The 522,222-nt window shown below is 40.1% G+C and overlaps 7 protein-coding genes across 19 annotated transcripts; 2 read left to right on the top strand and 5 right to left on the bottom strand.

Moving 5' to 3' along the window:
• Positions 1–23,048: 23,048 nt before the first annotated feature.
• mcidas (multiciliate differentiation and DNA synthesis associated cell cycle protein) lies at positions 23,049–27,694 on the bottom strand. The gene is made up of 5 exons (XM_059988559.1): positions 27,151–27,694; positions 26,644–26,710; positions 25,051–25,280; positions 23,936–24,046; positions 23,049–23,518 (listed from the first exon to the last, which is right to left on the bottom strand). Exons 1-5 carry the CDS (start codon positions 27,202–27,204, stop codon positions 23,054–23,056), a joined length of 927 nt encoding a protein of 308 aa, XP_059844542.1. The 5' UTR covers positions 27,205–27,694; the 3' UTR covers positions 23,049–23,053.
• Positions 27,695–45,192: 17,498 nt separating this feature from the next.
• On the bottom strand, positions 45,193–49,384 carry LOC132404488 (cyclin-O). Its single transcript, XM_059988644.1, has 3 exons — positions 48,835–49,384; positions 47,586–47,771; positions 45,193–45,669 (listed from the first exon to the last, which is right to left on the bottom strand). Exons 1-3 carry the CDS (start codon positions 49,255–49,257, stop codon positions 45,193–45,195), a joined length of 1,086 nt encoding a protein of 361 aa, XP_059844627.1. The 5' UTR covers positions 49,258–49,384.
• A 21,933-nt stretch (positions 49,385–71,317) lies between these two features.
• On the bottom strand, positions 71,318–134,136 carry dhx29 (DEAH (Asp-Glu-Ala-His) box polypeptide 29). 3 transcript variants are annotated; one of them, XM_059989412.1, is made up of 27 exons: positions 133,893–134,136; positions 129,856–129,935; positions 128,357–128,470; positions 124,809–124,938; positions 122,624–122,760; positions 121,057–121,206; positions 119,683–119,809; positions 118,837–118,998; positions 118,568–118,730; positions 117,396–117,519; positions 116,038–116,622; positions 114,699–114,842; positions 108,463–108,639; positions 106,965–107,105; positions 102,063–102,207; positions 100,832–100,952; positions 97,757–97,841; positions 94,221–94,309; positions 93,832–93,960; positions 92,579–92,654; positions 89,822–90,046; positions 88,379–88,515; positions 88,137–88,227; positions 87,505–87,831; positions 83,783–83,914; positions 76,440–76,536; positions 71,318–75,725 (listed from the first exon to the last, which is right to left on the bottom strand). In XM_059989412.1, exons 1-27 carry the CDS (start codon positions 134,059–134,061, stop codon positions 75,670–75,672), a joined length of 4,113 nt encoding a protein of 1,370 aa, XP_059845395.1. In that variant the 5' UTR covers positions 134,062–134,136; the 3' UTR covers positions 71,318–75,669. The 3 variants fall into 3 exon arrangements, with proteins under 3 accessions (XP_059845395.1, XP_059845397.1, XP_059845396.1); XM_059989413.1 differs by lacking the exons at positions 71,318–75,725; positions 76,440–76,536 and having other exon boundaries at positions 83,782–83,914; positions 87,505–87,590; XM_059989414.1 differs by lacking the exons at positions 118,837–118,998; positions 119,683–119,809; positions 121,057–121,206; ... (3 more) ...; positions 129,856–129,935; positions 133,893–134,136 and having other exon boundaries at positions 75,180–75,725; positions 118,572–118,707.
• Positions 134,137–135,480: 1,344 nt separating this feature from the next.
• On the top strand, positions 135,481–254,841 carry mtrex (Mtr4 exosome RNA helicase). The gene is made up of 27 exons (XM_059989405.1): positions 135,481–135,637; positions 156,561–156,698; positions 157,992–158,058; positions 163,340–163,402; positions 169,391–169,503; positions 170,094–170,268; positions 173,405–173,495; positions 174,079–174,203; positions 175,436–175,534; positions 176,644–176,746; positions 182,318–182,449; positions 184,299–184,378; positions 188,697–188,807; positions 189,806–189,907; positions 190,585–190,710; positions 195,231–195,381; positions 209,065–209,237; positions 210,644–210,712; positions 224,964–225,092; positions 229,714–229,824; positions 230,037–230,225; positions 230,677–230,840; positions 231,868–231,973; positions 240,020–240,076; positions 242,880–243,042; positions 249,863–249,967; positions 254,535–254,841. The coding sequence occupies exons 1-27, from the start codon at positions 135,543–135,545 to the stop codon at positions 254,585–254,587; spliced, it is 3,090 nt and encodes a 1,029-aa protein (XP_059845388.1). The 5' UTR covers positions 135,481–135,542; the 3' UTR covers positions 254,588–254,841.
• plpp1a (phospholipid phosphatase 1a) lies at positions 254,708–361,221 on the bottom strand. Of its 5 annotated transcripts, none has more exons than XM_059989407.1 (7): positions 361,102–361,202; positions 360,740–360,835; positions 330,263–330,417; positions 298,347–298,627; positions 280,670–280,727; positions 257,928–258,104; positions 254,708–255,217 (listed from the first exon to the last, which is right to left on the bottom strand). In XM_059989407.1, exons 2-7 carry the CDS (start codon positions 360,795–360,797, stop codon positions 255,095–255,097), a joined length of 852 nt encoding a protein of 283 aa, XP_059845390.1. In that variant the 5' UTR covers positions 360,798–360,835; positions 361,102–361,202; the 3' UTR covers positions 254,708–255,094. The 5 variants fall into 5 exon arrangements, with proteins under 5 accessions (XP_059845390.1, XP_059845392.1, XP_059845389.1 ...); XM_059989409.1 differs by lacking the exon at positions 330,263–330,417 and adding an exon at positions 305,902–306,053 and having other exon boundaries at positions 361,102–361,196; XM_059989406.1 differs by having other exon boundaries at positions 360,740–361,221.
• A 3,651-nt stretch (positions 361,222–364,872) lies between these two features.
• slc38a9 (solute carrier family 38 member 9) lies at positions 364,873–409,993 on the bottom strand. 4 transcript variants are annotated; one of them, XM_059989402.1, is made up of 16 exons: positions 409,827–409,993; positions 401,690–401,766; positions 394,596–394,729; positions 393,461–393,590; positions 392,509–392,630; positions 390,739–390,802; positions 390,385–390,475; positions 384,843–385,013; positions 384,422–384,481; positions 383,378–383,575; positions 380,124–380,231; positions 374,576–374,682; positions 372,996–373,109; positions 371,107–371,255; positions 370,229–370,318; positions 364,873–368,757 (listed from the first exon to the last, which is right to left on the bottom strand). In XM_059989402.1, the coding sequence occupies exons 3-16, from the start codon at positions 394,667–394,669 to the stop codon at positions 368,592–368,594; spliced, it is 1,644 nt and encodes a 547-aa protein (XP_059845385.1). In that variant the 5' UTR covers positions 394,670–394,729; positions 401,690–401,766; positions 409,827–409,993; the 3' UTR covers positions 364,873–368,591. The 4 variants fall into 4 exon arrangements, with proteins under 4 accessions (XP_059845385.1, XP_059845384.1, XP_059845387.1 ...); XM_059989401.1 differs by having other exon boundaries at positions 409,837–409,993; XM_059989404.1 differs by lacking the exons at positions 401,690–401,766; positions 409,827–409,993 and adding exons at positions 399,199–399,479; positions 399,562–399,684.
• A 33,203-nt stretch (positions 409,994–443,196) lies between these two features.
• LOC132404848 (probable ATP-dependent RNA helicase DDX4) lies at positions 443,197–517,953 on the top strand. Of its 4 annotated transcripts, XM_059989399.1 has the most exons (19): positions 443,358–443,421; positions 449,776–450,047; positions 455,603–455,714; positions 455,802–455,853; positions 469,693–469,806; positions 470,664–470,741; positions 471,673–471,732; positions 472,389–472,445; positions 473,419–473,463; positions 478,382–478,524; positions 487,300–487,452; positions 488,138–488,292; positions 490,262–490,391; positions 491,064–491,230; positions 503,196–503,341; positions 504,026–504,125; positions 505,814–506,084; positions 508,936–509,043; positions 517,641–517,953. In XM_059989399.1, exons 3-19 carry the CDS (start codon positions 455,646–455,648, stop codon positions 517,722–517,724), a joined length of 1,932 nt encoding a protein of 643 aa, XP_059845382.1. In that variant the 5' UTR covers positions 443,358–443,421; positions 449,776–450,047; positions 455,603–455,645; the 3' UTR covers positions 517,725–517,953. The 4 variants fall into 4 exon arrangements, with proteins under 4 accessions (XP_059845381.1, XP_059845383.1, XP_059845382.1 ...); XM_059989398.1 differs by lacking the exons at positions 443,358–443,421; positions 449,776–450,047 and adding an exon at positions 443,197–443,329; XM_059989400.1 differs by lacking the exon at positions 449,776–450,047 and having other exon boundaries at positions 443,319–443,421.
• Positions 517,954–522,222: the final 4,269 nt, after the last annotated feature.

Genomic DNA, 522,222 nt, shown 5'->3' with positions numbered 1-522,222 from the left:
AAAATACAAGAGTCTGAAGTACAGAAAAGTGCTAGAAAGCTTAGTAGCATTGTTTCATGACATCAGCCTTTCCCTCATTGTCAGCAAATGAAAAGAGATAGTCATTAACTCCAGGAGGGGTGGTGGTGCACTTCCTCCTCCCAACATTAAACGAAGCTGAGGTGAAGAGTGTTCAGAGCTTTAAGTTCCTATGTGTGAAAATCAGCCAGTCCAGATCCAACTAAATGCAACAGGATGCATTATGGCTTGGTACAGTAACTGCTCTGCCAAAGACTTCAAGAAACTGCAGAGAGCTGTGGACACAGTTCAGCACATAACAAAAACCAGCTTCCTATCCTTCGACTCTGCTTCTTCTTCTCACTACCTCTGTAAAGTAAATATCATAATCAAAGACTCCATCCACTGTGGATGTTCTTTCTTCTCCCCATTCTCACCAGGCAGAAGATACAAAAGCCTGAAAGAATCTACAACTAGGATCAAGGGCAGCTTTTATCCTGCTGTTATAAGATTATTGAATGGTTCAATTGTACAATAAGATGGACTCTTGATCTCACAATAAAACAATGAGACATAGGAGCAGAATTACACCACTCAACCCAGTTGAGTCTGCTCCACCATTCCAACATGGCTGATTTATTTTTCCTCTCAACCCCACTCTCCTGCCTTCTCCCTGTAACCCTTGATGCTCTGATTAATCAAGAATCTATCAACCTCCAACTTAAACTGGTCTGTCTGCACATCCATCTGTGGCAACGAATTCCACAGATTCACCACTCTCTGGCTAAAGAATTTTTTTCTCATCTTCTTAAATGGATGTCCCTCTATTATGAGGCTGTGCCCTCTGGTCCTAGACTCCCCATTGATAGAAAACATCCTCTCCTCATACACTCTATCTAGATTTTTCAATATTCAATAGGTTTCAATGAGATGCTCCTTCATTTTTCTAAACTCCAGTGAGTACAGGCCTAGAGCCATAAAATATTCCTCCTATGTTAACCTTTCATTCCTGGGGTCATTCTCATGTACCTTCTCTGGACCTTGTCTAATGCCAGCACATCTTTTCTCAGATAAGAGGCCCAAAACTGCTCAAAATACTCCAAGTGCAGTCTGACCAATGCTGCGTAAAGCCTCAGTGTGTCATCCTTGCCTCTCAAAATGAATGCTAACATTGCATTTGCCTTCCTTACCACCAACTCAACCTGCAAGTTAAACTTTAGGGAATCCTGCATGAGGATTCCAAGTCCCTATGCACCTCTGATTTTTTTTTTTTTAATTTTCTCCACATTTATAAAATATTCCCTGCCTTTATTCCTTCCAAAGTGTATGACCATGCACTTCCCTACATTATATTCCATTTGCCACTTCTTTGCCCATTCTCCCAATCTGTCTAAGTCCTTGGGCAGGCACCCTGCTTCCTCAACACTGCCTGCCCCTCCACCTATCTTTGTATTAACCACAAAGCCATCAGTTCCTTCCTGTTAATCATCAACAGATAATGTGAAGCCTTGTCATGGTTTTGTACCTTATGGTCTGTGCGCATTGCACTTTCTCTGTAACTGTAACACTTCATTCTGCATTCTGTTATTGGTTTTCCCTTGTACCACCTCAATGTACATTATGATTTGAAATTATCTGATGGCATGCAAAACCAAGTTTTTCATTGTATCTCCATACATATGTTCTTGATATTTATTGCTTATTAATTAATTATTATTATCTTTTTTTTCTCTTTTTGTATTTGCAATTTGTTGGGGGGTTTTTTGCACATTGGTAGCTCCATTCTTAACTTTATTTCAGCAAAAACTCATCCAGCAAGCATCTCAATGTAGACACAAAAGTTGCACATGCTGGAACGTGGAGGAAAAAAATGAGCAGCAGGAGGAATTTTTAATGTTTCAGGTCAAGACCTGAAACACTTCAGATCTGTATTGACGAACAAGCATTACAGTTCATCTAACAAGTATCTCTTTGAGTTAGCCTCTTACAAAGTTAAAATAAATTTTTGTATAGTTTACATGAAGGTAATCAGTTTGCATGTAAACGATTGTTTACCTCTGTCGTACTGAACCACAATACCCAAGAAGTGCTGGAAACTCAAGACATCAAAGCCAAGTTCCTGGAGCTTTCTGTTGAGGAACTTTTAACCATCCCCTTAAGTTGTTTTCCCCAGAAGAGGGCAGTGGAAATCCAGATTTAAGTGCTAATCCTAAACAAAATACTGATGCTTCTTGAAATCTGAAAAAAGAGAAAACATCAGATATACTTCTCATTTTAGATGGCATCCATGAAGCAAGAAAGAGAACTAACATTTCAAGTTTGTAAATGCTACTGATATGGAATGTTGGTTACAAAACTTTAAATACCGTACTGCATTGCAGATCAACGTAAAGTATGGACTGATTTTAACTTATATCAAGCTGTCATTTGGAAACTCATTCCAGTGACGTAATTCCGTATCGGGTTGAAAAGGAAGGAAAAACCGGAATTTTAACCCCCAAGCCATATTACTGAAGAGAGTGAAGGGAAACTGCTGGTTACCCAAAGGCCACCTCTCTGTCTCCAGGTGAGGAGATAATTTTACAGGGGGAGCTTCATGTGTGAAGGAAGTGCAGCTAAGTCTGAGGCAACAAAATCTTTCAGTCTTTCCTATATGTCCTTTTCACTTTACAGGGCAGTTTTTCTGTAATAGAAATATCACAATTTCTAACAAGCATTCTGATATATTTACTAGAAAAGTAGTATAAGCAAAAACCATAAGATTTCCAAAAAAATTAACTCTTCAGGATCTTTTAATTTTGCTGTTCTATTAAATTTGGAATCCGGAAAAACAATCTTCGGATTCCAGCATTATGTATCTCTGAAAAGAGTAAACACATTAGGTATTAAGTATTATTGATTTATACTGTTGCCTATAAGTTACTGGTTCAGGCTTCAGGCTGGAGATGAATGTATGTTTATCATTTATACTGATTGTCCGGTAAAATATTCAGGCTGTGCTGCATTGTTTGAAGTGGTATCATTCAGAGCTGACCAAAAGGTCTATTGCTATTCAATTAGAGCAGAATAACTCTTTTAATTCACTGTCCTATATTTATTTTACTACCAACTTTACTAAAATGGACTCTCACAGATTCTTGTGAGACTTAGCTGCCATGATTCCTTCATCACAACAGGAATTACAGATTAGAAAGTACTTACGTGACAGAAAGTGCTTTGAGATGCTCTGAGATAATGAAAGAACATCATAAATGAAATTAACTTATTTTACACTCTAAATGGCTGTCCTCAGGAATGTATTGGAAACTAATATAGAACAATGGTAATGCTTTGGATTACCATTTTAGGGAGCATTTGTGTTTAATTTTGAAATAATAACTCACATCTCATTGAGACAACTATTTAACATGTCTTCATTTTGATATTAGGGATGCATACAGTATATCCTTGACAGGAAAGGGTTATCCCTTTCCTTTGAAAAATTAGTATATCTGTCATTGTGGCTAACCACACAATCTTTGCCATAGCCATGCAATACCATGTAAGTAATTTGAACTATTAAGACCGCAGACTTGCTGTGCAATTCGGGTTTCCAGGAGTTAATTTTCAGAGCCTCCAAAAATTGGCAATAGTTGATGGTGAGCAAATGGCTAATACTGATCGACTACAATGAGGGCAAGGCTGCAATTTTGTGATGTATGTTTGTTATGTTGGTTTTTATACATACACTGATCAGTTGCACTGGCAATGGTTAAAACTGGTCTGATCTTGTGAAGGAGGGTGAACATTATAGGAGGAGCAGGTGCTAAGTATTATACAAGGAGTGTACCTCAAACAGTGAAGAAATGTGGAACAGGACACTAAGGCATCAGGATACCAAATTATAAGTGTTGGATGAATGAGGTGGAAATGTGAACATTGGCTCATCTATAAGGGGCTGTAAATAACAATTATTTGAAAATTCATTATTTGCTCTCTCCTGGTTCAGCTCAGAGTGTTCACATATATATTTGCAAACAAAGGAGATGATGCAAGTGTTCAAGGCCACAAGAAAACAACTTTATTAAAACTAGCACAAATGCAATAGAGAAGAGGAAACCAATAAAACATGCTTTTCACCATTTTCCACTGTTATGGCTGTAGACCTGTACTCCCTTAACTTTATCAAAACATTCTGGTGGACTGTTCTCTTGTACTTCCCAAAATAATCCCTCTCCAATACTTTATCTTGCAGACTTCCATTTTAATTTAGCATATTCAAGGTCCAAAGTAAAATTTATTATCAGAGTACATACATGTCACCACAAACAACCCTGAGATTCTTTTTCCTGTGGGCATACTCAGCAAACTTATAGAAGAGTAACCGATGAAAGAGCATTGCTCTTTCAGGATCAGCACTAAGAGGCCCACAAGGACCATGCTGTCCATTGGATATACTGACTTCAATCCCATTTTCCCACATTAAGTCCACAGCCTCTTACGCCTTGGCAATTCAAATACTTGCCTCAATGCTTCTCGAATGCCATGAGTGTCCATGTCTCCACCACCTCTTCAGGCATAAACTTCCAGAAACCAACCAACTACTCCCTATATATAAATACTCTGCTTCGGAACACAACACTGCCCCCCCCCACCCCCCGCCCAAGAGACAGAATGCTATTAAGTTCCAAAGAATTGTTCATGGATTTTTAAGTTAATGATAATGAAGAGAGTGGATGCCATAATTCTCCATAAATTCCATGGATTGTGTTGTGTTTTTTTAACAGAATAGATTAGAGTGAACCAGCTAATGGGATGTATTTGGACATTTCAGAAAACCTTCAATAAGGTGCCATAAGAGAATTTATTAAATAAAATTAGAAAGTGCAGTATATAGTATATTGCTGTGGTCTAAGGATTGGTTAACAGACAGAAAACAAAAAAGTATGAATTTATAGGTCATATTCAGTTTGGGAGATTATGACTAAAGCAAGCAGGGAGCAGTGCTGGGGCCCCAGCTATTCACAACCACACAATGCTGAGGGGATCAAGTTAATATATCCAAATATGCCAATAACATAAAGTTAGATTGTAACATGAGCTACATAGAAGATACAGAGAGCTTTAAGAACATATAGACAAGCTAGATTAATGGGCAAGGACAGAAGATGGAACGTAATGCATAAAAATGTTGGGGTAACACTTTGATATAAGAAATAGGAAGACAACATTTTTTTGAAATGACGAATGATTGAAAGTGTTGGTGTTAAGAGGGACTGATGCATAGCTTTCTGATAGATAACATATATAGTAGGTTGGGTCAACAAGATGAGTAGGATATTGGGCTTTATTATGAGAGAATTAGACAATAAAAGTATAGACATAATGCTCCAATCATAGAGAGCCCTGGTAGGGCTCACCTGGAATATATTATAAGAGGTCTGGTCTTCTTACTTAAACCTACAAATTTGGAAGAACAGTGGGCATTCAGAATCGGAATCAAGTTTATTATCACTGGCATGTGACATGAAATTTGTTAACTTAGCAGCAGCAGTTCAATGCAATGCATAATCTAACAGAGAGGGAAATAATAATAATAATAAATAAAATTAAACATAATAATAAATAAACAAGTAAATCAATTGTGTATATTGAATAGATTATTTAAAGTGTGAAAAAACAGAAATACTGTATATTAGAAAAAGTGAGGTAGTGTCCAAAGCTTCAAAGTCCATCCAGGAATCGGATGGCAGAGGGGAAGAAGCTGTTCCTGAATTGCTGTGTGTGTACCTTCAGGCTTCTGTATCTCCTACCTGATGGTAACAGTGAGAGTGATTCCCCAAATAGAGAGCTTGTAGCAAGCTGGACCCATGATCTCTGACATTTAGAGGGATAAGAAGTGACTTAACTGAAATATACAAAACACTTACAGCCCTTGATAGTATAAATGTGATATGAATAGATATAATGTGGACAGTAGAAATCAATAAGGGTCAGTCTCAATTTATGGAATCAACCATTCAGGATAAAGTTCTGAAAAGAGAAATTTCTTCATCCGGAGGATGGTGAAGGAGGGCTGTAGAGCCTCAGTTGCTGAGTCTGAACAAATCAGAGACTGATAGATATTGAGATGTTAAAAGAATCAAGGAACATTGGGTTAATGCAGGCAGGTGAAGAAGGCATAGAAATATAAGGTTAACTCAATGACAGAGAAAGCCCAGGAGGCCTAAGGTCGACTCCTACTTCTGTTTCTCATGTTCTCTCACTCTTAAATGTTTAACATAAAAAAATCTGTTGCTTCTCTATGGATCAGGGGCCTTCATGAACCCAAGCAGCACCAACAGCTGATGAACAACAGGAGAATGTGTTTGGGAAGAGAACACAGGGCCATGAGTTACCTGAAAATTGGAAAATTCAAACTTCATACCAAGGGGTTTTAAGCTACCACATGAGGTGTTGTTCTTCTAATTTGTGTTTAGCATCTCCTTAACTGTGGAGAAGACTAAGGACAGATATGACAATATGGGAGTGAGTAGGAGAGTTAAAGTGACATGCAAGGTCAAGATGGCTGAATGGAAAACAGGTGCTCTGCAAAGTGGTTGCTAACCAAACCTATACTAAGAAACAGACTTGCAGTGAACTTGCACTCTGTCCACAATAGGCATCCCAAGTTTACCTATTTAAGGTACCCCAGACCCCTGGGGTTTCAGCTATCCATCATACCTATCTGGTTCCACATCACTTAGCATGGTCTATCCCACTCCAAACCCTTCCCTCTATTTTACAAACTGGCAGTGTTTCCTCTTTCCTCTCAGTGCTAAAGTAGGGTCTCCATTTGAAATGTCAACTCCTACCTGTTGCTTCTATAGATGCTGCCTCTTCAATTGAGTCTGTTTTTTATTCTAAGCATCTAAGTCTAATTCAAAATGATCAGCATTGTTATACATATTTCTTACCAAAATATCTCTGGGCTATTTTGAACATTCTAATAACATAAGCGCCTAGTATTGCAGTTAGTATCAATCATTCTCTGAACGAATTGATGTAATCTGTTACTGAAATTAATGTTTTCTGAAAGAAAAAGCAGAACAAGTCAATTGCAGTACTACTGATAACATCAGGGTGTAATTATATGTAAGTAGACTAAAGAGCCGTAACCGCTGAATATATTGAACAATGAATCAACACAGTGTGTGCAAAAATAATAACCATATAGACAATTTATCTGCATATTAAATTATCCAAATTATTGTGTATTACTACTCTAAAATATCAATTTCAATAAAGCTGACTTTTTCTGTTTCTAGAAATTGTTTAATACAGTTGTACTTTCATAGCTAGAGGTCTTCAAGGTGTTTGTTAGAAGGTATCAAAATAGCAGAACCCAATATGTTTGCACACCTCACTCTGTGGCCTGACATGGAACAAAGTAATTCCATGTTTTTTTATTGTGATGCCAGTGTTATCCTTAGTTCTGTATTTAGTGCCATGTAACCATTACTTTAAGAAACAGGTTACCCACTTAGTATTACATTAAGTTACCATCCAAGATCTCTAGATCCACATATGAAGGACCTATTTTTTCTGAATTGTTCTTGGATGATAGTGATCTGAACCTATTTGTATTTCTAGTTGAAGTTATTTACATAGATCAGATGCGACTTGGAAACAAGTGTTAGGAACTGAGAACTACACACTAATTTTGTATATTAAAATTTGTTATAAATTTAGGTTGCTGTTAAGTGGCTCAACAGTAAAGGATGCAACATCCCATCTTTCATCTAAGCATGTTGTGATCTGCGGGATTCTAATTTGAATTCTAGAACATTAGATAAATTATACTTACTTTCCATTTGTACCAGCTCATTTATGTTTGCTATCCCTTTAATCTTTTGTGTTTCATTTGTATAGTCTGTCCTACTGGATATATCCCAGCCAGCCAGACGATAAACCTTTATTTCATTAGCAAAACAGTATATAGAGAAAGGATCTTAACTCTCCATTAATATCCACATTATTTCACCCTATCAAAGAAATTTCCCTTGTCCACTCAATATTATTTCCCTTATTCTCTGCTACTTAGACTAATTTCTTTCTCTTGCCTACAATTTGACGAAGGGTTCCTGATGACATCTCTTTCCATAAGTGCCACCTGACCAGCTGACTTTATCAATCACTAAATCCATTCTGCTAGTAAAGGAGAATTCTGATTGGTGTGACTACTGAATGCTGCAGGAACTTTTGCTCACTCGAGGTTTCAGCATTGCTTGTGGAGTGTCAGATGTTACATTGTCAGGGGTTTCCCTTTTGGAGACAGCAAAAGAGTGCAACATAACCTTGACTGAACAGTGAGCGACTCTCAAAAGTGGTAAGTTGTCCCAAAGCTGAAAAGGGAATTAGTGATAACTTAATTGTATGGAAATCAAAACTAAAAGATGTTTCCTATGCAAAAATAAATAGTATTTGGATGTGCCTGGGCCACTTTCATGAGAGGTAGTACAGCAATCAATTAATTCCTTGTCTTAGAGTCAGCGAGTCTTACAGCATAGAAATTGGCCCTTTGGCCCAACAAGGCCATACTAACCATCAAAGAATCACCCATATTAATCCTGCACTAATCCCATTTCATTCTTCCCACATTCTGATATTGGCTCCCCAGATAATAAGACTTGTTTATGCACGAGGGGAAATGTACAATAGGCAATTAATCTACCAAGTGTTGGGTGCATTTTATATGCTGTATCTGTATTTTAAAGCACAGTAGCTGATGAGTTCGATTTCTAGGCCTAGATCTTTTGTTTTCATTTGTATTTCTGTTTTATTGTTGTTCACTTTTGGAAGTATCACAACAAATGGGAAGCCAAACAAAATGAGACTGATTTTCTGCTTTGGGCCCAATCAAGTAATTGCTATTAATATACTGTATGTTTGAAATTGAACCAGTTTATTATACATTTCTATTAAAATGTATTTGTTTAAAATCGCTTATGGATTGACTCAAAGGAGTAATACAAAGAAAATACAAAGTAATACTCCTTGAATATATTAAGTACACCTGATATACAAAAGATAAATGATTTTAATTGAGCATGCTCAGAATTCATTTGCACCTAACCTGAGTTTAAATCACTGAAAATGTTTTTTTTAATTGTATCATTAATACTTTTGCTGGTGTACTTCAGTCTGTTTTTGTAACAAATTTTACATTTTTATGAAGTAGTTAATCTTTAAAATTGCATTTACCATTGCCTGTGTATCTATTAAAATGAGGGCAACGTGACGTATTGAGATAGTTCCGATGACTAGAATTGCCCAATATAACCAGGGCTGTGTTCATTCTGTGAGCGGGTCCTTAACCTGCTTATTTGAATCCAAATCAGTGTTACACAAGTGTGAGTGGTTTGGGGTGTAACATTCAAGGTAGCTCAATCTTTTGTCCTAGAAGGAATGTTATTTTTATCTGGATGGCATTCATCTATGATGCAGGTAAGATTGTTCTACTACATTCCCGTAGTTAGATTCTAAAATATTTCTCTACGTTCTACTTTTTAATAGTGGCATGCATAAATAAAAGTTTCAAAGTACATTTCTTTTTCAAATGGTTGCAAATATAAGTAAAGTAAGGATACTTTACTTGGGCAATCATCCAAATGCTCTGATAATTGCACAGGTGACATGATGATTTTTCATTCCATTCAACATTAATATAGGCTTGGTGTGAAATATGTGACATACGTGATCAATTATTTAGTAAGTTGTTCAAGTACATTTGAACTTGAAATTACAGTAATTTTCTACTTGTTTCTTTTGGGGAAGATATTATGGTCAGCAGCAAGCAATTGGGGTCCATAAATGGCCTCTCAAATATATGAAGACATGCTTCTATTGACGAGCCCAATGAAAAATTGCTGCAAGGTGTCTTAGATGGAGATACCCTAACTCTGGCAAGAGCTTTCCATGACCTAATTAAAATTGACAGCTGCCAAGATCGGCCCCATGACTTCGTTTAAACTCTTCAAGTTGTGGAAACATTGAAACATGGACTGAACTGATCTGTGATTCAGAAATAATACAGTTTGAAACTTAAACCAAAATATTAAAAAAATCTTTTGTAAGAATTTACCTGATACTGTAGTCTTTCATTCAAGCCAAGAAAAATGAGTCTTTAAGGAGTTCATGATCAATGCAGAGTGACAGAATTTCAGAAAATGCACATTCCTGAAGTTCATGATGTTTATGTGGGATAATAACAGAAATTGCACTGGCATTTTCCTCAAAGTCTGGGCCCTTCCATACTATAAATAAAATCTAAATCTCACAGTATTTAATTAGTTCTATTGCTATTAGTTTCCTTTTTATAAAGTTGTGTAAATTGACTGAAAACAGAGCAGCAGTTAATAAGAGACATGTCACAGGAAACAGTAAACAATTTAATCTTGCCAAAACCTCTAAATGAAAAGAATATAGGATTGAAATTTTAAACACCTTATTTAAACAGCTGTTTGCAGTTTCAGTAACTGTCAGTAAACTATGCATATTCCACTTGTACATATAAATCACTGAGTTCTTTTCTCAAACGTCCTGGAAGAGGTTTACCAAATGATCAATAACCCCCATCAAAGTTTGGAGATTACTCACAATTCATCATCTGGATTGATTTTTATTCTCTTTTATTTGCTATTTAATAAAATAAATCTGTAAATCTCCATCTTGATACCTGATCTTAAAAAGAAATTGATGCTTTCCATAACTGGTGACTGACTGGTAAAAGCAATTATACACCTGGATTTAAGTACCTTGTGTCTTCTCAGATGCAACTGAAACTAGGTTATCGCACTTTTCCAGTGGGTCTTTTCTATTTTCTGGAAAGCTATTTGATTTTGCATAGGTGATATCAAATAAGTTAAAATGCGCAATATGTTTAAAGGTTCTGCATTACTATTATGAAGTTGAAACTTATAAGAAATAGGAACAATGTAATTTGTGCAAAGCTAAGTCCTGCAAATTGCAATGAAATGAATGATCTGATAAATGAATAAAATGCGTCATCAGCAATGGTAGAAAATGATTCATATAGCTGGTTGACTTAGTATAAGGGAAGTCAAAACATGCAAACATATTCTTGGATCTATCATCTAATTTGTATTTTTTTTTACAGAATTTAATGTTTATTTATTTTTTAATTTTTTTTATTGAAGGAGTGACACAATACAGAATACGTAATGCATTACATTTTCCTCCATTTTGCTTTTATATCTTACCCCTAGACAAAACTCCCCTTACCTGCCCTCCCCGAACATACCATGGTAGCTAATGTATTTACAATACAACACTTCACAAATACAAGTATGGACATTTCACAGCCATACCCCCACACTCCTTCAAGACGAAGGCTCACACACGTCCACAACATGTCAGATGATCCAGAATATACTCATATTAAAATTCATCAACCACCCTGTGAGGTAACCCACATGTGTGTTACAAGGGAGGCAAATTCCCAAGTACAATCAAATGCCCTCAACAAGTAGGTAATTCCTTAAGATTCCCAAAATATGACAAGAAATGTCCCCATTTTGAATAGAACTTTTTCACAGACCCCCTCAGAGTGAATTTAATCTTTTCTAGTTTCAGAAAAAACATTACCAAGCAGCAGCAGATGGGGGTAGTGGCAGATTTCCAGACCAGCAAGATTTTCCTACGGGCCAGAAAAACAAAAAAAAAAGAATTAAATGTTTATTAGAGTTTGAGAGTTTTTCCATTTTTCTGCCTCCATTTTCTCTGTGCATGATCTTTGGCTGAGTTTTGTTAACTTATTAACTTGTTCTCAGAATTAGGTGTCACCAGCAGGGATTTAATATCATCTTTAATTAAGTTTGAGGGGAAACTAAATACTCTGCTTCAACAACTATGGTGGATGTGTTCCAGCAATGCTGCTTTAACTTTAACCCAGTGACAATGCAGATAAGGTAGGAATTATAGGAGAAGATGGAAGTGAGTGAGCAATAGACCCATACCATGCCAGAGAAGATGGGAAAAGTTGCTGATGCAGATAAATTATGCTGATTTGGCAAATTTTTGAAATATATTTTGTTGTGAATACATGAAGATTTTAGCTGCAATTTTTATTTTGCCAACTTTTCTCTAACTCTTACATGCTCCAAAAATTGTCATCCTGACAGGTTTACCAGAGGTAATGTGCATGCAGTGTTAAGCTCTCCATAAGCTTCAAATTCAGATGTACCTTGCACTGCAAAACCAAAGCCAACATTAGTGAAGAATAGTATGAGGCAAGGGAAAATATAACCAGAACAAACTAATGATATATAGATAAAATGCAACATAAAAAAGGTTATTGACAAACAAAAAGTAAAAAGAAAATGGAAAGCACTGAAGCAAATTAATAGCTGGAACTTTTAGTTAATTGCATTATCTTTAATGGTGAAATTTGTCTTATAACTTACATCAGCATAAATGCTGCAACCAGTTATGGACCAGATATATGAGTATTTGGATAAGACAGGGACTGATTTTGATGGTTAGCATGGAAGATCCTGTCTAACCAATCTTACAGAGTTTTTTGAGAAAGTTACCAGGAAAGTTGATGAAGGCTAGGCAGTGGATATTGTCTACATGGAATTTAGCAAGGCATTTGACAAGGTCCCGCAAGGGAGTTTGATCAGGAAGGTTCAGTCGCTTGGCACACAAGATGAGGTAGTAAATTGGATTAGACATTGGCTTTATGGGAGATAGTTGATGGTTGCCTTTCTAACTAGAGACCTGTGACGAGTGGAGTGCCACAGAGATCAGTGCTGGGTCTGTTGTTGTTTGTTATCTATATCAATGATCTGAATGACGATAATGTGGTTAATTGGATGAGCAAATTTGCGGATTACACCAAAACTGGGGGGTGTAGTGGACAGCAAAGAAGACTATCAGAGCTTGCAACGGGAAAAATGGGCTGAAAAATAGCTGGTGGAATTTAATGCAGGCAAGTGTAAGGTGTTGCTAGGGTAGGTTTTACACATTGAACTGTAGGGCACTGAGGAGTGCAGTAGAACAGAGGGATCTAGGAATACAGGTCCATAACTCATTGAAAGTGGTGGCACAGGTAGATAGGGTCTTAAAGAAAGCTGTTGGCACATTGGCCTTCATAAACCAAAGTATCAAATACAGTAGATGGGATGTTATGTTGAAGCTGCATAAGACATTGGTGAGGCCTGATTTGGAGTAACGTGTGCAGTTTTGGTCACCTACCTACAAAAAAGGTGTAAATAAGGTTGAAAAAGTACAGAGAAAATTTACTAGGATCCTGCCAGGACTGAAGGACCTGAATTATAAGGGAAGATTGAATAGATTAGAATTTTATTCCTTGGAACATAAAAGATTGAGGGGAGACCTGATAGAGGTATACAAAATTATGAGAGGTACAGATGGGGTAAATGCAAGCAGGCTTTCTCCACTAAAGTTGGGTGGGGCTAAAGCTAGAGCTTAAGGGGAACATGAGGGGGAACTCCTTCACTTAGAGGGTCGTGAGAATGTGGAAGAAGCTGCCAGGGCAGCTGGTGAATGCCAGCTCAATTTCAAAGTTTAAGATAAGTTTGAATAGGTACATGGATGGTAGGAGTATGGAAGGCTGTGGTCCAGGTGCAGGTCAATGGGACTAGGCAGATTAAATGATACGGCGCAGACTATATGGGCTGAGGGGCTTGTTCCTGTACTGTACTTTTCTATGATTCTATGACATCCCAGATTTTGATTGTGAATCGTGAGATAATGTTTGCTTGCTATTTAACTCTCCTTCTTATTCCCACACTGATCTTAACCTTCTCCATTGTAAACACAATTGGAAAACAATATTTCATATTCCATTTCAGTAGCTTACAACTACAACATCAAATCTTTCAATTTCAGCTGACACATACCACTGATGTTCTACTCCACCCCCGCACACTTACTCACTTGTCTTATGGACCATACGACATAGCAGCAGAATTAGGACATTTGTCCATTCTCATCAGGCACAAGATACAAAAGCCTGAAAGAATCTACCACTAGGCTCACTAGGACTCCTGACCTCACATTAAGACCATAGGACATTGGAACAGAATTAGGCTGTTCGGCCAATCAAGTCTTCTCCTCCATCCCATCATGGCTGATTTATTATTCCCATTCTTCCCATCAACCCCATTCTCCTGCCTTCTCCCTATAACCTTTGACACATTGACTGATCAGGGACCTATCAACCTCCACTGTAAATATACACAATGACTTGGTCTCCACAGCCCTCCATGGCAATGGATTCCACAGATTCACCACCCTCTGGCTAAGGAAATTTCTTCTTATCTCTGACCTAGATGGATGTCCCTGTATTCTAAGGCTATGCCCATTAATCCTAGACTCCCCCAATACAAGAACATCCTTTCCAAATCAATATTTGATAGGTATCAATGAGATTCCCTCCCCCATTCTTCTTAACTTTAGCCTTTTGGGAGTTTCTGGGCTCCGTGACACCCAGATCCCTCTGTATATCAAAGCTCTACTACCTCTCACCATTTAGATAATACACAGCCTGTTTCAGACTTCAGTTTGATCAACTTGACTAATAAATGAGGTTACAAGCGTAGTTGTTTAGAAACTGCCATTATGGTGCTGAATGCAGAATGTGGAAATGGCTGCACATCCTACTGGTGTCAGAGCCAGCAACATAATACTAATTCCCTAACCCAACGCAGAGGTGTCCAAAACCAGAGATCAAAAAGATAAAATGGTCACTAAAAAAGCTTACTTGTGAAGTCAGGAGAAAAGGGCAATTCAGATTTTTATTTCCATTTTTTACATTTTCACCATTGGCCTACAGTGTTAACTCTTTCTCCCTCTGCTGCTGAGAATTTTTAGTTATTTCTGTCCTAATTTCATTCTTTTTCACTTTTAACCTCAGTTTCAGCAAAAGCTGTGGCTAAGACCGGTGTGCTTTTCTCTTAGGTCTCTACTCATTTAGTGTAATATCGCATCCTGTTGATTTAAAGTACCAAACTCATAATGTGACATTCCACATGATTGCCATAATTCAGTAATTTAACATTGTAATTCCCCCTTTCATAATCCACTAATTATTTGGCCATTTAACCAATTCCCAGAGCCATTTACTAATCTCTTCATCACACTGATGTTCCAGTATACTGTTACCACTGACATTTTCCCAGAGGGAGTATTTCTCTCTATCCAGTCTACTTTACAATAGCAAACTCACCTGGCTCATATTATAATTGGAAGTATGTGAATTAAAACCACAGTTTCTATTTTATCAGGGCACTCCTGTCTTTCCCAATCAATTTACTTTTGTGTTCCACTTAAAATAATTCTCAACCTCCATTTTCCTTCCTTTGCCTATCTATTTATACTAAGAGCAACAATATTGTGAATCCCTAAGTTACACATAGCCTTTTTATCCAAACTCTTTAAATGCCACACCTTTCCACCCCACCTGTTTCAATTCCCAAATGAAATGTGTTCCAATGCTTAATCCTTCACCATTCATTAGTTTGATTAACTCATATGTTCAGAAAGATTGATTAAACCTCAGGATCATTTATAATTTGCCCTGTCTTTCCCAATTATTCATTTCCTATGTCTTTAAAAGATTACTTTTTAAATCTTTCTTTTGGTGGATAATGTCCACCCTATGGGCCTCCTTACTACTGTTTTCTCATTCATCTTGTTCCCTTTGATCGGTTAAATTGTTATTCCAATGGCAGCTATGAGATCCTAAAAGCCCTTAGAGACATCAGCTTGCATCCCATCCCCAAGGATCTGAAAGCTGGTACAGAGGAAGATACCTGTTGTCCGTTCTAACCATATATGTAATTGCTCTCAGAACTGCAGCGAAGGAGGGACAAGCTGGCTTTTGGATGTTTCTATATGAGGGAAGCTGCTGGATGGATGTTCAGTGGATCAGTTTGTACTTGCATGATAAGAAAAACTTCCCTGATGCTGCTGCAAAAAAAGTTATTAAATTTCCTGTTTCATTTCTGTCAATTTCTACACATCAGTCATGAAGTTAGACTCAACTACTTGGGCATAGAGGATGCCAATGCTACATCCTCCCAGTGATAGCATCTTAGTTGGAACAACATAATATTCAGTAAAGTAATTAACACAGTAGCAAACACATTGACAGCAGCATGTAGAATAAGCAGATCATTTCATCAATCCCAAAATAACGCTGATGTGATGCCAGTGTTACCGGGATGGGCTGTGACAGTCAGCTAACAAACTGCACAAATTTGTTTCTCTTAAAGAATACAGAAGAATGGCAAGCATATATGAGAGAAAAGTGGCTCTGCATCTGGCAGGAAGGGAAGGGAGATGATTGCATTTTGAGAGGTGAGGAGAGACCGGTGCAGTCTGTGGAAGTAAAGAGAGTGGCATGTTATATGCAAATTGAAAGGGAAAAAAGGTTGCCACTGCTTTTAGAGGTAGGGGTGAGGAAGGGCTGTCACTCTACCTGGGCGACTGAGAAGAGACTGGCATTCTAGTTTGTGTAAGAGATGGACACTCTGCTTAAGGTATCAACCAGAGAGGATGCAACATTTTGCTCAGTGGACCCATCTCCAGCCAACACTTATGGACCAGGCCCATAGGAATCCAACCAGGGAATTCACATTCATCTTCACAACATCTGTTGTCATCAGATCCCACAGCTGCCTCCACCAGCATCTCATTGACCTCCACACACCCTCCCATTGACCTAGTCCACCTCCAATCTCACAATTTAGGCAATTTTGCACTTCAATTCCCCACCCCAATGCTTTGATCTCCAGCCAATGTTCCTTCCTCAGGCACCAATCTCCATGTTCCACAACTTCCATGATTCTGACCTCCCTTCCCAGCCATTTGTTCCCTTCCCACCCCTGGTGCCAACCACTCCTCAGACTCTGATGTCTGGCCTTCTGCCCCACTCCCTACCATTCTAAGCCAAAGAACCCTAATTAACTTCCTGTCTTCTCTTCCCAGCCGGTCACAGCTTTGCTGTACTTCAGCTGAAGGAAAGTGTGCATTGTTACTAAATTTTGCATGGCATGATAAGTGTGCAAAGCAACCACCTTCTGTGTATTTTAACATTCTGTTTAGTTTGAAGTAATTTTATTCTCTAAGTATGTATATGTAGCCATATATTGCCTTGAGATACATTTTTGTGCAGACATTTACAAGGAAAAAAATACAATAGAATTTATGAAAAACTATACATAAGCAAAGACTGTCAGACAACCAACATGGAAAAGAAGACAAACTGTGTAACTTAAAAAAATAATACTAAGAACTTGAGTTATAAATAATCCTTGAAATAGAATCCATTGGTCATAGAATCAGTTCAGAATCATGGTAACTAAAGTTATCCTTGCCAGTTCAGGAGCCTGTTGGTTCCTGTACCTGGTGGTGTCGGACTTATAGCTTTTGCACCTTTTTCCTGATAGCAATGAGAAGAGGGCATAGATTGGATGCTGGGAGTTGTTGATGAGGGACCCTGCTTTATTGTGACAGCACTCCACATAAATGGTGGGTACAAAGCACAATCCAAAATGTCTAAAAAAAATTAATCATAGTTAAAAAACAATATTTAATGGAAATGATAGTGATCAATCTTCAGCATTAAAATAATTCAGCTTACCTCTATCTAGACTCATAATTAGTTCTTCATTTTCATATAAAAGCAACATTACAAAACTAGAATGTATTTAGTCTCATAGAGAGATGGGTTGAAAGCTGAACAGTCACCTTTACATTCTGTTACTTTCTAATAATGTTAACTACAAAAGGCAAATGCAGTAACATAGTTTATCAGAAATAGCTGCATTTATACATAATGTACCTACAATAGATGGAACTATATAATCCAAGGGACTTCTGAGTCAAAGCAAACCACTCTCCATTTTTTCATTCATATTTAGTTTGTCCAAACAATAATAATTTCAAGGCAAATAAAGAACTTCAGCCATTAAAAAGCTTTGGCCAAGAATGAATTGCTTTAGAAATGATTCTCCATTTGTCAAGGTGTTGACATGCAAAATTATTATTGATCATGTATTGTGTGTCCAGAACAAAACTACATTGAAAGCAGAGATAAATTCTAATGTAGCTACAGAAAGTTCTTTCAAAATAATTTTATTTAAATATTGTTTAAAATTACAAATAGTGACAGCAAACACAAGAACTCTGAAAATTTGATGAATGCAAATTAAAACTTAGCATATTAAGGAGAAAAAAATAGAAAGTTGGAAGAACTCAGTGAGTCAAACAGCATCGGTGGAAGCAATAGCTGACCTGTAACAGAACTGATGTCAAGAAGAATACAGTTTTAGCGTACTTTGTAACATTTGTTACTTTTTTAACTTCCCTTGATCCACAGCTTTTTCTTGTAAATTCCTGTTTACAAGATTGTTTGTGTTATCTTTTATTTTATGACTCATGTTTGATAGACTATGACAATGCATGGCATCTTGAAAGTTAAAGTATTTCAAAGTAAAGTGATGACTGAAATGAGATTTAGCCAATTTAATGCTTAAAATTGACAAGAAAGGTGAGTTTTCTAATCTTTCCAATTCCCGAGTCAATAGGATAGAAATTAACAATGCAAAATTTTGAACAGAAAGATAATTAGCCACTAGCAGTCTTCCAACTTTTAGCTGCTAAACCTCTAGGTATAAAGAATATATGAATAGAATCCACTGGGCATGTGCAATAACGAACTAGTATGCAATACTTGTTTTCAGTTAAGGCTGGGTACATAGCTTTAATATTCATTTTTGTGAGTTCATGAGAAGCTCCTCCTTTCTAACTTGAAAAAGTTCCCTTAAACCAAAGTTTGCAGTCTTTGAGTTTGTACCGTCTTAAGTGTTTGTATAGAAAGCTTCAAAGGTGAAGAAAAATGAAGAGATCAATTAATAGCAACACAATGTAAAAGGATGTAGTAGTTTAAAGGCACTTGTTAATAAGCACTTTATACACAACTAAGAATCATCAATAAACATATATATAATTTAGTTTTGCAAAGATGGAGACAAGTAAATGGAAATTGAAATATACTGTAATTTTATGCCGTATATTGCTTTTTAATATTTATTTTAGTCAGTTTTAGAATAAATGTCTTGACAGTAAACAATTCAACTGAAAAAATAATGTTTAATATGAGAAATAAATCATTCAGCTGTGTTTGTTCTGACACACCTTTGTTTACTATTTGATCAACAAATCTTACATTGGGTAAATGGCTTTGGGAAAGCGATATTTATTAGATTGTATTGTATTCTCATGCCTAAAATCAGACATTTATTACTAATATCACAACAGCAAATCATTTGCATTGATACAACCCATAGTTCATCACATGCTCAATTTAGTTTAAGGAAACATTTCCCATGCTGTACATTTCGAATATTTGAGTTGTTTAGATAAAGGTTTATACATTGATTTGTTCATTTTGTTTAGTGTACTTGCCTCTAAGTGTTCACAGGCTAATCACAGGTGAAGGAGGCAAATCTTACTTCAGTGAATACAAGATTAAAATAAGCATTGTTTCTCAGAGATTTCTTGCAGTATTTAACACAAATCCCCACCATTTAAAATGCTGTTCCTTCTCTCTTTGATTCTCCAAGTAGACCACGCGTGTCTTCCCCCAACCGTCTTTTTATGACATCTAAGTCCTTTAACTCCACCCTAGCATCTGCCTTGGAGATGAAATTCATTTATTTTCAACTATCCCAATGGACACTTATAACACTACATGAAAACAAAAGAGCTATGCACATTTTAGACAGGTGGAATTATCTAAGAGCCATATTTATTTTCAAATCAAAGGTTGATAAGCTACCCCACTCTTGTTAACATGAAAACATGCTAAAATGGTGATTGCATTTGAGCATTATACATAAAATGCTTTACCCAGTCTTTCTGCTTCCTATTTACTCAGGCTCAGCACTAGGGATGGATGTGGTGGCTGGACCATTTGTCTCTGATTCAATATGCTGTCTTAAAAAGTAAGTCCAAAGGTAAATAGCAGAGAGCACCCAATTATAATTCTCCGATTCCTCCTGCATGGGATTGCTGGAATACCAAATTCAATGTTATGTTGTTCATGTTGCAGGATCCAGCCAACATATACTGTCTGTCCCTATGAGCCATTGAACAGAATAGCTTGCAGATACTGAAAGTCTCGATCATCACAGACACAATGCTGGAAATTCCACAGTCAGGCAGCATCAATGGAGGGAATAAAATACAGTTAAAGTTTTGGGGCTGAAAAACTTCATTGTCCCAAAATATTGATTGCTTATTTCCTTCCACAGCTGCTGCCTGACCTCTGAGTTCCTCCCAGATAGTGTGTATGTGTGTTGTACGGATAACAATGTGGCTGACCATACCTCTCACCTGAACCAGTTTAAAAACTACATGCCAATAAGTGATCCAGAGATAGGTGGCTGATAACATTTGGGAATGACAGGAGTAAGTCCTATAAATGAAGCCTGGCTGCAGGAAACAACACTTCTGTGTGACTCTTGGACTACAAGAAGCAAAGAAAAAGAATGCCCAGAATTGTTATACAGAACACTTTATGTAGTGACTCTTTATGTAGCTAATTTCCCTGCTTGGCACAGCATGTGGAGACAATTCTCCACCCAAATGCCCTAAAAGATGACAGTCAGGCTCCCTCTGTGGCAACAGTCCCAAATATTTCAACAGCTCCCACTTTGAACATATGGGCGTGCTTTTTCGTCATTTTAACATTAACATAGAAACTCTGTTAACAGAGGCTGATATTCCTAAACTTTTTCATCCCCATTCATCTACCACTGACTTGTGCTCAATTTGAAATTTCCCATTTCCCATATATTTTGGCAAGCTAATAGTAGTAAAGAATTGTCTACGCGAGCTCCTCCAACTTTCTGTTTTGCTTACAGACTTTCAGTAGGTACAATGCTTTTGAAATTTTCATTTATCTGAACTCATAAGAAAGTTCCAATATTTAAATAAATTATGGACAGTTTTGGAGTTGTTCTGATTCTGATGATAGAATATTTATCTCCGTGTACCAGGCCTCTACACTTCTACCAGTACTTTTGAGAAGTTTTGAAAAGATCTAAGTTGAAGTAAGAATTAGCACAGGATTTTAAACTGTGATGGTTCCTTAAGGTTGTTATAGCTGGGGATGGTAGTGGGAATAAGCTCCTACTACCTATTAAATGCTCTCAAATAGTCTCTGACAACCAAGTCCAGCTCCCAGCCTTCACGTGTGGCTTAGGTGCTGAGCCCCGCTGAACCATTTCTACTGACAGGAGAAGGGGCAAAGGTGAGTTACTGGTGCCTTAAATCCAGTTGCTTCAGGCAAATGTGGCTTGTCAGCTGTAGTTGGCAGCTCACCTAAGAGAAGGGAAACTCTGATCTCAAACCTCTGCTGCTTTGCAGTTATACCCACTCATGGGGAAGGCTTTGGGAGTAAACCCCAAGGGAAAAATCTGGAGCTGGTATCCCTAAAGCAGTCCTATATGGAGTTCAACACGTACAAATTCAGCAGGTCGGGCAGCATTGACCACAGCATCTGCAGTGTATTTTGTGTTTACTACATGGGGTTCAATGTTGACTGGCAACTCCTGGGAGGCTGCTGGTACTGAACTATATCGGTCTCTGCAAGTTCTTTGGGCTCATTAGACACATGGTGAGGGGGAACTTACTACATGGGCAACAGCTTGCTCTGCATATAGTACTGCCCAGGCTTGCATATGTAAACAGCTAGGGCACAACATCATGTCAACTCTGACTGAGGGACTCAGACTCAGATAAACTGATGCTTTCAAACTTTAGTCATGTATTATTGATTTATCTAGAGATGTAGTACAGTAAAAGGCCCTTCCAGCCCAATGAGCCCACACCACCCAATTACACACATGTGGCAAGTTAGCCTAGTAAACTGTATGTCCTTGGAATGTGTGAGGAAACCTACATGGTCACAGAGAGCACGGCAAACTCCTTATAGACAGTGGTGGAACCTGAACCCGGGTTTCCGGTGTTGTAGTAGTGTTATGCTAACTGCTATGCTACCGTGCTTTCACGCTGCCCTGTTCTATATTCAGTTGTCTCCACTGACATATACAGCAGCGTAAGAAAACAGTTCTGACACCTTTTTTCAACTGGATAGGTTGTATAACACAAGTCAATTTCTTCTTCTGTCTTCTGAGATATTTACACTGCATGTATTTAATATAGCCATTGGGCTAAATTGCAAAGATAATTAAAATATTTGCACAATAGCTATGTACAGGAAATAAGTTAACTTCTTTCAACATGTTGAAACCGCTGAAGATCTGTGTAAGATTTAGCTCAGTTGGTTGTATTCTTGATTGTGCATTCATAAACTCTTCCTGGGATTTGTGCACTGAAACCTGATGGTAACTCTGAGGGAGTTCTTCATTCAGTTTAAGTCACAGCTCCATCTGCTCTACCCAATGTATGTAAAAATTCCAAAAAGTTTTAAGATAAATTTTTAACTGTACTATTTTATATTTACCCCTGGTATCATAGAAAATTTATCATTTAATCAATGTTATTAAAATAATTCATCTGCTCATTACTATATTATTTTAATGGGTTAGTGTGTGCAAATTGGCAACCATGTTATTTACTTTACGCCAATGACTAAATTTCAGAAAATATTTAATTGGCTGTAAAGTGCTTTTGGGACATCCTATAGTGCTGAATATGATATCAAAATGTAAAGCTTTCATTTGTTTCCATTTCTGATCACATTTTTTGAATAATGGTAGGATAATAGAGTTTGCCCAGACTTGATAGACCAACGGCCTAATTCTGCTTCGATATCTTATGGACTTACAGAAAGCCACTTTGATACCTATATAACTGCAAAGTATTTGGTGGACATGAAAGATAATGCTTTTGAGTATGATTGTAATCTTCTAAGTGCCGGCAGTGCAAGAGTGTTTCATGGAATTCCATCATGTATAGTATTTACTAAAGGTAAATTTAATTAAGTCCCACTGGTCAGTGTAGTTAGCTGATAATCCACTCAATTCGGAATCCATCGAAATTTGAAACCTCCACTGGGTGTCCTGGTGGTAAACGCATTACCCTGAGGAAATGCTAATGTCCTTATTGTACAGTGATCGCGAATTGAAGTCTTAAATGATACATCATTGTCCAGCTCACTGCTACTTATAGAGGCTATTTTGCAGGCTGTAGATGTCTGAAGTCCATTGAAGCTTCCATACATGTTGATGGTTTCCTGTTCTTCGGTATAACTTTCTTCTCCTGAATTATGTCTTCTCTTAAGATGTTTAGTGTTTGTTTCATTCAGTTTTTCCAATGCTACACTACATTTCTCTGAGATGTCTCTTAAGATCTCATCCACATTATCACAATCCTGGTTATCGAAATAGGTTCCCTCTACTCTATGCCGCTTAGCTGGAGAACTCGAGGGAAAGGTCTTAGTTGTGGTGTCACTAGTATCCTGGCATTCCTGGTTCATAAGTTTCTGGTAAAAGATGAAAGTACCAATTCGCTCATTATTTCTCATTGATTCAATTAGGTATCTTGTTTACAATGGTTTCCAAAAAAAATCCAAGGCCAATTCAATCTTGATAAAAACTTGTCTTTAGACTACAATATTCAAAATTTGGTTGGGTATAAAATTAAAACTCAACCCAACCTCCCAATCTATCTCAACGATCACTGTAAATGCAAACATAATTCACAGCTAATTATCCTGACCTGAATAAAGTACCAAACCTGACCAGTAAAGCCTTGCTTAGCCCAAATCAAACCAGACTAATGTCATTTATATATAATAAATATATACAAAACCACCAGGATTGAACAAATATCTTTTATGTAGTTCTACCATACTCCTCTCATAAAAGATGGGAATCATTGTGTAAACATTTATACTTACATCAAGGATTGAGGCCAGATGTTTTGCCTTACTGGCAAGTTCTTTCAGCTGGACATTTCTCTCCTTCAATGATAATATTTCATAGTGCTTTCTCTTTAAAGTGACTTGTAGCTGCAGTGGAGAACAGCAATTAGTCTCAAAAACTGATTCTCTAAAACTTGACAATATGATGAGTCACGGATTCCAAGAGGAGCAACCTCTAAGTATGCCCATGCCTCATTTCAATAATCCTGTTAGTCACATTTGCACGTTTTAATTCATAATTTTTATTACTTCTAATATTTATGGTCTTTCATTCTAAAGTCTTTGTAGTTCAGTGCCTATTGTGTATTCGGCAGAGGATTCCAATTTCCAATAAATCAGTAAAAACATTTTGGTCTTCCATCTTTACCTGCTTCAAATATTTTTCTCTTACAGATTCAAAGGGATTTGTCTCTATTTAAATACTTTGTCCTATTACCCCTTCCCACTCTGAGGAATAACTATCCAGTTTCTTACCATGGGAAATAGCCCCAATGAAGGGTCTCAACCTGAAACGCCAACTGTTTACTCTTTTCCATAAATGCTGCCTGCCCTGCTGACTTCCTCCAGCACTTTGTGTGTTGCATAAATATATAGAAACAAATTTCTGCTCACTTGTTTTAAGAAAAAATATTGTTAGAAACAAATTTAGTTAGAAACAAATGTTCCTAGTCTCCAAGATCATATTTCACTCATGCATTTTCACTGGAGAGAAGAATCAATCGCTCAACAAAACCAGCCAGTCATGCTAAATATGTGAATCTATTACACACAGATATCTAGCAAGAACCAGCTGGTTTTGATGATAAGCATATCTTTTATTTAACCCATTCCTTCTTCAGATCTATATGTGACTCCCATTTCCTGCCATCACGAGTTGCCCTGGAGAAAAAGACGATGCACTTTTTCCTTAAACCACCCCAATCCAGATTGCAAAAAATATAATTTAAATGCTCAAATCAATAGAAGAAACCGTTTCCACAAATTATCTATTTTCCCAGAATCTGTGAATCTGAGTTTTCTATTGTGTAGTCTGTAAACATTATGAATAACTCTGCCACTTCAGGGAAAATATTTTCAAGTATGTTTCTTACGTGTTCATTTTCCTCCAGAGCGTCTCCCAGAGCTTTCTGATTTTCTTCTGCTACGCCCCTCCAGAACTGCTCAGGTGGGTGCGGATGATCCGCTCGCAGGTTGATCTCAATCAGAGGGTCGTGCACGCCCGGCAGTGAAGATGAAATGCAAGCGTCAAGCTGAGACACATAGTCAGAAAGCGGCAGGTCCGTGTCCGTCATGGTCATAGGCTGCATCAAAGCCGCTGGGTCTGTAGACGAAAAGATAAACAACTCTAGCGCGTGGGATTTTGGATTAACGAAATGAAGCAATGAGTGTAAAAGCAAAGATTTTACACTGCACCTGATAACGTAGCCAGTTGACCTTAACGTGTCCATTACAAAGCAGGGGACTTTAGAATGGAGAATTCAGAAAAGACTTCAGTACTGAAGAAATCAGTTACTTGGGTTGACAAAACAATACTCTAGGAACAAAATCTATGGGATAAGTTATAGAAGAGTTTAAACAGAGAAGGAGATACAGAGAAGCAGTTTCCACTGACAGGCGGTTCAGTGTCCAGAAAACATTTCCCGAAAGTGACAGTAAAGAAGTCAGCAGAGAGGAGAATTTTGCAAATGGGCCACTTGCTGTGATTTAGGATAGATTTTAGTTTCATGATAGTCATGGAAGCAGATTCAACAATAACTTTCAAAATTCTAACTAAAACATGCCCTATAAAAGGAAGCATGGGCCATGGGAAAGGGCGGGAGATTTGGCCTCTTCTGGTGCCGCTTGTTTCTATGAAATTACAGTTTGGGTTCTCTACTTCTATCGCTTCCTATGTATGCTGCCAGGCTCATTAAGGAACTCATTGTTTCTAGGGTTGAACTAAAGGAGCATTCTGCAAGAAAAAAAACGGTTTTGAAAATACTGAACAATCCCCAGCCTCTGGGAAAAAGATCTGCGTCGGGGTACGTATAAGTGCATTCAGTTAGCTGACCGCTGTTGAACGAGGACGTTTAGTGGTGTTGCGGTACCATTTAGCAGAATCTAAAGGAAGACTTGTTGTCCATTGGAGCTGCAGATACAAGTGACACCTCATCATTAGCCGCGCTTCACTATCAACAGATAAACAACCCCGGCCCAAAATCCATAAAATAGCCCCATAAGCTAAACATAATAATGGTTTTAGTTTCCAATCGATGCCAATTTCACGCATGTTTCTAACAACTGGGTGCTTCCGAGAAAGGTAAACGCCGTATGCGTAATAAAAACTCTGAGGAGTTGCCTTTTGTGATTCCGAAGCGTTTTGTGATATAGGCCGAGAGTGTGCAGAGGCAGACAAGACTAAAACTGTTTTACAATGTTTTCAGAAATAACCCCACCAAACGACATTTATCTGCTAAATGTTTTAGGTGATAAATGGAAGGCCTCGGAGTTAATGGACCAGCAAAGTCCGGATTCCCTGTTAAAAGTGCTCACTGTTTTATCTTTCACTGGCGTATTCCTGTGTTTCCAATAGCAACGATTGGTGAGGGCTCGGTAACAGTATTAATATGTAATCAGGATTCCTGTAAAACTGCCTGTCCTTTCTGATGGTTTCAAGAGGACACGGTGGAACGAAGTGCACTTACCGCACAAGATGTCAACATCTTTGAAATCCTGCAGGTCAAACTCCGATGATTCTTGTAACGGGAGGTTCTATAAAAAATAAATAATAATCCGTTGAGAAACATCATCCCCAAATGCTGCTTGCAATAAATCCTCTAGTGAGCGGTTACAAAGAAACGTTAATGTGTTTAATGTGTTGTAGCGCATTTCCTCAACATTAACTTTGCAGTTCCGAAATCTATCCTATTGCTTCCGATCATGTTAACGTCACTCAGTCTTCATCACCCCACCCCCTGCCGCCCCCAGCCCCCTCTCCCGTCTATGTTTTGCCCCCTTATTTTAACCCACTATCAATTGTTTGGTTCTTAGTTCGATTCTCTGGAACTCTCCAATTTCCAAAATAGATACTAATATCATCTACTTTCTTATTAATGATGGATTTCCAAACTGCAGGGTGTGAATTTTACATGAGTGCACGCATATCATACATGTACCCGAAGACGATTTAAAGAAATGTAAACGAACTATACCTGGAATTCAAATGCCCATTGAGGAAACGGCATGTGACAGGTTTGGAGAGCCATTGGAAGAGCTTCTGATGTCCTCTTGTTTGCCCGAAAATACCTTTTCCTATTCAGTTGCTCTAGCCCGGCACAAACTACCCGTTCCGCGTAGTCAAGTAAATGCAATTGCAATCAGCCTGAACAACCGCAAATAGTGATCACGCATTCAGCCGAGATTCAACCAGGAATAATCCCAGAGAGCGAGGCAAATCCGCAAATAAAAGTCACCCTGGAAGAGATCAGTTCCCTGGTGACACTCCCTGCTCTCGGATCGTGTTGGGCTGAATCGCAACTATCTTGGACGCTCTTGAAGTTGGTCTGTGATCTGGCTCGGAGTCGGTGGCGTTGGGGCGACACGCGTTTCGCGAACAGCCGCTCGACCCGAGAGCTGCCACTCCAGAGCCAGCCCACTTCCTGTCAATAGGGCAGCGCACCTGGAGCCAACAAATACCTCCACGCTACAAAGCGTTCAAAGATGAACTCAGTTTGAGTTTCAGAGGCTCGACACTGACTCTTGGCAGCATTCCCGCCACACCCGCCGTCCGTGTGTGGCCAAGGTTACCTAACGCAAACTTCCCAAACAAGGAAGCGACCATTGTGAATATGGGCTGCGCTGAATAAATGGGCCGTTAAGATCCAATATAACGAATTTTGTCGCTTTCCGCCCACGTTGGAAATGACGAACACCAACTTTCCAACATCCCAATACCTATGAGAGACTGATCTGTTTCCACAGGTAATTCCGTCCACCTCAATCAAATTTTCCGCTCCCCCGGACTCCGTGTCAGCTTCTGGCATGTTATTAAGAGCCTTCCCTGCTTTTGATTCTTTGAAAGGAAACAAGCTCTGTTGGCGTTTCTTGCCCGTTCTGATTACCTTTCAGAAAGTGAGCATCGCTCTTGCTCTTTGAGGGACTCTTCAGAAGCCCTAACGCTAACCATGCTGTGAAGACGAAGCTGCAGATGTTGCACAAAGACTGTCGGTGTGCTGGGACGGAGGGAGACTGGCAGGACAAGTCGGGCATGGAGGCCATCTCGTTCACCTGTAGTTTTTCTTGCTTTGCCTGGTGGATGCGGCATAGTCTGTCGGCCTCCTTCAGCTTGTGCGCACTTGTGGTTGCTGTGGTCGGTGCGCTTGGAGTCACGGAGCACCGCGGCACACGGTGGGAGGCTCTTCGGCCCATCTGGTCCGTGCCGAGCTGTTGCTCTGCCCAGTCCTATCGACCGGCATCTGGACCATACCTCTCCCATCCACGTAGTTTTCCAGACTTTTCCCACACACTCGCCACCCTTTGAGCGAAGAAGTTCTTCCTCAGGTCCCTTTTAACACTTCAGCTTTCACCCTTAACCTACTGCTAATCTCACACAACTTCAGTGGGGGAGGTGGGGACATGCTTGCGTTAACCCTGTCTATACGCCTCTGAATTTTGTAGGCTTCTGTCAAATCTCCCCTCATTCGTTTGCAGTCCGAGGAATAAAGATTGCGGTCCAACCCTCTAGTGCTCGCGAGCTGAAGGAAGCGGCTCCGCAGTCTGTACCGCAGCCACAAGACAAAGTGACAAACACCGCAGGTGACCTGGACCAGGTGGACTACATCCCAGAGTCCTGAGAGAGGTCGCTGAAGAGATAACGGGTGCATTGGTCAGGATCGTTCAAGAATCACTTGATTCTTGCATAGTCACAGAGGATTGGAAGATTGCAAATGTCACTCCACTCTGTAAGAAGCGAGAAAGGTAAACGGAAGGAAATTATAGGCCAGTGAGCCTAAACTCAGTGGTTGGGAAAGTGTTGGAGTCTATTACTAAGAATGAATTTTAGGAGTACTTGGAGAACAATGATAAAAATAAGCCGAAGTCAGTATGGTTTCTGTACAGGGAAATCTTGCCTGACACATTTATTAGTCCATCGAGGAAATAGCAAATGCGGTGGATAAAGGAGAGGCAGCGGATGTCATTTAGTTAGATTTTCAGAAGGCATTTGATAAGGTGCCACACATGAGGCTGCTTAACAAGATAAAATCCTATGCTGCTACAGGAAAGATACTGGCATGGATAGAGAAATGGCTGACAGTCAGGAGACGGTGAGTGGGAAATAAAGGGGGCCTTTTCTGGTTGGCTGCCAGTGAATAGTAGTGTTCCTGAGGGGTCGGTATTGGGACCGCTGCTTTTCACACTGTTTGTCAGTAATTTAGACAATGGAATTGGTGGCTTTGTGGCAAAGTTTGTGGATGATACACAGATAGGTGGAGGGTAGGAAGTGCTGAGGAAGCAATGTGATTGTAGCAGGACTGATACTAATTGGAAGAATTAACAAAAGAGTGACAGATAGACTACAGTGTTGGGAAATGTATGATAATGCTTTTTGGTAAAAGGATCAATCATGCAGATTATTTTCTAAATGGGGAGAAAATTCAAGTATCAAAGGCGCATAGGGACTTAGGAGTCTTTGTGCAAGACTCCCAGAAGGTTAATTTACAGGTTGAGTCTGTTGTAAAGAAGGCACATGCAATGCTGGCATTTATTTCAAGGGGAATAGAATATAAAAACAAAGTGATAATACTGATAAGTGATAAGTGATAAGACAGTAGTCAGGCTGCACTTGGAGTATTGTCAACAGTATTGACAACATACAACAGCACAAAGTAAAGTGAAGTATTTCAGAAAGGATGTGTTATAATTGGACAGAGTCCAATGGGGGTTCATGAGGATGATTCCAGGAATGAATGGGTTAATATATGAGGAGAGTTTCGCAGCTTTGGGCCTGTATTCAGTGGAATTTAGAAGAATGTTAGGGGATCTCATTGAAACCTACTGGAAGTTGAGAGGACTAGATAAGGTGGATTTGAGAGGATGTTTTCTGTGGTGGGAGTATCCAGAATGAGAGGGTATATCCTCAAAATTGAGGGGTGCCCCTTTAGAACAGAGGTTAGGAGGATTTTTTTTAGCCAGTGAGCAGCAAGTCTGTGGAATGCTCTGCCACAGTCTGTGCGTATACTTAAAGCAGAAGTTGATGTTTACCTGATCGGTCAGGACATCAAGGGATATGGCGAGAAGGCAGGTGTATGGGGTTGAGTGGAATCTGGGGTCAGCCAAGGTGGAAGGGGGGGAGCAGACTCGACATGCTCAATGACCCAATTCTGCTCCTATGTCTTATGGCCTTAAGTCCTAATCCGTTCAACTTTTCCCTGTTACTCAGATCCTCATGTCTCAACCACATCCTTGTAAATTTTCTCTGTATGTGTTCAATGTACTCTGCTGAGAAAAAAGTGAGAAGCAATGTTGTGGTGGGACTGATACAAGTTCACCAGTTCACTTCCAATCAAGACTGGGGTTAATATTTTTACTTTTAATTTTATAAAATGCAGTTCCTATTTTCTGTCCACTGCCTTTGATGGATCCAATACACTTTACCTTCTCCAAACAGTCACATTGTGTCCTACACTGCAGCTGATGATCCCTTCTATGAACTCAAGTTATTTTTCCCCTTCCTGTTGATCCATGATTGATTCCTGTGATAAGTAATAAGTATATTCCTGTGATATCCCAAGCAGGGGTAAAGATAAGAGTGTCTGCATTATCAGCATTAACGGGAGCAATCAGCTTCAGTCAGCTTATGAAATGACCCATGTGGTCTGACATTGAACCGTCCAGTCATAAAAAGCATATATTTCAAATCTTGTTTAGCACTGATATATGATTTAAGACAGACTGCAATAGTGCATCACAAACATAGCACATAGAAACATAGGAACAGGTCCTTCAGCACATGATGTCTGTGACAAACATGATGTCAAACTAAACTAAACCTATCTTCCTGCACACAACCTACACCCCTCCATTCCCTGCATGCCCATATGACTGAGTAAATGCTTCTAAAATGCCACTATCATATCTGTTTCCACCATCACCCCTGGCAACACGATCCAAGCACCAACTACCCTTTGTATAGAAAAAACTTGCCTTGGACATCTCCTTTAAACTTTCCCCCTCTCAGCTTAAATACATACCCTCTGTTAAAAAGACTAGCTACCTACCCTATCTATGCTTCTCAAAATTTCATAAACTCCATCACGTCTCCCCTCAGCCTCCAGTGTTTGAGAAAACAATTCAAATTGGTCCAATCTCTGCTAATACTCTCCAATCCAGGCAGCATTCCTGGAGAACTTCCTTAGCGCCCTCTCCAAAGATTCAACATAATTCCTGTAATGTGGTGCCCAGAACTGCACGCAATACTTGAAATCCTGCCTAACCAAAGTTTTATATGGCTGCACCATGATCACTAACTCTTATAATCAATGTCACAACTGATGACAACAAGCATGCCCTGCACCTTCTTTACCACCTGATATCTTTGTGTTTCCGCTATCAGAAATCCATGGATCTCAAACTCAGGATCCCTCTACAATCAGTACTCCTAAGGGGGCCTACCACTTACTACATATTTTCACCATATATTTGACCTCCTAAAATGTATCACCTCACACTTGTCCATATCTATGGCAGATATATGTTCTGTTGTAGCATTTGAAAATCTTCTTCATTATCTATCATTCCACCATTTTTGTGTTATCCCCAGACTTACTCATCATTCATCTATATTTTTGTCCAAGTCATAAGAGCACAACTGTCAGTAATAAGCCTTGACATTATGTAAGGACCATTGAGGCCAGATTCCACAATGATCCAATGGTGTTGACCATTGAGAGACTCAGCACGTTAACAGGCCCATCTGGCTCAATGATCCCACGCCGCCCAATTACACTAATGTACAATAGTTTGTACATCTTTAGAATGTGGGAGAAAACCAGAGTGAAAAGGCAGTGTCCCATCACTAAGAACCATCTCCATCTGAGACATGCTCTCTTCTTGTTGCTGCATCAAGCTGAAGGCACAGTGGGATCGTCCTCAGTGCAGCAGTAATGAAAGAACATGTCAAATTAAAAACCTTCCTTTGGCAAGCTCAAGTACTTAATTACTTACTGTATGTTATGCCACTAGCGTTTAGGGCAGCAATGGAGGTTCTCCATCTCCAGTTGTGTTCAGGGCTTCTTTCATTGTGTCAGTAGCTTTGTTTATCTTAAATAGGTTTCCTCACTAGTTTTGTTCCTAATAATAAAAGTTTTAAAAACTATTCATCTGAAGTGAGAGCATCTCAATTGCTAAGCATCTGAAATACAGCCGGAGCATGGTAGAACTGCACAGCAGATTGATGTACAAGTGTTAATCTTCTCCTTATGAAGGCTGTTGCATAATCTTAGTATTGGTAGTTAATAAATTGGCAATAAACTGACACAAAGTCAGCCGGTGGTGTAGTGGCATCTGCACCAGACCCTGAGGCGAGTGAGCCCAGGTCGAATCCGGCCTGCTTCTTGCACGCTTTCCATCTTTGCTGGGTTGTGCATTGAGCTAGCAACTCAGCCTCACAGAAACAAAACAAGTGCTAAAGAAATGGTAGAGGTTGCCATGCAATGCACCACGAGTCACAGAAAGCAACAGCACCCACAAAATTGACCCACATAATGAAACACCTAAAAAAATCAGCATTGTCGTGATGAAAATTGTACCTATTAGATCATAATGATCACACTGGCTTTTTTCTCAATTAGTGGTTTCTGAGATATCAAAGTTTAAAACAATGGAAATATCTTTGCATGCAGTGGCCAAAAAAAAATCATATTCTTTTGTCAAATAATATTCATATTTTTATTGTTCACTGGGCTCCTCTTGATAAACATAATACCTTTACTTTACCTCCACAGATTCAAGCTACAACATTTTATACAGTTTATACCATATTAACAATAACATTTCACAAGCAAAGTAGTTTCTTCCAACTACTAATGGGAAAGAAGGCTTCCCTGTGTTAAAACAGGTGCGCTACACCTGTGAGAGGAGCAATATTCCAACATGGGGCCATATGAAATAAGAACAGAATTAGGCTATTCGGCCCATCAAGTCTGCTCCACCATTTAATCAAGGCTGATTTATTATCCTTATTAATCCCGTTCTCCTGCCTTCCCCCCGTAACTTTTAACACTGTTACTAATCACAGCCTATCAATCTCTGCTTTAAATATACCCCAAATCTTGGCCTTTACAGCTGTTTGTGGCAATGAATTTCACAGATTTCCATGTTGACGTGGTTTCTCTCACCACAGATACTTATTGACAAAATATCCCCAACCTTTCAACTGTTTTGCTACCTTTATCACAAAGCTACCCCTGCCTGGAGTTTATAAAGAGAACAGGTGAGAAACAGAATGGAAGCCCATAATGGAATTCTTTGATATTACCTGCCAATAACTCACCACAGTTGCTGAACAGCAGCAACCAGACGAAAGGCCCAAAGTAATCGTAGCATAAGGCAAACTACCTTTGAAAAAATGCTCAGCAGTGAATTTTGATGTATAGGTTTCCACCTACCCTTCCTTCCTTCAATTCTATGCCAGATTATCTGAATAGACCAATGCAGCAGAAGTTGGCACAAGCATGATACTCATCACATCTTAGTACAACCGCTTACACCTATTATGGCAAAGTCAACTGATTACCTCTCAAAGTTCTTCTGGAAAGCTCAGAGTAGGGTCTTCAGCCTGAAACATTAACCCTGCTTTACCGCCCACCGATGCTTCCTCACCATCACTTTCAGTTTTTATTTCAGATCTTCAGGATCCTCATTTTTTAAAAAAGCACTGGTAGGCCCAATGCTGGGATGCAGGGTCAAAGCTGTCATAAATTGTCTTCACAGCTTTTAGTTTGACTGGGAACTGAATGTATTCTTAGTCTTCTCAAAAGGTCTTATGCCTTAAACACTTTTAGATGATTTTGCTGAGAATTATTGACTAAAAGTAAACAAAGAATACTCTGTGTTTTTGATTTCTAATATGTTTAATTTATAACCTTAAATATATTTGATACTACATGTAAATGAGTGCTCAATTACTTGTGTGTTCTTGGCTCTGTTGGCATTGTAGATTTACATATTATTGTTGAGCTAGATGCAATATCAGTTAAAGATAAATATTAAAATATCCACTGCAATATAGTTATGCTCAGCTAAGATTTAGTTAAGTATATGAATGTCCTTTATAATTAGACAGATCTCTTTGTCATAGCGTTCCACCTGAAAAATATAACCACTGTGGGTCATAATAAATGACATTTATAGGACATATAGTGGTGCTAGTAAGTTTGTGAACCCTGTAGAGCTTTTCCTGTTTCTCCATACATATGACCTAAAATGTGATCAGACCTTCATGCAAGTACTAAAGCCAGATAAATAGAACCCATTTAAATAAATAGCACATACAATTACACTTCTTCATTTATTTATTGAGAAAAGTGATCCAAAATTACATGTATTTGTAGAAAAAAGTATGCGAATCCTTGCTTTCAATAATTGGTGTGACCCTCTTGTACAGCAATAACTTCAACCAAACAATTCCAGTAACTGTTGATTAGTCCTGAACTCTGCTTGGAGGAATTTCAGGCCATCCCACCACCCCCCCCCACCCCTTTACAAAACTGCTTCAACGCCAGGATGTTGGTGGGCTTCCTTGTATGAACTGCTTGCTTCAGATCCTTCCACAATATTTCTATAGCTTTGAGGTCAGGACTCTGACTTGGCCATTCAAAAACACACAAATGTCCTTCATTTTAAACCAACCTGTTGTTGATTTATTCTTGTCTTTTGGATCATTGTCTTGTTGCATTATTCAACTTCTATTAAGCTTCAGGTGACTGACTTCTACCCTGACATTCTCCTGTAAAATGTCTTGATACAATTTTTAATTCATTGATCCCTCAACAATCGCGAGCTGCCCTGGCCCTGAGGCAGCAAAGCAGCCCCAAGCCATGATGCTCCTTGCACCATGCTTCACAGTTGGGATGAGGTTTTGGTGTTGATGTGCAGTGCCATCTTTCCTCCAAACATAGAAATGTGCATTTCTGCCAAAAAGTCTCATCTGTCCACAGAACATTGTCCCAAAAGTACTGTTGAACATCTGGGAGGTATTTTGCAAACTTGAGACATACAGCAATGTTTTTGTTTTGGAGAGCAGTTGTTTTCTCTGCCGTATCCTTCCATGAACACTGTTCTTTTACAGTGTTTTTCTTATAGTGGACACATGAACAGAGACTTTAGCAAGTTCTAGAGATTTCTGCAGGTCTTTTGCTGTTACCCTCGGGTTCTTTTTCACCTCCTTCAGCATTGCATGTTACGCTCTTCATGTTATCTTTACAGGATACCCACTCCTAGGGGAAGTAGCAACAGTACTGTGTTTCTTTTACTTGCATACAATTTCTCTTACTGTGAACTGATGAACACTCAAGTCTTTAGAAATGCTTTTATAGCCTTTTCCAGCTTTATGCATCTACAATTTTTCTTCTAAGGTCCTCTGAAAGTTGTTTTGATCGAGGCATGGTGTACATAAACATCTTTCTTGAGAAGAGCAGGCTCTGTCAGTAACCTGACTTTGTGTGTATTCTTTTTAAAGCAGGGCACCTCCACAACCCGCACCTCCAATCTCATCTCATTGATTGGAGCAACTGATTCCAAATAGCATACCCCAGAGGTTCGCACACTTTTTCCAACAAATACGTGTAATATTGGATCATTTTTCTCAATAAATAAATGAACAATGGTTTTTGTGCTATATATTTAATTGGGATCTCTTTAACTACTTTTAGAACTTACATAAAGATTTGATCACATTTCATGCAGGAATAGAGAAAATTCTACAGGGTTCACAAACTTTCTGGCACCACTGTAACCAGATGGCAAAACTTGGTTTTGATCATTGTTGTGAAATCCAAGGGACTATAGTTTAAATACATATAATTAAATATTCTTTCCAAATCTAACATGTTAATTATATAATGTTTAGAAATGTGTTATCTCAGAATATGTATTCAATATGATACATGCCTCCAAATTAAAGAAAACAACTGAGTTTCCAAAAGCTTCTGCGAACGCATACATACCTCTACATGCTCATAATTGTATGCATACCTAGAATAAGCCACTCACAGATACAGAATACGAAATTCCCAGTTACTCACTCATATAGACACACAAACATGAAGTGTCTTAGTATTATAAAGTCAAAAATATAGAATAAATCACTGACAACCTCACAGAAAATACACCCTACTTAAATATTAAAGCAATTTATATGACAATCATGCAAAAAGAGATTTAACTACTTATTCCTGCAGGCACATGGTAAATTCACATTACAATCTTGCTCTCTCTCTCTCTCTCTCTCTCTCACACACACACACACACACACACACACACACACACACACACACACACACACACACACACACACACACACACACACACACACACACACACGCGCGCGTTTCTGATTCATACTCTCCTGCATACAGAAGACAATTTACTAAGTGCAACTGCCACTTAAACACAAACAGAAGGAGGGTATTTCTCCATCTGTAAAACCACTTCTAACCATACATTCACACATGAAATAATTCACATAGTTATTGATAGTTTCAGTCCTTTATTCCTATTCAACTATTTATGATTGCATATTCTTATTTATACAGTATTCAGCTACTAATGTGTTCTCACTCTTGATACAAACACAGATCCATTCAGATTTACAATCACATACTCCTATAGAAACCCACTGATGTATGTTCTTCTATTTATTATAAAATGAGAAAGTCTGCAGATGCTGGAAATCCAAAGGAACACACACAAAAAGCTGGAGGAACTCAGCAGGTCAGGCAGCATCTGTGGGAATTAATAAACAATTGATGTTTCAAGCTGAGGCCTTTCTTCAGGACTGAGAAATGAAGGGGGAAGATGCCAGAATAAAAAAGGTGGTGGAGGGGAAGGAGGATAGCTAGAAAGTGACAGGTGAAACCAAGTGAGTGGGAAAGGGCTGGAAAAAAGAAATCTCATAGGAAAAGAGAGTGGACCACAGGAGAAAGGGAAAGAGGAGGGGACCCGGGGGAAGTGATAGGCAGGTGAGAAGAGGTAAAAAGTCAGAGTGGGAACAGAGGAACAGGGAAGTGAAGATGAGGTGTATAATGGAATCAGACAACGACATTCACACCATCAGTTCAAAGACTACCCGGACACCCTGAGAGTGGCCTCAGAAGAGGCCATGGATAACTTATTGCACTTTCTTACATCCTCAAGTCTTTTTCACCTACATATACAAACAGCATCAATCACTGATGCTCTGGTCAGTCACATTTACAGGCACACTCTGTACCAACCCTTTACTTTCCCATTCATACAAATAATCTGGCACATGTACTCTCTCTCCGATCTCTCATTGCAGACAGAAGAGACCGCATATGCTGGAACCTGGAGCAACAAACAATCTGCAAGACGGTATCAACAGGACAAACAGCATCCGCAGGAGGAAAGGTAGCGTCCCCACTGGAAAGGTTCACAATTCCTCTCCTCTCACAGATGCTGCTCCAGCAGACTGCTTCTCACATTGCCATCGGTACATTCACCGTCCGCATTGCCATTCATTCTCAAGCATCACCATACTCTGACTTTCACTTAGACTCGGTAAATAGGAAAGGCAACATGACAGACGTCACTCACCTGTCGGATGGGTTCATTTGCTGGCTCCTCGTGTAAAGCAGTTGTGCACTCCGCCAAATCTTGCCATACTGTTTCATCTATAGTAACGAACGCTAAAAAAAAAAGACACACACACACACACATACACAACGGGTTTGGTCTTTGAATAAAAATGACAGGAAAATGCTGTGCATCTGCATAGTCAAAAATGTCGAGTGAAACATCTGTTCGTACCTGGATCCGGAGTCATCATCGCCGCCTCAGGATACAGGGTCACCTGTGAGGTAGCGCCACAGGTGTTCTGCCGATCTTTCTGCGCATCACATGAAAACAACGCAACAATGTACTTATCAGTCTAATTTCGAACATTAAAGTACATATATTATTTACATAAGGACATGATAAAACTATCGGTAGAAGGAAAATGTAAAATTAATACCAAAACTTAGAAACCTATACTGAATTTAACGAAGCAATAAACGCACCAACAATTGTCCCTCCACATCACACATATTAAAATGGCAAGTTTGGCACCATAGTAAATACAAGCGGAGATAGCGTTTAAATTGTATCCATCGGATCAACACTGCTATAATCCAAAAAGAAATTATATTGCAAACTTCTATAAAATAACCACTGCTAGAAAATGACATTAACAACCCCATCGCCGAGGATGGTATACCTTCTTAGCAACTCTGGGAAGATGTTTGCCAGAAGTACGCATTGGTAATTCTGCCATCCTGTTCGGATAAAGTTCTCCAAAGACTTTTCTTCCATTTTGCATTTTCACTGCCTTTTGGGGTTATAATAATGTACCTATTTTTGCTACTTTGGATCAATTACGTATAAATGTTCCGTGATGTTTACACCTAAGCTGCTGAATTATAGTTTAAATAACCTAAAGGCAGAAAATGAAATGACTGTCAGTTGGAAAGGTATCAGTCTTATAGAGGGAAAGGGCACATTTATCGCATTATCCAATCAAACCTTTTCTATTTCGTCTCTACGGGAAAAGCGTCCCTGGAGATGTGTAATTATAACAGGAAAGAGCGATTAATGTCCCTTGTAAAGAGCCAGCGTGAGCGCCAGAGGTGGCGCCTTAAGACAAGGCAATCTGTGCTGACTTTAAAGCTCCGCCATCTCCAGAGACAGTTCGTCTTTTTAAAATCTGCGCCCTTTTCTAGTTCATTGGCGCCACTTCAACAGTAATTTTACAAAAGTGTAGAAATGTTCAGAAATGTCGCTTTTGGCCAGGTCCGACATGAAGTCCAATCTCCTGTTGAAGTCCTAACTCCATGACAGTTTTCGTCCTCGAGAGACAATAAAATTGATAAAAGACAGTTAGGGAATTTTGTCAGTTTCACGTCGTGACAGCCATGTGAGTAAAATATGTTTCAGCATACACCATTTCCTTGCTTAACATCATCTCTTATTAAAACTGCCAAGGCAATGAATTGTACAAATGTACCTTACCTAGCAAATAGTTAAGAATCATGATATTTAAATATGACGCAAATAGATTTTTCGTTGCAATACAGTGTGCGTAAGAGGCAATTGATAAAATACTTAAATAATTCTGAAGATGTGGTTTACGTAAACAAAGAAGTAAAATATTGTTTACATTGAATGTTTTAAGATTTATTTTTGTTTAGCTAAGCAGGAAAATACCATACCCAGCATAATTTTATCTAATAAAGAAATTGATTATTCTATTAACACCTGTCGTGTGATTTTATTTGGATTTATTTATACACACGTACTATATTTTAATAGTAAATTGATAAAGATGAATAGATCTAGGAGAACGTTTGTAATCCTGTTGGTATTACTTTCTGTTTTATAATAAACAAGTTATTGTGAAATTTAGTGGAAGTCACTCCGTTACTTAACTATTTATTATTTCTATTAAATGTGAAATGCGTTGTTAGTTACAAAATCCATTGCAAGCGCCATTGGAAAGAAACTATGGCAGCGCCTCTACTTTATTAGAAGTTTGCGAAGTAAGGTTCGGCATTTCATCTAAAACTGACGAACCCCTGTAGGTGCGCGGTGGGGAGTATACCGACTGGTTGCATCGTGGCCTGGTATGGAAATACCAATTCCCTTCAACCGTAAAGCCTACAAAAGGTAATAGATACAAGCCAGTCCATCGGGGTAACGTTCTCCTCACCATAGAGCCCATCTACAAGAAGCGCCGTTGCAGCAAAGCAGCATCCATCATCAAAGGTCCCCACCATCCTGGCCATGCTCCCTTCTGGCTGCTGCCATCGGGAAGGAGGTACAGGGGCCTCAGGAACCATACCGCCAGGTTCAGGAACATTTATTATCCCTCCACAATCAGATTCTTGGACCAATAACTGCACTCACCTCAACAGCGAACGGATTACATACCCATGGACTCACTTTCAAAGACTCTACAACTCACGTTCTCAGTATTATTTATTACTTATTTATCTATTGTTATAATTACTGTAGTTTGTCTTTCTCTGTGTATTTGGACAATTAGTTGTCTTTGGCACATTGATTGTCTACCTGTCTTTGTGTGAAGTTTTTCATTGTGTTTCTGTTATCCATTTCCGACGATCTGGCACATCCTCTCCATGACAGACTGAATAAGCAGAGGAGCTCCCTTTGGACTAGAGGAGCACCCTTTGGACCAGAGGAGCCCCCTTTGGACCAGAGGAACTCCATTTGGACCAGAGGAGCTCCATTTGGACCAGAGGAGCTGCCTTTGGACCAGAGGAGCCCCCTTTGGACCAGAGGAGCACCCTTTGGACCAGAGGAGCCCCATTTGGACCAGAGGAGCCCCCTTTGGACCAGAGGAGCCCCCTTTGGACCAGAGGAGCACCCTTTGGACCAGAGGAGCACCCTTTGGACCAGAGGAGCCCCCTTTGGATCAGACCAGATTCACAAGGATCATTACAGAAAATCTTTCCTACCAAATGCAATAAGCATATACAACAGTTCATCTCTGTGTGACAGGAGAACACGCATTATAGTACAATAGTCTCTGTTTTATTATTTCATCCATTATTATTGCACATTGGTAAATTATTATTGAGTATATTAATATTCTGTACCTTATTATTAGTTAAGTCTGCACACTGCTAAGTGTGCTTTTAAATGTTGCCACTGCAACAAAAGAATTTCCCACTCGCGATCAATAAAGTACTTACTATTATTATTATTGTTATTAGTAGTAGTAGTCGTATTTATTGTGAATGCCCACAAGAAAATGACTCTCAGGGTAGTCTATGATGACATATATGTACTTTGATAATAAATTTACTTTTGACTTTAATATTTGAACTTAAAATCTTGTTGCTGTTGACTTAATTAACGTACATATGGATTCTATGGGTGGAAATAGAAAGATGAGAGGATTGGGAACACCATTCAGCCCCTCTAATCTCATCTGTCAGCCGGTTAAATCAGACACAAGAGGCTATGGACTCTGGAATCTGTAGCCAAAATAACTACTTTGTTGAAGAAGTAGGTGAAGGCTCTCATTTCCCTCCACAGATGATGCCTGATCTTCGAGTTTCTCCCGTGGTTTTGTTCGCTCTGTGCACTAACTCCATTGCTGTTTGTCCACCATTAAATTACACTTTTTTTTAGAATTATTTCCGCTGCCTACAATAAAGGAAATCAACCTTTCCTGATTGCTTTTTGCCGTTCTACCAAGAGGATTGCCCGAGGTTAGCCGTCTCAGCATACCTGCAGAGAACTACAGTAATGAGGTTAGCCTGGATGAGAATCTGGGAAGTCAGGATTTTCTGCAGTAAGGATGGGAGAACACAGAATGCAGACAGCTTGGGAGGAAACCTATAAGCTCAGAGACCATAATGGTTAACCCAATCCTGCTCGTCACACTCTCCTGATCTATCCTTGTGGCTTTGCCTTTAGACCATAAGACATAGGAGCAGAATTAGGCCATCTGACCCAGAGAGTCTGCTTTGCCATTCAATCATGACTAATCCTTTTTTCTCTCCTCAACCCCAGATCCCAGCCTTCTCCCCGTAACCTTGGATGTCATGTCCAATCAAGAACCTATCAATCGCTGCCTTAAATACACCCAACAACCTGGTCTCTGTGTTGGCGTGTGGCCTCGTGGACAAGGCATTAGATTAGTAACCTGAAGGTTACTGGTTCGAGCCTCAGCTGAGGCAGCGTGTTTGTGTCCTTGAGCAAGGCACTGAACAACACATTGCTCTGTGACGTCACCAGTGCTAAGCTGCATGGGTCCTAGTGCCCTTCCCTTGGACAACATCGGTGGCGTGGAGAGGGGAAGGCCTGCAGCATGGGCAACTGCTGGTCTCCCATACAACCCTGCCCAGGCCTGCACCCTGGAAACTTCAGGCGCAGATCCATGGTCTCTCGAGACTGATGGATGCCACCACTAACCTGGTCTCCACATCTGCCTGTGGTAACGAATTCCACATATTCACCACCTCGCTAGATACATTACCCACAGCACTTTTCAATGCTGCCATTGAATCTGCCTCCTCTGCTGGGCCCTGGCAAGCCATTCCGGGCCATACTCACTCCTAACATAAACCAAAATTCTCCTCACAGCTCTCCTTTGTTTAGTTTATTTACACATTCATTCTGTTTTTATTTGGTTGTTTAATATTTGTCTGGTTTGTTCCCATTTGTTCTGAATATGCTTTTATGATTCTAATAAATTTAATCTAATCCTATAGTTAAACATACGTTGCGAATTTGGTTTCAATTTCGTAAATTTTTTGGCTTGAATAAGTTTATCTTATCAAGCCCTATTACATCTAACTTTTTTTCGGCCCTCTTTTATGGATCAAGCCTTTGTATTATGGAAAACAAAAGGTATAACATGTTTTCGTGATCTATTTTTAGATAGTAGTTTTATGTCCTTTGAACAGATATCTAATAAATATAATTTACCTAAAACTCATTTTTTTTAGATATTTGCGTTAGAAATTTCTTGAATAATATGTTACAGTCTTTTCTGAAATTATGTCCAACGGACATTACGGAATTTTTTTTAGCTCTGAATCCTTGCCAGAAGGGTTTAGTAGCCATTTATAATATGATCATGAAAATACAGCCAGAAGTATCAGAAAAAATTAAGAAGGAATGGGAAAAAGAACTTCATTGTCTTATACCCACTGAGCAGCGGGAGAAAATTTTACAATTAGTCAATTCTTCCTCTATTTGTGCTAAACATGCCCTAGTACAATTTAAGGTTGTACATAGGGCTCACATGTCCAAGGATAAACTTGTCGATTTTATTGTCATGTTAATCCAACCTGTGACAGATGTCATTCTGAAGTCGTTTCATTGACCCACATGTTTTGGTCTTGTCCTTGTTTGCAAGATTATTGGAAAGATATTTTCGGTATTATTTCAACAGTTCTGAAAATCATATTGCAACCGTATCCTATTACTGCAATTCTCAGTTTACCAATGGTGGATAATAGTTGTTTATTCCCCTCAGCTCGATGGATGATTGCATTTGTTACATTAATGGCTAGAAGATCTATCCTATTGAACTGGAAAGAAATTAATCCTCCAACTATATTTCAGTGGTTTTCTCAAACTATCACTTGTTTGAGCTTAGAAAAAATTAGAAGCGTTGTCTTTGATCCTTCAGTTAAATTTGAAGAAACTTAGAGACCATTTATTCAACATTTTCATATGAGCTAAACCGACTTTTCCTAAACCTTACTTTTATTATCCTTAATTATTTGGGTGGAGGTAGGGGGTAATTGATGCTACTGTGTATATTTGACATAATGCAATGGCCCATGTTGGTTAGTTTTTTTTTTCTTTTGGGGGGATTTTTTTTATTTTCTCCTTTTTTCGTAATTACTGAGTTTGGGAGATTATGAAATACATATATAGATTATCATCTATTTGAATGTATACTTAACCTATTAATTATGTACTCTCAAACTCTCTGTATTCATGTTTCATTTAAGTTTGTTTAAAATTAATTAAAAGATTTAAAAAAAAAATTAATCACATCCACCATTCTGAAACGTACCCGGGTTCATCAGTATACTCGGTGAAGATGCTCATCTTTAGAATCATTACATCTCTTCTTCCCTTTTTCTAAAGGCCTTGTATTTTCCCCATGAGTGGCGGCCAGAAATGGACTCGGTCTTCCGAACCAGTTTGTCACTGTGTGCGAAAGGTGCCACGCTCTCCCGCGCCCTTAATTCAACCTAAATTATTCTGAAGACCAGAAGGGGAATATTTCTCAACAAACATATCATCTGGCTATTCTTGCATTTTTCGGTAATGCCTCATAGATTTGTGATAACTACGCTAAATGACAACATAATGGTCTTGGGACGAAATTAAGTTTTTCCTGATCATTGATTAGTATGTTCAAACCTGACATGTTTGTTGCTTTAGAGCAGGTATTTTCTTCTTGCTCTCTTCTCTTTTTCTAGTTACGCTTTCACCCCTACTCCTCAGCTGCCCAGCACCTCCCTCTGGCGCCCCTCCTCCTTTCTTTTCTCCCATGGTCCACTGTCCTCACCCCTTAGAGTCCTTTTAACCGTTTTCACCCCCTCTCCCCAATCCACTCACTTTCTTCCTCACACCTACTTATACTCCGTCCCTCCCCCGCCTTCTGCCCCCTTCCTTTCCAGTCTGATGAAATGGCTCCCCTCCATGGATGCTGCCCGACTTGCTGAGTTCTTTCCAGCATTTTGCGTGTGTTGCTCCAGAGTTCCGGCATCCGCACATCTCTTTTGGTTTTATATTTGCTCAGTGAAACTCTCCTCCAGTGATCTCGCTGACTCACAGCTGAAAGGCACCAGGAAGCTGTAGCAGGAATTAATACCTCCAGGAGAAAGTGGGAGGTAGTAAAAAGCCGGCGGGGAATAATGATGTTGTGTTCACTCTTACACCCACGCAACACTAAGAATGCAATTGTTAGAAGGGTTGGAACTAGCGCTTTATTCATTACTGAATCATTTGTTGTTGCGAGCACAAATGAGAACCGCCCAGAGCTATAAACATGAACATCTATTAGGAACACAATAATTCTAAACTATTAACCTAACGAAAATAATTTAATGGCTAGTCACGTGACTCCACGGTATTTCGCAAATCCAGTCTTAAAAAACATACAATACAATGGTATAGTATTTACAGGTTACAATTGCACCATTCTACAGCAAATATCAGCGCATTAAGTGAATGTGGTTTCAATAGCTCCAGATTATTGTAATCACGTTTACAGCTTACAGTCATCTCTGATTGTCCATACACGCCGGTATTATCCCATTCTACAAGTAGTAAACAGTTTCATCTTGCAGAAGTCTGAGAACTATCCTTCACAAATGTAAACTAGTACACACAATTCAAGGTTTTGTGTCATACGTTTTAATTCGATGTAATTTCATTCAACAAACAAGATGTGATTCTCTTGAGAAAACAAGAGTGATAGCACTTCATAATTCAGTGTTGAATCGATTATTTGTCGGTTCAGGATTCTGCAAGCATGCCAGTGACTCCTTGTTCAAAGCCACCAGTAACTCCAGTGTCTCCACACAGTCTTCCAGCACTTTGGGCGGGTAACCGCTGAACTCCAGGTCGATCCCTTCGCCGGGATGTAACATCCGATCGGCCAGGCTGAAGGCAGAGATAGCCAGCAGGGAGGGCGGATACCCGTTGAAAGAGTAATCGGCCAAACTGATCTCGACGAGGCGCCTGGCCAGCCTGGCAGTCCTGACAACCCTGCTGTCTAGCGGTTGGCGCTGCAGGGTTTTCTTTGTGAAATACTCCAAGAAGAAGTCCACGCTAGGTGCGGTCAGCTCGAAGTTGAGCCTGAGCAAGATGATGCACTCCAAGTTGCACAGCTGCTCCCGAGAAAAAGCATCACAGCACAGAGACAGCAGCTGCTTGATCTTAGGGGGGTAAACTTCAACCTGTGGGAAGGGAACACATAGAAGTAAGTGACGAGATGTGGACTGACCGTTCACTACGAGTGTCCGTTAGCTCCAGTTATCTAAGTCAGAATGTTATGGATTCCGGTGAATTTTATTCACATAGGAGCTTAGTCCTGAGTCTTGGTCCGAAATTCCAGAAGTTCTTTTTTGCTACACTTTCCCCATAGCCTTGATTCTATCGCCGACTGAAAATCGGTCTTTCTCAGCCTTAAGTATACCCAAATAGTGTTTCCATATGTTTCTGTAGCAAAGCGTTCCAAGACTCATAATACATTCGATCAAAGTTTGTCTTTTTTTGCCCAATGGTATCAAGTTGAACTCTGGTCTACATTGAAACAGACCAGAGATATTTACCCATGATTAGGACTCCCAGCGTCGGCAGTTTTGATTTGCAAGGTCATCTCACGCGTTGATAATTATTTTCTCAATCAATATCACCTACAGGGATTTTACTTAAAGTAAATTGATCTTATTATTTATATGCTTCCTTTCTCCAAACAGCTCTTCTATTTGTTTATTAAGCAACACTGATTCTACTTATGAAGTAACTGGCGGCGCAACATCCTTATGGTGACCGTGTGCATGCATAAAAATTACACTGAACAGATACTTTCATCTCCACTCAGGCCAAGTACAGCTTGTTGCTGAGAAAGCAGGATTATTGAATAACTTACACGGAATTAAAAAGTAAATGGTCGATTTTCAACGCTCGTAGTGAGTTATGGTAAATATGAAATACATTTTGACATCAGTTTCTAATTACAGCTATCTGGGATCCTTTTTAAATCGGCACTTGTTCTTGAGAAGTGAAAAACGTCTAACTCCTCACAATTGATAGCTCGCTCCAATGGTGGATTACTTGTCTTGGCGCTACCGAAAGCTGATTACGTCCTGTTCGGATTGTTTACCTGTAATTAGGTAGTTGATCTCACCTCTTGGCAATGCTCGTGTTTTGCATTAGACAATAAAACCCTGAAGTTCCACTCCTGATTGGAATCCAATAAAGTGGAGACACTCGTCCTTTGTTGCCTCCACCTATCACCTCCCTGTTTCCACCCTTCACTCCTCCCTCCATCTGCCAATCATGTCACCTCATCAGGATCCATTGCTATTCCACCCCTTCCCCCTTCTCTCCATCTTTCAGTCTATAAAGGGTCTCGACTCAAATCGTCCTCTGTCCACTTCTTTCCTCGGATGTTACCCGAACTGCGAGATTCTTCCACTTTTTGCTGCAATGAAAATTCCGTTCAATGGGGCCACACCTCTTCCGGCGGGGCGGGGGGGGGGGGCTTCTTGTTCTCTCCCCTCCTCCACATGACCCAGTGAACTGCTGATTGTATAGATTTGCATATCAATGCCGAATCAGTCTTGAACTGGTATGAGTCAGTGTCTTCAGTACAGGTGAGGGAATGTCATTGTGATCTAATAGGGTTCAGATCTATGTCCACTTAAGACTAAGTAGAGGAAGAATTGCTTCTCTCTGAGTCCTTGGAAAGCCTGTTACAGAGACCAATGCGCGAATTTTTTGGGTACATTTAAGGCCGAGGAAGACCATTTACAGTCGGTGATAAGAATCAAGGTTAACGAGAAACGGCTGCAAAAAAGAAATCATTGGCATATCGAATCAGTGCCGATTCTATTGGATGGCCTTTTGTTTTGTGGGAATACTAAACTATACCTTCAGTCTAGTAACATCACTCACATTGTTCAACATTAATATAGTTACAACCAATATTCAAATTAGCCAAAGCACCTCGGAAAGCAATGCGCCTTTTTTTTGTTCCTGTAACCCGCTACAGTCTCCGCTCCATCGCAGCGTGTTTTATACTGTACGTGAGAATGTGTTGCAGGGGAAGTGGTTGGGTTTATTGCCCATTCAGTGCTTTCTTACTCACTTGTTTACACGCAAGAAGCAGCGAGGTTACTCCAACGAGTTGGAAACAATCTGAAGCCACGGGTGTTGTTTGAAGGAAACGATCCATTATGTTTACAGCGAGGCACAGCGATTCAAAAGAAAAGTTAAAGTATCTGTGAACTGGAATCAGCCAGCTAACGAGTTTACACCGGTCATCTGCAGTTACCTGTCAGGAAAGATTAAATCGTAACATACTCGGCAAAGCATAATGTCATTTTTCTGTTTCTCTTCCCATTGCGGAAGCTGCCCAGCGCTCCGAGTGTGAACTCCGAGTCTGTCCTATCATACTTGAGCTATGTCTGCACTTCTCTCACTGTTACCATCAGGTAGGAGGTACAGAAGCCTGAAGGCACACACTCAGTGATTCAGGAACAGCTTCTTCCCCTCTGCCATCCGATTCCCAAATGGACCCTTGGACACTACCTTACTTTTAAACAAAAATGTACAGTATTTCTGTTTTTGATCATTTAAAAATAATCTATTTTGATTTACTTGTTTATCATGTTTTGTTATTTATTTTTTTCTGTCCGCTAGATTATGTACTGCATTGAACTGCTACTACGTTAACAAATTTCACGTGCCGATTCTGAAGAGTTTAAAGTACAGCGCGGTAAGGTGACGTCCAGAGGCGATTCTGGAAAGCAGCTGACATAATCAAGGACACGTCCCACTTCAGTTTTTTTTCTTCTCTGGTCGGGCAGTCGAAGTTTGACAGCATGAACCACCAGATTAAAGGACAGCTTCTATCCCATTATCGTCAGACGCTTGAACGGACCTCCCATATGCTAAAAGTTGAACTCTTAATCAAGCTTTCTCGTCGATGTGCTTACACTTTCTCTATAACTGCAATGTCCTATTCTGCATTCTGTTTTCTTTTACTAGCTCGATGTAATTTTATATGGCACGATCTGGCGGGATAACTTGCAAACACTATCTCGGTACACGTGACAATAATAGACCTACACCGAGACGATGGGCCACTATTAGTGGCCAAGCGATCTGATTCAATATATTGGGATTATCAGGCATTGCATATCTAACCACTCTGTAACGTTTCTAGACGTTGGCCACGTGTGAAAGTAGGCTTCCATTTCTGCGCAAGCAGACCAACTATTAAAGTTTTCAAATGCTAGTTTCATAGTTGTTATATTAAACAATCAAATCTGATATGTAAAATAATTTATTTTTAGGGTTTTAATGCATTACATTTCCATAGATTGCAGTCTTACCTGAGGCTGCCGAGCCAAACAGTTCCGGGGATGGAATTTCTTCTCGGATTCTCGTTTAAACTTGTAATAATCCTCCCCATGTTCTCTGAAAATCTGCCAATCAAGCTGAGTGGCGAGCCCATCAAAGGAGCAGCTACTTCGAATTGTGGGGCTACCGCTCGCTGTATCAGAAGGGCTCGAACAAGGTGACTCGTCAGTACAAATGCCACTATCACATCCACTGGAAACGCTACACTGCTTCCTGTATCTTGGATATTTGGGTCTTTTAATCGGGGCTCTTGCACAGTCAGGGAATGTCTCAGCCCTCTCTTCAGGTGTAACATCGTCATTCACCCGGGTCTGGCGCTTTCCTTTAGTCGGGCTGAACTGACTCCGCACTGGCTGCAGAGAAAGCCCTTCGCTCATAGCGTCGTTTGCAACCATCAGCGTTGTGCTGACAAGTTGTAGAGCGCAGGTTTCATTTTGAATCTCACATGCGCTTCTCGCCAGCTCAGCCTCGCGTTATTGGTCCAGCTAATTGAAACGTTGGCAGATTTTTTTCCCCACCAATATTACCCAACTCCAGCAGGGTTCCAGTTTTCCCGGTCAAATGACCGCTCAATGCTAATTCCGCACCCATCCCCCTTCCCTTCAATTCAGTTTGGCAATATACTCCAATATCCACTGCACGCGCCCACCTGTTGCACGGCAACGCGCTGAATTGCCAATTTCAGCCGGGTTGGTCTGCCCGCTGATTCCTGCAGGAGTTCCGACAGTTTAACCAGAGCACCAAAGATCCTTAACTCAGGGATTTACAATCTGTATGTTGTTTAACATTTAACAATCGTGTATTGTAAAATGAGATAAAGTAATCATGTTAAACAATGTTAAACGAATCAACGTGTTAGCACAAGATTACAATACATTGAATCTGATTAAGCTCAATTTTGTTTTCTAAATCAAAACCAGTTTAGCGGCAACAAAGCAGCACTAAACCTTCATGGAACGAACCTGCGGGTGCAGAATTTCTTAAAAATTTCATGTAAAAATCAAGAGAAATCTGCAGATGCGGGAAATCGGAGCAACACACACAAAATTTTTATGTACAAATCACGAGCAGTTCTTCTCTTAAGATCGAGTTATAATTTAAATGATTGTTGGGAAACTATTTTTGTTTGAACACTGGGGGTTATGTTTATTTTGGATCCCCAACTTCAATTAATTGGGACGATTATGGTATAGGACTATTATCTTAAACGTCACCGTATAGGATAGAAGTTTGTCCATGCGAGACACGTGCGCAAGGTCTATGGAGTTAACTAGATCACTGCAAATTGCTGGTGGTTTTGATGCACATATCAAAATTATTGAAATAGTGGGGACTAAACAAGACACACTCAGATCACAAAATAATGTCGATTACCAACCCCGATTGCATTCTGTAAAAATAATCTGCAACCTTGTACACTTTACTGCAAATTGCTGATCTAAAAAGGCACATCGACGGGAGTAAAATACTGTAAACTGCATTTCTCTACACACTTAAAGCAAATCCTCCGGTGTTTCAACTATCTCTGCAGCAATGCATTGTCAGTCGGAAGAGCCTATTAACATTTATGAGCTCTGTAGTGGTCATACTGAAAGCCCTGGAATAAAAGGGAAGCGGGAGTTACCGCGCAAGGCCCGGTGAAGGAGGGCTCCCCTGGGGAGTGATGTCAGATACCAGACTCTAAGCGAGCCGCAGTTTCTCTGAACAAACAATCACATTCCAAACAAGTACACAAGGGCCTCATCAGCAGCAGAGCGCTAACTACTTGCTTCGCTATAAATGGTTCACCGAGTTGATGGGATTAACAGAGTGCAAAGGAAACCGCAAAACCTGTTCCTTCACTGCGACTGAAACAAACACATTTTTCCAGCTTCACTTTTCTTCTTTTTGTGTAATTGGTCTAAACTGCTAATTCGAGAATCCTTTTAAACTGCTTCGTTAATTGGCTTCAAGTAAAGTTTTTCCAGCTTTCATCCTGATGCTAGAATAAGCAGACTGAAAAACTCAATGCAATTAAGAAGCAAACACCAGGAAAACTGCAGATGCTAGAAATTCAAGCAACACACACAAAATGCTGGTGGAACGCAGCAGGCCAGGCAGCATCTATAAGGAGAAGCACTGTCGACGTTTTGGGCCGAGACCCTTCGTCAGGACTAACTGAAAGGAAAGATAGTAAGAGATTTGAAAGTAGGAGTGTGAGGGGAAAATGCAAAATGATAGGAGAAGACTGGAGAGGATGGGGTGAAGCTGAGAGCTGGAAAGTTGATTGGCAAAAGGGATAAAGAGCTGGAGAAGGGAAAGGGTCATGGGATGGGAGGCCTAGGGGGAGGGGAGCACCAGAGGGAGATGGAGACCAACCTGATGGCATGAACTTTGACTTCTCTAACTTCCATTAATGCCCCTCCTTAGCGCATCCCTGATATATTTAGTTTTCCCCCCTCCTTTTTTTCTCTCTCTTTCCATCACTCTGCCTATTCTCCATCTCCCTCTGGTGCTCCCCTCCCCCTTTCTTTCTCCCTTGGCCTCCCTAGGTTATTTGTGTGTGTTGCATGCAATTAAGAATCTTGTTTAATAACATTCAATTAAAATTCAAATAACCAGAGGCTAATTAGAATTCAACAATTAAAATGTAAACTGGTTGATCTAATCTGTAAGCACCAATCCACAAATTGGTTAAAATGATCTCCGATTATATAATTACAAGAAGTGGCCTTGTAGAATAGGACAAATTGGAAGGAAGGGGGACATCAATGTAAGCAGTTTTTGTATGAATAAGTAATACGGATGGTAGCATATTTGTATGTACATTTTAACATACACTTGTTTGACAAACCCAGACTGAATAATTAAATTTAATGTAGGGGTACTGTCATTATGAGTGTCTTAAATGATCTTCTAATTTTCTAACTGTTCACAGGTTCCTGACTTAAAGTTTAAGTTATTTTCAGGTGAGGACCTTAAGCCTGATATATGGAACTATAGAAGTCTAAAGGATTGCATATAATGGATAAATTCTTAATGAGCGCCAAAGAACTTCTTGCTTCTTCACATTTTAATGATTTCCTCTTGAAATATTATTCCAAATTCTTTTAAAATTTACATTGAATCTAACTTTTCCATTTTACAGCTAGATATAAGTGTTGTCAATAAAAAATACATCTGATTTCTTTGGGTATGATGTGTGATATTCCATGTTTAGAAAAGGGCAAAAACACTGTAAAAGTGTCCATTGTATTATTCTTAAAGGTCTATATACTTGACCTTTATTTGACCTATATATTTGAGAGGGACTTAGTTTAACAAAGGGTTAATATAATTCCTTTGTGTTTTTTTAAACTGCCTTCATTAATAAAGCCAAGGATCCATAAATGCTCTGCTGCTTCAATGATATCAGCCTCAGAAGTCCACATTTCTGAACCATCACTAAGACTGTGACATTTAGTACACATTGGTACTCTTTACTTTCCTACCACATTGTAACATATCAGATTATCATATCAATTAATAGGATCCCAGATATTAAGTGCTGCAATGCAAAACCATAATGTCCAATCTCCAGTTTGGGTTGGGACCTCTTTCAGTGTTTTCTCCTTAAAACATAAATAGATTCATTTTTGCATGCCAAGAACTTGATAGTACAACAAAGAACCATTTCTTTTTCCCCTTTTCTGCCATCTTTATCTAGGGTCTTCAAAACAACAAGCTGCTAACATTTTTGCCGAATCCTGAATTTTTCAACCAGTAGGTTGAAAAATATAACTAACATTAATGGACATGCAATCTAGTCCTATTTTCTGAATTTACCATTTAATATTGGAATTTCCCTTTTTTCTGTTTGATTCGCTTTCCTTTTTTCTATTCTTATCTTTCCAAATTTCATATCCCTGCAATATTTAGTTTCCAAACTTACTAACATGAGAAATAGAGATGGGAATAGTATATATTTCATTTGGTGTCTATTCCACTAATGTACAAGATTATGGCTGATTAGATTTTGGCCTCAGCTTCATTTTTTCATCTGGAACAAATTAAATTACTCCACAACCTCCTACATTAATTGTTAGTGCATTATAAACATTATATATTGTTCCTTTTATTCATCTAACAAATTAAAGTACGTACAGTATATTGTTCACCAGATCAAATACACTATTTCAATATTTGCATTTCCTCTTCAGTTATTTGCTCTAAAGCCCATCCTGTCACACTAGTTATTTGATTCAGAAATATGGCACAGTACCAGGCCCTTCCAGTGCAAGGTGCCCACACCACCCAATTACACATGTGTGACCAATTAACCCACTGACACATACATCTTTGAAATGAGGGAGGAAATCAGAGCATCCAGAGGAAACCCAAGTGGTCACAGGGAGAAGATGCAAACTCCTTACAGAGAGCGGAGGGATTTGAACCTGGGTTGCAGGTGTTGTAATGGTGTAAGCTAACCACTACACCTCTCAAAGTCCAACCCTACATCCCCATTGTGAGAGGCAGAAGTGGGCAAGATTGGCTAACAGGACTCTGGTGAAGCTGTGCAGGCCAATCCCAGGTGCAATTGATACAATGGATTACGAAATGTTGATGAACTCCAACCATACCATCAACTTTAGATGATGGAGATGGAAGGTCAATGGCTGATGCTCCGCTGGGAGCTATGGGCCCAAGCAGAAGAAGAACTACTGTGCTGCCACATTATTATATTTTGGTTATAAAATATAGCAAACCATTTGGAATGAATAATCTTTGTGTGTACTTTTTATATTACAATGAAGAGCACATTGCTGGTCAAAACACTACTATTTAGTGCCTGATCCTAAATAGTTCCCATATTCCATTGGGAATTTTTTTTACATTCCTGAATGACCAAGCTTATAACTTATGTAAAAAATATATTCAGAACTTAGCATCATTCAAGCAAGAAGTAAAACTGAAAATTCTAGAAATGCATTAAGGTTTGTGTTTTGAATTTGTTAAAACTATATAATGACAGGATCAGTGTTGTAATACCAGAACAGAAATGTCATGCTTAATGTTTTGGAGCAAAGTATTAATTTTGTGACAAGTTTTCCAACTTTGCATTTTCATTAGCAACCAAGATGAAAGAAAGCGAAGTCCAGCAAAGACAAACTTTGCTTAGTTCCACCCACTGAGAAGTGATAAAGTTTCGGACAATTCTTTAGAACAATTGCTTATTTTTTTTTGGAATTTTAATTTAAAAGCAAGATGCAATTAGGCAATTATAGCTGTAACTCCCTGGGTCGCCTCAGGCTCGCTCAGCTCATTCTTGTCTAGGGGGAGCAGCCTTCGGCCCCACCAAACTGGGTAATCAGCTGGTGTGGATGCTGTGTGATGTCCCCGCCTCGCCCAAAAACAGACAGTACACCATATGCAATTAAATGAGTACAATTTATAAAGGTTACTATAACTAAGTGATTAATAACGATACAGTATATATGAAGAGAAAATTAAAGAAAAGGCGCCAAACTTATCAAAGTCCAAACCACTTCGTGCACAACCGTTGGAGCTCAATTACTGAAGTCTTCTGGCCACCATTCGATCCCCTCCGAACTCCTCGACTCGCAGCTCAGGACCCTCCGAACTCCTCGACTCTCCAAACAGCTCAGGACCCTCCGAGTAGTCAACCAAGCACATCTAGCTTCATCCCCCCCCCCCTGGAGAATCTCCCGGCCTCGGACCCCCCCTTTGGGGTCCGATCCTCGCCCAGCTTAGAGCATTGCGACCTCTCTCTCGACCCCCTCGCGCCGATCTGCCCAAAAGCCCGTCAACAAAAGCTTACAGACTCAGAAGAAAGAACATTAATCCCCATTTGGTTTACAAAGGAATACCATTCTCGTTATCAGTAAATTAGCATTCCTGCTAGTTAACAAAAGGAAACCCTTTCCCAACAGTAACAAAGAAAAAAAAGAAACCTCCTTTACATAGCAACAGCCAAAGTTTTCAGGTTTGAGCATAGGATTTGAGCTAGGTGTACATGGGCACTTGGTAAAATGGATTTAGGCATGAATGGCCATTCAGAACATGGGTTGTGTACAGTGTACAAGATCCCTCAATAGTTTTCAAGCACATTGGGATGTTGTTCTATGTTAAAAGGCTATGTAATCCAAGCTGCTGTAATATTCAGACCTGATACATTCATTCATTTTCCCACTAAAAGAGCAAAGGAATCTACTGTTAAAAGTGAGTAGAATATAGAACAGTAGAGCACTATACAGGTCCTTCACTCACAAAATTTCATCAAATTTTTAAACCACAAAATCAATCTAATGTTTCTTTCCTACATAGCCCTGAATTTTTTCTTTCATCCATGTGCCTATCGAAGAGTCTCTTAAATGCCCCCAATGCATCTGCCTCTACCAACACCTCCTATAGTTTTTTCCATGCACTGACCACTCTCTCTGTAAGAGTCCTTCCTCTGGCATCCCTCTATACTTACCTCCAATCATTATTAAATTATGCCCTCTCATATAAACCATTTCCACCTGGGGGAAAAAAGTCACTGGCTGTCCACTCTATCTATGCCTCTCATCATCTCACACATCTCTTTAAGTCACGTCTCATCCTCCTTTGCTCCAAAAAGGGAAGTCTCTTGCTAGTTTAATCATTCCTCATAAGATATGCTCTCTAATCTGGGCAACATCCTGGTAAATTTCCTCTGCACCCTCCTTAAAGTATTCACATCCTTATAATGAGGTGACGAGAACTGAACACAATACTCCAAGTGTGGACTAATCGGTGCTTATTGAACTGTAACATTATCTCATGTCTCTTGAACTTGATCCCCGACCGATGAAGGCCAACACACCACACACCTGCTTAACCAACCTATCAATTTGTGCAGTAACTTAGAGGGATCTATAGACATGGACCCCATGATCCCTTTGTTCTCCTGCACTGCTAAGAAACCTACCATTAGCCCTGTACTCCGCCTTCAAGAAGTTTTTATAGAAATAGTGATGCTGACTCTTTCCCTTGAGGATGTATGAGTTCATTTTGAAATTTAAATTATGTTACAAAGTTTTTGCCTTAAGTTTGAGTAAGTAATTATATTTAATATATGAGAGGCTGAATTTGCAGAAGCATTTTGATGGCATGCATAACTATCCTGTTACCTGGACCTGCACAAGTGAATGGAAGCCAAACTTTGCATTGAGACCATGGTGCAGACTCCATAGATTGTACCATCCATTGTAAATTGCCTGCATTCATTATTCAAATGACAATTGCTTCCATTGTAGTGAAGGTCAGCATGAAATGATGGTAAGAGACACCATCCATGTCAATTAATCTGCTGTTTACTCTTGTGAATCAGAGACACTTATAATATTTACAAACAAAACTCTGGTTAGTTTTCAAATGGAAAGACAATATCAGCAAAATAAGACATTCCTCCAGCCCTTTAACTCTCTGCCAAAATCCTCCATTCCCCCGACATAGGTCAACACGTAGGCCCCTTTTCTCAGACAATTGATAATTTTTCCTAAGACTTGTCCCCCACCCCAACAATAATATTGATGATTTTTCTTAGATTTGTCCCCTACCCCAACCCAACAATAATACTGACAGAGGAAATAGCAGCAAATCCCTACAATATTGCTATAAACAGGTATTCTAAAGGACAAACTACATTTAACTAGAATTCTTTGGAGAAATAACTACTAGGGAAGATAAAGTAAAGTCAGTAATAAAGTGTATTTGAATTTCTAAAATGCATTTCATTAGTTTTCAGAGTTGGACTGTGCAAATCAGTGACCGAGATTCATTAGAAAGGTCTACTAAAAATAAGGTGGGGCAAGTTGAGTGGTTATTGTGTGAGTGGGCTAGTGTTGGATTGGTTTTGGCTTATCGGGTTGGCGAGATCAGGCTTGGATGAGGTAAATATCCGGTAAGTTTCTTCTTCTTTATTCTTTGTTCCTCATCTGGTAGGGCACTGTTAGTGCAGTGACAATGGGACTGGGGCTTTGTTTTGTTCTGTGTGAGAGATGTGGGAATTCCAGGACAGCTCCAGCCTCCCAGATAACCCCATCTGCATCGAGAGTACCAAGCTGAGCTCCTCAGAGAACGTGTTAAGAAAATGGAGCTGCAGCTCAATGACCTTCGACTCATATGGAAGACTGAGGAGGTGACAGATAGGAGCCACAGGGAGGTAATTACCACAAGGTTGCAGCAGGCAGGTAACCGGGAGAAAAAAGGGTAAAGGGCAGCCAACACAGAGTACTTCTGTGGCTGTTACCTTCAATAATAAGCATACCACTATGGATGCCATTGAGGGGAATGACCTACCGGGGGAGTCACAGTGACCGAGTCTCTGGCATTGTGGCTCAGGACAGAGAGGTGAAATAGTGTTAGGAGATTTCATAGTTAGAGATGAGACTCTGTGGATGCAATAGTGTCAGCCGGATGGTATGTTGCCTCCTAGGTTCCAGGATCAGGGATGTCTCAGATCGGGTTCACAGCATTCTAAACTGAGCAGCCAGAAGTCTCAGCACATATAGGCACCAATGACTTCGGTAGGAACGGTGAGGATGTCCTGAAGATAGATTTTAGGGAGTTAGGTAAAAAGCTGAAAAGCAGAAACACCAGGCTAATAACCTCTGGATTGTTGCCAGTGCCACACACCACTGAGGGTAAGAATAGGATGATTTGGCAGATGAATGTGTGGCTGAGGAACTGGTGCAGGGAGCAGGGGTTCAGATTTCTGGATCTTTGGGATCTCTTCTGGGGAAGGTATCACCTATACAAAAAGGGATGGGTTACACCTGAACTTGAGGAGGACCAATATCCTTGTGGGCAAGTTTGCTGGAGCTGCTCAGGAGGGTTCGAACCAATTTGGCAGGGTGATGGACACCAGAGTGATAGGGCTGAGGATGGGGTAGTAAGACTGTTAGCAAGGAGAGGCTGATGAAAGGGCAAAAGTATAGTCAATGGGATGAGTTGCAATATAAGAGGGGGACAGAGTCAAAAAAAGGGTGATGAATACAGGACCAAAGGTCTTACATTTAAATGCACACAGTATACAGAATAAGGTAGATGAACGTAGCAGAGTTACAGACTGAGGTTGTGGTCATCACTGAATCGTAGCTGAAATCCAAGGACACATATTGTATCAAAAGGACAGGCAGATAGACAGAGGGGTGGGGCAGCTCTGTTGGCAAAAAAATGAAATCAAATCATTAGAAAGAGGTGACATAGGATTGGAAGATGTAAAATTGTTGATGGTAGAGCTGATTAACTGAAAGGATAAAAAGACTGTGATGGGAGTTCTATATAGACCTCCAAACCATAGCAAAGGTGTGGTCTCCAAGATACAATTGGAGATAGAAAATGCATGTTAAAAGAGCAATGTTACGATAGTCATGGGGGCTTGGGGAAAATCAAGTTAATAGAACATTGAAATTTACAGCATATTACAGGCCCTTTGGCTCACAATGTTGTTCCGACCACATAACCTACTCTAGAAACTGCATAGAATTTCCCTAGTGCATAGCATAGCCCTCTATTTTTCTAAGTTCCGTGTACCTATCTAAGAGGCTCTTAAAGACACTACTGTATCTGCATCCACCACCGCCACCAACAGTGCAATTCACACACCCACCACTCTCTGTGTGGAAAAAATTACCCCTAACATCCCCTCGGTACCTATTTCCAAGCACCTTAAAACTTTGCCCCCTTGTTTTAGCCGTTTCAACCCTGGGAAAAAAGCCTCTGGCTATCCACACGATCAACGTCTCTCATCCTCCATCGCTCCAAGGAGAAAAGACCAAGTGCACTCAAACTATTCTCATAAGATACTCCCTCCAATCCAGGCAACATCCTTGTAAATCTCCTCTGCACTCTCCCTATAGCATCCACATCCTTCCTGCAGTGAAGTGACCAGAAAGGAACACAGTACTCCAAGGTCTTGTATAGCTGCAACATTACCTCATGGCTCTTGAACTCAGTCCCTTGGTTGATGAATGCCAACACACCATATGCCTTCTTAACAACACTGTCAATCTGCACAGCAGCTTTGAGTGTCCTATTGATACAGACCCCAAGATCTCTCTGATCCTCCACACTGCCACGAGTCTTACCATTTATATTATATCCTGTCTTCAAATTGGACCTACCAAAATGAATGACTTCACGCATATCTGGGTTGAAGTTCATCTGCCACTTCTCAGCCCAGTTCTGCATCTTGTCCATGTCCTGCTGTAACCTCTGAAATCCCTCCAGACTATCCATAACATCCCCAACAGTTGTGTCAACAGCAAACTTACTAACCCACCCTTCTACTTCTTCATCCAGGTGATTTATAAAAATCACAAAGAAGAGGGTTCCCAGAACAGATCCCTCTGGAACACCACTGGTCACCTCCCTCCACATAGAATATGAACCTTCTATAACCACCCTTTGCCTTCTGTGGCCAAGCCAATTCTGGATCCACAAAGCAAGGTCTCCTTGGTTCCCATGCCTTCTTACTTTCTGAAGGAGCTTTGCATGGGAAACCTTATAAATTGGTGCTGGATCCCAAGAGGGGGAATTTGTAGAATGCCTACAAGATGATTTTTTAAAGCTGCTCATGATTGAACCCTCTAGGGGACCAGCTATTCTGGATTGGGTGTTGTGCAATGAACCGGAATAGGTTAGATAACTTAAGGTAAAGGAACCTTCCAGGGCCAGCGATCATAATATGATAGCATTCACCCTGCAATTTGAAAAGAAGCAAATGCCAGATGTATCACTAATACAGAGGAGTAAAGGGAATTACAGAGGCATGAGAGAGGAGCTGACAAAAACTGATTGGAAGGGGACACTAGCAGGGATGATGGCTAGAATTTGTGGGAGCTAGCTGGAAGGCACAGGATAGATACATCCCAAAAAGTAGTATTCTAAAGCAGGATGATGCAATCGTGATTGACAAGAGAAGTCAAAGCCAACCTAAAAGCAAAAGAGAAGGGATATAATAGAGCAAAAATTAGTACAAAGTCTCAGGATTGGGAAGCTTTGAAAATCCAGCAGAAGGCAATTAACTAAGTCATAAAGAAGAAAAGAAGAGTACAAAAGATCAAAGATGCACCACTAAGTAGGTTAAATAGTCATTGTAAATTAATCTATGATTAGCATAGGGTTGAATAGGTGAACTTGCAGGTTGAGTTGGTGCTGAGGAAGGCAAATGCAATGTTAGCATTCATTTCAAAAGGATTAGACTATAAAAGCAAGGATGTAATGTTGAGTCTTTATAAGGCACTGGTGAAGCCTCACTTGGAGTATTGTGAGCAGCTTTGGGCCTCGTATTTAAGAAGTGATGTATTGACATTGAAGAGGATTCAAAGGATGTTCATGAAAATTATTGCAGGATTGAAAGGCTTATCATATGAGGAGCATTGGATGGTTTGGGCCTGTACTCACTGGTATCAAGAAGAATGAGTGGGGGGCTCATTGAAACTGATCAAATGTTGAAAGGCCTGGATGTGAAGAGGATGTTTCCAATGGTTGGAGAGTTTAAGGCCAGAGGACCCAGTCTCAGAACAGAGGGACATTCATTTAGAACAGAGGTGAGGGGGAATCTCTTTAGCCAGCGAGTGGTAAATCTGTGTAATCCGTTTCCACAGGTAGCTGTGGAGGCCACATCATTGTGTATATTTAAGGCAGAGATTGATAGATTCTTGATTGGTCAGGGAATGAAGGGGTATGTGGAGATGGCAGGAGATTGGGGCTGAGTGGAAAATGATGGGCCATGGTATGCAGGAGCAACAGACTCAATGAGCTGAGTGGCCTGGTTCTGCTCTTCTGATCTTATGGTTATCTTATAACACATTGATCCACAAGACAGCAGCACATGGGACAGTCAGTAATGTAGTTACAGAGAAAGAGGATTGATCAACAGACAAACATCAGCTAGATGACATGAGAATTCCTTTGCAGTCTCACTTATGTACATGTGATTTGAAGTTTTCTACAAATTCAAAGCTAAGTGTTGTGTATTTAATATTTCTGTAATTTTGAGAAATCTTGTATTTATATATTGCTTGATTAAGCATTCCTATTATAATTGTTTATGGGTTATATGTAAAAATATGTTAATTATACGTCATCATGCTACAACTTGGTACATGTGCACATCGCTTAAAGCAAACAAAGTTAGACCCACATTTCAGACTCCCATGTCTTTCTTTGAATTAATTTAATGTTTTGAAGTTACAAAATGTAACACTCTGTAGAGTTTTGTTTCTTTTTCTTTACGGAATTATATACCTGGAAATGATGTAGCAAGAGTTCACTGATTTTTTTTCTTGGGATGAAAGGATTGCCTCATGAATAAAGATTGAGTAGAAGAACGCTAGTGGAGCCTAGGAATAAAATACAATCAAAATGAAACATATTAGGTTCCAAAGGGGCTTGACAAGGTAGATGCTGTGAAAATGTTTCCTTTCTGAGCAAGGTTAGAACCAGGGTCCGATGGCACAAGGTATGATGTCATACAAGCAAATGGCCACACAGCATGGAACCAGTCCCTTTGTCCTACTGAATCTGTACTGAGCATCAAGTACTAACTGCATTATTCTCCTCACATTCCAATCAACACTGTCCAAATTCTCCTAATTACTTAAACATTAGAGGAAGTTCAATCAATTAACCTACCAACCTTCAAACCTTTTTGGGATGTTCACAGAGAGGATGTGTAAACTCCACATGGACAGCACTGCAGGCCAGGATTGAACATGGCTCAAAAGAGATGTGAAGCAGGGGCTCCACAAGCTATGCCACTCTGTTACCCTCCACCGCTTGAGGCTGAGATTAGGTGGACCTCCCGAGGAGATTTAATCTTTGCAATTCTGTACCTTACAGGGATGTGGATGTTGAAGAACTACATATATACGAGTCTGAGATAGATAGATTACTCAGCTGCTGAGAGTAATGGAGATCAGACAGGAGAGAAGAGTTGACACTAAAGTGTACATCAGTCGTGATCTCACTGAAAGGTAGAAAAGGCTCGAGTGGATGTTTGGTGTGCTCCAGCATCCAAATTTTATGTTCAAAAACAACACACCAGGATAGAAAAATCTCAGAACATATGTTACGAAAAAACACTAAGATCTGACTTCTAGATAATGTGAGACAAAAATTTCTTAATCTCTCCTTACACTCTGACTAGAAAAGTTCAGCAATAAGTATTAAATAACTAATACTGATTGCAATCTACTCCAAATAACAGGGAACAGAATCCAGGTTGCAATGGCAGCAATTGTAAAAGGAGATTCAAAAACTCATCAGGAAATATTATTATACTGTCACTATCTAGTTGGCTACCTCCTCTCCGAGGTGGTTTGGTTACAAAAAAAAGAGAATGTATCATTGTACTTTATTAATAGATCAATAGTTCAAATCAATGTATTGAAGTTTGTTATTTTGTGACATTGCAATAGATAAAAACTATAAATTAGAAGAAATATATTTTTTTAAAAAATTAAATACATAGTGCAAAAAAGAAAACAAAAACTATTTTGGAAGTGTAAACAAGAGAAAATTTGCCGATGTTGGAAATCCAAGCAAGACCCACAAGATGACCCAACACACACCATTCAGGGTCCTAAACAGTCTTTCCAGGTGATGCAACACCTCACCTGTGAGTCTGTTGGGGTTGTCTACTGTAGCTGGTGCGGCCTCCTGTATATCGGTGAGACCCGACGTAGATTGGGAGACTGCTTTGTCAGGCACTTCCCAGTGGCCACCCACTTCAATTCTACTTCACATTCCCATGAGGCCAAACTCAGGTTGGAGGAGCAACATGTTATATTCAATTTGGGCAGCCTCCAATGCGATGGCATGATCATCCATTTCTCAAACTTCCAGTAATTGCCACCTTCACTGTTCTCATCTGGAAGTGAAGCACGACAGCCATTCATGATGTTATGTTTCACCCTGTAGGAAGTTCTGGCCTGAAAATCCTGCCAGAGTTTACATGTGTCTGATTCAGTCTCTAAGGTCAATCGGAATTGTTCTTTTGCTCTTAAAGCAGCTATCTATAGGCTGTACCGGGACCTCTTGTATAGTTCTGTATCAGCTCCTGAACACCACAGATTAGCCCTCAGCAGATTACAAATCTTCTAGTTCATCCACGCCCTCTAGTTTGGGTACGTCCAGTATGTTCTCGAAAGTACACATTCATTTACACAGATCTCAATGAATTCAGTGACAACTGTGGTGCATTCACTCAGATTTGAAGATGAATCCCTGAATATCGTCCAGTCTATTAACTCAAAGCAGTTCTGTAAGTGCTCCTCCAACTCCCTTGACCATACGTTCTGGTTGTACGTCAGGAGTAGAAGTATAGCCAGGTGATCAGACCTTTCAAAGTGGGGACATGGTAATTGTTCTTGATGGTGGTATAACAGTGGTCAAGTGTGTTCGCACCTCTGGTTCCACAGGTGATAGGTTGATGGTAGTTGCTCAAAGATTTCTTAAAGCTGGCCTGGTTGAAATCCCCTGTAATAATTGGGAAGGGATTCAGGATGTGTTGTTTCATGATTGCTGATCACAGTGCTCAGCTCTTCCAGTGTCTGTCTGACATTGGCCTGAGGAAGAATGAATACTGCTGCCAGGATGATGGTGGAAAACTCCCTTGGCAGATAAAATAGATGACCCATTACTGCTAGATGTTCTAGATCAGGTGAGCAGGATTGAGGTAGAATTGCCATGTCTGTGCATCACAATGAGTTAATTGTGAAATATATTACCCCTCTTCTATCTTTAGAAGTGGCACCTATCCTATCTTTTTGGTCAATGGTGAAGCCTTCAGGCTGCAGTGCACCATTGTAAATAGCAGAGGTGAGCCACGTTTTTATTAAGTATAGTACAAAGCAGTCCCTGATGTCCATCTGACACTGCAATCTTGCTCTGAGGTGTTCAGTTGTGTTTTCCAGAGTCTGTAATTCATCAGCAGGATAGTCAGGAGTGGCATGTCTAAGGCCACAGCATTTCAATTGTACTGGTAGACCAGTGCATCGTTCCCACTTCTGTTTTCTTAAAGGGGAACTGCTCTTGCGAGTCTGCTGCCTGGGATCCATCAAGGAGGAGCAATAGATTTTTAAAAAATGTCTTAAAATGATGTTGCTTCCTACAGTACCCATGGCTGTGACTGTGAATTTCAGCTGTGGTAGACCTACAGTAGTAATCTTCTATGCTGTGGCATGCTGGGAAAATGGCATCAACACGGGTGATGCCAACAGACTCAATCTGATTAGAAAAGGCTGTGTCTGTTACAGGAGTCATACTGGACACACTGAAGGCTGTGGTAGAACAAAGGACCCTACAAAAAATCCTGGCAATTCTGGACAATGTTTCTCAGCCTCTATTTGCCCCCTTGGCTGAAACAAGGAGCACTTTCAGTAAAAGACTAAGCCAACTGCGCTGCTCCAAAGAGGACTACATGAGGTTATTCTTACCCTTGGCCATTAGGCTCTATCATGAGTCAACCAATAGGCGAGGAAGGGATGACCCACTCCTGTTAGACTGTTATTAACTTCTGTTTACCAGAGCTCTGTTTAAGCTCTGTTTACTACAGCCTGCTATCGTGGACACCCTGTGTAATACTATGGAGCACTATCACTTCTTATTTGGAGGGTGCGAACGTGCATAATATCCATACGGTACAATATTATGATAATTCTTGCACTGCCATCTTATTAGTGTGAACTTGTAAATCTTGTAGTCTTTGAGTTGTAAATTTTATACATTTTATTTTTAAGGTAACTTACTTTTTATTCTTTTTTACTTCTCTTCTAATATTTGTGTATCTGTGCACTTGTAATGCTACTGTGACACTGTAATATCCTTTGGGATCAATGAGGTATCTATCTATCTAAACAAGAATATTTGATGATTGCTATTGGAGATGTTCACAAAGTGTCACCAGTTATTGGCATCATCTTAAAAAAAATGCCCTTGAAAGGGAAAGTTGATGCTGATTGTAAATTATATTCATGATTTGTTTGTATGGTTGTTCACTGCGCCTGGAGTTTAGGTCGCAAATGTTTCATTATCAGTTAGTCCGTGAGCCAGTAGGGTTGGTCGGTACCATCTGAGGGGAATAATGCTCATAGTGAATTTTGGCAAGGTAGTCTCTACTGGGATCTCCAGGGATACTGGCCAGTGGAGATCGCTCAACTATCCATTTAACCAGGACCCATCAGAGACTAATGGCCAGTGCAATAGCCAACCACTCAGAACGGGTTGGACCAGTATAAACACAAGCACTCAGCAGAAACAATGTTCACTTACATACTGATTATGTCATCTTGATTGGTGATGAAACATCTGTGACCTAACCTCCAAGCTCGGCAAACAAGCAAGCAGCCCAATTTGAGCTTCAAATCTCCTCTTTCATATTGATATACCTGACCTTCTATTCAGGTGCTGAATGCCCGAATGTAAAAGGAAAAAAATGAGAGTGAATGTACCATAGGCAGTTTGTCAGTTGCATTATTTTTTCAACAAATTTTAAGGACCAGTTTTCATTATATAATGAGATTAACACCACATCAGATTTAAGTCAGTGAAATTTGAATAGCAATCACATTATTTTGATTTTCACACCATTACCTGGGTACTTGAAAATAAGAAGTTGAGTATGTTACAAAGAATCTGCAAGAGAAAATGGTTTCCATCTTTGGGGTTCTAAAGTGACCTCTTGGGAAAAAGAAACAATACCTCTCTTTACATTCATTCTCACCTTTCCCATCTCTGTAACCCCTTAATATATCTGCACTCCTTCAATGTTGGCCTTCTGTTCATGAATTCAATCACTCAGCTTTGAGTGGAATACTATACTTCCACCTGCCTTTGCCCTTTGCTCTGGAATTCCCTCTCTGAACGTCTCCATTTTTATCTCTCCATCCACCTCAGCAAACGCCTTAAATCAATTTCAGGATCATTTATCACGTATTTCGTTTGGTGGCCCATGTTAAGTTTTGATTTAAAATACTCACCTTGAAACTTCTTGTGATATTTTACTACATTTAAGGCATTAAACATATTTTTACAAGTCATATTACAAATAGAGCAGACACTTCTTGAAACATAGAAAATAGGTGCAGGAGTAGGCCATTCAGCCCTTCGAGCCTGCACCACCATTCAGTATGATCATGGCTTGTCATCCAACTCAGAACCCTGTACCTGCTTTCTCCATACCCCCTGATCCCTTCAGCCACAAGGGCCATACCTAACTTCCTCTTAAATATAGCCAATGAACTGGCCTCAACTGTTTCCTGTGGCAGAGAATTCCACAGATTCTGTGTGAAGAAGTTTTTCCTCATCTCAGTCCTAAAAGGCTTCCCCTTTATCCTTAATCTGTGACCCCGCGTTCTGGACTTCCCCAACATCGGAAACAATCTTCCTGCATCTAGCTTGTCCAATCCCTTTAGAATTTTAAACGTTTCAATAAGATCCCCCCTCAATCTTCTAAATTCCAGTGAGTATAAGCCTAGTCGATCCAGTCTTTCTTCATATGAAAGTCCTGCCACTCCCAGGAATCAATTTGGTGAACCTTCTCTGTACTCCCTCTATGGCAAGAATGTCCTTCCTCAGATTAGGGGACCAAAACTGCACACAATATTCTACATTCAGTCTCACCAAGGCCTTGTACAACTGCAGTAGAACCTCCCTGCTCCTGTACTCAAATCTTTTTACTATGAATGCCAACATACCATTTGCCTTTTTCACCACCTGCTCTAAAAATTCCCTCTCTGAACATCTCCATTTTTATCTTTCTATCCACCTAAACAAACACCTTAAATCAATTTCAGGATCATGCCTACCTTCAATGACTGGTATACAATGACACCCAGGTCTCGTTGCATCTCCTCTTTTCCTAATCGGCCACCGTTCAGATAATAATCTGTTTTCCTGTTCTTGCAACCAAAGTGGACTAACGAAGGGTCTCGGCCCGAAATGTTGACAGTGCTTCTTCTTATAGATGCTGCCTGGCCTGCTGTGTTCCACCAGCATTTTATGTGTGTTGTTTGAATTTCCAGCATCTGCAGATTTCCTCGTGATGGCAAGATTAGAACTAAATTTTAATAAAAACTATTATGATAACACTAAAGGATGAATATTCTTTACTTTAGATAATGTCTTAGTCTCTTGGTCAAGAATCTATTTTCACTCTCATGAGATTTGGATATCACTGGCATGATTGTCATTTAACACTTCTTCATCCTTATGCTCTGCTTTCCTTCAAAGCCGTGATAGTTAATAGGCTTGCTGAGCTGGGCAGTGAGAGAATCAGAGGGAAGTCAATGGACACCTGATAAAGTTTAAGTTATAGGAAATAAATGGGAAAGGGTCTATTGGGATTTCTGTGAGAGCTGCAGAGACTTCCTTCAACATTATAAGAAAACATGAAAATGATGGTAAACTGGTTTCCTAAACCACAGCAGACTTTGTGGTACTCCTATAGTGTTGTTCAATGGGAATTTTTAGGATTTTGACAGGATGGGCAAGAGTGGGATTAGGATTCAGTGAAATGCCAGGTAAGAAATAACGGTCTAAATTTTAGTTCCGGAGAATATTCATCTATCAAAAATATACTACTTTCAAACATGGATCTTACTTGAATGTTATGGGAAGACCACTTCTATCAAGTGGAAACTTTTTTTTCCTATAGGAGCAAAGTTAGCTATGATGTTCCTACAAAACAACTAATCATTTTGTCTAAAGATAAAGAACCCATTGAAACCATGGAGCAAAAAAATCATAGCATGTGAAATATTAGATGAAGTGCAATGCAAGCACTTTTCACACCGATGATACAAAGTGATAACTGCTCCAAAAAAATAGAGCCAGAGGAACTCAGCGGGTTAAGCAGCATGCATGGAGGCAAAGGGATGGGTTGACATTTTGTGAAACGGGGCAAGTTTTGGAGTGTGGTACCAGAGAGAGTTTGTAACAAAGACTGTTCCACATTGGCAATGAAAAGACAGGAATAATTAGGACATAAGTGAGAGCCAATAGCTACATCTTTGATTTGTTGGAAATGAAAGGAGTCAAAAATGAATTTGTTCAGATTCGGAACTAGTTCTGCCAGGCAGGTGAGAGAGTTAGTGGAGGGGTACTGGTAGGAACTTTGTTGGAGAAAGAAGTGGAGAACTCTGGGACCTTTTTGATGGGGATGGGAGGTGTATAAAGACCAGACACTCAATGAAGATGAGGTAGTGGGAATCAGGAAATTGTCAAAATTGTGGAGGGAATGTAAGATGTCCTTGATGTAAATGGGAACAGACTAGCCAAATAGGACTGAGTAAAGGTATGAGGAGATTTGATCAGTGAGACAAAAACAGGCAGAAACGATAGGTTTAATAGAATAGTCCTGCTTGTAGGTCATAGGTATGAGAGAGAAGTGGGAAGTGCAAAGATGGGGCACTATTAGCTTGGAGGCTGTGGAGGAGACATCTGTTGATGTGCTGAAATCTGACAGTATTGGAAACAATAGCTTGGTGTTTGTTGGTGGGGTCATAGTCCAGCAGCGTTCGGTATGACGAGGTATCCAAGAGCTGATGTCTGGCTTTTCAAGGTAGAGACTATTCTGCCAGATTACAATAGCACCATCGTGTCTGGTTAAGCAGAATGTTGAACATTCAGACAGGGTATTGTTGGAGTGGGTGAGGGGAATGAAGGGGTTGAGACAGTTTATATTGTAATGATGTCAACAATTTTGTGTGTATCTCCATGTACCTGAAATTCAGTAAATTTTACTAACAAATACATTAAACATTCTAACTTTCAACAATTGATTTTTTGGGTGGGTGAGGGGGTGTTAATAGAAACAGAAAATAGGTGCAGGAGTGCTAATAGCTGACCTTTGCTCCTTGAAACTGATAATCTATCTGACTTGCAATCATTGTTGGATATTATTCATTAATCAGTTATTGCAAATACACCACCTGAACTTAGAAATAGTAATGCATTCATTTATTAGGAAGTGCTTTATTCAAATTTGGAGTTGAATAGAACAGCAGTGCAGTTTATTTTGTTTTTAAATTGCATATTACTTCTAACTGTGAGAGTAAGATATTTTTGTTTTAATATGATTTATAAGGCATTCATGGAAATGTCTGCAGCTGTTTTGAATAAAACTAGACCATTTAAAAAATTCACAAAATGTCATAGCATTTAGAAGAGGTTTACAATTAACTGAGATTTAAATGCCTGTTGCTGACCAACCTGCAATGCATTTTTGTTGTTTATCTTAGATGATAGCATTTAGGGTCTTCACCTTCCTTTAATGTGGTTCATTCAATTTCACCACAAACAGATGGATGTAAAATGCACAGCTTCCTTTGTCCTACAACTAATAAAGACAAAAGCACAACATTGATTGAACATAAAGTCAAAAATTCAGGTTAAATTGGTGTAACAAATCAGACTGGGTCTCAAAATTCAATTTTTAAAACTTAGCCTCCAAAGACTAATGCTTGCATTCAAGACACTGTATTCTGGATTTCCATTAGTTCTTAAAAGGATAAATATCCAATAATGCTTAACTTTATATTTTATCCAGTTTGCATTTTATGTAAAGAAATAATAAAGGCTGCAGTAATTTATAGAAGAAATCAGAATAAATTCATAATAGGACAAGCAGGTTTAAAGGAAGATTGGCAAAATCTTTTACGGAATGTAATAAAGTACAGAAATGAAAAATAAAGCACAATTAGAAAACCAGTTATTGTTGCCAGTGACAGAATGTATAAACTGTTACAAAGCATTAGGGGAAAAAAATCAGCAATCAATAGAAACATATTTGAATAGAAGGGTTTGGTGCCATACCCTTGGTGGGAGTGACCTTATAATAAAGGACACAGTTAAAGCCATAAAAATGAATGCTTTATTTGCAAATTTTTTTGCTTCAGTTAAAAAATAAAACATAGAGTTTGGTAATATATCCACTGGAAACATGCATTCAGTAACAGTATTTTTAAAAACAGCTTCTCAAAAGAGCAATGCAGATAAAAACTATTTGTAGAGTCACCCTACATTCATCCTTTTAACAGATTATGACAATCTCGAATTAAATATTTTCTGACCTCATTATTCAATAGATTGAAAGCATGGAGTCCAATTTATTTCAATAATGTGCAATTAGTTTTTTTGGCAAATGAATTCATTGTTCCCTTTCTGTTGCATTAACTTATAAATGTAAAAACAGCCTAATATTTATGAAAATTGGCTAAGGGACGGCAGCTGGCTGTTATAAACTTTAAAACAGGTCTGTTTCATGAGACTAACAAAAACTGGAGTTGTATTTTTTTTAAAGCTTAAAAGGATGAATAGAGATGAACAAAATTCTCAAGAGACTCAATGCAGTAAAATTGCTTTTCTGATTAAGATGTCCAGCTCCATGGTACTTTTTCCAAGTAAGTGGATATGGATGAGAAATTTCTTCATTCATTGTAGGGTGTCATAGTGCTCATTCAGAATAGATTTTTTAGATTTCATTAGGTGTTTGGGCAGATTTGATTTGTCACCTTAAAGTCTCAAACTTCTACAGATGTATGGTGGAGAACATTCTGATAGGTTGCATTACTATCTGGATTGAGGAGGCCACAGCACAGGTTCGTAAGAAGCTACAGAAAATTGTTAAATTATTCAGCTCCATCATGGGTACTAGCCTCTGTAATATCCAAGACATCTTCAGGAGCAGTGCCTCAGAAAGGTAGCATCCATTATTAAGGACCCCCATCACTCAGGACATGCCCTCTTCTCAGAAATTGCTTCTTCCCATCTGCCATCCAAATTCTGAATGGATGTTGAACCCCTGAATACTACTTCAAGTTTTTCCCTCTGTTTTACACTATTTTAAATTTATTGTCACTTACTTTTCTATATTTATCATGTATTACATTTACTGCTGCCACTAAGTTAAAAAAATTCTCAACATATGCCAATGATATTAAACCTGATTCTGATCAATGGAATCAAAGAATACAGGGATAGGGGCTGGAATAAAGCACTGATAGCTGCCAAGACCTTGATGAACATAGAAAATAGGTGCAGGAGTAGGCCATTCGGCCCTTCGAGCCTGCACCACCATTCAGTATGATCAAGGCTGATCATCCAACTCAGAACCCTGTACCTGTTTTCTGCCCATACCCCAATCCCTTTAGCCACAAGGGCCATATCCAACTCCCTCTTAAATATAGCCAATGAATTGGCCTCAACTGTTTCCTGTGGCAGAGAATTCCACAGATTCACCACTCTCTGTGTGAAGAAGTTTTTCCTCATCTCAGTCCTAAAAGGCTTCCCTTTATCCTTAAACTGTGACCTCTCATTCTGGACTTCCCCAACATCGGGAACAATCTTCCTGCATCTAGCCTGTCCAATCCCTTTAGAATTTTATATGTCTCAATAAGATCCCCCCTCAATCTTCTAAAGTCCGGCGAGTATAAGCCTAGTTGATCCAGTCTTTCTTCATATGAAAGTCCTGCCATCCCAGGAATCAATCTGGTGAACCTTCTCTGTACTCCCTCTATGGCAAGAATGTCTTTCCTCAGATTAGGGGACCAGAACTGCACACAATACTCAGCAGACAAGGCTTGGAAAGGCTACATGGCTGCCTCCTGCTACTATTTCTTATATTCATAAATTAGTGCACACACCATAACCCACAGAGTTAATGAGAAATAAAACACGATTATCTTTAAGATCTTTAATTAACAGAGAAATGTTGACCAGGAGACAGGCAGAACAACACCTTGGAACATTACATGAAACCCAAGTCCACTTTGATTAAATGACAATTTAAAATATTTCAAGATTGTTTAATGTCATTTCGTCTACACAAGTGCAAAGGAAAATGAAATGATGGTTATTTCAGGTCTGATGCAGCTCAAAAAAACAGGAAAGATAAAAGAACACAATAATAATTAAAAACACAATTAATATAAATACACAAGATAGCTTTTATAAATAGATTGATTATATGTCCATAAAGTGATGCTCAGCTGTACATAAAGTAACTGACAGGAAATAAAGTACAGGTAGTAGTTAGTGGGTGGAGGTGTTGTTCAGCCTTACTGCTTCATGAAAGTAATTGTTTTGAGTCTGGTGGTCCTGGCGTGGATGCTAAGTAGACTCCTTCTTGATGGGAGTGGAACAAACAGCCCATGAGTAGGGTGGGTGGGATCCTTCATGATTGTACTGGACCTTTTCTGGCACCTTGCTGTATATATGTTGATTCCGGGCGGTGAGGCATTGGGCAGTTTTGACTATCTGTTGTAGAGCCTTCCTGTCCACTTTAGGACAGTTTTCACCAAGCAGTGATGCAGCTTTGATTACACTTTTTAAATAAACTTCCGTTTAAGTCAGAGTAGATACACAAAAACTAAAATTTGTATATAGTTTTGAAAATCTGTTCCTGAAATTGCAAACAATCCAGCTGACAACATTTTGTATAACTTTGTTGAAATATTTACTTTTTGTAACTACTAAGGTACAATGGTTGAGGGAAGCAACAACAAATATTCAAACTCACTTATTTACATTACTTCATATCAATCATTTCCCCCCAAATACAAAAATATGCTACCGTAATATATACTGTATTCTAAAATTCAGTCCATCTAAACATGGTGCTATTCTGCCACCTACTGTTAAAATTATCTTTCTCTAACCAATCACCATCGAGTTCCAACAAGAAAACTAAATGAAATTTGACTGAGTACAGTAACAACCAAATTTCATTGAAAGTTCTTATTAATTTGCCAAGGAAATTCTAATCATTTCAGAACATGGTAGCGTAGTGGTTAGCACAATGCTATTACAAGCTCAGGGCATTCCACAGCTGCTAGTTCAATTCCAGCACTGTCCGTAAAGAAGTTGTACATTCTCCCTGTGAACTGTATGAGTTTCTTTTGATTTTCTCCTACAGTTCAATGACATAATATTTAGTAGGTTATTCGGTTATTGTAAAAAATCATCCTGTGATTAGGCTACTGTTAAAATAGTTGGGTTGCTGGGCAATGTGGGTCATTGGGCCGGTTCCTTGCTAAATAGAAAACAAAAATTAAAATATATCCTGAATGACAATATAAAGGAGAAATGAGTGTGCAAATTATTAGTACCCAGAACATAATTTAACTGCGAGATCAAGTTTCAGGAGGTACTGCATCTATGCACAAGCTTGGCAAGAATCATGTTGCACAATTTGCTGCATTGGGAACCATTCCCCATTTTCTGATAGTTCAGTATATATTCATTCCAAACTTTTCTTAAAATTTGAATTCTTAGTGAATCTAAAATTCCCTAGTATTAATTTTCACTAACCTCAAAAATGTTAAAAACTTCTATAAATCTTTTTGATTCAAATTGTCACTAAATTCAGAAATGTCCCCAATGACCATCACTTTAAACATTTCTACCATTCATCACCAGTACACCATAATTATAGTTTATATCATCTACAAAGTGTACTCCGGCAACTCGTCCAAACTACAACTTCCCTAGAAGAACATTCGCCTCAAATCCATAAACTTTGGAGTAAAACTTCTGTAAATCATACAGATTCAAATAGTCGTGAAATCCAAATTAACAGATTAACCATGTCAACAGTTTTCACATTCACCATAAATAGAAGGAAGTTTCAACAAATAATAGTTGTCTCCTTCCCCCATCCATCACTGGCAAACCAGACTGTCAGTGTGCTCCACTTTGAAACTCCAAACAAAAATACATAGATAATCAACTCTGAAACATCTTCCATGCTTGATGTGTTCTCAGAAACAATATTGGAGTTGCCATTGAGAACAATATTTATTCCCCAGGCTGGTTCATTTAGATATAACTCCAGTCCTCTATGACATCCTCAGGTGTGAAATGCAGAAACCATTTTTAAAACCTTGCCATTTAAATGTAATACTTCAACATAATCACATCCATCAGACTGTGGGATTTAACTGAGTTATAGATGATTTATGAGAATCACAAAGGTGTTGGAGCTTTCAGAGAGAACTCAGCTGAAAAACCTATTCCTCAGACTTGCACTTCATGACTGCACATATCTAGTTGGAGTTTGTGGCTTAACTTCAGTTAAGTATTGTCTCTTAATCAGTTTAAGAGTTTCATATTCAGTCCTGTATTATATCCTGGATTAATCTGGGTTTTACTAAAGAGCATTTTCCCAGGGCTGAAATGGCTAGCATGAGAGGGCACAGTTTTAAGGTGCTTGGAAGTAGGTATAGAGGAGATGTCAGGGGTAAGTTGTTTTTTTAAAAAAATGCAGTGGTGAGTGCGTGGTATGGGCTGCCGACTAAGTGGTGGACGCGGAAACGATAGAGTCTTTTAGGAGACTCCTGGACAGGTACATGGAGCTTAGAAAAATAGAGGGCTATGGGTAATCCTAGGTAATTTCTAAGGTAAGGACATGTTTGACACAGCTTTGTGGGACAAAGAGCCTGTATTGTGCTGTAGGTTTTCTTTGTTTCTATATTATGCAGAACTTGGAGTGTTTCAATTCAAACAACCTGTTTTAGGACATCTGTTTTTGGATAGGCTCATAAAACAAACCAAACTTAGTGTCAGGTCCTAATAGTTGTTTCCTAGTTGTACAAATATTCTTCCACATTAGATTTCACTATTATAGCTGACTAAATGCTCTTAAGTTTTGCTGAACCTTTTCAGTAGGTCTATTTCCAGTTTTGAAAATCTTCATCAGTGCCTGCCAAATTTTCATCCCATAAATGTTCATTTTCTTCAGCACCTTGTCAGTATATGCATTAATATTTAATCCTCACAATTTAAGTACATTTCCTGTGCTACTTCAGTTGAAGCCCGCCAAAAAAGACAAAAAATAAGTGAGTAACATTTTCCACAGACCTTTATCCTGCTTATTGTGCTTTGAGAAAACTTTGTTAGATTTCAGTTACTTCGATTGCTTTAATATGGATTCCTTCTCGTCTGCTCTTTTGGAGTTGGTTATGCAAAAACTTTCCTGGGGAATTTTTTTTAATATATATAGAACTTAAATTTCTTTCTAATCAGCAAAATTCATTCACCTTCTGTACACATTAATTTGCATAAAGTCAATGTGAACACGTATTAAAGTCCAACATTGAAAGAGAAAGTTAATGAACCACATGGCATTTGGAAGATATGGAAGATAAATCCCAGTCTCCTTTGGATCTCATTCTCGGATACACACACAAATTTGCTTCAGTTTCAACAATTACTGGCATTGCACTGGAAGCAATTGTGCTTAGTGAGCAAGTCATTACAGATGAAAGGGATTTTCATTCCATTAGGAGAGCTAGCTTCATTCTAGACTCCCTGGAAACAAAAAAGTGCACTAGAAATCTCAGCCAGTGTTCAGCTCACTTTCACAATAATTTATAACAAATCTAATCAACACTCTTCAATGTGAATACTGCTTATGAGTTAACAATTTCTTCTGACAATCTGGAAGGAGTTATGCTGCAAGAAATACAAGAGCATAACAAAATTTGCTTGAAGCACTTTATGGCTATGCTACATTTGACCAAAGAAGATTTTATCTTGACAGCAGGAAAATAAATAGACATTGTGATTTGAGATATTCTTAATAATTAGATTGAAACCTACAGACTTTGGACACCAGTGATAATTAAGATAACTAGAAGACCACAAGAATCATTATTGGAACATTTATTGACAATCGGACATGTTATAAAATAGCAAAAAAACTGCATTGTTCACTTTATCATTTAAACTTAGGTTTCAAGGAAGGTAAAATTATTATATTTACATTAATATATCAAGGCATTAGGAAACCATATTTTACTTCAATCGCTGTATTCAGTCTTGATCAGTTTCACAATTAATTGTATTATCTCATCATCTGAAAAGAAAAAGAGCAATACCATCACAAGTTAATTCTTTTCAGTTATTTGCCCATCAATATACATATATTATAAAAAATACACATTTATATTTCCCCAAATAGTGAGTCTGTGTACAGATATTGGCTGGAATGTTTCTGACATTGAAACGGAGATATTACTTCAGATGTTCTTAACTGGCTTTAAGATGCTTTTGAGATAATTCGGTATAATGAAAAGGAGCTATATGTATATATATTTTTTTATAAATGTCTTCGAATTTCAATATTCATTTGAATAATTTTCCTATAAATTACCAAGGCTACCCTCATGACTACAATAATAGATTATTTGAAGTCATGTAATTATTGCCTTTGATGAAATATATAGCCCTACTCTTTTTCCCTACATGTTTCTCCCTTACAATATGGGTATTCACATCCAGGAGGTGAAATTAGCGTACGTGTAGGCAAAAGAGTTCACACTCACTGGGGTGATCAGAAAATTCCAAAGAAAATTGCTATATTTATATCCAAATGGAGTTAGTCAATCAATACTGTGTTGGCAATTTTCATGCAGCACTAGCAACAAGCTGCAGATGAGGGGGAGAGGGGGAGAGAGAGAGCTTTGCAGAAATTGTTTCAATAAATACACAAATTACCCATGGCATCTATTAAGTATTCAAAAACATGATATTAATTGGATACAGCACAGAATAAGGAAAGTACAATTACTTTCAATTGACATTTTAGGATCTTCAAGTTTCTTCAGCAGCACTGATTCAATTAAGGCTCGCAGCTCTTTAAAAATTATCCCTGTCCTCACAGGAGCCTGAAAAATAAAACATGTAAACCTTGCAATTTCAGTTTAAAATACACATCTTTATTATGATTTGAATCTTGTCCCTGATCCTAATAGTGCCTTGAAAAAGCATTCAGCCTTCAAAAATATTTTCACATTTTATCCACATTTTCTAAATTTAAAATAAATTGAAGTAGAACTTTTGAGCTAATCTACAAAACTTTGTGCATCGTGTCAAATCTAAAGAGATATTCTAAAACATGTCAACAATTTACTAAAAATTAAAAACCAAAATTGAGTCTGAAAAAATATTCACCCCCCCTTTGCAATTACTATGCTAACTTTCAAGTGCAAGACTGTGGATTACCTTACAAACTCACCCAATTTGTTGATATAGAAAAGTGGAGGATCACCTGTTTTCAATGAATTTATAAGAATAAATACCCCCTTCTCTCTGTTAAGGTCCAACAGTATGATAGATTTCCAACAGACCAAACCAAAATGCAGCCAAGAGCATTCAAGGCAAGTCAGGGAAATAATAATAGAAAAGAGAAGCACAAATCTCAAAGGACTAAACATACTTCAGAGCCCAGTGCAGTCTCTCAAGTAAAAATGGAAAAAATACAAAACCACAGCCACACTGCCTAGGTCAAGCCACCTCTCCAAACGTATTCAGTGGCAGAGTGGCAAGGAAAAAGTCCTTCCTGTCTGTATACACTTTGCAGAGCACCACTTAGAAGGTGCTGTAAAGATGTGGAAGATCTTGTGGATGGATGTGACTAATGTGGAACATTTTGACCTCAGCAGTAAGCGGTATGTGTGGTTTAAATCTAATACTGCACATCAACCAGGTAGCACCACATCTACTGTAAAGTATGGTGGAGGTAGCATCATACTATGGCAATGCTTTTCAGCAAAAGGGACTGCTCCTGAAACTGCCAATCCTTGGCCAGAAAGATTAAACTGCTGAGGAAATTCATCTTTTAACAGTACAACCACCCAAAATACACTGCTAGAGCAACCATGGAGTGACTTCAAATGAAGAAAATAGATGTCCTTCTGTGACCCAAAGTCTTGAAATTAACCCAATCAAATATTTCTAGTAAGACCTCAAGATTGCTGACCACTGCCACTCACCAGCTAAGCTGGCATAGCTTGGGCAATTTTGCAAGGAGGAATAAGCAAATCTTACTCCAACACATTGTGCAAAGCTAACCAAGACTATCAAAAAGACTACTGGCTGTAATAGCTCTGAAGTAGTTCAACTAAGTACTAAGCAAAGGGGGATGAATACTTTTGAACTGCTGACATTTCAGTTTTCGAATTTTTAGTTTTTCATGTTTTACAATCTTCCCTGTTTTGGGGGCTCTTCTGTGAAAAAGGAGCATGTGATTCACAAATAAAAATTCTCTCAGTTCAACTGGTCAAAAATCCCTGATTGTAATGCACATTTATCTGAAAAAGAGTTGGGGACTGAATATTTATACAAGACACTGTAGAAGTGCAAAATCCTCTCTTTAAAAATCTAAGTTAGCAAGGTGATGGGAATATGGAGAAAATTCCAGAGTATTGGCCCATATGGGCACAACCATCAAGATTCATGTGCAAGGATGCCTAGATCCCTTCAAATACCAAAATCTTTCATTATCTCAGCATTTAAATAATAAGTCATAGGAGCAGAGCTGGGCCATTCAGCCCATATAGTCTGCTCTGACATTCCACCACAGCTGATTTACTATCCCTCTGAACCACATTCTCTGATCTTCACACCATATGCTTTGATGCCCTGATTAATCAACAACCTATCAACCTCTGCCTTAAATATACCCAATGGCTTAGCCTGCTTATCCATCTGTGGCAATGAATTCCACATATTCACCACCCTCTGGCTAAAGAAATGTTTCCTCATCTCATTTCTCTACTCTGAGGGTGTGTCCCCAGCCCTAGACTCCCCCATGGTAGGAAAATCATCTCCACATTCATTTTATACAAATATTTGCTAGGTCATAATGAGATCCACTCTCATTTGCTCAAACTCCAACAAGTACAGGCCCAGAGCTATCAAATGCTGCTTGTATGTTAATCTTTTCATTCCCGAGTTCATTCTCGTGAACCGCCTTCGCACCCTCTCCAATGCCAGCACATCTTTTCTTAGATAAGGGGTGTAAAACTGCTCACAATACTCGAAGTATGGCCTGACCAATGCCTCACAAAACCTCAGCATTACATCCTTGCTGTTATATTCCAGTCCTCTCGAAATGAATGTTTACATTGCATTTGCCTTCCTTACCACTCACTCAACCTGCAAGTTAACCTTTAGGATATCACAAGTCCCTCTGACTTTTGAATTTTCTCCCCAGTTAGTCTTTATTCCTTATGCCAAGTGCATAACCATGCATTTCCCTACATTATATTCCATCTGCCACTTCTTTGCCTATTCCCCCAATATGTCCAAATCCTTCTGCACACACCCTGCTTCCTCCACACTACCAGCACCTCCACCTATCTTCATATCATCCGCATATTATCATCCTGCCATCTCCTCAAAGAATTTAAACAGATTTGTCAGGCAAGATTTCCCCTTAAGGAAACCATGATGACTATGGTCCATTTTATTTATGTGCTTCCAAGTTCCCTGAAACTTCATCCTTAGTAATAGACCCCAATATCCTCCCAACCACTGAGGTCAGGCTAACTGGCCTATAGTTTCCTTTCTTCTGCTTCTCCCCCTTCTTGAAGAGTGGAGGGACTCTTGTAATTTTCCAGTCCTCTAGAACTGAGTGATTCTTGAAAGATCATTACTAATGCCTCCACAATCTCTTTCAGAACCCCGGGGTGTCGTCCATCTGTACCAGGTGACTTTTCAGCTTCCCAAGCACCTTTTCTTAGTGACAGAAACAATACTCACTTCTGCCCCCTGACACTCTCGCATTTCTGGTATTCCGCTAGTGTCTTCAACAGTGAAGAATGACACAAAATACTAATTAAGTTCCTCCACCATTTCTTTGTGCTCTTGTACTACTTCTCCAGTGTCATTTTCCAGCAGTCAATATCCATTCTTGTCTCTCTTTTATTCTTTATACTGTATAGCTGAATATACTTTTTGTATGTTTTCATATCATTGTCTAGCTTACCTTCATATTTCATCTTTCCTCTCTTTATGGCTTTGATCGCCTTTTGTTGGTTTTTAAAGTTTCCTAATACTCTACCTTCCCTTAATTTTTGCTACATTATATGCTCCCTCATTTGCTTTTATGTTGTCTTTGACTTCCCTTGTCAGCCACGGTTGCCTTATTCTTTCTTTAGAGTACTACTTCATCTTTAGGATGCATCCTTTCTGCACTTCTGAATTTCCCCCATAAACACCAGACATTCCTGTTCTGTCATCATCCCTGCTCGTGTCCCCTTCGAATCAACTTTGGCTAGCTCCTTTCCCATGCCTTTCTAATTCCATTAACTCTACTGTAATAGATGGGTCTGACTTTTTCTTCTCTAACTCAAACTGCAGGGTAATTTCTATCATATTATGATCACTGCCTACTAAGGGTTCCTTAACCTTAATCTTCTGAATCCAATTTGGGTCATTACATAACAATCCAATCCAGAATTACTGTTCCCCTAGTTTGCTCAACCACAACCAGCTCTAAAAAGCCATCTTGTAGACATTCTACAAATTCTCTCTTTTGGATTTTCCCAATCTACCTGCATATTAGAAATCTATAATGATTATTGCAACATTGCTGTTTTTACATGCCCTTTCTATTTCCCATTCTGTGCAGGCCTCTGTTAGTCTCGATGGACCGTGGATTTGTGCCTTGGAAAGTTTTCAGGGTGCAAGCCTGGGCAAGATTTTTCTTATGGAAGACCAGCAGTTGCCCAAGCTGCAAGTCTCCCTTCTCCACACCACCCATGTTGTCCAAGGGAAGGGCATTAGGACCCATACAACTTGGCACCGGTATCATCGCAGAGCAATGTGTGGTTAAATGCCTTGCTCAAGGACACACACGCAGCCTCAGCCAAGACTCGAACTAATGAGCTTCAGATCACTAGACGAATGCTTTAACCACTTGGCCACGCGCCACATTTCCCATTGTAATATGTAGCCCACATCCTTGCCGCTGTTTGGAGGCCTGTATATAACTCACGTCAAGAGATTTTATACCGTTAACGTTTTTCAAATTCTTCTGATAATATGCCATCTCTTTTCAAGGATTTGATTTCATTCTTCTTCAATAAAAGCATCCCTCCTCCTCTACCTGACTGTCCCTTTGATACAATATGTATCCTTGGATGTTCAGCTCCCAACTATGATCTTTCAGCCACGACTTAGATGCCCACATCATACCTGCCAATCTCTAACTGCGCTACAAAATCACCTACCTTATTCCGTATACTATGTGCATGCAAATATAACACCTTCAATTCTGTAATCATTACTCTTTTTTATTTTGGCCCCCTGTTACACTTTAATTCATCCCACTGAGTGCAATTTTGCTCAATTATCTGCCTGTACTTACTCACAGCTTCAGTACACACTGCATCTAATTTGAACATTAATTGTCCCATCCGCAACCCAATCACTCTGGTTCCTATCCCCCTGACAAATTAGTTTAAACCCTACCCAACAGCCCTAGCAAACTTGTCTGCAAGGATATTGGCCCTCTCGGGTTCAGGTGTAACCAATATTCCCTCTAACTTTTAGAGGTCAGTGTGCGCAAAAATCTTACGTTGTGCAACATTTTTTTCCTGTGACAAAAATAAGTATGTGTGACTGAATGCACACATGGTACACTTTATACCACAGAACATTACAGCACAGAAACAGGCCTTTTGGCCCTTCTTGGCTGTGCCGAACCATTTTTCTGCCTAGTCCCACTGACCTGCACCTGGCCCATATCCCTCCATGCACCTCTCATCCACGTACCTGTTCAAGTTTCTCTTAAATGTTAAAAGTGAGCCCGCATTTACCACTTCATCTGGCAGCTCATTCCACACTCCCACCACTGTGTGTGAAGAAGCCCCCCCCAATGTTCCCTTTAAATTTTTCCCCCTTCACCCTTAACCCATGTCCTCTGGTTTTTCTCACCCCTAGCCTCAGTGGAAAAAGCCTGCTTGCATTCATTATCTATACCCATCATAATTTTATATACCTCTATCAAGTCTCTCCTCATTCTTCTACGCTGCAGGGAATGAAGTCCTAACCTATTCAACCTTTCTCTGTAACTCAGTTTCTCAAGTCCCGGCAACATCCTTGTAAACCTTCTCTGCACTCTTTCAACCTCATTAATATCCTTCCTATAATTCAGTGACCAAAACTGCACACAATACTCCAAATTCAGCCTCACCAATGCCTTATAGAATCTCACCATAACATTCCAACTCAATACTTTGATTTATAAAGGCCAAAATACCAAAAGCTCTCTTTACTACCCTATCTACCTGCGACGCCACTTTTAGGGAATTTTGTTTCTGTATTCCTAGATTCCTCTGTTCTACTGCACTCCTCAGTGTCCTACCATTTACCGTGTATGTTCTACCTTGGTTTGTCCTTCCAAAGTACAATACCTCACATTTGTTTGTATTATGTAGGCTTACAAAATATTTGACATAAAACTGCACAGAATAACAACAAAATAACATACATATTTAAGTCAGTTTTTTTTTTCTTTCTCCTGTCTTTGGCATTTACCCATTCTTTGATCTCCTTTGGGTTTGATGGTTTTTGCTCTTGCTCATCTGCACTCAACCGTAACATACATAGCATTTCTGTAATGGGTAATGACAGGTTCTGTTGCCTGAGCCTTGTACACTGCGCAAATGCGATTAACTTGCCAAATGACCCTTCAAAAAGTCAAATTTCCAAATATCATCCCACTTCTTTCCACCAGCAAATTCTCCAGCAACTTTCACATCACAACAACACAAACAGGTAACTCCAGTCTCTGAATCATACATAAAGATTTCTTGTAGCTGAATGTTCATGACCTCATGAGCTTTTGGTGTAGCTGTTTCTACTATTTTGTTAAGCCATTCAACTTTAAACAAATTTGCAGTTCTTTTCTGCTTCACGCCCTTCACTTCTTTTGAATTCAACATAGTGAATCAATATTTTTTTCAATAAAAACTCAGTAAGCTATCTACAGGATTTTAAACAAATCTTTGTAAACTTTACGATATGAACATTATCCGCCAAAGATAGCTGCTGCTGTGATACAGCTGTACAAACCAGAACAAGAAATTAGTGACGTGCATTGTGGTATTTGAAAAACCGAGTAACTAGTTAACAGAAACATTTAGCTAAAAGATTATTTTCAATAAGTATAATTATTAATTATTACATTAATTTAAGTAACTAACCTTTTGTGTGCACATTAATTTCCTTTGTGCACTGGTTGAAAAACGTGTGCGCGCACACGCACACACAGCTTAGAGGGAACATAGGGTGTAGCCCATTTTTTTGTACAGATCACATCTTCCCCAGAAGTCATGCCAATGAACCAGAAATCTGAAATCCTACTTCCTGCACCAATTCCTCAATCACACATTCATCTGCCAAATCATCCTTTTCTTACCCTCCTGGCACGTGGCACAGGCAGCAATCCAGACGTTACTACCCTGGAGGTCCTGCTTTTCAACTTTCTGCCTAACTCCTTATATTCCCTCCTCAGGACCTCCTCTCTTTTCCTATCCATGTTGTTGGTACTTACATGTACCATGACTGCGGGCTGCTCATCCTCCCCCTTTAGGGTGCTGTGGACCCAATCCTGGCACCTGGGATGCAATATACCATCCAGGCGCGTCTTTCACGTCCACAGAATCTGTTTTCTAACTATGGAACCCCCTATCACTACTGCACTTCTCTTTTCCTCCTTTCCCTTCGGAGCCACAGAGCCAGAGACCTGGTCCTGGGCTTCCCCTGGTAGCTCATCCACCCCAACTGTATCCAAAGTGGTATACTTATTATTGAGGGGAAAGGCCACACAGGTACTCTGCACTAAGGTAAAGCATTGAAATCAGGGATGTACAAGAGGGCATACTGGAGGAATCTCTACATGAATGAAGAGGTAGAGGAGATTACTATGACAAGAAAAAGGATATTTGAAAATAAGAAAGAAAATTTAGTAGTCAAGGTTCTGCTAGACCAAATTGTGCAGAAAATGTTTGTACAAATATAAAGAGCAGTGTGGTAGAGGCAGCGGAGAAGGGCAATAAGACACTGCAAATAGTAAATGAACGGGCGAATTAAAATGTAGAAAAATAATTAAATATTTCTCACCTGGAAATGTATCCAGTCATCAACTGAAAGTAACCTTTCACGATGCATGACCTCAATCTCACCACCAAAAAGTAAGATTGGAAAAGGTGAGATCAGGGTTGTCTCTCGCACATAGATCTTGCTGTACTTCACCTTGGATGGAAAGCAAAAGTGGAATGATCCATTGGAAAACAAATTTGTTAACAAAACTCAAAAATATACATCTAGCTCCTCAACTATGACCATATAATTTGACTACTGTATAAAATTATAAGACCATAAGACATAGGAGCAGAATTTGGCCATTCACCCCACTAAGTCTGCTCTGCCATTCCATCATGGCTGATCCCAGATCCCACTGAACGCCACACACCTGCCGTCTCATCATATCCTTCGATGCCCTGACCAATCAGGAAACTATCAATTTTTGCTTTAAATATACCCATGGTCTTGGACTCCACAGCTGTCTATGGCAGAACATTCCACAGATTCGCTACTCTCTGGCTAAAAAGAAATTCCTCCTCATCTCTGTTCTAAAAGGTCACCCTTCAATTTTGAGGCCCTCTAGTTCTGGATGTCCCTACCATAGTAAGCATCCTCTCCATCTCTACCTTACCTCATCTTTTCAGCATTTGGTAGGTTTCAATGAAATCCTCCCCCATTCTTCTAAATTCCATCGGGTATACGTTAACCCCTTCATTTCCGAAATTATCCTTGTGAATTTCCTCTGGACTACTTCCAATGACAACACATCCTTTCTGAGATATGGGGCCCAAAACTATGACAATACTCCAAGTGCAGCCTGACCAGTGTCTTATTAAGCCTTAGCATTATCTCCTTGCTTTTATATTCTATTCCCCTTGAAATGAATGCCTATGTTGCACTTGCCTTCTTCACCAGACTCAACCTATAAATTAATCTTCAGTGAGTCTTACACAAGGACTCCTAAGTTCCTCTGTGCCTCTGATGTTTGAATTTTCTTCCCAGTTACATAACAGTCTGCACTATTAATCCTTTTACCAAAATGTATTATTATACATTTCCCAACGCTGTGTTCCATCTGTCACTTTTTTGCCCATTCTTCCAATTTGTCCAAGTTCTGCTGCTATTGCATTTGTTCACCTCCCCCCCACCTATCTTCATATCATCTGCAAACTTTGCCCCAAAGCCATCAATTCCTTTATACAAATCATTGACAAACAATGTGAAAAGTAGTGGTTCCAATGCTGACCCCTGAGGAACACCATCAGCCACTGGCAGTCAACCAGAAAAAAAAATTGCTTTATTCCAACTCACTGCTTCCTGCCACTGTCAGCCATTCCTCTATCCATGCCAGTATCTTCCCTGTTTACACAATAGGATTTTATCTTAAGCAGCCTCATGTGTGGCACCTTATCAAATACCTTCTGAAAATCCAAGTAAATGACATCTACTGCCTCTCCTTTGTCCACCTTGCTTGTTACTTCCTCAAACTCTAACAGATTTGTCAGGCAAGATTTCCCTTTACAGAAACCATGCTGACTGACTTATTTTATCATTAGTCTTCAAGCATCCTGAAACCTCATCCTTAATAACAGACTCCCCAACACTTACCCAACCACTGAGGTTATGCTAACGAGCCTGTAACTTCCTTTCTTTTGCCTTCCTCCTTTCTTAAAGAGTGCAGTGACATTTGAAATTTTTCAGTCCTCCTGAACCATGCCAGAATCAAGTGATTCTTGAAAGATCATTACTAATGCATCTATCTCTTCAGCAACCTCTTCATGTAGTTATTCTGCTTATGAGTGATTTTTATATGCAGAATTGTATGAGACTCCATTTTGTACATAGCATTTATAAAAGAAAGGCTATAGCATTTAAGTACAATATTGCCAGAAGTTACAGTACAGATTCATAAAAATGAGAAAACAATCTTCTGTGGGATTTCTTAGCTGAAGGTGCAATTCAATTCACTTAAAAAGCAGTACCTTTAATAGTTTAGATAGGGAGCATTAATTGGTCAGTTCTACACTAACCAAAAAGTGACTTGATCAGTTACTTAAAAGATTTATGACATGCTGGCACTGGAAGGAAAAGAAATCTTGTTCGGTCAAAGAAATCCAGAAAATTGATGCAAGAATCTGAGATGGACCATGTGGAAGTCAGAGCATGTTGCAAACTGCCAGCAAAAGTAATGAAATTTAAATCCTGTATGTATACAGGGAACAGAATCAATGTAATTGAGAAAAGGAGTTGAGAGAGTGGAGCTTGAGTAGGACTAAAACAAATACTGTTCCACACATCCCACAGTGAGTACCTAACACTGCACCTTTTAGGTGACAGAAATGAAGGAAGCTGAAAAAAATATTTCAATACAAAGATGAGTTCAATCTAGCAAATGAGCTTATTGAAGTGGATTGGGTCTCTAGTCACAGATATAGATAGCCCACAGTATGGAGACAACCCTTCAGCCCAGCTGGTCCGTGTCAACCAAGATTCCCATCTCCAGTAGTCCAGTCTGCCTGCATTTAGCCCATATCCTCGCTTCCTATTTGTGTACCTGTCCAAGTACCTTTTTATGTTGTTAATGTAACTGCTTCAAACACTTCTTCTGGCAGCTATTTCCATAAATTGATCACCTTCTGGATAAAAAAAAAGTTGCAACATCCCCTCCCCCACCAGGGTTCCTATTAAATCTCTTCCCTCTCTCCTTCAAGGAAGAGCAGATTTTGGATTGAGCTTTACAGGGGCTATACATGAAAAAGGAAGATGAATTAGTTAGTGTTAGGGAACTTGAAACAGTAGATGGCAGAACATATCTTAAATGTCATGGACACATGTGGATAAGATGAAGCTGAGATCTCTTACGATAAGATTGTTTGGGAATCAAAGAGATGATCAGATAGTGAAAATAAGGCAGGGGTCATAACTGCAGGAAAGTAATGAGGTCAGAGGAAAGTGAAGGGTGAGAAAGGTCAGAAGAGATATTGGAATCCAAGATTTTGTTCTCTGTCTTCTCCTCCAAGAGGACCACAACCTTGTTGTGATTTGGAGGCTTGCGTGCCTCAATTACCTGGAGAGCTATGTTGGGAGGAGTCAGGGCTTTATACTTTGGCTCTTGGTAGGGTCACCTATGCCAAACAGATCAAAAGGTAGGGGCCAGACTAAGAGTGGTCTACCAGTCCTCCAGGTTCAGGGGTTCAGCTCATGGCTAACAATGCTGACTGGTAAAACAAAATTGTTATGGAAACAGCAATGAAGAATCCTTCTACATCTGAGTGTGATGGTATTCTTGAGCCTTCACCAGGAAGTAACAACCGGGGTACTGATAGATATGACGAGGGAGCCCTGAACACCTCCAGATATGGAGAACTTTCATTGCTGCTCTAAACACCAGGACATAATGGGCAGTAAAAATAACTCCAGGAAAATAAAACAGAAAAGCGAAAGAAAAGTTGTTGCAACTCTTCTTGCAGATGCGTTGGAAATATCATATTCTCTAACATAATACAATTCATTCACTCTGTCCATATCAGGACCATCCACCTTTGTTATATTTGTTTGTGACATTGGCTTTTTTTATTTCTCTGCATTAGCACTGCCTGAACTAATATCTGAAACACATCAATATTTCTTCGACACCTTTTGCAGATTACACTTCTTTTCACACGACAACAAAGTACCAACTACAAGCTGGACAAAAGCCTTCAGAATATCCTCTAAAGATCACACCAAAATGAGTACATCAACTATCGATCAGTTACCTTTTCCTGGTACAAAATCCAGCCATTGGTCTGAAGATCCCTGTTGACAGATGAAGGGTGTGGTTGTGCTTTACCTTGTGCAGTTTCTATGGAACAAATCACCTTGTCAGCGATGTCTACTGATGGAATATAAATAATCTTCCCAATATTGTCATAGAGTCCTGCTGTTAATACAGCTTTAAGAAGGGGCACTTCCTGATTTGATAAGCTCTGTTTATAGTACTCTGGCAAGGACCCTGAATTGCAGCTTTGATTCTTAGTTCTTCTGGACGTTGGTGACACAAAACCGACTGCCTCCATCAGCTTGATGAGTTCTTGTTTAACATCCTGCAAGGTTATTTTCCAGAAACATATCATGAGCAACCATTCTGCTTGAGGTTTTTCTTTTACAATTATAATTTCATTAATAAAAAATGTGGAACTTAATCCTTTAAATACAAATTAATTTATGCTAAAAGCTCAACATAGCTATCCATTCATTCTCTAAACTTCCTTTGGTTATGAGACTATGTATAATCTTAAACACCTGGGAAGACATGATATATCAGCACAAAAATCTTGAAAGGCACAAACTACAACATTTATTAGAATAAAAGCACAAAATTAGTGTTTATTAGAATCAAAGTACAGACCTCCATTGTTAGAAGTGCAGTCCTGCTCAAGAAGTGTTTCTTGCAATAAGCCATTTCAGCACGATAGCCATCACGCCGCACATTCTTCCATCTTAACATTGAAACAAAACATCAAATTTAGATGCAATGGGATCACTAATTGAAGGGTACCTGATGCATATAATTATGTTATAGAAATCCAAAAACATTTCTTTCAAGTTTAGTTATTAACAGACAACACAATGACAAAGGTTGAGGCATACCCTAAATATGCATTATAAATAGTCAGATGATCTGAATTAGACAATGACATGGCTGCTTTTACAAGGTTTGCTTCATCTTTTCCATTCACTGGAGTAACAAAGGGAGATTTTTCAGTCATGGCAGCAGCAATGATTGCCTGTAAACAAATCATATGTTTCGCTCAGTATTTGGCACAAATTATAAACATTTACCAGCAATTTCCATCCCCCTTGAGGCAGAGCATCTTGAAAACCGCTTGCACCCTTTCACAGAGAGCATTATGGCCACTGTTTCCTGATGTGCACTGTTGCCCATTAACTTGCATCGCTATCATGCATTTTAAAAATAAGACCTGAAGTCCAATGAGAAAATGTATGTCAACCTGAAAAATTCTGGAAGAGTTGACCAAAATCTTAACTAATGAAGTTTGTTTTATGGGAAGATAAAGAAAATGGAGAATTTTACATAAAAGTTTTAGTCAGAATCATATGTATACTTATTAATCATAGGGAAGATGTATAAGCAATTTTATGTTATTTGACATATCAGCCCAAGTCCGAATAGAGCTGTGAATGGAATGCTAGATGTTGCACCAACCAATTCAAACTTCTCAGATTCTGACTGCCTTTAATTTACTAGGCTTTTTTTAAAAAAATGCCAACCTCAGCACCGATCAGTCCTGATCAATAGTCATCAAGGATACTGGCGAGTACACCACAAAATTCTCATGACAGTTTCTTTTGCTTTTCTCATGATTGAAAGTAAACTAGCAATTTGGTAACTAATCAAATGCAATTCATTGTTCTTTATTGTTTTCTAACATGGGAGCTATTTTTTCCACATGATTTAATAAATATAACCATCACCTTGCTGGTTAGTGGTCTGTCAATCTTTAAGCTCTGCAATTGGGTTGTTAAGCCTTTGTTGCATCCAGAATATTCAGCAGATTATTGCTATCACATGAAGGGAATTAAGTTGCCTTAAAAGCAGCTTTTGTGATAGCAGAAACTCTGAACAGTTTTGGATTATTTACTCGCACTGCTGTAAATAGCTCATCCTTGTCTTATTTCAGCTATCATTGAATAAGTGTTCATGGGACTCTCTATGATCATATTTGTTAACCAATACTACAGCTTTACATGTTTACACGATGCTGATCCTGCCATGCTCTTCTGCATTCATCACGGAGCCCAGATTCAAATAGACTCATTTGGCAGAGTCTTAGGCATGGTGATGAGCATACATGAATTTAGATTGCATTACTGATAAATCAGCTTGATTGCTCAGAAACAATACTAAGAGAATGTGGCTTACACCAACTAAATGAACAATTAACCAAGTTAATGATTCCAGATTTAAAAGGTTCAGCAAATTTATTTTACCATAGGATATAATGAGCAGAGAATTTTTAATGCCAAACTACACAAATTGAAATCTTTAACTTGTATTTCAACTTTACTTACCACAGGTTCTAAACAGCCAAAAATTGCTCCAAAAATTAACATTTTCCCAATTTTCACATTTACTGGAAGGGCAGCAAGATGTTGCCCTAATGGAGTCAATTTAGGTTTGTTGATTTCACACGCTCCAATTTTCCTCAGCAAGTTCATAGCATTACTAATGACTTGGATTTGTGGTGGATCCAAAGCTCGGGCAAGAAAATCTTCTGGAGATCCATGATTGCATTTCTTAAAATTCAAAACAAATGAGAAAAATCATAGCACATAGGAAAAGTATGAATGGTTATCAACCAGTTAAACAAGAACAGTGTTAACTTTTACTGTCATGAAAACATCCCTATGCAACTGAAGCTATAAGTATTGATAAGAGCAGATGGAGCATGAGACGATTCTGTAAGAGACTGTCAAAGGAAGTTGTATAATTTTTTTTTTAAAACACATGTGCAAGAGTTTTACATTTCCAGTTCTTTGAGATCGTAAACCACACTAGGTCAACAAAAACCTTTTTAATAACAACTAACAAATATTTTACCAAAGTAAGTGGCTGAAATAAAAACCTCAATGTATTGTTCATAGTTTTCTTTCATTGTTCCAAGCCATTTGAGTTTCAATGAACTCAGTCTGGATTGTTAAAATTAAGAAATTTACAATAAATTATCTTAATAATAATCTGCCAAGGGAATAATGAATAATACAGCAGACAAATCTTCTTTTGATCCTTTACATCTTCTTGTCCCCCAACCAAAAGGCTGATGAGCCAGAGAGCCTGCTCCTGCTTCACTTAGCCTGATGACTCTCTTCAGGGTTATCACTCCAGATGTGCAAAAAATATCTTGGCAGAATGTAGACACTGGAAGAGAAAGCTGCCCACTGACACAGAGATGTTGTGAAGGACATGATGATTGCAAGGAGGATAGTCATAAGATACCAAATGATACTGATCAGTTGGTACAATAGATAGAACACCAGCAGATGGAACAATCCTGATAATTCTGAGGTGATACATTTTGTGAGGACTAATAAAAGGTAGAACATTCACAATGAATGTTGGGCTCTAAGAAGCACAGAGGAACAGAGGGACCTCAGTGGACAAATTCAAGGATCCGTAAACATAACAGCACAGGGAGACAAGGTGATGGAAAAGACCAAGGGATACTTGCTTTCAATAAATAACAAGAGCGTTATGAAACAACTTCAAATATCATGGGTTGGTGAACAGTTAGAGTACTGTGTACAGTTCTGGTCACCCTATACAAAAGGAACAATGTTAATGCACTGAAGAAGGTACAGAAGAGATCACCAGGATGCTGCCTGGGATTCAGTATTAGAGTTATGAGAAAATACTGGATAGACTAGCTGTTTTCAGTGAAATAAAGTGAGCTGACAAATTTTAACAGAAGTATATACAATTGTGACAGATTAGATATGTTACATAGTAGGAAACTTTTCCCAATAACATAGATGTCAATAGCTAGAGGGCATAGATTTAGGGCAAGGGGTAAGAGGTCTAAGAGGGAATCAGAGAAAGAATATTTTCCCTTGTAGGTGGTGGTCAGAATCTGGAAGGTACTGCCTTGAGTGGCTGGAGGAGTCAATACTCTCATAATGAAGTATCTAGACATGTATATGAATTATCAAAGTCTTGGATAATGGATGGTAAATTGAATGAGTATTAATAGGAACTCAATAATCAGCATGGAATAGGTGAGCTGATGGGCCTATTTCTTTTGTTGTATGACACGATCACTAGTAAGTATTCAGAAAGTCAGCATTCAATAAGCCAATCCCCCAGCTCATACTAAAGACAAGTACTGCAATTAAGATGGTAACCACCTGCATGTGGTTTGGATGTTCAAGCCCCAACAGAAAATCCTGGCGATGCTGGACAATGTTTCTCATCGTCTGCATGCCACCTTGGCTGAACAGAGGAGCACTTTCAGTACTAGACTAAGACAAATGCATTGCTCCAAAGAGCGCTATATTAGGTCATTCTTACCCTTGGCCATTAGTATAATGAGACAACCTGCAGCCAGGGAAGAGTTAAGACTTATTTTTATTCTTTCTTTCCTCTCTTTTAATATTTGTATATCTGTGCACTTGTAATGCCGCTGTGACACTGTAATTTCCTTTGAGATCAATAAAGTATCTATCTACTTTGATTAGCTTTAAAAACTGTGCCCTTGGGCTAGAATTCAGGCAGCACAGTTGCATGATTTCTACAGTTGCTGTCTCAATTCCAGTGATTCAGGTTCAGCCTCCAGTGCTGTCTTTGGAGATACTTGCATGTTTTCTTTATCAGTGACTGGGGTTTCTTTGGATTTTCCAGTTTCCCCTGAAACATATTAAATCGATTGCAAGAATGTAGTAAGCTCGCATGCTTTTTGTCTCATCGGGCCCAGTTGGTCACTCCTGTACTATAAGTTGCCTAGTGTGTACTGCAGCTAACATGATTCAGTAAAAATGTTTAACCCTACTACTCCATTGTCGTTCTTGCTCTGCACATACCCAACACCACTCACATTGCCATTAGTACTGACACATTTAACACTGTTGCTTCTTCTATTACTTTAAACCATATTAGTAATTAAATGAGAACACCATAATAAACACATCAGAATGTAGATTTGCACTAGAGAATAACATATTATATCAGCATGTAATAGATTTAAATATTTTTGGAAACACACAACGATGCCGTAACTATACATTAATGGGCAATCTTAGCGTTATTTAAGGTCTGAAATTCGAAGTAAATATTACCATGATATGAAGACAAAGCTCTTCCAAGGGTACTCGTAAGATTTCTGGGACAGAGTAATCTATGAAACTGTCATACCTAGATAAATAAAGCAAATTACATTATCTCTTTAAAATAAAGGCCCCATTTGAAAATAAACATTCATAATGAAAATATAATAGCAAAAATAATTTCAAATATTACAAGGTTTCAAAGCAAACCTTTCTACACAATTCAAAGTTTTTTTTAGAAGTGTAAATAAGCACTCGCAAATGAGACTAGCTTAGGTGGGGCATCTTGGTTGGCATGGACCAGATGGGCTGAAAGGCCTGTTCCTGTGTGCTATAATTCTAAATAAGTGTCCATTGCCTAAAAAGAATGAACAAATAAATTTTAAAAATTTTGCTAATTGACTAACACTAATTCTGTGCAACATAACACATTTATCAAACTTTTGAAAAGATATATGAACAAGCAAACCCAAAATATTGTTTAAAATGCAATAAACTTAATGGTTGACTTAGTCTTTGATCTACTAATTTAACAAAACTATAAACAAATTCTTACGCATGCAACTGCTTCATTCTCAGCTAATATTGTGAGCCTGCTGGTTCCTGAATGAGGAGTTCAACCCAATGGTCAACTTCCAAAATATGTGTACGAGGTGCTCTGGGAATACCTCATTGAAAACAACTCCCATAATGTAGCAGTCTCGCTCTACTAACTGGAATATTTTGAACATGAATAATGGCTATCAGTAATTGAATCTACAGGTCCTTCCAGGTTATAGCAGGACCTGTGGACTGTTGAACCTGGAAAACTTGATGCTTTGAAAATAATATGTGACATGATAAGCAAATAAAGTACGTATTTCTATGCACAAGGATTTAATATATATTAATAGAGTTAATGTATGTTAAGGTTGTATTGAAGTTTTGCTGAGCGAGTCACTAACAGACAAGCCTAAACTTCTAATATTGCATAACCCTCCAAGGGAGACTTCTTAAATACTCCAGTAAAAGGGAGATAGATTAGCTTATCACAGATTTAATATGGGCTTCTTGTCATCTTCTGGCTTCTGATCTATACCATTGGCCCTGTAGTGCTTTTCTTCCCCCAATAAATATACTGCTCCTGTTTGCCCACTTGCTCTGTATCATTATTATAGGAGACAAGGTATTTTGCTAAAGTATCACATTAAAAAGATAGGATAGAAAAACTCTCATTGAAGCAATCACAGACAATAATGTCACTTTCAGATTTTCTGAGTATTCACCTTGCTTTTGTGTACAAACGAAAACAGAATCCCTCTCGAACACGACCAGCTCGACCCTGCCTCTGAAGTGCATTGGCTTTGCTGATAAATGTCTCCACCAATGAGCTCATTTGGCTACTTTCCCGATACCTACAAATAACATAAGCTAAATGATCACGTAGTCTACAAATTTACAAGATGTTGAAAAAATCTGCATTAGCAAATATTTCATTCAGATGAATGTTACAGAACAGATTTAATGACAAAAACTGTAAGTTATATGTAGTAGTATAGATTTATAATAGTAACTGAAATATTTTAAGTATCATTCAGTTACAAAATCAGAAAGACAGCTGCAAAATATATAGCAATTAAAAGAATTCTGACTACATAATACATTCTAAACAAACCTGTTTTCTTTAGTCTTTCCAGCATCAATGACAAAGACAACATCGGGAATTGTGATTCCTGTTTCTGCAATATTTGTTGCCAAAACAATCTGAAAAATGACACAATTAAATAATTAGGTGCAAAGAATTCCAATCTTTCCTGCTTTAGGTTTTAATTCAAACCACCATACCTCTCCCATTATTTGTGATGAAAAAATCTTAACTGGCCACAATAGCATATTATTTATTCCATACAATTTTACAATGCAGAAAAAAGATGACCCATAATTCCATTCAATTCCGTTCCTGCTCTATCATTCATCCTGGTTATATGTTACAGGTGGAAGAACAATTACTTTTATTTCAACAAATTTCAAACTGATGAACAAAAATCAAAGCAAATAATATTTTGTAGACAATGATGAATGCATCAGCAAAAGAAACAGGGTTGCCTGTCATCCTTCTGGTTTCAATTGCCAATGAAGCCTTTAGAGTCACTGGATAATGATTGTGATTAATTAATTTTATTCTGTGAGGTGACCATTGTCACACACAGGACTGAATCAGCCTGCATAAGAAAATGTATCTGGAACACTTTTATGAGAAAGCCTCAACTCAAATTCTTAGGAAGAGGGCATTGCCGCTAGTGAATATGGTGAGAATTGTGAATATTAGTAATGGAGAAGAGCACTGAAAAAACTGAAGTACAACTTCTACATATGTGAGGACAGGTGATCTACCCAAGATAGAATGGAACAATGACTGACCATTATGGAGGATGTACTTCAGTTCTGACTCCTTGCATTGCCAAGGACATAGAATGAGGAAATTAACAGAATACATGATACATGCCAATTGATATTTTTTTCCCCATACAAGAACCAGATCAAGTACATTGAGAATGCAAGAGAAAAGAAAAGTAATAGGGAATATGAATGTAGAATAAAAGCCAATATAAAAATGGAAACCAAAGTTTTTCTCTGCAGCATGGAAAGAACACAGCAGTATGGGTCACATTAGAATTAAAGAAGATAATACTTGCTTCGAGATGCATGGTAAAGTATAAACAATCTGTATGAGCTTTTACTCAAAAAAGATGCTGAGAAAATATCATTTGTGTGGAGATGATAAGGATGATGAATGGACTGGAAAGGCTGATAATACCTCGAGGTGTGATATAACCTAGATAGGGGGGAGTGACAAAGAAATGTAAAGCAGAAGACCTGCTTCAAGAAAGGATGCAATAACATTCCTAGAAATTACAGGGTGGTCACCAGACAGGCTGATGGCATAGTGGCTTCAGGGCAAGAGGCTCCCTTGCACGCTCCCCATATGTGCCTGGGTTGAGTGTCGAGCTAGCAACTCGGGCTCGTTAAAAAAAAACCTGGAGAGAGATGGGCTCCGCCAGGTTTCAGATGCTCAAGACACGGTGTATGATGAGCAATCACCAAAAGATTGATGCAAAAAGCTTGTCATGACAGTGCCCCGACAACTCCATCAGGATTTAAGGATGTGTGCGTGCGTGCACACACACACAAAATTGAATAAGAACTGTAGATAAAGTTTTAGAAACAATAATCAAAGGAAAAATTAACATGCATTTGAAGAGGTTTGAACTAGTTAAGGTGAGGCAGCACAAATTTGTAAAAGCAGAATGAGTTAAATTGAATTAAAAAAATTATTTAGGCATATAGCATTGTAACACGACCTTCCAGCCCAATAAGCTTCTGCCACTCAATTACCCCCATGTGACCAATTAACCTACTACCCTGTATGTCTTTGGAATATGGGAGGAAACCGGGGGAAACACACACAGTTGCAAGGAAATAATAATTCCTTACGGTCAGAGGAGGAATTGAACACAGGTTACTGGAGCTGTAATAGTGTTATACAAACCATTATGCTACCATGCCACCCTGAACTTTAAGATTGGTAAAACTAAATGAGACAGGTCTCGAACCTGCAATCCTCTGATAACTCTGCATCACACATCGAAGTTCGATGCCCTATTCATCAGACCTCACAGTTTCATTCTTGAATGAATTTATTTTGATGATAAACAAAAAAAGTGGATGTTGTCTGTGGTGTTAGGCCAATAGAATTAGCCCAACTGTTGCTGGATTAAAATAATTAAAAGTAGATATAGGTAAGTCTGCAGAATTTAGGAAGATAACCACCCATGCCATTTTTTCCAGTCTTATTCTTCATATATTCACAGAAACTTTTATGATCAGATTTTACACAAGCATACTCCATCCTCCCCTCTTAGATATTTTCTTCTGCTCTGTGTAATCCAAACTGTTTCTAAACTTCTGGCTTAATGCTTTTCCTGACAATTTTATGTGTCTTATCTTTGAATATAATTCTACCCCAAATTTCTTTTGTAAGCCATAGCCAAGTCTTTTTGCTATTCAAAAAGTCAGGGAATGAATAAAAAACACAAAATGCTGGCAGAACTCAGCAGGTCAGACAGCATTTTGTGTTTTTCATTTATTTCCAGCATCTGCAGATTCACTCGTGTTGTCAGGGAATGAATAATTGTTTTAATTCAGGTAACATATTCATAGACACGATGTTAAGTTGGAGAATATGTAGAGCAAAGGAAGATGGGGGTAGATTTCATAGATGTGAATGAGGTTTAGGTAGTGTAGACAAAGAAAACTCTTAAATCCTAAAAGCTGATGGTATGGAATTAAGGGGCACAGATTTAAGATTCTGCACAAGAGAACTTACTTATGCAGAGATTAGCAATGAAATGGAACTCACTACCTGCAAGTGGTGGAAGCAGAGATAATCAGTGATCTTAAAACAACATTACAAAAATGCCAGTGTGAAATACATTTGCAAGGCAATAGGGATAAAACAAGGGAATAGAGTTGAGTGCATCACACACAAAATGCTGGTGGAATGCAGCAGTCTAGGCAGCGTCTATAGGAAGCTGACATTTTGGGTCGAGACTCTTCGCCAGGACTAATGGAAAAAATCCGTTAGTCCTGACAAAGGGTCTCGAACTGAAACTTTGACTATACTTCTTCCTACAGATGTTGCCTGGCCTGCTGCATTCCAACAGCATTTTGTGCGTGTTTCTTAAATTTCCAGCATCTGCAGATTTTGTGTTTGCGTTTTTAAATTACAGTTGATTGGGTCATTTCACAGAACGCTGTTGTGGAACTGATATCGGGAATGGCCTCCTGTGGCATTGTGGTAAGCATTTTTATTAAATCAGCCTACACAAATGGAATATTGACGAGAATCCTCAACACCTGTGGTTATTGCAAATTCTCTATGATTTTTTCTATATCTAACTCCCAAGGCATGAGAAAATATATAGTACATTAGGTTAATGTTTAATAGTAAGTGTTGAATTTTGCCTTTGCTTAAGTTGCAGTTGATTTTTTTTTTTACAAAGAATCATCACATTCATAAGAAGTGAATGTAGCTACTGATAACCTTCAAAGTATCTACGCACAGGTACATGTTATTACAATCTCTATTTCCACACGTATTTTAAAAGATGAACAGAAACCAGTCTGATTGAGTGACTATATTCCAATTACCTTCCGAACTCCAGGTGGTGGGATTGTGAAGGCTGCAGCTTGATCTTGTGATGAAAGGATAGAGTGCAAAGCAATCACTTTGTACCTACAGATTTAGCAACATAAAACTTAAATTACTTGTTGGTATCATCTAAGAGTTTAAAAGAAAGAGATAAGTAAAAATAGCATTATTTATTCAAGGGAAGGGAATGAATAATGAAAGATAATGATAATGGCACAGTAACCCATCAAGTTCACCCTAAAAACCAACATCTGCTCATTTTGTCTAAAGACCACCCATTCTTCCAAATTCCACACAGCCTTGCCACACTAGAAATTATATACTACTCACACTCATTACTTGTATTCTGCCAAACTAAAATCACACAGCAATGCGAAATGCTTGGAGATACACGAGACTACAGATGCTGAAATCTGAAGCAAAAAAACAAATAGTTGCACAGCAGGTGAGCAACATCCCTGTGGAGGGGAGGGTTGCTGATAGGTTCTTGTGAATCATTTCTCCCAGCCCACTCCACAAATGCTGCTCACCCACCGAGTTCCTCCTGCAGTTTGGCTTAAAATGTATGAAACTTTGCAATAACTTGCAAAAAAGGAATCTAGAAAATAACTGCAGGGTGTTGCATATCAACCGGGAAATTGAAAAACTAATTGTCAACAGAAATCACAAGCTTGAAGGACAACATGCAAAAAAGCATCCTTGGTTGTAAATCCAAAGCAAATACAGAAAGTGCTGGAAGGACTCTGAGTTATTTGACCTGCTGGGTGCTTCCAGCATTTTCTATTTGTTTCTTTCTTCCCCATCACCCATTGTTATTTTCTTCAAGTTAATGAAGCCAACTTTATTAACCTAGTGAAACCCAGAAGGTAATCTTAGAACCTAGAAACTGTATAATTAGCTAGTTGATGTGATCAAGTACTTTCATAAAAATACACAGATGTAGAGCAAGGTTGGAAGTAGATAGTTAATGTTGTGTTAAGGTTTGGTAAAATAATCAGAACAAAAATTAGAACATTGTGTTCAATTTCAGTCATGACAAAAAGAAAATGAAATTATATGCTCATGTTTTTTCCAATGTACTTAACAAATAATGCAAAAAGAACTCCAGCATAGTACTGAGGAAGTACAGCAACATCACTTGATCAAATTTCCCTTTAAAATGAACAAAACTTTTTTCTATAGCACTGGTTAAATAATAGAATGGAATTTCTCTCAAGAACCTGCAAAATACTGTAATTTATTTCGCAATATTTTGAAAATCTAAGGTGTGACTCATATATGTGTGTATATTGGTAAATCTTCCCAAACCGTATGTCATTTCAACTAACATGTTGTCTGGAATGCCGGATTCTTAGCCACCCATTAGATGGAGAACTTCTTGAGGTAGGGTTCAATCCTCAGGCCTCTCCCACCATTACTGTGCCTGAATTTATTTTGGCTCTACTGAAATCAGGATTTTAAGTAAGAACTTCTACTGATGCTGCTACATTATTTGAGTGGCACCAAAACAAGAGAGTGAGTAATCTAGAGCAAATTAGTAGCTGAGGGGAATAGGAGAGTGACTCAGTGAGCTCTGGCATCCCTTTCCTACCACACCCACTTCTCTCTCACTCCAACTTCTCTTCTCTTAATTGTGGTCTGGACTGCCCATCTGAAACAACAGAGCAGTGCAGCTAGTAGAGCCACTGCCTCATGGTGCTAGAGATGTGTTCAGTCTTGTCCTTGGATGCTGCCTAGGTGGTGTTTGAACATCCCCTAGTTTGCTTTCACATTTTAAAGACTTGGTAGATTGGTAGGCTATTTGATCACTATAAATTGATTATATTGTAGGCGACTGGCAATATCTAGGGTGAGCTGGTAAGACTGTGAGGGGAATTTAAAAAAAACATGATTAATGTAAGTAGGCAGTTGATAGTCAGTGTGGTCTCTGTGATGTGATAGCCTTGCTTCCATGCTGTATGTCTGATTCCTTTCTGTTCTCCCCTAGCAGTTTTTCAGCACACAATGCCCCTAGAGAATCTACACTCAAGGCCTGCGGTACTTATCTATTTTACTTGATGAAAAAGCACACAAGCTTTCAAGTTTCAAGCTTTTCAAATCTGAATACAAAAATTTAATCTGAACTGTGTACAATCCACAAAGTGGGCAGCTTTCAGTCACATGGGCAAAAAAAAAGTATCGGCAAAGATGCTGTCAATTTTCCCTAAAATTAAAGCGCCTGAGAGAAAACTGCTGTAACCATTTGGAAGTGATATACTGGGAGCTAACTGCAATTTTTTCTTAATCAACATATTACAAACATTACAAAAGCAGGACCCTAGAATCACTCAGCAAATTAAACAGTATTAACATGGAGAAAAACAAACTATATGTTTTTGGTTAAGGACCTTTCATTACAAATAGAAAACGTACAGTACCAGAGCATTTTACATTATAGAGAGGGGAAATGAAAAGAAAGCAGGAACTGTTAGTGATAGGGTGCAGGATATGTCAAGTAATACTTTAACTACTCCATTAATAATGGCTGGTCATCTAACACATCCAATAAAAGCATGTATTTCGATGGTCTGCCAGTGCTAAAGATAATTTTATTTTAAATAGCAATTGTTATGTCAAACAACCAGATGAGACACAAATAGAACTCAAGTGGCAGTGGAATGGCAAACGCTTATATCCCTAACATATATATGCACAGACCAATGTGTTGTATATTGTGCTTGGTAACTATTATTATGGATATAAAGTCAGAAAACTATTTGCAAGGTGGGAATTCCATGAAGAGTCAGATTTTTTCGTCCTGTCTGAAGAAGGGCCTTGGCCCGAAACGTCGACAGTTTACTCTTTCCAAAGATTTTGCCTGATCTGCTGAGTTCCTCCAGTATTTTGTGTGTGTTGCTTTGGATTTCAAACATCTGCAGATTTTCTTGTGTCATGGAAATAACCCCAGTTGCATATTTGAATAACAAAGAAGCAGAAGTCATCTTTATGCAGTTCTGGCTAATAAAAATTTCTGTGACCAAAAAAATGGGTATTTCCCCCAGACATTGAATACAAACAATGGAAATAAACTTTACCTTTTCCTATCTTGAAACATTTTGTCTGTAGTTAAAAGATCAAAAAGATGTTGAATGTGAGCCAGACCTGGTAAGAATATTAATACCGCACCATCAATTGCTCTGTATTGGCTACTTCTTTCTGCAAAGGGAATATCAATCAGTTATCTTCAGTCTTGCACAGCAATTTCCCCCTGCTTTTCTTACTTTCATTTTCAACATTCATCCCACTTTTTTCATGGTGTGTCATGATACATCTTATACACAAAGCTTTAACCTATATAACCCAGCTCTTTCAACACATCCCCACTGTCTCAATCTACTTGCCCAGAATCTTTCCTTTTGATAAATGCTAACTTCTTCCACATCAACATACAGAAGATCAAAAACACTTCACCTTCACAATATCCTTAATACCTAGCTAAGGATTTCTTCCCCTGCTTCAAAAGGAAACATCACCATTTTGATTTGAAAAACTTCAGATAACAACTTTGATCTTTTGAATAAAGCTGTGTGGTTATGGGATCCATCTCCCCACAAGACTACTCCAGATGCTTTCTTTCCTAGCTTTTGATGAGTTGTGCAAAATTATGCAAGGTGTTCCACAGATGGATAATTCAGCAGTTTTCTGTACGTTTTGATGCTTTGATTTCTTGCTATAACCAAATATTTTATTGAGACACTTTAAACAAAGCTCCATCATACTCCAGCTAAGTTTTGTCACATGCAACCATGCTCTATGGTACATTCCACATGCTATTACACACAACAGTGGCAAGCAATTTACACCCACTTACTAGCAGATAGTCTGCAAAATAAATATAGAATAATTATCAAGTTTATGATGTAAGGTAAGCCAATACAAATGCTTACAAATTTTCTTGCCACTGCAACAATGGAATCATGAACTATTTGATCAACTCTATCTGCACTTAGCAGTAACTTATAAATCAGATTTTTGCAGTAGTTTGAGAATCTTATTGGAGTATCAAATATTAAAATGAATTAGAATGTGTCAGATGTAACCATAACATAAAATGGAAACATTTAAACCTGCACTTGTTTTTACGAACAGAACTAACACTGTTTCACTTTCAGTAAATAAATGTTTTCAGAAATAAAACAAAATGCCGTGCTTGTTCGAGACAAATTGCACAAGAATTGCTTGACCAGTAACATCAAGAATAGAACACATCCAGGTTCAGCAGGAGTAGTTGTTATTGTAGAGGACACAAAATACTTTTTCACCTACCCAAGTAACTAATCAGCTCCAGGATGAGATCCACATTTATTTTAGTCGGATGCATGCACTGAACAGCATGACGGGTACGAACACTGTACTGTTCAAGCTCAGGTGTCAAATTTTGGCTGGGTATGAGCCCTTTAACAAAATATTCCTGAAAAGGATATTAACAAGGACTAAATAAAAATGCACTGACATTTGAAGGGGAAAGAGAAAACATTTCAGTATTTACAGCTACCAAAATTGAAAACTTCACATTTACTTTAAATAAACACATACATAAACATTTTTATTCTTGCATCAAAACATCAGATAGCCATCTTAATCAAATAAACTAGTTCAATTGTCCACCTTCTCGATATGATTTCCATTTGATGCTCAAGCAATCAATGAAATTGCTGGATCTGACTTAACTTTGTAGGCTTGTTTTCAACAATGCACATCATTGCAACTTTCCTCATTCATTCAGTTTCAAAAACTCTGCCCAAACAGACACTGGAGCCAAAATAAAGAATTCTAAACTTTCCAGTAACCAGTAAAAACTCAAGCTGACAGGTTAGTAGTATCCTGCATTCTGTGCATCATCTTGACAAATATAGTTAACTTGCCCAAACTATTCATCATCTACTACTGTGCATCCAGTAAATGTTAAATCAATCAGAAATACGACCTGCTTAATTACCCCTCAAAAACAGGAAGATCGTACCTTATTATTTGTTTGCAAAGAAACTGATTTACACAGGTCAGTATCATCTTTCAAAATTATTCATGTTAGAAAAGTGATTGCCAACAAGAACAAAAATATTACTGATAATTTCCTGATTCTGTGGGGAGATTCACAAGATAAATGGCAAGGTACTATTTTTTCCAGTTAAAATCCAGAACAAGATGGTCACATGGCTGAACAAAGCTCTGTTTAGCATTCACTTTTAGATTTCTATCAGCATTCAGCAAAATGAATATATAACTGACATGGAAACAATTTTCTATATGTAAACATCTTCAAGAAAGGAAACATGGTGAACTGCGATAACTGGAGAGTGGCTACCTTGCCATCTACCACTGTAAAAGTAATTGTCAGGGTCCACTTCAACCAAACCTATTCGAGGACTTATTCAACTTTATTCAAGTCCTCAACTCCAACAATTAAGGACGACTGTGGAGCATTTTCTTTAAATTTCACTACCAACAGAAATGACCTCCTTATATTTGCTCCTTGACGACATTTAATCATGATGCTCATGTATTTAATATTTCAGTAATATTTGAGTGAAATTTGATTTAGCATTCTGTTTGGTTAAATAATTCATTATGGGCTTTATGTAAAATACGTAAATGGCCGATATCATCATGCCACAATGTAATAAGCGCATCTCACTAAAAGTAAAACAAAGAAAGTACACAGGTTATTCCTGACACTACAAGAGTAAATTTTAGCAAAGACTACTGTCAAACAAAGCTATACCCAACACTCTTCTCGATCAATCTCACTACAACATTGCTCTTCACATCAAACAAACCTTCTCTGAGAATGGTTCTACCCTAGATTTAGCCTACCAGCAACTACAATCCATAACCAAGATTTGCAGACCCTTGGTAGTCAGACTGCAGAAAGCAAACAATCAGCCCTGATGAAGGGTCTTGGCCCAAATTATAACTGTTCATTTGCCTCTATAAATGCTGCCTGACCAGCTGAGTTCCTCCAGCATTGTCTGTGTCAGTGTGTCTGGTAAGCAAATGATGCTTGTGTTGTAAACACAGAGGCAGAATCCCAAAACATGATAGACTCATTCTTTGATAGGAAGGGTATTACACTCAACATCTGCAAAACCAAGATCCTCTACCAATCTTAAAAAAGAGAAAATCTGCAGATGCTGGAAATCCAAGCAACACACACAAAATGCTGGAGGAACTCAGAGGCCAGGCAACATCTATGGAAAAAAACTAAGTCTATGTTTTGGGCTGAGGCACTTCAGCGGAACTGGAGAAAAAAAAAGATGAGGAATAGATTTTAAAGGTGGGGGATGGGAGAGAGAAACACAAGGTGATAAGTGAAATTAGGAGGGGGAGGAGTAAAGCAAAGAGCTGGGAAGTTGTCCAATGTAAGAGTTACAGGGTTTGAAAAGGGACAGTCCGATAGGAGAGAACAGAGGCCATGGAAGGGGGGAGGGGGTAAAAGGAGCACCAGAGGGAGGCAATAGGCAAAGAGATAAGGTGAGAGAGGGAAAAGGGGATGGAGAATGGTGAAGGGTGGGGGGACCATTTCTGGAAGTTCGAGAAATCAATGTTCATGCCATTAGGTTGGAGGCTACCCAGACAGAATAAAGGGTTGCGTTCCTCCAATGTGAGTGTGGCCTCATTGTGACAGTAGAGGAGGCCAGGGATTGACATACTGGAATGAAATGGGAAGTGGAATTAAAATGGGTGGCCACTGAGAGATCCCGCTTCTTCCAGTGGACAGAGTGTAGGTGCTCAGCAAAACCATTTCCCAAATTATGTCGGGTCTCACCGATATACAGGAGGCTATGCTGGGAGCTACAGACACAGTATATGACCCCAACAGACTCACAGGTGAAGTGCTGCCTCACCTGGAAAGAATGTTTTGGCCCTGAATGGCAGTGAGGGAGGTGATGTTGGGCAGATGTAGCACTTGTTCCACTTACAAGGGTAAGTGCCAGGAGAGAGACCGGTGGGGAGGGACAAATGGGCAAGGGTGTCATGTAGAAAGTGACCCCTGCGGAAATCAGAAAGTGGGTAGGGGTGGAGGAGAGGGAAAGCTAGATATTGATAATAAAATTCACATTCTTTTAATATGCCAGCACGACCTTTGCCAATTGAGAAAGACTACTTGAAGACCTGGCACAACACTCATTTTTGAAACTTGGACCACCAGTGCTGTTATCACAAATCCACAAGCACCACAAACCAATAGAAGTCTCCTCTTCCTCACCATAATCCTCTGTACTGAGACACTACTTATTCTTAATGCTTCAGTTGGATGGGTCAGTTTGTTCATATGCCTGGCTACCAAAACAGACACACTATTCCAAACTTAATAGTGGAAGGAGATGGCTGGGTGGTTGGGTGGGGGGGGGGGGGGGGTGGTGTGGCCGAAAAAATGATTTAGAGCTTCTTTGAAAAAGTGCCACATTTGCACTGATACCTGTGAACCTTGGTGTATTCTAGATTTTAATGTGATCCTTGTTGTCAAGCAGAAAGGGAATATTCTTTCAGGGGCTAGCAGCAGTCAGTTTTCTGGCACTGTAACTAGATCTGAGAATCAGAGGAAAAGGATGTACTCAGACAGGGCAATAGTGATAGGAGCCTCAGTAGTGACAGAGGCAGACAAGAGACTATCGTTATGCATGTACCACAGCTCTGAGGGGCCGAAGGGTGCGGGGTAGCCCCCCCTTTGTGAGAATCGCAAGATCACTATTGATTTGGGTCAGGAAACCCAGGAAATGAGAGAGAGACGTGCGGAATGTCTTGCTCCCCCGACGATATAAAGCTACGGGACACGGCCATTGTCTCTTGATGACGAACTTGTGTATTGCAATACTGTGCTACGTGGAAGCCCTCAGGCAAAGTGGGCTGGTTGAGGGAGGGATTGCATCACCCCCAACCCGATTGACATCTGAGATCCTGTGGGTCAGGATAAAAGAGGGTCTGTGGGAACAGCCCCTCAGACGCACCAGAAGAAACGCTAGCGATCCCGTAATAGCGAATTGCCGGTGGGGAGGCCACGTGCGTTCGGTTCCATTTGCCCCGGAAACCGGTACCCTTACCACGGAGAAACGGCTTTTAGCTAACAACAGGGAAACCAACTCCCAAAAGACTCGAAGGATTGGCATCATCAAAGAACTGGGCAAGTTTAACCCGTCTCTCTCTCAAAAACAAAACGCTGCAGCTTGAACAAATTAAGTGACTTTTATATTTCCATCGGACAATACATTATCCCCTAGACAACGATAGAGCTTTCTTATTGATTATTATTATACCCGCACTTTTAGATTTAGTATTGACGACGTATATTATCTGTATGTTTGCATTGATATTATTTTTGTGCATTTTTATCAATAAATACTGTTAAAAATAGTACCATCAGACTTCAACGGACCTCTCTATCTTTGCTGGTAAGTGACCCAGTTACGGGGTTCGTAACACTATATGGCTCAGAAGAGTTTCCAGGACCATGTATTTATCACTTGGGTGCCAGGGTTAGGGAGGTCTCCAAGTAGTGCAGCAAATTCTTCAGGACAGCAAATAACCAGAGATCATTGCACACATTGGTACAAACAACGCAAGCAGAACAAGGCATGAAGTCCTATAGAATGAGTATAGGGAGATAGGTAAAAAATTAAAACGCAGGGCTGGGAGAAGCTGATTACCCCAGTGCCACATGCTAGTAAACCAGGGAATAGGAAGATAGGTCAGGCTGAAGAGCTGGTGCAGGGGGCAGCGATTCAGGTTCTTGGATCATTGGGATCTCTTTTGGGGTAGAGGTGACCTGTATGAGAGGGACAATTGCATTTGAACTAGAGGGGACCAATATCCTAGCAGGGAAATTTGCTTTTGCCATCTAGGACTATATTGCTAGGTTGTGGGATTTGACTGCTTCATTCTTCCTAGCCTCTTCCATGCTGCATTATTCTAAGACTCCGTAAAAGGCAGAAGAAATTCACCAGGTCAAAAACGACACACTTGTCTGTCCAATTAGCCTCTTCCTGTCTCATCTGAGGAAGTAGTAAAGAGTTTCAATGTTCATCGCATTAACGTGTCAGAACATGGACGCACAGTGCTGCCTAAGAAGAAGATAATTCTATATCATTAACTATTTCAAGTTTTAGAACACAGCTTCAGGTGATAATGAACACCATATACTCCAACAATTATAAGTAATTTAAGAATAACCTGATGCTGATATGTTCTTCCTCCTTTGTCAGTAACAGTCAAATTAATTTCTTCCTCCTCCTCAGAAAATGGCTGATAATATTCAGAATCTTTTTCCAAAACATAGCCAGTCACTTCTATCACATCTTCCAAATGTAAAACCTGTATACAATTGAAAATTTAAAGTTCATTTAAATTTAAAGAGCAGTAAATTTTCTTAAGCAGTCAACTGTTCTCAATATTTATTGCTTATTTATTTAATTTTTTCTTTCTTTAGTATTTGCAGTTTGTTGTCTTTTGTGCATTGGGTATTTATCATCCTGTTGGCTGCAGTCTTTTATGGATTCTATATTTCTTGGATTTACTAAGTATGCTCGCAAGAAAATGAAACCTGGGGTTATACATGGTGACATATATATACACTTTGATAATAAATTTACTATGAAACTCAAAATTAAATTTAAAACATAATTTAAAATATAACAGACTGTTTATCAAGATACAGGCAGTCCCCGGGTTATGTACGAGTTCTGTTCCTGAGTCCATCTTTAAGTTGGATTTGTATGTAAGTCGGAACAAGTACATCCGGTATCATTTAGCGTCAGTTAGTCAAACGTTTGTCTTAGTATATAGTATACCTTTCTATGCATATAAAGCACTTAAGAAACGTATGTATTCCAATAATTAAACCACTGCGTTGCTTAGTAATAATTGTAGCTTTCATCGGGGCAGGGCCTTTCTCACTTTATCCTTTAAAATTGTTCCGATCGTTGACTGACTGTAGCCTAATGCTTTTCCAATGACCGATGGTGTTTCACCTCTTTCCAAACGCTTTATTATTTCCACTTTATTTTCAATGTCGATCGCTTCCCGTCAATAGAACAGAAACACTGCAGGTGGCGAGTCCTGACCTGTGCCGGCTCCCAAGGTCTGCTGGGTCCTAAGGACCACAGCACTGAATTCCCCAGGTGCTAAACTGCACCGCACTGAGACAGGTTAAATGGGACAAGTGGGGGCTGTGCTGGGTTTGGGTATTTGATCCGCCACAATATTCCGCGTGGGAATTTAAACTGGAGGTGGCAATATTTTTTTTTGCGCGCTCAACATCAAGCTGGCACGGATGGTACAGGAGTCACTGGATCGACATCAACCTGGCATGGGAGTGGTCTGTTACTAAATCGAACTCAGGAGCCTCCTTTCTCCAGCCCGGTACTGATCTGACTGCGCCACCAGCCGACCAGGATGGGTGGGGGGGGGGGGGGGGGGGGATGGCAGGGTCAGGGTGAATCTTACTAAGAAAAATTTAAGCCAAATACAAAGTTAAACACTCAATGCAGAGTCAACAGCAACAACTTAAAATGGCAGACGGCGTCGCGATCCGACTTAAAATGGTGAACGGCGTTCTCCTTCCTCGGTTTGAAAGTACAAGTTGTCCGTAAATCAGACGTTCGTAACTCGGGGACTGCCTGTACAAAAATTCACATGGTAAAATAAAGCACCAAATATTCCTCATTCTTACCTGCACTGGATAAATTCTTCCAGGAATATTGATAACAGGGCAATGTCCAAAGTAGCTAGCAAATTTATCACTATCGACAGTTGCACTCATCAAAATAAGGTTCAGATTTGAGCGTTTTTGCATTATCTCCTTCAAGATGATCAACAGGAAATCAGACTGAACGCTTCTCTCATGAACCTATAATATATAATAGGATCATCAGGCAATCTGTGTGGACAGCAGCAGTTTTTCCACCAAAAGCCAATTGTAGAAATACACATGACAATACTTTGCAACAAAGCATCAAAAAAAAACAATGAACAAAAATTAGTAAATGGGAGTACAATATTTATACTATAGACAAAGTATTTGATTCTTTAAATTGTTAAATTGTTCTTCTATCTCAGACAAAATGCCAGTTTCTTAAAACATTAAATACAATGGAAAACTCCAGTTCAATTCCTCAAGAATTTGCAGATTTCCAATGATGGAAATATTTGGATTACAGTTACTGCTTGCTAGCAATATTGTTGCTCCTACAAATCCAAAGATATATAAAGAAAAATTAAGAAACCAGAGTTGCATTTGTAAATATTTCTTTGAGCTGCTTGCTTACTGAAATTCAGTTGTTCAGACACATGATTTTTAGCTTGCTTATGAAACATTCCTACAATAAGAATCCCATGTACTTAATTCTTATTTTAATCTGATAAAGGCAATCAACGCATATTGTCCTTTACAACATCTCAATAAAGCCAGGTTACCAAAGGCTTCATCTTCACAATTGTGACATAATGGCAATTTTATGTAGATCCATTGCCAGTTCAATGTGTAAACCCTTTGAGTACTTATCAAATTCACCATTTCTCACTTCTCAAATAATTATTTTAAAACCTTGAGTAATTTTAATTTTCAGAGCCAAATATGGTACATGACCATAAATCATTAGACCATAAGATACAGAACCAGAATTAGGCCACTTGGCCATTGAGACTGCTCCACCATTTCATCGGGGCTGATCCATTTTCCCTCTCAGCCCCAAACTCCTGCCTTCTTTCCATATTCCATCATGACATGACCAACCAAGAATCTATCAACCTCTGCCTTAAATATACCCAAATGACTTGGCTTCCCGTCGCAACAAATTCCATAGATTCACCAATCTCTGGCTAAAAAAATTCCTCCACATCCTTGTTCTAAAAAGATACCTATTTGAGGCTGTGTCCTCTGGTCCAGGATTCTCCAACTATTGGAAACATCTCCTCTCCATATCCACTCTAATGAGGTCTTTCAACATTCGATAGGTCTCAATTAGGTCACCACTCATTCTTCTGAACTCCAGTGAATACAGATCCAGACCGATCAAACAAGCTGTTCAATCCTAGAATAATTTTTGTGAACCTCCTTCAAAACCTCTCCAGTACCAGCACATTCTTTCTGAGAAAAGGGGGCCACCGCCAAAACTGTTCATAATACTTTAAGTGACTTCTCCGTGGATTGTCACCTTGTCACGGTGGAGAAGCTTGTGTGGTCCTGAGATCCCGAGAGCGATGTCATCTGGAGCTATGCTCCTGGTAGGGTCACCCATGGTCAAGGGTGAGGTCCCTGACAAAGAACAATCCAACCAAGACCTCAACGGTGGAACAGGTGGACGAAGTTATTTCAAACTCAATGGCTGTGAAGGCAGATGAAGGCCGCAACAAATGCATCAGCTCCAATCGTCATCGTTTCCATGCCATTGGAATCAGTTGGTTAATTTGTGAAGTATCGTGTGCTTCTTGGAGTGCAACATCAAGTACACATTAAACAAATACACACACAAGCGTCTTTGCTCTGTGGGCCTTCGGCGATCGAGGGAGGGCGACGGGAGTAGGCAATGTGATAGCTGGAAGCTCCTAGTCAAGAACCAGCACGAAAGCGGTGAATACTTGATTCAGTCGCTCAACCTTTGGACAGAAGCAGGGAAGTTGTTCGGCAGCAGTGTTCACGTCTGAGCAGCCCTATTTAGGATTCACTCTGCTCACCCTGAACTGGGAAGGGGCTAGAAAAGGTGCCCTAAAAATAGGCTGCTTCACCCCATCCCGCCTGGAAAGCCGCATCCAGAAGGATCACTATCATGTGGTCGAAAAACATTGAGAAGTGTTGCAGCTCTCTCAGAAAACCACCTACAAGATTCTGACTGCCTTCAACCGTACATACACAAAACTTAGACTTATCATCAATTCCAAGACTCAGATCATCTACCAACCGTCACTAACTTAGACAAATTGGATAGAACCATCAATTCAACTTGGCGAAATAACCCTGGAAAACACGGACCACTTTCTGTATCTTGGAAGTCACCTCGCCTCCAACGTCGACCTTAATGACGAGATCCAACATAGTCTTAAATGCGCTGGAACAGCTTTTGGATGTCTCTGAACAAGAGTCTTTCATGATTGTGACATCCAAACAGACACCAAAATGTTAGTGTATAAAGCTATGGTAATCCCAACGCTCCTGTATGCATCAGAAACCCGGACAACATACCGACAATATCTGAAGGCACTTGAAAAGTTCCAGCAACGCTGTCTTCGAAATATCTTAAATATCAGCTGGGAAGATAGAAGAACCAATGTCAGCATGCTAAGTGAGGCAAAAACAACAAGCAGTGAAGCTTACGTCATCAAGAACCAACGAAGATGGAGCGGTCATGTTTGGATGAAAGACGAATGACTGCTGAAACAGATCTTCTACTCTCAGCTTAAAGAAGGCAAATGAAAAAGAGGCGGGTAACAGAAGAGATTCAAAGACGTCTTAAAAGCCAACATGAAGAAATGTAATATTAACATCAACAATTGAGAAACCAATGCCAAGGCCAGGAAACTCCGGCAAGCCATCATCCAAGAAGTAACAGCAACTTTCGAAGCCAACAGATGTGCAGAATTAGAAGAGAAGAAAATGGAAAAAGAGGGAGTGACATCCAAAGCCCAATCTGCCATCTGGAACTACCTGTCCTGAATGCGGAAGAACTTTCAAAACTAAAATTGGACTCATAAGCCACTTGAGAGCCCGTAAATAGATCAACAAAATGAAGACCATCATCCTCAACCTCCAGGGGTTGCCACGACGACGAAGTGAGGCCTCACCAGTGCCTTATAAAGCCTCAACATTATACCCTTGCTTTTTATATTATCATTCTCTTGAAATGAATGCTAACGTTTGCCTTCCTCACAACCAATTCAACCTGTAAATTAACCTTTAGGGGATCCTGTACAAGGCTCTCAAGACCCTTTGCACTTCAGATGTGTGGATTTTCTCTCCATTTTGAAAATAGTCAACCCTTTCAGTTCTTCTACCAAAGTGCATGACCATACACTTCCCAACACTGTATTCCATCTGCCACTTCTTTGCCATTTCTCCTAATCCATCTAAGTTCTTCTGTAGCCTCTCTACTTCCTCAAAACTACCTACCCCTCCACCTATCTTCATATCATTTGCAAGCTTTGCAACAAAGCCTTCAATTCCATCATCCAAGTCATTGACATTTAACAGTCCCAACACAGACCCCTGTGGAACACCAGTCACTGGCAGCCAAATAGAAAAGGCTCCCTTTATTCCCACTCTTTGCCTCCTGCCAATCAGCCACCGCTTTAACAATGTAATACCATAGGTTCTTAACTTAAGCAGCCTCACGTGTGGCACCTTGCCAAAGACCTTCTGAAAATCCAAGCACGCAACATCTACTGATTCTCCTTTGTTTATCCTGCTTGTTATTTCTTTAAAGAATTTCAACAGATTTCTCAGGCAAGATTTTCACTTGAGGAAACCATGCTGACTATGGTCTAATTTATCATGTGCCTCCAAGAACCCCAAAACCACATCCTTAACAATTGACCACCATTTTCCCAACCACTAAGGTCAGACAATCTAGCCTATAATTTTCTTTCTTCTGCCTCTCTCCCTTCTTGAAGAGTGGAATGATATTTGCAATTTTCCAGTCCCAGGGAACTATGCCAGAATTCAGTGATTCTTGAAAGATCATTACTAATACCATCACAATCTCTTCAGCCACCTCTTTCAGAACGCCGGGGTGTATGCCATCTGACATAGGTAACATCTCCCTTTGGATCTTTCAGTTTCCCAAGGCTCTTTGATCTAGTAATGACAACTTCACACACTTCTGACCCCTGATACTAGGAATAATGCTAAACATTATTCAATGTTGCTGATGTTGTGATAAATATTCACTGTTCAGGGGTTTTGGGGGGGGGGGGGGGCGGGGGGAGTTTTTTTGCCAAGCTCAGTTTTTAAAAGAGATCAATAGTTGTATTTGAGTAAGTTACACTTCCAATCAATATTCTTTGTTCAGCTTCTTGTCATAAACAGGAGCCAGTCTTCACTTCAGTAATCACTTTGAAGTTAAAAGATGAGCTTTGCAAATAAACAGCACTGTCTATAGAGCACAAATTGCTGGCCCACAGCACAGGGGTGATTGCTCAAGAGATGCAGTATAAGACAATAAGGTTATGTTAATTTGCTTGTATCAAACCAGCCAACACAGGCCAAGTTATTTAGTTCAAGAAAGCTTGCAGACCAGATTGATACCAGCACATCAAATAACTCATTTATTGATAGTTGTAGGTTTGTGTACTTAGGAAGTCAGCATTGACAGCATTACTTCTGGGTTTCTGGGAAGCTTTTAGAACATCTGTGTGAAAAAGAATCTGAAAAAAATATTATGTATGTGAAATCATCCAAGTGGCAAAAGCAGTATGAATGAGAGAGCAGTCAGGGACATTAAAAATGGACTAGAAACAGCAAGAATGACAGAAAGAAAACTGCCTTTGAGTTCTGTGAAGCATGACTTCACAGAAGCATTTGATGATGGATTTTTGATACCACTTTCTTGTGGCAGTGCTTCAAGTAAATATAATCAATTGCAGGAAGGGCTTTGCCTGTGATGGACTGGGCTATATTCACACATTCTGTAGCCTTTTCCGTTCCTGGGCATAGGTGATTCCACACCAGGCGGTAATGCAAACAGGATAATCTCCACTATACATCTATAGAAGTTGATCGAAGATTTTGGTAAAATTACGGATCTGCATCTAAGAAAGTAGAGGCACTGTTTTGTATTCCTTGTGATGACACTTACATGCTGGTTCCAGGAAGATCCCACTATATTAACATCAAGGAATCTCCACCTCTGTCCCTCCAATAAGAACTAGCTCATGGATTTCCAACTTCTTCCTTTTGCACTAGATAATCAGTTCTTTGGTTTGCTGACATTGAGTAAGAGGTTATCGTTGAGCACCACTCAACCAGATTTTCAATTTCCCTCTGAATAAGGATCTCCAAAAGATTGGCAGGCTATGACTCATGGGGTATTGCAAATTATTTCATGTGATTTTGCCAAATTTGCTGATGGCACAAAAGTGGGAATGTGACTGAATACAAAGAGAGTAAAGGGAATTTCAGCAAGCTGAAAGAGTGGTCAACAACATGGAAAAAAATGAAGTTATTCATTTCAGTAGCAAAAACAGAAATACTGAGTACTTTTTACTTAATGAGCAATTAGGAAATGTTGATGCTCAAAATGACCTTGGTATCCTTGTACACAAGCCATTGAAAGTTTCCTTGCAAAACGTAATTAGGAAGGTCAACGTCATGTTGGTCTTTACTGCAAAAGGATTTCAATACTTGACCAAAAATGTCTTTATACATCTGTTCAAGATCTTGGTGAAGTCCCAGCTATAGTATTATATACAAATTTTGTCACCTTATCTAAATATGATAGACAATGAAACCCCATTTATTTAGCATCTGAGTGTTCAAAAATTATGATACTTCAGCACCTGGCTCACCCATCAATCTGAAATGTTAACGGGGTACAGACTGTAGACAAGGTGCATGTCCAGTGATGGAGTTCTCATCACATATCGAATACAGTCCAAACCCCAGTAGTGAATTTTTGGAGTTTTCTACAAGAATAACTTGGAGACTCCATCACTGATACCAACTAAAATAGAGACTAGTAGAACTTATGTTAATCACAGAACATGCCAGGAAAACTATGAGGAAGTAGAAGATCAGTCAATGTTTTGTTGAGTGGCTGAGCAAACTAGGAGAACCAGAAGGCCTACTCCTGCTACTATCTACAATATTCTATGATTGATCTGGACATGAAAATTTTCATCTAAACTACATCAAAACATACCATAGTACACTTTTATAACCTAGGAACAAGTAAAAAGTTTCAACTGAATTTTTCTAACCTCATCCACAATTACGTGGGTCACACTGGTAAGAAGTCCATCTTGTTGTAGTTTCCGCAGCAAAACACCTGTGGTGCAGTATAGAAGTCGACATGATTCTCCAACTTTTGTTTCCAGTCTGATTTGATAACCACAAAGAGAGTTCTACAAATTAAGATAAAGCATATTTTATAAAGTGCTTCTTTGCAAGTGTTTGAAATTCATGAATTAACCTCAGAAACTATAAACTCTTTTGAATGCAATTAATTACCATTTCCTACAAAATAACAACCTTCTCTTGATATTCAATACCATTACTGAGTTCCCTGCCATAAAATTCAACTCACAATTTATAGAAACTAAACGAGACCAGTCATATAAATACTGTGGCTGCAAGAATACATCTGAAATGGATGAACTGTCTTACTCCTCAGAACTTATTTGCAATATAGAGAAATTAAGCCTGGATAAGTGGAACTCTGAACATTCACTTCCAGTACATTGGTGCTTGTGTGGATTTTCTACAAAATGAACTCACCCACATCATTTTGACAATACCACCCTCATCTGAGAATGAGAGGCAGGCACATATAAATATTCCCACCATCAGGTTTCTCTCTACACTGTACTCTGAAGATCTTAGTTGCTTCTTCAGGATCTATAACTCATTTCAATATACTGAAAATCCACAAATAAAGGTTATAAAGCCATCTCCCCACAATTATCCTGGGTTCTCAAACTCAATATGATGCCCCATTATTTTGTCATTGTTCCACTTTGACTCTTGTTTACTCAGCAATGCATTCACATCCATCTTTGATTGTCATAAATTAACATTTCAAAGGCAGCCTCATTTTCTCTGCTAATTTGAGATAATGCATTCTTTAATGAATAGTGCTGGGCCAACAAGATTAAGCTATCTGAATTTAGAGTTTATGATATTTCCCAATGTTTAACTCTTCTATTTTGCTTCTGATTGTTGATTTTATTTTGAAGTTTTCTTACATTTCTAGGTATCTGTTTCACTACCAGTCCACATACTGCAGTTAGCTCACTAGACAAGACTTAATATGAAAAATGTATGTGATGACTAAAATCAACTAAAGAGTTAGAAACTCTTTGGTTACTTGGCCTATGGGAAGCCCAATATATCCATACTGAGTCCACTAACCAGTACTGAAGGCCAATTAGATTAGATTTCTCATCCAGCTGTCATCCCAAACCAAACAATCTGGAAATTAATCATTGATTTATTGGCCTTAATGTTAGTTCCTTCAGTGATGGCATAATCACAAAAGAAGGGCTTAAGGTTAGTTTTTTATAATGATACCTCTATTCCCCTCCAAACTATATATCTTACTTTTCCTCCAGGGCCTTCTTCACAACCAAGTTCCTCGCAAACTCTTGTTGCCAAACTCACTGCTGAAATCCTTCGAGGCTGAGTACAAACAATATTGCATTTAGGATTTGCACTTGACAGTAAATCTTCCAACAGGAACTGAGGTATTTGAGTGCTTTTTCCACTGCCAGTTTCACCTGCCACAACTACTACTCTATGTTTTCGCAGGGTTTCAAGAATTTGCATTTTGTGTTGAAATACAGGTAGAAACTGTCTATCTTTTAAATGTTTTTGAAACTTGCTGGAACTCTGCAAATTTTTAAAAATAATCTTTGTCAAATCTAAATTATCTGTCTTCTGTTTATCAAAAGATAAGCTTTGAAAGTCATCTTCAGTTATCAAATTCTCCCAGGAGTCTTCTGGATCCTCTGCTGTCATAGAAACACAAGTAGTTGGCTGCTGTTTTAATGTGTTTAACAGTCTGCTGATAAATTGTTCACGAGGCTTATTCTTTTCTATCTTTTTTTTCTCAGTTTTCTGCTTTTCAGCTTCACTCCATTCAATCCACACATCCCGATATGTAGGTGGAAGCAACTGATGTACAGCCTAAAATATTTAAATAAATACTGTTAAATTTGAAGCATAAATACGTGCAAAAATTACTTACTTAGGTATGAATGACATCCTCAAGTTCTTGACAATCAGTATATGATGTCATTTCCTTTGTGATTACTCGGTTAAGATCCTGAAACGCCATGCATAATTTCACAACAGACACATTAAAAATAAGGGAATAGGATGTCCCTTCACTTCTTTTATAAAAAACAAATGTAATCTGATCAACACCACTCACATGTTAATTATTAACTGTTGCAATGTTTAATTAGAGCCATAACCTGTGAGCAGTGTTTTTAAAAATAATTCTGAAGTTAGTTCAGCGAAAAGAATCATGTGTTAACAGGAGGCGGAGGCTCTAAAATCTATAAAGAAGTTAAGCAATTAAGTTGAAGTCTAACTGATGCAAAGTACAGGGAAATGCACTCATGATTCACTATAGTCAGTTTAATTTTTGGATAAAGGTTTTTCTCCTTAATACATTTGATGATTGGTCATTGTAAATGCCTATTTTGTGCTGTTTCTCAATAAAGCATAAATACATCATTGTTTTATCAAGCATCCATGTACATCTTTCAACATGTTATTACAGAACTCACAGGAGATAAAATTTTGATCATCTTTGTTTTTACAACTTCATGTCTCAAAGGTGCCAATGCAATTAGTGCTGTAATTTGTAATCCTCCTTAAAGCATAAAAATATGCTTTCTGAATTAATTCAGTTTCAGATACCTAATTAATGCACATTTAGTATTTGATCTTACCTGTCCTCTTACTAAATGCCAAAGAGCCAATGTAGATGCCAGATGTTGGGCTTGCATGCTATCTTCTGTGAGAATTGTGGGACATACTTCTAGTATCCCATCTTTCTGTCTGTTTACTCTTACACTGAATAAAAACAACACATAACAGCAGGTTAATGCCAGAACATTCTAGTGTTAAACTTTTTTTTAAGCTCATCACTGAAAAACATTTGCAAAGAATAATGCTGAGAAAGGATTTCAAAGAATATGACCACATTAAAGGAATTAGCCAATAGATATACCAAGCAACAAACAGCAGGCTTGCACTTCCAACCAGGCTCATTCTCCACAAACATTTCATCATGAAACAACTTGGACAGATTTTTCTAAAGATAACTCAGGCTAAGTAGCTTGGTAAAGCAATGGCCTCTAATAGATTGATGCCATTGGCTGAATCTCAAATTAACAGTCCCACCATTCTACACCTAAACTTCAAAATTATACACAATTTTCAAAATAGCAAATACTACAGCATCAAAATTGAGCACAGCTCAAATCTTATCTAAATGTTTAATTATAGAATAGAAAACCTAATTAACGTTTATCTCACAAAAAAGACAGACCAAGACCCATGAGGATTTATAAGCATCATTAAATAGAATTTTAATTAAAAACTAATATAATATTAATACTTGCATTTAGGGGCAATGTATTAACAGACATATTTGTTCTAAAATAGGGCTATTCATAAGTGCAATAACTGAACCCACATCAACAGGTCTGCCATCAATACAGATAAACTTGCACTTCAAAATTAAAAATCAAATAAAAGCTTTATATCAGCAATATTATCAAGCAATGAAATTAACATAAATTCTATGCTCTGGAAGCTAATTTTCATCTCCAGATACAAGGTACATGTAAAAAGGAAAGAATACCAAAACCAACACTCGACACCAAGGAGACAGAGTATGAAAAAATGAAAGGTAAAGAAAACAAAGAGGATAAAAGTTGTTTTAAAAAAAAAGCTGTGATTACAACTAGATAGCAATAATTCCGTGAATAAAGAAAGAAATGTGCATTGGATGAATGAAACAAATTGTCTTTGAACAAACGTTATAATGATGGGTGGAGGCTTGGTAAGATATTATCTTTTATAATTTCTCACAGGTAGTACAACAAAACACACAAACCTACACTTCCAGAATCTACCCACAGGGATTTTTCGATAGTTTGGAGCTGGACCAGTGGGGATGTTTTTCCGGCACCAGTCAATCAGAAACTGCTTGGGAGATTTACCAGTCCAACTTCGCGACGAGTAGTCAAAGTTCCGCACATCCTTTGGTTCATGTTTTGCTGTAACAATTAACAGGGCAAAATAATTTAAAAACCCCTATTATTTTCAAAATGTGTTCTGAAATACAGTATCAAATTAAAGATATGACACTATTTGCATACTTACTTTCCTCTTTTACTTTCTGTGCAGATTCTTCTGGAAAATTTAAATTAAGGGCACCATCATGTGCTTCATCAAAAGGTTTGGTAGAGCTTTTGTCAGTCTTTTTAAAATCTGCCATCTTTATTGAAGGATTAAAAGCAGGATGTTTTTCCAACTCTTTAATCTCTACAATAAAATTTTAAAAATAGACCATTTTATTGTACATGCAAGAACAAGGTCAAACTACTATGTGTTAATAATATCAAAAATTCAGTTCTATTGACTTACAGTACAGCAAAATTCAGCAAGAACTATTCCAAGGATGCAAACTGTTTTGATATTACAGAATCATTTACAACCTATATTCACCATTTTTATGCCTTTCAAGTAGTTACTGAAAAATTAACAGTTTACTTTTTTTGAAACCAGCTTAATCCAATTTGTTGTTAAACTACTGACTTGCACAATGTTATTCTCCTCACTATCCACAAAACCAGAAAATGGCTACAGGCTATAGGAAGAAATTGATCAGCTGGTAAAATGCAATTTAATCCTGATAAAAGCAAAGTTTGAGAGGCCAACGACTGTTGGTTGATGATTGTTAGCTCAATATTATCACAATTAAACATAAGAATGAATTATTTTCTGACTTTGTATGAATAATGCTGTAGGATCTATGATGTTCATACAAATCAAGAAAACAAACCCACAATAGGGAGAGCATTTCATTTAAAAAGTATACACATATACAAAGACATTACTTCCAAATAAAGTACACTTTGGAGAAGAATCAGGATTATTTTGATGGAGCATTTGGGATCTTTTTGGGTTCACAGAGAAGCTTCGATAAAATTATTTAATAAATCTTACCCTGCTGGAGATTCTTAATTCTTTCACCTGCTTCTCTTTGAGCATGTTTGTTATTATTTTGCTTAAACAACAGTGCCCGGTCTTTGGTATCAAGTAGTTTTGCTGTCAGCTCCAAGTAAAGAGTATTCTATTTAATAATAGAAATGAAAATCTATTAAAATGCTATCAAAGTCTGTGTTCTTAAATACATAAATACTTTATGCCAAGTATGTTTTGACTGAGTTCTGAAATTCTGGTAAGAAACAAAAGGTACCATCCAGCTCTTCCAATTATTTGAGTGTAACTATTTTTGTTTCATTTTTCAAAGTGGAATTGATTTATTGTCATATATACTGATGGACTATATAATAAATCGATCTATATGAACAGTATGCAAGACAAAAGGCTCAATCAGAAAGGTAGGAGGCATGGGATCTAAGGAAACTTAGCCATTTGGACTCAGAATTGGCTTGCCTACAGATGGTAGAGGGTATCAGTAGATGGGACATCTTCTGCTGAGAGGTTGATGACCAGAGATATGTTCTAGGTCCTCTGCTCTTTGTGATATTTATAAGTGATTTGGATGAGGAAGTGGATGGGTAGATTAGTAAATTTGCAGATGACAGAAAAATGGGTGGCATTGTGTAGAAGGTTGTTGTAGATTACAATTGGACACTGATAGGATGCAGAGCTGGGCTGAGAGGTGGCCGATGGAGTTTAAACTGGAAAACTGAAGGCAGAGTAAGGGTTAAGGGGAGGATTCCTAGCAGTGTGGAAGAACAGAGGGACCTTGGGGTCCAGGCAAATTGATAGGATGGTTAAGGAGATTGAAGTATTGGCCTTCATTAGTCAGGGTATTGAGCTCAAGAGCCACAAGGTAATGTTGAGCAGACTAGGGTTTTGCCTTTGGAGTGAAAGAGGATGAGTGGCTTGACTGAGATTTCAGGAACAGCTTCCTCCCCTCTGCCATCAGATTTCTGAATGGTCAATGGACCTGAACACTTACTCAGTAATTTTTCCTCTTGTTTGCACTATCTATTTTTATACATACTGTACTTATTGTAATTTACCTTTTTTATTACTATCTATTACAATGTATCACTGCCACAAAACAATGAATTTCATGACATATGTCAGCAATATTAAACCTAATTTTTCTAAGTTGATAAGGCATAGATAGAGTGGACAGCCTTTTATCCAGAGCTGAAATGCCTAATACAAGTGGGCATAATTTTAAGGTAACTGGAGGTGGTAGTTTTTTCAATATATAAAAGTGACTGGAGGAACATAGATGTTAGAGGTTGTTTGTTTATTTATACAGAGAGAGAGAGGTGATTGCATGAGGTGGTGGTCGTGGCAGATACATAGAAAGACACTAACAATTTTTATACTCACTGGATCAAAGTATTCTTCCTTTTCATAATTTTTTTCAGGTACTTTGTTATCCTGATTGATTTCTTCATCATCACTCCCACTGCTTGCTGCTTCAGCATACTGTAAAATCCAATCCTTCATACTCACTTGGGAGCTTTGATTTTCCGTTGTCTATCATCAAAGCAATATATAGCAACTTAAAATTCTTCATCTTCAGATTGGGTATACAGTGAATTTCAGTTAATTGGGATAAATTGAGACCAGTACATTTTGGACCAATTAAGTGGCTGCCGCAAATAGTTTCATAGAAATAGTTAAAAAAGTACGAAAAGACAAACTACCATCAAATTGATTATGTATTTAAATGAAATACAGAACAAATTAAAATATAATTACTACTACAATAATATAAAACTGTGTTTTAGTTCCTAACAGTTATTGGAGGAATTAAGTCATTGTATGTTGCTGTGTTCTTTTGAGTGACTGCAAATAACATCAGCATTTCATTATCTAGTGTAGATAATGGACTACTTTCATACAATCCTTTCGACAATTACATCCTCTAAATTTGCATCTTCATTGCAACGTTCAAGATGATCATTGATACCTTCAAATTCATTATAGCTCCTAACATGAAGTATTGTCTAACCCCTTATTTCTCACCATCTATCAGTGACAAAAATCACTGCTTTTTGAATACAAACACATGCAATTGATGCTATTTAAAATCTGTTTGCTCCAAGCATGGTGTAGTGTCTAATGGCCACACAAGTGCACGCAACTGATACTAGTAAGGAACTGTTCGGCAAGTTTGCCCTAATGAAGTGGCAAAGCGTCCCAAATAAGCGAAGGGAAACCCTGCTATTTTCTTGATTAGTTTTTGTTCTTGAAGAGTTGACCCAAATAAGATTGATCCGAATCGACCATATTTAAACCAGAGGTTGATAGATTCTCAATTAGTAAGGGCATCAAAGGTTACAGGGAGAAGGCAGGAGAATGAGGTTGAGAGTAAAAACTGCCATGATCGATTGGAGGAGCAGACTCAATGGGCTGAATGGCCTAATTATGCTCCTTTGTTTATGGCCTTATATAGACCTAATTTAGAATCCTAATTCTGTTCCTTACAAAAGGAATCAGTCACCTCTCTCTGCACAAATAGCTGAAATACAAGAGTGCACCTAAAAGGAAAGGTTGAGCAGATGGGACCAATCTGTTGTAAGCTAAAATTTGAGGCAAAGAATAAAATTACAAGTATGAAAAAAAGCCATAAGTAGAAACATATAAGGTATTATAATTTGCCTCCAAGATATCAACACAAGGAACTCACAAGATACAATTCATGGTGGATTTGGAAAGAATGGGGATCTTCCTACTGCAGGGAATAGTAGAGGAGAATAAAACAGAGCTACTTAATGAGAAATTGGCAGAATATTTGATAAAGGAGGAAAGGTGGAAGTCCAAGTACAACTTAAACACTATCATGGAGTATAGTGTCATGGTATAGGAGGGAACAAGTATAACTCATTTAAAAAACAAAATTAGCCTCTTTGCTAGAATAATTAAATAGAAAGAGGTTTAATATTCTCACCTTTGCCCGAGGATTGTCATTGCACTTTTTCTCAGATACTTCATGGTTTGTTGCACACTTTACAGGCATTTGAAATTTGGGCTTGCTCTTAGTCTCTTCTTCCTGCAGTTTCTGACTGAATCCATCAGGTAGCGACTCTTGTAGAAAGAAATATCATGTTTCTCTGAATTAACTTCACTCCTAATCCAATTAAACCATTTCAATTTAAAATCACAAATAAAAACCCAATTCTTTGTGAAATCCACTAAATATATAGAGCTGACAAGGTTGCATGTAGTTATAATTAGGATGTGTGTAAATGTCTACAATACCTACATGCAAAGATCCCGAATTCTGTTGTCCCAAATGCAGACCCTTTTCTTTTTCATGTATAGTGGATTCCAGTTAATTGGGACACATCAGTCCAGTCCATTTTTGCCCAATTAAGCAGCTGCCTCAATTAGTCAAAGTTTCATGGAAATTGTTAAAAAGGAGGCAAACTTCTGTTTAACTGAGTAACAAATCATGTATGTAAGTGCAATACAGAACAAATGAGAACACTACCAGTACTACTGGTGGTGGTCTGTCATATCCGATGATGACAGGAAATGTGTGTGGGAGAGTTTTTAAAATGGAAAAGCTGAGGCAGTTCCACTCTCTTGACCTGGATGTCTGGGTCCAGCAGGACGAGTGGACATCACAACTGAGGTCCCAGGTTGCAGTGGATGAATATGACTTCTGTGCCTTTTCATGCCCTTCGATCTCCATGTAGCATTGCAGAAACCCCTGCTTGGCTGTTGGATCTCACTGCAGATCTGATCTGCCAAAGCTGACTTCGCATGCTAGGACAGGCATGTCCCTATCTCACTGGGGTATGAGACCAGCTGGCTACACTACTGGTTTAGCTTGCCTGTCAAAATATCGTACTGGTGTCTGGCCACTGTTGCATGTAAGCAGCTACTTGGAGCCACAAGTGAGAGCTGAGTGTCTGGTGAGAACCAAAGATAACATTCAAGATGACTGTCGATACCTTCAAATTCTTTGTAATTCCTAACTTGAAGTAATGAAATAATCTGATTTTCACTCCTCACTGTTTCTGGCATTTCCAAGACTAAATGCTTGAAACTGCATTGAACAAAACAGATCTAAATTGTCTTACTGCTTATTTTCACCAATTATCAGTGACAAAACACATTGTTTTTTGAACACAAGCACATGCAACTGATGCTATTTAAAAGCTGTTTGGTGTAAGCATGTAGTGTCTAACGACCACATGATGTGCATGCAAATGACACTAGTTAGAAACTGTTTGGCAACAGTCTCCTGTCCCAATTAAGTGGCATACTGTCCCAGATATGCAAAGAGAATCCTGACTATTTTCTTGATTTATGTTTGTTCTTTAAGTGTTGGCTCAAATAAGCAGCTGCCCTGATTAACCAATGGCCCAATTAACTGGAATCCACTGTATTATGTTTTGAACCTTCAGTAAAATTAGCAGAATTCTACACAATATTCCAAATATTGCCTAAGCAAAAATCTATATATCTGCAACAAGACGTTTCTACTCTTGTAAATCAATTGCTTTGTAAAAAGCCTATGACATTTATCTCTAAACAGTTTGCTGCACCTGCAAGTTAGCTTTCCAGGACTCATGCAGACCCCCTAGATTCTTTTGAATAACATTTCTCAATCTCATACCATTAAAAAAATACTTTTTTCCCTGATCCAAATGGACTTGCATGTCCTCAAATTATACTCCAACTGACACTCTTTGTCATCTGGAATATAATGAAAGAATATACGTAGGCTTCCGATAGTCTTGATATACCATAGATTTGCACCTTGGAAAGTTTCCAGGGCACAAGCCTGAGCAAGGTTTTTTTTTAATGGAAGACCGCAGTTGCCCAAGCTGCAAGTCTCCCCTCTCCATGCCATGGATATTGTCCAAGGGAAGGGCATTAGGACCCATACAGCTTTGCACCGGTGTCATCGTTAATTATTAAAAAGTCCTTGTTAATTATTATAAACACAAGTCTGACACCAAAAACTCATTAAAAATGTTGAAATATGATTATGCCTGACCACTTAATGAGAGCGTGAAGAACTACCAGCAATTTCCGGAGATGGCACAGTGTCCACTTATTTCATTTTTACTACAAATAAATCCATAGGAATTTAACAGTAAATTCTTATACAATTAACCTACCATCCGGAAGATTCAAACACAACCAATCCAAAGCAGAATGCAGGTCTCCACCATAAACAACAGTATTTTTCATGGCTTCTTCAATGTCTTGTGCTCGAAATGAAAATTCTTCCAAAGCTGAATATAAATCCTAAAGAAATAACATTCAGTTCAGAGGTCCATCTTCACACAACCACTCTTTACATTTTCAACCAGCATTCAAATTAAAAATCTAATTAAATTTCAAGACTCAGTATCTTCAGTGAAAGTGATAGTCTTGAAAGAATGTTTACAATGGTAGCAGACAATGCCAATGAAAACGATTACATAACATCCCCGCCACCACCCCCCGCCCCCCCCCCCCCCCCCCCCCCACAGTCTAACTTGGAACCATGCAGTTAATCTCATCATGCGGGCTTGGGTAGTGCCAGAGTAGCAATGAGTTTAAAGGGAGCAAAAAGTGTTCAAGCACTCCAGACTGTAACTCTACCCACAAACCCACACATGATCCTGATACCTGGTGTTCCAGAGTTCAGCCCTGGCCTCAGCAGTATTCCTGGGCCAAATCTGGAAACTGGCAGGCAAGGGGAGGCAGTGGGCAAATGGAATCAGTTGGGGAAGGGTAAAAGAGACCTAGTAGATTAAAGGTATGAATAATAGACAGATGGAATAAATTGGAGGCAGGGATGGAAAAAAGGTAAGTGAGAAAAGCTGGGTGGATCAGAATGAGAGTCAGAAAGGAAGACGGTATGAGGGCTACTTGAAATTGGAAAATACAATTTTCATAATAGGCTACCAGGTGGAATATGATGTGTTGTTCTTCTAGTTTGCACTTGGCCTCACTCTGACAGTGGAAAAGGATAGGGACGGATGGCCAAGTGTGGCAATGGGGAGCTGAAATGGCATCTGGTTTGTTGATCATCTTCCAACATCTGGAGCCTCTCGTGTCTCCACTTATTACTTTCAACCTATTGCTCCCCACATTTGGTTCTATCTGCCCTCCCCCACACTTTCTATCTCTTCTTATGTCTCTACCCATCATCCACCAGCTGCCATTTCTCAACATCACCTCTCCCCCACTAACCTCAGGCTCCACCTGCTTATCACCCTTGTCCTCACCTGCTTCTACCCATCAACTGCCAGACAATGTGTCAGCCCACTATCTCCCCACTACATTCTAAGTCCTGATGCAGGGTATTGCATATGCTATTTTAATATAATAGCTTATTTTTTCAGTGAACCCAGTAACTTTTTGGGTGTAGGAAACAGAACTGATATACTTAAAGGGAGCTTAGGGTAACAGAAGTGGGGGAGTTTCAAAGTGCAAGTTTCAGCTCATCAAATAAGCTTTCTCCAACTCTTACCAACCCCACACTTTTGGGTCACATTCCCAGTAATACAGTCCACCTCACAGACACAAGGATCTACTGATAGATCATAGATAACTAATGAGCAGGTTGAATGAAGAATCATCAAGATTTCTGAACAAATGGATAGTAGCTTATTGAAGCTCATTAGATCCAGTCAAGATGGCACCAGCGAATGACGATTCCTTGGGGAATATCTTCCAGATTAGTCAATCATTTCAGTTTTTCTATGTCTTCTACTTATTCTTTTTAGCTTAATTTTGTGTTTGAAACTGTTGGAGCCTTGGACTTACAACCTGTAGTCTGATCAAGTGAGCTAGTGCTTTGGTGTCCCTGGGAAAACGCTAGAGAGAAATGAGATCTTGAACTACGAGGAGAAGCTCAGAAATGAAATGAGGGGCCATGATTGACTACACTTCTCATCAATTAGAGCATTGAGGTCTTTCTTCAACCATTTCTATAGTTTTCTGAATTCTATGGCTATCTGGAAAAGGCAAATTTCAGAGTTGTATTCTGCATACATTGATAATAAAATGAACCTTTGAATCTTTTACTGTATCTTACTAACATTTCAAAAACAAATGGGTACTATTTTGCATGATAATTTACAAACCTTAAAATTATCTTGCTAATTATTTTAAGAAAGCTTCTTGTGACAAAACAGGCACTATTGAAATGAAACCTGCAATGTGTTATAAAATTGATCTATATTTTTTCAGATATATCAACACAGTAAAGTAGATATTTTAGTAGGAAATAAAGAGAGCGAGGTACTGGCAGATGGAATACAGTGGGCAAAGAAGTGGCAGATGAACGGTGTTGGGAAGTATATGGTCATGCACTTTGGCATAAGAGTTCTCATGCAGGATTCCCTAAAGGTTAAATTAGTTAACTTGCGAGTTGAAATTGGTGATGAGAAAGGCAAATGCAATGTTAGCATTTATTTTGAGAGAACTAGAATACAAAAACAAAGATATAATGCTGAGGCTTTATAAGGCTCTGGTGAGGCCTCACTTGTGCAGTATTAAGCGCTGTTTCGGGGCCTTTATCTACAAAAGGATGCATAGATATTGGAGCAGGTTCAAAAAAGGTTCATTAAAATAATTCCAGGAATGAAAGGCTCATCATATGAGAAATGGTTGATGACATTGGGTCTGTACTCGCTGGAATTTAGAACAATGTTGGGGGGTGGGGGGTAGAATCTATTTGAAACCTATCAAACGTTGAAGGACCTAGAGTCTAGGCTTTAGGTCGAGTATATGTGGAGAGGATGTTTCCTAGGTGGGAGAGTCTAGGACCAGAGGGTTCAACCTCAGAACAGAGGAACATTCAATTAGAACAGTGATTCTGAGATTATAACGTGGAGGCTTAATGAGACACTAATCAGGCTACACTTGGGAGCATCATCAACCGTTTTGGTGTCCGTATCTCAAAAAGAATGTGTTGTTATTGAAGTGAGTCCAGAGGAGGTTCATAAGGATGATTCTGAGAATGAAGTGTTTGACATATGAGGAGCGTTTGGCAGCTTTGGGCAGTACTCACCAGAATTCAAAAGAATACAGGGGGTGAGGGGGTGGAATCTCATTGAAACCCACTGAATGTTGAAAGGACTAGAAAGGGTGGATGTGGAAAGGATGTTTCACATGAGTGAGGGTACCCAGAACTAGAGGGCACAGCCGCAAAATTGAGGGGTGATCTTTTAGAACAGAGGCAAGGAGGAATTTTTAGCCAGAGAGTAGTGAACCTGTGGAATGCTCTGCCTTAGACTCCGGTGGAGGCCAAGTCTGTGGGTATGTTTAAGGCAGAAGTTGATATTTTCTGACTTGTCAGGGTATTAAAGGATATGGTGAGAAGGCAGATGGGGTTGGGTGGAATCCGGGATCAGCCATGATGGAATGGCGGAGTAGATTCGATGAGCTGAAAAACCTAACTCTGCTCCCATGTCTCATGGCAGAGGGTGGTGAATTTGGGGAATTTATTGCCACAGGAAGTTGTGGAGGCCAAGTTACTAGGTGTATTTAAAGCAGAGGTTGATTGATTCTTGACAGGTCAGGGAGTAAAAGGTTATGGGAATCAAATGGCAGTGCAGATTTGACGGCCTAATTCTGGCCAGTGTAGTTTGACTTGGAATAACTGTAGTTACTATCTAAAGATTCCTAAAACCATTGAAATACCAGTCAGCAGAAGATCAAATGCCATTACCTGTAGCTTCTTAGCTGTGAGTCTTCCAGATATGGTTCCTGATTTGCTGTGCTGTGTTTTGAATTGGTTGATCAATCCAATAACTTTTTTTTCCAAATCAGGTTTAATGACCACCTAAAAAATTATAAATGATCTTTAAAAAATCTCAGTTAACAATGACAATGCATCATTACTTTCTTTCTACCCAACATGGGTAATTAAATGTCAAATCCTTAAATACCATTAACCACTACACATTGTGTACTCTCACTGTTATGAATACGAACACACAGTGTAGTTATATCAAAGATCAAATAATGAAAGATTAAAAAGGTTTTGACTGAAAATAATACGCTTTTACTAGAAATTCAATAATAATTTAAGTAATTTTATCATGCTAAATTTTAAATCCAAGTTTCATTTATTACAAAGTACATTCATTTCTTGTGGCAACTGCTAATATTATATTGAAAAAGGATCTAGTGCTTTCCTGGCATATTTGACAAAAACTGTTCATGAGCTTCCAGCCAGGTGCAGATATTGACTTTAACCAATGATTCGATGACAAACTCTGCCGTCTTGATCAGGGATGATCTCTGGTCTGGTGGTATTTATGCCCTCATCTGCCCGACCCTCCTGATCGGTTAATCCTCATCCAACCAGGTTTCCGCTGTCCCATCTTGTTGATAATCACATTCCAGTTCTTACTTAAACCTTTGTCTTTGTTAACATTCTTTTCCTCTAGTTTTATTTCAATGCTTCCTTCACCACACGGCCCCAAAAGCCTTTGACGTGGGACATTAGCTTTGTGCCGAAGTTAATCCTATGGCCATTGCAATATAGCAATTGAAATAAAACTAGAGGAAAGGATTTTAAAGAAAGGTGAAGGTCTCGCTCTAAGAACTAGACTTCAATTGTAAACATGGTGGGACAGCAGAAACCTGACCTGCTGAGGACTAACCAATCAGGAGGGACAGACAATGGGTGTATAAATGCTACCGGACTAGACACGCCCAGGCATCATCCCTGATGAAGATGGCAGAGTTCGTCATTGACACATTGGTTAAAAACAGACACCTGAAACTGGCTGGAAGCCCAAGTTTATTTGTAATAATTATATTAGCATGCTTGTATCACAAGTGAGATAGCTTTAAAACACAAGAAAGGAATAAATGACAATACCATGGATGTTTCATACCATCATTCATGAATGCAATTTTTACCCAGTCTGAAATGAACATAAGCAATTTACATTTTCCAACTGTAGTGGGACGTTCCAAGGAAACAGTATAGAAGCAAGGTTTATTCTGTAATTCCATTTCAGATCTAGAGGAATTTATTCTACTCAAGCAGTAAAAACATTTTTTGTCTTGCAAACATGCAATAAATGAGAAAAAAAGACAGCATGGTATTTCATTTCAGAAACTTGTTTTCATCGAAGCTCATCGACAAATATATTCCAGACAACCAAGGAAAACATTTCTACACCATATTATTTTCAAAAATATTGCTATTGTCACCTTAAGAATGGATCTGTCCAAATTTCCAGCAGCACTAAGTTCACTTGAGGAGGATGCACCAAAACTATATGTCTTTGGACCTAAAGAAAAGAAGTTTAAAAATTAAGAGTCATTGAGTAATACATCACAGAAACAGGCTCTTTGGCCTATCCGGCCTGCCTGTGCCAAACTATTATTCTGCCCAGTCCCATTGACCTGCACTTGGACCATTGCTCTTCATAGTGCTCCAATCCATGTATCTATCCAAATGTCTCCTAAATGTTGAAATCAAACCCACATGTACCACTTCTGCTGGCAGCTTGTTCCACATTCTCACCATCCTCTGAGTGAAGAAGTTCCATCTCACGTTCCCCTTAAACATTTCACCCTTAACCCATGACCTCAGTGGAAAATGTCTGCTTGTATTAACCCTATTTTGTATACAATTTTGTATATCTCTACCAAATCTCCCACTCATTCTCCTACTCTCCAAGTCCTAACCTAATATTTCTCTATAAATTATATCCAAAAGTCCAGGCAACATCCTTGTAAATCTTCTCTGCACTCTTTCAATTTTATTGATATCCTTCCTGTAGGCAGGTGACCCAAACTGGACACAATACCCCAACTTAACACTCACCAAAATTTTATACAACATCAACATAACATCTCAACACCTGTACTCAATACTTTGCTTTATGAAGTCCAATGTGCCAAAATCTCTTTACAGCCCTATGTGACATAATTTTTAAGGAACTATGGATCTGCATTTCCAGATCCCTGTTCTACCACACTCCTCAGTGTCCTACTCACAAATTCATGTCCTATCCTCATTGGTGCAACACCTTGTCTGCATTAAATTCCATAAGCCATTCTTCAGCCCATGTTTTCAGCTAGTCCAGGTCCCACTATGAGCTCGGATAGCCTTCCTTGCTGTCTACTATATGCCCAATCTTGGTGTAATCTGCAAATTTGTTGACCCATTTTACTAACTCATCATCCAGAACGAATTCAAAGATGACAAGCAATAATAGATCCAACACCAAACCCTGCAGCACACCACCAGTCACAGTCTACTAGTCTACTACTACCATTCTCTGGCTTCTCCCATAAAGCAGATCTAATCTAATTTACTATCTCATCCTGAATGCTAAGCGACTGAACCTCCTTGACCAATCTCCCTTGTGGGACCATGTCAAAGGCCTTGCTAAAGTCTATGTAGACAACATCCACTGCCTTGCCCTCATCAACTTTCTTGGTAACTTCCTTGAAGAAGTCTACAAGATTGGTTAGACATGACCTACCATGTACAAAGCCACATTGACTATCGCTAATAAGTCCCTGTCTATCTGAATACTTATACATCTGGTCCCTTGGAATACCTTCCAATAACTTACATACCCACTAATAATCTCAGGTTCACTGGCATATAATTTTCCAGCTTAATTTAGAACCTTTCTTAAACAGCAGAATAATAGCTATCCTCCAATCCTCCAGCACTTCATCAATGACTAAGAACACTTAAATATCTCTGCTAGGGCTGCTGCAATTTTTGCACTCACCTCCCACAAGGTCCGAAGGAACACCTCATCAAGCACAGAGGAGTTATCCACCCTAATTTTCCTCAAGGCAGCAAACACCTCCTCTATAATCTGTCCATGACCTCACTTCTATAGACTTTGTCCACTTCCTGAGTGTATGGCATATTCAGGGAGGGGTAGCACCTCTGGTGGCAGACTTGTTGTGCTCCACCCAGGGGTAGCTCATCCACTTTTGGTCCCCACCTGCCACCCAGCTCTCACCTGTTTGCATGCGACAGACGCCACACCACAGTACACCACTTCGATAGACGGGCTTAATCAGGTGATGGCAGCCAGGGATGTGCCTATCCCAGCATGTGAAGCCAGTTCCAATGGACTAGGCAGATAAAATAAACTACAAGATCCAACAGCCAAGAAGGCGTCATGGTTATCCACTGCAGCAGAGAAAATCTCCAGTCATGACGATTTTTCGCATCTCCCGAGAAATCACAGATGCAGAATAAAATCCATTTAAGATCTCCACCATCTCTTTTACCTTTCTGTATAGATGATCAATTTGATCTTCAAGAGGAGCAATTTTATCCCTAGCTATGCTTAAAGTATCTGTAGAACTCCTTGGAGTTCTCCTTTACCTTGTCTGCTAGAGTAACCATATGCCTTCTTTTCGCCCTCCTGATTTAATTCTTAAATTAAGTCTGCAAACACTGGTCAGGTGCCAAGTAAATAACTACTTAGGATGCACCATTGTAGAACATTCCCCACTGACAAGTCAAAAGTGAAAAGTTAATAGAAACACCTTCCGTCAGTCAGCCGTGGGAATGCTCACTAATGACTGGCTAATGTGAAGTCCTATTCTTTGCTTCTCAAATATGAGGGGTAGTGTGCTGTAAAGCTGGACAGCATTTAGCCTGCAACTTGTACATAAAATTAACACAGAAATTCCTGACAATGACCACTGTAAAAAGGGGATTATAACCCCACCTGCAGGAATTAGTTATCACAGCCAAACATCACCTAAGCTTGGGAGTGGGATGGGGGGATAACTATTATGAGAAATTTAATTACTTAACACAACTTGACACAAAAGTTTAGGTCAGAGGCTGAAGTATTCCATCACGGACAACTCACAACCTGACTCCAAAACCTTTCTGCCGCAATGGTACAACTTAAAAGACAATTTCAAATTCTTCACTCTACTGAATGAGTGCAGCTCCAACAGACAACATATTATTAAGAAAACCACAGTTACTGACATTATTAAGAAAAGAGCTGCTAACTCACTAGCAACCTTGCAGTCTCTATTATCCAGAAGGATAAGGGGTAGAAGGCTTATGGGAACACCAAAACTGGCAAATTTTCCTTCATGTAGTACACCTTTCTCAATTATGCATTGCATGCTATAAAGTTCCAACCTTCATAAAAAGATTCATCACAAGAGCTTGGTTAATTATCAAATTAACTATAGTAGGCTCTTATGGTGATACCTAGATGATGTTTCTCTTGCCAAGATACTGCCTTATCTACCAACACATGTTGGTAGGTGTTCTTCCCAGTGGCAACCTGTTTTAATTCTTCTTTCTATTCCCATTTCAACATGTCATTCCATTGCCTCCCCTGCTGCCACAATGAGCCAACTACAGGTTGGAGGAGCAACAGCTCACATTCCATCTAGGTAGCTTCCAGTGTGACAAAAGAACATTGATTTCTCCAAATTCTAGCAATTCTCCTATCTCCCACTTCTCTTTTTTCATTCCCCATTTTGGCTCCCTTCTTACCACTTCACCTCTCCTCACCTGCCTATCAACTCCTTCTGTGACCCTCCTCTTTCCCTTTATCTCATGGTCCTTTATCTCATTATCCTTTATCTCATTTCCTCTTCAGCCCTTTACCTCGACCACCTATCACTTCCCAGCTTCTCACTTCATCTCCCCTCCCACACCCCTCTTCAAATGGTTTCGCCTATCACTGCCAGTTTGTACTTCTCCTTGTCCCCACTTTCTTACTCTAAGTTCTTCCCTCTTCCTTTTCAGACTGATGAAGGGTCCCAGCCTGAAACTGCGACTCCCTATATCAGGGGTTCCCAACCTTGGGTGCACAGACCCCCTCGGTTCAACAGCAGGGGTCCATGGCAGAAAAAAAAGGGTAGGGAGCCCCTGCCCTCGATGCTGCCTAACCTGCTGAGTCTTCCAGCATTTGGTGAGTGTTGCTCAGTATTTCCAACATTTGCAGAATCTCTTGTGTTCATAGCTTACATCTTCATGTTGGTAACTATTGGTTTTCTCGACTCCTGGTGAGATCCCAAAACCCTATTTCAACGATCCTGGGTGAGCAGACAGACCCACCAGTTACTTCACAGGAAGCCTGCTCCACTGGCAGCATTTCCCCCACACAGCTCAAGCTAAGCAAGACTTCCCAACTGGGCCTGTTCCATCAATAGCCTCGGGCACTTCAGTGACCAACGATCTCGAACGCCCTGTCCCAATGACGGTGCCCGCTCCTTCGCTCTCTGCACAGTACCTGCTTTAACTTTATTCTCCTTGGTAGCCGGCTTGACGACAGTTGGCCGAGGGTGCTGTGCTTTCCCATTAGTGACCGGCTGAGCGGTCTCCGGCCGCTGGACCCGAGCCGCCGCCGCCGCCGCCGCCGACACCACCGCCTCGTTTCGCCTCTTCTTCTTTCCCCCCATGAGGCACCGTCAGCCGCGACCGGCCGCACTCTCCCAGGCACCGACACCGCACAAAGCCTGCGGCCGCCGTACGCATGCGCGGGCCGGGCGCTGACGTCACGGGTCCGCCCCGCCCGAAGCACGCGCTGCAGCGCAGGGCTCCCTGGACCTTCTTTCATTTTTTTTCACACAATCGCAAAAGTCTTTAACAGCATGCAAATACCAAACAACTTAGAGATGACATATGCTTAGAAAGGAATACAAGAATGGGGAATAAGGTACTTTATAATGGGAAAAAATAACATTTTGAGAAGTTTGGGTGAACCAAGAAAAGTCAGAATGTAAAAGACGTGTTGATGAATGTCATCAACTTTTTGATGAAGTATTGGAGATGGCAGGAGGGAATGCAATGAGTGTACATTTGATAAATATTACATTAAAGATAGCTTAACACAAAGAGGCAGAGGCCTGAAGAAGGAATCTTCTCATTTAAATTCACCTTTCCATTCCCAAGTTGACATGTCTGTCCATGCTCTCCCCTACTGTCAAGATGATGACAAACTCATATTCTGTCTGGCTATCCTCCAACCTGATGGCATGAACATGAATTTCTCTGACTTGTGTCATTACTCCCTGAATCCTTTTCTCTGTTCTATCTTTTTCCATCCCTCATTTGGGGAACCCTCTCATCTCTTCTCACCACTCCACTGCCTCCCTCTGTTTCCCCTCCTGCTTTCCTTAATTCACTGTCCTCTCCAACTAGATCCCTTCTTCACCCCTCTAACTCTTCCAACTACAATTTCCCATCTGCATCCCACCCACCCACCTTCCTCCTCCTCTGATCTTACACGTCACCTGCCAGCTGGTACTCCTCCCCATTCCTCCAAATTCCTATTCAGATTTTTAACCCCTTCCTTTTCAGTTCTTATGAAGGGTCTCAGCTAAAAACAACAACTGTTCACTCCTCTCCATAGGTGCTATCTGACCTGCTGAGTTCCCCCAGCATTTTGTGTGTTGAAGTTGAGGCTTCAGGTAGGAAGATAGCAGGCGTTGTTCATCAGTAGTCAGTGCTTTTCTAAAAGTATGTCTTTATATATATATGAAGCAAATAGCAGGTAGAATTTAATAGATGCAGGTGGCAAAATTTAAGAAAGGACAGTTTGCAGGTATAACATGAGGCCTCAGTAATAGCTATAAAAACGGGAAGGTTATGCCAAACCAGTATAAATCTGTGGTTAACATACAGATTGGATTTCCAACATCTGCAGATCTTTTGTTAGTAAATCTCTGATTAGATAGGGATCATAATAGATTCAAGGTCTTCTGCGCCTTAAACGGACGGCTCTTTCTTTCATTGAAAGATTTCAGCATCCGTACAACTTGCTTCAAGAGATTGATTGGCCACTGAATTTTCGGAAGTCGGAACGCGCCGTTTATTTTGTTTCTTTTCAGCCACCATCCTGGCCTCAAAGGATTGTGGGATTGTGGGTCCGCCGGGAGAGATGGCGGATGCGTTTGGCGATGATCTGTTCAGCGTGTTCGAGGAAGATTCGTCGAAAAAAGCCAAAGGAGGGGATGGTGGTGGAGGGAACCCAGGGTAAGTAAGACTCGCTGCTGGTATTGATGTTGCCACGGGTGTTGCAGCGCGTGTGAAGTCAGTTGTGAACCTGGGTCGTGCTCAGTAGTCGGATGGTAGCAGCAGAGTCACCATGTGATTAAGGTTTCTGGAGGAATAAGCATGCTGGATGCTGCATTGCAATCGGTCTTTTATAATACATGCGACCTATATGCTTACATATTGTCTTTTCATTTGCATGTATAACAAGCGAGGGCATTGAATAATGAGGGTGTAAGAAGGAAACTAGGGTTGCATATAGAGACCATGGGCTATCTATGGCAGGTTAGATTGAGGGGAATCTTACATAATTATGTTAATATATTAAAAAAGATGAAGATTTTCACATAGCTCTTAGCTGCAGGCACGGTATCAGATTACTGGAGGAGAGTTTATTTTTAAAAAGGCAGCGAATATACGCCAGATTTCTAGAAACTGATGACCCTTGCATCCGCGGGAAATACATTATTGCAGAAGAGTAAAGACAACAACGTGTGTCTTTGAAAAGGCAAGGACTGATTCGGGAAACTTAATGTGGTTGTGTGTGTGGGGTGGGGATAAATCTTGTCTTACAAGTTAGTTTGCAAATTTGAGGAGGTAACTAAGGCAATTGATGAAGGCACAGCAGTCAGTGTTTCAGTGTTAACTACAGCAAGGCAGTTGACAACGTCCTTTGTGATTGGCTTCTGAGGGTTAATCCAAATGGTGAGCTGGTTATTTGGATCCAACATTGACATGGTGATAGGAAGTAGAGAGTATTAGTTGAAGATTTTTTTTGATTGGAAGTCTGTGACTAGTGGTATATCATGAAGATTGTTGTTGTGACCTTTAATGTTTGTGTTATATGTTAGCAGCTTGGTATTGAATGTACGACGAATAATTTGTAAGTCTGATAATCATCCATATATTGGCAATCTTGTGTATAGTGAGAAAAGTTGTCTCAGGTTACAGCAGTTTACAGATCAGATAGAAAGCTTGGCTAAGAATTGACAGATGTAATTTATTCTTCACAGGTGTAATGCAATGCAATTTGGGAAGTGATATAGGGGTAACACATATCCAGTAAATGGTAGGGTATGAAGGAATGGCGATGTATAAAGTTTGGGGTCCAAATCCATAGTTACCTGAAAGTAGTGACACAGCTGGATATGGTGGTAAAGAAGGCATATGGTGTTTTCTCCTATAAGTCAGGACGTAGAACATAAGAGCAGTGACATTATGTTACAACTTTAAAAAACATGAGTTAGTCCGTACTTGAGAGCGTTGTGTGCAGTTTTGATTGCCACACAGAAACAATGTTGTTACACTGGAGCCATTACAGAAAAGATTCAGCTGGTTGCCTGGATCACAGAACTTTAGTTCCAGGAGAAATTGTACAGATTATGTTTGTTTTACGTGGAGTGAAGGAAGCTGAGTGGTGATCTGTGAGAAGATTATGTTTATTAGAAAGCTCAGATCTTTTTCCTTATGGTAGGGTTGTCAAAGATGAGGGCTCAGAGTAATAAGATGTAGCAGTTTTAAAGGTATATGAAAGGTAAGTATGGTTTACAGATAGCTGGAACATGCTGCCAAAGGTGATGGTGGAATTGATATAGTTACTACCTTAAGATGCATTTGCACAGATACTTAAATAGCTCGGGTCGTTATGTGAGTAAAGTGGTTAGTTCACTGGGCAAAAAGATTGGCAGGGATGTGATTTACTTTACTTTATTGTCACCAAACAATCGATACTGGAGCGTACAATCATCACAGTGATATTTGTTTCTGCTCTTCGCGCTCCCTGAAGTACAAATTGAAGTAAATATAATAAAAATTTAAATTATAAATCATAATTAGAAAATAGAAAAGGGAAAGTAAGGTAGTGCAAGGCAGGTCCGGATATTTGGAAGGTTCGGCCCAGATCCGGGTCAGGATCTGTTCAGCAGTCTTATCACAGTTGGAAAGAAGCTGTTCCCAAATCTGGCTGTACGAATCTTCAAGCTCCTGACCCTTCTCCTGGAGGGAAGTGGGACAAAAAGTGTGTTGACTGGGTGGGTCTTGTCCTTGATTATCCTGGCAGCACTGCTCTGACAGCGTGCAGTGTAAAGTGAGTCCAAGGATGGAAGATTGGTTTGTGTGATGTGCTAGGCTATGTTCACGATCTTCTGTAGCTTCTTCCGGTCTTGGGCAGGACAACTTCCATACCAGGTTGTGACACACCCTAGAAGACTGCTTTCTACGGTGTTCCTATAAAAATTAGTGAAGGTTTTAGGGGATGGGCTGCAAGACAGAGTTTTGTGCTCTGACACTGACTTACAGAAGAATGTTGTATATTCTGTTAAGAGGCCATGCCATATTTAGCCTTCATTCACGATTATCTTACAATCTAAATCATATTTCATCCGGTCCTGAGCCCTGATGAAGGGTCATGGCCTGAAACGTTGACTGTTTATTTCCATAGATACTGCTATACCTTCTGAGTTCTTCCAGCATTTTGTGTATGTTTCTCTGGAGTTCCAACATCTGCAGAATCTTTTGTGTTCATATTTCGTCCTATGCTTTGTCACCTCCACATGAAAACTTTTTTTGATGAAAGGTGGTGTTGGTGGTTTCCCTACTTTTAAAGTCATTAATTATAATTCCTCAATTGCCATCCATTTTTCAAGATGAAAGCAGGGTTGGATTGGTACAGTATCATGGCATGTACTATTATCAGTAGACCATTATAGAAAACACTGTGTCAGCCAACAAATTGGAGATGGAAAAGTAAACATTATTAAGAAAATCAATGTGCCTCCTTCATGGCATTATGGACACCAAAATGTTTTACTTCAGTGATGCTTCCTGGCCTGCTGAGTTCCTCTGGCATTTTGCGTGTGTTGCTTGGATTTCCAGCATCTGCAGACTTTCTCTTTGTTGTTATGGACACCGAACTTGATTACTGCATGCTCCAGTCATCTCCACAGCTGGCCAGGTGCAACCAGACCTCTTTAAAAGCAGTTTACCTCAGTGATCTGTAGGCAGATTTTCATTAACATGGAATTATTATTTTATTCATGCAAAATGGGATTATAGGTTTGTACAGGAGTCAGATATCTCCTTGGAGTATAGAAAAATTGGAATGTTTATGGATGGAAATGCAGTGCAAAATTATTTTATGGTGGGGTTATGGTAGAAGTTATGGTAGAAAATGAATCTAATCAAGAGAGAATGGTGGTGTGAACTTGGAGCTATAGAGAAGTGATATGGTTAAATGATAGAAATTAAAGACAAAAAGGCACAACAAAACTGTGTAAAAGTTCACACTAGATTTCAACAGCAAAGGAATTTTACAGAGATCAGTTAAAAAGGAAATGATAAAACTGAGTTGATCTACTCTGTATGTTTGTGAATGTGTAATGTTTAGTAAATAAGGTCAGTGAGCAACGAGCACAGATGGTCCTCTGGGAATATGATGTGACAATAACACAAACATGCTTCAAAAAGGAGCTGATGGGGCTCTGATTTTTCCAGTTTTGTCAAAGCGCTCAGGAAAAGCAGGTAAGAAAGGAGTAAGAGTAACAATGTTGATTAATGAGAGTATTCCAGTTCTGAATTGAATTGGCTTCACATACATGAGGAGTAAAATTCTTTCCGTTGCGTCTCCGTCTAAATGTGCAATGTGCAATCATAGTAATTTATAATAGAACAGTCAATGTGACATAGAAATATACTCAAATCAGCATGAGTTAATCAGTCTGATGGCCTCGTGGAAGAAGCTGTCCCGGAGCCTGTTGGTCCTGGCTTTTACTCTGCAGTACAGGTTCCCAAATGGTAGCAGCTGGAATAGATTGTTGTTCGGGTGACTTGGTCCCCAAAGATCCTTCGGGCCTTTTTCTCACACCTGTCTTTGTAAATGTCCTGAATCATGGGAAGTTCACAACTACAGATGTGATGGACTGCCTGCAGCACTCTCTGCAGAGTCCTGTGATTAAGGGAGGTACAGTTCTCATACCAGGCAGTGATGCAGCCAATCAAGATGCTCTGTAGAAAGTTCTCAGGATTTGGGGGCCCATACCAAACTTTCTCAACCGTCTGAGGTGAAAGGCACTGTTGTGCCTTTATCACCACACAGCTGGTGTGTACAGACCACGTGAGATCCTCGGTGATGTTTATGCCGAGGAACTTAAAGCTGTTTACCCTCTCATCCCCAGATCCATTGATGTCAATAGGGGTTAGCCCATCTCCATTCCTCCTGTAATCCACAACCAGTCCCTTTGGTTTTGCGACATTGAGAGACAGGTTGTTTTCTTGTCAGTACTGTGTCAGAGAGATGACTTCTTCCCTGTAGGCCACCTCATTATTGTTTGAGATTAGGCTAATATAGTGTCATTGGCAAATTTAATTAGCAGATTGGAGCTGTGGGTGGCGACACAGTCATGGGTATACAGAGAGTAAAGAGGGGGCTTAGTACTCAGCCCTGAGGAGCTCCTGTGTGAGGGAACCCACTCTTACCACTTGCTGACGATCTGACAGGAAGTTCAGGATTCAGCTGCACAAGGCAGGATCAAAGCTGAGGTCTCTGAGTTTCCTGTTGAGCCTGGATGGAATAATGGTGTTGAATGCTGAACTGTAGTCCAAGAACAGCATTCTCACATAAGCATCCTTAGGTGAAAGTGGGTGGCGTAGACAATTCGAAGACAGAATATGATTAAGCTAAGAAATGCTGTGCTGCTGGGTAATTTTTTTGTATCACCAATGAGTGGGGGTATAATGAAACAGGGTTCTTGTAATAGGTGACTTTAATTATTCCTAATGTAAGCTCAGATATCAATAATGTTAAAGACAGGCAGGTTGAAGAATTTGTAAAAGCATTACTTTCAGGGCAGTGTGTTTCTGGTCTAAGAAAGAAGGAGGCATGCAAGATCTGATCTTGGGGAATGAGATGTAAAGTGTAACAAGTTCTAGAAGGAGATCATCTGGAAGAAAGGGATCACAACATTACCAGATTCAGGTTACGAGGAGCATTCCAAAGTAAAAAATAATTAAAGCAGGACTTCCAGTAAGATGGCGATTGTTTAGTCGCTTCAACTTTTGCTCCGTTACATTTCTTACCTTCGCATGATGTACCTCCCTTTTTTAATTTCAGTTTGTTAATTTATTTGCCTTTCTTATCTGCCTGCGAATACCTCTATCTCACAATGGCTACAAAGATTCCTAAATCTGGGGAAGCTTCTATGTCTCTGTCAGCTGAGATTCTTTCTACAGAATCAACAGAACAGAATCGACAGGACATTATAATTGATATCAAGACTGAATTTAGGGCCTCTATCAGTCAGCTGGAGTCAAAATTGGATCAGATTAATGCCGGAGTGGATGAACAAGCCAAACAATTATCTCGCATTAACCTAACTGCCGAAGATTTAAAGCGCCGCATTCAGCAGCTGGAAACTCTGTGCTCCAACTTGACAGAGCAGAACAGTAAACTTACTTCCAAAATGGCAGATCTCAAAAATTGGAGCAGACATAATAATTTACGAATTCTCCATTTGCCAGAGGCCACTGGAACGGGCTCTCCCGTTAAATTTTTCTCTTCTTTCCTTTGTGAGATTTTCGGGACAGAAATTCTTCCGACTCCACCTGAGTTAGAAAGAGCCCATAGAATATTTATTCCTCAAGCTGTTTTGGGTTGTAGAGCACGCCCAATTACCCTGTGTTTTCATTGCTATCAGGTGAATAATCTTCTGAAAATGGAGGCACGCCGGAGAGGTACCCTGGTTTACCGAGGTAATACCATTCGTATCGTTGAAGACTATGCCCCCCCCAGGTTTTGAAGATGTGTGCCGAGTTCAAAGGTGTTATGAAAGAGCTCTTTAATCGTGGATTCAAACCTTCCCTCCGTAATCCTGCCGATCTTCGAATTACGCTTACTACTGGGGAGTACAAATGGTTTTAAGTCTGTCAAGGAGGCCGAGAAGTTTTTTGAAGGTCTCCCAGCCATTTTGACTTCTTCGGACCTGGTTTGACTTTCTAAAATGACCAATAAGTACTTTCTAAAATAAAAATCTTTTTGCGGACTCAGAACTTATTCGAGTAATTTAGTCCACTTTTGAATATCTTTAACTACTGAGAACCATAAATGGTTTTAGTCGGTTTCTCTTCGGACTTGGTGTGATTTTCTTTAATGATCAATTAAAAAAGCTTTCCTGCGGACTCAGATTTAATCTGTGTAACTTTGTTTACTTTTGAATAACATTATCTACTGAGAACCATAATTGGTTTCAGTTTATTTAGGAGGCTTAGAGTTTTTACTGAAGGTCACCCTTCTAATTTATTGTATCTGACTTGCTTTTTTTTCCAAACGGCTGTTATGTACTTTGTTTATATATATATCAAATTCCTCCTCTCTTTTTTCCCCCTTTTTTTCTCTTAAATTTACCTTTTTTTCACTTTTTCATAGTTTCTCATGGGTAGATTATTTCTCGATTATTATTTCATATCAAGTCTTATTTTTTTCTAATGATATTGTTTCTGTTTGCAATTCTGATTTGCAGTGCATAAGTTAGCTAGTTTTTGCTATATTATTTAAACTGAGCTTATGTCAATGTACAGAACTGGAAGTTGGTTTTTGGGGTGTCTTTTTTCTTGTAGAGCTAGCTGCTTTTCTGAGCCGCCATCTAGTTTTGGGTTGTGAGGGTGAGGTGGGTTCTCTAGTACCAACACTATCCAATGTTTTTATTGCTTTTCCTTGTTATTCAGGAATTGTCTGTGTCCTGATTTTACCGATTTATGTTTATATTTTTGCTCCCAAACTGTTATTTGAATGTCTGACCTTTTATGTTTTAACAATTAGTAATGGGTAGTCCATTGAAATTTGTGAGCTGGAATGTAAAGGGATTGAATCATCCTGTTAAAAGAAGGAAGGTCTTCTCCCATATTAAGCAACTTAAAGCTGACATTGCCTTCCTCCAAGAAACTCGTATTCGTAATTTCGACAATTCTCATCTTATGTCAAGGTGGGTGGGTCAGCATTTTCATTTATCCTTCCCGGCCAAAGCTAGGGGGTTTTCTATTCTTATTAATTCAAGTATTTCTTTTGAACTCCATAGTAAGATATCTGATACAAATGGCCGTTTTATTATTGTTTCTAGCAAATTATATAACACTAAGGTGGTACTAGCTAACTTGTATGCTCCTAATTCTGATGATAACTTTTTTGAACGCTTTTTTTCTTCATTGCCAGATCTGAATTTATACTCTCTTATACTGGGTGGTGACTTTAACTGCTGGTTAGATCCAGCTTTGGATCGATCGTCCTCTGTTCCTAGATTACCTACTAAATTTGCTTTAGCTATTCATTCTTTTCTTTCTAACTATGGTATCTCTGATATATGGCGTGCTCTTCATCCTACTGAGAGAGATTATTCTTTTTTGTTTACATGTTCTTCATACTTTTACTAGAATTGATTTTTTAAAAGTCAATAATCAACTTATTTCATTTGTTCACTCTTGTGATTATCAGAGTATATTGATTTCCAATCATGCTCCAGTCACTTTGTCTTTAAATCTTCCCGGTCTCCCTCAGAAGAATAAACATTGGCGTTTTAACCCGACTTTGTTATCGGATGATGATTTTGTAAAAGTTATTAAGGATCAGATAACTTTTTTCCTAAACACCAATACATCACCTGAAATTTCATCCCAGATTGTCTGGGATGCTATGAAAGCATATTTGAGGGGTCAGATAATTTCATATACAACGTGTAACCCCCTGGGTCGCCTCAGGCTCGCTCAGCTCGTTCTTGTCTAGGGGGAGCAGCCTTCAGCCCCGCCAAACTGGGTAATCAGCTGGTGTGGATGCTGTGTGATGTCCCCGCCTCATCCAAGAACAGACAGTACACCATATGCGATTAAATGAGTACAATTTATAAAGGTTACTATAACTAAGTGATTAATAACGATACAGTATATATGAAGAGAAAATTAAAGAAAAGGCGCCAAACTTATCAAAGTCCAAACCACTTCGTGCACAGCCGTTGGAGCTCAATTTCTGAAGTCTTCTGGCCACCATTCGATCCCCTCCGAACTCCTTGACTTGCAGCTCAGGACCCTCCGAACTCCTCGGACTCTCCAAACAGCTCAGGACCCTCCGAGTGGTCAACCAAGCACATCTAGCTTCATCCCCCCCACCCCCTCGGAGAATCTCCCGGCCTCGGACCCCCCTTTGGGGTCCGATCCTCGCCCAGCTTAGAGCATTGCGTCCTCTCTCTCGACCCCCTCGCACCGATCTGCCCAAAAGCCCGTCAACAAAAGCTTACAGACTCAGAAGAAAGAACATTAATCCCCATTTGGTTTACAAAGGAATACCATTCTCGTTATCAGTAAATTAGCATTCCTGCTAGTTAACAAAAAAGAAGAAACCCTCTTTACACTCCCTCCACCAAATAAAAGTCATGTCCTCATGACTACTAAATAACTCGCCACCTTTCCTGCCAACACACCGTAACCCAAGCACAAACAGTGACATCTCCCCACACAGTAACCCTCACGCCCTGTTCCTCAGGCGCTACTTAGGCCAACTATCTGGGAGTTCCCTAACCCTTCTGAGGCCTCCGTACCCCCTCACCTAAACCCTTCAGGCTCGGACACAACTGGGGATACCTTGGGCCCACTACCAATTCCTCTCTCAACTTCTGACTCATGCCCCACACTGCACACAGCTAACCCTCCCCGCTACACCTGACTCAATGGGAGAAGGGCCAAAGGTCTCTTCCTCAATCGAGGGAAAGTCAGCAAAAGGCAGCATGTACCACACATCCAGCACATCATCCATCGAATCTGTATTCTTCCTCATTCTTGTGATCGGTAGCTGCTGTTTGATCTTCTCCAAACGGAAACACGTTGCCTGCACTGCTCCCGCAGTCTCTTCAGCCTCCTGTTCAGTATTCACTGCACTTCTCTCCAGCTTTTTCTTCCTCATGACCTCTTCCGGATCAACTTTCAGGTTTTGCACTTCATTTGAACTGTCGATGGTCATCTTCAGGTTCCCTTCAAGCTTCCGCTTCTCTCTTCTGAGATTCGTCTGTAATTTCTTCACCTCTGCAAACTCCCCTCTCCGGGTTCTCAGTTTGCTATTACCCTCAGTCAGACAACTTTCTTCATTCTCTCCAACTTGTAAGTCTTCCGAATGGTTCCAGATCACTTTCTCCAGTCTCTCCGTCTTCATTTCAAACTTGATTCCGTAGAGACAGTCTCTCACGAGCTGCGACCTTCGCCAGCCCTGGCACGTGTCCCGAAAACACTTTAACTCGGTAGTTCTCAGCTGCTCCTGCAACGACCTCACTTCATATTCTCCTGAGGCAAATCCAAATACCAAGAGATCATCCACATACACCAAAACTCCAAACGCCTCCACATCCCCTATGGTCTTCCACCTGCCCCGCAGGAAGGTTGCAAGGGCTCCAGCCCTGTGGCATCTTTTCGGACCCGAAGACTCCTAGGGAATTTATAACGGCCGTCTTCTCCTTGTTGGCCCCACTCATCGGGATCTGGCAACATCCACTCCTCAGATCCAGCACCTTAAACCACTTCACACCACTCAGACAGGCCATCGCCTCTCTGGCCCTCAGGGCCATATTCTGGTCACTGACAGTGCGCCTCTTCAACGCAATATAATCCATACACACGCTGCCTACATCTTCCATGGCTGTAGGGGCCAGTCGCTGCAACCTCTCTCTCTCCGAGGTGTCTTCAGCAGTCAACTCCCCTCCCTTGTGGTATTTCGCAGCGTCCACGAAGAGGGTCTCACCCTCAGATACTTCCCCCAGGCCGTACCACCACTGGCTCTTGTTTGAATTCGGTATCAGCCCAATGCTGCTACACACGTCCGCACAAGCAGCTCGAAACCCTGGGTGCATCGACAATGCCTCCAAACAGCGCTCACCCGCCTCCTCCAGGCAGGCTCCCAAGCGCACCAGCAGGATTTTGGTTCTCTCTAGAACAGAAACGCTGCCCGTCTCAACAGGGTCCGGACACATCAGCATTAACGATTCATGAACCTCAGTCTCCTCCACATTTGCCTCTAAGAACTCCATTTTCACTGACCAACAACCGTTGTCTGGATAATCACCGGCACTGGTACCCCGAATCTCCAGTGTCCTCAATGTCGTCAAGGGTAAATGCTTCCAATAACGGTTATGAAACAAACTGTACAGCAACTTAACCGGCGCCCCGGTGCCAAGGATGGCTTTAACTTGACTTCCATCCATCCGTAACAACACCTGTGCGCATGGCCCCTCTAAGCCTTCAGGAATAGAGTCTGTACCTTTCGGGAGTTCCTTGGTACATTGCTGGGAACGTGCTCCCCCAGAGACCCCAAGCCTTTCCCCCACTGGGCCTCCTGTAAGTTTCCTGACACCTCTCGAATCAACGGAACAACCGATCCCCTTGACAGATCCCCTTGGCACCACAAGCAATTTATCTGCCCCCCCTAGGCAAAAAGGGATACCCTAAAAACTTCCCACCAATCTCCTGCCACAGATATAATAAGCCCCCCAGCTGCGGCATTTGACTTCCAGTCGAACCACACGCATTTTCCCACACTTTCCCAGAACTGGCAGTGGTCACTTCGAGGTAATTGCGCCTGACAGTTCTAACAAAGTCACCAGCCCGCCTACTCAAACTTTCAACCCGTCCCTGTCGCTTTCCCTCAGCCAAGCACTGCCACTCACCCAACAACTGAGAGGTCCACTCCGCCCACGCCTCCGCTCCTTTAGGGCTGGACATTATTCCAATAACCGGGCGGAGCCCACCACTGCTGAAACATCCCAACCTGTCACACCTCACTCTCCAAACAGTACGGACAACCCATGGTCCCACCACCATTTCGTCAGCACTAGTTGGAACTCAAACAACGACCTCGAGGCTAACAACAGCAGCCACCCCACCCAACACACACGCAGCGATAACCAGCAATCACACACCCACAAAGGCACAACAGCTCTTCGCCGCAGACACAATTTAAAGAGGGTGATCACACAGCTTCCACAGAAATCAATCCCGGACGAGCACCCCACAATGTAACCCCCTGGGTCGCCTCAGCCCCGCCAAACTGGGTAATCAGCTGGTGTGGATGCTGTGTGATGTCCCCGCCTCACCCAAAAACAGACAGTACACCATATGCGATTAAATGAGTACAATTTATAAAGGTTACTATAACTAAGTGATTAATAACGATACAGTATATATGAAGAGAAAATTAAAGAAAAGGCGCCAAACTTATCAAAGTCCAAACCACTTCGTGCACAGCCGTTGGAGCTCAATTTCTGAAGTCTTCTGGCCACCATTCGATCCCCTCCAAACTCCTCGACTCGCAGCTCAGGACCCTCCGAACTCCTCGGACTCTCCAAACAGCTCAGGACCCTCTGAGTGGTCAACCAAGCACATCTAGCTTCATCCCCCCCCCCCTCCTCGGAGAATCTCCCGGCCTCGGACCCCCCTTTGGGGTCCGATCCTCGCCCAACTTAGAGCATTGCATCCTCTCTCTCGACCCCCTCGCGCCGATCTGCCCAAAAGCCCGTCAACAAAAGCTTACAGACTCAGAAGAAAGAACATTAATCACCATTTGGTTTACAAAGGAATACCATTCTCGTTATCAGTAAATTAGCATTCCTGCTAGTTAACAAAAAAGAAGAAACCCTCTTTACAAACGAGATCTTAATAGAACGTCCCGTTTAGAGCAATTAGATTTGATTAATCAGATTAAAGTATTAGATCAACTATACGCCCAGACTAAAAACCCCGAATTGTACAAGAAGCGTGTAGAACTCCAAACTAAATTTGACCTTCTCTCTACTCAACCGGTCGAACATCAACTTCTTGAAAGTAAGAGTCGCTTTTATATTCATGGTGACAGATCTGGCAAGTTTCTAGTTAATCAGTTGAGACATTCTAAAGTTAAGCAACATATTACAAAGATTCGGAAGGAGAATGGAGGTATTACATTGAATCATTCTGAAATTAATGACCTATTTAAGAATTTATATTCTCGGCTTTATTCCTCCGAATCCCTAAATGATAATATTTCTGTTGACCTTTTTTGAAATAGCTTGATTATCCCTTCGCTTTCATCTGATTTTAAAACAACTTAATGAGCTTATATCACTAGAAGAAATATCTTTTGTTATTTCTGCACTGTCGTCGGGCAAATCTCCCGGACCTGATGGGTTTCCCATAGAATTTTTTAAATCATTCTCCTCACTTCTTTCATCTGTTACTCTCAGTATTATCTGATTTGTTTAATCATGGCAAATTGCCACCTTCATTTAATGAGGCATGTATTATTCTTCTACCCAAAAAGGGCAAAGACCCAACAGAGTGCTCCTCTTACAGGCCGATTTCTTTGCTAAATGTTGATGTCAAAATTTTGGCCAAGTTCTGGCCCATAGATTGGAAAATGTTATACCTTCTACTATTTCTGATGACCAAACTGGTTTTATTAAAAATCGTCTTTCCTTTTTTAAAATACGGCGTTTATTCAATATTTTATACTCACCTTCAATTGGGACTCCTGAATGCGTTATTTCTCTCAAAGCGGAGAAAGCGTTCGACTGTATAGAGTGGAATTACCTTCTTGCAGTTTTAGAAAAATTTAACCTCGATCAAAGTTTTCTCTCTTGGATTAAATAGTTATATTTATGTCCTACCACTTCTGTTTTGACTAACTCTCAGCAATCCCAGTCTTTTAACCTTAAACGTGGCACCGGTCAGGGATGCCCTTTAAGCCCCTTCCTTTTTGATTTGGCTGTAGGGCCACTGGCGATTGCATTTCGAAGCTGTCCTGAACTGACGGGGATCTGGAGGGTGATGGGGTGTTGAGCATAAAGTTTCTCCTTATGCTGACAATTTATTACTTTTTCTTTCAAATTTGTCCACATCCTTACCCCCAATGTTTTCACTTGATCAATTTAGCCAGTTTTCTGGCTATAAACTTAACCTACATGAAAGTGAACTTTTTCCAATTAATAAAGAAGCACAAGCATTAGCATTTCATGACCTCCCCTTTAAAGTAGTTGATAAGCAATTTATTTATGTTGGTATTACAGTTACAAGGAATTTTAAGGATCTTTTTCGTGAAAATTTTGCTAATCTTTTGAACTCTACCAAACAGAGTTTGTCATTGGTAGGTCGTGTTAACGTTTTTAAAATATATATCCTCCCTAAATTTTTATATTTATTTCAATCTATTCCAATTTTTATTTCTAAAACCTTCTTTGATTCCTTAGACTATTATTTTATCCTATCTATGGAAGGATAATTGTTCTAGACTTAATAAAGTTTATCTTCAAAAATCTAAAAAAGAAGGTGGCATGGCTTTACCTAATTTTCGTCTAAAATATTGGGCAGCTAATATTCGTTGTCTTACCTTCCGGTCTTTTTTTCATAGCCAGTCTGACTGTCCCAAGTGGGTAGCAATGGAGTTGAACTCTACTAAGGATCTCTCTATTTCTGCACTTCTTGGATCTGTACTCCCTAGTAGTTTGCCTGGACTAATTGTAACCCTCTTGTTAGACATACTCTACAAATATGGGTCCAGTTTAGAAAATTTAATGGTTTCATTGGTTTTTCCCTTTCTAGTCCTATTTTACATAATCATCTTAATTCACCTTCTTTGCATGATTCAACATTTTATGATTGGTATAGAAAGGGCATTAGGCATTTTAAAGATCTTTTCATTGATAATCATTTCACATTTTTTCAATAACTCTCTGCTAAGTTTAATCTACCTATTGCCCATTTCTTTAGTTATCTCCAAATCATTCACTTCATTAATCTTTTATTACCCAACTTTCCTGAGATTCTTTCTATTAATCCACTGGTTAAGGGCTTAATATCTTTTATTCATGATAAATCAGTACCTTAAACTTAACCTACATGAGAGTGAACTTTGATAAATCAGTGCCCCCTTTGATAAAATTAGAACGGCTTGGCAGCATGACTTAAATATTTCCTTATCTGATGTAGTCTGGGACTCAATTCTCAAGTCAGTTAACTCAACTTCTCTTTGTGCTTGCCACTGTCTTTTACAGTTTAAGATCATACATAGGGCTCACATGTCCAAATCTAAATTGTCCCATTTTTACTCTAACATTAGTCCTGTTTGTGATAAGTGCAAAAGTGGTGAGGCTTCTCTTATTCATAAGTACTGAACCTGCCCTAGTCTAGAGAAATTTTGAAGAGATGTTTTCCTAACTTTATCCCGTATTCTGAATTGCCACTTAGAACCTAACCCTCTGATTGCTCTTTTTGGTTCCTTGGCTGAGACAGATATACATTTGAGTCCAACTAAATGTCAAACATTATCTTTTGTTTCTCTTTTGGCTAGAAGCTTAATTCTTCTTAGGTGGAGAGATGTTGCCTCACCCACGCATGCTCAACGGCTTAATGATATTATGTCTTGTTTAGAACTTAAAAAAATTCACTACTCACTTCTAAATTTGGACATAAAGTTTCATAAGGTGTGGGGACCTTTTCTTGAATATTTTCATAACTTTTCTTTAGATTAAGTTTTTTTTTCAGTCCCTTACTTTCAGCTTTCTTTTTTCTTGGTAGTAGGCATTATTATCTTTTGTTCTTATTTTCATGTACAGGTTTGGGGGTTTGAATGCTCCGATTTATATTTCCTACATTTTGCTGTGGTTGGTCTGGATTTTTTTTGTGGGGGGGGGGGTGATGGTGGGTACTAACTTTACATGCCTTTAGTTTGGGTGTTTTTTATCATTATTTTGAATTATATTATCATTGTATGTTTATCTTGCACTGTATTATCTCTTATTTTGGTCTTGGTTTTTTGTTGTTGTAGTGTTGTAGAAATGCATAAAAAATCAATTAAAAAAATTAAAGCAAATTTCATTGGGAGGAAAGTAGATCTGGCCCAGGTAAAATGTTGACAAGGGAGAAAAGTAGCAGAACTGTAGGCTAATTTGAGGAATACCGTGTCTTGAAAAAGTATTTCCTACCCCCCAAATAATTTCACATTTTATTGTCTCATTTTCTAAATTTAAAATATATTAAAGTAGGATTTTTGAGCTAATTTACAACACATTCTGTATCATGTCAAATCAAATAAAAAAAGTTCCAAAACCTGTCAAAAATTCACTAAAAATTAAGAACAAAAATTTTGAGGCAAACTTTCCTTGGATGCAATACTGTATACTATCTCACCAACTCACCCAATTTGTGGATGTATAAAATAGGAGGATTGCCTGTTTTCAATGAATTCATAAGAATAAATACCCCTCAAACCCCCCCCCCACTTAAGGTTCAACAGTATGGTAGATTTTCAATATAAAGACAGAAGACAAGTCAGGGAAATGATAATTGAGAAGCACAAATCTGGAATAGGGTACAAGGAAAGGGTACATCGCAAAGGCATTGAACACATTAACCCTAACCCTAACCCGAACCCTCTCTGTGAAAAAAATATAAAACAAGAGCCACACTGCCTAGGTCAGTCTGCAGCTCAAAATTTGGTTAATGGAGAAGAATGGCACTTGCAAGAGAGGCTGCTGTGACACCAACAGTCACTGAGTGAGCTGCAGAGGTAAGTGGCCGCAACTGGACATGAGATTCATGTCTCCACAATCTCTTTGGGCCTTGCACAAAAAGGGTATTTATGGAAGAAATGGTAAGGAGGAAGCTCTGGCTTAAAAAAAAGCATATCCTTACCTGTCCAGACGTTGCAAAGTGTTGCTTAGAAGATACAGCAAGAATGTGGAAGAAGGTCTTGTCAGATGAAACTAAAGTAGAGTTTTTTGGCCTCAGCTTTAAACAGTATGTGTGGTCTAAATCTAATACTGCACATCATCCAGGCAACACCATCCCTACAGTATAGTATAGTTTGGGTAGGGGATGCTTTTCAGTAGGAAGGACTGGAAATCTGGTCAGGATTGATGAGAAGATATATGCTGCTAAATACAGAGAAATCCTGGATAAAAACCTGCTTATCTCCACCACCAGAAAGCTTAAACTGGGGAGGAAATTCATCATTCAGCAGGACAACGACCCAAAGCACACTGCCAGAGCAACCATGTGGCTTCAAATGAAGAAAATTGATGTCCTTGAGTAGCTCAGTCAGAGATCTGACCTTGACCTGATCCAAATATCTCTGGTAGGACCTCAAGATTGCTGTGCACTACCGCTCCCCAACTAACCTGGCATAGCTTGAGCAATTTTGCAATGAGGAATGGGCAAATCTGTCTCCATTGCATTGTGCAAAGCTAATAGAGACTTATCCAAAAAGACTATTGGATGTAATAGCTGCGAGAGGTGGTTCTACTAAGCTCTGAGCGAAGGGGCTGAATACTTTTGAACTGCTGACATTTCAGGTTTTAAATTTTTAGTTTTTCATGCTTTACTGTTTTCCCTGTTTTTTGGGCTCCACTGTGAAAAAAGGAGCATGTGATTCACAAATAAAATTCTCAATTAAATTGAACAAAATATCTGGTTGTAATACTCAAAGCGTTGAGTGCTGAATACTTTTTCAAGGCACTGTAGAGGTTCAGATACAATTCATGCACATTCCTATGTGGTGCAAAGTCCAGAGTTCCTTGGATGACAAAATAATAGAAGATGATAATGGAAAGCAAGTTGTTTGGCAATTGTTCATGGCAATCTAATGATTGTAAATACCATTGAGATCCAGTTTGAGTACAAACGAATCAGAAGAAACTGAAAACTGAAACAAGAATCTCAGAAAAAGTTATCATTTGAATGGAAATCCAGTGGTGCTGTATGGACATATAAATAGTAAAAAAAAAGTAGTACTTGAAGAAGAAGGGTGTAGAAGGGATTGAAAGAATAGAATATAGGACAGTACAGAACAGCAACATGTGCTTTGGTCCACAGTGTTGTTATGAACCAATTAAATTAGTAATCATATGGCTAACTAAACAAATCTCTTCTGCATCCATAATATCCGGATAATTTCCATTATCCTCACATTCATGTGCCTATCTAAATGTCTCTTTAATGTACCTAATGTTTCTGCCTTGTGCCACCACACTAAGGAATGAATTACAGGCACCCACCACTTTCTGTGTGTTTGTGAAAAAAACTAAACTTGCCCCCTCACATCTTCGAAATTACCCTTTCTCACTGTAAATGCATGCCCTCTGGTGTTGGACATTTCAATCCTGGAAAAATGATACTGTTGGTCTACTCTATCTATGCCATCTAAAAAATGTAGTTTACATCTTTTATCTTCACTGGGGAGGAGGGTGCTTCCAAATAGTGAACAAGGAGACAGTTGAGATACTGGGCACATTAAAAATTGAGAGCACAGAGCTGAACTGGTAAATAAGCAGGCCTAATTGGATTCTGAGAGAATTGCAGGAGCACTGACCATAATTTTCCAAGCTCTTTGGATATGGAGTTGATGACAGAGAACTGAAGAGCTGCTAGTATTACTCCCTTATTGAAATGGGGGGATAAGGATAAGCCAGTCAATTTAACCTTGGTGGAAGGAAAAACTTTCAGAGACATTGATCTGGGCCAAAATCAATAGTCACCTGGTGGAAACTTGATTAAATAAGTCAAGGCAGCATTGATTTAAGGGATAGTTGTGACAGAATGAAATGATATCGTTAATGTTTAATATAGTTAATGTACATTTGTACTTTGCTAAAGTGTTGCATAACAAGTTTGAAAGCAAAACTGAAGGACTTCAACACTGATGTGAATATGAAGTTGACTGAGTGACCGTCAACAGAGGATTGTATTGAATGGTGGTAGGAAGGAAGGTGATTAGTGATACTCCCCAGAGATCCATATCAGGGCCATTTTAGATCTAGAATAAATTTCAAAAATGCTAGAAAGAACATCTGTGGAAAGAGCACTTGAAATATTCTTCTCTTTCTATTTCTGCAATATAATGGTGAGATTTCCCACCATTTTTTGCTTATTTCAGAATTTCTATCTTTGAAGGTTTGATTTTTCATTTCATAAACTGGACTTGGGGTTGCAAGGTACAATTTCTAAATTTGCAAATGGCAGAAATGTTTAAAGTATAAACATCAGGAAAAAAGGAGCAGGAGTAGGTCACTTGCCTCCTCAAGCCTGACCCCCCCACCCCATTGAAAGTAATTGTGACCAATCAGCCCCAAACCGCGTCTCTTGTATGCCATTTTCCTATTGTCCTTAATTCCCTGACCTTTCGCAAGTTATCTACTTCCTCTTTAAATTTTCCTAATAATCTAGCCTTAATAACCCTTTGGAGTAGAAATGTCCAGAGATTCACAACCCCCAACATGAAGCTGTTCCCATGCGCCTCAGTTTTAAAATGACCAGTTGTAATATTCTAACAACGTTCATTCATTGGAGATTAGAGTTGTACAGCATGGCATCAAGCCCTTAGATCCACCGTGTCTGTGCTTACCATCATGCCCATTTGTTGTAATCACACCTCAGGTTCAAGTTTGATTGTCATTCAACCATTCACATAAATACTGCCAAACGAAACAGGGTGCAGATCACAGTACCAACAGTCATATCCAGCACACATAATTACCATAGCAGTAAACAATACAGTCACAAAAATATATAGCCCACGTCCCTGAGTGTCATGGCCTGTGGATTGATGGTGCATGGGATGTTGTCACGGAGCCAAGTTTCTGCAAGAACAGGCAGCAGTCCTCATCACACGCTAGTGCAAATGAAGGCAATCCAGCTTGTCTTCCACCGAGGGTACACTGGAGGGCAGTGCCAGTGGGAAGTTACTGCCCTTCCCAACACAGCATTGATACTCTCCGCTACACCACTTCTGACATCTCCCCCCCTGGGCAGCTGAAACAGGAACTCCACCTTCTGGCATCAGTTCCTGTCTAACTGAGGCACCCACGCAGCTCCCCTGCCGTTGGTCTCGCTAGATCCATATTCCACAACGCTCTGCTCATTCAGGTACCACAAATGTTGCTCTTAAATGTTATTACTGTTCCTGCTTCCAACTCTTTCCCTGGCAGCTCATTCCAGTATGATTCTCCCATGAACTATGCTGGAACCAATCCCCTGGCAAATCACATAAATAAGGCAGAAAAAAAAATTAAAGTAATTGGTTGTAAAATATGCTGAATCATTAAAACGTGGATAGTATGGGTCAGGGTAGTGAGGGTATAATGAAAATCAAAACATGACAGGAAGGTGCTGAGGTATGTGGCAGAAAAGAAACCCAGAGTTAGTCAGAGTTTAAGGCTCCTTACAAATGCTATAAACATTCAGATAGCTAGGTAAATGAGATGACTATACAACTAATATAATATGAATATAAGGTACACATGTAGTTAAGGGAGCTAACAGAATGTTATATATTCATAGATGAACTGAATACAAGAATAGATTATGCTTCATATATGCAGCATAGTGCACTTCAGATAGTGAGACTGTTTTGAGTCAGTCCCTTATTTAAGGAAGGATACTAATGTGAAAACAATCAGAGAAGGTTTATAAGGTGAGCATTTGGAATGAGCAGTTTGAGTTAGGAGGAAAAGTTTAACAGGTTAAGTTTGTATCTGCTGGAGTTTAGAAGAATGATAGTGGATTGATTGGAACATAGGCCCCTGGGATTCTTGATGGGGTGGATGTGGTGGAGGAGGTTTCATCTCTGAGAATCTAGAACTAGGGGCAACTGACTGGTTAAGTATAAGTTGGAAGTGACATGACATTTTTTCTTAAATGGTGTGCCCTTGGAACTCTCTTCCTCAATGATATCAGAGGTTTGCTTGTTTAATATTTATTGAGATTCAGCACGGAGTAGACCCTTCAGGCCCCTTGAGCTGCACTGCCCAGCAACTACTGATTTGACCCTAGCCTAATTACAGGACGATTTACAATGAGCAACTAACCTGCCAACCAATGTGTCTTTGGACTGTGGAAGGAAACCGGAGCACCCAGTGGACCCATGCTATCACAGGATAGAACATACAAACACCTTACAGGTAGTGGTGTGAATTGACCCAGGGTTGCTGGTACAGGAAAACGTTGTGCTAACCACTGCACTACTGTGCCACCCAATTGATAAGCAAGGTGTTGAGAGTTATCAGAGAAAGGGGAGAATGTGAAGATAGGGTTATATTCAGACTAGCCATGTTCTTAACAAATGACAGAACAGGTTCAAGGGACCTAATGGCATACTCCTTTTGATTTGTATCCATGTTCACTACTTACTAGAAGTTTACTGACCAGCCGCATAAATATTGCAACTACCAGAACAGGACAAAAGTCTGAATATTCTGCAACAACAGTCTCACCGCCTGATAGCCTCAAACATTTCCATTATCAACAAAACATAAATTGAAAACATGACGGCATAATCTCCATTGGATGATTTAGAGCTGCTCTTTCAGTGTTCAAGAAGCACAGAGCACTTACAAGGATCGATTGTTTCCCGATTCTTTGCCAAACGTTTATTCCCTGAACCACTGGCACATTGTACCATCTATGAAATGTGCTGCATTTACTCACCTGAGTTACTACCAGCTGGAGGTTCTTCTCCAAATTGCACGCCATTCTGACCAAGAAGAACAATGCCTGAAATTTTCTGTCCAGCATTATTGTGTAAGTATCTTCACTAGAACTGTAACTGTTCAAGAAATCCACCACCAACTTCATGGGGACATAGAAGTGGACAATAAATGCTGGCTTTCTTAGTGATGCCAGTATCACTGAGAGGGAATTTTAAGGTATCGGTGTCCAGTGTCAGTTTTCTTGTATCCAGAGATTAATGAAGTTTTTTTTTGTTTCCAAGCTTGACATGTGCAAACATTCAGAATGGTTGCTCCCATCTGTACATTAAGAAAATTATGCAGCCAATGCCGTAGGAATTCATTTATAATTCTCTCAAGATTAAAACAAGTTACTTTAAAAACTTATGTCTGTTTTAATTTGTGTTTTACAGGAAAGGCAGTGATGGGACTCTTCGAGATGCAAGTACAAATACAGTGAAGAATAAGCGTGAGCTCGATACAGATAATCCAGATGATGCAATATTTGGGAAGAAGCCTAAACTTGAAGCCATTTCCACAGATGAAATTAAGTAATTTTAAAAATGAGTATTTTTGAAATATCACTTAAAATATCTGCAGTTAAAACGTTCAAGCCAAAATATTCTGAAGATTATACATAACATCTATAAATTAATTCACAGGAGTAAACCTTGGCAATTATCTAATTGTTTCTCTTTGAAAATTGAAATTCAGTGGCTTCAATTGTTTTAATTTAGATGAGTCCTTTTTTGTTTACCCTATCCATAATTCTAGAAAACTTTAATTTGATATCCCCTCAGTCTACATTCCACCAAATAATCTCCATCCTAAATTTGTCATAACAATAACTCTCTAGCCTTGGCAGCATGGTCTAGCACCGTAACATTTCTCCATTTGGGCACTGGCCAAAAATGTACATAATAATGCAGTAACAGCTAAATTTCATGCAATATTGTCGCGACTTCCTTGATCAATAAAGACAAATATTCTGTTGGCTTGTTTAACTACCTTATTTCCTATATTTAGACATAATACTGAAAGATCCCTCTGATTTCCATATACTTATTAGTACTGTCATTTATTGCATGCTGCTTTGCTGTCCCAGCACTCTGCGGACCTGTGCGGATTGAATGAAAGTTGCCACTTGTGTTCTCCTAACAAGAAATTATACCTTGGAACTTTGTTCCTTACTATCACTCACACTGTCACTTTTGGTATCATCTTTTCATGGTTTGTTACAGCCTCTTACTATCTAGGCAACACTGTGCCAGATCACTGACACAGCTATGATGAGACAGGCAATTTGGGTGAAGGAAGGTCATGGGCAATGCATGTTGCGCTGTGTGTTTTTCTATTTTGTCTAATGGAGAAAACATGTTGCAAAAAGTTAGAAACTTGGTAAAACTAGCTTTCAGATAACTTAATATGTAATTCTCTGGCAAGAACCTTTCACTTCTAAAGTTTTTATTTCTAAGAGTGGAAATTGAGGTATCACTAACAAGCCTGTTCACGGGCAAGAGATGAAGGAAATGGTTTGTCCGAGCTTGTTTAACCGTGTTTTGTTTTAGTGAGAGTTTAGAATATAGATAGAAGGGGAATCTCTCTACAGTACACGATGAATTCATTCAGCCCAGTAAGTCTCTTTTGACAGACTTCCTGCAAAAGCAGATTTTAGAAAAATTGGTCATTCATTCCCAAAACTTATTAGTAGATACAATGAAATTATTAATGCTGTAAATTTACTATATATAACCAAAGATTTACTGATGATTGATTCATCATGGTACTGATATGATTTATATGTTACAACAAGCACTGAGTGCTAATTGGATTTGCTTATTTAGCCTTGCAGACTTGATGCCCAAGGTGAAAGTGGAACAAGTTGAAACAGTAGAGGGATGTACTCATGAGGTAAGTGCCTTTAAGCAACATTTTTTTCCATCATTCTGAACTTTATGATGAAATATACTTCCTTTAAAAAAAGTCATTATTAATATGTCAAATCTCTGAAAATTACATGGATGGTTCTCTTATGTGCCCAATTAAAATTAACTTGCTGAATTGCAAGTTACGCACATCATCTCTTTACAGCCTTCTTTATGGCACTGTTGAGTCCAAACTGAATTGCATTACAGTAGATCATAGGAAAATTTGAATTGTTTTGCTCCTTTGTTTTCTACCTTAGTTAATAATAGTGTATTAAAAAGACCTTTTTAATGACTGAACCAAATAAGTGTTCAGCCTATTGAGTTTGTTTTGAACTTGCATTTAGAGAATAGATGCAAAAATGGTAGAGCAATACTAGGGGAATAGGGAGAGGGGAATTCATAGAAAACAAAAGAGATGGTTGTTAACTTCAGGAGGATACAGAGCAACCACTCCCTGCTGAATATCAACGGCTCCTCGGCAGAGATTGTTAGGAGCACCAGATTTCTTGGTGGACACCTGGTGGAGAATCTCAACCTGGTTCTTCAACACCAGCTCCATAGCAAAGAAAGCCCAGCAGTGCCTCTACTTTCTGCAAAGGCTGAGGAAAGTCCATCTTTCACCCCCCATCCTCATCACATTCTACAGGGGTTGTATTGAGACCATCCTGAGCAGCTGCATCACTGCCTGGTTTGGAAATTGCACCATCTCGGATCGCAAGACCCTGTAGCAGATAGTGAGGTCAGCTGAGAAGATCATCGGGGCCTCTCTTCCCGCCATTACAGACATTTACACTACACGCTATGTCTGCAAAGCAAACAGCATTATGAAGGATCCCACACACCCCTCATACAAACTCTTCTCCCTCTTGCCATCTGGAAAAAGGCACTGAAGCATTTGGGCTCTCATGACCTGACCATGTAACAGTTTCTTCCCCAAGCCATCAGACTCCTCACTACCCAGAGTCTGGACTGACACCAACTTTCTGCCCTCTACTGTGCCTATTGTCTTGTTCATTATTTATTGTAATGCCTGCACTGTTTTGTGCACTTTATGCAGTCCTGGGTAGGTCTGTAGTCTAGTGTAGTTTTTTCTCTGCTGTTTTTACATAGTTCATTGTAGTTTTTGTATTAATTCATGTAGCACCATGGTCCTGAAAAATGTTGTCTTGTTTTTCCTGTGTACTGTACCAGCAGTTATGGTCGAAATGACAATAAAAATTGATGGCCTGGCTTGACTTGACTTGAACCTACAGCACAATACAAACCCTTTGGCCCACAAATCTGTGCCGAACATATCCTTACCATAGAAATTATCTAAGGTTATCCATAGCCCTCTATTTTTCTAAGCTTGGTGTACCTATCCAGGAGTCTCTTAAAAGACCCTATCGTATCTGTAACGTTCTCCTTCGGGTGTAACGAAACGCCGAATTTAACGTCCGGATAAACCACAGCCAATGCAAACCAGATCGCAGTAAGATTAACCATTTACTGTTCACTCTTCACATTAACATATGGTGAAAACTGTTGATAAAACAATACAAGATTGATACAGTATTTGTTCCTTCCTTAATATCACATTTCAAGTGTAAATACTTGCAAAGGTGACTATAACTACATTACACTAAGGTGCAGTATACAGGGAGAGTTTACCTGCTCCATTGACTACTTTAAATACACTTCCATGCAAACTATCCGCGACTCTTTAACTAACGAAAGCATAAACATTATCTACCGTCGTTACCTCTAACAGGATCAGCATTAACATCTTAGTTCAATATATCGATTATCTATTAACTTACAGCGTTGCTCTCACTGTGATTTCTCATGCCTGCAAAACTGCTTGTGCTCAGGTGAGCCTCGTGGAAAGCCCCCACCCTCGCGCTAATTTCAAACCGGTGTTTTCCCACAAGACGCGGCGAAACCGGATGTGACGTCATCGCATGCCGATATATTTTACATGCAATGAATACACTTTAAACACTTCTAATTCTAACTAGAAAATACTATTGAATGAATTACTAAGCGAAAATATTATAAACTAAATAACTGTCGTAAAGACAGCACACTCCCCGCTTGACCTTCGTAAGGTCACAATGAGCAGAGTACAAAACTTAGTCTCTTAATCAGTCATTGGGTAGAAGTAGAATAACTTCTGTAACTGGCCTTTGGTAAATTTTCACATCGCCTTGGTCGGTAGTCTTCAATTCGATCTTCCTGACATGTCCATCCTCGCTAGGGAATGTAGCAGTGATTCTGGCCATTGGCCAGCTGTTGCGGGTGATCTGCTTGTCCCTGAGCAGGACTAGGTCTCCGACTTGAAGATTCCTGCGGGGTTCTGTCCACTTTCGTCTCTGTTGCAACGAGGGTAGATATTTCTGTCTCCAGCGGGACCAGAACTGATTTGCCAGAGCCTGGACTTGTCTCCATTGCTTTGTGTACAAATCCTTGTCTGAGAAGTCTCCTGGTGGAGGAGGTGCTCCTGCCTTCTGCGTAAGGAGCGTTGATGGCGAAAGTATAAAGGGGTATTCTGGGTCAGAAGACACAGGTAGGTATGATTGTGCGTTTATAATGGCTGTGACCTCTGCCATTAGGGTGCACAGTACCTCGTGGGCCAATCGGGTGTGTTGCTGCATCTCAGGTTTCCTTTTCCGGGTTTTCCGTAAGGACGTGAACCGTTTGACTGCCTGCTCTTTGTTATCTGGTGAGCGCTGGCGTGGTTCTCTGATTGGCAATGGGGCAACCCCATTATTTGCTTCATCTCTGAAGACCTTGGTGTCTTTGGGTTTTAAAGAAATGGTATCTTGAGCTGATTGTGCAAGTTTGTTTCCGTCCTCGGTTTGAACGAAAACTGACTGACCTAGCGTCTCGTCGGTTACTTTACGCTTGGTAATGTCTTGTTGTGCTTCTTTAGGGTACACCTCAGTGAGGCAGATCTCGGAACAAGAACGGCTTGACTGAGTTTGACCGCAAACTTCTGTACAGTTCGAGCCGACAATTGTTGTCCTGGAGTGAACCTCTCCCTCCCCGCCGTCCTGTTGTGGGGGTGAAGGAGCGTTGTCGGTTCTTTCATTCTTGACTTCGTCACGGAGCCGTGAGGGTAAATTTCCTTCCTCGTATGGATGTGATGCAATCGTGACTCTCTGAGGTTCCTCGTAGCTGGGGAAGTTATCGAATACGTATGGAGAGGGAAGACGAGCCTGCCTGTCTATTTGAGATTGTACATAGTCGTTTGTGCGTTCCAGTCTGGTCCTTTCTAAAGTAGATCTTGCTTCGGTCAGATCACGCGACCCTTCAGCTTCTTCTATGTACTTTGCTTCCGCCATGGCAGCTTCTTCTTCTCTTTCTCGCTGCAGCACTTGCAACTCTGTCGATATTTTTGCCATTTCCAACTGGGTTTCGGCTTCTCTGGCGGCCCTTTCTTTCTGGATTTCGGCTTCTCTGGCAGCCTCTTCTCTTTGTCTGGCGACCCTTTCGGCTTCTCTGGCGGCCCTTTCTTTCTGGATTTCAGCTTCTCTGGTGGCCAGTTTCATTTTCAAAACTGCTTCTTGTCTGGCGTAACGCAGTAGCACCTTGGTGGCTTCTGCCTTTCTGGCGGCCCTTTCGGCTTCTCTGGCAGCCAGTTTAATTTTCAAAACTGCTTCTTGTTTGGCGTAATGCAGTCGCACCTTGGCGGCTTCTGCCTTGGCTCTTGCCTGTGCGGACTTACTTGATGTCGTTCTACTGCCCTTGTCGCTGGGCGCCATCGACTTGATCCCGGATCGAGCTGACATTGCAGCACTTGAAACACCTGATAACGCCCGGGTGGGCTTACTTGATGTCGGTTTACTGCCCTTGTCGCTGGGCGGCGTCGACTTGATGCTGGATTGAGCTGACATTGCAGCACTTGAAACACCTGATAATGCCGCTTTTTCACTGTAACGTTCTCCTTCGGGTGTAACGAAACGCCGAATTTAACGTCCGGATAAACCACAGCCAATGCAAACCAGATCGCAGTAAGATTAACCATTTACTGTTCACTCTTCACATTAACATATGGTGAAAACTGTTGATAAAACAATACAAGATTGATACAGTATTTGTTCCTTCCTTAATATCACATTTCAAGTGTAAATACTTGCAAAGGTGACTATAACTACATTACACTAAGGTGCAGTATACAGGGAGAGTTTACCTGCTCCATTGACTACTTTAAATACACTTCCATGCAAACTATCCGCGACTCTTTAACTAACGAAAGCATAAACATTATCTACCGTCGTTACCTCTAACAGGATCAGCATTAACATCTTAGTTCAATATATCGATTATCTATTAACTTACAGCGTTGCTCTCACTGTGATTTCTCATGCCTGCAAAACTGCTTGTGCTCAGGTGAGCCTCGTGGAAAGCCCCCACCCTCGCGCTAATTTCAAACCGGTGTTTTCCCACAAGACGCGGCGAAACCGGATGTGACGTCATCGCATGCCGATATATTTTACATGCAATGAATACACTTTAAACACTTCTAATTCTAACTAGAAAATACTATTGAATGAATTACTAAGCGAAAATATTATAAACTAAATAACTGTCGTAAAGACAGCACAGTATCCATTTCCACCACTGTCACTGGCAGCCCATTCCTCGCACTCACCTCTCTCTGCATAAAAAAAACTTACCCCTGACATCAACTCTGTACCTACTTCCAAGCACCTTTAAACTGTGCACTCTCGTGCTAGCTATTTCAGCCCTGGAAAAAAGCCTCTGACTATCCACACGATCAATGCCTCTCGTCATCTTATACACAGAAATTCGTAGGGTCTCTGCAGACATTGGAACAGTTCAGTAAAGTTGAGCACTTTTTAAAGATGATTGTAATTGTTGATGCAGGAGGCGTAGAAGATCTTTAGACTGTGACTTAAAGTGTAAATAAACAGCAGTGGTAGAGCAGAAAATTTCCTAGCAAATACCAAGGAAAGCATATGGTACCAACAATCAGTAGCACTTTAGATGGTAGTGTTTTGGAGACAAAACACATATGAATATTATTCCTTTTTATGTATTGGGTAGTGCATGAATTGTGTTTTTATCACTCAAGTAGTATTCTAGGTTGTGTTTAAATTGATAAGTAAATATTTGCATCAAACTAACTGGGCAAATGTCTTCATTCTGAGTCTCTTCATATTTTTTATTAAGCTGTATTGCTTATTATTTGCTACATGTAAACTTTGAAGTAAGGTTAAATCATTCAAATTTGAAAAGAATTTTTACTGTAATTTTTTCAGGTGGCTATTCCATTGTACGATGAATATCAACAACTAAAACCTCGTGTTGGAAAAGCAGCAAAGGTACTGTTTGTTTGAACTTTCGAGATAGATAACTGCTGATTCTTGTGGAGCTGTTAAAGAACACCTGAAAGATAGCAGCCTAGAAAAATTATTGGACATGACCAAATGAGCAGCAGCCAGTAGCTATTGCAATATATTGAAAGATTATTTTTATAAAAATTATCAGGCAGTACTTTCAAATAGATCACAGCACCTGGGCACAGTTGATGTCGTCTTCAGTCTGCTCTTGTTTCTGTCTTTATCTCTGAATCTTTCTTCCACCTGCTAAGCTTAGTCCTTCCATTCTCAAAGAAACGTCACTCAGTAATCATTCAAGTCCATACCTCATGGCAGTTTGGTCATTGCTGTGACCTCATTCACAATTCTTCCTTTCAGACTGTTATTCTCGAGCAATTGCTCATAACCCTTGTCTCAATCAATGTAACTATGATACTGTGGCGACCCTTTTCCTGGCACATCCGAACCGGCTCACAATTAGATAGCCTATGGGGGTTTGCAAGCACAGAGCTTTGGAGCCTCTGCGCCATGGGGGGCAGGTTGAGGGAGGCTTAAAAGTGAGGCTGAAGATTTCGAATAAAGTTTTTTTTCCTTCGACTGCAGTTACCGACTCCGTGTCGTAATTTTAGCGCTGCGTGTAGCACACCGCTACAATACACCTCTTTGCTAAATGTCTTTTCAATTGATTACATCTGTGGCCACTGTATAGTAAATGAAAAGACATATACACTTAGTCTCGGTTTTGCATCATCTTTGGTAATTATAGAACCAGAGATCCTTAATACATTTAACAGAAATATCAATGCTTGTGCCATTAACTTGTCAAACAGAACAATTGCATTTTTAGCCCTTGCGCTTCTAAGCTTCTCTTAATGTTTCATGCTTTAGAATTTTACACCTATTCATAAGCTAAAGTTTATTCTAACAAAATCCACTATGTTGCTACTATTCTGTCTTGTGATTAATCTACATATATTTAACTTATAATAAAATTGTTTACCTTTGTCATCAGTATATTAACTGGCCTTGCAGCAGAGGTCAAGGTAGGGCATGTGTTATGAAATCATCCATTCAACCTAAAAAAAATGTTTGAAAAAATAGTTTCATCTAAATTTGAGTTTAAATTTGTGTTGTTAACTATTTCAAAAACTAATGAGAAACCTGGTATTTCAGTGACTTATTGGAAATAGCTCTTCCACCTATATCACCTCTTAACTTATCACATTCTTAACTTTCACTTCACCCCGACCTCCCTCACCAACCTACGTTCTGGACTCACATTTTCAACCAGCTTGTGTTTCTCCCCTACCTTTTTATTCTGGCTTCTATCCCTTTCTAGTCCTAGCAAATGATCTTGGCCTAACACATCACCATTTTTCTCCATAATTGTTGCCTAAGCTGTTGAGTTCCTCCAGCATTTGTGTATGCTGCTCTGGAATTTTGTCCTGAATGTTATTGACTTTGTACTGGTTTTCCTGCCCAAAAGGCACTGAGCATAGTGTTGCAGCGTTTAACAAAGTGCCTTGTCAATTCAGATTGCAATATTTGGTATTGGCCACAGGATGGTGGTATGCTAGAGCATTTCCTTGAGGGTAACAGTCATTGCGCAAAACAAAGACTGTTGTACAATTGAATCATTATGGAATAAGTTTTCTTTTCCTTAATATTTTGTTCATCTTATTTTCAATAACTATGTCAATTTCTATGCATTTTTGACATTGCAGGGACCAAGGTAGATGTCGCATTCTGTTGTCATTTGTCATTTCATCAGGTTAAATCCCACTTTCAGTTGCCATTGATTATTTTGTTGGATTCTGTCCTATTTACTACTTAACGCATTCTGATATAAAAACGTAATGAATGAATATATTGCTTTGAAGTGCTACATCTGGTATGATTATCACACTGCCTTCTGTGAAGCCTGCATTTTCTCTTGACTGGTGCAATAGTCTTGGCAGTTAAAGTGCAAGTGTTAGTATATTAATACATAAAAATTTTGAATCTCAGCAACTGCTGATTTTCTCTGCACTTTATTCATGCATACATAGTTCGATTTTTATTTATTCCAGCTGCTTTTTATTGACTTGTTTCTCTTTAGTCGTTTACATTAACCTATTTGATTATGAGAGATGTAGATTGAGTGATTGGAGTCAATTATAGTGCACTGTATTTCTTCTGTGATTTTTACAACTGGGTCTGCAGAAGAGACAGTTATAAAATCAGTCATGCAGCACAGAAGTAGGCTCTTCAGTACAACTCATCCATGTTGATCAACGTGCCTTCTTGAGCGAGTCCCACATGCCTGTGTTTGACCCGTATTCCTTTAAAATTTTCATCACTCTAAATCTTTCCTGTCCATGTATCTGTCCAAATCGCTTTTCAGTGCTGTAATTGTACCTCACTTGGCCAATTCCTCTGGCAGTTTGTTTTGCATATCCACCACTTTATGGAGAAAACTGCCATTCTGTTCCTCTTTAAATCTTTCTTCGTTCACCTTTAATTGATGCCCAAAATGCTTAACTCCGCTTTCTCAGTTGATTTGGATCTTGTACTATAAGACAGCCTTCCTCACTGTCCGGTGCACCACCAATTATACTAATCATGCCAAAATTGTGCTAATTGTTTATCACATTTATTTAAATTCATATTTTTAATGTATTTTTGCATGGTTACTACAAACTTTTCACATTTGCTTGTTTGAAATGATGGGGTTGGAAGATTTTTCTGGAAGTCTCTCTAATTGCAATATGCAGCTTAATTTCAGATTTATATTAGCTACTGTCATATTATCCTCAGTGCCTGGAGACCACAGTCTTTTTAAAATATGTAATTAGTAATTGAACTTGATTTAATTGAAACTTGAATAAATAAAAATTTATCTGGAGTTTTCACTTTCAACGATCATCAGCATTCTCGGAAAATTGAATTGGTTTTGAAGTTTTCCCTTCCAAATGTTTGTTATTCATCTGCACATTCCTGAATGCAAAGTCTGCAATGGCTCAGTGCCATTGGGCCATGATTTATAAACGTAACCAAAGAAAATTGTTTTAAAAGGATATTATTTACTTCAGAATGGTTGTAATGTACATTGCTTAACACAAGTAGAAATGATTTATGTTCCTTTGTTCATAATTCAAAATTAAATACTAAAAATTAATTATATCCAATCTCTCTACACTATTTGTTAGAATGTTGGCAGGTAGTAGTTAGCTGCGTAGTATCAAAAAATGCTTTAAATTTAGAACTTCCTACAGGGCCTGCAGAAAGTTCTATGTTCTTTGGCATAGCCACTTTTCTGGGCAGGCAGATATCAAGTGCAATGTTTCTTCAAAACAAGACAAAAGATTTTGAAAGCTTAATTAATTCCAGATGTGTTTTGTGGTTGAGGTTCAATGATCTGTTGCATAAGTTTGACAGATTTGGAATTTTGGTTAATGAAATCTTATTGCAAACAGGGCTCAAGAAAGGAAAAGAACAATTTTTTTTGGAATTTTGCTGATTTGGTCTTGCATAGTACGGTGCAGGCAGGGTGGCAGATATGCCAGTGGAATGCTGCTCCTGTAGGATGTGGGAATGCATGGAACCTGATGTCTCCCTGATGACTATACCTGCGGGAAGTGCAACCAACTCCAGCTCCTAAAAGACTGCATTAAGTAGCTGGAGCTGGAGTTGGATAAACTAAGGATCATTCAGGAGGCAGAGCAATTCATAGGTAAGACCTTTGAGCAGGTGGTTACACCCAGAATGCAGAATTCAGGGAGTAGATAGGTGAACGCCGAGAGAGGTCAAGGGAGAAAGAAGTCAGTGCAGGGTCCCCCTGTGGCCATTCCCCTTAATGACAGGTATACTACTGAGGGAGATGACCTATCTGCAAGGCATCACCAGCCAGGCCAATAGCACTGTGGTTGGCTCTGAGCCTTAGAAGGGTAGTGTGAAGTTAGGCGGAGCGGTAGTCATGGGCAACCTCGATGGTTAGGGGGATGGATAAAAGATTCTGTGGCAGCAAAAGAGACACCAGGATAGGGTGTTAGGGTCCACGATGTCTGAGTGGTTGGCAGAATATTCTTGAAGGGAAGGTGAGCAGCCCTATGTCCTGGAGCATATTGGTAAGAGTGACAGGAGAGGGGCAGAGGTCCTGCGCAGTAACTGTAGGGAGTTAGAAAGTTGGCTGAGGAGCAGAACCCCAAGGTGGTCATCCCCAGGTTACTCCTGATGCAACGAGCTAGGGAAGGCCAGGGCAGGAAGATCGTGCAGATGAATGAGTGGCTGAGGAGATGGTGCAGGGGCAGGGTTTCAAGTTTTTGGATCATTGGAACCTTTTCTGGGGAAGTGGTGACAAGTGGGTCCGTTTGCACCTGAACTGGGGGGGACCCAATATCCTGGGAAGAGTGTTTGCTTATGCTATTGGGGAGAGCTTAAACTAGATTTGCAGGGGGATGGGAACCAAAGTGAAGGGACAGAGGTTGGGGCAGTTGGCACACAAGTAGTGACAGCTTGTAGGGGGTTTGTGAGGAAGGATAAGCAGATGGTAGAACAAAGATTCACTCAACCAGATATTTGAGAGGTGACTATTTTAATGCAAGGAATATCATAAATACGGTGAGTGGAGCCTGGATCAATACGTGGAACTATGACGTTGTCATATGATGTCTCGGGGCAGGAATAGCTGCTGAGTGTGCCAGGCTTTAGATGTTTCAGAAAGGACAGGGAGGGAGGCAAAAGAGGTGGGGTAGTGGCACTGCTGATCAGGGATAGTGTCACGGCTGCATGGGACCCTTGGTTGTGATTTTTATAAATGACCTGGATGAAGAAGTAGAAGGGTGGGTTAGTAAGTTTGCTGATGACACAAAAGCTGAAGGTGTTGTGGATAGTATGGAGGGTTGTCAGAGGTACCAGTGGGACATCGTAGGATGCAGAACTGGTCTGAGAAGTGGCAGATGGAGTTCAACCCACATAAGTGTGAAGTGGTTCATTTTAGTAGGTCAAATTTAAAGACAGAATATAATATTAATACTAAGACTCTTGACAGTGTGGAGGATCTGTGAGATCTTGGGGTCCGTGTCCATAGGACACTCAAAGCTGCTGTGCAGGTTGACATTGTTGTTAAGAAGGCATATGGTGTGTTGGCCTTCATCAACTGTGGGACTGAGTTCAAGAGCCATGAGGTAATGTTACAGCTATATAGGCCTTAGTTAAACCCCACTTGGAATACTGTGTTCAGTTCTGGTCACCTCTCTATAGGAAGGATGTAGATACCATAGAGAGAGTGCAGAGGAGATTTACAAGGATGTTGCCTGGATTGGAGAGCATGCATTATGAGAATAGGTTGAGTGAATTTTTGCCTTTTCTCCTTCAGGCACCAGTGGATGAGAGGTGACCTGATAGAGGTGTATTAGGTGATGAGGGGCATTGATCATGTGGATAGCCAGAAGGTTTTTCCCAGGGCTGAAATGGCTAACACGAGGGGGGCATAGTTTTAAGGTGCTTGGAAGTAGGTACAGGGGGGAGGGGGATGTCAGAGGGAAGTTTTTCACACAATAATTGGTGGGTGCATGGAACCCACTGCCAGCGACAGTAGTCAAGGTGGATACAATAGGGTCTTTTAAGAGACTCTTAGATGGACCTTAGAAAAATAGAGAGCTATGCAGTAGGGAAATTCTGGCTAGTTTTGTAGGTTGCATGGTCAGCACAACATCATGGGTCAAAGGGCCTGTAACGTTCTGTATTCTATTGTGTTCGTTTTGCCCCTTGTTCCTGCATGTGATCCTTCTTGAATATCCACAAACCATTTGAATTGAAACTTCCAAAAGTTCAATACCTCTTGGTGAACATATTTATTCTAGTGTCTGTCTTTGCTGGCTAAATACTCAAAGTTTTACCTTTTTGTCACTTCATCAAATAGCTGAGCAACTTTTGCCAAAAATGAATCACTTGAAATGCATGAGAAGTCAGCCAGAACTAAGTGATTATGATTATTTTCTTCAATTACAGGAATACCCTTTTATCCTGGATGCTTTTCAAAGAGAAGCCATTTCTTGTATTGACAACAACCAATCTGTATTGGTGTCTGCACATACATCTGCTGGCAAAACAGTTTGTGCTGAGTAAGTTCTCATTAAACCACTTACCTGAGCCTTTATGTTTATCAAGGGAGAAATGTTGGTTGTTTTCCATTATTTTTCTTTCTCTAAATACTCGCAAGAACTGCATGTGAATGTTTAAATGCCTTGTCATTAAAATAAAAGTAATTTATCTTAAAATAAATTTGAAATAAAAGTATAATACATTATGAAGTTAAGCGGGCTGGTGGTGTAGTGACTTCAAGGCAAATGGTCCTATGGTCGAATCCAGCCAGCTCCTTGCCCACTTCCATCCATGCTGCGCTGAGCTAGCATCTCGGCCTTGTAAAAAAAGAATGTGAAATGCCTCAGAAGCAGCACAAATTCCGCCCAGTGCGCCACAACAATATTATGAAGTACACTTTGGCACTCTCATGCAAAATGAAAATGTGTAGTCAGAACATGTGCCTTTGTATTCAGCCATTTTGTTTTAGATTTCTAACATTTGCAAATTTTTCATTCTCTGAAACATCCATGGATTTATTTCTGTTAATGCATTTAGTATGCAAAACACCAGGGATGCTTATTTAATTGCCTTAAAAATAATCTCAGCTAAAAATTTTCTCATCCTATAGGTATGCAATAGCTCTTGCTTTACGTGATAAGCAAAGAGTTATCTTTACTAGTCCTATCAAGGCATTGAGCAATCAGAAGTATCGTGAAATGTATGAGGAATTCCAGGATGTGGGATTAATGACTGGTGATGTCACGATCAATCCAACGGCCTCCTGCTTAGTTATGACAACTGAGGTAAATTTCATCTGTGTATTGATATTTATCCCTATTCCTCTATCATAGAACTCTTGACACAGTATATAGATAAGCCTACAAGAGGAGAGGCTGTACTTGATTTGGTATTGGGAAATGAACCTGGTCAGGTGTGAGATCTCTCTGTGGGAGAGCATTTTGTTGATAGCGATCATAATTCTATCTCCTTTACAATGGCACTGGAGAGAGATAAGAATAGACAAGTTAGAAAAGCGTTTAATTGGAGTAAGGGGAATTTTGAGGCTATCAGGCAGGAAATTGGAGGCTTAAATTGGAAACATTCTCAGGGAGAAGTACGGAAGAAATGTGGCAAATATTCAGGGGATATTTGTGTAGAGTTCTGTATAGGTAGTTTCCAATGAGACAAGGAAGTTATGGTAGATTACAGGAACCGTGGTGTACAAAGGCTGTAATAAATCTGGTCAAGAAAAGAAAAGCTTACAAAAGATTCAGAGAGCTAGGTAATGTTAGAGGTCTGGAAGATTATAAGGCTACTAGAAAGGAGCTTAAGAAGGAAATTAGGAGAGCTGGAAGGGGCCATGAGAAGGCCTTGGAGGGCAGAATTAAGGAAAACCCCAAGGCATTCTTCAAGTATGTGAAGAGCAAGAGGATAAGACGTGAAATAATAGGACCTATCAAGTGTGACAGTGGGCAAGTGTGTATGGAACTGGAGGAAATAGCTGAGGTACTTAATGAACTCTTCATTATTCACTGTGGAAAAGAATCTTGGTGATTGTGGTGATACTGTAAAGCTTCAGCATGTAGATATTAAGGAGGACGTGCTGGAGCTTTTGGAAAGCATCAAGTTGGATAAGTTGCTGGGACCAGACGAAATGCACCCAGGCTGCTGTGGGAGGTGAGGGAGGAGATTGCTGAGCCTCTGGTGATGATCTTTGCATCATCAATGGAGACGGGAGAGGTTCCAGAGGATTGGAAGGTTGCAGAGGTTGTTCCTTTATTCAAGAAAGGAAGTAGAGATAGCCCAGGAAACTATAGACCAGTGAGTCTTGCCTCAGTGGTTGGTAAGTTGATGGAGATGATCCTGAGAGGCAGGATTTATGAACATTTGGAGAGGTATAATATGATTAGTTGTGAGCAAGGCTTTGTCAAGGGCAGACCGTGCCTTATGAGCCTGATTGAATTTTTTGTGGATGTGACTAAACACATTGATGAAAGAAGAGCAGTAGATGTAGTGTGTATGAATTTCAGCAAGGCACTGGACAAGGTACCCCATGCAAGGCTTATTGAGAAAGTAAGGAGGCATGGGATCCAAGGGGACCTTGCTTTGTTCCAGAACTGGCTTGCCCACAGAAGGCAAAGAGTGGTTGTAGATGGGTCATAATCTGCATGGAGGTCGGTCACCAGTGGAATGCCTCAGGATTCTGTTCTGGGACCCTTACTCATCGTGATTTTTATAAATGACCTGGATGAGGAAGTGGAGGGATGGGTTAGTAAGTTTGCTGATGACACAAAGGTTGTAGGTGTTGTGTATAGAGTGGAGGTCTGTCACAGGTTACAGCGGGACATTGATAAAACTGGGCTGAGAAATGGCAGATGGAGTTCAACCCACATAAGCGTGAGGTGGTTCATTTTGGTAGGTCAAATATGATGGCAGAATATAATATTAATGGTAAGACTCTTGGCAGTGTGGAGAATCAGAGGGATCTTGGGGACAAATCCATAGGACACTCAAAGCAGCTGCACAGTGACTTTGTGGTTAAAAAGGCGTATGGTGTATTGGCCTTCATCAATTGTGGAATTGAATTTAGGAGCCGAGAGGTAATGTTGCAGCCATATAGGACTCTGGTCAGACCCCACTTTCAGCATCTTGCTTGGTTCTGGTCGCCTCACTACAGGAAGGATGTGGAATAATATAGAAACATAGAAAACCTACAGCACAATACAGGCCCTTTGGCCCACAAAATTGTGCTGAACTTGTCCCTACCTTAGAAATTACTAGGCTTACCCAGAGCCCTCTATTTTTCTAAGCTCCATAATGGCCAAGAATTGGAACTCAGCAGCAAAAGAACTGTTCATTTTATTTATACCTATCTGAAGATTTTAAATGATTACCTCAGTTAGTTAGACTGGTATTTCAGCTATTTACATTGTGTATCTGGGATATAGGACTATGAGATATGGTGGCAGAATTGGGCCATTTGGCCCATCGTCTTCTCTGTCATTTTATCTTGGCTGATCCATTTTCCCTCTCAGCCTCTCACTTCATACCCACACTAATCAAGAATCTTATCAATCTCTGCCTTAAATATACCCAATGACTTGGCCTCCACAGCTACCTGTGGAAACAAATTCCACAGATTTACCACTCTGGGTAAAGACATTCCTCCTCATCTCTGTTTTAATTGGATGTCCCTCTGTTCTGAGTCTGTGTCCTTTTGTCTTAGACTCTCCTCCGTAGGAAACCTCTCCAAACCCACTCTATCGAGGCCTTTCAGTATTTGATAGGTTTTAGTAAGGTCACCCCTCATTCTTCTGAATTCCAGTGTGCAGAGGGCAGAGCCATGAAACACTCATCATATGAGAAGTCTTTCAATCCCGAAATCATTTTCTTGAGCCTCCTTTGAACCTTCTCCAACGTCATCACATCTTTTCTTGGATAAGGGGCCCAAAACTGCTCACAATACACCAGTGTTTACGAATCCTTAACACTGCTTCCTTGCTTTTATATTCTAGTCCTTTCAAAATGAATGCTAACATCACATTTGTCTTCCTCACCATTGATTCAATCTGCATATTCATGACAACTAAATCAAAAATAGAAGTTGCTGGAGATGCACAGCAGGGCAAGCAGTATTTATGTAGAGGGAAATAGAAATGGTGTTCCGGGCTTAATTAAGACTCTAAGATTCTTAATGAAAACTACAGAAGAAGGTGGTAGTCTCATGTTTCAAAGAAGATGGATAGGACAAAGGCTACATTAATGATTGAATGAGGATGATGTTGCATTTAGGGTAAGTTGTCAGGTCAGATATGTTAATTAGGGCAATTAGAGGCCAATGACACTTTTCAGCAAATGTGTTCACACAAGCTCGGTGCATCAAGCTTACTAATGTTCTCGAATAGTTTCAGTCTTTTTTGTTTTATGTTTTTTGGGCAGATTTTAAGGAGTATGCTGTATCGAGGATCAGAGGTTATGAGAGAAGTAGCCTGGGTAATCTTCGATGAAATCCATTATATGAGAGATGCCGGTAAGAAAACACTTGATTATGAATCCAAGATAGCAGCTTGTAGTGTCATTGGGAAATGATTGACCAACAATGTATCATATGTATCTTCTGCCAATTTTGTATACACAGGCGCTGATATGATAGTAAAATTGAAAGACTAGAATCTTTAGTTGCAATTAGACATCCTCATTTCAAAATTGACATCTGAAGTTCAGTAATATTCCAAAAAGGAACAAAAGTGTTTGTAGAGTTTTTAATACAAGAAACATGCATCACTGTTGATGAAGTCATAACAGATATAGTTTTTTTACAAATGTATGCTGAGATTAATGCCAAAGTAACTGTAAGATTGGATCTTTGTGCTTCATTTAATGAAAAAGTGGTCATCTTAAATTACAGTATTTGCTATATTACATCAAACGCAATAATAGTTGGTTTTGTCTGGCTGCAAAGTGAAAATTTTTGAAATGGCACCATGTTTCCAATAGACCATGTCTTATTTTCTTGGTGTTTACTTATATTAATATTACCTCATGTTGCCAAACACCATATAATAGTTTTCACTGCAATATAAAAAGTTCATTTTATTCTGTTTTACTTTCAGAACGAGGTGTTGTATGGGAGGAAACAATTATACTTCTCCCGGACAACGTTCATTACGTGTTCCTTTCTGCAACTATTCCCAATGCACGCCAGTTTGCTGAGTGGATTTGCCATCTTCACAAACAGGTAATTGGGTATATTTTTTTTTACTTCAGTAAATAAATAATAAGCAAGAATCTGGAGTTCTCTTATTTGATTTGCATAATTAGTATTATTTATTTGAGGTACTGTCATAATTAGGCTCCGTTTGGAGGTTCTTTTAGATGTTCTTGGGTGTATTCTGATCACTTGGAAAGGAGGAGGAGACCAAAGGTAAGGAGAGTATATGCTGCATCTTGGGATGTGGCAATTGATGCAGAGAAGCATTAATGTTTGATACCAGGTAATCAGTGGTTTGGATGCAAGAATAGACACTAAAAGGTTGTACAGAGGACAGTATTTTATATTGATAGTAATTAGAGTTTTATTAGGGGCATGGATTAAGTGAAAGAGGTATTATCCAAAACAATGGTCTGGTCATTGTAGGATGAAATTCAAAAGAACTTCATGAGAGACTATAAGTATTTTGGTTACCATTAGTTGCGCATTTCAAGATTACATTTTTGAAGAATATTAAGGGGTGCAATTCAAAGCCAGCCAAATGGATTAATGACATGAGTTAGCAATGGTCCCAACATAGGTGAAGGTTTTTCTTTAGATGTGCAGTCAGCAATAGTAATTGGCTGTTCATTTCCTTAGTGGATATATAATCATTGATGTAATATCCTGTCACTTTCACATGTTGACTAGCACACATACTGTGAGAAGAATTGTTGATGCATTAGGAACGATTCTGATTTGAAGCAGTTTGAATTTGGCACAAATAGTCATTAAAGTGCTTTGTTTGCTATATTTTAGTGACTGCAATCAAAATAGTTGAGTTATTTTTTTAAGGGAGACAGCACTGAATACTGCACACAGTGGCAGTTAATTCCATTGACCCATAATTAATTCGCTTCATCGCTTAATTTAAAAACCATGCATTCTAGTAGAACAAATTTTTTTAAAATTCTGAGTGCTTATAACAGTTTATTTCAACGGAGGTAATTAAGGAGATCAGTATTCCACTTGAAAACACATGGATCTTTTACATTGAATGTAACTCATTAGACTTGAGTGCTTGGAATGTCTCTCCATTTTCTTCATTCTTTCCCAGGTCCTTCAACTATTTCTACCTCACTAATTTGTGCTGTTCAGGAAGCAAATTTAATATAGCTTCTATAATGTTGTTATTATTTGGTGGTAAGTACGTACTATAATAAAGAATATCAACTTCCTTGTAACTTTATATTCAGTTTATTAATTATAATGTATTTCAGCCTTGTCATGTGATCTACACAGACTACAGACCAACACCTCTACAACACTATATTTTTCCAGCGGGTGGTGATGGATTGCACTTAGTTGTTGATGAAAATGTAAGTGAAGCTCATCAGTAAGAAGCTCTGCATTTCTTTAATATATTCATGATTTACGTGCTTAAAGTATGAAAAGTAAATGAGCTGGTAGCAAAGAAAATTAGAGCTGTAGGGTGGAACAAAGGCCATCTTCTCAACCCTGAGCAGGCAGCCGCTTGTTTCTGGAAAATTAGCATACTGCTTGGTACAGAGAAAATCTACATTGTTTGGGTACAGTCCTTTGAATGTGGTATTACAATGAACCCAATTCATGCTTTTCAGATGTGAGTAAAAGAAGAACTTGGGAATTATCACTCGGATTTATTTATCACTGTGGTCCTTATCACAAAAGCAGATTACTTGGTCAGAATCACATAGCTGCTTTTGGGTTTGCTGAGCGCAGATTGCTGCTATGTTACAGCCAATCAGATAAAAATTTGCAGTCTTGTTTATTAATAATTGGTGGATGTTAAAAATGGGGAGAGGAGTGGCTGTGAAATCCCCCTTTTTGATGGCAGAGTGCAGTTTGAGAGTGCAATAAACTAGATTGAAGCTTTAACTGCCTTCAACCAAGTGTACTCGATCAATGATTCATACAGAGACCTGCCAAAGACTGGGCTTTATTAGGGGTTATTCATGAGACAACACTGTTTACTGTGTTCTAAAAAACAGAAAATACCCAAGCTTGCTTAATGTAGCAAAGGCTGTAGTTCCTAGCAGCTCCTAGGTTCGTGTTGAAAGTTTAACCTTCAAAACCAGATATAGTTCTGGTCAAACAGTTCTTGCCAAGAATGTGGGAAAAGTGGTCTGTCCTAAATGTTGTAAATTCAAAATAGTCTTTGGGCTTGGAAACTCTTGTTTCAAAGGCCGCCTTACTTATTTGTTAGAATTTGCAATTTAGGAAAAGAATAAACCTGTGTATGTTTTTGCTGGGTATTGAAATTGGAACAAATTAATTTTTGTTCATTGGTTTTAATCAGAAGGTTATTTTGAGGATGCATTTTAGAATATAATTTGTACTATAACAAATATGTAAAGATCACCAATCTTCCCTTCAATTCTACTGACAATGGTGATGTTAGTAACGTGAATTGTAAAATAATCTTTTGGATTTTATCTTTACACATCAGGGGGATTTTCGAGAAGATAACTTCAACACAGCTATGCAAGTACTGAGAGATGCTGGTGATCTTGCAAAAGCTGATTCAAAGGGGCGGAAAGGAGGAACTAAAGGTACAGAGAAGGAAACAAATGATTTACTTTGCCTGTAGCTAAATTCAATACAGTCTTTTCACTGGTTTAGAAAAGGGAAGCAAATGCAACATATCCAAGCCAGTAGCATCCTGGTTAGAGTTTAAGTGCTAAAGAAATTACAATGTATGTATAAAGGGGTATGCACCAGTTAAGTCATAAAGGTATACTGCATGATCAGAGCCTCCTGAGTCGTCACTGATCATTAAGCACTCATTTGCATTATTCCTATTTTATTCATCCCATTTTCCCATTAATGATGAGAGTGATACAGGACTGGGTAGTCTTGAGATTTACAATGTGAAAACTAACAGGAGACAAGCAATATGGCTTACTCCAAATGGATGGCAAATTAATTAAAATAGAATTGGATACTGGCTCAGCTGTTTCATTCGTTCCACAAAATGAGTTTGAATGGCATTTCAACAACATTGAACTGAAGCCCACAGATATCCAGTCGGCATATGTACTGCAGAAAAGATAACTTCTGTGGGAATGACATTTGTAACAGTGAAATACAGCAACCATCAAACAACATTGGGTTTGTATGTGGTTAAAACAGGAGAGTCAGTATTGTGGGCTGTGATTGGCTGAGATGACTGTAATTTGACTGAGGATCCATTCACATGCCACGTGCACTAACAGAGTCAACTGAAAGCGAATTAAGAAAAATGCAGGCTGGTGGGGTGGAGATGTGCCTCTACCAAAGGAGATGTAAGGTGCTTCTTCACACCACTAGCCTGCAGATCACCCTTGGGCAAGGTGTAGACCTGCTAAGCCCACCAATTAGGGTCACATAAAGCCATGGGAGCAGCTGGTGCATATCACAAGTCTTGGTTATGCAACCACTGACACCAGGCAGAGAGTCTCTGAAGAGTATTGATAATATCTAGGGTCACCCATCTTGTAAATACTCTGCTCAGAAGAAGGCCATGGCCAAGAATAATCATGGGCAAAGACCATAATTGCCTATGTCAATTGACACGCCGCATAATGATGATGACTGGATGATGCCACAACTGCCCTCATACTGCACACCATAAATGGTTGTCTAACAGAGGGCAAACAGGTGTTGGTGCCAACCTCTGTTTGGAAAGCATATTGGTTCGAGGAAGGACCATGCTGATCAGAGGAAGTGTAAAATTGACGAAAGCAGTGGTCCAACAATAATAGTTTTTGTAGGCAACGTATCTGAGAAAGCTTCTGATATGTTAATTAGGCAGTTATGTGTGAAATGTGGTTTGGTTTTAAGTTGGAAGAGAGTTCAAGGAACTTCACGAAATTTGCTAGCATCGGCCTTTGTAGTATAAAGAACTAGAATCTACCCTGTGCAATAACGTAACTGCATGAACTTAAAATGGGAGTCAAGAAGCTGTTTGCAAAAGTAGATACAAAGACCAAAGCCCAGCTGATTGAACAGAAGGCCAAAAAGAAAGGAGTCAGTGGAGATACGAAAACAGAGGATCTGTCAGATAATGATGTGGATGAGGAAACCAACAGGAGTGATTGGATTAAAGGGAGCAGTGGAAGGATTAGTGAGAGAATACTCCAGTGAAGTAAATGCACCTTCCAAAGATCGTTTGCACAAAATAGAAGAAGAAGGAAGGAGTCCAGAGCTGTCAAAACCACATTCTGCAGTCTCAGAGTCAATTCCTGCAATCACCACTGAGGAGGCCCCACCACCTGAGTTTGTTTTCAAGTCTCACCTACCGAGCAGAGTGACTTCCCTTGTCAGGAAAGAGTAAGAAATCTTTCACAGTCAGGCCTGAATGGGACAATCTAAAATTTACTATGTTGTAAATGTCTATAGTAATAGAACCCCGTAACTGGGTCACTTACCAGCAAAGATAGAGAGGTCCGTTGAAGTCTGATGATACTAATTTTAACAGTATTTATTAGTAAAAAGACACAAAAATAATATCAATGCAAATATACAGATAATATACATCGTCAATACTAAATCTAAAAGTGTGGGTATAATAATAATAAGAAATAAGCTCTATCGTTGTCTAGGGGATAACGTATTGTCCTATGGAAATATAAAGTTCACTCAGTTCATGCAGGCTGAAGCCTTTGGGGACCGCTGGGTTGCAAAGGTTGGAGAGAGAGAGAGTTTTGGGAGAAAAACTTGCCGGCTTTTCCTTTTATGATTTCGATCCATCGGAGTCTCGTTGGTGTGGCCGTTCACTTGTGGCCTCTCCTTTAGCTAAGCCATTCTTCCGTGGTGAGCCTGCCAATCCCAGGTAAGGGAAGGACGCACACGAGCCCCCACCGGTTGTCGCTATTAAACGCTGTCACGGGATTTCTAGCGTTTCTCCTGGTGCGTCTAAAGGGGTTGTTCCCCAGACCCTCTTTTATCCTTACTCACAGGGTCTCAGATGTCAATCAGGTTGGGATGATGCAATCCCTCAACCAGCCCACTCTGGTCGTCCCCTGAGGGGCTTCAATGAATAGTACAGTACTCAATACACAATTCCGTCTCCAAGAGACAATAGCCGTTATCAGTGGTTTTGTTTCGCTGAGGCCAGGACACACTCCAAACCTTGTGGATTCTCTCTCATTTCCTGGGTCCCAGACCCGAATTAATAGCGATCTTGCAATTCTCAAAAAGGAGGGGGCGACTTTGTACCCTTCGGCCCCTCAGAGTTGCGGCATATTCGTAACAGTATATAATTGAGATACATTCTCTATTGAGTTGGAGTTTATGGCTAACCAGGGGCGAGTGTTGTGTATTTAGTATGTCAGTAGTATTTGTGCATTATTGTAAATATATATGATTAAGCAGTCTTGTTCATTATATGTTGGGTTACGTATTACATATTGGGTTATATGTAAAAATAAGTGAACTGCATACTTCATGATGCTACCACATGATTCATGTGTACCTTGCTAAAATAGAGGCTAAACTATGACTCCCATCTCTTTTGCTCCTGGGTTTTTCTTGCCATTAGATTTATTTTTTGTAGTTACAAGACAACAAAAAGCATACAGTCACCACAGGAAGAACATATAGACCCCCATAGCACTGGATATCAGAATTGAACTCTGATCACTGGAGCTGCAGTGCAGCAATTTTACTGGCTGCCCCATTAGCCACTAAAACAGGTTAACTGATAGGTAAGAGATTGGTTAAGAATATAATAAAGGCAAGTGTGAAAATGGCCAGGTTTCATTGGAATAGTAAAACAAATTAACATTATAATATGAGGGAGAAATATGATTCTTGATAAAGGGTCTTGGTCCAGAACAGCTACTCTTTATTTCCATAGATGCTGCCTGACCTGCTGAGTTTCTCCAGCATTTTGTGCTTGTTGTATGAGTAAGACATTCTATATAAAGTGATTTGGGTGTTATATGCAAATCCAGCATAAACATGATGAATTCCATATGATAAAGTCGTGGGAATTTTCAGCTGGAGTTCAGTATACAGTGTAGACGTCCTTACTTATGGAAGGGCAAACTGGTCTTTGAATGGCTGTAATGGAAATTCACTAGATTGATTTTTAGAGGGCTATCTTGTAAAGAGGTTTGGAGTTAGGAGTTGTATTCTCAATAGCATGCAGTTATTCTGAGCCTTGAAAAGGAAGACATTTGGAGGTTGTTTTCTGCAGATAGAGAGGTCTCTGAATGAAGGGATAACCATTCAGCACAGGGATAAGTTTCTGCACATGGAGTTGGGAATCTTGAATTCCTCAGTGTATAATGATGAATGAGATAAATACATTATTAAGTAATGTGTCTAATGTGGAAAAGTGGAGTTATTGGAGAAATACAGCCTTATTTTTACTGAACACTAGAGCAGATTCTAGGTGCTAAATAAGATGTTTATATTCTGATTGCTTTGGTTCTTGATTCAATCATCATTGTGCAATTTTTTTCAGAAGGTTTCAATGTCATTACAAGATTAAGGAAATGGAACTAATAAAAGTTTATCCACTGTAATGTAATAACATCTTTATTCTATAATGAATTAATTACAGGAAATCTTTGAACAAATGTCATTGTTTTTTTCCCAATGTTAGAACTAGAATACAACTGATGTTGATTATTGGTGTGGGCTATTTATTTAGCATATTGAACATGCTGTCTAACTTCTGTTGATGGTTTGTATTTTAGTGCTTTGCTTTTTCAGTTTGTACCTAGATAATTTTTTGAGATTTATTTTGAGCATTTGGTTAAATTTGTGCTCAGTTAAAACATAATAACCCTTGTTTTACATTTAGATTTGAATATTGTCTTTGTTGCATATAATCATGTCTACATTTTTCAGAGAATCTCCATAAAGTGTTATGTAGCTAGATACTTGAGTTGTATTCTTCCTCCGATATCTTTTCCTTCTTGAGTTACTTCTGCCAGAGCTGGGGCCTCTGGAATCTTGACCCACCAGCTCACATTCACAGCCCGGAAGCAGATGATGTAGTTGAATCATTGCTGTCCTGCTAGAGGTCGGGGCCGGGCTCACCACCTGTGTCTATTCTCGTTCTGATTTTGAAGATTAAGGGTCTGTAAAGATCAGCTTTATTTGTCATATTTATGTTAAAATATATGGTGAAATGCATTGTTTTGAGTTATGTCAGTGGGGATTGTGATGAGGGCAGCCTGCAAGTGTTGCCGCTCTTCTGGTGCTAGCAGAAGCATATACACATTAACTGAATTTAATTGAATTGACCTTATATAAAACATCCTTCATATACATGAGTAAAGATCTTGACGTTATGTCTCCATCTAAATGTGCAATTTATAATAAATAGTATGTACAACAGGATAGTCAATATAACATAGAAGTATAGTTATGTCAGCATGAGTTAATCAGTCTGATGGCCTGGTGGAAGAAGCTGTCCCAGAGCCTGTTGGTCCTGGCTTTTATGCTGCAGTACCATTTCCTGGTTGGTGGCAGCTGGAACAGTTTGTGGTTGGGGTGACTCAGGTTCCCAGTGATCCTTGGGCCCTTTTTACACATCTGTCTTTGTAAATATCCTGAATCGTGGGAAGTTCAGATCTACTCTCTGCAGAGTCCTGTAATTGAGGGAGTACAGTTCCTGTACCAGGCAGTGATGTAGCCAGTCAGGATGCTCTCAATTGTGCCCCTGTAGAAAACTGTTAGGATTTCCAGGCCCACACCAAACTTCTTCAACCGTCTGAGGTGAAAGAGGTGCTGTTGTGCCTTTTTCACCACATAGCCAGTATGTACAAACCACATGAGATCCTCGGTGATGCTGAGGAACTTAAAGCTGTTCACCCTCTCAACCCCAGATCCATTGATGTCAATAAGCTGTCTCCATTCTTCCTGTAACCCTGACTATACATCCTTAGAATGTGGGAGGAAATTAGAGGACCAGGTGGAAATCCACATGATCACAGGGAGAACAGCTGGGAATCGAAACCTGATTGGTAATTGCTGGTGCTATAAAGCAATTGTGCTAACCGCTATGCTACCATGCTATTCCTCTTTTTCCCCTCTCATTACAGTTGCATTCCCCTGTCATGTTGCCTTCTGCTCCCAACTAGGCCTGTGTTTGTTACTCTCTTGTAATTTGCAGTTCTTATTTTCAGGGCCATCAAATGTATTCAAGATTGTAAAGATGATCATGGAAAGGAATTTTCAGCCTGTTATCATCTTTAGCTTCAGCAAGAAGGACTGTGAAGCTTATGCTCTACAGATGACCAAACTTGATTTCAATACTGGTAAAAATAATTTGTACAATCAAGTACTTTAAATTTTGCTAGAATGCTAAATATCTTTATGCTTAAACAATCTTACAAGTTTTTTTTCTATGACCTTATCATTAATTAGAAAAATTGTTAGTAAGCAGTATTCAAAGTATCTTGTTTCTTTCATCCAAATCAATAATATTGATGTTTATTACATCAATATAGCAGCATCCAAAGCAAAATGTAAGCATTTTTTAAATATAATAATGTATTTAGGGAAGTTGGGACAATATATTGTGCCTTCATCTGGTGTTTTAAATGGATAGAAGTTTACGTGAATATAGTTTAATTAGCTTCAAATGAAATTTGGATTTTGAATGCATTTCATTGCCAAGATATGCCTTCAATGGGGTGATATACTCCCTATCAGTCTCAACTGATTTCTGATCCTTATTTCAGATTTGCAGAGTTTCTCAGAATTTTCGATTAATGTAATTCTACAACTTTTTCTTTGCTTTGCTGTTGATATCTGAGTGAATGTTCTTAGTTTTATAAGACAAGTTTTATCTAATCTATCTATCTGTGTTATCTATCCAAGTGACCTTAATGAATGTGATAGTTTTGTAGGCTCCTATCCACAATTTTCAAGAGAATTAATCAACAAAGAACTTGAGCCCAGCCTCCAAATGTCCATACAAACAAGCATGATTTATTTACTGTAGCTGTTTTGGTGTTATTAGTGACCTTGGTTCTATTTTAATGCAACATTTGTTTTCCATTTATGCTTCACTTTAACTTAATTGTACTCCATTGGGAACTCTATGGAGCTGAGGTGCATTATTTCTGTGAGGGAAAATTATTGGGGATTATTTGATGCTATTCTGCACTGATTAGGTCTGTTGTGGAGTGTAGATTAAGGCAGTAGCTTGCCTTCATGTAGCAGCTGTAGGATGGAGAAATAAGTTGTGATATGGGCCTAATGTTGGATTATTACCCCATTGTCCTTTTTCAATTAATGGACTCACATGTATTTGTGGTAAATATTTTTTCTCTTCACACTGAGGCCAAATCCTGCATTTCTCAATGGAATTAACCTTTACTTTTGTCAGGTGATGCACGGTGAGGTTCATGCCCCTTGTGCCACTCGATGGGTGGATTCATATTTGATTTAGGGAGCAAGTTGTGGATCACTGAAAAAAATCGATAACAAAGACCCTTTTCAGTTATTGCAGTTGGATTTCTTGAGGAAAGGTGTATGAGGATCAAGATCTCAGACCCAATGCAGAATTCATAGCCCAACGGGTAATCAGCAAGCCTGGTCCTTTGGTATTATTTTGCAAACACTAATCCAAGTTTAGTCATTCACCTGCATTGGAGAAATAGTTATGGCTAATTTAATGCAGCATGTCAAATAAAATTTCCACTTGTTTGTAGATTATAAATGTTGGTTAGGAAACATGGCTGAAAGTATCAGTTTTTTACTGTAAATGTTATTTGTTTTTTGTTACTTCAGCTTGTTAATGAGGTATGAGATTCGCCGAAATCTCTGTTTCAATGTGGTTAGTTATTTTCAAAAACGCATAGTGTGGACGCCTATCGTTTTTACATGAAACCGGAGTTTTCAAAATTATCTGGTCTAGTGTGGAATGTAGCCTTAGTGTTAAATTAGTTAACAGGAAGCATTTAGAAGGCTATTGACAAGTTCTAACAAAGGATGCACATTCGAATTATATTAAAGCAGCAGTTATATTCATTTCACAAACCCGAAAATTAACATTTGAAGAATTACTTCGAATAATTGTGGTTTTATGTGCTTAAAGCATTTTATTTGCTGCGTAAAGATTTGGTGCATTTAGTCTAAGGATGTATGTTTCCCCCTCAGATGATGAGAAAAAGCTGGTTGAAGAGGTATTTAGCAATGCTATTGACTGCTTGTCTGATGAAGATAAAAAACTTCCACAGGTAAATATTTACAGATCTGGTACATTGTTGAAATCAAAAGTAAATCCCTCCTAAATGTTATTGAAGTGGCATCCCAAGGGAAGTAGAAAATGTGCTTGCCTGGTTCTCGATTATAGTAAATCTCCTCTGCACCCTTTCTATGGTTTCCATGTCCTTCCTGTAGTGAGGCAACCAGAACTGAGTATAGTATTCCAAATGGGGTCTGACCAGGATCCTAGGTAGCCTTCGTTTGCCTCTTCATTGTTTGTAGTGATTTGTTTACAACAACTTTCCATTTAAAAATAGAGTATTTAGTCAAATTTCTTGCTTTGAAAACCAGTAGTAAGCTTTCGCCCCCATTTAGTAGCACCATCTTAAATCGGAAGTTAACACTTACTTATCTGCTATATTTCCATAAGCCTTTTGTTATGTTATCCATTCATTTCACTCCATTTATGGTGAAGTAATATTCCAGAAAGATGCCAGGATGACAGAATAGGGAAGTATTCAGGAATTACTCAGGTTTTGCCTCATTTTCCAACATGCCTTGCTAAGACTGCATTTGAGAAGTACTTCATTGGCTGGAAAGTGCTTTGATAAAACTGAAAATAACACAGAAGTTGCTGTCTATGTTCAAGCCGCCTTTACTCAAGATTGTGGGCCACTACATTCCTGAGACAGCATCTTTATTTGAACCATTTCTGATACTTTGCCTAGGTTATTTCTATTCAATTTACAGGTGAGGAATTACAAGCCGCTGCTGACCAATCAGAACTTGTCTATTGTGTGGTCCTTGATCTTTTCCATTCATTGTGGTGAAAATGGATTCAATCGGAGGCACTTATGAATGTCTCACATCATAAAAATAATTAGGATAATGCTTTCAGTAGAAATAGACAAAACAGAAACTAATTCCTATGTTTTTTCCACAATATATTCTTTCTTAATTCCATTAGGGAGTTTTGACATCACAAGATGGTGGTACGCACAGCAACAGCAGCCTCTCCTGTTCCAATCAACGGTGACATTTCTTGTTCTGTTCATCTTTTCTATGGTCTAAAAACACTGCTGATCATAAAGAGCTCAGACCACATATCATTTTGCATCCAGAAGGTGCCATCTGAGTGCTGCAGGATTGACGGGCTGGAGCATACTCGGGGAAGTGGCCTCCTACATACATCACGTTCACATTGCTGAATGTGTGGGATTGGTGACTGACCACATAGGAACATGCGCTGAGGGTGTTACCTTGATTAAACACTACACTGCCAGGGCAAACTAAAAGCCATTGGTTGACCTCAGAGGTTTGTACTCTGCTTAAGGATTGGAATGCTGCCTTCAGATCGGGATTTAGGACAACTCTAAGGTTAGCAGGAGCTCTGGTCTCCCGTGCCATCAGGAAGGCAAAGCAAAAGTACTCTCGGAAAATTCACAGGCACCTTTGTGATACCAAACACGTGGCAAAGTATACAAACCTTAACAGATTACAAGTCCACCTTGCATGACAGCGACACCTCCCTTCCTGATAGGCTGAATGCCTTCTATGCACAATTTGATGCAATGAATGATGTGACATCAGCAATTTGTCCTATGGATTCTCCCACTTTCTCCAGACTCGAGGGGTAGCCATGGGCCCCAGCAATTCCTGCCTCTTTGCTGGCTCTGTAGCAAGTCCACATTCCAACCCTTCCTTGGCAGTGCTCCCCAGCTTTTCCTCCACTACATTGACAACTGCATTAGTGCTGTTTAATGCACCATGTCAATTTCATCAACTTTGCCTCTAACTTCCACGCTGCCCTTATATTTACTTAGTCCATTTGTGACACGTCCCTCCCCCCTCACCATCTGAGGAACAGACACCCTGTCTGGCTGGAGCAGAGGCGAGAGAAACCTGGCCAGAGTAAACCACTCAAAGCTGCAGGGTTGGACAGTATACCTGATCAGGTGCTGAGTGATTGTGGGGCTCAGCTAACAGAGGTCTTAATGGATGTCTTTAATATCGCTATGAACCACTCCTCTGTCCTTGCAGGTTTCAAAGCAGCAACCATCATTCTGATGTCTAAGTGAGTGACGGTAACTGGCCTAAACGATTACTGCCTAGTGGCATTGTTTTGAACAAGCATTATTCACTTTGAGCAGGTGGTAATAGATCCTATAAAATCCAACCTTCCATCTACATTGGACCCTTTCCATTTAGCCTACTGCTCAAACCAGTCTACTGATGATGCCATAGCCTCGGCACTCCACTCTGTTCTGTCCCACCTGGAAAATGAAGTCTCATATATCAGGATGTTATTTATCGTTTTCAGCTCAGTGTTTAGCACAATCATCCCTCAGAGCCTAGTGGGTAAACTGTCCTCATTGGGACGTAACAACCCTTTCTGTAACTGATCCTTGGACTTCCTGACAGAAAGATGCCAGTTAGCCTTGAGTTGGCAACAACATCTGATGCTCCATCACGCTGAGCGCTGGTGCCTCCCAGGGCTGTGTGCCCAGCCCACTGCTGTTCACGCTGCGGACTGACGACTGCACTGCCAGATCCAGCTCAAACCACATCATCAAGTTCACTGATGATACAACCGTGGTTGGTCTCATCAGAAACAATGATGAGTTAGCATACAGAGAGGAGATAGGATTGTCAAATGGTGTGAGAACAATAACTTGAGTCTTAATGTGGACAAGACAGAAGAGATGATTGTGAACTTCAGGAAGGTGTGGATCGACCACTCTATTGCATTCCACTGGTTCTGCTGTGGAGAAAGTGAAGAGTACAAATTTCTTTGGTATGCACGTAAGGGATGATCTAACCTGGATCTACAGCATCTCCTCAATAGTCAAGATGGTCTACACTTTCTAAGGAGATTGAGCCATGTAAAGATCCTTGCCCCCATTCTAATGACTTTCTTTAAGAGCACCATCAAGAGTGTCCTGTCTGGCTGCATCATTGTGTTGTGCAATTTGCAAGGCATTGGACAGCAAGACCCTACAAATGATAGGGAAAACCGCGGAGGTGGTCACTATGGTCTTCTCCCTATTTGCGAGTTTTGCAGGGAACGCTGTAGATGAAAGGCCTGCAGCATTGTGGAGGACCCCTACCACCCATCCCACAATATCTTCAACCCACTATCATCAGGAAGGAGGTACAAGAGTATCAGGCCTAGGACTGCCACACTGCATAACAGCTTTTTCCCTCGGGCTATGAGACCAACAGTCAGCTATTTACTGTCTACTGTTTAGAGCTGTGCACTACATGCATTTTGAATAATATTTTATTATGTTAATATTTTGTTTTACGTGTTGTGTGTGATGCATTTTGTGGGTGCACCATGGTCTGGAGCAGGGGTCGGCAACGTTTACCACTGAAAGAGCCAATATGGACCCATTTCCCACAGAAAAGAAAACACTGGGAGCCACAAAATGAAATAACACTGCATACAACGGGGTTTTTTTTGCCTTTATGCTATGTATAAACAAACTATAATGTGTTGCATTTATGAAATTGATGAACTCCTGCAGAGAAAACGCAATTACATTTCTGCATGCAACAAAAACATTTTGAACTCCGAAAAAAAGACGTTGGGTTGAAGGTTACTCCGTAGGTAGCCTACCTTGGATCGAAGAATTAAAAGAATGCGCGCACTGGCGGGTGTCAGGCATTGGCAGTTGTGATGTATATTAATAGCGATAAAAAAACACGTTGTAGCGGTGTGCTACACGCAGCACTAAAATAAAGACTGCAGTCAAAGGTAACTTTATTCGAACTAAACAGCCTTGCTTTAAAGCCTCCCTCAACCCGTCCCCGTGGGCGCGGATGCTCCAAAAGACATGTACTCACAAACCCCCGTAGGCTATCTCCCTTAACCAGAAGGTGGCTAATTGTGAGCCGGTTCGGATGTGCCAGGAAACGGTGTCTCCGCAAAGTTTTCAGATTGTACAAGGTCACCATAATCTTCAAATTTCGAATTACATTTCAAAAGCTAACAAACCACGGGGAGCCGCATCACAGAGATCAAAGAGCCGCACGTGGCTCCAGAGCCGCAGGTTGCCGACCTCTGGTCTGGAGGAACCCGGCCTCCTTTGGTTGTAAACATGTACAGTCCAATGACAATGAACAAAAGTGTCATGAAAGGCACTTGTTGCCGATAGTATTTCACTTGAAGAGTCATTGCAAGGGTAGAGCAGATAAAAGATTTCAAAATGTAAAATGATATTAGTATTTTGAGGATAGGAGAGCAAAAGAAAGAAGGAAACGGTTTTTTCAATTTCAAATTAGCTTAATTTATTGCTGGCCTAATCTATTGCAATTCTGTTGTTGATCTGTCATTGTTTATTTAACTAGGTTGAACATGTTTTGCCTCTTTTAAAAAGGGGAATCGGAATTCACCATGGAGGATTACTTCCGATACTGAAAGAAACCATTGAGATTCTTTTCTCTGAAGGACTTCTGAAGGTATTTCTCTGAAATGCAGCTGATTTAAGATGCATTTGTATGGCATGTAGGCCAATATATTAAGTGAGAATAAAACATTAAATGAGCAGGACTTCAGTAGGAATTGTTGCATGCAGTAGAGGTCTGAATGAACTCAGGTTTATGTTGTGGCAGGATTAGGGTTTGGACATGTGATTGAACAGTGATGAATTTGAAAGATCCTGGTGAAGAATATTTGTTGGATTTGATAAATACAGTAAATGAGCTTTGCTCAGAGTATCAGAATTTAATTGTTAATAGATTTAAATAACTGCCTAGAATGCATTGTTTTTTATCAAAAGGGAACCATTTTTAAACTTTTCAATGCTTAGGAGGAGGGTTTTCTCACTTAGCTGCAAATGAGTGAGAAAACAACTGAATAAAAATAAATAAATAAAATAAACCAAACTGTTAAAAAGACTCACAGCTAATATTAGAACTATGCCATTAACATTTTATCCACACATACTAATCATGGATTTCTCTCAAAAGATAGTAGGTTCTGGGTCAATTGAAATTTTCAAAACTATGTTTAATATGTAGGTAAAGCAATATGAAACAAAGACTGGTGAGTAGAGTTCTGATGTAAATCAGCCTTAATACAATGGAGCTATCAAACAGATTCAAGAGGCTAGGTAGCAGAATTAGTACCACATCCACATAGTTCTGTATTTATGTTTAATAAATGTTTGTTCAAGTTTAATTAAGTGCTTCAGAAAGCAGAGTTTGCCTATTTACTTAAATCCGATGCAGTTATAACAGCTTGGCTATAACTTCAAAAACAGTCTTGGAATTTTGTTGTTAAGATGAACATCATCCCCTCAGGGTGAATCAGTTTGTGTAGTGAAGATGTCTTTATTTTAAGTTAGTTTGTCATTATTAAGGATGGATTTGTTCTACTGAGAACTCTTAACACCCATTTTACACAATTTGTGCTTGTCTTCCAATGTATGTATTTGAATCTTTCATTTCTTTCATAGGCATTGTTTGCTACAGAGACCTTTGCTATGGGTATCAACATGCCAGCAAGGACAGTTCTGTTTACAAGTGCACGCAAATTTGATGGGAAAGATTTCCGCTGGGTACAGACAGTTTTTGCTTTGCTTGTATATACTGAGAAGCCTATATCTTTTAAATTCATCCTTTCTAGTAAAGGATCAAATGATCTGTTTCTGTTTTTGAATTGTTGGGTGATGCATGAAAGAGTCATGAGAGTAAGATGTATTCCTTGCTGCAATTTGCCCCTTTCAGACTAAATGGAATAAGACTCATTGATTTGCGCAAGTTACAAATTTTATAAATGGAACTCTTATTCCATTTGATAAGTTAACTTTTAATGGTTTTGTGGTTCACGTGAGGTGTGCGGAATAGATAAAACTGTTTTATTCATTGAAAATCCCCTCAGTCTCACCTTCCGGTAATTTATTTTCCATTATGTGCCATGCATCTCCATAATTGAACTTCCACCCACCTATGCATACAATTTACAGCAGCCATTTAACATTCCAGTGCATCTTTAAAATGTTGGAGAAAACTTGTGGACAACATGGGAACCTAGTTGCTCTTGGAGAGAACATACAATCTCCACACACAGCACTGAACTGCAGCTGTTGGAACTCTGAGGCGGTGACAGTAGTCAGCCAATGTGCTCTCTTTTTGTTTTTGTTGAATTATGTTTGTTCAAATGTTCACCTATCTTTAAGCAGTGGTTTCCTTTGAAAATCAGTGTCCAATAATTGCTTTCTTTCTCAAATTGCAGATTTCTTCAGGAGAATATATTCAGATGTCTGGTCGAGCTGGTAGACGTGGCATGGACGAAAGAGGGATTGTTATTCTCATGGTGGATGAAAAGATGAGTCCAACAGTAGGAAAACAGCTTTTAAAGGTAACAAATTATGCTTACTTATATTTTTGAATTAATATAATGGTTTGGATTAATATTTGTAAAGACTTTATTTAATATTTGAATCATTGGCTCATTCTTCATTGAAGGAGTGATGTACAATGTTCTTTTTTCCTTATTAAGTTTTTTAAGGTCTTCTCACTTCAAGTTGTAAATTGTGTAGTGAATGCACAATTATGTGAAAATAATCCTTCAAATGGCTGTGGTTTTATTTGAAACATGCGTTATGGCAGTCATGACAAAACTAGATTATTTACTGTAAAGTTATAATCAGTATCTTTAATAAAGTAAAAGGAAAAAATATTTTTTACAGTGACTTACAGATGAAATGAAGTAATGCAATCAACATAAGATTTTCAGAGGAAGTAGGCTTTGACTCTGCCATTTGTTTGGTTGATCTTCCATGGCAGTGACATTTTCCCACAAGTATCTATCCCATGATTTCCTTCCTATCATTTGATTTCTGTTTCAAATGAATAGTTGCTGAGCCTCCATAGCCCTCCGGGATGGGGAATTCTCTGCATGAGGAAAAATCTCATGTCAGTCCATAATGGCTTACTATTTATTCGTGACATTGTGATCCCTGGTTCTAGTCTCCTCTCCAGGTGAAATACCCTCCCTATATAAAGCCTGTTGAGCAGTAAATGAATTTTGTAAGTTTTGATGAGATCTCATTCCTCTGAACACAAGAGAATGCAGGCCATATCTATACAGTCTCTCCTTTTATAACAAATTTGTCATTCCTGGAACTAGTCCAATGAATCTTAGCTGCTCTCTTGCTATGCTAAATGTATATTTTTGTTAAGTAAAATGACAAAGCTATACACAATTCCCTCATTATGATTTCACCAAGAAACAATTGTAACTCCTGAATTTATTTGCCTTCTTAATTGCCTGTTGCATTTGCATTAAGCGTTCAGTGACTTGTAGCCACTAAATTTTCAGTAGATTAAATGTAGAGAATAAAATCAGGACCTATACATAGCCTTCTCTGATTTGACAAAAACTTTTAACTCCATTAATTGTGAAGCCTTATGGAAGGTGCTGTCCATGTCTGTCTGCCTTTTTTCATCAAGCATAAGCTGCATCATTTAAAAACGTAAACACGAGGAAATCTGCAGATGCTGAAAATTCAAGCTGTAATAACATGGAAATGGGACAGTTTATAATCCAAACTGAGGTTAAGTATTTTAATGTTACTTCCTCATCTCTCTCCATCTAATGAATGAATATCTTCTTACTGTTCAATTTCTCTGCCCGTAGACAAGGCATTAATTGCTGATTGCCAATAATTATGCCATCCACACACATACTGAATGCCGTATTCAATCTAGACTGGATTTTTATAATGTAAACTTTCCAAAATCTAGGATTCTCTTGTAACACTGAAAAAAAAATGTCTGCATTAGGCATTGAATGTTGTTCGCTTCTCTAACCCCAGTAACCAAGTGCACTTTGTTTCTTTGGGGAGATTACTTTGACAATTCTTCAGTAAGTGTGACTGATGGAATGACATTAAGGTCGAGATTAGCAATGCCCTTCTCATCCCTACATTCTCCTAAGGGTACTAAACATGGCTGAACTACCACATCTATAGAGACTAAAGTAGTGCTGTCACAGTTGTCCGTAGAAGATTCCACCCATTAAGTGGGAAGATTGCCATATTAATGCTACATGCATGATTTTGTTGCCAAATTTTTCCATTGATGAAATGACAAACAGAAACCAAAGTTCTGAATAAAGCCAATCTCAATCTTGTTCATGCAACAGCTGGTCTCAACTGTTTGTGCAAATGCTAAATTCTCATTTCATCAAACAAGTCTACTCTCAGCTTGCCCTGATTGGTAGAATTGCCACAAAGACGTATTCTTAAAAAAAAGTTTAAACATCACAGTCTTGAGGGTAGCAGGCTATCAATGGGCCTCAATGGCATATCCTTCATCAGAGAGTGGTCCACTTTGATGAATAGCACTGTGCGATCAGAGTCAAAGAGGATGGGAAGAAGCCTGTGGCGTTTGGCAACTGACCTGAAAGGAAGCATTTGTACCATCCATGGGTTGTTTTGTTGCAGGATTGAACACCTGGCTTATCTCTGGATGTGTAAGCAAACATGTGATGGAGATCATCCTTGAGCTGGTGGAAAATCACAGATTTTGATGCTTTGTTATACACACAGACCTGACATGTAATAGACTGTTTAATCTTGCACACTTGAATATTTGAAGGGCCGTGTTGTTTGAAGGACAAAACATAAGATGGTCTTTAATTTAGACAGATTTATATACAATTTTTTTTCTATTTCTATTATACCCATGGGTTAGATTTTGAAACTTCAACTGAATTTTGCAATTCTGCCTTTTGCAAAAACAGGAATATTTATTTAAGTAGTTTCAGCAGTTAATTGTTTTCTAATTTGTGAGCCAGTAATAGCATTAAACCAACCAACTTTGTAGTTCACTTGTGCATATTAATTACAAAGTTAATTGGAGCATGAGAACAGTTTGTATATTTATACTGACTGACAGATTATTTGTTTTTAGCTTCTTCTCCCAGGGACAGTCTTTCACGGTTCACACTGATTTCTTAGAATAAACTCTTCATGAAATAGCCTGGAAGTCTTTGGAATTTTTTTGACATTATGTATAAGCTATCCACTATGCTTATAATTGTCAGTCTTTTGGGAGAGCAGCTCATATTTTGGCTTTGAAATCAAAAATTGTCATTGTATTGCTAAAGAGCAATTTGGAAAACAGAATAGCTTGTATGCGTGCCAAAACTTGATCCCTTCTGTATTATATAATAGTTTTTTTTGGTGAACTGCATGGAACCTATGCAAAAGTCATCTGTAGGTTTTCATTGTGTTAAATTTGCACTGTATCTGGTTTGAAGTACAGCCTAAAGCTGGTATTAATTCTAAATATCCCTGGAACGTATGCATTTTAAGATGATTTTTATCTTTACAGCAACCTTTTTAAAATTGCTGTAGTACACTGAATCTTTACTTCCTTGCTCTGATAACAATTTGAAAGCTAAAGATACAGTCAATGGAGATCGTCTCCAGACATGTTTATAAAATGATTCCTTTAACTTCCATCTGGATCATGACCACACTTCCAGGCTAGGCCAGTGTCACGTAGAGAGTCCACATTTTCCTCAGAAGATCTAATTACACACCATCCAACATTTACACCCCAGCTTTAGATAACTTACATGTACCTCCATCACAATGGCCATGGTCGGGACTGTCTGGCACTTTAATGTTTCTTCCTGCTCTTGTCTCATGGATCTTATTTCTCTCTTCCTTAACCACATGCTTTCTCCTTCTTCAGACACTTCTTATTTGCATCAGTGACATCTCTGCCCTGTGCTGGTTTGACTGTTGTTTATATTTTGGACCTAGCAATTCATCTTCACAAACTGAGAATAAAAAAACTGCACAGCTGCAGTAAAAAATGGATTATTTTTTCAGGCATTTTGTCATAATTATAACCCTCTAAATCCTGACAGCTTGTACTGAATTTGTACTCCTAATCTATTATTCCAACACTCTCATATAATTGGAAATTACACACAATATCCCTGTCTACAATTCAACCAGTGTACAGCTTTGTTATGAACTATACTTATATTATCCTTAAACTCAGAACCTATGGAAAATCAAATAAATGGAGAAACTAAAAATCCATAATAAAAATAGAAAATGCTGAATTCTCAGTTTGAAAAATAGCACCTGTGGAAGGAGGAATAGAGTTAAAGATTTGAGTTTGATACCTTTCTCATAACACCTTGGATGTGCAAACTGTACACCACCTGAGGATGTTTCTTCTTCAAAGAGGGGTCCAACTATGTTCTTCTCCACCACACTTCTTCGCTTGACTGAACTCATTCTCACAGTCTTCCACTCCACCAGCTTCAGTGCAGGAATCATCCTCTGTCAATTTCAACAGAAGTCTTCCACAAGAGAAAACTTGCCCTCCCTTCTTACAGCATTCAAAAGGGACTATTTAGTGACTCCTTGGTTTGCTCTTCCATTTCCACCAATCATTCATTTTTCATGGAACTTTCCTGTGAAAGATTCCTAAGAAGAGATCATATTTACTGTGTAGCCTCTGCCCATTCAATCACCCAGAAACGTATTTTTCAATTGTGAGTTGCATATAGTTGTCATGATGTAGTTTCATCTGCATTTGAGAAACCAAATATCCATTGTTTAACTTTTCTTTTTTGTAAAGTATTCATTCTACGAGGTAGGAGTTGAAGCTAAGCTGTAAGATAGCACATTTCTAAAGATAGCTTCAAATGTGAAGGTAACAACCCTAATTTAAAAGTAAAAGCCTATCTCTTTGTGGGTTAACATAATTAAACAAAAAATCCCTGATAAATTGAAGTAGAATATCTTTTCAGATATTTGTATTGATTATTATTTGTAAATCTGGATTGGGAGAATATAAGTAATCTTACATCACTTTCTTGTTTGAACAGTTTCATTCTTTATTTCGCAGGGCTCAGCTGATCCTCTAAACAGTGCTTTTCATCTGACCTACAACATGGTTTTGAATTTGCTTCGTGTTGAAGAAATCAATCCTGAATATATGTTGGAAAAGTCCTTCTACCAGTTCCAGAACTACAAGGCAATCCCTGGGGTGGTGGAAAGTGAGGGCATCATTATTTTAATTCTTTGCTTATATCATTGAATTATTTTTTTTGCATAAGGGTAATGCATATATTTTAGTGTTGCACAACCTTTTTTTTTGTGTCCAGTTGACATTTTTTAACACATTTAAAGGCCACTCATGACCAGAATGCCTTGGGCTTCCTGAGAAGTCCTTGCAAGTGTCATAATGGCTAAATTCTGAGGCTGGGTGCTACCTTTTTCCAGCAGTTGCACTGGCAATTCTGGATGCTGATAAATCTGGTACAGAATCAATGACACCTTTCATTTCAATGCATGGTATTGACTCTGAACAAGGGAAATCTCAGGCCACTTCACAAAACATCTCAATGAATTTCAGTGATAACAAACCTGATTCAGTTTCTGATTCTAGATTTATACTTTTGAATTAATTAACAGAAGTACTTTTGAACATTTTGTTTTCTATTGTGTGGATTAGTTTGAATTTTCTTTTTCTTTAATATTGTGATTCATTTTTATGTTTGATTATTTTTGAATTTGAAGCTCAGCAAAATTCAAAGGTTCTGACAACTACTTTAATTTGGGGTTGATAGTTTCCCACTAATTAGAATCTGCCAATAAAAAGAGCCTTGCTAGAGTGTTAGAATTAATTTTATGCAAAAGTCACTGCCAATCTGTGGCAACCCTTTTGAGACCTCCCCTTCCATGCATTGCTCCTGGTAAGTGTAAGGATTGACGGCACATTGTTTAATGAGGTGAGATGCACATTAATCTATTTGTTGTGCATCATACAAAGATTTACAGTTACAGTTGTGTTTTATTTCAACAGATTTGCTAATTTCTGATAATCAAAATAATATTCAAACTTGTGGATCACATCTACAAAATAAGCTGTTAATATCTCCTCATGGTAGAACCTGCCCACAGTGCAATCACGTAGAATCATAGAATTGTACGGCACAGAAACAGGGTCTCTCTCAGCCACTTTGTCCATGCCGATTGTGATGTTTTTGTGCGCTGTCGGTTTACCTACATCACTTGGCCACAGAAATAGCTGTATGGCTCCCTTACTACTCCTGCTCAATCTTGATTTTTCACGTCCCTAGCTATACATCAAGGCCAGTCATGGTGCCACCAGATTTGTTGAAGATTTCTGTCAGATTAATTAGTCTGATCAAAATATAATTCCGTTGATCAGCACCCAGACCATAGCCCTCCACACCCCTACCATCCATGAACTCTTCTAAACTTCTCTTTAACATAGAAATCAAATTTCTGTCCACCACTTGCATTGGCGGCTTGTTCCACACACTCACCACTTTCTGAGTGAAGAAGTTTCCCCTCATGTTCCCCTTAAACATTTCACCTTTCACCCTTAACCCATGACCTCTGGTTACAGTCTCACCCAACCTCATTGGGAAAAGCCTTGCATGTTTCCTGCAGTTAGGTGACGACAACTGCACAGAATACTCCAAACTGGGCCTCACCAATATCTTATACAACTTCAACATTAACTCCCAACTCCTGTACTCAATACTTTGATCTATGCTGGCCAATGTGCCAAAATCTTTTTTAACAACCCTATCTACCTGTGATGCCACTTCCAATGAATTATGAACCTGTGTTCCCTGATCCCTTTACCCTACCACTCACTATGTAAGACCTACCCTGCTTGCTTCTCCCCAAGTGCAACACCTCACACTTGTCCACATTAAATTCCATCTGCCATTTTTCCAGCTGGTTCAGATCCTGCTGCCAGCTTTGCTAGTCTTCCTTGCTGTCTGCTACACCCCGATCTTGGTCTCATCTACAAATTTGCTATCATCCAGATCATTGATATAGATGACAAATGACAACAAACCAGCACCAGTCACTGGCAATGCAGAAGTCACAGGCCTCCAGCCAGAGGCAACCATTTACTACCTCAACACATGCAAAATGCTGGAGGAATTCAGCAGGCTAGGCAGCATCTATGGAAAAAAGTACAGTCAATGTTTTGGGCAGAAACCCTTTGGCAGGACTGGAGGAAAAAAAATCTGAGGAGTAGATTTAAAAGCTGGGGGGAAGGGAGAGAGAAATGCCAGATGATAGGTGAAACCTGGAGGGGGAGGAATGAAGTAAACAGCTGGGAAGATAATTGATGAAAGAGACAGAAGGCCATGGAAGAAAGAAAAAGATGCTGCCTGGCCTGCTGAGTTCATCCAGCATTTTGTGTGTGTTGCACAGATTATCAGCATCTGCAAATGTTCCCTTGTTTGTCATTTAATACCTCAATTTGAATGCTGAATGACTGAACCTTCTTGACCAACCTCCTACATGGGACCTTGTCAAATGTCTTGCTGAGGCCCACGTAGACAACAGCCCCTGCCTTAGCTTTATCAGCTTCCCTGGTGACATCCTGTTAAAAACTCTATAAGATTGGTTAGATCTAACCATGCTGACTATGTCTATTCAATTCCTGTTTATATCCCTATTCAGTCCCTGGCTATCCAAGTACTCATATATCCAGTCTCTTAAAATACCTTCCAATTTCTTACCCCACTACTGATGCCTGGCTCACTGGCCTATAATGTCCTGGTTTATTCTTATAGCATTTCTTAAATAATGGAATAACATTGGCTATCCTCCAACTTCCTGGTTCCTCAGCTGTCGCTAAGGATGAGTTAAATATCTCTGCTAGAGCCCCTACAATTTCTACATTTGCCTCCCACAGGTTCTGAGGGGACTCCTTGTCAGGCGCTGAGGATTTGTCCACCCAGATTTGCCTGAAGGCAGCAAACACCCCCTCCTCTGTAATCTGGCTTCGCTGCTGCTTTGCCTCACTCCTATAGACTCTGTGTCTGTCTCCTAAGTAAATACAGATGTAAAAAATGCGTTTGAGATACTCCCCATTTCTTTTGGCTCCATGCATAGATTACCATTCTGATTTTCCAGAGAACCAATTCTGTCCCTTGCATTCTGTTTTGGTCTTACCCTATGGAAGCCCCTGGTATTCTCCTCCTTGTCTGCTAGGACAATCTCATGCCTCTGATCTCTTTCTTAAGTGTTCTCCAGCATTTCTTATGCACCTCAAGTGCCTCATTTGTTCCTACCTATCTGTACTTCTGCCTACCTTTCTTTTTCTTAACCGGGGCTACACTCTCTTAAAAAAGAAAGCAAGATATTGAGGTCCTGGTAAAGAAAACCACGTGAGACAACTTAGTGACCCCTAGAAGCATATTTATTTTACTTTTAAAATTCTGCATAGAATTATTTGGATGATCACTTTCAAAATTCTTTATACAATGTTTTTTACACAAAGGTTGTTATGCTTGAGTGTTACACGTGCGACTGCTTAATAAGTTAAGATACCAGCATGGATAGAGCATTAGCTGATTGACAGGAGGGGAAGAGTGGCAATAAATGGAGCCTTTTCTGGTTGGCTGCTGGTGACTAGTGGTGTTCCACAAGGGTATGTGCTAGGACTGCTTTTTTTTTATATTATGTCAGTGATTTGGATGATGGCTTTGTGGCCAAGTTTGTGAATGATATGAAAATAGGTGGAGGGGGAGGGATTGTTGAGGAAACAGAAAGGCTATAGAAAGACTTAGATTAGGAGAATTAACGGAGAAGTGGCAGGTGCAATATAGTGCTCGTGCACTTCGGTAGAAGAAATAAAAGCATAGACTATTCTCTAAATGGAGAGAAATTTTTAAAAAATGAGGTGCAAAGGGACTTGGGAGTACTCATGCAGGATTCCCAAAAGGTTAATTTACAGGTTGAGTCAGTGGTGAGGAAGGCAAATGCAATGTTAGCATTCATTTCAATAGGACTAGAATATAAAAGCAAGGATGTAATGTTGAGGCTTTATAAGGCACCAGTGAGGCATCACTTTTGTATTGTGAGTATTGTGAGCTGTTTTAAGCCCCTTATCTAAGAATGGATATAATGACATTGGAGGGGGTTCAAAGGAAATTTATGAAAATGATTCCTGGATGGGAAGGTTTATCGTATGAAGAGCATTTGATGGATTGGGGCCTGTACTCACTGGAATTCAGAAGACTGAGGGGAGAAACTCATTGAAATGTATTGAATGTTGAAAGGCATGGATAGAATGGATGTGGAGAAGATGTTTCCTATGGTGGGCAAGTCTAAGACCAGAAGATACAGCCTTAGAATAGAGGGACGTCCATTTGGAATGGAAATGAAGAGGAATTTCTTTAGCCAGAGAATGATGAATCTGTGGAATTTGTTATCCCAGGCAGCTGTGGAAGCCAAGTCATTTGGGTATATTTAAGGCAGAGGTTGATAGATTCTTGATTAGTGAGGGCATGAAGGAATACAGGAAGAAGGCAGGGCATTGGGGCCGAGAGGGAAATGGATCAACCATAATGAAATGGTAGAGCAGACTCGATGGGCCAAATGGCCTAATTCTGCCCCTATATATTATGGTCTTTATGGAATGTGGAATGAACTACTTGAGGAAGAGGTTGAGGCAAGTGCAGTAAGACTGTTGGACAGGTATCTGGATTGCATTTGTTTAAAAGGTTATGGGCCAAACACTTCAAATGGTACTAACGTGGATGTGGCATCTTGGTTGTTATAGACCAGTTGAGCCAAAGGGTAGATATAATATTTTGTTCTTATGGTAATCATAATACAAATTGCTGCTAAAAGAGATGCATAAGATCTTGTTAAGGTTCAGGGTGAGTAAGAAACTTACTGAAACTTAATAGTCTCATAATGTGCATATTTGTAAAAAGCTAGTGAAGCATTATTTAAGTGAATAATTTATTTCATGCATCATCGTTCTGTCTCTGGACAAATCAAGTCAAGCTAATATCTGAATTGGAGCCCTGGGGACCATAAACAATAGCTCATAATATATTACTACCCGGAGAGCATAATGTAATCATTGGAGATAAATTATGAAATAATAGAAAACAGAAAGCCAGTGCATTCTGTTACGAACCCCGTAACTGGGTCACTTACCAGCAAAGATAGAGAGGTCCATTGAAGTCTGATGGTACTATTTTTAAAAGTATTTATTGATAAAGGGGCACAAAAATAAGATTATTGCAAACATACAGAAAATATATGTCGTCAATACTAAATCTAAAAGCGCGGGTATAATCATAACCAAAAAGAAAGAGCTCTATCGTTGTCTAGGGGATAATGTATTGTCCAATGGAAATATAAAAGTCACTGTTAGTTTGTTCAAGCTGCAGCATTTTGGGTTTAAGAGAGAGGCGGTTTAAACTTGCCCAGGTCTTTTATGTTGCCAGTCCTTTGAGTCGGGGGAGTTGGTTTCCCCGTTGTTAGCTAAAAGCCGTTTTCCGTGGTACCAGCCACCAGTCCCAGGCAATGGAACTGAACGCACGTAGCCTCCTTCAAATGGCTTCCCGCTGTCATGGGAAGCTAGCGTTTCTTCTGGTGTGTCTGAGGGGCTGTTCCCACAGACCCTCTTTTATCCTGACTCACAGGGTCGTAGATGTCAATCAGGTTGGGGGTGATGCAGTCTCTCCCTCAACCAGCCCACTTTGCCTGAGGGCTTCCACGTAGTACAGTCTCCAATCCACAACTTCGCCTTCCGGAGACAATAGCCATATCCCGTAGCTTTATATCGCCAGGGAAACGAGACATTCCGCATGTCTGTCTCTCATTTCCTGGGTCCCCTGACCCAACCCAACAGCGATCTTGCGATTCTCGCAAAGGAGGGGGCTGCAGGCATAACAATTCTAATTATGCTCATAGCATAAGCAGAAAATAAAAATACTGAAAATTGATTTCAATATTGAGTTGCTTTCCAGTTATTATAGCAAGTTGTCAATATGAGAAAAATGGCATTTTCCTGATCTATTTGAGGGGTAGTGAAGTGTATTCTTTATTCCTGCAGCTTGCTTTTAGGCAGAGCATTACCTCTTCCCATTTAAAATTCTCAAAATAATTTAATTCTATTACATTGTGTTTATTTTTTTAACTCAGTCTTCCTACCAAGGCTTTAGTTACTGCCTTACTTGTTGGACCTGAAGAGATACAAGGAGTCTGGCACTGAGTCTGACCCTGTGGTGCAGAAGGGTGGGACGGAGAAGAGGAGAACTGTCGTCATTGGAGACTCTTTAGTCAGGGGAGCAGACAGGAGAATTTGTGAACGTGAGAAGGAAACCCGCATGGTTTGCTGCCTCCTGGGTGCCAGGGTCCAGGATGTCTCTGACCAGGTGCATGACATCCTGGTACAAGAGGGAAAGCAACCAGAAGTCGTGATACATGTTGGGACAAACATGTAGGCAGGAAGAGGGATGAGGTCCTGAAGTGTGAGTTTCAGGAACTAGGTAGAAGGCAGAAGAACAGGACCTCAAGGGTGGCGTTCTCAAGATTGCTGCCAGTGCTACGTGATAGTGATGGTAAGAATTGGAGGAGATGGCAGTTGAATGCGTGGCAGGGGGCAGGGTTTTAGATTTTTGGACCATTGGGATCTCTTCTGGGGAAGGTGGGACCTGTATAGATTGGATGGGTTGCACCTGAACTCAAGGGGGAGCAATATCCTTGCTGGTAGTTTTGCTAGCATGGTTCAGGAGGGTTTAAACTAATTTGCAAGGGGGATGGGACCCGGAGCGATAGAGCAGTGAAAGAATTGCGTGGAGTAAAGCCAGATCTAACGTATAGAGAGGCTTTGAGGAAATAGCAGCAGAATAAAGAGTATAAAGGTAGTAAGGTAGAAGGGCTAAAGTGTGTGTACTTCAATGCAAGAAGCATCAGGAACGAAGGTGATGAACTGAGAGCTTGGATACATACATGGAATTATGATGTAGTAGCCATTACGGAGACTTGGCTGGCACCAGGGCAGGAATGGATTCTCAATATTCCTGGATTTCAGTGCTTTAAAAGGGATAGAGAGGGGGGAAAGGGAAGGAGGGGTGGCATTACTAGTCAGGGATACTATTACAGCTGCAGAAAGGGTGGGTAATGTAGCAGGATCCTCTTTTGAGTCAGTATGGGTGGAAGTCAGGAACAGGAAGGGAGCAGTTACTCTACTGGGGGTATTCTATAGGCCCCCTGGTAACAGCAGAGATACCGAGGACCAGATTGGGAGGCAGATTTTGGAAAGGTGTAAAAATAACAGGGTTGTTATCATGGGTGACTTCAACTTCCCTAATATTGATTGGCACTTGATTAGTTCCAAGGGTTTAGATGGGGCAGAGTTTGTATAGTGTGTCCAGGATGGATTCCTGTCACAGTATGTTGGCAGGCCGACTAGGGGGAATGCCATACTAGATCTAGCATTAGGTAACGAACTGGGTCAGGTCACTGATCTGTCAGTGGGTGAGCATCTGGGGGACAGTGATCACTGCTCCCTGACCTTTAGCATTATCATGGAAAAGGATAGAATCAGAGAGGATGGGAAAATTTTTAATTGGGCAAGGGCAAATTATGAGGCTATAAGGCTTGAACTTGCTGGTGTGAATTGGGATGATGTTTTTGCAGGGAAATGTACTATGTTTTTGCAGGGAAATGTACTATGTTTTTGCAGGGAAATGTACTATGTTTTTGCAGGGAAATGTACTATGGACATGTGGTCGATGTTTAAGGATTTCTTGCAGGATGTTAGGGATAAATTTGTCCCGGTGAGGAAGATAAAGAATGGTAGGGTGAAGGAACCATAGGTGACAAGTGAAGTGGAAAATCTAGTCAGTTGTAAGATGACAGCATACATGAGGTTTAGGAAGCAAGGATCAGATGGTCTATTGAGGAATATAGGGTAGCAAGAAAGGAGCTTAAGAAGGGGCTGAGAAGAGCAGGAAGGGGGCATGAGAAGGCTTTGGCGAGTAGGGTAAAGGAAAACCCCAAGGCATTCTTCAATTATGTGAAGAACAAAAGGATGACAGGAGTGAAGGTAGGACCGATTAGAGATAAACGTGGGAAGATGTGCCTGGAGACTGTGGAAGTGAGTGAGGTCCTCAATGAATACTTCTCTTCAGTATTCACCACTGAGAGGGAACTTGATGACGGTGAGGACAATATGAGTGAGGCTGATGTTCTGGAGCATGTTGATATTAAGGGAAAAGAGTTGTTGGAGTTGTTAAAATACATTAGGACGGATAAGTCCCCGGGGCCTAATGGAATATTCCCCAGGCTGCTCCACGAGGCAAGGGAAGAGATTGCTGAACCTCTGGCTAGGATCTTTATGTCCTCGTTGTCCACGGGAATAATACCGGAGGATTGGAGGGAGGTGAATGTTGTCCCCTTGTTCGAAAAAGGTAGTAGGGATAGTCCAGGTAGTTATAGACCAGTGAGCCTTATGTCTGTGATGGGAAAGCTGTTGGAAAAGATTCTTCGAGATAGGATCTATGGGCATTTAGAGAATCATGGTCTGATCAGGGACAGTCAGCATGGTTTTGTGAAGGGCAGATCGTGTCTGACAAGCCTGATAGAGTTCTTTGAGGAGGTGACCAGGCATATACATGAGGGTAGTGCAGTGGATGTGATCTACATGGATTTTGGTAAGACATTTGACAAGGTTGCACACGGTAGGCTTATTCAGAAAGTCAGAAGGCATGGGATCCAGGGAAGTTTGGCCAAGTGGATTCAGAATTGGCTTGCCTGCAGAAGGCAGAGGGTTGTGATGGAGGGAGTACATTCAGATTGGAGGGTTGTTACTAGTGGTGTCCCACAAGGATCTGTTCTGGGACCTTTACTTTTCGTGATTTTTATTAATGACCTGGATGTGGGGTTAGAAGGGTGGGTTGGCAAGTTTGCAGACGACACAAAGGTTGGTGGTGGTGTAGATAGTGTAGAGGATTGTCAAAGATTGCAGAGAGACATTGATAGGATGCAGAAGTGGGCTGAGAAGTGGCAGATGGAGTTCAACCCGGAGAAGTGTGAGGTGGTACACTTTGGAAGGACAAACTCCAAGGCATAGTATAAAGTAAAAGGCAGGATACTTGGTAGTGTGGAGGAGCAGAGGGATCTGGGGGTACTTGTCCACAGATTCCTGAAAGTTGCCTCAGAGGTAGATAGGGTAGTTAAGAAAGCTTATGGGGTGTTAGCTTTCATAAGTCGAGGGATAGAGTTTAAGAGACGCGATGTAATGATGCAGCTCTATAAAACTCTGGTTAAGCCACACTTGGAGTACTGTGTCCAGTTCTGGTCGCCTCAGTATAGGAAGGATGTGGAAGCATTGGAAAGGGTACAGAGGAGATTTACCAGGATGCTGCCTGGTTAGAGAGTATGAATAATGATCAGAGATTAAGGGAGCTAGGGCTTTACTCTTTGGAGAGGAGGTTGATGAGAGGAGACATGATAGAGGTGTACAAGATATTAAGAGGGATAGACAGAGTGGACAGCCAGCGCCTGTTCCCCAGGGCACCACTGCTCAGTACAAGAGGACATGGCTTTAAGGTAAGGGGAGGGAAGTTCAAGGGGGATATTAGAGGAAGGTTTTTCACTCAGAGAGTGGTTGGTGCGTGGAATGCACTGCCTGAGTCAGTGGTGGAGGCAGATACACTAGTGAAGTTTAAGAGACTACTAGACAGGTACATGGAGGAATTTAAGGTGGGGGGTTATATGGGAGGCAGGGTTTGAGGGTTGGCACAACATTGTGGGCTGAAGGGCATGTACTGTGCTGTACTGTTCTATGTTCTATGAGTCATCTCTTGAATCACAGCAGTCTATCTTTGTTATTTTAAACAGTTTGATAAAGTTGAGTGGCTTACTAGGCATTTCTGAAGACAGAATGTCAGCCAATGTTGCACAGCTATCTGCTGATGTAAGTTTGTTGCTTGGCTTCAGCCTCTATCTTCATGTCAAGAGAATGAATTATTAATAATTTTGTTATCTAGTTTATGGAATCCTTTGGGTGCAAATGCAGTAATGTAATTGTTGATTTAACCATAAATGTTAACAAAGTGTTTAGACATTTTATGCTACCAGCAAAAATCCCAGCCAGATTCTTGTACTGTTTCTTCTGAAGACATTTACATTCTGTATATACTACACATTATTCAAGCAGTTGAACACTATAGGAAGAAAGTTTTGAGAATAAGTTGATTGGCAAGGTTTAGCTTACATCAAGATCATAATGCAAAGGTGTTTGGAAAGTAAAAATGCTACATCCATATTCATGGACTTCACGTAATAGCTAGATACATTTTTGATATCACATACTGTGGTTTGTGAGCAAAAGTTTTAGTCAGGAGAATTCTGTGCCACTCTAGGCATGTCCAAAAGGAGAAGCTTGTTGTCACTTGAGACATATCCATGCACTTTCCTATCACAGATCAAAGCTCGGCACACACTGGAATCTTTGTGTCTGTTCAAGGTTTGTTAGATTGACTTTTAAGGTAATGGAATTGGTTTAGTTAAGTCATGTGAACTGAGATACATTGATAGGCTTTTGTTTGCTTGCCATGCAGACAAATCATTCCATTAATAAGCAATTGAAATAATAAAAATGAAAAGCAGAGTACAGAAAGTAGTCTTACAGTTACAAAAAGGAACAGTATAGATAGAAATTGTTCAAGGGCCATGAGGAAGTAGTTTGCAAGATCAAAAGTTATCTTTTCGTATATGTAAGATCTGTTCAAGAATCTAATAACAGCAGAATAGAAGCTGTTATTGACTCTGGTGTGTGTGTTCTCAAGCTTTTGTATCTTCTGCGCAGTGGGATGGGGCAGAAAAGGGATAAGCTGGGGTCTGAACGGTCCTTGATAATATTGTCTGCTTTTGTGGTGCAGCAGGAAGTGTAGATGTTAGTGAAGAGGAGGTTGGTTTGCTTGCTGGACTTGTTTGCATTCACAATTCTCTGAAATTTTTTGTGACCTTGGGAAGAGCACTTACCATGCCAAGCTGAGATTCATCAGAATAAAATGCTTTCTGTGGTGTATTTGCAGAAATTGGTAAGGGTCATTGGAAACATGACAAATTTCCTTAGACTTATGAAGAAGGAAAGGCATTATTTTCTTGGTCATAGCACTCATGAGGCTGCTGGGCTAGAACAAATAAGTGATATTTACTTCTGGGAATCTGAAGCTCTCAACTATCTCCACTCAACATAATTGACACATCAGTGATGGATTGAGTTTATACTAGGTGAGCTCTCATGTTCTGGGGCCGGCTGGTTCTATATATTTCAGGTGGAAAGCAATCCAACCAGCCATCAATGAGACTTGCAAATGTAATTAGGGTTCAGCCATAGGTGAACTGCTAATGAGTTCCTTAATGGATATAGTGGAACTGGTTGAACAAGTGCTTAAAAAGTTTCTAGTGGTTGCTCCTTGTAGGTAGTGATCTTGATGTAAGCCAAGTAACCTTTTAACTTGAGCAAAAGTACTACACACAACGATTTCGAGTTAGGTGTGTAAATATTTCTATAAATAGAATGCACACTTAGTGGTAGTTTCTGATTTGGATTTTATCTATGGCCCATCTTGAAATTATTAAGCTTACAATGGATATGACCTATGCTGACTGGAAAAGATGTTGTGTTACTGACCATGGTATTGTGCTGGGAACCTGAAATGAACTCTTACCCTCCTTACTGCTGCACGCTGATATGCTGGGAACTAAGTGATTGGGGGACTGGCATTAAACCCCTGCTTCACTGTTGCTACACATTGCTGTGTTTGGAACTTGTCTTAAATCTACAGCTCAGTGTGGTGAAGCTGTCTGTGAAATGTAATATTGTGCAGGTGAATGGACCAGCGACTATATTTGAGCTTGTTAGCACAGATAAATTTCTGGGATTGGGTCGGATGGGATGGGGAAAGCAGGGTGCTATGCAGGCAAACAAAGAAAGGAGAAATGGTACTTTGAGAAGTGTTGGGAGAGAGTTAAGGATGCAGAAGTATATAGATTAGGTGCTGCCAGTCCCCAATGATGGCGTGTGTTCACTCTGCTGGTTAGAGTGTAGCCCTGATTTGCATTTCTCAGCACTCACTGAGTTGCCACACTATTCAGTCATTCCACCCAAGACTAGCCCTCACAAATAGCCTCTCCACATCATGACATTGGGTGATTCACAACTGGATGAAACATGTTCCTAACAAAGCAATGTGTTTTAAAGTAAGTTACGGTACATACTAAGATGTGCTCAGAATAAAGTATCAGGTGTACTGTTGCAAACCAGCATTGGATAGTGTGGTACCAGGTAGCATAACAGTGTTTTACAGGTCATCGTAACTTTTGTGTCTGCAGGTGGTTGTGATATTTCTGCTGGTGTGCACTTTTCCCAAGGGTATTAGGACTTGATATGTATGATAAAGATGTTGAGTAGGAGTATTCAATAAATGCTGCTAAAATTTTTGGGTATTTGCTGACACAGCTTTCTACATAATTTCTTTGAAGTAGCCTCTTTGGGATAAGTGTTTGGGGAAGTACATGAAGATGAATATTCAATGCTCACAGATCCCTGTGGTTTGAATTATTTGATGTAATGGCTGAGTTTATTTTGCCATTTCTAATACTTGGATGTTTTGATTCAAAGTAATTATATTTGTGGAGTCAGCTGTAAATTTGGCCTTGGTATGTATTTGAAGAATCACTTTTGCTGGTATATAATTTGCTAATGTAACTCAGAACATTAGCAGTGGTCTGGGAAATGAAAATGTTCACTTTCACGCAACATTTTTAATTTGATGTGTCTTTGGTGTGGCAGAATAATAGGAATTTAGGCAAGCATTATTTGATTTTCAAGAGTGCATTTCTGACAATGGGGGATTAAATAGTCATTCTTGCTGATGGTGTAAAATTGTGAATTACAGATGAATTCCGTCTGTTTTCAATTGTGATAGATTGAATAAAAGAAAAAGAACTAAAGTCTTGGAAAATTTTCTAACACATTTTAAACTCTTCTAGAAGACCATATTTTAATAGTGGTGCATTACAGAATAAGTTTAAGTTATGGACATTAAGCAGTTTGAAGTGTTACCAGTTTTAATAACAAATATTAGCCAGTTTGAAGTAGGATGATGTTCTTGTGAAATAATGCAGTGCAACCCTAGAAGACTCTACTGCTATACTTTGTTTACTATAACATTAATGGTTGCATTGAGAAGGCCATTGCTTCTCCCCAACTTAAATTAAATTAGATTTGTTTATTAATCACATGTACATCGAAATACATCATTTGCATGAACAATTGATGCGATCTGAGCATGCCCACAATGTTCAGCGGAACAAACCCCTTTTCTACACCCCGAACTGACGCACACAGATGGCTTCCAACCTCAGGACAGACTGCCTCTAGCCCTCTGACTTACAGACCCATGGTCCCATAATTGCACTCTCTCTCTTCACCCATGTTTTGGAGTTTCCATGGGCAAGAATGTTAACGATTGTACTATTTCAATTCTTTGGATATTGGGCTTATCTTGCTCCATCAAGCAGAAGTTAGGGGTGTTGTGGACTAATTCACCACTCAGCAGTAAGAGTGAAACTGTAAAAATATTTTTGAAACTGCACCCTGCAGAACAGAAAAGGATATTTAATTTTGTGTTAACTATTTTCTATACTATTGATTTACTATAGCTGCTGTTTTATCTCTGTTTCCCAAATCTTTAAAAATAGACTCACCCTCACTCTCCCAACTTCCAAGAATCAGATGGTTAAGTGGAATTTTGATGCCACATGATACCAGCCATTTTTTGGCAGAATAAATGTATTCATTTAATTGTTTCATGATTAATGCTTAATGTATCAATGTATTTGTATATGATATACTTTTACAGAGGTCAAGGTACTGGAAGGGCAGTATAATGAAATTGAAATTCCCAACGAAGAAAATGTTGTCGCTTACTACAAAATACGACAGCAGCTGGCTAAACTGGGTAAAGAAATTGAAGAGTATCTACACAAACCAAAGTACTGCTTACCTTTTCTCCAGCCAGGCAGGCTTGTTAAGGTATTAAGACCTCATTACTAATTTCATGTAATTTCATTGCACTGATACAATCTACATCATTGAACAAGAGCCAGATTTGAGTAAGACATAGAATCCAACAACAGCTTGTGGGATTCTGGGCTTTTTAAATAGAGGTTCCATGTACAAGCAGAAGGTGACTGATGTGGTGCACTCTTATAAAATAGTGGTTTAGCAATAACTTGAGTATTGTGTTGAGTTTCCTATACTTCAGAAAAGGTACAAATGTTTCAAAAAAACATTGTGTTTGAGATTTACTAATGGACTTAAGCTGTGTAAAAACATTGAAGAAATTGACAAGTAATAGTTGATATGAGATCCAGAATTTTTATTTAAAATCATCAAGGTGAAAGATGAGTAGAAGAGAAAGAAGAAACTGTTTACATTGTCAGAAGGATCATGATTAAAGAAACATAAAATGAAGGCAATTGGCAAAAGAACCACAAATGACATGAGGAAAATCATTATACAGGAAGATGTTGAGGTCTGGAATGCGTTGCCAGGGATAGGAGTCAAGGCAGATTCAACTGAAGCATTCAGAAGTGAACTGAACCTTTATCTTAAAGGAAAGAATTTATAGAGCTATTAGGAAGACAGTAGGGGAGTGAGACTTAGCAGATTGCTCTTAATACAATGATAAAGCTGAATAATACTTCATGCTCTAACCGTTCACTGATTTGGTAACTCCTGAACTAGCAGTTTCTGATTAAATTACTCCCATTAAGTAGGTGCTAGGTAGTTTGATTCAGGGTTCAGTTTGTTAAAAGAAGGCACAACAATTTTTCTATGTCAGGTTTTTGTATATCTTGAAGGATCATGGAGGTGCAAGAGCTTCTTATCACTCATTGTCCTTCTGGTGATGTGGTTCTCGCTTTTAAGTTTCTGGTTTTCGGAAATGTCATAGATGCCTCAGTGAATTATGACAGTGCATCCTATAGACATTCCACTTTGCAGTAATTTTGTGTCAGAATGGAGTCATTAAACTATTAATATTGTGTACAGGCTATAATTGGATGGCTTGACCTGATCATCATAAATGTTTACCATGTTAAACTCATCTAGATTTAAATATTGCTACAATGTCTTTCTCTTTTGCAAGCCATACTTAATTAAATTGAACTGAAATACAAAAATTAAAATATCATGCAGAAAGAAAGATATTCCATGATGTTTAATGTAAAAGAGTAGCTTTTTTAAAATAAGAACTTTGTAACAGTGCATTTGCTCATGATATTTCTCAAATAAAAATATTTCTACAGATGAGGAATTAGTAGTAATTATGTGTTTTTCAGTTTGGTTTGTAAATTCCTTTGCTTTTGATTTTATAAGTATCTTAAGATATTCGGAATCATGGTTTTGAGTAAATGAATGTTTTTTTTGTCTTCCAGGTGAAAAATGAAGATGATGACTTTGGTTGGGGAGTTGTCATAAATTTCAATAAAAAGTCTAACGTTAAGGTAAAAAATTTGCATTGGTGTTAGTGTATAAGATCATATTTTATGAAACAGATGTGTGGTCATTAAAAACCCTGATTATCTGAGTTTGTGTAGATACAAATCTGAAAAACGTGTTAATTCATTATAGACAAATGTATGTGATTATCAGTGATTATTTTTTGGCACTTAAAGCCAAGTACCACAGAGTTGAGATCATATGTTTGTAGATTGTCACCTTTTCACTCACTGGTGCCCTGTTTCCTGGGTTCACAGGAAAAGTTATTATAATACTATGTAATAACTTTTTTAAAAAATGAGTTTAGGGTCTGGAAAGCTGCCTATCCGGTGTCACTGAAGTCTGGCATGTACTGAACTTATCAAACTTTTATGGTATATGTACTTTGATTTGTGAGCATCTGTTCAATAGTTGCTTTTTAATTGGGTTCAATTTAATACATGTAAAGCCACCCAGAAGGGATCCCTCATGTTTGTTTAAATTTGGCCACATCCAGCTGAAAGATTTTGCCAGATCAGTTTTTACATCTTTTGGTGTGGGCTTTCTTTCTCCTACATTGATTGATTGTCTGCTATTGTGCATGAAATGAGGAAAGAAAACAAACCTTCTTTGTACTTGGATGTTGCATATCAGCACAACTAGTACAATGGACATACTGAGAAAATTGTACTTTATTGTTTAATTCAGCATTTTCTAACAGTGATGAAGTATTTAGCATGCTGGCCTTCATCAGACATGACATCGAATTTAGGAGTGCTTTATGTTGCAGTTCTGAGCCATTGGTGAGGCCACAGTAAGTGTACAGTTTTGGTCACCCTGTTGTAGGAAAGACATTGTCAAGCTAGAGAGGGTTCAGAAGAGATTTATAATAACGCTGCCTGGACTAAAGATCCTGAGCTATAGGGAGGGATTGGGCATGTTGGATCTTTATTCCTTAGGGTGTGGGAGAATGAGGGGTGACATCACAGAAGTTTATTATAAATCCTGAGGTGTATGTATGAGGAGGGTTGTCGTAGTCTTTTCCCTGAGGCTGGGGAGTCTTAAACTAGAGTGAACAGGTAGGAGATAAGAAAGTAGAGATTTAAAAGAGACATGAGAGGTAACCTCTTTACACAGTTACTGAGTACCTGACATGAGTTGCCAGAGGCAGTGGTCGAGGCAGATACAATGGCAACATTTAAGAAGCATTTGGATAGGCACATAGAGAGGAGGAACTTTGAGGCTTATGGACTGAAGTCAAGCGACTGGAACTTGCAGGAGGATGCTGTGTTGGAATGGACCATTTGGGCTGAAAGGCCTGTTTCTGAGTGGTATTATTCTGTGACTTTATGACTAACAGTGAGGCCCATACTTATTCAGTGATTTCCTGGCAGGCTGTCCATCCAGATATGCCAACTCATTTAGTATTCTACATACAAATCACTTCTGTCCTTAATGGTCTTTTGTTTCCTTCCTGCACCAAATTTATGATCTTGTGATTGAATGCAGTCATGAGATCATAAGCTATAGGAGCAGACTTTGGCCCATCGACACTGCTTCACCATTTCATCATGGCTGATTAATTTTTCCTCTTGCCTTTTGCCTTGTAACCCTTCATATCCTGACTAATCAAGAATCTTATCAACCTCTCTTAAACGTACTCGATCATGTTCTCACTGCTCCTAGTCTTCGTCATCTACTTCGTCCTGCACACAGGCTTCACTCGCTTCCAGTTTTGTTTCAGTATCTCCATTCTTCTGAATGTGTTTCCTTGTGCATTTTACCTTTCACTTTTAGTGGCAGTAACTATAACTACCTGAGTCCCTGCTTTGGAATTGTGTCCACCACGTCATGTCTGTACCTTTTATGTAAAAAAAATGGAAGAGGGGATGCCGCACTGGTTTACAAGTTCAAAAAACACAGAAATTTCAGACTTCTACTCCTGACTATCCCCCTTGCAAATGTACAGTCTCTGGAAAATAAAATTGAAGCTCTCAACAAGATTGACGGCAAGGCAGTGAATGTTGTCTACATGGACTTTGGCAAGGCATTTGACAATGTCCTGCATGGGAAGTTGGTCAAGAAGCTTCAGCCACTTGAATGAATTAATTGACTTTATGGACTTTATTTCTTACATCCATCACATATATGAGGAGTAAAAATCTTTACGTTACATCTCCGTCTCAATGTGCAATAAATAGAATAGTCAATGTAACATAGAGTACACTCAAATCAGCGTGAATTAATCAGTCTAATGACCTGGTGAAGGAAGCTGTCCCAGAGCCTGTTGGTTCTGGCTTTTATGCTGTGGTACGGTTTCCTGGATGGTAGCAACTGGAATAGATTGTGGTTGGAGTGACTTGGGTCCCCAATGATTACACACCTGCCTTTGTAAGTGTCTGAGTCATGGGAAGTTCACAACTACAGATGCGCTGAGCTGTCCATACCACTCTCTGCAGAATACTGCGATTGAGGGAGGTACAGTTCCCATACTAGGCAGTGATGCAGCCAGTCAGGATGCTCTCATAGTTGTACCTCTGTAGAAAGATCTTGGGATTTGGGGGCTCACACCAAACTTCCTCAACCGTCTGAGGTGAAAGAGACGCTGTTGTGCCTTTATCACCACACACCTGGTGTGTACAGACCACGTGAGGTCCTCGGTGATGTGGATGCCGAGGAACTTAAAGCTGTTTACTCTCTCAACTCCAGATCCATTGATGTCAATAGTGGTTAACCCATCTCCATTCCTCCTGTAATCCAAAACCAGTTCCTTTGGTTTTGCGATGTTGAGGGAGAGGTTGTTTTCTTGACATCACTGTGTCAGAGAGATGGCTTCTTCCCTGTAGGCCACCTCACTGTTGTTTGAGATTAGGCCAATCAATGTAGTGTCATCGGCAAATTTAATTAGCAGATTGAAGCTGTGGGTGGTGACACAGTCCTGGGTATACAGAGAGTAAAGGAGAGGACTCAGTGCATAGCCCTGAGGGGTTCCTGTGTTGCGAGTCAGAGGGGTGGAGGTGAGGGAGCCGACTCTTACCACCTACCAGCGATCTGACTGGAAGTCCAGGATCCAGCTGCATAAGGCAGGGTCAAGGCCAAAGTCTCTGAGCTTCTCATCAAGTCTGGATGGAATTAATGGTGTTGAATACTGAACTGCAGTTCAAGAACAGCATTCTCACATAAGCATCTTTCTTCTCCAGATGTGTAAGGACGGTATGGAGAGCGGTGGTTATTGCATCGTCTGTCATTCAAGTTGAGGTAGTAAATTGGTTTAGAAATTGGCTTTGTGGGAGAAGTCAGAGAATGGTAGTAGATGGCTTCTTGTCTGTCTGGAGGCCTGTGGCTAGGGTGTCATCTGTATCAATGATCTGGATGATAATGTGTTAATTGGATCAGCAAATTTGCGAATGACACCAAGTTTCAGGGTGTAGTGGACAGAGAGGAAAACTATCAGAGCTTGGAGCAGGATTTGGATCAGCTAGAAAAATGGGCTAAAAAATGAGATGGAATTTAATGCAGAAGTGTGGGGTGTTGCAGTTTGGTAGGGCCAACCAGGTCTTGTACAGTGAATGGTAGGGCACTGAGGAGTACGGTTGAAAAAAGGGATCGGGAACTACACGTCTATAATTCATTGGAAGTGCCATCACAGTAGATAAAATTGTATAGAAAGTTTTTGACTCATTGGCCTTTGTAAATCAAAGTATTGAGTACAGGAGATGGGATATTATGTTGAAGTTGTATATGACATTGGTGAAGCCTAATTTGGAGTAGTGTGTGCAGTTTTGGTCACCTACCTATGGGAAAGATGTAAGTAAGGTTGAAAGAGTACAGAGAGAAAATTTCCAAGAATGTTGCTGGGACTAGAAGACCTGAATTATGAGGAAAAATTAAATAGGTAAGGACCTTATTCCTTGGAACATAGAAGATTGAGGGGAGATTTGATAGAGGTAAACAAAATTATGAGTGGTATAAATAGGGTAAATGTGAGCAGGTTGTGTCCACTGAGGTTGGGTTGAACTACGACTAGAGGTCATGAGTTAAGGGTGAAAGGTAAAATGTTTAAGGGGAACATGAGGGAAAACTTCTTCACTCAAAGGGTCTTGAGAGTGTGGAACAAGCTGCCAGCACAACTGGTGCATGTAAGGCCGAATTTCAATGTTTAAAAGAAGTTTGTATAGGTACGTGGATGGTAGGTGTGTGGAGGGCTGTGGTCCCAGTGCAAGGTCAATGGGAGTAGGCAGTTTACATGTATCATTACAGACTCAATGGGCCGAAGGGCCAGTTTCTTTGCTGTACTGTTCTATGACTTTGACTTTAAGATTGCTGTACCAGAGAGACAGCAGGGAATGCTGTGTATTTTGCTTCATAGAAATATAGCTCACAGCTGTCACTCCTGACGCAGTGCTGATGGCTTCTTCATTTCCCGCAACGATAGGACAGCTCAGTCTTCTAAAGACAGAGGAGGTGGAGTATGCTTTATGATTGATTCATCATGGTTCACAAATGTAACAGTTCTCTCAGTCCTGCTCATTTGAGCTGGGACATCTAGTGGTCAAAAGTTTTTCATTTCATCTACTGAGGGAGTTTTTCTGATTGCGGTATACATTCCACTCAGGGTAACGTCAAGCAGGCTCTGGAGGAGCTGAGGTATGTAACAGCAGGCATGAAACTGTGCACCCTGATACCTTCCCTATCAGTACGGGAGACTTCAACCAGAAGTCTCTGAACAAATACCACCAACATATCTCCTGTGGAACCAGAGGAGCCAACACCATTCACCATCAAGATTGCTTACCCTGCCATCCCACTCCCACACTGTGGAAAGTCCGATCACCTGGCTGTTCTGCTTCCAGCATTGAGGTAACACCACTGATGAGGACCATGAAAATATGGTTATGGGAGGCAAAGAAGCACGTACAGGGCTGCTTTGAGTTTGCCAGTCTGTACAATATTTAGTGGCTCATCGTCAAGTCTGAATGAAAATGCCACCGTTGTCACAGACTTCATCAAAACCTGTATGTGTCTATGAGTGTGTGCCTTCAACATACCCAAATCAAAAGTCATGGATAAACCAGGAGATTTGCAGTTTGCTGAGGGCTGCATTCAATGCCAATGATCCAGCAATATACAAGAAGTCCAGATATGACCTACGAAAGGCTATCTTAAGTGCGGTAAAATAATTCCAATTGAGTTAAGAGCAGATTCGGATGCACAAAAACTCTGGCGGGGTTTGCAGGCCACGTACATCATGAATGGCAGTGATGCCTCACTCCCAGATGAGCTGAACACTTTTTAATGCAAACTTTGAAAGGGAGAATAAAACTACAGCTATGTGAATCACTGCAGCTTCCGGTGTCTCTGTGATCTCTTAGTGGTCGATGTCAGAGTGTCCTCCAAGAAGATGAACTCTCGCAGTGTTAGGCCCTGATGGTTTACCTGGTGGAGCTTTGAAAACCTGTGCCTACTAACTGGCACAAAGATATTCAAAGATATCTTCAGCCTCTCACTGCTGCAGTCGGAGATTCTAACCTGCTTCAAAAGGACGACAATTGTGCCAATGCACAGGGTAAGCTACCACAATGACTATCACCCAGTTGCACTCACATCTACTGTGATAAAATGATTTGAGAGATTGGTCATGACTAGAATCAACTCCTGCTTAAGCAAGGACCTGGACCATTTGCAATTTGCCTAATGCCACAAAAAGTCTACAGTGGATGCAATCTCACTGGCTCTCCACTTGGTCTTAGACCACCTGAACAATAGAAATACCTACGTCGCTAGTGTTTATTGACTAAAGTTGAGCATTCAACACAATCCTGCATTCAGTTCCAAGACTTGGACCTCTGTAACTCCCTCTGCAAATAAATCCTTGACTTCCTCACCAGGAGGCCACAATCTGTGTGGGTTGGAAATAACGTGTCCTGTTTGTCGATAGTCAACACTGGGCCACCTCCAGGATGTGTGCTTAGCTCACTGCTCTATTTTCTCAACGCCCGTGACTGTGTGGCTAGGCACGGCTCAAACACCATATGTAAATTTGATGATGACAGAGCTCTTGTTGACGGTATTTCAGATGGCGACAAGGAGACATACAGGAGCGAGATAGATCAGCTGGTTGAGTGATGTTGCAGCAACAGCCTTGCACTCAATGTCAGTAAGACCTAGAAATTGATTGTGGACTTCAAGAAAGGTAAGTTGAGGGAACACTCACCAGTCCTCATCGAGAGATCAGAATTGGAAAGGGTGAGCTCCGTCACGGCCTCCCCTGCATCCAGGACCCATTCAAAAGGCAATGCCTCAAAATGGTGGCATCCATCATTCAGGATCATCATTGCTACCAGCCAGAAAGGAGCTAAAGGACCCTGAAGAGACACGCTCAATGGTTCAGGAACAGCTTCTTTCCCTCCACCATCAGATTTCGGAATGGACAATGAATCCATGAGCACTTCAGCATTTTTCTCTTTCTTTTTGCACTATTTAATTAATTTGTATATATGTGTGTGTGTGTATATGTATATATATAGATAATTTCAGATTCAGTTTATTGTCATTTAGAAACCACAAATGCAATGCAGTTAAAAAATGAGACAACATTCTCTGGAATGATATCACAAAAAAGCACAGGACAAAACAGACCACATAAGAAAAATCAGATAACGTTTGGTAATCCCCATTCCAGAGTCTGGAGAGGCTGCTGCGTATCAATATCGTGCTATCATCTTAGCACATTCCCCAGAAAGGAGCTCCAAATCTATCAGACAAAACAAGACTACCCAGACACACCAAATCAAGAGACCAGCACAACCAACCAACAAACCAAAAACCTACACAAAACCACATAGTTATAGTTAATGTTTAGTTGCAACAGTGCAGACAATACCATAATTGATAAAAGACTGACAAAAATCACATAATTTAACAAATAGTACCAACAGTGCAAAGCAATCTGATAAAGAGCAGACCATGGCACAGTAAAAAACAGTCTCAAAGTCCTGATAGCCCATCATTTCACGCAGATGGTAGAAGGGAGAAAAACTCCTGCCATCAACCTCCAGCGCCACAGTCTTGCCAATACAGGCCTCTGGAAGCACCCAACCACAGCCAACTGAGTCTGTCTGAAAACTTCAAGCCTCTGACAGCGAGCACTGAGCACCATCTCTGCCGAGCGCTTTGACCCCGGCACCGGCCGCCAGCACAGGCAAAGCCGAGGATTCGGGGCCTTCCTCCCAGAGATTTTCCGATTGCACTAGCAGCGGCAGCGAAACAGGCATTTCAAAAGTTTCACCAGATGTTCCTCCATGCTTCACCCGTCCGTCTCCATCAAATTAGGATTGTACACTGCATTCTACTTGACAGATTACAGGTATTCATTCCGAAGTGGCCGCTGCGCGCTGCTGCGTCGCGCCACCATCTTTGATTTATTGCCATTTATAGATTTTATTACTTTGTATTGCAATGTACTGTTGCTGCAAAAGAACAAATTTCACAACATGCACCAGTGATATTAAAACCTGAATTTGATTCTGACTTTCCTTTTAAGGACTTCCGAAAATCCATATATTTTACGAAGCTTTTTTGCTTCCCTCTTAATAACCATCTTTTATTTCATGATTTTTTTTTTACCATAAGCATCCATTGAGAGAGTTAAGTTTTAACAGACTCGGCTCCAATGATTATAGAATTCAGTAAGGGAGCAGAGGTTTGGGCTAATTGTTGAACTCTTACAATATCATAACTTCAGCACATTTTGCCTTGGAGCACGGGAGGCTCAAGTAGTCTGCTGTCACTCTTCGAGTGATAATGTAGGATTTTAAAGTAGGCTATTTATTTTGAAATATTCATAAATCTTTCTAAGAATTTCAGAAAAAGTATGATTTATATATTTTTAAGTCCATGAGTATGAAGTCAAATGTCTTTGTGAAAGATTTTGAACTTTGAAAACACTGAACTCTTATCTTAGGATATAACTAATCTAAATGTCATTTATTTCCTAATTCTGTGACAGGGTTAGTTGGTCACTCCATTTAGTGCTTTTTTTTAAAATCACCATCTGGTTCTTACACTATGATGGTCTGGCTGCAGGCAATTCTCTTTCTCCACTTGGTTTTCCTGTAAAAGAAGGCTTTTGTTAAAATCAAGGCAGCTTTCAGCTCTTCTGACTTGCTGTTCACTCCAAATATATCCACAATATTTCACAACTTGTTTGTGAATCATGAAGAGAGACTTAATCCGAGACATGGGCAGAATCAATACCTAAATTTATTAAAGGATATTGGTAATCTTTAAATACCTTTCATTAATTATACAAAAAATGTTATTGTGAACAGAGGTAAGACCTCATGATTCAGGAAAACTGAGCCACCAATTGACTGTGTCTGGTACATGGTTTGTCAATGGATTACATGCAGATTTGAGTAAGGAGGAGAGCTGGCCAAATGTCATAAATTTATTTGTAGGGGGAATTGAGTACAAAAGATCAAGCTTATACTTACAGTATTGTTCAAAAATATTAGCCACATGTATATAGTTAGGTTGCCTAAGACTTTTGCACAGTACACTTACTGTATTTGTTAACATGGAGTGGAGAACGAGTTTGTAAATCTGGCAGGAGCAAAGGATGTTGAGGGTGGAGTACTGCGGGAGGGGTGTGGGAGAGGTGGCAGACGAAGAGTGCCAGGGATGGGTGTGGCATGAGTGAAGATTCATCCATCCCTGCAACAGCAGGCAATGTGATTTGATTCCAAAGAATTGGTTTATTGATCACTATAAGATGTCTGTAGTGCTTTCTGCTCCCTTCCTTCTCACTTCCCCTTTTCCCAACTGTTGTGTATGTGGTCTGTTTACACAACCAAGTTACTAATAAAAATGCTGGAGATGGGAACTAAGTTTCATGGTTCTTTACTGGTAGAGTCCGAACTTGACACACACATACAGATCAATACATGCCTAATAGCGCATGCAGTCACATGTTACTAAAACATTATTATGTCCCTTATTATAATGTAGGCTGTACGGTACACTCCAACCCTTTTATTTTAATAGTGTATCAACTTTTTTTTTTGCTGGGGCACTATGCTAAACAAATATGTTTGCCCTTAGCATACAAACGCCTACCATTTGTTTACAAATTATAACAAAGTAACTTAATATCAAATTATAACAAGCTTTTTTTTTCTTTTGTCCTAAGACCCATTTAGAACTCAAATCTCTGGGGAGGTATTCTCTGCCTCTCTGGGTGACGTCTGTCTTCCAGCATCTGCAGATTTGCTCATGTGCCAATCACCTTTCCAGCTCTTAACTTCATCCCACCCCCTCCAGTCTTCTCCTATCATTTTGCATTTCCCCCTCCCCCCACTACTTTCAAATCTCTTTGTATCTCTCTCTTCAGTTAGTCCTGACGAAGGGTCTCGGCCCGAAACATCGACAGTGCTTCTCCCTATAGATGCTGCCTGGCCTGCTGTGTTCCACCAGCATTTTGTGTGTGTTGTTTGAATTTCCAGCATCTGCAGATTTCCTGGTGTCTATCTTGAAACGTTTGCTTTAGGGAATGAGTCTCCACAGGTACATCAGGGGGGTCCTCAGCACTGATGACTGGCTTATCTGTAGATGAGGCTGATGTGGTCACATCAGGAGTGTTTGCTTCTATGTCAGGGAACTCCGGGCAAGGTGTTGTTGTGTTTTTCACCTGAGCATCCAGGATTTGGTCCACATGATGTCTCCAAATGTTCTCTCCCATCTCCACTGTATACATCAGTGGCCCTTCTATGTGGGAAATTGTACCCGGCTGCCTCTTTTCAGTCCGGTAATCATGTGCAAGAACTGACTGTCCCACACTGAAGCTCCGTGTTGATTTAGCATTCAAGTGTTTGAACTGTCTGTTCTCCACATCACGCTGTATATCCGGTTTGAGAAGATCCATGCAGGACCTCAGGTTCCTGTTCAGAAACATCATTGCTGGAGTCTGGTTAGTGGTTGCATGTATTGCATTACGATAGGCAAGGAGGAAGTTGTCTATCTTGTGTTTCATGATCGATTTTCGCTGTCCATTGCCTTGATGGCTTTCTTGAATATCTGCACAAATCTTTCTGCCAAACCATTTGTGGATGGATGATGGTAAGGGGCAGATGTAAAGTGCTTGATCCCATTGTTCTTCAAAAAACTTTGGAATTCTTCAGAGACGAAGTGTCGTCCATTGTCTGTGCAGATTTGTTCTGGTTCGCCATTCCTGGCGAACATGGCCCTCAGAACTGTAATGGTCTTTTCCGATGTGGTTGTCTTCATTTTGATGACCTCTGGCCATTTGGAATGTGCATCGATGGCTCATTTCTTCATTTCTGTTCAGTGACATTTTATTTGTAGCATATTCCAGAGATTTTTGTTGTATCTCTGAAGCACCCCGTGCTGCTGTTTCCAGTGATATTTCAATGTTCACCACCTTCTCTAATGTAAGTTTTTCACACTGAAACTTCTTCTGTGTGATTTCACAGTGCATTCCACACACTAACATGTCCCTCAATGCGTCCGATAGACCGGCTCCACATTGACAATGTTCTGATAATTTACGCAATTCAGCACAATATTCAGAAATGCTTTCATTTTTGCTCTGATTCTGTTTGTGAAATTTAAATCTTTCAGCAATGACCAGTGGTTTGGGGTTTAAATGCTGTTGGAGAGTGTCTGCTATTTGCTTGAATGTTTTGTCAGCTGGCTTTTCAGGGGTTAACAAGATCTGTAGCAGCCGATATCTTTTTGCTCCAATAGCACTGAGTAAGACACTGGGTTTCTTTTCATCATTAACACCATTAGCATCACAGTATAACTCCACTCTTTCGCTGTAAGGCTACGTCCACATTACCGGATAAATCTGTAACCGAAGCTTTTTCTCTTCATTTTGACCCTCCGTCCACACTGAAACGGTGTTTTCCTCCCCCGAAAATGGAGCTTCTCTAAGACGCTCTCCAGAGTGCGTAAATCTGAAAACGCCGATTGAGTGGTGTAATGTGTATGGGGTAACCGGAGCTTTTTAAAAACGCTGTCATGTTGTGCCGTAACAGATGGTAGCGGCAGCGCGGCGTTGCTTAGTTTTCTTAAATGCAACCTCCAACAATACAACAACAATGGCGGATGGCTTCAGGAGACTGTCCCTGAGCAGAATGTTACTGCAGCTTTGCAGTATGACAGAGAATCTCAACCCCCCCCCCCCCCCACACAACGTAGCAATTTCACAACAGATGGCAACAAAACTGAAGCCAGAAGAATTAGAAATGTACTCACCAAACACTTTTACCCATAACTTACTGAATAAATAAGTATACTCACTTTGCCCTGTTTTCTCTCCTTGCTTGTATGAGGGTAGTTTACCTATTTATGCAAGTACTTCTCTGACAATAGATACGTAACGGCCTAATGTACCATTGTGTGGAAATACCAGGTAACACCAGGTAACACTGATGCAGACATGTTTTATACATTTAACAAGGTGCATTATTAATGTATTGCTTGTGCAAACATTCAATAGATGCAATTGTCACTACTTCCAAAATGTAATTTTTAAGTACCATAAATTCCAGACTATAAGCCACTACTTTTTTCCTACGCTTTGAACACTGCGGCCTATACTACGGTGCGGCTAATGCATGTTTTTTTTTCATGCCGCCAAAAACATTTTGCCTCGTAACAATAGACCAATAAAATTGATGAGTAGTTCACAGAGGTCCAATGAAATTGTACGATAAATCAAGCGCACTTTCACAATTAAATTATTGTAAATCAGTCATTTGTACTCACCCTCATCAACATGGAAAACACTCGAAGAAAAGCATATGATGCAGCTTTTAAGTTAAAGGCGATCAATCTGGCGGTTGAAGAAGGAAATCGAGCTGCTGCACATAATCTTGGCATAAATAAATCGATGTTGAGACAGTGGAGACGCCAGCGTGAAGAACTGAGTCAATGCAAAAAGACGACAAAAGCTTTCAGAGGTAATCATAGCAGATGGCCCGAACTTGAAAACTTTCTTGAAGACTGGGTTAACACACAGAGAGCAGGCGGCCGCGGTGTTTCCACTGTGCAGATCAGACTGAAGGCTAAAGCAATCGCCACCAAAATGAAAATCGAAGATTTTAGAGGTGGGCCATCGTGGTGTTTTAGATTTATGAGACGAAAAAGCCTGTCCGTCAGGGTACGCACGACTCTGTGTCAGCAGCCTCCTCCCGACCACGAGGAAAAACTTGCTAACTTCCGCACATTCACTCAAACAAAGATAGCGGAGAATTCCATCGGGCCAGATGATATCATAAATATGGATGAAGTACCTTTGACGTTTGACCTGCCTCTGACTCGGACTGTTAATAAAAAAGGTGACTCGTCCATCACACTGAAAACAAGTGGCCATGAGGGAACGCATTTTACTTGTGTTCTGAGCTGCACAGCATCCGGACTAAAGCTTCCACTGATGGTGATTTTTTTAAGCGGCTGACAATGAAAGTTCAGTGAAAGCTGCCATCAAGAGTACAAACTCAATTCCAGCTGTGATTCCTGGGGGCACCACGAAGTATTTGCAGCCACTGGACATCAGCGTGAACTGGGCATTTAAAGTGGCGCTGCGCGTTGAGTGGGAGGCTTGGATGACGAGCGGCGAGAAATCCTTTACCAAAACAGGATGCATGCGGAGAGCATCTTTAACTGAAGTCTGCCAGTGGATCCTAAATGCGTGGAGCGGTGTCACAACTTCCACCATCACCAGCGGGTTTCGAAAGGCTGGACTGCTGCGTGATGAAGAGGACCGCGTGCGCTCAAGTGAGAGTGACAACGAAGAGACTGAAGTGAGTGACGAGATCCTGAGGTTGTTCAATTCGGACACTGAAGAAGAGGACTTTGATGGTTTTAGTGCGCAGGAGGAAGATGAAGAAGGCGATCAATAACTTTTCCTGGTAGGCTGCAGTATATATATTTTTTTTACCAGTCGTTAGGAGATATTGGAATGTTTTTCGTGCACTGTTCAGTAAAAAAGTATACGCAACGTAATTTGTGTGTTACCAATACGTATGTATATTTAAAAGTAGCTGTGTTACAGGCACTGTTCGAAAAAAAGCATTTGCAATATATATTTGTTTATGTTACCATACGGATTTAATTAAAAGTTAAAAAATCCTCACATGTAATATCTTTCTGTGTAAATATCTCGTATTACAACGTGGGACACCTGCGGCTTGAAATCCGGTGCGGCTTGTACAAGTACAAAATTGATTTTCTTTCTAAAATTAGAGCGTGCGGCTTTTAATCAGGTGCGCTCTGTAGTCCGGAATCTACGGTAGTAGCATATGTTTGGCATAGACATGAAAATGTTAAGGCCAAAAAAGGAAAATTGTAAGTTTCACGTTTACTCAGGTAAAAATAAAATCACTTTTGCCCAGTGACTCGTTTTATTGCACATGTTAAGTACAGCAAAATAATACAGAAAGATATAGCAAACAAATATAAAGGTAAAGAAATTAAAAGTAAAGGCAAACAAATGAGGTAACAGCAAATTTCACTTTTGCCCAGCAACAAACCTTATTGCACTTAGTTGTAGCTGTCGCCCCTTTCATCATTGAAGAGATTACGGCTGTAGGAAATATTTGCAGGGCTGAGGTATGTTAATGAACATGGAAGCAGTTCAGTCAAGATTTACTGACTAAAACTGGAAGTGGGGAGTGATTTTTTTGATGGTTCCTATCTAAAATCAGTAGAGGGAAACTTGATTGAACAGACAAGATCTTGAAAGGTCTTCATGGGTGAGATTGAGGAATGAAATGACAAATTCCTACCCCTAGTTTGTTTGTTCATATGCAATATCTGTCTATATCAACAAGCTACTTGGCAAAAATATTGAAGGCCATCATAGATTTCTAATCTTTCCAAGTGAAAGATAGGCTGTATTTTGCCAAACCACTCATCTTGAGCTGCAAAAATTGAAATTTATTGGGTTGCAATAGTTAAATATTTTAATTCAAATTTTTAGTTGTATAAACAATGTTACGCACAGAACAGGTTCCTTAAGGTCTCCAGTAGAAGTTCTCCAAATTTAATTATTTTCATTTAAGTTTAAAAAATTTGTGATTTATTTGATAATAGTCATATAATTTCACAAGCAAATATGTTGGTTCTAGAATTTTTGTTTCTTTTATAAAAACAAGATTGTCTTCTCAGATGTTTAATTTATTTTGGATGACTGTAATAGAAAATATATACAAACATATAATGATTTATGTATTTTTAACTTTATTTTCTCAGCCTAATACTGGGGAGCTCGATCCTTTGTATGTGGTAGAAGCTTTACTGCACTGCAGCAAGGACAGCGTGAAGCTCGCAGCTTCTGAAGCAGCTAAGCCAGCAAAAGCAGGAGAAAAAGGAGAGATGCAAGTGTGTGGATTGCAGTTAATTTCAAAACTATTGAAAATGTTCCTATTTTCTACTTCATCTCTATAACACAGTAGTACTGAAAAAATACTAAGAGAAAAATCTGAACCTCTGGAAGTTCTTTGTCAACTCTTCAGCAAGAAGTTGATAATGATGTATAAATACCCAAAATGTTTCCTGATAAGGTCAAAATATCAATTCTGAATGATGTAGTTATTTTTAAAGACACCCATGAGAAAAAGGTTTAGAAGATACTAAGCTTCCTTAGTATACACTAGCTATGTGGAGAGAAGGCAGAGGAATGGGGTTGAGAAGGAAATGGATCAGCTATGATCAAATAGCAGAGCAGACTTGATGGGCCAAATAGCCTAATTCTGCTCCAATCTAATTTTCAGTATGTTTAATGACTTATTTTTCATTCAAAGACTTAAATTGACAGTGAATGTAGAAAAAGATGCTCACATTCATTCAGAAGTAAACACTATTATGACATAATTTATCTTGTATTAATTGTTTTGGCAGTGAATAATGTATAATTCCAGAAAATTGATTGAATCTGAACTTGTTTTTCATTTAATAGGCAGACTTTAATCAGCTTAACGTTGTCCAAAAAAGACTGTTATAATAGTCAGAACAGGTCATTGCTGCTCAATGAAGGATCCTCCATTTTCAATTGTTGCATAAATGGCTTGCACTCTATTTTAAGCTTGGGAGTGAAATTGTTCACTGATTCCATCATAATTGGTTTCATTCATGAACACAAAATCTTAATACTGTCTTAAAATGTAATTATTCCTACATTCTGCTGAATCTATGCAGAAACAGCTATCTGAATTGGTTAATGGGGTCATCGGTTAATCGGGCCGCTGTCTATTCGAGACAACTCCTAAAAGAACAAGTATTAATCTAGAAAGTAGCAAGGACTCCTTTTGTTTATTTATGACAGTGTGCCTCCGAATTGGAACGGGAGACTGTTGCCAAAGTCAGTCATGTGCACTTGCGTAACTGTTAGACACAGTCTGTACTTTGAGTGACCAGTTTGTAAATAGTGTCAGTCATGTACATTTGTATTCAAAAAGCAGTGATCTTTGTCACAGATAGTTGGTGAGAAATAAGCAGTAAGACAATTTAGAACTGTTTTGCTTACTGGGGTTTCAAGCATTGAAGCCTGCAGATGCCAGAAACAGCCGGAAGTGAAAATGAAATTTCACAACTTCAACAAATTAGGAACCATGAAGGATCTGAAGATATCATCAGTCATCTTGAATGTTACGATGAAAATTTGAAAATTTGGAGCATGCAATCATCGAAAGAATTTTATAAAAAGCAGTCCATTATCTGCTCTAGGTATCTGTGCTAATTTTGTTTCATTTACAGTTAATCACTAGTACATAGCATATTGTTGATAACTATTAAGAGTTAATACACAGTTTTGTAGTGATGATTGTGGTTGTCTGTCATATCCAATGATGACAGGGAATAGCTTTTAAAGTGGAGAAGCCATTAGTTGGGACAGTTCCACTTTCTTGACCTCAGAAGTCTGGGTGCAGTGGTCTGAGTAGTCATCACAATTGGGGTATTCCTTAGTTGTATTGGATAACCATGACCTCTGTGCCTTGTCATACCCTTTGCTCTCCGTGGAGCATTGTACAACAGCTTTCCTGGCCACTGGATTTCACTTTAGATCTCATCACCTAGTCCGCGGGAGCTGACTTTGCGTGCTTGGACAATCAGACCCCTGTCTCACAAGGGTATGAGGCTAAACTCACCTGTCAAAACTGTACCAGGGTGTGGCTGCTGTCATATTCAAGCAGCTACTTGGAGCCACAGGTGAGAGCTCAGTGTCCACTGGGGACCAAAGATGAGTGACATGACAAGTCCCTTCACCAGAGATGCTACCCCTCCATGGACACTCTATATACACCCAACAGTTTTATAGAATTGTAGTGATATTTGTAGTGTTGTAGTTTGTTCTGTAGTTTTATTTAAATACATTATTTGTTACTCAGTTAAGTGGTAGTTTGTCTTTTCTATACTTTTTTAATTATTTCCTTGAAACTTGGGCTAATTGGAGCAGCCACTTAATTGGGCCAAAATGTACTGGTACTGATGTGTCCCAATTAATTGGAATCTGCTGTGTAGCAAAGTGGCCAGCAAAGGAGATTTTGAAAGGGGTGATATCTCTTGGACGGCAACTGGTGAGCGTTTTAGTTTTGAATGGCTATTGTGTTGTTAAACTGACTTTTAAGGCTCTATATTCTTTTGCCACTTGAGGATAGTTGTTAGGCATTCCATTTTCTGACCAAAACCAAGTAAAAGTATGCACTACAGATAATTATTTGTGAGTGTATATGCAGTTTGGACTCTAGTTTCAGTCCAACTTTTGTTAATGTCATAAGAATGTTCCCAAACTTGGATCCAGAATGGTGAGAACATTCTGGAGAAAACTTTATTTTAACTAATGTTTCATTTAACTATTCCTCTTTGGATTCTTTAACACAAAAATAACTAACATGTTTTGTTTAATGAACTGAATTTGGATCTGCTGTGTCCTTTCTCTCTGGCAGATTCCAGGTAAAATCTATGTTTATTTACTTCCTGCTCTTCAGTTCATTTGTTTTCTCTGTCTTCTTGGTCCTGCACATTTCTCTGCCTCTTGTGCTTTGTTGCATTGTTATAAAGTTATTTCTGATTCACATCAAGAGATTCATATCTTTGGCTCCTCCCGCTTCCTTCAAACAAAAGGTGTAGAAATGGACGCTTGCAAGGGTCCCAGCTATGCCTGCCTGTTTATCAGCTATGTAGAGGAGTCTGTGTTCCAAGCCGACACACATGGTCGTCCTGCACCTTTCCTATGCTACATCGATGACTGCATTGGTGTTGCTTCCTACAGCCGTGCTGAACTCATCAACTTTATCCACTTTGCCTCCAACTTCCACCCTGCTCTCAAATTCACCTGGTCCATTTCTTCCCTTTCTCAATCTCACTGGCTCTATCTCCGGAGACAGCTTATCCACCAATGTCTGTTACAAACCCATGGACTGTCACAGCTACCTAGACTACACCTCGTCCTACCCTACTACTTGTAAAAACGCCATCCCCTTTTCTCAATCCCATCATCTCCACCACATCTGTTTTCAGGATGAAAGTTTTCATTCTAGAACGAAAGAGATGTCCTGCTTTTTCAAAAACAGGGGCTTCCCTTCCTACACCATTAATGCTGCCCTCAGCCGCATCTCTTCTATTTCATGCACATTTCCTTTTGCCCCATCCTCCCGCCACCTTACCAGGGATAGGGGCCCTCTTGTCCTCACCTACCACGCCACTCTGCGTCCAGCACATAATTTTCCAAAACTTCCGCCACTTCCAATGGGATCCCACCACCAAACACATTTTTCTCTCCTGCTTTCTGATTTCCACAGGGCTCGCTCCCTACATGACTCCCTTGTCCATTCATCCCTCCCTACTGATCTCCTTCCTGGCTCTTACCCCTTGCAAGCGGAACAAGTGCTACAGCAGAGCCTACACCTCCTCCCTCATTACCATTCAGGCCCTAAACAGTCCTTCCAAGTGAGGCGACACTTCACCTGTGAGTCCAGATTCATTTACTGTGTTTGTTGCTCCTGATGTGGCCAACTGTACATCGGTGAGACCTGACGTAGATTGGGAGACCGCTTTGCCAAGCATCTACGCTCTCTCTACCAGAACAAGTGGGATCTCCCAATGGGCACCCATTTTAATTACGCTTCCCATTCCCCTTCTGATATGTCCATCCATGGCCTCCTCCACTGTCATAATGAGGCCACACTTAGGCTGGAGAAACAATACCTTGAATTCCGTTTGGGTAGCCTCCAACCTGATGGCATGAACATTGATTTCTCAAACCTACAGTAATCCCGCCCCCCTCCCCAAACTCTTGTTCTCCGTTTCCCATCTCCTTTTCTCTCTCTCTGTCTTTCACCTCATCTCACTAATCAACTTTCCAGGTCTCTACTTCATACCTTCCCCCATCTCTTAAATCTACTCCTCGGCATTTTTCCTCCAGTCCTGCCAAAGGGATTCAGCCAGAAATGTCAACTGTACTTTTTTCCATAGATGCTGCCTGCCTGCTGTGTTCTTCCAGCATTTTGTGTATGTTGCTCGGTTTTTGAGCATCTGCAAAATATTTTCTTGTTTGTCACATCAAGGGCTTATCAATATTATCAGTATGGAATTGTTTGCTCTTTCCTTATTAGGTCTTGTCCCTGTGACTATGTTCACAGACTTGAACTAATTCAGACTTGATCCACTAATTCTGGATCAGTTGTCACCAGTTTTTAGCTACATATAAATATATGGCCACATTGTTTTACCTATTTCTTAATTGGATTAGATTTCATTAATATTAGTAATGTATCTTGAAATATTGGAGATCATTTAATCAATGGAACAGTGTATGGACAGTGAGGAATGGTTTGTAACTGCTGATTAGATTGGATTTTTATTGACAGATGGAGCAATTGTTTTTACCTTACTTTGGCATAGTGCTGGAGCATCTCAGCACAATGCAGCTACAATGATCTACGGTGAGCTTCTGTGAAGATCGAACAAGATTTAAACTTGATGTGTTTGTTTTATTCAACAGGTTGTTCCTATCTTGCTTCACTTAATAAGTGCAATCAGTAGTGTACGCCTATATATTCCAAAAGACCTGAGGCCACTGGACAACAGGCAAAGTGTTTTGAAATCAATACAGGTAAATTACTTTATTTGTGAGTATGGATTCTAATTTTAGGCCTAGCCCCAGTTATATCACATTTGTATTAGTCATATTCAGATTTCCTGATTGCAGTGGCAAAAATGGAAGAAAGAAAATAATTTGATTGAAACGTAATTTAATTTATTCTTTTTAAAATTGCTGCAGAACAGCTTGCATGTGGTGTACTTTTATTAATCTTTGTATATTAGGAAGTACAGAAGAGATTTCCTGATGGTGTACCTTTGTTGGATCCAGTCGATGATATGGGAATCAAGGATCAGGGACTGAAGAAAGTAATCCAGAAAATTGAGGCTTTTGAACACAGAATGTATTCACATTCCATGCACAATGACTCAAATTTGGAAACTGTCTATGGACTTTGTGAAAGGAAAGCACAGGTAATGAATGCAGCTTGATTACACCTTTATAAGATTTTAAAAAATGTGTGTGTATGAAAATGTTGTGGAACATACTGCATTACCAAGGGGTGTTGGCACTTTAATGTATATTAAGTATGTATTAAGTTCCTTTAAGTCTATCTGTTTCCTTCAGCAACGGGTTTATTTCCAAAGTTGATTTTATTCAGACTCTCTAATAGTAAGTGTAATTACAATGTCAGTTGATAAACATGGCATTGTTTCATATCTTACAAATTCAGGGAAAAAAAAGATAAAAGAGTTGCCGAAAATCAGAAATGGCAACACAAGTTGTTTGGCTTGCTTAAAAAATGATGATTATTCACCAGTTGGTGATAAGTTGAAATGTGAAAGGTAAGCAAAAGTTAATATTCCACAAGGTGATGAAGAGTTATCATTGTAACTCCAGTTCAATATTCCTGTCTCTGTATAGATTGCAGCAGATATCAAAGCAGCAAAACGAGAATTGAAGAAAGCTCGAACAGTTTTGCAGATGGATGAATTGAAATGCCGTAAACGTGTGATCAGACGATTAGGTTTTGCTACTTCATCCGACGTCATTGAAATGAAAGGACGAGTTGCTTGTGAAATCAGCAGGTAAGGGTCACTAAACTAGCAATCTCTATTAATACTGTCCATATTTTCTGAAAATGTTAGAATATCAATAATTTCCTGATAATTCATAAACTTATTTTAAAAATCAGTTGCAAATGTACATTGTAAAGTTTCTGTAGAGATCTGGATGTTTATTATTTCCTTATGATGTATTCAGAATGCAGCTTTGATACCAGTGCCCAGCAATTTGATTTTATTACAACACTGCAGTGGATGCCTGAATCAAGCTCTTGCTATGTTTCACAGGCTGTTTTTCAAGCCTGGTATGTTTCATTATTTAACATTATACAAAATAGGTACAGCATTAACCATAACTAAGTTCATTGTCTAAATGAGTTGATAATCTACTTAAGAAAAATCTGTTTGATTAATGAATTGATACTTAATATGCATTGTTGCATTCAGCATTGAAACTGGAACCCAGAGAGTTTGCTTTGAAGTAATTTGAGGCTGAGGGCGTTATAGCCCTTGAAGTTGTCTTTGGCATAACTTAATGTTGCCTGGTATCAATCAGTTTAAATCAACAAATCATCCTAGTGACTCATTTTCAAAAAAGATCTTAGGGCATTAAACTCTCTGAGATTTTCTGCAAGCTTCTGCTTTTATAGAGTTCTTTAAGAACCCAAGGGAACTTGATTTAGACAGTTAATTTTGGTTCTGTTCTATCTAAAAACTTAAAATGCTGCACCATTCCATTGTCTTAACTTTGGTTTCAGTGCATCTCCATTTAAAATTAATTCATGCAGCTAGTTTTTATTGCTGTTAAACAAGTAAAAGTTCAAAGTAAAAATTATTATCAAAGGACATGCACGTCACCACATGCAGTCCTCAGATTCTTTTTCTGTGGGCAATCTTTGCAAATCTACTGTAAACTGTAAACATCATGAACTAAACAAATGGTGCAAATGCAGATAATAAATAAATAACGAGAATGAAATAACATGATAAGAGTCCTTCAATGAGTGTAGTTATCCCCTTTTGCTCAAGAACCTGGTGTTTTGTTTTCTAGTGCAGATGAGCTTCTTCTGACTGAAATGATGTTTAATGGCATCTTTAATGATTTGACTGCTGAGCAGGCAACAGCTTTACTTAGCTGTTTTGTGTTTCAGGAGAAGGTAAGTACTCTCTTTTTTGCTTCAAAGGAAGTTACATAATAAATTGATTTTTCCTGATGGCGTAGGATGAAAAGTACAGTATAAGACCATAAGAATACAGGAGCAGAATTAGGTCATTTGACCCATCGAGTCTGCTTTGCCGTTTCATCATGGTTGATCTGTTTTTCCTCTCATTCCAATCTCCTGCCTTCCCCCTGTATCCCTTAATACCCTAACCCTGAGGTGTAATCCAGTTCATTACACAACATCCCATCCAAAATTGCTTTTTCCTGAGTGGGTTCAACCATAAGCTTGTGGCGACCCACTTCCTAGCGCACTCGAACCGGCTCACAGATAGCCAGCGCGCCGACACAAAGGCCAGGTCCGCAACAAAGGGAAAAAGCCTGCGGGGGTTTGTGAGTACGTGTCCCTTACAGCATCCGCGCCCGGGGAGGGCGGGATGAGGGAGGCTTTAAAGCAAGACTGTGAAGTTCGAATAAGATCATCTTTAATTGCAGTTTACCGACTCCGTGTCGTTATTTTAGCGCTGCGTGTAGCACACCGCTACAATTGGTGACCCCGACGGTCCAAATGATTTTTGGACCGGAGATGAACGACGCCGCATCTGTTCATGCGGTTTCGTTGAAACTGCCAAGCTTCTGGACGCTGCGACCTCACCTATGGTTCCAGCAAGCAGAAGCCCAATTCCATGTTCGGCAGATAACCTCAGAGGACGCATGTTGCTACTACGTGGTGAGCTCCCTCGACCAGGACACAGCGGCCCAGGTTGCGGAGTTCGTACAGTCTCCCCCAGCAGACGGCAAGTACATGGAATTCAAAGCCCTGCTCCTAAGGACTTTTGGACTCTCACGGCGTGAGCGAGCTGCCCGTTTACTGCACCTGGATGGCTTGGGAGACTGACCTCCATCGGCTTTAATGAATGAGATGTTGTCTCTGGCCGGCGGACACACACCCTGCCTCATGTTTGAGCAGGCATTCCTGGAGCAGCTGCCCAAGGACATACGCTTGCGGCTGTCCGACGCAGATTTCAGCGACCCCCGGAAGGTGATAGCCCGGGTGGACTTGCTGTGGAATGCCAAGAAGGTGAGTGGGGCGTCCATCGCACAGATCACCAGGCCACGCTCCCAGCAGCAAACCAGACCAGGCCCGGCCACAGAACCCACTAACCCCAGAGGCAGGGGTGAGGAGACCAAAGAACAATAGTGCTTCTACCACCAGCGGTGGGGCGCAGAAGCCCGCCATTGTCGCCCGCCCTGCCAGTTCCCGGGAAACGCCAGGGCCAGCCAACGCTGATGGCTACAGCGGCTGGCCATCAGGATAGCCTCCTGTATGTGTGGGACCAGCAGTCGGGATGCTGTTTTTTGGTCGACACTGGTGCCGAGATCAGCGTCTTACCTCTGACGAGTTACAACACCCACAACAGGGCACCAGGTCCTCCCCTGAGGGCCGTGAACGGCAGCACAGTAAGGACCTATGGCACCCGTACAGTGCAGCTACAGTTCAGCTCCAGCCAGTTCACGTGGGACTTCACACTGGCCGCCGTAGCCCAACCGCTTCTGGGTGCGGATTTTTTGCGGGCTCACAGCCTACTAGTCGACCTGCCCAGGAAGAGACTGGTCGCTGAGACCTTTCAGACGTTCTCCCTGGGTGCAGCCCAGTTGCCAGCCCCTCACCTCGACTCCATCACGCTGTCCGACAACAACTTCACCAGGGTCCTGGCAGATTTCCCATCGGTTCTGGCACCGCAGTTCACGGCAGCCATGCCCCGACACGGCATACAGCACCACATCCCGACCCAGAGACCACCCCTCCATGCCCATGCTCGGCGGCTTCCCCCGGACAAGCTCCGACTGGCGAAGGAGGAGTTCAAGAGGATGGAGGAATTGGGGATCATCCGGCGGTCCGACTGCCTATGGGCCTCCCCCCGCACATGGTGCCCAAAGCGACGGGGCTGGAGACCGTGTGGCGACTACCGCAGGCTGAATGAGGCTACCACACCGGACCGCTACCCTGTGCCACACATTCAGGACTTTGCAGCAAACCTGCACGGCGCACGGATCTTCTCCAAGGTAGACCTCGTCCGAGGATACCATCAAATCCCGATGCATCCGGACGATGTCCCCAAAACGGCTCTCATCACCCCGTTCGGCCTTTTCGAGTTCCTCCGCATGCCGCACAGACGTTCCAGCGGTTAATAGATGCGGTGGGATGCGACCTGGACTGCGCATTCATCTATTTGGACGACATCCTCATAGCCAGCAGCAGTCGTCAGGAGCATCTGTCCCACCTCTGTGAACTCTATGCCCGACTGAGTGAATACGGTCTAACAATCAACCTGGCCAAATGCCAGTTTGGGCTCGACACCATTGACTTCCTGGGCCACAGGATTACTAAAGACGGGGCAACCCCTCTGCCTGCTAAGGTAGATGCGGTCCGCCATTTCCCCCGACCCACCACGATCAAAGGCCTTCAGGAATTCGTAGGGATGGTCAATTTCTGCCACCGCTTCCTCCCTTCAGCTGCCTGAATCATGCGCCCCCTGTTTGCCCTGCTGTCGGGTCTGGGCAAGGACATTACCTGGGACGAGGAGTCCGCCGCCGCTTTCATTCAAACGAAGGAAGCCTTGGCGAACGCCGCGATGCTAGTGCACCCCAGAATGGACGTCCCTACCGCCCTCACAGTGGACACATCTAACACGGCAGTCGGTGGGGTACTGGAGCAGCTCATCGCAGGTCGCTGGCAATCCCTAGCGTTTTTCAGCAAACACCTGCGGCCACCCGAGCTCAAATACAGTGCTTTCAACCAGGGACTGTTGGCACTATACCTGGCAATCCGGCATTTCAGGTACTTCTTAGAAGGTAGGCCCTTCACCGCGTTCACGGACCACCAACCACTTACCTTTACGTTCACAAAGGTGTCCGATCCCTGGTCGTCCCGCCAGCAGCGCCATCTGTCCTACATCTCTGAATACACAACGGATGTCCGGCACGTCTCGAGTAAGGACAATGTCGTGGCAGACGCGCTCTCTCGCCCTAACATTCATGCCCTTTCCCAAGGGGTAGACTTTGAGGCGCTGGCGGAGGCGCAGCAGGCAAACGAGGAGATCCAGAGTTACAGAACCGCAGTCTCCGGTTTGCAGCTCCAGGACCTCCCCATAGGCCCAGGTGAGAGGACCCTACTCTGTGACGTCGCCACCGGCCAGCCCCGTCCCGTCGTCCCGGCACCTTGGCGGCGACGCGTTTTCGACTCCATTCATAACTTGGCGCACCACGGTTGTCCGGATGGTCTCCAGCAGCTTTGTTTGGCACAGACTCCGCAAGCAGGTCTGTGAATGGGCCAGAATGTGCATGCACTGCCAGACAGCCAAGGTGCAGCGGCACACCAAAGCTCTGCCGCAGCAGTTCCACCCCACCCACCGGCGTTTCGACCACATTCATGTGGATATTGTGGGCCCCCTGCCAGTGTCGTGAGGAGCGCGGCACCTCCTCACTATCGTGGACCGGTTCACCAGATGGCCAGAGGCGGTCCCGCTCACCGACACCACCTCCGAATCTTGCGCCCGGGCACTGATCACCACCTGGGTGTCCCGCTTTGGTGTACCGGCCCACATTACCTCCGACAGAGGCGCCCAGTTCACCTCCAGCCTGTGGTCAACTATGGCCAGCCTTTTGGGGACTCAGCTGCACCACACCACTGCCTACCACCCACAGTCGAACGGACTAGTGGAGCGTTTCCACCATCACCTAAAGTCGGGTCTCATGGCCCGCCTGCGAGGAGCTAACTGGGCGGACGAGCTTCCCTGCGTCCTACTCGGCATCCGGACGGCGCCCAAAGACGATCTGCATGCCTCGTCAGCCGAGTTGGTGTACGGCGCACCCCTGGTCGTCCCCGGGGAGTTCATACCAGCCCCAAAGGGGCACGACGAAGAACCCGCTGCAGTCCTGGGCAGACTACATGAGAGGCTCAGCAACCTGGCCCCCATACCCACTTCGCAGCATGGGCAGAACCCGACCTGCGTACCCAAAGACCTACAGAACTGTAAGTTTGTGTTTGTACAAAGGGGCGGGCATCAGCCACCGCTGCAACGGCCCTACGAGGGGCCGTTTACGATGCTCAGGAACAACGGGTCCACGTTCGTGCTGGACGTTGGGGGGAGAGGAGGTTTTCACGGTGGACCGACTCAAACTGGCCCACGTGGACCTGGCGCAACCGGTTGAGTTTCCGGCACCGCAGTGCAGAGGCTGACCTCCCAAACAGGGTCCGGCCCAGACTGTGGACATTGGGGGGTGTATCGCCGGTTCTGGGGGGGAGGGAGTTATGTGGCGACCCACTTCCTAGCGCACTCGAACCGGCTCACAAATAGCCAGCGCGCAGGCACAAAGGCCAGGTCCGCAACAAAGGGAAAAAGCCTGCGGGGGTTTGTGAGTACGTGTCCCTTACAGCATCCGTGCCCGGGGAGGGCGGGATGAGGGAGGCTTTAAAGCAAGCCTGTGAAGTTCGAATAAGATCATCTTTAATTGCAGTTTACCGACTCCGTGTCGTTATTTTAGCTCTGCGTGTAGCACACCGCTACAAGCTGCTCTAAAAAGCTATCTCATAGGCATTCTAGAAGTTCCTCCTTGATGATCCAACATCAACCAGAATTTCCCAATCTACCTGAGGAGTGAAATTCCCCATTGTAATTTATACCCCACATGCTGGCTATTGTTCGTAGACTCTCATCAGGAACTTTTTACCGTTTACAGTTTCTTAACTCTACCCACATGTATTCTACATCTTATGATATGTCATTTCTTTTTAAGGATTTGTTTTCAGTTTTTTAACCAACAGAGCCACCCTACCCCATCTGCCCACCTGCCTTTCCTTTCGATAAAATGTGTATTGGATGTTAAGCTCCCAAATGTGATTTTCTTTCAACCATGATTCAGTGATGCCCAGAATGTTATACCCCAGCAAATTTCTTACTGCGCTACAAAATCATCTATCTTATTTTGTATACTGTGTGTATTCAAATATAGCACCTTCATCATCCTTTTCAGTAATGCCTCCAAGTTAGCAGTAGTTAAAATTCTTAACACATTTCTAAACTACTTGTGTTTTTTTTTATTCTGGAGAGTTCTATAATCTCTCCTTCACTCTCTTCCATTTATTTTATCCTTATGTTTCCAAGTTGTTGAACTGTTTTCCCCACCCCGTCCCCCACAAACCCTACTCATAACCCTAATTATGTCATTTGCCAGGACCCTGGTCCCAGCATGATTTGCGTAGAACCCAGCCCAACTGAGCTGCTCCCTCTTTACCAAATAGTGGGGAAATATCCCATGAATTCAAACCTACTTCTCTGATTAAACACCAATCTTTGAGCCACATATTTAGTTCTCTGATTTTATTAAACATTTGCCATTTTGGACATGGCTAACAATCCAGAGATTATTAACTTTTTGGTTCTTTGTTTTAATTTGGTCCCTAGCTGTTCATGTTTCCTCAGCAGAGCCTCTTTCCTCCTCCTTCCAACATCATTGTTACGCACATGGACCACGTCAACTAGATTTTTCCGCTCCCTTTCCAAATTCCTCTGTAGGTCCGATGAGATGACCTGAACCCAAGTATCAGGCAGATAGCACAACCTTCAGGACTCTTGATCCTTGCAACAGAGAATTGTGTCTATTCCCCTAACTATACTGTCCCAATTACAATTACATTCCTCTTTTCTCACCCCTCTTAAATACCTCCCTGAAGCACAGTGCCACAGTTTGGTTGCTCATGCTGCCTATAGTGCCTCTCAACCTCACAGGGAGCAACATTGAAGTGTCGGGCAAGCTCAAGGGCTAAGGCTCCCCCAACACTACCTCTTGGTTTCCCCTCCCTGCCTCACTCACAGTTACACCCTGTTGTCCCGGGCCACAGAATGAATTTAAAGTAGTTAATCTAATGGCCTCCTGAAACACATGTCCAGGTAATTTTTCCCCTCCCTGATGCATCGTAGTGTTTGTAGTTCAGATTCAAGGTCATCACTTAGAGCCAGATTTCCTCAAGCAGCCAACACTTGGGGCAGGTGTGATCACCATGGGAACCACCAAATGCATTATGCAGCTGCAACACATTACCTGGTCCTGCTCCCTATGTAATTTGTTGTAGATAGTTTATTTAATTATACAAAACTAATATATTTTTTAAAAACCCTTACCTGTTCTTACCTGCTACCCACCTGTGCCTTCTCACCAAAGCCTCTTGACATTATCAGACCATGGCGTCAAAGTTGGGGATGTCCAGTTTCACTCTTTCTTGTCTGAGGCTCTTGAAGTGTTTGAGAAAGACAATGAGGAAAAGTTGAATGAACTGAATTAAAAAACACAAAGAGATTAGAGTTGTCCTGCCCTTGCATAGGCGTTGTAACATCAATTAGATTGTCAGCCAAACTTCATTCAAAAATGGTCTGAGGATCAGGTTATAGCATCCGTGCCCCTTGGTTTTATTGCAGACTCAATGGCATGACATTGTGAAGAAAAGGTGAAAGAGCAGTGCTTCTGCTGAGGAAACAACAGGATGGCTTTGAACAGAAACTTCTTTTGCTCCTAACATAAACCACTGACCTTCCTACTTACTACCTCCTGACTGCACAGCGAACGTTTGAAAAACAGGGGACACCTGTACAATCTTTTAAAGAAATATTTGAGGATTCAGAGATTCATTTATTATCGAAGTATACAACTCTGAAATACTTCAATTCTCCGGGTAGCTATGAAACCAAGAAAGAAAAGAAGGGCAGCAAATCATAACCCACAAATCCTACCCCTCCCCACAAAAAAGAAATAAACAAAAAAATGGAATAGGCACATCAACCCCCAAATCCCTCCTCCAGCACAAAAACTGGACAAAACTAATCCGTCACATCGACCCCCAAATTTCCTCCTCCCACACAAGAAAAGGAAAATGGATCAGGCATATTGACCCTGAAATCCCTCTTCCTGCACAAAAAACAAACAAAATGGATCGGGCACAAAAAACCCAAGCAGATTGGGCGAAAAAAGCACAGGATTTAAAAACTGTAAAAAAGTCCGAAGTTGAAATCCAAAACGCAGAAAAACCTGGGGAACGCTCTGCAGGCCCAGCAGCAGACTTTTCATTGATCAAAAGACAGGCAGCTGGCGCTCGTCCCTTCACACTTGCTTAAGTCTACCTCATTAATCGGTGAATAATGGGATCCTGAATTAGTGAAATGGAGCCCAACATCAGATTGCACCTTGTCCTGCAGTCTGCCCACCAAAAGGGATCACTTAAATAAAAGTTGCGTGTTTAAGGTCTGTTAGTGAACACTTCCTCAGTGGAATATTTTTTGTTTTCCTCCTGTGTATCATTATTTGTCAATGGTGCTTTCATTTGTATTGAAAACTAGATTTGAATCCTCAGCTAAGAGGGTAGCACTTGTTAATCATTATTGTCTATTGTCTATTTTGATTAAGAGGATTAAGAATTGTATTCGTATGAGAGAATTGCAGATACCTGGTACTTGTTTCATTTCCCCATGCCACGACACTTGAAAATCAGGCCGAGGTATGGAGGAATTTCTATAAATTCAACTCCCAATAACTTCCAGAAAAGTGGAAACAAAGATTTTTGAATTGCAATACTTAGCAATTTTTTAAACTTTCTTTTTCATTTTCAGTCCTACCTGAAACAATTTAATTCAACACTTCACAACTTTACCCTGACCAAAAGTGGCCTAGAGGCTTTCATGCCAGAAAGAACATCCTTATGTATTTTCATTTATACTTTTTTTTAAACTCACTGTGTTGTCTTTTCAGAAGGCTAAAATTTTAAAAGCATTTGTTTTGTGGTGATCTTTCATTCGCGGTATAATTCTCAATCTGAACATCAAAATCTCTTTATACCCTCTTCTTGAGATGTGTCCAAAAAAACTAGAAATATCAATGTTGTCTGATCTGTGAAGCTCTGTTTTATGCAATTAAATTAATAAAGGCTGTAAACTGTGACATTCCTAATCCAGTATGTCATTAATTTGGATTGTTGTTTTCTAATTTATAGGCAAATGAAATGCCTAAACTGACAGAACAACTTGCAGGTCCTTTACGCCAGATGCAGGTAAGGCCTTTTTCTTAGTCTAAGCTCAAGATAGTTCAGGTGCTAGAAATGTAAAGTAAAAAATGGATATTGTTGGAAAACTGAGTAGGCAAGGCAGGATCTTTGGATTAAGGAATGGAGTTAGTATATTAGATAGATAATCTTTCACCAGAATTAGGAAAAATTAGTAAAAAAGACAATTTTTAAGTTGTGAAGGTAAGAGGAAAAGAGGAAACAAAACAGGTCTATGTTAGGTGACCACAACTACCAGATATTACTATTACTTGTTACATACCCCATAACTGGGTTGTCAAACCAGCAGAAATAGAACACTCGTTGGAGTCTGTAATTACTAGAAACTAATAATGTTTATTAGTAAATTAAGTAATACAGTACACTAAATGCAAGGATAGAGATGTAACAGGGCCAGGGACCACGGGACAAGAAGACAATGGAAGGTTTGCCTGAAGTTTCAGCTGTATCTGCTGGTTCTCCAGGGTCTCGTGGCGTGTCTGCTGTATCTTAGCAAACCCGCTATTTTATCCCCCCCCCCCCCCGATGGGGTATCACCTGTCCATCAAACTTCACCACTTCCTGTTGTCTCAGCTGGAGTGTTAATGAACAGTTCAGGTTCAAAGGAACTGTCCGTGGCAGTATCGGTGCAGACGCCTAAATACTGAATCTTGTGTATGTGTGTGTGTGTGTGTGTCTCTCTCTCTCTCTCTCTCCCTCTCCCTCCCCCTCTCCCTCTCCCTCCCCCTCTCCCTCCCCTTCTCCCTCCCCCTCCCCCTCTCCCTCTCCCTCTCCCTCTCCCTCTCCCTCTCCCTCTCCCTCTCCCTCTCCCTCTCCCTCTCCCTCTCCCTCTCCCCTTCTCATCAGCATTTTGGATGGCTCTCCTTTATCTCTCTCTTATTAGCAGCATCTGTTCTGCAGCTCTGCTTGGCTTCACACATGACATACTAAAGCAATAGTATCTTCCCAGTTGGTTCTTGTTTTCAGCTATTTCTCTTACATAAAATGCCTAAATTTAATGTTGTTTCTGTATCTTTTAATCTGGATCCCACACTGGAAACCAACACCATTTAAGTGTAAGCGGACTTCTAGAAGACCTGCCTGCTGTTATTTCTTGGTTAATTCTGCTGGGATTGCATTTGTTTTGACTTTTATTTAAATTTTTTGCTACTCATTCTGTATTGCAGCAATCATTGCATATCAAAAGTTTTAAAAAAACAAGATGCAGGAAGTATTTAGCAGACCAGATAACATCTGCAACATTAGAAGCAAGGTATCATTTCAGCTTGATGACCTTGCATTATTTATTTATTATAATATCTTTCCTGTTTGAATCACTTTAGATTTATTTCCTTTCCAATGTAATATTCCTTTGTAAACACTGATTCAGACACTAATGTATTCCATTACTTTTTATCTTGAAACTCAGTATAGAGCTCTTCAAAGCCCTAACTCACATTTGTCAAATTTCTTTTTTTGACTATTATATTTGTAGACTGTGTAACTTGCTATTTTATCACTTTTAATTTCTTTCCCAAATTTTTTCATATTTGTCATATTCACATCCCCAGATCTTCCAATTTTAGTTAGCTATTTTATCTTTATAGGATTTTGAAACCTGAAAGAATCACTTTTTAAATATACATTAAACTATAAGTGTCTTTTACAAAAAAAACATTGTTCATCTCCGTATTCTGCACCATTTTATTTTTCCATCTTGTTTCACTCTCAATCTTTGTTTAGTTTTTATTTTCTTGATCGTTATTTTCAGTTATTTAAGTTCTAGATGAGGTTATGTTATTGTCACTAATCATCAAGTTTTGCAGCATTTAAGCTTGTTAGGTTTAATTGTCATTCAGCCATACGTGAATACCCATGAATACAGTCAACGAAACAGCGTTACTCTGGGACCAAATAACCATATAACAATTACAGCATGGAAACAGGCCATCTCGGCCCTTCTAGTCTGTGCCGAACACTTACTCTCACCTAGTCCCACCTACCTGCACTCAGCCCATAACCGTCCATTCCTTTCCTGTCCATATACCTATCCAATTTTTTTAAAATGACAAAATTGAACCTGCCTCTACCACTTCTGGAAGCTCGTTTCACATAGCTACCACTCTCTGAGTAAAGAAGTTCCCCCTCGTGTTATCCCTAAACTTTTGCCCCTTAACTCTCAAAAACATTACAGAATGTTTTTGGCATGAAGGGCAGCCCAATGAAGCTTATGATGAAGTTTAGGCACACATTTGAAGATAAAAGGAAGAAACCTTCTGCCTGCATTTTCAAACTACAGAGACAGCTTCATTGCTTGTGCCATAAAGGGGCCATTCAACTAGGTGAGATGCATCGTTGAAGGATGGAGCAAGTTGTGAAGAGCGCGCTGTCATGCGACGCGAATGCTTTAAGTATTTGACTGTCTCATAATGTTTGCGGAGCTGAACAGAGAAGTTAGAGAGGAGGTACCAAGGTGCAAAACGCAGGATCACCAGTCACAAACAGCACAGGACACATAGAAGATATCAGTAAAATATAATCATACAAAACATACAGTCTAGATCCCTGAATCCATTAATATTGCAGCAGCCTGGAGTCAACACACTACAAGTTACTTAATTGTTTTACACAAATCTGGATCAAACAGCAGCTGTCTAATGTACAAAGAAAACCTACTGTTTGAGGTTTCACCAGCATATTTAGCAATGTGAATGACAAGAAAGACCAAAGCTGCTTTATAAATGAAGAATTTATCCAATGTTAAGCCATCTGTATATTTCTAATTATAACATTTTTTCATGTCTGACTTCAGGAATGTGCCAGGAGAATAGCCAAAGTGTCAGCAGAAGCCAAACTGGAGGTTGATGAAGAAATGTACCTGGATTCCTTCCGTCCCCATTTAATGGATGTTGTATTTACATGGGCAAATGGATCTACTTTTGCTCAAATATGCAAAATGACAGAGGTCTTTGAAGGTAATATTGGTATTACTGTTATGTGTTTTTATGTTCCTTTGAATTTTAAATTCAACAATAAACTTGTACTTTGCAATGTTTTTCTACTACATTTGACATTTAGAAATTGTGACTTACAAAGATTCAAAAACATTGGTGTAGGTAAACACCAATGCCCTTCCATTCTGTTCCCCGGAAAAGCATTCTAAGTAGTGGATGCCGCCCAATCCATCACAGATGAAGTCCTCCTCACCATTGAGGACATCTACAAGGAGCACTCTCGTTGGACAGCAGCATCCATCATCCAGCAACCCCACCATCCAAGCCATGCTCCCTTCTCAATGCTGCCATCAGGAAGGAGGTACAGGAGCCTTGGGTATCACACTACCAGGTTCAGCAGCAGTAATTACCTCTCAACCATCAGGCTGCTGAACCAGAGTGAATAACTAATTCCGCAACATATGGACACACTTTCAAGGACTCTGCAATTCGTGTTTTCAATATTTATTTCTTATTAAAGTTCAAAGTAAATTTGTTATCAAAATACATATATGTCACTATACACAACCCTGAGATTCATTTTCATTTTTTTTATTATTGTTTAGTTTCTTTTTAGTATTTGCACAACTTGTCTTTTGTGCATTGGTTGTTTGTCTTGATTTTGTATACAGTTTTTCATTGATTCTTTTGTGTTTCTTTGTATTTATTGTGAATGCTTGCAAGAAAATGAATTTGAGGGTAGTATATGCTGACATATGAACTTTGATAATACATTTTGTTTGAACTTTGAATTTTAATAATGCTGCAACAGTGTCACCTTAGCACATTACTTTTCAAATGGGAAGCAAAAACGTTTTTATGTAACTGCCTTGAAAGATTACGCCTTTCCTCAGCTTTCTGATCTTTATTAACTGTCTCTTTTCTTGTAGCCTCACAGTTGATAACAGGCTGAGCATTTCCAGGATTATTTTTATTTACAATTACTAGTTTCAGCAGTATAATGATTTCCCTGGATTGTCCTGCCAAAACACACCTATACTTCTGCCTTTGCTGCATTCATTTGTTCTTCTCCCTGATTTTAGTCTCCCCAGTATTCTGACTAAAAATCTAATCTGATTGGTAATCTCCCCTTGTGCACAAAAAAAATTGACTCATTTATTTGAACATATGTCTAGTTACTGTACTGAATTTCTAATTTTGAGAGGGCATGTTGATTAATTTTCTGCATACTGTTGATTGACCAGTGCCTTTTATACAGTCGCCTCTCGTGCGTCTGTGGATTCCATCTTGAAAAGCATAAGCTTCTTTGACTTTTCTCTAAATCAAGCCCCAGAGGCAAGCAATTAGCCTCTTAAATCCTCGCATAGCCTCTAATGCCTGCATCTTCTCATTCGTATCACAAATATCAGTTGAATATAGTTCTCAACATATGGTATGACCAAAGAACTGAACAGTTAGTCACAGTTTCCTGTCAATTGGACTGCTTTGGCTGTAGTTCAATATTGGTTTTTGTTGATTGCTACTCTGCCTCTAGGACATAAGTTCTTTTTAAGAGCCATAAAATCTGGTGTATAAGTTGCGTCCCTCATTAATTTTTAAAAGCTTAAGGGAGAAACCTTCCCTTAAAAAAAATCTCAGCATCTTTTCATGAACGTTTCTCTAGTTCATTGGAGTTAGAGCTGTACAATTTGCAGGCACTGTATTATGAGGGAAAACTTGCAGTCCAGATCATAAACTTTTAAAGTCTGAAAAGCATGAAATCTACTTTTGGTGTCAAAGAAAAGGGATAGAAAAGTCAGTCTAACAGCAGTTGGGTCAGTGATGTTTATTTCTAATATCAAGCATGTCAACTAAATTCAGCTCCAGCTTATGTCATAGGCCACAGCTTGTGTAATTTGCCAATATGTACACTGGAGCACGAGTTGTATTATTGTATAAGTAGCACCTTTCATTGCATTCTTCAAAAATCCCTAGAAAATAGGCTATTGTTTCATTTTACAGGCTGTACATTTTAATGGCTGCCGTTGTTTCTATTGATCTTCCACATTTGGTATCATTGGCAAATATAAAATGTTTTATTAAATTTGAGTTTAGTTCATTGATATTAAATAAGGAGGAATTTCTTTAGCCAGAGAGTGGTGAAGCTGTGGAATTCGTTGGCTATGGAGCCCAAGTCATTTGGTATATTTAAGGCAGAGGTTGATAGATTCCTCATTAGTCAGGGCATGAAGGTATGTGGGGAGAAGGCTAGAGATTGGGGCTGAGAGGGAAATTGATCAGCCATGATGTAATAGCAGAGCAGACTTGATGGATCAAATGGCCTATTCTGCTCCTATATCTTATGGTATAAGTTCTAATTAATTGATCTTCATCTAGGTCTTGCATAGCTCAATTGCATCCTCCACCAACCCAGTGTTCTTCCAGAGTGTGAGGCAGTAATTAGAATTGAGTGGTTAAATGCTAGTTGAATGTTAGACCAAGCACTAGGGTCAGAAATTTACATGCAATTTGTCTTGCAGTTGAATAATGCCTTTGACATGGTCAGCATCTAAAGACTCTTCATTAGAGATGTTATGTTGAAAATGATATTTCATTCACTGGTGTTTAATTGTTTGGATTAATATTACCATAGTCAGTGACAATCTTAGACCATGTAATATATGGTTAATGTTTAGAAATGAAATCTGAATTGTGTGAGAGTACAGCATGGCTCTGATTTTGGAATCCACAACAGCTTTGCTTGTGTTGTGTTTCTGCCCTGCTATGGTAATTCTTTCCAGATGGGTTTGGAGCTTGTTGGAACCTTTGGGATTCATGGATCCATTTGCAGTTGTGGAATCCTGCTCTTCCAGGAGTCCCAGCACAATTACAAATCAGCAGAAGGTGACAGTTGTTGTTCATAAATTTTTAAAAATTCTAATGAATTGGGCAGTTAATACTGAATGTAAGTCAGTAACATTACTTGTCATGTTTTCAAGTCCTGAACAAATAGTTGTGTTTTTTCTCAAGAGAATGGCTATATTTATAAATCAGTTGGAGTCCAAATTGGTGGTTTGTGTCTTGTGGGCTACACCGACTTTAGTAACCATCAAAATTATGTACTCAGCAAAGCACATGGCTCCAAAATATATTGAACTGGTCAGTGTTTAGCCATAGCAGTGAGCTTGCACATGTGTCAAATCACCCTGCCTTTTTTTCAAAAAAAAGACTAATAATTGTTTTAAAACTAACAATTTAACAGTTTATTAAGTAACTGTTTGTCTGCAGTAGAATTTGTATTTTTGTACCAACCAAAATTAGAAGCAGGTTTATTTTCTGTGACATGTTGTGAAATTTGTTGTTTTGTAGCAGCAGTATGGTGTAAGACATTTAACCAAAAACACTTACAATAATAAGTAAATAGTGTGGAAGAGGAACAGCAAGATAGTGGCTATGGTTTCATGGACCATTCAGAAATTGATAGCAAAGGGAAATTGTTCCAAAAACCTTGAGTGAGGTTCTTCAGGCTCCTGTACTTCATCTATGGTGATAGTAAGAAGAAGAGGGCATGTCCCTGGTGGTGAGGGTCCTTAATGATGGATTCCTTTCTTGAGGCACCACATTTTTAATATCTCCTGGATGGTAGAAGGCTTGTACCCATTAAGTTCTATTCATTGTTTTGCACTTCCCCTTCAGTCTATAAATTAAGCAACCCTGATGATCTTTAACTTTATCCTTCTTGGAGAAGAAGCTAGAACTTAAAGAAGCTAATATAGATTGACTGTTCCATTAAGAAAATCTAATGAAAGCAACTTTAATTATAAATGCATAATAATTGCCATCCTGCATTGGCCAAGATTTCTGGTCAGCAACAAAGGTGCACAGTCAGCACTGACTTTGAATTGATCCCAGAGGTTAGCAAGTATGATGTTAAACCTGTTTAATTTATGAAGAGGAGAATACAGTTACTTTTCAGAGAGCAAAATAAAGATTGCGGTGTGGCGACCCACTTTCTGCGCAGGTGAACCGGCTCACAAATAGCACGCGGGGGAGACTTTGGTAATGCACTTCTGACGTCATTTCCACCTGGAGAGGGAGGGCACTAGGGATTAAATGCCAGCGCCGCGAAGTTTGAATAATCTAGTCTCGAAACAACTTACCGACTGCGTGTCGTTGTCTCTAGCTCTGTATGTAGTACATCGCTACAGCGGCCTAATTATGGAACTTGAAATATCAGCATGTAAAAATGGTTCATTCTTTTAAAAACCTGTCCAATTTCAAAATAATTACCCATGAGCAAATTACAGTTGGACCCCACTCAGTGCTAGAGCAGTGACCCATGCTATTGCAGTTGGCCAGCAGGAAAAATATTTTTACTAAAAATCACTGGGAAACAAAATCTTTTTACCAGCTAGAAGCATCTTACCAAAAGCAGTCATGTTGTTCACATTTGGTCTGTCGGTGAGAATGCATTTTGTAATGTTCCCTCTGGGAGCTGATTCAGTGTTCTCATTTCTAGGAAGTCATTCTGAGTATTAAATACCAGTGTAAATCTCATAGAGACAAAAGTTGTTTTATCCAATTCAACAAGGTATTACATTTTAAGCAACATTTAAGCTACATTGCATTTCAAGAAATTGAAGTTCATGCTTATTTGCTGTTTATTACCATGTTTACCTTGGTATAGACGGCAATAATGCTTCCTGTGAAGGTGCAGCCAACAACTTTGGATTTTCATGTTCAGTTCGACTGAATCCATGGCATTTTTCTAGATTGGATAGGCCATTTGTAAACTATTTGACTGGGCCTGGCTTTGCACCATCATTAAGATTGCCTGTTGCCAGCTTGTAATATATTACTTTTGTTGCCTTTATCAGTTTGCTACTTCTAAACATCACTATCCTAGTGCACCCCAGAATGCTTTCTCTTCTATCCACTGTAAACTTCAAATCATCAAAACTTAATTCTGCATATCCTAACTCCCAAACTCCAATAATGGAAATGTCTCAACATCCTGTTATGCCTCCTTAGAATCTAAAATATTTCAGTAAGATCAGTAAGTATTTCTTCTAAATACCAACAAATATAAATCTTAACTTTATTTAGTTGTTGTGATATGACAACCCTCTTATCCCCGAGAATTAACCTGGTGAATCTCAAGGAGAACAAACTGTACCCCATGAACAGTCTCACCAAGCAACATCCTGTACAACTTAATTATTATTTTTAATAATTAAAAGTAAGGAGGAATTTTTTTTAGCCAGAAATTGGTGAATCTGTGGGATGCTCTGCCACAGACTGCAGTAGAGGAAAGCCTGTGGGTATATTTAAGGCATAAGTTGATAGTTTACTGATCAGTCAAGGCATCAAAGGATATGACAAAAAGGCAAACACGAGGAAATATGCAGATGCTGGAAATTCAAGTAACGCACATAAAATGCTGGTGGAACACAACAGGCCAGGCAGCATCTATAGGAAAAAGTACTGTTGACGATTCGGGCTGAGACCCTTCGTCAGGACTAACCTCCTGTCCTATGATCCTTTCCCTGCTCCAGCTGTGTATCCCTTTTGCCAATCAACTTTCCAGCTCTTAGCTTCACCCCTCCCCCTCCTATCATTTCGTATCTTCCCCCCCCCACCCCAACTTTCAATTCTCTTACTATCTCTAGTTAGTCCTGACAAAGGGTCTCGGACCGAAACGTCAACTGTACTTCTTCCTATAGATGCTGCATGGCCTGCTGCGTTCCACCAGCACTTTGTGTGTGTTGACAAAAAGGCAGATGTTTGGGTTTAATTGGGATCTGGGATCAGCTATGATGGAATGGCAGAACAGACTTGATTGACTGAATGACCCTATTTGGCTCCTATGCCCTTATAGTCTTGTATATACTTAAGGCGAAGATTGATAGATTCGTGATTAGTCAAGGCATTAAGGGATAGGAGGAGAAGGCAGGAGATTGAGGGTGAGAGGAAAAATGGATCAGCCATGATGAAATGGCAGAGCAGACTCAATGGGCCAAGTGGCCTAAATTTGCTCCTATGACTTGTGGACTTGTATAGATGGGCAAAAAGGTCAGCGTATATGTAATGGGTCAAAGTGCCCTTTTCTGTGTTGCAGACTCTTTGGCTTGTCATGTCTTCAAGTTAACTATAATTTTTTTCCCTCGTGTTCAAATAATTTCACGGCTGTTTCTTGCAAGCTTTCCAGCTTCTAGTCCACCACCATCAACTTTCTACTTGTTCTGCAATGAATAGCAGGCTGCTACTTAACCTCTTGGACCTGCCTCCTTCAGCATCTCAAATGACCCATATTGCTGCCTGAGCTCAGAACTTGCATCATAGAGTTACCTAAGTATCGAGAGTTATGTACAATCGTGAGTGCTTGAGTTCTTCTGCAGCCTAAGACCCAAAGGGAAAGTACACAATTGACATTATTGGGTAACTCTCAAGGACAAACTTGTTACCAGAACATCCTTTCAATCACACATTTTGAAAGGCTTTTGTTTTAAAGATGAAATTAAACTGATAATTCATTTGCACATTGTATGAGTTGACCAAGTGCGCCATAAACAAAAACGATTTTTGGGCTTTCCTGTTTATCAGCTACACAACAGTTTATGATACTGAAATTCAAATTCTGCAGCCTGTTATTGGACTTCTTATCCATGATTTAGTACTTTTTAATCAAAATTAGGTTTTTTTTGTTGTCATAGAAAAGGATGTGCAAAATCGTTTATTTTGGAGCACAGAACTAATTTGGGTGTTTTGGAGGTTGCTGCATTGTATCTTGTTGTAATTTTAGTGGTTAAATTTATATTTGCTGCAAAGATTCTCTTGTCAACTAACTTTAAATTTTAAACAGGAAGTATAATTCGTTGCATGAGGCGACTGGAAGAACTCCTTCGACAGATGTGCCAAGCAGCAAAGGCCATTGGAAACACAGAGCTAGAAAACAAATTTGCAGAAGGTTTGTGTTTAACTGTTACAGTAAGGAGAGATCAATCATGTTTGTTATTCTGCAGTCATACATCAACAGATTACAGGGAGTTGTGAAGGAAGTTGAGAAGCAGGACCTCAAATTATCTCGGGATTACTGTCTGTGCCACGTGACACAGTGAGTATAGAACTAGAATGAGGTGGAGGATAAATGTGTGGCTGAGGGATTGGAGCAGGGGACAGGGATTCAGATTTCTGGATCATTGGGACAGGTGTGACCTGTGCAAAAAGGATGGGTTGCACTTGAATCCCAGGAGGGCAAATATCCTGGTGGGGAGGTTTGCTAAGGCTATTGGAGAGAGTTTAAACTAGAATGGCTGGGGGTTGGGAACTGAACTAAGGTGATGGAGGAAAGGGAAGTTGGCTCACAAATATAGAAAGCTTGGAGACATTGTGAAAGGGAGGATAGACAGGTGATAGAGAAGGGACACACTCAGACTGTAGGTTTGAGATGTGTATATTTTAATGCAAGGAGTATTATGAATAAAGCGTGGATCAGCACTTGGAGCTATGATGCTGTGGCCATTACAGAGACTTTGGTGGTGCAGTGGCAGGAATGGCTACTTCAAGTGCCAGGCTTTAGATGTTTCAGAAAGGACAGGGAGGGAGGCAAACAAGGTGGGGGTGTGGCACTGTCGATCAGAGATAGTGTCACGGCTGCAGAAAAGGAGGAATTCATGGATGGGTTGTCTACGGAGTCTCTGCGGGTGGAAGTTAGGTATAGGAAAGGGTCAGTAATTCTACTGGGTGTTTTTATAGACCACCCAATAGTAACAGGGACATTCAGGAGCAGATAGGGAGACAGATTCTGGGAAGGAGTAATAATAAGTGTTGTTGTATGGGATATTTTTATTTCCCAAATTGGCATCTCCCTAGTGTGAAGGGTTTAGATGGACTAGAGTTTGTTAGGTGTGTTCAAAAAGGTTTCTTGACACAATATGTAGATAAGCCCACAAGAGGAGAGGCTGTACTTGATCTGGTATTGGGAAATGAACTTGGTCAGGTATCAGGTGGGAGAGCATTTTGGAGATAGTGATCACAATTCTGTCTCCTTTACCATAGCGTTGGAGAGAGATAGGAACAGACAAGTTAGGGAAACGTTTAATTGGAATAAGGGGAAATATGAGGCTATCAAGCAGGAATGTGGAAGCATAAATTGGAAACATATGTTCTCAGGGAAACGTACAGAAGAAATGTGGCAAATGTTCAGGGGATATTTGCGTGGGGTTCTACAAAGGTACATTCCAATGAGACAGGGAAAGGATGGTAGGGTACAGGAACTGTGGTGTACAAGGACTGTTGTAAATCTAGTTAAGAAGAAAAGAAGAGCTTACGAAAGGTTCAAAAAAACTAGGTAATGATAGAGATCTAAAAGATTATAAGGCTAGCAGGAAGGAGTTTAAGAATGAAATTAGGAGAGCCAGAAGAGGCTGTGAGAAGGCTTTGTCAGACAGGATGAAAGAAAACCCCAAGGCATTCTACAAGTATGTGAAGAGCAAGAGGAAAAGATGTGAGAGGATAGGACCAATCAAGTGTGACATTCGGAAAGTGTGTATGGAACTGGAGGAGATAGCAGAGGTACTCAATGAACACTTTGCTTCAGCATTCACTACAGAAAAGGATCTTAGCAATTGTAGTGATGACTTGCAGCAGACTGAAAAGCTTGAGCATGTAGATATTAAGGAAGAGGATGTGCTGGAGCTTTTAGAAAGCATCAAGTTGGATAAGTCACCTGGACCAGATGGGATGTACCCAAGGCTACAGTGGGAAGCTAGGGCGGAGATTGCTGAGCCTCTGGCGATGATCTTTGCATCATCAATGAGGACGGCAGAGGTTCTGGAGGATTGGAGGGTTGCGGATGTGGTTCCCTTATTCAAGAAAGGAAGTAGGGATAGCCCAGGAATTTTAGACCAGTGAGCCTTAATTCCGTTGTTGGCCAGTCGATGGAGAAGATCCTAAGAGGCAGGATTTATGAACATTTGGAGTGGCATAAATGATTAGGCTTTGTCAGAATGGCTTTGTCAAAGGCAGGTCATGCCTAACGAGCCTGATTGAATTTTTTGAGGATGTGACTAGACACATTGATGAAGGTAGAGCAGTAGATGTAGTGTATATGGAATTCAGCAAGGCATTTGATAAGATACCCCATGCAAGGCTTATTGAGAAAGTAAGAGACATGGGATCCAAGGGGACATTGCTTTGTGGATCCAGTATTGGCTTGCCCACTGAAGGCAAAGAGCGGTTGTAGATGGGTCACATAGAGGTTGGTCACCAGTGGTGTGCCTCAGGGATCTGTTCTGGGACCCCTTCTCTGTGATTTTTATAAATGACCTGGATGAGGAAATGGGGGGATGGGCTTGTAAATTTGCTGATGACACAAAGGTTGGATAGTGTGGAGGGTTGTCAGAGGTTACAGTGGGACAATGATAGGATGCAAAACTGGGCTGAGAAGTGGCTAATGGAGTTCAACCCAGGTAAGTGTGAGGTGGTTCATTTTGGTAGGTCAAATATGATGGCAGAATATAGCATTAATGGCAAGACTCTTGGAAGTGTGGAGGATCAGAGGGATCTTGGGGTCCGAGTCCAAAGGACACTCAAAGCTGATACTCAGGTTAACTCTGTTAAGAAGGCATACAGTGCATTGGCCTTCATCAATCGTGGGATTGAGTTTAAGAGCTGAGAGGTAATGTTGCAGCTACATAGGACCCTGGTCAGACCCCACTTGGAGTACTGTGCTCAGTTCTGGTCACCTCACTACAGGAAGGACTTGGAAGTCATAGAAAGGATGCAGAGGAGATTTACTAAGATGTTGCCTGGATTGGGAAGCATGCCTTATGAGAATAGGTTGAGTGAACTCGGCCTTTTCTCCTTGGAGCGACGGTGGATGAGAGCTGACCTGATAGAGGTGTACAGGATAATGAGAGGCATTGATCATGTGGATAGACAAAGGCTTTTCCCCAGGGCTGAAAAGGCTGGCATTAGAGGGCATAGTTTGAAGGTGCTTGAAAGCAGGTATAGAGGAGTTGTCGAGGGTAAGATTTTTTACGCAGAGTGGGGAGTGCGTGGAATTGGCTGCTGGTGGCGGTGGTGGAGGCGGAAACAATAGGGTCTGTTAAGAGCCTCCTGGATGGCTATGTGGAGCTTAGAAACATTGAGGGCTATGGGTAATCCTAGGTAGTTCTAAGGTAAGGACATGTTCGACACAACTTTGTGGGCTGAAGGGCCATTATCGTACTGTAGGTTTTTTATGTTTCCATAGTAATCTTGTTTGCACTGGTAAATGACTCAGTGCGTTTCTGACCACTGTATATATTTACCTTCCATCCATGTAAAAGTGGTATACCCTCAAAGGAAATATCTCCTCTCCCCAGGTTTGTCTACAACTTCAGGTATATATTGACATTAGGCAGATTGAGTGAGGGTGAGGAAAGTTCATTAACTTCAAAATGAAGCCCGAGCTCTCTGAAATCTCCATGACTGAAGGAGATTTGGAAGTGATAGGTAAATGAGGGATGGAGCATCTAAGATGCTTACTTCAGGTAAATTAGAGAAATCATTTTCTAAATCCCAGTTTAAGTACAGGAAGAGTTCATGCAGTAGTATGAGCTTTCTTCTTTCTGTGAATTAATGTTGTAGCTTGTTTTGAGATTGAGATCTTGACTGATCATTGCAGTTAATAAATGCTTCAAACTTTAGCTGTGGTGATCTGTAGCTTAAACTTGTTCATGTACCTTTTGAAGGTTGTTTCTCATAATGATTGGATCGTATTGCTAGGGCCTGTAGGACAGCAAAAATGGCATCTTTCCAATTGCCTTGCCCAATTTGTTAGTTAAATGCAATACAACTTTGGACACAATAAATATTAGCAACTCTTAATCCTACAAAATTTGGGTACTCTGTCACAAATACAATAAGATCAAGCTTTCAGAATCAATTCTTATGGACTGGGATCTTTTGCATTTATAATACCATGTCTTGTTACCTCAGAATTCTTGTTCTTGAAGAATAAAATAAACCAGTGATCTACAACTAGATTACAACTGAATGAAATGTGGTGGAAAGGTGTTCAAGATCAGAATCAGGTTTATTTTCACTGATGTACGGGTTGTTAAGAAATCTGTTTTGTTGCAGCAGTACAGTGCAAAACATAATCACTATCAGTTACAATAAGAAATCGATAACGCAAAAGGGGAATAGTGCGATAGTGTTCGTAGGTTTGTGGAGCCACGCGCTATGATTGAGTGGTCTGACACTTAGGTTAGATTAGGTTTATACACCAGGGTGCAGAAAATATTTTAAATGTCATGATTTGCTTCTTGCTTAACATATCCACGGAGTCATAAGATCATGTTGCAGCTGTCAGGAAGAGAGCTGCTCCTTTACATGGAGGAGATTTTTCTCTATTGCTTTATCTTGCAAATTTCTACTGGCTGGCAGAGGGTGCAAAGAATGCAGAAAGGAATACCCAAAAAGGACAACTGTTAGAGCACAGTAATTTTTCTCACTTAATTGCTTATGTATTAATTCTTTTTTTTCAGGCATATCCAAGATCAAAAGAGATATTGTATTTGCAGCAAGTCTTTACTTATAATTTTAAAAAAGGCACTGTCAATGACATTTACATTTGGGCTGAGTCAGACATTAAATCACGTTTTAAAGGACCCACCAAGAGACCAGTCTTCAATAAACAGTCAACAACTGAGCACTGTCAGAACTTTGAAAGACATTTTATTTTCCTTTGAATTTATACATAGTGTGGCCCTCAAGGACCAAAAAGCAAACTTCAGTATGGAAACTGCACATGGAAAACATTGCTGTTATTTTATTAAACTTTTACATCTTGAACTACTGTGTGGCAATTTATTTGGATGATAAAAGCTTTTTATAAGGGAAAGCACAGTAGAAATAAAATACCTGTATTCATAAACAAAATGTAATCATTATATATGTGTATGTTTATAACATGGAGTGGATTCCAAGAGTATAGCAGGTGTTTATTCATAAAGATAGTTATCTACTTAAGTGACTAGGTGTTTTAGTCTGGAAATATGCTTTGTTTTACAACACATTTACATTCATTGACGCCTGCGACAATTCTTTATTGATTATTCCTGGCATAATGGTTTCCTTGTGTTTCATGCAAAGCAGCGTGTGAACTTTCCTCATCTTTTGGTAAAATTCTGCGGTGTTTCTCTTTGAAAAAATCTGACACAAACACCACCTAGTTGAAAAAATATATAGTATTAGATCACAAACAAGTGAAAATGTGGAGATGCTATTAATTCAAGCAACACACACAAAATGCTGGAGGAACTCAGCAGGTCAGGTGGCATCTGTGGGAAATGTTCCAGCCCAAGACCCTTCAGCAGGACCGGAGAAAAAGATGAGTAGGTTTAAAAGGTGGGAGGGGGAGGTGAAGGAGAAACACAAGGGTATGTATAAAACTAGATTATTATTTTCATCTCTCCTAAACTACATTCAAACATACAGTCAGACACTGAAATAGGTTCGTTCAGCCCAACACATCTCCATGCTAACCAAGAAGCCATTTGCCTGCATTTAGCCCACGTCGCTGTGAATTTTTCATCATTAGAACTGGCTGTGTATGTTTAGTGAATGTGGTATGAAAATTGCAGAAGGCAGAGAAGTGGAAAATGGGATTCAGAACGTGTGTGAGGTTGTACATTTGGAGAAGGCGGAACAAGGAAATAGGGAATGAAAAGTAGTTCATAAAGGGTAGTGTGAAGTAGGAGGGCTTTGTGGGTGACCACAGATCTTTAGATTTAGTAGGATGTAGAAAATGTTAAGGCAGCATATGGAATGTTTGTCCTTTTTGATGTTGGTATATAAGTTATAACATAGCAATTTGACATGGTTAGTTAAATGGGATTTAAAGAGTTCTTTTGAATGTTTGACAAAAGTGTGAGGTAATATATTTTGGGAAGATGGATTCCTTGTAAGACACAGGAAATAGCTGGGTCCTTTAGAAACACATGTGCAGAGAGCTCTTGGGATGCCAGTGGAAAGCAGGTGGAAGGGTAGTGCATGAGGTACACCTGGCTTCATTGGCTGAAGAATTGGGATATCACTTTGCTGTATAAAATTGGTTAGGCCACTCTTTTTTGTTGTGTACTGTTCTGGTTGCCACATTCTAAGAAAGATGTGGTAGCAACAGAGGCAGAGGAGATTCACCAGGATGTTGCCTGTAATGGGGAGCTGCAAGTTATAGAGAGATTGGAAAGGCTGGAATGAAGGTGACCTTACTGAAGTTCATAAAATTACGGACAGGATAGATGGACAATTTTTTTCTGGGGGAATTGAGTCCAGAAATAGCATAAATTTTAGGTGAGAGAGGGAAAAAGAACAGGAGGGCACAGGTTAAAAGTGAAACTAAAGTTTAAAGGAGATTGCAGGATTAAGATTTTCTACACAGAGTACAGATATCTAGAGGAGGATACAATTACAAAATTTAAAAGGTTTTTGATAGGAAAACTATAGAAACATAGAGGTTTAATAAAGGGATTAACATAGACTGGCATTGCAGCCAGCATGGACAGGGTGCGCAGTAAGGATCCATTTCTGTTTGCCACCATATATTGTTGATCACAATTTCTCCTTGAACTAAATTAAGACAATTTATCTGGAGATTGTTAGAACTAGAATCTGATGAAGGACTAAGTAGGTGGGGATGACAGGCTTACATCCCCGAAGGACACCTGTAAACCAGATTATAACAATCTGGTTTTGTTACTAAGGCCATCGCATTCTTAATTCTGAAGTTATTTAAGTAACTGAATTTTCAGTCAGAGGTGGGGTTTAGGTGTGTGAAGTTGAGAAGTGTAGGTGGGGTGAACATTTCCCCCAGCAGAGAGACCATGAGGCATAAAAACAGTATTCAGAGTCATAGAGCACCACAGCACAGTAACAACCCAGCTAGTCTGTACCAAACTCCTCTTCTGCCTAGTCCCATCAACCCATCCCTGGACCATAGTCCTCCATGCCCCTCTCATCCATGTACATATCCCAAACCTCTCTTAAATGTTGTAATTGAACCAGCTTGCACCACCTGGAAAGATTAGGTAGATGGTAGGGATCTAAGATGCACTGTTTGAAAAAGGATGATGGAGGCAGTAATCCTCATTGCATGAATCTGAATGAGCACTGGCATGTAGCCTGTAGAGATACTAACTGCTGAGAAATAGCACAAGGGGCCAAATGATCATCTCCTGCACCATAAATTTCTACCACTCGTATATTTAGATTTTGAATTACATTATTAAAAACAGAATTCAGGAATAAACCATCACAGAGAAGTCTAATGTCTGCTGGAATACACAGTCCCTGAACATATTCACTGTACTGTTCAAAAGAAAGATAAATCAACTAAACAATTAGCTGGCCCTTCAAGTATCCAGCTTGCTGCCAGTAACCCTACCCACCTCCACTGGTCCAGGTGCAAAGGACATCTCACTGGCCTTCTGCACCCAGAAGTCTAGGGGCAACCTCCCCCAAATACCCAGATGGCTTTTGTCAGACAAAGCTGTGAAGCAGTTTTAAGTTCCTAAATTTCTCTAATAATCACAATTCTCAACATGGTCAGATCAAATCATTAGAATGCTAAAGCACTGGCTGAGAACCCCCGCTGAAAAGAATGGAGTCCCTACCCTAATGCAACCCAAGTTCTAGTATTGATCTCTGCCTGTGGTGATCTATCTGTCACCAAGTCCAACGCTTACTGTCAGTCCCATATCCATGACTTGCTTACCATAGATGGGAATCCATCAATTTTTTTTTCAGATATTGCCAAACATTTTGAACATTTTCAGCATTTTTATTACTTCTAAATTTCCAGAAAATGATGTATATTTACTTTAATGATAAACCATTTTATTGAAGATAATGCAATAAAGGAGGAACTTGTTTCTACTTACAACAAGTATTGCTGCAATTGCTCCCTCTATGAGTCCAGTTAACACATCACTCCAGTGATGTTTATAATCAGACACACGTGAAAGTCCCACGTAAACTGAAGCTGCGATTAAACCGAACTGAAGTGTTGGACGCAGCAGTCTGGACCAGTCACCCACCATTCGTGCCTGCAGATAAAGCTGATGAAAAAAGTAAATTTTAGTTAAATCTTGAATATGTTTTACTAAGTTATTAACATTATGAGTTTTTTAGTAAGTAAAACAAACTCTCTCACTGATTGATAGTTATACTTTAATCCATCTGATCTGGAATTTCCACCTCTACTTAATAATTTACTTTTTGCTACTATTTTCAAACTCAAAGGTCTTGTTCTTTATGGTGAAAACCTTTTGAGGAAAGTTATTTTAATGTCCAAGGCAAGCTATACTTAGGATTAAAATATGAAAAGTAATTACATATTAACTGGCTTTTCATTAAATGAATTAAAACTTTGTGACTGGTTTCAGGATTATGCACATTATTAAAAGAAATATTACCATTAGAGAGTATCTTGTGTATTGTTACGGTGTGATAAGTTTCACCTTCCTATAACCTATAGCTGTGTAAAAATTGATGACACAGGCCTGGGTATTATGAGCTATTACAAAGGGGCTGCAATGGCGTTTTTAGAATCAAGAGAGATTTTATCTTCTCTATATTTCTAATTTCACCACAAAGGCCTTTAACTGTTAAGCACATCCTTGATACTTTCCAGGTCTATGAATTGTACTCTACTTCATTAAGGAAAGCTTAAATAACAGTGGACTAGTGAACATTATCTTTCCTCTATTCACCCTGCCTTAAAATGTATTGCCTTCTTCTCTGAAGACTTGTACAGAAAGATGATTTCACAGGTTCCAGGCAAAAACCAGAGTCAAACTCAGGTTCACACATGCACCGTGAAAGGAAATCACTCTAAATATCCCATCCAATTCATCTTGTATGTGGTATTCCACTAGGAAATGGCATGGTATTTGTGCTTCAAAATAACCTTCATTACTCTGTCAAACCAGGAAGGGAAAGTCAGCTCTCCATTCATTTGGAGAAGTGTGAATGATTGGCACACAAAATACTACAGAATAAACTAAACTGAAATTTCTCTTTTTTAAACAGTAAATGGTTTACTTCAAATGAAAGGCAAGGAAGAGAAAACTAAAGTTTGGAGATTGATCTGAATTAAGAAAAATTCATTTCCTTTAATGTTTTGCTTTTATGTGTTTTGAGGTTTTTTCCTGGGTTTTGGCTTATTAATGACAGAAATTTAAACAGAAGTCATTCCCTTTGCCGCCTCTATTCCATTATAGTAAAAAGGAAAGGAGCCTCGATTAGTGAATATAAGCAACACTCCAAAAATGGTTGTAAAACAAGATAGGAAGGTGTTTTTGGGGTTAGTACGTATAGCAAATAAATTCAGCAAATGACTTCAGCCACCAGTTTTCTGATGTGAATATGAACTGTGGATTAAATCTAAAATGCAGTTTTGAACAATGGGTTCCACAGAACCATGAACCACAATTAATTGGAGGACACCCCTGTTAATTGGAAGACAATACAGATTAAATTTGAATGTCCATCATGTAGGTGTGAAGGGGGATGTTTGCAATTCAAAAGAAACTTTGTAACTGTGGAATTGTTGTTTGATCTGTAGCATATAAAACGTTGTGCAGTGTCGGGTCAGGCTGGCCTTTTTTCTCTGAAGTGGGTCTCAATATGATGCTTGCTCTGTCTCATTATGTTGAATGAAGAGACTGCTTTATAACTACCCGTTCTTCCCTCCGGTGACTTTCCTCGTGCGACAACAGAAGGAACTTTGAGAAATCACGTTCACCAGAACAATGCTACTGAGCAAGCTACTGGAGCAGTAGCTGACAAGCCCATGCCCTGATGGTCTTAAAAGATGTGGTTACTTAGATGGTTGATGACTTGGTTTCAATTTCCAAAATTCCTTGGTTTGGGAAAGATTTCATTAGAGTGAGATGTTATAGAGCTCTGAAATGTAGGACATCTCCGTGATCTAGATCAAATATCAGAATGTAGCTTCAGCAAGTTCTCAGGAAAGCCGGGAGAATGTTATAGTTTTATTGCTACAGAAATTGTCTACACAAGTAGGGGGGATGCACGAGAGTGCATCAGTATGTTAGTGAGCAACATCTGTGGTACTCAGTACAATGTTGGACCAAGCTCCCAAACTTGAGCCTCTAAACCCCCCCCCCCCTCTGCAACCGGGTGGGTCCTTGACTTCTTCACCAGGAAACCACAGTCTGTGGGGATCAGAAGTGACATCTCCTGCTTGCTGACAATCAATACTGGTGCACCAGTATTGCAACAACAGCCTGGTACTCAACATCAGTAAGACAAAGGGATTGATAGTGGATTTCAAGAAGGTGAAGTCGAGTTGAAGTTCCTGGCTGTCAAAACCTCTGAAGGTCTATCCTGGGCCCAATGTATTGATGCAATCAAAAAGAATGCATAACAGTGGCTGTATTTCATTAGGAACTTGAAGAGACTTGGTATGTCACAAATGCAGAGAGTATTCCAGCCGTTTGTATCACCGTCTGGTACGGAGGGTCCACTGCACAGGACTGATAAAAGCTACAGAAAGTTGTAATCTCAGCCAGCTCCATCATGGGCACTAAACTCCCCAGCAGTGAAGACACCTTCAAGAGGGGATGCCTCAAAAAGGTGGCAAGCATCATTAATGATCCCCATCAGCCAGAACATGCCCTCATCTCATTGCTACGATCAAGGAGGAGGTACAGGAGCCTTAAGTCACACACTCAATGTTTCAGGAATAGATTGTTCCCCTCCACCATCAGATTTCTGAACGGACAATGAACCCATAAACACTATCTCGCTATTTTTTCCTCTATTTTTGTGCTACTTATTTACTTTTTATGTATATATATTTATTATTGTAATTGATAGTTTTATTATGTATTGCAAAGTACTGTTGCTGCAAGACATCAAGCTTCACGACATGCCAATGATATTAAACTTGATTTTGATTCTGATTCTAATTCTTCTAATTGAGGTAGCTTACATTATCTGGAATGGCCAAGTTATCTTATGAGAAATGGTTAGATGGGCTGAGTTTGCATCTGCTAGAGTTTAAAAGAGTGAGAAGTGAGCTGTTTGGAACATACAAGATCTTGAAGAGTCCATACAGGAAGAGGGCTGGAAAGAACAAAGATAAGGCAATTTTCTTCTCTCAGTGGATCTGTTGTTTGAAATCCTACCCTACAAAGAGAGTGGAAGCAGAGTTGCTGAATATGTTTAAGGCAAAGCCAGATAAATGTTTGCTTATCAAGGGGGTGAAATGGGGAGACAGGAAAGCATAGGTAAGGTTACAATGAAGTCAGTCACAATTTTATTAAATGGCAGAGCAGACTGAGTAGCCTATCCCTTGCTCATAATTCATGATTGCAAATTCAATTAACTGCTATAAGGCAGTAAGATTATCTTGAATTATCATTTGCATTTTTGAAAAGTAATTCTTAGTTTAACTTAGCTTAAAAATGTACCTAAACATAGCAATTTCCTTTCAGCAAATTCAGCTTAGCAAGTCAATGCTGGCTCAAAGTACCATCCCTTTTTTACACTAATTTTCTCTGTAACCACTCTTTCTATATGAATTACCGAGGAGAATTTTACATTGAAACTACGACCACTTTGCCCTCAGGTTCAGCCGCAAAATTCTGCTGACACTAACTGACATTCTGAGCAGGTACCACCAGATGGCGACAGTTAATCCATACAGTTTTAAAAGCCACTTCTTCACGAAGGACAGCTAGACAAAGTACATCTGGACAAACTGCAAGAACTAAATGCTGTCATTGCTGAACCAGGGCCAAACAATATTGTTTTTAACTTTGCAAAAATGAAATACAATTTTAAAATATTTGGAAAATCCAACTTAGCACGCAACTTCCCGAGGTTAGTGGAAAGCTCCGTAAGAACAGCAAACATTTGAGTACTTACAAATTCTCTAAATACAATAAAAATGGTCAGAGTGCTGATCAACAAACTATTGAGTAATAATGAGGGAGGCTAGGTTAGTAATGGACACAAAGTTTTCAAGTGTAAGGCCACAGATCCTAATTGAAAACCTGGAGAAGAATACTGCAGAGAAGAGAAAAGAAAATGTGTGCTGTCACAAGGTTGAATGTGGTTGTGAAGGCAGAAGGAGGGAGAGGGAGAGAATGATTGATTAGGACACATCTGGACCAGTACATTTTGGCCTAATTAAGCAGCTGTCCCAATTAGCTGAAGCTTCATGGAAATAGTTAAAAACGTATTTTAAAAAATCAAGTAAAAAATTACCTATTTAAATGAAATACAGAACAAATTAGACCACAATCAATAGCACTGCAGTACTATAAATCTGTGTATTATTTCCGAATAGTTATCAACAGTAGAGTTCATACAGGGTATTCAATGAACAAGATGAGCACAGGGACCTAGTGCAGATAATGCCTTTATAGAATGCTATTGGTGTAGGGGTACAGATAAACTGTTTAGCATGTTGCAGTTGTGAAATAATTTCATTTTCATTCCTGGCCGTTTCTGTCATTTCCAAGTCTCAATGCTTGAAACCACAGTGAGCAAAACGGTTCTGAAACGTCTTACTGCTTATTTCTCACTAGCAATCAGTGACAAAAATCACTGCTTTTTGAACACAAACACAAGGAACTGACACTATTTAAAAATTTCACTCTAAGCACGGTGCAGTGTCTAACAGCTAAACAAATGCACATGACTGATGCTAGATGGAAACTTTTTGGCGACAGTCTCATGTCCCAATTAAGCAGCACATTATCCCAAATAAGCAAGGGAATCCTGCCAATTTTCTTAAACAGCTTTTCTTCTTTACGAGTTGTCCCAATTAACCAATGGCCCAATTAACTGGAATCCACTCTCCGCCATTTCATCATGGCAGATCTATTTCCCTTTCAACCCATTCTCCCCGTAATGTTTCATGCCCTGACTGATCAAGAATCTATTAACCTCCTCCTTAACTACACCCGGTGAACTGGCCTCCACATGCAGCTAAAGCAACAAAATCCACAGATTCACCACCCTCTGGCTAAAGAAATTCCTCATCTCCATTTAAATGGACAACTCTCTATCCTGAAGCCGTGCCTTCTGGTCTTAAGACACTCCCACCATAGAAAACATCTTCTCCACATACACACAATCTAGACCTTTCTACAATCAATAGATCTCAATAAGATTTCCCCCCCCCACCCCATTCTTCTAAATTTGAGTGAGTAATCAATTGTTCTTAAAACGACAAGCCTTTCAATCCCAGAATAATTCTCATGAACTTTCTCTGAACCCTCTCCAATGTCAGCACCTCCCTTCTTATATTAAGGGCCCAAAACTGCTCACGATACTCCAAGTGAGTCCTCACCAGTGCCTTATAAACCCTCACATCACAGCTTTACTTTTATATTCTACTTCTCTCAAAATTAACGCTAACATTTCTTTTACCCTACTCATGGCCAACTCAACCTGAAATTAATCTTTAAGGAATCCTGCAGGTGGACTCTCCAGTCCTTTTGCACCTAGGACTTTCTCCACGTTAGAAATAATAGTCTATGCTTTTATCCCTTCCACCAAACTGCATGACCATTCACTTCCGGACACTGTATTCCATCTGCCACTCCTTTGCCCAGTCTCCTAATCTGTCTAAATCCCTCTGCTGCCTCTGTTTCTTCAACCTGCCCCTCCACCTACCTTTGTATTGTCCACAAACTTGGCCACAAAGCCATCAACACCATCATCCAAATCACTGACATAAAAAGAAGCAGTCCCAAACTCAATCCCTGCGGAACACCACTACTCACTGGCAGCCAACCAGTAAAGGCCCCCTTTATTCCCACTCTTTGTCTCCTGCCAATCAGCCAATGCTCTTTCCTGTAATACCATGGGCTCTTATCTTGTTAAGCAGCCTCATGTGCAGCAGCTTACTTAAGGGCTTCTGAAAGTCCGAGTACACAACATTCACTGATTCTCCTTTGTCTATCCTGCTTCTTAAAATGTCAACAGATTTGTTAGGCAAGATTTTCCCTTGAGAAAACCATGCTGTCTACTTTATCGTAGATATTAATAAATAATGCAAAAAGAGAGCAAAAAGTAGCCATATACATAGATCAGCACATTGTTCACTCAGAAATCTGATAGCAAAGGGAGAGAAGCTATTCCTAAAACGTTGTATGTTTTCATAGGACAGAGGAACTGGATGGTGGTGTCTGAGCATGCAAGATTGGATATTATGGTATCATTACCACTATGAAGCTAACACTGGAGTAAGTCCACCTTGTGGTAACTTTAACACCAACAGTGTGAGATAATGGCAGAGCCAGACAGACAACTGCACCAAAATCAATTGAAAAAGACTTCTTTAAAGAGTTTCAAAGTAATAGTAATTTCCATCAGCTTGCTTGCAAACCAGATGCAGATTTCTCAACACACTGCATATGTTTCAGATTAATTGGGTAGAGTTCCAAAACTCAAATATTGTGCTCCAAAGCTGTTACTAGCTCTCATTCTATCAAATTGTGCTGGCTTGTCGAAGAAGACATGAAAATCATGGTTTAGTTATCCAGTTTCAAACAAAAATAGCTGAGACTTGCCCTTAGGAAAATCCACGTTAACAGATCAACAGAATTGAACTGAACTAAGCACATGAAATTCATTCTGAACATTGCTGTTAACCGTCTAAGTTCATGAAATTAAACAAAGGTATTTGCCATGTAAATGGTCTATAAAAATTAAATTTCTCTTATTAGCATCTTAATGTGCTTTTGTTTATTTCTAATCTACTCTCCCTTCTAAGGAATCTTTTTGAAAATTCAGAAAGAATTTTCTGAATTCTCACGCGAACTAACATTCAGCTTCAATTATACTTGCACGGAACACATAATGACATGCAGCTATTAAAACCACAGCAAAAAACTTTACAAGTTCTAAATTCTAACATTTTGGTGGGGGAGGGGTGGTGTTTCAAATTTTTTTTCAAAACTACAGGTTCAAAGAAATTTACATTTTTGAGTCCAAATATAGTCATTTGTATTCATGCTACAAAAACCTGAAAATTCAGGAATATGCTTAGCAGTACTTTCCTTAACTCACACTGGTTCCTGTTTAACTACTCATGAAAACCATGCTCTACGTTACAGGGGAGAAAGTTGTTTAGAGATAGAGAGTATAGCCTACAAACTTGGACAGGATTTTCAATGCTTACAATACACATAACAACTTTTGAGGACATTTTGAATGATCTCCGGAAAATCTGACTAGTTGCAATTCTCCTAGCTCAGGGAGTCATTTGCACATGTGACATCATCAGAGAGCGCAACATTCATTTTTTAATGTCTTATATTGTGGCAAAATGTCCAACCTACTCATGGCAATCATCAACTGGAGTTCAGTGAAGGACCTTTACAGGGATGTCGCTTTTGATTTGGTTTCTGACTGTGCCGGCTTGATCAAACTATTCATTACAGTGCTGCAAATCCTTCATGGCAGTAGGCAATTTAAGGAAAATGGGATGTTGGTCTAAGAAAAAGTATCTAAGTACAAGAATAAAGATGTTTTTCTACAATTACATAGGGGCTGGAGAACCGTGTACAGTTTGGTCTTTTTTCCTAAGGAAGAACTTGTTCTAAAGGAAGTGCAAGGAAAACCTACCAGACAGGTTCCTGAAATAGTAGGCTTGTCATATGAGGAGAGACTGAGAAGGCTAGGCATCTTCTCAAGACTTTAGATAGATGAAAGATTATTTCATTGAAATGCTCTACATTCTTAGAGAGATAATTAACAGGGTGGATATCAGGAGGTTATTTCCCTGCCTGAGGTCATGAAAGTATGGGATTCACTATGATGACCCTAATAAGGAATTTTTTCATTGAAAGAGTCCAGTGTAGGTAGGTTCCTTGGCCCAAGACAATCATAGGTAGTGATCTGCCTCAGTACTATTTTCCTGCTATTTGTGTATATCTCTTGATTCCTTGAATATTCAGAAATCCATTACTCTGTTTCGAAAGAACTTAGGGACTAAGCTTCCACAGACTGAAGGTTTATCACCTTCTCAGTGAAATAAAAGGGCTTGGGTTGGAGCAAAATGCAATATTCTGGAAATGTTGCTAGTATGGCACCAGCAAGGTCAAAAGGTTTCAAGATTAATGACTTCAGGAGATCTCACATCACTGACACCCCTCTTTACACTGGTGACACAGCAGTGGAAACTGGCAGCAGTTCCAAACTCCTGGGAGTGCACATCTCGAACAACCCCTCATGGTCCCAGAACACATCCTACACAGCCAGGAAAGCTCACCAACGTCTCTACTTTCTGAGGAGGCTAAAGAGAGCTGGACTAGGCACATCTGTACTGACATCCTCCTACAGCTGCACCACAGAGAGCATCCTAATCTGCTGTACCACCACAGAGCAGTGGCAGACAGAAAGACCCTACACCAGCTGTCATACCTGCCCAAAACCTCAGTGGCACCAGCCTTCCTGCCATCAACATATATAGAGAAAGGTGCCAGAACAGAGTCAGTAACATCACCAAGGATTTCATCCTAAGGACTGTTCCCAACAGGGAGACTATGTAGCAACCATGAAAGGAGCACTGACTCAAAAACAGTTACTTTCCCCAAGCAGTAAGGCTGATCAACACCTCCGCCCACTAACCCACCGTTCCACACCTCTCAACCACGACTACTTTATCATTTCATGTCAGAGTCACTGATGTACAGACACATCAGTGCCTAGCATCACTCTGGCATGATCTGTTAGTAAGGGAAGGGGGTCAGGGAGTTGGAGGTTTGGGTTTGATGTTCTTGTTGTCCTTTGGCACTATTTGTTTGTTTTATTCTCATGTGGGGGGAGGCTTGATTGTTTTGCCACTTGTGAGATCTGGTTTTTTTTTGCGCGCGGGGGATTGATGTTCTTCATTGAATGACTTCCATGGTTTTCTTCGTTTTGTGGCTATCTGCAGAAGGTGAATCTCAGAGTTGTGTACTGCATTCATACTTTAATAAATGAACCTTTGAACCTTTATGGACAAACAATCAATCTATAAGCTATCTTAGCTATTTATATTTATTGTATTTTTATTCTTTTGTTCTTTATATTTCTGTGCTGCATCGGATCTGGAGTAACAATTATCTTGTTCTCCTTTATACTTGTGTACTGGAAATTACAGCAGTGTGGTGTTCAGATACAGAAACAAGCTTGGTGATTTATGAATCAAGTGTTGACACTGATACAGCAAGCAAATGCCTAAAGCACAGAAAGTAGGCACAAGAATGAAATAAACAGCCAATGTAAAAGAGTACTGAACAGAGATAAGTGGAGGAAGACCAGCAGAATTGGAAGGCAGAGCGGCCCACGTGGCTCCTCATGCCTGCTCTCCTATTCAGTGAGATCATTGTTCATCCTAACTTGGCCACAGTTCCACATTCTCAAAACCCTCAACTCCCCGAGAAACCAAAAATCTGTCCTCTTGACCTTCAGTGTTTACTACAACAGCCTCCTCAATCCCATGGGGCAGAAAGCAAGTCATTCACAGAGAGGAAATGTATCTCACCTCTGCTTTAGATGGGCACCGCCTTAATCTGAAACTATGCCTCAACCAGACATTCAGCCTCCTGGCATCCACCCTGCTAAGCCCCCTCAGAATGTGAAGTTTCAGTGAGGTCACCTCTCCTTCCAACTGCAAGGAGCACAAGCATAACCTTTCCTTGAGAGACAACTGCTTCATCCAAAGAATTATCTGAGTGAAATGACCCCACTGCAAATATATCTCTGCTTGAATGAGATCACAACTAAACATAGCTCCTTCTACAAACACCATGGTGTCTTCTGTTCTTTCTGCTCTTTTTTCCTCTATCCAGTGAGGAGGAGAAATATGACACCTAAATCCCATACATTGATTGTACAGTTTTATTAATAGAATGCATCGTTGCAGGAAAGAGAGAAAAAGAATGATAACATAATGTGGAGGTCTGGTTTGGTAGATAAATATACAAATAAGAGTGAGAAATGACAGAGCTGGCTGGTAAAAGAAATTCCATGAGTATTTTTATATTTAGATTCTGGCAAGGCCAAAGGGATATGGAATAGAAGTATCACGTTTGTTCTGATTTAACTCCGTGAAGGCAGTGGCAGTGCACAAAGCAACTTTGTGGCAAAAGAGTTACAATGTTGTCGTGGTTATCAGAGCAGCACGTCAGTGAAAAGAATCTGTTTGGACAAGGCATTAGACTAGGTGACCTCAGTGGGCCTCTGGAGGCTAAGGGATGACTGATCTTTCAGGTCAAGATCCTGTATCAGGACTGAGAGTGTAAAGGGAAGATTGCCAGTACGCGAGGAGTTAAAGAGGTGACAGGCGATAGGGTGAGGATGGAACCAGGTGGGGGAGGAGATAAGTAAGGTGAACCAAGGGGTAAATGTGGGTGAAGGACAGATGAATCCAGGTAGGGATGTTAACGAGTCAAGGTGAAAAGCATTGTAAACTACCCAAGTAATAGAAGTTGGTCTCCTTATTTGCATTTGACCTCATTGTGACAGAGAAGGTAGACTGAGGTCAGGCTGGTCATTATAGGGATGAGAAGGGGAGTTGAAATGGCTTGCAGCCTGAAGTTCACAGTGGTGCCGGGGCCGGGGCTCTCTGCAACGAACACCTAGCTTATGCTTGGATCCAGCTGAGACCACCACGAGCACCAAATGCAAGAGACCATGTTGGAAGAGCTCATCAATTTGCCAGAGAGGAGACAAAGGGGTGTTTAGACCATGGGGGAAAAGCTATATAGAGGAGGAATATAAAACGATTATCTGTCAATTACAGGATACAATAACAGAATATCTGTTTAGTATCTGTTTAATATCTTTAGTAAATGTTGCTTTTTTTCCCTCAGCTTGAAACCATTTTTTTTAAAAGTGAAGGAAAGCAGGGATACCACCACACAAGTCATCAGGAAGAAGATACAGGAGTCTTGAGAGTCACACCACCAGGTTCAGGAACAGTAATTAACCCTCAATCATCAGATTCTTGAACTTGAGGGAGTAACTCCACTCACCCCATCCTTGAACTGTTCCTACAACCTATGAAATCATTTTCAAGGACTGTTCATCTCAGGTTCTTGATATTTCTTGCTTATTTATTATTTTTTTTCTTTTGTATTTGCTCAGTTTGTTGTCTTTTGCACATTGGTTGTTTGTCCGTCCTGCTGAGTCGATTATGGTTCTTTGATTTACTGAATATGCCCGCAAGGAAACAAATCTCAGGAACTGCCGGAGGAACTGAGCAGGTCGTGCAGCATCTCGGTACTACATGGTGACATATACGTACTTTGATAATAAATTTACTTTGAACTTCAATCAGGATTCTAGACAAAGTTTGACACAAGAGACTGCACATGCAGGAAATCTGGAGCAACACAGAAGGGCTGGAGGGTCAGACAGCATCGACAGAGGGAAATGATCAGTCAAGATTTCAGGTTGAGACACTTCATTTGGAGCCTTGATCGAAAACACCAATTGCCCATTTCCCCCCTAGATGCTGCAGTTCGTGTGTTGACACGAAGTGCGTCTGTTCTCTAGTTTAGGTTGACCTTGTTTACACTGATGGTGGTGAATATGTGGAATATACTAACCAAAGGTATCATGAAAGCAGATGGGGGAATGGTCAATTGGATTAAGCCAATATGATTTATTGCAATCATGCAGGTAGGCAATTTCTTCCAGTCTTTACTTTCCTATAGAAATTGGTCCTGATCTCAGGAGTATTTGGAGAGTATACAAGATTTCTCCTCACCTGGTTTAAAAGCAAAGTTGTGTAATTATTATTGCAAACAAACTCATGTCTCTTAATTGTAAATAATTAACTGGAGAGACACCCCTACAGAAAGTGCCAACATAACGTGAGTCACTGGTTCACGATACCAAAGGTACATCATTCAATGAATTGTTTTCTTTCCATGATCTGCTCCCTGTACTACCAATTCTTTTTAATTACAGACTGTCTGGGCATTGCTGGGAAGGCCAGCATTTGTTGCATGCCCCCAGCTGTCTTGGTGGTGTGAAGATCTTCCCACAGTGCTGTTGCTTGAGGAGATCCTGGATTTAGCCTCAGCAACAATCAAAGAAGGGCAATGTAATCCCCAGTTAGGACAGTGCGGGATTTGGAGAGGATCCTACCAGTGGTCCTGTCCCCTGTGATTGCTGTTCTTGCTGTTGGGACACTGGATGCTGCTGGAGTAACCGAAGCAAATAAATGCAATGCATTGTAAATACTGCAGCCACTGCACGCTGATAGTGGAGGAAGTGAATGCTGATGGTGATGGGCTGCTTTGTCTCGGACTGTGTAAGATTCTTGAGATTTGTTGCAACTCCACGCTCAAACAAGTGGAGAGAACAGCATCACGCTCCTTTGACTTGTAGATGAGAGACAAGCTGTGGGGTATCAGGTGAGCCATTCACTGCAGTACAGCCAGCATCTGATCAGCACTAGTAGTCACGGATCCAGTCGAGCTCCTGCTATAATATAATAATGAGCAAGTCCCAATTTGTTTCCGCCTTGAGTTAACCAAGACAAGTACTTCTTGAAATTCTGAAAATCATTATCATACATATATTTGTAAGCAGCAATCGCTGTGATTGAAGTGGGATTAAGCTCTAATGATAAGCTCCGGCAGATGTAATTACAGTACATTCCAAACTTATCCTATGTTCATTTGATCCGTGCATTTCCATGATGCTGTAAGTGACACAACAATCAAAATTTTCAAGAAATGTCCACTATGCTATTTAAAAAGTATACTTTTTGGTGTAGTTCTAGTTTCCTGATATAGGATAGCTACAAACTGCTGTTATTGAAACAGGGTAGAACTTTCACAATAAGACTCACAGCAATAATTAATGATCTAGCACATGAAGGGATCTCAACAGTCCTAATTCCATTTTGCTTCGTTCCTCCAACAGAGTGAGGCACGGGCTCCTGAAGGGAAGTGGATCGGGGCAATGCCAGAGACCGGACTCGGGAGCCCTTTATAGCTTCCACTTCGTGGGTGTTATTTCGCAGCCTGAGTCTAGGACTGAGTCAGCAGGACCTGATGAGGGCAAGGTTCATAGTCAGGTTCTGTGAACTGGGGTTTGCTTTACTATCACTGGGCTGGAAGAGAACTCCATACAATAGTAACTTCTACAGGAAGCAGTGAAGAGATTAGACTCTGTATTTAGCAAATGATTTGAACACAAAGGGAGACACACACTTTTTAAGAGACACATAGCAGGGAACTTCAGTACATTACTCACAATTCATTAATGGCTCCGTTCTAATGAAAGACTATTGAAACATTAACACTAGAAGCTCCTGGGTGAGCTGCTGAATTATCCCACCACTTCATGTTTTTAAGTAACAGTCCACAACCAATGCAACAGTGACAATGGTTTAGAAGATGTGGCCCTTAATATGGTGTGATATGTTGTGTAGGTTCACACTAACAAGATCCAGCTCATGATTGGTTTGGATCAGGCTGCTGGGCCTCAGGAAGGTCCCCAATGGCTCCGGTGTTGAAAGGACCAGCCAGAGAGGTTACAGATCTCAGAAACAGTGGGGGAGTTCTTAGAACTTGAAACGAGGTCAAGGAAGTCCTGGCAGGCAGAAGCCAGGTGGAGGTTTCTGCCTGGGGCAGAGACCTCAGAATCAAGAATGGCAAATTCTTACTGTTCCTTTTTTTTAAAATATGGTAGTGGATTTTCCCAAAGGCGATCAGCTACGACCCCTCAGCTATTGTCATTAATTCCCCTAATTAAACCTGGCCTCTTTCAAAATTATGATGGCGTGATGAAGTTTGTTTGCACACACCCTAACTGCCTAAAAAAAGATCACCTTAGTAGTCTAAAAACAGAATCTACAAATCACAAGTTGAAAACAAACAGGAAATGATGGAAATACTCAGCTGCATCTGTGGGAGGAGATCAGGTCACACAGTCTTTGTGAGACAGGCTCCAATTCCAACTTGAATAAATCTGACATGGGTTCTTCAACCTGAAACACATACTGCATTTCTTTCCTCGACACCTGACCTGATGAGTGCTGCAGGCTGTGGTGAACTGCATACACCTGTATGGACAGGCCCCCCCCCCCCCCAGCTGACTGCTCCTGTGGCTCCTCCCACAGACCCTGGTATAAAGGCGGTTGGAGACACAGCCCCTTCCTCAGACTCCAGGATGCAGTGTGGTGGTCAATTGCTGCTTGTTCTTTCTTCCAGCCAATAAAAGCCTATATCTCGCCTCACATCTCCTAGAGTTATTGATGGTGCATCATCACAGGCACTTTCTGTTTTCATTTTAGATTTCCAGCATCAGACCTCTTTTCTACTACTAATCCCATCCCCAAACCCAGAGGGGCCTGAAATTTTCTGCACCGGCTCTGATCCCGAGAGACAATGGCAGAGGTTTAGATTTATTTAAGCATTCTTTAAAGTGGTGATTTGTCATGTTGAGATCATAGACGAAAAGAAACTGCAAACTGCCTTCTTATAGCACTGAACAGGCAATTATCATAATGCCACCTCCTTACTTTAAAAAGTATCAGCTGATTAAAAATATTTGATATTTGAGGCTTTTTCTGATAATGCTGCTGCAGTTTACTGCTCTGAATAAGCAATGTCATTGACTACTTAGCATTTGGATGCAGGGATTGACTGAAGTAATTAGCTTCAACAACAGGCTTGAGTGAATCTCATCACTGTCATCTTCCTCAATGCTCTTTTTTTCTGCTGAAAATGCAACTTGGGTGTCTGAAGGAGTTGATTTCCTTCTGGCCAACATTCAGCAATGTTGATTAGTTACATCTGTCTCTTCCAAATACTTGAGAAGTTGCAGAGGTTAGTCAAATGCTATTTGTTATTGAAAGCTGAATTGCTGTCAGAATATATATTTTTTAAATCCACTAGAAAGCGTACTTCCCCATTACATTCTTTCTGTGCCTCTAATGGGGGGATTGAATGTTAATTGTAGAATTTAAAACACACCTTTGTTAAGTCTTTGTACAACTTGATCTTTACTTCTACCAAGTTGTTAAGCTGTTTACGTGCTAACATCAGTGATTTCTATTAGCTATATGAACACAGGAATTAATGCCACAAAAATGTTTATGTAGGCTAAATTTTTAATTTATATCAGCTAACACCTACTGGGCCTGTTCAGCGTCAGTTCAGTGACCACTCATCTGAATGCTATTTGTTTTCTAACAACTCTGCTTGGATCTTAGACATTAAAAGCTGCTTGCTGTAGGTTGCTGTCTAAGCTCTGTTAACATTCTTCTCTGTCTCAGTTTCAGATGAGTAGGTAAAAGAAAAACAAAAAAAAAATCACAGGGTTCATCTGTTAGAGGAGTAAATGACTGGGTGTTGCCTTAATTCCCTCAAAAATCAACTAGTCTCTAGGGAATAACTCTACAAAGTTACTAAAACAGTGGAAGACATGAAGAATGAATTTATTTCCAAGATTGCTAGACAGTGCAAACTCTTTTTTTACACTGTTTCTCTTATTCTCCAAATTTGTAATCATCTGTCCCGCTTGCAAAAAAAAACTACCTTGTGCTGGCATATAGACATTCTAGTGTTGAAATTAACACCACTGCAAAATTAAAATTGTCTGGTGGGTGAATCAGGTATGATTTATCAATGGCTTTGCAATTTAATGTTACAAAAATTTAGATGGTGAACTGCTTAATCAAAATGATGCAATTTGACAATCCGCAAAATTACAAAGAATAAAATCATCGACAATGTGTGTAATATGTAAACACCAGATATTAAGTCTACATATTCTTACCCAAGATAAATACCAGGGTACAGAAGCCTGACTAACATTGGCTGCTGTATAATTAAGTTAATAATGTGGGATTTAAAAGAAGACACCAACAAAACGACTGGTGTGTCCATAGTTGTCTGCCAATCAAACCCACTAAGTTCCCTAATGTCTGGCTCAGTTGCAACTTCAGAACTGGCTTTTGCTAAATTCTAACTCCCTCTCCACCCAAAATGGCCAAGCAACCCCTTCAGTCCAACAGATGATAGGGATAATCAGTAGATGCCTTGAATAAATACAGCATACGGCTAAAAACGCCTGGTAACTGACTCTATCGTGGCTCGCACACAAAAGTTTGGGCACCTGGGTAAACTGCCAGAGTGACTGGTGACTATGTAACTAAATCCAAACACAGGACATGCCCCAAGAACCACTGGGGGATAACTGCAAAATAAAAGATATGATGCTATTTAATATTTCAAAAAGTTATATGGAGAACTGCGTAATCAAAATGGACCAATTTGACAAGCTGTAAAATTACTATGACATTACTAAAATTAAATATAAATCAACTACAGCAGTAGCACTCAGTTGGGAGGGGGAAAATGGGGGAATGAGGGAGTGGGGAGAGGTGAAGGGACAGAGGGGGAGGTGGGGGAGAGTAGGAGGGAGAGGGGTGAAGGGTGAAGGGGAGGGGAAAGAGGAGGGGGAAGGGGAGGTGGGAGAAGGAGAATCGCCATGGTGATCTGTTGTTATTTCTTTCACCAACCAGCTTCCCAGTTCTTTACTTCACCTCTCCCAGTTTCACCTATCACCTACCACCTTGTACTTCTTCCTCCCCTCCCCCACGTTCTTGTTCTGACTCTTCATCTATTTTTTTCCAGTCTTGATGAAGGGTCTCGGCCCAAAACGTAGTCTGTTTACTCTTTTGCTTCCTGGCCTGCTGAGTTCCTCCAGCCTTTTGTGTGTGTTGCTTGGACTTCCAGCACCTGCAGATCTTCTCACGTTTACAACATTCTGCCCTTCTATCTGGCCCACCAAAGTGGGTAATCTCATGCTTCTCCAAGCCAAAGGGCATCTGCTGTGTATTTGTCCACCAACTCAACCTGCCTATGTCACATTGAAGCCTCACTGCATTCTCCTCACACTGTAGACTTCCATACAGCCTTATGCTGTCCACAAGCTTGGATAGATTACACTTAATCCCCTCATCTCAATGATTAATAGATATTATGAACAGTTGTCGGGAAAGTTGCTAGAATTGATCTTCACTTGGACATATTGATTGGACAAAAGATTAACCTACGTGGATTTGCTAAAAGTAAATTGTTCTTAATTATTAATTGATTTGATTGAAGAACACAGGGATTACAAGGGTACCATGATTCATATTGAGTGCACCCGACTTACAAATGATATGTCACATAAAAGCTATTCAGTTAAACTGAAGCCGCTAAACAAAAGGGACATTTAGCATGGATTTGAAGTTGGCTTTAGGACAGGGAATAGACTGGATTTCTCATGCAAAAAAAAGCTGAGAAATGCCAGGCTGAATAATTACTTGTGTTATAACTATTCTATGATTGAAAAAGGCCATGTTTTAATTCAAGATTTAATGGATTTTGTCACACAATGGCTCAATTGGGAATCTGATTTGGGTGGGTGACAGACCTCTCACTGCACATTTCATCAGTGAAGCATTAAAGGAAGAGTTGTACAAATTGAGCTAAAGGAGGAAGCATTGATTTAAAATGGTCAATGGCAACAAGGAGAAAAGCTTAGTAAAAATAACTTTGTCAATAGTGACACATACTATGGAAATGAATAAACAGTCAGCGTTTCCGGCTAAGACCCTTCTTCAGGACTGAAGAAGTGTCTCGACCCCAAACAGCAACCATTTAATCATTTCCATAGATGCTGTCTGACCTGCTGAGTTCCTCCCACATTTTGTGTGTATTACTCCGGGTTTCCATAATCTCCACAATCAAGGAGTGTTTATATCAAGGAGTATTTTGCCACAGTGAAGAGCAAGAGGATAAGACATGAGAGAATAGGACCTATCAAGTGTGACAGTGGAAATGTGTCTATGAAACCGGAGGAGATGGCAGAGGTACTTAATGAATACTTTGCTTCAGTATTCACTACGGAAAAGGAACGGTGACTGTAGGGATGACTTGCAGTGGACTGAAAAGCTTGAGCATGTAGATATTAAAGAATAGGATGTGCTGGAGGTTTTGGAAAGCAACAAGTTGGATAAGTCGGCAGGAATGGATGGGAACAACACACACAGAATGCTGGTGAAACACAGCAGGCCAAGCAGCATCTATAAGAGAAGCACTGTTGACGTTTCGGGCCAAGACCCTTCGTCAGGACTAACTGAAAGGAGAGAGACTAAGAGATTTGAAAGTAGTCGGGGGAGGGGGAAATGCGAAATGATAGGAGAAGACCAGAGGGGGTGGGATGAAGCTGAGAGCTGGAAAGGTGATAGGTGAAAGTGATACAGAGCTGGAGAAGAGAAAGAATCATGGGACGGCAGTCCTCAGGAGAAAGAAAGAGGGAGGGGGGAGCACCAGAGGGAGATGGAGAACAGGCAGGGTGATGGGCAGAGAGAGAGAGAAAAAAAACAACTAAATATGTCAAGGATGGGGTAAGAAGGGGAGGAGGGGCACTAATGGAAGTTAGTGTTCATGCCATCAGGTTGGAGGCTACCCAGCCGGTATATAAGGTGTTGTTCCTCCAACCTGAGTGCGGATTCATCTTGACAGTAGAGGAGGCCATAGATAGACATATCAGACTGGGAACGGGACGTGGAATTAAAATGTGTGGCCACTGGGAGATCCTGCTTTCTCTGGCAGACCAAGCGTAGGTGTTCAGCGAAATGGTCTCCCAGTCTGCGTCAGGTCTCACCAATATATAAAAGGCCACACCGGGAGCACCGGACGCAGTATACCACACCAGCCGACTCACAGGTGAAGTGTCGCCTCACCTGGAAGGACTGTCTGGGGCCCTGAATGGTGGTGAGGGAGGAAGTGTAAGGGCAGGTGTAGCACTTGTTCCGCTTACAAGGATAAGTGCCAGGAGGGAGATCGGTGGGAAGGGATGGGGGGGAGGAGTGGACAAGGGAGTTGCGTAGGGAGCGATCCCTGCGGAAAACAGAAGGGGGGGGGAGGGAAAAATGTGCTTGGTAGTGGGATCCAGTTGGAATGGATGGGATGTATGCCAGGCTACTGTGGGAGGTGAGGGAGGAGATTGCTGAGCCTCTGGCGATGATCTTTGCATCATCAATGTGGACAGGAGAGATTCTGGAGGTTTGGAGGATAGTACCCTTATTCGAGAAAGGGAATAGAGACAGCCCAGGAAATTATAGGCCAGTGAGTCTTACTTCAGTGGTTGGTAAGTTGATGGAGAGGCAGGATTTATGAACATTTGGAGAGGCATAAGATGATTAGGAATAGTCAGCATGGCTTTGTGAAAGGCAGGTCATGCCTTACAAGCCTGATTGAATTTTCTGAGGATGTGACTAAACACATTGATGAAGGTAGAGCCATAGAAGTAATGTATATGGATTTAAGCACAGCATTTGATAAAGTACACCAAGTAAGGCTTATTGAGAAAGTAAGGAGGTATGGGATCCAAGGGGACATTGCTTTGCGGATCCAGAACTGGCTTGCCCACAGAAAGCAAAGAGTGGTTGTAGATGGGTCATATTCTGCATGGAGGTCAGTCACCAGTGGTGTGCCTCAGGGATCTGTTCTGGGACCCCTACTCTTTGTGATTTTTATAAATGATCTGGATGAGGAAGTGGAGGGATGGGTTGGTAAATTTGCTAATGATACAAAGGTTGGGGATGTTGTGGATAGTGTGGAGGGCTGTCAGAGGTTACAGCATTTCATTGGTAGGATGCAAAACTGGGCTGCAAAGTGGCAGATGGAGTTCACCCAGATAAGTGTGAAGTGGTTCATTTTGGTAGGTCAAATACGATGGCAGAATATAGTATTAATGGTAAGACTCTTGGCAGTGTGGAGTATCAGAGGGATCTTGGGGTCTGAGTCAATAGGACACTCAAAGCAGTTGCGCAGGTTGACTCTGTGGTTAAGAAGGCGTAAGGTGCATTGGCCTTCATCAACTGTGGGATTGAGTTTAAGAGCTGAGAGGTAATGTTGCAGCTACATAGGACCCTGGTCAGATCCCACTTGGAGTACTGTGCTCATTTCTGGTCGCCTCAGTACAGGAAGGACTTGGAAACCATAGAAAGGGTGCAGAGGAGATTTACAAGGATGTTGCCTGGATTGGGGAGCATGCCTTATGAGAATAGGTTGAGTGAACTCAGCCTTTTCTCCTTGGAGCGATGGAGGATGAGAGGTGACCTGATAGATGTGTATAAGATAATGAGAGGCATTGATCGTATGGGTAGTCAGAGGCTTTTTCCCAGGATTGAAATGGCTAGCATTAGAGAGCATAGTTTTATGGTGCTTGGAAGTAGTTACAGAGGAAATGTCAGGGGTAAGTTTTTTAAGCAGAAAGTGGTGATTGCATGGAATGGGCTGCCGGTGATGGTGGTGGAGGCAGAAACATAAGAAACCTACAGCACAATACAGGCCCTTCAGCCCACAAAGTTGTGCCGAACATGTCCCTACCTTAGAAATTACTAGGCTTACCTATAGCCCTCTATTTTTCTAAGCTCCATGTACCTATCTAAAAGTCTCTTAAAAGACCCTATCATATCCGCCTCCACCACCGTTGCCAGCAGCCCATTCCATGCACTCACCTGACAGCTGACAGCTGACAGCTCCTCTGTATCTACTCCCCAGCAACTTAAACCTGTGTCCTCGTGTGGCAACAATTTCAGCCCTGGGAAAAAGCCTCTGATTACCCACACGATCAATACCACTCATCATCTTGTACACCTCTATCAGGTCACCTCTCAAACGATAGGTTGTTTTAAGAGACTCCTGAATAGGTACGTGGAGCTTAGAAAACTAGAGGGTTATGGGCAAGCCTAGGTAGTTCTAGGGTAAGAACGTGTTCAGCACAGCTTTGTGGGCTGAAGGACCTGTATTATGCTGTAGGTTTTCTATGTTTCCATGTTCTGTTTCTATCGTGTGTGCCTACTTGGGTGATCACTGCATTTTAAAGGAAATATTTCAGTCAGTGTCACACATCAAAGGAACAGCTGCTCCTGATTCTGCCTTGATTTCAGATTTTTTAAACTTAAATTCTTGGTGATGACTGCACTCTATATTCACCAAACTCCTTCAGATCTCATTGCTCAAAACTTCTAATTTTCTTAGAAAAAAGTGGCTGAACAGCTGCATCAATTTCTTCTTAAAAGAGCTTCCTGCACCCCCTTCCTTGAACATACAACACAAGGTACACGAGCTGGAGTTAAGCAGGAGACATGTTAAATATTTATCAGAAACTTCTGGGTCAATCAAAACTCCACCAGCAAACACTACCACAAGCCAGTGGAATTAAACTTATGAAGAGCTGTAACAATAAATTATTTCTGCATGTCCTACAATTTCTAACAGAACTGATAACTGACCTTCTCAATACTAAACCTGCTACCAGCCAATTCAGTTTGTGTTTCTAACAAGAACTCCCATTTCTATGAAGCTAAAATTCCCCTTTGCCTCATCCCCAGATCTGATGCCGAATTCCTCCATCTCACCCATTTTACTTGCCAACATCAGAAAAACATACACTGGACTGGCAACCCTTTTATTTTCAGCTTTAAGCTACAAGCTCTGTTACAATTCTTTTTGTTTATTTCATTAGATTTGCTTTGCGTAGCAATCATCAGAATTTATCTGGTTGAGCCCCATCCTTCATGTTATTTCTCCCCTTTGGCCTCCACGCTGGTGAAGTGAAGGCATGTTGCATTCTCCTGCTGTAAATGGGAAAAGCGGAATTCACACCCACTTGTGCTTCCCCCATGTAAAATGATTATAATTTTCAAACTGGTTGTTTTTATCACTCCTTCCATTCTAATTGATGCACTTGGACAGTGATCTTCACCTGTTTTACCATTTCCAATCAGCAACTCAAATTTTACATTGTAGCATGTGTTGAGTGATTATAAATTTATCCTAATAATACAAATGCATCTTTCTCTCAAATTTTTTTACAGTTGTTCCAGTGCAGCAGAATATCAAGTAATATCATAGTACTTGGCAGTGCCATTAACTTCCCTTCTCTTTCATTTGTGGTAGTGGAAGCAAATGTTTTGCTGATCCAACAACAACATTGTAAAACCATTACTAGCACTGGCTTTTGGATTTATTAGTGCAAAATTACTGAGGTGTCACTAAAGTTTTTCAGCTATCCGAATAGAAAAAAGTCAAGAAATTATTTTAAACATTGATTGTTCGATCAGAAGTCAAATCAAACCTTGAAAAATGCAAGGTAGGAAATTAGTTTAAAACGGAGCCCACATATCTTGAGGCGAATTCAAATGTTTAAAATTCCTCTGTTGCCCAGAGAGGCTGTCCACCCCTTCCTGCAACGTTTGTGGACTTTGGAAGAAGTTTCCCTGTGTCCACAATGTGCAATTCAAACCTTAGGCAAGCTAAAAATGTCAAAGATTATGAAAATACATCCGAATGAGTCGACATCCAGCTTAATCCATCAGACAGACCTTACTTGAAATGACAGATTCCACTCTCAGCAATTCTATTCCCTCCCCCTTGACACTTTTAATGTTCTATCACAGCTCCAAACAAAACCTTCATTGGCATTCAGCTGCCGAGTTAATCATCACCCCAACTCTCAATCATAAATCTGAAGTGCATTGCTGATGAAGCAAATAGCTGAGCCATAGGCTGTGTAATGCACAGCAAACGGGCAGCCATGCCAATAAAAACAGCAAAATACTCACTGCGAGGAACATCATGCAGTACATGGAGAAGGAAGAATGGCCAGAGAAAAAGGAGAGCCTGGAGGGAGAGGAAAATGCAAAATCATTACTGTCTTCAGAGGAACACCGTGACAAAGAAGACTGGACCTTTTGGGCACATTCACTCACTTTATAAAACCAGACATTGCTACAATACCTGAAAATATGCAAGGGCGTTTAAGAGGATTTTCAGACTTCTTTTAAATTTCAACACTATTAATTTAAAGTGACAATCACAAGGTGATTGACTGTTATCATTGCACTTTTTTTCTGCCCTCATTAGAGCCTTTGGGCAGGGTCATACAAATCCCTGGACTTCCACAGGAGCCTGGGAATTGCAGAACTTCAGCACACACGGACAAACATTTCTACCACTTAACTCCATGGCTGACAATTGATCAGACCTCAATAATTCCTGTGGAGATTGCAAGACTGTAGATTGGGAGACACAGAGCAAAGTTAATAGTTTCAATAAGTAATGCAAACAAAATAGTTAAAACTCAGATATCATTTAAAATTAACTATTGTTTATTTACAAAAGAACATCTGTAAGTGCTGGAAATCCGAGCAACACACACAAAATGCTGGAGGAACTCAGCAGGCCAGGCAGCATCTATGGAAAAAAGTACAGTCAACGTTTCAGGCCGAAACCCTTCAGCAGGACTGGAGAGAAAAAGCTAGGGAGTAGATTTTAAAAGGTGGGGGGAGGAGAGAGTGAAACCTGGAGGGGGGAGGGATGAGGTAAAGAGCTGGGAATTTGATTGGTGAAAGACACAGAAGGCCATAGAAGAAAGAAACAGGGGGAGGAGGACCAGAGGGAGGTGATGGGTAGGCAAGGAGATAAGGTGAGAGAGGGGAAAGGGGATGGGAAATGGTGAAGGCAGTGGGGGGGGGGGGGGATTACCAGAAGTTTGAGAAATTGACGTTTATGTCATCAGGTTGAAGGCTACCCAAACGAAATACAAGGTGTTGTTCCTCCAACCTAAGTGTGGCCTCATCATGACAGTCGAGGAGGCCACGGATGAACATATCGCAATGGGAATGGGAAGTGAGATTAAAATAGGTGGCTACTGGGAGATCCCGCTTCTTCTGGCAGACAGAGTGTAGGTGCTCGGCGAAGTGGTCTCCCAGTCTACGTCAGTCTCACCGATATACAGGAGGCAACACCGGGAGCAGTGACCCCAACAGACTCACGGATGAAATGTCGCCTCACCTGGAAGGACTGTTTAGGGCCCTGAATAGTAGTGAGGGAGGAGGTGTAGGGGCAGGTGTAGCACTTGCTGTTTGCAAGGATAAGTGCCAGGAGTGGGAGATCAGTGGGAAGGGATGAATGGACAAGGGAGTCGTGCAGGGAGCAATCCCTACAGAAAGCAGAAATTGGGGAGGGAGGGAAAGATATGTTTTATGGTGGGATCCTGTTGGAGGTGGCAGAAGTTTCAGAGAATTATGTGCTGGAGACAGAAGCTGGTGGGATGGTAGGTGAGGACAAGGAGAACCCTGTCCCTGGTAGGGTGGTGGGAGGAAGGGGTGAGAGCAGACATGCATGAAATGGAAGAGATGCGGTTCAGGGCAGCGTCATTAAATTACTTTCTGTAGTTTCAGAAGGGCTGAGTCAATTAGAAAAGAACCATAAAGATAACTTCCAGACTTCATAGAAACAGCAACATCGGCTGTTGGGGACACACATTTAAAGTAGAACTTTTATGCAATGCCTGAGGTCAGTCCCAGTCCACGCCTGGTGCTGGCTGACTTCAGTGGGTGGTGATTCTCCAAATCCAAACAAGTAGCAGGGGGTCGGACTGCCATCTATCATCCAAGGCAGCCTCCCCACTAGCTCATTTGAACACTGCTACCACCCAAATCAATCATTTAAAGCACAATAAATAACTTACAATAACTGGCAGGTTCATCTCAGTACAGATTTTAAGTTATAACCCCACAGTGCATCCTTTTACCCTCACCATATTCCCCCAACTGAAATTCATTCTGACGAGTAACCTTTTCAGTGGGAGGAAAAACAAACCCAGAAGCACGGTGGAAGTCTGTACATGTGTCTCTGAGGTTCTGATTTCAAGGCTTCTGTTTATTGGAAGTCTTAGCAGGACTCTGAGGTAAGGCTCCATGACAGGCAAGCAAGGAAGTTACTAGTCGGAATAACTTCTGCTTCTCCGGGCCAGGCAACATTATCAAAGTTGTTCCTGCTTTCCTTGCTTTCCATGCTAGTAAAGATCCCAGTTAAACTCATAAAAGATTTAATAAGACCCACATCCTACTTACATAAAAAGTTAACTAACTTCCTTGAAACCTGCCAGCTGCCTGATCATCCCTTTACTTAAGACTCCATTGTTGGCATTAAAACAAGAAATGGAAAATTTGGATCAAGTTTGAGACCTTTTGAACACCTTATCTGTTCCGAGTCATCTGGATTTTGGGTTGAAGTTACTTCCATTTTCGATGAAGTTTGAATCCTTAATAGATTACAGACATTAAAACAAAGGAACGACATCGCTGAATATCGAGAGTGAAATTTTGAGCATTACATTGGGCCAGTGCAGGTGCAGGGATGATTCCTTGCCAGGAGCCTTAAAGCAACTCACACCATTTGTTATTTTTTTAGATACAGCACAGTAACATGCCCTTCTGGTCCAGTGAGCAGAAACCACCCAATTACACCCATGTTCATAGACTTCAGCTCAGCATTCAACACAATCATCCCTCAGAAACTGACCGGAAAGCTGAGCCTACTGGGCCTGATTACCTCTCTCTGCAACTGGATCCTAGACTTCCTGACTGGGAGACCTCAGTCAGTCCGGATCGGGAGCAGCGTCTCCAACACCATCACACTGAGCACTGGGGCCCCCCAGGCCTGTGTGCTCAGTCCACTGCTGTTCACTCTGCTGACCCACGACTGTGTTACAACACACAGCTCGAACCACATCATCAAGTTTGCCGATGATACGACTGTGGTGGGTCTCATCAGCAAGAACGACAAGTCAGCTTACAGAGAGGAGGTACAGCGGCTAACAGACTGGTGCAGAGCCAACAACCTGTCTCTTAATGTGAACAAAAGAGATGGTTGTTGACTTCAGGAGGGCAGAGTGACCACTCTCCGCTGAACATCGACGGCTCCTCTGTAGAGATCGTTAAGAGCACCAAGTTTCTTGCTGTTCACCTGGTGGAGAATCTCACCTGGTCCCTCAACACCAGCTCCATCGCAAAGAAAGCCCAGCAGCATCTCTACTTTCTGCGAAGGCTGAGGAAAGTCCATCTCCCACCCCTCATCCTCATCATATTCTACAGGGGTTGTATTGAGAGCATCCTGAGCAGCTGCATCACTGCCTGGTTCAGAAATTGCACCATCTCGGATTGCAAGACTCTGCAGCAGATAGTGAGGTCAGCTGAGAGATCATCGGGGTCTCTCTTCCCGCCATTACAGTCATTTACACAACATGCTGCACCTGCAAAGCAAACAGCATTGTGCAGGACCCCACATAACTCTCACACAAACTCTTCTCCCTCCTGCCATCTGGCAAAAGGTACCAAAGTATTCGGGCTCTCACGACCAGACTGTGTAACAGTTTCTTCCCCCAAGCCATCAGACTCCTCAATACACCAACCTATTGCCCTCCACTGTGCCTATTGTCTTTATTGTACTGCCTGCACTGTTCTGTGCACTTTATGCAGTCCTGGGTAGGTCTGTAGTCTAGTGTAGTTTTTGTGCTGTTTTACGTAGTTTTACGTAGTTTCAGTGTAGTTTTTGTATTGTTTCATGTAGCACCATGGTCCTGAAAAACGTTGTCTTGTTTTTACTGTGTACAGTACCAGCAGTTATGGTCGAAATGACAATAAAAAGTGACTTCACTTGATCTTTGAGATGTCAAATGAAGCTGGAGCAACTGAAGGAAACCCAAACGGTCATGGGGAGAACAAACAAACTCTGTGTGGGAAGTGGCAGGAATTGAGCCCTGGTCACTGGCACTGTAATTGTGTTACACTGCGCTGCAGTGCCACCCCTATCCTATCTTATGAGATCTTAGGCAAGGTCTGAAAAGGCACTACAGGCAGGAAATTCATATTCTGATCCTGCCTCCATACATCTTCAGGAACAAGCCTTCGTTATACCAGTATCGATTTCTCCCTGTACGTTCCCAGCTGACCTCTCACATCTAAAACTCTGCTGCCTGAGTCCTAACTCACACCATCCTCATCATCAACAACCCTATCCTTAAAGCTGGACGATAATTACATTAACTGCGAATAAAAAAACAAAGTTCATTTAAAATCCCTCTGCGACCTCAGTCCTTCCTAATTCTAATTATCTACAGCCATGCAAGCCATATTCAACTGTTCTCTGGCAGACAGTCAACATCAGTGACTGGAGCCAAAGGATTTAGGCCTCTCAGATAGCCTTCCCTGATAACGTAAAAACCTCCAACATCTCTTCCTTGCTTTAAATTGGGAGACGAGCTGGTTTTGTCACAGCAAGGGAATTTAAAACCAAGGCTATAAAAAACTTCTTCCAAGGGGAGATAGAAATCAACTTCCAAAACACATGGGGGTAAAATTATTTTTTACATTGTCAAGAGCAGAACAGTGCATTCCATTGAGTGAAGCTCATTAAAATACTTCTTTGTTCCGATCTCTCAGTTACAGTACTGTATTTTTTAAATCTTACTACAGGTTCTGGGTGCTATGAGTGAAAGTTGTAATAGATATTATGCATACATTTACATATTTTTATAAATCTTTGCTTCCAACACACAGCTTTGGCAAGCTGAGATACAAATTGGAAACTTAGGTGCTGTCTTTGTGTTTAACAGTGATTTGTTTCCATTAGCTGTGTGCGCTGGGAGGTTAAATCAAAATGTCTGTATTACAAGGTATTTACATTGGATTGCTATTAAGAGTAGCATTAGCACCAGATTTCATGAAACTGGCAGTGTCTGATCACTTTGAAGAAAGGCAAATTAGGAATGGTATTCAAAGGGAGCTGCTACAGTATCTGTTGGGTAGCAAACTGTACACAGTCTGCTTTCTCTTCGTCCAACTTCTCATCTCCACTTCTGCAACTATACAGGCACCTTCTCAAAAGCAGAAGTAGCTGGAGAAGCCACAGAACTTTCAAGATCATTTGCCATTAGTCAGTCACACCAAGCCATTGGCAATGAGGTGGAATTAAAAGGACCACAGAAAATTATTAGTCCATTGAAATGTTAACAATAACATTCCCTCTCATGTGCTAGTCATTATTTCCATTGAACCAATGCCCATTCTGCAGTCAGAATATATATTGCCCAGTCTTATTTTCTAAAATATATCTTCTTATTTGGCAAAGATAGATAAAAGCTTGAGTCTGCTCAGGGTTTGACTTCAGGACATAAGCATGCAACTAACAACTCATCAAAAGAACACAGATGAGTTGGCAAGTCTTAGTTGAAAGAGAACATAGCCCTAAGGCTCAATTATAAAAGGGCAAGCCAGGGACAGATGTTGTAGCTAACTTCTGCAATCTGGTATGGGTAGGAGATGAGAGCTAAGGGATTAAAGTACCATTAGTCATAGCAAATTTTAAGGTCCAACTCCATAAATCAGGTAACACAAATGTCTAAAACTCTTAACTTCAAGAATTCTACTTAAAACTAAGATCTAGTTTTTTTCCGGGTCTTGTGGGGAAACAATTTAATAGAATAAAAACTCAATTAGTAGAAGTAATGACTGGTGAACAAGGTGGAATGTTTCATGTCAGTAATTTAGCATTGATTTTCTAGGTCTTTTAACTTTTATTTTCCCCTCCACTGCCACCACTATGGTGTAACTGACTTACGAACTATGAATTAAAAGCTCTGTGGCTTTTCTCGGCAATTTCCCCCTTTGAAAAGGCAGATCAGGTATAGTTTGTTACCACTGTAAAAGACACTGTAACAGCATCCTTTCAATACCATTCTCAGTGTGCCTTTCTTTCTAAAAATTACAATACATTTCAATTTTCATGAAATCCAACACTAGTGTTATTCGTAATAAGACAGAGGAGCAGAATTATGCTATTTCTCCCATCGAATCTACTCCCCATTGAGTCATCATGGCTGGTTTATCATCCCTCTCAACCCCACTCTCCAACTAACCACTGAAGCCCCTACTAATCAAGAACCTATCAACCTCCACTTTAAAAATACCTAGTGATTTGCTTCCATAGCTATCTGTGGCAATGAATTCCACAGATTCACCACCCTCTGGCTAAAGATTTTTTTCCTATCTCTGTACTAAAAGGACATCCTTCTATTCAGAGGCTTTGCTCCAGGACTCACCCACTATAGGAAACATCCTCTCCAATTTATCTAGTCCTTTCAATATCTCTTAATAAGACCTCCCCCCTCATTCTTCTAAACTCCAGCAAGTACAAGCCCAGAGCCATCAAATGCTCATCCTGTTAGCTCTCGTGTTCCTGGGATAATTCTCATGAACCTCTTCTTGACCCACTCCAATGCCAGCATATCCTTTCTTAGATAAGGGGTCCAAAACTACTCACAATACTTCCAAGAGTGGTCTGATCAATGCTTTATAAAGACACTGCATTACATCTTTGCTTTTATATTCTAATCCTCTTCAGATTACTGCTAACATTACACTTGCCTTCCCTAAAACCAGCTCAACCCGCAGGTTAACCTTTAGGGAATCGTGTATGAGGACTCACAAGTCCCTCTGTACCTCTGATTTATGAAACTGCACCCCAAATAGAATATAGTATACACATTTATTCCATCTACCAAAGTGCATGACCATACATTTCCCCACACAGTATTCCTTTGCCCATTCTCCTAATCGCTGCCCTCTTGAAGAAGGGAAGGAGGCAGAAGAAAGGAAACTATAGGCCGGTTAGCCTAACTCCAGTGGTTGGGAAAGTGTTGGAGTCTATTATTAAGGATGAGGTTTCAGGGTATTTGGAAGCACATGATAAAATAGGCCAAAATCAGCATGGTCTTCCAAAACGGATTATAGTTGGGATTTAGTTCTGTTGGGATTTTTTTGAGGAAATAATAGACAGGATAGACAAAGAAGTCAGTGGGTGTTATTTATTTGGACTTTCAGGTCTTTGACATGGTTCCACACATGAGGATGCTTAACAAAATAAGAGGGCATGGTATCTCTGGAAAGGTACAAGCATGGATAGAGGATTGACTGACTGGCAGGAGGCGAAGAGTGGGAATAAAGGGGGCCTTTCTGGTTGGTAACCAGTAACTAGCAGTCAGCGTTGGAACTGCTTCTTTTCACATTGTATGTCCATGATTTGAATGAAGGAACGGATGGCTTTGTGGTCAAGTTTGTGGATGATATGAAAATAGGTAGAAGGGTAGTGTTGAGGAAGCAGGGTGTCTGCAGAAGGACTTGAGGGTACAGACAAAGAAGTGGCAGAAGGAATAAAGGTGTGGGCTATTTTGTAAATGGGGAGAAAATCCAAAAATCAGAGGTGCAGAGGGACTTGGGAATCCTCACGCAGGATTCCCTAAAGGTTAACTTGCAGGTTGAAAGTTCAAAGTAAATTGATTGAGAACCTGAGAGCAAGATTGTTGTATTGAAAGGGAAATGACAAATTGTGTTCTGTGTTTTTACTGAGGTTGAGTCGATGGTAAGGAAGGCAAATGAAATGTTAGCATTTATTTTGAAAGGGCTAGAATATGAAAACATGCATGTAATGCTGAGGCTTTATGAGGCATTGGTCAGACTGCGCAGAGTACTGTTAACAGTTCTGGGCCCTTTATCTAAGAAAAGATGTGCTGGCATTGGAGAGGGTCCAGAGGAGGTTCACAAGAATGATCCCAGGAATGAAAGGGTTAACATATGAGGAACATTTGATAGCTCTGGGCCTTTTCGCAATGGAGTTCAGAAGAATGAGGAGGCATCTCATTGCAATCTATCAAATATTGAAAGGTGTGGATAAAATGGACGTGGAGAGGATGTTTCCCATAGTGGTGGAGTCCAAGATCAGAGGACACACTCTCAGAATAGAGGGGCATCCACTTAGAACAGAGATGAGGAAAAATTTCTTTAGCCAGAGTGTGGTGAATCTGTAAAATTCATTGCTCCAGTCCGCTGCATAGACCAAGTCATTGGGTGTATTTAAGGCAGAGGATGATAGGTTCTTGATTAATCAGGGTGCCAAAGGTAATGGGAAGAAGACAGGAGAACGGGGTTGAGAGGGATAATTAATCAGCCATGATGGAATGGCAGAGCAGACTCAATGAGCTAAGTGGCTAATTCTGCTCCTAGGTCTTATGGTCTAATCTGCTGGGTCCTTCTGCAGACTCCCTGCTTCCTCAGCACTATCTGCCCCTCCATCTATCTTTGCATTGTCCACGAACTTGGTCACAGTTCTGTCATCCATATCACTGAGATATAACATGAAAAGGAGCAGTCTCAATGCTAACACCCAAGGAACACCATTAGTCACTGGCAGCCAACCAGATAAAGTTCCCTTTATTCCCACTCTGTTTCCTGCCATCAGCCAATATTTGATCCATGCAAGTACTATAACATCATGGGCTCTAACTTGTTTACCAGCTTCATAAGCAGTACCTCATCAGATGCCTTCTGAAAATCCAAGTGAACAATATTCACTGACAGTCCTTTGTCTATCCTGCCTGTTATTTACTTAAAGGATTCCAACATCTTACCAACTACTGAAGTCAGGTCAACTGGCCCATAATGTCCTATCTTTTGCCTCCCTTGCCTCTTAAAGAGTGGAAAGACATTTGCAATTTTCTAGTCCTCTGGAACTATTCCAGAATCTAGTGATTATTGAAAGATCACTACTAATGCCTCCACAATCTCTTCAGCTGCTTCTTTCGGAACTCTGGGATGTGATCCATCTGGTCCAGGTGAGTTATCTACCTGCAGACTTCTCAGCTTCCCAAGTATCTTCTCTTTAGTAATAGAGACTACACTCACTTCTGTCCCGACACTCTCAACTTTCTCGTAACTGTGCTTTTTTCTACAGTCAAGACTGACACAAAATACTTATTGAGTTTGTCCATTTCTTTGTCCCCTATTACTACCTCTCCAGTGTAATTTTCCTTATTGCTTTTTTCAGTAGACTACTGTTGGTATTTAAAAACTTTCCAAACAATCCTCGCTTACCACTAAATTTTGCTTTTGTGCTGTCTTTAACTTTCCTCGTCTGAGATGCCTCGTCCTCGCTTTAAAATACTTCTTCTTTCATGTGAATCTATCCCTTGCCTTCCACATTGCTCCCAGAAACTCCAGCCACTGTTGTTCTACCATCCCTGATGGTTTTCCCTTCCAATCTACTTTGACCAGGCTCTCTCTCATGCCTCTGTAGTTCCTTTTACTCCCCTTTAATACTGATACATCTTATTTTAGCTTCTCCTTTTCAAACTGTAGGGTGAATTCTATCATATTATGATCATTGTCACTTAAGGGTTCCATTGCCTTAAGCTCTCTAATCAAATCTGGTTCATTACATAGCATCCAATCCAGAATTGCCTTTCCCCTCGTGGGCTCAACCATAAGCTGCTCTAAAAAGCTATCCTGAAGGGTTTCTACAAATTCCTTTACTTGGGATCTAGCACCACCTGATTTTCCCAAACATCCTAAATATCGAAATCCCCCATGAATATCGTAGCATTGTCCTTTTACATGCCTTTTCTATCTCCCTTTGTAATTTGTTCTCCACATTCTGCCCACTGTTCAGAGGCCCACAGAGAATTCAGATAACAATCCAATGTAAATATCTTGTAATGTTGATATTATGAATTTGGTCTTCCAGCACATAATTAACGGAAGGAAATCTCTATGAAATTTAAAAACTACACCTAAATTTTCAATTTGCTCCTCAGTTAGCCAAAGACATGTGCTGGGAGCAAGAACTTATATTTTTAAAAAACTACAGAATAGCAAGCACAATCTTGGTAACAATTTTCACCCACAGCACTTAGAATCTGCAGTAATTAATGGAAAGTATTCTTAGAGATAGTATTAATAATTATCTGGATAGACAGGATCTGATTAGGAGTAGCCAGCATGGATTTGTGCATGGAAGGTCATGTTTGACAAACCTTATTGAATTTTTTGAAGAAGTTATGAGGAATGTTGACGAGGGTAAGGCAGTGGATGTAGTCTATATGGACTTCAGCAAAGCCTTTGACAAAGTTCCATATGGAAGGTTAGTTAAGAAGGTTCAGTTGTTAGGTATTAATGCTGGAGTAATAAAATGGATTCAACAGTGGCTAGATGGGAGATGCCAGAGAGTAGTGGTGGATAATTGTTTATCGGGATGGAGGCCGGTGACTAGTGGAGTGCCTCAGAGATCTGTTTTGGGCCCAATGTTGTTTGTAATATACATAAATGATCTGGATGATGGGGTGGTAAATTGGATTAGTAAGTATGCCGATGATACTAAGGTAGGAGGTGTTGTGGATAATGAGGTGGGTTTTCAAAGCTTGCAGGGAGATTTATGCCAGTTAAAAGAATGGGCTTAACGTTGGCAGATGGAGTTTAATGCTGAGAAGTGCGAGGTTCTACATTTTGGCAGGAATAATCCAAATAGAACATACAGGGTAAATGGTAGGGCATTGAGGAATGCAGAGGAACAGAGAGATCTAGGAATAACAGTGCATAGTTCCCTGAAGGTGGAGTCTCATGTAGATAGGGTGGTGAAGAAGGCTTTTGGAACGCTGGCCTTTATAAATCAAAGCATTGAGTACAGAAGTTGGAATGTAATGTTAAAATTGTACAAGGCCTTGGTAAGGCCAAATTTAGAATATTGTGTACAGTTCTGGTCACTGAATTATAGGAAAGATATCAATAAATTAGAGAGAGTGCAGAGACAATTTACTAGGATGTTACCTGGGTTTCAGCACTTAAGTTACAGAGAAAGGTTGAACAAGTTCATTGGAGCATAGAAGGTTGAGGGGGGATTTGATCGAGGTATTTAAAATTTTGAGAGGGATAGATAGAATTGACGTGAATAGGCTGTTTCCATTGAGAGTAGGGGAGATTCAAATGAGAGGTCATGATTTGAGAGTTAGGGGGCAGAAGTTTAAGGGAAACAAGAGGGGGTATTTCTTTACTCAGAGAGTGATAGCTGTGTGGAATGAGCTTCCTGTAGAAGTAGTAGACGCCAGTTCAGTTGTGTCATTTAAGGTAAAATTGGATAGGTATATGGACAGGAAAGGAGTGGAGGGTTATGGGCTGAGTGCGAGTAGGTGGGACTAGGTGAGATTAAGAGTTCGGCACGGACTAGGAGGGTCCAGATGGCCTGCTTCCGTGCTGTTATTGTTATATGTTATATGGTTAACATTTTATAAAATGCCAAGTAGGAAACTGGAACCAATGACAGTATTTGAATCAGCTTCAGTCAAAGGAATGCGGTATCCAGCTCTTGATATTTAAAATAAAATTAACTCAATGTGTTTTGGAATTGGATTCCTATTTCATCTTTTTTCTAGCACTGGTTTGAAAATTTCCTATTTTTAAGACTTCTGCTATGACCTTTTTAAATTGCATTTGATCAGGTTCTTTCTGCCTTACAGTGTTTCATACTATATATTCACAAAATAGAAATGTGGCTGTTGGTTTCAGCTATTAATGCTTTTCTTTCAAATAAGTATTGCTAACAGGAAACACAGTAATGCATCACAGTCAATTCTATTTATTACAATAAGAACGTGTCCACTAATATTCTCCTAAACTCTTCAGAAATGAAAGCCCAAACTGAGGTGGCAGCAATCATACGCAGTTCTGTAGATTTCAAATAAGTGGTTTAACCTGCATCTGGTGCCTCAAAAGTTCTGGACTGGCAGTACTTGCCCTATCACTACAAAGTCCTCCAAACCAATTACAGGATAAACAAACCATTGACATTGTTCTCTCCTAGGTCAACAAAAGGTTCTAATTACATTTATGCACGCATTACTCTCAGACAGCTGACTACCAAGATATGCTCTAGCTCTATCACAGCACAAGACACTTGGAGGCTTTAAAAGAATGCTTTCAGGATATTCTCAAAGTCTCCTTGGTATAGTCTTCACTGATCCATGGAAATTTCTGGCTAGTGATCAAACAAATTCAGAAGGAGCATCAGAGATGGAATTCAGAATTTGTTCTTCACTTGACGGGATCACACAGGGCCCTGGTGTGATTGGCAGAGGCAGAGCACCACCTGACAAGCTCTGCAGCCAACCAGAGCAGAGCTTGCAGGCCTTCCCTGCCACCTTCTCCTCCTGCTTCACACCCCCGCAATCTGTATCACTGGCCACCCCCAAGTTGGGGTGGAAACAAAGTCGTCCTTAGCCCCCAAATGATCGCTTGAGAAGTGAGGAAAATGTTAACTATTTTCTTATTTTAAAAAAATGCTATGGAGTCAAGCCATTCTGAATTCCTAACAAAACAAATACCTTGTAATGGAAAATTAATGTGCCTTTCTAACAGAGAACGAGGAGATTTTACTGTAATGACTACTTAACAAAGACAACTATTAACTTTGTAGGCAGTGGCCCAGTCTGTTGTAAACACCCTGACCACCCTTTCCTTTCATTGATAGACATTGCTCATTTTGGCCATTGTGGTGAACTACATATACCTCTGCTGACTGCTCCTGTGGCTCCTCCCACAGACCCTGGTATAAAGGCGATCGAGGCCTGAGCCCGGCCTCTCAGTCTCCAGGATGTAGTATGGTGGTCACTGACTGCTGGTTCCTTCTTCCAGTCAATAAAAGCCGATGTCTCGTCTTTATGTCTCAGAGAGAGTGATTGATGGTGCATCAATTTTATTGACTGGAAGAAGGACTTACAGACCTTGGCGAAATGGTCCTTCTTCCCGCAGCTGGAGCAGGTTGTTTCTCGGGCCGGACAGCGTTTTCGGGGGTGCTTTTCGACTCCGCAGAAATAACACAGCTCAGGCTTCCACCTGGATACCGCCGTGGTCGAGTTCGGGGAGTTCGTGGAATCGCGACTGGCAGCAGCGTTGGCGAATTCACTCACGGGAACCGGCGGCGGCGGGGTCTGAGGCATCCACGGAACCTGCGGGGAATCGCACGACTGGACAGCGTCAGTGTTGTGCAGAGCAGCTTCCAGCGTGTCGGCCGTCTCGATCACCGAGCGTAAGGTAAGATCGGCTTTCTCCAGCAACCTCTGACGCACGTACACTGACCTCAGTCCTGTCACAAAGGCGTCTCGTACTAGCAGCTCCGCATGCTGTTCCGCTGTGAGTGTTTTGCAGTCACAAGTTCAAATGAGTGTCTGTAGGGCTCGGAGAAACTCGGCGCTTGACTCTCCAGGCCGCTGTCATCGCGTAGCTAAGCGATGTCTTGCGTAGACGGTGTTCACCGGCCACAGGTACTGTCTTTTGAGGGCGTCCAGTGCCCCTTCGTAGGTCAACAGGTCCCTGATAAATGAATAAACTTTTGGGGTGACCCTCGAGAGGAAAATTCTGTGCATAACGGCGGGTTCAGTTGCACGAACCTCCGCAAAGTATGATTGGAAGCATGCAAGCCAGAGTTCAAAGGCAAGAGCTGCTTCAGGGTCTTGGGGGTCCAAATCCAATCTTTCCGGACGTAAAACGGTTTCCATGTTTTAAAACTTCCAGTCAATAAAATTGATGCACCATCAATAACTCACTCTGAGACATAAAGGCGAGATATCGGCTTTTACGTCTCACAGTAAGTTATTGATGGTGCATCAGCCATGTTTTTTGAAAGGCAAAACAAAATCTCGGGCTTGGGATATTTTTTTTAAATTGCCATGATGTGTCTCCAGACAGCTTCAACAAAGTCAGACAGAACTTCCAGGGATATAGTTGAAGATGGTTTTCAAATATCCAATGCTCCTGCTTGTTTTGTGTAAAATGAGTTTCAAGTTTGAAAGGACTTCCCCCCCAACCCCATGGAAAAGGATTATCATCAATTCAATGTGTACATGCACTTTATCATAAATGCTAGGGCTAAGACTAATGAGATTTTCATCCAAGGTGTTTAACACTGGCAATATAGAGAATATTAACCAAGCAGAAGAAATCAGTTGTAACACTGGGAATATGCATTGCAGACTCTAATCTAATCACAAAGAAATCTAGCTGCCTTTCTACTCTGCTGCGGCAGACAAACCTGGAAAAAATCAAGTAATTTAGACAGATTCAAACTCTTTCCATTGTGCTGGTGACTTCATTCTGGCTCAATGAGTTCCAATTCCACCAGTCTGACAAGCTAACTTTGTAGAGAACAGACGTTGTAATGACATCAAATTCCCTAATCCCCGTAGTAAAAAAAACCCAGCTGTTGCTGGATTATAATGTTCAGAAGTAGGTTTGAGAAGGCTGTTATTTTATATTGCTTTTACTCACAAGCTTGAATCATTCTCTCTTGTAGCTCAAGTGTGGGAAAGTTGCACATTTACTGTTGGGTCTTTAAATATGTGGTCATTGCTCATCTCTGATGTCTGCTGGTGCACGTTTCCAACAGTATTTGTGGAAATGAATTAGGAATGGCAATTTCCCTATGCAATCTCTCCTTTCTCAGATAAAATTACTGAGGTTAGCACTTGGAACTAAAGGTTATATCCTTATCTCATACAGCTCATGATCTCCCAGCTGCATCAGACATGGATCCTTAAAATATGCCACCCCACTCTATACTCTCTAAAATCTAATCTGCACCCAGTTTTCTTCTCCTCAATCCTCAGCTACCCCTAATAAATTCTGCTCCACCACAAATCTCAGAAGCAGAACTTCACACTCAGTGATCTGCCAGTATACCTCACAAACCACAATCTCACGTCTTTATCTCATTCTCCCCAAGATTTTTTAGTTTATCCTAAACACCAATCCAAAATGTCCTTCAAAGCAATTTCCAACTCAATCACCTGATCTCTGTGTGATGCAATCCCAACTTCAGCTCCACAACCTGTCATTATAATCTCAGCTTCAACACACAGCCTCAGTCACAATACTTGCTGAGCCAGCTCTCTGAACCTGAACTTGCTGACCCACTAATTGTCTACTTGTCCCACTTTCAGGCACCCCAGCCCAGCAAACTCTGACCTCAAGCTGCCTATTCCACAATGTGCCTTGCCTTTACAAAAGACATTCTCAGGTCTGTCACTCCAACCCAACACCCAATCACAAGCCTCCTTTCCTATTATATTATCCGTCCAACTAACTCCTCCTCCTCCACATCTTAACCCACTTCCTCAGTACTTGGTAGATCACAGCTTCTCAATCCAAGGCTCCCCACACATCCACTGGTGGCTCACTCAATCCCTAGACCTGCTTATTGCCTCAATTCATACCAAGACTCTTTCATCAACCACAGAAAGCAAGCTTTTTACTTTGTTAAAGGTATTAATTTACAGTGCAATCATCCAGCAAGTTGCAATGATTGCAGTTCATGCCACCTCTATTCAATGGAGTAAATTACTGATGATTTTGTCTGGCATCTTAACAATGGCATCTGCTGTGGCCCTACCCTGAGCCATTATTCGGATGCCACAGTTGTTCGAACATATTAAGGACTTGGGATGTATAGCAAAACATTACCTTCAGCAACTAACCAGCCACCAGTCTTCAGATCTGAATATGGACTGTAGATTCCACTTAAAATGCAGCTCTGGAAAATGACTTCCTAAGAGCCACAAACCATAGTTAATTGGTATCTGTAGTGATCTAGGAATAATGGTGCATAGTTCCCTGAAGGTGGAATCTCATGTGGATAGGGTGGTGAAGAAAGCTTTTGGTATGCTGACCTTCATAAGTCAGAGCATTGAGTATAGGAGTTGGGATGTAATGTTAAAATTGTACAAGGCATTGGTGAGGCCAAATTTGGAGTATTGTGTACAGTTCTGGTCACCGAATTATAGGAAAGATGTCAACAAAATAGAGAGAGTACAGAGGAGATTTACTAGAATGTTACCTGGGTTTCAGCACCTAAGTTATTATCAAATGTTGAACAAGTTAGGTCTTTATTCTTTGGAGCGTAGAAACTTGAGGGGGGACTTGATAGAAGTATTTAAAATTATGAGGGGGATTGATAGAGTTGACGTGGATCGGCTTTTTCCATTAAGAGTAGGGAAGATTCAAATGAGGACATGAGTTGAGAGTTAGGGGGCAAAAGTTTAGGGGTAACATAAGGGGGAACTTCTTTACTCAGAGAGTAGTAGCTGTGTGGAACAAGCTTCCAGTAGAAGTTCGATATTGTCATTTAAAGTAAAATTGGTTAGGTGTATGGACAGGAAAGGAATGTAAGGTTATAGGCTGAGTGCAGGTCGGTGGGACTAGGTGAGAGTAAGTGTTTGGCACGGACCAGAAGGGCCGAGATGGCCTGTTTCTTTGCTGTAGTTGTTATATGGTTATATTGTGTGGGTGCAAGGAAGGAGGTGTTAAAGTTAAATGTAATTCAAAGGAAGCACTGTAGATATATTGTAAATATAAAATTGTCCTTTGATCTGTAGCATCTAAAATGTCACGTCATGTTGGGTCGAGCAGGCCTCTCCCTCTGCAAGGGTCTCAATACAATGCCTGCTGTGTCTCATTTTGTCAAATAACAAGACAACTTTATGTCTCCCAGTTGCGTCTCTCCCGTGACTTTGTTCATGTAACAAAAACAGTGACAGCAGGTAAATTAACAGGCTACTTTAAATTACCTCCAGTATAATTGAGTGGGAGGAGGTCATGGCTATGGGACTGTCTCTGAGTATAGCTGTGAGAGGGTAAGCTAGATTTGCAGTTTACAGGAAATATGTGGGGAGGGAAAATAAAATTGTGGTAATGGATTCTGAGAACCAATTCAGATCTAAAAGAATGTCCTCTATGTTTTACAAAATATGAGATGTATTAAGCACAAAGAAGGTGATTCAATCCCAAAGATGAATGCACATATGATGAGAAAAATTTGAGGATGAAAGAGACATCCAGTTCCCACAAAGACATCCAGTAATGTGATGACTTCCCTCACTATGAATCTATCCCACTCTGTCACAACTGTAGCTCAGAGCAACCCATACCCAACTACTTTGGGGAAGAGTAAACTGTTATACAGACATGTCAACTGTTTATATCCCTCCTCAGAAGCTACCTGATTTGCTGAGCTCCTCCGGCATTTTGTGTGCATTGCAGTGAACTATTGCCTTCTTTTTGACATTGGATGGTACATCATGCATCAATTGGCTGGCAGTGCCAACTGGCAAAATGCCTTATTGCCAGCATCACCAATGAGTACCAAGATCTTGTCTGGCTGGCAGTGAAAGGGGCCCTCCCTGTGTGATCACTGGAACATCATTCCTCTGTGGTTGAACATTACCCTGAACCCTCTCTTCCAGCAGAGAGAAATATGCGTAAGGGAATGCTGAAAGATGCACAGAAGCTCAGTGCTGCCAATGCAAAGTCTCTGTGGGGATGGGCCAGAGGGTTTTTTTCACTATTGGACATCGAGAGGTTGAGTCTGACGGGAAGGCCACTCAAGCAACAGAAGCTGTATTACTCTAGGAAGCACAAAATGCAACAATGTTATGTCAAATGACACAAAAAAGTAAGGAGCATCGGAAGGTGTTTATTCCTTTGTATTTTTTTATTATCAATAAAGCTTATTTAGAACTTCAAAAAATGCATCAAGATAAAATTCTATGGGACCTTGTACAATTCAGTTAACTGAACTTACCGTGCTTCATTGGCCAGCTCTTTGTCACCCTGGCACGTAAAGTCAGTTATGTACCCCGTAGAGCAGTTGAGCTTTCCCCAATCGGGTTGGCAAACATCGAGGAAGTGAGGCCGAAGACGCCCAATTGAATATTTGGCAATGTCGGTCAGAGACTGGCTTGCAGCAGCCCCAAATAAAAATGTCCCAATTGCCTTATATACGGTGGCTAAATAGGAGTTTCCAATAAAGGAGTCAGAACGTAATTGGTTCCAATGAACTGAGCATATCTCCCCTATGATTATCTGCAACAGAAGAAGGGTTAGGTGTCAATTCTCCACTAGAAATAACAGGCATGATATTCCTACAGCAATCCACAAGAAGCTTAGTACAGAAGCTTGCAAGAAAAAAGCAGCGTCAGCAAAAGTAATTTTATAAGGTCATTTGTTTACAATTTTAAGTATCCTATTTTTTGACTATGGCTCTAGTCTTACTAAAGATCAGACAATCTTGATGAGTGGTGCTCATGTGTACAACATCCCTTCATTAATTAACCATGATTTTAATCTGTAATTTACACTTGCAGCAGAGAAATTACTTAATAGCAAACCATCATTATAAGGCACATTAATTCATAAGATCTTAGATTAGATTAACTATAAACAAATTTATTTATCACATGTACATTGAAACATACAGTGCAATGCATCGTTTGCATAAACAGGCACCGTGACCGTGGTACATGCATCCCGGCATTAACAGTGTATTTACAATGTTTAGCAACAACAACAAAAGCAAAGCAAGCCCTTTACCTCCCTCCCATACACTCAGTCCTCTAACCCCAGGATCGGCCGTCTCCAGGCCTCCAATGGACTCGCAGATACCGGGCTTTTAACTTCTCCGGTGGACTTGCAGACCCAGGGCATCAGCCATTAGGCCTCAACTTCCGATCTACCTTCAGGCTTCAATCTTCAGTATCGTACCCAGAATCGTTAATGACATCGAAAGATGGAGGCTCCTTAATGAAGCTGCTGGTCATAACACCGAATTACCCTCGTATCCCATCCTCAAGACAAAACAACAAATCTCATGGCCTATCTCAGTGATAGTAAACCTGATTCTGATTCACTGTTAAAATCAGGGCTGCATATTATTAAATTCCTTTGAATCTTGCCTCTCTATGCCATCAACTTCTGGTCCACCAGCTCCAGAGAAGCATTCCCAGAACAAAACAGCCTGCAACCAATTTTCAAAACAAGGGTTTCCAAGCCTGTACTGGTAGCTACAGAAGCAAATTTTCAGGAGCTACCAAAAGCCCATATCAACAACTTCAGCCAGTATATACATCCATTAAGCAAATGACAGATGTAACATTTACAACAGAAAGACAAATCACATCATGAATCCCAAGAGACCAGAATACGGGGGCAGAAAAAGAGCACAGTAGGCCATCTAATTGTTTTAATGAGCTCTGTATTCAGCTTTGACTGCAAGGAAGAGGAACAATGTTGTGCCATATTAATTATTCTAATAGCACCTAATCTCTTCTGCCTACTTATGGTCCATATCCTTCCATTCTCTGCATATTCATGTGTCTATCTAAGAACATCTTAAATGACTCTGTGCTATCTGCCACCACCACCAGCCTTGACAACACACTTCCAGCATGCACCACTCATTGAAAAAAAACTTGCCCTCCATCTCCTTTGAACTTTCACAATCAAGTTAGTAAGAAGTGACCTGCCCTATACAAATTCATGGTGACTGTCTATAATTAGACCATGCTTTTGCAAATCTGTAAGAATCCGTAACCCAATCTATAAGAATCTTTCCTACTATTGACACTAGGTTCACCAGTCTATGATTTCCAGGCATATCCCTCCTTGAATAAAAGAGCAACATTAGCTATTCACTCTGAGTCCTCTCGCTTGTGGCTGGAGGGGACAAGATCAAGACCTCAGCAATCTCATGTGATGACTCGCTCAATAACATAGGGTGTCTGACATCAATCCCCAGGACTGAACCACCTTAATATTCTTCAAGTGAACCAACAACACCCCTTTCTTTATTTCAAATTATCACAGCATATTATCATGCTCCACACAGATCTTACTGTGCTCCCTGTCTTTCTCCTTAGGAGTACCAATACAGACTACTTCAGGACTTTACCCACATCTCTGGCTCCAACCACATGCACCTTTTCTATCTATGAGTGGTCCTGGTTATCCTCTTGCTATAGATATATGCATAGAATTACTCTTTAATTCTATTTGTCAAGGACTTTTCCTGGTCTCTCCTAATTCCCTTCTTGTTTTTTCATGACTTCCTTATATTCCTCAAGTGCCCTGTTTGATTTTCCATTACATATGCTTCCTTTTCCTTTTTGACTGAATTCCCAACCTTCTTCATCATCTGACGTTCCCTTGCCTTGCTGTCCTTGTGCTTTCTACTTACTGGAATGGAGATGTCCTAAATACCAGTTGGCCTTTAACAACCTTCTTATGTCAGATGTGGACTTGCCCAAGTACTTGTTGCCAATTAACTCTCCTGAGCTCCTGTCTGATATTCTTGCAATTTGTCCTTCCTAAATCTAATAATTTCCTACTATTCTTTTCTTTATTCATAGCAATTTAAAAATAATAAGGAGTTGTAGTCACGGTTTCCCACTGTAGAGATGTTCCCCCAGTGAAAGGTCAGTCACCTGGCCAGGTTCATTTCCTAATACAGGTTCTGGTATAGACATTCCTCTAGCTGGATTATCCACATACTTTCCTGGATGCACCTAACCAATTCTACCCTGCCTTATTCTCTTGCATTAAAGAGGTCCCACACTATATTGTGGAAGTTGTAGTCAACCAGACTAATAAACCTATTGTTCTTGCTCCTTTCCCTAATCTGCCTGCTTATCTGTTTTACTCAATGTCTAGGTGGTTATTGGGGGTTCTATAGTATAATCCAACCACAGTAATTGCACCTTCCTTATTTTCAAATCGTACTCATGTAGATTCAGTGAATCAGCCTCCATTATGTCCTTTCTGACTGCAGCTGCTTCCCCTCCTTTGCACAAAAGAGGACAAATTGTGCAAATGGCAAAAAAAGAGCAAAATGCCCAGAATATAGAACATGAAACCACAAAGTAACTGAGAGAGTCTAGGTATGCTCACTTTGGTGAGGTTCAGGTCTATTTAGAGCTGTGTCAATTGTTGACTGCAGGCTGCAGAGCCAGTCTGCCCTGGTCAAAACTGCATAAAATAACAATAAAAAAGGGCGTAATCAGAAATCATAAACATCATGACATGATTACAGAGTCTAAGCTACAAACCTCGCCGATTAAACTGTGTCTAAGACTAAAGATTCTGGCACCGTCCCTGAGCAAGAGGGAAAGAGGGACTGGTCAGACACCGGCACCTTCCTGCAGCAGCAGTGAGTGAGAGGGAGAGAGAGACTGGTGAAACACAGGCGGACAACACTGAACACCTGCTCGCCTTCCACTCCTCAACGCTCAGATTTCAACTTTGCTTGATGCCTCAGTCAGCGAGGTCGGAGAGAAACGGAGTCGATCACAGGCCCGTGCCCCGTCTCCAGGCTTCTTGGCCTCCAGGCTGTGCACTTCACACAAAACCTCACTGAACTCTCTTGGAGACAGCAAAGTGCTAGGTTGTTCAATCAGACAGAAAATACACCATCAAAATGTAAATTATAGTTTCCAATAGCAGCAGAACCATACTTGAAAGAAGAAGTAAAAGAAGTCGTTTCGTGAGCTGTCTGGAGGATGTTGCCTTTGGGTGCGCTGTTCACTGGCGCTATCTTCAATGTCAATATCTACCAGGCATTGTGGCACAGGATAGCAGCGTGGCACCAGTGAGGCAGCAGACACCAGAAGCCTCACAGTCTAAGTTTATAAATGAGTAGGCAAATGAAGATTATGACTGAAGCTTATCTGGGAACATTACCAGGGGGATTAATGACTTGAGCAGGGTGCAGCCACCAAAGAGTGTGTTGTCTTCCCTGCTGTGCCTCAGGTACTGGGCACTTCTGCAGCTGGCCTACAGCAGGTCATGGCGTACCACTGAAGAATATAAAGCCTAACACTACATGTTTTGAACCAATCTTCCCAGTCAGCAAACAGTGATGCAATCCTACAAATTAAAGAGCTGAATAACCATTTCCAAACAACTATTGCAGCAGATTATGAAACAGAACTCGATAAAGCTGGTCATTTACAAATATGAAAATCTAACATAGTACACATAATGTAGAACTACCCATCTTACTTGGCAGTCCTAAAAAACTAATCTAACAAGATACATATATATGACCTTTACAATGGGTGCAGTACATTATCATGAAAATACAAAGCTCTCATTATCACTCATGGCAACCTTATTGTAATTGCTTGACAAAATCATAAAGATAGAGAGCCTGTGAAAAAGTATTCAACTCCCCACAACCATTTTCACATTTTACTGTCTCATTTTTTAATTTAAAGTATATTTAAGTAGGATTTTTTGAGCTACAAAATATTGTGCATCATGTCAAATCAAAAGAAAAATTCCAAAACCTATCAACAATTTACTAAAAATTAAAAACCAATTTAAGGCTAAAAAGTATTCATCCTGATGCTAACCTTCCTCAGGTGCAATATACTGTATTACCTTACCAACTCACCCAATTTGTTGATGCAGAGAAGTGGAGGATCACCAGTTTTCAATGAACTTCTAAGAATAAATATTCCCCCCCCCCCTCTAAGGTCCAATAGTATGGTAGATTTTCAACAGGCCAAACCAAAATTAAGACAAAAGAGCATTCAAAACAGGGAAATGATAATAGAGAAGCACAAATCTGGGGAAGGGTACAGGACCATCTTAAAGGCACTGAACATACCTTGGAGCTCAGTGCAGTGATTCATGAATAGGTGAAAAACAATATGAAACCACAGCCACATAGCCTAGCACAGGCTGTCGCTCTAAACTTAGTTGCCACGGAATAATGGCACTTGTACGAGAGGCTACTGTGATACCAATAGCCACTGAGTGAGCTGCAGAATTCAGTGGCTGCAACTGGAGATTCAGTTCATTCCACCTCGATCTGTAAGGCCTTGCACAAAAGGGGTACTTATGGAAGAGTGGACACCCGCTTGGTGGCACAATACAGTCAGTGCCGGACTCTGGAGTGAAGGTTCCCGAGTTCGAATCCAAGTAGGGTTGAGCATTGAGCTGGCAACTTGGCCTCGTAAAAACAAGAATAGCTTGCTACGGGTACACCATCATGACGGTGCCCCGATAACTCCACTGCCAAGTTAAGGGCTACTCTTCTCTTCTTCTTCTTCTATGGAAGAGTGGCAAGGAAGAAGCCCTGGCTGAAATGAAAAGTGTCAGTTAGATGATGCTGTAAAGAAGTAGACGAGGGTCATGTGATCGGATGAGACTAAAGTGAAACTTTTTGGCCTCAACACTAAGCTGTACACATGGTATAAATCACATCAGCCAGTTAACACCATTCCTATTGCAAAGAATGGTGGAGGTAGAATCATGCTATGTGGATACCATTCAGCAGCAGGGGCTAGAAATCTGTTTAGGGTTGAGGGGAAGATGAATGCTGCTACATACGGATAGATCCTGGATAAAAACTTGCTAGGCTGGGCAGGACAACACTCCAAAGCACACTGCCAGAGCAACCATGAAATGAAGAAAATTTATGTCCCTGAATGGCCCAGGCAGAGTCCTGACATTAACCCAATGAACATCTCAAGACTGCTGTCCATCACCACTCCCCAACTAGCCCAGCATAGCATGAACAATTTTGCAAGGAGAAATGGGCAAATCTTGCTCCATCACATTGTGCAAAGGTAATAGAGGCTTATCCACAAAGACTACTGGCTGTAATAGCTGTAAGAGGTGGTTCAACTAAGTACTGAGCAAAAGGGGATGAATACTTTTGAACTGCTGACATTACAGTTTTTGGATTTTTAGTTTCTCATGCTTTACAATTTCCCTTGGTTTTTAGTTCTACTGTGAAAAAAGGAGCGTGTGATTCACAAATAAAAATTTTCACTTAAATTGCTCAATATCTCTGGTTATAATACATTTATGTGAAGAAAGGGTTGTGGACGGAATACTTTTACAAAGCTGTGTAAGAATAAACAACTTTTTTTTGTAGCTAACCTGCTTAGAAAGGAAGTAGCATATAGCAAGTAATACATACTTTCTCTTTTTATAAAAACTTTGATCCACCAATTGACTATCACCATCCAATTGTCCTTCTCATCTGTCAGGAAAGTCTAATACATTTAGAAGGCCTTTCCTGGTTGGTTGTCAGTGACTAGTGGTATTCCACAGTGGTCAGTGTTGGGACCACTTCTTTTCACATTATACGTCAATGATCTAGATGACAGAATAGTTGGCTTTGTGGCCAAGTTTGCAGATGAAGCAAAGAGAGGTGGAGGGGCAGGTAGTGCAGATGAAGCACAGAGTCTGCAGAGACCACAGATTATAAGAATGGGCAAAGAAGTGGCAGAAGAAATATGGTGTACAGAAGTGTATAGTCATGCACCTTGGTAGAAGGAATAAAAGTATAGACTATTTTCTAAATAGGGAACAAATTCAGAAATCATAGTTGCAAATGAACATGGGAGAGTCCTCATGCAGAATTCCCTAAAGGTTAACTTGCAGGTTATGTCAGTGGTAAGGAAGGTAAATGCAAAGTTAGCATTCATTTTGTGAGAACTAGAATATAAAAACAAAGATGGAACACTGAGGCTTCATAAGAAATTGTTCAGACTGCACTTGGCAGTGCTGTGAGCAGTTTGGGGGCACTTCTCTAAGAAAGGGTGTGCTGGCATTGGAGAGGGTGAAGAGGAGGCTTATGAGAATGAATGGATAAACGTATGAGGAGCATTTGATGACTCTAGGCTTGTACTCACTAGAGTTGAGAAGAATTTGGGGGGAGGGGGATCTCATTGAAACCTATCGAATACTGTTAGGCCTAGATAGAGTGGATGTGAAGAGGATGTTTCCTATAGTGTCCCCTACAGTCAGAATACAAGGATGTCCCTTTAGAACAGATATGAGGAGGAGTTTAGTTTAGTTAGGAGTTTAGTGTGAATCAGAGTAATTCATTGGCACAGAAGGCTGTGGAAGCCAAGTCAGTGGGAATATTCAAAGCAGAGGTTGACAGGTTCTTGATTAGTAATGGTGTCAAAAGTTATGGGGGAAGGCAGGAGAACAGGGCTGAGGGGGTTAATAAATCAGCCATGATGTGACAGTACAGCAGACTCAATGAGTCAAATAGCTTGAATCCGCCCTTATGTCTTATACCCTTGATTCATATTCAGAATGAAACCTGAGTGACAAAGAGGGGCAAATTCAACAGCACATGTTGCCACTCAGCAATGTCCAGTTAACTAGGTAGTGACTAGGAAGTAGCCAAATTGTATCCCCTAATCCACTGACACAAGCGTTAGAGGGTCAAACAAGCCTTAGTTTTCCTTGAGTGATATATTCTTGCAATTATTAAACAACATTATTGGCAATACCAAATGAAAGCAACAATTGTGTGGAATAAAAATGAGTTGACTTACTACCAGTAGAGCAAATGGAATAAAAGTGCCACCTAATAATTGGTAGGATATGGTGTCTTCTTTGTATGGATACTTGATGGTTTCATCATTACAGTAAAATCCACGTCTGAATGGAGAGCGCAGCGATGAAAGAATTGCAAAAGGCAATCCAGCTAGTAAAGCAATAAGAAACCAATCTGTCAGTTCAATGACAAATGATACAAGCTACTCCATGACTGACGTCCAAACATTACCCGACATTAATGCACCATAACAGACACCAAACCAGAAGTTTAAAGCAAAAGAAAATTTACAGGCATTTGTTGTGACTACTGATGGCACACAAATATATTGATTTATGAAGTCACACAAACTGACTGCTTTGGGTAGACTGCAACCGAGGCCAGGAAAAGTACCAGTGTTGTCTGCTGCCATGTGTACCCTATCAACCAGGTGATTGGCAGAAGAATGCCAGCCAGTCACTTCAGAACTGTGGAGAACTAAGAGAAAAAAAATATTATTGCTAGAAAAAAAATGGCTTTATAAGCAGCAGCTGGAAGGTAAACAACATAGAATCAGATAAATGATTAATGAACATACAGTCTCCTATCATTTTAATAGACTGCCTTAGACATGAATTTTATGTTTATTAGAGCTGTAATTTCTAGGTCCAACCAATGAATTGTTGCTAAGAATGGTAAAAGCATTGTAATTAAATGTTATATTTTTTCATAGTTTTCCCCAATAATCTGTACTGAGCGACCAGTTCCACAGTTCATACACTCCACTGGACAACCACAACCTCGCCAACATGAGATGCGGGTGAGAAGGAAAAGCCCCAAAATATCACAGGGGCAATAAATAACATTTTTGGCCAAATCCAAGATAACTTGTAGATCCTATGAATTCATGGCAGTTGGGACAAACATATACAAAATGGGTATCTATCAAAATAACCCATTGAATAAGGAGGCCTCTCTGATGTGAACATAAGCTGAAATTCAAGAAACTAACTTCTATTTATAGATAACAGCATCATGATAATATGATAATCCAGACAGTAACATCATGATAGTATGCTACATGTGCATCAGAACGTTATGTAAATTGTTCCTGAAACTTTATCATCTGCAGTGCACAAACACTAAGGAGTATAATTTGATTAGCTCAAATGATGACTTTTAAGTCATTCCTAAATTAAATAATTGCTGCAAAACAATTAACAGAACAATGATAAAGAAAATAAGAAATGTTTAGAGCTATAGGCGACCCCCCCCCCCCAATTATGGACAATCAGATAACAGAAATATGCTGTTACAGAATTCACAAATTATTTTCCAGAAATTTGAGATACGGAATAAAAATCGCTCTACAAAAGTTAGATGTAAAAGTTAATAAATAAAGACAAAATTGTTTTATTTTCTTTTCTTTACATTTCTTTATGTAATGGCAGCAGATGGTGCTTTGCATTTTGGAAAATCAGGATATGGACTATTTTCTAAGAAATACAAACACCCCTCCCCCCATGATGCAAGGGTTGTTTATATCCCTAAGGAATTTGAGAATATTCTGAAATTTTTCTTCACAGAATATCGAGGCTATAGAAGCAAACTACAAATAAGGTTTTACTATTGCGGCTCTGACCCACTACTGTTTTCTCTGGTTGTGTTGAAGCTGTTCCTTGTGGTACTGAGCACTAAACTAAAATCTGAGAGTCAAAGTCATACAGCATGGCAGCAAGCTCTTCAGCCCAGCTCATCTATGCTGACCGAAATGTATTTTTAAGCTTGTCTCATTTGCCTGTTTGATTATCTGGATTTTTTTCTTATCCATGCACGTCCAAATGTCTTTTGAATATTATTGCACCTGACTTTACCACATCCTTTAGCAGCTTGTTTCATATAACAACCATCCTTTGTGTGAAAAAATTGCTCCTCAATTCCTTTTAAATCTTTCTCCTCTCTCTGTAAAGACTATACCCTCTAGTTTTAGCCTCTCCTTTCCTGGGAAAAAGACTATGACCATGCACCTCATCTATGCCTCTCATGATTTTACATATCTCTATACAGTCACTACACAATCTCCTACATTCCAGGCGTAAAAACCGCAGCCTATTGAACCTATATAGTACTTTTAACTCAAGCTGTCCAGTCCTAGGGATAACCTTGATCTTTTCTCAGCAGGTCGGGCAGCATCCGTGGAAATGAGCAGTCAACGTTTTGGGCCGAGACCCTTTGTCAGGACTGAAGGGGGAGGGGCAGGGGCCCTATAAAGGCGGCCATGATGAGGCCAAGCTCAGGTTGGAGGAGCAACACTTCATATACTGTCTGGATAGTCTCCGGCCCCTTGGTATGAACATCGAATCCTCCAACTTCCAGTAAATCCCTCTGTGGTGAACTACATATACCTGTCTGGACACGCCCCCCCGCTGACTGCTCCTGTGGCTCGTCCCACTGACCGTGGCTCCTCCCATGGACCCCGGTATAAAGGCGATTGGAGAAACCGTCCCGGCCTCAGTCTCCAGGATGTAGTGTGGTGGTCAATTGCTGCTTGTTCTTTCTTCCAGCCAATAAAAGCCTATATCTCACCTCACGTCTCCGAGAGTTATTGATGGTGCATCACCCTCCCTCTCCCTTCCCGCATCCCACTTTCACTCTGTCTCCTCTTCTAGCTGCCTATCACCTCTCTCATGATTCTGCCTTCTACTACCCATAGTGCTTTCCCCTTGATTCCTTCTTCACCTCTCCTGCCTATCCCCTCCCCCCACCTTCTTTATAGGGCCCCTGCCCCCTCCTTCTTCAGTCCTGACGAAGGGCCTCGGCCCAAAATGTTGACTGCTCCTTTCAACGGATGCTGCCCGACCTGCTGAGTTCATCCAGCTTGTTTGTACGTGTTTATTTGACCACAGCATCTGCAGTGTACTTTGTGTTTACTTGATCTTTTCTGCTCCCTTTTCAGCTTAATAGGAAACTTCCTATAGGTTAGTGAGCAGAATTAAATACAATACTTCAAGTCTGGTTTCACCACGGAGTTATACAGATGTAACATGATATCTCAACTCCTGAAGGGTCTCAGCCTGTTGAGGGTCTCTGCATGGATCCTGCTTGACCTGCAGAATTTCTCCAGCATTTTGTGTGTGTTCCTGTACTCAGTGCTCTGACTGATGAGCACAAGTAGAACAAATGTCTTCTTCACCAACTATGTTGCCACTTGCAGAAAACTATGTACCTGTGCCCCTAGGGGTGCTTGTTCTACAACACTTTCCAGTTCCTTACATCTACTGTGCCCTGATTTAACTGATTTAAATGACAAAATTGTATTCCCTTGCACTTGTCTGATTTAAATTCTATCTGCCATTCTTCAGCCTTCGGGAAGTGTCTTTCTGTTTCTATGCTGTATTACTATATGATTCTGATGACCCTGTTACTCATCTGACATTTCTGACAAGGAAATAAACATGGTGTAGTATTTCTTAAACAACACAGCTTAAGAGAATTCATGTCCTTTCTTGGAGTCAATTCCCTTGACAAGTAGCACATTTGATTCATAGATTGTTACACAACAGCCCCATATCTCTTCTACATTGTGTTGGTGGGCACATTTACCTGGATTAAAAAGATATTAGCTATATGGAATACCTTTCAATGTTGGTTGCTAGATCTCTTCAGATACAAAATAATCAAAGAATCAGATTGTATTTTTCAAGCAGACATGGCTCTGGAAATTGCATGTGTTTGGGATTATCCATAATTTTTTGACAAAGACATTTTTTTTTCAATTATTTCACAGAGCATCAATTAGTACTACACCTAGAAACTGTCTCTGTAAATTAGAACAGATTAAGTGAAACCAAAGTGATAACTACCTCATAAGGCCTAAAGATTAGCATCACCTGCATTCCAGCAAACGCCCTGCCTCATAGACCCCAAGGAGTAGAACCAACTACATTCCAGGAAACACCCTTCCCTTCTATGTTCACTCTATGAAAGGTTTGTCACAAATTTGACATTTCATAACAATGTCAACATAGCAGCACTTACAATAAAATTAAACCAAAGGCCCAAGGGTTTTTAGCATGTAACAAAAGAATTTCAAAGGTAAGCAGTAGGGAGTGGAATATAATAGAATGATATAACCTTATTGGATTCTAAACAAGATATTCAAGCAAGATATGCAAATACAAGGAAAGGAGTGGGTTGACATCATTCCAGCCAAGCCCATTTCTGTCTTCAGGAACAATAAAGGAATTCAGCAGGCTGGGCAGCATCTGTTGAGGAGGAATTTTTGTTCACCTGGAAGCATTTACAATACCTTTACTCCCTCAGATACTATTCAACCCACTGAGTTCTTCCACCAGATTGTTTTTGCTCCAGATTCCAGTATCTGCAGTCTCTTGTGTCTCCATTTCTATCCTCATAGGCAATGGCATTTGACCTTGACCCAGAATATCCCAGGCACCTTTCCAGAGCAGCTGCACATTGCAAACCAAATCAGTCAGACAAGAAACCTAACCTAAAACCATCCACTGTTATGACAACGGTGACAGTAAAAGCAAAACTTTTGAGGTGGATATGCTTAATATCCTATATTATGGCAACCAGAAGCGCACACAATATTCAATTTGTAGCCTTTCCAGTGTTTCCTGCTTTTACACTCTATACCCTTGCTAATGAAGACAAGCACCTGTCATTCTGGGGAATTTGTACACACCCAGGCCTGCACTACCCAACATTCCCCAAGGCCCTATTTTGGCCTTGAGAATGAACACAGCCATTAAAAAAAAACTTAAGGTCATTCTGTCCCTGTGCTTGGCTACCATTTAGATAAAATCTAGTATCAGTCAAAAACAGAAAGCTATTCTGTTTGAGTTGAAGGACTAAAGTTTGGGTTACAGCCAACAGAGATGTGATTTAGATCAGGTTAAGAAACCCAATACATCAATCGCAGACTGAACTTGAAATGTGAAGATCTAGAAGATGCAGAGCTATTAGTAATTCAGAAGACTGACGCCACTTTGCGAATGTAGGGAGAATAAAACAGAATTCGATTACTGAAATATTAATATAAATGAGTAGTTGATAGCTGCCGTGGAAACTGTGAGCTAAAGGACCTGTATCTGTGCTGCATCTTTCTAGGACGCTATGCTCATTTCACATAGGAGACACAAGGGACAGCAGATGCTGGAATCTGGAGCAACAATCTACAGAGGAACTCAGAAGGTTGAGCAATTTTTGTGAGAAGAAAGGTATTTGTGTCAGGGTGCAGAGTTTTGACCTGAAATATTGATGGGTGGCTCTAACATCCACCATTGTGAAGAGCTTTGAAAGGCTTGTCATGGCTGGTCATGGTCATGAAGCATAGCTGCAGAAAAGCAGCATCCATCATCAAGGACCCCATCATTCAATGGTCTCTTCTTGCTGCTGCCTTCAGTAAGAAGGTACGGGAGTTTCAGGACCCTCACCTCCAGGTTAAGGAACAGTTATTACCCTTCAACCATCAGGGTCTTGAACCAGAGGGGATAAATTCACTCACAGTGCCTGTAAAAAGTATTCACTCCGGGCGCCCCTTAGAAGTTTTCATGTTTTATGGTTTTACAACATTAAATCATAGTGGATCTAATTTGGCTTTTTTGACGCATCAACACAAAAAGACACTTTCGTGTCAAAGTGAAACTAGATCTCTGCAAAGTGATCTAAATTATAATAAAACACAAAATAATTGATTACATAAGTATTTACCCGCTTCAAGTCAATATTTACTAGATGCATCTTGAGTACGGCCTTGAGAATGTGTGGATAGGTTTCTATCAGCTTTGCACATCTGGACAGTGCAATTTTTCTCCATTCTTTACAAAGCTGCTCCAGCTCTGTCAGATTGTATGGGGATCGTGAGTGAACAGCCCTTTTCAATTCCTGCCATAAATTCTCAATTGGATTGAGGTCTGGACTCTGACTTGGCCACTCCAGAACATTAACTTGGCAACACACACAAAATGCTGGAGGAACTGAGCAGGCCAGGCAGCATTTATGGAAAAGAGTACAGTCGACTTTTCGGGCCGAGACCCTTCAGCAGGACTGGAGAAAAAAAAAGATGAGAAGTCTGAGCAGGAAGGTGGGATGAGAGGAGGAAGAAACCCAAGATGACAGATGAAACTGGGAGTCAGAGGGGAAGCGTGAAGTAAAGAGCTGGGAAGTTGATTGGTGAAAGCGATAGGGGAATCTGATAGGAGAGGACAGAAAGCCATGGAAGAAAAAAAAGGGAAGGAGCACCAGAGGGAGATGATGGACAGATAAGGTCAGGGGGGGAAATGGGAATGGTGAAGGGTGGTGGGGGGATTCCAAGAGTTCAAGACATCAACGTTCATGCCATCAGGTTGGAGGCTACCCAGATGGAATACAAGGTGTTGCCCCTCCAACCTGAGTGTGGCCTCATCGCAACAGTAGAGGAGGTCATGGACTGACATGCTGGAATGGGAATGGGAAATGGAATTAAAATGGGTGGACTCTGGGAAATCCCGCTTTTTCTGACAGATGGGAGCATAGGTGCTCAGGGAAGCGGTCTCCCAATCAGTGTCGTGTCTCACCGATATACAGCAGGCCACACCGGGAGCACCGGATACAGTAGATGACCCCAAAAGACTCACAGGTGAATTTTGTCTGGGTAGCCTCCGACGTGATGTTATGAACGTCGATTTCTTGAAAATCTGGTAATGCCCAACTCCCCCCACAACATTCCCCAATCCCATTTCCCTCTCTCTTCACTTGCCTATCACCCCCCTCTGGTGCTTCTCCCCTTTTCTTTCTTCCGTGGCTTTCTGTTCTCTCCTATCAAACTCTCCCTTCTCCAGCCCTGCATCTCTTCCACCAATCAAATTCTCAGCTCTTTACATAACCTCTCCGCCCCACCCAGTTTCACCTACCACCTTGTGTTTCTTTCTCTCTCTCCCCCCACCCTTACACTGACTCCTCATCCTTTTTTCTCCAATCCTACTGAAGGGTCCTGGGCAATAACGTGGTCTATTCTCTTTTCCATAGATGCTGCCTGCCCTCCTAAGTTCCTCAGACACTTTGTGAGTGTTGCTTGGATTTCCAGCATCTGCAGATTTTCTCTTGTTTGTGACAGAACATTAACTTTGTTGTTTTTAAGCCATTCCTGTGTAGCTTTAGCTTTATGCTTGGGGCCATTGCCTTGCTGGAAAACAAAATCTTCTCCCAAGTTGCAGTTCTCTTGCAGACTGCATCAGATTTTCCAACAGGATTTCCCTGTATTTTGCTGCATTCATTTTACCCTCTACCTCACAAGCCTTCCATGGCCTGCTGCAGTGAAGCATCTCCACAGCAAAATGCAGTCACCACCATGCTTCATGGTAGGGATGGTGTGTTTTTGATTATGTGTGGTGTTTGGCTTATGCCAAACAGAGCATTTAGTCTTAAAGCCAATAAACTCAGCTTTAGCTTCATCAGACCATAGAATCTTCTTCCAGCTGACTTCAGAGTATCCCACATACCGATTGGCAAACTCTAGCCGAGATTTCATGCGAATTTTTTTTCCAACAGTGGCTTTCTCTTTGCCACTCTCCCATAAAGCTGCGACTGGTGAAGCACTCAGACAACAGTTGTTGTATATGCAGTCTCTCCCATCTCAGCTACTGAAACTTGTAACTCCTCCAGAGTTGTCATTGTTCTCTTGGCGGCCTCCCTCACTAGTCCCCTTCTTGCACAGTCACTCAATTTTTGAGGATGGTCTGCTCTAGGCAGCTTTACAGCTGTGCCATATTCTTTTGATTTCTTGATGATTGACTTAACTATACTCCAAGGGATATTCAGTGACCTGGAAATTGCCTTGTATCCATCTCCTAACTTGTGTTTTTCAATAACCTTTTTGCAGAGTTGCTTGGAGTGTTCTTTTGTCTTCATGGTGTAATTTCTCCCAGGATACTGACTCACCAGCAGTTGGACCTTCCAGATACAGGTGTATTTTTACTACAATCAATTGGAACACTTTGTCTGCAAGTAGGTCTCCAAAACCCGATCTTTATTTAACTAATTATGTGACCTACAAAACCAATTGGCTTCACCAGTGATAATTAGGTGTGTCATGCTAAAGGGGATGATTACTTATGCAATCAATTATTTTGTGCTTTTTATTTGTAAATTAATTTAGGTCACTTTGTAGAGATCTGTTTTCACTTTAACACAGGTCTTTTTCTATTGATTAGTGTCAAAAAGGCCAAATTAATCTACTGTGATTCAATGTTGTAAAACAATAAAACATGAAAAATTCCAAAGGGGGGTGAATACTTTTTATAGGCATTTGCCCCATCATTGAACTGTTCTCACAACCTATGGACTCACTTTCAAGGACTCTTCATCTTATGTTCTCTATATTTGTTGCTTATTTATTTGTTATTATTATTGCTTTTCTTCTTTTTGTATTTGCAGCTAGTTGTCTTTTGCACATTGGCTGTCTGTCCACCCGCGTGGATGCAGTATTTCATTGATTCTTTTTGTGTTTCTTGTATTTACTATGATTGCCTGCAAGAAAATGAAATTCACAGTTGTATACAATGACATATACGTACATTTTTTTATCAATTTACTTTGAACTTTGTTTCGAACGACCCACTGCATTCACCTGTAGCTGAGCCAAGACTGTGACAGATAGACTTGCCTCTGCACTAATATCTGGACAATAAAGACACCAAGTTTACAACACAGAACGTACAACAGTACAGCACTGGACAGGTCATTCGGTCTAAGATTTCGCACTGATCTTGATGGCAATTTATACTAAATGTCCTTCCCTTGTGTGTTATCTGTAACCCTTACTATCCATGTGCCTATCTAAATTCCATCAAACTGCCTGCTTCCAGTACTAAGCATGACAAAACTGCCTCTCAGGTCACTTTTATACTTTCACCCTCCCCCCCCCCCCCAACCTTAAAAGCATGACCTCCAGTGTTTGGCATTTCTCCCATGGAGAAAAGTTTCTGACTGTCTACCCTATCTATGCCTCTCATTGTTTTACAAATATCAGATCTCCCTCAGCCTTAAACACTCTAAAGAGAAGAGCTCAAGTTTGTCTAACCTGTCCTTATAGTCTATATTCCCTAATACAAGCAGCATCCTGGTAAACTTCTTCTGCACCAAATCCACAGTCTCCACATCCTCCCAATAATGGGGCAACCAGAACTGCACACAATACTTAATAGTCACAAAAGGTACTGCAGATGCAGGAAATCTAGAGCAATACACACAATGTGCTGGAGGATCTCAGCATGTCAGGCAGCATCTATGGATGGGATTAACCAGTTGAATTTTTAGGCCAAGATGCTTCATCAGGACTTCATCCCAGTCCCAATGAAGGGTCTCAGCCTGAAATGTCAACTGTTAATTCCCATTCGTAGATGTTAGCTGACCTGCTGAGCTCCTCCAGCACATTGCGTTTACACAATACTCTGAGTGCGTTCCAACCAAAGTTTTATATAACTGCAACCTAACTTCCTTTGATCAAGAAGAAAATGGAGAAGTATGCAAAGATTCAGAAGTTGGGATCAAATGAAGCACATGAGGAGTATAAAGAAGCCAGAAAAGGTCTAAAGAAGGGAATTGGGAAAGCCAGGAGGGGCCATGAAAAGTTCTTGACAAGTAAGATTAAAGTGAATCCCAAGGTATTCTATGCATACATCAAGAGAAAGAGTTTAACTAGGGAGAGGGTGGGACAACTCAAGGGTAAAGAGGAAACATTTGCATGGATCCAAAGAATGTGAGTCAGGTATTTAATGAGTACTTTGTTTCAGCAAATATCAAGAAGGATATTGAGGACCACTGATATTGAGGATCAGTGCTTAGAGTATAAATATGTTAGGGTGCTTAGAGGTCAAGGAGGGGGAAGTGTTAGGCCTCATAATGAGTATTAAGGTGGATAAGTCCCCAGGTTATTGAAGGAGGCAAGATATGAGATTGCTGGGGCCTTGACAAGTATCTTCATGCCCTCTCTAGTCACCAGCGAGGCCCTGGAGAACTGGTGAGTGGCTAATGTTGTACCTCTATTTAAGAAGGGAACAAGGGAAAATTCTGGGAACTGAATATCAGTGAGTCTCAGGTCAGTTGTAGGCCAATTGCTGGGGAAAAACTCTAGGGATAGGATGTATCAGCATTTGGAAATCCATGGCCTAATAAAGGAGAACCAGTATGGCTTTGTGCAGGGCAGGTCGTGTCTTACCAACTTGAATTTTGACAAGACGAAGAGAGAGACTGATGATGGTTGGGCGGTCAACATTGTCTACATTGAATTTAGTAAGGCGACACACAGTCTCTCATGAGAGGCTGGTCTAGAAGGTTAAAATGCATGGGGTCTGCAGCAAATTGTCTGTTTGGATTCAGAACTGGCTTGCACATAGAAGACAGGAGGTAGTGGTTGAAGAGACTTATTCAAACTGGAGGTCTGTAACTAGTGGTGTTCCTCAGGGATCTGTGCCGGGACCTCTACTGTTTGTGACGTGTATAAATGACCTGGATAAAAATATAGATGGGTGGATTTAATAAGTTTGTGGATGATACCAAGACTGGCAGAGATGAAGATAATGTAGAAGACTGGCAAAGATTACAGCACAATACAGATCAGATACAGATATAGACAGAGAAATGGCAGATGAAGTTTAACCCAGATAAATATGAGGTGTTGAACATTGGTAGGGCAAATGCAAGGAGAGAGTACACTGTTAAGAGCAAGATCCATAACACTGTTGATGAACAGAGAGATATTGGGATCCAAGTTCATAGCTCCTTGAAAGCAGCTACACGTCAATAAGGTGGTTAAGAAGGCTTAAGGAATGCTTGCTTTTAATAGTCAAGGCACTGAGTTCAAAAGTCATGAGGTTTTGTTGCAACTCTATAAAACTTTGCTCAGACCACATCTGGGGTATTGCACACAGTTCTGGTCACCCCACTGCAGGAAGGTTGTTGAGGCTTTAGCGAGGGGGCAGAAGAGGTTTACCAGGATGCTGCCTAATTTAGAGAACATGTGCTATCATGAGATGCTGGATAAACTTGGGTTGGTCTCTCTGGAACGGCGAAGGCCAAGGGGAGATTTGATAGAAGTTCATAAGATTATGAGATGCATAGATAGAGTGGACAGGAAGTATTTGGCTACCAGGGTTGAAATGCCTAATACCAGAGACATGCATTGAAGGTGCGAGGGGGTAGGTTCAAGGGAGATGTGAGGGATGTTTTTTACTCAGAGAGTCATGAATGCCTGGAGTGCCCTGTCTGGTGTCTGGTAGAGGCAAATACATTAGAGGCTTTTAAGAGATGTTTGGATGGGTACATGGATGTAAGGAAGATGGAGGAATCTGGGCATGGTGTAGGCAGGAGGGATTAGTGTTTGAGTGTTTTTGATTTGCTCTCTAGCTGGTTTGGCACAATATTGTGGGCTGAATGGTCTGTCCTGTGTTGTACTGTGCTATATTATATTTGATTTAATGAGCAGGTGTACAGGTGTACCTAATAAAATGCCCACTGAGTGCATATTTCTCTGCATTCTTTGATAGCCCTTTACTATGTCTACAACTGAACCAATCTTGGTACTATCCAAGATAGCTAATTAATTACTTGTTTCAATTCAATGATCCTTAATCACAAAAGAAAAAGGTTTATTCTTCAAATCCAGACCTCTAAAAATATCAAGGGATACTGGGGGTTAGAAAAGAAGGGAAAAGAATGTTATGACAAATAGCAAGTGCTCAACTCTGCAGGAAATCTGGAAGAGTACTGTTGGTGCAAGAGTGAAATTAAGAAGCGTACTTGGAAGTAGAAAGGGTATGAGAAATGGTGATATGTTAATAAAAAAGCAACTTCAAATTATTTTATAAATATGATAAGGTATAGAGATTAATAAAGAAATATGTAGTTCCCACCTGAAAGCAAAACAACAGCCAGTGCGTAGGCAGAAAAGGTGTGTTGTCCTATGAGGGGTATAGATAGGGTAAATGCAAGCAGTGGCAAGAATTTGTTATCATATATAAGGAGTAGTGTCGAAGTTGAAAACAGACATCAACAAAGAAAGGAACAACAAATTTAAGAATGAATACAGTCGGCCCTCCTTATCCGCGAATTTTGCATCCGCGAATTCAACCAACCGCAAATTGCGAAAACCCGGAAGTGCTCTTCCAGCACTTGTTGTTCAAGCATGTACAGACTTCTTTTCTTGTCATTATTCCCTAAACAATGCAGTATAACAATTATTTTACATAGCATTTACATTCTATGAGGTATTATAAGTAATCTAGAGATGATTTAAAATATACAGGAGGATGTGCGTGGGTTATCGTGGATAGGGATCGAAAAAAATCATAAGTTCTCTTACTAAGTAAGTCAGAACAGGTACATCCGGTATTATTTAGCGTCAGTTAGTCAAACGTTTGCATTCATATACAGTATATATTTTAAGTTTCTATGCATATAAAACACTTAAGAACGTATGTTTCAGCGCTGGGCTCGGGAAGTTCCCGAGTTCGATCTAGTGACAGATCATTATCGAGGGCACTCTCCACTGTGCCGGATGATGTGGACGGTCAAAAACCCAAAACCCCAAAACCCAATAATTAAACCACTGCGTTGCTTAGTAATAATTGTAGCTTTCATTGGGGCAGAGCCTTTCTCACTTTATCCTTTAAAACTGTTCCGATCGTTGACTGAAGTAGCCTAATGCTTTTCCAATGACCGATGGCGTTTCACCTCTTTCCGATCGCTTTATTATTTCCACTTTATTTTCAATCGTTATCGTGATTATTTTTGTGAACAGAAACACTGCGGATTCAGATCTCTGCCGCTGGGTCCTAATGTCCACCACACTGAGACAGGTTCAATAAGGGACTTGAGCATCCCCAAATTTTGGTATCCGTGAGGGGTCCCGGAACTAATCCCTCACGGATAAGGAGGGCCGACTGTATATCACCAGCTTTGTAAAATTACTTTATGTGCCTCAGATCTTTAATTAATCCTGACCCACTGAGTTCCTCCAGCAGCTTTTGTTTTGCTCATGGTATCAAGGCAGTTAGAAGAAGAAACAAGATAAAGTATCTCGATAAATGGCTAAATGTAGTCAAAGGGCTGCATGTCCAACTGTTGTTCACAAATTATCTCAAGCATATCACATTTATTTGTAAATAAAGTTACAATAATGTTGATACTGTTATTAAAGGCTTTGCTGATTGTGATAAAAGTTACACAAGCAGAGGAAAATTATGACAAATCCTTCCTGCTCTTCAGGCATTGTGATACTGGTGTAACAGTATGGAGCAAAGACAGTTTTTGGTTAGAAAGCTCTCTATACTGTATACAGTAAATAGGCTATATACTGTAATTCTGAATGTATAAGTCAATACACAGAACTGATCAAGCATTACAGTGCACCTCGTTGCAGTTTTGATTAGAGTCATAGAGGAGTACAGCACAGAAACAGGCCCTTTGGTCCATCTAGTCCATGCTGAAACCATTTAGACTGCCTACTCCCACTGACCTGCACCGAAACCTCCATACCCCTACTATCCTCACGTCTATCCAAACTTCGCTTAAAATGCTGAAATTGAGCTCCTTGCACCACTTGTGCTGGCAGCTCATTCCACACTCTCACAACCCTCTGAGTGAAGATGTTTCCCGTCAAATTTCCCTCAAGCTTCTCACCATTCAACCTTAACCCATGACCTCTAGCTGTGGTCCCACCCAACCTCAGTGGAAAAAGCCTGCTTGCACTTATCCTATCTATACCCCTCATATCTCCTCTAAATCATCCACTTTCTAAGGAACGCAGTCCCAGCCTATTCAATCTTTCCTTATAACTCAAGTCCTCCAGACCCGACAACATTCTTGCAAATTTTCTTTGCACTCGATCAACCTTGTTTACATCTTCCTTGTAGGTAGGTGACCAGAACTGCACACTACTCCAAATTAGACCTCACCAACATCCTATATAACATCTCACCTTCAGTACTCAAATATATTGATTTATGAAGGCCAATGTCCCAAAAGCTTTCTTTATGACTCTATCTACCTGTATATTACTCTAATTCTGTACTCTAATTCTCTAATATTACTGGTTCATTTTAGTTAGTGTGCTATTTATCACAGATACCATGCGGGAAATTTTGTAAAAAAAATTAACCAGAATATTTGTATTTTGCTTCAGGTCATCAAAATATTTGCTGCTCACATTCCAATCGCAACAGGTCCTGCAAAGTCTTTTGTTTAGAACACCTACCCTGGTCTTCAGATCCTTCAATGGCCTTGCACATCTTTTTTCTCTGTATTCTTCTTAGGTTTGCACCTTTCTGAGATCTGCATTCCTGGTGACCCACCTCCCAGAATACCATCATTATATCATTAGCAGGGTACATGTACATGGTGACGTAGGTAGACAGAGTGGTGAAAGAAGGTGTATGGCACGCTGTTTTCATCAGGTAAGGCACTAAGTACAGGAATTGGGACATCATGTTACACCTGTACAAGCCAGTGGCAAGACCACTCCTTGAATCTTGTGTGCAGTTCTGGTTGCTATTCTATAGGAAGGATGTGATTATGCTTGAGAAGGGTGGTGCAGAGAAGACTTAAACCTCCCTGTAAGCCTTTTACTCGTCATCTTAAAAGCCTGATCTCCAACAATTCTGTCAGGGGGAAATATTCCTGCTATCTATCCTGTTTATGCCTCTTAGTTTTGTATTCCTCTATTCTGCTCCAAAGAAAACAATCCCAGTTTATGTGATTGCTCCTCATAATTGTAATTTCCCAACACTGGCAACATCCTGTGAATTTCCTCTCCACCCTGTCTACGGCAATCACATCCTTTTTAAGGGCAGCAACCAAATGTGCACACTACCCTCTGGCTGTAGTCTATCTACTGTTTTGTGAAATAGTACCAAGACCTTCTGCTATGCCCCAGTGAATGAAGAAAAAATTTCCATTTGCCTTCTACAATACTGGTTGCTACTTTTGGGGACCACTCAGCCCATGGACTCACTTTCAAGGACTCTTCATCTCATGTTCTTGGCATTTATTGCTTATTTATTTATTATTATTATTATTATTATTATTATTATTTCTTATTTTCCTCCTTCTTGTTGTATTTGAACAATTTGCTGTCTTTCACACATTGGTTGTTTGTCCATCCTGTTAGTTCTGCTCTTTCATTAATTCTATTGTGTTTCTTGTATCTACTGTGAACACTGGCAAGAAAATGAATCTGAGTTGTATATAGTGACATAGATGTACTTTGATAATAAATTAACTTTGAACGTATACACCAAGATCCCTATAAACACAACAAAATAGGAGCAGGAGAAGGTCACCCCTCCATGACTTCCCCACCACTTTATATGATCATCACTGATCAATTGTGGCCCCAATTCTTCTGGCCATTTCTTCATTCCCTAAATGCCTAAAGCTATCAAATATTTATCCATTTCCACTTTAAATACTTCTAATTGTCCAGCTTCCACCATCGACCAGGACAGAGAATCCCTGAGATTCATCACACTGTTCAAAAATACATTTCTATTTACTTCTGTTTTATATGACAGACCTCCTACCTTGCAGTTAAGCTCTCTTGTTAGAATCTCTCACTAAGGAAAACAAACGAATATCTACCCATATATAAGATATTTATATAAAATAATATCTCCTGTTTCTAAATTGCAAGGAATACAAAATCCAAACTGCCTGGGCTCTCTTGATAGAAAATCCCAGTAATTAACTTGGTGAATCTCCTTTGGCCTGCCTGCAATGCCAACAAATCCTTTCAGTATTATAAGTTTGACCTCACTAATACCCTCTATAATTATAACAAAACCTTCCTATAATTAAACTGCTACCCTTTGCAATAAAGGTCTATGTGCCATTAGCCTTCTTAACTAATTGTTGGATCTGCCTGACCTGTGTGATTCATGCACTGGAACATCAAAATCTCTCAGTCATTTGCATTCACTCTACATTTAAATAGTAATCTACCTTTCACTTTCTATTAACAAACTGCTCAATCTCACACTTGCTCATATCATATCCTTTTGCCCACTCCCTCAATCTATCTATATCTTGTTGCAGAATCACTGTATCACAATCACAACATGCCCTCCCACCTAGTTTTATATCATCAGCAAATTTGGAGCCCTTGGCCAATGTTCATTCCTCCAGTCAGTAATATAAACAGTGAACAATTGCTGGCCAAGCTTTGATCCCTGCAGTACTCCATTTATTACTCCTTTCTGAAAAGGAGTAATGGCACATTACAGAAGTGTCTGAAAAGGGCACATTTATTCAACTGTTTTGTAAGCAGTTTTGGGCCCCGTATATGAGGAAGGATGTGCTGATGTTAGAGAGGGTCCAGAGGTTTGTGAAAATCATCAGGAAATGAGAAGTTTAAAGTATGAGGAGTGTTTGATGACTGTGGGCCTGTATTTGTTGGACTTTAGAAGAACGAAGGCAGATCTCATTGAAATCTATCAACTATTGAATGGCCTTGAAAGCATGGACACAGACTAAATGTTTCCTATAGTGGGGAAGTAGAAGACCAAAGGGTATAGCCTCAAAATACAAGGATGTCACTTTAGAACAGAGCTGATGACTTTCTTTAGCCAGAGGGTGATGGATCTGTGGAATTCATTGCCACAGATGGCGCTACGGCCAAGTCATTGGCAATATTTAAAGCGGAAGTTGATAGGTTCTTGATTAGTAAGGGCATCAAAGATTATGGGTAGTAGGCAGGAGAATTAGGTTGAGAGGAATAATAAATCATGCATGAAGAGATGGCAGAGAAGGATCAATGGACTGAAAGGCCTAATTCTGCTCCTGTGTTTTGTGATCTGATTGCCTATGAGACAGTCAGTTTTCATTCCATTCGAACACACTTCCTCTGATACCACGGGCTCCTAGCTCAAACACCATGACAAATTCCCTTTTGGAAGTCTAAGCACGCTAATCAGCAGGTTCCCCGCAGTTAAAGGTAAAAGAAGAAAAAAATCCTAATATGTAACTAAGACCTAGGCCAGGGGTCAGCAACCTTTACCACTGAAAGAGCCACTTGGACCCGTTTCCCACAGAAAAGAAAACACTGGGAGCCGCAAAACCCGCTTGACATTTAAAATGAAATAACACTGCATACAACGTTTTGTTTTGCCTTTATGCTATGTATAAACAAACTATAATGTGTTGCATTTATGAAATTGATGAACTCCTGCAGAGAAAATGAAATTACATTTCTGCATGCAACAAAAACATTTTGAACTCCGAAAAGAAGACGTTGGGTTGAAGGTTACTTTTAAGTAAAATACTCAACGTCTATTTGAGTCCTTCTTGTATTTATGAAAAACGCCAAACTTAAATTTGCCGCCAGCAGCAAACCAAAAATAACGTCAGCCAGCTGTCAACCTGAAAAATAAAAGGACTATTTCACTGAACAATGAAAACATATGAATATACGTAAAATAATAGGCAATTAAAATATTTATCATACTTGTTCAGGTTGACTCACACCTGACAATGCAGTCGTATTTAGTAGGGATGGATCGATGCTTAGGGGAGTGACCGGGAAGGATAATGTGTTTTTTTCCTCTCTGAACTCACAGAAGCGTTTCCCAAACGATGTTTGCATTGCGATGATTGCAGAATGTAAATACTCCGAATTTATCATGTCGTGACCTTGTTTGAACTCTCTCAAATTGGGGAAGTGAGACAATGTGCCTTTCTGTAAATCTCTGGCAAGCAACGTCAACTTGCGCTCGAATGCCAAAACATCCTCCAACATGTGCAGGGCTGTACGTCCTTACCCCGTTGAAGAGCTGTGTTCAGCGTGTTCAGGTGCGCTGTCATGTCTACCATGAAGTGTAGCTTTTCCAGCCACTCTGGCTGTTCCAGCTCAGGAAAGTTGAGCCCTTTGCTGCCCAGGAAAGTTTTCACTTCTTCCAGACACGCGACAAAGCGTTTCAGCACCTCCCCTTTGGACAGCCACCGGACTTTGTTGTGCAGCAGGAGATCAGAATATGCGCTTTCCAGCTCGTCCAGTAACAAACGGAATTGACGGTGATTTAAACTTTTTGCCATTATTTTATTGACAATCTGAATGACAACATCCATTACTTCTGTGCATTCCGGAGGAAATGTTTGAGCGCACAGTGCCTCTTGGTGCAAGATGCAGTGAAAAGTCAGCAGCTTTCTGTCCAGCGACTTCTGCAGTAAAGCCACAAATCCCTTGTGCGTTCCCGTCATATTCGGTGCCCCATCAGTAGCTACTGACACCAGATGGGTGGTCTTTATTCCTTTGGCTCTTAAACAATTCAAGACAGCCTCACAGATGTCCTCCCCCCGTGTTTGGTCTTTTAGAGGTATCAACTCAATCAGTTCTTCCTGTGGCCCGGCAGAGTTTACATACCGGCAGAACAACGCTATTTGTTCAATATCACCTTTGTCTTTAGACTCGTCACAGGCAATCGAGTAGGCCACAGCTGAATTGATGTCTTTAATTTGCTGTCTTGTGATGTCTTCTGCCATTTTTATGGTTCTGTCTTTGACAGTCTTTGCAGAGAGGGGCATATCCCTGATTTTCTGCACAATTTCACTCTTGTTTTTAAAGTCCGTGAATAGATGTTCTGAAATCTTAATGAAAGATTCTTTTATATATTCACCATCTGTAAACTGCTTCCCGTGCCTGACTATTTCCTGAGCGGCAATATAACTGGCGTATGTCGTTGATTTTCCAGACTTCATCCATTTCTGGAAATGATTTTTGCTCAGATCAACCTTCCGCATCAGTTCCGAAACGGCTTTTTTTCTCTCATCTCCATCCAGATATTTTTGAGCAAAGGCTGCATGTTTATTCTGGAAATGCCTTGCGACATTTGACTTTTTGTTGTTTGCTAGTTTCTCATTGCATATTAAGCATACCGGTAAACCAGTCTCGTCAACAGTGAAAGCAAATGAATCTGTCCACGTATCATTAAACGTTCTGTTTTCTTCAGTCACTTTTCTTTTTTTAGAATTCTCCATAGTTGGCTTACCTTGGATCGAAAAATTAAAGAAATCGCGCACTGGCGGGTGTCAGGTATTGGCAGTGGTGACGTATATTAATAGCGATAAAAACACGTTGTAGCGGTGTGCTCACGCAGTCAGTAAACTGCAGTCGAATAACTTTATTCGAACTAAACAGCCTTGCTTTTAAGCCTCCCTCAACCCAGCCCCCATGGACGCAGATGCTGCAAAAGACGCGTACTCACAAACCCCCGTAGGCTATCTCCCTTAGCCTGAATGCTGGCTAATTGTGAGCCGTTTCGGATGTGCCAGGAAATGTGTCGCCACACTTAGATTGTACAAGATCACCATAATCTTCAAATTTAGAATTACATTTCAAAAGCTAACAAACTAACATAAAATACATTTTAATTAAATACTGACCAATTATTTCCCAAAGCCACAGGGAGCCGCAGCACAGAGGTGAAAGAGCCACAAATGGCTCGGGAGCCGCAGGTTGCCGACCCCCGACCTAGGCCCAACAGGTCTTTCCACAAATCAGGACAAAGTTCAAGGTGTGAGGCATGGCATCAAATAAACATTTCCACTTTTGAATGACAATGTAATGCTGATCAGAACTATCCTGATGCTTTATTGGCTGGGTGTCCCACTAAGCAAACAAAAGTAACACAAATGGACAAAGTCTCAAGATTAATTGCTGCTCTGTTCCAAATCAGTTGGTATCAGGCACCAAGGCAATAAAATATCTCTGAACAAACAGGAAAAAGTACTTGTTTTGCTTATAGAAATTTCTATAAATCTACCCAAAATATTTGCACACAAACTTTAAACTGCCTCACCAATGCATGCAATGTTACTGAATTACAAAACAAGATGTTCCTGTGTTATAAGATCAAGAAAAAATAAGAACAGAAGAATTGACTTTATATCTGAAATTAGCACATTACAGTATTTTACAAGGAATTTACAACACAAATGGTGGTATCCAAATACTGTTCCCATGCTGCCCAACACTGGTTTTACACCCTGTCCCAGCTCAGTGGTCTTAAGGTACTCAGATATTTTTAGTTTAATATAATATACAAGGTACTTCATATCAATCAAAATAGGTTCATCAAAAGCTGTCCTTCTAAAGGCAAACATGAATTCATAAAAGGTAATATTAAGCAACAAATTTACAGAAACATATAGAATTCATTAAATGTATCTCAAAATTTCCTAACTTCCGCTTTCAATACGAGTAGAACATTGAGGGGATAAGATCGAATACTTTCTGTCCAGCCTGACTTTTTGGTGACTTCCAGATTCTAGAACATTAATGAAAAGTCTCGGCAGAACTGATCAGCCTTTGTAAATGCCAAATGAAGATCGAAGAGAAGATGAAAAGAGTGGCCTTCAGCCTGCGTCACTAACTCAGTGAGTGTGCAAGTGGGTCTACTCAGTATTTCCACTTCTGCTTAGTTCAACTCAATCCAGCATCTGACTGATGAGACACAGCCAGCAAAAGATGCCGCAAATACACATTCTTATGTCAGTCTTCATAACCTGTAGAAAATCTGTAGATTATTAATTGACTACTAATAAAATTATTAGTAAATTACTTTTCCAGTACATCGTCTTTCTCCTTCTTAGACCTCGGCTTTTTCCCAGGAGATTGCAGGACAACAGCAGGAAGAAAGAAGCAATCAGACACAATGGCTCGGTCAACTTGTTGGTGAATTTGATGGACCAACTAATCTGTTTCCTCTCACATTCAGAAGACGTATGGGTTAGTCAGGGTTAATCGGTTGTGGGCATGTTATGCTGGCAACGGATGCTAGTGGGCTGCCCCCAGCACATCCTTGGACTGAGTTGATTATTGATGCACATGACACATTTCACTGTATGTTGAAGGACATTATCAGTTACTTTACTAAATTCCATATAGATAACATCCACTGCATTACCCTCATCAAGCACATCTGTTCCCTCTTCAAAATACTCAATTGAGTTTGTAAGGCATAACCTGCTCCACACAAGCCATGTTGACGGTCACAAAGCAGGCCATGTCTTACCAAATGAATATAAATCCTATCCCTAAGTAGCCCCTCTAACAGCCTACCATTAATGTGAGGCTCACTGGCCTATACTTAACTGGATTTTCCCTCTTTCCCCTCTTGAACAAAGAAACAACATTTGCTACTTTCCACTCCTCCAGGACCTTGTCTATTGCTGGTGAGGATGCAAAGATCCTTGTCAAAACTCCAGTAATCTCCCCACGTACTTCTTTCAATATTCTGGGATATATGCCATTAGGCCTTAATGCTTCTCAGAAAACCCAGCATGAACTGCTTTATCTTAAAATGTCCCAGCACATTAGCACGCCCCACTCTGTTTTAACTGGCCTCCAAATCCTTCTCCTCGGTAACTTTTCTATTCTCTATCAACATCTTAATAGATCCAATATCAAAAATTTACTTGAATCCTTCTAACTGATAATGTTTGAATGATTATGATTCTTAAAATAGCGTTCAGTTTGCAGAATGATTGACTGTTGAAGTCGGGTAACAGTATTTTAAGTATTTGCAAATGAAGGGAAATAAAATAATTTTGGAAGTTCTCCTTGCAGAGGGTTGAATATCTAGAATTATCCACCATTGAGGGATGTTGTAGCCAGATCATTGGCCGTATTTAAAAAAGTAGGAAGTTGAAAGATTAGGAGATTAGGGGCTATGGAGAAATGGAAATGTGTGCACACAAGAGCTTGAAGAGATCAACTGTGATCACAATGAATAACTAGCTGGCTTGAGAGGCCAAGTGGCTTACTCCAACAACTACGTACTTAAATTTTAACTGGTGCACAGATTATTACTGTGACATGCATCAATGAAAATTAAACCTTAAAGCAATGAAAAAACAGCAGATTAGGTTATATTTTGTAGTAGAAACTAGTTTACTTATTTATTCAAACTTCAAAGTAGCACAACTGAAATTTTTGGGAAACAAACCAAGTTGTTCCACGTTCTCCCTTCCTCTATGTCATACATCTTTAAATCTCTACAGAGATAATCACTACTTTGAAATCAAGAAAACTGATTAGATCTGCTAGAAAGCTGCAATTAACCAGTAGGACTTCAAACAGATGCAAATCATGTTTAAGGAGTGTTTTAGGGTAATAACAATCTGCAATCACACTACAGCATTAAAGCAAACATTCACAGATGACTTCATTTTGCTATGCTGAATCTTAGCCATAATACTGAAGGACTTTCTGAACACAGAGATTCTTAAATGTAAGTTACCAAATTTTGCAAGAAACCCATTCAACTGGAAACAGAAAAGCCGTTATCTTTTACTCCCATACCTTTATAAAATAATACTCTTTATATCAAAATAAAATGTATCGATTATAAAGATTTATTTACAAGAATAAACCATGCAATGCACTTTCATTTTTACACTTACAATGTAGGCATTAAATAGTGTTTTATTACATTACTTAAAACCAATAGGACAGTAGGGGGAGAACCCTACAATGTGGTCTTTCCCACCAAGCTTCAGTGCATTCCTCAGCAGCATGCCCCTGCAGCCTCGAATGTACCAGTCAGCAACTTTCCTTTATGGACCTTCAAAATAATACTGTAGTCCTCAAACATGACAAGCCCTTCTTGAACAATTACTAATTAGGAACTGTCATATTTTTAGTGTCAAATTGACCACGTCAAGGTAAACCCACCATCAATAACATGTACAAAATAGAATCAGTCTTTATGGAATGCAAACTGCAAGTGCCTTTGGTGATCACCCAACAGCAATCTGTAGCACGTACACAGTGAACTGCACCCATTCATTGGAAAGAAAAGAACATCTCTTGGAGCAATGATGTATTCTACCAACTCAGCTTATAATTCCTACTTCAGAAATCAGCTTTAGTACTCTAAAAGAAACCAATGATACTGCTCCAGGAAATAGTTCTTGAAGCTTGGAATAAGCCAAGACCAATAGTCATAGCACTGATGGGGACACTCTTTTTAGAGTCAGAAGGTTCTGGATTCATGTCCCACCCGAGAGAAAGTCCAAGCTGAAAGAAATCTAGCATGGTTGGAAGTGTCGTTGCTCAGATGAGATATGAAGGTGAACAGCAAAAATAGGCATAATATTTCAAAGAGTGGTAGAGGAGTTAACCACAATGTCCCATCAGTCAACCAACATCACAATGATTTCACTATTAACCAAACGTTGCTTGTGGGAATTTACTGTGAGGAAATTATTTAATGTGTACACATTAAAAGTACATTTCACATCAAATACATACCAAAGTACTTCATTGCCATAAAGGCAATAATAATAATCCAAATAATTCTCTTCCTTCAGAAAAGTTCATGTCATCTTCAAAGTGTTAATAAAAATCACCAGTTGTACTGTGAGCACCACTCGTATCATGTCTGAGGAACCTATCTCAATGTCAGCCAATACCTTTGTAATTCAATAACACCCTTCGCTGTACCCAGCTCCATTCTCAGACACCTTTGGGCTTGGATTGGGTACACCCTTAGATATTCAACTTAATTACAGTGATTGCATCCTTCTGCAACCATTGACTTATTTAATGCAAGTTTTCTACAACTGCAGTTACTGCTGCTCTACAATGAGAAAACAGGAGCAGTACCTTTCTGTCAATCCAAGCTAAACCTACAGATTTAAAATGCTCTCACACCACTGTACATTCTGGCATTAAAATGGGTTAAAAAAATCGGGGGCAGGGGCACGATTAGCAAAGTTGGGTCATTGCAGGCAGAAATCAAGCGGCTTAAGTGTTAGCACCCACAGAGCAGAAACCTCCCACAGTTAATGCCAATAAAGAATAAGTAGTAGTCAGATGCATGCAACTGTAAGTCATGCAAAAATATATTTGTAAAACAATCATTCTATTTTAATTAAGTCATTAGTAAGACTATGCCCTTCCAAACCACCATATCATATTTACATATACCTGAAAGGTTTATAGCTCGGACAGAGAAATCTCAAACAAAACCCACAACTCACCATCTCCAATATTCTAATGTTGGCTGTGTGGTACTTCTGCTTATTTAGTAAAAACTGACAATCTGACATTCAATCTTTGTAGACATTTATTTAAAACTTTAAAATTAAATTTTTAAACACTTCTATTTTTCTAATAGCGGAAAATAAAATCAAACAGTATTTAGCACTTTAGTTTTAAAAGTTGTTTTTTTTCTAATTTTAGAAATAATAATATAGCAAGTTTCACAATAATTAAACCAGTAACCACAAGTCAACACCATAGTTTAATCTCTCCCATTTCCTCCATTTCACCAAGATTCGTGGGGTCAACCACAATTGTTCCACAGATTGTCTGAGCTACTTACAGCTGATATGGGCAGTGTAAACCCCACTGAATACAGGACAGTGGAAGTGACGGTACTGTTCCTGAATGGATAACTGATGGTTTCATCATCACAGTAAAACCCTCTTTGATAAGGTTTTATTTTGGCCACATTTAGAACACCCAGTGGCATACCAGCTGTAAGGAGGGAAAAGAAAATTTTAAGTGCACTATAAACTGATAACCTTACAACAGATCAAATTCATGAATCCAATTTGCAAATAAAAAGTCCATATGCATAGAGTTTCTGCAGATGCTGTTAATACACATACAAAATGCTAGAGGAACTTGGCAGGTCAGGCAGTATCCATGAGATCTAATAAACAGTCGACATTTTGGGCTGAGACCCTTCTTCAGGACTGTCCAGATACTTCCTATAAGAGTCCATATGTTAATTTTTATTCTATTATTATACATATTCACAGAGCATGAGCGTCAATACCAGGAGAGTAATTTCCATCCTTGAACTGGCAAGCTTTATCAGAGTTTCAGTTGGTTAAGAGTTAACCACATTGACAAAATCATGCACAGTCCAGACAGGGTAAGGACAGATCAGATTTCCTTCCCCAAAGGTCATTGGGAATTTAAGCACAGGATGATCCTCCTTACATTTTCCATTTTCACCTTCCACCCAAACACACAGCACTGACGATAAGCTCCAAAGCAAAGCTTGTGCATGTATAAATTAGTGTCAAGAAGTTTGCTAAATGGCAAGGACCAATTCTAATATGTTGCAAAATAATTGCCATTGCTTTCTGAGATCGGGATGTATTTACCCCAAAAAGTAAACTTGAATGGGTTGTTGCAGGATTTGAGGCTCCCTGAAATGCTCAAGGTTTAAAAGTTAGATAGTCTCAGGGATCCCTCCAAGTCTAGTTATTTCTTCCATCAATTATCGTCAGTAAAAATAGATCAATCACGTTGATATACTTTTCAGATGCTTAACTATTTATAGCATGCTCTATTCACCTACAAGATGCCTGCTTAGTTAGTAACTGATAACTACAAAATGCATATTTTACAAGACTTCTCTGATTAAGATACACAATACTTGCCAAAAAAATTCACAAGGGACTTCACGTTAATTAATTTCTTTCATACTTTCCCAGTACCACATATACAGAACAAAGCGTAAATTTGTACTTAGAGGTCTCTGCTAATGTTATTCTAAATTGCTCAAAGTACGCATGCTCATGAACTAAGATAAGGAGATCTTATTATACTCCCCCTTCTCCAGCCCTGCATCACTTTCACCAGTCAACTTCCCTGCTCTTTACTTCACCCCTCCCCCTCCCTGTTTCACCTATTACCTTGTTTTTCTCTCTCCCCTCGCTCACCTTTTAAATCTACTCCTCGTTTTTCTCCCCTCAAGTCCGGCTGAAGGGTTATGGCCCAAAACATCGACTGTATTCTTTTCCATCAATTTTGCCTGGCCTGCTGAGTTCCTCCAGTGTGTGTTGTTTGGATTTCCAGCATCCGCAGATTTTTTCTTGTTTGTGTAGGGAGATGCTCTTAAGGTTTTCACTATGTGCAGTAGGAAAGCATTTCCTCTTCACAAAAATATGTCATTTAAATCAGGGGTTCCCAACCTGGGATCCACAGACTCCTGAGTTAATGGTAGGAGTCTATGGCATTAAAATGGTTGGGAAACCCTGTATTAGATTCACTTTCAAGGACTCTGCAATCATAGTACTCAATATAACTTAATATTTTTTCCTTTTTCTGTATTTGCAAAATTGTTGTTGACACATGGGGTGTTTATCCATCTCTGCTGTGTGCAGTTCTTCCATAGAATTCTTTTGTGAATGCCCACATGTAAACAAATCTCAGAGCAGTGTACAGTATGGTGACATATATGTACTCTGATAATAAATTTACTTCGAACTTGGTAACGATGATAGTTCAAGTTGCAATGGCACTACAGACAATCATTTAAACATCCATGATACCAGTCTTTAAGACTTCCAGTTGTTTCCTTCAGTTTTAACATCATTTAGTAATTATATCTAATTTTTGTTCAATATTTATGTGGCCAAAAGCAGACCACACCAACAACAGGAAGCAAACTTCATGATGCATGTTCACACGAAAACTATCATAGTTCGGTTTCACAAACACTACTACAGCATCCATTGGATCATGTAGGGGGAACAGTTTTATCTGGTAGAGACACAAGACAAACAAGTACAAAGATAAACAAATATTTAGCTAAAGTCAGAGGACAAATCATTCCCATTTCAAAACATGAATCAACAAACCGATTTCCTCGAACATAAGAGAGTTTGCAGATGCTGGGAATCGTGATTTCCATCACACACCTCATATTCCATCTGGCTAGCACCCAACCTGATGGCATGAGCGTCAATTTCTCTGAATTCCGATAATTTCTCTCTCCTCCCCCTTCTCTGTTTTTTCATTCCCCATTCTGGTTCCCCTCTCACCCCTTCTCTTCACCTCTCTGTCCTCCTTCCCTTTCTTCCGCGGTGCATGCACCTCTCCCATTAGATGTCTTTTTCTTCAACCCTTTACCTCCACCACCTAACACCCCTCAGCTTCTTTCTTCATCCCCTCTCCCCCACTCACCCTCCCACCTTCTCACTCAGCTGGTCTCACCTATCACCTGCCAGCTTGTACTCCTTCCTCAACCCAATTTTGGATCCTTTCTCCTTCCTTTCCAGTCCTGAGCAAGGACCCTGGCTTGAAAAGTCAACTGCTTATTCTCTTCCATAGGTGCTGCCTGATTTGCTGAGTTCCTCCAGCATTTTGTGCAGATTTCCTCGAATTTGGTGCATGTAGTGAAACTGAAAATTGAGAGTTGCTTCAGATCTCACAGCAGCAACTAATACACTTAATTAAATTTGGAATGCAAGGTCAAAATGCCCATAAAGGAGGGTTGTAAAGAAGTATTTTGGGAAGAAAGTTAGAGCAATACACACAAAATGCGAGATGAACCCAGCAGGTCAAGTAATACCTCTGGAAGAAAATGAAGAGTTGACGTCTCAGGCAGGAACTGTTCATCAGGATCCAATTGAGATGTTGATCGTTCATTCTCCTCCTTAAATGCTGCCAGACCTGCTGAGTTCATCCAGTACTTTGTGTGTTGCTCAAGATTTCTGGCTTCTGCAGAATCTGCTAGTTCTCAGGTAGGAAGCTTATTGCCTTTACCCAGTGTTGAATTTAGATAAATGACAATCCACAGGTATGTAGTGGACTGTTCATTATTCTCCAAGTGGCTTAGCATGCCATTCAATCTTGGAACAATTAAGGATAGGCAAAAAAAAAATCTGGCAATATTCATACAAAGAAATCTGCAAGACCCATGTTGTATGATTCTGTTGAGTTCCAGCTTTGCTATCTTCACCTCCTGCTAACATCATTTGTGCACCATATAATTCTTCATTTTACTGTTGACCTAGAAAAACATATTTCCCATTTCCAAGAAATCTTGTTCATCTTGGCACCAACTCTACACAATGAGTACAGCATGTCCCCAGACCTTGGATTACATTAGCAGTTCCAAATGCAAATTGTGCTGTCTATCTTTTTTCTTTATTTATTCTTTCTCAATCCTTGAAAGAGAGAAAAAGTTGGTGATCAAGGATCAGGCTGGTGAGAAGGCAATCTGGAATTGGGGCCAGGTAATGCATGCTTAGTACAGCGAACCCCAGACACTCAGATATCTTTAGAGTTATACCAAAGATGACCTTGTATATATATAAATATTAACTTCTTCATGAATGGCCTGTGCTACTGTTGAATAAAAGCACTGTCAAAATCATATGCTTGTATACTTTCACACATAAATCATGGGCAAGCAGGGCACAGAACTAATTTGATACTGTACATTATACTGGGTTAATTGAAGTGGGTGACCACTGATAGGCAAGGATAGTGAGCCAAATGGCCTACTTCCACATTCTACAATTCAGGAAAAGTCACAATAAGAACTACATATTTAACTATCTGGATTTTGATTATATTCATTTATGTATTGCACAGTATTATATTAAAACGTTCCAAAATATCGAATGCACAAGATTCACAAATGTCTGCCAACCTCTTATATTTCTCCCAGGTTTCCATCATTCACGAGTAAACTATAACAAAACGTTTTTAATGACTTCGTGGGGAAAAGAAAATCAGACCCTCTCCAGTCAACACCCAACATTTACATGCAAATGATATGCTCGAAAACATTCAGGAGTCAGAGTTTCGGCAGACTTCACATCATGAAATCCAAATGAGTTGAGATTAATTATACCGCTTGCAGACTCATCTCCGTTTCTGATTACAGGTTGCATGGAATAAAGCATTACATTGCAGACCTAATAGGCATGCCCCACCAATTTATTCAATGGCACCACACAGATTACTGATGCTACTTTTAATGCCAATATTTTAGCTCACAACCTTTAAAGTTTAGGGAAATTCTAAATTTAAAGGAAATAATAAAAGTAAAGTATTGCAAAAACACAGTATAACAGATAGTCAATGAATACACTATTCCTACAGGGATCAACATTTTGTGTGCACGTCTGCATACTACTAGACCATAAGAGCATAAGACAAGGGAGCAGAATTAGGCCATTCAGCCCATCAAGTCTACTCCACCATTCCATCATGCTGATCGTGGATCCCACTCAACCCTATACACCTGTCTTTTTGCCGTATTCTTTGATGCCCTGACTAAACAGGAAATGATCAACGTCTGTGTTAAATACACACACGGCCTTGGCCTCCACTGCACTTTCTACAGATTCACTACACCCTGGCTAAAAAAAATTCCTCCTTACCTCTGTTCTGAAGGGTCACCCTTTAATCTTGAGGCTGTTTCTCTAAGACGCTATTTTCAATTATGAAGTATTAAGATTTCTTCCCTTTTACGGAGATGTAGTATTTGCTTTTTGGTTTGTCACAAAAATTATGTATAATTTATGTTAATTTAAGCTTTTATTGTATTTGTCATGTTTGTAATGTATTATGATACAATTACAAAAAGCTAATTTATACATGGGCGTTTATGCACATAACGACCTACAGAGAGGAGGCAGAAGAGCCTGGGGCCAGCCAAATAACTCTTCCTAAATGTCAATCAGACAAAGGAGATGTTATCGACTTCAGGAAAACTCACATCAGCGTCACAACAGTGGAAACTGAGAGCAGTTTCAAACTCCTGGAAGCGCACAGCTCAGACAATTTCTCATGGTCCCAGAACATATCCGACAGAGTCAGGAAAGTGTGCCAGCTTTCTAAGGAGAGCTATGCACGTTCATACTCATATCACTCTACAGATGAACAGCAGAGAGCTTCTTAACGAGTTACATCACTGCATGGTACGGAAACTGTACTGTGGAAGACAGGAAGGCGTGTACAGTGGGCAGTCAAAATTGCCCAACGCATCACCGGCATCATTGAGGAAATATATACAGAAAGGTGCCAGAGAAAGTCCAGTTATATCAGGAAGAATTCCACCTACCCTGCTCATGGACTGCTTGTCTCACTTCCATCAGGGAGGAAGCTACACGGCATTCACACGAGAACCACCAGACTTAAAATCAGTTACTTTGGATGAGAAAGCATTTAGTGGATAATACTGAAAACTGCTCCTCATGATAAACTGTGAAGCAACACTTCTTCATTTTAATTCTAGTAGTCTATCTGTAGTTTAATCATCAAATGGTTCTTTACCAAGTATTTCTGGAAGGGGAAGTAGATAATATCTCCCTATTCAACATTATACTCCATCTTTAACATGGCAACAGGTGGCTTACACTTTAGAATTTATCAATGATTCAGGGACATCTTGATTCCAGTAAACAGTGGAAAATGTGTACTGCACAGTCATCCTTAATCCCAAAGAATGCCCCAAGACAACCAAAAGAAATGTAATTGAAAATCTGGAGTTTATATCATGTGTCTATTAGTTAATTTTCAATTATTTCAATTAAGAGGAATGTAAACTGGGCTGTAATTCCACTACACCAAATTTACTCTCCCTCTCTCACTTTACTTCAGTATCTAAATCAGCAATTGTTTTTTCTCTTTTCAGTTACTTAGGATTTTGCAGTGATTTTAGCCTGTTATGATACTACGACTCTAACATTTTAGTGTTGATTTTAATTTCCACCTGCTTCAAAGGTGCCCAAGAGGAGCAGGGTGAGCTGCCTCAATAACTATCACCCAGTTGTACCCACATCTACAGTGATTGAGTGCTTTGAGAGGTTGGTCATGGCCTGAATCAACTCCTGCTTAAGCAAGGACCTGGACTTGCTGTAATTTGCCAATCGCCACAATAAGTCTGCAGCAGATACCATCTCACTGGCTCTCCATTCAGGCTTGGGTCACCTGGACAACAGCAATACCTACCTCGGGCTGCTGCTTACTGACTATAGCTCGGTGTCCAACACAATCATACCCCCAGTTCTAATCAACAAGCTCCAGACCCTCGGCTTATACCTCCTTCTGCTATTGGGTCCTTGACTTCCTCACCAGGAGACCACAATCAGTGCGAATCAGAAATAACATCTCCTCCTTGCTACCGTCAATATGGGTGCACTCAAGGATGCATGCGTATCTAACTGTTCTACTCTCACTACACCCATGACTGCATGGCTAGGCACAGTTCAAACACCATCTGTAATTTTGCTGATGACACAACTATTGTTGGTAAAATTTCAGATGGTGAAGAGGAGGTGTACAGCAGTGATACAGAGCAGTTGTTTGAGTGGTGTCGCAACAACAACCTTGCAGTCAACATTAAGACCAAGGAATTAAATTTGGACTTCAGGAAGGGGAAGTCAGAGGAACAAACAACAGTCCTCAAGCAGTGGAAAGGCTGTGCAGTTTCTAAGCGTCAACATCTCTGAAGCTCTATCTGGGTCCAACATACTGATGCAATTACAAAGAAGGCATGACAGCAACTAGATTTCATTAGAGTGGAACTGGTATGTCAGCAAAGACTTTCACAAATTTCTACAGCTGTACCATGGAGAGCATTCTAACTGGTTGCATCAGCATCTGGTAAGGGGAGGGGGCTATGGCACAGGATCAAAGTAAGCTGCAAAAAGTCGTAAACTCAACCAGTTCCATCATGGGCACCGGCCTTCCCAGTGTCGAGGACAACATCAAAAGGCGATTCCTCAAAAAAGCAGTATCTGTCATTAAGCCCTCTTCTCGTTGCTACCATCAGGGAGGAGGTACAGAGGCCTGAGAACACACGCTCAACATTTCAGGAACACCTTCTTCCCCTCGGCCATCAGATATCTGAATGGACCTTCCTCTGCTCTCTCTCTGTGCACTATTTTCTTAATTTAATGTATAGATATATTTCTTATTGTTACTTAGTTTTTAATTTATTATGTACTGCACTGTATTGCTGCCACAAGTCAAGAAATATCACAGCTTGTCTCACCACTATCTGTAAGGAGTTTGCACATGTGACCACATGGGTTTCCTCTGGGTGCACCAGCTTCCCGTGTAGACCAAAGACATTGTAAATTGTCCCATGCTCAGGCCAGGGTCAGACTGGAGTTTACTGGGTGCTGCAGCTCAATAGAGGGGTCTATTGGCATTGTGAAATAAATATTTCAACGTTATTAAAACTAATCGCGATTCTGATTCTTGGCCTAAAGTAACCCTGTTTATTGGAAGTGGAACAAAAAACAGGAACGTAAACTGAAAACAACATTATGTGAAAAATAAGTTTCTCCCTATTACATCAATCACTTTCACTTTTGTCATTTATGGTTGTGCCCAGATTGAGGTGAACTGTATTTGTTATTTCCCCATACTTCACAGTTAGAATGCAATAAACAATAACTATAAATGAGCTTAACTCCATTTTTGTGCAGATCAAGTATACACCAACTTCCTGAATACATCTTTTTAAAAAATTACTTCCCTTAATTGTGGAAGTACATTCCCATAGTTCTGTTCTGGATCCTTTACAGTGTAAAAGAACCTTATTTATTCCATTAACCTTTTGCCTTCTCGCATTTGGTCATGCATCTCCCTTAGGCTAATTTGCCTTTTCTTTCCAACACTAGTTACTAATAGAAGTTTTCTCCTTACTGAACATCACTGCATTGCAATAAAATTGATTCCAGATGGGATATTTCAGCCACTTTGTCTGATTGGTAGCCAACTTAAGTTCAATTATCTTATAAAGGAGACACAGCTGGCAGTTTGTGCTCACCTGGAACCTATTTGTTGACACATGAGTGGTAAAACTAATCTGTTGAGTACATGTGATGGTGAATACACTGGAGATTTTTACTTAGTGAACTGGATGTAGCAGCAAGACCCTCCTATAGAATAAAGTTGAATTTCTCCACATTGTGCAGCTTATTGTTCAGAAAACATGGCAAAAGATTCCCTTAATGAGTAACAAACTGATTTACCTTTAAACTGAAGTATTAACGTACAGATGATGAACTTTTTTTAATATGACTCTTCCTGGCAATTCAGATAAGTTAATTTCTCAAAGTCCCTTAGTTATAAGTAAAAAATTTAAATTAATTTCCAAGCCAGCTGCAGCATTCTGGAAGGGAAGTATTCTGTTTTCATGAACTGATTTCTTTAATGTCAAGCACTACAGGATGGAAGATTTCCTTTTGGCTGTGGTACTGGTGTGGGGGACACTGAACTGATTGTAGACTACTTCTACAGGGACCTTAATCAGATATTAAAGGTTAAAAGTTTTCATTAAACCATACATACAACTTTCTCTAACTCTAAACTGCTACCCAAAATAATAATGAGACAACAAAATGTCTTTAATACAGCTTAATTAATAAGATGCACAGAAACTTAATGACAATTTATTTTACATTTGGATTGTGTGGTTAACTATTTGGCTTGACCAGCATTACAAGCCATTGTCAGACTGCAGCCTGTGGTGCCAACACTGGCTAAAAGAATGACTGACATCTCTAAAATGTCAACAAAAACAGTTCACTTTGTACATCTATATATATATAAAGGAAACGTTGATCTTATTGCAAGTTACAAGATATTCTTTGTTGCTCACGGAGAGAATCATTCATAACTATGAAATATTAAAAGATAAGTACAAATAGGAAGTTGAAAAGTTAAGTGTGGTTGGTTACAGCATAACAGGACTTCTGTTACTGCTAGGTGGTGAGTGCACGTGTTAAAAAAATGTAGATTTTTCTCACTGCATTAGGAATTCCACATAAACACCTGAACAAACACTTTGGAGCTGATTGGTGCCGTGACCTGCACCTTCAACTCTACTTCAACAATCTTTGAGGTTCAACATCTGGTTTTGGAGTTTGATTGGTTGGAGGCAGCTTAGCTCAAACTGTCTCTGTAATTTAAATGAATTTAGTCAACCTGTCAGGATGTGCAAAGACAAACTTCTCATTCCCTTGTAAAAATCATCCGCAAGTTTTAAACAGACATAACCCAACAACAGAACCTTGCTGTCAGACATTATTATAGTATAAACATCACTCTAGTTAACCACAAAATAAAGCAGCCTCGGTTTCGCATGTGTTAAAATAGTGAAGTGTGGGAATGTACGAGTCACTCTTTACTCAGGCAGCAATTTAGCATTGACACGCTCTGTGCCAACCTGCATCAGGGCTGGTCCCACCACTACATGGAACCTGAATGCCAATGAAAAGTCCTAAATCACTTTAAGAATCCCATTGTGAAATGTTGTCAGCAATCAGATGCAGTCAACACTTGCTTAGTATTTCTCGGCGTCATACGTAGCTGCCAAATGCAGACAAGCTTTTAAGAGTCAGGAGCAATTATGTCCTACCAGACAAAAAAAGTTTCTACCAGACAATAGTGAACAATTTAAAGTCTTACAATGCCGGTAACATTTATAATTCTAGAATTAGTGATTTATTTTTATTTTGAAATTAAGCATTTAGTGGTTTCCCTGCCTCTGCAGTCTGATACTGATCTACAACGGTCAGGCCTAATAGTTAAAACCACTCGATCCCAATATAAACAAAGTGTCATTCTACTTCTTTACACCTTACAAATTAAGCAGAATTAAAAACTTGTTTTTTGGTTTTAAACACAAAGTGCACTGCAGCTGCTGTGGTCAAAGCAACATGTCCAACAAGCTGGAGGAACTCAGCAGGTCTTGACGAAGGGTCTCGGCCCGAAACGTTGACTGCTCGTTTCCACAGATGCTGCCCGACCTGCTGAGTTCCTCCAGCTTGTTGTATGTGTTGTTTTTTGGTAATGATTGCTTGGGTAACAGGTTAGAATTACAGAACGTTATTTGGTTTAATGAAAAACTGCAAGCTTTGGTATCTGATTGCAGGCTGCTTTCCGAGCTGCTGCTGTTCAGACAGCCACTTTCACAAACACCACTGATCTTCAGAAAGCTAAAAAAAAAACCCATTATATTATTTCTTTCTTCTCTTCTTCCCTTGCCTCTTTATACCCATGTGCTTCTTGCTTTTTCTTTGTTCTGATTTAAAGATGGGGACCGATTTGAAATGTAAACTGCTTCTGTCCTCAGATGCTGCCTGACCTGCTGTGTATATTCCTGCAGTTATTGTTTTCTCAGGTTTCCAGCATCTGAATTATTTTATATTTGCACCGCAACACCATACTCCATCACTCTTTCATCGATGAATTCACTTCAAAGTAATCTGTAATACCACCTGAGAGTATAATTAGAACTATGTAAGCACATTTTACATTTCTGTGAAGATAAACCAAACAAAAAAAGATACAGGCTTGTCCTTTTGCAGATCAGTTACACGTTCTGTGGTTTTGTCAGGGTAGAGATGATAAAGATATATTACTGTATATTGTTACTCCAATGACTTGCACTAAATGACTCACTCTAAATTATGCTGCAAACAATAAATGTCTCACTTCGTCTTCATGCCTCTGAAAGCAATGTTAATTGGATATTACACAAATCGACTGGTAAGCAGGGGAAATTATCTCTGCCATTGCAATATGCTGTTTTATTTTGTCCCTTCTTGAACAGTTTTTAAGAAGAGACATGTATTTTGCCAAATTTTATTTTAATGCTTATGCCTTCTCGTTTTGAGACATTTTAAATGGTTTCTGAATCAACTCAGGACTTTCTTTGTATCCTTTAATCCTCCAGGTCTTCCAGAATAGAAGCTTGAAGGTGTGTTGGTACATGCTTTTCTATGGGTTTAAAAATACACCAAGAAGATTGTTAAAATGCTAGCCGACATATGTCTAACATACAAGTAAAATGTTGAGACGCTGGACTCTATTTAAACTATTGATTGGGATTTAGCAGTCTTCAATCAGTATTAAAATTCTAACTCTGCTCAAAATTATCTGCTATCAAAAGCTATGTTGCTTCCTTTTCCCAAAAGTTTTCAAAAATGATCATGAAAGATTGAGTCACAGACCTATATAGTACAGAAACTATCACAATGCTGACTGTGATGCATATCCTGACTAATCCTATTTGACTGCATTAGGCCTGTATACATTTCCTTCTTTTATTTGAAGTACCTGTTCAAACGCCTTTTAAGTACTGTAATGATATCTGCCTCTACCACTTCCTCTAGCAGCTTGTTCTATAAACCATAGAATAAAGAATGCAGAACAGTAACAGGCCCTTTAGCCCATGATGCTGTGAAAAAATTGAAAGAGGAATCAAATACCCAACAAAACTAATCCTTCTGCCTACATAATGTCCATCTTCTCCAATGTCTTGCACATTCATGTGCCTGTCTAACAGCCCCTTCAATGCTTCTGTCATGGTTGCCTATGGGACACCAGCACCCCGGTTACACATTTTAGGCACCCACCACTTGCCCCACACACCTCCTTTGACCTTACACACTCTCACCTGGTGTGCACACCAACACTATCAGTGTTCCTCCCATTAAAAGTGTGCTGTCTCTTTACATATGATCACCCTAAGTGCAACACTTCACATTATTGTTTCCCTTCTTCACCTCCCAGCATGGTCTCTGGTGATCTTAATTCATTGTCTATCACACTCCCCCCACCCCCCAGGAGAATCTAGAAAGAGGGGGAAACTTCTGCATTCATTCTCAGTACAAAAATATCTTGTTGAGTTTCACAGGATGAAAGTAATTTCACAAATTCCTTTAATGAGCTTTCCTCTTTCTTCATTACACACCAAAAAAAGACTATAATCAAAGTCATAAAATCTTTATATATACCCTTTGTAGAATTTGACATGAATGACAATTGCACTAGTCCTTTATTGTTGTCAAGGTCCGTGGACTTGCCCACAATCAATCCCTCCCCTAGTAACTCGTATCTTCTGAAGGCTGCTCTATCCCCTCAAAAGCTTTTCCTATAATCTGTGCCTTTCCCCTTCAGCAACAATCTCTCTTTGTGATAACAACATTCATATATACAAGGTTGGGATCAGCATGCATAATAACTCAACTCAGCCCTACATTTTTCAACCGTTGCATTTGACTTGTATCACACGTTCAGAAAGACATCCAACATCTGGTTGTCAAGCCCTTCCCGTGGTTAAACACTGGAAAGATCAAAGCCGCTAGTCCGTAGAAAATCAATACTGTAGTAACAACATCATGTCCTAAACTCCAGTACCTGCAGTTCGCTGCATGGGAGTTAGGAATGAAGTGGAAGGCAGATTCATGCACATTCACCCTCTTGCTCTGCCCTTGTCTAACCACTGTATGTGAGCACTCAGCTTTATCCAGTGCATTCAGCAAAGCCTCATTCCTTCTGTCTGATCCCTTACTTCTTAAATTTTAAGTATTCTTCACACCTGCCTGTCATCTCCCCTGGGTTCTCTCCTTCTACGGGCCACTCTCCTCTCCTATCAGCTTTCTTGCTCTCCAGTCCTTTATCCTAACACCTTCTAGCTATCCTCCTTCCTCTTTCCCCTTCTTTTCCAGTCCTGAAGTAAGGTCTCAGCATGACACTTTGACTGTTCCATTTCCACAGATGCTGTCTGACCTTCTGAGTTCCTCCAGCATTTCTATGTGTTGTCTTTAAGCTTCTTTCTTCCTCTTGACAAGATGTTTCACATCTCTTGTCAACTGTGGGTCCTTCACCCTACCATCCTTTCCCTGCCTCAATGGGACAAACCTATCGAACCCCCAGCAAGTGCTTCCTAAGTAATCTCCTGATATCTGTTGTGCATTTTATTGAGTACATTTGTTCCTGATATACTTCCCAATTCCTGACTAATAGCAGCTATAGTAAAGGTCTGGGAGTTGTGGTCACTGTCTCTGAAATGCTCCCCTACTGAGAGGACTAACACCTGATCTGCTTCATTGCCTCACACCAAATCCAACTTAACCTCTCCTCTCGTCAGTCTGTCTACATATTGCATCAGGAATTCACACCAGACACTCCTAACAGATTCCTCCCCATCCAGACCTTTTGCACGAAGAGGTGCTGATCAATTTTAGGGAAGTTGAGTCCCCCATGACAACAACCCTGTCATTTTTGTACCTTTCCAAAATCTACCTTCCAATCTGCTCCTCGCTGTCTCTGTTTCTACTGTGGAGTCTACAGAACACTCCCAATAAAGCAATTGCTCCCTCCCTTTTTCTGGCCCACAATGACGCAGTAGTCACCCTCCATGTCATCCTTTTTTGCAGCTGTGATATTATCCCTGTATAACACTGCCACTCCTTTACCTCCCTCCCTGTTCCTTTTGAAACATCTAATCCCCAGAACGTCCAGCAGCCATGACTGCCCTTGTGACAGCCAAGTCTCCATAATGACCACAACATCATCGCTGTTTTTGTAATTTATTTTTTATTGAATTCCATCATCAAACATTTCCATAAGATGTATTTCAGATATTGTACATATATATCATATAATCATATGTGCCACAAATCTCCACTTAGTATTTATCTGAGGTATACACTTATAGAAAAGAGTGGAAAGAAAAAACCAGCAAAAGGAGAAAACTATGTACAAGTAGGGAGTGATTTTTTTTTACAACATATTCATTGATTTGTAAGGATAAAATCAGGCTTATGTTATGTAGTTAAATCATTTTTCCCCAGTATGAATCAAATTGTTCCAACTTATGATTAACAGATGCTGTTACCTTCCCCATTTTGTAAATGTCCATTGTAATTTCCATCCATGTATTTAAAGCTCTCCTGTGATAACCATTTCCTAGTAAGAGTCTTTTTACCAGCCACCAGCAGTATATTCATTAAATATTTATCTCTCTTCAACCATTCTTGAGGTATATATCCAAAATATATGGTTTTACTTTCTAAGGGTATTTCACATTTAAAGATGTCTTGTAGGGCATTGTGTATCCCACTTCAACAGTAATTGATATTGGGGCATTCCCAGAAAATGCCCCAATATTTTGTTCATTCATTGAATTGATTTTGATTAATCTCTATTGGTAGGGTCTGAAAGAGATGTAATAGTCTGGGCAGTATATTCATTTTAATAGACTCAATCCTTGAACGGAGACTGAAAAAAGGAATTAGGTTCCATCTTGTTGTATCTTCCTTAATTTTTTTTACATACAGGCTGCTAATTGCATTCTGATAATTTAGCCAAATCTTTTGGCATAATGATGCCCAAATATTTGAAAGACTCTGTTTGCCAGGGATATCTACTTTCAATTTCTCTTGGTGGGCTAAAGTTATATGAAAGTAATTGGGTTTTATCTATGTTGATCTTGTATCTTGATAATTGACCATATTATTCAAAGGATTGCATCAATTTAGGTAAAGAGTATATTCTACATCATAGTTTCATGTACTAACTCATGCTCTCAGTTCATCACCCTTGTTTCTGATAGTGCTTGCATTAAAATAGGCAAACTTCAACCCATCACACTGACTACAATTTTTCTTTATCAACTGCCTATCCTTCTTCACAGACTCCACACATTGCATCTACATGCCCCATCCCCCTGCCCAAGCAACTCCAGCACATGAATGTGCAGGAAACAGAGAGATATGGATATTTTGTAGGCGGAAAGGATTAGTTTAATTGCCTTTTGAAAATAATAAATTGACATCATGGGCCAAAGGGCCGCTTCCTATGCTTGTACTGTTCTAAGTCTGGGAGAATGTTTGTGCCGTTTTTGATTATTTATACAATCGAATTAATTGGCAATGAAAAATGGGAATTTGAATGAGTCAGACAATGATCATTGGACTTAGAACCCTACAGGATGTGAGTGTATACATTTGAAAATAATAAAACTGTGGTAAGGAAATCAGCTATGCAACGATAAAAGAGTGCACCAGATCAAACTAAGAAATTACAATTCAGCATATGGTTAGGAGCCTAACAAAACAGCAGTATTTTTTAAACTGTTCACTTTGATTTTATTGAGTTTTAAAGTTCAGAGGAAATTCTCAGAATGCATGCAAGTATTTACTTAGTGTGATACAGAAGCAGGCTATTCAGTCCATTGAGTCCATGACACCTCTCACCAGAACAATCCTAATACCGCCTCCCTTCACTTTTTCTGTGACCATCAGTTGTCCTTATATTCTCCTGATACTTGCGTACACTTAGGCAATTTGCTGCAGACAAATATCTACAAGTACACCTCTGGGCAACAGGCAGGATTGAAGAGCCACAAGGCTCTACAAAGACAGGCTCTACCAAAACTCAAATTCAATCGTAATTTTTAAAATTTTATTTAGAGATGCAGCGTAGAACAGTCTCTTCCACCCCAACAACCCCAGCCTAATTGTAGGACAATTAACAATAACATATACAACACAATAAAATACAGTAACTGGTATGTCTTTGGACTGTGGGAGGAAACCAGAGTATCCAGAGGAAATCCACGCATTCACAGGGAGAACATACAAACTCCTTACAGAACTCGAAACTCCAATGCCCTGAGCTGTAACCACGTCATGCTCTGCTACTGTGGGCATAGCTGAAGCTGTGAAGTAACAGCGCTAAATACTGCACACCCAGTTGTGGGCATCTTGAAGGAAGTGGTTGCACACGCGTGAGAAACCCTGAATATAGGATAATTCAATAATTCAATTCTGTAAAAACATATTTACAAGGACTGGTGCAGGAAAAACAAATCACTTTTGGCAAATACACAGCGCATGTTCCAACTTGGATCGTACAATCAAAACAAAAATGGACACGAAGGAATATTATGCAGATCAACAGGTTCATACACGGATTAGGCTTGTCACCTGGAAAAAATGCTACAGTTGTTCTTTGTCCAAGTTTGTTCATTCTGTACAGAAATTTTAAGATTAGGATCTTGGAAAAGAGTTTCCATTGCAAGACTGTGTTTTCTCATAAATTAACAGTGTCTGATTTCATCCACATGTTTATTCTAATCAAAATCATATTTAAAATGTATACCCCTCTTGAATCAGTTAAAAAGTTTAGCATTATTTAATTATATTGAAATTCACATTGGTAAAGGTGTATGGAATAGATGAGGTGACTTAGGAAATATTAAAAAGATTTTTTCTCTTTTAAATTAGTTCCAAACTGGGATCAATAAGAAATATGACTCAAATGATACACTTCTAGTCGTCAGAAATTTGTCAGACATACAGGAAGACAATTGTGTTGGTTAGATGATAATCAAAGATCTTCTGATCCTTTGTCAATGGCCTTCTCTGCAATCAAGCCAGGAATGGGGCTGCACAATGACATTTCAAGTCTTGGGCTTCATTCACAATGGAACAGCCCATTACAGCTACAAAGAAATAATATTGGAGTAACTCAGCAAGTTCGGCAGCACCTTCAGAGGGCAATGGACATTTGACATTTTGAGTCACGAACTTATCTAGACTAAAAGATAGAGAAGAGGTAGCCAGTGTAAGAATGACAGGGTCCAGTTTCCAGCATCTGAGTCTCTTGTATCTCCATAGCTGTAGAAATACCCGGTAAGTACTGGATCAGTCCGTCTAATGATGGGTAACATTTGTGACATTAAAAATAGTCAAAACATCATCAGCAAGTTGCGAAACCTTCAGCCAACCCACCCCACTTTCTCCCAATCACAATCATCAATACTATAATTACATAAAAACAAGTACTGTTTTAAGTAATCTGTAGATCAGGCAGTACATGGGAACAGGAATGATTAATGTTTCACATCAAAAATCCTCTACCAGAAATGGTATCTCCACACTAAAACATTAACTGTTTATCTTTCTGCAGATATTAGCAGGCTTACTGATTGATCCTCGCTTTTTCTGTTTTACAAAAGATTTCCAGGACCTTTTGATTTATCAACCACAAATATACAATTCCAGCATCTTTGACTTCATTGAATTACCTGTATAAAATCAAGAGGGGCTTCAATAGGATAAGTGCACTCAGCACCTTCCCCAGGGGTGGGGAACAAAAAACTAGAGGGCATAGATTTATGGTCAGAGAAAAAAGCTGAACAGGTACATGAGTGGCAACGTTTCTCTTTTTTTGACACATGGGGCCAACAGGTGTGGTTGAGACAGGCACAATAACAACTTTTAAAAGACATTTGGATAAGTACATGGATAGGAAATGTTCAGAAGATTATGAGCCAAATGCTGGCAAATGGGACTAGTTTGGATCAGATAGGCTGAAGGGCCTGTTTCTATGCTGCATGACTCTGCGAATTAGCCACAGCAAAAATGTAGCCAAAAGATCAAGCTAAACCCATGTACTCACAGTACTTCCTGACCCTTTAACACTTCTTATATATTCAAGTCATACTCTACACCAAGTAGTCAAAACTGCACAATGCATCACTACTATCAGCCTACCCTCTGTCAAGGACATACCCACCTGAATATACAGAAATCTGCCAGAAAAGGGCCAGTAATATCATGAAGGATCCCACACACCCTGCTCATGGACTGATTGTCCCACTCCCATCAGAGAGGAAACTGCATAGTATTCATGCCAAAACCACCAGACTCAAAAACAATTACTTTCCCCAGGCAAGTAAGGCTGATCAGCATCTCTAACCCACTAACTCCACCACTACTTTATTATTTCCTGTAGAGCCTGGCATCACTTTATGGACACTCTATAAACAACCTTTTGTATTTGTATTTACGGTGTGTTTTTATTATTGTCTTTATTTTTTTATGCTGAATCTGACCCAGAATGACAATTATTTTGTTCTCCTTACACTTGTGTACAGGAAATGACATTAAACAATCTTGAATCTGGAATAACAATGATTAGCTTTTGACTTGCTTGGAAGAGTGGTTCAGCAACTACTCAGAAGGTTAAAAATATTCAGTACAGAGAAGCTTTCTTTGTTACTCCTCTTACTTTGAAAGTTGATATTTATTCCCACTTACATCTATGCACTGTGCTGGTGTTATGGACTACCTCCAAAGTCAACCAAAGAAACTCACAAAGCATCCCCAACTCTTCTTTCCCTATCACAAAATGCAGTAAGAGTCAAGTTCTGAAGACTTATCCATCAGGAGGCTCACAGAATCAAATACTAATGTTGAGAAGTTGCATAGTAGAAGGGAGAACTAATTTTCAATCTTTAAGTCAAATCTGTATTTTGCAGGCAATTTGATAATGCTCAGATTTCTGGGAACAGTCGATTCTACTTTATGCAAAAAGCAACAAATTCCTATGACATTTTGATTTTAGCAGTTCTTCTGGTTACTTCATCTGAAAATTATTCATACTTTATTCTGGAACATCATGCTTCATCTCTTTATCATGCTAAAACAAAATCTCCCCAGAGAATACTATATCTTTTGAATACTCTCCAGACTTTTTAAATCTTTACATTATTACAATGGCTTTTCAAAAAAAAACATGATTGAATAGTCAGGGTTTGTCTTACAGTCATTTGTTTAATAATTTTGTTTTCTACGATCTGGGACAATATTTTTATAAGTGTGATGGGAAACCCGCAACCTGTACTCTTCATGTTCACCAGCATCTGTTCTACGATACATAGTCACTAAGAACAAAATTGCCATCCAGCCTCTTCTAATTACTCCTAAGTATACATCCTTGAGCTGTTTACATTCTTGTTTAGATTGCTATTTGATCTGGTCTTTCTTGTAAAAGATTTTACTTCCATTTCTCTCCATTTTGTGCACTAGGTACTGTTACGCCCGTAGCCCCCTCCTTTGTGAGAATCGCAAGATCACTGTTGGGTTGGATCAAGGGGCCCAGGAAATGAGTGAAGAGATGTGCAGACTGGCTTGTTTCCCCGGCGATGTAAAGCTAAGGGACATGGCCATTGTCTCTTGGAGACCAATTTGTGGATTGAGCTACTATGCTACGTGAATGCCCTCAGGCAAAGTGGGCTGGTTGAGGGAGAGAGTGCACACCCCCAACCTGATTGATATCTACGACCCTGCGAGTCAGGATAAAAGAGGGTCTGTAGGAACAGTCCCTCAGACGCACCAGAAGAAACGTTAAGCGACCACATAACAGCAGTAAGTCATCTGAAGGAGGTCACATGCATTCAGTTCCGTTGCTGGAACTGGTGGCTAGAACCATGGAAAACGGCTTTTGGCTAACAACGGGGAACCCACTCCCCTGACTCAACGGATTGGCATCATAAAAGACCTGGGCAAGTTTAAACCGCCTCGCTCTTAAACCCAAAAACGCTGCAGCGTGAACGAACTAACAGTGACTGTTATCTTTCCATCGGACAATACATTGTCCCCTTGACAACGATAGAGTTTCTTATTGGTTATTATTATACCCGCGCTTTAGATTTAGTATTGACGATGTATATTATCTGTATGTTTGCATTAATCTTATTTTTGTGCTCTTTATCAATAAATACTTTTAAAAAATAGTACCATCAGACTTCAACAGACCTCTCTATCTTTGCTGGTAAGTGATCCAGTTACGGGATTTCGTAACAGTACCAGCTCTCCTTTTTCCACTAGCCGTTTTCCTGTGTTCTTTTTATTATTTAAGTCATCACTTCAGAATGGAAAACCAACTGAAGTGAAAAATGCAAAGTTGAGGGAGGGGAAGTCAAAGGCTGGCAAGTGTTATAATTTGTTTTTGAAATAAATTCAGGGATCAGTTTGTCTATTTACTTGAATTATTACAATGTTTTGTTGGGTCAGATTATGAATAGTTTATTTGGATGATCATTCCTTATAGTGCATTTCCATGCATGATCTGTAGAGAAAATACAGGTCTTGGCAAGAACTATCTTGCTGAGTTCTTTCCAGCACAGTCTGGATTATTTGGGAACTGTTATTAATTACCTAGGGAAGGGGAGCTCTCCTCTATCAATTTCCTGACAGTTTATTCTATTCTGCAGGTCCCAATGCTTCCTGCTGTTTCCACAGATAATTAAAGTGCCCACTTCTACAGCCAAGTCTGCTTGAGTCTGGCCACCTGCTCCAAACTAACCTGCTGCTTTTGATTCTCCCAAGCCTACCCTCATGTTCAGAGACAAGACTTCTCCTCTCACTCAAAGGCCGAACTTTCACCACCCCATTTATCAATGGCAAAGACAACAATGAACTGTGTGAACCTGTATTGCTCATGAAGTTCTAGATTTATCTGTTCAAACAGCGCTCTGGAAAAGCCACAGAATAGCAGAAAGCAGCTGCCTGAGCCAGAAGATAAAAGCTGATAGCGCTCACGATGGTGATACTGGAACAGCGTGTGTTATAACTGGCAGTACACGCCAGCCCAAAGGAGTAAGAAACTAGCTAAGTGCGGGCAGCAGTTCTGACGAACAGGATAAACTCAAAACCGATGACAAATATGGTCACGTAAACACTAATAGCTCTGCTCTCACAGGCACGACTTGGTCTCTTCAACTCTAAAAAGGAAGCAAACACTAACACTTAATGAAAATATCAACCTTAGAGGCTTTACATCGGGGAGATTTGCTTTTGAAATTGGAAATGAAATGATTTAATATAATTCCAACAAAGCTGAAAACCAGATAAGCTGACCTCCATTAGTACCGTTATTTCAAATGGCATAATAAATATTACTAGAATCATATGTAAAAGCAAATAACTTTTACGCGATCTAGCAATACTTATTGTACCATTTGGATCGGTCTTTAAGGATAAGAAGTGATCGCGAATGTTAGCTGGTCATGTAACAAGTGCAAACTAAACTAGATTAGACGTTCAGTATGTGGTACCACTGTATGTATACATCTGCTGCCACACAAAGCAAACTAAGCTCAATTTCTACAATGGGAGAGGTTAACCAGAAACCATAAGGATGGAGAAAATACAAAGGGATTTACCTCAAAGTAAAACAAACTCCAAAATACAGCAAGATCACAGAGGCAGTTTCACAACAGCATTGAAGGAGAAGATAATATCCCTTATGGTAGAAATGGTGAGCAATCTCAGAGCCACCAATCGTGCAAGGAAATAATGTGAGGTGCCTCCACAAGAAGAACTGGAGGAGTGTGCTGCTTCAGATCTGACTGATAATGAAAACAATATGTTTCATATTCTCTTCCAAATACAACACTGAGATTCATTTCCTTGTGGGTTCGCAGTAAATACAAAAAACACAACAGATTCTATGAAAGACCACCCCCAACAGGAAGCACAAACAACGTGCAAGACAACAAACTATGCAAATACAAAAAGGGAAAATTAACAATAATAGATAAATAAGCAATAAATTTCTCGAACATGGGATGAAGAATCCTTGAAAGTGAGTCCATAGGTGTGGGAACAGTTCAGAGATGGGCCGAGTGAAGTTATCCCCTCTGGTTCAAGAGCCTGATGGTTGAGGGGTCATAACTATTCCTGAACCTGGTGGTGTGGGTCCTGAGGCTCAGGACCCATTTGTCCCACTTCATTTAATATTCTTCCACAAAGTCCCTTCATCCATTTTCTATTCCTGCCCTAACTCATCGCACCGGGTGGTAATCCACAGATTTTGAGGTCCATCTTTTTGACCGCTTTCCTAACTCCTCCTACTCTATACTAATTTTACCTGTAATCAATTTTTTTTCACATTCCCATCAGTACCACCAGCCATCTATTGTGGGAGAAATTTTAGATTTTGCAGTTAACTTACTAATCTGTAAGTCTTTGTGTGGAAGGAAACCAGAACACAGAGAATGGGCAAACTCTTGCATAGATATCACTGGAGGACAGGACCGAACCTGCATCTCTGGAACTGAGAAAGCAGCTCTGTAAGATGCAGCCGTTATTGAGCTTGTAGGCTGCATCCTTTGATATGGAAACAAATTTGTAAATCTGCAATTCACATTCAGTGCGCTGGATCTTTAAGGTTCATTGCAGCCACCTCTTCTATATTTGCAACTCCCGACTGATTCAAGGGAGATATTAAGGAAGAGCACAAAAGTTTTAAAGTTCCTATTTTGTTTTTAGCTGTTAATATATCTGAAAGGCATTCATTGCAGGTCAGGTCCTGTGTATACTAAAATTACCCTGCAGAACTTGAACCTCCCTCAGAGACTCAAATCCCCACAAGGAATTGTCAGATCAGCATAGAAGCTTCATTAGTATCCAGGCTGTTGTGATTGCTATAATGTGTTCGTAGGATTCTGAATGGTTCATTTCAATCTGGGCCAAATTAACCTGTTACTTTCAAAATATTTAATAAGTATATAACTGTAAAATAATATTAAGCATCTTGCTTTATCTCCCATCTGTCTTCAGGAGCTGAGTTACAGGGAAAGGTTGAACAGGACTTTATTCCTTGGAGCAAGGAAGAATGAGGGGAGATTTGATAGAGCTTTACAAAATTATGAGGGGTATAGACAGAGTAAATGCAAGTAGACTCCTTCCACTTAGAATAGGAGAGATAAATACGAGAGGACATGGTTTCAGGGTGAAAGGGGAAAGATTTAGAGAGACTTCTTCGCTCAGAGAGTGGTGGGAGTGTGGAATGAGCTGCCACTTGATGTGGTAAATGCAGGCTCACTCTTAAGTTTTAAGAATAAATTGGATACACATGGATGGGAGAGGTCTGGAGGATAATGGATTGGGTGCAGGCCAATGGGATTAGTGGGATAATGTTTCGGCACAGACTAGAAGGCCTGTTTTCTGTGTTGTAGTGTTCTATGGTTCTACTCAGTACACAGGACCACTTCTCCCTTTCTACCAATGTCATTAGTGCAGATGCACACCATGATTTCAGCTGCTTACCATCAACCAGCTTACCCCCCTGCCCCCCCCCGAGAATGTTCTGTAGACACTCTGAGACTCCTCTATTGCAGTACACAGAAACACAGCATCTCTTTCGTAACTACAGCAGTTCCTGCCTGTCGCCCCAACTACTGAGTCTCCGATCACCATTGCTCTGCCTGAATTTATGTTTCCCTGTTGAGCTGCTGACCCTGCCACAACCCTGGCTGCCTCTGCCGTGGTGCCCTATTAAAGCAATCTCCTCTCCACCACCAGGCAGATCTAAAGGGATCAGGACCACTAAATGTGTTTACTCAGATTGATTACTGCTCCCTGCAATGCTAAATCTCCCTTTTTCTTCCTAGGGTTCTTTTATCAAGTTAGCTTGAATATTTGTTTATCCATGTCCACTGTACTAAAAGTGTTTCTAATTCCAAACCCCTTACTTATTTTGCCTCTGGGACTGCAGCTTCCCTTCTCCAATCTCTCCACAGGAAGACCCTTAACCCATTTTAAGACATACAGTACTTCTATCATCTTAACAGGCTTGACATCTTTTCTGAAGCTTAGTGCCCCGAAAGAGAATAATATTCAATACCGGAGATCCAACCAGTGATGTATATAGCTTAATATAACTTCCCTGCTTTTAAACTCTATACCTCTATTTATAAAACTCTGGATCCTGTATGCTTAAAATAGAAATTGCTTTATTGACTTGTCCTGCCACCCTCAAAGATTTGTGTTGATCAACCACAGGTATCTTTTCCTATGCACCCTTTGATATTGGATCATTTAGTTGACACAGCCCTTTCACCAGTCAGTCCACGTTCTCCTGAAATCTCTCGTAATAATATTTTCCAACTCTGTCATCCGCAATTTTAACACCCAAGTCCAAGCCCAGATCATTAATCTGGATTTTAAAAAGACATTTCCATTAGCAAACCCAGGAAATATCACTGAATATTTCAGACTAATCGTTACTGCAGCTTCTGCTTGCATTGTCAATGCTGTATATGCCATTTTATTGTTAATCTCAGGGACTTTGATTTTCTAAGGTTATTACGGAATGTAGTTATGAAGTCACTTCAATGAGAAAATATTATAAAATGTGTACTAGTAAAATTGAGGATGCCTGACAGGCAGCACAATGGCATAGAGGTTAGTGCAAACCTTTATAATGCAACTATCATTGTTTGGGTCAGATTCCCACTGCTGTCTGTAAGGAGTTGTACCATTATCACCATGGTCACAGGAGTTTACTATAGGTGCTCCCGTTCCCTTCTGCACTCCAAAGATGTACAGTTAAGTTCAGTGAGTTGTGGGCATGTAATGTTAGCACCAAAAACATGGCACAGTTCTCAGACCGTGTTGGTAATGAATGAATTTCATGGTAAGTTTTGATGTACGTGTGACAAATTAAGCTAATCTTTGATTCAAAAACAATACCAGTGATTCGTAAGTACTTAATCACAAGCCTGTGGCTGTTACCAACCAACTCTATAAACCTCAATAGAAACCCAAGTTATAAGGCAGAGTCAGAGGTAATTACTGCTGAATGAAATGAAATGTAAATCTGAATGCTGTTATTGTTATTATGAAGTATGGATTTCAATCGAAAAGCAAAGCTCTATGCCATTTTCATCTGCTAAACATTTCATTCAATTCACCCGTAATTACTACTAACTGTTTTTTCTCATGGCTTTCCATTATCCATTGCACTGCAATTTCCATAGGTTGCAACAACATTCCAAACTTATTCCTGTTCTGATCTCTTCATCATTGTTTAATGATTCCAATGGCAGCCATAACATCAGCTGCAAGACATTAATGATCTGGCATGCTCTTTCTCCTCATCACTTTTCTACCTTTAAAATACAGTAATCACTTTAAAACCCAACTCCTTAACCAAGGTTTTGGTTTAAGGGTAGATCTCTTGGATGTGGTTGCCGTTTTGCTTTACATGAGAACATACCTGTTAGGCAACATGTGACTTTTTGCTACATATGTCCAAGTAACTAGTGTCACTGTTGTAGATGCCCCTTCTGAAAGGCAAATCCAATCAACAATTGTAGACTTCAGTATTTCACATTTTAAAATCAGTATTTCAAGTGATTTATGTGTGTGGCTCAGTTGGTACAGTACAATTGCTGAGTTAGAACCAAGTCACAAGTTTGATCCTTGATCTTGGCTTATTTATCTATTTTGAATCAACGAAGCATGCAAGTGAAGGGAATGGTGTCACAAGCAACAGAAAATAATGTTCACTGATTGTCATCCAGCAACCTCCACCTGAAAGTGAACATTTGGCTTATACGGAGGATCAGCTCACACTCCCCCAAAATTTCCCTTTGTTCCAATTTCTAAACTACCACATGAAAAATGATTGAGAGGGGAAGCACACCTGTAAAGTCATGCACTTAAACCAACATTTATTTAAGGGAGAATGGGAAGATAGCTGAAAATCTTTAAAAATATACTTAGCAATTTATTTCCTTTTAAAAATAAAAAAAAATCCACAAGAAGAAAACAGGTAGGTTTTTAATCACTCCACATTGGAAATGCTCTTTTAACATGATCTTTCCTGGTCTCCAAAGTTTGCCCAAAGTCAAATCTAAATCTGACAGTGTTGGGTCAGAGATAGCTGGGGGTGGGGGGGAGGGGGATGTATTGAGCAGCAATAATAGCCTTTCCTCCTAGCAGTGCAGGAAGAAAATTAATTCATTAGCATTAATACAAGAGATTCTGCAGATCCAGCGCAACACACACAAAATGCTGGTGGAACTCAGCAAGCATTTCTGTTATAAAACACAAGATCAGATAGGAATGGGATCTTGCTATGTGAAAAATTGTACGAATATGCATTCCAATTCAGTAGAGCAGCAACAGGTAAAACAGAATGCAACTTAACACTACTTATGCAAAGGATCTTACGCAACCACAAATGCACGTTGACCTAGCATGTAATTATTACATTTAAGGATCCTGATAATATTTTAAGCAAATATTTTTGCAAGATTAGTAATTTAGCATGTTGGGGAGATGAGGGATACATTAGTAGATCAAACCAGCCCTAAAATTGGAAAATGGTCTAGATCTTCCAGTGACAAGGAGCTGATTAAATACGAGGACAAGTTATGATTTCAACTAGTTCAGTAATTAACTATCAAATTCTTTAATTCAGATCACAAATACTGCACAGCCATAACTTAACGGGAAAACTATTAGTTTAAGTTGCATCAAAATACAAACAAACATCACTGTTTATACTTGCATTCCCCACTTTTATCTCCAAATGCTAGATGACTATTACTTTCCAGGGACTATGTCCTGAAATTAGCTACTATAAATGGAACAGTGTTATCTGTATTCCCGTGGTTAGGGTTCAGAGAGCAGAGTCTGAAGAGTTGCAAATTGAACTGAATACAGTGGATTCCGGTTAATTTGGCCATATGTTAATCAAAACAGCTACTTATTTGGAACAACTCTTAAAGAGCAAAAACTAATTGAGAAAATTGCCAGGATTTCCTTTGCTTATTTGGAACACTTAACTTAGGGAGGTGACTGTTGGCGAACAGTACAAACTAGTGTCAGTCCTGTGCACTTGAGTGGCCTTTGGATGCTACACCGTGCTTAGTGCAAACCGTTTTTAAAAAGTGTCAGTTGGGTGTGTTTGTGGTTAAAAAAAAACTGAGTTTTGTCACTGATAGTTGGCCAGAAGCAAGTATTAAAGACAATTCAGAGCTGTTTTGCTCACTGTAGTTTCAAGCATTGAGGCTTGGAGATGCCAGATATGGCCAGAAGTGAAAATGAAAGCATTTCACTACTTCAACAAGTTAGAAACTACAAAGAATTAAGGTATCAACAATCATCTTGAACTTTACACTGAAAATGAAGATTTGGAGGATGCATTGTATGAAGCTCTCTAGGAGCCTGAGCTGATACTGTTGATTGCAAACACTGGATTAGTTCCTCTGGCGATAACTATTAGGAAATAATACAGTTTATAATATTGTAGTAATATTGATAGTGTTCTAATTTGTTCTGTATTTCATTCAAAAAAAGAAACTTGTTATGAATTTTGTCTTTTTTAAAATATACCTTTTTAACTATATCCATGAAATTTTAGCTAATTGGGAAGCTGCTTAATTGAGCCCAAATGTATTGGTCCCAATTAACCAGAATCCATTGCACTTTACAATCATCAATAAATATTCCCACTTCTTTTTTTACAATTGAGGGAACAGGACTGATGAAACAAAAGATAGCAGTACCTAGGTTACTACCCCAAGGGTCTCCTGAAGCCATACACTGAGAATTATCCAACAATCACAACCATCTTTATGGTGTGAGAATTATGATTCCAGTTAATAAAAACTGCTCCCTTAACACCAATGACCAATAACTTCACAGGGATTTCTTAACATTAATTCTTTTCAAATTAAAAGCACTCATTAGCAGTGCTCTGAGGATAGAAACTGTGACATCATGTTGCAGTTGCATCAATCATTGATGAGGCCATGCTCAGGGAGAAGGTACTGTATAAAGTTTAGGCCACAAGAAACATGTGGAAAAAGTGCAGAGAAGATTTCGGAGCATTTCCAGGAGTAGAGGACCTTAGTTTATAGAGAGAGGGTTGGCTAGGCAATGTTTTTTTACTTGTTGGAATGCAGGAAAGTGAGGGGCAACCTTAAAGAAATATTTAAGATTATGAGCGGATCAGATAACATGATTGAAAACTGCCTTTTCCGCAAGGTAGGGTAGCAGACAAGGGAAGATAGATTTAGGGTAAGGGGGAAAAGTTTTTAAAGAAGCCTAGGGTCAAAGTTGAAGAAGGTGAAAATTACAGAGAACTCACTGAGTTGCAGATATACCAGACTGCAGCAATACTGATATGAAGATGGTTGTGTCTCTCTGCGTCCACACACGTCTGCCTCTATGCTGTAATAAACTGGAAGTTTCCTAAATTTATGACAATTTAGGAAAAAAAAATTTAGGCAAAAAAGTGCCAGTGAATGTGCACTTTTTTAAAATTAATTTTTATGCCAAGAATGAGTTGAACCAAATTGAAAACCTCCCTAATTGCAATTTATGAACCATGTAATGCCAAATAAATTTTCATTTTTGAATGGAATCCAAGAAAATTTATGGTGCATCATAAGACGCAACAACAATCAAGTTGGAATTAGATTTATTATCTCGAATGAATCAGAAACCATGATCACAAATAACTTCCGAAGTTGCCAACACTGACTTTCCAAACTTCTAAACAATTCTTTCAAGTTTCTAGTAGTATTAGGAAGATCAGTATTTCAGTATTTCTTATAGTATTGCTAAAGATTTAATCATTCAAATATTAATAAGTATAAACCCACTGCAGTTCTGACCAAATCTTAATTCTTTAAAAATAAAACCTACATGTACAGTTTTGCAGTTCTGCTTCCAGTCAGCAAACCATTAAGATATTTGCAAACTTGCCCCAGCCACACTATATAGGCCAGCATTCCTAAAAATATTGCACTTCAGACATCATAGTTATCCTAAATGAAGTATGGACAAATTAAATGAATGGACAATCCGGAGAGGATTTGTAGCTGCATGATATGGGAGCTGCTGGACCTCATTGTGGCTCGTGATGTACTAATGTATAAACAGTGACAAAATTTTATAGAGGTATTATGTTTTGAAAGATATGCATAATTAGCTTTAGTGGGCAATGATTTAACATTTAACATGGTGCACACAGATTAAGTGAATGAAGCATGCAAAATATTGCTTTAATTATATTTCTTTACCTTCACTCTGGGTACATAACAGCTACTAATAAAAGGTGCAACAAGCATATGAATGGGGTTGAATGGGAAAATGTACCAGCCATGATCAAATGGCAGAGCAGACAGGTCAGATCAATTCCACTCCTGTCTTATGGTCTTGATCTACATTCTTAGCATACTCTTCAAATCTCTGAAAAATTTGCCAATCAGATTCCCTTTAAATCTCTGGTTTCACATCTATGCTCTCCAGTTTTAGACTACCCTATGCTGGAAGAAGACTGACCACTCACTCATCTATGCCCCTCAACTTGATACTACATTGACTAAAGACTACATCAACTAGAATCAGAAACTACAATTAATGCAACGGGGTGCCTCTGGAGCAAACACTCATCCAATCTTCAAGGAAACAGTCACATTTAAGATTTTTTTTTCTAAAAGCCCCATCAACACAATGGCCTGGGTAGGTGAACAAAGGAATCAATAATAAGAATATGAACCAACTGTTGTGACTGAACATTGTTCACATTGTGGAGAACAACTGTTCTTGAACCAGTGGTAATACTGGACCAAATCAAGTATTCTGATTAGAAAACTGTCCAATTTTTTTAAGGACAAGTCCAATTTACCTTTGGGAAAAGTATGTTTTATAATTTTTCTTTGGGAGATAATATGGATTATGTTCTTGCAGGAATAGAATAATAATGGCCTGAATTGGGAGTTAATTGCATAGGAACAATGCTTGCTGCAACACTGAAGTGGCCACAATGGTTTTGTAGCCTCTACAGCTCTGACTTCTCACAGCACTAGACAACAGATATTAGATATAACATATAACAGATATAACATATTAGTAGGAGCTAATTATGAACAAGTCATTTATAAAAACTGCTGCTCCACAGAGCTCAACGTAAGTAATCCAGGTCTAAAATAGATCACTAAATTCATCTCCAATTTAGAAGCAATTTTAATTATAAGATACAAACTCCATTAGTTTTAGAGTGGCCAATAAGGACAACTAATGCGTTTTAAAATGCATCCGAGGAAATGCTCAAGAGTGAATCCTATCAAATTGAAAGCAGAAAACTTCTCTACTGTAGTCCGATATTGTCGTCTGCCAGAAAAATACAGGCAGTACCAGGAAGCAGAAAGAAAGGCTGCACCAGGCAACAATTTATGGGTAGCCGAGGAATGACACTGAGTGAGTGACCGCAGGGACCGTCTGGATCACATTAATAGACCGGTTCCCTTTGTGATGGAGATGCGGGTTACAATTCGCTGAGATTCCCACAGGAAAATTATACAGATTTCCTCTTGACCAATACCAATTAGTGTTAAAAATTAAGATTTTGTTCTTCCAGACAAATCGAGTCCTAGAAAAAGCGTGTACTGTTTTGTTTACCCTTCGATTACGATCGGAACACCTCACGCAGACCGCATCCATCCCTTCTGTCATCGCATTCATTGAGGAGCAATAAGTCATTAGTAACCGAGGGATCAAGGAAAAAATGGCAGTAAATAAAGCAGCGCCACGCGGAAACATTATTATTTAAAATAGAATGTCGGTTGCTTCTAAACGGAAAAACTAAACAGAACGTTGAAAGCTGGCTAGCCAGTATATTTTAATAAATTCACATATATACTTACCCAATATGACGCATATTACATCCAAACAAACAAAGGGGACTCTGTGTCTGTCAAACATCTTGTTCGCTCGACGTGATAGTTGACTATCGCTCCTCTCTGAAAATAATTTATTTAAGTTGGCTTCGTTTTGTCTGCAAAACGATTAAGCCGCTTTGTGTGATCAACGAGAAAAAGAGGATAGAGTGCCCGGGTTTAAAAGGACGACTAAAACCAATATAAGTTATGGGAGAGAAGAAAGCTGAAGGCTAATGGCTGACACAGGCTCAATTTCACAGCTGAAGGAAATTGTAACCCCGCATTGTTAATGGCATTGCGCTCTAAACGTTTACATATCAACGGCAGGCACAGGGGAAAAAACAAACCCTCCACTCGCGTCCTCGACGGGTTTCAGAATGCTCAGTGTTCGGCGTGAATGCGACGTTAAAACCCATCACAATGTCCAAGGCGGGGCTCGAAACGTCCCGGACACACGCCCGACGTACGGTCAGGCTTCAGGAGCACCGCCCATCCACACACGTCAGGCGTCTCGTCCAGCTGCCAGAAACACCGGAGAAAAATCTGCGTCGGAGATTGGGTGAACGCTTCAAAGTACTGAATTAATAGTCCAAAATCCAGATCAAATCACTCTTCCTAGACCACGGGCTGTCCATCCGTTGGCTAGAGGAACAAATAAAAAGCTACGCTATGAGCTAGGTAAATAGTTCATGCCTGATATTTCAGGATAGACCCAATGACACGAGTTGAGAAACCAGTGCTGCATTTTTGCAATACATTCCAGGAAGTCCTCAAATCAAACGAAGGAGAGTCTATCCACTGCTTTGACATTCAATGGTACTTACAAAGTATAATGGAGCCACAGTAGCAAATTAGTATTCCAGACGTGAAAATTAAAATCCCATAATGGCAGCTGCGGTAACCATAAAACTACTTACTAGATAGGCAGTTGTTAGTATACGTCTGCGTCATTCAAGCGGTTCAATGAAGACCTTGCCTGGTCTAGTCTAAATGAGACCTACCAATGTCCAGCAACAGGACTAACTTAACTGCCCCTTTTAAACAGTACAGTACTCGAGTGCATTGAAAAGGTATTCAGCCCCCACAACTAGTTTCACATTTTACCGTCTCATTTCCTAAATTTAATATATTGTATTAGATTTTTGAGCTAATCTGCTAAACAATGCAGCATGTCAAAAACCAAAAGAAAAATTCAAAAACCTGTCAATTTATCTAAAATTAAAAAGCAAAACTGCGTGGCTAGAAAGAATTTATCCCATTTGTAATTAAACGCTAACTTTCCTCAGGTGTAATACACTATTACATTAGTAACTCATCCAATTTGATGTAGAAAATTGGAGAATCCTGTTTCCAATTAATTCACAGGAATACTGTAAATAATCCCTCCAAGGTCCAACAGTACAGATTTTCAATAGACCAAACCAAAATAAAGACAAGAAAGCAACCAAAACAAGTCAGGGAAATGCTAATAGAGAAACACGAATCTGGGGAAGGGCACAATACTATCACAAAGACACCAAACATACCTTGAGCTTAGTGAAGTGCATCGTGAATAAGTGGGGGGTAAATGAAACCACAGCCACACTTCCCAGGTCAGGCTGCCCCTCTAAACTTAGTTGCCACAGAAGACTGGTACTTGTAAGAGAGCACACTGTTATGCCTAGTCACTGAGAGCTGCGGAAGTCATGGTTGCAAATAGAGTTAAAGTTCATGTCTCCAGAATTCCTAACACCTTGCACAAAAAAAAAGATTTATTGAAGAGTAGCAAGGAAGAAGCACTGGCTTAAAAAAAAACATATGCTTACCGGTCAAGACTTTGCAAAGTGTCACTTAGAAGATACTGTAAAAATGTGGAAGGTCTTGTGGTTGGATGACATTGAAATGTTAACTTTTTGGGCAACACTAAGTGGCACACATGGTATAAAACTAATACTGTGCATCGGCCAGGTAACACCATCCCTAATGTAAAGGATGGTGGAGCATCCCCATTATCCTATAGGGATGCTTTTCAACAGGAGGGACTGGAATTCTGGTCAGGATTGATGGGAAGATGAATGCTGCTCAATACAGAAAGATCCTGGATTTAAAAAAAAATTGCTATCCTCTAACAGAAAGCTTAAACGGGGGAGGAAGTTCATCTTTTAGCAGGATATTGACCCAAAGCACACTGCCAGAGCAACCACTGAGTGACTTAAAATGAAGAAAATTAATGTTCTTTAGCAACCTAGTCACAGTCCTGACCTTAACCCAATTGAAGATATCAGGTAAGACCTCAAGATTGCTGTCCACCACCACTCCCCAACTAACCTGGCACAACTTGAGCAATTTCATGAGGAGGAATGGGCAAATCATGTTGTGTAAAGCTAATGTAGAGATTTATCCAAAAAGACTATTGACTGTAATAACTGCAAAAGGTGTTTCAAATAAGTACTGGCAAAAGGGAGTGGAATACTTTTGAACTGTTGACATTTCAGTTTTTGAATTTTTAGTTTTTCATGCTTTACAATTTTCCCTTCTTTTCTGTGAAAACAGGAACACGTGATTCACAAATTAAAATTCTCAGTTAAATTGATCAAAATCCCTGGTTGTAATATTCATTTATGTGAACAAAGGGTTGGGGGCTAAATACTTTTACAAGGCAATGTATATTAATACAGTGCGTAGACAAAACTGGACAGAGCAGCTAATTTAGATAAATTCACTCCAAGCCCAAATAAATTCAGTAAGCTCAACTATAGCTGTCTAAAAATGGTTTGGCTATCTCACAGATTAATCATGCCTGAAAATCAAAGCCAGAGAATCTTGTATTACCAGGCTCCATCACAATCCCTGGGTGTAAACATAGTTGTCAGACTGGTCAGTAGCATAGTGAATGAATAAGAGGAATAATTCTATTTAGCCTGGGAATTGCTCTTGGAAGGAGTGACATGGATACAAATTGCAGCCCTCATCGCCAAGAATGCCGTCCGATCCTGTTGTGTGGCACTACTAAAATGGAGAGCCTCAGAACAGATACAGCAGCCAAAACCAGACATCTGTGAGGTGCTATGGACCATCAGTGGGAATAACGACTCCAACAGCCACTTTCTATGGCTTTTAGGGATGGATAATAAAGGCTGGCTTTTCCCAGCAATAAATGTATCATAATAACTAAAGAAATAATATTACCACAAAATAATTTTTTATCAACTTCTTCTTGGTCACCAAGCGAGTGATTGAGTTAAACTAACTACATAAATAACATGACCATGGGAGTAGTTAAGGGAGAAAATAAGAACTGACAAGGATTTCAAACAAATAGTGTCATTGGACTTGCCAATGTTTTAATTTTTATCAGTGTGTGCACAAAAACAGTAGCCAACACGTAGCTAACTCCTCACTATGATAAATGAGCAGAGACTGAAAAAGTGCTTCGAATGAAAGTCATTGCATCAGTTGGTCGAAGATAGCACAGCATGTTTATAATTTCAGAACAAAATTATAAATTTATTAGACTGGCTGGTTATTTTAATTCAGTGGTGCCAATGAAAGGAAATGGCAACAAAAATTTGTGCAGAGCAAATGGAGTATCTGCATTCCCAAACCTGCACAAAGAGGATGGAAAAGACAGCATGAGAATGTGCAACACAAAGTGGCGGAGTGAGAGAATGTGAGAATAATACAATTTAAGAAGCTAGGCCAATAATAAGATTCTGTTCCACATGTGCAAAACAGCAAGCAGTCAGTAATATTTAAAAAAATAAAATTCCAAGCATTCATAAGAAACAGATGAGATACAACACACTTATACTGGAACAGCAATCATACTAAAATAAAGATGACTTCTGAGTAATAATAAATGTTTACTGCAAATTAAATTCCAAGAAATGTTTTGTTAAAAGAAATTCTATTTACAGAAATTAAACTATTTGGCAAAAAGTCAATAGACAAAGTTGGGGCTGTACCAGAAAACTGGAAACTGGTATTCACAGCAAAATGGATGCATTATCTGTAGACCTATTGATTTTATTTCATTATTACAGTAACTATTGATACCAAGTAAACAAGAACAAAAATAATCCAGTTAAGTGGTCAAAATGAATACAGATAAATGTAAATTATTCAAATTTTACTTCTGAAAAAAAAAATCGCAAATGAACATTAGCATCCAGGCTTTTATTCACATCTGCCTTCATTCATCTCTCTCTAAATAAATATTCTAAAGTACCACCTATCTGAATTTTCCATAGTTATAAAATCAAACCAAAGTATTTATCAATTAATCCCATATATATTTTTCTAATAGTTAATTAAGTACAACTAGACCCAGAAAATGTTGTGAAGGACATACAGAAGGTGCAAGGAGTAACATTTTTTCTTCAATTAAGAGCAAATGTCTGTCAATTTCACACTGCAAACTAGAGATAACAATGCAGTAATTCCTATTTTTGCGGTAAGGAAAATTTTACAGCACCATATCGAAATATATCAAAGCTTTCAAAGCAGGTAACATTTTAGAAACAGTCACATGCTCAGTACAGAGGCTTGCATAGAGTCAAGGTCCTACTTGCTTCAAACGTCATGAATTATCAGTTATCTTTCGTGATGCCAAACTTAAGAATGGAATTTTGGCATTGGTTCTAGGAAAATTTCCTGCTCTTCACCAAATAAGTCTATATAATCTTATGTATCAATTTTTAAAAAGGCAGGTTTTTTTGTCATTAATTTGCACTGTTTTGAGAGATAATACATGCTCATAGAGTACAGGGTGTTGATCAATGCTCAGCAAGCTTTGATCTGCTCATCAGGGCTTGGTTATAAAATTTTCCACTAATACTGTAATAATGATTTGCAGGCTTTCATCACATTTCCTTGATACTGTCTGCTGCACAACAGTACTGAAATAAACTGCGTAGTCAAGCATATCATGGAAAAATTAATAAAGTCTATTTGTTCTTGAAAGCTAGAATCAAAGCAAGATCTTGCTCAAACACAAGAAAAATAGTCCCCTAAAAGTCTTAGATGGTGTACAAATGTCCAGATCTTCAAGTACTGAATTTGATTGCTGTAGAATAGGATAAAATATCTGACATATTGCAATTTTTTTATTGAATGCACTGGTTTAACTTCATTAGTTTTAGAACCTATAGAAAATAACTAGCATAAAAATGTAATAAAATATTGCAAACAAAAGCAATTGCTATGGAGCAGACAGAATACAGGAAATACCCAGCAGCTTAGGATGTTATTCATTAAACCGGTATGGGTTAGATTTTATGACAAAATAAAGACAGAATAAGGAGGAGATGGGAAGAAATGATGGTAGAGTAAGGAAAAAAGGTAAATTTAAAGTTGCTGATAGGGTGTAAGGCAATGATTAAATGAGGAAAAAGAACACTGGCAGTAAAAGACCAATCTGGATAGAGTTAAGTTCAATAGTAAATTTAAATATATAGCGATGAAAGTTGAATCATCACAGCAAAGAAAAAAAAGACAATGCTAGAGATGCTAATTACTTAATATTGACTCAATGTATAACGCATCTAGTCAGAATGCAAAATAGCATATTTAAAATGTACATTGACCTTCACTGAATTAGCATTTAAGATGGAGGACAAAGTCTGATTTATTATTGATCTAGCACAACAATTACATGTAATAATTTAAAGGGGTGATGTATCAGCTGATTGTTAACATAATTAATCATATCATAAAAAAGCAAGACATTTGTTGTTCGTTCATGGATTAAAGATGAGATGTATTGAGGTATCCAATTTTATACATTTATTTTATATATTCTCAAAGAATGAAAGAAATCTACATTCCACTCATTTCTTTGTTGAGGTAATCAAGTATTGAAATGTTTTATTTTCCCATGAACATTCGGAAAATATTACGTTAAAGTTTTATTGAGCAGATTCACTGCATTTACTTTCACTGACATAACTAAGTGTAATGGATTTACAATCAACAAACTCAAGTGCACTGCACCAGAAGATGACAAAAAGCTTTGTACTCAACTGTTCTCTTTTACATATTTAGTAGTTGCAATCAGAACGTCTGATATTACAAAACAGTTTACCAGTGCATGACATTAATTGTTCCAGTAATAATATTGTTCCAGTTTTTCCATTGTTTGAATCCTCTTTTCAAAGTTAGGAATAAGTGATTAAACCACTGCAAGATTTCTTGATCTGGAAACACCCCCTTTGTATTTTCTCCAGGCACATGTCAGTGTGATTGAGCTGTTCCTGGGCCTGCTACTAAGGAGTCAAACCAATATTTTCAGCCAGATAAAGTGGGAAGAATTTTTGTGGCAGAGAAAGAAAAATGAGGACATTAACACTTACCCTAACCCACATATTCAAAATGATATTCTGTTCAAATAAATTGCATATGGGTTTGTTTTATCCGTACATTACAGATTGCTGCTAGAACCTATTAACTCTTGTGCAACACAACTATTGTTAAAAGAAATACTCCCCATGTTTAAGCAGGATAGCAAGTAGTGAGCACATACCTAGAGCAGAGCAGCTATAAATTCTGACTCAGTGATGTGGAGGAAATGTCCACAATGTTTTGTCCACAAACCTGTCCCAGAATTGTAATGATGCCCCATTACAAAGCAACTACCATTTCTTTGAAAAGACAATATCGATTCTGTATCATAACCAAACACTTGAATTACTGCAAGCTTTGTATTTTAGCTTGCTTCACCAATTTGCCAGTTTGAAAACAATATCAATAAAATAACAAAATTCAGCTTTGATACCAGTCATATCATTAAGAGTCAAGTACAAAAGCATCAGTAAGTTTAAGAATTGGCTTATTTAGTTTTTCTGACTATTGCCTCTTAATATCTTAGACTTTTATTCTTTGTTTGGCATCAGAAGTTGAGGAAGCTGATTTACAAGATGTTAAGATTTATTTCTGTCAGGTTACAAATTCATACATTATGCTGAAGGATTATTCGAATAATTGAAACAAGTCAGTATAGAATTTGAAAGTAGATGTTTGCATTTACATTAGTCCTGTTAACTCATTTAGCCAATAAAAGTGGGAAAAATCTGGTATAGGAAAAATGAGAACATACAGCAGGGGTTTCCAACCTTTTTTTATACCATGGAGCTTTACCAGTAACAGAGGAGTCCATGGACCCCAGGCTGGGAATCCCTTGCGTAGAGGGTCTCCACTAACACTAACCCGCAAGTAGAAAATGATACTGCATTTTTTTTTAAATTGCATATTGCTTTGGGTAACAGTAAAATCAAGACAGTGACTAGAATTGAATCACCCTCGTACTCCAATCATACTAATTTACAACAACAGTCCGAATATATGTAATCCATTCCATCAAGTGCATCATTTCATAATTTTTCAAAATATACCTAAGTGCCACACGCAATGACAAATGACTGTTCTAGTCCAATGAAATATTGGAAAAACATTTTGGCCACCCAAATTGCATTGTGGAAGGGCAAAATAAGCTTTTAAAAAAAACCAACACCAAGTGCTGTTGAAGTGATAACTTTGCCTTGTGTTCTATTTAGATCATTTGGCTAAAAATATTTTGTTGTTTTGACAGGATTAAGGACATAATACAAGTTAACTTACTGATTGGGACTATGCTGCTAATCCAATAAAGACATATCACAACATCGAGGCAAAGTAATTGCAACTGGTCAACTTTTGGATGGGTTACAAAAATGGGAAATATGTCTCTGGTTACAAATAATGATCAAATCAATTGTCCAACTGTCAGCATAATCAAGTATATAAAGTTTTCAATTCTTCACTAAGATCAGCAATAATTCAATTAATGAGGCACCTTAAAATTGAGTATTTTGTTTGGCTAGTATCATATCAAGAACTGTGCAATCAGATTAGCCACACCAAGTACTATCAGGAAACTGTGGAAAATCATCGATAGCCAACTCAGCTGTCCTTTGCGATGTAGTGATATCATATGAACAAGAGATGGATAAACAAATACAAAGGCAAGGCCGCACGTTGCTCCTGAATACCTGCATTAGAGAGTACAGAATGAATCACAAAGATATTATATTTTGTTCTTCTGGGGATGCAAGTAGTTAATTAATTTCTTTCCAGTGGATAATATTTCTTTTTTCTAAACGTACACTTACGCTTTACTGGGTGCAACTTTCCTTCAGCATGCTCCAAGACAAAACAACTAAATATTTACTTCTCATGTTTTGACAAACAATTGCATAAAGCTTCTCGATTGAGACTCTGAGGACCCCAGGTACTCACATTAAAATGACTGCTTCCCCTGCCACGTTCTATGCACCATGCTTTCCACCTTAAGTACCCGATGTCCCCATCCCAATCTCTTTCACAACTCCTGGATTCTCCCTTCGCCGCCTGTAATGGACCTGTCCGATACCTCATCCCCCACCAGATTACTACTTCCCATTCTCATTCTGATGTCAGTCCATGGCCTCCATGACTGCAATGAGACTACACTTTGGTCGGAGGAGCAACACCTTATATTCCACCTAAATAGCCTCCAATCTCATGGGATAAACATCGATTTCTCAAACTTCCAATAATTGCCCCCACTTCACCATTCCCTCTCTCACTTTATCTCCTTACCTGCCCATCACCTCCCTCTGGTGCTCCTCTCCTTCCCTTTCTACCATGATCTTCTGTCCTCTCCTGTCAGATTCCCCCTTCTCCAGCTCTTTATCTCTTTCACCAATCAACTTCCCAGATCACTACTTCACCCCTTGCCCTCTCGCAGTTTCACCCATCACCGTGTACTACTACTTCCCCTCCTTCCATCTTCTTGCTCTGATTTCTCATCTCCGCCCCCCCCCCCCCCAGTCCTGCTGAAGGGTCTCGGCCCGAAACGTCAACTGTTTACTCTTTTCCATAGATGCTGCCTGGCCTGCTGAGTTCCTCCAGCATTTCGTATGTTTTGCTTCAATTTCCAACATCTGCAGATTTCTCGTGACTGCATAAAGTCTTTTTAAGTTATCAATGCCAAACTTTCTGACCCCTTTTATAAATTCGTGCAATTGTAAAATGTTAAGATTGATAACTAAAAATACCTGATAATACAATGAAAATGATTTAAAATTGTACATACTATATGCAACCATAATAGGTCTTCGAATCATTAACTACAGTACAGATGAATATGTATAGAATTAGATTTTCCCTCAAACTTTGATAGTTGAGATCTCCTCTGTTTATATTTCAATTGTTATGAATATTCAAGATGGCACAAAATAAATATGGAGACGGAAAACTAACAGCATTGCAGCTTTATATAATGTGTCAAAAATGTAGATATTTAGTTGTGATGAAAGGAAGCCCATCAGAAAGTACTCAACATAAAACAAAACTTATTTCCTCCAACTTAAAACGTCTAACAAATACAATTAAACCAAAGCTTGAAATGGCATTCTACTGGACTTCTAAGTGAGAGAATATTGTTAAAATACAATTTAAATCAAAGCGAATGTCCATTACCTGATAATGCTGCCTATATTGGGATAAAACCTTGCCACCAAGACTCCACTACAAAGAACCACGACATTTAGAACAAACACGTGAACAAAGCTGGAAAGAGAAACATTTAATAAAATAACTGGAAACAATATAGTAAAAAAGTTAAAAGGTTAGATAGACCAACTGATAATGGGACTTGGGTTAGACATTCTGAACGTACTCGAATAGCACCACCTAGTGAATCTCTCCGGGACAACCCCGCATATCATTACAAATAGCAGCCTTTTGACAACAGCGGCTGAGGGGGGAAAAAACTATCTGACAACACTCTTCACCTTGAACTAATGGACTTAGTAATGCCACGCACAACAAAAAGCATTCATCTTGTCTCTTTTAAATTCATTCTTCAGCAGATGCAAAACACATGCTTTTCATCCACAATAACTATCAGTGTTTATTTATTTCCTCCCCTTTCTTTATTCAAATATACCTAATGAATGTTCAACGGTGAAATAGGGTGGATGTGGAGAGGTTGTTGCCTATGGTGGGAATATCCAGAACTAAAGGGCACAGCCTCAAAATTCAGGGGTGTCCCTTCAGACAGAGGTAAGGAGGAATTTATTTAGCTAGGGAGCAGTAAATATGCCGAATGCTCTGCTACAGACTGCAGTGGAGGCCAAGTCTGTGGGTATATTTAAGGTGGAAGTTGATTGCTTCCTGATTGGTCAGGGCATAAAGGACATGGTGAGAAGGCAGATGTATGTATGGGGTTGAGCAGGATCCAGGATCAGCGATGATGGAATGGTGGAACAGACTCAATAGGCCGAACAGCCTAATTCTGCTCCTATGTCCTACGATCTTACATCTGGTTTAAAAAAAAGTACTAAACAGATTCAAACCTGGGATATGCTTTACCAAACAACTGTCCCAGTAACTGTACTCTTGTCAGATAGCCCAACAATGGATAAACAGTGGTCATCTGAAACAGCAGGAAAACTCGGGAAATGAAGGCTGTGATATCACTGCTTGGCAGATTGTCCAAGAAGTTCTGGAAAAGATTAAGAAAAAGGATTCAGAAACAGGCCACGATGCTAACAGGAAGCCAAGAAGATGCAGTGAGACTAAATATCAACTGAAAATCCATATTTCATACTAAACAGCAGAATTCTATTAAAACAGTGGACTGGATCATCCTGAAACCCATCCTAACCAACTCATCCCAGATACAGAGGGCCAGACTGATGATTCTCCATAATCAAAGGACTCCAGACTCATGCAGGCATCAGATTCCCACAGATTATCCTCATATTCATTATAGTTTGCTACCATCACCAGAGGCCTTAGGAATAATTCTCTTAAATGTTAGACATGGAAAAAAGAAGCTTAGATTTAAATACCCGAGGAAAAGGCACACTGAAGTCCTGGCAAATAATTAAAGGCATTAAAATCAGATGAAATAGAACTTCATGTTTTCTAGGAACAGAACTCCACTAATCCTACCACCATCCAGAAAGAGAGAGGTCACGCATATTATCTCTAACCTCAAAAGCTAATGTTCAAATGTAGAAGTCAGAAAAGAAGCAAAATCAATAGTTCTGTATTTCTACATGAGTTTTTGAGGTTGGAAACAATATAGGCAATTCCACATTACTTGGTGGGGTGGGTTATGTTCCTAGGAAACAGGTAGAGTAACATTTTCCTGTAAAGTAAAGCCACATTATGTCAAGAAACTGGTGTCAAGAAATTGAGAAACATTAAATTGTGGCTACCATCAAGTACCTTCGCTCTATCCACTGTAACAGAAACTGATACACTGCCGCAAATTAATTCCACTTCCCATTACCACACTGACAAGTCTGTCCATGGCCCCTCTGCACAAAACTAGATGCAGATTAGAAGCACCTCACATTTGAACTTTGTAGTCACCAACTCAACAACATGAACATCAATTTCTCCAACTTTAGGTAATCACTCCCTCTGTTTCTCCCCTTTCAGTCCCTTATCCCAATGGTCATTACCCTTTCTTCTTTGCCCTCTTGATCTTCCCTTCACCCATATATTTTTCCTTCCAATTCCTCCCAAAACCCTGTATCTGCTATGTCATGCTCCACTCTTCTATCAGATTCCATTTTCTACAGCCCTTTGTCACCTCCACCTATCAGCTCCCAGCTTCTTACAGCATTCCCATCCCCTTCCCTCATTTGCAAATCATTCCTCTCCCTTATCTGATCCACCCATCTCCTGCTAGTTCTTGCTCCACCCAGTTCCTTCACCTTTCATACTGCCATCTCCTTCTTTCTTTCCAGTCCTGATAAAGGGTCTCAAACCCAAAATATCTATCCAGTATCCTGCATAAATGCTGCTTGACCCAATGAATTCATCCAGCATTTTATGTATTGCTCAAACTTTGCTGTTGCATTTTGGATCTCTACAATTTCAAATTTCTACCACTAACTGAAGTGAAACCAGTCTAGTCACAAACATTCTACCAAGCATTAGTCACTGCACTTCACCCTTTCTCAAGGCTTTAGCATAGACAATAATAGCTTCTTCTTCCAACTAAAATGCCTGACCTGATCTGATAATAGGCAAAAAATTGTTCAGGAGAGTTAACCTGTTGGTCTTGTCAAGTTACTTTCCCATTTCACACTGGCAAATTCAAGTAAAGCCTTCAATTTCAAAACTTCAATTCTCAATCTGCTAATTAATGACTATGTATCATTTGACAGCTATAAAAGAACATCTTTTATACAAACACAAATTCAACGATAGCAGTTAAATTACATACCGGCTCAATACAGTCTTTGGATAATTCTGGTGAGGGAAATGCAGCAAATGTCATAACTGCAACATACAAGTAGGTCAATCCCACAAGCAGATAGGCAATGGAAAGATCTCGAATCTAAAGAGAAAATAAATTATAAACCAGCCTTATATTTGCCAAGAAAATAAATCATCCAGCCATTTTCAAGAAAATCGAAGCAAACTTGCAAATACAAATAGGCACTGTTCCATTTGTTCTATTAGAACAACCTCAAAATCAACTTCATCACTCTACATCCCTTAGAATTGCCCTTGAAGTATGAGCAAAGCCTGCTTACCATTTTAGAAGATAATTTCATGCAAGAGTCACATTGAAATTTCTAAATGTTAATCAAATTCCCTAATGGTATTATTGGATTTTCAGTTTCAAATGGGTTGACTTTATATAAAAAAAAACACCAATAAAAATCTCCAATATTTTTGGCTTATACACCGACTCTTTGAAAAAGTATCTACCCAATAGTATTTTACTTATAAGTAGCCCCATGAAGTATCAAAATATATAGCCACGTAAAATTCCACGTGGCTGCTCCGATGTAAAAGTATGGTGCCACTAAGCTATTGCAAGATTCCACAACCATGCCATTCTCTTCCTGTACAATAATTGGCATAACATAAATATGTCTAAGCACAATGAGTACTATGCAGGTCACAGAAGGTCCAATATTAAGAAAAAGCGCATGGAGATTGACAAGAATGGAAACCTATAGAAGGAAAAGGGAAGAAAAGACAGAGTAAACAGGTACTAATAAAAAAAGATTTAACTTAATATTCTTTTATTAAAATATATGAGCATGGACTTCACATTCATACAACAGAAGTGTCTTCAGCAACCATACTCTGCAGACTATAGACTATAATTCCATTGCAACAAAGATAAGCAAAATGTATGTTAAAAGCCTGGTAGAGCTAATTATGCAACATTGTACCATTATCTTTTGTTAAAAACTCATCCCTATAAAAACAAACACACAATTATGCCTACATTATACTATCACAAGCTAATCAACCCTAAGGTGGAAATCTCAAAAACAGCATCAAGCAACTTTGATAAGAAAAGTCATTGGGTCCATGCTAGCTCCCATCAGAACAACAATTGTGACCACTTTTATCATTCTACACAATGCAACTATTTGAAGACTTTGAAAGTAAACCATTCACTGTAAATTGTGCCAGCACATCTTTTCGTTTTCTGCAAGGATCAAAATTTAAAAACTTGGAGGAATTGTTAAAATTTTCTTTGAAATGTTAACTATGGGCCCTGTGTTACAGTGGCGAGCTTTTGTAAAAACCGCAGTGGAAAGGTGAAATGGAAAAACTTGGTCATCTATTCCTTTCCATGAGCCAAATGGAGATAACTGAAACAAACACTTAAAGGTTTTACTATTTCTCTTTGGTCATGGACGATGCAAAAGATGAAGTATAGCAACCCACTTTTCTCCATATCGGAATGGAATTTGTGTGGCTAAATAGACAATTCAAATGTTACAATGAATAATGTGCATCAGATCTGTGGTTGAATTTTTGCCCGTTTCTATAACTTACATTATTTTCTTGGTATCTGTTGTTCTTTAAAAGGGTGATGGCACAGTTATGAATGAAGAAAGCAAGTGCAAGAACTCCAGTCAGATGTGGAAAAGATAATCGAAATTCTGAAAAATACAAAGCCTCAATTTATTGACCACCAATAAATAGCATCCGTATCATTCCTTTAAGGGTGTCAAGTGTTTTAAAAATCAATGAAGTACGTCTGAAGAGTAGGTGCAGGGTACACAGAAAGTACCACTAACAAGATGATATTTATCTATTTTAATTATGTATCTGAGGAATAAATATTCACTGGGACACATGGCGCTAGTTAGAAATATTGTCATGGGATTCTTCACCTCAACCCGAGAAAGCAGACATGACATGGGTTTAAGCCTCATCTGAAATAGGGGACTTTACATTGCATCACCCCATACCACTTCACTGGATCAACCGCTGAAACAAAGGAAAGGAAGGTCTGTCAAAAGGGAAACTAATAATTGATTCCATGGACAAAGAACAAAAGAGACAAGAATGTGACAAGCACAATAACCTTATGCACCATGACAAATTTGCCTTTTTTAAAAAATATAAACATGCATAGATGACCTGAAATATCAAGCTTCCCCTCCAGGTGGTGCTGAAACAGGTGTGGGTAAAGAAAAGTTTCCAGAAGAGGAAAAGAATGTGAATTTTGATGTTGCATTTTAAATCATCTTAAGTGCGAAGTTCCTATTTGTGGAGTGTGATTAAATGGATAGCTCTTTCAACAAAGGGCATAAGTATATCATGGTCCTGGTGGTTATCTTATATGCACCACATTCAGTATTCCATCTGTTCCTACAAATAGGGCAGGTTTCATTGTTAATACTGAACAGACTCAAAGAAACTAAATTAGTCTTCACCATATCTTTATTATGCCACATGACCGTAAGATATTCGAGCACAATTGGGCCATTTCATTCCTGCCATTTCTTCATGGCTGATTTATAAATCCTCTCAACCCATCTCTTGCCTTCACCTCGTGACTTCTGACACCCTTACTAATCAAAGCCCATCAACTTCTGCTTTAAATACACACCATGACTTGGCCTCCACAGCCGTCTGTTGCAATGAATTCCAGATTCACTGCCCTTACTAAAAATCATCATTTCAGTTGTAAATGAACACTCTTGTAATTACAGATTAGAAATTACAAATAATACAATAATAATGCTGAGTTATACTATCAGGATTAGCCCTCACAAATTGTAGACAAGCTGAAATTATAAGAAGCAATGGGCCACATCATGCTGGGCATCGCTTTCAGAGGTGCTGGCACATTGCAGAAATAAATAGAAGTCTGCTGCCAGAGTACAGAAGTGCCGGAAAAAAAGTACTAAATCAGACCTTGCATTGAGTCAGGATTCCTGCTTGCTTGATTTACAATTTGCAAATCAAAGATGGTGGATTTTTTTGAAATAGTTAAAAATATGGAAAATTAAGCCACTCAGCCTGCTCTGGCATATGATATGATCGCAACTGATGCTGTCTGAATACCATATTTCTTGTCTCTTGCCATACTCTTGAATGCCTGTGCATTTAGAAATCTCCCTTCTGGAATACATGAGGGTGCAACAGTAGAACAACACCACTGCAGCTCAGGGCATCGGAGTTTAACCCTGGCATCCTCTGTAAGGAGTCTCTGTACATCTTCCCCATAGGATGCATGGGTTTTCACCGGGTGTTCCTGTTCCATCCCACAGTCCAAGCACTTACCAGGTAATAGGTTCATTAGTCATTGTGAATTACCCCATGAATAGGCTAGGGTTGAACCAGGGTTGTTGGGGGTTGCTGGACGGTGTGGCTTGAAGGGCCTACTCTGCACTGTATCTCTAAATAAATAAATCAACTTCGCCTCCACAGCACCCTGTGGTAGACTAATCCACTTGTACACCCTCATTTCAGTACCAAATATTTTGCCCCAAATCCCAAGTGAGTAAGTGTGTGCCTACGAGAACATACTGTACGCACCCAAATCAAAAGCAGTGGATGAACCAAGAGGTTCATAGTCTGCTGAGGGCTAGATCTATAACGTTTAAGTCGGGCAACCCAGGTATGTACAAGAAAACCAGGTACAACTTGCAGAGTGTTAACTCAAGAACAAAGGAACAATTCCAAACAAGGTTAGAGGCAGAATCAGATGCACGTCAACCCTGGCAGGGTTTTCAGGCATTATTTCTCACAAAGCAAAACCCAACATCATGAATGTCAGTGATGCTTCACTTCCAGATGAGCTCATTGCCTCTTATGCACGCTTTGAAAGGGAGAATAAAACTGCAGCTATGAGGATCCCGACAGCACAAGGTGAGCCTTTGATCTCTGCCTTGGAGGCCAACATAGGGCTGTCTTTCAAGAAGGTAAACCCTCGCAAGACGACAGGACCCGATGGAGTACCCAATAGAGCCCTGAAAGCCTGTGCCAACCAGCTGGTGGAAGTGTTTTGAAGACATTTTCTTTAAAGACAGTCTCTCACTGCTGCAATCAGAAGTTCCATTTGCTTCAAAAGGACAATTACACCAGTACCCAAGAGTGTAGGGTAAGCTGCCTTAACGACTATTGTCCAGTAGCACTCACATCTACAGTGATGAAGTGCTTTTAGAGATTGGTTATGGCTAGAATCAACTCCTGTCCCAGTAAAAACCTGGACCCACTGCAATTTGCCTGTTACTACAATAGGTGTACGGTGGATGTGATCTCATTGGCTCTTCACATAGCCTTGGATTACCTTAAACAGTACAAATACCTATGTCAGGATGCTCTTTATTGACTACAGCTCTCCATTCATTCCTACAGTTCTGAATGAAAATCTCCTTTTGCAAATGAATCCTCAACTTCCTAACAGGAAAACCACAATCTATGCTGACTGGAAATAACACCGCCATTTTACTGACAATTACCACTGGTGCAGCTCAGGGGTGCGTGCTGCTTTATTCTCTCTACAACCATGATTGTGTGCCTAGGCACAGCTCAGATGGCATCTAAATTTGCTGATGTTGCAACTATTGTTGGCAGCATTTCAGATGGTGACGAGAGGACATACTGGAGTGAGATTCATCCGTTAGTGGAGTGGTGTCACAGCAACAACCTTGCACTCAACGTCAGGAAAACCAAAGAATTGATTGTGGACTTCAGCAACGGCAAAATGGGGAAGCACACAGCAGTCCTCATCAAGGGACCAGGAGTACAAAGGGCGAGTAATTTCAAGTTCCTGGGTGTTAATATCTGAGGATCTATCCTGGACCCAACATGATGCAGCTACAAAAAAGGGATAACATTTCATTAGGAGCTTGAGGAGAATTGGTATGTCACCAAATATACTCTCAAACTGCTACAGATGTACTGTGGAGAGGATTCTAACTGACTGCACCATCAAAATCATTTTTATTATCGCCGGCATGTGTCATAAAATTTGTTAACTTAGCAGCAGCACTTCAAAGCAATACATAATATAGAACAAAAAATAGAAATAATATATATTTTAAAAGTGAGGTAGTGTCCAAGGGTTCACTGAATCGCTAAGTGTGTGCCTTCAGGCTTCTGTACCTCCTACCTGATGGTAATAGTGAGAAAAGAGCATGCCAGTCAAAAGTGCAGCTGGAGGTCCTTAATAATGGACGCTGCCTTTCTGAGATACCTCTCCTTTAAGACGTCCTGGGTACTTTGTAGGCTAGTACCCAAGATGGAGCCGAAAAAAGTTAAAACTCTCTTGCTTCTTTTGGTCCTGTGCAGTAGCACCCCCCCTCCCCCATACGAGACTGATGCAGCCTGTTAGAATGCTCCCCACGGTACACCAATAGAAGTTTTTGAGTGTATTTGTTGGCATACCAAATCTCTTCAAACTCCTAATGAAGTATAGTTGCCTTCTTTATAACGATATGTTGTGACCAGGTTAGGTCCTCAGAGATTTTGACAACTAGGAACTTGAACCTGCTCACTCTCTCCACTTGATCCCTCTATGAGGATTGGTATGTGTTCCTTCATCTTACCCTTCTTGAGGTCCACAATCAGCTCTTTTGCCTTACTGACGTTGAGTGCCAGGTTGTTGCTGAGACACCACTCCACTAGTTGGTTATCTGGCATTGGGGGGGGGGGGGGGGGCGCGGGTGCTACTGCACAGGATCTAAGTGAACTGCAGAGAATTGTGAACTCAGTCATGAGCACTAGCCTTCATAGTATTCAGTAGCGATGCCTGAAAAAGGTGGCATCCATCATTAGGTATTCTGGGGACAAGACAGAACAGGCAGGCATGGCTCATCTGAACTTTGCTGACCACTGGTGAACTTTGGTGAAGGAAGGTTAGGTCATTTGGCCTTTCAAATGCAGGACAACACATTGCCATCCCTGTCTTGCATCATGTTACATAAATGGTCTTACTTACACAGCAATCTATAATGCGACTTATTGAGTAATATTTGTAACTTCCCATTTATGGAGATGTGATTTAGTAAGTCACATATTATAGCTGCTCATGAGACCGGTTATGCACGTCAAACAGTGCACCCTGGGGTCAGCCCGCAGATGTTGCCATGTGTCTGACACCAACATAGCATCCCCACAACTTATAAATCATTACTGACCCGCAAGTCTTTAGGATGCGGAAGGAAACTGGAACACCTGGAGGAAACACACATGCTCACAGGGAGAATGTAGCAACTTCTTACAGGCGTCAGTGGGAAATGAGCCCTGATCATTGGCACTACACTGATATGACTCACCGTTCAATGTGACAATTCAGTCAATAGGGCAAAAGACTGAAGAATATTTTTTAAGTCAGAGTCATAAAGCACAGAAACAGGCCCTTTGTCCTTAACTGGTCTACATCAACCATCCCAGCTGGTGGTCCCACTTCCCACATTTGGCCATATCCCTTTTTTCCTATCCATATACTGTACCTGTCCAAATGCCTTTTAAAAGTATTATTAATATAGCCACACACGAGGAAATCTGCAGATGCTGGAAATTCAAGCAACGCACACAATACGCTGGTGGAATGCAGCAGGCCAGGCAGCATCTATAGGGAGAAGCACTGCTCCCTATAGATGCTGCCTGGCCTGCTGCGTTCTACCAGCATTTTGTGTGTGTTGATTAATATAGCCCCCTCTTTTTCCTCAGGCAGCTCACTCCATATGTGGATGACCCTCTCCTGTTAGATCTCTCCCCTTCACCTTAAACCTATGCCTTCTGCTTCTCAATTCCCCAACCTTGGAAAAATCGTGTACATACATCCACTGATACTGGAATTTGGAGCAAAAGAGAAATCTGCTGGACAAGCTCAGTGAGGGGGTGGAGGAATCATTGATGTTTCAGGTCATGACCCTACATCAGGGCCAGAAACATATGAAAGGATATATTAAAAAAAACAGACTTTAAAAAAACATGATTCTCTTATCATAAGGAGGAAATTATATAGTATTTTCTGAAAAAAATACATTTTCTTCAGATTTGAACTAACTGAACAAGTCAATGCTCTTCTATAAGCATACTGTAATAAAACATGAAATACCCGATTACTGAAAAACATTACCTGCTACAAAATTGTTTGCAGATTCAAACCAATGGAATTCTAAGTGAAATCCCTGTTGTGCTGCCTTCAGTGTTACCAAAATAATTAAATACACAACTGAAATTGTACCTGCAAATACAAAACAAGATTTCTATAACTAAACATTTAAAAGAATGTCAATTACCAAGATAAAGCCAGTGGTTTCAATGAGTAATTGCACAACCCAGTACAGTTCATTCCAATGTTGCCAGTGTGATTCTTAATCTTTGGAATTCAGATTACCAAAAACCTTTTTTTTACACTGCAATAAGCTTGAAAACAGTAGGCAACAGAAGGATCCCATTCCATTTAGAGATACAGTCGGCCCTCCTTATCCGCAGGGGATTGGTTCCAGGAACCCCCGTGGATACCAAAATTCGCAGATGCTCCTTATTTAACATGTATCAGTGCGGTGGTCTTTAGGACCCGGCGTAACCCTGGACTTTATTTAACAATGTGGACATTAGGACCTGGCGGTACAGCTCTGAATCCGCAGCGTTTCTGTTCACGAAAATAATCACAAACAAAAATAAGGTGGAAGTAATAAAGCGATCGGAAAGAGGTGAAACACCATCGGTCATTGGAAAAGCGTTAGGCTACAGTCAGTCAACGATCGGAACAATTTTAATGGAGAATGTGAAAGGCCCTGACCCGATGAAAGCTATAGTTATTACTAAGCCACGCAGTGGTTAAACTATTGAAATATGTATGTTTCTTAAATGTTTTATATTCATAGAAAGGTAAAATATGTACTATATACTAAGAAAATCGTTTGACTAACTGACGCTAAATAATACTGGATGTACCTGTTCTGATTTCAAATCTGACTTAAAGACGGACTCAGGAACGGAACTCGTTCATAACCCGGAAAGTCATTTCTAGATTACTTATAATACCAAATACAACGCAAATGCTATGTAAATAGTTGTTATACTGTATTGTTTAGGGAATAATGACAAGAGAAAATAGTCTGTATATGCTCAAAGCAACGAGTGCTGGAGAGAGAACTTCCAGGTTTTCCCAATCCACGGTTGGTTGAACCCGCGCATATGGAATCTGCGGATAAGGAGGATCGACTGTATTAAGCAAAAGTAATACTGGTTTATGGGCTCACACTTGATGATAGGAGGGAGATATTGGAGAGCCTGGATATGTCACATCCCTTCTACGTGAGAGAAGAGGAACCACAAATGCTTTGTAATTATACAGAACATGATTCATTATATTATTTCTCAGGTCTCCAAATTGAGAATGAGTAAAAGAGTAATCACTTGGGTAGTACTGCTGAATTAATGAACATATTCAAGGACTCATGTTCTCAATATTTATTACTTACTTTCTTTTTGTATTTGCACAATTTTGTTTGTCTGCTTTTGTGTGCAGTTTTTCACTTATTCTATTGTGTTTCTTCGTATTTACTGTGAATGCCCACAAGAGAATGAATCTCTGTGTAGTATATGGTGACATACATGTACTTTGAACTCTCCATATTTTCACCACTCTGCATTAAAAGGTTGCCTCACAGGTACTTCTTGGATCTTTCCCTTCTCACCCAAATCTATGCCCTCCCCAACTTTGGACTTGTGGAAAAACCTGTTAACATCCACCTTCCACATGCCTCTCAATTTTAATAGCCTCTATAAGGTTGTGCATCATTCTCATACATTCCAAAGAATAAAGGCCGAGCTTAGCCAACGCCTGTAACTCAGGCCTTCTGGACCCGACATCTTTTCCATACTCTTTCCAACAAGTCACACACTTCCTATAAAAGGTTGACCAAAAATGTATAGAGTACTCCAAGTGTGACCTTACCAACAGCTTAAACTGCAACATACAAGTCTCAACTCCTACCACCACTCTGGTTACCATTAGTTACTTGCAATGTTGCCTTAAATGAGCTCTGCATCTGTCCTCCTCGGTTCTTCTGTTTCATTACCCCCTATTGCCCTATCATTCAGAGTACAAGCCCTACACTTGACAAACAAGAGAAAATCTGCAGACTAGTCTGGGAGGTTGGGAGGCAATAGGTAGGCAAGGAGATAACATGAAAAGATGGAAGAGGGGATGGGAAATAGTGCGGGGGAAGATTTCGATTTCTCAAACGTCTAGTAATGCCTCCTCTCCTCCCCTTCTTTTCCCATCTCCTTCGCATGTTACCTCCTTGTCCACCCATCACCTCCCTCTGGTGTTCCTCCTCCCCTTCTTCCCTTTCTTCCCGTGCCTTCTCACTTTTTCACCAATCAACTTCCTAGCTCTTTGCTTCAGCCCTCCCCCACCAAGTGTCACCTATCACCTGGTGTTTCTCTCTCCCCTCCTCCCACCTTTCAAATCTACTCCCCAGCTTTTTTCCTCCAGGCCAAAATCCTTCAGTAGGACTAAAGCATCAACTGTGCTTTTTTCCCATTGATGTGTGTTGCTTGGAAGTCCTACACTTGTTTGACTTTCCAAAATACATCACCTCATACTTATCTGTATTAAAGTCCATTTACCACTCCTCAACCAACTTCCCTAACTAACCAAGATCCCCATAATCTATAATAACCTTCACTGTAACATCTCTTAATTGTGTCATTCACAAACTTACTGATCAAACGTAGTGAACTTGCATCCCAATCATTTATGTCAATTACAAACGACAAGGTTACACTAACTCCTGTGACACACCAGTAGACCATTCCAAGAAACAATCTTCAACCGCCACCCTCTGCATTCTACCTGAACCAATTTTGAAACCACCAGACTAGTCCTCTGTGAACTCCACAGGACCCAACCTCCCAGACAAATCTGATGTAACTGTGCACAAAGTTAACAAATTTCCAACTCAGATATTGGTATCACAAAATTAGAAGCAAATCAAATAAATAAATAGAATGTGACAGTGGTTTAACAGAGGAGCACAATCTTAAGCTTTTTTAAAAAAAAAATCTAAATTTTAAAAGCCACCACAAACTGAAGAAAAAATTCAGACAATTGCAAGGCAAGTCAAAACAAATCAAAATTAAAATCTAAGATCAGCTATTTGCTTGCCTTCTCCATGGAAAAGTTTCTCAACATTCAGCAGGACTAACTCCTATTTCAACACTTTCGATTATGCTCAAATAAGTTAACCCCTGTAGTCACAAAAATATTTCCAAATTGAATTCACTTAGTAATTATTTCATGAAAAAAATGCAATCAACTTTCTTGATACTCAACCAGATCCAAAAGGCGCACCACGATGTTAATTGAACACTTACCCAGATTATTGAACCTTGCAAAGAATGAGGCAGATTTGAAAGAAAGGAGAGGAAATAAGAGGAAAATTAGGTAGAAGGGGACTGTATTTGTTTTGCTCCACCACTTCTGAAATTCATGTAAGGCTGTGTTATTGCTTATGATGAAAGACATGTCAGTGGAATTCTTCACATGCGCTCCAGGTGGGTCCGGACAAACAACTGAAACGAAAAACAAAATAATAGAACAAGTTCTGTAAAACAAATGTTACACAATCAAAAATACCAGAATATCATGATAAGCAAATTGTGCTTCAGTTAGCAAACTACATTGATTATGCATTATAGTTTTAAGAATTAGATTTGTCATTAGAAACAAATTGAGATGAATAGTATTTAGTTTGAATTATTCTAGCAATTGAAAGAAAAAGTAGAAGTTACATATCCTTTACAATAAGGAACACTACAGTATGGTATTTCAAATTACCAATTAGGTTCTTGCAAAACAGTGATATGTTGTTTTAAACTTTTTCTAAAAAGCTGTAGGTTACCTTAGTACAAGCTCAAACTCCCATTCACTATTCCAATGCTTAAACTCAAGACATTAAAAATATAAAAAATATTCCCTGTATTTTAATTAAATAATTTGGCATTCACCTAGAAACTAATTTCTTTGCCCATTCTGCTGCTGAAAGTACTCAAGTGCATATTTGTAATCATATTTTGAACATGAGCCCAGTAAGTAAGTGTATAATTTTAAATATTTTTCTCCCAACTCACCATCATAAAACATACTGTATATAGGAAAAATAATTTTAGGTGATCTCTTGTTTAAATCTTGCAAGTAATCAAAAGAAATAAAGATTTTGAAAAACCTTAAATTTGAACTATGACAAGACTATACATTACATAACTACAAGCACCATAGCACAATCAGCTATGTAAAGCATTAACAAAATAAATTTCATTAAAGGGCATGATGACAATTTATCTCATGATTTAATGTATTATAACTTTTATGTTATATCTAAATTCTATACATTACATCTTGTCAACCAAAAATCCTACCTTTAGGAGTTCCATTTGTACTCAAAACTGGATTTACTTCTGACACATTATGAACATAATCTGAAAAAAAGATGTTAAGTGAAACATGGCTTACAAGACCACGATTTTTTTAATATACAATTTAACATACATCTTGGACTAGCCACACATCAGTTGTTGGATAGCTTAAAATCTTAAGCATGATCAAATTGTATTCCCAAACTACAGAAGCACTGGTTAAATAATCTTTTATTATAAATCACAAAATCAATTGAGGTCAAAGTATTCTGTAAAAATCAGACTGAAATTGAGATTTTAATTTAAATAAAACTGAATCTGTTCCTGTATTACAGTCATTGTAAAGTTTACATTTTGAAATTAATAGATCTAGATGCATCGATCAAAATCCTAATTGAAAATAAGACATTTCATTTGTACTTACTGAAAATAAATATTCCTGTGTTGTACAGGAAATTGGACATAAGGACCCAGTAAACAATCATGGCTCCAAACAGGGAAATTAGAGAGAAAAGAAGACTGGACCACTGGCCAAATGAACCAAAATAATATTTACAGACATCAGGAAATTCCCAGCTTGATGTATCGATAGGAACTTTGGGAAAGAAAACAGTATCATTTTAGGAAAGGCTCAATCCTTAACACAATAAAACAGGACTTAGAAAAAACAGCTAATAAACTTCAGATCAGTTCAATAGCAAGCACCCACGTCCTCTCACCCCAATGGCCTCCTGAATAATGACACCGCTAGGATCAGCACTGGACTGCATAAGCCGCACAACGTAAAGACTGAATTTCTACTTCATCTCAGCTAGCTACAACAAATATTCTATAGGTTGCTTGGTTATCCACAGACAAAATATATTTTATTCCATTAGAAAGGAAATTACAAGGATGTTGACTGGACTAGAGGGCATGAGTTACATGAAGAGATTGGCTGTACTGGACCTTTATTTCCTAGAATGCAATAGAGTGAGGGGCTAGCTTGTTAACGTTTATAAAATTATGAGTGGTATGGATATGGGGGATGGTCATAGTCTTTCCCCAGGGTTGGGGAGTTCAAAAGAGAGGATACAGGAACAACACAAGAGAGGAAAGATTTTAAAGAGACCGAAGAGCATCTTCTTAACACAGTAGGTAGTGAGTTCCTTGAATAAGCTAACAAAAGAAGTGGTTAAGGTGGGAACAATTGCAACATTTAAGAGGTACTTGGAAAGCTACTTGGAGGGTCATGGGCTGAGTGTGGTGTTGAAAACCACAGCTTTAATCATAATTTTTTTTTAATATACATGACTTATACTTTTTATAAACATGAATTTTTCACAGTCACTGGCTGAAAGTGACTAAAGCAACTAAACTAATAGCTTATTACCTTTCTCATTTTTCATTGGCTAAGTATTAGCACATCATCCACGTGATGTAATTGTTATAATTATGTAGCCTACTAACTTGTTTAATCTTATCCAAGGAATTTCCCTCATCTCATCTATAAAAGTGACGTTTTTCAGAAGTGTCTTTATTTAGCTTGCCTAGTGCTCATGTTTGTTTGTACTCTAAAATAAACTGCGATCTTAGAATTAGCACTCGTCATTCCTGACTCTTGTAAGAACCCCAAGAATCAGAAAGTTGGTGCCCAATGTAGGGTGACTGCTTGAAGAAAGGAAGCTAAGCGTGCACCTGGCAGGCAAGACATTCATCTGTTCCTTAATTGCCCAAGTATAAATATCTTCAGCGCATTGTTTAAAGGGAGTTTAGGAGTGAGTTGAGTCATGGTTATAAAACCTGTGTGGAGCCAGTCTGAATTATCGGAAACCTAAAATCTGATATTACAGTTACAACGGGGTGTGTGTTTTGTGGGACAAAAGGCCAAAAGCTTTAAGATATCAGATTGATGTTTGTTTGGTTGTAACCCTCTATTATAGTCACAATGGGGTTTGTGAGTTTTGTAAGAGTTTTGATGTCTAAAAGTGAAGAGTACTCCTTAAGATCGAAACTAGTACAATGGCCAAAGCTTTGAATCAGACCAGCAGGTTTGTTGCAAAGTTAACTGAAATCTTAAGCACTAAATGATGCATATAAACTTGATACCAATGGTAAAGAAATAACAGAAGAAATGTGCTATTGATGCCAAGTTCAGTGAGGACTGGCTTACAAGTGATATTGAAGCAATACGTCGGAAGATCAAAAAGATGCAGTCAGGAACTAAAATGATAGTTTAACTGAGCTGTGAAGTCGTGAGCATATTGAGTTACAAATCCAGATTGATACTTTGAAACCCAAACGCACTGATTTAGCAAAAAAAAACACTTAACATGCTCAAAGAGCAATATGAAAAAGATAATAAATCAGCAAAAAAAAACTTTGAATTAACGGCAAAGTTTGTCTGTGGTCAAGTGCTGTGTTCAGGGCCACAAAGTGAAATCTGCATTGCATCAGGCAGACTTTCTGAGGATGGTCTGGCCGACCCAGTGGGCAGTGTTAACAGTCATGTCAATCAGGTTGAAAGGCAACCAACAATGACTAGTCCCCAAAAAACAGCGACACCTTGGGAACGCCAAGGAACTGCAAAATGATATTGAGTCAGAGACCTCTAGTGGCTTAAATGGTTATGACAGAAATTGGTCATCTTTACTTAATTGTTAATTGGTCTGACAGCCATGGCAAGATTTGGCCCAGTAAAAACTAAGAAAGTGAAAACACACGTGACTGTTGATTGAGAGTACGAAATAAAACAGGAGAAAGTCTCTCATCAAGCACCAAATCCAAAAAAAAAATTGACAAATAATCAAGGGGGGAAGGCAAAGCCAGACACACACACAAACACACACACACACACACACACACACTCACTCCATATGAATGGCGTTCTAATTTTAGTTACCATGCCAACAACTCAGCAAATAAACTAGTTGACATAGTGAGTTGATGATAGAATTGAAACAGAATTTACCAGTTGGTTGGGAAACAATGAAGGCGTGGTTGGAGGGACAAGCCCCAAACCAGATTGACTGGAAAAAAAGTGGTCAATTGCAAACAATAGCCTTCACAGGATGGTTTTAAATATGTAGCCCAACAGTGGGCAATGGGGACTAACAGGAAGTACACTGGTCAGCCAGTAAGACCAAAGGGCCTGATTCCATGCTGTATTACTCAGCAATTCATAATGTTGTCTAGCGACTGCAAAACAAAAAAAAAATGCATACCTAACTATTAAGAATAAACTTGAATTTCTTTGCTTTACCTAAAAGCAAGACTTACAAATTTGAAATGGCCATAAGAATCTAGGGCAAACTGGATCCAAAATGGGCTTAGTAACAGAAGGCAAAAGGTGATGGAGGAGGGTTGTTGTTGTGATAGGAAACCTGTGATCAGTGATGTACTGCAGAGGTCTGTGCCAGAACCCTTGCAGTCCCGTCCCGTCCCCCCCCACATGTGCAATAACTATTTGGATGTCAGTGTGGTAGGTATGATAAGCATGTTTAAAGATGACTGAAAATAAGTGATGTTTTTGATAGTTAGGATGGTCTTGCACTAGAAAATTTCATTCATTATTTAGTATCATGAGGACGACAATGGAAACTAATCCTGATAACTAAAGAAAATGCTTTTTACTATGACTTGGAAGGGTAAGACATTCATAATAAATGGTTGAACCCTGAAAGTACTAAGAAACAAAGATTCTGCTGTATATGTCCAAGACACGCTGAAGGCAGTATTAGAGGGACACAAACTGATTAAGGCATATAATCAGCTTTCTGTACCTTCTGCAACAACAGGCATGTTCTGGTATAACATTATAAAATATTGTTCGGCCACAGCTGGACTACCGGGAGCAGCTTGGATGCAATTGCCCTGAAGGTGGTACTGTAAAATGATGCCAAGAGTGCAACACCACAGATACAAGAGATGAGTTAGGTTTGTTTTCCTTGGACCAGAAGAGGTTGTGGGATGACTGATCGATGTACAATTGTGAAGGGTGAAGATAAAGGTTAGTAGTGAGAAACTTGCCTCCTTTGCATAAGTGTCAAAAACCAGAGATCACAGGTTTTTAGGGCTAGTGGTACAAAGTTTAGAGGATTTCAAAGAAGAACTTTTTCACTAAGAATGTGATTAGAATCTACAATGAACTGTAAGCAGGGGGTGAATGCAGAGACTCTTATGATATGAGTTTCTTGGGACAATAACTTGAATTCCCAAGACATACAAGTGAATGACAGAATGATGGATAATAGAATTGGCAGTAAAGGGCTGGGATAGATGCTGTGGGCTGGAGAACCTACTTCTATGCTACATAACTATGACCTTATAAGACAGTGAGGCCTTAGAAATAATACCATGCAGAATTCCTATAGTAACAGCCCAGGGGAAGTGAAGTTGTTGGCCAACAAGCCAACATTTTTTGTACACTTGATGACCAAAGAGTTAATAAGGGTTCTTGAATACAAGAAATAAATGTTTAAATAATTAAATACAAAGTCAAAATCAAAGTCAGGCACTTTCAGCTGACTTCTGGGATTCAGCTCTTTAGTCAATATTTGGATCAAGACTGCAATAAGGTCTGGAATCCTGGCAAAACCAAACTGGACAGGGGTGAATAGGGATGGACAAGTACTACTTGACAGCACAGTCATGAGGCACTGATTAAATGGTTCTTAGCTACATTCAATTTGGCCTGTGTGTATTGTTTGGGACAATATCAGGCTGATTCAAGGAAAGATGTACAATTCTTGTTTACAGAAGCAAATGGCCTCATCCAATAATGTTTAGCAGTGAGATGTTGATTAATATTCACATATGTGCTCTCAGTAGCAGACAGTGAGTAAATAGAACAGTGAAAGACCCTCCCCCGCAAATCAGAGCTCATTTTTCCATCCATTTTTGCTTGTTTATTTGTTGAATAATTCCATGTAAAAGGTTAAGTAACTGCAAAATTAAAAGATTTGCTCCAAACAGCTTGTCAAAACATTAACCTACCATTCACAAGGAAATTACAAAGTACAAAAATGGCTTTTCACATCCAAGAGTTGCAAAACTATGTACAAGGCCAGAAATTAAACCGTCATAACTGGCTGATCTAAAGCTATTCTGTTCTTGCAAATCAAAAAAAGAAATCCATATAAACATACCTTAATCAATGAACAATACAAAACTTTAAAAATAGAAACTAGTTACTAATTACTGAAGCACAAATTCATTTTGGGTTGCTCAGATTTCCAGCATCTGCAGATTTTCTCGTTTGTGTTTGAAAAAAAGTTCTTTTCACAATTGTACTGTAAAGTGTACTTTAATCTCATGTGCACTAAAGTAAGGCAATTTGCATTGTTAACAAATTAGTTTAAATGACTATACTAAGCCCTTGTCATCTTAGAGGGACAGAATCATGAATGCCCAATGAATAAGGTATCTTTCTTTGAGCCCAATAAACATATGCATTACATTTTGACTCTAAAAGCATATCAGGCATTAAGGCCCATGTCTAAACATATTAGAACAGTTTAATACTTAAATGGAAATTATATTAGCCAGCAAACTACTGCCACTGAAAGTTCAAAAACTTGCTGTGACCTTAAGGTGAAGCTGTGTAAAAGACTGCTCTTGATTAGAATAGCACAAAGTAGGAGTAACAAATGGTCTGGAAACTGATCACTGCAGTTACACAGAAAATGATCAATTCTTCCATGTGATTTAATTCAAGTTGGGACCTTGGTCTGACCTTAAGTTTATACAAATAGGAAAATAAAAATTATCCACATATCAAATAGATAATTTCCCCCAAACATACAAAAATGACAAGGGCAATTTTGTATCATTTTGTAGCCAGTTCTATACACAGATTTCCATGACATACCAGTCATCATTATACTCCAACAACAGCTGCTTATTACATGATACATATACCTGCATCTCAGTGCAAATAATTCTTATTGCATTAACACAAACTTATTGCAAGACATAAAGATACACACCTGTCTGTCGGGATTTCACTACTCGATAACAACTGTATAGCATCAGAATGCTCATTGCAATGATCAAAATAATTCCAAAAGTGAATCCTGCCTGAATGGGAAAAGAAAAGACAGTATGTATTTTCTGAAGCCACATGCACAATAATGCAAGAGGACTTCAGCAAGTCAGGCTGAAACATTGACTATTTCCCTCAATTGATGCAACCTGACTTGCTAAGTTTCATTTGTAGAACCTCTTGTGGTTATTACTTTCCTGAAGAAGTCAGAGCATCAATGAATGGCTTGTGGTTGCAATTTTTTAATTGTTAAAGCACAATATTGATGAAAAATATAAAATGCCAAGGATCTTCTAACCTCTTTCAATGCCCATGGAAGGCTCAATATGGATGTGCCCATCATGGTATTCCAAATAGAAAATCTGAAAAGAAATAAAATTAGATTCTTTTTAATCCTCTTTAAGTATCAGGTTAACTTTTTTTTTCAGCTATTAAAGCACACTGATCGGATGCCTTCAAAAGATGGAGCCGTTTGTTTATGTAGTGATCAACAGTACCTTTAAAGATGTGCTTGTATAGTAAAGTGGAGTGGCAAATGGAACAATTGCCCCCAGCTCCAGGGACCTAGCTTTAAACTTGATCCCACCCCAAAGTGATGTCTGCGTGGAGTATGCAGATTCTGTGACAGTGTTTGGTTTGCTCCTACTTTATGATGATTAGCAGTAAATGGCTACGTTAAATTATCCCTAATGTAGGTGAATGACAGGAGAATCAGGTGGCAGGAGTCAATAAGCTTATGAAATAGAAAGGCGGCTGTCAAAAATATGATTGATGGAATTACTCTGGAAGACACCGTAGACTCAATGGGCTAAACAGCCTCCTAAGAAATAGTGCAATCACAATTCTGATCCTTTGGTTGAAATTCTCGTCTTTAGACATATGAGCTCAATGTTCCACTTTGAATTGTAATAAAGATTGATGAGCACATAATGATGAAGAGTTAATCATTTTTAAAATAATCTTCCAGCTCTCTTCAGATATGAAAATCTGCAAATCCTTTTCCCAGTCTCCATTAATCTTATCTAAAGAGGCCTTTTTCAGTCCCAACAGCAGACCGTAAATGTAAGATATTGAACCGCTGTCAAAGGGTTTCAGATTAAAAATTGTATCTATTATATTCTAATCTGGATTTGTAGGAAATGTATGTAGTTGGGATCTTTAAAAATCTCTAATCTGTAAGTATTGAAAACAGTGAGTATTCGAAATTTAACCTTTTCTTGAAAGTTGCACAAAAGAGAGCTCATATGTCTAAAGATAAGCTCTCTTGTTTTTACGCAGGTATTTCCCCCTACTGTGATAGATGTACTAATGGAGCGGCCACACTAATTCATGTTTTGGACATGTTCGAGCCTCGAAAAATTTTGGAAAGATGTATTTCAAACTTTTTCTGTACTTATCAATGTCAGTTTTAAGCCCAATCCCTTGACTGCCATGTTTGGTATTGTTGAGGATAGTATTACAAAACTCAAGCCATTTAATTTGTGGGTATTGGCCTTTATGTCTCTTATGGCCAGGAGGGCAATTTTGCTCAAGTGGAAGGAGACTGCCCCGCTCACTCATATTGAATGGCTATATGAAGTTATGTTGTGCCTTGATCTAGAGAAGGTTCATTGTTCAATTTCTGATTCTAAACATGATTTTCTAATGTTATGGGGACCCTTTCTGAGTTATTTTCATAATCTTTGAACTGTTATTAAAGTATGGATCTGAGCCATTATTATAATATTACATGGTAAGGTATTTTTTTCCTTTTTCTCCCACCAACCAGCTCATTTTGGTAGTGGGGAGTAGATTTTTTTTTAAAGAAAATACAATTATTCTATTTTATTTCATTTCATAATTCAATCTTTTTCTCTACATGATTGATTTGGAATATGGGCTACTGTGATCACATTACTGTGATTTAAATGCAATGTAATTCATATTACTTGTATTCCTATGAATTTTGTATTTGTATTAATGCAATTTATATAATATTAATAAAAATATTGAAAGAGAAATTCAAGCCTTGAATATTTCACATAGCAGCAATTAAGCTCAAGATTCTTAAAGTAAAATTTATACATACATAGTGACTATGCTGGGATTCTTTCCAAAGCCATCTACGCTACTTTCAAATTGCAGAGCACTTCCTAAAGGACTGTAAACATAAATTTCCCCTTCAGCTGGAATTACATGATGAGGTGGCACCTGTAAAATACTTAAAAATTAGCAAATTATAAAGAAAGAAAATTCCATTCCTTTTGTAAATTTCAATGGTCATTACACAAAATGTTCCGTGCTGATCAACCCTCGCCACAGAAATGCGAACCAATTAGAGGCGGATGTGGCTGCTTATGTATGAGCACCACCAGTGACAAAAGAACAGCACAGATGTTATTTTATAGCTGGGATTTATTTCGTGCTCCTTTAGCTTGCACTCCTCTGCCCCACTCTACATTACATTTCCACACCCCCCCCCCCCCCCGGCAATCTCTGTCATCTAATTTTACCAGCCTTCTCAGAATTCCCCAAACAATATCTAATTTCTATCGAATATATCCTAAACCCATAGTCAACTAAAATCTATGCATATACAATGTGCTAATGGGATGAGGAAGTCAATTTATTTTCTTATTGCCTTCTCAGAGATTTGTCAAATCATTAAGCCACAGAAAATAAACAGTAATCTACTTGGAATGACTCACCCACTGACTGGATAATTCATCAAAACACAAGTGGAGATGAGGTTTTTTTAAATCTCCAACTAAATGAATGAAGATGAAGCCAAAAAGAAATTCAGATGTATAAATTTTGTCCAAGCTTCTTTGTAATGAAAAGATACTACTTCAATAATATATAATTTTTGTAATTTTTAATCTATTCAATATACATATAGACTTACTGTAATTGATTTACTTTTTCCCCCTTTCTAAATTATGTATTGCATTGAACTGCTGCTAGGTTAACAAATTTCACGATACACATCCATGATTAAAAAAACCTGATTCTATGTTCACAAACATGAGAAAATCCAATACCAATGTTTTGTGTGTAGCAGTCAACTTGCTGTAATACTGAATACGGCTGTTCATTGCTGAAGCTTTTGCTGTAATCTGTTCTTCAGGTGGTGTGTTGCCATATAGGTTGTTACGTGGTACATAGAAAGGTCTACAAATAAGACAATTTTTTTTAGATATTTGTTCTTGGGTACATGTAATAAAGTGCAATGATCTTACAATTCCTTAACAGAAAAGTTAAGAATATAAGAATGTCAATTTTCTTCATTAATACTAGCCCAAACTCTGGAAAACATTAACATTTATTGTCCTTCAAACTAAGAGAAATGATACAGAATCAATTGATTCTAACAATGACATACTAGACTCTGTTAAATATTCAATCAATACACATTAATTTCAAAATAGGAAAAGATGCGGATATTAATCTCCCTTGTCAAAGGATCAGAATGCACAATAAAATGTAACTTGGAGTGGCTATACAAGTGCAAAATGCACTGTGTGGTATAACACTAAATCGCAAAACCCAGCAAGACCCATGGCCTTTGACAAGTTAACCGATTTAAATCTAACCCTTAGAATTGAAGAGAGTATCATGCTTCAACAATAACAATTATGAATGGTTAGAATGCCTCAGAAAATCTCAAAAGAAACCATTTGCTTGATAATTTTTTTTGTGTTTTTCACAGTCGAAGCATTAATTAAGAGAGTGATAAATGTGCTCAGCAGGTGAAAACCTGGTCAATAATATCCTAGTTAAATGTTTTTGTATTAATCAGGTGAGATGACTGGGCATGGAGAGGATCTCTCAACATTGGCATCTAGAGTTGAATAGATACCACACTCTCTGCCAAACCCCAGTGTGAATAATCAAAATTTTGTTTAGTCTCCCAGAGAAAACAAAACAATAATTCTAATAGTAATACCTTTGCAACCATTTAATATTGTCTCTTCCCAAGAATGTAAAAATCTCTCTCTGAAACCGTTTACTGGCCAACTTTAAGGTTTAATTGTGCATTTAAACAAAATAAAACACAAATCCTAACATTATCATTTTCTTTTAAAAATAAAATTACATTTGTGCACTGAATTTTTGTTTCTCACTCACATACGAGATAGCCATTTGGCCAATAATGAAGACTTCCTTAAGTCTTACCTTCTTGAATTTAATTCTGGTTTGTCTTCACGTTCTAAATCAGATGACAACAAAGGCTCAAGATCATCTGCCATATTTTAGTTTATTTGGAGCTTGGAGGCCCAAGTGAAATGTTTCTCCAGTTGTTTGGAATCCTGTATCATTCAGACAGACATAAATAAATGGTGAATAAGAAGGCATTGAAAGAAAGCAATGAAACCAATACAAGAATGACATTCATATGACGCATAAAAATATCACCAAACCGTATCAAATCCTCATCACCAACTCATTGCACTTTGAGTAAAAGAGCACTTTTCAGACAACAGACAACCCATTCATATTTGTGATGGTAGGGGGAGGGGGGTTGTATTCCTAGAAAATGGATATATCCTGGATTAATATGGGAAGTGAGAGAAGAGATTGCTGCACCTTTGGTAATGATCTTTGTGTCCCCAATGCCCACATACGTAGTACCAGAAAATTGGAAGGTGGCAAATATTATCTCTTTGTTCAGGAAAGGCAATAGGGACAATCAGGGAATTATTGTCCAGCATATCTTATACACATCAGTGGTGGGCAAACTAATGGAGAGAATTCTTGAGAGGATTTATGAGCATTTGGAGACCAGAAGTCTGATTAGTATGGCTTCAAGAGGGGCAGGTTGTGCCTCACAAGCCTGGGATGGAGGCTCCAATGCAGAGTGTGATAGACTCAGCCAGCTCCATTCTTAAAGACAGCAAAACAAATAGACAAAGGTAGAGTATTTGATAACATATTTGATCACAATTTAGAGATAAATATAAAAGCTTTAAAATGTAAAATATTAATGGTTTAAGTGAGCAGAGAACACCAGTAAATAGACCAGAGAGTAGAGCTTACGAAGGGATATCAATAAGGAAGGCAATGGAGTAGACTACCAGAAACAGTGAAAGCTTGTACAAGCAGCCCCAGATTCCATTCGTAAGAACTGACCACAAGGTGATTTCTCTGCAAATCAGATCACCCATTTTTTTAAAATAACTGATATTGGATTGTCTTTCAGAAATAATCAGATTTATTGTACTGAATGAATTGACCTGAAATTTTTTGCTTTACAGCAGCAGTACAGTGTTCAAATTACACAAGTAAATAAATTATGCAAAACTAAAACAAAGGTAGGGTTCATGGACTGTTCACAAATTTGATGGCAGAGGGGAAAAAGACTGAATCACTGAGTGTACCTCCTCCCTGATGGCAGTAGCAAGAAGAGGGCATGCTGGAAGTCCTTAGTGACGGATACTGCCTTCTTGAGGCACTGCCTCTTGAAGGGGTCCTTGGTAGTGAGGAAAGTTATGATGGAGCTGGCTGAGTCAAGACACTCTGCAGCCTCTTGTGATCCTGTGTAGCTATCCCAGGCTCGATTCAACCAGTCAGAATGTTCTCCGCAGTTCATCAGACATTTACTGAGTCTTTAGTGACACACCAAACCGCCTCAAACTCAGAATGAAGTAGAGCCACAGAGATGCCTTCTTTGTGATTGCATTGTGTTGGGCCCAAGACATGTCCTTCAAGATGTTGATGCCCAGGCACATCAAGCAGCTTACTCTTTCTGTTGCCAGTCCCTCAAGAACTGCTGTGTCTTCTCCCAACTTTCCCTGCCTGAAGTACACAATCATTTCCTTGGTCTTGCTGACGGAGTGCAAGGTTATTGCAACTCTATTTAACCAGCCAACCTCTCTCTCTCTTCAATGCATTGTTGTCATTATATCGTTGTCAAAAATACAGATGGACTGAGCTGTGATTAGTCAGAGTCATGAATAGAGTAGAGTAGGAACAGTCCTTTAGGAGTCCCCATGTTAATTGTCAGCAAGATGTATCACTGATCTGCACTGACTGATCTCCCAATCAGGAAGCATAATCCAGCTGCAGAGGGAGGTAAGAGGTCCAGGCTTTGAAGCTTGTTGATTAGCACTGAAGGGATGATGGTGTTAAACACTTGCTATAATTATTTTTATTTCATTAAATAACCATAACACCCGGTATAACTAAACAAGTGAATATATACAGTACTGTATTCAGCTATTAATAAGCACCATGTAACATCATTACTAGCTTGAGAATGTTTTGCAAATACACAGAATTTGTATGAAGTTGAATTTCCCTAGATCAGGTCATTCATGACAAAAACGCCATTGGGCTATTGGAAACACTTCTAGCCACTTGGTACCTGTACCTACTGCTATAAACCACCCTTCTGTGGATTGAAGATGGATATTAGTGGCTGACGATCAGTAATGAGAGAAAACTCTCCCATACAAGTATTGGTTGAAACATTTTACACCCCAAACCAGATTCAAGGCCTCCCTTCAATATGCACTTAATTGTTCTCTGTAGTGGAAAGTAAGTGTGATGCAAAAGCTATGAGGCATTTACTTCCATCACTCAAAACATGTGACATGACTGCACTTATACTGTAAGGCATGTCACAGTCAGGCTTCACTGGACGACGTGGATCATATTGTGTGAGTACAGTGTCTGACGTCACCACCTCCTTTGCTCTTTGGAAAGAAACCTCAGACTGCTTTGTCCATTGCCGTTTTTCCTGATCTGCAGTAATGAGCTTAAGGGGTGCAACATGGTAGTCCGGTTTGGCAGGAACCTATTATAGTAATTGACAAATCCTAAGGAGGACCGCAACTGTTACATATCCTTTGGCCTTGGGGCATCCTGCACTGCTTAAATTTTCTCACTACACTTGTGTAATGCTTGGGCATCAATGGTGTGACCAGAGTAAGTGATGCTTGGTTTAAAGAATTAACACCTCACATTATGCTCTGAGCCCATAATCTTCTAATACAGTCTCTTATCCATGAGAGATTGGTTCCGGGACCCTTCGCAGATACCAAAAAATGCAGATGCTCAAGTCCCTTATTCAATCTGCCTGAATACAGTGGACCTTAGGACCCAGTGGAACCCCAGACCTTATTTAACCCGTCTCAATGCGGTGGACATTAGGACCTGGCGGCAGAGGTCTGAATCCGCAGTGTTTCTGTTAACAAAAATAATCACGATTGAAAATAAAATGGAAATAATAAAGCCATTGGAAAGAGGTGAAATGCCATCGGTCATTGGAAAAGAGTTAGGCTATGTCGGTCAACGATCGGAACAATTTTAAAGGATAAAGTGAGAAAGGCCCTGCCTCAATGGCCTGACTTTGTCAGGGTCCTGACAAAGGGTCTCGGCCCGAAATGTCAACAGTGCTTCTCCTTATAGATGGTGCCTGGCCTGCTGTGTTCCACCAGCATTTTGTGTGTTACTTATAATACCTAATACAATGTAAATGCCATGTAAAATAGTTATTATACTGCATTGCTTAGGGAATAATGACAAGAAAAAAAAATCTGTACATGCTCGAACAACAAGTGCTGGAAGAACATTTCCGGGTTTTCTCGCTTCGCGGTTGGTTGAATTCACGCATGCGGAACTTGCGGAGGAAGGGCCAACTGTATTTTTAAGCACTGTCTTGAGATCTTAGATATGTTCCTTGTCATCTTTACTGGTAACAATGATGCCATCCAGGTAACACTAAGTACCTGGGCAGCCTCATAGCTCCTGGCACATTGCTTTCTGCCAGTGTGTGGTTGCAGATGCTATTCCAACGATAAGTCTATTATAGCAATAAAGCCCTTTGTGGCTGTTTCTGCTGAGAAACACTTTTGACTCTTCTTCCATCTCCAGCTGTAGGTAGGCCTCAGCCAAGTCCACTTTGCCGGTGTTTCTCTCCAGAGAGGTTTGCAAAGATATCCTCCATCCTGGGCAGAGGGTATTGATCTACTTTCAGTGCTGGGTTGATGGTGACCTTAAAATTGTCGCAGATCCTGACAGAACCATCCTTCTTGGCAACTAAGAACATTGGCATTGAACATGGGCTCCACTCAACCTTGGAAATAATTTCTTCTTACCTAACTCACTGGTTATTTTATCAGAGGTGGTACAAGGAACCAGATAGGCTTTGTAAATCTGTGGCATATCCATTTAACACTATTTAACCCTTGATAAGTTAGTTTTCCAAATGCCTACATTGAACAGTACTGTTCCAGCAAGTTTCATAATTTGTTTTCAGTTAACTCTGTTGCAGGGTGTGTGACATGCAAATAGTCATGCCCACAGGAGTTTTCTTTTTCCAGTGCCATTTCTTAGTTGGGTATCTGCAGTCTTCAGTTCAGTACCTTTGAAATGCCTTTCAAACTCAATTTGTGGAATGACAAACAGCAGAACCAGTGCCTAATTCCATTTTAATTAATTTACCTTTCACTTCTGGAGTAAACCATATTGCTTGTCTATTCTTAGCTTTTACATTGTAAATCTCAAGGCTACCCAATCCTGTGTCACTCATCGTTATCAAATTCTTCAACACCATGCAGATTAGTACTCCTTTTGAAACTATAACTTGAATTTTTATCTTTTTCTCTTCCCATGCAGTCCATTTGATGTTGTCTGCCTGGGGTGCTTTTCATATGTGTCCTACTTTGTTGTAATTTTTGCAAGTTTTGCTTTTAAAGCTACATTGGTCCGGTGCATGAGAACCCCATCACAACAATACCACATTGTTTAGATGTTGCAGAGTTTTGTTCACACTCACTTTCAATTCCTGACTTGCGTCTCTGGCTGCCATTTCCATTGATGCAGTGATTTCAACTGTTCTTTTAAATGCAAGTTATGCTTCAACTCGGAGCTGGTTTTGAATGCCTTCTTTTAAGATTCCATAATCTCTCAGTGCATCATTAAGCACATCACTGAACTGTCAATACTTGGACAATTTCTTCGAATCAGCCACATCAACTGACATTGTCTCCCTTCCTTTTAATTCTGCCTATGAAACCTGAAGTGTTCTGCAATCAAGCATTTTGGTTCTGAAGGATCCTGCAATATGAAATGCGTGAAGTTACTATTACTAGAGAGAAGACTCTTGGGAAACTGAAAGGTCTAAAGGTAGACGAGTTACCTGGACCAGATGATGTACACGCCAGGGTACTGTAAGAGGTGGCTGAAGATATCATGGAGGCATTAGTAATGATCTTGTCAGGATCACTAGACTTTGGAATGGTTCTTCAAAACTGCAATATTGCAAGTGTCACTCCACTCTTCAAGAAGGGAGAAAAGCAGAAGAAAGGAAACTATAGGTCAGTTAGTCTAACCTCAGTGGTTGGGAAGACATTGGAGGTGATTCTGGGTACTTGGAGGCACATGATAAAATAGGCTGTCGTCAGCATGGTTTCCTCAAGCGAAAATCTTGCCTGACAAATTGTTGGAATTCTTTAGAGAAATAATAAGCAGGACAAACTAAGGAGAATTGGTTGATGTTGTGCATCTGGATTTTCAGATGGTCTTTGACAAAGTGGCGCATGAGGCTACTTACACTTCGAGCCCATTGTACTTCAGGAAAGATACTACCATGGATAAAGCAGTGGTTGATTGGCAGGAGGCAAAGAGTGGGAATAAAGCGAGCCCTTTCTGGTTGGCTGTTTACGTTAAATGTCAATGATTTGAATGATGGAATTGATGGCTTTGTTGCAAAGTTTGATGATATGAAGGAAGGTGGAGGGCCAGGTAGTTTTAAGTAGAGGTTACAGAAGAACTTAGATTAAGAGAATGGGTAAAGAAATGGCAGATGGAAGAGTGTTGGGAAGTGTTATGGTCATGCACTTTAGTAGAAGAAATGAAAAGGTTGACTATTTTCTAAGTGGAGAGAAAAAATACAAAAAAAATTGAGGCATAAAGTGACTTGAGAGTCCTTGTGCTGGATGCCCTAAAGGTTAATTGGCAGATTGAGTCTGTGGTGAAAAAGGCAAATGCAATGTTAGCATTCATTTCAAGAGGACTGGAATACAAAAGCAAGAATATAATATTGAGACTTGATAAGGCACTGGTGAGGCCTCACGGGGAGCATTGAGAGCAGGTTTGGGCCCCTCATCTTAGAAAGGAAATGCTGAAACTGGACAGGGTTCAAAAGAGGTTCACAAAAATGACTCTGGGATTGAATGGCTTGTCGTATGAAGACCACCTGATGGCTCTGGGCCTCTAGTCATGTTGAAAGGCCTTCACAGAGTGGATGTGGAGAGGATGTTTCCTATGGTTAGAGAGTTCAAGACCAAAGGACACAGAATAGAGGGGTGTCGTTTTAGAATGGAGATGAGGAGGAATTTCTTTAGCCAGAGAGTGATGAATCTCTGTAATTCTTTGCCACAGGCAGCTGTGAAGGCCAAGTCTATATGTATATTTAAGGCAGAGGTTGACTGGGCAGGGCATGAAGGGATACGGCAGAAGATTAGGGCGGAGAGGAAAATTGAATCAGTCATAATGAAATGGCAGAGCAGACTCAATTGGCCAAATTACCTAACTCTGCACCTACATCTTATGTTCATAGTATCTGCAAAACTCATTTCAGTTGGTTTGGTTGGAGCAGTTAAACTTCTAAGCAAATTGTATGCATTTCAACATACTGCACTCAACAACACTGGCACTCACTTTTCATTGGTCATTTCATTTGCTTCAAAATATTCTCAATTCATTCAGTGTACATCAACTAGTTATCTGTTGGGCAACTGAATGCATTCGACGTTGCCATTATTATCAGCTGGTACATGCTGTTTATGATCCAATGAATTTGGACCATTTTCAGCCTTTTTTTTTAAAAAAAAACTTAACTGCTTCTCTCTCTCCCCTACCACAGAAAAAAAATACATGCTTCACTTCAACAAGTAAGAAGTCACCTCGGGTTCATTTTAAAATTTCTTCATCACCACTTCTGGTTCCAACCCCTGAAACTAATTGAAAAAAAAACACTGGAGCTCCGGAGATATTTACGTACTTCGTTTTTCTTCAATAAGGTGTGCACATATGATGTTGTGGCATAACAATATATGCCATTCCACACACTTACTGCATACAATTTGTAATGAATTATATAAACAGACAAAGAATGTTTAATCAAACATTTATAATATTACTAAAAAAATTAAATATCCTCCAAACATATCTACCATATCAAGCCCCATTGGATCTTATTTGTTTGAAATAGGTCACCCCACATTCTTCCAAACTCTTCGGAATACAAACCCAAATCATCTCACCTCTCTTAATCAGACAACCCTCTCATCCCAGCAATTAGTCTGATGAATGTCTCTTGGATTGTCTCCAATATCGCTTACTGTAAGGAAACCAAAATTAATACACAATATTCCAGGTAGAGCCTGTAATAAAACTTCTTAAATTCTAAACCTTTGTAATAAAGGTCAACATGCCCATTACCTTCTTGTGATACAAACACAAGGGCCCTTAGATACCTCTGCACTTCAGTGTAGCAGACTTCCTCCAAAACCTTGGGCTCTTCATCTTACACAGTCACCTCTTGTATGGCACCTTTTCAAATGCCTTTGACATCTAATCACACTGCATCTCCAAGTTCCGCTCAAATCTCACTGTCACATCCTCAAAGAATCCAGGCAAATTTGTCAAAGAAGTCTTATCTTTCATAAAACGATTTTGACTAAATTTGATTATATTCAGCTATCTAAAATGATCAGTTATGTCTTATTTGATTATGGCACCTTGCCAGTGATAGATGCAGAACTAAATCGCCTACAATTCCACATCTTCTGCCTTTTTTTTTGAAAAGATTATGTATTAATAATTTAAAACAAAACAACAAAGATAACCAAGAACTACAACTTTAATTGCTTCATGTCAGTGATAGGAAAGAGGATGAAATACACAAACTTGTTAAGTATTTACTGACATTAACAAATGAATTGGAGTGAGGTGCATGACATACTGCAGCTCATCTTTCACTAGGCAAAATCCATTTAATATATAGAGTGTGCATAGAGAGGAGGGAACAAAAGTGAAACGATTACGTAAACAAAACCAGGATAACTTCAGAAATTTTTAGGCCACTATACATAAAATCAATCTCTAATTTAAAACTCTATGGTTAATCACAGTGACAAGGGACTTACCCAAAACCTAACGACTACAATTCTGCACACATTATAGAAAATAGGAAAACACCCAGTATGATCAGCACAAATTCATAAAGTAAAAGCCAACCTCGTTATAACCTTTGAAATACTAGAGAAAATAGTTCGATATATTGACATTCATTTGATCTCAAGGAATATTGTTTACAAAGCTGAGAATGTGGCATATAATTTTAATTAGTTCTACATAGTCTGAACACACTATGAAAAGAAACCAGTTCCACAAAAGTAAAAATAAGATTCACTGGGATATTGCATTTCAGTTATGTGAAAGTCTGGATTGCTTTGTGTTATTTTGTGGGATTTTTTTGGAGGGGAGGCTGGGAGAAGTGAAGAATACAGAATTACGAGAGGTGTAGAAAAAGGAAAATGGTTAGAATATTCTACCCCAGAAGAGGTGTCTAAAGCCAGTATCAAAGCATTAGAGGGTTATATGGGATCTGAAAAATGTTTTTAACAGTGATTACCATCTGAAACATACTCCCTGACTGGATGGGGGACGCAGAGACTCACTCCATTTGGTACCAAATGATCTTTTGAATTGTGAAGGCATTGAAGGCCATGGAACAGCTTCCGGTAAACTGGATGGATATTCTACCTGGACTCAGTGGGCTGAAAAACCCACTTCTTTGCTGTTCGAATCTCAAGATCTGTCCAGATTTTTAAAAAATACAACCTAGCTTAGCCAGCACTTTGCAAGCTGCAAATCTTCAAATGAACATCCAAGTACTTTGTAAACATGTTGGACGTCTCTGCCTCTGCTACTTTTCAGACAGCGAGTTCAATCAAGATGCCTTCATTTTCACTTTTACCCTTTGATCAATGACATTAATTCCATACCATAAGGTTTTGGGACACCTTTTAAGGAAAAAGTATTTCATCTGAAAGTGATATTTAACAAGAAAAGAATTCTAAATTAATTTTGATTCTATAAAAACATTGCCAAATACCTTCTGATATAAGTTATGCTAAAGACTATACAGTCGGCCCTCCTTATCTGCGGGGGATTGCTTCCTGATCCCCCCCGTGGATACTGATAAAAACATGGATGATCAAGTCGGTGGACTTTAGGACCCAGCAGAGCTCCGGAGCTTATATAACCAGTCTCAGTGCATTGGACTTTAGAACCCGGCAAAGCTCAGGATCCACCGCCCGCAGTGTTTCTGTTACATTGACGGAAAACGATCACGATTGAAAATAAAGTGGAAATAATAAAGCAATCTTAAAGAGGTGAAACACCATTTCCAAAGCATTAGGCTACAGTTGGTCAACAGTCGGAAAAATTTTAAAGGATAAAGTGAGAATAATAGAGCATGTGAAGGCCTTGCCCCGATGAAAGCTACAATTATTAAGCAACGCAGTGGTTTAATTATTGAAATACATACATTTCTTAAGTTTTATATGCAAAGAAAGGTGAAATATATACTGTATACTAAGACAAACATTTGATTAACTGACGCTAAATAATACCAGATGTACTTGTTCCAACTTAGAGAACTTCCAGTTTTTTTTATTCCAGATCTGCAGTAAACTATGCACATCCTCCCGTATACTTTAAATCATCTCTAGATTACTCATAATACCCAATACAATGTAAATGCTATGTAAATACTGCATTGTTTAGGGAATAATGACAAGAAAAAAAAAGTCTGTACATTCTCAAACAACAAGTGCTGGAGAGAGAACTTCTTGCTTTTCCTGACCCGTGGTTGATTGAATCTGCACATGCAGAACCCGCAAATAAGGAGTGTTGACTGTACATGAATAAAAAGTGTGTTGCAATTCTGGGACAGTAATCACATCCCCATTTAAAATCATCTTCAACCTCCACCTTCCCAATAAAACCAAACCTGGCCTAGCCACTGTTTGCGCATACAAATATTAACATGCTCCAGAAAAAGACAACATCCTGTAAATCTATCCTGAACCGTATCCAGTGCAATCACACTTTTCCTGCAAAGTGTTGACTAGAACAGTACATAATCATTAACAGTGCATAATCATTAACAATGCTACACAGTTTCAGCATTATCTCTCTGCTGTTATATTCTGTGCCTCAACTAATAATGAGAAACATCCCATGTGCTTTTCTGAACAATTTAGTAAACCTTCCCTCTACCTCCAAAGTCCTCTGTACAGGTATCCCATATTCCTCTATACCTCAATATCCTGATTTGTACTCCCACACCTAGTCGTAACTTCCTAAATCCATTACCTAACTTTTCTGGATTAAAATTCCATTTGCCCCTTCTCTATCCAACTGACAATACTATCCATTTCTTCCTACAAAATAATGCTGTCCTCCTCATTCTCAACCATTTAGCCAATTTGTGTGTCATCTTCAAACTTGTTAAACAGGAGGAAGATGAAGTCCAAATCATCAACATACAGTACATAACAATTAGGAGTAGGCCATCTGGCCCATCAAGCCTGCTTAGCCATTCAATAAGATCATGGTTAATCTGGCCATGGACTCATCTCCACCTACCTGCCTTTTCCCCATAACACTTAATTCCCTTACCATGCAAAAATCTATCCTAACTTGTCTTAAAAATATTTACTGAGGCAGTCTCCACTGAGATCTCCTCTCATTCAGTACTCATAGTATCAAATCCCAAAGTTGGCTGCAAGAATAATTATCAACCATTGCCCTTTGGTTGCAAATGAGTTCCTCATTATTGGATCTTGTTAAAATTGTATAAAAGCCATTAAAACAGCATAAAAGTTAAAAGTGCGAGATAGCAGTAAAGAAGAAAAAAATGAATTGTTTTCCCCTTTCTCCCAAGGCCAGCTTTAATAAAGTTTACTATTATTTGTGTTATTCCATTAAATTAATTTTTCTCCAATCTTCAGATTAGTGTAATTAGACACACCAGAGTCACACGGAAGACACTGACAAAATTTACACTGGTTGAGCTTTGTGTGCCCACACAGTGTGGACAAAGGGGTGACTGGTGGAAAGCAATCTGTGTTTAACCCTTGCCTGGAATGATAGCTTTACCACTTTAAAGCGGCATTCTCTTTTGTGTGGTCACAGTCAGTGACTTTAATAAGTTTCGGGAGCAGGAGGATGATGTGGAAGATTCAACGGCATCGGCACTGGGAAGACAAAACATCTCCCTCTCTCTCTTCAACCTACTCAATTCAATGTCCAGAACTGAAATGACTTCATACCTATAACCATCATAAGACTGTTTCATCTAATCAACTGAGCTGGGAGAAACTTGGGAACTTTATTTACTCACTTATATATGCATATGCTCTGCTAACCTGTTTGCCTCATCTTGTTTTATATTACTTTATCATGTAGTTACTAATAAAATAGAGATTATAACGGAAGACTCAGACTCCAGGTGCGTCCATTTCTGCTGGTCCTTTTTAACCCATTACGGGGTACGTAACACAAGACTTAGGAGAAGTATTGGGCCATTCAGCCCATCAAGTCTGATCTGCCATTCTATCATGGCTGATTTATTATCCCTTTCAACCCTATTCTTCTATCATCTCTCTGTAACCTACAAAACCATTCATGTCATTCAAAAACATTAAACTTTGACAGTCCAAGCTGGGGTGGAGATTTGCCAGATGTCAAAACTTTCAGGAACAGAGCTTCCCAGTAGCAATAGTCAATCAAACCACACTTAAGAAATCCAGAGTGCTTTGGGACATAGACACAAGGCAGCTGAGGCCTATACAGTCGGCCCTCCTTATCCGCGGGGGATATCTCTCACGGATACCAAAATTCGCGGATGGTCAAGTCCCTTATTCAACCTGTCTCAACGCTATGAACCTTAGGACCCATCGGAACCCCAGACCTTATTTAATGTGTCTCAGTGCAGTGGACATTAGGACCCAGCGGCAGAGATCTGAATCCGCAGTGTTTCTGTTCACGAAAATAATCACGATCGAAAATAAAGTGGAAATAATAAAGCAATCGGAAAGACGTGAAACGCCATCAGTCATTGGAAAAGCGTTAGGCTACCTCAGTCAACGATCGGAACAATTTTAAAGGATAAAGTGAAAAAGGCTCTGCCCCAATGAAAGCTACAATTATTACTAAGCAACGCAGTGGTTTAATTATTGGGTTTTGGGTTTTTGATCCTCCACACCATGCCGGCACAGTGGAGAGCGCACTCGGGAGAGATCTGTCCCAAGTCCCAAGAACTTCTGTTTCCGAGCCCGGCACTGAAACATATGTTCTTAAGTTTTATATGCATAGAAAGGTAAAATATATACTATATACTAAGACAAACGTTTGACTAACTGACACTAAATAATACCGGATGGACCTGTTCCAACTTACTAAGAGAACTTCTGATTTTTTTCGATCCCGATGCACGATAACCCACACACTTCCTCCCGTATACTTTAAATTATCTCTAGATTACTTATAATATCCAATACAATGTAAATGCTATGTAAAATAGTTGTTATACTGCATTGTTTAGGGAATAATGACAAGTAAAAAAAGTCTGTACATGCTCAAACAAGAAGTCCTGGAAGAGCACTTCCGGGTTTTCATGATTGGTTGAATTCGCACATGCGGAATCCGCGGATAAGGAGGGCCGACCGTACTTCATATAGCCACATACTTCAAGTTTGTATGCACTGAACATAGAAATTAAAAGTCAACCCAGTCCTGTGCAGATGCTACTAGCGCACAATTCAAACATAATATTTAATATTGAGCCAGTACACAATGCTGTTGTGATGGAAATAACTGGTTCTTTGAGACTCAACACACAGTTTTAATAATAAGGAATTTATTATTAAAGGGGAAGTCGGGTCAACACAAGCAACTACAATACACAGGAAGCGGTGTGGGGACAGGGTACGGTTATACATACAAAGAACAAGGGAAAAGCACTATAACAGCTATCCCCCTTGACCTTGGATAGCCACGGCTCCCTTACCAGGACAAACGATAGACCTTCCCAAACATAAATCAATGCACTTACCTCCAATGAGGTGGTCTGTAAGAGAGGGCTAGCCAGGGACAAGTCTCACCTTTTATAGCATGGGGCTGGGCAAGATAATCCAATTAAGGTGACCAATAATTTAGGTGTGCATTGATTAGTTGGGAGGGACCAAATGTTGATTGGCATGTGGTGTGTCCTCTGACCAGCCAGGTGGCAGTTCATCTGTCACGTAGCCGGTATCTCTGGATACAAATGCCCAGCTAATTTTCTTTGTTTTGTTTATAATGATGCTCTTACATGTTCAGAATGATAAGCAGGAGGAGGCCACTTAGCTCCGCATGCTTGCTCCATCATTCAACAAGACCATGGTTACTGTATTACCTCTGGTCATTTTCTTACATGAAACCTATATCCCTCAATTCCTTCAGGTGCTACCAATTGCTGCATAATAAAAACATGCAAAAATGTGAAAAATCCCATGACTTGTTAAAATACAGATAATTATTTCAAACAGAAGTTTAAAAAAAATGCAAGACACAACATCATCTCTTTTCACCACCCTGCCTTTTGCAATCAGCAAACTTACATTTTCCTGAACAGCTCTATTAGAAACAATTTTTATTCAAACCTTTTTATGATCAAATTGCACAAAAGCTTCAAAATATTAGTTACTACTGCAACTTACACCGAAACCAACTAGAGGTTTCTGCTATTTCTGGAGGTGAGAAACAAAGATAGTAATAGGACAGACACCAAGACTAAATAACACAATGAGGCTGGCATTGACCAAGTGTTGGAGATTTGTTAATTTGTGTGATTTTTCTTTTGTTTCTTCCTCTTTTCAAATGTCAGGCACCAAAAGTTACTGAATCTTAGAAAATTGCCTTTGTTAGGAATCCAAGCATAAAAACAATGTACTGTAATTATTTAGTAATATTTGTGGACAGCATGAAAGGGTAATGTTTCAGATTAAGAACCTTCATACCTCCTCCTCTCTGCATTTAAGCTAAAAAGGGAGTCTTTTTAGTAGCATGGAGACCATGGCTGCTTAGATGACACAACACTCTCACTGCCATCTAGTTACAGGATGAATCAAAGAAATTAAGTGAAAACAAAAGAGCAAAAATAATATACCAGATCTAGATATAGTTGTTAATTTCAAACAAAAGAAAATTTGCCCTTGCCCTGCAAATCAGGACAGTATCTGTAGAAGGAGAAAAATGTGTTACAAGTGCATTACAATGAAACAAGAAAAGCTGTTCCTCTGGAGTTGTTTCAATGGAGTCCCAAAGACTACTTCTCAGGGTTACATTGAACTTCGGTAAAACAGTGAATTCAGTGCAGGAGGATGGAAATTTTAAAGTGATATGAATCAGGAAACTTTCACATACTTAATAGAGGTATTCTGCAACGTTATCATCCATTTGGTATAATTGCTAGCTGATCAATCTTGGCCACGTTATCATATACATTTCCTTTATTCTCCATCCACCTTGCTCTCTGTAACTTAAAACACACTTATTTCCCACGTTCTTGAATTCTAATGCAGATGCAGGAAGGTTGACTCGTTACCTCTGCGGGTATTGCCACAGAACGAGAATTTCTAGCATTTTGTTTTGATTCAGACTCAGAACCAGCACTGACACACCAGTAAGCTTCTCTTGCTCTCCTATTAGACACTTCCTTTAATTATTTCCCATCTCTGCAAGTTAAAGCAACATTTTGATTTCTAGCTTGCTCTGACGAAAAGATCTTCAACCTGAACAATACAGGTGCTACTTGATTTATTGACATTTCCCGATCTTAATGCTTGATTAATTCGTCCTTTGGAAATTCCCGAAGGTGCGGAGTTTCACATCTTCCCCGTACTCGAGGTTTATTTTTAAAAAACGCTCTGAATGAGGAAGTGACATGAGGGAGCTCGATTGAAAAAGGTGCCTTATACGGAACAATGATAGTCAAACTTGAGGATGACTTACTCTCCTGTCCCCGTCCTACACACACACACACCTATATACGCATAGATACACACACGTTTTCTTGTTTTTTTTTAAACAGAAAACGCGGCATATTCCATCCTCCATGAACAATTTAGTCCAAAACGGAGTGTGAACCACAGCCTTTGCACCAGGGTCGACTTCACCGACCAGAGCCGAGGCGACTAATTTCCCCACCACCCCCGGGCAGGGTTCCCAAGGGGACGGGACAGCGCACCGCAACAACACCCAACCCTCCACCACTCAGGCAACGTGCGCAGGCGCGGCTGTCACCCTCCCTCCCTACCTCCCTCCCTCCCTCACTCACTCACTCACTCGCTCTCACCGAAGGAGTAGGGCTGCCTCAGAGGACCCGGGTGCCCTTCCGGAGTCGCCGGCCGGCCCCTCGCTCGCTCGCTTCCCGCTGGAGCCCCGCGATCACGTGCGCACGCGCAGCGGCACGGGCATGACGTGTACACGCATCGATTGAGCTCCGGGTGCATGTTTCCGATCCGGTGTGTATTGGAAACGGTCTGTCTGTTCGATACTTGGAGCCACAATGCCGTACATTGACTTTAGTTTGGTGCAATGATTCTCATTCATGCGATCATTGTTAGAAAGATTGAATATAATATATGAGCGGTGATAAAAAACGGTACATATTCTAATCTCGGGCAACGTGGTGAACATTTTTGAGAGCGTGTGATAATCTGAAGAGAAATCTCTTGCGTGCCGTGGTAATTTTTGAGTACAGATTATCACTGATTCATGAGTTAGTAACAATTATGGACTTTATTCAGTGGGTGGCGGGGTGGACTTAGGTCTCTACCAAAGGAGGTAGCCAGCCAGCGTGCAGGACAAGGTGCAGCGCCTGCTTAGCCACCGGTCAGGGTCACAGAGCAGGTGGTGGACAGCTGGTGCAAACCTCGCAAGTCCAAGTTATGCGACCACTGACAGCAGGCACACAGTCTCTGAAGGGCATTAATAATGGCTGGGGTCACCTGTCTAGTAAATAAATGAAGCGTTTTAGAAAACCTGTTTAAAAGATTCAAGATTGTCTATTAGACAAAAACACAATAAGCAAAAAATAAATATAAAAGTCCTGTAGACTTAACTCTGAGTGCGGCCACATACAGATAAGATTAGCATGCATACATACATAGATAGATTTTATGAACAGTTGTAAATTCTACATGTAAACGTACAACTGTATGGAGATTATTACTGATCTTTTTAAAAAGACAGTTCATAACAATTTCTAAAATAGCACTTTTATTGTATCTCATAAAACTTTGGTCTATATTCATTAAAAAAAATCAAGTAAAGAATAAATATTTAACTCTCAGTGATACTTTTGTTGCTACACTAATGATGGCAAGTAATTTTATCAGGCTTATATTTGGTTGTTTAGAGAGCTAAGCATGTAGCACCTGCCTTATCAGAGAGTTTGCTCCTATAATTGGATTAGACAAATTTTATCACTGAATACAAGGACTCGCATTAATATGTAGATGAAAATACTGTTAATGTGGCCATTGCAAGATTTTTAGACAATTAAAATTTTCTGGAGTGAAATTTATAAGTTTCAGAACCTCATTGTCTGGATTACCTCCTTGGATTGTGTTGGTCATTGATGCTAACAGCATAGTTCACTATTTGTTTTGATGTACATGTGACAAATAAAGTTAACTGTTGATCTTTAGAACATATTTGATTCTGTCATTAATCAACCTCTTTCAATATGTTTTAGTTCAGTTTTTAAGTTGACAATATTTGTCTCCAAATTAAGCTGCTGTGTAAATCAATCCATTGCATTGATCCAAATCATTCCAGAGCAATACTTCCAAATCTAGTTTGATATGTCATACTGTCTGCACACTTTATGAATTTTGCAGTTTCTTCAAATGACCTGAACTTAGTAAATCTTTAAAAAATTGTTTAGTAATTGAACTAGTGATGCTCAAAAATTGCATTGCGTGGCTCTGAATTATCTGCCTTTTCTGGAATTTGAATATTTGTCATGTTTATTTTAAGTATGAGAAATCTTTCAATATCATGTTTAAATACTTCCAGTTTGATTTTAAAGGCTTTTACATAATAAAACATAACATGAAGTGTTTTTGCCTGACAGGAAATCTGCAAAAAAATCATTCTACAAATCCACATAAATTCTTGACAAGAATCTTTTTCATTTAGGAAAAGCAGAAAAATTATCCAAAAACAACAAATTGTTTCAGGACTGAACCTCTACTAAGCCAATAAACATTTTTGTACATAGGTACTCCTGTGTACACTGAATTTAGCTCGCTCAGTAAATTCTGAAATCTTTATATTGTAACTATTATGTATGTTTTTTTTTCATATGTAATGGAATGTGTATGTTGGTAATTTCTTTATCAATATATCATCTGTATTCTGTCCATATTACTAATATTAATAAAAAGATTTAGAAAGAAAAGAAAGTAAATTCTGAAATAGCTTTTTTTATTCAAAGCACACCCAGAAATAAACTTAATTGGTTACAATTTTCATCTTATTCAAGTTCCCCCCCCCCCCCCCCCAGCATCCAGGACATCTTTGAGGAGCGATGCCTCAAAAAAGCCGCATCCATCATTAAGGACCCCATCACCCAGGACATGCCCTTTCCTCATTGCTACCATCAGGGAGGAGGTACAGGAGCCTGAAGGCACACATTCAATGATTCAGGAAAAGCTTTTACCCTTGTGGCATCTGATTCTGAATGGACATTGAACCCATGAATTGAATCGAATTGAATTAACTTTATTACTTACATCCTTCATATACATGAGGAGTAAAAATCTGCTTGTTCTGTCTCCACATAAATGTGCAAAGTGCAATTTTATCGTAATTTATAATAAATAGTATGTACAAAAAGACAGTCAATATAGCATAGAAGTACAGCATGAATTAATCAGTCTGATGGCCTGGTGGAAGAAGCTGTCCCAGAGCCTGTTGGTCCTGGCTTTTATGCTGCAGTCCCATTTACTGGATGGTAGCAGCTGGAATAGTTTGTGGTTGGAGTGACCTGTCTTTGTAAATGTCCTGAATCATGGGAAGTTAACCCATTCTCTGCAGGGTCCTGCGATTGAGGGAAGTACAGTTCCCATAATAGGCAGTGATGCAGCCAGTCAGGATGGTCTGTAGAAAGTTCTTCAACTGTCTGAGGTGAAAGAGGTGGTGGTGTGCTTTTTTCACCACACAGCCAGCATGTACAGACCACGTGAGATCCTTGGTGATGTTTATGCCAAGGAACTTAAAGCTGTTCACCCTCTCAGCCCCAGATCTATTGATGTCAAAAGAGTTAGCCTGCCTCCATTCCTCCTGTAATCCACAACCTGCTCTTTTGTTTTTGCCACATTGAGGGAGAGGTTGTTTTCTGGACACCACTAAGTTCGGGTGATATCTTCTCTGTAGGCTGCCTATTTATTATTTGAGATTAGACCAATCAGTGTAGCATCATCAGCAAACTTAGCAGATTGGAGCTGCGGTGACACAGTCATGGGTATACAGTGAGTAAAGGCTTAGAACAGAGACCTGAGGGGCACCTGTGTTGAGGGTTGGAGGGACAGAGGTGAGGGAGCCCACTCTTACCACCTACCGGTGATTTGATTACCTTACTACTTTTTTTGTGCTACTTATTTAATGTAACTGTTTAATATATATACGTATACTTCTGACTGTAATTCACAGTTCTTATCATGTTTTACAATCTACTGCTGCCACATAACAACAAATTTCATGACATATTCCAGTGAAATTAAACCTGTTTCTGACTCCTTCAGGCCAACTTCTGCACACACAGCCTCCTTGTATATTATAAACATTGAAAAGCTATCAATGGATGTCCAACATATTTCCCAAATATATTGACATAATCTATCTCTTCACCAATCATACTGGGTGCACCATTAATTATCACAGAAACTGTTTTTGAAAGGTTAACCAGGCTATTCTTTTATTACTGCCTTACATATTTGAAGCCCTCTGGTGTGTTCAGGTAATGTTACTAAGTTAATCAGTTCCTTGCATATTTCATCATCCCTAGAAAACTGACCAATAATAGTGTTCTCATCAAGACAAATTTACGTCAGTTAAATTACATAAAGAAATTTACATGAATTGATATATTTTGATAGTTGTTCTGCTGTGTTTGTACCCATCATTATTATTCCATCTTTTACTGTGTTTCTGCTCAATGGCAAATCCTTAACTCACTGAATTTTTTTCCGGAAAACTGTTAAAAAGGAAGAGAGCACACTCTAGTCTTGATTCTTTAACATCCTCTATCACAGAGTGGCTTCCCATGCTGACCAATAATCTTTGAAACTTCGAAACTATCAGCAACTGAGTTGGAACTGTCTAAAGTAAATATCAAAATTTCTGCATTTTGTTGCTGATTTCTTGAAAATTGTGTTGTTTCTGTTCTTGCGCACTTCCTGTTTATTTATTTATTTGTTGATTGAGATACAATGTGGAGTAGACGCTTTTGGCCCTTCGAGCCGTGCTGCCCAGCAACTCCTGATTTAACCCTAGCCGGATCACAGGACAATTTGCAATGACCAACTAACCTACCAATCGGTATGTCTTTGGACTGTGGGAGGAACCCAGAGCACTGGGAGGAAACCCACGTAGTCCTGGGGACAATATACAAATTACTTACAGACAGCTGTGGGTATTGAACCAGATTGCAACTACTGGAAAGTGCTGTGCTAACCACTACCATACCATGCTACTCCATTATGAACAGTTTTCATAATGCCACTTCATGGAAGAAATCGTTCACACCCATTTTTGGAACGTAACATAATGCTTTGTCATCCTTTGTAATCATGCCACATTTTTCACTCCACCACTCTTGAAAATCTCTGTTCTTTCTCCCATCATTTAAGTACTTTTGTTTCTTTGCTGGTGTATAATGTCAGATACACTGAACAAGCTGAAAAGGATAAAGATAATTTTAAAATATCTCACCAGGAAAAATAAATAACATTGTTTTACTGATATAAATACGTTTGTTACAAAAAAGTTAGGGAAACGCTCAACTACACACAGTATTTTTACCATTAATATCTAGTGTTCACTCACAAGCAATAAAAGAAAAAATAAGCAGAGAAAAGCCAATGGCGGCTGCCCCAACTGTTTACTATCAATGTGTACTATGGACAAGCAACATTTTTGATTGAGACTCTTCATCTGTTATGTTAACATCCAGGAATTTAATGCTGCTGACTCTCTCCAAACATAGACTGACGAAAGCTTGCCAGCCTTCTTTAGTCTTGCTGATGTTGAGTGAAAGGTTGTTACTGTGGCACCACTCACCCAGGTGTCCGATCTCGTTCTCGTAAACTGACTCATTGCCACCTGTGAAGAGCTTTACACTGCGTTCATTTCTTTCATTATTTTTAATTATGGATAAAGTTTAGTTCTAAAAGAAAATGTTAGAAGGCTTGAGCACAGTCAGTGCCAAGAGAATATTGTGTGCTTGTGTGTTGTACAATGATTTAATTAGGACTCTTACAGTAAAGGAATCCTTAGGAGGCAGTAATCATAATGTGATTGAATTCACCCTGCAGTCTGAGAGGGAGAAGCTAGTCAGATGCATCAGTATTATATTGGAGTAAAGGGAATTACAGAGGCATGACAGAGGAGCTGGTCAAAGCTAATTGGAAGGGGACACGAACAGGGATGATAGCAGAACAACAATGGCTAGAGTTTCTGGGAGCAATTCAGAAAGCACAGGATAGATACATCCTGAAGAAGAGGAAATACGAGGCAACCGTAGCTGACGAAGGAAATCAAAGACAACATAAAAGCAAAAGAGAGGGCATATAATATAGTAAGATATAGTGGGAAGTTAGAGGATTGGGAATCTTTTAAAAACCAACAGAAGGCAACCGAAAAGGTTGAAGAGAAGGAGAAAAAAGGTGAAATATGAAGGTAGTTAGCCAATAGTATAAAAGAGGATGCAGGAAGCTTTTTCAGATACCTGTTTACAGTATAAAGAGTTAAAGGTGAGAGTGGATATCAGACTGCTGGAAAATGTCACTGGAGAGTTAGTAATTGTGGGCAAAGAAGTGGTGGATGAACTTAAGTATTTGGCGTCATTCTTCAATGTCCAGGATGCAAGCAGTATGCCAGAAATTCAAGAGTGTAAGGGGTCAGAAGTGAGCATAGTTCTTATTACTAAGGAGAAGATTCATAGACATAGAATAGTACAGCACAGGAACAGGCCATTCGACCCACAATGTGTGCTGAACCAGCTAAGTAGCAATTCAGAAATATCCAAACACAAATCCCTCTTGCCTACACAATATCCATATCCCTACATCTACTCTACATTCATGTGCCTATCCAAAAGTCTCTTAAAAGCCTCTACTGTATCTACCACCATACCAGGCAGGGCATTCCAGGCATCCACCACTCTCTGAGTAAAAAACTTAACCCTCACGTCCCTCTTGAACCTACCCCTTCTCACCTTCAATGCATGCCTTCTGATATTAGACATCTGAACACTTGGAAACAGATGTTCCCTGTGTACTCTATCTACGCTTCTCATAACCCTATAAATCTCTATCAGATTTCTCTTCAGCCTCCAGCACTCTGGAGACAACAATCCAGCCTCTCATGAGAGAATATGCCCTCTAAACCGGGCAACGTCCTGGTAATCCTCTTCTGCACCCTCTCCAAAGACTCAAGATCCTTCCGATATTGGGGCAACCAGAACTGTATGCAATACCACAGATGTGGCCTAACCAGAGTTTTATAAAGTTCCAATGTAACCTCTTGATTTTTGAACTTAATGCCTCGAATTATAAAAGCGAGGATTCCATAAGCCTTCTTAACCACCTTATCAATCTGTGCAGCTCTTTTTAAGGAGCTATGAACTTGGACCAAGATCTATGAACCAAAATCTCTCTGGTTAGCATCACTGTTAATCATCTTTACCTTATCCGTGTACTGTCTCCTTACATTTGATCTACCAAGGTGCAAAACCTCACATTAATCTGAGTTAAATCCATCTGCCGTTTCTCTGCCCATATCTGCAATTGTTCTATATCGCTTTGTATTCTTGGCTAGTTTTCTACACTATCCACAGCTCCACCAATTTTGGTATCATTTGCGAACTTACTAACCACGCACTAACACTTCCTCCTCCTTGACCTCTAAATACACTAATGTATTTTTACACTCAGCACTGATCTCCTGGTCCTCCAGTTTACCAGTATGCTCGGTAAATACTGAAGCAAAGTACTCATTAAGTACCTCACTCATGTGTTCTCCACATTCGAGTAAATATTCCCCTCCCCCTGTCTTTATCTTTGATTGGTCCCTGTTGTCATGTGAACAAAGTCACGGAGAGATGCAGCTGGTAGATATGAAGCATTTTCGTTACTCGGCAAAATGAGACACAACATTGTATTGAGACCCCATCGGAGGAAAAGACCAGTTCAATCCAGTGTTACATCATTTTTAGATGCTAAAGATCAAACGTCAATTCTAAATTTACAATGTATCTACAATGCTTTCTTTGAATTACATATAACTTTCACACCTGCTTCTTCACACCCACACTACAGACACTCAAAATGAATGTTAATCAGTATTATCTGGTTGTTCAATTAACTGCTGTTCACTGTTCTAGCAACCTATTGTCCAGAGCTGCATTTTAAATTTAATCTACAGTTCACGTTCAGGTCTCAGGATTGGTTGCTGAAGTTAATATTTTGCTATGCACCCTAATTCCAGAATATGCCCTAACAACCCCTCCTCTTGGTCCTCTGGACAAAATTAAAGCGTAGAAGGTTGAGGGGGGGACTTGATAGAGGTATTTAAAATAATGAGGAGGATAGATTGAGTTGACGTGGATAGGCTTTTTCCATTGAGAGTAGGGGAGATTCAAACAAGAGGACATGAGTTGAGAGTTAGTGGGCAAAAGTTTAAGGGTAACACGAGAGAGAATTTCTTTACACAGAGAGTGGTAGTTGTGTGGAATGAGCTTCCAGTAGAAGTGGTAGAGGCAGGTTCAGTATTGTTATTTAAAGTAAAATTGAATAGGTATATGGACAGGAAAGGAATGGAGGGTTATGGGCTGAGTGCGGGCCAGTGGGACTAGGTGAGTGTAAGCGTCGGCACGGACTAGAAGGGCCGAGATGGCCTGTTTCCATGCTGTAATTGTTATATGGTTATATCAATCTATACCAGGAAAGGCCAACCTTAAGGAAGATCTACCTGAGTAGAACAGCAGAAATGTCCTGCTTTGGAACTCCTCTATGTGCATTTACATCTATGCTATCATCCCCAATGTCACCCTCACCCTGATGGCCAGCTTCGTGTGTGGCTGCGTCAGGTTGTGTGTGGATCCCAGGTATGTGGGCACCATGTACCACTATGTGCCCAGGTTCTACCTGTCGCCCTGGCTACGAAGGATGGGTCTGGCCCCTTTACCGCACAACACCACTGTCAGCTGGTCGTTGCCGCCATACCTGTCCTTCGTAGAGAAGTACTTTCAGGTCAACGCCTTTGACCACAGGGCCATCAGGCAGTGGTCAGCACATAAGGTCCTGCAGACACTGCAGGAGAACGACGTGATGGACACAGTGGGGTGGTTCCCTGAGCAGACCGTCCAGTTCATCTGGCAGAATGCCTCATTGCCAGACCTCACCAACAGGCACCAAGACCTCGCCTAGCTGGCGGTGAGAGGGGCCCTCTCAGTCCAATCCCTCCTGTACGCCCGGAACGTCGTCCCCACACCCCTCTGCCCACGGGAGGCCTGCAGTGAGGAGGAGTCAGTGACCCACCTCTTTGCACACTGTGGGTTCGCGGAGAAGGTGTGGAGGAGGATGGAAGGGGCAGTGTCGAGGTTCATCCCTGGCAGCTGCGTAACAGAGGACTCTCTGATCTACGGGCTGTTCCCGGGGACGCACATGGAGACCAACATCCGGTGCTGCTGGCAGATCATCAACTCGGTCAAAGACGCTCTTTGGTCGGCCCGAAACTTGATGGTCTACCAGCACACGGAGATCTCCGTGGAGGAATGCTGCCGACTGGCACATTCTCAGCTGCAGGAGTACGTGCTGAGGGATGCACTCAAACTCGGTGCAGCCACCGCAAGGGCCCGGTGGGGAAGGACCACAGTCTAGGGTTCTTCTCCCACGGGAGTTGAGGGGTAGGGGGTGGGGTGCACACCCCTAAACAGGTGTATTTAAATATGAAATAACAGAATGCCACCTGGGTGGCAAAAGTGTGGGAATGTAAAGACTGTAATGGAAACATTTGTAAAGGACTGAGAGTCATTGAATTGTTTATTGTACATAATTTTATTTTTGAATAAAGTATATTTTGTTTTAAAAAAATCATTCCTAATGGCTACCTACAAGATTCCAAGCAGAGATATTGTTCCAGAAATTTGACCAACAGTCTTTAAAATGAAGCTTCGTCACTTGTATACCTGATTGCAGTTTAATCACATTCTTTAGCTTCAATCCTTCTGTCTCTGACAGCTAAAACTCTACAGTGGCTACCAGTGATTACTCTCATTCCAGGGGTAAATATATCAGGCTCACAGGTCCTCCCATGGATGTACAGGAAGGAGTTGGGGTGATCCCTATTTAAAGGCAGACACCCCACCCTGCAAAAACTCATTTCAGTGGAGGTAGCACCATCAATTTGCAGGAGACTTCCGGAACTTCCGGGAGAGGTAGGATTTCTGCAATAGAGTAACTCCTTCACAGCAAGCCAGCTAGTTTAAATAACGTTAGCTATGCTAATAAATGAATGACACCTGTTAAACTCACCTCAACAGTGATATAACCCACCATGTGCAGTAGAAAAGTCACTGTTGCAAACAGTGCAGTGAGCAACAGTCATTATTTCTGACCCCCTATAGGGCAGGGGTACACTTCAGTGTAGTCTGGGGTGAAGAACATTCAATATGCCAGAGACTTCAGGAACTTCCGGGGGAGGTGAGATGTCTATAAATGAATACAAGGATCTCTTCCCAGTGGCACCCCCTTTTAGACTGGCCCGACCACTGAAAGAGCCCAGCTCGTTTGTATTCACTCCCTATTCAGACTGGGGTGGCTGCCTTCAGACGCCGTGTGCAATTTCTTTTTCTCAGTCTGCCTTGCAGTTGTGAAACCTGATGTTTCTGCTGTAACTTGGATCCCTTCCCATCTATTTTCCCCAATATCTTTTCTATTCTATGTCATACAACGAATCATCTGCCTTCGTTACAGAGTACCATCACCATTGTACTTTAACATGCTATTCACGGCTTCCCTTTGTGCTCTCTTGGTGTCCTCTGCCTTTGCGTTTGCTGTGGGTCTGTTTCCATCAGCTGTGGTCAGGTCTGACGCAGCCGGCTGATGTTCGTCACTTGGGTTCTCTGTAATGACTCTGTTACTGGTTACACTTGATCTCATGCTCAGTCTGTGGGGGGGGGGGGGGGGCGACAAGGAGGCGAGTCACATGCTTTAACCCGAGTCCAGTGTTTCCACTGGCTATCTCATCGAGTCTGCATACAAACACAAGTGTCATTTGTCAAAAGTACCCTACCTTTTCAGGCAGCACCCTCACCACCGGGCTGCGGGAGGACCATCTCCTTTCCCTCTGGCTCTCTCTGATCAGCAATGTGCTGCTGTTGTTTTGCTCGGTCCTTCAACATTTTACCCAGGTTACAATGTCCTTCACATCTCCGTGTAATCTTACTAAATTAGCGGTTGTAGTTTCTTCTTGTTCTTCCGCTGCCCTCCTCGCACTGATGTCTGCCCACTTATTCCCTTTCTGCTCCTTACTACCCCCTTTCTGCTGAGCCTTTACTTGAATCTCTGCTACCCCTTCAGGCAGCTGCACTACTTCCAGAAGCTACTGCCTGTGCTTGGCTCCTTCCCTTCGGACCTCCTGACATGATACCCACACATCGCCCTGTCTCTACTCCCTGCTCGGGGCTGCTGTCTCTCTGTGGGCCATTTTAGCTGTTCTGTGGGTCACACATGTTCTCTGTCCCTGTCTTGTCCGTGTTGTTTCTCCTATTCCTGAGTCTATGATAGTTCCTGCCTCACTCAGTGTGTCTATCCCCAGGATAGAATCTTCATTGTTTGGGCACATCCAAAATTCTCCAGGAAGCTGCACTCCCTCAATGTCAAGTACCTGGGGGTGATGCGTCTCTCTGCCCTCAGTGTTTCACCTCCTGCACTGGTAATGTAAATCAGCATAAGGTAGATCCGTTATTGGTGCTGACAGCCCTGTGTCCACCAACATTTCACATTGCTGGCCCCCTAATAAACCTCTTGTGTACATCTGTGGGTGACCATCACTGTCAGAGGCTGTCGGCTATTTGTCTGACCTCACCAGCTCTACAACCTGGTCAGCAGCCAACTCGGAAAGAGAGGGTGCTGCTGTGGACTTTGTCTGCTTTGGTGAGGGATTTTCACACCTTCCTCTGTTTTAGGACACTGCCTCCAAACCACAGATGTAACAAATCATCTGCTTTACCCTCCCCCATCGATTTCAGCATTTCCTTGCTATATGCCCCAGTTGTTGGTTCTCAAAGCAAGTTCTCTGTGACACCACATTCACTTCAGCCACTTTACAGTTTCTCTTCCCCCTCCTCTGGTTGATCTCACTAGCCATGATACTATCGTGGAGTAGGTCGATCGCACTACTGTACCCAAATCTAAACCTTCTTGGTGGGGCTGAGCTCAGGCCTTCCTTCAGCATTTTAAGGAAGACTGGATCATCCCTCCCCGGATTATCCAACCCTGAATACTCCTCACATGCTTGCTATCTATGTTCTGCACAATCCATGGTTGGCTCATCAGCTCTCTGAATCACTGATATTACCAGCTACTCTCACCTACCCACCCCCCAGTTACTGCCTCACTTTTCCTTTAAAGAACTGATATCTCTCTTCATTGCTGGCATTCCCTGTAGTTACCCATGTACCACCCTGCACCCCCAGGGCCATATTCCATATTCCTTGGGCACTTCGCTTTTACTCTTTGGAGTGCAACTGGTGAAATACAACCATTTCCTCAAACCTGCACCAGAATTCTGAATTTCCACATGTGATTTCAAGTGAGGTCAACCCCGACAAAATGCTCTTTTCCCCCTGGGGGTGAAGGGCTATGAATGATCATAATCAAGGTCAAGGGGCGGTGCGGGTCATCAAGGTTCTTGATCTGACGTTGCCTGACCTTATTGGATGTGATCCTGACAGATATACCTGGGTCAAACCACTCCCTGAAATATCTCCACGTTAATTCCCACACTGTGCAAAATATGAAGGACAGATACAAGTTAAAGAATGCACACTTAAAACCCCAGAGTACGTACTGTGTAATCTGCCACATGTGTGTGTTTGAACTCAGAATGCCTGCTGTATTCCTTTGCATCTAATTTACAACAAGGTTACAGGCATGCTGCTAAAACACACGCATGCACACTTGCAAATACATCTGCCAAAATGCAGTTCCTGGAACTGTCCTCCTCAATGGTGTACTGAACCTTCAATAACCACCCTTCGCAGCTGATGGCTCTGCATCACCAAATTAACACAGAAAGTTTTGTCTGTTATATAAATACACCTGCACACTTGGCCCACTACCTCTAACACTACCAGTTCATCTGTCCGCTGTGTTCGCTATACCTCGCGATCCCATAGTCACCGACACAAACAGGTACAAGTGCAAGTGCTCATTTAAAAAATTCTCACTCACTTAGACTGCTGAGATCATTGGTCACACAATAGGTTGCAAAGCCATCCTGGACAAAACCCCTGAACAAATTCACCTGAGAGAAGCAGCTGGTAGAAACAAAGTCATCTTTTATTTGAGGTATCGTATTGAGACCTTCTTGGAGGAAGAGGCCTGTTCAACCCTGTTCAATCACATGACATTTTAGATGCTAAAGATCAAAGGACAATTCTATATTTGTAGTGTATCTACAAAGCTTCCTTTCAATTACATATAACTTTCACACCTCCTTCATCGCAGCCAAAATGTCTGTTTTTTTTCAATTAACTGCTGCTCACAGCGCTGGAAACCTATTGTCCAGAGCTGCCCTAAGAGTCCCACCCCCTCCCTAGCTATCCTCTTGCTCTTGATGTATGTAGAATCCCTTCATCCTACTAGCCAAGGACTTTTCATGGCCCCTCCTGACTTTCCTAATTTCCTTCTTTAGTCCTTTTCTGGCTTCTTTGTACTCCTCATATAATCCTAACTTCCACAGCTTTACGTATTTTTCCTTTCTCTTGGCTAAATTCATCACCTCTCTGGACATCCAAGGATCTCTGGTTTACCCATCCCCGCCCTTCCTTCTAATAGGAACAAACCTTTCCTGTACTCTGTGCAATTACAGTAATCTTTAAACACCCTCATCATGTCTGATGGGGACTTGACAGAGAAAACGTGTTCCCAATTAATTTTTCTTAGTTCCTGCCTCATGTCTTCTTCCTCTATCTTTCTTTAAAACTTCAAAAACCTTGTACATTATGAATTGAGTTGACTTTATTTCTTACATCCTTTACATACATGAGGAGTAAAAATCTTTACGTTACGTCCCCATCTCAATGTGCAATGTTCAATCATAGTAATTTATAATAAGTTATAATAAACAGAACAGTCAATGTAACATAGAATAACTCATCAGCAGGAGTTAATCGGTCTGATGGCCTGATGGAAGAAGCTGTCCTGGAGTCTGTTGGTCCTGGTTTTTATGCTGCGATATTGTTTCCCAGATGGTAGCAGCTGGAATAGATTGTGGTTGGGGTGACTTGGGTCCCCAATGATCCTACTTGTTTTATACACCTGTCCTGTAAACGTCCTGAATCATGGGAAGTTCACAACTACAGATGCGCTGGGCTGTCCACACCACTCTCTGCAGAGTTCAGCAATTGAGGAATGTACAGTTCCCATACCAGGCAGTGATGCAGCCAGTCAGGATGCTCTCAATTGTTCTTTGGATTTGGGGGCCCACACCAAACTTCCTCAATTGTCTGAGGTGGAAGAGGCACTGTTGTGCCTTTATCACCACACAGCTGGTGTGTACAGACCATGTGAGATCCTCGGTGATGTTTATGCCGCGGAACTTAAAGCTATTTACCCTCAACCACAGATCTATTGATGTCAATAGGGTCTAGCCTGTCTCCATTCCTCCTGTAATCCACACCCAGCTCCTTTGGTTTTGCGACATTGAGGGAGAGGTTGTTTTCTTGACACCACTGTGTCAGGGTGATGACTTCTTCTCTGTAGGCCATCTCGTTATTGTTTGAAATTAGGCAAATCAATGTAGTGTCGTCTATCGATCGGTTGTGTCAGTAGGCGAATTGTAGGAGATCCAGTTTGGGTGGTAGCAAGCTGCAGATGTAATCCTTGACCAGCTTCTCAAAGCATTTGCTTATTATTGAGGTGAGTACAACAGGATGCCAGTCATTCAGGCATGTTACCTTGGTCTTTTTTGGTACAGGGACAATGGTGGCTCATTTGAAGCAGGAGGGCACTCTACACTGGGAGAGGAAGAAATTAAAAATGTCAGTACACACCTGCCATTTGTGCTACACACATCCTGAGTACTCACTCTGGGATGCCGTCTGGTCCCACAAACTTGTGACTGTCCACTTGTTGGAAACATTTGCGTACCTCAGCCTCAGAGATGACCAGGTTGCAGGTTGTAGCGATGGCTTTCCTCGGAGGCGCGGAGTCAGCAACATGGAACCGAGCATAAAAGCGATTGAGCTCGTCTGGGAGAGAGGCCACAATGTTGGTGGCTCCACAACGCTTGGCTTTGAAGTCTGCGGTGGTATGCAGCCTTCACCACAAGTCACGTGTGCTATTCGTTGTGAATCTTGACTCAGTCTTGTCCCTATACTGTTGTTTTGCAGCCTTGACAGCTTCGCACATATCATAGATGCTTTTCTTGAGCTCTAGTTGATCACTCATTCCTGCCTCTCTCTCAACCAAGTTTTAGGAATGGCCACAACATCTTAATTCCACGTATTTTAATCCCAGGTATTTTATCCATAAATCACCTAGTATTAGAATACATACACTTCAAAAGATCTGACCCATCATACCTATTATTTTGATTTTGCCTTTCACTAATTCTCTAACATCTACCTTCCTGTCCGATCCTTCCCTTACTGACCTGGTATTCTGGTTCCCAGCCCCCTGCAAAACCAATTTAAAGTGTCACAAGTACTGTAGTATTAGCAAACCTCCTTTGGGAAGCTGAGTGGTCTAAAGGTAGATAAGTCACCTGGAGCAGATGGACTACAACCCCAGAACTCTGAAAGAGGTAGGTGAAGATATTGTGGAGACATCAGGAGTGATCTTGCAAGAATCACTAGATTCTAGAATGGTTCCAGAGGACTGGAAAATTGCAAATGTCACTCCACTCTTTAAGGAGGGAAGGAAGCAGAAAAAAAGGAATTTATAGGCCAGTTATCCTGACTTTAGTGGTTGGGAAGATGTTGGAATGTCCATTATTCGGAATGAGGTTTCAGGATACTTGGAGGCACGTGATAAAATAGCCAAAGTCAGCATGGCTTCCTTAAGAAGTAATCCTGCCTGACAAACCTGTTGGAATTCTTTGAGGAAATAACAGGTAGGATAGACAAAGGAGGGTCTGTGAATGTTATTTATTTGGATTTTCAGAAGGGCTTTGCAAGGTGCTGCACATGAAATTGCTGAACAAGAGCCCATGGTATTACAGGAAAGGTATTGGCATGGATAGAAGATTGTCTGACTAGCTGGAGGTAAAGAGTGGGAGTAAAGGGGGCCTTTTCTAATTAGCTGTTGGCGACTAGTGATACGCTGCAGGGATCCATGTTAGAACTGCCTCTTCACATTGTATGCCAATGATGTGAGTAAAGGAATTGATGGCTTTGTGGCCAAGTTAGCAGATGATATGAAGATAAGTGGAGGGGCAGGATTGAGGGAATGGGCAAAGAAGTGACAGGTGGAATATAATGTAAGGAAGTGCATGGTCATGCACTTGACATAAGGAATAGAGGTTAACTGGAAAGAAAATTCAAACATCTGAGGTGCAGCGGGAGTCCTCGTGCAGAATTCTCTAAAGGTTAACTTGCAGGTTGAGTCAACAGTAAGGAAGGCAAATGTAATGTCAACATTATTTTCAACAGGACTAGAATAGAAAAGCAAAGATGTAATGCTGAGGCTTTCTAAGGCATTGGTCAGACTACAATCTTCAGCCCTGTATCTAAGTAAGGAAAGATGTGCTGACATTGGAGAGGGTCCAGAAGAGGTTCATGAGAATTACACCTCATCATGTGCCAATGCCACTTACACTTCCTCCTTTAGCATAGTATTCATGAAATATTTGAAAGTTCCTGCAGATGCTCAGCCCTTCAATGTCAACAGGGTGTTAGTGCTAATCACTCTGAAGGAGGCAATCTCTGAAGGAGTGTGACTTCGGTGGATCTGATCCTAGGCCCATGCACTCAAAGACTAAATTGATCCAGGACCAGACCGAGCAGTCTTGTGTCAAGCAGATGCGTTGCTATGGTGCACCTTGAGCAGGATTGTGGAAAATGACACACAGCCATTTTTATCGTTTCCATCTGGGATTTGAAGATGCCATTCAATTTACTGTCAGCTCTGCCAGATTGGCAATCCACATTAATAATGCAATTGAAGTCATCAGCCAGAATGACCTTGTAGGCCATATCTCATTGAAACTATCAATTCAGAAAGGCCCAGATAGAGCAGATGTGGAGAACTTGTTTCCTGTAATGGGGGAGTCTAAGACCAGATGGCAGAGCCTCAGAATAAGGTCGTCTCATTAGAACAGGGACGAGGAGGAATTTCTTTAGCCAGAGTGTGATGAATCTGTGGAATTCATTGCCACACACGGCTGTTGGAGCCAAGTCACTAGGTATACTTAAAGTGAAGATTATTACATTCTTAATTACTAAGGAGTTCAAAGGTTACAGGGAGAAGGCAAGAGAAAGGGTTTGAGAAGATTATTAAATCAGCCATGATCAGCAATAGAGAGCATCCTATCAAGCTGCATCACTGCATGGTTTGGAAAATACACTGCATCAGATAAGAAGGCCCTACAATGAGTAGTCAAATCTGCCCAACTTACCACTGGCACTAGCTTACATGCCATTATGGGCACATTCAGAAAGGTGCTGGAAAAGTGCCAGTAACATCATAAAGGATCCCAGCTACCCTACTCATAGTCTGTTTGTCCCACTCCCATCAGGGAGGAAGCTACGTAGCATCCATACTAGGACCGTGGATTCAAAAACAGTTACTTTCCACTAGAGTCTGTGCTAACAATCAACCACCCATATCCAATAAATCTCTTGAATGGGACATTACCGCACAACTAATCAGAACTTGATTTAAAGAATTCCAGCACAATCTTTCCATTGTTGCATGATGAATCATGATTGAAAGAGAATCCACCCCATTCACACACCTCAGCTCTGGGAGACAGGGAACTGTGCCAATCCACACGACCACACACCAACCCACCCCTCCACGCCCCCTACTTTCTCATTTCCTCTCTGAGTCACCTTACGTATAGACACATCTGTGCCTAGCATCACTTGATGGACAAACAATCAATCTATATTTATAAGCCATCTTACTTATTTATTGTGTTTTTTGTGCTGTATTGGATTTGGTGAAACAATTATTTTGTTCTCCTTTACACTTGTGTACTGCAAATAACATTAAATAACCTTGAATCTTGAATGGAATGGTATAGTGCACTCAATGGCCTTATTCTGCTCCTATGTCATGTTTTTATGATGGTGGAAGATGTACTGGAGGACAGCTAGATGTTTGTGCTGCAGGGCTAGGGTACACTGTGCACATTAATTAACTGGAGCAGAGTGGTTTGTGCATCTGCCACAAGGGGGCACCTATCAGCCACCCCTTTGATGTCACAATGTGAAAAGTTCCTTCTTGCCGCAGAATACCTAATTTTCTCAATCATTATTCCTTGACCATATGAACAACCATGGGACTACAATTGTAACTGCTGCTGTTAGTAATGCATCATTTTCACAAAAATGATTGAAGCAATTTTGTAGATACATTGTCGCAGTTAATTGTTCTGTCTCAACATTCCCAATGCTTGTGTGAACTGTAGGGTTTGTTCTGGGTTAAGGTAGAGACTCTGATCTCCCCCAGATTGTGGATTTCCATGGGGTGATGTTGGTGATATTGCTGAGGGGAGACCAGCCTGGTTCTCTATCATTGCTCTCACTCCCTTCTACTTTTGGTCATTTGTTAGTCTCCCATTGCTGTCCTGTGTTTGGCACTGGGCGATGCACAGCTCCGTCTCCCAGAGCTGAGGTGTGTGAATGGGGTGGATACTCTATCGATCACGATTCATCATGCAACAATGGAAAGATTGTGCTGGAATTCTTTAAATCAAGTTCTGATTTAAAGTTGTGGAGTTATGTACCATCCAAGAGACTTATTGGATATGAGTGGTTGATTGTTAGCACAGACTCTAGTGGGCAAAGGGTCTGTTTCCTGTCAAAGGGTCTTGGCCCGAAAAGTCAACAGTGCTTCTTTCTATAGATGCTGCCTGGCCTGCTGTGTTCCACCATCTGCAGCATCTGCAGATTTCCTCGTATCAGTTTCCATGTTGTATCTCCCAATGTTACTCTATGACACAGCTTAAGCCCCAGAAAGAAATGTAAAACTACAATTAACAAGGATCCGTCGAGGGTTCTTAAAAGAACTGGCTGGTAAAATGAATAATGGATTGACTTTAATTTTGCAAACTTCACTCAATTCAACTGAAGTTCATTAGAGTGGAATATGGTAAAAATAATTTCTTTATTTTAAAAGGGAGAACAGAAAGCGGGACATCACAGCAATCTGACTTCTGGACCAAACATCTCTTTCATGTTCCTTCCCTGGTGATGTGTCATGCTCCTGAACTTACTTGGTTTTCCATTATTGTCTCTTTGACATTTATGTTTGTGCGCTACAGAAGACTATACAACAATCATTGCATTTGTCACCATATTTATTACTGTATTTATTTTTACATCTCTTCCTCACTGACAATCAACACAGGCTCACATTAAGGATAAGTGCTTGGCCCACTGCTCTGCTCTCTCTATATTCATGACAGCTCAAACGGCATCTGCAAATTTGCCAGCAACACCACTGTGGCTGGTAGAATCTCACTCAGGAACGAGGAGGCATACAGGACTGAGATAGGTCAGCTGTTTGAGTTGCGTCACCGACCTCACAGTCAGCAAGACTGTGGAATTCATTGTGGAAAGGGGAAGCCAGGAGAACGCATGCTAGTTCTCTTTGAGAGGCCTGTGGTGGAAAGGGTGATCTGCCAGCATCAACATTTTGCCGTGTCAGTCCTGGGCCCAACACACTAATGCAATCATGAAGAAGGCACACCAGTGGCTTTACTTTGTTAGGAGTTTGAGGACATTCTGAATGTCGGCAAATGCTCGAATAAATTTCTATAGATCCATGGTGAAGAATATTCTGGAAGCTTCTACCATGCTCTTATAAAACTATTGATTAGTTCCCTTGAAAGATAAATTGGACTCTTGAACTTGCAACCTACCTCATGATGACCCTGCATCTGATTGACTACACGCACTGCCTTTTCTTTGTAACTACAATACCTTATTCTGCACCCTGTCATGGTTTTACCTTGTAGAACTATAATGCACTAAAGCTCCGTGGGTTGATCCTGCCTGCAGCGTGGAATTAGCAGAACTGAATATGGCACACTGACTCAATGTGACATGGATTCATCGTGTTACCATCTCTGGGTAGGCATACTTCTGTAGGGTTCATCCTGTGATTATGTTACATGTATGATCTCCCAGTGACCAGATGGGTTACTCCCCTGGGTACTCCAATTTCCTTACACGTCATGTTGGTTACTGAGTTTAATGGCTATTGTAAACTATTCTTTGTTTAGATTGCTTGTGGGACAATGAAGCAAATGTGAGTGAATAGGTCAAAGAAAAATATCTGGGCAAATGGCGTCAATAGTATTTTTTTTATTAATAGTATTGATCTGACTGTTAGTATAGACCCAATGGACAGAATGGATAGCTTACATTCAGTAGCCACTTTATTATGTACATCTGCTTATTCATGCAAATATCTAGATAAATAACCAGTTTATAAATAAATATCTAAATAAACAGCCAATCATGCAGCAGCAATTCAATGCATAAAAGCATGCAGACATGGTCACGAGGTTCAGTTATCCTTCAGATCAAATATCAGATTGGGGTAAAACTGTGATCTAACTAACTTTGACTGTGAAATGATTGTTGGTGCCAGATGGAATGGTTTGAATATCTCAGAAACTGCTGATCTCCTGGGACTTTCACACACAACATTCTCTGAAATTAACTTGGACAGAAGGAGCAACTTCATTGTTACAGGACTGTTTTGAAAACGTGGACTGGAGCGTACTCAAGGAGGAGGCTACCTACGTCCATCACATTAAAATCAATGCGTATGTGAAATCTGTGACTGACTACATAGAGAAATGCATTGAGGATGTTGTGGCGACCCGCTTTCTGCGCAGGCGAACCAGCTCACAAATAGCCAGTGCACGGGGGGAGACTTTGGTAATGCACCTCTGATGTCATTTCCGCCCGGAGAGGGCAGGCACTAGGGATTAAATGCTAGCGCGCAAAGTTTGAATAAACTAGTCTCGAAATGACTTACCGACTGCGTGTCGTTATTTCAGTGCTGCGTGTAGCACATCGCTACATTGGTGACCCCGAATTTGGACCAAAGATGACCGACTCTTCATCTGTTCACGCAGTTTCACTAAAACTGCCGATTTTCTGGACGCTGCGACCACGCACGTGGTTTAGCCAAGCAAAAGCCCAGTTCCAGATTCGGCAGATATCCTCTGATTCCACGCGTTACTACCACGTGGTGAGCACCCTTGACCAGGAGACGGCTGCCCAGGTTGCGGATTTCATACAGTCGCCCCCGGAAGAAGGCAAATATGAAGCATTCAAGGTGCTGCTCATTGGGACCTTTGGCCTTTCACGGCGTGAGCGGGGTGCCCGCCTGCTTCACCTGGACGGTTTGAGAGACAGACTGCTGTCAGCATTAATGAACGAAATGCTGGCCCTGGCTGACGGACACAAGCCCTGCCTTATGTTTGAGCAAGCGTTTCGAGAGCAACTGCCCAAGGACATACATCTGCTGCTGGCCGATGCAGATTTCAGCGACTCCCGGAAGGTGGCGGCCCGGGCAGACTTGCTGTGGAAAGCCAAGAGGGAGAGCGTGGCATCCGTCGGTCAGATTACCAAGCCACGCGCCCAACAGTGGACCAGACCAGGCCCGGCAGGGGGTGCACACAACACAGAGGCAGGAGTGAGGAGGCCAGTGAACAGTGGTGTTTCTACCACCAGCGGTGGGGCACAAAAGCTCGCCGTTGTCGCCCACCCTGCAAGGGCCAGGGCCAGCTGCCACTAATGACTATGGCGGCAGGCCACCAGGACAGCCTCTTGTACGTCTGGGACAAACAGTCGGGATGCCACTTCTTGGTCGACACCGGAGCAGAGATCAGCTTCTTGCCCCCGATGGGGTATGACACCTGCAACAGGAAGCCAGGGCCCACTCTGAGGGCCGCAAACGACAGCACGATACGGACCTACAGCACCCGCACAGTGCAGCTGCAGTTTGGCGCCAGCTGGTTCACGTGGGACTTCACACTGGCTGCCGTGGCCCAACCACTCCTGGGGGCGGACTTCTTGCGAGCTCACAGCCTGCTGGTCGACTTGCAAGGGAAAAGACTGGTACATGCCGAGACTTTCCAGATGTTCTCCCTGGGTGATGCCAAGTTGCCGGCCCCACACCTGGACTCCATCACGCTGTCGGACAACGAATTCACCAGAATCTTGGCAGACTTTCCATCGATTCTGGCACCACAGTTCACGGCAGCCATGTCCAGTCACCACATCCCGACCAAGGGACCACCCCTCCACTCCCATGCACGAAGGCTCCCCCCAGAAAAGCTCCGCCTGGCGAAGGAGGAGTTTAAGAGGATGGAGGAATTGGGGATCGTACGGAGGTCTGACAGCCCATAGGCCTCCCCCCTGCACATGGTGCCCAAAGCAGCTGGGGGATGGAGACCATGCGGCGACTACTGCAGACTGAACGAGGCTACAACTCCAGACCACTACCCCGTGCTGCACATACAGGACTTTGCAGCAAACCTGCACAGGGCAAGAATCTTTTCCAAAGCAGACCTCGTCCGGGGATACCATCAAATCCCGGTGCACCCTGAAGACATCCCCAAAACGGCACTTTATCACCCCGTTCGGCCTGTTTGAGTTCCTCCGAATGCCGTTTGGCCTGAAGAATGCCGCACAGACGTTCCAGTGGCTAATGGATGCGGTGGGACGCGACCTGGACTTTGCGTTCATCTATTTGGATGACATCCTTGTAGCCAGCAGTAGTCGCCAGGAGCATCTGTCCCACCTCTGCCAGCTCTACTCCCGCCTGAGTGATTTCGGCCTCACGATCAACCCGGCCAAATGCCAGTTCGGTCTCGATACCATCGACTTCCTGGGCCACAGGATTACCAAAGACGGAGCAACACCTCTGCCCGCCAAGGTAGACGCGATCCACCAATTTGCCCGGACCAACGTGGTCAAAGGCCTACAGGAGTACGTTGGTATGGTGAACTTCTACCACCGTTTCCTCCCCTCAGCAGCCTGTATCATGCGCCCTTTGTACACCCTGATGTCGGGTAAAGGCAAGGACATTACTTGGGACGAGGAGGCCGCGGCCACTTTCGTTAAAGCCAAGGAAGCCTTGGCAGATGCCACGATGCTGGTGCACCCCGGAACGGACGTTCCGACCGCACTCACGGTGGACGCATCTGACACAGCAGTCGGTGGGGTGCTGGAGCAGCTCATCGAGGGGCGCTGGCAACCCTTGGCATTCTTCAGCAAGCACCTATGACCACCCGAACACAAGTACAGTGCTTTTGACCGGGAGCTGTTGGCACTGTATCTGGCACTCCGGCATTTCAGATACTTCTTGGAAGGCAGGGGGTTCTCAGCGTTCATGGACCACAAACGGTTGACCTTCGCGTTCACGAAGGTGTCCGATCCCTGGTCGGCACACCAGCAGCGACATCTGTCCTACATCTCCGAGTACACAGCAGACATCCAGCATGTCTCGAGAAAGGACAATGTCGTGGCGGATGCACTCTCCGGACCAGCCCTGTCCCTGGGGTGGACTATGTAGCACTGGCGGAGGCGCAGCAGGCAGACGACGAGATGCCCAGCTACAGGACTGCAGTCTCATGTTTGCAGCTGCAGGACTTTCTCGTAGGCCCAGGTGATAGGACCCTCCTGTGCGACGTGGCTACTGGTCAACCTCGTCCCATTGTCCTGGCAGCCTGGAGGTGATGAGTTTTCGACTCCATATGCGGTTTAGTGCACCCATCTATCAGGACAACCGTCCGGCTGGTCTCCAGCAAGTTCGCGTGGCACGGACTTCGCAAGCAGGTCAGTGAATGGGCCAGAACGTGCGCGTAGTGCCAAACCACCAGGGTGCAGCGGCACACTAAAGCCCCACCGCAGCAGTTCGAACCCACCCACCGGAGGTTCGACCACATTCATGTGGATATCATGGGCCCCCTACCAGTGACCCAAGGAGCGCGGAACCTCCTGACTATGGTAGACCGGTTCACGAGGTGCCCAGAGGCGGTCCCACTCACCAACACATCTGCCAATTCCTGCGCCCGAGCACTGATCGCAACCTGGGTAGCACGCTTCGGGGTACCGGCCCACATTACCTCCGACAGAGGCGCCCAGTTCACCTCCAGCCTGTGGTCAGCTGTGGCCAGCCTGTTGGGAACGCAGCTACACCACACAACTGCCTACCACCCACAGTCGAACGGACTGGTGGAACGCTTCCACCGTCACTTGAAGTCGGCTCTAAAGGCCCGCCTGACAGGACCTAACTGGGTGGACGAGCTTCCCTGGGTCCTGCTTGGAATTCGCACGGTGCCCAAAGAGGATCCGCACGCCTCGTCAGCCGAGTTGGTGTACGGCGCACCCCTGGCCGTCCAGGGAGAGTTCATACCAGCTCCAAGGGAGCAAGAGGAAGAACCCGCAGCAGTCCTGGACAGACTACGCAAAAGGCTCATCAACCTGGCCCCCATACCGACTTCACAGCACGGACGGACCCCGACCCATGTACCCAAAGACCTGCAGGACTGTAAATCTGTGTTTCTCTGAAGGGGCAGACACCAGGCACCGCTGCAGTAGCCGTACGAGGGGCCGTTCAAGGTGATCAACAACAACGGGTCCACGTACGTTCTGGACACTGGGGGGAAAGAGGAGGTTTTCACGGTGGACCGACTCAAACCAGCCTATGTGGACTTGGCGCAGCCGGTCGAGGTTCAGGCACCGCGGCGCAGAGGCAGACCTCCCACACAGAGGCTGATCCAGACTATGGACATTGGGGGGGGGGGGGGGTGTATCACTGGTTCTAGGGGGGGGGGGGTTATGTGGCGACCCACTTTCTGCGCAGGCGAACCGGCTCACAAATAGCCAGCATGTGGGGAGAGACTTTGGTAATGCACCTCTGATGTCACTTCCGCCCGGAGAGGGCGGGTGCTAGGAATTTAAATGCCAGTACCACGAAGTTTGAATAAACTAGTCTCGAAATGGCTTACCGACTGTGTGTTGTTATTTCACCGCTGTGTGTAGCACATCACTACAATGTCACTATTATTAAACACATCTCTGAGAGGGCAAGTCAGAAGCCATGGCTGAAAGAAGAGGCCCAGGCATGGCTGAGAGATCAGGATGTCAGGGGACAACACACCTCTCAGATTAGTAAAGAGTTGTGCTTTACTGCTTCATCCGGAAGGTAAAATAAGATTATTCACGGAGAATATTCAGCTTCTTCTGTGATAACAGGAACACGATGTGCGTGTGGCAGGGCATTAAGTCCATAACGGACTATAAGTCCATGCTGCATATCAACAACAGAGACGCTACCCTTCCTGTTAGGCTGGATGTCTTTTATACTCGGACTGATGCACAGAACAATGCACCAACGAGGAAGGCCCCCATTCCCCGCTCCCAAGGAACAGTTACTCTGTCTGGCCACAGGATGTGAGGAAGACCCTAGCCAGGGTCAACCCACGTAAAACTGCAGGACATAACTGGCCTGGTGCTGAGGGACTGTGCAGCACAGTTAACTGAGGTTCTAACAAACATCTTCACATCTCTTTGGAATAATCCACTGAGCCCCCAGACTTCAAGGCGACCACCATCATCCTGGTTCTCAAAGGGACGAGAGTAACCTGCCTCAATGTTTACCATCCAGTGGCACTGCCCTCAAAAATAATGAAGTGCTTTAAGTGACTGGATATGGATCACATTAAATCCCATCTTCCTGCTGTTCCCAGTTTGCATATTGCTCTAATCAGTCCACTGATGAGAGAAATGATTCTTAAGGAGTCCATTTAGAATGTGCTGACACAGAAAGAACGTGCAAAGCAACTTGCAGGGCAACGTATAAACCAATTTGCAAAATCAGGATGAAACAATAGCTTGCTGATTAAAGAAGCGATACGGGTAACGGGAAGACATGCTTAACGGTTGAACAATAACGGTGTTAATGCGCTGAGGCTGATAAGTGGGCCAAAGGGTAATCACATTTGTAATTTTGTAATGAGATTAAGGAAGAATGTCTGCACCTCACATGGGTGCAACTCACAAAGTCGTAAACAAGTAGGGTATAAAAAACTGTGCAAAGTGTAATTCGGCACTCAATCTAGCAGGAGCTGGTTGGGTCCGACTCTGCAGACTCGAAAAATAAAGTTTACCGTTCTGCAAATTGCTGAGACTCAGTGTGTTTCTGACAACTGATGATGCCATATCCTCTGCACTCCACTCTGTCCTGAACACCTGGAAAAGGGTGCAGTTTATTGATTTCATCTCAGCATTTAATCCAATCATCCCTCAGAAGCTGGTGGGTAAACTGCCCTTGTTGGGTCTCAACACCTCTCGCTAACCAGATCCTGGACTTCTTGGACTGCATGACCACAGTCAGTCCATGGTTCTGGGAGCACCAAGATTCTGGGAGTGCATATAACGGATGCTCTAACTAGTCCCTCAAGACCAACTCCTTGGTCAATACAAAGCACAACAGCATCTCCACTTCTTGAGGAGATTGAGGTGAGTGAAATATTTACCGGATCACCATCAAGTCTCCCCTGACTGGCTGAATCATTGACTGATACAGGAATTGCAGAGCATCTGACCACAAGTCCCTACAAAGGAACACGACAACTGCTGAGAGGATCATTGGGATCTCTCTTCCACCTATAAAGTAGCTATCAGGAGGCATCAGATGCAGGGCCCTAAGCATTGTCAATGATCCCTCCCATTCGTCTAACAATCTCTCTGACCACGACCATCAGCCAGGTGATACCGTAGCATTAGGACAGGAACTGTTAGGATGGGAAACAGCTTCTTCCCCCAGACCATAAAACTACTGAACTCCCCGTCACCAACCAAGTCTCATCATGTATGAAGTGCCAGTTGCATTATACTGTTTTGTTAAATTTGTATCGGATATGCAACTTATTATTTGTTAATTTATTTGTGGTTATATCAGCTTATGTGTTATGTGTGTGAGTTATATGTACTGTGTTGTGTGCCTTGGTCTGTTTCGTTTAGCTGTTTACATGTGTGCAGTTGAATGGCAATCAACTGAACTTGAACTCTAAAATTCACAGAGAATGATGCGAGAAACGGAAAATGTCCAATGAGTGGTAGTTCTGTGGGCAAAAATGCCTTGTTAATAAGAGAAGCTGGGGGGGAATGGCTAGGCTGGTTCAAGATGACAGGAAAGTGAGAGTAACTCAATCAAGCAAGCGCTACTACAGAGGTGTGTGTGCAGAAGAGCATCACTGAATGCACAACACGTGGAACCTTGAAGTGGATGGGCTGCAGCAGCTGACTGCGAACATACACAGGAGGACCCTAAAAAGTGTATATGCCATAAACAAATTAAATATGAGACAAAATTGAGAGGTGCAAACCACAGAACCAGTTTCTTACAGACCAATAATTACAGCTCGGGGCGTAATGGATTTCAGAGTTCAATTCTGGCACCGTTCTGTAAAGAGCCTGCACGTCCTCCCCATGGAATGCGTGGGTTTTCCCCCCCGACTCTCCAGTTTCCTCCCACAGTCCAAAACGTACCATGTAAACTAATTGGGCACTGCAAATTGTCCCTTTGATTAGGTTTGTTGTGCATTTAATATTTCATATTTGAGTACATAGAAATATTGGTTGATTCATCATTCTTGTTTGTTTAAATCATTAACTACAGGTTATATGTAAAAATACATTAATTGCACGTCATCATGCTTCTCTGCTATACGTACATGCCTTGCTTAAAGTAAATTCAAAGTTACACCCACATCCTGAACTCCCATTTCACCCTTTGAATTGGTATAATGTTTTGAAGATACAAAACACAACAAGGTTCGGGTTAATCGGGATTGTGGGGTTGCTAGGGTAGCCTGGCTCGAAGCTACTCTGTGCTGTATCGCCAAATAAGTTAATAATAAATCGATGACAAGTAAATAAATTGGAGTAGAAATATTAATTTAGCTGGCCGGTGGTGTTCTGGCATCCGCACAGGACCAGGGTGAATAGTCCTGGGTTCGAATCTGGCCAGCTCCTTGAATGCTTTCCGTCTGTACGAGGTTGACCATCGAGCCAGCAACTCGGCCTCCTGAAAACAGACAAAAAAAAGGCTAAAGAAATGGCAAGGTTGCTGCCTGATGTGCCACAGGGAGCAGAAAGGAGCAACAAACAAACACAAAATAATTCAGGTTCCAGATGAGGGAAGCTTTGACTCATGGGAATGTTGGCCAAGCTGCTCTTAGACAAATGGAAGATCTTGAATCTGCATCAAAACAAGATGCAGCAGCCGTTTAGTGGATCGAGGTATTGTGGAAGAATAGGTGTCATGAACACTCATTCATGAGCTGAATAAATATTCAACACAAACGTGAAAGAGAAACAATGGAGACAGACTCAGTGGAGCCAGAGTTTCCTACTATTACCAAACTCTTTATCCTTGAAAATGACCAGCAGTGGCTATCCTGCAATGCCTCTCAATTGGTTAAATTTCTTAAAATCCACAGTGAGGTATAACTAACCGCTATCAACAAACTGAGCCAGTGCTAACTCTGCCTGGTGTATCAATGCAATATATATTGATACACCCTTTCATTGTTCGAACCTGGCAGAGTCACATATATGTGGTTATTCTGCTATGTTTTTAAATTTAATAACCATAAATGTAACATTTGTCACTGTTTCTTCCTTTTTATATATATTCCTTTTACGAATAATGTCAATGGAAAGATAAACTAGAGTCCTTCCCTTATGGATATTAAGGGGAGGGAGGTGTCACTTCGTATGATCCCTACCTGTGTGCTGACCGCTGTTGTTAACCCTTACCTGGATTCAGGGGTGCTGTGTGGTAACCACTTGTGTGAAGGGATATTCTGTGACTGTCACTGTTGGGATATTTCTACGTGGATTTCGGATCTTCGGCGACTGTTGCTTCAATTTCCCAATGTGGAATCTGTGGAATCTTTCATGATCGCCTCCTAGCTATATTTTAACGAGGATTTACAAATCTCTCCCCTCACTTATTCTGCGGATTACTAGTTTGCCGTTTTAAGACTTTAAGAACTGTTCCTAAGCTTGACAGTTTGGGAGCCACACACACATAACACTTATTTAATTTTATTTTCTATATTTTGAGTAGATACTAATAAACATAGTTGTTTAACATCAAAACCTGACTCAATTTGTGATCTACTGCTGCTAGTACAAAACAATAAATAGAATTTGATTTTGAAATAACAAATAATCAGGATTAGATCTATTCCCACCGCAGCAGTACAGCACAAAGTCAAAAATTCATATAAATCACAAAAATGAATAAATAGTGAAAAAGGAACATTGAGGTGTTGATCATGGATTTATGGACTGCTCATAAGTGATGGCAGAGGGGAAGCAGCTGTTTCTGAATTGTTGAGCGTGGGTCTTCAGGCTCCTGCACCTCAATGGTGGTAAAGAGAACAGAGCATGATTTGGACAGTGATAGGTGCTACCTTCTTGACAGCAAAGGTACTGAGTGATTACTCATATTCAGCAGGTGAAAATATCTAAACAGCAACCAGCCAAGCCAGTGAGAACAACCATAGCCACAGAAGGGATACCGTGAATCTGCAGCCAAGTGACTAACGATAGCACCAGCATCACCTGAGGCAGGAGTCCAACTTTCATGAACATCAGAGAATCATGGAGTCCGGGAATGTAGTGCAGGTGCCCATGACCAGCCCCAATTTTAATGGATTGTGTCTGGGATTCAGACAGTTATTGCCTTACTAATTGTACATGTAAATATATGAATAAAATTGCATTTGAACCAGGATCAGAATTGTGTCCATTTGTTCGTCTCAAAGGCATAAAGCACCTGGGGAAAACACAGTTATTGTTGAAGTCCTGCACTGAGGAGCCCAGGCCATGTCTCTTTCTGCAGCAGCCGTCAGGAAGGAGGTGCAGGAGCCTTAGATCCCAGACCACCATGTTCAGGAACAGTTACTTCTCTTCAACTATCAAGAACCAGAGTGGATAATTTCACTTCCTACAGCACTGAACTGTTCATGGGACACAACCTATGAACTCACTTTCAAGGAATCTACAACATAAGTATTAGTTTTGTCCTGGTGATCCAATGCTGCATGAAGAGCCAATGAAATCACATCCTCTGTAGACCTATTAGGGCAATAGGCAAATTACAGCAAGTCCAGGTCCTTGCTTAGGCAGGAGTTGATTCTAACCATAACCAACCTCTCAAAGCACTTCATCACTGTAGATGCGAGTGCAACTGGATGATAACCATTAAGGCACCTCATCCTGCTCTTCTTGGGCACTGGTATGATTAATGCCCATCTGAAGCAGGGGCAGGGAGCTTCTAACTGTAACAATTAAGTATTGTAAATGTCTTTATACACACTAGCTAGTTGGTTGGCATTGTTTTCAAAGCATTAACAGGTACACCATTGGGGCCTATCGCCATATACCGTGGAGAGCATTCCAACTGGTTGCAGCACCATCTGGTATGGAAGGTGACTGTACAAGATCGGAAAAAGCTGCAGTTCACTGAAGTTCACTCAATCTATTCTCATAAGGCATGCTCTCCAATCCAGGCAACATCATTGTAAATCTCCCCTGCACTCTCTCTATAGCATCCACATCCTTTCTGTAGTGAGGGGACCAGAACTGAACACAGCACTCCAAGTAATCAGGACATTTACAAGGACAGGTGTGTAAAAAGGGCCCGTAGGATCGTTGGGGACCCGAGTCACCCCAACCACAAACTATACCAGCTGCGACCATCTGGGAAATGGTACAGCAGCATAAAAGCCAGGACCAACAGGACAGCTTCTTCCATCAGGCCATCAGGCTGATGAACTCATGCTGATTTGAGTTTATATTACATTGACTGTTCTATTTATTATAAATTACTATGATTGCACATGGCACATTTAGATGGAGATGTAACATAAAGATTCTTACTCCTTATGTATGTGAGGGATGTAAGAAATCAAGTCAATTCAATTCCACCTGGTAACTTTTGGCCTCTGTCTCACCCTCTGTTTGTCCACTTCACACAAGCAAACATTGCTCTCCATTCTCAGTCTTGAAGCAGGGTCTCAACTGCAAACATCAACAGTTCATTTCACCCCCACAGATCTGCTCAGCTTGCTGAGCTCCACCAGCAGCTTATTTTTTTGTTACAGATTCCAGCATCTGCAGTCTCAAACATGTCAAGCATTTGCCTAGAAAATGAAGACCTTTTAATTACCAAAATAAACCTTATTCATAATAAAAATATATACAAAGAATAAACAGTGCAGAAAATTTTACATTCTTAGTATTATCTCGTGAATACATTCATTAGTGCTACCACTATTTGTTGAAAGATCATAACAACATTGCCACCCATGTACCCATCTGACCCCCAGGGGAGATATAGAGTTAGCAAGAACGTATGGCCCTCTCTTTACCAACTAGAGTCACAGAGTCATAGAGAAATTTTGCAAAGAAACAGGTCCCTTGGCCCATCTAGTCCATGCTGAATCCATTTAAACTATCTAGTCCCAATGGCCTGCACTGCGGCCATAGCTGTTACCAGGTTGAGACATGGCCCAAGCGCAGAGTGAGAGACACTGAAGCAGGTCGATAGTTCACAAACGTTAATGCAAACAGTATTAAAGGGAAAATCAAACAATAAATGCTAGCCCAAACAGGGCCATTAACTAAAACTCTCGAAGGGAAACAAAGCCTACACTGTGGCTGAAAAGAACACCTAAACATTAAATGAATATTGCTAGTCTTCAGAGTCAGTTGTCTTGACAGTACAATTTCACAGGGAAGACCGAATGCAAACAGGCAGTGAAGCATTGCTGTGCTCTGACCAAGTCTCAACAAGCACTATGAGGACAAGTATGGAATTAAATACTATCATGATTAAATAATAATTAGCTGACACGGGCATATTCACAAGCTCAATTGCTGTATCTACTGTGCTGCTGAATCCGTGGTTGTGACAATACCCTTCCATACCCCTACTATCCATACACCTATCCAAACTTCTCTTGAACTTTTAAATTGATCTCGCATGCACCTCTTGTGCTGGAAGCTCATTCCACACTCTTACGACCATCTGAACGAAGAAGTTTCCCCTCATCTTCCCTTTAAACTATTCACCTTGTACCCTTAACTCATGACTTCTGGCTGTAGTCCGGCCCAATCTCGGTGGAAAAAGCCTGCTTGCATTTACCTGACCTATACCCCTAATAACTTGGTGTGCCTCTACCAAATCTCCTCTCAATCTTCTACATTCTAAAGAACACAGTCCTAACCTACTCAATCTTTCCATTTAACTCAGGTCCTCCAGACCCGGCAACATCTTTGTAAATTTTCCAAATTTACTTACATTTTTCCTGTAGGTAAGTGACAAAAACTGCACACGATATGCAAAATTCGGCCTCACCAATGTCTTACACAATTCCAACATGATATTCCATCTCCTGCATGAAGGCCAATGTGCCAAGAGCTTATTTACAGCCCTATCTACCTGTGAGACCACTTTCAACGAATTATGACCTGTAATCCCAGATCCCTTTACTCTACCACAGTCCTCAGTGCCCTCCTGTTCACTGTGTAAGACCTGCCCTGGTTGGTCCTACCCAACTGCAAAACCTTGCACTTGTCTGCATTAAGTTCCAAATCCCATTTTTCAGCCCACTTTTCCAGCTGATCCAGATCCTTCTGCAAGCCGTGATAGCCTTCTTCGCTCTCCACCGCACCCCTGGTCTTGGTGACATCTGCAATTTTGCTGATCCACTTTACCACATTATCATCCAGATTATTGATATAGAAGACAAATAAAAAAGGATCCAGGACTCCAACAGTCACAGGTCTGCAGTCAGAGAGGCACCCACCCATTGCCACTCTCTGGCTTCTCACACAAAGCCAATGTTTAATCCAATTTAATACTTAATCTTGCCTTCAGCCACTTTCCTGGTAACTTTCTCGAGAAGCTCTGTAAGATTGGTCAGACTTGACCTACCATGCTCAAAACCATGATGGCTAATCAGTCACTGTCTATCTGAATACTTATATACCCAGTTCCTTAGAATACCTTCCAATAACTTCCCCACAACTGATGTCCGACTTGCGGGCCTAAAATTTCCTGGTTTATGTTTAGAGCCTTTTATAAACCACAGAGCAACTTTGGCTATCCTCCAATTCTCTGGTACATCCCGGGTCGAAAAGGATGATTTAAATATCTCTAACATGGCCCGGCAATTTCTGCATTTGCTTTCTGTAGGGTCCGAGGGATCACCTTGTCAGGCCCTGAGGATTTATCCACCCTGATTTGCCTAAACACCTTTTTTTTAGTTTAACCATTATTGGAGAATGAGAACTTGCAAGGATATCCCCTGCTGGTTATTTTATCTTCCAGCATGGTCAAAGGCAAACCCAAAGTACTTAGGATACAACAGATTGCAAATGCTGGAATTTAAGCCCTTCACATAGTGAACTATTCTGTACAGTACTGTGGTTCTTAGTTATAATTTTTCACTTTGGGATAACATGAAGTTGTGAGAGGTGTTATTGTTAATCTATGTTAATTTTTAAAATCAAAAATAGTGTTACGGATTTGTAATAGATAAGTTTTTTAAGTAATTAGTATTGAAATTAGTATATTCATAACTACAACGCACACAAAATGCTGGTAGAACACAGCAGGCTAGGCAGCATCTATAGGGTCTCGGCCCGAAACGTCGACTGCGCCTCTCCCTATAGATGCTGCCTAGCCTGCTGTGTTCTACCAGCATTTTGCGTGTGTTGTTGTCTGAATTTCCAGCATCTGCAGATTTCCTCGTGTTTGATATTCATAACTAGTTGCTTTTAATTCCCCAGCACCTGAAATACGCATTTTGAGAAAATGAAAAACATCCTTGGCTTCAATAATTGTCAGAATTCATTAGGGAGCCATCTAGTGTTAATAATGTGCATGTACCATGACCCGAATTAAACATTCAATTAAATGGGGAGATTAGCAGGCGAAGAATAAACTTATTCTTTCAGGCAAATACCCAGGTGAAGTACTCATGCCTTGCCTCGAGCGTCCGCAGAGTTTAGGACCCAACGGAAATGCGTGGTTTGTTTTCAGCCTGTTCTTGAGGTGAGAATGTTTAGATAGCGGCTGTTTTGATTGGGTATTTATAAGAGAAGACTGTGGTTTCAAGTTGCGCTGTCCGGCTGAAAGAATCGCGGGTAAGAGGACGTAGACTTGAATCATTGTGTAAATTGAACAATTGATGGGGGAAAATCTTATTTGTTTTCTGTGTTGCTGTAGCTGACATTTCTTTTTTGGATAATTTGTTCCTCAATCAGTGTGTCAGTTTATGAACCTAAAGCTGCTGCTCGGAGTATGTTGTTGATTTTTCAACTGAAAAGTTGACACGATGGCATAGAATCTTTAACTGGGTTTAGTTTAAACTTATGATGCCACGAGCGTTTTCAATTCATGGTGTTTTGCATCTGAGCCTTTCTTCGTTTCGGGGGATGCACAAAGTTTCAAATTAGTTACGTGTTTATTTTCACGGAACTTCGACATTAATGTCGATTTAAGTGTTCGTGAGAAAGGGAAAGAATGCAAACTGGAGTATGTTGTTGAGTAAAACGTCGATGTACCTTTTATCCGTTTTCATGCTGCATGCTTTACAATCCCTTTTCCCCACGTCCTCCCAATCCTTTGAAAATAAAACGAGAGGAGGAAAGTTTTGAAATCCACTGTGTGAGCGAACGGGTTCAGGTGCAAGTTGGATTGCATCGACACCTCGAGTTGTTACATTGGGGTTGCCGGTCACTCCGGGTCATGTGCCTGATGGGGACCCCGCCGCGTCGTGACGTCACAATAGGGCGGGGCCACTCGCCGGGACAATGGGGGGGGGGGTCGGAGGAGCGCGAGCCAGAATCACATGTACCCCGTTGATGGCCACGTGAGTCTAGAAAAGGCGCCAAAGAGGCCTTGGGGAGGTGGTCGGAGGCAGACTTTCTGGTAAGCACTTTATCGTCCAAGTGTGTATTTTGTAGGGCAAACTCGAAGAACACTGGTTCGTGGGCAGGAATCTGGGTTGCCATGAGCTTTTCGTTTGTTAGGCGTGGTTCCGTGTTCGATGCAAAGCCTCGAAGCATTGTAAATGGAGTTGGTGAATGGCCTTGAGGGTTCACCCAACAGTGAAAGCATTATGAGGGCTAGAAATGGGCATGGATGCAAAATGTTTTCAAAGTCGTCCAGTAGGAAAATCATTATTCTCCTTTTTAAATGAAAATAATATATAATATTTTTGTTGGAGTGGAGTATGATGAGAAGTTGGATGTTTTATGATGGATACGGGCAATTTTAAACATAATTTAAAGCCTTTCCTATGTTCATCGAAGATTGGTATGATGTGCCTGAATTGTAAACTCGGGGGACCAAATAGTTGTCTTCTGTTTTTTATCTCTGCGTTTAGTTGCGTTGTTTATAGTTGCGTCATTTAGTTCGGAATTGGCATGGCGTCTCATACACAGTTAAACTGCATTCGGATATACAAATTGGAAAGTGGCATTTCCAGTTGTCTTGTGAGTTACTCTGTTGCTTTAGAATTCCTACAATGCATATTTTGCAGGAATATTAAGTACAGTGTGTGCTGTCAAACTTTTTTGAGATTTGTTGAAGTTACACTCTTGAGGCAAATGGACTGCCATAGTTAGCCTTTAGTTGAGAGAAAATTTAGTGGAGTTGCTTACTGCAAGCTCATGCCACTTAATTTATCAACCCAAGTTGGTCAAGTCTTACTTTATGCCAGTCACTTTTCAGTGAAGGGCTGTGATTTAGTGTCAAATACTGCAATAATCAAGAAGTAACTCTGCTTCTAACATGGAGGGACATTTGTTAGTTTGACAGTTGAAAAGTTAGTGGAATAATTTGACTTCTGTTCCTGCTTTCCATTGACATCAGTTTTATTGGAGCCTCTTGATGCCACTGAGTTATTGCTTTGATAGATAGTATTGGGAATCAGTTACCACAATTATACAGGACTCCTCTGAGTATGTTGTGTACTGTACAATTCTGGTTTCCCTTCTTGAAATTTAAATCTACTGAAAGATTCTCTAGATTATTCTCTGTGAAGAAAGATGAGTGATTTGATAAATGAGATACTAAGCTGACAGTTTTGAAATGTCAAATTTGGAATGCAAAGTAATTAGTAATATTCTGTTTCACTGGGTTTGACAGGTAGATGGATCCAGGAATAATCATTTTCATTGTCTGGGATGCTAAAACCAGGCTTGCAATCTCAAAATGTGGAGTATGGTATTTAGTTCTGAGATTAGAGATTTCTAAACAGTGGAAGAATTTGGTGATTGCAGCAATTTAAGGTTATTTGATGTTATAATTCAATTTAAAGATAAAGCAAATGGGGTGTAAATGTCCTTTTCTCCATTGTCGGAATGGATTGTATAATAGCCAACTACAATGAGCTGATTGAGGTGGAGCAAAAACGTGTATTGTTTTAAATGCTATAGCGCTTGTGACCACTACAAGGCTTTCCACTGAGGATTGACGGATAAAGCAAAATATGCTGAAGAATGATGCTTGCTGTAAAGATTCTGCAGGTGAGGGAAATCTTGAGCAACACAAAGGTGTTACTAGCTTCTCTTTGGCTTTTTTTGAGTAAATGGCATTTCATAGCACTGTGTTGTGAAACATCAAAAATAGTTGCAGTGGAGGCCAAAATTGTTCTGACGGGGTGTTCGATTTGAAATGTTAAATGTTTTGTGGATATTGCTTGACGTGTGAAGTTGTTATTTTGATCTTTTGTGTAGCTTCTTCATGTTTCCTCCTGAAGTCAGTTGTTTCTTTGGTCTTGCTGGCATTGCAGATTGACACTAACTAGAACCTGCAAGATACAAATTATACCTTGCTATCAATTGATATCGTTATTCTTTTTCACACCTTGTGTGTGCATCAGTGACATTTTTGACTTTTTTTAACGAGGCTAGGTTGCTAGCTTAATGCTCAACCCAGCACAGATGAAAAGTGTGTAAGGAGCTGGCAAGAATCAAAGTTGAGACTATTTGCCTCTAAGCCTGGTGCTGATACCACTACAACTTTGGCAGGCTATCAGTTGATATAATAGAAATGTAATGTCCCTGCTCCTAAACTTAATGCCAGGGGTTCCCAATCTGAGATTAACCCTTGCTTGATGGTATTGATCCATGGCATAAAAAAGGTCGGGAAACCCTGTTCTCTGCCCTGACTGAAGGCCAGCATGCTAAATTCTTGACTCTGTTGTTTATTTGGGCATCCTTTTTGAGCCAACTGTGCACTTGAACATGGCACTTCATCAGTCATGCTACTTGGTTTGTTTGTTCAAAGTGTCCATCACAGTTATCTAGGCTGAAGTCTGTTTGCTGTTCCTCAACCCATCTAACCAAGGGATCAGGATCTCTGCAATTCGCTGTACCCTACTTCACTGTCAACAAGACCTTCTAATATGATAGCGTACTATCAAACTCCGCTTCAAATTTATTCAATGACTTGGCCTCCAGCTGTTGTGGCAATAAATTCCACAGATTTGTCACTCTGGCTAAAGAAATGCCCCCTTATCTCATCTCTGTGCTAAAGGAATTTTTTTTGCTGTGTACCTTCTGCAGATTGACATTCATTCCTCTAACCAGAACTATTGAGGCTATGCCCTGTGGTCCTCGACTCTCTCACTATTGTAAACATCCTCCTAGTTCACACTCTGAGGGTTTCAATAGGGTCCCCCTTGCATCTTAATTAGTGACCTGAAGTGCTTCTCTTGCATTAACCTTTTCATTCATTGAGCTGTGGAAAAGCACACACAGAACCAGGCCCTTTGGTTTATCTAGTCCACACTGGATAATTTCAGCTGCCTATTCCCATCAACCAGCTGAAGATACTCGGTGAGTAGGGCAGCATGGGGGCGGGGCAGGGGGGGGGAAGGTTCAAGGATTTTTTTAATACATAGATCAAATTTCCAGGTCAAGACCCTGACTTTGGGCTCTCCAGCAATTTGTTTTGCTTCCGATAGCAACATCTGTAATGTTGTTGGAATAGTTTTGTTGAACGTGGCAAGCCATGTAGAACACTACAAGAACGGCACTGGCATAAATGCTGTTCCTAGCTCAGTTGGTGGATTGGACCAAGTCCAAACCAGACTACACCACAAAGTGGCCTAGGTGTCAAGTTCATTTCTGGTTGCAGAGGCACGTGGTTTATAATTGGCCACAAGCAGGTTGTTAGTCTGAAATAACTGAAGTCTGAAACAAAGAAGAGTCTTGTACTTTATCCTAAAATTGCTTATTAGGGTAAAGACATGCATTCAAAATGTAGAAGTGATGTTGAAATTGAATTTTCTGAACTGCATGGAGGATGGTGACCACTGGTATTCCGCAGGGATCTGTTCTGGGACCCCTTTTCTTTGCTTTTAAAACCTTGTATCCCCTTTGAACCTATCCCTCAACTTCAGTGCCTGCCCTCTGATGTTAGACTCTTCTATCCTGGGAAAAAGATATTCCCTATCTTTGCCTCTCAAATCTCATAAACCTCTATCAGATCTTCCCTCAGCCTCTGCTGCTCTAGAGAAAACAATTGAAGTTTATCCAATCTCTCATATGACTTGCCCTTTAAACCAGGCAGCATCTTGGTAAACTTCTGCACCTTTTCCGAAGCCTCAGCATGGGCTGGTGTGACCAGAACTGTATGCAATACTCCAGGTGTGGCCTAACCAGAGTTCTGTAAAGTTCCAATGTTGATAGGTTGATTTTTGAACTCAGTGCCTTGACTGATTAAAGCATTCTATAACCTGCCTTAACCACCCTATTCATCTTTGTAGCCACTTCCAAGGAACTGTGAACTATCATCCCAAGATCTCTGCTCAGCAATACTTAAGGATCTTGCCCTTAATAGTGTACTGTCTTGTTGCACTTGCCCTGCCAAGGTGCAACTCCTCATATTTATCTGAGTTAAATTCCAGCTGCCATTTCTCTGCCCATATCCTCAAATGATCTATATTGCACTGTATTCTTTGCCAGTCTTCTACACTATCCACAACTCCCAATTTTGGTAAATTTACAGATGATTACCAACCTTTTCATCCAGGTCATTTATACACATCACAAACAGCAAAGGTCCCACACAGATCCCTTTAATTGCAGAACTTGGCTCTAAATCCTTTCAAACACTACCCTGTTTTCAATGCACAAGCCAATTCTCAATCCAGTCAATTTGTCACAGACGTGATGTATCTTAATCTTCTGGTCTAGCCTCCCATGGCGGACTTTGTCAAATGCCTTACTAAATTCCATATAGACAATATTGACTGCCCTACCCTCATCACCTTGTCAAAAACTGAATCTAGTTGGTAAGACACAACCTGCCCTTCATAAGGCCATGCTGGCTGTCCCTAATCAGGACACAGGTTTCCAAATGCTCCTATATATTGCTAATAATGTTCTTCAGCAAATTTTCCTGATGAGAGATTAACCGGTCTATAGTTCCCAGGATTTTCCCTTGTTCCCCTCCTGTGTAGACCTACAATGTTGGCCACTTGCCTGTCCTCCAGGCCTCACCTATGGTTAGAGAGGACAGGAAGATACTGGTCAATGGCCCAGCAATCTCACTCTTGCCTCCTTCAATAACCTGGCCTAAATCCCATCAGGCCTTGGGGACTTGACCACCTTAATACTCATTGGGAGACCCAACACTTCCTTCTCTTTGACCTCTAATATACACTCAGCACTTGTCTGCTGATATTCAACATTCTTTTCCTAGGTAAATACTGAAGCAAAGTACTCATTAAGTACCTGATTCATTCTCTAGATCCAAGCAAATGTAGCCCCCCCTTCCCCCCTCCCCCCCCCCCTCAATCCTAGTGGTCTTACCCTCTCTTAGCTTCTCTTGATGTATGTTCAGAATGCCTTGGGAAACCTTAATCCTACTTGCCGAGGACTTTTCATGGCTTTCCTAATTCCCTTGAGTTCTTTTCTGGCTTTATAATTTTCATGTGATCCCAACTTCTGATGCTTTACATATTTTTCTTGACTAAATTCATCACTTTTCTGGACCATAGAACTATGGAACACTACAGCACAGAAAACAGGCCATTCAGCCCTTCTAGTCTTGGTTGAAACTTTATTCCACTAGTCCCATTGACCTGCACCCAGTTCATAACCCTTCAGACCTCTCCCATCCATGTATCTATCCAATTTATTCTTAAAACTTAAGGGTGAGCCCACATTTATGTCAGATGGCAGCTTGTTCCACACTCCCACCACTCTCGGTGAAGAAGTTACCCCTAATGTTCCCCCTGAACCTTTCCCCTTCCACCTTAAAGCCATGTCCTCTCATGTTTATCTTTCCTAATCTAAGTGGAAAGAGCCTACTTGCATTTACTCTGTCTATACCCCTCATAATTTTGTAAACCTCTATCAAATCCCCCCCCTTATTTTTCTACGCTCCAAAGAATAAAGTCCTAACCTGTTAAATCTTTCCCTGTAACTCTACTCCTGAAGACCCGGTAACATCCTAGTAAATCTTCTCTGCATTCTGACAAGGAGTCAGTGTGGACATGGTGGAGGATTACAAATACCTGGGGATACGAATTGACAATAAACTGGACTGGTCAAGGAACACTGAAGCTGTCTACAAGAAGGGTCAGAGCCGTCTCTACTTACTAAGGAGACTGAGGTCCTTTAACATCTGCCGGACGATGCTGAGGATGTTCTATGTGTCTGTGGTGGCCAGTGCTATCATTTTCGCTGTTGTGTGCTGGGGCAGCAGGCTGAGGGTAGCGGACACCAACGGAATCAACAAACTCATTCTTAAGGTCAGTGATGTTGTGGGGGTGGAACTGGACTGTCTGAAAAGAGGATGCTGTCCAAGTTGCATGCCATCTTGGACAATGTCTCCCATCCACTCCATAATGTACTGGTTAGGCACAGGAGTACATTCAGCCAGAGACTCATTCCACTGAGATGCAACACTGAGCATCATAGGAAGCCATTCCTGCCTGTGGCCATCAAACTTTACAACTCCTCCCTTGGAGTGTCAAAAACCCTGAGCTAATAGGTTGGTCCTGGACTTATTTCCACTTGGAATAATTTACTTATTATTATTTATGGTTTTATATTGCTATATTTCTACACTATTCCTGGTTGGTGCGACTGTAACGAAACCCAATTTCCCTCGGGATCAATAAAGTATGTCTGTCTGTCAGTCTTACTGATACCCTTCCTATAGTTAGGTGACCAGAACTGTACACAATACTCCAAATTTGGCCGCAGCAATTTCTTGTACAGCCTCACCATAACATCCCAACTCCTGTACTCAGTACTCTGATTTATGAATGCCAGGATGCAAAAAGCATGCTTTACAACCCTGTCTACCTGATGCCACTTTCAGGGAATTATGTATCTGAACTCCTAGGTCCCTTTGTTCCGCTGCCTACCTTGATTTGTCCTTCCAAAATGCAACACCTCACACTTGTCTGCATTAAATTCCATCTGCCATTTTCTGGCCCATCTTTCCAGTTGGTCCAGGTCCCTCTGCAAGCTTTGAAGGCCTTCCTCGCTATCCACAATGCCTCCAATCTTAGTGTCACCAGCAAACTTGCTGATCCAATTTACCACATTATCATCTAGGTCATTGATGTAGACAACAAACAACAATGGTCCCAGCACAGATACCTGAGGCACACCACTAGTCATAGGCCTCCAGTCTGAGAAGCAGTCATCCACCACCACTCTCTTTTTCCACGCAGCCAATTTCGAATCCAGTTTACAACCTCTCCATGGATACCAAAGTGTCTGAATCTTCTGAACAAACCTCCCGTGTGGGACCTTGTTAGATGCCTTACTAAAGTCCATGTATGCAACATCCACAGCCTTTCCTTCATCTACTTTCTTGGTAACCTCCTCAAAATTCTACAAGATTCATTAAACACGATCTATCATGCACAAAGCCAAGCTGACTATCCTTAATCAACCCTTGGCTGTCAAAATACTTTCATATCCGATCTGTCAGAACACCTTCCAATAATTTACCTACTACTGATGTCAGGTTCACCGTCCTGTAATTACCTGGTTTACTTTTGGAGCCTTTAAACAACTGAACAATATGAGCTACCCTCCAATCCCCCAGCACCACACCTGTGGCTAAGGACATTCTAAATATTTCTGCTAGGGCCCCTGCAATTTCTACACTAGTCTCTCGAGGTCTGAGGAAATCTAAGGTTCTCTTGTCTTTCTGTCCTTGTCTGTCCTTCTGACAGGAACATACCTTTCCTTTACTCTGATCTTTTTAAACATCTTCCACATGTCTGATATGGACTTGCCAGAGGAAAAGGTGTTCCCAATTAACTTAGTTCCTGTCTAATACCCCTGTAATTTGCCCTTCTCTAATTTCAAAATCTCCCACAAGGACCATACCTATCCTTATCCATAGCTATCCTTAAAGTTAAGGAATTGTGGTCACTGTTCCCTAACTGCTCACCCCCTGAAAGGTCAGTCACCTGGATATTGCCCTTAACAGTGTACTCTCTCCTTGTATTTGTCCTACCAAGGTGCAAGCAAATTTTAATTCGATGACCAAGCAGGCCCACATACTTTCCTTAGCAGGCTGGATCCTGCTAAAATGAAGGATTTCATATATTGTGGGAATGTTTATTGATGATTTCAAAGTACATTGTTTTCTATTCAATTGGGACCAGTACATTTTGACCCAATTTAGCATGTACCCCAGTTAACCGAAGTTTCATGTAAATAGTTAATGTATAGAAAAAAGACAAACTACTGTTAAACTAACCTACATAGTTAAATGACATGCAGAACAAATTTGAACACTGTCAACAGTACGCTACTAATTTTTTTTGGTTAGTTCCTAATAGTTATTAACGGAGGAATTTATCCTGTGTACATGTTCTTTTGATTGACTGATAATGAACAGAATCAGCGCTGATAATAGTGCCTTCATACAACATTATTAACAATTGCGACTTCCAAATCTTTTTTCATTGTAACATTCAAGATGATCGGTATCTGAATTCTTCATAGTTCAGAACTGTTGAAATTGTTTTACTTTCATGTCCAAGCCTGAGTGCTTGAAACAGTTCTGAATTGTCTTGCTGCTTAAAATCTCACCAGCTATCGGTGACAAAAAGCACTGCTGTTTGATTGCAAGTGCATGCATCTGATGCTGGTTAGAAACTTTGGCAACTCTACCCTTCCCCAATTAAGTGGCATAGTGTTCAAAATAAACAAGGGCATCCAGGCTATTTTTTTTAAATCAGATTTTACTCTAAGATTTATCCCGAATAAGTCCTGTTGAAGGGTCTTAACCCGAAACATTGACTGTACTCTTTTCCATAGATGCTACCCGGCCTGCTGAGTTCCTTCAGCATTTTGTGTCTGTTCCCAAATAAGTGGCTGTTCTGATTTACTGAGGGCCCATTTAACCAGAATCCACTGTATTGGACCTTTTCTGCAGGTCTTTAGTTCAGACAAATGTGGTAGATTAGAAGAGAAAGCCAAAAGCAGTGCAGTCAGGGTAATGTTGGTGAATAGTGAATCTAATGATGTTTTTCAGCCAAGCAAGAGTCCAAAAATTGGGAACAGCACGAGTGCATGATGAGCATAAAGATTTAATGATTCACTCAAACATTATACTTTGCTTCAGGCCCAAAAAGTGATCTACACTTGATGTCTTGCCAGCATGTGAACTCTTGAGAGTTGACCATTTGCACTCAGGACAAGATCCTTCATTAACATTACCACAGCCCAACTGAAATATCAGTTAGGTTGGCTCTGGTCCTTTCCTATCAAGTACAGTCGGCCCTCCTTATCCGTGAATTCCGCTTGTGCGGATTCAACCAACCGCGGATTGGGAAAACCCGGAAGTTCTCTCTCTCCAGCAAGAGTCTGTCTTTAAGTCGGATTTGAAATCAGAACAGGTACATCCGGTATTATTTAGCGTCAGTTAGTCAAAAGTTTTTCTTAGTATATAGTACATATTTTACCTTCCTATGCACATAAAACACTCAAGAAACATACGCATTTCAGTAATTAAACCACTACGTTGCTTAGTAATACAGTCGGCCCTCCTTATCTGCAGGGGATTGGTTCTGGGAGCCCCCGCGGATGCCAAAATTTGTGGATGCTCAAGTCCCTTATTTAACATGTATCAGTGCGGTGGTCTTCAGGACCCAGCAGAACCCCGGGCTTTATTTAACATGTCTGTGCAGTGGACATTAGAACCTGGCGGTGCAGCTCTGAATCCGCAGTGTTTCTGTTCATGAAAATCGCAATTGTAAATAAGGTATAAGTAATAACGCGATGGGAAAGAGGTGAAACACCATCGGTCTTCGGGAAAGCGTTAGGCTACAGTTGGTCAACGATCGGAACAATTTTAATGGAGAATGTGAAAGGCCCTGCCCCGATGAAAGCTACAGTTATTAAGCAACGCAGTGGTTAAATTGTTGAAATAAGTATATTTCTTAAGTGTGTTATATGCATAGAAAGGTAAAATATATACTAAATACTAAGAAAAATGTTTGACTAACTGACACTAAATAATACCAGATGTACCTGTTCCGATTTCAAATCTGACTTAAAGGCAGACTCGGGAATGGAACTCATTCATAACCTGGGGACTGCCTGTACTTCCAAGTCATTTCTAGATTACTTATAATACCTAATACAATGTAAATGCTGTGTAAATAGTTGTTATACTGTATTGTTTGGGGAATAATGACAAGAAAAATGGTCTGTACATGCTCAAGCAAAGAGTCCTGGAGAGAGAACTTCTGGGTTTTCCTGATCCGCAGTTGGTTGAATCGGCGCATACGGAATCCGCGGATTAGGAAGGCCAACTATAATTGTAACTTTCATCGGGGCCTTTCACATGCATCATTAAAATTGCTCCAATTGTTGACCGACTGTAGCCTAACACTTTTCCAATGACTGATAGCGTTTCACCTCTTCCCGATCGCTTTATTACCTTTACCTCCACCTTATTTTCAGTCGTGTTTATTTTTATGAACCGAAACACTGCGGATTCAGAGCTTCACCGCCAGGTCCTAATGTCCACTGTAGTAAGCATGTTAAATAAAGTCTGGGGTTCCACTGTGTCCTAAAGACCACTGCACTGAGCGTCTGCTTTTTTTTTGGTATCCACGGTGGGGGGGGGGGGGCGGGGTCAGAACCAATCCCCCACAGATAAGGAGGGCCGACTGTACTCAGCTTATTACAATACTTTCATGGCTACAATGTTTTGCTGCACAACTCAATCCTTCAAAGTTGTCCATTTTCTAGAAGGTTCATGTTTAGCTTGTGTGGTTGGTTTGTCCTGTAAGGGTTTACTTACACTTGGAAAAGTATGGATTTACTGGAGATGAGTTTGTGTAAGGGAGGTCCTACCTTTTGAGTATTTGAAGATGATTGATGCTAGGGTAGTGAATCTTCCCTACATTGACAAAAGTCTCTGGGTCCATGGTGATTTGGTAGACTAGATGTAAAATTAGGTTGGCTGGTGAAAATTGAGGCTAGCTACAGGGGTATTATTGTGACTGTAGGTCTTTATGACCAGTGGTGTTCCCCAAGGATCAGGACAGGGGCTGTAGTACAGTGGGGGGGGGGGAGTTACTATAAATTAGAATAAATGCAGAAACAAAGATTCATGGTACGTTTGTACAAGTATGAGGTTTGTTTCATGACTGCCTGCACGAACACAAGGGAAAACTATGGAAACTGTTGAAGAAAACATCAAACACCAAATGTGTGGGGAGGGAAAAAAATAAATAGTACAGATTGCAAAAGTGCCAAAAACACAGAAGATCAAATCAGTAGTATTTCGTCTCTCTTAGTTGAGTGCCATGTGGCTTGTCGATATGGGCCACAGGCCATTCTTCACCAAAGCATTGCAGTCTGCATCGATTACTGATCAAATTGCAGTAAGGAATAAGGAGTTGTGTTTGGGCACTGTTAAGAAATCTGGAGGGGTAGAAGCTGAATTGTGTGTAGGTCTTCAGGCTGCTCTACCATCACCTCAACAGGAAGAGGGCATGTCCCAAGTGATGAGGGTCCTTGTTGATGGATCCTGCCTTGAGCTCCAGCTCTTGAAGATGTCCTTTGTGGGGTTGTGCCCATGTTTCTGTAACCCCTGCAGCTGTTTGGGTTCTATGCATTAGAGGCTCTGTTCTGGGCTGAGATGCTTTCCAATATGCATTTGTAGGAGTTTGTAAGAATCTCAGACATACCAAATCTCCTTACCATGAGTCTGATTCTTGAGTATAAAATGAAAGCTTCAGTTACAAGGTTAAGTACAATTGCACTATAGATTGTACGATTGTATAAATTTTATTAATGTGTATATTTGCTTATTTTAAAGGTATAGTTTGGTGTGCAGCCATTGTTTAACTAGATTTTTCCACATGGCAGAAGTTTGGGATCCTGAATTTGAAATGGAGCCTGTTACCTATATCCCATCTTTTGATGATATGGTAGGCATCTTGTTGCTTTGAAACATCTTTACTGATTCTTAGATTGAAATTTCTCATATTGAGATATTTTGTTTGTTTTAAATTTAGGCAAAGCTAATGAATGATGATATCAATGGAAATCACTCTTCAGGTTTGAAAGGTAAAAACTTATATGTAACAAAATTTGAGAATTTTCTGAATCAGAATCTGGTTTTTTATCACTGTTCAACATGATGTGAAATTTGTGGTAACATGACAGTACAAAGAAATCTGCTTTCAATTATAAAATGGTGCAAAAAAGAATAATGAAGGAGCGTTCATGTGTTTGTGAACCATTCAGAAGTGTGATGGTGGAGTGAAAAAAAACTGTTTCTGAATAGTTCAGTCTTCAGCTTTGTGTTCCTCCCCCCTAGTGGTAGTATTAGAAAAGGGCATGATCTTGTTGGTGAGGACCCATAATGATGGATGCCACCTTGAGGCACTGCTTGTGTAGGTCATCGATGGTAGGGAGCACGATGCCCATAATGGCACCAACTGAATCGACAGTCCTGTGAGTGTGCATTGGAGGTTCTGTGATGTAATCAACTAGAATTCTCAACACCATACGTCAGTAGAAATTTGGCATTGCACCAACTGTTCCAAATCTCCTCAAACTCGGAACAAAGTAGAACTGCTGGCATGCCTTTGTAATTGCATCAATGTGTTGGGGCCCGTGACATCAGAACAGACTGGACAGATCTAAGTCTTGTAGAAGTAGCTTGTAAAGAGGTACACTAAAATCATTTGGTAGATGCCTTTTGATCTCAGTGTTAAAGGAAAAGGTGAGGCAAACTTGAATGGAGAGTTTCGTTCAGTTTGCTTAAAATCTGTTTGTTACGCTTTACCTCCAGCTCCTTGTGTTTTGTAGCTTTTTTCCTCTTGGTTTCCACTAATGCTGTCTTATGTATGCTACTTGGGGACTTGGTCTTTTTTTTTGCCCAGTTGTAATTCAGTTGAGTAACATAGATAAATATTCATGTAAAGAAATACATATCTGGGCCAAATTGACTGACTGCCATTCAAGAAGATTTTTGCCACCTTGAGTGTCAGAGCTGTAGAGTGGCCATTTGGCCCATGATGTACTGATTTTTGATGCCAATTTATACTAAATTTCTTCTATCATACATATGCCAGCATTCCATTCATGTTAATCTGTCCTGTCTGTAAGCTGCTTAACTTCTCCAAACTGCCTGATTCCTCTACTACCCCCTGCTCTGGACACTACCTGCTCTGACATTTAATGGGGGAAAAAATCTTACTCACTGTCTTTAATCTCCACCCCCAACCTTAAAATTTTTTGCCCTAGTATATGCAAAGACACCACCTACTATGGTGACAGTAACTTTAACTCTTTATTAGCAAGTTACTCGAGAGAACCCTCCTTAAGCACTCTCTCGGAGGCTGCTTCGAGGGTCTCTGCCTCCTGAAAATAATACAGTTCTCTTTATTTCATGCAGTCACATACACAGATGCATGTGGGTTCACCCCCCTTAGTTTCTCTACAGATGAGAATTGTTAATGTTATCAGTCATAAATTGTTTGTATAACAGTTTTAATTGCTACTATGTCTGGATGCAGACAGGTACAGGCTTGCCACCCAAAGTCTGTTGCCCTTGTAAATAGTTACTCCTTTATGCTTATCTTGCAGGTGCTATAAGAAATACAAGGCACAATATGTTTCTCACACCAAGGCTGCTGTCACCCGCTCAGCTTATCTTATGGGAAAGCATTTGTGCATTTATACTCTTCCTCTCTAGTTCATAGTTGCTATAACCTTTTTTTTTTGGGGGGGGGGGAATAGCCAGGGTCACAAGTGGCCTACGAGATGCTAACTTCATATTGCAGTATGATGTTTTTGCCCCAGTGAAAAGATCGAGTGTCATAAAGTGATGCCTTCCCTGAGCTTCCACTCTAGGGAGAACAACCCAAGCTCGTCCATTGATTCCTTCCTTTAGTTCTTACCCTCCAATCGGAGCCACATCCTTTTATGTTCTGTAGTTTTTTTCCACACCTCTCCAAGATGGGGTGATCAGAACTCTTATATAGCTACAACATGACTGACTTGCTCTTGTACTCAACACCCCTACCAATGAAGATGAGTTTTCTATACAGCATCTTTACCACTTGATCCACTAGCATAGCCACTATAAGAGAACTGTAAACCTGGATGCCAAAATCCCTCTGCTCCTCAATGCTATTAAGGGGTCTACTGTTAACTATTCTTTCTCCTTTCATTTTGACTTCTCTAAGTACAACATCTCACATTTGGCCAGATAAACTTCATTTGCCATTTCTCTGCCCATATGTACCTGCCATATTCTTTGGTCCTTTACACTGTCCACAGGTAAACACTTGATTCCTTTAGTCCAAAGATTTTATTTGTCCAGGCCTCAAATAATTCTACTTCCTTTGCATGCTGTGAGCATTTTTCCAAAAACCTGCAACACTCAGACAAATTGCTCATCATAAATCCCCATTGCCTCAAGTTCTTTGTAATTGAAGACTCTTCCACAAAGTGCAATCCACTTAGCAACTACACATTTATGCCCCTCAGAAATGTGCATTACTATAAGGTGATCAGTTATTCTTTAACTACATTGAGTCAACTTGAAGAACCTTTTCCTTGTGAGTAACTCTTAATCCCATGATTTGTCCTGGTGGACAAGTTGGGTCATGGGGCCTGTTTCAATGCTGTTTAATTTGTGAAGTACACATTCTTTACAAATTAACTTGTATTGCATTAAGTTTTTATTCTCTTCCATTTTCTGTCAGCTAAAATTGTTTCCAATTAGTTGCAAAACATGCTAAATTCAGAGTAACAGTAAAATGCTTTCTTTTAGTTCCTGCTTTGTGTTTAGAACTACAAAATATGCTTGCAATTAAAACAAAATAACAAATCAAGGACATGATCAGTCTGTCCTACAAAGAAGAATGAGGTTCTGTCAAAAAGGCTATTTTCAAAATAGTCTCTTTGCAATGTGGTTTTTTTTTAAAAAAAGGGGAGCAGAGCACAAAAACTTGTATAATGTTAAGAATGATCTGTCCTCATCTGTTAACTGCCCTTGAGCAAATAAGGTTGTCTTGCTAGTAATTGTATATTGTTGACTTAAATGAGAATTTGATTATGTCGCAGAAGCTAGACTGGATATGAAGGACAGATGCTCTAAAATGGCAGTGTGATAAGATGTAAGAATTTGCATTGGGACTGGAAAATTTGTCTTGGAAAATTAAGTTTTGTGATGCTAAAGGTGGCTGGTATTAAATACAGAACAGTACCACACAGTATATTGGCACTTTTACCCTTATTTGTGCTGACCTATATAAACTTATTCTGATCTGTGTACATTCCTTCCCTTTACACCCATAACCACTTGTATTCCAGTCGCATGTCGATATAAGTGTCTCTTAAATGTCTTTATGTATCAGTCTCTATCATGACCCTGATGGTGCATTTCAGGTACCCACCAGTCTTGAGTAATTTAAAATAAATAAATAAATAAATCTTCCTCTCCATCTCCCTTAAACTTCAGTTTGCTGTGGCTGTGCTAGTCATTCAGCAATTTTCTGTCCTAAATGAAAGCTTTTTTAAAAAAAAGTCTGGAAATCTGGGGGGAAAAATGAATACTGTGGGAACACTCAGCATGTTAGGCAGCCTCTGGGATGGAAAGCAGGATCTGATAGATTAACAGCTGAGATCCTTCATCAGAGCTATGAAAGAAAAATGATATCAAGTTGCATGGAGTGGGGGGGGGGAATGGATGGGACAAAGGGAATATCTAATGATGAGGGCAAAGTTCCTTTGAGGATAAATTTGTAAAAAAAAAGTGCTTGGATCAACACCTTTCATTGAATTCAGGAAGCGAAAACGGAAGCCATGAGAGTTGAGCAAGTTAAGGAGGACAGATCTGGAATTCTTTCTCCACCCTCCCTGGATGAAAGGTCTTCAACCTGGAACTTGTCCATGCTTTCTTGTATTTGGCTTGTGGCCTTCAACCCCATGGTGCATCAGGTACTTGTCTAAATGATACTTCAATCTGGTATGAATACTTCACTATTCCAGCAACTCAGGCACTGTTCCAGATTTCAGCAACCTACTGGATGGAAGAAATTTTTCTTCAAATTCATTATTCTATCCCTTAGTTCTTTGCTCTTTGGTTCTAAAGATATTTGCCATTGGGGTTAATTTCTTACCATCTATTCCATCTACTTTTGGACCATGAGGTATAAAGAGCATAATTAGGCTATTCAGCCCACCAAGTCTGCTCAGCCATTCAGTCATTATTATTTTCCCTCTCGACCCCAATCTTCTACTTTCTCCCCATAACCTTTGCCCTTCTGTAGGTCACATCTGGAATTTCCAGTTGGCAGACTATTTCCCTCCATGCCCCTCTGACCTATTGGGAAATCATGTATGTGGCAAGTTACAGTTGTGGTTTGCCTTTGCCTTCTGCCGGGTGAACTATCTTAAGAGCTTCTTTGAGTCTTTGGAAGCTTTGATATGAATTTTTTGCGGAGTTTCTGATTGTGTTCTGGGGTCAGGTTGATGAAGATCAGCACTAGATTGTTTGCTGCCTAATCCTCTCGTCCCATAATGGGTGATGTGGGCATCTCTGCCATTGCTTAGATGACTTTCCGTGTTTTGTTGGAATCAGCCTTGTACTGGATTGCAATGATAATATTTGCCACTAGAGGCCCCTTCTTTCTATATAATTACTGACAAAAAATTCTCATGTGAACAGTTAATATTTAGAGGCATTTCAACTTGGATAAAATAAAGAAATTTCCTTTTTTTCCCTACTACTGTAAACACCCCACTCGTGTTCAGAATGTTTTTGTATGTCGTAATTGAGTCTCTGCTCCAAGAAAAACTTAGCTACACGAGAAACTTGATAAGCTAAGATCCATCCCAGATAATGTCTTGGTGATTCTCTGTTCTGGCCTAATGAATGCTGTAAAGCAGTAAAGCAATTTCTTTGTTAGTAGGGGCATAGATCTTAAGTATCATCCCATTTTCTAGTTTAATTTTCTTGCTGCTTTTGGGATTGTTGGATGTATACACCTGTGTTCCTTGATGTGTTCTGGGGTTCCAACATGTATTCTGTACATACTTACAAATACTGTCAACACTGCTACCGATCTGAGAACTTGCTATCTATAACTTTTTCCAAGCTTCTCTTAAATGTTGAATTTGAGCTTGTCCGCACCACTTGGATTGGCAGCTGATTCCACACGCTGAAAGGTTCTTTTACACTGAATACAATTGAGATTTGTCTTCTCCAGGTAGCCATGAAATACAGAAAAACAATGCAAGTCATTGAAAGGAAATGCATTGATCCCCCTCCCACGTGAAGGAAAAATAAAGCAACTCGCAACCCCTCCAAACCCTCTGTCACTCAAAGAGAAACTTATCGGCAATGAAAGAAAACACAAAAACTGAAGGAAACCAACATAAACTCCAGTCCACACTGATAATCAATGTGCCAGAATTTTGAAAACGTCCTTCATCAGCATAGAGGAGAGCAAGAGCTTGAACTCAGTCCTTGAGTGGGGAGTGACCACTGGCCCTCTGAATGAAGGTGTTTCCTTTAAATTTTGCACCTTTCATCCTTGGCCCATGATCTGTTTGTAGTCCCACCTCAGTTGGGGAAAAACCCTGCTTGCATTTACCCTATCTATATCCCTCATAATTTTGTATAGCTCTATCTAATCTCCTCAATCTTCTACATTCTAACGAATACTGTCCTAATCTACTCAATCTTTCCTTATTTTTGGGAGGAGGGGTTTCAATCAGGTCCACTGCCCAAGGATAAAAGGCAGAGGCGGGTCATTCCAGTGATTTAAGGGCTTTAACCAGTAACCAATCAGTGTTTGGAATTGATTGGCAAGAGCAAATTAAAGGAAGGCAGGGCAAGTGCAGTGTCCATCATATGAGTGGGCAGAGTCAGAGTCATGATCTTAAGGCTCTTTGAGGCTTCTGCTAAGAGGGGCTTTAGCCAGAAATCAAAGGAAAGAAAAGCTCAAGGTTAAGTGTTTTTTTTTCCTGTTTTCCTTCCCTTTGTATCTGCTCAGCTAGGACAGGGATGATAGGCAGGATGGTGGAATGCTGCTCTTGCGGGATGTGAGAAGGCAGAGGGAGATCTCCACTGTCCTTCACGGCTACAACTGTAAGAAGTGCATCCAACTGCAGCTTCTAACAAACTTAAGGAGTTGGAACTGGATGATCAATTGGGAGGCTGAAAGAGTGATAAGACAGTTACACCCAAGGTGCAAGATACAGGAAACTGGGTGACAGTCAGTAAGGGGAAAGAGGTTAAGGAGTCAGTGGACATAACCCTGTGGCTATCCCCTCTCAACAACAGGTATATCAGTTTGGATACTGGTGGGGGTGGGAGGGGGTTGAAATGAGCTAACAGAGGAAAGTGTCAGTGGGTGAGTCTCTGGCACTGAGTCTCCCTCTGACTAGAGGGGAGGGGGGGGGGGAAAAGAAGGATGTTCTAGGCTTCACTGAATTGTGACTGAAATAGGTTATAGCTGGGAGTTTAATGTCCAAGGATACATTGTACCAAAAGGACAGGCAGGAAGGCAGAGAGGGTGGTGTTGCTCTGTTGGTGAAAAATGAAATCAAATCTTTAGAAAGAGGTGATACAGAGCAGAAAGGTGTTGAATCATTGTGGATAGAACTAAGGGTAAGAAGACCCTGGTGGGAGTTGTATACAGACTCCCGAACAGTAGTAAGGATGTGGCCTAGAAATTGCAACAGGAGATAGAAAATGCATGACGAAAGGGCAATATTACAACAGTCATGGGAGACTTTTACTTGGATAGTGATTATGGAAAATCGGGTTGGAATTTGGATTCCAAGAGGGGAAATTTATCGAATGCCTACAAGATGGCTGTTTCGAGCAGCTCATGGTTGAGCCCACCAGAGCATCAGCTGTTCTGGATTGGGTGTTGTGCAATGAACCAGAATTAGAGAGCTTAAAATAAAAGAACCATTGGGGTCAATTGATGATAATGTGATGGAATTCACCCTGAAATTTGAGGAGAGTCAGTGTTACAGTGGAGTTCAGGAAATTGCAGAGACATGAGGGAGGAGTTGGCTGGAATTGGTTGGAAAAGGACACTGGCGGGGATGATGGCAAGGCAGCAATGGCTGGAATTTCTGGAAGCAATTCAGAAACCACGGTATATATACATTCCAAAGAGGAAGAAGTATTCTGAAGGAAAGATGATACAACCGTGGCTAACAAGAGACATAAATCCAACATAAAAGCCAAAGAGAGGGCATATAATAGAGCAAAAATTCGTAGGAAGTAAGAGGATTGGGAAGATTTTAAAAACGAACAGGAGCCAATTTTAAAAAAAAATTAAAAGGTAAAAATGGAACACAAAAGTGAGCTAGTCAATAGTATTAGAGGATGCCGAAAGTTTCTTCAGATACATGGTGTAAAAGAGAAGGAAGTGGATATCGGAGTACTGGAGAGGTAGTTATGGGGGACAATGAAATGGTGGGCAGACAGAGTTTTGCATCAGTCTTCATGGTAGAAGACACTGGCAGTATGGTGTAAGATCCTGGTGTCATGAAATGTGTGAAGTAAACATAACTAGAGAGAAGATTCTTGGAGAAACAAAGGTAGATATGTCACCTGGACCAGATGGTGTCAAAATCAGGTTTATTATTCTGGTGTGTGTTGCGAAATTTGTTAAGCTAGCAGCAGTTCAATGTAATACAGAATATGGAAGAAAAAATAATCAGAAATGAGGTATATTTTAAAAAAAAGTGAGGTAGTATCCAAGGGTTCAATGTCGATTTAGGAATTGGATGGCAGAAGGGAAGAAGCTGTTCCTGAATCACTTGAGTGTGTGCCTTCAGGCTTCTGTATCTCCTACCTGATGGTAACAGTGAGAAAAGGGAATGCCCTGGGTGCTGGAGGTCCTTAATAATGGATGCTGCCTTTCTGAGACACCACTCCTTGAAAATGTCCTGGGTACTTTGTCGGCTAGTAACCAAGATGGAGCCGACTAAATTTATGACTCTCTGCAGCTTCTTTCAGTGGTGGTGTAGCCCCTCCACCCCATACCAGACAGTGATGCAGCCTGTCAGAATTCTCTCCACAGTACATCTTTAGACGTTTTGAAGTGTATTTGTTGACATACCAAAGCTCTACAAATTCCTAATGAAGTATAGGTGCTGTCTTGCCGCCTTTATATCTGCATCAATATGTTGGGACCAGGTTAGATTCTCTGAGATCTTGGCGCCCAAGGATTTGAAACTGCTTACTCTCTCCAATTCTGATTCCCTCTGAGGATTGGTATGTGTTCCTTCCTGTTACCCTTCCTGAAGTCCATAGTCAGCTCTTTCGTCTTACTGATGTTGAGTGCTAGGTTGTTACTGCAGCACCACTCCACCAGTTGGCGTATCTCTCTCCTACAACACCTGAGGTTCTACCAACAATGGTTGTATTGTCAGCAAGTTTATAGATGGTATTTGAGCTATGCCTAGCCACACAGTCATGTGTATACAGAGTACAGCAGTGGGTTAAGCATACACCCATGAGGTATGCCAGTGTTGATCGTCAGTGAGGTGGATATGTTATCACCAATCCACACAGGTTAATGGTCTTCCGGTTAGGAAGTTAAGGATCAATTGCAGAGGGAGGAACAGAGGCCCAGGTTCTGTAACTTCTCAGTCAGTACTGTGGAAATGATGGTATTAAATGCTGAGCTATAGTTGAAGATCATCTTGACATGGGTGTTTGTGTTGTCCAGGTGGTCTAAAGCCATGAGGAGAGCCATTGAGGTTGCGTCTGCCATTGACCCATTGTGGCAATAGGCAAATTGCAATGGGTCCAGGTCCTTGCTGAAGCAGGAGTTCAGTCTAGTCATAAACAACCTCTCAAAGCATTTAATCACTGTTGATGTGAGTGCTACCGGGTGATAGTCATTAAGGCAGCTCAACTTATTCTCGGCTACTGGTATTGTTGCCTTTTTGAACTTCTGCCCGTAGCAGTGAGAGATTGGAAATGTCCTTGAATACTCCTGCCAGTTGGTTGGCACAGGTTTTCAGAGCCTTACTAAGTACTCCGTCGGGACTTCTGCCTTGCAAGGGTTCACCCTCTTTAAAGACAGCTTATGGTTGGGTCTGAGATGGAGATCACAGGGTCACCAGGTGCAGCAGGGATCTTCAGCTGTAGTTATATTTTCCCTTTCAGAGCAGACATAGAAGGCATCGCGCTTATCTGGTAGTGAAGCATTGCTGCCATTCATACTATTGGGTTTCACTTTGTAGGAAATGTCTTGCAGATCCTGCCAGAGCTGCCGTGTATCTGATGTCGCCTCCAACCTCATTCGAAATTGTCTCTTCGCCCTTGAAGTAGCCCTCCGCAAATCATACCTGGTTTTCTGGTACAGGCCTGAGTCGCCAGACTTGTATGTCACAGATCTAGCCTTAGCAGATGACGTACCTCCTGGTTCGTCCACGACTTTTGGTTTGGGAATGTACAGTAAGTCTTGTAGGCATACACTCATCCACACAGGTTTTAATGGCCATGAAGCAAGTGGTTCTTTCCTCACAATGAAGTGAGTTGGTTACAGTTAGTTTCCTGCTGCTATGTTTCTAGTCACTTCATAAACATTTAATAAAATGCTGTAACCTCAAGAGTCATGCCTCATTCTTGACTTCCAAAGAACTTTCTAGACACTGTTTCCTTTCACATTTCGAAGACCTGTGGTTAACTAGGTTAATTGGTCACATGGGTGCAATTGAGTAGCATGGGCTTATTGGGCCCTAAGGCCTGTTATTGCGCTATAACTCGAAATAAATGCCCTGTTTTGGCAGATGACAATGTTAGGAGAATAAAATGGTGTTTAATTTGGGAATAGAATTAAGGTAGGTGGTTAATAGTTAACCTCTCGCTTCAGCAGTCCAAGGTTTCCATCTGCTTCAACAGGCTTCAATCATACCTGTGCCCAAGATGAACTTAATGACTATCATCTAGTAACTTGCATCAATGTGTTGAAGTGCTTTGAGAGGTTTGTGATTGAAACATATCAATTCCTGCCTGAGAAGTGACTTCGATCTGCTCCATTTTGCCTTTTTTCACATTAGGCCCACAGCAGATGCCATTTCATTGGCTCTTCACTCAGCCCTGGAACATCTGGATGACCAGTGAAGGTGCATACATCGGGATGCTCTTCATTGACTACAGCTCAGCAGACAACACTCATCCCCTTCAAAATTATGAATAAGCTCCCAAGAACTAGGCCTCAATACCTCCTTGTGCAATTAGATCCTTGATTTCCTCACTTTCAGACCCCAGTCATTTCAGATTGGCATTATCTCCACAATCGCCATCAGTGCAGGTCATCACAAGGCTGTATGCTTAGCCCCTTGCTCTGCTTTGCACTTATGACTGAAGCTAACTGCAGCTCCAATGCCATTAAGTTCACTGGTGACACCATTGTTGGCTAAATCAAAAGTAGTGGTGAATCAGAATATAGGAGAGATTAAAAATCTCATAGAATGGTACCACAGCAATAACACTCACTCAATGTCAGCAACAGCAAAGAGCTGATGGTAGACTACAGGAGGCAAACATGTCCATGAGCCGGTCCCCATTTGGGGCCAGAGGTGGAGAGGGACAGCAACTTTACATTCCTTGGTGTTGTCATTTTGAGCAGTCAACCCAGGTCTGATGCGTGTTAGTCATTGCAAAGAAGGCATAGCAGTACCTCTACTTTGGAGAAGTTTATGCAGATTTGGAATGTCATCTAAACTTAATGGATGGTGGACAGTGTCCTGACTTGTTTCATCACCTCCTGGTATGAAAACACCAATTCCCAAGAACAGAAAAGTCGTCTTCACTCAGAAAAGGATGGATACAGATCAATCCATTACAGGAAAATCCCTCCTCTCCACATATTTACAAGAAAGCAGTATCATCAATCATTGAGGAGGCCATGCTCTCTCCTCACTGCTGCCATTGGGAAGGAAGCACAGGAGCCTTAACATACACCGGGTTTAGGAATTGGTTATTACCCTTCAACCATCAAACACCTGAACTAGCACAAGATGTAACTTCACTCCCAATACTAAACTGATCACTGATTGCAACATGTGGACTTGCTTTCAAGGATTCTACAACTTGTGTTCTCAGTATTTATTTTCTCATTTATTATTATTCTTTGGTTTTTGTGTTTGCTCAGTTTGTCTTTTGCACATTGTTTGCTTTGTTAGTCTTTGGCTTTTCATTAGTTCTAATATATATCTTCTGTGAATGCATGCAGGAAAATTAATCTTGTGCTTTGATAATTTACTTTTGAACACAATAGTTGGTGTGGTCTTGATGTAGGGAAAGTCCTGTATCTCAAGTGGCTCAATAGCAATTCAGGAATTGAGGACAACAAAGGTTGTCTTTGACAGCAATTTCTTTGCTAAACAATAAATCATATTTTACAAAAGTCTTTAAAATCCTTTTAAGAGTGTGGGTGCTGTGAATACATTTAAAACAATATTTTGGGATTTCATTTGAACTCAAGGGATATGGGATGAAAAAGCAGTTGCAATTTTCTTGACATGCTTTTGTTAATCTGGCAGTTGACTTGATGTATTGCTTATTCCTTTTGATAGCTGATTGATAAACTCATACTTTATTTACATGTACTTCCTATTAAACTGAATTTTGTAATGAATAGCTGATCATCATTGATGGTCTACTTTTCTCATTACCAGTACTCTTTGCAGGTCATTACTGCCTTTTTACATAATTTCACAAATATTTATTACTGTGACTGAGCGATGACCATTGGGTGAATATTTTATTTCGGTTAACTTTGGCTGCCTATTGTTCTCTAGTTCCATATAATTGCCACTTTCCAAAGATGATATTTTTTTCACCACACACTCTCCTTCTCTACTCCCAGCCCCAAATAAAAGCTGAAGTTTATCAAAGGCTATATTTTTGTTTATAGTGTAACTATAATTTGGCATAATGCCTTTTGAGCACTTTTCAGTTGAACAGTTTATTTTATTCTTGGCTGGATAAGCTCTTGACAATGTTAGTTTGAAAATGAATTTTACTTCCTATTCATTTAAAGCTGCCTAAATAAGAATTGCGTGACATTGGCTGGCTTGATGGTGCTGCTACTGAACTTGACAATATTTAGTTGGAATGGCAACTTTCACGCTTGGTGCTTCAGATAGAAAGAGTGAAAGCACAGCACCATGTAAATGTTAAACACTAAGTGAATTCGGAATATATGTTAGTGCAGTTACTGCATGAACGATTTGGTTGAAAGTTACTTTAACTTCAGATAGTACCAGTTTTTTCCAGTTCTCCAACTATTTTGATTTGTATGTTTTTTGAGTACTATTTGCCCAGATTGTTACCTCAGTATGTTACATTGCATATATAATGACTGTTTTTCAGTTAACTTAGCTGGCGTTATCTGCATGTGACTGTTAAATAGGTTGCATCAAATTGTAATATCCCTTGATACTACATGTGGGTGAGGCACCAGGTTCAGTCGAGGCTCTGGTTTCTTGCCCAGAGAAGGAAAATACTTCATTGTGTTTACCAAGTTCTGTATTTGCTTGACAATTGTGTATTGAGCAGGGGCAGTCTACTTTAATTCAGAATTAAATTTAGGTTTGAGGCAATGAAGATTAGATGTGTGGATTTCTTTTCTGACTTGCCCAATTACCACTATATAGAAGTCCAGATCAGTCATCTTTAAAAAAAGAAATAATTATCCCTTAATTCCAGTTGCGGGGTGGGGTGTGTGTGTGTGTGTGACATGTTTAGTTCAGGAGGTGGCACTCCTCCCTCCACCACCCCCAATATTTTGCATTGAGAGCAATCATTTGATGAAATAAGTAATTTTAGATCCCCATTTATTCAAATGAGTGCATCAGAACAAAATTTGTAAGAAACTAATAGTGAGCAAACTAGATTTATTGGATAGGAAATTCCTCTAGACTTTCAGAGCACTTTGTAATAACTTCTTGGAGACCTCTCGGATACAAGATGTACCCTTTAGTGATTTCAGATTTTTCAGTACCTTGGGAACCTTGTAACAAAAGTAAATTTGGGAAATTAAAAATGGATCAAAAATTGAGGGAGATCACTTTCGTGGACGAGACAGCAGATTACACTGAGAATTGGACTTGATTACAGTGTTGAACTTTTGAGTCCTAAACAAATAATACTGAAATTGGATAATCTGAAGAGGGATCATATTTTCAATGTTTTCATTGCTACAGTTGCCTTATTTCAGCTGTCTATATTGTTTTAACATAGTGGAGTATGAGAGTACAGGTTTCCCCAGCAATTCGAAGGTAGAGTGTTCCTGTGAAACAGTTTGTAATCCGAAATGTCGTAAATCGAAGAAGCAATTACCATTAATTTATATGGGAAAATTTTTTGAGCGTTCACAGACCCAAAAAAAACCTACCAAATCAAAGCAAATAAAATATAAAACCTAAAATAACACTAACATATAGTAAAAGCAGGAATGGTATGATAAATCTACACCCTATATAAAGTAGAAATATTGTCGGTATGGTGTAGTTTCACTTATCAAAATCGGGAAGGCAGTGAGCCAAAATCGATTTGGAGAAAAAAAAATCGGCACGTACATACATGCATACGCACGTACACACATGTGCAAACAACTGCCCGCACAAGGCTTCACGGTCATTGTAGTCTTTCTCTGGGCAGACACACGTATAAAATGGACATCTTTTTTTCGTAAAAGCGAAAATGGGTACGAATATAGGTGATTTGTAACAGTGAGTTGTTGTAAAGCAAACGTTCGAAAAACGGGGGGGGGGGGGGCACCTGTACTTCATCCTATCACAAATAATGAGTTAAGTGTATAAACATATAACTTTAGTTTTGATAACTTCTGAGATAATGTTTTCCTTCCAATTCAGATATTAATCCTTGTTTTAACATTACAGGCTTTCCAAAAGATGCAACTTCAAATGAAAATGAGTTTAATATACAGGCTCAGAGAAGATATGGGTTTGGCAGAGGTGGCTCTAGTGTACTTCCAAGAATGAATGTACAGAATGGTGAGATTTAATGATAACCACTTTTATTTTGTAGTCTTGCTGTCATAAATTTTAACAGATGTTGAAGCCACATTAGGGGTGAACAGAACAGGATGGTTGTTGAGGAGAAAAATGAGAGCATATTAAAGACTAGTTTTGATGACCTCTTATACTAAATCTTTAGATGACCTGGATAGACACGAGGAATAGCTTTTACAACAATAATTATTGGACTGTGATATATAAAATTGATGTGCAGTTGACTTGAAATGCATGTGACTTTTGTGTTTAAAGTGAAGGATTTGGCTTATTGTCTATGCTAACCCTTAATATAGTAATTTGTATTAAATAGTATTTGCAAAGCTTGCTCTTGATTCAGATTTACTTGCTTTTACGTGTGATAGTTTGCCTTGGCTATTTCATTGATTATTGAGATCCTACCTGCCTTGGAGAATGCGGTGGTGAGCTACTTCCTTCCATGACTGCAGTCCTTCATCCTTTTATTCTGATGGGAATTCCAGGGTTTAAACACTACATTGAAATGCTGGTGTTGTAGTTCCAAATTATGATGGTGTGTGACATGGGTGGGGAGGGTGCGGTGCTAAGGGAGTATAACTTTCTTGTACTAGATGCCTTGATTCCCCTTTGAGTTTGAGGCAGCTGCTGGAGTAGTTTTAAGATTTATTTTTCTAAACTGTATTCACAGAAACCAACATGCCAAGTTGGAGAGGTTTCTGGCACTCTTGTTTTATTTCTCTCCATGCCCATTGGGTCCTTGCTGCTTTTATGTAAATAAAATAGTTTAAATAGTTCAGAACCAAACTAAACAGAATTTGTGACCTGGTCTATTAAGCCAGAATATTTTGTTGTTGTTGCAGAAATAAGATCTATTGGCAGAGGTGGTGCTCTCAGTAGAGGTATTTCTCGTGCAAGAGCAGGAATTGGTATTCAGTCAGGTGAGCATATTAAAAGCTTTTGTTTCCTGTATATAATCCAAAAATTATTAATGATTAATTGGATAAACTGGTTGTAGCATATTAATTGTGTACTGTTACTTAATTGAAGCTACTAAGAAGTGACCATACATTCTGCAAGTGTCATTCTTGCCTAGTCCAGAGTTTTAACAATGATTATTGGACAGAAAAACGAAAGTAGAATATTTTATTTCCTGAACTTTGTGGACATTCAACAAGCAACATTGAAGGAATTCTGTAGATTTTTTTGTCATTTAGCAATTACAGTGTACTTTACCTGAAGAATAGGAATAGCGTGCATGAATATGGCAGAAATATTTTCGCTAATGTGATCGAGATAAGACTGGCTAGCTAAATTGGTGATACTTGCACAATTATTATTTGAGTCCTATCCTATTTATTCATTAAAGGAGGTCATCCTCTTAGTGCGAAATGTCTGAAATAGTAGTATCAAAGTGTGGTCTGTACCCTTGCTATTGTAAAACACCTGTCATTCTTCCAATTCCATTTTAATACTATTAGTGTTGATAGTTGTGCCTCAATTACAGCTGGATTTGCTTGATTTATTTGCATTATCTCAAGAACATTGCTGTTATGTTGAGTCTTTAAACAGCAATCAGATTATTTAACCCTTTGATAGGAAAGAACTGTTGTTATTTGCCAAAGTTGCATATTCTGACTGGAGTAAATTAGGTGGTGCTGGTGAGTATGTGGGCACAGTGTGAAGCAATCAGTTGAGGGATTTCCTAAGCCTTTCCTAAGCTTCTGACACGGAGTCAAGTTGGTAATCATTACTGAAGCTCTGGGGTGTGTGGAGAGAAAGCTTGTATTTATTTTGTCTAACACTGCTTTAACTTGCAGCCACATCAGGTTTGTTAATATTTAATGTACTTGCATCTTAAATCGTTTGCAGGTGATAGTGAATTTCGTTTCAGTCGTGGAAAAGCTGGATTTGGTTCTGCTGTATCGAGAGGCGAGTAATTGTTTATCTTGCAATAAACCATACTATTTAGCAAATTTCTTCCCCTTCTGACTACCATCTTTTATTTGTTAAATAGATGAGCAGTTATCTCCCAGGGTAATGATGATTCTGTGTAATGTACACTAAATTACAGTAACTTGTCTGTTTTTCCATTTTTCTTACTTCCTCCTTGTCATGATAGGTGGTGGGTATTAACCCTGCTTGGCTGGAATTCCATATTTTCTTCCTGCTCGATGCTGATATATCTTTTTACTCATGGAGCAAAGTATTACATTTAACCTTCTTGGATTAGAAGGAAGTATTGAAAGGGGGGAGGAATTGACAATGACTGACATTGGTGCTGCAGAAGTACCTGTATCATTTGTAGAATTCTATTTTGGCCAAGTATTTGGAAACTAACTTTCAAATTGTACTATAACTTGAATTGACATTTTTTTTGAAGTGCAGAACCCCACTAAAATCACTGATTTGGGGTTACATGATTCCCTGTGCACTCTGCTACCTTGCTGTATATAATTGTTTTGACCTTTAGTAGACATCTGTGGGTTGTTAATATTGCAATCTTGTTCATTTCAACCTTAATCTTTTCATTAGAAATTATTTATTCTAATTCCTTAGTTGTAATTTCTTTTAAACATAATTTGCAGGTGGTTACAGAGGTAGAAATGAAGTTCCTTTGTCTGGATCTAATTCTACATTGGGAGGTGAGTTTGGTTATTTTTACATAATTTCTATATTCCAGTAAATTGGAAGTTTTATTACATAAACTTTGGAATAGGTCCTTTGTGTTCAGTGATCGTTGCCCATCTGTATTCTAACTCACTGTACTTGTCCTTGAACCTAATTTGCCGTCATGCTGTTGGTTATTTAAAAAAAAAATTTAAGCAGCTCTGGGAATGGTTTAAAATTCACTCATTGTGCCTTTGCCTAACTTTGTACATTTTATTTCCATTCAAATAATTGCCCGCTTTTATTTGATCACTGGGAAAAATCCTGAATTCTTAAGTATTTTTCTCAAAACCATTTTTTTTTTGAGAAAACAATTTGCTCACATCTGATGACAAATCCAGTTTTTTTTTGTAGTTTGCACCACTTCTCAAAACTAGAAGTGAAGACTACCTTAATGTGAGTTTTCAACTTGTGCCTTTGCTTTTGTGAATGTATCCTATTTGATCTTTATATATATAAAAAAAAAATTATTTGCCCACTGTTCCTTGCTTACATAATACAATTGATGTGATCTGTGGCTGGAAAATTTAATTGACTCTAATATTGGGTATATATTAGATTCAAGCCTCCCCATCACCTTCATTTTGTTACTTGCTGGTGTTTGTGTATTTAGTTGTCAATTAAAGAAAATCCACCATGAGCTGATCTTTTTATAGTTTAAATATGCTTGTGGTTGGCACCAGTCTCCAAACCTAGACCAGGGAAAATCTAATTGAATGTAATTAATATAAATGATATTTGAAAAGAAGAAATCCTGGAGGAACTCTGGGCCAAGCAATATCTGTGGAGACAAAAGGTGTGACTCAGATTTTTGGGTCAAGACACTGAGTCAGCTTTTGCCTCCATAGATACTTGATCAGTTGAGTTCTTCGAGTGTTCAGTTTTGTTTTGTTCCAGATTCCAAAATCAGCAGTTTTTGTTTTCTAAAATAAATTGTGTTTACATCAGGTCAATGGAATTCTGACAGTGCTGGTGGTGACAGTCTAAACCAAGGTAATACTTGATACTGAAATTGCAAACAATATGCTGAAAATGCTCAACAGGATGGGTAGTGATCATGGGAAGGGAAAGAAGTTTGAGAGTTTTCGCAGAACCATTCTGATGAAAGATCATGAATTAAACTTTAGAAACCTAGAAAACCTACAGCACAGTACAGACATTTCAGCCCACAAAGTTGTTCCGAACATGTCCCTACTGTAGAAATTACTAGGCTTACCTATAGCCCTCCATGTACCTATCTAAAAGTCTCTTAGAAGACCCTATCGTATCTGCCTCCAGCACCATTGCCAGCAGCCCGTTCCACACACTCACTGAGTAAAAAAACTTAGCTGTGACATCTCCTCTGTACCTGCTCCCCAGCGCCTTAAACCTGTGTCCTCTTGTGGCAACCATTTCAGCCCCGGGAAAAAGCCTCTGACTATCCACACTATCAATGCCTCTCATCATCTTATACCCCTCTATCAGGTCACCTCTCATCCTCCGTTGCTCCAAGAAGAAAAGGCTGAATTCACTCAACCTATTCTCATAAGGCATTCCCCCCAAACCAGGCAACATTCTTGTAAATCTCCTCTGCACCCTTTCTATGGCTTCCACATCCGTCTTTCTAGTAGTTCATTTTGCATTTTTGTTCTACAGGTTTTGTTCAATTGGACAGAATTTGTGGTTGTTTCCCTTGCATGGATTTATTAGTTCTCTTGCTTTTATTAATCTGAAGTGTATTCTAGCATTTCATATGTAACCGCATCACTAAAGTGTTTAACATATAAAATTGCTTTTATCTACTATTAACATAACTTGGTTATTATGAAGTATGTTCATATTTGTAAACAAATGTGAAGTTGTCTAAATAGCCGAATGTTTAAGTAGTTTATTTTTATCACTTGTAATTGGGGAAAAATAGTCTAGAAATTGAAAGTTGTATAATATTAGAAAATTATTTATTTAAGCATCCAAAGACTGTTTCCATAGGTTTACCCTTTTGAGCTTGCTCCTGGTCCTGATTATTTATTTTAAAAAATCATATCAGTCTTTTACACGAAGTCCCAATGCACTGGACCACTGCTACACTATGTTCCTTCCCGTGACTGTATTTTGGCAGGTCAGATCATTTGGTTGTACTGCTACCTGCATACAGACAGTCTAAACAGCAAGGATCCAGACCTTAAGACAACCAAGAGGTGGTTGTGAGAGGCTGAGCAATGGCTACAAAATTACCTGAAGTCAGTAGACTGGGCTGTGTTCAAGAACTCATTTGAGGACCTGAATAGCTACAGCGGAGTTGTTAAAACAGCTGTGGATGAACAAGTCCCCACAGAGTCGTTTTTCCCCATTCAGAAGCCCTGGATGAATGATGAAATCTGGAATCTTCTGAGAGCCAGATTAGAGGCATTCAATTCTGGCAATCAAGAATGCTATAAAAGGTGCAGGTATGATCTCCGGAAAGCCATTTCTTAGGCGACGTGGAGATTCCAGACTAGACTGGAATCAGTGAGGGATGCTCGACAGCTGTGGCAGGGTTTGAATGCCATAACCTCCTACAAAGCTCAGTCTTACAACAGTGGGTATAGTAGAGCTCCTCTGCTCACTTTGACCACCTGAGTAGGGAGGAACCATGTCTAGTGGTCCTTTGGTCTCAGTATCTGAAGATGACGTGTGAGCTGCTTTCAGGAATGAATCCAAGGAAAGCATCTGGTCCAGACTGAGTACCTGGCTGATGACAGAAGACCTTTGCTGACTAACTGGCTGGTGTGTTCACAAATATCTTTAACCTCTTGCTCCAGCAGTGTGTGGTACCCATCTGCTTTAGGCAGGCTTCAATCATGCCAGTGCCCAAGAAGAGCATGATGACCTATCTGAATGACTGTTGCCCAGTGACACTTACATCCACAGTGATGAAGTGTCTTGAGAGGTTGGTGTTGAAGCACATCAGCTCCTGTCTGAATAGTGACTTGGATTTGCTCTAATTTGCCTACTAAAGCAACAGGTCTACAGCAGATGCTATCTTGTTGGCTCTTCACACAACCCTGGAACATCTGGACAGCAAAGATGCTTTGCATCAGGATGCTCTTTATCGATTACGGCTCAGCATTTAACACCATCACCCTCTCAAAACTAATCAATAAGCTCCGAGACCTGGGCCTCAATACCTCCTTGTGCAGTTGGATCCTGGATTTCTTCACTTGTAGACTCAGTTTGGATTGACAAAAGCATCTCCTCCACAATCTCCATCAGCACAAGAGCACCACAGCAATGTGTACTTAGCCCCCTGGTCTACTCATTTAACACCTCTGACTGTGTGGCTAAGTACAGTTCCGACGCCATTTACAAGTTTGCTGATGGAGAGCTACTGTTGTGAGCTGTAAGTGATGGATCAGCATACAGAAGGGAATTGAAAACTTGGCTGAGCGGTGTAGTAACAACCACCTCTCATTCAATGTCAGTGAGACCAAGGAACTGATAGTAGGCCAGGAGAGGGAAACCAGAGAACTAGGAACCAGTAATCATTGGAGAATCAGAGGTCAGTATCTTTATTTTCCTGGGTGTCGCTATCTCAGAGAAACTCCTGGACCTATCACATAAATCCAATTGCAAAGCAAGCATGACAGCACCTCTACTTCCTTAGGAGACAGGAGATTCGGCATGTCATCAAAAACCTTGGCTAATTTCTATAGATGTGTGGTGGAAAGTGAGCTTGACTGACTGCATTGCAGCCTGGTATGGGAACACCAATGCCTTTGAGTGGAAAATCCTAGTGGGCTTGGCCCAGTACATCATGGTAAACCCTCCCAATCGCTTGAGTACATCTACATGAAACGTTGCCATGGAAAAGCAGCATCCATCATCAAAGATCCTCACCACCCAGGCCATGCTCTTTTCTTGTAGCTGCCATCAGGTAGAAGTGTCTCTGGGTTCATGCCACCAGGTTCAAGAATAGTTGCTACCCCTCAGCCATCAGGCTCTTGAACAAAAGGGTATACAGTAGCTACAGTCATTTAAGGACTCTTATGTTCTTACAAACTCATTTATTGCTTTTTATTTCCATCTGCATTTGCACAATTTGTTTACAGTTAACAATTCTTGATGTTTACAGCTTAGTTACTGTTCTATAGATTTGCTAAGTATGCCTGCAGAAAGAATCTCAGTTGTATGTGATGATGTGTATGTACTTGGATCGTAAATTTTACTTTGAACATTAGTTATCAGAATTGGGTTTAATATCGCTGGCGTATATTATGGAATTAGTAATGTCCCTTCTCCACCTATGAAGCAGAAACCCTGAAGTGGTTGTTTTCCAAGAGTTTAACTAGGTTTAGAAAATTTAAAAGGCACAAAGTGCTCATGTGATATTATACTTGCCATAGTTTGCGCTTCATTTAATGTGTCACTGAGTGGGTATCCTGACAGGTTTCTGCCTTAGCTGGATGCAATACTTACAAACTTGTGCCACTTGGCTCTGCAGCCCTAAGCTCAAAATGAACTTTCTCCCACCTTTGTCTCATCTATATGTCTGATCCCTCTCTCATTACATCATTAAAGCAGACTTGTTTTCCTGGAGTTATTCTACCTGTCAAAATGCAAAATGGTTTTAAAAAAACTAAAACTACTATTTAAATTTTTAAACTTCACCCTTCAAAGTTAGCTCCTTGAGTATTGGACATTCCCCCCAGTCTATTTCTCTCATAATTTTGAGTCTTATCAAGTTGCCTTCACTCTCTCTCTCTAGAGAGAACAATCCCAAGTTGGTCGTACCTCTCCTCACTAATACACTCAAATCCACATGACATCCTGGCAAACCTCCATGTACCCTCTGCAAAGCCTCCACGTCCTTCCTGTAATGTGCTGACAAGAATGACAGACAATATTGCAAAAGTAGCCTGAACAAAGTTTTTAAATAGCATTTAAGTTTTCTTTCTGACATTTATACTCCACCACACTTTCATGCTATTGCTATAAGTTGCCATGTTGTTAGAGCCTAGAAGGTTGGACCCCAAGATCAATGCTCTTAACTATTCTATTATTACTGTACATTTTCCACTTAAATTTGACCATTCGAGGTGTTTTAAACCTGTCTGTTTTGAACTCCATCTGTTATTTCTCTGTCCACATTTCCAGTGGGTCCATATCCTACTGAGTACAGGTTTCCCCCGCTATCCGAAGGTAGAGTGTTCCTATGAAACCGTTTGTAAGCTGAAATGGCGTAAAGCGAAGAAGCAGTTACCATTCATTTATATGGGAAAAATTCTGAGCGTTCCCAGACCCAAAAAATAACTTACCAAATCAAACCGAGTACCACATAAAACTAAAATAACATGAACAAATAGTAAAAGCAGGAAAGATATGATGCAGCTTATATAAAGTATATTGTATGTACGGTGTAGTTTCACTCTTCAAAATCCAGAAGACAGCGAGCCAAAATTGATACAGGAAAAATTTGGCATGTACATGCATGCACACACAACTGCCCGCACAAGGCTTCACAGTCATGATAGTCTTTCTTGGGGTAAACACGTATAAGGCGGGCGTCTTATTTTCATAAAAGTGAAAATCCTTTGTTTAGTGAAAACGGGTACTAATGTAGGTCTTTTGTAACAGCGAGCTGTCGTAAAGCAAATATTTGAAAAACGGGGACCACCTGCATTTAATTCACTTTATGCACCTCTGCTAATATTTTGTTATCTGCAGACTTATCAGCCCTACTTTTTTTCCCCCAAAAATTTCTACAATAGAAAAGGTTCCAGCACTAAATCTTGTGGAACACTGCAGGTCAGGTCATAAACCACCTTGACTCCCCCCACTGCGCCGCGTGCCCCCCCCCAACGGTCCTTGCGATACTCAAATTAATTTTTCAGGATTTTGACAAGATAAGGAAATGACTCGACTTAATAAATTCTTGTTCTTAAATTTCTTCAAGGTCCCAAAGTGACATATGTACCCCCAGCACCACCTGAAGAAGAAAAAACTATTTTTGCTCAATATCAGACTGGAATTAACTTCGATAAATATGATGAAATTCTTGTGGATGTTTCAGGAATAAACGTCCCACCTGCTATACTGGTGTGTATTGAGTTTCCTTTGAATTGTTTGAAGTTGTGGAACTTTTTTTTAAACTGCACAGTGAAGCTTCAGATCTTGCAATTGAGTTGTATTGGGGCTCTGGTATCTTTGTGTTGGAATTTTTTTTATGATGTCATGTCCATGCTATTTTTTTTTAATCAGTTTTTTTATACATTTTCTACATCGCTACAGATTAAAAAAAACCCCCAGATCAAAATGAAGAACATTAATACAGTGCAAAAAATAAACATACAATAATAGAATATAAAAAAAGATAATTGAGAAAGCACCCAAATTGAAGACATGTAAAATTAGTATCCTCCCCAAGCCCCGCAACAAAAAAGAACTCCAGACCAACCACAACACAATATAGAGAATATAAATCAGGACAATCAAACCCCCAAAACTGTAAATACACTTAGCAACAGAAGATATTAATGCCTACTACCAAAAAAAAGGAGCTGAAAGCAAGGGACCGGGGGGGGGGGGGGGGGGGAGAACCTTAGTTTAGAGGAAGGTTATGAAAGTACTCAATAAAAGGTCCCCAGACCTTATGGAACTTTGTATCCGAATTAAGAACTGAATAATGAATTTTTTCAAGGTCTAAGTAAGCCATAATATTATTAAGCCATTGAGCATGTGTGGGCGGGTCAACATCTCTCCATCTAAGGAGGATTAAACGTCTAGCCAGGAGAGAAGCAAAAGATAATATTCGACACTTGGTTGAACTCAGACGTAAATCTGTCTCGCCCAAAAAACCGAACAAAGCAATTAAAGGGTTAGGTTCTAGGTGGTGATTCAGAATATAAGATAACGTTATGAAGACATCTTTCCAAAATTTTCCCAAGCTAGGACAAAACCAGTACATATGAATGAGAGAGGCCTCGCCCCTTTTGCATTTATCACAAAGAGGACTAATATTAGGATAAAATCGAAATAGTTTAGATTTAGACATATGGGCTCTATGAACAATCTTAAACTGTCAAAGGCCATGGCGAGCCCAAAGAGAGGTTAAATTAACCAATTTGAGAATTGAGTCCCAAGTCTCATCAGATAAGGAGATATTTAAATCATGCTTCCCAAGCCATTTTAATTTTATCCACAGGGGCACGTCTTAAGGATGCTAATTTATCACGAATAAGTGATATTAAACCTTTACCAGATTAACTTAACTAGATTAACTAGGATTAACAGAAAGAAAGAAATCCATAACATTTTCCTCAGGCATTTCAGGGAAGTTAGGAATTAAAGGATTAATGAAGTGTCTAATTTGGAGATATCTGAAAAAATGAGCATTGGGCAGATTGAACTTAGCAGAGAGCTGTGAAAAGATGCGAAGCGATTATCAATAAAAAGATCTTCAAAATGTCTAATGCCCTTCCTATACCAATCATGGAATGCTGAATCATAGGTTAAAAAAAAGGTGATTATGTAAGATAGGGCTAGAAAAGGAAAAACCATGGAAACCATAAAATTTCCTAAACTGAGCCCATATACACAAAGTGTGTCTAACAAGAGGATTAACAATTAATCTGGACAAACTACTGGGGAGTACAGAGCCAAGAAGTGCAGAAATAGATATATCTTTAGTGGAGCTCAACTCCATTGCCACCCAATTAGGGCACTCGGGTTGGCCATGGAAAAAAGACCAAAAGGTAACACAACGTATATTGGCTGCCCAATAATATAAACGAAAGTTAGGTAAAGCCATGCCACCCTCTCTTTTTTAGATTTTTGGAGATAAACTTTAGTAATTCTAGAGTGCTTATTCTTCCACAGATATGACAAAATAATAGAGTCTAAGGAATCACAAAAAGATTTAGGAATAAAAATTGGGATTGATTGAAATAAATATAAAAGTTTAGGGAGAACATACATTTTAACAACATTAATACGACCTACCAAAGACATAGATAGAGGTGACCATTGTGACAGACTCTGTTTTATAGTATATGAAAGATTGGCAAAATTTTCACGAAAGAGATCTTTAAACTTCCTTGCGACTGTAATCCCAGGATAAGTAAATTGATTATGAACTACTTTAAAAGGGAGATCAAGGAATGTTAATTCTTGGGCTTCTTTATTAATTGGGAAAAGTTCACTCTTATGTAAATTAAGTTTATAGCCAGAGAACTGGCTAAACTGATCAAGAAGTGAAAACATTGGAGGTAAGGATGTAGACGGATTTGAAAGAAGAAGTAAGTCATCAGCATAAAGAGAAACTTTATGCTCAACACCCCCTCTCCAAATCCCGGTCAATTCAGGACAATTTTGAAATGCTATCGCCAAAGGTTCTATAGCCAAATCAAAGAGAAAAGTACTTAAAGGGCATCCCTGACGGGTGCCACGTTTGAGGTTAAATAACCGGGATTTCTGAAAATTAGTCAAAACAGAGGCAGTAGGACACAGATACAGCAATTTGATCCAAGAGAAAACTTTGACCAAAGTCAAATTTTTCTAAAACTGCACTGTAGTTCCACTGTACGATCAAATGCTTTCTCCGCATCGAGGGAAATAACACATTCAGGAAACACAGTTGGAAGTGAATATAAAATGTTAAATAAACGCAGAATGTTAAAAAAAGGAAGTCTGTTTTTAATAAAACCAGTTTGATCATCAGAAATAGAGGGAATAACAGTTTCTAATCTATAAGCCAAAACTTTGGCCAAGATTTTAACATCAACATTTAGCAAAGAAATCGGCCTATACGAGGAATACTCTGTTGGGTCTTTACCCTTTTTTAATAAAAGAATAATAGATGCCTCATTAAAAGAGGGTGGCAATTTACCGTAATTAAACGAGTCAGATAATACTGAGAATAACTGAGAAGTGAAGAGAATGATTTATAAAGTTCTACGGGGAGCCCATCAGGTTCAGGAGTTTTCCCTGACGACAATGCAGAAATTGCAAAAGATACTTCTGATGATATAGGCGCATTAAGTTTGGCTGTAAAATCAGATGAAAGCAAAGGAATATTCAGATTATTTAAAAAATGATCAACAGAGATATTCTCATTCAGAGGAATAAAGTCGAGAATAAAAATTTTTAAATGCGTCATTGATTTCTAAGTGATCCGATGTAAAGTCTCCATTCTCCTTCCGGATCTTTGTAATATGTTGTTTGGCTTTGGAACGCCTCAGCTGATTGGCTAGAAATTTACCAGATTTGTCACCATGAATATAAAAGCGACTCTTACTTTCAAGAAGTTGGCTTTCGACAGGTTGAGTAGACAGAAGATTAAATTTAGTTTGGAGTTCTACACGCTTCTTGTATAGTTCAGGATTCTTAGTTTGAGCATACAGTTGATCCAATTCTTTAATCTGATTAATGAGGTCTAATCAATCTGCACAGGACTTTCTATTAAGATTTTCTGTATAGGAGATTATTTCACCCCTCAAATATGATTTTATGGCATCCCAGACAATCTGGGATGGCACTTCAGGTGATGTATTGGTGTTAAAATAAAAGGTTATCTGATCCTTAATAAATTTTAGAAAATCATCATCCGATGATAAAGTCGAGTCAAAACGCCAGTGTTTATTCCTCTGAGGGAGACCAGGAAAATTTAAAGACAGAGTAATTGGGGCATGGTCAGAAATCAGTATACTCTGATAGTCACAAGAATAGACAAATGGAATAAGTTGATTATCGAGTAAAAAGTAGTCAATTCTAGTAAAGGTATGGTGAACATGTGGAAAAAGAAGAATAATCTTTCTCAGTAGGATGAAGGAAATGCCATATATCAGAGATACCATAATTAGAGAGAAAAGAGTGAATAGCTAAGGCAGATTTAGTAGGTAGTCTAGTAACAGAGGACGATTGATCCAAATTAGGATCTAACCAACAATTGAAATCACCACCCAGTATAAGAGAGTATGAGTTTAAATCTGGTAGTGAGGAGAAAAAACGTTCAAAAAAAATTAACATCCATCAAAATTGGGAGCATACAGGTTTGCTAGTACAACTTTAGTATTGTTACGTACTCGTGACACATGACAGTGGTGCCCTTGTCACGTGACTGGGGTTGAAGCTATACTGGACTTGAGGTGATGGTCTTGTGATGGTGGAATGACGTCATTTTCCCGCCAGAGATCATGTGTATAGGTTTTTTTTACATGTTATAAAAGGTAGACCCCACCCTGTGAGGAGGGGCAGTTCGTGGCTGGATTTGCCAGGTTGACTTCATGCCACTGCGTGTTTTAAGTGATGACGCAGTTTAGTTGAAAGATGAAGTTTTATTTAATGCCTAAAGTTTAAGAGGTCATTGCCAGCAGGTTCTTTACGATTCTGATAGTTCGAGGAAATTAGTGGAGAGTGAAGATCGAAGTTCGGAAGTTAAAGATCGAGGAGAATTGCTTTCTACGGTGAAACGGGGACGACCTTTGTTTGATTCTTATTTGGAACGATTTCGTTGACCATCTTCGTGTTAATCCCTGGGTTTAACCAGAAAGGATTGAAGGTAGTGGAGAAGGAAAGGTCAGTGCCTTTAAGCCGTTATGTTTCGTGAATTCTTCGTGGGAAGTTCGACGTCGGGGATCGAAGCCAAGCAACGTGAAAGAGAATTTAAATCATCTTATAAAGTCTCTCCTTTTAAATGGACCGTGAGCATATCGAACTTTTGGCAATACCACTTTAAAGAACTGTTTTAGCAATATCGCTTTAAGAACTGTTTGGGCTGCTGCACCGCGGTTTGTTTCCAGTTGCGTTAGTGTTTGTTTACTTTTGGGGGGTTTGTTTTCTGTGTTTAATAAACGTGTTGTTTGTTATAAGAAACCCTTGCCGAACTCATATTTATTGTGGCCTGAATACGTAACAGTATTATACAATTTACCAGAAACAATAATAAAACGGCCATTTGTATCAGATATCTTATTATGGAGTTCAAAAGGAATATTTGAGTTAATAAGGATGGAGACCCCCCCCCCCCCCAAAGCTTTGGTGGCAAAGGATGAATGAAAATGCTGACCCGCCCACTTTGACAAAAGCCGAGAATTATCAAAACTACGAATATGAGTTTCTTGAAGGAACATAATGTCAGCTTTGAGTTGTTTAATATGCGAGAAGACCTTACTTCTTTTAACAGGATGATTCAATCCCTTTACATTCCAGCTCACAAAATTTAAGTGTATTAACCATTATCAATTGTTAGTGCATAGAAGGTAGCAGGCATATATTAAAAAAATCAAGCGGTACAATAACAGTCTGGGAGCAAAAATGTAAACATAGATCCGTAGAATCAAAACAGAGACATGTCCTGAATAACTATGGAAAACAAAAGAAACAGTGAGTGGTATTGGAATTGGAGAACCCACCCCACCCTTGCAACCCAAAACTAGACGGCTACCTTAAAAAAGCAGCTAGCTCTACCAAAAAAATTAACCCAAATATGACTTCCAGTTCTGTGTCGTTAACAAGAGTTCCGTATAAATAATATAGCAAATAATAACTAATTTATGTACTAGAAAACAGAATTACAAATAGGAACAACTTCAACAGAAGTATAAAACTTAATACAGAGAAAATCAGAAGAAAACTAAAACTAACCTACCCGCGAAAAATTATAAAAGATTAAAAGAAAAAAAAGGGAGGGAGAAAAGGGGGAAATTATAAATTCAAAGAGAGTACTTATCAACTATTTACAGAAAAAAAGCAAAACTTAAACTATGAATCAACCAACAGGGAGGCCTTCAATAAAAACTCCAAACCTCCAAAACAAGTTAAAGTCAATTGTAGATCTCTACAGATAAAGTTATACAAAAATAAAATAGATTACACAAGTAAAACCTAAAAGTCTGCAGGGAAACATTAAACTTAATTATCTAGTTAGAAAAAATGCACCAAGTCCAGGGAGAGATTGACTACAGCTTTTAGAGTTTCAATAGATAATGTCTGAATTATTCAAGTAAAGTCTGAGTTCGGAAAAAAATAGTTTTACTTTAAGTACTGATCAACCATTTTAGGTCAGGCCGGTTCCGAAGAAGACGAGGTGGCTGGAAGACTTCCAACAAACGCCTCAGCCTCCTTCACTGATTTAATCCACTTATAATCTCCAGTAGTAAGCATAATTCAAAGATCGGCTAGATTTCGGAGAGAGGGTCTGAATCCATGATCAAAAAGCACTTTCATTACCCCTTTAAACTCAGCACGCATCTTCAGAACCTGGGAAGCATAATCCTCCACAAAACGAATGATCGTATTTTGAAAAGCAAAAGTACCTCTGCGGCGTGCCTCCATCATCAAACGGTTTTTCACCTGGTATTGATGAAAGCATAAAATGACCGGCCGTGGACGGGAACCCAGAATTGCACGAGGGACATACATCCTGTGAGCCTTTTCAAGCTCAGGTGGAGTCAAAAGAAATACCCGAAAAAAAAAATTCAACGGGAGAGCCCTTTTCGGTGGCCTCTGGCAAACCAAGAATTCGTAGATTGCAATGTCTGCTCCGATTTTCAAGATCCACCATTTTGGGAAAAAAGTTTATTGTTCTCCTCTAGGTTGGAGCAGAGAGTTTCAAGATATTGAACACGGCATTTTAAATCTTTAGAAGTTAAGTCAATGCGAGATAAATGTTCAGCATGTTCATCCACTCTAGCATTAATCTGATCCAATTTGACATTCAACTGGTTGAAAGAAGTTCTAAATTCAGTTCTAAAATCCATTAAAGTACCTTGTCAATGTTGTTCCAAAACAGCGAGAATGTCAGCCGGCAAAGCCGTAGAAGTTTCCTTTTTCCCGGTTTTAGTACTTTTGGTAGCCATTATAAGATAGATGTGTTCGCAGGCAGGTAAAAGAGAACTAATAAAATACCTAACTAAGGTTTAAGAAGGGAGACATATAGTGCAAAGGTAAGAAGAATAACGGAACAAAAGTTCGGAGCGACTAAACAATCGTCATCTTACCGGAAGTCCCCATGTCCATGCTATTTCATTTACTTTATCCATTCCCCTTGGGCTTATTCAAGGTGGATGAAGAATTGGGGAAAGGTGTAGAATTGTGTTACCATCTTCTGATCTAAATCTCAGTATCTTTTCTTAACGCTTCAGTACAGCAGTAAGTGCAGGCAGGCTGCTTGAAATTTTATTTTCAATCCTGTTCTCATCTTTGTAAGGTTTTGTACACCTTACAAAACTGATGTGCTAAATAGCTACTGCCCTTTCACTCCTTCCTAACATGTGCTGAGGAAGAGCATTACTAATATATTGTATAAGATTAACTAACTGAATATTGTAATTTGCTCATTCTAGTATGAATTATAATTGAGCAAATGTTTTTCCAGTTATTAGAATCCTGAAATCTGTTTGGATTTGTTCTATTTTTATATGATCTGCTACATTGTACTACTACTACCCTGAATGTTTGGTTTTTGGATAATTTAGTTAAATCATCACCAGTTTATTATTTCACAAAGTAAGCGGGCTTCATCCGTGTCATTCATTTCTTTAAACTTGTGTCTTTGGACTTCTGCTACCATAGAACAAAATGGAAGAAGTTGTTCTTTGGTGTCCAGGTGGTTTGTTGTCATGGTTAATAGACACTTTGGTAGATAGATCACATGCCTTGCAGTGATGTGAGCAAATAAAATAAAATAACACTGTCACCAAATAAGATGTAACACGTTCACAGAAGTTGGGTTTTATTGGAGAGGAAGTCATTGATACGCAAAGTGACAGTTTTTGTCTTCGTTCGGAAAAAAAATGCTATACTTGAACATTAGACTAAAATACCTTTTAAAATTCTAAAGCTTAATAGAATAGTACATGATTTTCGCTCCAAACTGGATAATTACTGCTAATGAAGCATAAAATTTCAGCAAAAACCATTTCTTTACAATTGTTATAATTGGTCCTAAGTTCTGTCATGGAGCTTGTATCACTCCAGAAAGTAAGCCGATATAAGAGGAGTTGTTGTTGGGGGAGCAACTCCAGGGTAATTGGTGTACCATTTGGGGAGTGGCGGTAGGGTGTGGTGGTGGAGAAGAGTAATCAACTTCCATCAAATCACTTTTCCCCTCTCTTAGACCATAAGACAAAGGGGCAGAAGTTGGCAGTTTGGCCCATTGAGTCTGCTTCGCCATTTCATCATGAGCTGATCCAGTCTCCCCTTTAGTCCCATTCCCCTGCCTTTTCACCATAACCTTTGATGCCCTGACTACTCAGATACCTATCAATCTGTCCTGCTTGGTCTGGATCCAAGTGCTAAATTGTGTATATACATGTGATTCACCATGACCTTTTATGTCAGAAATGTATTGAAAAGTTATTCAAAACTTGAAAATATGGTGCTACATGTGAAAACAGCTTTTAATACATGTAAATAATATGGTTTCAATTTTGCTGGTCTGTTTAAAGGTGTCATATGTTTTATCATAGAGAGGTTTGTTCATAGAGGTTGGAAATTGGTAACAAGTAAAATGGTACAGTGAACATTAATAACCTCCCCCTCCCCCCCAAAATGCTGAAGGGGCTCAGAAGGTCAGGCAGCATCAATGGGTAAAGAGTTGTCATTTCAGGCTGAGACCCTTCATCAGGAGTGGAAAGAAAGGGGCAAGACACTAGAATTAAGGTGTGGGAGGGAAGGAGTTCATGGTGGCCATGGGGGAAGGGGGCACAAGAGGGAGGTGGTGGGCAGGTGAGAAGAGAAGGGTTCAAAGGGGAGCCGGAATGGTAAAGGGGGGGGTGTTGAGAAATGTATTGAAAGTTAAGAGAAATTGATGTTCATGCCATTAAGTTGTTGGCTACTCAGATAGAATCACTGCAGTTTATTTTCTCTCCCTAGACATTTGATGAAGCTCATCTATGCGAAACATTGAACAATAACATTGGCAAGGCTGGATATCTGAAACCTACACCAGTTCAGAAGTATGGAATTCCAATTGTGCTTGCAGGCCGGGATTTGATGGCATGTGCTCAGACAGGCTCTGGGAAAACGGTGAGAAGTATTAATGTTCATTGTAAATTTTCCAATCTCTGAAAATGGGAACAAACCACCTGGCCCTTCATGGTCTGCCATGCACTACATATAGCTGATTTGCCTCCCGCTTGATGACTCTACTAGACTAGGTCCCCATAGCTTTTGTTTCCCTGCTCATTCAGACACTTACCTGCTTCCTCTATAAACACCTAATGATCTAGCCTTCACAGCCATTTGGGGTGGGGAATTCTGGAGATCCACCACCCTTAACAAATTGAGTTTTAAATGACCACTCACTATATCCCTTCCACACGAGTGGAAGCTAATCTTAGTATGCTGATGTTTTCATAAGTAACTTCTGAGCTGAAGCATTTAAATCTTCATTTTTAACCTGGTGCACAATGTTAACTATATAGCCAATGATGATTACAGTATGCAATGCAACTCCTTTAACAATACTACATAGAAGATAAAAATCACTACAGGTTTTAAGTTGCAAGCTGATCATGCATCTTGATCATCTCTTCCATGTACCTGATGCCATTTTATTTGTAATTTTACTGAATATTCTGTTCAAAGTGCTCCTGCTTTTCGAATGGCCAGCAGTTGAGAATTACACAGGCTTTTTTCCCCTCTCCTGGTTTGGAGGGTTGTCCCTCGATGATATTCAATCTGTTATTTTGTTTTCACATAATTGTCACAGGCTGCTTTCCTATTGCCAATAATAGAAATGCTGCTGAAGGGCAAGGCAGCATCTCGTCGATCTCATGAGTTTCAGCAACCGGAAGTAGTCATTGTAGCACCTACACGTGAGCTGATCAATCAGATATATCTGGAAGCTAGGAAGTTTTCTTATGGGTAAGTAAATTGTGCATCTGTCTGCCTCATGTGAGACAACCACACACACAATGCTGGAGAAACTCAGCAGGTCAAGCAGCATGCATGGAAATGAATAAACTGTTGACACTTCTGACTGTGACTCTAATTCTGAACTGGAAAGGAAGGGGGGAAGATGCCAGAATAAAATGGGGGTGGGGGGAGGGGAAGGCAGGCTTGGGGTGATGGGTGGAGCTCGGTGGATTGGAAAGGTAAAGGACTAGAGAAGGAATCTGAGATAGTGGACCATGAGAGGAAGGAGAGGGGGAGGTGATGGGGCAGATAAGGAGAAGAGGCCAGAGCTCGGAATAGTGGGGTGGGGGGTGGAAGAGAAATTGATGTTCTGATCAGGTTGAAGGTTACCTAGACAGACAATAAAAGTTGGTGTTCCTCCACCCTGAGAGTGGCCTCATGGCAAAATAGCAGATCATGACTGACATGGTCAGAGCAAGAATAGGGACAGGAATGAAAATAGTTGACCACTGGGAAATTCCTTTTTTTGGCAGGTGGAGTGGAGGTGCTCGACAGATTTTCAGATGAAGTGTTACCTCATTTGACATGACTGGGGCTCTGAAAGGAGGTGAGGGAGGAGGTGAATGGATAGGTGTAGCATTTCTGTCACTTGCAGGGTGTGCCAGGAGGGAAATCAATGGGGAGGGTTGAGTGACAAGGGAATCGGAGGGTGAGGTGCTAAAAGCGTGTTTCGTGGAAGGATCTTGTTGAAGATGTGGAATTTGTGGAGAATGGATGCTGAGAGCCAGGGTGGTGGGCAAGGACAAGAGGAACTCTAACTCTGCTAAGGTAGCAGGAAGATCGGGTGAGCCTGGATGTCCAGGAAATTGAGATTCAGGTGAGTACGGCATCAATACTGGAGGAAGGGAAAACCTTTTCTTTGAAGGGGGATGACACCTCTGACTTAAAAAGGAAAGTGTCATTTGGGAACAGATGTGGCAGAGATAAAGGAATTGAGAAAAGGAAATAGCTTTTTTACAGGAACATGGAAACCGGTAGATTTATAAATATCACTAGACAGTTTGTCTCCAGAGATGGAGACAGATTGAGAAAGGGAGAGGGATTCTCCCTCTGTGATTCCCTTTGTCCATTCACTCCACCCCACTAATCTCTGTACTGGCACCTATCCCTGCAAGAGACAAATGCTACACCTACCCATTCACCTCCTCTCTTACTACTATAGGGCCTAAAATAGTCCTTTCCAGGTGAGGCGATGCTTCACCAGTGAATCTGTTGGGATTGTCTATTATTTCTGGTGCTCCAGACGTGGCCTCCTATATGTAGGTGAGGCCTGTTGTAAATTGGGGGCCTGTCTTGTCAAGCACCTTCACTCCATCCTCAGTCTCATTTCTCAGTGGCCATCTATTTGGATTCCTAAATTCATTCCTGCTGTGACATGTCAGTTCACGGCCTCTTTTGCCACAATGAGGCCATTGTCAGGATGGAGGAGCAACACCTCCATCGAGGTAATCTCCAACTTGATGGCATGAACATCGATCTCTCCTGGATTTTTTCCTCAAGTAGCTAATTAATTTCCTTTTGCTCATTGTCTTTGTCTTATCTGTGTCCTGTCCCTGCCCCGCCCTATATTTTTGTCTCTTTTCCAAATCTGACAATTTAAATGTTTCCCTTTCTCTTACTGCTGTTTGATCCGTTTTCCACTTTTTCTATTTTTGTTGCACATTTCTAGTACATTGTTTTTTGTTATCTCTTTTAAAATCCTGGAACTTCCAACACCCTTGCCAAGAGCAAGTTACATTTCATTGTCTGTTTCTGCATTGTTTTGTATCCAGTCAAATACCAAGGCAGAAGAGCTAGGCTTGATTTCTTTAGAGTGAATTTTAAGAGGAAATTTCATAAAGAAGGATAAGGTTTAAGTAAGGGACATCATTAATAATGATTAATGTTTACAAAGATGTATTTTTCTCTGCTTGTGCAGAACTGCTGTGAAACCAGTTGTACTCTATGGAGGAACAAGTATAGCACATCAAATCCGCCAGGTTCTGCAAGGCTGTAATATACTGTGTGGCACCCCAGGAAGACTTTTGGATATTATCTCAAAAGGGAAAGTAAGTTGTAAGTCTTAATATTCTTAAAAAAAATATTGCTAATGTTGGCAAAAGCTTGTACCTTCTATCAACAAGGAGTAGAGCATCTGACTGAACATCTAGAAATTGAGATCAGCATTTGAGTTTATACCTTTAGAAACTGGATCCTGAATTTTTTGTTTTGGTAGTAATGGTGCTGCCATTCATTCTCCCTACCACCATGCTAGAATGATTGTAAAGGTCTACAAGATGACAAAGTTGAGCTTTGTGGAAAATGATAAAAAGAAAGATTACTATTTCATTTTACTTTGCCTAACAGCTGGAAGTGATTGTATGAAATTACAAGTACACTCCTGTACCACTCACAAGATGATTAGAATCCAAAAAGCTGCTGAAGTCTTTGAAGCATCTTGTTAACACCCAATTTCTAGGTAGATTGCTATCTACTTGCTGTGCAGTAGTCATCTGTTAGGGTTTTAGATTTTTGGGGATCATTGTATAAAAAGGCAAATTCCGATGTATTTGAGAAACTAGACAGTCATCCTCACCAACACTTCCCTCTGGTTATAGCTTGACATTGTCCTTGCCATCTGTGACCCATATGATTTTATTAGTAGCTTAAGACAGTGAGATCAGCATATCTGCATATACATTATGTACAGGTTTAAGACTTGGCACTATTTTATTTCCAAGGTTGTCCTTGGTAAAGTCCAGTACTTGATACTGGATGAAGCAGATCGTATGTTGGATATGGGATTTGAACCAGCTATGCGGAAACTAGTAGACTCGGTTGGCATGCCACAGAAACAAGACCGTCAGACTCTGATGTTTAGTGCTACTTTTCCTGAAGAGATTCAGAGGTAAAACATAATTTCATTGACATTAAACCTAATTCTGATTGTTGTGAAACTTATTGTTTTGTGGGAGGTATACATTGCAGCAGTAGATAATTATGAATTACAATAAGTGTGTGTGTATGTATATTTGTTACAAAGTAGTGCAGAAAGGGGGAAAATACTGAGATAATGTTCATGGGTTCACTGTCTATTCAGAAATGTGATGATGGGAAGAAGGCATGACCTGGATGATGGGGATCCTTAATGATAGATGCCACTGCCTTGGGGCATTGCCTTTTGAAAGTGTCCTCAATGGTTGTGAGGCTAATAGTCTCCACAGATATGGCTGGAAATCTGTCTCTTTGACATACTAATTCTTCTCAAACTCCCAATGAAACATAGCTGCTCTTGTGCCTCCTTTGTAAATGGATCAATCAGATGTTGATACCTAGGAACATGACGCAGCTCTCCCTTTCCACTGCTGATCCTTTTGAAGACTGGGGTTTCTTCCCTCTACTTCCCTTCCTGAAGTCTACACTCAATTCCTTGCTTATACTGGTGTTTCTGCAATACCACTTAACTGGCTGATCTGTCTTGCTTCTGTACACCACCTTGTCACCATCTGAAATTTTGCCAACAATAATTATGTGGTTGACAAATTTAAGATGCTTTTTGAGTTGTGCCCAGCCACAGAATCATGGGTGTAGAGAGAGTAGGGCAGTGGGCTAGGCTTGGTTCCTTGATGTGCGCCAGTGTTGATGGTCACTGAGGAGGAAATGTTATTTTCCAATCTGCACAGACTGTAGTCTCTCAGTGAGAAAGTCAGGGATCTCGTTGCAAGGGGAGGTGCGGATACCCAGGTTTTGGAGCTTGTTGATTAGAATTGAGGATATGATGGTGTTGAACACTGAGCTCATTTTCATCTTCAATCTTTCTTTTATTAATTTTCCAACAGAGAAAAACAAATCAGAGTAGAAGTTTTAGCAGAAGGCGTAGAAATAACAAAAAAGAAACTGTCAAGGTCAACTAAATATAATGTTAAGCTGTTTTATGTAGTATTATAAACAAGAAACCACAACTCCACTTGACAAATCATAAAGAAAAAAAAAAGATTGGAAATTTTAATAATAAGGAAAAAAACCCAGCTAAACTAACCTAAAACCAAAAAAAAAGAAAGATTGGGCAGTCCATTTGAGGATAAAATTAGAAAAAAAAGAAAGAAAACATCCTTCCAGTCATCGCTAAACCTTTGCGGATAAGGAAAATTTTTCCTTAAATAAAATAAAATTTAAATCATATGAAAATACTGAATAAAGAAAGGGTCGCCAGACTTGCTCGAAGTTAAAAGATGTGTCAAACGTCCGGCTTCTAATTTCCTCCAAACTTCAACAGGACATAATAGAGGAGAGCCTGTTTAAAAACAGTAGGTGGATTAGAACCTTTCCAGTATAACAAGATAGCTCTCCTAGCCAGTAAAGTTGAAAAGGCTATCGCATGTTGAGTGGAAGCAGGAACTCTACCTGTTTCCTCTGGAATAATCCTAAAGATTGCTGTAAGTGAATTGGGTTGTAAATCCACAGCTATAACTTTTGATAATATTCTAAACACTTCCCTCCAAAAATTATTTAACTTTATGCAGGACAAAAACATGAGTTAGAGTAGCCACCTCAGCATTGCATCTGTCACAGGTGGGGCTTATATTAGAAAAAGTAAGTATGTGCTAATTTATCTTTTGACATATGGGCTCTGTGTACTATCTTAAACTGAATTAGGGAGTGTTGTGTACAGATAGATGAATTATTAACTAGGTAATACATTTTTACTCCATTGATCATTTGAAAGTGAATGTTGAAGTTCTATTTCACAAGTACATTTAACCTTATCATTGGGCGTCATATGTGCATTCATTAACTATTTATAAATAATAGCTATTAATCGTTTTTGAAATGGTTTAAGCTGAAAAATAGCATAAACCAAATTTGATGAATAAGCCAAAGGATAGTTCGGTTAAAAAAAATCACGTAAAAAAATTCCTGACTTGTAAATATCTTTTTAAAAAAAATGTGTATTAGATATATCATATTTATCCACTAACTGCGAAAAAGACACTAAACAATCCTCTGAAAACAAATCTAAAGAAGTTTTCATTCCCTTAGGTTTCCATATTAAAAAAGCCTTATCCAGAGTTGATGGTTTAAAGAAAAAGTTAGAATAGATATTACCAGAGAGTACCACTGAGCTGCAGTCAATAGACAGCAGCCTGACATGGGTATTACTATTGTTCAGATGGCTGAGTGGACAGCCGGTGAGATTGAATCTACTATAAACCTACTGTGGCAATAAGCAAATTGCAGCAGGTCCAAGTCCTTGCTTCAGCAGGAGTTGAATCTGGTCTTGTCCGAACTCCCAAAGCACTTTTTCACAAACAATGTGAGTGCTACTAAGCGATTGTCATTCAGGCAGCTCACACCACTGCTCTTGGGCGCTGGTATATAATTGTCTCCCATTTGAAGCAGGTGGGACCCTCGGACTGCTTTAGTGAAAGATTGAAGATGTCCTTGAATGGTTCACCCTCTTGAAAGATGTGATGTTGGCCTCTGAGACAGATTACGGTGTAGTTTTATTCACCTTTTCAAAGCATTTATATATGGAGTTTGTCTCATCTGGGAGTGAAGCATCACATCCATTCATGATGTTGAAATTTGCTTCGTAGGAAATAATGGTCTGCAAACCCTGTCAGAACTGACGTGCATCCGATTTCATCTCTAACCTCAATCAGATTGTTTTTTTTCTCTATCCTTGAGATAGCCTTCCATGAGCCATACCTGGAATTCTTGTATAGTTCAGGACAGAACTGCTTAGCAACATTTTTTGTTTCTTTTGAAAGGTTAGGCAAATTAAATAGTTTTGCCTTTAAGCTTGTGATTTTTTTTTAACCCATACTGATGTGTCCCAAGTATTGCAGAAATATTCTGCAGTGATAAGCAGCCTGAATACATGTACTTCTAAATGAACCTGTGTTTTCTTTGATCTTGAGTACGCATTGGTCTCTTTTACTCGTATTTGGAAAACTGTCAATGTTTATTCTAAACAATGCCAGCTACATTCATTGTAAGTGATGCATTTACTTTTATCTTTGGAGCTTTGAAATGCTGAGCAAGCATTTAAACAAAATTCAGCAGTGTAATTTGTGGTTGAGAATGAATAGGGGAGTCAGCTGGAGACGCTCATGGAGTGAGTACCGTTTTGGATTCACTCCATAACCTTTACTTTTTTTAACCTTTGATCACCCTTATTCAGCTTATTTTTACCTATATCGAAAGTTTCTTTATTCTTTTTTTTGGATTTAATGCCAAGAGTTTGTTGTGAACTTTTGAAGATATGCAAACAGAAATGTCTCTCAGGTCTAAGGGACGGGATCCCGGACGTAATCCGAACGGTAACGGAAAAAAGCAGGCTCCGACACAACAAACACAATTAACTTTTGAATTGCTTATGGAGGTTTTGGATAAAAAATTTGCTGAACTACAACAATTTTTTAAAGAAGATATAAAGGCTTTTCAAGAGTACATGGTTAAGACGGATTTAGTAATTAAACAGCAACAAGCTCTTATTGCGTCTCTGCAAGAAGAAGCTCGGAAGCGAGATTTGACTATTGGAAAACTGCAACCGGATTTAATTTCGACCATTAAGCTGATGGAAGCCCTTAAAGCCAAGAGTGACGATTTTGAGAATCGGTCCAGAAGACAGAACTTACGTATAGTTGGTCTTCCAGACGGCATAGAAAAAGATGACCCTTCGAAATATTTTGCTCAACTTTTAAAAGAAGCGTTTTCGACGATTTTCCCGAATAACCCCCCTTTATTGGATCGGGCACATAGAATTCGGCGTCGATCACCGAGTGTTACAGACAAACCTTCGGTGGTAATTGTCCGGTTCCATTATGTACATGACAAAGAACAAGTTATAAGAGCAGCTCGTCGGGTAGGAATGATTAAAATCAAAGATTTTTGCTTCCGCCTGATCGAAGATTTTAGTTCAGATCTTTTAAAAAGAAGGCTTCTTTTTAAACCGTTGATGGCTGAATGTTATGAGAAAAATCTGAAACCTGCGCTTCTATACCCTGCGAAGCTTCGAATTTCTCCGTCGAATGCTCCACGACAGGTTTTCATTTCAACTTCAGAAGCGAGAAAATATCTGGAGGAGAACTTCCCTACTGCTACAGACACCAGTCTTTAATAAATGAATGATTCTGATCGTGTAAGATGGTTCTCGATCTCTTAAACCAGAATTAAAATCTGGTTATTGGTGTAGGTTCATCCTACACTTTATACTCAAGTTAAAGTGTGTTTGCGTCATGTTAATTGTTTTGCCTTATACACTTTAATCATTTAACTACATACTTGTCTATTAACTTTGTTCCTTCGAAGGTATATTTTTAATTCTTTGAAGGTAAATTTTTCCTTGATTAAGATGGTGGTTTTTTGGAAAAGATTTTTGGTTTTGCTTAAGATGGCATTATGTTTATATTTTTCGCATTTCTTCCGTACAATGCATCGCTTATCTTAGCTTAAATATTTTTTGTTTTGTCTGGGCCAGAGCCCGAGTTATAATTGTTTTTTAGTGATTATATTTTTATTCTTTTTACAACTAACTATACTTAGAAATATGGTTTTTATTATAGCGATTTTATTTTTAAAGTTGGGGTGATTCTTTTATATATATCCTTTTTATATGGAGTGTTCTTCAACTGACATGGGGGTAGGATTAGTCTTACTTTTTCTCTTTTTAAGTCATATTTTGGCTTTTTCTCTTTTTCTCGGGGGGGGGGTGGGGAGATGGTCTGTTTTCTAATTCTATTTTTTTTGTACCAGTTTGTGTTAGTTTTTTTATTCGGGCTGTTTTTGAACTTCAAATATGTCTGTGTTGTCGTCACTTCCGGGTTTTCTCACTACTTTTGTTCCTCTTCCGGGTGCATGAGTTTATAAGTTGGTTAACCCTTTCTATACCAAAGGGTTGATTTTAGAATTATGGCTCAGACCATTAATTTTGTGTCTTGGAATACTAATGGTTTAAATCATCCAATTAAACGAAAGAAGATTTTCAAAGTATTCCAAAGACTTAATGCTCATATCATTTTTGTACAAGAAACTCATGTGAGGAGGGAGGACAAATTTCGTTTTTTTAGATTTTGGCGGGGTCAACAGTATCACGCAAATTCGAATGCTAAAGTAAAAGGAGTTTCAATTTTTATTGACTCCTCTATTTCATTTGTTCAACATGATATTTTTTCGGATCCGAATGGCAGATTTTTGTTAATTACGGGTTTACTTTGTAATAAAAAGGTTGCTTTGGTTAACGTTTATGCTCCAAATGTGGATTGTCCTGACTTTTTTAAGTCTTTATTTACTTCTTTACCCAATCTAAACGAATATAAGTTAATAATGGGTGGTGACTTTAATTGTTGTTTAAATCCTCTGATGGATAAATCTTTATCTATTCAGACTTTACCTAATAAGTCGGCCACTTGTATTAACTCTTTTTTGACTGACAATGGAGTTCTTGATATTTGGAGATTCCGGTATCCTAAAGACAAAGAGTTTTCTTTTTTCTCACATGTTTATCACTCTTATTCAAGAATTGATTATTTTTTTGTAGACTCTTGTTTTATTCCATTGGTAATCGGTTGTAACTATGATATTATAGCTATCTCTGATCATGCTCCGTTATTACTTTCTATGAAATTTACGGATACAGCTTCTAATGCTAGACAATGGCGATTTGACTCTACCTTGTTGCAAGACTCTGACTTTATAAAATTTATGGAGGAGCAGATCGACTTCTTCTTCTCAACTAATTCTACAGATGATATTTCCTGCGGAACACTTTGGGACACTTTTAAAGCTTATATACGTGGACAGATTATTTCTTATTCTGCTGGTTTGAGGAAACGTATCAAGATGGAAACTCTTTTATTGGTTGATAAAATTAAAGAGATTGATAAGAAATATTCGATTGCTCCTAGTAAGGAGCTTTACAAACAAAGGGTTGAACTTCAAATGGAACATAGTTTATTACTTACATCCTCGATTGAAAATCAATTAATGAAAACTAAATCTGATTTTTATATACATAGTGATAAATCTGGTAAACTGTTAGCTAGTCAATTGAAGAATGCTCTGGTTAAACGTCAAATCACTAAGATTGGTCAACAGAATGGGAATCTGACAGTTAATCATGATGAGATAAATAAGGCATTTCAAGATTTCTATACCTCCCTGTATCAATCTGAATTTCCTCAAGATTATAATACCATGTCTGATTTTCTTGGAAAATTAAATTTTCCAAGGTTATCATCTGATGATCTTTTGATATTGGATACTCCTATTACGGATGTAGAAATTAAGGGGGCTATTTCCTCAATGAATTCTGGGAAAGCACCGGGTCCAGATGGTTATACAGTTGAATTTTTAAAAATTTTTTCCGCTACTCTTTCCCCTTGGTTAGGTAAGGTTTTTGAGGAGGCCATTAGATTAGGGAATTTGCCACAATCTTTTTATAGAGCTTCCATTTCTCTAATATTGAAGAAAGATAAAGACCCTACTAATTGTGCTTCTGATAGACCTATATCTTTATTGAATGTAGACTCCAAGATTTTTTCTAAGTTACTGGCATCTAGATTGGAGAAGGTATTACCCAAAATTATTTCAGATGATCAAACTGGCTTTATTAAAAATCGTTATTCTTTTTTTAACATTAGGAGATTGTTGAATATTGTTTATACTCCCTCACATGATACTTCAGAATGCGTGATTTCATTAGATGCGGAGAAAGCATTTGACAGAGTTGAATGGCCTTACTTATTTAATGTGTTGGAGAAGTTTAATTTTAGTCCGATATTTATATCATGGATTAAATTGATTTATCATACTCCAGTAGCCTCAGTGGTTACCAATAATCAAAGATCTCCCTTTTTTCGCCTATTTCGGGGCATTAGACAGAGATGTCCTCTTAGTCCATTACTATTTAACATTGCCTTAGAACCTTTGACAATTGCCATCAGACAATCACAGGATATTTTGGGTATTAATCGTGGGACAGATATTCATAAGTTATCTTTGTATGCAGATGATTTATTATTATTCATTTCTAACCCGGAGAAATCCATTCCAGCAGTTTTATCATTATTGGCTCAATTTAGTGAGTTTTCTGGGTATAAGTTAAATCTTAATAAAAGTGAATTGTTTCCATTGAATAAACGGGTCCCAATTTATGGAAATTTACCCTTTAAATTAGTTAATGACTCTTTTACTTATTTAGGGATCAAAATCACAAAAAACCATAAAGATTTGTTTAGATTTAATTTTTTACCCTTAATTGATCAGATTAAAGGTTTGTTTACTAAGTGGTCACCTTTGTCTCTATCCCTAATAGGTAGGATTAATGCTATTAAGATGGTTATTTTACCTAAGTTTTTATATATTTTTCAAGCGATACCAATTTTTATCCCGAAATCTTTTTTTACTAATGTTGACTCAAAAATTTCTTCATATATATGGCAGTATAAAAATCCCAGGTTAGGTAAAACATATTTACAGAAGACAAAAAAGGAAGGCGGGTTAGCATTACCTAATTTCAGATTTTACTATTGGGCAGTTAATATTAGATATTTGTTATGTTGGTTGAAAGATGGGGGTGGATCTTTTGGCCCTTGTTGGGTGAGTTTAGAAACTAAATTGGCATCAGCTTATGCTTTGGGTTCTATTTTAGGGACTTCTCTCCCTTTTGCTCTTTCTAAATTGCCGAAACGAATTGACAACCCGATAGTTAAACATACATTGCGTATATGGTTTCAATTTCGGAGATTTTTTGGGTTGACTCAATTCGTTTTAAATAGTCCTATTGTATCTAATTGTTTTTTTCACCCTTCCATTATAGATCAAGCTTATTCAGCTTGGAAAACTAAGGGATTACTAAGATTTTCTGATTTATTTTTAGATAATTGTTTCATGTCTTTTGAACAATTATCCAACAAATATAACTTGCCGAGATTTCATTTTTTTTTTAGATATTTACAGATTAGACATTTTTTAAGTTCTGTACTCTCTACGTTTCCAAATTTTGTGCCTTCAGATACTTTGGAGAGTTTATTTGAATTAGACCCTTTTCAAAAAGGGCTTATTTCAAATCTTTATAAAATAATTATGAAGATACGTTCAGAGCCTCTTTATAAGCCTAAACAGGATTGGGAAAGAGAGCTTAGTTTTAGTATTTCTAGTGAGAATTGGGATAGAATTCTTCAATTAGTTAATACATCATCGTTATGTGCCAAACATTCACTAATACAATTTAAGGTCATACATAGGGCCCATATGTCCAAGGATAAATTCGCTCATTTTTACTCTCATATAAGTCCTATTTGTGATAGATGTCATTCTGAAATTGCGTCTTTAACTCACATGTTTTGGTCGTGTTCATTTTTGGAGAAATATTGGAAAGATATTTTTGATATTATTTCTGCGGTTTTGAATATTAATTTACAACCTCATCCTATTACCTCAATTTTTGGTTTACCAATGTTAGACTCACTGCATTTATCTTCTTCAGCCCGTCGAATGATTGCATTTCTAACTCTGATGGCTAGAAGATCTATATTGTTGAATTGGAAAGAAATTGATCCTCCCACTGTATTTAATTGGTTCTCTCAAACTATGTTATGTTTAAATTTAGAAAAAATTGGAAGTGGTACTTTTGAGACTTCTATTAAATTTGAAAAGTTATGGAGAGCATTTATTCAACATTTTCATATGATGTAATATGACCCTGTGCCAAGTTCATTTGATTTCCCAGTTTTCAGCTTATGTATTTTGAGAGGACCGGAAGTGACGGCATTGATGAATACTTATTTTTGTGAGATATTATAAACAGCCCGCTTTTTTTCCTCCTTTTTTGTTTTTTTCTTTTATATTACTTATTAGTTATAGTTATTAGATTAGATTAGCTAGTTCTGCATTATATAATTTTTTTTTGTTTTTTTTCTTTCTTTTTTCTGTTTTTTTTATATTATACATTATGAAATATTTAGATTTACTATGTCCATACATATATCTTATGGCTTATGTCTTGGTAAACTCATTTATATTGTAACTATTATGTATGTTTTTTTTTCATATGTAATGGAATGTGTATGTTGGTAATTTCTTTATCAATGTATCATCTGTATTCTGTCCATATTACTAATATTAATAAAAAGATTTAGAAAGGAAGAAAGAGAATGAATAGGGTGATTATTCAATCTTCTAGTCCACAGCTCCTATGTTCAAGCTTTTGACCAGAACAGATTTGACCCGAGCATTTTTCAAATTCAGAAAGATAGCTTGGGATAGTTTAATACATGAACAAGTTAACTTGTAGATATTCATTTGTATATTGACATGTTTAAATCATTGTTATCTGTTTATCCATTTTCTAAGTCGAGGAGAGAGGAGGAGAAATATTTTAATTTTTTTAAAGTAAAATGTACTGTTAACGAATGGAGGAGTCAGATTCAGTGATGTCCGTTTTAATCCAGTCAGAATTCAAAATAGCCAGAAGTGATTTAAGCAGCATGGATAAGTTGATCTTTAGTTTTAATTTTAAAAGATAAGAAGAAATACTCAGGAGTTTGCATTGCATCTCAGATACAGATTCAGTTTAGTGTCATTTGGAAATCACAAATGCAATGCAGTTAAAAAATGACGGTGTTTCCCCCAGAATGATATCACAAAAGCATATGACAAAACAGACTACACTAGAAAATCCACATAACGTTTGGCAATCCCCAATCCAGAGTCCAGAGAGGCTGCTGCGTATTAATATCGTGCTACCGTCTAGCGCGTTCCCTAGAAAGGAGCTCCAAATCCCCCAGACAAACGACCAAAAATTAAAGCTACAAGACCTGCACAAAACCACATAATTACAACATATAGTTACAACAGTGCAAACAATAGCATAATTGATTTAAAAAAAACAGACTATGGGCACAGTAAAAATAGTCCAAGATGTTAAAGGACTGTTTAAAACTTCACAAAACATGCTTCATGGCCTACTGTGTTCCTCCAGCATTTTGTGTTGTTTTGGGTTTCCAACATTACAGAATATTTTGTTCATGAGTTAAACAATGTTTTAGGCTGAAAACCCTTCAGTTTTGACAAAGGATCTTTTGAGCTGTCTATCAATCTAGCTTACTTCTGGTGCTGCAGGGAAGACCTTTGACATTGATAGCAGAAAACAATTTGTTTCTCCCAAATGTGTCACTTGATACTTAGTTCTGAATACTGCTAAAGCAGGCTTACAAAGTGTTTTAAATGTCTTATTAATGGTTGAAAAGGTAGACTCTTAATTTGGCTGTATTACGAGTCTGTTGAATTTGAATGTGGTCATGATCTTTTAAGTGATTCCCAGATTTTGCAATGGAGCTTGCAATATAATACATGACTAGTAACTGGAGCAAGCAATTCCAAGAATGGAGACTAACGCATTTAGTCATTTCACACTTAAAAGCAAGCATTCAGCTTCTGGGTATTATATTACCTTTTAAGATAATTTTGAAATGTGATGTTCTCTTACTGATTTGCAAGGTAGATCTCAGTTTTGCTTTTTATAAGTAGTTCTTTGAATAATGGACCTGGCCACGCTCTAATGGACTTGAGCTCAAGGTCTGAGAGGTGATGACCAGTTAAAGAGAAGGGGTGGTGAGACCGGAGTCGGGTGTTTTCTAGACTGAGGGGACTAAAATGACAGGTCATTTGTACCAGGTAGTGGAGGAGAGCAGGAGTGGGGGTTGAAGACAGTGGCAGATCAGTGGAGACAAAGAAGTGGGGAGGGGGGAAAAATGGCATTTGGAGGTGGAAATCGGAGACAGGTGTTGGAGAGAGAAGGGCAGAAACCAGTGCTAGACTCAAGTAAAGGAGGCAGTGGGAACTATTAGGGAAGTGCTGAATAGGAGGTGCAGTTGGAACCACAGTCGTGGGGGTGAACTGTGTGTGCACGGAAATGGGAGAGGGTAAACTTAGGGATTGGCAGGGGGTGCTGAGAGAAAAGGAACAATCATGAGAGAACTGGAGGAGAATCTGCTCAGGAGAGCAGGGGAACATCCCAAGTTCTTACCCCCCCCCCCCTCCCCTGTATTTGATGCAACCTCCCTATCAACTTGTATCCCTCCTCAATCCCTTAGGCTTGGCACTTACTGCCTTCTCTTCATACTAACCATCTTGGTCCTCTGTCCTGATGCAGAGTTCCTTTCTTCCCAAAATTGTTGTTCGATGCACTCTGTTCTTCCAGCAGATTGTTCTGGAGGAACAGCAACCTGGCGATTGCTACTGCACGTTTCTGCATCTGCTGCTCTCAAATGTAGGGTTAGATGCTTTGACTTGGGATGTGGGGTGCGAATCTTAATATCCGATAGCATAAATTGAAGCAGAGCTTTCCAGTACATTCAGGCAGCTATGTTAAATGTGACGATATGGCCCACATTGTTTTTTATCAATACAGCGCGCCATACAATAACAGTATGCCTTGATCAACTCTTCCTGTAAGACTTCTAAGTGTAAACTGCTTGAGGCATCCCATAGCAAGTCACTAGTGTTCTCATCACCCACAAGACTATTCTTTCCTTTTTCTCCTACCCTTCATTAAAAAAATAACTGTACACAACGAATCAGACCTTAACCAGAGTGACCAGGTTCTCAAAGTTTGCATGTTAATTTATTAGGTTTGGACGACTTTAAATGCACAAGATGATGGATGTAAGCTCCTGATGTGTAAAGCATGCAGATTAATTCCAGATTTTGAAATGAATTTTAATTTCTATAGCTGCCATGGTGGGATTTGAAAATTTTTCTCCTGAATTAACACCACCTACTCCTTCCCTTCCCCAGGACAGGTCTTTAGGCTGACTCTTCAGTAACTACTAGCTGTTAATTTTCATGACTCTGCTTTTATCCTTAAGGTTGGCTGCAGATTTCATGAAGAGTGATTATTTGTTCCTTGCTGTTGGTCAAGTGGGAGGAGCCTGTGGTGACGTACAGCAGTCTGTACTGCAAGTTGACCAGTATTCCAAGAGGAACAAACTAATTGAAATCCTCACCAATACAGGTGTGTCTTTTTCACCTACAATCTGCCCAACTATAATGAAATTCAGCGAGAGGAGATGGATACTGCAAATAATTAAATGCATATTTTGGAGGGTAGAGGTAATTTAACTTCATGTGAACACATTTTTACTAAAATTAATAATTTGGTCAAAAGTAGTTATTTTTGTATAATTCTATGGAATATTTCATGCAAAATTACCCCATGGATGGAGATATAAATTCCAATAGTGGCTGCTTGTAACATAAATTGTATATTGTCCAGCTATTACCTACTTGTGTTTGTTAACTTTAAATTGGCTTATCTTTAAGCAATGTGGTCCTATCATTCTAAAATATTTATCCTTGCCATGATTGCATCAAGGTGATGGATTAGAATCTCTGCAGAAAGACAGCTGAGGTGTTTTGTAGAGTTACCACCGATTGATTGATTATTTATTTATAAATGCTTGGGGAAAACTGGGGAAAAAATTTAATTTGTTAAATAAGCAATTTTTGACTTCCCATTTGTGTTTTGGGGATTAGGACTTTTGCATGAAAATATGTATTTTTATCATGATGACTTTGGTTATAATTCAAGTTACCCTAACATACATGGACTCTCACTGTGTGTGTGTGTGTGTCTCTATATGTATAGATGTAGGAGAGTGCATTTTTAAACTACTTTGCTTTGGGTCTCACTTCCTAGGTATTGAACGGACTATGATCTTTGTTGATACCAAAAGGAAAGCTGACTTTCTTGCTGCTTTCCTTTGTCAAGAGAAATTCCCCACAACAAGTATTCATGGGTAAAGTTTTTGCTTTCACATTTCTCTAATTCACATATTTGCCTTTTGTCTGTTTCTGTTCTTGAGAGTGACATGGAAATTTATCATGTTTGGGCTTAAATTCCATCAACCTAATTGATTCGACACAATCCAGTAAGCTTGAAGCGTTTGTTGCCTTAGAATTAAATAAACTGTTAGAATATTTGAGTGGTTTGTCTTCTACAGTGGAAATCACCTCTCGGATTTAGAAATGGACTTGAGAAATCTTGCTTGCCTGGTTCACTCACTCGTTTCTCATTTAGTCCCTCCTTGACCCATAGCTAAATGATTTTATTTGGACAGGATTTTATTGCTCCATGTAGTTTATAGTTGGATCTTTGATTAGTTTTGTAATTCATTGAGTTGTTTTTGAGGGCATTGCAGAGTAGGTAATTTACTGTTAGTTACTATTTATTATTAATAAGAGCACTTAAAGGGAGTGATTTTCCTTGTTGCAGTGCTATAGACTTTGTAATAAAGTGTTCTAGATTTTAACCTACTGATAATGGAAAACTTTGTGTGAATAAAATTCTTAAATTAAAACTTTTTTAGTATTTAAGCCAGTTTATTGTGTTAAATATTTTTGAGTTGTCTTAATCATTTTTTTTTGTTTTGTTTTTGACAACTTGGAATGGAAACAAGATTCTAACTTACAAATAGTTGGAACCATTTAAACTCTTGCCTCTCAAGTTAAGGCATGTCCTTTTTTTTAATAGCTGATGAACAGTTGGCCTAGAGTTGCATGGAAAGATCATGGGCTAGAATCTTATTTCCTTGATGTGCTGAGCTTAGAGGAAATTTTTTTAGAGAGGGCAAGAGCGTAAATGAGGGTGAGGCAACTGGAGGAGATGGAATCGTGTCCAGAAACGATACAGTATAGATCATATCTTTTGTAGTAACACCCCTTCACTATTCAACCTCTACCAAAGGGGGAGCTCTCAGCTTCTCCAGTCTCTAAATGTGGGTAATTAATTCCTAAAACTAATTAAGTACCATCTGGCATTCAAAATGTTGATAGATACTTTTAAGTGTGGGGCCCAGTCATTAGTTTGCAAAGGTTTAGCATAACTTTTTTTGGATATTCCACCTACAATGAAGCTACAGATATTTTGCCTTCTCAATCAGACCTATCATCTCATGAATAACATGCATTCTCATCCCTGCCCTTCAGAATTGTATTATTTTATTCAATATTACTTTATTTCTTGTACTATAATCAACTGCTTCATTTATTTCTGAATTTAAATATTTTCCATTTAATTTTGTATTGATGAATTTAGTCTGTCACCTTTCATCTAGTTCATAATTTGCTTTGAGGCTGAAGGTGAGAACTTTAGTTTTAGGTGCAACAGTAAGTCACATGAACCATTAATCCTGCACTGCTGTTTAAGGTTGACATTTTCCTATTTGTCCCATTTCCCTTCAGTGCCCTTGCTAATGTAATTGAATGAATTGAAGGATTAGGAAGTGTAATGTAATGGGCAATGCTTCGTTTTCAAAAAAAAACGCATCTGTTTGCTTGTACCAAAAGTGTTGTTAATTAATAATTCTAAATTTTCTGCTTTTCTCTTGAGCTATCACAAAAGGACAGTGGCTTCGGTCATTCTTGCCTTTTTTTTGAGGGTTGATGTGAAGGAACAGCAATGTAACGTAAGTGACTTATTTTGCAGTGATCGAGAGCAAAGAGAAAGGGAGTTGGCACTTGGTGACTTCCGTACAGGGAAGTGTCCCATTTTGGTGGCTACGGCAGTGGCAGCTCGAGGATTAGACATTGAGCATGTACAACATGTTATTAACTTCGATTTGCCATCCACCATTGATGAATACGTTCATCGCATTGGACGCACAGGTCGTTGTGGACATGTTGGCAAAGCAATATCATTCTTTGATTCAAATACAGATATGCCAATAGCACGTGCCCTCCTAAAGGTCCTCTCCGATGTAAGTACTGTTTTCAGGAATAATTTTATGATGAGAGTTAAAAAGAGAAAATTGAAGACCTGAAAAGTAGTCATCTCAGCATGCTTCCAGTTCCCAGTGATCCTGAATATAGGAGCAGGGAAGTGGATTATGTCGTTGGACAGGTGATTCAGGAAGAAAGGGTTTGGGTTCCAGAGACTTTGAAACCAGCTCTGGAGAGGGTTGAATGATGGATTCTGGCAGTAAGAGGACCAATGTCCTAGTGAGGGTTGTTGTGGGTAAACTTACACTAGGGTGGGTAAAACTAAACTAGAATAACAATACTGTGGGGATGCAAGCAAGATTCTTAGGAGGAGAGAAATGAAGAAAATGTAGAATGCAAGAACAAAATCGAGTGAGAGGCAGATAGAACCACAGTGTGGGAGCAGGTGGCAAGAGCAAACCTGAAGTACTGCTATTGTAATGCAGGAGGCATTTGTAATGAATTTAGTTTGTACAAATAAGGCAAAGGATAGTGGAGTAGAAACACTTAGTGAGATCAAGTACAGTTGTGAGAAATTGCCTAGACTCGGAAAATGTAAAGCTCATTTGGATGATGTTTTAAAAACAGCATAGGAATGAAACCAATGTAGGAGTAGTATACAAACACCCCAGCAGGAGCCACACTGTAATAAAGGCTATCAGTAAACAAATAGTAGCTTGCAATAGTTGTGGAAACCTTTAATCTTGTAAATTTTTAATCAGGTTGGAATGAGATGGCATTTGGGGGTGGGGTAGGGGAGGCAAAATATTGAATACTTTTAGGGTAGTCTCCTAGATAAGTGTATTTGTGGGAACAGTGAAAAGATGATCTTGGATCTGGTAATGGGTTCCTAGGCGGGTTTCATAAATACCCTCAGAAAAATTGCCTAGAATATTCAGTTTTAGATGGTAAAACTTGGGTTGGAAACAGTTGTGTTCAACTTGGAGGGAATTTCAATGGAATCTGTCACAGTAAAATTCGTAGGGAGGGATTAAACTTGTGGCCAGCCAGGGATGTTAGAGGGTACTAAGCTGAAAGGAACATATGCAATACCCAAAGTTGGTGATGGGCCTAGAGTTTGGGATATAATTCAGCAGGCAAGAAAGATGATGCCATCCCTTGAACTTTATAGCTTTGGTTTATTATTTTCTGTGAGGAATGTAATAGTTGCTTCAAGTATTCTTAAAAGAAAAAAGGGTCCCAGTGAACTCCTGGAGAATGTGACTGTGGAGTAGTTATAAGGAAGTTATAGTTTGTTCATAGTCGAGCAGAATAGAAACCGGCCCTTTTAGGCCATTGTACCCATTGCTGATTATCACATAACCAGTTACACTAATGCTATTTAGCAACACTTGGTCCATAATTGTCTTGGTGAGTCAAATACCCTGTGCTTACAGTACAAGATACTGCAAACACCTTATTAATTCTGAATAACCATAGAACGCAGTTAAATATTGTCAGCATCACAAGAGAATTATGATTGCACAAACTAATGAGGCTAAAAGTTGTGAAGAAAGTTGTCAAGTTTGCAGCTGATGGTTTGCATTTGTTTCTAATGTATATCATTAGATGCATTAATTATAAATTCAGTTACAAAATTCTGAACTCCAGGGCACTGGAAAATCATTTATGATTCCTGCAAGAAGTGGGTATAGTAGTACAATTTTCTAACAAAAGTTTAAATTAAAGTCATGAGGTAATAACAGCATTCTTGGAAAATTGTAATCTAATCAGCATGGTGCAATGGAGAAATTTGTCAGACAATTTGAGTTTGAAGCATTGATCAGTGTATAGAGGGGAACTAATAGACGTGTTGTATTTAAGCTTCCAGAATGTATTTGACAAGATGCCTCATTATCTTGTGGAAATAGCCCATAATATTGATGAGCAGCATATTAGCATAAGCAATTTGACTAATTATCAGGAAAGAGTGACTGAAAAATAAGGGGATTATTTTCAAGTTGATGCCCCATTTGACCATTTGGGTACCATAGAGATCAATGGGATTTGGGTAGCATAGAGATCAATTGTTTGCAATAAACGTTAATGACTTGGAAGTAAATGCATGTGTCATTTGTAGAAGGGGATAGGGGAAAGATAGGTGAAGAGGCAAGATTGGAGAGATGGATCAGATAGATGAGTGGACCAAAATTTGGTAAATAGATTACAAGATAAAAATATGTTCACTTTGGGAGAGTGAACTAGACACTGGTATTACAATGGAATTTGTTGGAAATTGCAACATTTCAGTCCTTGTGCACAAAACAAGAAGTAATTGGGGAGGCTAATGGAATGTTGGACCTCATTTCAAGTAGGTTACAATATAAATGTAGGGAAGTTCTTTTGCAACTGTAAAAGGCATGTATGGATGTTTAGTCCCTTAAATTATTTTGGAGAAGGTTTAATGGGGTGATGCTGGTACTTGGAGATTGCCCTTTTGAGGAAAGGTTAAGAGGGTTGAGCTCCATTCATTGAAGTTTAGAATTAGAATCTGGAATGCCACACAGCTCAGGAACAGACTTTTCAGCTATGATGTCTGTGCTGACCATGAAACTAATTTAAACTGCACATCTAGCTGCAACTGGTCTAATCCTCTGTTCCCTGGGGGAATGGGGCAGGAATGCAGATCTGAAGAATGCAGAATCAGCCATGATTCTTAATGATAGAACAGGCTCTCGGGGGTTGATGGCCTATCCTGTTCCTCTTGCATTTAATCTTATTAACATTAAGTATTTTTTTGTTTGTGGCTTATTCTTATACAGATCAAAGGAAACCACATTTTTAAAGAAAAGTTTATAGTGTTTGTCGATCATGATGCAGTTTAATAATTATACTTAATTGTTTCTATAGGCACAGCAAGAAGTTCCTGTATGGTTAGAAGAAATTGCTTTTGCTGCTCATGGAACTAGTTACAATAACTCCCTTGGAAAAGTTTTTGCTTCTGTAGATACACGCAAGGTTAGTATATATAGGTCAACAGTGAGCACATTGTTTTTATAAGGTCTAATTCTTTTTAGTTCTTGCTATCAAATGTTTTGGATCAGAATATTCATTTTTGACATCAACCAATATGCAGATTATCTGTTCTTTGGCCCTGTTAGGTATTCCCTGTGTTTATTTGTCATTATCTTCCTTCTCCATAGTAGCATGCCTCTATTCATTAGGAAGTACTGCTAATTTGAAGCAAACATCAACTTATATGGAACTTTTTCACAATGATAAGCTTTCTCCAAGTGATAGCTGCTGACCAGAACACCAGAAAGGCATGTATGGATGTTTAGTTCCTTAAGTACCACCACCCCTGGTAGCGTACTTGTGTGGAAGGCATGCCAATGGCTATATATACTTCATTAGGAAATTGAGGAGAATTTGGTATAGAGACTCTGAGGCACAGGATCACAAGAGACTGCAGAGAGTTGTGGACTCAGTGAGTTCCATCACTGGCACAACCCCTTCCCACCACTGAGGAAATCTTCAAGAGGCCTTGGAAACCTCACCATCTGGAACACTTCCTCTTAAGATCTGGAAGGAGTCTAACGACCTATATTCAACAATTCAGGAATAGGTTCTTCCCCCTCTGTTATCAGATTGGGGAGAAGAGTTGAGCTGCGGTGATAGGGGTTTTGTCAGAGGTATTGAAAGGAGGCTCTGTGGAAGAGAATGAGATTCCCAGATGGTATGTTGCCTCTTGGGTGCTAGGGTTTGGGACATCTCAGCAGGAGGGTGAACAGCCAGAGGTTGTAGTTTAAGTAGGTACCAATGACATGAGTAGGAAGAGTTCTGCAAAGGGAGTTGAGAGTTGGGTGATAAGTTAAAGGATAGGACTACTGGGGTTGTGATCTGAGGATTGGTACCTGTGCCATGTGCTAGTCGGCCAGAAATAGGAAGATTATACAGAAATAAGATTAACATGTGCCTAAGGAATTGGTGCAGGAGGGAGAGCATATGATTTTTTTGATCATTGGGCTCTTCCAGGGAAGGTGGGACCTGTATGGAAGAGATGGTTTGCACCTGAACTGGAAGGGGAGGAGTATCCTAGTGGCGCATGCAAATTGCTGGACCAACTCAGCAGACCATGTAGCATCTTTGAAGAGAGTGAACAGTAGATATTCTGGGCTGAGGCTCTTCAGATTGGAAAGGAAGTCAGAAAAAGATGTATTATGGTGGACGGAGGGGAGGAAGAAGTGCAGTGATAGGTGAAACTGGGTGGGGTGAAGTTAAGAGCTGGGAAGTTGGTGGAAGAGGTTAAAGGGCTGGAGAAAGGGGAATCTGGGAGAGGACAGAAGAAGGGGGAGGAGGAGGAGGAGCACCGGAGGGAGGTGATAGGCAGATAAGAAAAAGTGAGAGGAAACGAAAATGGGAATGGTGAAGGGAAGAGGGGAGAAACTTTGAGTATAAAGCTTCTATGAGCCTGTCAGAATAAAAGATAAAGATAACAAGTATAGAGAACCTTGGTTTCTCAAAAGATTGAAATAGTACAGTGTAAATTTACAAGGATGTTGGGACTGGAAGACCTGAGTTGTAAGGAAAAATTGAATAGATTAGGACTGTATTCCTTAGAACATAGAAGTTTGAGAGGAGGTTTGATAGAGATGTACAAAATTAAGCATATAGTTAGGTAAATGCAAGCAGGCTTTTTCCACTGAGGTTGGGTGAGACTACATGGGTTAAGGGTGAAAGGTGAAAAGCTTAAGGGGGACATGAGGGGAAACTACTTCACTTGGAGAGTTGAGTGTGAAATGAGCTGCCAGCACAAGTGGTGCATGCAAGCTCAATTTCAAAGTTTCTAAAGTGAAGTTTGTATAGGTACATGGATAGTAGAGGTATGGAGTTCCCAGTGCAGGTCATTGGGAGTAGGAGGGTTAGAAGATTTCATCATGGACTAGGTGGACTGAAGGGTCTTTCTGTGCAGTGCTTTTCAATGACTAGAAGTACCCAATTAAACTAATTCTACATCAATTTCCTCCACCACCACCACCACCACCACCTTCATAATCTGTCCCTCATTTTTTACATTTGGGAGAATTTAGTGATTCATCTACTAATTATGTCTTTGGAATGAGGGAATTGGAGAACCTGGGGGAAACTCACATGGTCACAGGAAGGACATACAAATTCACACAGAGCTAGAAGCCAGGGTTGAACTTGAGCTGCTGGAGATAAAAGTCTTAACTTCAGTCAGTTGCCCCACATGGAGGAATAACTTCACGAGGGCTGATAATTCACCACCAACTTCAAAGGCAAAAAAGATGGCAAAAATGTTGATTTTTTTTTTGCCCAAAAAAAAATTGTAGGATTTTTTAATCAGATCACAAGTTATTTATCAAACAAGGGTGAGGGAATGTATCAAATGTACAAGCTACAGATTAGACTTGAATACAATAGAACAATATAGGTTAAAGGGGTTGAAATACTTAATTTTGTCCTGAAAGATATGGACTACATCTGAACGGAAGCTTTGACAAATCATTTCTAAGTTAAAAAAAAAGTACTCTAAAGAACATTTTTAACTTTACAGGAACTTATATTTAAAAGTAATACTATTCAAGAAATCCATGAAATTACATAGAACACATTTATCTTGATCAAAATTGCACGTACTTGTATATTTCACATAAATAGCTCATGACCCCAGTCAGTTTGGATTGGCAACAACATATCCTCCACCTTGTCCGTCAGCATTGTCCGTAAGCTGACAAGGCTGTGTGCTTAGACTCTGCTCTACTTGCTTTATACTTAGTCTGTGAGACTTAGCACAGCTCCAATGCCATATTTAAGTAAGCTTGCTGATGCTACTACTGTTGTTGATGGTGATGTATCAGCATATAAAAGGGAATTGAAAATCTGGCTGAGTGGTGCCAAAACAACAACCTCTCTCAATGTCAACTGGACAAAGGAGATGATTGACCTCAGGAGGAGGAACCTGGAGGTCCATGACCCACTCCTCATCAGGGAATTGGGGGTGGAGAGGATCAGCAGTTTAAAATTCTTTGATATTACAATTTCACAGCATCTGCCCTAGGTCCAGCACGTAACTGCAATTACGAAGCAGCACGGCTTTTTTTTTAATAAGTTTGCAAAGAGTTTGCATGACATCTACATTTTGACAAACTTCTTTTGATGTGTAGTTGAGGGTATATTGACTGGCTGCATCGCAGCCTGGTACAGAAACACCAATGCTCTTGTACGGAATAGCCCACAAAAAGTGGATATGGCCCAGTCCATTGCATGTAAGGCACCCTCTGCTCTTGAGCACATCCACATGGAGCGCTCTTGCAGGAAAGCAACATCCTTCAATGACCTTTCAACATCCAGGTCATTCTCTCTTCTAGCTGTTGCCATCAGGAGGCCTCAAAAGCATGCCATCAGATTCAGGAACATTTATTACCCCTTGAGCATCAGGCTCTTGAATCGGGGTCTAACTTCTAATTACATTACTGAACTATTCACAACCTTTGGACTCGCTTTCAAGGACATCTCAGCTCATGTTCTTTTGCTTATTTATTATCGTTTTTATTTTTTCTTTTGTATTTGCGCATTTTTTTAAACACTTTTTTGGCTGCCCTGTTAAGTGCAGTCTTTGATTCTGTTTACTGCGATTGAATGTCAGGATTGTATATGACTTGTACATAGTTTGGTAATAAATTTACTGAACTTTGATTCCCAAGTTGAAGACAGGAGTTTTGTTAGAATTGCTGTCAAATCCAATGATCTACAAACAAAAAACCATGAAATTAGTATTCTTTTTTCTCTGCTTAAAAGCAGCTTCTAGGTTGATGATTTCATAAATTTATCAGCCAAAAGGGCATCTATTGTCTCTGAAGGCAGTATCTAGGCCTTGGTTAAATGCTTGTGTGTTTAGGGCCACTAGAGACTTTGTCAAAGTTACAATTCAGTGATGACGTCCTGCTTGCCATCTGAAGCCTTTCAGATTAACTTTTAAAATAAAAGCCCTGTTTCATCTAGTGGATGTATGGGGACGTATGGATGTATGCAGTTTAGAATTGGGTTTACAACCATGTGAAATTTGTTTTGTAGCAGCAGTGTAAAAATAAATTGCTTTAAATTACAAAAAGGAATAATGAAGCATTCATAAACTGTTCAGGAATCTAATGGTTCAGTTAGACAATGTGCTGGAACATTTTGAAGAACTTTAGGATAGGCAAGTCCCCAGGTTTACTGTGGGAAGCAAGGAGAGAGATTGTCGTCCTCACCGGCCACAGTAGTAGCATCAGATAATTGGAGGGTGGCATGTGATATCCCTTTTTTTTCAAAAAAGGGAGTAAGGAGATCTCTGGGAATTATAGACCAGAGAGTCATACTTAAGTGGTGGGCAAATTCTTGGATAATATTCTTATAGTATTAGCATTTTGGAGAAGTCTGATTAGGGAGAGTCAGCATGGCTTTGTGAGGAGCAGGTCATGCCTTGGAGCCTGATTGATTACTTTAAGGATGTGACAAAGCACATCGAAGGTGGAGTGTTAGATGTGCTGTCGATGGAATTCAGTAATGCATTTGATTAGTTTTGCCTTAGTTGGCTCATTCTGAAAGTCAGAAAGCATGGGATCCAGGCTTGCCCATAATAGGAGCAGGAGGTGGCAGATGGTGTTTATTGTCGATCACCAGTGGTATACTGCAGGGGTCTGTTATGTGACTTCTGCTCTTTCTGATTTTTATAAATGACTTGTGTGGAGGAATTGGAATGTTGGTTGGTAAGGTTGAAGACATGAAGGTTGGAGGAGATGTAGATAGTGTCAAAGGTTGTGATAGGCTATAGTGGATGTTGATAGGTTGCAGAGCTGGGCTGAAGTGGCACATAGTGTTCACTTGAGGAAAGTTACATCATTCAGTTTGGAAGGTTGACCTTGAAAACAGTACAAGGTTAATGGCAGGATTCTTACTGTGGAGGAACAGGGATCTTGGAGTTCACGGATCCCCTCAAAGTTGCCTCACAAGCTGATAAGGTTGTTAAGGAATATAGTCTACATTAGTCAGGGATTGAATTCAAGCGCTGCAGTGCAATGTTGCACCCTTCTAAAACCTTGCTTGGACCATACTCTGAATGTTGTTGCTTCTGAATGCTTTAGAGAGGGTGCTGAAGATATTTACAGGATGCTGCTTAAGCATGTCTTGAGGATAGTTTGAGCGGGCAAGGGCTATTCGCCTTGGAGCAATGGAGGATGAGAGACCACCTCATAGAAGTGTACAAGGTCGTAAGGGGCATAGTTTGAATGGATGGCCACTTTCCCAGGGCAGAAATGGCTAATAGGAGGGAGCATAATTTTAAGCTGATTGAAGGAGTGTATAGGGGTGATGTTAGAGGCAAGTGTTTTTTTTTACACAGTGGATACATGGAACATGGATGCCTAGGGTTGTGGTAGATGCAGAAACATTGTGGGCATTTAAGAAACAAACACATGGATGATCGAAATGTGGAGGGTATGTAGAGGAGGGGAAGGGTTAGATTGATCTTGGAGTAAGTTAAAGGTCAGCATAACATCATGGGCTGAAGGGCTTGTACTGTATTGCTTGATGTCCTTGCATCTGTGAACTCCCCATTGATCACTAAGCTGAAGAGCTCAGCAATCTGAATATGGGAACCCAGAAGTTATGCTTAGTGAAGACACAAATGGGCTTGACTGTCACAAAGCTGCTTTGTCTTCTTCACTGATGTCAAATTTGGATGGGATCATGCTTGTCAGTTACAAATTGCCTGTGATCTGGTTGAATGAAGGTAGCATGTACTCACTGGGTTGACTGATGTACTTGGTTCCTGTATTCTTTCTGGAAGCTAACTGAACTTTTCTAACCCAAAGGTTGGTGTCAGGGTTGGGTAGCTGACTAGTACAAATTCAACATTTAGTGCAGAAGGTAAATCAAAATGACTATTTAAGTGGGTCAAATTTTGAGTTTGCTTCAAATGGTGATGCTTGTGTAAGAGATGTAATGAAACTAATGGCTAAAATGTTAACTTTCATTTTCTGACTAGACTGTAGGAAAATAAGCCAAAATTGTCCGGCTTTGCATTGATTTTTAAGCTCTCATTTTAGTTTCTTCAAACATGGGCATTAGTGGCATAACTTCAGCACAGGATGATAGGAAACCAAGTGAAACATAATTGTGGTGATAATCACTTTAGAAATTTTGTGTCCACTTGAACCACTTTAATTAGCTTTTCCTTTTGGTAAAATGTAGAGTGTCATTTCAAAACGATGTACTGCTAGATAAACATCTGAATATTGTGTACTTGCAATTCTAAGTTTAGTCAAAACTGAAAATCAAAAGATTTTTATCCCAAATGAGAAAGATGGTATGTTATGTGGATCATCTTTTAAAATGTATGTCTCTTATGTAGTATAAATGATTTCAAACCAGAGTTGGCTTCGGTTATTTGTGTGGTTAAGGTGCAACCATAGTTCCGCAAGTCTGGAACTGGAGCATGTGAACAAACTTCTGATCAAAACTAACATTGTTACTGAAATTTCTGCTTTTCAGTAAGTTTATTAGAACTTGGAACAGTGCATCACAGGAACAGGCTCTTTGGCACACAATGTTGTGCTGAGTCAGCTAAAAAGTAAATGACAAAGTGATTCCTCTGCCTTAACAATGTCCATATCCCTCCATCTTTTTCATACTCATGTGTCCATCTAAACGGCTCTTAAATCTCTAATGTATTTACCTCTATCATTATACCAGGCAGTGGATTCCAGGCATTAACCACTTAGTTTTTAAAAAAATAAACACACACTTGCCCCTCACATCTCCTTTGAACCTCCCTACTGTCACCTCCAAATGCATGCTCTCTGGTATTGGACATTTCAATCCTGGTAAAAAGATACTCCCTGTCATTATCATTATCAAATTATCTCATTATCAAATCTCCTCTCAGCCTCTGCCACTCCAGAGAAAACACACCCAGTTTGTCCAGTCTCTCATGATAGCATGTGCCCTCGAAACCAGGCAGCATCCTTGTAAACCTCTTCTGCTACATCCTCTCCAAAGCCTCAAAATCCTTCCTGTGGGAGGAGAGGGGGAGCAACCAGACCCGTATGCCCTGATAACCTCTAGACTTTTGAACTCAATGCCTCAACTATAAAACATTACATAAGCTGCCTTAACCACTCTATTGAACCGTGTAGCCACTTTCAAGGAGCTGGACCCCAAGATTTGTTGATCTGCCTCTTCACCAGAGGACTTTGGGTTCAGACCAAGGGAATAACTGTCACACAGTTTACTTAAAATTACAAACTGTTTATTAGCAAGCTTGCGTCTCAGTTGATAACATAGAGCTTGCGCTCATAGTCTGGGAAAATCTGCAATCAAATGAGCCCTGAGCACTGCCTGGGGCTGCTTGTTAAATATTCATTACCACAAAGTACTCTGATTGTTGCCTGGCATCCTTGATTAGTGGTTACAACAAACAGCTTTCTCATGCAACAAGCACTCCTTTGTTCCTCCATCCAGTACTCTTCTCTTCCCCCTGCCTCCTCTATCTTTTCTAAAACTTCAAAAGCCTGGTTTTTGAAATCATCCATTCCTGCCCCCCTCTTAACCAAGTCTATTAATAACCTCAATGTAGTTTCATGTATTGATTCATCCTCTCAAGTTCACCCTTACCCATAATACTCTTGGAATTAAAATACCCACACTTCTAACTGTCCATCCCATGTCTATTGATTTTTGCCTACCAATACCTTCCCTGTCATCTACCTTCTGCTCCAATCCTTTACTTACTGACTTGGTGCTCCTGTTCCCTGCAAAACTAGTTTAAACTCTCCTGAGTAGCATTAGCAAACCACCCAGCCAGGATATTGGTTCCCCTCCAGTTCAGGTGCAACCTGCCCGCCTCTTCCCCAGAAAAGGTTCCAATGATCTAAGACCTTGAAACCCTGCTCCCTGAACCATCTCCTGAGCCACTCATTCATCTATGCTATCATCCCATTCCTACCTGCACTCGCCTGTGGCACCAGGAGTAATCTGGAGATTACTACCTTGAAGGTCCTTCTCTTCAGCTACTTTCTTAACTCATACTCATTACACAGGACTACTTCCCCTTTTCTGCTTATGTCATTGGTGCCAATATGTGCCATGACCTCCAACTGTTCACCCTTGCCCTAGAAAATATTCTGCAGCAACTCCGATATACCCTAGAACCCAGCAGGCAACACACCGCCTCTTTCGCGGCCGCAGTATCTCCAGTCTATCTCCCTGAACTATAAGAGTCCCCTATCACTACCGCACTGCCTGACTTTATCCTTCCCTGCTGAGCCTCAGCTGGTTGCAGTTGGCGGCTGCTGCTGCTGTGCCCTGATAGGTCATCTCCACCCCCGCGCACCCCCCCCCCCCCCACAACGGTATCCAAAGAGGCTGTTCCTTTTGCTGAGGGACATGACCACAAACTGCATTGGTAGAAAATCTGATAAATTAAACAGACCTGGTTGTAATGAATGACAGTTGCAGAATGTTATACATCTGTCATAATTCTAGTTAATACTGAAACTTTTCAAAGTCAAAATCCTGCCTGTGGCTGATGTCCTTTTCTTTCTTTGTTGTAGATCTTGGGTGTAAACAGAAACTTCAGTGGTTATGAAGCAAGTCCGCCGGTGACATATGGTGAAAATGAAGATGTTTGGGAATAATGCCCACACTTGAACTTTAAGACAGTGTCCACTAAGAGTTATTAATATTGAAGCTTTTCATTGTTTACCTATTTTATAGGAAGCACATTTGTAAAATTTGTTTACATTTAGTTGCACACGTTTTCATATTTAAGTTGTATCACAGTGGTCAGATATTACAATGTTGATTATTTGTTTTCTGTATGACTTGGGAAATTTCAATAAGGTTATAATAAACTGAAAAACTAGACTAATTTTCTTGTGCTGTCTCTAAAGAGCAATATTTACGTAAGGCTGTTAACAGTTGAAGCTGTTAATGCAGTGTTTTCATTTTTAATAGACATTGATCAGATGCATTGTGTGGAACTATAATATCCTTGCAATAGTTGTGACTTTTAAAGGTGATTTTTAAGGGATAGCTGCAGGGTATGGAGGTGGAAAGCGAAGAATTTGGACTTTAGTACCAAAAGAAACAAAGCATGGTTGTTAAAATATGTGGGAGTTTTATAATAGCTTAAATAGAGGATGTAATGGCTCGAAGTTATAAGCTGCACTGAGGTCTGTTGATACCACTTGCAGTAAACATTTGGTGAGTTGATAGAAAACTTAAACTCAGGGAGAATTACAACATTGAGAATCATATAAGAATTGTCCCTTCCACAAACTCTATTCAGAACATGGTCTGTAATTGGCCCAAATTTTCCATTTGTTCAGCTTCATAATCAAATTAATGGCTAACAAGAGAGGGCACAGTTTTAAGGTGCTTGGAAGTAGGTACAGAGCAGATGTTGGGGATAAGTTATTTAACGCAGAGCGGTGAGTGCGTAGAATGGGCTGCCGGCGATGGAGGTGGATATGATAGGATTTTTTAAGAGACTCCTGGATAGGTACATGGAGCTTGGAAAAATAAGAGGACTAGGTAATTTCTAAAGTACATGTTCGGCACAGCATTATGAGCCAAAGGGCCTGTATTGTGCTGTAGGTTTTCTAAATTATAAGACCTAGGAGCCAAATTAGGCCATTTGGCCCATCAAGTCTGCTTCGCCATCCATTATGTATGATGCTTTCCCTCTTGACCCCATTCTCCTGCCTTCTCACCATAAACTCTGATGCCCTGACTAAGCAAGAACCAGTCAATCTCTGTTTTAAATGTACTCAATAATCTGGCCCCACAGCTCTCCATTGAAATGAATTCAACTGACTCACCCAACCTCTGGATAAAGAAATTCCTTCTCTGTTCTAAATGGACATCCCTTTATTCAGAAGCTGTGTCGTCTGGTCCTAGACTCAACCCACTATCGGAAACACCCTCTTCACACACAAAGTTGTGGACTTTATTTCGCTCTGAATGCTGCTGTTCTCATTGTTTGCACAATTTTTTTTCTCTCTGCAGATTGGGTCTTTTTTAATGGGTTCTTCTGAGTTTTTTGTTGCCTTTTGAGGATGAATCTATACATGAATTGTAGAATTTATACTTTGATAATTTACTTCAAACTTTGAAAGGTCTAGATAGTTCAAAACAATCAAAGAAGCCACAAGCAGAATGTCAAACTTGAGCTAAGTGAATTAACGCACACAATGCTAGAGGAATTCAGCAGACCAGGCAGCATCTATGGAAAAGAGTAATGTTGACTTTAGGGGCCAAGATCCTTCATCAGGGCATTGTTTATAAGAGGAGTGAATAAATGGATGAACAGAAGCACAGCTGTATGTGTTATTTATAAATAGTAAACAGAAGCAACATTGGTGCAAATCTATGTTGAACACTGTGCTGGTGCTTGTTTATATGCTTGTAATCTTAACTTTGCCAAACCCTCTGTACATCTCCAAGTCTGCCATTCTTTTTTTTCCAATTAGGATAATTTTGTAATGTGTTTTAGGCATAGGAGCAGGTCCTTTGGCCAACCTAATCCAAAGCTGCTGTTCTGATTTGTTTCACCTATCTATCTGGACAATAGACTTCCATATCCCCCTTCACCCACATACTTAAATGTCCCTTAAATGTTGATAGCACTATCAATTTTTTTCTGCATTTGCAGTGTGCAGTTCCTAATGTTTAGTTTACAGTTACTGTCTATAGATTTGTTAAGTATGCCCACAGAAAATGAATCTTGGGTTGCTTATGGTGACATGTATGTACTCGGTTAATAAATTTTAACCATGACTTTGAGGAATTGTGGATCTGTATTCCCAGATACCACTGTTCTGCTCTCACTTGTCTCCTACTGTGTAAATCCTATCCTCGCGTTGTTGGCATTAAATTCCATCTGCTATTTTTCAGCTCACTTTTTCTAGGTGATCCAGATCATGCTGCAAGTTTTGATGGGCTTCATTGCTGTCGACTGCAGCCCCAGTCTTGGCATGATCCAGTTTACCACGTTCTGTTATCAACAATATTAATGATAATGAGCCCTGCACTGAGTATTGCACAGACCTCTAGTGATGGGCCTCAAGTCAATGAAGAAAATATCTGCTATGAAGCTGATGTTGAATCCAATTTACTACCTCATCCTGAATACCATGAGAACGAATCTTGACCAGCTTCCCATGTGGGAATTTGACAAAGGGTTTACTGACAATATCCACTGCCTTTACCAGGAAAGTTGATGATCTTACATGACTTCACATGCACAAAGACCTTGACTAACCTTAATCAGGCATTGATACCTGGTCAATTGGAGTACTTTCCAATAGATTACCTGCTACTGACATCACTCAATGGCCTATAATTTCTTGGCTTATTCTTAAAGCCTTCTTTGAGGACATCACCATTAAACACATCTGTATGAGGGCAAACCGAAAGCTTTGGCTGATAAAGGTCTGAGTGAGGTTGAAAGATAAGAATGCTGCCTACAGATGGAGGATGAGACTACCCTTAGGTCAGTAAGACCTGCACTTTCTCATGCCATTAGGAAGGCAAAACCAGATTATTCAGTTATTTCTGTGACACTAAAGATACAAGACGTAGGAGCAGAAATAGGCCATTTGGCCCATTGAGTCTGCTCTACCATTCTCTCATGGCTGATCCCAGATCCCACAATGCCATACACCTGCTGCCTTGACATATCATTTGATGCCCTGACCGATCAGGAAATGATCAATGCTGGCTTTTAAAAAAACATGCAGTCTGTGGCAGAGCATTCCAGATTTACTACCCTGGCTAAAAAAAATTCCTCCTTGCCTCTGTTCTAAAGGGTCACCCCTCAGTTTCGAGGCTGTGCCCTCTTGTTTTGGATATCCTCACCATAGGAAACATGTCCACATCCACCCTATCTAGTTCTTTAAACATCTGGTACGTTTTAATGAGATCACCCCACCACCCCCGCATGCACACACATTCTTCTAAATTCCAGTAGGTACAGGCCCAATGCTGCCGAATGCTCCTCATATGTTAACCCCCTCATTCCCAGAATCATCCTTGTGAACCTCTTCTGGACTCTCTCCAATGACAACACATCCTTTCTGAAATATGGGGCCCAAAACTATTCACCATACTCGAAGTGTGGCCTGACTAGCTCCTTATAAAGGTTCAGCATTAATTCCTTGCTTTTATATTCTATTCCCCTTGAAATGAATGCCAACATTGTATTTGCCTTCTTTACCACAGACTCGGCCTGTAAATTAATGAGACACATGTGGTAGGAAATTCAGACCATAACAGACTTTCAGTACACCCTGTATGTCAAAGGCTGTGACACCTCTCTTCCTGACTGGCTGAATGTCATTCACTCTCAGTTTGACACATGGAACAATGTGCTGGTGAGGAAGCCCTCCCCTCCCTCTAGGAGCAGGGAGTCTGTCTGTCTGCAGCTGATGTGAGGAAGACCCTAACCATGGTCAACCCACATAAAGCTGCAGGGCCTGGTTGGGTGCTGAAGGGCTATGCTCCCAGTTAGCAGATTCTAACAGACCTCTTCAACATCCTTGGAAGAGTACACTGTCTCAGCAAGCTTCAAAGAGGTCATTGTCCTCTGTGTCCAAGAGGGCGACAGTAACTTGGATTGACCTCAACAAAAATGAAGTGCTTTAAGTGACTGGTTATGGATTGCATTAAATCCCATCTTCCTGCTGCATTGGACCCTTTCCAGTTTGCTTATCACACAAATTGGCCATAGCTACTCTGCAATCTGCTGTCCTGTCCCACCTGGAAAATGGTGCTTCATACACCACCATTCTATTTATCAACTTCAGCTTGGTATTTAATACAAACTCCCCTCGAAGCTGGTGGATAAAGCCCGAAGTTAGAGTCAGAGCACCTTCTGTTGGTTTCAGTGTAATTACCAAAATTTGCTGTGTGCTTGGAAGGAATAGCTTTCAAGCAAGATATGTTAAAGAGAAAGAATCTTTAGCAGTAATCAGAACATGCAGCTAACTTGGTGCACCATTTGTCACAAAATTGAGGTACAGTGATGATGAATTTGAGAATGATTCTTGTAAAGCCTATTACACCATTGTAATGTGATGCAAGGCTTGGAAGAGCAGTAACTAGTCAGCAACTCTTTATACTCCATCATATGCT

Source organism: Hypanus sabinus, chromosome 14 (genome assembly GCF_030144855.1).
Source record: "Hypanus sabinus isolate sHypSab1 chromosome 14, sHypSab1.hap1, whole genome shotgun sequence".
Taxonomy (NCBI): Eukaryota; Metazoa; Chordata; class Chondrichthyes; order Myliobatiformes; family Dasyatidae; genus Hypanus; species Hypanus sabinus.
This window is presented reverse-complemented; position numbering and strand designations above follow the sequence as displayed.

What these genes read in the sequence shown, in the direction of transcription:
- mcidas (XM_059988559.1), bottom strand. Translation starts at nt 27,204, where the DNA reads ATGGCTCTCCAAACCTGTCACATGCCGTTTCCTCAATGGGCATTTGAA. An exon ending in AATGGGCATTTGAATTCCAG is followed by an intron (nt 26,711 to 27,150) that starts GTATAGTTCGTT and finishes TATTTTTTATAG; the next exon opens with AACCTCCCGTTACAAGAATC. An exon ending in CTCTGGAGGAAAATGAACAC is followed by an intron (nt 24,047 to 25,050) that starts GTAAGAAACATA and finishes TCTCCACTGCAG; the next exon opens with CTACAAGTCACTTTAAAGAG.
- LOC132404488 (XM_059988644.1), bottom strand. Translation starts at nt 49,257, where the DNA reads ATGGTTGCAAACGACGCTATGAGCGAAGGGCTTTCTCTGCAGCCAGTG. An exon ending in GTTTGGCTCGGCAGCCTCAG is followed by an intron (nt 47,772 to 48,834) that starts GTAAGACTGCAA and finishes CTTTCCTGACAG; the next exon opens with GTAACTGCAGATGACCGGTG. An exon ending in TGCTTCTTGCGTGTAAACAA is followed by an intron (nt 45,670 to 47,585) that starts GTGAGTAAGAAA and finishes CCCTTCCCACAG; the next exon opens with GTTGAAGTTTACCCCCCTAA.
- dhx29 (XM_059989412.1), bottom strand. Translation starts at nt 134,061, where the DNA reads ATGGGGGGAAAGAAGAAGAGGCGAAACGAGGCGGTGGTGTCGGCGGCG. An exon ending in GAAGAACATATCAGCATCAG is followed by an intron (nt 102,208 to 106,964) that starts GTTATTCTTAAA and finishes TATCCTTTTCAG; the next exon opens with GAATATTTTGTTAAAGGGCT. An exon ending in GGATTTTGTACCAGGAAAAG is followed by an intron (nt 83,915 to 87,504) that starts GTAACTGATCGA and finishes TTTCCATCCAAG; the next exon opens with GTGAAGTACAGCAAGATCTA.
- mtrex (XM_059989405.1), top strand. Translation starts at nt 135,543, where the DNA reads ATGGCGGATGCGTTTGGCGATGATCTGTTCAGCGTGTTCGAGGAAGAT. An exon ending in ATTTCCACAGATGAAATTAA is followed by an intron (nt 156,699 to 157,991) that starts GTAATTTTAAAA and finishes TTGCTTATTTAG; the next exon opens with CCTTGCAGACTTGATGCCCA. An exon ending in AAGATAAAAAACTTCCACAG is followed by an intron (nt 184,379 to 188,696) that starts GTAAATATTTAC and finishes TTATTTAACTAG; the next exon opens with GTTGAACATGTTTTGCCTCT.
- plpp1a (XM_059989406.1), bottom strand. Translation starts at nt 360,797, where the DNA reads ATGTTTGACAGACACAGAGTCCCCTTTGTTTGTTTGGATGTAATATGC. An exon ending in TGTAATATGCGTCATATTGG is followed by an intron (nt 330,418 to 360,739) that starts GTAAGTATATAT and finishes CCCTCCTTACAG; the next exon opens with CTGGTATGCCACTGGGTGTT. An exon ending in CAATTGCAGCAATACTTGTT is followed by an intron (nt 255,218 to 257,927) that starts GTAAGTAGAAAC and finishes TTTTTCAACTAG; the next exon opens with GTGGTGTTTGTGTCAGATTT.
- slc38a9 (XM_059989402.1), bottom strand. Translation starts at nt 394,669, where the DNA reads ATGGCAGATGATCTTGAGCCTTTGTTGTCATCTGATTTAGAACGTGAA. An exon ending in AATCCCAGCATAGTCACTAT is followed by an intron (nt 390,803 to 392,508) that starts GTATGTATAAAT and finishes ATTTCTTTTCAG; the next exon opens with ATTTTCTATTTGGAATACCA. An exon ending in TTTGGTAAAGCATATCCCAG is followed by an intron (nt 370,319 to 371,106) that starts GTTTGAATCTGT and finishes TTCTCTTTCCAG; the next exon opens with CTTTGTTCACGTGTTTGTTC.
- LOC132404848 (XM_059989397.1), top strand. Translation starts at nt 444,129, where the DNA reads ATGTACCCCGTTGATGGCCACGTGAGTCTAGAAAAGGCGCCAAAGAGG. An exon ending in TGGTGACAGTCTAAACCAAG is followed by an intron (nt 473,464 to 478,381) that starts GTAATACTTGAT and finishes AATTTCTTCAAG; the next exon opens with GTCCCAAAGTGACATATGTA. An exon ending in AGACAGGCTCTGGGAAAACG is followed by an intron (nt 487,453 to 488,137) that starts GTGAGAAGTATT and finishes TAATTGTCACAG; the next exon opens with GCTGCTTTCCTATTGCCAAT.